General features: G+C 37.9%; 2 protein-coding genes across 20 annotated transcripts; both read right to left on the minus strand.

The window, feature by feature from the left end:
- Nucleotides 1-12537: 12537 nt before the first annotated feature.
- On the minus strand, nt 12538-106630 carry TINAG (tubulointerstitial nephritis antigen). Its single transcript, XM_030840975.2, has 11 exons — nt 106276-106630; nt 98060-98123; nt 97343-97432; nt 91476-91590; nt 73094-73217; nt 69382-69532; nt 66908-67088; nt 65364-65409; nt 49758-49881; nt 28082-28127; nt 12538-12672 (listed from the first exon to the last, which is right to left on the minus strand). Exons 1-11 carry the CDS (start codon nt 106628-106630, stop codon nt 12538-12540), a joined length of 1431 nt encoding a protein of 476 aa, XP_030696835.1.
- A 26546-nt stretch (nt 106631-133176) lies between these two features.
- On the minus strand, nt 133177-419681 carry MLIP (muscular LMNA interacting protein). Of its 19 annotated transcripts, none has more exons than XM_060308336.1 (14): nt 419412-419681; nt 292011-292166; nt 289972-290364; nt 274057-275616; nt 264353-264424; nt 254052-254117; nt 253885-253968; nt 253708-253767; nt 241077-241121; nt 230434-230478; nt 218824-218952; nt 185700-185906; nt 146188-146241; nt 133177-135081 (listed from the first exon to the last, which is right to left on the minus strand). In XM_060308336.1, the coding sequence occupies exons 1-14, from the start codon at nt 419439-419441 to the stop codon at nt 135076-135078; spliced, it is 2907 nt and encodes a 968-aa protein (XP_060164319.1). In that variant the 5' UTR covers nt 419442-419681; the 3' UTR covers nt 133177-135075. The 19 variants fall into 19 exon arrangements, with proteins under 19 accessions (XP_060164319.1, XP_060164321.1, XP_030696847.2 ...); XM_060308338.1 differs by lacking the exon at nt 419412-419681 and adding an exon at nt 298554-298668 and having other exon boundaries at nt 274057-275541; XM_030840987.2 differs by lacking the exon at nt 419412-419681 and adding an exon at nt 298554-298668.
- Nucleotides 419682-479623: the final 59942 nt, after the last annotated feature.

Raw genomic sequence — 479623 nt, forward strand, 5'->3', positions numbered from 1 at the left:
AGTACAGAGGATCAGTGCATTGGTGATTGCTTCCTTAAGAAATAGCTACACATAATTATTTGAATTACCATTAAAATGATATTTAATTTCTCTGCTCATCATTCTCAGTTGGGTTTTAAAATAGTTCATCAACAGAGTTCAAATTATAATAATATAGGGGCAGCATAATATTTCATATATTTGGAAAATACCCACAATTATTTTGTATGTTTGCACTATCTGCTTTACTGCTTTTTTCTGTGGCTCAAACCACAGAACCTATTCAGAAGTTTAAATACATTTTCAAAAATAAAAGTGGAAGAACAGAAGAGAATGGTGCTGGGAATATCCTGGAGAAGAATTTTGATGATCCTGCTAGGTAATTAACACAATAAGTAATGCCTTCCTTGCATGATCTCTCAATTCCCCCACAGAGACAAAGTCAAAGTCTTTTCATCTTTTATTTCATCCCCATTTCTAAGGATCTTTTCTTTATACATCACTGAAAAGTCCTTCATTTCTCAATAATGCTTTAAGTACAAAACTAGTTCTGGTGATGATATAATTTTTCCCAAGTCTAAATTAGGTTTCATAAAGAGCATTACAAAGTCAAAAGGCAGAACTCACACTGTTCTACTATTTTACTTGTTTTTATATGAATGAAGAAACATTGAGTTTCAGAAGCTTGTTTTTTTTGCATTCTTTTCCTTTTCAAATCAAATTTTTATAGTTGACTTAGCATTTATTGGACCAAAAATAGCAGAAGAGGTCAGTTTTACACTTTTTATTCTTGCCCAGATTTCAAAAAGATACATAGATTTTCATTCAATAGAGAACATTTGTATATGTAGCCAAGGAAAGAACCATCTAAATTTTAGTAAAAATTTTCTGTGTATTTGCATCATATGAAACTCAACTTATTAAAACCCAATTTTTATTGGTTTCTTGTTTTCTTGGGATTTTGATTAATCAGAATTATCTCATTCTATGGACATTGCAGATACTAAACGTGGCCACTGAAATATTCAACAAAATTTTGCATGTTCTTTTTTTAATTGTCTGCACTCTAAAATGTTGTCTATTCATCAGCAAGCATATACCAAACATCTGTTTGGAACAACAATTACATTAAGCACAACTGAGGATACAAAACTTTCTCTCTCAAAAAAGTTCTAATTAACTATGAAGAGAGTATACATTATACACACCGACACACACACATTCTGTATGTATACACACACATATACATACACATGCATATATACATATGGAACTTTTTTAGTATTTTTGTAATATTGCTTAATTTCTATTTTAATTGCCCATCCAATATTATGGGCAAATAATGTCATATTAGTCAATTCTTGATATACATAGTCATTTCTATTTCAGAATTAGTTAACTGAGGATTTATCTCTTCCTTGATTGCTTTCTGGGAGGTAGCTAATTCCCAGGACCTATTTAGCCTTCCTTGGAGCATTGTGTGGTGAGAGGAGGGAAGAAGGGTATTTGGACCTCATCATCGGTGTCTGTCTATACTGGCACGTGCTGATGTGATGTTCATTCTCCTGTCTGGTCTTGAGCAGGACCATCCCTCCAATCACTGAGATGTCCATCTCACTGTCAATCTCCAGTCCATTTCATTTTGTCCAATTCATCCAAACTTAGAGGCCACTCTTGCTATTTCTTTGTCCCTGTCTGGTACCTAGGAGACTTTTGCTCTCTCTACGTCACTTTAGAACTGTGAGAGACTTGGAGTCATATCAATTTAGTATGTCCAAGCGTGAACTCTTGGTTTTATCTCAAAACTGCTTTTTCTGATTCTTCCACATCTCAGTGAATGACATGACCATCAACCCAGCTTCTCAGGGAAAGATCTAAAAGTCTTCCCTAAATGTAAGTTGGTGCAACCACTGTGGAAAACAGCATGGAAGATCCTCAGAAAACTAAAAATAGAATTACCATATGATCCAGCAATCCCACTCCTGGGCATATATCCAGACAAAACTATAATACTAAAAGATACATGCACCCCTATGTTCATAGCAGCACTATTCACAATAGCCAAGACATGGAAACAACCTAAATGTCCATTGACAGATGAATGGATAACGAAGACGTGGTACATATATACAATGGAATATATTGTATATATGTACAATACATATATATAATTCTCAGCCATAAAAAAGAATGAAATAATGCCATTTACAGCAACATGGAAGCAACTAGAGATTATCATACTAAGTAGGTCAGAAAGAGAAAGACAAATATCATATGATATCACTTATATTTGGAATCTAAAATACAACACAAATGAACATATCTATGAAACAGAATCAGAATCATGGACATAGAGAACAGACTGGTGGTTGCCAAGGGAGAGGAGGTTGGGGGAGGGATGGAGTGGGAGGTTGGGGTTTGCAGATGTAAGCTTTTATACATAGAACAGATAAACAACAAGGTCCTACTGTATAGCACAGAGAACTATATTCAACATCCTATGATAAACCATCATGGAAAAGAATATAAAAAAGAGAATATATGTGTGAGTGTGCGTGTGTGTGCACGTGTGTGTGTATAACTGAATCACTTTGCTGTACAGCAGTAATTAACACAACATTGTAAAACAACTATACTTCAATTTAAAAGAACGATAAAAGTCTTCTTTAATCACATGCGCAAGTCTTTTTCTTCCTACTTCTCGTTATCTCCCAGTCCTCAGTTACTGCCCTGATCTGAGCATCCACTACCTCTCATCTGTTCCACTGCAATAGCTTGCTTACTGGTTCTCTTTCTTCATCTTGATTTTTCTTCAACCCGTTTTCCATACAGCAGTTAAAGTGAAAATGGTTGCTCAATGCCTTCCCACTGCACTGAGATTAAAAAACCTAAGTTCTGTACCATGGCCATCTTAGTCCACATGGATTTGTCCTCTGCTGCTTCTCCAAAATTACCTTGGTCTACCCCTCATCACATCACACCCCACCCCACTATACTCTGGCCAGTTTATTTTTCTTTCAGCTATTTTCTCACATCAAGAATACTCATGACTCCCTTTTGCACAGATTATTGTCTTATCCTAAAATTCTCTTCCCTCCTTTATTCACCTGGCTGATTTTTTAATATGCTTCCCATAACTTCCCATAAAAGGCTTTCATGCTCCGGCTATTCAGATGGATCCCCTTTCCCTTACCTCCTTTACTCTCCCTCATTCTAGCCTGTTTGAACTACAAAACTATGTCCATTTTTTATCCCTATATTTCTGTAACTGTTCTCAGTACTCAGCAATAGAGGAGGTACTCAAAAGGATCTGTTGAATTAGGTACCAAATGGGCTGGGACAGAAAAAAGTTACATCCAGCATGTTAATTTTCTCTTTCAAAGCAGTATTTCAAGGACAACTTAAAGGTATCTTGAAAATTCACCCTGAAAATCCCTGAGCTTTAACTTTGTTTAATAACCCAAACCTTTGGAGTACTTCTTGAATCCCCTCTCTCTAGCTCATCACCATGGGTCTTAAATCAAGTCCTGATAATTTTATAATCCAAACATTTTGCAAAACTGGGCATTACCCTTCTCCACTTCCTGGTCTAAATCACCACCATCTCTGGTCCCAAGCTTCATAATCAACAGCTAAGCAGTAGCCTTGTCTCTGGTCTTGCCTTCCTCAAATCCAATCTCCAGCCAGCAGCCAGAGTGACTTTTCTAATCTTTTAATAGTCTCTCCCTCCCATTGTTTGGAGATAAAGGCAAAGATCCCTAACAACATTCCTACAGTCCTTTACAATCTGCTTGTCACCCACCTTCCTAACATCCTCCTTGCCAATCCCTCTCACTCATTTGCAAAAGAACCTCTCCTTGACTTCTCTGAGATTGCTCCTGCCTCCGGACCTCCCTAGAACATTATCATCTGCCATCCAGGCCAGACTTTCTCTAGTCTACTCCTACTTTTCCTTCAGTAACCAACCTAAACATTCCTCCTGAAAAGCCCTTCTGCTGCCAATACTCTGAACTAGACCAATTCCTCCTGTTACAGTTTCTAGTCACATGGAATTTTCTGTCAAAATATCCCTCATAATTTATTGTAATTATACATTGGATGTCTATTTTTTCACTTCAGACTAAAAATACACGTTTCTGAAAGGAGAGCCTAAGTCTGACTTCTTGTCCCAAATATCAGCAGTACCTGGCACAGTCTAATATAGAGCAGACCCTTGACAGATTTCTATTTAAATAACAAGCTTGGACATGAAAGTGACTCCTATCTCCAAAGTTCCAAAAAGACCACATGTGTCTGTGTCTGCATGTGTGCACACGTTTGCATGTGTCTGTGTTCTCACCATAGACAACATCAGATTATTAAAACCATAGGTAACAAATGAATGTTGAAACTCTCCCACTGCAAGAAGCCCAGAGAATCCTGGAAGATGCAGATTTCCATTTCCATCTCCTAAAATGAGACAATGTGTGTTTACCTCCAGATTCTATCTGGAAATTGGGAACCCCCTCCTTTCTCCCGCTGCCCCAGGCAGTCCTTGGAGGATAATTTGAAAACTAGAGGAGAGTCTATTCTGTCTTTCTAGAAGGCTTTATACACACACAGCATCCTTGGGTCATAGATTTTCCAGAGCAGTCATGATGTCAAATAGAAAATCTCATTATCTCCCTAAGCACACTTGTAAATATCTGACGTGGCATCCTAATGGTTGGGTCAGAAAATATGGACACTGGCCCTACACAGAACTACTCTGAGGGCAAGATGTCCACCCTTAGCAACCTGCAGCATTGGGTGTCAGGAGTGGGAAAAAAGCTTCAAAGAATTGTTTGGACCATCTGTATTCCCTCCACTCTGCCTTCACTGCACCTGACACCACCTTAAGATGAGGAGAAAGATATTCTGTCATTAAAAGTCCCTGTGCCCTTTTTAAATTATATCTTCTGGAACTGCATGTACCGCCCACTAAATTAAGTGAAGCCTATATACAGCACTTGTCATTATCACTCAATACATAGCAAAGGCTCAATGAATGATGGTTTGATTAATGTGTTAACTTAGTTGAATGTGATCCCCAAAGAGTAATAGATATTTAGTAACTTCTCAGAGGTCTTAAAGCTGCTTTACCTGATAATTTAATATTCATAAGGAAGATTGAGTCTTAGTTTTACTGTACAGTTACTCCTTGAACAACATGGGTTTGAACTGCATGGGTCCACTTATACAGGGATTTTCTTCAATAATTACTACATGATCCATGGTTGGTTGCATCCGTGGATGTGGATGTGGAAAGCTGACTGTAAAGCTATACATGGATTTTTTACTTTGCAGAAGTTCAGAGTCCCTAACCACTACATTGTTCAAGAATCAACTGTAATTCACAGGTGTCTTTCAAAACTGTATTAAAATAGAAAAAAAATGTTATTTTTATTACTTCAACTATATCATCATCTTAATTATTCTATAATCCTTTTAAGCACTGTTCATATGCATATCATATGCATATGTAAAATATTCTGACAAATGATCAAAAGGAGGCTTTTTCTACAATGGAGTTACTTCCGTTTTAAATTAATATTTATTTCCAAGGAAAGATATCTCATGCCGTATTAATTCATGAATCAAAAGCATAAATTAGACAGAGTTGGTTAAATGTTAAAGAGATTGCAAATGGCAATTATCAATAGTAACTGCAACAGTAAGAATAAAACTTTCTTCCTTTGCACAAATATCTCTTTACTGGGAACACACCTGTGAATTTAACATGCCAAACACTAAATACTGTAAAGAGAAATACAACATACTACAAAATCAGAAACAGATTTTTAAATACCAAAGTCATTTACAGCTTGCTTGACTTTTCTGCTACTTTATTTTCTTTGTCTCTTTAGGAAACTGTTGGGCTAAGAAAGGAGAGATCTATGGCTAGCACTTTTTAAAAAGAGAATGTTATCACTTGAAACGAAAAAACTAACACTTAATGGCCTGGCCACAGAGAGTGGCTCTTCCTGGAAACATGGCTTTCATAAGTAAATACATCCGTGAACTAGCCTGTTGTGAATTTTCCAGTGTCAAACGTATATTAGAGACCTAAACACTAAAACATGTTTCTTACAATGCAAAGTACATCAGTGCAACGAGTTACCAAATCACATAGTTGATATATTATGCTATTAAATTATTTATACATTGTATTTATAAATATACTGAATAGAGATTATCTAAGAGAGTACATGAGAAGTAAAATATAACTGCTCATACAATTTATGCAACTTTTCTTCAGGTTTAACTAATTAGAAAGTGTGTGGGTTTTTTTTTTTTTTTTAGCATTTAAGTAATTACAATTATAAAGAGCTAAAGGGAATTGTGATTATACTGAGAGGCATCATTTAGAGAGCACAGTACAGAAATACTTAAATTAGAACACCAGAAAAGCTCAAAATTAATGAGTTAAGGGTTTACTTTAAGAAGTTAGAAAAGAATTCCAGAATAAATACAAAGAAATTAAAAAGAAGATAACAAAGATGAGATCATTAACTCTACAGAAAATAAAGTCACAGAAGAGAGTATCAAAAAACCCAAATCTGTTTCTTTGAAAAGGAAAAGGAAATAGACAAATCTCTGATATTTTTTTTCAAGAAAGAAAAAGAGAGAATGCATATATTAAAGGATAAATAATAATAGGAAGGAAAAGTGAGAAATAAATGCAGATCCAGAAAAATTAAAAGAATGTTAGTAAAAATATGAATACTATAAACCAATATCTTCTAATAATATGAAAACATATGAAATGGGCAAATATATATATGTTTTTATTGCTTACGTACGCTGCATGTATTTTCTCCTCATGTACCTCACCTGTTCATTTTCCTTATTGTGTCAATTGTGTCTTTTGGTGAGCAATGTTCTAAATTTCATGTAGCAAAATTTACCAAACCTATTTATTTCATGGTTAATGCTTCCTCTGTCTTACTATTTATTTCTTCTTGAGTCACTTTGTGTTTTATATATATATTTATCTCATATAATTTATATAATTATATAATATTTAATATATGTATATATAAAAAACACAAAATGACTATACTTACTATTTCATAAAACAGTCATTTGTGAGATAATACATATAGTTGAATCTGCAGATGTGAAACCCGTGGGTAAGGAGTGCCAACTCTCATCATTGAACTATGCTATTTTATACATAAAAGGGACCTGAGTATCTGCAGATTTGGTTATCTGTGGGGGCCCCTGGAACCAATCCCCCATGGGTATTGAGGGATGACTGTAATAAATATTGAATGGATAATGTGTTATTTAATGAGGATTTTTAGGAGAAAAGGGTCTGTGGACACACATGGAACCACTGTATACAACATGTACAGTTGTATACAATGTTGTGTATGTTGTATAAAATGAACCATTATATACAACTGTACATTGTATACAGCTGTACATTGTGTACAACTGTACATGCTTATCCCCACAATGAGTACGTGGCCAGGTGAGTGAGGACTGAGCCAGCCTGGGCTTTGCCAGGTGTTACTACTACTCTAGGACTTCCCAGTGGCCTAACTGTGACCTGGGAGTCTTTAAAATAGTGGATGTAACACAAGATATATCTTAAATTCTGTATACCTGACACTTTTTCTCCTTATAATCTCAGAAGAAACACAGAGTTAGCTCGTTTTATAGGGGGTGGATGTTACAGACAGGGGACCAGGGAACAGATGATGGAGGGAAAAGTTATTTCCAGCTGCTCTACTTTTAACTAATGAGGCTCTTTCTGCCAGTTCTCAGGAGAAATCCCACTTTATTGGGTTTACACATAATGACTTTTTAAATATTTACTTTGGATAGCTTACAAAATGATGTACAATAGTGTTCACAGCTGAAGGTGGAGAAGGTTTTCCTCCCTTCATTCAACCACCCCATTCCTGACAGCGCTGGACTGATTCTCCCTCCTTCATTGGCCACTCTGGGGAGGGAATGTCTGTGTGTCCTTTAGGACTTTCCTTTCTGATACAATGGCACCTGATGGAGTGATGCTTCTCTATCTTGAAACAGTTCATAAAATTTAGTTTATGAGATGATACGCACTCTCTTTTTCCTTTTTTTCCTTTTGAATATGGAATCAACCTCCACCAAAAGAAAAATAAATGTCCTAGATCATAATCCTTTTGATACGCAATCATGGTGAAACAACATACAAAGTCCCTATAAATTACTGTGAAGAAGTGGGAAAAAAATCTTTCCCTACATAGATTATAATACATTGCCTATAAGTCAAAAGAGTTTAACCAATAAAAAGGACATATAATAGCAAGCATTATAGTACATAAGACATAATTAAACAAGGTATTGAGAGCATGAGCTAATCGATCATTGAGAAATTATTACTTTATTCAATCTTAATTTCCAATATCTATATGGAATGAACCAAAAATGTATTTTCTGTTCATCCTATTATTTATTCCTGGCCCTCATTCTATTCTCCTCTGTATCTGGTAAAGGGTGGAAGCTGACCTTGACAGCCTAATTTCATCATCTCCTGTATCAGTTGTCTTTCTGCAGGATCAGCCAATGAGGGGCACTGATGAGAGTTCGGAAAGCTTGAGCAAGGGAGAAGCCTCAGTGTTTCTTTCCCTTCCTCTCTGCTTCAGGTGGCAAATTTGGCCACAACATGTCTTTTCATAACTCCAGCTTCCACCAGACAGTCCAGTCATGCTCCCAGCTACCACCAGGAAAATGGCAGTCCCCAGATCCCAGTGACCCACTTCTTCACTCTGTCCTGTCAGTCTAGGGCTTATGGCAGCTTCCTACTTTTGCTCATCCCTGGACTGACTCAGCATCCTTTATTGCTTTCTCTGCTCCTCCATCACCTATGTAACCAAGTCTTTTCACTATACTCCTCCTGTTGCAAATACTTAGAGACATTCCCATTTTTTCTGGTTGAATATCAACTAACAAACAATTCCATTTTATGAGTTTAAAGAGAATTTTTGAACATGCATTTTAAAAACCTGGAGAAGGCTTTTTATTGTTTACGATACAATGAGATGGGACTCAAACATGATGAAGCAAGAGAGGGCCTGAGCCCTGTCTTCAAGATCTTTCCTACTTCTTTCTTATGTATGTTTCCTAATGACACCTGAAGAAAGAAGCATTGTTCAATGTGCTACATTGGGACTATTTCCTCAGTTTTCCAGGAAAAACTAGACATAGTAATCAGTTTCAATTAGAACCCATGAAGAGCACATAAATGGCAAATACTTTGGATTGAACAGGAAGAAAACCAGGTCTGTGTGCTCACAGTATCACTCAATCTGAGACATATTGTCTTGGCTGAATTACGTGATCACGAGGACAGTGCTTCCCTCCTGTGCTCTAAACACAAAATAATAAGACTTCATATATGCAAGCAAAGACTGGAATGCTAAAGACATATGGACCAAATGTGTCATCCTTCCCATTGCTCAGTTCAGGCCGAGGTGAGTAGAGCACACCTGTAGGCCAAGAGAAGCCACAGTGTAGGGGGATACTGTCTAGTCATCTGTCAAATCCATTCTACAAATAGCCACTCAGTCCCCAGTGTGGGCAAAGGAAGACGTCAATCACTATTTTTTGAAGGTCAACTCAGGGCCTTTAGATAAGAAATAGAACCAAACATGCTCTTTAAAGTTGTAAAAATGAGAAAAATCTGATTATTATATCTTATTAGAAGATAATGAATACATATGCTCTATAGTAGGTCCTGTACTATACAGTAGTCCTTGTTGTTTATCTATTTTATATATGGTAGTGTGTATCAGTTAAGCCCAAACTCCCAATTTATCCCTCCTCTCCTTTGCCCTTTGATAACCATAAGTTTGTTTTCTATGTCTGTGAGTCTGTTTCTGTTTTTTAAATAAGTTTATTTGTATCATTTTTTAGATTCCACATATAAGTGATAACATATGATATTTGTCTTTCTCTGTCTGATTTACTTCACTTAGTATGATAATCTCTAGGTCTATCCGTGTTGCTGAAAATGGCATTATTTCTTTTATTCGGGCTGAGTAATATTCCAGTGTGTGTGTGTGTGTGTGTGTGTGTGTGTGTGTGTACACACACTGGATCTTCTTTATCCATTCATCTGTCAGTGGACATTTAGGTTGCTTCCATGTCTTGGCTAATGTGAATACTGCCGCTATGAATATTGGGATGCATTTATCTTTTCAAATTAAGAGTTTTCTCCAGATCTATGCCTAGGATATGATTGCTGGATCATATGATAGCTCTATTTTTAGTTTTTAAGTAACATCCATACTGTTTTCCATAGTGGCTGCAAAAGTAGGAAATTTTAAAACAGCAGAATCTGGGCCTACAATCTAGACCCACAAGCCACAGTGTGAAAATTCATTCCAACAATTTTCGTCCATTTACATACTGAATCAACTTAATCCCATTAAGTATTTTTAAAAACAATGTTAGCCATCTGGCATATTTATGCATTAGCATTTATTACTTCTTCAGTCTTCAGCATCTGAAGAATGTTTTAAAAGTGTAGGGCTTCCCTGGTGGCAGAGTGGTTGAGAGTCTGCCTGCCGATGCAGGGGACGCGGGTTCGTGCCCCGGTCCGGGAATATCCCACATGCCACGGAGCGGCTTGGCCCATAATCCATGGCTGCTGGGCCTGCGCGTCTGGAGCCTGTGCTCCGCAACAGGGGAGGCCACAGCGGTGAGAGGCCAGCATATCACAAAAAAAAAAAGAAAAGAAAAAAGTGTCTTAATACCTGTAGCAAAGACACTGCTGGTGCCCTCCCCACATTGCCTCACCTGTGCCATTTCAGTGGCCATCAAACTCACATCCAGCTACTGGAACCTGCTTTTCTTTGTCTATGGATTTTTTCTTGACACTAGAACCTGTTTCTTACACCCTTGTGCCAGGTAAGAACAGCCAGGAAATTCATGGCCCCAGGAGCAGCCCTCAACCAATAAGCTTCCTTCTTTGGTGGCATTTATCTGAGGGATGATATGGAGAGTCCCTAGTACATAAGAACTAGTTGCCTGATGCTTTGCTTGGTAATGTGCCTTTCATTGTCTGCCTTTGCTGCCCTGAATCACTGCCCTACTCCTTTCTCAGGGTTCCCTTCACCGCCAAAACCAACTAGTATTTACACTCAAAACCTTGTCTCAGGGAATCCAAACAGACAAACCCAAATTATGTCTCAATCCTCTGGGGGCACATCAGCCAACCACAGCAAAGTGAATTAGACTCATGTATAGTTTCTAGGGGAGAAGTAAGTGAATAGATGCTTCTTCTGATAAAGCTGCAGTGATTACTGGAGAAAACAATCATTAAGGAAACACTTTACCTTTCTGTGCTCTATTTTCTCACAATTTCAGCACATCTGGCTTATCTAACCAGGGTACCTTTGGGCACAACCCCATTAAAAAAAGCCCTACTCTGGAAATCCAGATAATAGAGGGCCCAGAAACAAAGGCTATGGATATCTCACCATTGTCATTATAATCCACCATGCTCACTAACAGATCAGCTTTGCTTCTTCATTTATTAGTTTGCCATTTAAGATGCCAGTGAATTATTAAAAGATTGTATCCTTTCCCAACCAGGATGATGATAGTATTTTTGCTTCTCTGACTATAGAGAACTAAAATTAAAATTAGTTGCAAATTAGTGCCAATTTAGCTTACTTTTCAGCATCTCAAGCAGTGAACTGTGAAATGGTTGTGATAAAAGTGCATTTATTCTTTCTGAGTCATGGCATCAGGTTGCTGTTTGGGGGAGGTAAATGTGTGATCTTTCCAGATACAGTTTTGCAGCTCATTTTAATAGACTTTACACAAAGGGCACTGGCTTCCAAAAACAGGAGTATGTGTGTACATCAGGACGTACTTGCATCGTCAGCATCAGCCCCTAAGTCTTTTCATTACTTATCATCTTTCCCGCCTCACAAGCCGTTACACAGTAGGGTAAAGAGTAGCTCTTTCCTGTGAGAGTGAGTCACCTTTTGAGTTCAGATTGCGAGTTCAGCTTAGACAAATGAAAAGAACCAAAATGTGAGCTTATTGAGGGAAACAATCTATTTCCATCTCTTTCTGGCAAAACATAAGCAAGGTCTGAATTAAGAAGGCATTATTGGGTTGAAAAAAATCGTAACAATGGTAAATTGGTGTTTTCGGTGCTTTTTGTCAGTTCTCATTGGTCAAAGAGAGAGAAACCAGATCACATCTACAAACAAATGCTGTGAATGTTTAGAACAAGTGCCATCACACTGTTAAATGATAAAAGTCAAAAAGAACATTGTCAGGAGAGGGAAATAAAGACTGCCAGGGAACTCGAAAGGTATTTGAAGCCACTCTCCATGCTCTGTTAGTGTTTTTACATACTCAGTAATATAAAGGAAGCAGGAGCTTAGAGCCCAGGGTGAAACAAGAAAACAAGCACGTTATACTAACAAGACGAAGAGGCAGAGATTCCACTGTCACAGAGAACGTCACGTTGCTTAATTTCAACTTAAAGGGTGACTTGAATGCCTGGCCTTATGGAAATTTAGTGCTTTGTTATGGTTCATCTGAACTTGTCAGTTGGCCCCAAGCTGCGATAATCAACTTTTCAATGTCAGACTCATTTACTCCTCGAAGAATCCTGAAATAGCCATTCTCTCCCCAGGACTTTCCCCAGGAATTAGCAGCAATCTGCAGAAAAAACAAAAAACAAAAAAACTGAATAATACTTGGATATTTTTTAATCCAACCTGTAAAGTTACAGGGGACTCTTATGTAGCTTTATATGCTTTTGACTTATAGATTGTGATTATTAAGAACCTACACATTTTGAAAAGAAGAACAAAACAATTTATTATTCATTAATTACATTAATATGCATATATACTCATGTTCATGATAACCAGAATTGATGAATTCCCCCAGAGTACAATAATAACATATGAGACTGTGAAATGCCACATCAGAAAATGACACACGCTGCAGTTACAGAGTGTCTATTATGTGACTGGCCCTGTGCTAAGCACGGGAGGAACCATGATAAAAAATATCCTGTGTTAGACCTGCTTATGGTCTAATGAAGGATGGTCAATGTAAGGCAAGTACTAAGGTAGATATATGCACATGGAGAAGCATCTCACTCATCTAAATGGTTCAGGGAAGTTGTCATGATGTACCACATGTGATGCATATTAAAGCCTAGGAGTAAATTAACCAGATTAAAAACATGGAGGAAGGGAGATTCAGGTAAACAGTAAAAGCATAAATATCAAAGCATGAAGCAGCATGAAGCAGAGAAATGAAGCAATAAAATTGTTATCATTAGATCATAAAACAGAAGCAGGTTGGTAGTTTATGAGGCTAGAAGGGGAGGAGAGGAAATCCATACTGAGAAAATAATGGTGAAAATGATGACAAGTTGTTGAGTTACTTCCAGCAGGAGTGCAGGTGGACAGATTTATATTTTGATTACATTATTCTGTATGAACTGAAATGGATGAATTTAAAAGGGTAGGAAAAAAACCCCACAGGGATGTAAACAGCTCTTTGCAGGAAACCGTCCTCAGCAGGAAACCCCTTTTCTTGTCACTTTAGCAAAGCTATATTTTAACTAAACTTAAACCGTCCACCCCCACGCTCTGCTCATCTCTGACCCAAGCACAGTTTTCAAATCTTTTGATCACACACTACCTTGCCTAATCTGTTGGTTCTTCCCATAGATCAAAGAAGTAGAAATGAAGAATAAATAACTAACAGATGACCAGATCTCTTCCCTAGCTTCCCCTTCAGTGATCTCCAGAACAAACTGTGTGAACAAGACAGAAACTAAAGAAAGATCACAAAAGTGCACAAGCCTGCAGGCAGTAGGGGATGGCAAGGTCTCTGACCCCCTATCCCAATGATTAACTGAGATTACTTCCCCTTTTCCCTTTAAAACTTTCATGGCCAAGAAGAATCTTTGGAGTTGGTTTTTGGGGGACACAAGTCTGCATTCTCCCCAGATTTCTGACTTTCTGATTAAAAGCAATTTTCCCTTCCACCTTTATTTCTGGACTCTCAGTTCTGTTGCATTAATCTATTTGTCTGTTTTTATGCCAGTATCATACTGTTTTGATCACTATAAATTTATAGTATAACTTGAAATCAGGAAATGTGATACTCCTTGCTTTGTTTTTCTTTCAAAGGACTGCTTTGGCTACTTGGGGTCTTTTTTGTTTCCATATAAATTTTAGGATTTTTTTTTCAATATCTGTAAAAAATGCCATTGGAATCTTGATAGGGATTGCATTGAAGATATAGATGTTTTCGGTAGTATTGAAATTTTAACAATATCAATTCTTCTCCTTCATGAACACAGGATACCTTTTCATTTATTTGTGACATTTTTGATATCTTTCATCAATGTCTTATAGTTTTCAGAGTAGAGACCTTTCACCTCCTTGGTTAAGTTTATTCCGAAGTTTTTTCTTTTTTTTTTTGATGCTATTGTACATGGGATTGTTTGTTTTCTTTATTTCTTTTTCAGATAATCTGTTGCTAGTGCCTAAAAGGCTACTGATTTTTGTATGTTAGTTTTGTTATCCTGTAATTTTACTGAATTAATTGATTTGATCTAAAAACTTTTGGGTGAAGTCTTTAGGATTTTCCAAACAGGTATACCTTGGAGATTTTGCAGGTTCAGTTCCAGAACACTGCAATAAAATGAATAGCACAATAAAGTGAGTCACATAAATTTTTTGGTTTCCTAGTGCATATAAAAGTTATGTTTACACTATACTGTAGTCTTTTAAGTGTACAATAGCATTACATCTAAAAACAAATGTGCATACTTTAATTAAGGATATTTTATTGTTAAAAAATGCTAACCATCATCTGATTATTTAGCAAGTTGAAATATTTTTGCTGGTAGAAGTTTTAAAATACTGCAAGAATTACCAAAATGTGACACAGAGACACAAAGTGAGCAAATGCTTTTGGAAAAATGGTGCCAATAGACTATTCAATATGGCCTATTGCCACAGATCTTCAATTTCTACAACAAAACAAAACAAAAAAAACCAATATTTGTAAAGTGCAATAAAGTGAAGTGCAATGAAACATGGTATGCCTATATAAACTGCAAATAGAGACAGTTTTACTTCTTCCTTTCCAATTCTGATGGTTTTTATTTCTTTTTCTTGCCAGATGGCTCTGGAAAGGACTTCCAATACTATGTTGAATAGGAGTGGTGAGAATGGGCACCATTGTCTTGTATCTCATCTTAGAGGAAAAGTTTTCAACTTTTCACCATTAAGTATAATGTTATCTGTGAGGTACATTCCTTCTATACTTGTTAAGAGTTTTTATCGTTAACAAATGTAGAATTTTGTCAGATGTTTTTTCTGAATCTATTAAAATTGCTATATAATTTTTTCTTTCATTCTATTAATGTGATGTTTCACATTGATTGGTTCATGTGCGTTGAACCATCCTTGCATACCAGGTATAAATCACATGTGATCATGGTGAATGATTCTTTTAATGTGCTGCTAAATCAAATTTGCTGGCAATAAAATGCTGTCTTTTTTTTTTTTTTTTTTTTTTTTGGTACACAGGCCTCTCACTGTTGGGGCCTCTCCCTTTGTGGAGCACAGGCTCTGGACGGGCAGGCTCAGTGGCCATGGGTCATGGGCCCAGCTGCTCCGTGGCATGTGGGATCTTCCCAGACCGGGGCACGAACCCGCGTCCCCTGCATTGGCAGGCAGACTCTCAACCACTGCGCCACCAGGGAAGCCCTAAAATGCTGTCTTAATTGCTGTAGATTTATATAGTCTTGAAAGCTGATAGTGTACATCCTCCAACTTTGTTCTTTACTGTGACTATCTTGGGTACTCTAGGTCTTATGCATTTCCATTTAAAGTTTAGAATCATCTTTTCAGTATAATCCTCTCTCCCCCTCCAAAAAAAAAAAATCTCTGCTGGGACATAGATTAGGATGTTACTAAATTAATAGATCAATTTGGGAAAGTTAACCTAGAGACTTCCAGGTCATCAATATGGTATAATTCTCCTTTTAGCTAGGTCTTCTTTAATTTCTCATAACACTAAAAATCTTGCACATTTTTCATTGACATATTCCCTAGGTTTTTATTTATTTATTTTTGGCTGCGTTGGGTCTTCGTTGCTGCGCACAGACTTTTCTCTAGTTGCATCATGTGGGGGGCTACTCTTCATTGTGGTGCACGGGCTTCTCATTGCAGTGGCTTCTCTTGTTGCGGAGCATGGGCTCTAGGCACACGGGCTTCAGTAGTTATGGCATGCAGGCTCAGTAGTTGTGGCTCATCAGCTCTAGAGTGCAGGCTCAGTAGTTGTGGTGCACGGGCTTAGTTGCTCCACGGCATGTGGAATCCTCCCAGACCAGAGCTCGAACCCATGTCCCCTGCATTGGCAGGTGCAGATTCTCAAGCACCACCAGGGAAATACTTCCCTAGGTTTTTAACTAGTTACATCATTTTTTTTTTTTTGTATTAGGACTTTAATTGGGCAAAAAGGTTATTTTCTTCACAACGATTACATTAATAAAAGGCTTTAAGCTGAAATTAGTCATTAAACCTAAGTCACTTGTATTTTCAAAAAACCAAGAAACAAATATAGACCAAAAATAATTACTTTCTCTTCAAAATATTTATAAAACTGGAAAGACTATCATACATAGAAAATTCTAATACTTCAAAGTAAAGCTGTGTTTTCCCTGGAAACTTGCTAAATTTTTCCTCAAAGATGTAGCAGGAGTGCAGTATAGCAGAAACTGGACAGAGGACAGTCGCAGTTTATGCCCCTAACTAGATATTTCCTATACTTTGTCTAAGCCATCCAATTTTTGGTACTGTGCTATGGCAGCCCTAGCAAACTGATACACTTCTGTATTCCCTAGGGTTCATTTTTCATGTTGCCTACTAAATATCCCAGTAATATTCCTTAAAAAGAATAACTTAGTATAACTCTTTAAAAAGCCAGACCATGACCTAGAGACTCTGTTCAGCTTATCTCCTCCCAGCTTATCTCCTCCTCTCTATTAAATTAAACCTTCATTTAATAGAGACAGCACTTCACTTTCCTTTCAGAAATAGTTCTGTAATTTGTTCTCAGTTTTTCAAAAATAAAAAATATATTGTTGAGGGACTTCCCTGGCAGTCCAGTGGTTAAGACTCTGCACTTCCACTTCAGGGGGCACGGGTTCGATCCCTGGTGGGGCAACTAAGATCCCATGTGCTGCACAGTGCAGCCAAAAAAAAAAAAAAATCTGGGAACTAAAAGAGCTAAGCAAAGTCCCAGAAGGCAAGAGGGAGAGGTAATATGAAAGAGAGGTTGAGAGACATAGAGGATAATATGAGAAGTACAATCACCTATTTAATAGAAAGGTCCAAAAGTAAAGGAAGGAAACATGGTATATTCAGCTATCATAACTGAGACCTTTATAGTAGTCATCAATACCGTGAATCCTCAGAATTGGAACACAAAAAGCCGCAATTCTTACACAAAATTTAACACTACAGATACTACAGCAATATAATCAGAATTATTTTGGTAATGTCAGGTCTACTCTCAGATCAGAAATTTCCTGGAGAGTAATACCTCTCTCTCCTGGAATTTTAATTTCTGTAAGTAAAGACAGCAAGGTGTTTCTCTCACTGCTATAGATATAAGTAGAAATAATTATGAACTAGATGCAATATATGTAAGAAAAGGCAATAAGTTCATTATGAATTACAGTAATTATGACCCTTAGTAAAATGATATATCCCATCCAAAGAATTTCACACAAATATAAGAGTCTAAAATATATCCTAATTTTCAGGGACTGGCAATCAAATCTGTTACTTTAGGATTCAATATGAAGTATAACATACTTTCACCAGTAAGGGTTGGATTAAACAAATTTTCTTTTTAACACTTCACTCTGATTCTCCCTTGTCGCTTCTAAAACTATGATTTTTTTTGTTTATTTATTTATATATTTATTTATTATTAGTCATCCATTTTACACACATCAGTGTATACATGTCAGTCCCAATCTCTCAATCCATCACACCCCCACCCCACCCCACACCGCTTTCCCCCCTTGGTGTCCACACGTTTGTTCTCTACATCTGTGTCTCAATTTCTGCTCTGTAAACCACTTCATCTGTACCATTTTCTACGTTCCACATATATGTGTTAATATAAGATATTTATTTTTCTCTTTCTGACTTACTTCACTCTGTATGACAGTCTCTAGATGCATCCACATCTCTACAAATGACCCAATTTTGTTCCTTTTTAAGGCAGAGTAATATTCCATTGTATATATGTACCACATCTTCTTTATCCATTCATCTGTCGATGAGCATTTAGGTTGCTTCCATGACCTGGCTATTGTAAATAGTGCTACAATGAATATTGGGGTGCATGTGTCTTTTTGAACTATGGTTTTCTCTGGGTTCTGGGTCATATGGTAATTCTATTTTTAGTTTTTTAAGGAATCTCCATACTGTTCTCCATAGTGGCTGTATCAATTTACATTCCCACCAACAGTGCAAGAGGGTTCCCTTTTCTCCACACCCTCTCCAGCATTTGTTGTTTGTAGATTTTCTGATGATGCCCATTCTAACTGGTGTGAGGTGATATCTCATTGTAATTTTGATTTGCATTTCTCTAATAATTAGTGATGTTGAGAAGCTTTTCATGTGCTTCTTGGCCATCTGTATGTCTTCTTTGCAGAAATGTCTATTTAGCTCTTCTGCCCATTTTTGGATTGGTCTGTTTGTTTTTTTTAATATTGAGCTGCATGTGCTGTTTATATATTTTGGGTATTAATCCATTGTCCATTGATTCATTTACAAATATTATCTCCCATTCTGAGGGTTGTCTTTTGGTCTTGTTTATGGTTTCCTTTACTGTGCAAAATCTTTGAAGTTTCATTAAGTCCCATTTGTTTATTTTTGGTTTTATTTCCATTACTCTAGGAGGTGGATCAAAAAATATCTTGCTGTGATTTATATCAAAGAGTATTCTTCTTATGTTTTCTGCTAAGAGTTTTACAGTGCCCGGTCTTACATCTAGGTCTCTAATCCATTTTCAGTTTATTTTTGTGTACCGTGTTAGGGAGTGTTCTAATTTCATTCTTTCACATGTAGCTGTCCAGTTTTCCCAGCACCACTTAGTGAAGAGACTGTCTTTTCTCCATTGTATGTCCTTGCCTCCTTGGTAATAGATTAGTTGACCATAGGTGCGTGGGTTTATCTCTGGATTTTCTATCCTGTTCCACTGATCTATATTTCTGTTTTTGTGCCAGTACCATATTGTCTTGATTACAGTTGCTTTGTAGTATAGTCTGAAGTCAGGGAGTCTGATTCCTCCAATTCCATATTTATCCCTCAAGACTGCTTTGGCTATTCGGGGTCTTTTGTGTCTCCATACAAATTTTAAGAGTTTTTGTTCTAGTTCTGTAAAAAATGCCACTGGTAATTTGATGGGGATTGCATTGAATCTGTAGATTGCTTTGGGTAGTATAGTCATTTTCACGATATTGATTCTTCCAATGCAAGAGCATGGTATATCTCTCCATCTGTTTGTATCACGTTTAATTTCTTTCATCAGTGTCTTATACTTTTCTGCATACAGGTCTTTTGTCTCCCTAGGTAGGTTTATTCCTAGGTATTTTATTCTTTCTGTTGCAATAGTAAATGGGAGTGTTTCCTTAATTTCTCTTTCAGAGTTTTCATCATTAGTGTATAGGATTGCAAGAGATTTCTGTGCATTAATTTTTTATCCTGCAACTTTACCAAATACATTGATTAGCCCTAGTAGTTTTCTGGTGGTATCTTTAGGATCCTCTATGTATAGTATCATGTCATCTGCAAATAGTGACAGTTTTACTTCTTCTTTTCCAATTTGTATTCTTATTATTTCTTTTTCTTCTCTGATTGCCGTGGCTAGGACTTCCAAAACTATATTGAATAACAACGGTGAGACTGGACATTCTTGCCTTGTTCCTGATCTTAGAGGAAATGCTTTCAGTTTTTCACCATTGAGAATGATGTTTGCTGTGGCTTTGTCATATATGGCCTTTATTATGTTGAAGTAGTTTCCCTCTATGCCCACTTTCTGGAGAGTTTTTAATCATAAATCGGTGTTGAATTTTGTCAAAAGCGTTTTCTGCATCTATTGAGATGATCATATGGTTTTTATTCTTCAATTTGTTCATATGGTGTATCACATTGATTGATTTGCGTATATTGAAGAATCCTTGCATCTCTGGGATAAATCTCACTTGATTATGGTGTATGATCCTTTTAATGTGTGTTTTTTTTTTTTTTTTTTTTTTTTTTTGCGGTACGCGGGCCTCTCACTGTTGTGGCCTCTCCCGTTGCAGAGCACAGGCTCCAGACGCGCAGGCTCAGCGGCCATGGCTCACGGGCCCAGCCGCTCCACGTCATGTGGGATCCTCCCAGACCGGGGCACGGACCCGCGTCCCCTGCATCAGCAGGCAGACTCTCAACCACTGAGCCACCAGGGAAGCCCTTAATGTGTTTTTGGAGTCTGTTTGCTGGTATTTTGTTGAGGATTTTTGCATCTATATTCATCATTGAATCATTGGTCTGTAATTTTGCATCATTGGTCTGTAATTATCTGTTTTTATAGTATCTTTGTCTGCTTTTGGTATCAGGGTGACGGTGGCATCGTAGGATGGGCTTGGGAGTGTTTCTTCCTCTGCAATTTTTTGGAAGAGTTTGAGAAGGATGGGTGTTAGCTCTTCTATGAATGTTTAATAGAATTCACCTGTGAAGCCATCTGGTCCTAGACTTTTATTTGTTGAAAGATTTTAATCACAGTTTCAGTTTCATTACTCGTGGTGGGTCTGTTCATATTTTCTATTTCTTCCTGGTTCAGTCTTGGAAAGTTATACCTTTCTAAGAATTTGTCAATTTCTTCCAGGTTGTCCATTTTATTGGCATAGAGTTGCTTGTAGTAGTCTCTTAGGATGCTTTGTATTTCTGCGGTGTCTATTGTAACTTCTCTTTTTCGTTTCTAATTTTATTGATTTTGGTCCTCTCCCTCTTTTTCTTGATGAGTCTGCCTAATAATGGTTTATCAATTTTGTTTATCTTCTCAAAGAACCAGCTTTTAGTTTTATTGATCTTTGCTATTGTTTTCTTTGTTTCTATTTCATTTGTTTCTGCTCTGATCTTTATGCTTTCTTTCCTTCTGCTAACTTTGGATTCTGTTTGTTCTTCTTTCTCTAGTTCATTTAGGTGTAACGTTAGATTGTTTATTTGAGATTTTTCTTGTTTCTTGAGACAGGCTTGTATAGCTATAAGCTTCCCTCTTAGAACTGTTTTGCTGCATCCCATAGGTTTTGGATTGCTGTGTTTTCATTGTCATTAGCCTCTAGGTATTTTTTGATTTCCTCTTTCGTTTCTTCAGTGATCTCTTGGCTATTTAGTAATGTATTGTTTAGCCTCCATGTGTTTGAGTTTTTTACATTTTTTTCCCTGTAATTGATTCCTAATCTCATAGCATTGTTGTCAGAAAAGATGCTTGATATGATTTCAATTTTCTTCAATTTATTGAGGCTTGACTTGTGACGCAAGATGTGATCTATCCTGGAAAATGTTCTGGGTGCACTTGAGAAGAAAGTGTAACCTGCTGTTTTTGGATGGAATGTCCTATAAATATCAATTAAATCCATCTGGTCTATTGTATCATTTAAAGCTTGTGTTTCCTTATTAATTGTCTGGATGATCTGTCCATTGGTGTAAGTTAGGTGTTAAAATCCCCCACTATTATTGTGTTTTGTCGATTTCCTCTTTTAGAGCTGTTAGCAGTTGCCTTATGTATTGAGGTCTCCTATGTTGGGTGCATATATATTTATAATTTTTATATCTTCTTCTTGGATTGATATCTAGATCATTACATAGTGTCCTTTCTTGTCTCTTGTACCATTCTTTATTTTAAAGTCTATTTTATCTGATATGAGTATTGCTACTCCAGCTTTCTTTTGATTTCCATTTGCATGGAATATCTTTTTCCATCCCCACACCTTCAGTCTGTATGTGTCCTTAGGTCTGAAGTGGGCCTCTTGTAGACAGCATATATATGGGTCTTGTTTTTGTATCCATTCAGCCAATCTGTATCTTTTGGTTGGAGCATTTAATCCATTTACATTTAAGGTAATTTTCCATATGTATGTTCCTATTCCCATTTTCTTAATTGTTTTGGTTTTGTTTTTGTCGGTCCTTTTCTTCTCTTGTGTTTCCCACTTAGAGAAGTTCCTTTAGCATTTGTTGTGTAGCTGGTTTGGTGGTGCTGAATTCTCTTAACTTTTGCTTGTCTGTAAAGCTTTTGATTTCTCCATCGAATCTGAATGAGATCCTTGCCAGGTAGAGTAATCTTGGTTGTAGGTTCTTCCCTTTCATCACTTTAAATATGTCATGTCACTCCCTTGTGGCTTGTAGAGTTTCTGCTGAGAAATCAGCTGTTAACCTTATGGGAGTTCCCTTGTATGTTATTTGTCATTTTTCCCTTGCTGCTTTCAATAATTTTTCTTTGCCTTTAATTTTTGTCAATTTGATTACTATGTGTCTCAGCATGTTTCTCCTTGGGTTTATCCTATATGGGACTCACTGTGCTTCCTGGACTTGGGTGGCTATTTCCTTTCCCATGTTAGGGAAGTTTTCAACTATAATCTCTTCAAATATTTTCTCAGGTCCTTTCTCTCTCTCTTCTCCTTCTGGGACCCCTGTAATGCGAATGTTGTTATGTTTAATGTTGTCCCAGAGGTCCTTAGGCTGTCTTCATTTCTTTTCATTCTTTTTCTTTATTCTGTTCCACAGCAGTGAATCCCACCATTCTCTCTTCCAGGTCACTTACCCGTTCTTCTGCCTCAGTTATTCTGCTATTGATTCCTTCTAGTGTATTTTTCATTTCAGTTATTGTATTGTTCATCTCTCTTTGTTTGTTCTTTAATTCTTCTAGGTCCTTGTTAAACATTTCCTGCATCTTCTTGATCTTTGCCTCTATTCTTTTTCCGAGGTCCTGGATCATCTTCACTATCATTATTCTGAATTCTTTTTCTGAAACATTTCCTATCTCCATTTCATTTAGTTGTTTTTATGGGGTTTTATCTTGTTCCTTCATCTGGCACATAGCCCTCTGCCTTTACATCTTTTCTATCTTTATGTGAATGTGGTTTTTGCTCCATAGGCTGCAGGATTGTAGTTCTTCTTCTTCTGCTGTCTGCCCTCTGGTGGATGAGGCTATCTAAGAGGCTTGTGGAAGTTTCCTGATGGGAGGGACTGGTCTAGTTACATCATTTTAGGTCATGTTTATTTTTAATTTCCCATTGTTTCTTGTTATTATATAGAACTATAATTTGTTTCTTATATTTTTCTAATATCAAGAAAACTTGTTAAATATGCTTACTGTTTCTAAGTTTATTTCTATATATATTTTTGATTTTCCATATTCATAATCATGTCATCTACAAATAACATCAGTTATATTTCTTTCCACACCCCCCTTTATTTTTTGTTTGTTTGTTTATTTTACTGCACTAGGTGGAACCTTCAGTAAAATTTTGATTAAAATGTTGAGAATGAATGTTTTATTTTTCAGTGATAAGGGAAAAGCATTCAGTATTTTACCATTAATTATGATGTTAGCTATAGGGTTTTTGTGGATAAAGTTTATAAGGTGAAGGAAGGTAGGTTCTACTCCTAATTTTCTGAGGTTTTAGATCATAAATGACTTCTTTGGTCAGCAGGATTCTAAAATGACCCCCAAATTCCTCCTCCCTTGTGTAGTTTCCCCATATAATCCTTTCCATTTGAGTGTGGGAAGGACCTGAGAATATAATGGGATATCACTTCTGTGATTAGGTTATGTTATCTCACAAAGTTGAACAGATTTTGAAGATGTGATTCAAATTCCCAATCAACTGACTGTGAGTTAATTAAAAGGGAGATTATTCTGCCTATGTGAGCCCTGTAGAAGAGAGTCTAGAAATCAGAAATTGCTTTTTCCTAATGATCTTGAAGTTACCGTGTTTGGAAAGGATTTATGAGAGTACATATGAGGGGGCAGGTGGCAAAAAAACTGTTATTATTGCATCTTCTGTACAAATTAAGATAATCATGTTTATTTTTCCATCTTTAGTCTGGCATGTGAGGAACTATATTCATTGCTTTTACATGTAAAACCAACTTTGCACTCCTGCAATAAACCTCACTTGATCATAGTATATTGTCCTTTTAATATATTTTACAGATGTGATATTTTGTGTAGAATTTTGTGTTCATAAGAGATATTGCCCAGTAGTTTTCCTTTCTTGTGTTGTCCCTGTCAAGTTTTGGTATTGGTGTTATGCTGGTTCATGAAGTGTGTTGGGAACAGTTTTTTCTCTATTTCCTAAAAGATATTGACATAAAATTGATTTCATTTGTTCTTTAAATATTTGGGAGAATTTACCAGTGAAGCAATTAGAGACTGGTGTTTCCTGTAAGAGTTTCTTTTTAATACAGAATCAGCTTTTCAAATAGTATTATAACTAGACTTTTCTGTTTTCACCTTGTGTGAGTTTTGATGCTTTGCTTTCCAAGGAGTTTATTCATTTCATCTATATTTTCAAATATATTGGCATAATGCTTGCATAGCATCTTATATTACCTACTTAATATCTATTGAAACTGAAAAAAGTCCTCGTTTTTCATTTCTATGTTAATTTTTTTTCTCTCTTGGTTTCTTTATGATCCTTCCTAGGAATTTAATCTTTTCAAAGAGTCATATCTTTGCCCTCTTGATATTCTCTATTGTATGTCCACTTTTTTTCATTGATTTCTGCCCTTCTCCTTTTCATTCCCTTCATTCTATTTTTTGGAGGTCTGAGTTCTTTATCTAGCTTACTAGATTACTATTTTCAACTTTTCCTTTTTTAATATATGCATTGGTTTTAACCTTTCTTTTTTTCAAATACATGCATCTTCTATTACATTAAGTACTGCTTTAGCTAAGTAACACAAGTTTTGACATAACATATTCTGTAAACTTTCAATCCTTTCAGTTTGTTGAACTTACCTTATGACCCAGCATATAGTCAACTTTGGCAACTATTCCATATGCACTAAAAGAATGTATATTCATTAATAGTTGTATCTAGTATTCTATGAATTTTAATTACATAAAGCTAGCTAATAGTTTTTTTTAACCTTCTATATCTTTACCTATATTTTAGCTGCTTACTCTGTGAAGTAATAAGTGGGATGTGTTGAAATATACAACAAAATTGTGGATTTGTCTTTCTCTTTTCTTCTGTAACTTTTGCTTTATATTTTTGATGCTGTGTTATCTTAGCTTTTGTTTGAATGAAAATGTTTCTGATTTGCCTTCTCTGAAGAAAGTTGTCATTGGATATAAAATTCTAGTTTCTCTTACTTAGAGTTTATTGGGCTTCCGAATTTAGGTTGGTGTCTTTCTATTTTGGAAAACTTTTGGTCGTCAGTTCTTCACATATTTGTTCCACTTCATTCTCTCTCTCATCCTTCTGAGAATGCAGTTACATGTATGTTAAAACATTTGATTGTGTCCCACCCGTCTCTTCCCAGTGTTCTGGATTTTTCATTATATTTTCCTCTGTGTACTGCAAGTTGGATATATTTTATTGCATTTATTTAAGATATCTAAGTCTGCCTGCTATTTAACCCATACGTTGAGTTCTTAATTTCAGACATTGCACTCACACCTACAATAATTCTTTTCCTTTTGTGTATTGAAATCATTTGTTGAAATTCTCTATCTTTTCATCCATATTTAAAAAATTTTTTTACAATGGTTATTACATCTATTTCTTCTATTGATAGTTTTTTCCCTTGGTTATTGGTCACATTTTTCTGCTACACATCTCAAAATTTTTAAATGCATGCTGGATACTTTGCCATAATAATTACAGTTGTCCCTTGGTATCGGTGGGGGATTGGTTCCAGGGGACCCCTTTCTCACTGCACCAAAATCCACAGATGCTCAAATCTGCCAACTAAAAACTGGCATCTGACATCTTCCTCTACAAGGATAAAGTCATTAGCCACTTCAGTCTCTGAGCTTCAACACACCTGAAAGGAGCTCAGGGTGTAGATCAGGAATGAGGCACACTGTGCTCTGGGGAAAAACTGGCAGAACAGGCCTTCAGATAATTAGATATTTTCAGAAGAAGATTTTATGAGTCCAAATTCTTGCATCTTCTCATATATAGAAAAGCACTAAAATCCTGAACGGAGACATCTGCTCCTTGTGACTAGCACTAACCTTCATGAAACTAGCAGCAAACTTCTGCAAAAATGTGTGCTTGATTACATGTATTCCCTTGTCACTAAAATCATATATATACAGACCTCTTCCCTGTCTCTTCTGAGCAGTTCTTCAGAGCTATCTGAGATGCTGTCTCCTGAGCTATAGTCCCTATTTTGCCCCAAATAAAACTTAACTCACAACCCTCACATTGTGCAATGTTTTTAGTTGACAAGTCCCTTATTTAAAATGGCATAATATTTGTATGTAACCTACACACATCCTCTCGTATGCTTTAAACCATCTCCGGGTTACTTATAATACCTAATGCAATGTAAATGTTATGTAAGTAGTTGTAAATGCAATGCAAGCGATATGTAAATAGTTGCCTGTGTACAGCAAATACAAGTTTTGCCTTTTGGAACTTTCTGGAATTTTAAAAATATTTTTGATCCACAGTTGGTTGAATCTGTGGATGCAGAACCCTCAGATATGGAGGGCGGACTACATAGAGATTGACACTGAGATTATTTTCCAAAGAAGATTAGCCTTTTCTTCTCCTAGAGAGATATGGTAAGGGACTATTCCCCTCAATTTAGTAAAGAACTGAGTAGGATCAGGGCTAGAGAAAAGTTTTGGTTAAACTTAATTGCACCTGGTTTCAAATATTTCAGGGCTGTACCTACCATGTGTGTGTTTCAGGCTCTTTTCAGGCTTCTCCTACCCCGGGTTTGGCAATGCTGTAGATGATTTCACCCTGCCATCTCCCCACCCTTAACTAATCACATTATTCTGCATTCAGAAATATTCCAGGAGGCTCAAATAATATATTCTCTTTCACATATCATAAATGTTAACTATTGAACACTAATTTTATTGACTATCTCAAGCTATTTTAATAAGGAAAATTATATTTAAGAAAGCTCAGTTCAAATACAAAGAAACATCATTCTACTCAAAAGCATAACACCTCCATATGTCAACAAGACAAATACGAGTGGTGACCACATACTTGGGTGATTGATTTTTGTGAGTGCCTTGTGGAGAAATCTAATTAACAAGAGTCACTTGAGTGAGCACATGCCCTAATATTTAGTGTTTTATAAGTTATAATATGCCCTGTAATGCATGCATTCAAGTTCAAATTCTATGATGAATATCATTACCTAAACTTTATTTCTGGGGGAAAAAAGGTATATAATATAAGGACCTGGGATAATTTTCTTTATTGTAATCAACTGAATATTTGAGATAATATATTCCAATCTTCTTCAAACTTTCTTACATATAACTTCTATTATTTTTTTAGACTAGATATTAGTTTTTTCTCAGTAAAGAATCATGTGTATGTTATAGTTGGCAAAAACAAAAACAAAACTCTCTCTCTCTCTATATATATATATATGTGTGTGTGTGTGTGTGTGTATTTGATACTAACATTACAAAAGCATCACCCATAGCAAAAATAATATAAGAATACAAAGTTGATTGACACATATGTGAGAACTCTAATCATTTCTTTAATTTTAATATAGGTGATAATAGAACAAAAGTTATTCTGTTGATTCTAATTTTGAAAAATAATACTGATTCATCTGTTACAATTTGAGATAAGAGTTGTAAAATGTTACTATAATATAAATGATTATAATGGATTTTCTGTTGGAGAAAATACCAGTATTACAAATTATATTACAGTGACTTAGGATATGACTAAATAATACAAAGCTGGGAATACAGACACAGATGATTCTAAAATACTCACTTCACAGTAGAAATTTAATTGAAAAGCATTACATACCCAAAATTTTTCTTTCCGCCCCTTTGCTCCTCTCAGTGTGCCCCATCTAAAAATAACAATAAAAAACATGGTTTAAAATGTTTGAGTTACATCTTGATAAAATTCAACTTATTATCAGAATTATATCTTTTCTTTTCTCTTTGCCTCACTGTGTTTTATTATGGAACTGTCATCATTGCCTACAGAAATGTGCATGTATCATTTTCGTTTTAACCAAAACTTCATTGACTTCTTCAGAATATACTCATCTATGTCCAAATGGCTTGAAATCAAACTCTTTGACCAAAGGATATAAGTCTTAGGGCAGCAGGGATGCAGGGGTTTTAAAGTACTTAAAGATGCCTCCCGTCTTCATATCTCACCGTCTGAAACTCTGCCAAAAATCTCCAAGACTACCGATAAAAAACATAATGTAAATTAAGATAACTGTTATAGAAAAGAGCATTTATGTAAAAATATTCATATGCATATATTATTCTAGAAAATGGCTGTATGCCTAATGTGGCATTTCTATATATACATGTACATATGGAAATCAAATACTATATTCTCAGTACTGAGCCATTCTCAGTGTAGCAGGTAACAGTTCATAAAATATACAGGCCTACAATACCTCATTTCTTTTCTCTTGACTAAACCCAGTGACACAGATGTTACTAACATGTTCTATTTACTAATGAAATATCAAGACCTGTCCAAGATCACAGAATGTTGTTGAGCCAGCATTCCAAATTTCATGTTCTTAACATGCCATATTGCCTCTCTTGTAAATATACAGTCCCCAACTGCAGTGTGTCCTGAGTGACATCAGTTTTATGTGGAGAAAGTATATTGACCACCACTTTCATGCACTTTGGTAGATTATGAGAAAATAATCCTGCCCACTTCAATTCATTCTTAATACCCCAAATCTCAACATCAGAGTGGTATGCCATTGTATAAAAGAACATTCTGGAAGAGGTACAAATTTGTTGTTCAAATATTTTCAACATATTCATTTGCCAGAAAGCTGTTTTTCATAGGGTATAAAATAGAATGATGGCACCACAGCATAGAAGTATTGCTTAAAGATGACAGGTTTATTGTAAGCATCTTGGGGCATTCAAGAGAGTATGCAATAATGCATTTGGATCCTTTGGTACGAGAGTGAGGGAAGAAAAAAGTGATTTGGGAAATAGGAAAACACTAAAGAACAATTTTTCTTTAGTTTGTTCCTGATGGAGACTAGAACTGGTAATTGCACGGATTTGCCATGTCTTTTTTAGTTATCTATGCACAGAGCAGTGGACTGAAACACTTTAGGGTTTCAAATATTCTAGCCGCTTTACCATGTAAGTTTAAACTGGTTCAGTTTTCAAAATCATTTTGCAGTTTTGTAATTGTACCTACCTCCTTGTAACTTTTCTAAAAAAGCTATCACCATTGAAAAAATTTACCAGTCATACTATGTGCCCCCAAATCTAAGGTCATTATGTACTTCAAGCAGTGACCATATCTGAAACCTTGAGTTGCTCATTTTTTACTCATGACTTTTATGACAATTTCAGGAAGCCTGTACCACTCAAGCAAACTTCCTTTCAGGCAGTCTGAACACTAGTTACTTTAGCTATTTACATGAAATACAAAATATCAATACAAGACTAAATCAGAAAAATTTAAGGAATTGTATGACTCCAAAACAATACAGGCAGGAGAGGATCCCCATATCTGAGATCCCACCAGACATGGTGAGAAGTTGAGATCCGTCTTGCTTGAGGCACTAAGGAGCCTCATAAGAAAAAACTCCCAATCAAGAAAGAGGTATTCAGACATGACAAGCTCAATCCAGTAATTAAGCCCTCATCAAAAGCGAGGAAGAGCCATTGAGAGTATGATTTGTTCCCAGCCACTCAGATACGTCCAAACTTAGCTCCACACTGAACTCAGCTAAGTTTGGAGTTGGGGGAGAAGCAAGTCAGACTTGTTATTAAAATCTGATAGAGCTATTTCACTAAAAACTGTATATTCCATAAAACACTTTAATGATAATCAAATAGAGCGTAATACCAAAAGTGGATAAAGGTTTCTTTCCCACTTTGGAAGATATTTCTAACTTCCTGGGCTCCACTGCATTGAGAATGGTGCATGGGAAGACAAAGTAGTATAACAGAGGGAATTGGAAGACATACAGGCAAAATACACTATGAAGTAAGTATTGCATTTATTATTAAGTCCATTTTAGGTACTACTAGGCACTCTCAGAAATATTGAGACATTGTTTTGGGGCATGAAGATCCACAACTGCATATAGGGTGAAGATTTACCAAAATGATGACTACACATAATTCCATTAACAGCAGATCAAAGATTAACTACAGTGGACCCTTGAACAATATGGGTTTGAACTGTGTGGGTCCACTTATACAGGGGTTTCTTTAACTAAATACATATTACAGTACTATAGAGTCTGCAGTTGGCTGAATCCGTGGATGAGGACTATGGTGTTAAAAAAGTAAAAAAGTTACATGCAGGATTCCAAATGTGTGGGTCAGTGGCCCTAACCCCAGCATTGTTCAAGGGTCAATTGTAATTCTAAGGAAACATTTCCTCACAAAGGAGGAGAGGCACTTCAGAATGTAGTTGTATAATTTTTCTTATTGTAGTATTATCAAATAAGTTAAAAGTGGACTAAACTACTTTATTTTGGAGATATCTAGGAAATACAAACTATCACTTTTGTTCAAATGGCCATATTTTTCATATGTTCCTATACATTTTGTTATGATTATCTAAATAATATTTTTAATGATATAATAGCATTATTATCTTGCAAATCTATCAACTCTTTGAAGTTGCTATAAATTTCTTTTCAGGAAGTACTGTTGTTTATTATAACCTTAAGATGCATTATTTTGAGCACCATTTTTAACCCAGGGAGAATGCCAGCATTAAAATTATTATAAACATTCTCAAAATGGACAGAAAAAGTTAATCAAGGCTTCAAATAAAGGTGAGGGAGGAAAAGGAAAATAAGTCTGCTGAAGCTGATAGTTTCAGGGGCTTGGATGCTTGTGAAAAAAATTATAAACAAAGGATGTGGACCTTTATGCAAAATTCAGTTGGAAAGAAAATACCACAGCTCATCACAGAAGCTAATGTTCAGTTCCCCTATGTTACAACCTCTGTGTCAAATGACAAGCAAGTTTCATCCATCAGAGGGTCTAATGTTTGCACTGCGACCTTCAGCTATCTTTTGTTTCCTCTATGTTCAGTAGACTGTTCCTCAGATGGTAATCAAATATCCCATAAAGTCGCAAAGGGGTGTTGTAGAAAAATAGGTGAGTGGGTTATTTTCTAAATACCCCAGGTTCTGAACAACTGGGAAAAATCACTTGACCACAGGTAATTTTTCATTTGTTTAAGAGTGAATTTATGTAATTAAAACCTTTATCCAAACAAAGATAAATGTTAACTAGTACAAAACAAGAAGACTACTATTATTCATTTACAGAGAGAGTCTCTCTATTTTTGACCTAAGAAGGGCATTTTTCCCATATATATACTTTCCTGAATTGTGGTACTGATTGTACCAATAGGTTGAAAATTTTAGAAATACATATATATTTTCACAAATATCTTCTTGTCAGGCAGTGGGTGTCTTTGAGGACATGAGGATTTTCATTACAGTCATACTTGCTCTAAGCCTATGTACACACTTCTTTCCTTCCATTACACCTCTTCATTTAGGACTATTCAAAAACATTTGTTTAGATGAATCAGAACCTTAGCCGTCTTCTGCCGAGATTGTTTCCTTAAACTTGTTCACTTAAAACAACTGTACAGGGACTCCCTGGTGGCGCAGTGGTTAAGAATCCATCGGCCAATGCAGGGGACACGGGTTTGATCCCTGGTTCCAGGAAGATCCCACATGCTGCAGAGCAACTAAGCCCATGTGTCACAACTACTGAGCCTGTGCTCTAGAACCTGTGCTCTGCAAAAGAGAAGCCACCGCAACAAAGAGTAGACCCTGCTCGCCACAACTAGAGAAAGCCCATGCACAGCAACGAAGACCCAAGACAGCCAAAAATAAATTAATTAATTAATTAAAAAAAATAAAACTACTGTACTATGGGTTCACCAGCTGGAGAGACCTTAAGAGCAGCTGTTCTTGCCTTGAGGGATTCAATTGCCTATGAACTTATACTATTCTTTTCATTTTTTCTACCTCATTAAATTAAATCATTTACACTATTTGTTAAGACACATTAATGCTCCTTTTCCTTACAATTTAGTGACTCCTGGGGAAATGCTGGTATTGGAAAACTCCAGGCAGCTCGCAGCTCATTGCCATATTACCTGATGATGCCTGAGGAGCGATGGTTCCTACACTGAGTCTATTGCTACATCTCTCACTTCAAGCACATGATCACCTAAGCTCTTCCTTCTGGATTATTCTTATATGCTCATTTTTAGGTAGTTCTGGAAACACTACTCTTTTGCATAATATTAAAAGTTTTTCTTGGAGATACCATAAATTCTGCAAAGTAAACTTTAAAGAATGATGTAAGATTTTGTATGGCTAAGGTCCTTTGAAAAGGATGTTGTTCTTTTCAGACAACAGTGCTAAACAATACTAGACCTCTTAAAACCCTATTTTAAGCTCTGCCTAGATAGTAAAACAATTGGAACTGAATAAGTACTTTGTATAAGACTTTAAATGATATTTTTTTTCTCTTCCTTGGTTTTGTTTGATTTTGCCATTGAGGTCAATTTATACAATGTGGTCGTATTAGACATGGTAAATAAGAGAAAAGTGAATATACAATTTTCTTAAAGTAACATTGATATTCCTATAAGTATCCCTTTTAATAATGAAAGTACAGCATCTCTTGTGTACTTTGCCCATTTGTTTCTGCCTTTATTCAGCAAACTACTCTTTAGTACAAAGAAAATGTATCTTCTACCTTCAAGAAGCTGATAATCTAATGGGAATGACGTTGGGAAGTAAAAACACAAACAAGTATAAAAATAATTTGAATTCTATAATTGCTACCTTTATAAAAGCATGTTTCACAATTTTTCTATGAGTTACAAGTGAGGAAATTAACTGTGGAGGGCAAAGACAACTGCCTTCACAGAGTGGAGTAGAAATTCTTCAGGTGGAAATGGGAGTATAGAATTGTAGGTACGGTAAGCGCAAAGTCACAAGAGAGCCATGAAAACCTCATCTCAGCCTATTCTTAGAGCAGCACTTGGTTCAGTGTGACTGGAGAACAGAGGTGGGAGTGGCTGGAAATAAAGTTAGAAAAGGAGATTTGGCTCAGCCCGTAGAGAGCACTCAAGGCTACCGAGCTTGGCATTTATAAAGTGATGGTAAAGAGTCATCCACATATGGGATGTGACATGATCCAGATAGTTTTTCACAGAGACAACTCTGGTGTTAGCATGGGGATAGATTCCAAGGGGGAGGAGATTGAGATGAATATTTTCATTAAAGCAAGACATAATGAAATGTTGAATAAGAATGTAAGTTCTCTCAAGCAAATGTTGATTCTTTTAACAGCTGTGTCTCCAACATCTGGGATAGTGACTATCACACAGGAAACCCTCCATAGATATTTTTTGAGCAAGTACACGGGCAGTGGGAATGAAAAGGAGGGCACAGATTTGAGAGCTATTTTGGAGATAAAAGGGAGGAATTTATTGGCTAATTTATTTTGACTGAAAGGAAGAAGAAGGAGTCAAGGTTAACTGCAGGATTTCAAGGTTGAATGAGTAGGGAGGTACATCAAATGTGGCAAATCTTGGGGTACACTTCACACTGTAGAGAGATGTGTTCCTGATGACCAGGTTGATTGATCATCGCCAAGACTAATTACAGAGTTGCTTCATCTTCTTTAGAGTAGTTTTGCATATAAACCTTTAAATTCATGGATTTTCAGGGTTTCTGACAGGTAAACCACTGAAGGAACCAAGGAAAGCTGATAATTAGAAATAATTGTGAAAGAGACTTTCTGCAGAGTGAGGAATTCTTCTGTGACAAGAACAATTATTTTTAACTCACATGTCAGGATCATATTTGCTTCTTTAAAGCAGATCTCACCTCCAGCTAAGAATTCAGAGTTACAAGAAGAAAAAAAATTACTTTATATTGATGGTAGGCATATTACACTGTAGCCCAATCATCTAGATCAAAATGTTGCAATGCTTCTGGTGATCTGTTACTTCTGGGGTCACAGCATGTACCCAATAGACTGACAAGAGGAATTCAAACTCATGTTTTCTGGGCAGACCAATTCCGTATTAGTGAATATAGATCCAGACAGATAAAAAGCAAAGTTTCTAAACAGTGGACATGTAAAGAAACTTGATGCAGTACAGACAACTAGAACAGGAAATTTTGGAGGAAAACAGGGAACAGATACATAAGAGAGACTGATATGAAACTCCAACCCTTCTTATTAAGGAAATGAAAGTCAGATAGGATATAAGTATAAAGAAACCACCAGATGAGTTTCAAGTCAATAACAGTGATATGACTACTCTGGATATAGGACTTTACTTCTAAAGGTGAGACAGCAGATAGATGATTAGGTCCCTTTAACACAAAGATTTGAAAGATAACTGCAGTAATAATGAAGCAGAGATACACAGGCTTTTTTTGTCTTATGAATGTTCTAGCAGAGACACTTAGTAACTTTATTCAAAAAAATACTCAGGCTTGGTGAGCGTGGCAGTGTTGAATATGACGAGAGCCATCACAAAGTGCTAATTAACGCTAGATCAGAGATGAATGAAAATAGACAGCATGGGAAAGCAAAATAAAATAAGGGTCTTACCTATTCCCCTTCACTTTCTACTGAAACGAAATGTACATTAAGCCAGGGTGCACTGAATCTAAGACTGGGTACTTTTATTGAAGCATTCTGCCAAGGAGCTACAAACTTTATCATTGATTGGAGAAGTAGATGGAGATTTCTGAAAGATAATTATTTTGTATGAAAATGTCAGAGAAGATTGTGTGTACTGTGTGCTCCTCACTTATTAATCATCCAAACAACACTGTTTATTGAACTGCTGACATATTGCTTACACTACCCTCTCTTAATATTTCAGGAAGCAAAAAGATTGCTGAGTATACTGTCACATTTAATTTGACCTATAAAAAGGATTATGGAGGAAATTGATGACAAGGTTGTACCCAGTTTATGCTCTGGTCAGAATGATCTGCTGTGAAACTGGGAGAAGTATCCCAGAATATGTGTTAAGATGTCCACACCATGTGAAATATACTAGGGAGAGATTGCAGAACCAGAACTGTCCATCATCATCAATGACAAAGAACTAGGGTAATATCTAATGATGACACACCATGAGGGAAAACTTCAGCCATTTGATGTTAGGAATAGAAATGGCTTTCTATTTTCTTATAAAATCTTACCACTGAATGGAGACTTCAGGGGTTAGAGTATATGACTCACAGGCGAAATCACGCCCACAGCCTGTTTGTTTGTTTTTTAGTTATTTTTTTAAATTGAAGTATAGTTAATTTACAATGCTGTGTTGATTTCAGATGTACAGCAAAGTGACTCAGTTATGGAACAGCCAAGCTCATTCTTCTACATATTATCCATATCTACAAATGACAGAGTTGAATAGTCAAGACCATACAGTTCCCCAAATTAATCTGACTCTAATCCAATTTCTTTGCTTCATAGATAAGGCAACTAAAGCCCCAAGAGGTTAAGTAACAGTTCAAAATTATATGGTAAGTGACTAAATTGTCACTAGTATCTAAGGAGCAACCTACAACATTAGCGACAAAAAGTAGGACCAGGAGAAGATAGAAATGGATGGAGTCATTTCCGGCTGTGAAGAGGAAGGGCATGATCAGCCTTGAGTAATTTGCAGAAGATACCAAGAAGAAAGGGGCACACCTGAGAGAAGAGAAGGAGATAATGCCAGCGTTTACCATTTGTGTCTTCATAGAGGAGCCATGAAAGGTTTGGAAGGGGAGGAATTGTAGGCAACCATAGAAAGATAAAGCTGGTTATGGTGAACAAGATGGACTAAAATGAAAAAGTGTGGGGCAGGCAGAACAGCTTGGTCATGATAACAATATTCCAATCAGGGTTGCATTCATCACATCCAACCAACTCATTTATATCCAAAAATGTAATGACCCTAATGATTAGAATCATGGGGATGGAAAAGAATAATATTTGTTACATTTATTTTGAGGATCAAAGTAAATCAAATTTGTCACTTAGTATCACAAATAGTACTCATTCGTCATCTGTGAAATTCATTTTTTCTGCAACCTTTCCCCTTTTAGGGTAACATAGACTTGGCCCTACCTTCTCTTTGGTCATATTGAAGGAGTCCGTCATATCCCACATGTTTTTGTTCAGAGGAGACATTATAAATCACCATAACAACACACGCCTTTTAAGAAAATCTCCCAGTTCATTCACTCATCAGAATTGTCCTGTAGATTATGTTTTCTGGAGCGTAAGAGAAAATCCTGATCCTAGATTCCAACATGGTAAGCTTGTATTATATACTTTCTAAAAATGTGCTGTGATTATCCTGAAAGTGCTCTCTCTTTCAAGGGACAACCAGTCCACACTTCTTCCTGACAAAAGAAGTCAGAAGCCACTCTACTTCCTATTCCCGATATCCCCCCAACACCACCACACGTCAGGAAATTCACAAGCATATGCTTTACCTAACCTCCATTGTGAATTCTATCATATTTGAAATTTTAAGGACAACACCTACCACAGAAGGTATTCGCTTTTAAAACAGAATCACCACAAGTAAGGTATTAAGCTGAATTTCGAAGATAACCCTGTACCAGGGACTAATAACGCTCCATCACACAGGCCCCCCAAATCTTAAGTATCCACAGACATTAAAACTCATCTTAGCAAGAAAGTAAAGTATACTTTCCCAATAACTGAAAGCCATAATTTTTATATTATTATTAATAACAGTAAATATTTATTGAATGCTTCCATACATGAAGCATACAAGTACTGTGTATGCATGATCCCATTTATTCCGCACAAGCATCATTTTATCCCCAGGTTACAAAAAGCTAAACACATCTCAGTAAATGGCAGCAAGAGATTTTTGATATAGATTGTCTGACTTCAACACACATACTCGTAACACTGTGTTGTGTTCCAGGGGTCTAATAAACAAGATTAGTATTGAAGCGGCTTGAGCTTAGCATCGATTCTGCAACTAGACAGCATGGGAATCTCTGGAAAATCTCTATCACTATACCCTCTTCTTTTACATTAGGTTATTGGGTAGATAAAATCCAGGTCCTTTACAGATCTTAGATGGATAAGATATTTTAAGTTTGAAAAGTAGTATATTCTTTAATCAATTTAATTAAATTATCCTTTTAATACTTCTTTTATTTTTAATAGTATTTACTACTAAAATACCTCAACCTGGTAATGAAAGTGAAATAAAATAACAGTTTAGCAGTCAAATAGCTTCGTATTTAAAAGTTGCATTTAATAAAGATATAGAAATCTTAGGATATAGGGAAGAGAAAAAAAGTTTTATAAAAATGAAATCCTTGAAAAATAGCATTTCTCTAAAGAAAAATAAGTGCAGGATACTTAATAATAGTCTTTAAAAAGTAAGAAAGTTTATGTTATCTTCTTTATAAATAAGACATTCAAGTTCCAATTAAGTTGCTCTGAGTTTGTTTGTTTTAATCTCATTAGGAAAATAACTAGATAAACATTGAAAAAATGAGAGCAATGCAACAATGTGAATACCATGTAATATTAAAATAAAGTGGTAGAAATTGAATGATAGACAGTGTGTATTTTGAACAGGGCACCTCAGAATCAAACCTTAATAAATTTATGTAAGAATTTAATGAGCTATAAAAAATGCATTTCAAAGAGTAAGGAAGGAATGGATTATTCATTATGTGGTCTTGGTGCTTTTAGCTCAGAGTCTGGAGGAAAAAATTAGATCATCACCACACATCATCACCCAAATATCTTCCAGGTAGATCTTTGACTTAATTACTTTAGAAATAGAACTTTAAAAATTTAGAATAAAAGTTAAAGTATTGCCCAGGTCAAAATCATTAAAAATAAATTTATGAAGCCAACAATAAACTGGGGTTTAGTCTTAAAAACAAAGACTCTGTTAGAAAAGCAAATAAAGAGCAAGAATAATAAGTTCACAGTAGAGGAAATGCAAAGACTTAATTAACATCCTAGTAACATTTACTCCAGGGTCATTTCCTACTCTAGTCCTGACTTGTACGTTCTCTAATGCACCTGCATGCTCTTAGGTGAGGTTCCCCTCCTCTATGCTCTCTAACATTTTGATTCCATCTGTGCAAAACCAATGCACTTACATTATATGGGTTTTTTGTTTGTTTGTTTGTTTTAATTCTTGTAGATTAGTCAAGATGGCAGAGGAGAGAGACCCTGAGCTCACCTCCTCTCACATTGTATGTTTACAGGACTGTTCTCACTACTAGATCAAAAACACTTCCAGGCCAGGCCAGGGTATGAACATGGTTTCCCAGAGCTCAGGTCTGCCACGATGTGTCAGGGGAAGAAAGATTACTTTTCCTTTTTGAATGTTATTCAGTTTGTGCTACTTGCTTTATAGCAGAAACTGTACAGTGGATCTAGTCTATTGAGATCCCATTTCTATTCTTTGGTGACAGTTTCTGCTCTCAAATTTACCCACATCCCAAAGTAGAATGACCCAGAACTAGGAGACTGAACTGAACCGAACATCACAGAATAGGAGGTAGAGAAATGCCACCTGGACACTTGGAACTTTCACTGTAAACCAAACAATGTCGTTGTGAAGGCATATAAATTCATACAGAGATGATGGAGGACAGGGGGCGAGGGCAAACCCAGAGATGCTGAAGCAGTCAGACCAGGTGAGGCCCTAGGGCAGGTTAGTAAATTATCATTAATAGCAGAATACCCCGAGACTGGGCTACCTCTTAGTCTCAGTTTTCACTAGATTCCTCCTCACTCTACACTCAACCTATTTACCCTTTCCAATTTCTTAAGTAGGTAATATTCTCTCTCACTGTGAGATTGTCCATTTGCTGCTCACTTTTCCTGGGACATGCTCTTCTCTTGCCATGTACCTTTAATAATTCCTACCTGCTTTACTCACCTCCACAGCAGGTGCTACCTCTTCCCACAAGTCTTCTCTGGCCCCAGAATTGGAGTTATGTGCCTTTCTATATGACTCACACCCTCACTACTCAATTTAAATTCCTATCCTATTTCCATCTCCACGCTTAAGACATTGTGCATCAGCACTGCTTGTTCCTCTCTGTCCCGCTCTGTCTCCTTCTCTGCCTCCTCTCTCTCTCTCTCTCTCTCTCTCCCTTTCTATCTCTCTCTCCCATTTGCTTGAAAACAGGAGCAGGATATTTTTGCTATTGGTATTCTTAATGTCTAGCACACTACATGATTGACACATATTACATACTGAAAAAAAAGTTTCTAATTGAAAAATTAGGCAAAGGTCTTTATGTGCAGATTAAAGATGTGTGGTCAAAGCAAGTGAGAATAGAATTTTTAAATAGGAAAAAAAGGATATATTTATTTTTACCCTAAGGACACTTTTACTAAAAGAAAAAATATAGCAGTTTCTTGAGAAAACCTAGATGATAAAACATTGAGTGAATCTTGACACTGGACCTTCCTTGTTCCTATATATACTTGTGTGTCTGTGTGTGTGTGTGTGTATCTATATATATAATATTTATATAGAAATGTAGTATGGTTAAAAGAGTTATTTTGAAGTCAGAAGAACTTTAAAAGTTTTCTAAAACACTCTGTCTCTTATTTCTAGTAAAATGGAATACTAATTCCCATCTTATAAAGTTTTTTGAACAGGAGGATTGTGTGACAGTACTACTTCAGTGATTATGGATATAGTTGGTACCAAATGCATTTATTAATTGATTCAATCTTGTAAAGCAGTAATTCTTAGAATTTCCCAGTGAAGATTCTCTAAAAACTGAACACAATCACAGAAGGTCTGGGAAATGTAGATCAAGTCAGCTCTCCACAAACTCAAATTTGTGTCTCTGTTTTTTTTTTTTTCTTTAAAATTTATGCAAATTTGGAATTCTGCTCCAAACTATAGCTCTATTTGTTCTCATGTTATAATGTCACTGCCAAATCTTTTATACTTCCCAGCCTCATTTGCAGCTGGGTAGAAGCATGTGAATGAGTTTTAGCCAAATGAATGTGAATGGACTTGTAAGTGCCATTTCTGAGTCAAGGCTTTAAAAGAAGTGAATTTAAGAAGCCCTCCTCATGCTCTTCTTCATTTTACAGAGGCAGAATAAAATCAAAACATGTGACCCTAAGAGATGGCAGAGCAACAAGGTAGAAAGACCTTGGAGCCCCTGAAACCATATGGAACAAAGCGACCCCAAATCTAGGATCTCCCATCTTGAACTAGTATATGAATAAGAAATAAACTTTAAGATATTTGAGTTATTAAATATTTTGAGTTTATTTATTGTAGCAGCTAGTGTTATTCAAGCCAGTGCACCCCAAGACCCAAATTAAATGTTTTTGCATTGTCTACACTAATTATCACATATTTATTTTCATTTTCTAAATAAGTGTAGTTGAAAGGTTCATTCTACTGTCTTGGACTTCACCATGCATTAAAAACCTCTAATTAAAACTTCTGCTTAGAATTTACCAATTTGCCAAGGGTTAAACATAACATAGCATGATATTTCAGGCTTACCATTAGTGGTTATTCAGAAAAGAAGGAAAAAAAGATGAATGGGGGAAAACAAGGGGTGGCCCCAATATAGCTATGTTAAATAATTTATAATCTCACTAAATAATGATTTATGCTCCTGGAGTCCTTGCTGTTTATATGTTTAGACAATATGGGGAAAATATATGAGAAATTTAACTCTGAAGCATTATTTTAAAATTGTTATTGAAATATAGTTGATTTGCAATGTTGTGTTAGTACAGTAAAGTGATTCAGTTACACATACATATATATAAATATATCAATTCTTTTTTTACGTTATTCAAACCAAATTTAATAAGTAGAAAAACCATAATGTGAAACTTATTCTTTTTTGTTTAGCATTCTTTCACTACAATACATGAAGAACAAAGGCAAACAAGAGAAATCAAAAACCTACAAGCAAACAAAATCAGAGAATATTTATGAAAAAAAGTACAATATTCACAGTTGTAAGTGATTTTCCTGATTTTATGCTACTTACTAGTAACTAAGAAGAGCTATGATTGATTTTGTATCAGTTTTTGACAAACTATGAGCCTGGAGTGGCCACTTATTTTTGTAAATAAAGTTTTACTGGGACTTGGTCACATCTAATTCATTTACTTATTATCTGTGACTTCTCTGGAGTTCTAATGACAGAGTTTATTTGCAGCAGGAATTTATGCCTTGCCAAGCCTAAAATATTTTTAAAAATTTTTATTGGTGTATTGATTTACCTTGTTGTGTTAGTTTCAGGTGAACAGCAAAGTGAATCAGTTATACATATACATATATCCACTCTTCTTTTTTTTTTTAGATTCTTTTCCCACATAGGCCATTACAGAGAATGCTGTACATATACAGCAGGTTCTTATTAGTTACCTATTTTATATATGGTAGTGTTTATATGTCAGTCCCAATCTCCCAATTTATCCCTCCCTCCCATCCCCTGGTAACCATAAGTTTGTTTTCTGCATTCGTAACTCTACTTCCATTTTGTAAATAAGTTCATTTGTACCCTTTTTATAGATTTCACATATAAGCGATATCATATGATATTTGTCTGTGTCTGACTTACTTCACTCAGTATGGCAATCTCTAGGTTCATTTGTTGCTGCAGATGGCATTATTTTGTTCTTTTTTATGGCTAATATTCCTTTGTATATACGTACCACATCATCTTTACCCATTCCTCTGTTGATGGCCACTTATATATATTCTTTTTTTAATTCTCTTCCATCATAGGTTATTACAAGACAAAGCATTATTTTTATAGTCTCTGGGGGCAACTATCTTTAAATGGATAGATAGATAGATGATAGATACATAGATACATAGATACATAGGTGATAGATAGACTGGTATCAAACATTTAGGATCTAAAAGCAGACAATGAATACTACAAGATAATTAGGCACTAAGTCATATAAAATTATGACTTAGTCACTCTCTACCACTGTATTCATAATCTGTAAAATATTACCTCATAATTACATGATTACTTTTCTCTCATAAACAATAAAAAGATTAAAAATCTAAAAGGTAAGAAAAATAAGTTAGACAATCATAAAAATCACAGCGATTAGAATCACCATGGTCTCTAGTCCAATGATTTTTCTATTTTCTTTGAATCCATCAACGCTCTCTTTTCAGCAGGTTTATTAAGCTTTCACCATCTCAGCAACACTTAGGTCAATACTCATACCCTAAACCCCTTGTTTTTCTGACTCCTCATTGCACCCATCTGGAAAACTGTCCGTCTTGTATGAACTCAACTACCCACTTCTCTTTGCATCCACCCAAGTGGCTGACTACAACTGCAGAAAGCACATACAAGAGGGCAGAATGGTGCCATTAGCAACACGAGGCAATTCCTGTAGGTAGGTTCCTGGGGCAACTCCCTCACCTAAACATCCAGAGGACGATTGCAAACCACCTCTATTCTCAAATTTCTGATCATGTATCCTCCCACCACCTCTTCCCTCTACAGATAACCTTGCCTCCTGCTTCCTGGAGATTAAAAAAAAGAAGAAATATGATAGGAATTTTCCTCAACCTACCACTACGTTAAATGCTAGAAGTTTCATTTAACCTCTTCTCTTCCTTCTCTCCTGATAAAATAGACTTGTAACTCAGTCTTTCTCTAAGACCAATGTCTTCACAGACTGGATCCCAACCTTACAGTTTCCCAGTTTTCTCGAAATCTTACACTAGCCACTTTTGGGATGAATTGGGAGATTGGGATTGACATATATACACTAATATATATAAAATAGATAACTAATAAGAACCTGCTGTATAAAAAAATAGATAAATAAAATTTAAAAATAAATAAATTAAAATTTAAAAAAACCTCACTGGCCTCTCCTTCTTTTTGTAGACTCATCATTTTCTAGCCAGTCATGAAATACTGGATTTTCCCATGGCTTAACCTCAATCAGTCTTTTTTTTTTTTCTTATTCTGTTCAGTACCATCCATCTTCAACCCTTGTCTCTACTATGATCTTGAGATCAATATATCTACCTGTCTTCTCTGACATCTATCAGCATTCTTATGTCTCAAAGACATCTTGAAATTACCAGACCCAGTAGTGACTGCCTTCCCCACTTTGTTGTCCACCATGATTCCAAATCCATATCCCTTCTTCCAGCTTTTCTCTTTAAATATTTCTTGATCCACCCATATCTCCCCAACTCTTTCACTATCTTACGAGATCCAGGCTGTTGTCTTCTACTAGAATTACCACCATTTCCCTTTTATATCACATTCTTTATAGTTAAAGCAATCTTTTAAAAAATAAAAAGAAAGATCATGGCACTTTCCTATTTAAATCTCTTCAGTGACTTCCCTTTGCTCTTAAGATCCTTAATGAAATACTTAACATCCTTGACTAAATTCTGTAAACTGGTCTACAAGTCCTTGCCTTCCAAGATTCAGCATTCTTCGCATTCATATAGTGTTTTGTATCCTTCTGACCACAGGGCCTTTACACAAGCTGCTCTGTTTGCCTGCTGCTAAACAACCTATAAATCTTAGCTCATACTTTTCTTCCTCAAGGACATTTGCTGGATCCTCAGGTCTAGATCAAGTACTTTTTTCTTTTATTTATTATTTATATTTTTATGGTTGCACCAGGTCTTAGCTGCATTAGGCAGGCTCCTTAGTTGCGGCACGTGGGCTCCTTGGTTGTGGCATGTGAACTCAGTTGCAGCATGCATGTGGGATCTAGTTTCCTGACCAGGGATCAAACCTGGGCCTCCTGCATTGGGAGTGCATAGTCTTACCCACTGCGCCACCCGAGAAGTCCCTAGATCAAGTACTAAACATCTTCTTACCACTTTCTTCCCTGCCTTTATGAAATGTGGCATAACTTTACATTTTTGTGTGTTTTGGGTTAATATCTAGTTGCACTGTGACAGCAAGGACTTTTTTTTTTCTCATCATGCCTACTACTCAGCACAGCACCGGGAACAACATGGGTTTTCTTTGAAGTTTTGTTGAATATATAGAAAAGAGAAATATATAATTCATTCTATCTGTGCCCAATTTTAAGTTACATTATGGGTTTGCATCACAGTTTACAGAAATCTCTGACTTGAATTCTTAATGATTTACTCAAACCAAATAAATACCTTCACAGTCATTTATTGGAAACATGCCCAGTTTCTATCACTTTGCAACATTTTAAATTTATTTTAGGGTGTTCGGTTTAATTTTAAAAACTGCAATTCTCATTCACAATCTACTTGAAAACATTTTTGTTATTCTTTCCTCTGTTCTTCTCAGACTGTTTTCATGTTTACTTTCCTTTTGGCCTCCATTTCCCAGTTGTTTGTCTTCTCTCTCTCTGAGTCACTACTCAATATTTATGCATTAAAAATTTGATATTGTTGACACCAGACACACACACCCAAACTTTAGCACCAAAACTCTGGCCTTTTATAAAATACTATTGTATTTGCCTAACAGCTATATATCAATTTGTAGAATATAAATTTGATGAAGACCAGGATCTGTGTCTATTTTGTTTCCTGATGTATCCCTACTTCTAAAACCACATCTGAAAGATAGAGGTACTCAATAAATGTTTGCTGAATAAATAAACTTTCACATAAAACATTATTGAATGATGCCAAAAATATGTCCTAAAATGATTTTATTGTTCTCTCCTGTAAAGATAGACTCAATCCTCAATAAAATTCTGTCATACAAGCAGGACTGACAGTGACTTATCCCCATTATTTCCCTTAATTTTCTAAAATGTCTGACTGCTAGTATTTTTTTTTTCATTTGTCATAGTGGTAATTCCTGGAATCATATACAAAAGTAAATGGCTTTAATGCACTGCTTTATAAACTTCCGAGTGAGGGTTTCAAGAAAGCTCAGAACCTTTGGTGGACAGGGACACAAGATGAACTGCAATGTATAAAGAGATGTGGAATAGAACCATAACATAAAGAACATTGGCCACGATGAAAATCTTATATATCATATTTTTTAATTATATGACACTCTTTTTTCCCCACATTTTAGCATCTCAAAAATTGAAATCAATCTAACAATCTATGGAGTTGTTTAGTATAATTGGTAATATTTTATTCTTATTATTGGTATATAAAATAATGCCATGTTTCAAAACATCTGGAGTTTTTAATTCAATTAAATGCTTTTATGACTTCAGTATCCATAACAGGGTTAGACAGAGGTTATGGAAAGAGAAGAGAGAGGAGTGAACTAAAATTATGAGGAACAAAGAAAGGCATTACAAATGTATATCTACCTATCACTATTCTGTGTTTTATATATGTAAAACCCTATATGCATGGAAATATATGCCAGAAGCAGTTGTGAATGTCTCTACCTTATTCCCTAAACTCCTTAAGAGCAGGACTATGTATTAATCCTCCTTGTATTCCCCAGTGATGAGCATTCAATAGAAGTTTAAATTTATTTGTTCAAGTAAGTTAAATCTAATAACTTTGTCTTTAACAGAATGGACAGCAAATAGAATTTGTTGCGATAAATTTGTAAAGTACTTCTATGAAGTACATTAAGCTCTCTGATAAGGAACATTAACTTACTTGGGCTATTTGATTCCTCTCTAATTCACTGATGCATTCACTTTCTAAATACAGTAATTACCAAATCAGGAATTACTAATAGAGAAATGAATTAAAATCTACTGCTCCAGGGCATTTAACAATGCCTAGGGGACCTAAAATATTTCTGAAAAATAAACAAATTCTCCAGAAGTTGCTTGCCTACTAGCAGAATTAACCTTGTTAATTGTCACACATGTGAGATAAATTTATAAATGTCTCAATCTTCTAGGAGTTTATAAAAGTGAACACATTACTGCAACTGACACACTGTACACGGAAAATATACAAACAGTGCAGAGTGATTAAATAGAAACACATTCATAATTTGTTCAACCTCAACATGAATAAATTTAGAAGTAGAATGAAGAAAACATGACCAGCATGTTTAAATACATGATAGAGATGATAAAGGATCAGTTCTGATAAATCAAGGAAGGCACCACATCAATGTTGCCATTTCCAGAGTTCTCTGAATGATAGGAAAAATTATTTCAATTACCAAGTGTGTGGGAAAATTTTTTTCCAAATCACGGATATTACTAGAGAAAACAAAAATTGATAATGAAACATACATAGGAAGGAGGGGTTTAGAAGAAATATGACTTTCAAACTGAAGGAAAACAGAACTCAGGTGGCACTGAATTCCCAGTTCCAGTGGCAGTATAAAGGCATTCTTATTCCATTTGCCTTCCTGAAAAGTCACTGAACAGCTAAGAAGGGGAAAACAAAATAAAACGAAACAAGTTTTAAAACCTCAGTAGTACCTTCCTTCTATCTTTAGTAAACCAGGCAAACAGCCACAATCCACCCCCCCGAAAACAATAAACAACTTTGAGGAATAATGGAAAAAAACACATTTTGTTCTGTATCAAAGCAAAAGTAGATTCTGAGAACAAGACTCACCGCAACACTCTCCCTCCCCCTCTAGACCTGAATAGGAATTTTTTCCCTTTAAAAGTATGTGGGACAATCCAGAACTACTCCCTCAAGCTGTTTATAGCAAGGGCCATGAGCAAGGCTAGGTGATCAGACTGTCAGTCCCTCCCCATCCTACCCTGGGGGGATCAGCTGAAGAAGAAGTCACACTGGGAGCCCACTGGGCTGCCCAAGTCCTGGCCAAGCCACCAGGGGCAATGGTTGAAAGATGAAGGTGAAGCAAAAAGGAAAGGCAAAGGGTAGCACATGGCAGCAAAGACCGCTGGAGGGCATTTATTGTGAGTCCCACAAAGCTCTCTGGGCTGAGAAATAGGGGCAGAGTTGATCAGATGAGTGTGGGTCCAAGAATTACAAACCAATCGAAGCTGAGCAGCTACCTCATTGAAAGATGAGTATCAGGCTAGAACTAGTATAGAGTATGCTAAAAAAAATTCATTATTTGAATAGAAAAAGCATGAGGTGTATGAAGGACCAGAATTGTATGCTTTGGCTACTTCAACGAATAAGATAGACGCCTGCTCTCACGGAGCTTCGTTCTAGTAAGGGAGACAGACAATACACAATCATCAAAAGCTAATTAAATTAGTATGTTGGAAAGTGATCATTGTTATGGAAACAATTTTAAATAGATCAGGTGAGGGGGATCAGAGGTGCTGAAGCAGAGGGCAGGTGGCAGTATTAAATAGGACAGTCAGGGATGTCATGCTGAGAAGATGAGATCTGTGCAAAGACTAGATGGAGACACAGACACTAAGGAATCAGATGTCTGATAAAGGATCAGTGTAGGCACAGGGAAAGACTCTGGGTGTGGGTGTCTGAAATATAATGGAGCAGGAGATCAGGAAGAACAAGGTACAGGTGAACAGAAATTGAGATCAGATCACTTTCTTACTTTCTATTGTAGGGTTCTGATCAAAGGAGTGATGAAATCTGATTAATGCTCTAAAAGAACACATTGATTTCTCTGTTGAGAATAGACTGTCCAGGGCAAACTTAAATGCAAAAGGAGCTGTTAGAAGCTTCTCCAATAACCCATGTACAAAATGATGGGTAATGGTGGTTCAGGCAAGGGTGGAGATAATTTAGATGGTGAAAAGTGGTTGGATTCTGGGTATAAGTTAAAAGAACCAACGGAGTTTCCAACATCTTAAGAGTGAGTGGCAAGGAGAATAAAGGATGATTCTAAGGTTTCCAGTGAGAGCACATGGAAGGATTGTATGGTCATCAGCTAAGAAGGAGACGGTAGATGCTGTGTAGTAAGTGTAAAGGGGGAGATCAGGGGTTCCGTTTTGGAAGCACTGAATGTGAGCCATCCATTAGGTACCCAGGTGGAGGTGTCCAGGAGGCCTTGGAATGGATGAGTCTGGAGGTCAGGATCAGGTCTGGGCTGGAGATATAAATTCAACCAGTGTCAGGGTTCGATGGGACTCAAAGCCAGGATGAGCTCAGAGACCGATGACTTCACCAGGAAATAAGTGAGGGGAGAAGGGACTAAGATCTCAGTCTGGGGCTCTCCAACATGAAGTATGGAAGTATAGAAAAAGGAGAAAGAAGAGCAAAGAACCTTAAAAAGTCACGGCAGTAAGGAAAATCCAGAAGGAGGGGACAGGTAGGTGTGTATTCTGACAGATGAATATAACAATGGGGACGTCGCTGAGAACCTTGACCCAGGTACTGTTGTGAAGAGGAGGAAGGAAGTAAAAAAAAGTGATTGGAGAGGTTTAAGAAAAAAATGGGCAGAGAAGAAGTGAAGAAAGTGAGTACAGACGAGTCTCGCTAAGAATTTACTGTATGGAAAGAACATAAAAGGAATGTAGAGGAAGTGAAGATGAGAGAAAATTTTTTTGTTGTTTTGTTTGTCTTTCATAATATCTGAGAAATAATGGCACATTTGTATGGTGGGAAAAATAAAATTGATTACAGAGAAGAAAATGGGAAAATTGCCTCTGAATATTCTTGTATATGGAGAGAGGTTGAGGTCTACACTATAGCAAGAGGGGTTTAGATAGGATCAGAGAAGTTTCAACTCTGTGAAAAGTGGGAAGAAAGGGAGGAGTACTTATGGGAAGAGCGTGTGATGCTGGGAACTGTTTCCTGATTGCTTGAATTTCTTTGGTGAAATACAATGCATGGCAAGAGCACAAGGTCACATTATTGGTGATTCAAGATAAAAGGAAAAATTTTGAGATCATCACCTGAAGAGTGGGACAGTAAGCATTTCATCTGAAGTGGAATGAGACATGAGAAAGCTTGGAGACTGGGCAGAGTCAGAATGAAATTGAAAAAGTGGTCCCCAAGGACCACACTCTCTGAGTAAGGTCTATTTGTGAGATGACTTACTCTTGAAATGCAACCAAATTTTGAACCTCTTTCTTGCTCTTGCAGAGCTGAATGTATTTGACCTACAAATTTGATAAATTTCATTTCTACAATTCTCACATAAATATAAAAAGTAATCTTACATTGAATGAAAGGTGGTTCTATCCTCTCTTCTTGCTTAATCTCTACCATTTGTTATTCCATCCAAAACCTTCTCCCCAAACCCTGATACACCGTGGTTTTGTACCCTTTCCTCGATTATTCCATATGCAGAATCTATTCCAGTAATCAATGTCCCTTATCCATAGAACAGATTCTTAGGATGGATTCCCAAGTAAGTGAGAGACAGAATTACCTTTCCCAGAATATTGAGTTACTTTTCCACCAGACTTTAAAATACTGACTAAACTAATGTCAATCCTTTTATAATTTTCAATTTGTATGAGAATCTCTCATACCAAGAGGAATTCCAGAACGTAAATGCACACTACATACTCTTATTTTCAGTTTTATTTTCCAAAAGCATTCAATGAAGATTTTTAAGAAAGTGACTTACCCAGTGAGTTTGACTGCATGTGTATGAAGCTTTTGATATTTTTCTGATTCTTCATTTGTGCTGGTAACATGTCTATATATCCCTTTCTTATAATTGAAGAAATCCTCATGGACTTGCATTATGGCTAAAATACAACACAACAGGATAAATGACACAGTTTTAAACCATTATCTTTAAATGCTTCCAGAAATTCTCACAGAATAGTCAATGAGAAAATTGCCAGGGGTAGAATCTAAGAAGGAATTTTGCAATTCAGCCTAATTTTCTTTCCTACTTAATTGGCTGCAATATTTTCTTGTTCTCTTATAAAAATAACTTTTAGCTACTTAGAATATTACTTAAGGTCACATTATACTTTTAGAATGCCATCTATTTTTTTAATAGATCTTTATTGGGGTATAATTGCTTCACAATACCATGTTAGTTTCTGTTGCACAAAAAAGTGTATCAGCCATATACATACACATGTCTCCATATGCCCTCCCTCTTGACCCTCCCTCCCATCCTCCCTATCCCACCCCTCTAAGTCATGACAAAGCACTGAGCTGATCTCCCTGTGCTATGCTGCTACTTCCCACCAGCCAACTATTTTATATTCGGTAGTGTATATATGTCGATGCTACTCTCACTTCACCCCAGCTTTGCCCTCCCACCCCATGTCATCAAGTCCATTCTCTATGTCTACCTCTTTGTCCCTGTCCTACAACTAAGTTCATCAGTACTATTTTTTTTTTTTTTAGATTCCATATATATGCATTACCATACAGTATTTGTTTTTCTTTTTCTGACTGACTTCACTCTGTATGACAGACTCTAGGTCCATCCACCTCACTACAAATAACTCAATTTCATTTCTTTTTATGGCCGAATAATATTCCTTTGTATATATGTGCCACATCTTCTTCATCCATTCATCTGTTGATGGACATCTATGTTGGCTCCATGTCTTAGCCATTGTAAATAGTGCTGCAATGAACATTGTGGTGCATGTCTCCTTTTGAATTATGGTTTACTCAGGGTATATACCCAGCAGTGAGATTGCTGGTCATATGGTAGTTCTATTTTTACTTTTTTAAGGAACCCCCATACTGTTTACCATAGTGGTTGTATCAATTTACATTCCCACCAACAGTGTAGGAGGGTTCCCTTTTCACCACACTCATTCCAACACTTATTCTTTCTAGCTTTTTTGATAATGGCCATTCTGACTGGTGTGAGATGATACCTCATTGTAGTTTTGATTTGCATTTCTCTAATAATTAGTGATTAGTATCTTTTCATGTGCCTCATGGATATCTGTATGTCTTCCTTGGTGAAATGTCTATGTAAGTCTTCTGCCCACTTTTTAACTGGATTGTTTGGTTTTTTGATATTGAGCTCCATGAGCTGTTTGTATATTTTGGAGATTAATCCTTTGTCAGTTGTCTCATTTGCAAATATTTTCTCCCATTCTGAGGTTTGTCTTTTTGTCTTGTTTATGGTTTCCTTTGCTGTGCAAAAGCTTTTAAGTTTAATGAAGTTCCATTTGTTTATTTTTGTTTTTATTTCCGTTACTCTAGGAGGTGGGTCAAAAAAGATCTTGCTGTGGTTTATGTCAAAGAGTGTTTTTCCTGTTTTCCTCTAAAAGTTTTATAGTGTCCAGTCTTACATTTAAGTCTTACATCCATTTGGAGTTTATTTTTGTGTCTGGTGTTAGGTAGTGTTCTAATTTCATTCTTTTACATGTAGCTGTCCAGTTTTCCCAGCACCACTTATTGAAGAGGCTGTCTTTTCTCCATTGTATGTTCTTGCCTCCTTTGTCATAAATTAGGTGTCCGTATGTGCGTGGGCTTATCTCTGGGCAGTCTATCCTGTACCATTGATCTATATTTATGTTTTTGGGCCAGTACCATATTGTCTTGATTACTGTAGCTTTGTGGTATAGTTTGAAGTCAGAGAGCCTGATTCCTCCAGCTCCGTTTTTCTTTGTCAAGATGGCTTTGGCAATTTGAGGTCTTTTCTGTTTCCATACAAATTGTAAGATTTTTTGTTCTAATTCTGTGAAGAATGCCATCGGTAGTTTGATAGGGATTGCACTGAATCTGTAGATTGCTTTGGGTAGTATAGTCATTTTCACAATATTGATTCCTCCAATCCAAGAACATGGTATATTTCTCCATCTGTTTATGTCATCTTTGATTTCTTTCATCAATGTTTTATAGTTTTCTGAGTACAAGTCTTTTGCCTCCTTAGGCAGGTTTATTCCTAGGTATTTTATTCTTTCTGTTGCAATGGTAAATGGGAGTGTTTCCCTAATTTCTCTTTCTGATTTTTCATTGTTGGTGTGTAGGAATGGCAGAGATTTCTGTGCATTCATTTTGTATCCTGCAACCTTACCAAATTCATTGATTAGTTCTAGTAGTTTTCTGGGGGCATCTTTAGGATTTTCTCTGTATAGTATCATGTCGTCAGCAAATAGTGACAGTTTTACTTCCTCTTTTCCAATTTGTATTCCTTTTATTTCTTTTTCTTCTCTGATTGCCATGGCTAGGACTTCCAAAACTATGTTGAATAATAGTGGTGAGAGTAGACATCTTTGGCTTGTTCCTGATCCTAGTGGAAATACTTTCAATTTTTCACCATTGAGTATGATGCTTGCTGTGGGTTTGCCATATATGGCCTTTATTATGTTGAGGTAGGTTCCCTCTATGCTCATTTTCTAGAGAGTTTTTATCATAAACGGTATTGAATTTTGTCAAAAGATTTTCTGCATCTATTGAGATGATCATATGGTTTTTATTCCTTAATTTGTTAATGTGGTGTATCACATTGATTGACTTGTGTCTATTGAAGAATCCTTGCATCCTTGGGATAAATTCCACTTGATCATGGTGTATGATCCTTTTAATGTGCTGTTGGATTCTGTTTGCTAGTATTTTGTTGAGGATTTTTGCATCTATGTTCATCAGTGATATTGGTCTATAATTTTCTTTTTTGTGATATCTTCTTCTGGTTTTGGTGTCAGGGTGATGGTGGCTTCATTGAATGGATTTGGGAGTGTTTCTCCATCTGCAATTTTTTGGAAGAGTTTGGGAAGTGTCACTGTTAGCTCTTCTCTGAATGTTTGATAGAATTTGCCTGTGAAGCCATCTGGTCCTGGACTTTTGTTTGTTGGAAGATTTTTAATTATGGTTTCAATTTCATTACTTTTTATTGGTCTGTTTATATTTTCTAATTCTTCCTGGTTCAGTCTTGGAAAATTGTACCTTTCCAAGAACTTGTCCATTTCTCCATGGTTGTCTATTTTATTGGCATATAGTTCTTTATAGTAGTCTCTTATAATCCTTTGATTTCTACAGTGTCAGTAGTGATTTCCTATTTTTCATTTCTAATTTTATTGATTTGTATCCTCTCCCTTTTTTTCTTAATGAGTCTGGCTAAGGGTCTATCAATTTTGTTTTTCTTCTCAAAGAACGCACTTTTAGTTTTATTGATCTTTGCTATTGTTTTCTTTGTTTCTATTTCATTTATTTTTGCTCTGATCTTTATTCTTCCCTTCTGTTGACTTTGGATTTTCTTTGTTCTTCTCTCCCTAGTTGTTTTAAGTGTAGGGTTACATTTTTTATTTGTGATTTTTCTTGTTTCTTGAGGTGAGATTGAATTGCTATAAACTTCCCTCATAGAACTGCTTTTGCTGCATCCCATAGGTTTTGGGTCATCATGTTTTCATTGTCATTTGTTTCTATGTATTTTTTAAATTTCTTCTTTGATTTCTTCAGCGATCTCTTGGTTATTTAGTAGTGCACTATTTAGCCTCCAGGTATTTGCTTTTTTTACAGTTTTTTCCTGCAATTGATTTCCAATCTCATAAATTTGTAGTCAGAAAAGATGCTTGATATGATTTCAATTTTCTTAAATTTTCTGAGGCTTGAGTTTTGACCCAAGATGTGATCCATCTTGGAGAATGTTCCACGTGCACTTGAGAAGAAAGTGTATTCTGACACTTTTGGGTGGAATGTTCTATAAATATCTATTAGTTCTATCTGGTCTATTGTGTCATTTAAATCTTGTGTTTCCTTATTTATTTTCTGTTTGGATGATCTGTCCATTGGTGTAAGTGGGGTGTTAATGTCCCCTACTATTATTGTGTTACTGTCGATTTCTTCTTTCATGGTTGTTAGCATTTGCCTTATGTATTGGGGTGCTCCTATGTTGGGTGCATAAATATTTATAGTTGTTATATCTTCTTGGATTGATCCTTTGATCATTATGTAGTGTCCCTCCTTATCTCTTGTAACAGTCTTTATTTTAAAGTCTATTTTATCTGATATGAGTGTTGCTATTCCAGGTTTCTTTTGATTTCCATTTGCATGGAATATCTTTTTCCATCCCTTCACTTTCAGTCTGTATGTGTCCCTAGGTCTGCAGTGGGTCTCTTGTACACAGCATATATATGAGTTTTGTTTTTGTATCCCTTCAGCCAGTCTGTGTCTTTTGGTTGGGGCATTTAATCCATTTACATTTAAGGTTATTATCAGTATGTATGTTACTATTACAATTTTCTTAATTGTTTGGGGTTTGTTTTTGTGGGTATTTTCCTTCTCTTGTGTTTCCTGCTTAGAGAAGTTTCTTTATCATTTGTTGTAAAGCTGGTTTGATGGTGCTGAATTCTCTTAGTTTTTGTTTGTCTGAAAAACTTTTGACTTCTCTATTGAATCTGAAGGAGACCCTTGCTGGGTAGAGTAATCTTGGTTGTAGATTTTTCTCTTTCATCACTTTAAGTATATCTTGCCACTCCCTTCTGGCCTGCAGAGTTTCCACTGAAAAATCAGCTGTTATCCTTATGGGGATTCCTTTGTATGTTAATTTTTGTTTTTCCCTTGCCACTTTTAATATTTTTTCTTGGAATTTAATTTTTGCTAGTTTGATTAATGTGTGTCTTGCTGCGTTTTTCCTAGGGTTTATCCTTTATGTAACTCTGTGTGCTTCCTGGACTTGGGTGACTATTTCCTTTCCCATGTTAAGGAAGTTTTCCAGTATAATCTCTTCAAATATTTTCTCAGACCCTTTCTTTTTCTCTTCTTCTGGGACCCCTATAATTCAAATGTCAGTGCATTTAGTGTTGTCCCAGAGGTCTCTGAGCTTGTCTTCATTCTTTTTACTTTATTCTGCTCCTTGGCAGTTATTTCCACCATTTTGTCTTCCAGCTCACTTATTTGTTCTTCTGCCTCCATTATTCTGTTATTGATTCCTTCTGTTGTAGTTTTCATTTCAGTTATTGTGTTGTTCACATCTGTTTGTTTGTTCTTTAGTTCTTCTAGATCTTTGTTAAGCATTTCTTGTATTTTCTCAATCCATGCTTCCATTCTATTTCTGAGATTCTGGATTGTCTGTATTATCATTACTTTGAATTATTTTTCAGGTAGACTGCCTATTTCTCTTCATTTACTTGGTCTTATAGGTTTTTACCTTGCTCCTTCATCTGTGACATATTCTTTTGCCATCTAATTTTTTTTTTTTTTTAATGAGTGTGATTGTGTTTCTGTCTTATTGGCTATTTGGTCTGAAGCTTCCAGCACTGGAGTTTCTAGGCTGTTGGGTAGAGCTGGGTCTTGGTGCTGAGATGAGGTACTCTGTGAGACCTCTCTCCAATGAATATTCCCTGGAGTTGGAGGTTCTCTGTTAGTCCAGTGGTTCAGACTCGGAGCTCCCACCACAGGAGCTTCTCCCCAACCACACAGTCATAAATCAAGATCCTGTAAGCTGTGTGGTGTGGCAAAAAAAAAAAAAAAGAGCAAGAGAAATAACAAAGTAAAAAATAAAATTACAATCGGAAACAATAGATATGTTTGAAAAACTTTAAAATAAAAATATAGATGAATCAATAACTGGAAGTTACATCAGTACCACAATAAAAAAAAAGAGGAGGAGGGAATGGAAAAACAAAAACCGGTGGGGGGATAAAGGCCTTGGCTGTGGAGAGTGTGGCCTAAGCAAGGGTGAGGTTTGGGTATTGGGCGGGGCCAATGCTCAAGACCCACAGGGCTGGAAAAGGCCCTGGGAGATGTGGGGGGTGGGGCTTAGGTTCAAGGAACAAAAGGGGCGCAGGCATGCTACCCAGCCCAGTCTCAGGGAGAGGGAACCTGACCTGGGGGGCTAGCAGTCTTCTTGGGCTCGAGAGGGCAGGACAAATGCCCTCCTCTCCTCTCCTGCACCTCTGATCTGTGGTCTGGGAGGGCTCCTCCCGCCTGCCTGTCCTGATCTCCCCAGCCTCCCTCCTATGCCCCCAGGACCAATGCAGCTGGTGGGGGGAGGGTGAGGGAAGGGGGGTTTTGAGGGCAAGGGACTGGGCAGGGAGCTCAGCAGGCTCCCCATGCCTGAGTGGGCCAGGCAATTGCCCTCTTCTTCTCCTGCAGGGCCTCTCTCACCTGCCTCTCTGGATCTCCCCAGCCTCCCTCCTAAGCCCCCAGGACCCAAGAGGCCTGGATGGGGCTTTGGATGGGGGTGGGGGAAGCAGCTTCAGAACTCAGCAGGCTTCACTGCCCGAATGGACCAGGTGATCGCCCTCAGCTCCTCTCTCGCTCTTCCCAGAGAGTCCATCCCACCTGCTTCTCCTGATCTCCCTGGCCTCAGGGAGGCTGATCTTGTCTGGCCTCTATTTCTCCTCCACCTACGGTCCCCCCATGTCCTACCGGTTCATTTTGGAATTCCTCCCATCTCCCTGGGGGTCAGAGTCCCTGACCGTGACCGGCAGACTAGTTGTGATGAGACACTAGTTGTGAGGAGACACTAACTCTGCATCTTCCCACACCACCACCTTGACTCCTCACCTCAGCATCATTATTTTTTCCTCTTGCACACATTTTATTTTATTTTTAATTTTTGAATTTTCTTTTATTTATTTTTTTATATAGCAGGTTCTTATTAGTCATCAATTTTATACACATCAGTGTATACATCTCAATCCCAATCACCCAATTCATCACACACACCCCACCCTCCACCACTTTCTGCCTTGGTGTCCATACATTTGTTCTCTACATCTGTGTCTCAATTTCTGCCCTGCAAACCAGTTCATCTGTACAATTTTTCTAAGTTCCACATATATGCGTTAATATACGATATTTGTTTTTCTCTTTCTAACTTACTTCACTCTCTATGACAGTCTCTAGATCCATCCACGTCTCAACAAATGACCAAATTTCGTTCCTTTTTATGGCTGAGTAATATTCCATTCTATATATTTACAACATCTTCTTTATCCATTCATCTGTCAATGGGCATTTAGGTTGCTTTCATGACCTGGCTATTGTAAATAGTGCTGCAATGAACATTGGGGTGTATGTGTCTTTTTGAACTATAGTTTTCTCTGGGTGCTGGGTCATATGGTAATTCTATTTTAGTTTTTTAAGGAACCTCCATACTGTTCTCCATAGTGGATGTATCAATTTACATTCCCACCAACAGTGCAAGAGGGTTCCCTTTGCTCCACACCCTCTCCAGCATTTGTAGGTTTTCCGATGATGCCTTTTCTAACCGGTGTGAGGTGATACCTCATTGTAATTTTGATTTGCATTTCTCTAATAATTAGTGATGTTGAGCAGCTTTTCATGTGCTTCTTGGCCATCTGTATGTCTTCTTTGGAGAAAATGTCTATTTAGGTCTTCTGCCCATTTTTGGATTAGGTTGTTTGTTTTTTAATATTGAGCTGCATGTGCTGTTTATATATTTTGGATATTAATCCTTTGTCCATTGATTCGTTTGCAAATATTATCGCCCATTCTGAGGGTTGTCTTTTGGTCTTGTTTATGTTTTCCTTTGCTGTGCAAAAGCTTTTAAGTTTCATTAGGTCTCATTTGTTTATTTTTGGTTTTATTTCCATTACTCTGGGAGGTGGATCAAAAATATCTTGCTGTGATTTATGTCAAAGAGTGTTCTTCCTATGCTTTCCTCTAAGAGTTTTATAGTGTCTGGCCTTACGTTTAGGGCTTTAATCCATTTCAAGTTTGTTTTTGTGTATGGTGTTAAGGAGTATTCTAACTTCATTCTTTTACATCTAGTTGTCCAGTTTTCCCAGCACCACTTATTGAAGAGACTGTTTTTTCTCCATTGTATATCCTTGCCTCCTTTGTAATAGATTAGTTGACTTTGGTGCATGGGTTTATCTCTGGGCTTTCAATCCTGTTCCATTGATCTATATTCTGTTTTTGTGCCAGTACCATATTGTCTTGATTAATGTAGCTTTGTACTATAGTCTGAAGTCAGGGAGTCTGATTCCTTTAGCTCTGCTTTTTTTCCCTCAAGACTGCATTGGCTATTTGGGGTCTTTTTTTCTCCATACAAATTTTAAATTTTCTGTTCAAGTTCTGTAAAAAATGCCTTTGGTAATTTGATAGGGATTGCATTGAATCTGTAGATTGCTTTGAGTAGTATAGTCATTTTCACAATATTCATTCTTCCAAACCACGAATATCGTATATCTCTCCATCTGCTGGTATCAACTTTAAATTCTTTAGGCAGTGTCTTATAGTTTTCTGCATACAGGTATTTTGTCTCCCTAGGTGGTTTATTCCTACGTATTTTATTCTTTTGTTGCAATGGTAAATGGGAGTGTTTCCTTAATTTCTCTTTCACATTTTTCATCATTAGTATATAGGAATGCAAGAGATTTCTGTGCATTAATTTTGTATCCTGCAACTACCAAATTCATTGATTAGCTCTAGTAGTTTTCTGTGGCATCTTTAGGATTCTCTATGTATACTACCATGTCATCTGCAAACAGTGACACTTTACTTCTTCTTTTCCAATTTGTATTCCTTGCATTTCTTTTTCTTCTCTGATTGCCATGGCTAGGACTTCCAAAACTATGTTGAATAATAATGGTGAGAGTAGACATCCTTGTCTTGTTCCTAATCTTAGAGGAAATGCTTTCAATTTTTCACCATCGAGTATGATGCTCACTGTGGGTTTGCCATATATGGCTTTTATTATGTTGAGGTAGGTTTCCTCTATGCCCACTTTCTAGAGAGTTTTTATCATAAATGTTGCTGAACTTTGTCAAAAGCTTTTTATGCATCTACTGAGATGATTATATGGTTTTTATTCTTCAATTGGTTAATATGCATATCACATTGATTGATTTGCGTATATTGAAGAATCCTTGCATCCCTGGGATAAATCCCACTTGACCATGGTGTATGATCCTTTTAATATGTGGTTGGATTCTGTTTGCAAGTATTTTGTTGAGGATTTATGCATCTATATTCATAAGTGACATTGGTCTGTAATTTTCTTTTTTTATAGTATTTTTGTCTGGTTTTGGTATCAGGGTGATAGCGGCCTCATAGAATAAGTTTGAGAGTGTTCCTTCCTCTGGAATTTTTTGGAAGAGTTTGAGGAGGATGGGTGTTAGCTCTTCTCTAAGTGTTTGACAGAATTCACCTTTGCAGCCATCCGGTCCTGGACTTTTGTTGGTTGGAAGATTTTTAATCATAGTTTCAATTTCATTACTTGTGATTGATCTGTTCATACTTTCTATTTCTTCCTGGTTCAGTCTTGGAAGGTTATACCTTTCTAGAATTTGTCCATTTCTTCCTGGTTGTCCATTTTATTGGCATAGAGTTGCTTGTAGTAGTCTCTTAGAATGCTCTGTATTTCTGCAGTGTCTGTTGTAACTTCTCCTTTTTCATTTCCAGTTTTATTGATTTGAATCCTCTCTCTCTTTTTCTTGGTGAGTCTGGCTAAAGGTTTATCAATTTTGTTTATCTTGTCAAAGAACAAGCTTTTAGTTTTATTGATTTTTGTTTTTGTTTTCTTTGTTTCTATTTCATTTATTTCTGCTCTGATCTTTATGATTTCTTTCCTTCTGCTAACTTTGCACTTTGTTTATTCTTCTTTCTCTAGTTCCTTTGGGTGTAACGTTAGATTGTTTATTTGAGATTTTTCTTGTTTCTTGAGACAGGCTTGTATAGCTATAACTTCCCTTTTAGAACTGCTTTTGCTGCATCCTTAACGTTTTGGATCATCGTGTTTCCATTGTCATTTGTGTCTAGGTATTTTTCAATTTCCTCTTTGATTTCTTCAGTGATCTTTTGGTTATTTAGTAACGTATTGTTTAGCCTCCATGTGTTTGTGTTTTTTACATTTTTTTTCCCTGTCATTGATTTCTAATCTCATAGCATTGTGGTCATAAAAGATGCTTGATATGATTTCAATTTTCTTAAATTTACTAAGGCTTGATTTATGACCCAAGATGTGGTCTATCCTGGAGAATGTTCCGTACGTACTTGAGAAGAAAGTGTAACCTGCTGTTTTTGGATTGAATGTCCTATAAATATGAATTAAATCCACCTGGTTTATTGTGTCATTTAAAACTTGTGTTTCCTTATGAATTTTCCATTTGGATGATCTGCCCATTGGTGTAAGTGAGGTGTTAAAGCCCCCAACTGTTATTGTGTTACTGTCAATTTCCTCTTTTATATCTGTTAGCAGTTGCCTTATTTATTGAGGTGCTCCTATGTTGCGTGCATATATATTTATAATTTTTATATCTTCTTCTTGGATTGATCCCTTGATCATTATGTAGTGTCCTTCCTTGTCCCTTGTAATATTCTTTATTTTAAAGTCTATTTTATCTGAGTATTGTTACTACAGCTTTCTTTTGACTTCCATTTGCAGGGAATATATTTTTCCATCCCCTCACTTTCAGTCTGTATGTGTCCCTAAGTCTGAAGTGGGTCTCTTGTAGATAGCATATATATGGGTATTGTTTTTGTATCCATTCAGCAAGCTTGTGTCTTTTGGATGGAGCATTTAACCCTTTCACGTTTAAGGTAATTATCAATATGTATGTTCCTATTACCATTTTCTTAATTGTTTTCGGTTTGTTTTTGTAGGTCCTTTTCTTCTGTTGTGTTTCCCACTTAGAGAAGTTCCTTTAGCATTTGTTGTAGAGCTGGTTTGATGGTGCTGAATTGTCTTAGCTTTTCTTGTCTGTAAAGTTTTTGATTTCTCCACTGAATCTGAATGAGATCCTTGCCAGGTAGAGTAATCGTGTTTGTAAGTTCTTCCCTTTCATCACTTTACGTATGTCATGCCACTCCCTTCTGACTTGAAGAGTTTCTGCAGAGAAATCAGCTGCTAACCGTATGGGAATTCCCTTGTATGTTATTTGTCGTTTTTCCCTTCCTGCTTTCAATAATTTTTCTTTGTCTTTAAGTTTTGCCAATTTGATTATTATGTGTCTTGGCGTGTTTCTCCTTGAGTTTATCCTGCATGGGACTCTCTGCACTTCCCAGACTTGGATGGCTCTTTTCTTTCCCATGTTAGGGAAATTTTAAACTATAATCTCTTCAAATATTTTCTTGGGAGCTTTCTCTCTCTATTCTCTTTCTGGGACCCTTATAATGCTAATGTTGTTGCGTTTAATGTTGTCCCAGAGGTCTCTTAGGCTGTCTTCCTTTCTTTTCATTCTTTTTTCTTTATTTTGTTCCACAGCAGTGAATTCCACCATTCTGTCTTCCAGGTCACTTATCCATTCTTCTGCCTCAGTTATTCTTCTATTGATTCTTTCTAGTGTATTTTTCATTTCAGTTATTGTATTGTTCATTTCTGTTTGTTTGCTCTTTATTCTTCTAGATCTTTGTTTAACATTTCTTGCATCTTCTCCATCTTTGCCTCCATTCTTTTTCTGAGGTCCTGGATCATCTTCACTATCATTATTCAGAATTCTTTTTCTGGAAGATTGCTTATCTCCACTTCATTTAGTTGTTTTTATGGGGTTTTATCTTGTTCCTTCATCTGGTACATAGCCCTCTGCCTTTACATCTTGTCTATCTTTCTTTGCATGTGGTTTTTGCTCCACAGGCTGCAGGATTGTAGATCTTCTTGCTTCTGCTGTCTGCCCTCTGTTGGATGAGGCTATCTAAGAGTCTTGTGTATGTTTCCTGATAGGAAGGACTGGTGGTGGGTAGAGCTGGCTGTTTCTCTGTTGGGCAGAGTTTAGTAAAACCTTAATCCACTTGACTGCTCATGGGTGGGGCTGGTTTCCCTCCCTGTTGTTTGTTTGGCTCGAGGCAACCCAATACTGGAGCCTACCCAGGCTCTTTTGTGGGGTTAATGGCAGACTCTGTGAGGGCTTATGCCAAGGAGTACTTCCAAGACTTCTGCTGCTATTGTCCTTGCACTCACGGTGAGACAGAGCCACCCCCACCTCTGCAGGAGACCCTCCAACACTAGCAGGTAGTTCTGGTTCAGTCTCCCCTGGGGTCACTGCTCCTTTCCCTGGGTTCCAATGCACACACTACTTTATGTGTGTCCTCCAAGAGTAGAGTCTCTGTTTCCCCCAGGTCCTGTCGAAGACCTGCAGTCAAATCCCACTAGCCCTCAAAGTCTGATTCTCTAGGAATTCCTCCTCTCATTTCTGGAACCCCAGGTTGGGAAGCTTGACATGGGGCTCAGAACCTTCACTCCAGTGGGTGCACTTCTGTAGTATAAGTGTTCTCCACTTTGTGAGTCACCCACCCAGCAGTTATGGGATTTGCTTTTATTGTGATTGCACCCCTCCTACCATCTCATTGTGTCTTTTTCTTTGTCTTTGGATGTGAGGTATCTTTTTTGGTGAGTTCCAGTGTCTTCCTGTTGATGATTATTCAGCAGTTAGTTGTGATTCTGGTGTTCTCGCAAGAGGGAGTGAGAGCATGTCCTTCTACTCTGCCATCTTGAACCACCCGCCATCTATTTTTAATTGACAGAAGCACAATTACCAGGAACTGAGACCTTGCAAGAAGCCCACTACCCTTGACTGATGATCACTATTTCTTGGGCTTCTTGGGCTTCTCCACAAGTCTCTTTAAATTCCAATTAAGTAGCAGCAAAGTGTGAACCTAGCAAACAGGGTGTAAAATAATTGTCCTTCATCCTTGGAAGTCAATACAAAACTTTCCTTGGTGAGTTTGAATAAAAAGCAAACCCTTGGCAAAAGAATACTCTGACAAGATTGCATCCCTGCAGCTCTGAAGAACTAAGCCAATAGTGTATTGTTTAGAAAGAAAGAGCTTATACTTCATAAAACTCTCCTTCCTTCCCTCACCTAGATTATTTCTTTTCTGTATTGTGTGCTGTTTTATTGAAGGGCTTGGGCAATTCAGGGTGAACACTTTAAACTTCTCCTTTTGAAGACTTGAATTGAAAATATTTTTAGTTGGGCTAGTTAAGCATACCTTGACAACTGTGCACAATGCTTGTCTTAGTTTGATGTACATTTTGAATAAAATAAGAAAAATTTTGATAGATACTAAAATGAAGCTTCTCTTTCAAAGTCAAATATTACTTTTGATTCCATTTTTTATTTCATTTATTAATGTTTCATGCCTTTTCTGTTGCTGTCTAAATATTCTCAAAAGAGGTTAAATCTTCTTTATTTACTTTAAAACACCTTTCCATAGGATTTCAAGAATTTATATAACTGTACGCTATGCAGATCTTTTCTTTTGTTCTCTTTCCAGTACATAAACTTATTTTTAATTCTATAGATTTCAGAAGAATGCACATGGTATTATTTATTCAGAATTCTATTGCCTTTTACATTCTTTTGTACCAAGCAGGAGAAAGTCCTGTACATTAGCCCAGGCAACAATATGTAGACAACCATGTTGCATTGACAGCAAGATGAGGCAACCAGCATTTATAAAAGTGTGAAATATTGCTATTGGTTTTCTCTTCCATAGAATCATTGACTCCATTAGCTTTTCTCAATTCTAAGCACTGTGAATAAAATATACTCTTCAATGTGGAAAAATACCACTGTAAACAAAAGAAACATGAGTGAGGCACCATGACAATTAACTTGAAGACGGATCCTTCCTTGAGTTTCTGACACCAAAATAGACTTGATGAACTTGATCAACATATAAGTACATAAACTACTGTAGTGCAATTATACTTCTGGAGAATAGCAGCAAACTTATTACACAGAATTATGACACACCTGAGGGTAGGATGGTGAGCTCTATCTCATGATCCTGGTTCAGGCTGGCAGGAGGAACGTTCTCAGCAAACATTTGTTACATAGATGTTGAATAATCTGAATTTCAACATTATTATTTACAAATTTTATTTCTTTATTTTTGATTCATTACGTAAAATTCATGACCACTTATATATTTGACCATACAATAAACCTAAGGTGTTCTCAATTTTAAATCATTATGATGCAAGTTTCTTTTGACTGATTAAAAGAAAGAGAGAGAGAGAAACTTGAAACAGTAATATAACTATTGTAGATTCAGAGAGGTTTAAATAACTTGACCAAAGTCATTTAAGTTGCAAATGTCAAAACTGGAATTTCAAATTCAGCCTTGACTTCAAATGCCTGTGTTCCTTCAAATTTGTCACATAAACTCCACTTAACAAAGCATATATTTAAATTACATATGAATTCCCCTGTTATTTTACCAGCCTTCAAAAATTACACAACTGTAAGGAGGAAAAAAATTTCTCTTTATTTGTTTCAGTTTTTGTGTATTGTTTCAGGATTTTAAAAGTTAAATTCAGGGCATGATTAGAGTAAGTTTTGGTTTTCCCATAAATGTTAAGTGATGATAAAGATCAATAAAAATCCTTCCATCACAGTTTTAAAATCTGTGGTTCCTGCAAATGTTGAACCAGTACTAATTAGGCCAGCATTCAGAAAAACAAAAATACATTTTGGCCAATAGCTCGTTGGGTATATATCAGATGTTTTCAATTTAATTTTGTTATGTTTAACCAAGTTCTTTAATTTATTTATCAATTCCACTGCATTGATACTATATTATGGGCCTTTCAGTATTCACACCCTGAATTTCTATTTTAGGCCTCACTGGTTTTGTTTTTCCAAGAATTTCAATGCAGTGTTTAGCATAGAAAATATACACTGTGAACCTATTTTTATTCATGCCATTGGTGCAAAATCAAATCAAATAGGTAAGCAGAGGAACTATGTATCAGAAATAATATCTTCATATCAAAATCAATGGACAGAAAGTCAGTATATTATTTCCTTACTTACTGTTAGTTTACCATACATAACACATTTACAAAATTGATCAAAATGGAATGCATGTTATAAAACACAAAAATTATACTGGCCTATTCGATTTCTTTTGAGTTTATACAAAAATTAAAGTGTCCACTTTGTTTCTACTGCTAAACCTTGATTTTTTTTTCAATCCATTACCTAATCCATTTAAACCGAAGTGAGAAAATTTCTAACATTATGTATGAGTCCTAAATATAAGTAAACAATTAAATGAACTCTATCAGTTAGTATTTCCTGTTCGAAAGTCTTTTGGATCCACGATCACTTTGGATACACTTAGCAGACTTTCATCCAATGTGTCATTAACATTCGTTTAAGAATTCAATGTATGAATGAGTTTATCTTCTTCAAATAAAAGGTCAGCTAATTAGGTTATTAGGTGAGTGTATCTCCTATAATTACTTTGGTCTTACAACCACTGAATCCTTAAGAGTAATCTAAAAGTAAAAAATTTCTATCATTTATTAAGCTCTTTATACAGGAGCTAAAATGTAATGTTGTTTATTAAAGGAATAAATAAGACACAACCATATTTCAACCAAGCTTACCTTGAACTGGTCCATTTTGCATGATTTCTTTCATTATCTCAGTTTCCTGGAAGGAAAAAAATCAGTGAGCATCATTTCTGTTATCAGAGCACACTAAACCTATTGTTTGGTGTGTAATGTTAGGTACTGTACAATCAGTTTAGGAATTATGCAACCCAGTGTGCCTTGACCACTTGCAATTTACTCTTAATCATCTTTTGAAATACATGTGAACTGCCACATTGATGAAGTTGCTAAAGACAAGACACACACACGTTTCAATGACTCTTACCACTAACAATAATTTTGGAATGAAGAAAAATACAAAGATGTTTATGGTCACAAAGGAAAACTAATTCAGTTAAAGCTCTGTTTATCAGTAGAGATTAGTGTCATCTCCATTCTTAGGATCACAAAAGTGATCCCAGAAGATAGTGAGGTTCCTCAATTTTAGCATACAAATATTTCTCTGTTGTCCCCTGTGTAATGCAACCCTTAGGAAAGAGGCAGGTCATTCATTCATTTATTCATATAAATGTGAGCACATTGATCAGAGTAAAGACAAGAAACTAGGACAGAAAAAAATATTGACCTTGCCTCTGTCCTGAAGATATTTGCATTTTGGTGGAATAGACAGACACTAACAAAACTAATTGCATTATGAGATACTAAGTTTTATTACAGAGACAAGCACAAAGTGCCATGGATGCAAACAAGAAAGGGACATTGGTTCTGCCTAGGAGTCAAGAAAAAACTTCTCAAAGAAGATGAAATTTTGACCTACTTCCTTGACATGGAAGTAGGTGGGATAACCATTTGGGTGAGAGGAATCATCACCTGGCTAAGTAGAGAAGCATGGTCATGGTGCACCTGGGGAGCAGACAGCAGATCAATTTACCAGGAGCATTATGGGCAGGTGGGGGGTGGGTTAGAACTTGGTGGGAAATTAATCTGTGAAAGCAGTAGGTCAGAACCAAATCATGAAGTCCTGTATGTCATGGTAAGAATGTCAAACTGTATTCTATAGGTATCTGGAAGCGATTGAAGTTTCAACTATTCTGAAAATGAGAATGTCTTGTTGACACTGATACAGTGGAGTACAATTTTCCTAGGCTTTTAACATGACAAACTGGAATCCAAGAGAATCTTTTTTCCATTATGACTGTGTCCGTTTCAATTATTCTGTGGAGTAAGGCAAAGGATTGATAAAATGAGCTACTATCACAAAAAAGTCAGTGAAAAAGGTTTTGCTGTAGCTTTTATCTGTCAAGTATTTATATATATATATATGTATATATGTATATACATATATATACATAAAATTATAAAACTTTATTTCCATGGGCATTTTTGAATTTAAGGCAATCATTTGGACTGCTAATACTACAAAGATCAAAAATTATACCCAAATTGGAGGTCTTTAATAGACATCTTAAGAATATCAAAAATTATACCTGAAAGCATAGCATTATTTTAGAATATAATAGTTTTTAAATAGTTTTAATAACAGTAGTATATATTTTTGAGAAAGTTAACTCTTTCTAATTCTTGCGATTCAGACTTACATTGGAAGAGACCCTGTATGGAGGAGAACATTGGTAGATCCTATTGGATTTCTCGATGCTGTTGGGACAGGGCTTGGTGGCATGTCGCTTTCCCCGCCCATCAGACCTACTTGTCATGGCGCAGCCATTATTGGTAGCATTTTGATCCTTGAAAAGTGGATAGCATGCATGGGATACCAGTCTATGAGGAATAAGCAAAGATGTCAAAGTAATACTTAGGAAAATGCCATAGTTACCTATCTATATGCAATTTTACTGAATAAAACATTTGTAAATTATTCTGGCTATGTACATGCAAGTTTAATGACATTGAACATAGTCATTCAATCATATTAACTGTTCCCCACCCCATTCCTATTTCTTCATTATAATTTTTTTTTTCATGGAAAGGCATTTTATTTTAAATATAGCAGTGTGTACATGTCAATCCCAAACTCCCAATCTATCCCTCCCCTGTACCCCTTTCCCCCGGTAACCATAAATTCCTTCTCTAAATCTGTGAGTCTATTTCTGTTTTATAAATAAGTTCATTTATATCTTTTTTTAATATTTTAAAATCTTGCTCAAATCCATTATAATAAATAAATTTATCTACTGAATAGAATTTTCCGAAGATGAAAACTGTTCATCAATTAAATCTGTGGTAATATTAATAGGGGAAGGACTCCTTAAGTCTGCATCTATAATGATAATGTAGAAGAGCCAAATTTAATGTGAAAGAGAATGAACTTTATCATACTCAGATGTAATATTCTGATAAATTATGTAAGTTTTAGAATTAAGGGTTTTTTTTTTACATTTTTATTAAGTTATAGATACCTTCTCATAAGACTTCAATTATTATGTGTCTGTAGTTCATGATACTTTAGAAGGAATTGTATATACTAACATAGTATTAAAGTTAATAAGGTAGAAAGTTATCAGATATATACATTATACAAACAATAAAATAATTTTGATTTCTTATTTTGAAATTGAACATTGAAAAGTACAAATTATTTGGATCCAAATCTAACATAATTTATTGAATATAGAAGCAGGTAGTAAGGAAAATAAAACAATGGAATTGATTTTATGGATAGTCAATGTTGAGCTGGCCATGGAATTATCTGGTAGAATTGCCTCAAGAAAATTCAATAGTGTTCAAAAAAGTAAGAGAATCTGAGCAAAGGAGCATGATGAAAACAAAGCCATTTCCTAAAAAAGGTCTCAACTTGGGGACAATGAGGACTATGGATTGAAGTGTGTCAGCCCAAATTCATATGTTGAAACCCTAACTGCCATGTGATGGTATCAGGAGATGGGGGTCTTTGGGAGAAAATTAGCTTTAAATGAAGTCATAAGGGTGGGGCCCTCATGCTGGGATCAGTGCCCTTATAACAGGAAAAGACACTAGCGCTCTCCCTCTGCCAGATGAGGACATGACGAGAAGACAAGCCAGGAGGAGTGTTCTCACCAGGAAGTGAACTGACTAACACCCCAGTCTTGGGTTTCTCAGTCTCCAGAACTGTGGGAAACAAGTGCCTGTTGTTCAGGCCACACAGTCTATGACATTTTGTTATGTTAACCTGACCAGACTAATACAATAAGATTTCACTGACTCTCATGTTGTTATATTTTTAAACTCCTAAAAGGCTTTAATTTTTATTATGGTACAAAACAGAGGCCAACCAAGCACTACTACACCAGGAAGGTATTAGCCCAAATTGTCCATTCTAAGCACCAACTTATTAGGCAAAACATAAGAAAAACATTTTAAAGGACTTTATATAAAATTCCTAACACCCACTCTCTCATAGCACCTAACTTCTCTGTAGCAGACCCAGATCACTCAGTGGAGGAGGAAAGAACACAGGGGCAGAACATACATCTACTACTAGTTATCAGCTGCAGTTTCCTTAGACAGATATCTCAGCTTTTAAGTAGATTAGTTCTTATCGGTGACAGAGGATGCTGTGTGAGTATCAGACTACATGAGCATAAAGAAAGGCAACCTGCCTCTTCTCATCAGATGGGATGGATAGTGACAATGATGTTCATGAGTTGTGGCAACTATACAGGACGTTTTTATGTTATTCCTCTGATTCTTAACCTAATTTTTACCTGGGATTATTTATTCATCTACTTGGGGAACTAAAGTTCTCAAGAGAGGTATCAGCAATGTCAACTACTCTTCTCCTTCCGTGGCAACTCAGTAGAACCATTTGGGTCAGAGCCACAAGAAGACAATGCTTACTTGACTCTTCATTAATTTAGCTAGAAATATATACATTCTTCAAACAATTGTTTCCAATAGCTTATAATCTCAATAGATACCAAATATAGTATATACTTAAATATAATCCATGTGTTTATATAGATACAGCATATATATTTGTAAATTTTTTGGGAAACTCTTAATATATATGTTTTCTTATTCTAACCTAAGCCACACTCTTAAGAATCCTAGAGACGTGTGTTGGGCAGCTATTTACCCACGTTTTCTCAGGTACCACCAAGCCCTATCGATGCTTCCACTGTTGCATCCATGGTGGTTCTTGCCACAGCAAGAGATCAAATTCTGAGGGGATAGGTTGGCTGTGTATCGACCTTTGGACTGAATCGCTATGCGGTCAGCTGCTACACCTGTTTCAAAGAGAATATTGATTAATAGTCAAGTGACACATGGTATTGCCAAGAATTTACATAGCGCTTTTTGTTTGAATCTTAAGCTAGTCTTGGAAACTTAACGTAACTAAAAATCAAGGCTAAATGTGATGAATATATCTCTGTATTCCAACAAATTCAACTGTGTCATCATTTCAGTTACAGTTTTTGTCCAGTTTTGGCATTGCTTCATTGTCTTACCAACTTCACAGACTTCTCTAGTTCCTTGTTCCTTTCATGTTCTATATACTTCTGAATTTTTCATTAAGAAATTTGCCAAGTGAAACTCCTTGAGGGCAAGAGCCATATCTTACATTTATATCTCCTGTACCTAAAACATATAATCATGGCTTAAAATATATTTTTGAAGTGAATATAACTAAACTCAGGAAATCAGAAAAACTGATCATAGAAATATTAATTGGAAATTCATCCATGTTAATCTGATGTATTGGAATAAATTAAATCTTTGGTTTTTAAACTAATCGTGACTAACATGAATCTACATTATAAACTATCAAAAAGCTACATAGCACATTTTTATGCTTACAATTTTCTTGAACATTATGATCCTAATCTTATCTTAGTAGACGTGGAATTCACCTTGTTTTATATATATATATATATATATATATATATATATATATATATATATATATACCTTTTGTGATTGAACCCTCTATTTGTTTAAATAATTCCCTAGCATGGTTGTTGTTATCAGTTTGTTCCTTTCCCCAACACACAGTTGTTGACCACCTACTAGGTGACAGGCACAGGACTAAGCAGTAGAAATTGCAACAATGAACAAAAACCAAAAGAGTCATCATACTGTCCTCATAGAATAATAGACTAGGGAAATGAATCAACCAGTGGCAGAAAACTACTACGTGAGCATTTTGATCATGCTACCATGATAATATGTGTGTTGAGATCACAAGAAAATTGGAGTCAGTGATATTCTGGTACAGATTTTTTGTTGTTGTTGGAGACCTGATATAGTCTTGTTCTTAATCTCTTACTTTTGATGAAAGGCAACAAAGTCATAACCTTCCTTCTATCTATGCACTTTTCTCAGAAGTTATTGTTTTCATTCATCAAAATTATCTGTGTACTGAAACCCCTCAAGATGCTAGTTTAGAATTATTCTAAAATAATTCATTTTAAAATAATTCCTTTACATATGTATTTCTGCATATACATGTTTTTTATGTAACTACAGCATACGTACAATTCTGTAGTGTAATTGCTGGCACATTTTAGACACTCAGTGTGTGTTGAATCTATATCCTCCTACTTCCTTCTCAATTCCCATCTATTTTGTGCTAGGTACATTTCATAAGAGCAAATGCCATTATACCACCATCTCTTTTAGTCTCAAGAAAATAATTCCCTGTTTCATAAAAGAAAATAGAAATTCTTTGATGTTTCAACTTTCAGTACAAGCATTCAGAATCAAGTATATTTTTTAAATGTTAGTGTAACTATTCTTGGTTCAGAAAAGACTTTCACAAATAATACCGAAGGAGTCAGAAGCCTGGCTTCTGGGATCACTTCCGAGACTTCTCGCCTTTCACTTTGGTCAGGTCACTTCCCCTCTTTGTGCCTCTTTTACAAAACCAAAGGCTTGAAAAAGGGGACCTCTAACATCCCCTCCAGCCCCATGAATCTGTAGATTTCAACTAAAGGATGAGGGTTTAAATTGTGATGATCTTCAATACATTGCTTTTTTACAGACATTTCTGAATCTCAGTGAAGGTTTAATCCAAATTCACTTGAAATACTTGGAAAAGGTCAGAAGATTTAAGAATGACTCAGTTCAACAAATTGCTTTCCACTCTCTCTCTGAAAACTTTCATTGGGCTTTACCTCTGAGACCCACACTATTATTTTCCCTGCTTATTTTATTCTGTCTCCAAGTTTGCTCTGCAGTATGTATTGCCCTCACCATTTCAAACTCCTTCACCTATTAACTTCTGACATCTTGCTTGAATTTTATTTGGCTGCATAACAATATTTTTATATGTGTGTATATTTTAAAATTGTATTTATCCCATTTTATAGTTTTTAGCTGCTTTGAAAGACTTTTCTTATTTTAACTACAACCTCCTGACAATTTTCTAGGTCTTTAAGAGACCCTAGAATATTCTCTTCTTTACTTAACACATTAAAAAAAAAAATAGCATCAGCCTGATTTGATGTATTGAATACACAGGATACAAAACTGTGTCATCTGTTAGGTAGAGGGACAAATCCAGACTTAGCCCTGTGCTGAGGCCATCTATGGGGCTGTGACCTGGGCATACCAGAGTACACAGGCCAAATCAGCCTAGTAAATTACTTTCAGTATTTTACCACCAATGTCTTTCCTAAGACATGTTCGGAAATACTGGTCTACCTTAAAGTAAAATTCTTATATAACCCCTAGGAGGTGTAATACATTAAGTACATGAACATAAAATGACAAATGATTTATATGATTAAATCTGTCCCCACCCAACTAGAATAGGGCTCAAAGAGGTCAAGAGAACGTTTATACTGGGGGAGTAGGCATTAGGGTAGAGGTAACAGATGGAGATGCTCCAGAGGTGAGTTCAGCCAAATGTATCTTTTCTAGAACGAACTAGCTCATACTATGAAGTGATGATGTTTAGACAAAGGATCAGCACTCCTCTGTGCCAAGGAGTGCAACACTTCAGAGCTTATGAACTTATTTCATGATGCTTTCAGTACTTAGTCTTTTGAGCACTCTTTTGGAATTATTTTTAAGCCTAGACCACAGTTTTATGAAACTGATCTTTGATAGTAGACAATCAATGTCATATTAGTCTTAATTGCTGTAATACAACCAACACGCTTTTGAGGATAATTTGGAGACCAAATCTTGGGATTAACCTGCATATCGATTTACTGGACTTGTGAAAATATATGAAAGTTGCTGCAACAGAGGTATGTATTCCTCACACAGTGGAAGCAAGAGCAACCCTAATTTGGAAACTACTCTTATTAGAAGATCAATTATATCACTTTAGAGTCAGAATCTACATAGTTGCTTTTATCTAAAATGAGATAAAACCCATTTAATCCATTATTATTAGTTCTGAATTCTTACTTTACATCAAATTTACTAGTTTAATAATTAAGTATATTCTTGCAGATCTTATCAAGAAAAAAGAACATAAGAATTATATGTCTGTGTGATATACATATTAGGATTACAGATGGTACTATAGGTAAAGAGGAACTTTATACTCTTATTATTTGGCCTTAACTCTCAAACAGCAAATAAATTTTGGTAACTTCTTTGCTGCTCTTTTGATCTACTCTCTATTTAAAATTAGATGCTAAAAATAAACACCAATTTTCAGAGTAAAAACATATTTTTATATCATTTTCAGACTGCTTTCTCTGGCCAGAGTAAGATTTTAAATTGACCAAATGTTAATATTTAACTGTTCTAAATTAAAAACCCTTTTAATTACTATGCCAAGATCTAGAGTCAAAGGGAGATTTATAAGGAAGTAATTAAAATGATTTTATTACTTGCAGTAGAAAAAGCCCAGGATGCAGCACAATTTTTTTGATCCAATGGGCCATGGGTCCATCCAGGCCATTTGTAAGAAGCAATAAAGAATTCCGGAAGATCAGTTGTTTCAGGTAAAGAAGCCTAAAGAAGAAGTAGAAGCAGAGGTGTCAGTGTTTTTCAAATATATTCCAAAAACCATTATGAGAAAACACCATGCCCTTTTAAAATGTTTGTCACTGTTTTTTATTTTGTACATTCAATTTTCTGAATGGCATCCCTGAAAAGAGTTATTTGTGTAAGATATCTATTTCACTCTATGTTTAAAAATGACAATTCAATGTGGGGAATCATAATATATATAGTAAAAAATCGTAAGAACAAACATAGAATGTGGTACCATATGGTGCAATAATTTCGGCCATTGTTTCTGTCATCTTGAATCAGAGTTTTGGTCATCCCTGTGGAAGACCACATGATGTTATTTAAATTTGGCCTCATAAACAATGTTTACTTTTATATCCCTCCTACATTGGAGAGTGTGTGCACTTCGGATGTGAAATTAATTTGGAAACAATGCATTTGTGACAAATATGCATTAACTCACTTGGAGCCCCAAGAAACACAAATTTTGTACCAGCTATTGGGAAACAAAACTGAGATAAATTGATGGATAGCTATAAAATCCTTGAAGAATAAAAAGAACTTCAGAAATCATGTAATGTCAAACATACAATGAATGCCAAGATGTCTTCAGAGTCTATGTTAGGTCCTGACGGTTTCAGCTTCTCTCTTTCCAAGAAGGCAAATTAAACCTATGGACCTGGCTCTGTTCATGTCACTCAAAGAAAGTCTAAAGCCCTATAACCTGGTTTTTTTCTTTCCATCTCCTAAAGAGTAATAAGTTTCACTTCCATAAATAATCAGTATTCCAACAAAATAAGGATGTGTTTATTAATTTTCTATCACTTATGCATACACATACATTCACACACACACATAATTTTTGAGAGTGCTTTAACGTTTTTAAAGTGTTTTATTTTCTCAATAGCTTTATGTGATATAATCAGGGAAAATATTATTTACTCTATTTTACGAATGAGGAAACAAACCTCTAAGAGTTAAATGACATACTAAGTCCTCTCACTTAAATAAGAAATACCCCTGAGATGAGACCCAGATATTAGATTTCTTAACACTGTGTTTCATTTATCATTTAGCCACCTTATCAGAAATAAATGGATACTTTGCAACAGAAGTAAAATATCTACTGAAAATTTTTATGGTTGTTCATTGAACAAGTCAGGCTACTGATCCAATATCTTGCCCTGCAAAATTACTTCTGACAAGTATAAAACAACTTAAGAGAATAAAGGAAAATTTTAAATGTACACTTCTGCTTGAAAAGATATCCATCCAAAATATTTATAAATTCGAATTTCAATGAAAGAGTTCAGTTTTGACTCAAAAAACTATTATCATCTGATAAGAAAGTGATTAAATCCTGAGTTTCATTACTAAAAACACTGCTATTTAGGTGATAGAAGAAAAGTGCCAGATCTTTAAGCAGATCATGGTAGGGTATCTACATGATAACTTAAAGAACAGTATCATAGAAATCCTAGAAATTCAGGTGATTTTAGATTCCTGTGCCATCAGATTGGCCATAGAATTGGAGCAGAATAAATTTACTGCTCTGAGTAGATAGTTCCAGGAACATAGACTAATTCTCCAAAAGAGCCTTTCTACCTGGGACAGAGATACACGTACCCTATACATTACTGATATTTTCCAATTGTATTATTATTGGCTAATCAGTGTGCTTTTAGGAATTTATAGTATTAAGTTGCCTCATGTTCCAGAAAAATAGCTAGAGTGTCCCTGTTATTTTAATTTATCACTTTATAATTCTAATTTAATAGCAGAACTAGGATATTTCCGTTCTGCTCTGTGGAAACAGTAAAGATATAACTATGACTTCAGACAGATCTCATCAGGATTAGGCTATTCAGAATCTGATGTCCCCATTCCAAAGTTGACCAGAGAACTTTGCACATGGAGGTATTCCATAAATATCTGATAATAATGAGGAGATACATATCTAGCTGGTAGATTTCATCACTTTAAAATATCATTTTCCTCCCAAAGGCACATTAAATTAAATTATAATGAGAGCATGCACTTATTTTCTTATGATTTATTGTTTAAAAATAAAAATCTATGAAAGGATAATCCTTCTCCATAAGATAAGGCAATAGAAAACAACAGGAAAAATGCCATATTCATTAAAAACATATTTACCAACCCACTAAACCAGGTCAATTCATGAAGCTCACCTGTTGGCTCTGTCATGATTTTTACCAATTAATTAATATTGTGTTTCCTAAAAATAAACCCATAGGATTTGAGGCCCAGTAAGCACATATTACCTTACAATTTTATTTACCTTATGATACCAGATGATCTGATATAATAAACTCATGGCAAATTTTACATCTCATTACTCCATAATTATTTCATTCCCCTATAAAGTAAGAGTGTTTTTAAGGGCTTATAAATAAAAGTAAACACCACAGAATAACAGCTTTTAGGAATTGGTAATAGAAGTCTGGCTTCAATAAATGATTTTTTTTTTTTTTTTTTTTTTGGTCAAAGGATAGCTTCATAAAGCAAAGAAGTCAAGCGAGTCCGCTGACAGAGACAAAAATTCCAAAGTGATAGTGGTTTAAGATAGAAATTTAATTTTAAAAAGTTTTACACTATTACATATGGGCATTTTTAATTATTTCCATTATAATGTTGAAAATTTTGAGTCATAATCTAATTCTATTTCAAAATTAATATTAGTCAAACTTGAATAGTCTCCCTGCTTTAATATTTCAATTTAAATATTAAATATACTGTGAACAAATGTAAGAATTAAATTCAGTGGTGAACACTGGAGAATGTTTTACAATAATTCGTGCATTTTAATCGAATCAAAATCTCTAAAAGTAATGGAAACCTAGTCACAGAACAGCTTGAGAACAAACCAATCAAATTCTGGACATTCAGGACATTCTTATTAAAAGCCCATATAGGGGCTTCCCTGGTGGCGCAGTGGTTGAGAGTCCGCCTGCCAATGCAGGGGACACGGGTTTGTGCCCGGGCCCGGGAAGATCCCACATGCCGCGGAGCGTCTAGGCCCGTGAGTCATGGCCACTGAGCCTGCGCGTCTGGAGCCTGTGCTCTGCAACGGGAGAGGCCACAATAGTGAGAGGCCCGCATACTACAAAAAAAAAAAAAAAAAGCCCATATCTACACAATATCCACTCAGTGAATCACTCCCTTCATCCCTAGTTGCATTTACTTCCACTTAAACTTGGATAATGAGTGACCTGAGAATCAGAAGAAGGCAACAGAGAACATCATTCTCTTCTGACCTTCACAATCCAAGGTCAGTGGCCATGCGTACTAAGAAATGTCTTCTAAGGTACTTGATATTGGCAGGGAAAAGGCTAACTTTTTCATTGTTGATGGCAAAATGAATTTTTCATCTTCAATATTTGCCTTGATGTCTTAACTCTTAAAGAGTTATGCTTTGATAATTTGCTAGTTACTGTTTTTTTTTTAACAATCTAATTTCTTGTACGTATAAATAATCAGTGACCACGCTATGGCTGGTGGTGCCAGTTCTCCAGGGCTCCTCGTTTGAATAGGCTTTCCTTTTATTCGTAGTGATAATTTTAGCTCAGTACCTGCAAGCTCAGAAAAATGACTATATTTCCTGGTCCCCCTTGGATCCCAGGTGTGGCCACATTACTAAATTCTGGCCCATGGAGTGTAAGCACAAGTGTCACTGGCAGCTTCTGAGAACTCTTCCTTAAGAGACGTTTGGCACTTGATTTTACTCCTTTTCATTGATCTTTTTTAAAATTTTCCTGTTGGCAGGAATTTGGATATAGATGGACATGCAGCAGCTTCTTGAACCATTATATGACCTCTGGAAAATAGAACAAGGAGGAAGAAGCCTGGGTATCCAACACCAAGGAGTGCAATTCTACGATCCACCTCCAGTTTTGTTGGTAAGAAATCAATTTCTATTTAAGTCACTATCATTTTGGACTTTTGTCACTCTCTGATGAGCCCAATCAAAGCTAAAACAGCACGCAGAACTGACATTAAAGATGCTATGGCAGGAGAGAGGGGGAAGATGGTGGAAGAGTAAGACGTAGAGATCACCTTCCTCCCCACAAATACATCAGAAATACATCTACACGTGGAACAATTCCTACAGAACACCTACTGAACGCTGGCAGAAGACCTCAGACCTCCCAAAAGGTAAGAAACTCCCCACGTACCTGGGTAGGGCAAAAGAGAAAAGAATAAACAGAGACAAAAGAATAGGGATGGGACCTGCACCAGTGGGAGGGAGCCTTCAAGGAGGAAAGGTTTCCACACACTAGAAGCCCCTTCACGGGCGGGGACTGCGGATAGCAGAGGGGTGGAGCTTTGGAGCTGTGGAGGAGAGCACAGCCACAGGGGTACGGAGGGCAAAACAGAGAGATTGCCAGGCCTTTGAAGCTGCACGCTCGCCCTGCCTTCTGTACCCCTCCCTCCCCCGGCCTGAGTGAGCGTCTCCTTTAACCCCATCCTGTCTGAGAAGAACAGACGCCCTCTGGCGACCTACACGCAGACGCGGGGCCAAATCCAAAGCTGAACCCCGGGAGCTGTGCGAACAAAGAAGAGAAAGGGAAATCTCTCCCAGCAGCCTCAGAAGCAGCGGATTAAAGCTCCACAATCAACTTGATGTACCCTGCATCTGTGGAATACATGAATAGACAATGAATCACCCCAAATTGAGAAGGTGGACTTTAAGAGCAAGATTTATTATCTTTTCCCCTTTTCCTCTTTTTGTGAGTGTGTATGTGTATGCTTCTGGGTGAGATTTTGTCTGTATAGCTTTTCTTTCACCATTTGTCCTAGGGTTCTATCTGTCCGTTTTTTGTTTTGTTTTGTTTTGTTTTGTTTTGTCTTCTACTTTTTAAAAAAATTTCTTTCTGACTAATTATTTTTTCATTTTAATAACTTTATTTTATTTTACCTTACTTTATTTTCTTTTATCCTCTTTCTTTCTTTCTTTCTTTCTTTCTTTCTTTCTTTCTTTCTTTCTTTCTTTCTTTCTTTCTACTTTTTCTCCCTTTTATTCTGAGCCATGTGGATGAAAGGCTCTTGGTGCTGCAGCCAGGAGTCAGTGCTTTGCCTCTGAGGTGGGAGAGCCAACTTCACGACACTGGTCCACAAGAGACCTCCCAGCTCCACATAATATCAAATGGCAAAAATCACCCAGAGATCTCCGTCTCAACACCAACACCCAGCTTCACTCAACAACCAGCAAGCTACAGTGCTGGACACCCTATGCCAAACAACTAGCAAGACAGGAACACAACCCCACCCATTAGCAGAGAGGCTGCCTAAAATCATAATAAGTCCACAGACACCTCAAAGCACACCACCAGACATGGACCTGCCTACCAGAAAGACAAGATCCAGCCTCATCCACCAGAACACAGGCACTAGCCCCCTCCACAAGGAAGCCTACACAACCCACTGAACCAACTTTAGCCACTGGGGACAGACACCAAAAACAATGGGAACTACAAACCTGCAGCCTGCAAAAAGGAAACCCAAGACACAGTAAGATAAGCAAAATGAGAAGACAGAAAAACACACAGCAGATGAAGGAGCAAGATAAAAACCCACCAGACCTAACAAATGAAGAGGAAATAGGCAGTCTACCTGAAAAATAATTCAGAATAATGATAGTAAAGACGATCCAAAATCTTGGAAACAGAATAGAGAAAATGCGAGAAACCTTTAACAAGGACCTAGAAGAACTAAAGATGAAAGAAGCAATGATGAAAAACACAATAAATGAAATTAAAAATACTCTAGAAGAGATCAATAGCAGAATAACTGAGGCAGAAGAACGGATAAGTGACCTGGAAGATAGAATAGCGGAAATAACTACTGCAGAGAAGAATAAAGAAAAAAGAATGAAAAGAACTGAGGACAGTCTCAGAGACCTCTGGGACAATATTAAATGCACCAACATTCAAATTATAAGGGTTCCAGAAGAAGAAGAGAAAAAGAAAGGGACTGAGAAAATATTTGAAGAGATTATAGTTGAAAACTTCCCTAATATGGGAAACGAAATAGTTAATCAAGTCCAGGAAGCAGAGAGAGTCCCATACAAGATGAATCCAAGGAGAAACATGCCAAGACACATATTAATCAAACTGTCAAAAATTAAATTCAAAGAAAACATGTTAAAAGGAGCAAGGGGAAAACAACAAATAACAAACAAGGGAATCCCCATAAGGTTAACAGCTGACCTTTCAGCAGAAACTCTGCAAGCCAGAGGGACTGGCAGGACATATTTAAAGTGATTAAGGAGAAAAACCTACAAGCAAGTTTACTCTACCCAGCAAGGATCTCTTTCAGATTTGACGGAGAAATTAAAACCTTTACAGACAAGCAAAAGCTAAGCGAGTTCAGCACCACTAAACCACCTTTACAAAAAATGCTAAAGGATCTTCTCTAGGCAAGAAACACAAGAGAAGGAAAAGACCTACAATAACAAACACAAAACAATTAAGAAAATGGGAATAGGAACATACATATCAATAATTACCTTAAATGTAAATGGATTAAATGCTCCCACCAAAAGTCACAGATTGGCTGAATGGATACAAAAAAAAGACCCATATATACGCTGTCTACAAGAGACCCACTTCAGACCTAGAGACACATACAGACTGAAAGTGAAGGGATGGAAAAAGATATTCCATGCAAATGGAAACCAAAAGAAAGCTGGAGTAGCAATTCTCATATCAGACAAAATAGACTTTAAAATAAAGGCTATTAGAAGAGACAAAGAAGGACACCACATAATGATCAAGGGATCAATCCAAGAAGAATATATAACGATTGTAAATATTTATGCACCCAACATAGGAGCACCTCAATACATAAGGCAAATACTAACAGCCATAAAAGAGGAAATTGACAGTAACGCATTCATAGTAGGGGACTTTAACACCCCACTTTCACCCATGGACAGATCATCCAAAATGAAAATAAATAAGGAAACACAAGCTTTAAATGATACATTAAACAAGATGGACTTAATTGATATTTATAGGACATTCCATCCCAAAACAGCAGAATACACTTTATTCTCAAGTACTCATGGAGCATTCTCCAGGATAGATCATATCTTGGGTCACAAATCAAGCCTTGGTAAATTTAAGAAAATTGAAATTGTATCAAGTATCTTTTCTGATCACAATGCTATGAGACTAGATATCAATTACAGGAAAAGATCTGTAAAAAATACAAACACATGGAGGCTAAACCATACACTACTTAATAACAAAGTGATCACTGAAGAAATCAAAGAGTAAATCAAAAAATACTTAGAAACAAATGACAATGGAGACACGATGACCCAAACCCATGGGATGCAGCAAAAGCAGTTCTAAAAGGGAAGCTTATACCAATACAGTCCTACCTTACGAAACAGGAAACATCTCGAATAAACAACCTAACCTTGCACCTAAAGCAATTAGAGAAAGAAGAACAAAAAAAACCCCAAAGTTAGCAGAAGGAAATAAATCATAAAAATCAGCTCAGAAACAAATGAAAAAGAAATGAAGGAAATGATAGCAAAGATCAATAAAACTAAAAGCTGCCTTTGAGAAGATAAACAAAATTGATAAACCATTAGCTAGACTCATCAAGAAAAAAAGGGAGAAGACTCAAATCAATAGAATTATAAATGAAAACGGAGAAGTAACAACTGACACTGCAGAAATACAAAGGATCATGAGAGATTAATACAAGCAACTCTATGCCAATAAAATGGACAACCTGGAAGAAATGGACAAATTCTTAGAAATTCACAACCTGCCAAGACTGAATCAGGAAGAAATAGAAAATATGAACAGACCAATCACAAGCACCAAAATTGAAACTGTGATTAAAAATCTTCCAACAAACAAAAGTCCAGGCCCAGATGGCTTCACAGGCGAATTCTACCAAACATTTAGAGAAGAGCTAACACCTATCTTTCTCAAACTCTTCCAAAATATAGCAGAGGGAGGAATACACCCAAACTCATTCTACAAGGCCACCATCACTCTGATATCAAAACCAGACAAAGATGTCACAAAGAAAGAAAACTACAGGCCAATATCACTGATGAACATAGTTGCAAAAATCCTCAACAAAATACTAGCAAACAGAATTCAACAGCACATTAAAAGAATCATACACTATGATCAAGTGGGGTTTATCCCAGGAATGGAAGGATTCTTCAATATATGCAAATCAATCAATATGATACACCATATTAACTAATTGAAGGAGAAAAACCATATGGTCATCTCAATAGGTGCAAAGAAAGCTTTTGACAAAATTCAATGCCCATTTATGATAAAAAACCCTCCAGGAAGTAGGCATAGTGGGAACTTTCCTCAACATATTAAAGGCCATATATGACAAACCCACAGGCAACATCATCATCAATGGTGAAAAACTGAAAGCATTTCCACTAAGATCAGGAAGAAGATAAGGTTGCCCACTCTCACCATTCTTATTCAACATAATTTTGGAAGTTTTAGCGACAGCAATCAGAGGAGAAAAGAAAATAAATGAATCCAAATCGGAAAATAAGAAGTAAAGCTGTCACTATTTGCAGATGACATGATCCTATACATAGAGAATCCTAAAGATGCTACCAGAAAAGTACTAGAGCTAATCAATGAATTTGGTAAAGTAGCAGGATACAAAATTAATGCACAGAAATCTCTGGCATTCCTATACACGAATGATGAAAAATCTGAAAGTGAAATCAAGAAAACACTCCCATTTACCATTGCAACAAAAAGAATAAAATATCTAGGAATAAACCTACCTAAGGAGACAAAAGACCTGTATGCAGAAAATTATAAGACACTGATGAAAGAAATTAAAGGTGATACAAATAGATGGAGAGATATACCATGTTCTTGGATTGGAAGAATCAACATTGTGAAAATGACTCTACTACCCAAAGCAATCTACAGATTCAATGCAATCCCTATCAAACTATCACTGGCATTTTTCACAGAACTAGAACAAAAACTTTCACAATTTATATGGAAACACAAAAGACCCCGAATAGCCAAAGCAATCTTGAGAAGGAAAAAGTAGCTGGAAGAATAAGGCTTCCTGACTTCAGACTATACTGCAAAGCTACAGTAATCAAGACAGTATGGTACTGGTACAAAAACAGAAATATAGATCAATGGAACAGGATAGAAAGCCCAGAGATAAACCCACACACATATGGTCACCTTGTCTTTTATAAAGGAGGCAGGAATGTACAGTAGAGAAAGGACATCCTCTTCAATAAGTGGTGCTGGGAAAACTGGACAGGTACATGAAAAAATATGAGATTAGATCACTCCCTAACACCATACACAAAAATAAGCTCAAAATGGATTAAAGACCTAAATGTAAGGCCAGAAACTATCAAACTCTTAGAGAAAAACATAGGCAGAACACTCTATGACATAAATCACAGCAAGATCCTTTTTGACCCACCTCCTAGAGAAATGGAAATAAAAACAAAAATAAACAAATGGCACCTAATGAAACTACAAAGCTTTTGCACAGCAAAGGAAACCATAAACAAATCCAAAAGACAACCCTCAGAATGGGAAAAAATATTTTCAAATGAAGCAACTGACAAAGGATTAATCTCCAAAATTTACAAGCAGCTCATGCAGCTCAATAACAAAAAAACAAACAACCCAATCCAAAAATGGGCTGAAGACCTAAATAGACATTTCTCCAAAGAAGATATACAGACTGCCGACAAACACATGAACGAATGCTCAACATCATTAATCATTAGGGCAATGCATATCAAAACTGCAATGTGATATCATCTCACATCAGTCAGAATGGCATCATCATAAAATCTAGAAACCATAAATGCTGGAGAGGGTGTGGAGAAAAGGGAACACTCTTGCACTGCTGGTGGGATTGTGAATTGGTACAGCCACTATGGAGAACAGTAGGGAGATTCCTTAAAAAACTGCAAATAGAACTACCATATGACCCAGCAATCCCACTACTGGGAAAACCATAATTCAAAAAGAGTCATGTACCAAAATGTTCATTGCAGCTCTATTTACAATAGCCAGGAGATGAAAACAACCTAAGTGTCCATCATCGGATGAATGGATAAAGAAGATGTGGCACATATATACGATGGAATATTACTCAGCCATAAAAAGAAATGAAATTGAGCTATTTGTAATGAGGTGAATGGACCTAGATTCTGTCATACAGAGTGACGTAAGTCAGAAGGAGAGAGACAAATACCGTATGCTAACACATATATATAGAATTTAAAAAAAAATGTCATGAAGAGCCTAGGGGTAAGACAGGAATAAAGACACAGACCTACTAGAGAATGGACTTGAGGATATGGGGAGGGGGAAGGGTAAGCTGTGACAAAGTGAGAGAGTGTCATGGACATATATACACTACCAAACGTAAAATAGATAGCTAGTGGGAAGCAGCCACATAGCACAGGGAGATCAGCTCGGTGCTTTGTGACCACCTAGAGGGGTTGGATAGGGAGGGTGGGAGGGAGGGAGACACAAGAGGGAAGAGTATGGGAACATACATATATGTATAACTGATTCACTTTGTTATAAAGCAGAAACTAACACACCATTGTAAAGCAATTATATTCCAATAAAGATGTTAAAAAAGAAAAAAGAAATAATTCCCAAAAGAAAAAAAAAAAAAGATGCTATGGTAGGGCAATACCATATTTCATTGAACCCAGGACATCATCAAATGTAAGAAGCCTCCCAATTTTAGAGTTGTAAAAAAGTGAAGAAAATGTGCCTCTGGAGATTGATGAACTGATATTTCCTAAAACGACTTCATTAGAACACTAGTTCTGAGAAATTGTAATAGATAATTGCAAAAAGAGGAGCTGATTAATCAAACAGTTCTGAGAAACTGGTTTTAACAATTAAATAGATTTTTGTCCTCAATGCAGTAGTTTTTATAAACTACCTAAGTGCTGCTGAGAGTCTCTAAGAAATGAAAATAATGTTTGTGATTTTTAATGTGCATGACCCAATGCAAGGTATTTTACTTACTTTCCTTTGATTTCACATCAGTTTTATTGTGAAGAGGATCAGAGGACTAGTGTTTCATGGAATGCACTTTGGCAAGAACCACAGTATGGACTAGATAGACCCAAATTTGGGGAGTCCATGTAACCAAGCCAGACCATATGAGGCCTTCCAAAATAGACCCACACCCATGTTCTCTGCCTGCCTTTTGTCTGTAGAAAAACTTTAGTCAAAGAATAAATTTAATCAGAGAGGTGAGAAAATGCAGAAAGAAAGGGAAACAGTCAAGTAAGACAAAATAAGAATACTTTAACCATTAAACTAAGTCAAGGACCTTTAGTTCTTTCTCAAGGACTAGAGATAATATTCTGAGCCATGTCCTTTGAGCTGTTTTGCAGATACTGAAACCCTTACCAGGTGGAAGAAGTTAACTGTATGCTGCCCACAAGCACTTAGACTGCAGACCGGTTGGAGCTGGAAGGTTGATAATGCTGACTCCCAATTACCTCACCACCAACCAATGAGAAGAATGTCTACAAACTGACCACGCCCTGCTCCTTGAACACTGTGACTCCTCACTACACCCTCCAGGGCGGGACACACGGTTTTGAGGGCATTAGCCCTCTGTGGCCCCCTTTGCCTGGCAAAGCAATGAAGCTATTATTTTCTACTTCACCCAAAACTCTGTCTCTGCGTTTCTATTCGGCACTGGTGAACAGATATCAACACACAGGCTCCTTATATCAACACACCAAATCACCTCAGGAATCTACCTTTTAACAGCCCCAAATTTTTGTTCCCAGAGAAGGGAAAAAATGAATTTTCACATTTCTTTTTGAAGATATGTCCTGCAGTGATCAATTCAGCCCCATGGCATTGGTCAAGTCATGCTCAATTACGTCACAGTGCTATGCATCAGACCTTAGTAAAGAAAATAAACTGACAACTCGGGAACTGATTTGACAGATGAGACATTCATTCTGCCACAAGTTCAGCTGGATAAGGAGTGAGGCCAGTGCGTATTTCCTAAAGTTGGCTGAAGGGTTTGAGGTTCTATTTGGAGAAGGAGAGAAAGAAAGGAGAGAGCCTGGAGGAGATGTGAGGAAATGCTTCAATGCTATTTGAATTTTAAGACTCTTAGTTCAGAGACAAATCATTCTGTCCCTGGTTCTTTACCCACTGAGCAGAGGAGATTCTGAAATGAGCTGAGCGAAGTATGTACTTAAACAGAATCCACCATAACATCTGGCTGTGATGCTCTTTTGCAGCATCAGTGGCGCCTACTCTATGCTATACAATTATTATAAAAGCCTGACGCCATTTGCCTCATGTTCATATGGAGCTAAACATCAATTTTATTGAAAAGAATAGTCATTTTTGTTCAATAATATATTAAGAATATAACTATAGAACTGTGTTTTTCACTTTTCTAATTAGTGTTTTGGTTTCTACAAGATGCTTTACATGGGTGATACACATTATTGATATTAAGTAGATGTTTGTTCAGGTAGGTTAGTTAATTAAATTAAATTTTAATTAAATAATTAAATTAAAACTAATCAAATAAAAAATTTCAATAACCTATGAGAGGTAAAAACAAAAGCTGGTAGTAGTCACTCTGATTTTTTCCAAAGGTACCTTTCATCCCTCAGTACTTACTATCACTAAAATATATTTCAGAGAGGAAAAAACAAATTCTTCCTAGAGAAATAGATCCAGTCAATCAAATACCATGTCTTATCTAAATAATGATAAAGTATCCAGACGATGAAATAAATTTCCCTTTCTCGTCTCAATAATCAGTGGTTTTAAAAGTTATTACATAACACATAAAATACAATTTTACTTTAACTTCCAGAAAACAATAGAAAAAGATGTTATTTTTTCTTTGTTGGTAATGCCAACTTAGACACACTAAAATCTTCTGTATTGGGTGACTGGGAAAAGATGTACTAGTAAACTATGAGGCTGACAAAAAAAAATTTAGAACATTTTTACATACATCAATCGATACTGTATAATATAGTAAAGCTACAGGTTTTAAATGCTATACCAGCCTTCTTAATGTTTTAATAATTTCTAAATATTGATAGCTCCACCTAAGATGCGATATTTATCTGTGATAGCTTTGTTAACTTTATTGTTCTCCCTGGGAAATGAACAACAAAACTATTAAAAACATATTTTTTAACTAAGCCAAGTAGAAAAATGAACTCTGAATTTCCCTATCTCTGTTTGAAAATAGTATGTTTTATTCAAAATGTTTGCAGTATTTATAATATAATAGAACACAGGGAAGCCTCTTGAAGTTATCTCCCAAATTTAAATTCCTGGAAAAATAATCAGGTACAGAACGGTTGCTTCGATTAGATTTGATTTGACATGATTTGATTTGATTTGATTTAGGAGCATAGTAGAAGAACTTTCAGGTTATCAAAAATATATAATCTCTGTCAGGGCCAATAAACCCAGAGCTACACCTTTCTTTATGAAAGGAACTGCTCCAAATGATTAAGTTCTGGGTAATTTAGCTCTTACAAAATTTACCTGTTTCAGAAACTTGCTAGTTTCCCAAGCTTAATCCAAGGGAGAAAGAACCACTTTGTATATTATATAATAACATTTCATTAATGCTCTACTATACAGTCTGTGTGCTAAAACACTCCTTATTCATCATTTCATGGACTTCTTACAGCCCTGTGAACTGGGTACCACTGCTACCATCATTTCAGCCAGACTAAGAGCCAAGCACACAGGATGCAGAGCTCACGTCCATCTCGGTATGTGAAATGGGGCCACGTGACTAAACGCACTGCCTACATGTGCCTATTAACAGACTTCAACTGTGATGCTTCTGCTGGCTCCAAAGGACCTCAGCCCATGCCAATTTTGCATACAGTCATAATAATTGTTTTCTTTCTGAGACATTAAGTTCTGTTTTAGCCCTGAATATACTTCTGCTCTCTCCAGCACTTTTCTTTCAATATTTTAGCTTATGTTAGCAGCTCCTAAAGTGTGTTCTGTGGAATCTAAATCTTGGGAAGTATTAACGGTCATTATAAACAAAGAAGAAAAGGTTCTCTGATGTCATGAGTTTAGGAAACACTGGGTGGAAAAAAGGTCATTGGAGGAAGAGTTCTTAGTGTCCTCAATATACTAATGAATAGTGTGCCTCTTCGGAAGAAAGATACAATACACCATTTCACAAGTGTATTTGACCACAGATGGGACACCTTTATTCCAAATCTTGCAGGATTGGTGGTCCATGGCACAAATGTTGAGAAATATTGAAATAAGATTTTAACTGTGTAATCACCTGTTTTGTACCATAAGGAGACAAAAGGCTCAAGTGGCAGAATTTAAAGTTCCTGTAGGGAGCTACATCAGTCCCGTTGTGAATCTATGCAAGCAAATACACAGTCTCAATGGACTGACAGAGAATCGTCTAATCATCCTTAACATATTTAGTGTACAACAATTTGGAACAGAGCTGTCCAATCAAGGCATTGCTTTGAACAATCTCAAGAAAACGCTTTTAGGAAAAAGTTAGGCAAAGATTGATCAGCTGGCATTTTTGACCTGACACTAGACATAATTTTAAAGTGGGTGAAGCGAATCTTCATACAAAACAAAAAGCTGCATGGTCTAGGCAGGACCCTCTTGGCCTTCTTTCTTTCCCTTTTTCTCACTTCCTCTCATCCAGTCTGCTTGTACCCAGAGTAAACAGTAAGTTTTTGTTTCCTTTTGTCTGCCCTCACATAGGACTGCCATCCGGGAAAGGCTCCCAAAATCCTTAAGTTAGTTGTTTCTAACCTCCCATGATCAACATATTTCTATTCCTCATTATTATGAATCACACTCCACAAAAAATCATTTGAATTGAACTAATTCATCCAGATTAAACAGATTTTTTCATATTTATATAATCATGGAACTCTTTGTATAAGACCTGTTGATATTCTTCTAATGTACGTTCAGCAGACACATTATGTGACTAGTGACTGAAGTCAAGCAATGTAGCCAGGGAACCAGCTAGAGGAGAGCTTTCCCAGGAACTGGGAATGAATCATTGCTCATCTTTCCTACCCAAGATAAAGAATTTGGTGAATCTCTGTTCTCATCCAGGTAATGGGCTCAAGGAAAGGGAGATGTTTTAGGCTGGGGATGCAGTGAATTTTCTCAGAAAAATCATTCCCACTGTTGGCAACTGCCTACCCTAAGTGTATATATATATATACCATCCTATGTTAAAAATGGTATTTTAAAAAATTGAGGAAAAGTTGAGGGGGAGGGAGTTATCCAGAAGCATACCCACGCAAAAGAATTCATTTTCACTATTCAGAGGCAATTTGATGTATTGAGGGTATTTTCTATGTAGTCACCAGGCAAAGAATTAATCTATTTTTTAAGCTCTTCCTGTGGCTACCAGTTTAACTTAGTTCATATAGACCCCACATTCTTCATTGAAGTTCTTGTTGTATTTCTGATTTTCTGATATCTTCTGACCGGTATTAGGACAACTCCAACACTCAGAAACTTTTTTTTTTTTTTTTTTTTTTTTTGCCGTACGTGGGCCTCTCACTGTTGTGGCCTCTCCCGCTGCGGAGCACAGGCTCCGGACGCGCAGGCTCAGCGTCCATGGCTCACGGGCCCAGCCGCTCTGCGGCATGTGGGATCTTCCCGGACCGGGGCACGAACCCGCGTCCCCTGCATCGGCAGGCGGACTCTCAACCACTGCGCCACCAGGGAAACACTCAGAAACTTTTTGAAAGGACCTCAGCCCTCAAGCTACTGTGCCTTAGAAATGGGAAGCTATGTCCTCGTGTGTAACAGAAGTCTTACAGATCAGCCAAATTTCCCTTATTGCTTTCCTGGAATTACTTAGCTACTTTATTACATTAGTTCATAGCACTAGGTAATTTAAATTCTCCCAGAGTACTAATCATTAAGATTTTTCATTTAAATATCACCATAGTCACTTTTATGCAAACAAATCCCTAGGAGCCAATAAATGATTTAGAATTAGATTGCCTTTTTCTATGCTACAGTGAGTGGCAACCTGGGAAAGAAACATACCTCATTTTCTCTATAATATAAAATACTCTAAATTGCAAAAAAAAAAAAAAAGCTTCAAAAGGAAATGTTAGAAAGAATCAAGAAAAAATGTATATTGACACCCAAATGAGTATTTGGCTAACTGGGACCCCTCACTAAAAGCAAGAGAAAGAGTAATCCTTATAAAGAGGGTGAATTTATTATTTTCCTAAACACTTCTGTCTCTTTTTTTCTAGATAGATAAGGACAAAATTGAAAAAGTAAACAGCCAGAGAAAATAACTCTTTTCCAATTGATCTTATAAGTAAGTCAATAAAAGCTATGAATATGAGCCACACCTCTAAAGATGTTATGTCTTACTGATTGTGGAAAATATCCAAAAATATATCTAAGCTGATCATTTCATAAAGTTAGTTCTGGCTCCAAGATGAAAAGACTTTTTGCTGTTTTGAACCTGAACTGGCCAAAGCTAACTGATTAAACCGGAAGTCTAGGAACCATTTGGGGGCAGATCTTTTAAAGTCCTGACTCTGCCATTTAAGTAATTCTATGGTGGCTTTTCTCTCCTCTCCATCTCCGTGTGACTTGGCCTCTCTCTGTGTCAATGTTCTTGTCTTTAAAATGTGGAGAATTACAGTACCCACTACATCAAGCTGGAAATTAGATGAGATAATGTATGAAAGTGCTGATAAGAGTGATTGGCACACAACTACTCAGTACATGGCAGCTATTATGATCTTTTCTGATACTAGTTATAATTTAGCAGGTCCTGCTACTGGAATTTGAACTGGAATAATAAGTCAGGGGATTACATCTTTTGAAAGCAAAGCGCATTGAACATTTAATGAGGAACTTGTGGATTTACAACTCATCCAACAGCATAAATAACAGCCCTGCTTGCTCTGAGATGCTGAGAGCTTCCAGGCAGCCAGGACCTGACACCTTCATTGCAGAGGGAAGAGCCAGTTCTCCAGCAGCCAGGGAACCCCTCTCTGCCCTGGACATTTTTTTTAAATTTAATTTTTAGTTTATATTGGAGTATAGTTAATTTACAGTGCTGTGTTTGTTTCAGGTATACAGCAAAGTGATTCAGTTATCCATATACACATATTCATTCTTTGTCAGATTCTTTCCCATATAGGTTATTACAGAATACTGAGTATAGTTCCCTGTGCTATAGAGTAGGTCTTTGTTGATAATCTATTTTGTATATAGTAGTGTGCATATGTTAATCCCAAACTCCTAATTTATTCCTCCCTCCCACCCTTCCCCTTTGGTAACCAAAAGTTTGCTTTTGAAGTAAGTCAGACAGAGAAAGACAAATATCATATGATATCACTTATATGTAGAATCTAAAAAAAAAATGATACAAATGCCTTGGGCATTTGTAGCAGGCCTTGAATACAATCAAAATCTCAACTGAGAGACACCACAAATGGGATGGTAAAACTGCAGCTCTAAGTTAGACATCTGTGATAACTAGACAGGTGGAAGATTCTTTATGCAAGGTACATATTATCAGAAGATAACACCACTTGAAAATGAAAGGGAAAACCAATACAATAGTATTAGAAACATGAGGGTGTTACGAAACATGGCAATTTCATGAAGGAGTTTGCCAGCTCATCAGGGAAATTTGAAGGTGTTCTTTAAATGGAAAATGTGAGGATTTTTGAGGATAAACTTCTGCTAGTCATCATAGCATACCTGTCTGCAGTTACTGGCATGTATTTTATCTTCATTTCATAATGGAGTACCCAAGAGCTGTCAAAACTCTGTTTTGATGAATTCACAAAATAACTAAGTTTACTTAGAAAAAGAAAAATAAGGACAACTAATGACTTGCTTAAGCATTGGGTCACCGACAAGCCAATCATCAGAAACATGAATTTTTCTGCAATGATTAGCAATGTAAATGAACACAATCATTCCTGAAGAGAGGAAACTATATCTAATTAATATTAGTGAAATTTCAAAGTCCACATGAAAATTTGGGGGGATGTAACAACCATTTTGGGGAAAGGTTTTTTTTAATTTATATGACAAAATTATCTCGGAAAGCACTAAACTCACTATTTTAGTTATTTAAAATTGCTTTATATGCACATATGAACACACTTATACAAACACACACATACATGAGTCAAACAGAGAGGATACCTACTGCCACTTCATTCATACTCAGAAGCAAGGGGCTGGGTGGCAGGGTGCCAAGGCGATATGTGAAACCCTCCTCCAAAGTCATTCCCCAGAATTGGCTGTAGTTCTGGGCTGTCCATCTGCCTTACAAATGAAAGAGAAAAATAGGTACAGGTTACATGATGTCACTTTTATCATTACATGTTCATTTATATTTCTGAAATTATATAGAAGCAAATCTGACAAAATTGGAACTGTTACTGAAAGCTAGATATTCATTATATTAATGATGCATTATTGATTACTCTAATAGGGAAGCATATCACTCTTCTTAAAGTAGGTCTATATCAATTATTTTAGTGTCTCAAATGAGGAACCTAAGGCTGTATTAATATAGACTAAATTTAAGAATATTGAATCTCCACATACAGTAAAGGGATTTTAGTGATAATAAGGTCAATATATGCAGTTTCTTCTAAATGTCATTAAATGTATTTTAGAAAGAAGCTTGAATGTTCAGAAATGTACTTACAGGTTAAATTGGGAAATCTGTTTTATTTATAATTTAGATTTGAAAAGAAGCCGACCATGTAAAAACAAGTATCCATGAAAAATTGAGGATAAAATAGTTATACTTAAAAAGATTACAGCAACACTAATTAATTTTGTTGAAATATTTTATTGAAATATTGAAATATTCTATTATGTATTAAATGAGTTAATTTGTGGTAAATGCTCAATAATATTAGTCATTATTAATATAATATAAATTCAACTGATGTAAAATTAGATAACAAAAAAGTACTGTTTTTTAGAGACATATTTTGTGCCCTTACATAAAAAAGTAAGCTTTGTTTTCAAAACCTAATGTTGAGATTTTAAGACAACAATTCCTTAAGAGATGATAGGAGATGAAAAATGAGAAAGATGAAAGTAATTTAATCATTGTTTGTTTGAATTAGTTACAACTTAAGGACAATATATTTTCAGTACTTAAGGCAAATCTAAACTCTATCATGTTGTGTTTATCACCAAAATTGTTTACAGTATGAAAGGCTCTTATGAATGATTGAAGATATGACTCAATTTTCAATAATATGCCTGGTGGGCTTTCCTGGTGGCGCAGTGGTTGAGAGTCCGCCTGCCGATGCAGGGGACACGGGTTCGTGCCCTGGTCCGCGAAGATCTCACATGCTGCGGAGCGGCTGGGCCCGTGAGCCATGTCTGCTGAGCCTGCGCGTCCGGAGCCTGTGCTCCGCAAGGGGAGAGGCCACAACAGTGAGAGGCCCGCGTACCGCAAAAAAAATAAAATTAAAAAAAAAAAATATATGCCTGGCAAGTTAATTCTTTTCTTTTACAAGATCTGTTAGTTCATAAAACTTGAAGCAACTTTGAGCCACAATTTTTAAATGTAATCTCCATCATCCAGGGAATTTCAATAAAGAAACTTTTGAATATATTAGACATTGCAGGTTTATTTAAGAGACCACCAGGATCAGCCTTAGGCAAAATCACGCAATAGTAAAATATGTTTTTGGTGCCCTACACTAGTAGTTTTCAAACATTGAGACATTTGGGGGCCATTTAATTAATCATTCAATTTAGTGAATAGGGATCAGTATTTTAAAAGATAAAATAGACTATAAGACAAACAATAGGAAATATTAGAGTTTATAGGACAGAGTGAGGGTAAGTAATATTTATATACATTTAAGTATAAGTATAAGTGCATGTGTGTGTGTGTGTGTGTGTGTGTGTGTGTGTGTACTAGGTCATAAAGTTACATGTATGATTTACTATAATTTATGCTCAAAAAAGCATGAATAGCACCACTGCTCTGCATCATCCTTTTTGACCTAGGCTCATCACTTTGTTTTTTTAATTGAAGTATATTTGATTTACAATGTTGTGTTAATTTCTGCCATACAGCAAAGTGATTCAGTTATATATACATATATATATTCTCTTTCATATTCTTTTCCATTATGATTTATCACAGGATATTGAATATAGTTCCTGTTCTATACAGTAGGACCTTGCTGTTTATCCATCCTATATATACTAGTTTGATTCTGCTAGTCCCAAACTCCCAATCCATCCTTCTCCTACCCCACCTCTCCCTTGGCAACAACGAGTCTGTCCTCTATGTCTGTCATCACTTTCCTTTTAACCCAAGTTAGCATTTACTGAACATTCTTAATTTATCTATCACATTCTTCAGTAAACACTGGGAACATAGAAATAAATTTCTCTACCTTCAGAAAGCTCATACTCTAAAAAAGCCTACAAAGAGGGTAATGACTTCAGTATGTATAATTTATTAGCGGTAGGTCAAAATCTGATCAGAGTAGAGGACTGAAACATAACTCTTCCTGAAGGAGTTAGAAGAATTTGTTATAGAAAATGACTTTTTAGTGCTCAGCCTGGAAGGATGAGAATGAATTAGACAGCCGGATGTGAGAGAAGAGATAATTTATTCTAAATAAAGGCAACTCTGGAGCAAAGCAGGTTTGAAATTTGGAATAACATTTAGGGAATAGCAGATAAGTAGAACACTTAAACTCTGAGAGCGAGCAGAGAGACAGGGGTTGGAAAGAGTGTAAAAGATGAGGGAGTGAAGCATTTGGGACAGATTGTTATTTATGCTGAGGAGTAAAATTATATTCTAAAGCAATGGAGTGTCATTGAAGACTTTTTAAGAACGTGAGTGGCAGAATCAAAGCTTTGTTTTAGAAGGATAACCATGAAAGTATAAAGGATTGGTTGGAATTTGGTCAGACTGGAAACACTGAGTAAAGTCAGGTCATTTCAAACTAGGCTTGATACAGAAATGCACTAGAATATAGCATAAGAATAAAGGAAATACATTTCTAAAGTAAACTTTGTGAGGATTACAAGAGTGTAGTGACTGAGAGTGAAGAGGAAAGAAGCCTCAAACTAACTTCAGATTTTCTGGCTTAGTTGACATGGTAGTGGGGGATGCCAGTAACCAAGGACAAGTCAAAAGGTTAATCCTTTTGGTTTGGAGTATTTTTGACTTTGAGAAATCAGTAAAGTCAACTTATTCAATAGATAGTCTATAGACTTTGAGTTCATAAGAAAAATCAGGGTTAGAGATAGGATGGATTAAAAATGGGTACAAATTCTTTGTAGCTCTTTCCATCAAGAGATGGAGTCCATTTTTCCAACCGTTGAATGTGAGCTGGCCTGGTAACTTGCTTTGCCTAGTAGAAAGCAGTGAAATTGACAATGTACAAATTTCAAGCTTTGGCCTCACCTGAGGCCATTTCCACCCTCCACTCATGTCCTGCTTGAACACTGTCATTATGTGAAGAAACCAAGGCTGTCCTGCTGGAGGCACATGGGCCCCCCAACAACCAGCACCAACTACCAGAAATGGGCAGGGGGCCATCTGGACAATGCAGCCCCAGCTGAGGCCCTAGATGTCTGTGGACACATGAGTAACCCCAGGAGAGACCAGGAAAAGAGCTTCAGCTAAGTCCATCCCAAATTGCCGGTATGAACAAATAAAAAGCTTGTGCTTTCAGGACGCTAAATTCTGAAGTGGTTTGTTTCACAGCATCTGATAAACTGAGACTGTTCTCTCTCTCCCTTTGTTCCACTAACTTGCTGATTATTATTTGTGCTACTAATTTGCCACTTATAACTGCCCTATCACTAGAAATCCTTTTACAAAGTTATGATATGTGGATTCCTCAGCTAGATTGTAAATTCCTCTAAGAACTTATTTATTTGTATCCTCAGCAGTGCCAAAAGGGAAACACATGTTTTGTTAATATTAATTGCATTACAACATAATACAGGGAATAAATAAGCACTGAAGTGGGCTATGCAGAATGAATAAAGATTTGGATCTAAATACTACCAAGATGCCAGAAAGCAAAGGCTGTATATATTTGTATGTAGGCTATTTTAAAAAGCGCTTAAAATAGACATTGAATGCTATAATATGACTCTGTTTTCATACATGAAAACAACTTGAACATCAGGAACAGTAAATATCTGAGAATTAGAACTTTCTTTTTTTCTTTTCTTTTTTTTTTTTTGCGTTACGCGGGCCTCTCACTGTTGTGGCCTCTCCCGCTGCGGAGCACAGGCTCCGGACGCGCAGGCTCAGTGGCCATGGCTCATGGGCCCAGCCACTCAGCAGCATGTTGGATCCTCCCAGACCGGGGCACGAACCCGTGTCCCCTGCATCGGCAGGCAGACTCTCAACCACTGTGCCACCAGGGAAGCCCTAGAACTTTCTTTTAAATTCAAGGACTTTCTACCCTCCCTCTTGTTGTTCCCTGGTAAATAATTTTAGTTTTACTCCTTTTCTTCATACTTTGTCTCTTTTACTTAACTTTTTTCTTTGATCTGAGTATATTTTCTTTTGCTGCAATTTTACTTCACCTTTTTTTTTTCAAGTCATCTATGTTTGCTACTAAAAGGCAAATCCTGTGCCTCTTAAATTGACCTAGAGTATTCTCAGAATAAACAAATGATGGAAAGAAAATTCTTCCTTCCAAGGAAGGCAGCATTCCCAACAGATCTGTACTCTTATATGACTTTCTTTCCACATTGCTTTAGACTGTGGTTTCTCCTGGGTTCTGTTACAGTGGAAAGCTTGCCTGCTTATCTTGGCTTCTTGGAAGTGTGTGCTTGTTAGCTCAAGCATTTGAATCCTTTTAGGAACCTGATTCAGATAATCTCTCATGATGACACATACTCTCATGTCCTTTTAATGATTTAAATATCACTTAGCCATAGAAAATAATTGTTTTTCCCTAGAAATACTTAAAATGTCATCATATTATCACCTAAAATATTGTCAAAACACATACACACACACAGAGGAGTTGAGAATGGTTTAAGAATATTAATATCAATAAATGTGACTTCCAAGTGTCTTTTGTGTCTTCCAAGAAAATACTCTGGTTGCATCGAAAATTAGTGTCCCCACTGTCCTGGGAAACATATGTCTTAGGTGTAGCAAGAAGTGATTATTTCTATGTTTTAAAAATGCATTTCAGGATGACTTCACTTTTATAGTTGCTTGACAATAGGTCTTCTCATGTGAAATCTTTTCCTGAAGGTAGAAAATGTTTTCAAGAGTGTATAGAAATTTGATCAGTGACAGTGGAGAAATCCTGAAGCAGAAAACAGCTGGCCCATCCCTTCTCCCTTCAGTTCAGTAAAGAAAGCCAGTGTCAGCACTTACACCTAATTCCCTCTATGTAAGTGGAAAAGTGACTTAATTTATTAATCTATCAGAGCGCATCAAACAGTTACTTCCTTTAAGTGTCAATCAGTTCAAGCTTCTGTTTATTAGCAAAGTAAAATGGCTCAACCAGTCTTTTTACTAAACCGTGAGTGAAATTGGCTAGATATCAGTCATGTCGATGACGCTGTCTAGATGGACTGGTCGTTTGGGGGATCATTGAGATAAAATACTGCTTTCTGAAGGTCGGAGTCTACCCAGGTTAGATGAGCATATGATTGGCTGGGTCAGGGCAGCACCGGAAGGAAAGATGATGAACATGAATGAACCTGTTTGCCTACTTCCTGATTTTGCCTGAATACTTATTTAAACTAAAGCTCCCCCTACTAGCCTCACTCACACCTTGACACTGCTCCTTCCTAAACAATTTAAGACCATGCTCTATATTTCCTCTGTGCATTTTAATTTTAATCATTTAATGTTCCCCTCTGTTCATTCCAATTTCACATGCCTTTCTACCACCCTCCCCATTTCTCACCCACTCTTTTTTTTGTTTTTGAAAGAATGATAATTTTTAGAAGGAAATGATAGGAAATACATTGTTTGAAACCTGAGGGGCAATGAGGAGGGGAGGCGCCAAAAAGCCTAGAAAGCAAGATTTCTCTCACCCATAGTCTCCTTTATTGACATGTTCAATTAATCCTGGTTGAACAAGGCATACGTGCTGGGAACATTTCCATTGCTGTCCTGAGCATGTGCTGTAAAGATACAAAAGTTATGAAAGTGGCCTGGTCTTTAGGGAGTATACTTATAAAATTAGTAACCAGAGTTGCACCTTGTTAAGGCATAAAAGATATTTTTGACTAATGTTAACCATATGACTATTTAATTCTTGGCAAAAATAAATCACAACACGTGCATTAGCTACCACTCAGCATCTTCCACTTCAGGCAATTAATAAATGAAATGATCACTGAGTCATTGGAGTTTGAAAACATAAGACAATGGAGACAGTAGATTCGACACATTTGTAATTGTAAATTTTTTGCAGGATAATCAATTTCAAGGCAGCTTTGTTTTATATATAGTTACTGTGTTCAAGAACACGTGATTTTCCTGTAGTATATCAGAATGTTTAAAATTAAGAGGTTTGTGAAAGCAGGCCACTGTCACAAACACCAAACTCAAATGTTAAAAGAAATATTCATGATTAGCTTTTAAACACTTATTAAAATTAAATATACTTATAAAAACTATGGGTATGTGATATCTTATGACTTATGATTCTATCTGTATTTAAATATATGCTTTGTTTCACAGATGTTCCTTTGAAGAAAACATACACAGACAGTAGAATTCAGTTTTGTGCCACTTAAATTCATTACCAGGAATTGCAGTTTTCTTTAATTACTGATCCTTCTTCATAACGTTGACCATCTCTGTGGCAACCTGTCAACATACCATGTAAACAAATCAAAATTCTAAATTGAGTAATAAGTAAATTAAAATTGTATTTAGTTTTTTCAAATATGCAAAAAAATTTGGTGCCCATCTGAAGGAAATCCACATAGGGTTTGTGTCAAGGTTTGTATGTCGAATGCTTATGGGCTTGTTCCATAAGCTTCTATCTTTACATTGTGTATTTCTTCCAACTGAGAGGATTTGTAAAGCATAAAAACTAGATTACTGAGGTATTGATCACTAAACGCACTCAAAAAAATAATGTATTCAAGTAAGTAAGCAGTAAAACAGTGTTTGAATTAATTTATGGCATTTCTTATCTTAAAAATCTAATCAACTCTCATATGTAAATATGATTAATTACATATGCTTAGAGGAAGGAGCTCAAAGTGTTGGACCAAAATATAAAACTATTTCAGTGAATTCACCTTACAAAGATAAACTCTATTTTTTTTTTAACTCTATTTTTTCTTCAAAATTTAGATCAGGAGAAAAATTTATATGGTTCCAGTCCTTTGTGTTCCAAGTCCAAATGTTTCTCAACCATTAACCAAAACTCGTTGCTATTTTACCAGACTCTATAAACTACTCCAAAGAGATGAATGGTGAATTATCATTATATGAAAACCAATCAGTAAAATATGGTGAAAATAATACCCTGGCTACAAATTAAATCCCTTTTGAAAATATAACTTACACAAATTTAAATTCATGCTGAACTAGCAAAGGTAGCAAAATTCACTCCTTTGTCATGTGAAAACTTTTTTGACGGAGACATGTCACTGATAGATCACAACAATGGCCCCTAGTTAAATAAAATGAATTCTAACTTTTTATTCATACAATCATAGGAGGAAATCTACATGTTTAGAAAGCATTCCAAGGGACCTGGCTTAACCACCAGCCACAATGTCACAAAAGCCACTTACAAATTAGCTATCCTCCGATTTTTCCAAAAATTGTTTCACAGGAAATATTTTACAAGTGCCCCTCTTCAGCATGCACTATGTTCTCACAGTTCAATCTTTTGCTTAATGAATCTAAAAATCTCCTTGTATTTGCACCTATCCACCTCTTTTCCATGGATTTTTGACATTCCACTCTCACGAGAAGAGAGAAGGAAACCACCTCTCTCCTGAACCACAGGGGAGGGGAAAGATTTAACTTTAAATCAAGTTCAGAGTTTTAATTACTACCCAGGATTAAACACTTTTTGTAAATGACTTTCTATGTTTGTAACTTACAAAGACCCCGGAATTTTTACTACCTAAGAAAGCAACAGAAAATTCATGCAACAATTCAAATTTTATTCAAAGTCAAGAGAAGTACTTCCTTGACTAGTTCTAAAGGAGATAAGGGGCAAAATCAAAGCTGATTTTTAAAAATTTATACTGAAGTATAGTTGATTTACAATGTTGGGTTAATTTCTGCTGTACAGCAAAGTGATTCAGTTATACATATATATGTTCTCAAACCTGGTTTTTAATCAAAACCGATGAATGTTGCTTGTCCAGCATACCAGTTACATAGATAAAGGGATGAGAAATCACAAAGGTCCTAAGGAAAAAAAGGCTGTCCCTTCTCTAACCTGTACCCCAGCTATTAATTTTGAAGTAAAGAGAATGTTATCACCGTGCCCACCCAAGATCATTAGTACTATGTCTAGTGTTAGCAAAAGTTCCATTTCTTGGTCTTCCCTCCTTAATATCAAGTCAGAGTTGACTATAAGAAACAACGTTTGCTGTAATCTCACTTGAGAGTTGGCCTCTTGAACAAACACCATAATCTGTTCACTTGAGTCTGGCCAAGGTGCTAACAAAGTGAAGCATCAACTTCTACACAATGCAGAAACGCAGTCCACTCCCTTCCTCCACTCTTCCCCACTCCAGTGTATCCCTCAACCCCTGAACAGCATTTAGTGAGATCTTTTAAAATCTACATTGTGTCACCCTTTGCTTAAAATCCTCAAGTTATTCCCCATCAAATTTAAAATAAAACCAAACTTCTTACAATGACCTATAAGACCTTATCCAAAATCTCTCTTCCATAATCTTTGTCCTCGTCACTCCTGTTGTGCTGGCTAAAGGGTTTCCATGATACTGATGAGGATGGAGAGAAGTGGATGAACATAATTTGGAGGCAAAGCAAATGGGACTAGCTCTTGGATTGAGTTTGGAGAATGAGGAAAAAGAGGAATTAAGGGTGTCTCACTAGGATTTTGGCCTGAACCATAGAGAGGCTGTGAAGCTAATATTGAAATAAGGAACAGGCTTATGGCAAGAAATCAAGAGTTCTGTTTTGCATATTTTAGATTTAGATTAAGTCTATGTTAGCCATCCTAATGGAGAATATCAAGTAGAGTAGTAATGGAAATTCGGAGTTAAGTCATGATTGGAGCATGAATTTGAGAGCCAGCAACATACATATCTTTAAAGCCTTGAGACTACATAAGAGGCTGCTTGAGAGAGGGTTTGTAGGTAAGAGAAAGACGTCCAGGACTGAGCTCAAACTCTGTAGCTAACAGACATTCAGAAGAGGAAACAGGGAAGGAGTGACCTATGAGAAAGAAGGGAATTCAGGTGAGGGTAGAGTCTTGAAAAGTAAGAGAAGAAAGTATTCCAAACAAGCAAAAGTTTTCACCTACACAGAGTACCACTGAGGGATCAAGAAAAGAACAGACATCTTAATATTGCATTTGGAAACATGGAAGTTTTCAATAACCCTGCCAAGACAGAGCTCGGTAAAGTAGCAGGAAACAAGGTCTTGTAAGAATGAGCTGATGAGAGACTTGGAGTCAGGAAGTGAAATGTTTCCTTCAGATATTTTTGCCATTAAAGGAAAGAAGGAAATGGGATAATAGTTGGTTAGGGACATGGAGTTGAGGGAGGGCTTTTTCAAAGTTGGGAGTTACAACTACCTACTAACCTCCTGCAAGAGAATATCTTGTAAATGATGTTTGCTCACTTTCTTAATTATTTCCTCGGGGAAAGTCCCTAGAAGTGGAAATTCTGGGTCCAAATTGATGTTTGGACATCTTTAAGGCATTTAATTCATATCGTCATTTTTTTTTTCTTTTCAGAATGATTTTACCAATTTATATTCACCAGCAGTTGAATGAATGAGTTATTCTGTGTCACCCTAATGCATAGACTGTAACTTTGGTTCCCATGTTAGGTACCACCTCATCATGGAAACAGAGTCAGGGTTAGAAATTAACCTTTGATGCTGTCTAGCACCATCTCCCAAGCAATGCCTGAATCCTCTTTTGGATTCTACTAGTTTTGAATGAAAAATATTTCTTTTAAAATGCTAATTTGAGAACATGATTGATGTTTAAAGGTAGCAGAAAAATTGGGGGAGTTAAAAAAAAACATTTTTGTAAATCAATAGTTTTGTAAAATGATTGATCCAGGAGAGAAAGGGAGAAATGATGCTTTAGGAGAGAAAGAGGGAGAGGAGAGAGGAGAGAAGAGGAGAGAGAGGGAGGGAGGGAGGGACAATTGTAAGGGTGGAGATTTTGAAAAGATAAGAGACAGTGGGAATAAAGACACAGACCTACTAGAGAATGGACTTGAGGATATGGGGAGGGGGAAGGGTAAGCTGTGACAAAGTGAGAGAGTGACATGGACATATATACACTACCAAACATAAAATAGATAGCTAGTGGGAAGCAGCCGCATAGCACAGGGAGATCAGCTCAATGCTTTGTGACCACCTGGAGGGGTGGGATAGGGAGGGTGGGAAGGAGGGAGACGCAAGAGGGAAGAGATATGAGAACATATGTATATGTATAACTGATTCACTTTGTTATAAAGCAGAAACTAATACACCATTGTAAAGCAATTATACTCCAATAAAGATGTTAAAAAAAAAAAGAAAGAGTGAGGAAGGAGACATGAGCCAAGAAATTCAGACAGCCTCTAGAAACTGGAAAAGGCAAGGAGAGGGATTCTCCCCTAGACCCTCCAGAAGGAATGCAGCCCTGCTGACAGCTTGACTTTCTTCCAGTGAGACCCATTTCAAACTCTGGCTTCCAGAACTGTAAAATAATTATTTTGTGTTGTGACAATTTGTCATAGAAATAAGAAACTAATACAGTGCCCATACATCATTTGAATAAACGATATATTTACACACACACACACACACACACACACACACACACACAAAGAGACAGTGGGATTTAGAGCTCAAGAGGAGGAATCTACTCCATGGAAACAGTAACCAATATGGGGGTACTTTGAAAATTATGATGATGGAGAGATGAGAAAATTCCTGGTGGCTTTATTTCCTCAAGGAAAAATGTATAAAGCACTTCAGAGTGAGTTAATCAAACTGATTACACCTTGACATGATAGATAGATGATAGATAGATAGATAGATAGATAGATAGATAGATGATAGTAATGGTTATTGAAATTAAAGGAGTTTTGAAACTTTAACAGTCATTAATACAAAAATGAGGCAAATCAGATATTTGGAAAGTGAAATCCATCTCTTGATTTGAGAAAAGGTGACAATATGATGTAACTTATTTTAAAATAACTTCATCATAAAGTGTTCTAATAAATGTGCTGGTCTCAATGTCACCTCAGGGAAGGCAGTTGCCTGCTCTAATCAGGAGTCCGCATTGCAGGGGCAGTCAGTAGCACTGATCCTGAAAGGTCAGACTCCAGGTAAGCTGCTACAAGGGGTTCCATTATTCATCTTTTAATGAACACTAGAGTAGCAGTATAATGAGTATCAGAAATGGGCTTTCACTGGCAAAATTAGTGGCTTGTTAATCAGCATAATGGATATAAGTAATCAGCTCTTATTGGTTAAATTAACAGCAATAAATTGATGTAGATTAGCTAAAACACTTAAAAATCACATCCCACTCTCATACTCCACAGTTTTTATGTATCTCTTAAGGTCAAAAGCCTTCACTCTTAGACCTGGTGCCCTAGGATTGATCTTTACAAGGTCCTGTGTCCAGCCACTGGGTAGGAGGATTTATCATAACCTGACACCCTCTGTAATATTATCACATGGGAAAATTCCAGTAAATTTTTCAAGCAAGGTAGATGTGGAAACATCTAACAGGATGGGGACCTGAGACTTCATGGAGCTTACAGAGGTTTATGGATTAGTGTATATCTCCTTACCAGTATATAGTTTTGTAACGGTATGCAGGGCCGAAATTGGACTGTGATTTATCTTCATTGTAATGTGGTTAAGAAGGTCATGAAGGGATAAATAATCCTCATTCAATTCAAATGTGTCAGTGGTTTACATCCATTTTTTACCAATGTGAACATAAGAGTTGTGTGTAATCAAATTAGTTTAGGTCTGTTCACAGCACATGGTCTACTAGACTCTTTTCTTAAGATCTGCTACACTGAGAGATTTTGTCTGGAAAAACCACTCTGGTACTGTTTCAAATTCTATCACTTTTTTTCTGTATCTGACATTTGAAATCCTCCAATGACTGGAAGTAACCAGCAGAGATGGGACAAAACCCAGAAGGAAGATGTTTACTCATATGTCCAAACCAATTTACACAAAAGGTACATATCTATTTATTTATTTTTTGACACATTTATATTTTTAAACCTTAAGATAATATACATAGTTTTAAGTCCCAGGTTGAAAAAGAAATGCAGTATAAGAGACTAGACAATAACACGTAACTAGATACTTGAAAAATATTTAATAAATTAGTGAATGAACTAGACAATACCATGTAAGTAGATAACTGAAAAATATTTAATAAATCAGTGAATAACTGAAAAATATTTAACAAATCAGTGATGCTTTACTAGCATCTCAGAGGAAAGTCTCTTTATATGGCAAAAAAATAGTATAAATAGTATATCATTTTCTATTTATTTTAGTTAATTTTGTACAATTTTTAAATATTGTGTAGTGCTATTTTCTTTTAACCAGCTACTTTCATAAGGAAGATAAAACAAAAGAAAAAAATCACTTTCATGAGTGCAAATATAGTTTACTGTGAACATTTGCTACTAAATAAACTGATGAATTGCTTCCCTCCATCATGAATGGAATAAAAACTATGCTGGGAACATAAGTTCTACCTAAAACATGACCCTAAATTAAAGTCTTAGCAAAATCCTAGCTTTCAAGCGAAAATGGACATTGAAGAAGCAGCAATTTCTTTTCCAAATGGGTTACATGATTCAAATAAGAAAAGCTCAAATACGTTTTATCACATCAAAAGCACCACAGCTGATCCATAATACTTATCCTCAACTTCCAGGAAGCTGACCCTATTCGTACTTTACATCTCTCAATGAGTTCTCATAACAGGATAAAATCCTAAACTCTTGATGTGGCCTATAAATCCTGGAAAAATCTGACTTCTACTCACCTCTCAAACCTCATCTTATGTCACCCCCAACCCTCCACTGATCATGACTCTCTGGAAGTGGTGGCCTCCATCCAATTCCTAGGCAGCACCAAGCTCCTGGCTCCCAGATCCCTTTCTGTTGGCCCTTCCTCAGGTCACCTCACTCCTCACGCCTCAAGTCTCCCACCCAAGCTAATGTTATGCATTATTTTACATGTTAATGTTATATTCTGATATAATTTCTCACCGCACCCTAAGCGTTTCCTTCAAAGAATTTAACACAATTTGCAATTGTACAGTGAATTTGTTAAATATCTTATAACCCCCACATATAACTTGACTGTCACTTCTATGAGGATAATGTCTTGTCTTTTTTCTTCCCCATGGTTGCCCCCAGCAAAAGCACAATGACTGGCCTGGTGGAGGTAGTCAATGAATATTTTTTTGATGAATGGCTAGGTCTGCCATTTCTAAGAGACTATCTGCCACTTTTTAGGGTGAAATAAATGTTTGCTGAACTGTTTACTGGTAAAGACAAAGGCCTGGCATTATTTTTTTTATTCAAATTAGTTGATTTACAATGTTGTGTTAATTTCTGCTGTACAGCAAAGTGATTCAGTTATACATATATATATATTCTTTTTCATATTCTTTTCCATATGGTTTATCACAGAACATTGAATATAATTCCTGTACTATACAGTAGGACCTTGTTTATCCATCCTATACCTAAAAGCTTATAATACATGTGTGTTTTAAGGAGTACTTCCTCAATTTTACAAACAAGATGACATTACTGAGAATGAAGGCAACAGTCAGCATCTGGATCTTGCTAGAAGGATACAAAATCCTAGCTTATCCTACATTTTCTTCTAATTGTAATCTCCACTCACCATCACCCACTTAAAGTCATGTGACATAGCTCCGAGGAAACCTGCACTTCTGTCTGTATAAGTGGAGCAATAGAATTTTATTTTGTGTTTTTGGCAAATTTTGGATATATCGATTGCTCAGATTCTATAGCCATTTTACTATAATTAGACCAATACAGGAAATACCACCATTCTCCTTATGAATTATTTGTATTTATTTGCTCAGTCTTAGACTTTTAAAACTACCTTATATGGAGCACTCTTTTGTTTTTAATAGTTTAAAACCCCAGATTGGCAAAATGAAACAAAACAAAAACACACATCGTGACTCTATTTGGTATTACTTAGGCAGAGAGGGTGGCCAACTTTATTTTGCCTTTGCACTGGTTTAAATGACATTGCTATAACATAGGTTCTAATGCTACGAGGTCCAATAGTCTCATGAAATAGTAAGTAAACTGTTACATAAATCTGCAGAGGATCAGGCTTGTGAACTTGATGAGATTCTCTAAGAGGTTACACTCAAAAAAGTGTGAGCGATATTTTTCTTGTCAATACATATTACAAAAAAAAGAAATAAAGAATTTTAAGTAACTTTTACATAAGTTGAGTGAGTATTCAGGACAGAATCTAGACCAGCCTTCGTGGCTGTCACAGCAGAACTTTCCTGAAGGCTCTAGTCTGATGCGTGTAACCGGCATCTAAACCAAAGCACGTTAACAATCCTAAGAAATTTATTCTGGTGACCGAAATATTCATTTTTCATTTCAACTTAAAAAAGGAAGGGAGGAAGGAAGGGAGGGAGGGAGGAAGGGAGGGAGGGAGGGAGGGAGGAAAGAGAAAGAGAAAGAAAAAGAAAGTTGGACAGATCTTGTTATGAACTAGAATAATGCTTGAACACATTCCCAAAGCCTACCTTCTGGATACCAAGGCTTTGTGTGAGGAGGCCAATCCTTCTTTTCACGGCAAAATGACTTGTAATCAGGACAGCAATCAGAATTCTCCCTTTCACAGAATTTATCACAGTAACACAGTGCATTTCTCTCATAGAACTGAGTCACACAGGCATCATCTCTGTCTTCACAACAACCAAAACTTCTACAGTATTGCCCTTTGAAAATGGCTCTTTTGAATCGAGTACCTTCCAAAATGGTGTGATTCCTAGTGAAATTAGCTCCTTGGTCCACTTCTCTTTGAGATAAATACTGTCTCTCCATCCAAATTTCTGTGGTGAGATAAGAAAGGATTAAAATCTTATATCCAGTCCACATTCTCCAGAGGTCAGGTGTGGCTCCCACTTGCTATTATATTCAATACCCTTGGCCTTGGGGCTTCTCCTTAGAGCCTGAATTCTAATCATCAAGACAACTCAGCCTGAATCCTGAAACTGATCCTTTACTTGGACTGAGTGTATTTCTTGTAGTTAAACATTAATCAAGAATTTCAATGTTTGCTCAAGATAAGGTAAGTGTTAGAAATAGACCATTGTCATTCCTCCAACGTTTAGATTTTATATTTAATATAATGAGAAAAAATGTCCATCGCCATGAAAATAAATACCTAAAACTCTTAGGTATAGATGATATATTGAATATTGCTTGCTTCCAAAATAATCTAGATTCTTAAATCAAAAACCTCTCTGGAATACACATGGCCCAAATTATGGCTGTAATAACTACTGGCAAAGTGTAGGAAATTCAAAAGTCAAAAACAATTTTTCATCACCTACTTGCACTGCAACTAAAATCCAATCTCTCCTGGGGTTGTCTGCTAGGATCTGTCATAACAATAACACATGCCCAGTCACACACTGGCTTGATTTTTCCATGTGTACCCCACTCACCTACCAGAAGCATTTTGATTTCAAGGCTTAGTGGAGCCTAATTCAGCTAGAAATTCCCTGATGGTGATCTTAGTTTTCTCTACCTGAATCTCTACTTGACATCAATGCAGGAATCTGCAGTATCTGAAAAGCAGCTTATAGTCAAGAAAAATCAATCCTGTGTGCTAAAGAGCTTGGGCGGGGGGTGCGGGTAGGGGGCAGTTGTGAAGGAAACTCAAATGTCAAGATGTCTTTCGTGTTTCTGTAAAGCTGTGCAGTTTGCTATACCGTATTTATTCATTAACTATAATAACTCCCTTTGGGTTGTGGATAAATAACCAGCAGACGATGATTCAGCAAGAGTGGCCAGGTTGCCTAGAGGAAAGGACTGCTCTTGATGATCAGAAAACCTGGACTCTTGTCCCTGAGCTTACTGCTGAATTGGCTTTATGATCTTGGGCTCACAATTTTCTTCTCTGGTCCTCAGTTATTTTCCTATAAAATGAGTGCCTTCCTCTCCAAGGTTAATCCATACTGCCAACCATTCGAACTTGTTCCCCGACTTTGCTCTGTAAATTATCTGACTCACACTTCTATTTTCATTGTTTCCCTTTCTTCTGGCACCTTCCTCTCAGGCTAGAAACCAGTGCAAATCTCTTTATCTTTTGTCATTTTACTTTTACATCATCATGGTGTCAATTTCCATAATCCCACCGTCTCTCCAATCCCAAAACTGCTGGCTCCACTTCCTTGCCACCAGCTGAGTCACTAAACTACTGCAAAATACTGTCTCCAGTCCCACCGACCATCGCTAACGTCGATTCCCATTGACCTGTGTCCATCTTGATCACACCTGAACCCTTTGCAGCATTTAACCCTGTGTAGTGAACTAGTCAAGAACAGGAGCCAAAGAGTTAGACTAATGAAGTTCAAATCCTAGTTTCACCACTGACCAGCAGCACGTCTTTGAGAAAGTGGCTTAGTCTCTCTATACTTTAATTTCATCATCTGCAACATTTAGATAACAATATTTATTATCATATCAGGTAGGTGGGAAACTTAAATGAGATAATACATAAAGTACTTAGCACATCATTGATGCTCAATAAATGTCAGTTATCATTCAAAAGTACAATCTCCAACTAAAAACTCTTTCCTCCTTTAAATCCGATGCTTTCATGCTCTCCTGCTTCACGTCACATTTTTCATAAAGTTCCCAATTTATCTGCTTACTCTTGGACTCACTTCCTTCTCTCCTCTGTGGTCATTTAAAGTGTTCTTATCAATATCCTCAATCCTTTCCCTCCCTGGTCCTCACGTATCATCTTTCCTCAAAACACCCAGCATTGAATCAGCCTAAAAGCCATAGGTTACAAGACTCTGTATGAGGTGGACCTCCAAACGTGGTATCTCTCTGGCCTCAATTTAAACCATTTTACCCCTCAACCTTATTGGTCTGGTCATCACAATAACCTTGCCCTTCCTCACCATGCCAGGCACACTCCTATCTTAGGACCCTTGCACTTGCTGTTCCTTCTGCCTGAACCATGCTTCCCTGATATACACATGGCTCAATCTCTCATCTCTTTCAAGCCCTTTTTCAAATGACACCTTCTCAGAGAGACCTTGCCTACATTTCCTACCTAAAATGACACCACATCTCCAGTCCCAGCTCACTCTATCCCCATTCTCTGTGCCTATTACTGATATATTAACATTATATTCATCAATCTTATTTATTTTCTGTATTTCCTCTCCAGAAAGCTCTACAAAATCATAGAATTGTGTCTATGTATAATTTGTCTGTTGACCATTTTATCTTCATCACTTAGTTCCTGACACATATTAGGCACTCAAAAAGCATTTATTCAATAAATATATGAATCCTACAATTTGCATTTTCTACCCCTGTACTATGTCTACTGTTGGAGATGATCCACCAGCTTGTAGAATTGCTACCACAACAAATTTTTTGACTTTGGTCTCAGCTAAGCTCTTAAGTGCTTCTCATATTTCTTTAACTTGTTCCCTTTGGAGCCATTACAAACCTTGATTTCCTAACTTCCTAGAGAACGTCACTTTTAGGGAAGACATTCTCTCAGAGGTTACCAAGCAAACAAAGACAGCAAATGTTAATCCCATGCCTTCCTGTTATCAAACTCATAAACCAATCTACATTTGCAGCCATCCTCTCCATCTTCCTTCCAGACCCAGAAGATGAGGTGTCATCCTGTTCCTAGGGAATTCTTCCATCTATGATTTTTAGTCTTCCACCATTTCTCTTAGTCCTTCACTTATCACTTGGTTCATATACATCTTCAACCCTTTTCTCATCCAATGACTTCAGCCCCTGGGTAGGATTCAGCAGACGCTGTTGACACTCTGTCCATATTCCCATCATCTGTACCATTTTAGGAAAAGCTGACTGAAATTGCATCCCTATGAGTTAGTGACCAGAGCTCCCTCCTTCCCCAGCCCCACTGCATAACAATCCAGAAGTGCTAAGAATTAACACCCTCCCTGTAACCCAGAAGAAGCCCTTTAAATAATGCATGGAAGAGTTGATGTATAAGTACCCCACTCTCCTTATTCTTTGATGGCTTATGTCTGATACCCACATACACATAACTCTCACCCTGAGGTAAGAGTGGGAACCCCACAGTCAGAAGGGATTGACAGTTGTGCCCTAACTTATTTGTTTATAGCACATGGTTAAATATTACAGTTTAAGTGTATCTACTGATTATACTATCTCACTTCAATCATTTCACTGTCTCAACATTTACGAAAGCTTTCAAATATCCCTGCAAAGAAACTTCACATTGAAAGTGACATATTTGACACAAGTTCTACTACTAATATATTCCTTTAGACTAGTAGTTTTTAATAGGGTATGACTGCCTCCCAAGAGAAGTTTAGCAATGTCTGGAGACTGCTTTGATTGTCTGGACCACAAGCATCTGGTGGATGGAGGCTAGGGAAGCTGCAGAGCTTCCTAGAATGCACAGGACAGAACACACAACAGAGAATTATCTGGCCAAAATTGTCCATAATGACACTGGCAATTAACGCTGATTGACACATTACAAACATTTTAAAACAACTAACAAGAAATCAGAAAAAAATAAAATGCTCGTATTTACTTGCAATTTGGATTTACATGAAGGTTGATCAGATGAATCTCCAATAAATGATTCTTCAACATAATAATCAATAACTGTAATACAGTGGGTGGATTTTCAAAAACTGGAGGTGTAACATATGCATAACTAGAAAGGTTAGAGTCCACCATGCCACACCCTCTTTCAACATGACCATTCTCCTTGGATGAGCTTCATTTCCGATGAGAAGAAAGTGCTGCATTTCCTCTTTTCGTGATTTTTACTACCTTCATTACACAGGAACAATGGAGGAAATCAGCACCTTTGGATGTTTCCTAGGAAAGAATGAAGGCAATCAAATAAGTTGTCTTAACACTAGATCTTAGCTAGATCCTACAAAAAAGGACTGGACACTGGAGATTTTAGTCACATTTAACCATTTGTCCCCTCTTATCCACAGTTTCCCTTTCCATGGTTTCAGTTCCCCACAGTCAATCGTGGTCTGAAAAAATTAAATGGAAAATTCCAGAAATAAACAATTCATAAGTTTTAAATTGTGCACTGTTCTGAGTAGCGTAATGAAATCTCACACCGACTAGCTCCATCCCACCCAGTATATGAATCATCACTCTTTCTGGCATGCCCAGGTTGTATGTGCTACCCACCTATTCATCCCTTAGTGGCCATCTCGGTTATCAGATCAACTGTTGGGATATCCCAGTCCTTGTGTTCCAGGAACCCTTATCTTACTTATAATGGCCCCAAAGCACAAGAGTAGTGATACTGGCAATTCAGATATTCTCTTACTGTGCCTAATTTATAAATTGAACTTTACTATAGGTATGTATGTATAGGAAAAAACATAGTATTATACATACAGGTTGGTACTATCCAAGGTTTCAGGCATTCACTGGGGCTTTTAGAATGTATGCCCTGTGGTTAAGAGGGTAGTACCATAATTGGAAGTTTTTAGATATATTTAAATAGGCAAAAATGGGGAGAGAGGGAGAGAAAGAGAGAGAACTCAAATTTTAGAGTAAAGAGTTTCAATGAGACATAAAGAAAACTTTTGCCTACAAAGTGTAGTTGTCTTTGGATTAGGTTGCTAAGAGGGACTGGAAGATTTTACACATTGTAATTACAATATATGTCTGTATATGTACATATATATGTCTATTTAATACACAATACACATTGTGTGTTAGAGAGTGCACATAATCTCTTTGGATCTTGCAGTAGTCCATGATGGTAGAATTTATAATTATTATCCCTATTTTCATTTTTACAAATGAAGAACTAAGACTCAAGTGACTATGCAAGTACACAGCCAATGATGAAGCTGTTGACCCCAAGATCAGGGCACACATTCCTGCCCTATCCAGCCTTTCTGTTTAAGTATTCACCTGGTCATCTTGACTAAACCCTGCCCTTAGCCCATGACATGGATACTCTATCCAGATTCTTTCCAACCCAGTGAGTCCTGAGGTGGGGAGAATATGAGAGGGGGTAGAGATCTAGCAAAGGATCATGGGGTTTTTCACTGACTGGTTCTACATTGTAAAAACACTCAAGTGAAACCCTAATCCTCTGTGGAAGTTTACCAGTTAATGCAGACTTGGTCTCTAATTATACATTACTGAGAAAATTGAAAAAAAAAATTAGTAGATCCATGAAATGGAAAAGAGAATCTTAAAAAGCTCCCTAACAAGTAATAGTTCAGGATGCTGGACCCAGGTCTAGGCATGTAGCAATTTGTCTCAAAATCTTCTCACCTCTCACAGTAATTAAACAGATACTTTGGGTTTACTTTCCCCTTGTCTTTTACTTTTTTTGTCAACATCTTTTTCCATTAAAATTTTTTTTTTCCAACATAGAATTGCATGTACAGCTATTTATGTAGCATGCATTTGCAGATTAAGAGTCTAGTGGGAATATTTGATTTAGACCAATAGGCACCAAAGCAAATCTCTAATGGGCCAAGAGAATGCATCCAGTTTGGGCCTGGAAGGAAAAGAGGCCCTGACCAAGGCCACATTTTACCTCCCACCTGGTCTCCACTCTGCTTCAAAGACCTCCTACAGAGATTATGCTGCCCATTCTTTTTTTTGTTTTGTGTTGTTTTTGGGTTTTTTTGCGTTACGCGGGCCTCTCACTGTTGTGGCCTCTCCCATTGCGGAACACAGGCTCTGGACGTGCAGGCTCAGCGGCCATGGCTCACGGGCCCAGCCGCTCTGTGGCATGTGGGATCTTCCCGGACTGGGGCACGAACCCGTGTTCCCTGCATCGGCAGGCAGACTCTTAACCACTGCGCCATCAGGGAAGCCCGTATGCTGCCCATTCTTTGCCTTGATGTAAATAGGGGAGGAGCCTATGAAATCTCATAATGATAAGACCCAAAAAGAAAGAAAAAAAAATCAAAGAAAATGAAAGAAAATTCAGGAGACAAAGGAGATCATAAAAGACTACAAAAGAGAAAAAGCTAACAGAAAAAAAGTTATTAGAGGAAAAGGTGTGCATATGAGTGAGAACAAAATTTTCTTTCACATCAAAATTCTAATTTCAATATATTTAAACAGGAAACAATAGGGGATGCAAACAGTTATCCTCTAGAGATAATAAATTTTTTTTAATTAATGCTTTATTTCACATGAGGCAGTTGAAAATAAGAAATAGGCCTGCCATCTAATTCTCTTAGCATGCTTTTAGCAGAACAACACTTTGAGAAAAGGCAGTTTTAGTTACTCATTATTTTATTCAAAAAAAAAATATATATATATATAAAACTTCAAATGTACTCCAGGCACTACTATATTTGGGGGATGCACAGATTAATAAAACCTAATTCTAATCCTTACAGAGCAACCCAGTATAGCCAGGGAAGCCAGCTTGTAAAAACATCTTTGCAAGGAGCCTTGAAAATTGTTATTACAGAGACCATCAGAGGGTTTAATAAAAGCACAAAGGATGCAGTGGCCAACCCTTCCTGGTGGAATTAGGAAGGATGTTACTAAGGAAATGACATTTCATTTGAGGCTTAAAGTAAGTAAGGAGGATATTTGTCATGTAAAGTAGATATAATTCTAGACTGAGAAACAGAACATAACACAAGACACATTTGAAAAATTAGTAGAGGCCAGATACTTTTGGATCTTGAATGACAAGGACACACCAAGTACAGACTTCACTTTAAAAATAAGAAGGAATATTAGTCAGTTGTTTTCCCTCACCCCCAAACTTTTTAAAGTAACAACATACATTTTCCTTTAGGGATCTACTCTTCCTCCAAGCCATGGAGTCTTGGTGAAGGTGACCATCATAGGTCTTCATCTCACCACTTCTGGAGATCTCATGTGACATAAACTGAGCCCGTCACTCTCTCCTGAGAACTGAATCTTGAGTGGAGTGACTGGTTTGAGGTATTCAGATACTGACACTCCCACAACTGGCCAGGAGGTACTGACCAAGATCCTCGGTCAGTCATCTTTTCTTTAATTTCTGTGAATACCAATATCCTTCAAAAAATTCTTTTGGGGAGACCTTCGATTAACCATAGTCAGTATCTGTCATTTTTAACTAATGAATCCTTGGGACAGGAAGTTATTCCAAATTCATAACAAGACAAGGATATGGTCAGGATGGCATTTTTTGGTAGATCATCATGCTAGCAAAACAGAGGATGGATCAGATGAGGGTGAGACTGGAGACTGGGAAACTATTGCAGGAGTGTCAGCAAGGATGATGAGAACTTGGCCTTGAAAAGTGGTTCTGAAATAGAGTAAAATAAGAAAGATATGAAGCAGGTAATACTTGTAAAATGTTTCACTGAATGTGGAGATAAAGGAATGGGGTCACCCAGGGTGAGTTCCAGGGTTCTTGCACTTATGACTAGATAGTAGCAGTAGCTACAGAAGAAGAAGTTTGGGGTAAAAGTTAGCTCAGTTTGGAATCTATTTTGATTTTCTGGCGGCTTATCCAGATGGGGATGCCTAATGAGAAACTGACTTCCATCTTTGCTAGAGTGTAGATTTGCAAGTCATCAACATATAGTAAGAGCCATGAACATGAATGGCAGTGCCCATGGTCAGCCAGGGCTAAGGCAAGACTCTGGAAGGAAGCTATTTGAATAGTTTTTGTAAATGTGTTTGCAAGGAATTTTATTTTAGAATCTCATGGGCTATACTGAAAGGTTTTTTTATAATTTTTTTCATAAACTATATGAAAATTCCAAATATTCCTCAGATATTTGTTTTATGAGAGACATCATGATATATCAGAATGATTCTTAGCTTTGGATTCAAGTCAAAAGTAGATCGAAATTCCTTACCAGCCATGTGACATGAGTCAAGTTATTTTATCTTCTTATGGGCTTGGTTAACTCACGTATCAAAATAGGAAGCATAATACCAATCTTATAAAGTTGTTTTGAGGATTAAATAAAATAATCTATGAGAAAGTACTGGAAACATGCAGAAGCTCCTTTCCTTGCAAAGGATTAGTTCACAAAATGCTGATCTTAAGCCAATGTATTTAAAATCCAAAGGGACTCCACTGCTTCAGCTTGTGGTCCTAATTCATTCTCCTAAAATGACTTAAAATTAAACCTAATCTTATCTTCTTTGTTGATTTGTATTTATTTAGAACTCTTTTTCAAAACCTAACTGTTTCATCTATATGAAAATATGTGAATAAGACCAGCCACTTTCTCAATGATCTCTGCACAAGTGATAGGGGAATTCCTAGAATATGGCAATAGCGTTTACTGCCTCATCACTACTTTTAATTTGCAAAATGTGAAAAAGCTTTGAGCCTGTGGAATCTCCACTAGCTTGAGGCAATCATCCTAAATGTACAATTCCAGTACACCTAATGTTTAAAACCCCTTTCAATTACAAACCCATCGCCTCCCTCTGAACTCCTAACCTAGTGGTTTGCACACTGGCTGTAGAATAGAATCACTGAGGAAGTAAAAATTATGAAAAATAAAAGTAAACCAGTCTCCAGGTCTTATCCCAAGAAATGATGATCTCATCGGTACAGTATGAAATATGGTAAAACTCAAAAACAGCTGCTGGAACCACACACTCAAAAGCTGTTTCATTTTTTCACTTTTTTTCATCTCTTGTCTATTAATTTCAATGTTACAGACCCAGGGCCTGATTTGTGATATGTCCTCTAGATTCATTGAAAAATGAGTCATTCCATATACTTGTGCAATACTCATCCATTTCTTTACCACTTTTAATTTATAAAAATTATCTCTGGGCTTCCCTGGTGGTGCAGTGGTTGAGGATCCACCTGCCGATGCGGGGGACACAGGTTTGTGCCCCAGTCTGGGAAGATCCCACATGCCGCAGAGCGGCTGGGCCCATGAGCCATGGCCGCTGAGCCTGTGCGTCCGGAGCCTGCGCTCTGCAAAGGGGGAGGCCACAACAGTGAGAGGCCCGTGTATGGCAAAAAAAAAAAAAAAAAAAAAAAAAATTATCTCTAGTTTCCATCCCATCATGTCTTTTTCATTTTGGCACTTATTTTGTACTTATCTACCAGAATGGGGTTTATCATGATGATAAATTATCTGAAAACTAACACATGAGTGGCAGTCTATGACTCAAGAAACACAATGACCAAAAATGACCTAACATTACTACTAACCCCATCTACTGGTGATGGGTGCTTTTAATTGCAGCGTAATTTCATTCACAGAGTGAGAGTCCATGAATTGAAAATTTATAAGTGGAAACGCTTCTGTGAAATAATGCCATTTTCAGCAACATGAGTATAACTAGAAATGATCATACTAACTAAAGTAAGTCAGAAAGAGAAAGAAGAATACTATATATATCACTTATATGTGGAATCTAAAATATGACACAAATGAACCTATCTATGAAGCAGAAACAGACTCAGACATAGAGAACAGATTTGTCGTTGCCAAGGGGGTTGGGGGAGGGATGGAGTGGGAGGCTGGGGTTAGCAGATGTAAGCTTTTAGATATAGAATGAATAAACAACAAGTTCCTACTGTATAGTACTGGGAACTATATTCAATATCCTGTGATAACTATAATGGAAAAGAATATAAAAAAAGAATGTATATATATGTATAACTGAATCACTTTGCTGTACAGCAGAAATTAACACAACATTGTAAATCAACTATACTTCAATTTAAAAATAAGAAAAGCTTCTGTACCAGATATATAATAGTCACTCAATATATATTAGTTTCTTCTCTAGATTATGCCCTTGCTCCACCCCTCCCTTTCCTATCATTCACCTTTGGATAATAATATGCATTAGGCAGACCTTAAATTGTCTAACCTTAAATTCTAAACTCTTGTGGGCTATTAATATTTGGCAATCTATTTCTTCTTTTTTTAGAATAGAAGGGAGTTTGTATTCATAAGCGGGGATCCTGAGGGCATTCACTTCCCATTTACTCACAGATACAGTGGTAACAACCCATTCGAAAATGATGATGTTCAATCAGACCAGAATGAGGCAAATGAGATAAAACACTGAGTGAGATGGTTGTATGTGGGTTGAGGGAAGGATGACGGTTCCAGACAAGGATAGGGCTCCCTGTTTCTCATCATAAATAGGCACATTTTTGTGTGTTTTACAGGCATCATATGTTGTGGGTCCTTCCCTCCCCAGCGTGAGGCAAGAACCACAGCTGATTGGAAAACCTGAGTCATTTTCAGCAGCTGCTCTAGTGAAAACCAGGAGAGAGAAAGGGAAGTGTTTCCATTATCACAAACAAAAGGGAGATTGGAGATGAAGGACTACCTCTAAAATATTTCAAAGCTCCAAGAACAAAAAAGAAAGGGAAAAAAAAAGAAAGAAAGAAACAGGAACACATCCCTTCCACAATACAGAGGGATATAAATAACACACCTGAAATGATCTCATTCAAAGCAGTGTGTTCAAGAAAAGAAAGTGTTGTGTTTGGAATTAAAGAGGACCAAACTTGGGTTTCGACTTTAGCCCTCAAATTTTGGTGTATTTTTTTTAGAAGTCACTTAATACTTCTGTGAATCAGTTTCTAAGTGAAATGACAATAAATAGACCAGTTCAGCATATTTTTCTCCCATGCAGGCTGTCTGTGTGAAGGACATCAACAGTAAAGACCATGAGCCAAGCTGAATCTTCTTCCATGTTTCTGCCCCTCCTGCAACATGGTGCAAATCTCACGCCCATACATTTTTGCTGCTGGACTCAGAGTCAGTCTAGGCATCTAATGACCATCTGAAGCTGTATCGGCCTCTGTATTCCAACACTGAATTAAATCTTGGAGACAGAGTTTCGGGTGAAGGAGAAAAGAATAACTTTATTGCTTTGCCAGGCAAAGAGGACCACAGCGGACTAATGTCCTCAAAACTGTGTGTCCCAACCTGGAGGGGATAGTGAGGAGTCTTATAGTAATGGTTCAAAGATGGCATGATCCACTCCTGGACATTTTTCTGATTGGTTGATGGTGAGGTAAGTGGGAGTCAGAATCATCAACCTTCTGGTTCCAACCAGTCTGGGGTCTACGTGCTTGTGGGCAGCATACAGTTAACTTCTCCCACCTGGTGGGGGTTTCAGTATCTGCAAAACAGCCCAAAGATATGTTATGTGTATCCCTTGAGGGGGAACCTGGCCCCTGCCCCAAGGCTGCACTATTGTTTCCTGACTGCTCCTCCCTTGTCTCTGCATCCCTTCCCTTCCCTGATTAATAAATACTTGAACCTGCCCATTGGAACTCAGGGAAGGTCATGGAGGCTGAATGAAGCCTATTTCCTGTAATCAAGAAACAAGGGACGCAGAATGGCTTTTGTGCCCAGGGGCCGAACAGGGTCCTGCTCAGTATCACATCTAATGAATCAGTATCAGATTCTGTCTTATATTTTTATACCCCCAAAGCAACAAAATCTTCAGCATTATAAAGTCTAGTTCAGTCGTGTAAAACTTACACCACCAAATGGCTTTCCTAGCTTCGGTGTGTAAAATAATGACATTCAGCTTATTTTATAGCTGTCCACAATAATATTTTGGTACTTATGTTAAAAGGTTCCTTTTAGATAATTTTTCAAAACAACTCTTAGTTTGAGTTTGAGACATCACTTAGATAAAAACTAGTTGCAGATTTTTAATAGTAATTTTTTGGCTTGCCTGCCCTTCTGTGAGGTGGAAGTTTGTTCTTACACTTACATTCAGGCACCCAGATGCCTACAGTATCATGAAGAAGGGAAAAAGAGAAAATTGCTTTATACTGTATGACAATATTGAGATTGACTTATGCAATTTTAAAAGTAAAAGGTAAAGTTTTCTGGAATTCTATTGCTTTCTCTAAAGGACCAACCAACAAACAGAGACCATTCCCAGGAAAATTATATGCTCAGATGATTTTAGATCAGATTATTTAGGAATCTCATTCCTCACATAGCTTCATTTATTGGCTATGATGCCTTTTGAAATCTATATCTCCATTTAGATTTTGCTTCAAATTCCTCATCCACATTTTAACTGTATACTGGATATGTCCACTTAAACATCTCTCAGTGATCTTAAACTCAACATTTGTAAAACTAAATTTACCTTCTGCCTTTTCCATTCCCCTCTCTTTTTGCCTCCATTCCCACCCACAACACACACACACATACACATACACACACACACACACACACACACACACTCTTCCTATGTTCCAATATTTGTCAGAATAGGCTAGCCTTATTCTGTATGAACAAACAGCCCCAAAATCTCAAAGCATAACATATGAAGTTTATTTCCAGCTCACACAAAGTCCTCTCTTGACTGGGCAACAATCCAGAGCAGCTGCCCTCCACGGCGTGACTCAGGGTTCTCAGCTGCTGTGATTCTGTGGCTCTACCGTCTCCACATATGGCCTCCCTGCTTCTTGCCAAAGAGGAAGAAAGAGAGGCGAGGATGGCACCAAGCTTTCTATGGCTTCATCCCAGAAGTAGCAGTCATCACCTCCACTCATGTCTCATTAGCTGGCAATGGTTACACGGTCTCTCCTCACTGCAAGGGTGTTGCCAAGTCTAGTTGTCCACGTGGCAGAAAGAAGGAACAGGAAATAAAAATCACACAGCATGGTCTTTAACTAAATTTCAGATTCCCAGGCCAGAACCTATGACTTCATCCCTTTCATCTCCATCACCCCCACACTCCATCCATGCATAAGTGGATACCATTAATTTTGCTTTCTCTATATCTCCTTAGTCAGTCCACTTTTCTTTATTCCCCCACTTAGTAAATTCAAACTCATATCACCTCTGTCTTTGATGACCACAGCCACTTTCTCACAGGGCTCCCTGCCCACAGTATTCTCTCCATTCAATTATCTACACAGCAACCATGGTGATCCTTTAAAAATAACAACATGATCATGTTGACTTAACCTCCAGCTTAAAATCCTTCAGTAGTTCCCCATTGCTTTAAAACAAAATGCCCAAACCTGCAAATATGATTTATAAGACCGTGTATTACTTGATACATGCTTACCTCTCTAACTGCACCTTTTACAAATTCACGCCTTGTAGTAGGTGCGGTGCTGCGCTGCTCAGAGCCCCTTCAAGTCCCAGGCCCTTCTCTTGAGTCACTGGAAGGTGGCCAGCTAACGGCTCATGGCTGAAACCCTTTTCCAGCATTGCCTTCTACCAAAGGAAGCTGCCTCACCCTAGTTTACTCCTTCACTGCCACCCCACTCCCCGGGAAACATTATCCAACATCAGTGGAAGATACAAAGGCCCTCTACTTGCTTCAATCTGTGATACATTTAAAGAGCCATCCTGGTTCTAGAACACACTATGTGGGAGTCCGAGATCCCTGTTGTAACTTCATCACATCCCAACTTCTCCCACTGCCCAGTCCTGCCTCCCTCCCCCCGTTACAGGTGCTGTCAACTGAACACACTTTCCAATAACCTCCTACACTGACATCTCTGTCCTCGACTCCATTTCTGGAGGAACCTAAAACGTGCCTCAAACTCTGTGCTGCATCCACTTGAAATACTAACAGCACCTAGAAAAGTCCTTCTAGATCTTTGCTCATGTGATGTCTGAGGCCTGGAACACCAATCCCACCTCCTTGATTTTGCCTGATCTACTCATCCTTAAGGACGTGAAGATCACATCAAGTCAACAAAGAACATCACAATCTAAAGAAGCCCTCTCATCAAGTCCATACTGAGTTAGGGGATATATATATTTCCTTCTGCCCTCAAAACCCTACCTACTATATAGCACAGGAAACTTTACTCAATATTCTGTAATAACGTATGTGGGAAAACAATCTGAAATGAATATATGCATATGTATAACTGAACCACTATGCTGTACATCTGAAACTAACACAACATTGCAAATCAACTATACTCCAATAAAATTAATTTTTTTTTAAATGAACATACCCAGACTCTGAGCAATGCAATCTTATCAAATTACATTGTAGTCCCCTGTGAAGTGGGGTCCTGTGTACTCTCAGATATACAGTGAAAACCATTTGGAGTGACAGGATGGACCTACCATAAAATCTGTGACCCCAGCTATTGGCTCTGGGCTTGAAGCTCAAATACATTGTTTTTTTTTAATTCTGAACATAGTCCTTGCTAACACCCTGGGCCCTTAGCACCTTCTTCTGACCTGGGAACCTCTGAATCCTCAGAACTTTTCATGGAGGCCTTGGGGGCACAGAGATCTCCCTGGATTCCTCCTATTGCACCTCCACCCCATCACTTATAGGGCGTGTGGATGTGGCAGCAAGCTGAAGGCTAGGATTCATCCAGACATCTTCAGCTTCTCCCGTGTTACATCTTTCCTTTCTCTTCTCCCACCAACCTCAGGGGTAACAGCTGGCTTTCTCCATCTTCCCCCAATACCCTGAGATTTTCTCTACTTCTTCAGTGAAGTCTTCCACTTTTCTTTGGATATGCTAAGGGCATAGAGCAGGACCTAGGGAGTCTTCTGGGGCAGACCCCTTCCCCATATCCTCTGCTTTAACTCCTATCTGAGGTACCCAGATAATAGTATCTGATGCACATTTCCTGAGTTATTTTACAGATGCCAAAACCCCAGCAATTAACTACTTGATGATCATGAGCACGTAGCCGCTAGACCTACTGGAGCCTGAGGATTGATAATGCTAACCCTTGTTACCTCACCATGAACCAGTCAGAGAACTGTGCACTAGCTGACCACTTACCATGGGATGCCCTTCCCTCACCTGGCCTTTAAAAATTCTTGCTGAAACCCATCAGGGAGTTCATATGTTTTGATCACTTAGCTGCCCTGGACTCCTTGCTTGGCACCTGCAGTAAACACTGCACTTTCCTTCATATTGACCCAGTGTCAGTAGATTGGCTTTACTGTGCATGGGTGAATGGACCCAAGTTTGGTTTGGTAACAAAGGAAAATAAAGTCATTAGAAAATCATTTTCTCTCTCTGTTGCAGAGCTACTGACTACCTACAAGGGTCAAGAAAGCCAGCTTTAAAATTTAAGACCAATCAGTGGCCTCTTTTTTAAGCAATTTCTTCCCTTCTTCCTTGAAACAAGAAGGCTAGAGGCTCAGCTTGAGCTGCAGAAGAGCTGCAAGGAAACACGTTCAGGAAGGATATGAAAATGTGTGGGTTTCATATTTGCAAGAAAAAAGTCCCACGTCACATCTATTCATGTGTCTGCTGCTCCAGAATATGTGTCCTGTCAGCAGTAAGTATTTTTATTTGTCCTTGAAAATTCAGTGACTAATAAAGTGCATAGTACATGGCAGGTGTGCAAACATTATTTGTTGAAATACATTAAGAATATCTCCACCTCTGACTTCAGGTCTATTACAATATTTCTCCTGTTCTGAAGAGCTCCATCTTCTATCTCTTTAAACTCTTGCTTCTCTTTTATTTATTTTTTCCTTCAAAGTTAGGAACTGCTTATAATTTTATTTTGTATTGGAGTATAGTTGATCAACAATGTTGTGTTAGTTTAAGGTGTACAGCAAAGTGATTCAGTTATACATATACTTGTATCTATGCTTTATCAAATTCTTTTCCCATTCCCTGTGCTATACATTAGGTCCTTGTTGGTTATCTATTTTAAATATAGCAGTGTGTATATGTCAATCCCAAACTCCCAGTCTATCCCTCCCCCCCCATTTTTGCCCCCTATAACCATAAGTTCATTCTTTAAGTCTATGAGACTCTTTTTGTTTAGTAAATAAGTTAATTTTTATATATATTTTTTAGATTCTGCATGTAAGCAATATTTGTCTTTGTCTGACTTACCTTCATTTAGTATAATAATCTCCAGGTCCATCCATATTGCTGCAAATATTACCTCTTCTCTTTTAATTTCAGTTAAAATGTATACTCTGAGATACTGGTCTCCTCCATTTTCACCAGTAATCCACACATTTGGATTAATAAGAAAAACAGCCTAGATCCTTGTACATATAGTAAATATTTGCACTTGTGGTATACATTCAATGTATTTATTTTTTGTTTATTAATAATTTATTTTTTAATCTTTTTAACTATTGCCCAGACTCTAATCTCCTAAAGACAGAAAATTATTTTTTATATCACTTGTCTTTGACTGGTATGAATTTTTTCTGCATACAATAAAAATAATGTTAACCAGCACACAGAAATATATAAGTAAAGGAGTTAGACTTTAGAATCGTGAATAACTTCAAGATATTGATTCCAATTAGGGGTTGAGGCACACATGAATTTCTAAACCTGGCTAAGGCTACATAGCTGTAACAATCAAAATAATAGATAACATTTTTTGAACTATTACTCTAAACCAGACCATGTATTAATAATTTTACATGTACTACTTCACAGCATCTTAGAACATTACTACTGGAAATGTTACTATTTTACAGGTGAGTCTAAATAACTTGTTCAAAGTCACACAGTTGCTAAGTGTCAAAATCATAATTCAGATTAAGACATTTTAGTCTATAATCCATGATTTTAAATATTACAGTACAACACTGGCTACTTTCTGCATATCTGAGGAATCTTTCTGTCATTTCTATGAAACACACTTTCTACTCTACATACTAGTTTTCTAATGTGATGAAAGGGTTGTTATGCAGTGAGACGATTTAAATGGGCTCTAAGAGTATGGTGCTTGAACCCCAGTTTGAGTCCTCTGCTTTAAACCCAGGCTTTCTCTTCTTAGGGTGTGTTTTAATGAAAGTTCTCCCAAAATGTTCCAATTTATTCTAACAAACCACCCTCCTTAATAAGTCTAAGCTAAGCTAAAAGTAACCTGGAAAACCTATATCTGAATATAATTAGAACATGGACATACTTATTAGGAGTAAAGGCTGCTGCAGGAAACATATGTACAAGGAAATCTTTGAAAAGAGATCTTTTGTCTCTAAGCGCTGCTGCGGCCACCCAAGAAGCTGCAGCTGTGAGTTTTAATATCACTATCAGTCAGGTTAAACTTCTTTTGGTTACATGTAACAGAATGCAACTTGAACTAATGAAGGTAAAAATAAGAACATCATTGGAAGGGCACATGGAGAGCTAATGTAAGCAGGGAGGCAGGTGCCCCTTAAGAGTCAGTGGGACCAGTGGCTGCAAAGCCAGAGGGAATTCAGATGAGTCCCTCTCATCATATTTCCCTCCATGCCTTTCCTTCTTTTGACTCTCATTGCAAATCACATTTCTGTGTTTATCTGTATCCAGTGTGGAAAAGGACCCTGAATGCTTCTGAGACAATTCAACATCCAGCCACCTACATAGGAGGTGAAATTAATTCTCTCAGGTCAAAATCCAAATTTATGGGGAAGAAATGTATTAGTCCAGCCTGAAACATGTGCTCATTATGACCAACTAGATGTGGACTGAGCTATATTCTTGAGCTGGGATTTTGTTTCTGTACAATTGAACTGGGAGCTGGGGGTGTCATCACAATTGTATGTGCACCAATGCCCCTGCAAGAACTGTGTAGGTAGAAGGCTGGGAGTTCCTAGAAAAAAAGAGTATGTGTTGGGTAAATTAATAGATGTTCACCTTGAACAAGAAAGGTGGAAAGCATAGCTATAATTCTCAAATTTGTTTGTGTATGTCATAGACTTTGAAGAATAAAAGAATCACAACCTCAAACACCCATGAATGAGCGTATACATGGTGTACACCTTCTTGTATCTGATGCAGAGATTGGCTGAGTATGAGTGACGCTAAAGGAAAAATAAAGGACAAAGACGCTTAATGGGACTTGTTCTTGGTAATCCAAAGGAAGGCACAAGAAAACTAATCTTTATTGTGTAGGGTACAATATCAGCTCTTTTCACTTATTATCTCATTTAATCCTCACAGCAATATTTTTATGTATAAAGTGGTCTATAGTTTCTCCATTTAGCAGATGTGAAATTACCTAAAAGAGGTAATAACTTTCCTAAAATCAATTTTTTTATTATAAATTTTTTATTTATTTATTTTTGGCTGTGTTGGGTCTTCGTTGCTGTGCGCCGGCTTTCTCTAGTAGCGGCAAGCGGGGGCTGCTCTTCATTGCAGTGCGCGGGCTTCTCACTGTGGTGGCTTCTCTTGTTGTGGAGCACTGTCTCTGGGCATGCAGGCTTCAGTAGTTGTGATTCATGGGCTCAGTAGTTGTGGCTCACGGGCTCTAGAGCACAGGCTCAGAGAAATGCACACAGAAATGCATTTTAGAATAAGAAGGGAAACAAAAATTCAAGCTCTGAAGAATTTGGGCAGCAAAGTATAAAATACAAATAATATAGTAAATCACATAGATGGAGAAAACATCAGGGAAAGAAGGAAAGGAGAAAAGCCTTAGCTAATGAAAAAGCTCAGGATCTGGGAGTATAAAGGCAAGACTGACCGTGTAGTGATGGAATCTGTAAGACATGCTTGGTAATTAGTTCAGGATTTCCACTGACCATTGCCTAGGAAAATCATGTCATATAAGTCAGGACTTGGACAGCCAGCCTGGTTAATGAATAGTCTGCTAGTGAACTCTGAAGCTCTGACCACAGTTCCCTCGGCCTAGTCTCCAGGGTTAACAACCTCATTCAATCATTTTTGCTTAGTGAAACATTATCTGGTACATATTAATCAGAGAATCTCTGAGTATAAATTCCAGGAAGATTCTGAGCTATCACTCAGTGAGGGAAGGGGTAGAATCCTCACTTCACAGATGAAGAAACTGAGGCGCAAACAGAAACACTGACTCAGCCACACTCGCACCAAGCATCAGGGGTAGAGCCACTGTCCTACCTCCTACCAGCACACCAAGAAGGGAAAAGGCTGAGCCTAAGGCAGGGCCAGTGTGTCCCCAAATAGAGGACGAGTCCATGCTGGCAGTGGAAGGGCCCTGAATCTGAGGTCAGAGGGCACGGTCCTCAAACCAGCCACTTCAAGTATAAAGCCAGTTATCAAAACACAGCTCAGAGCCTCCAGAGGTCCTCACCCTTAATGAAATAGTCATGTTCAACTGTTGTTCGGTTCTGAGAATAGTCTAATGTTCTTATTTTAGGAAAAACAATTGGACAGAAGATTTCAGTTCACCAAGGCTGATCTCCTCCGCAACACAGGGACTGTGGCCATATGGTGATCTAGTCTTTCAATCCCCTCCTTTGATGGAGCCTTTTTACCTCTCTTTTCTGAAACATTTTTAATTAAAATGTTTAACCTTTTTTTTTTAATTGAAGTGTACTTGATTTACAATGTTTCAGATGTACAGCAAAGTATACATTTTTTTCAGTTTATTTTCCATTATAGGTTACTACAAGATATTGAATGTAGCTCCTGTGCTTTACAATAGGACCTTGTTGACTATTTTATATATAGTAGAGTGTATCCGTTAATCCCAATCCCCTAATTTATCTCTCCCCCCACATACCTTTCCCCTTTGGTAACCATAAGTTTGTTTTCTATGTCTGTGAGTCTCTTTCTGTTTTGTACATAAGTTCATTTGTATCATTTTTTTGATACACATATCACATATAAGTGATATCATATGATATTTGTCTTTGTCTGGCTTACTTCACTTAGTATGATAATTTCTAAGTCCATCCTTGTTGCTGCAAATGACATTATTTCATTCTTTTTATGGCTGAGTAGTATTCCACTGTGTGTATGTACCACATCTTCTTTATCCATTCATCTGTCAGTGGACACTTAGGTTGCTTCCACGTCTTGGCTATTGTGAATAGTGCTGCTTTGAAACTTTTAATAATACAATGATACATGAAACCATGAATGCCCTTGCACTGGCACTAACTCAGCCCTCCAGTTCCACACTGAGTAAGCCAGAACTTAGTTTAGTTTCAATTCAGCTTGATTCATAGCCTTCATCTCATTTTCCCAAATTTTTTGACTCGGTATGTAATTCAGTTATAATGAGAGACAGAGAGGCAGAATGAGAGATTGTCATTTGTTGCAAGTTCAATTCATTCCAGGTTCACTTTGGATGCAAATGTTTGGTTTTAGCTTTGGTTTGGTTTTGCTTTTCTAATGTCACTCATCCTTAAATAGGCTCTGCAAAGAAAGGGCTGAAGTTTAAATACCAGGAAGACTCAGAAACTCTTTTCATGGTTCCTAGAATGTACCCTTGTCATCTGTGCCCCCAATGCCTTTACACATGCAGTGCCCTCTCTGCTAATCTGTCCATCCTCCTTGACCTTGGCCGACTGTACTTCATCCTTCAGTCTCAGCCTCACCTCCATTCCTCAATGAAACCACACCCCATTCCACTGCTAAGCACTCCGTGGTAACTTCTGTCTTTCTGTGAGTCTGCAAGCAACCGGAGAGTCCGGAGGGAACTGCAGCCCAGCTCGATACACTGCTTGGCACAGAGCAGATGCTCGACAACAACAACAAAAAATGTAAAATAATGGAATGAATCAATTAATTAATAAACCCCAAACCCATCCTCCTTGAAAGCTGCTTTTGCTACCTGAGTTAGCCAGAAATCTTTCCTTAGGTAGAAAATATTTGACCCCAAGGAGGTCTAGTAATGATGTGAGTTCAGTCATGTTACTTAACATCTTTGTGCCTCAGTTTTGTCATTTGTAAAATGAAAATAACACTAGTAAATGATGACATAATACAAATAAAGAAGTTACAGTAATTCTTGGGGTATAATAGGAACTCGTTTAATTTGAACTATTCTTATTATTGTGAGTGTAGTAGTATATCAATGGATGATTATATGGGTGATATACTTAGGGTGGGTGGATTATGGATTGTGAAACAGCAGCACACCACCCAGCTCTTTTTTCATTCTCAACAGGCCCCAGACATCTAGATTATTCCAGTTCCCATACATTCTCCAAGAGATTTGAAACAGAAATCAGTCCTTTGAGTAGCCCCACAAAAGTCAGAATGTTGGCTATAAGTCCAGTATTCTCTTTCCATCTCCAGGGAGAAGCCAGGAGTTGAGAGTTTTCCTCTCAACCATGTGGCGCTATCCCAAGGGTAGGGATTGTTAAGAGCCATGAATTTTCCTTCTGGCTTTGATGCACCCGGTTTTGTGCTTGTCTGGAGTATGGGAGCCTCTTAACTGGCTTCTGGATCTCTCACAAAGAGAACTGGTCCCTGTATTGTTATTGAATCGGTGTCTCCATGGCAGGAAGGAGGAAATAGGGCCTCCTACTGTAATGGAGAGAGACCATATGAGGCCTTCCAAAATAGACCCCCATGTCCTCCACCTGCGTTTTGTCTGTAGAAAAACTTTAGTCAAAGAATATATTTAATCAGAGAAGTGAGAAAAGGCAGAAAGAAAGGAAAACAGTCAAGCAGGACAAAATAATAATACTTTAGCCATTAAACAAAGTCAAGGACCTTCAGTTCCTCCTCAAGGACTATAGATAATATTCTAAGCCATGTCTTTTGAGTAGTTTTACAGATACTGAAACCCTCACCAGGTGGAAGAAGTTAACTGTGTGCTGCTCACAAGCTCATAGACCCCAGACCGGTTGGAACCAGAAGGCTGATGATGCTGACTCCCAATTACCTCACCACCAACCAATCAGAAGAATGTCCAGGAGCTGATCACACACCTCACAAACCCCCTGGCTCATCCTGTCTTTATAAATCTTTCCCTGAAAGCCTTCAGAGAGTTTGGGTCTCTAAAGAATTAGCTGCCTGGACTCTGCTTGGCGCCTGCAATAAAGCTATTCTTTTCTAATTCACCCAAAACTCTGTCTCCGAGATTCAATTTGGCGTAGGTGCACAGAGGCTGGGTTTTGCCATCAACACTCTGCCATCTTGCTGACTTCCCCTCCCCCACCCCATTGTGTCTCTTTCTAAGAGCTAAGTAATTCTTACTAGAAGACCCTGAGCAGATTTCCTCTTAAATTTCATGGACCAGAATCAAGTCTCTTCTTATACCATCAATGACAGTGGGTTCCAATGGCACTAGGAACTAGGACAAGTAGGTTTTAATTTTAGAAGCAAAATATTGGGAGGACTTTTCTGCAGAAAAAAAAAAATAGTGGTTTTTAGAAATTGGGAGGAAGGAAAGATGCAGTAGAACACAAAAGGTGTCAACATTTCAGGAAGACTATGTTTTGTGAAGCCTGTACCTATATAAGCAATTTGAGTCAGCAGAAATCAGCCTGTCAGCACCCTGTAGAGGTCCAAACTTGCATGATTCTGGGGAAGAAATAACACATAGGGCAGCCAGAATGATCCATTCACCAGACCAATTTCCTAAAACTGGGGCCTGGCTGCAGAACCATGGGACAACACTCTAGGCATAAATCTCTATGCATCTTAGAGGACCTAGCTGCCCCAAGTATGATGTAGATGATTGAGATACCCTGAATGGGAGATACAGGATCTAGCTAGAGCCTATGATGTTTCCTACCCAAACTCAGGATGCCCCATTTGAGTGGTGTTGTTGACCTGTACTCATTCCAGCCTAAAGAGGGGTCCAGACATTTTTGAAGAAAGCACTTCAAAGCTCAGCCACCCCTAAACTGGAGATTCCAGAGCATCAGCCCCAGTTGCCCAGGGATAAGGGGAGTACAGGGGACCTGGGTTGATTTAGACAATCAGAGGGAACAGTCCTTGGGGAGGAGGAATAAGAGCACAGAGGAAAGTGTTGTCCAAGAGCTAACTTGCAATACATCAGGGCAGGAGTCATAACAGGTTTCCTCTTGAACGTGAATTACAGCCATTGGATTATGGCTGCTTGGACCTCTGTGTGGGAGATTCTGAACCCAAACCCAGACTCCGTAGCTCAAGACCATGATCAGGAAAGGATGCTTCATGAGTACTGGATGGGGGTTGGGGAAACTGATGTCAGATGTTTTCCACTCTGGCTGAGAAGAGTTGTCTCAACCCCTTACACCTTGGATCTCTATAAAAGCTTACATAAACCATCATATTGGTACTCACTGGTTTGTATTGTAATGTTCAGGATTATGTTTAGATTATTCTAGAGCCATCAGAATGGAAAAAAAAGAATACTTATAACTCAGCTGCCAGTGTTGAAGTACAGTGCAACTATTAGTGTGTGCAACTATTAGTGAAAGATTGATTTGACACCCCATCTGCTTTTGTTCCCTGTCTACCCTACTCCCATCCCCAAATCTGGTGATAGTGCTAACAGGCTGTGACACTGCCAATGCCCAGGCCATGAGATGTCGGCTTGAACAGCTTTCCTGCCCTGAGAGCTGACTGGGAAGTGTCTGCCAGGAAAACCTTCACTGAGGTTGTGTATGGACTGGCCCTGACAGCCAAGGACACTCTTCGCAGGAAATATTTGAAACTCCCTCCCCAGGGCAATTCAACAAAGCATAACCTTATCAGGTGTACAAAGCATATTTTCTTAGTTAAATTCTGTCTCCAGGCATATATGGAAGTAGGATGCAAGCTGAAAGGACTATTCAGTCAGCTGCAGGTTTCCATTTATATTTCCTATTAATTGTAGAGATAAATCACTTACTACTCAGGAGAGGGCCGGACATGAAATACTGGTAATAAGCCTAAAAAGGTATCTTATAAAACAAACGTGACTTTGGGTTTCACAACTGACAGGCAACCTCAGCTTTGTATATTCTGCTCCATTTAGATCTTCTAAAGGAATCACACCTCTCACATAGCCAGTCAATAGAAACAAAAAAGTTTTTTGGGAGTTTTTTCCAGATAGTCAAGTGCATTATTTTTAACCTCTTTATTGGCACTTTACAATGGTGTGTTAGTTTCTGCTGTATAACAAAGTGAATCAGCTATACATATACATATATCCCCATATCTCCTCCTTCTTGCATCTCCCTCCCACCCTCCCTATCCCACCCCTCTAGGTGGACACAAAGCACCGAGCTGATCTCCCTGTGCTGTGCGGCTGCTTCCCACTAGCTATCTATTTTACATTTGGTAGTGTATATATGTCCATGCCACTCTCTCACTTCGTCCCACAGCACTTTTCACTGTTTCTCCCCATACTCTGAGACAGAGTGAAAAGCACAGGTCCCCTTCTCCATAGCTTATCATTCAATTCATAACCACAAATTGAGACTCCCAAATGGTCTAAGGTCAAGTCTCCCCCATCCCCTTTGCTGTGTAGGTTAGCCCTGGGGCTTGAGATCACAGCTGCACCAGAGACCTGAATATGGCAAATTTTCTAGCATAGAGGTCCCTAGAGTTAAGGGATCAGCCCCTCGGGCAAGCGTCAGGTCAGAGCCTAGGATGAGTTTCAAATTCAGGCAGCCTGGCGATGAGGGAGAACATGACAGAGGAAGGTTTTTCAGTCCCATCCCCATTATTATCCAAAATTTTGCCTCTCTATTGGTACTGCCATGAGGCATGCTTTCAGCTAAATATTGCATAGGGATTTCTTTTTTCCGTTGGGTTGAATCTTTCACTGTTTTCATTTTAGAGATTCTGTTCAGTATCTGAGTCACCATCTGTAGCCCCCTGGAAAAATCTTGTCTTTTATTTACATTATTTACTAAGCTTCCTTTGCCTGTTGTATAGCTTCATTTTTTTAAAATTTATTCCCAGAGTTTTCAGTTAAGGAAAGTCTAGACTCAGGTGCCTAAGTGATATTGAACAATTCCAAATAAATCCATTAGAAAACCTTTACAAAAATAAAGTGTGTTCATTAAAGTATAAAATAAAGAAAAAGGATTTCTAGTCAAATATATTGAGAATAATATGTTCTAAAGTATGAGGGAATTATAATTTTATGACATGCCACAGGAATATGTGGAAAGTCCCCAAAATGTAATATATATATATATATATTTTAAACAAATTCAATAATATTTCCTAATTACTATTTAATTATTCTAAGGCCTCTAGACTTGCTTTAGGAAAACAATCTTTCCTTCTTACAAACCAAATGACCTTCTCACACAGTTTATTTAATTTCTAATACAGAAAGATTATTTCAAATGTGAAAATCCAGGGCGGTCGAGTTAAAGAAAGATTTTTGTTCCTAGTCTTAATTGCAGAATTGTCTGCTTGTTTAATAAATAAAATCCTGAGAATTCCCCTTATTCCTTAAGCTTTCCATTAACTATTCCTTCCTGTATGTTCTTCAGAGACTATAAAGAACAATATTCAAGAGACTTCCCATTTTTTCCAAATTAAAATTTCATAAGGAAATAATGAGTCTTATTAGAAATGTATCATGAAAAGTCAAAAAAAAAAAAACTTTACAAAGAAAGAAATCAGGGCTGAGTAAAGGTTGATAGTCCAGCTTTAGAATGACAACCCCAGTTTCCTTTCCTCTGAGTTGAATCAACTGTGAGACATATTCAACCTTGTGTCCTAGAACCTCCCTGCACAGGGGGGTTGAGCTCCAGGGGGAGGAGCTCCAGTCATCCACTGTAGTAACTGGCCTTCTGATGGATTCTTTACTGGTTCCTTCCCTCCCCTGACTCACTGCCTCACTCCGTTACCAGGGATGCCTATGGTCACCTCCCAGGTAAACTCATCACGCTAAATACTTGTCTTCAAATCTGCTTGCCACAGAACCCAAATAAAGATACACCCTCGGCATCTGTCTATTCCACACTACCTACTCCCACCTCCTTCCTCCTAAGAATCAGTTGTGCTCCTAAGCTGCTCAGGACACTGATGCTAGTACCAACCAACCTGAAAAGCACTCTGCTCTCCATGTTCTCCCTGCAACCAACTTGTCCATCCTGTTTTCATGGTCTCAACAGTCTGATATTTGCTGAGAAGCTGAACAGATTGGACTATGATGTTCGGATGCAGGTTGTTTTGGTAGAAATAGCATAGTAGGAAAGCCAAAAGGCCTTGTGCTAGGTTTATCCATCACTACCTTATTTGACCTCAGTCAAATAATCCTTCAGAAATAAGGCTTTCATCGATGATATGAAAACAATAACACCTAAGTGACAACTGCGCTGAGTTAGAGGGTCTAGAAGTCTCTGAGAATTGGAAAATCTAAGGTGAATAGGACATCATATTCAAACAAATTTCCTGTCTTATAAGTTGCCTTCAAAGATGGTAAAGCCTGAGGTTTCAAAGCTCATATCTCCAAGTAGAGAGATACTCAGGGACATAAGAACCCTAACACATTGCTGGTGGGAATAAAAATGAGGACATGCATTCTAGAGAATAGCAGTCTGGTAGCACTTCATCAAATTAAGCACATACAGACTTAAACAATTCTAAACCTGGGTATATAGTCCAGAGAAATTCTCACAAAGTCCACAGGAGGTTACATGCAACAATACACATCACAGCTGTTCCTGGTAGAGGGATGCATCCTGAGAGCTCACTGTGGGGCAGGTGGGCAGGTGAAATGTGAAGACCACACCCCAGGTAGCTGTAAGGAAACAATCCACTAGGTATTTATAGAACAATGTGGATAGAGCTTAAAAACCATGTGCTAAGTGGAAAAAGAAAAGAAACAAAATATAAACTATAATGTCATTTACTTTTATTAAATACATATGCAGAGAAAAACAATGCACATCCTCAAAACATATATAGGTAAAGAATATTTATCAAACACAAGAATGTGTGCTTTTAGCAGAAGGGAAGATAGAAATTGTTATAAAAGTTAATCAATCAGTCATCCAATCAACAAGTACACAGAAGAGGGGGTCTTGCCCAAACTTACAACAGCAATGAACTAGGGAGTGTGATCAACTCAATCTTTTATTCTCAAAGTCAAAAATGAATGGACAAATGATTGAATAAATAACTTGGTCTTAGAATCTGATTATCTGAATGTTAATTCTGTCTCTACCACTTACTAGCTTGATTTAACCTTTTGAAGCCTATTCTTACAAACATAAAATCTGAAAAATACTATTACCTGTCTCATAGGCTCATTGTGAAGGTTAAATCAAATTCATGGTGCCTGACACATGATCAGAGCACACTGAATACTAGAGATGGTTATCAATAATCTAAAGTGATGCCTCACACAATTTAGCAGGTAGAGATTTTTGTTTAGGGGAGGAGAGAGAGCAGAAAGCTTTATTAAGGTTCCACTGCTTCTCACGCACTAATGGAGGAGATGATGAGAACTTTGTGTTTCCAGGTGCCAACTGATGACTGGCAATGGAGCCTTCCAAAATGGCCTGTGGCAGGATGATGGGGGTGATGGAGCAGTGGTCTGAGGGAGCCGTGGCTCGGACAGAGCTGGCTCCCAGGGGAGCATGTGTTGTGTGCAAGGGTATAGTCTCTACTGAGAGTCCTCTGCTACCAGGAGCTCACTGTCCAGAACTATTGTGGACTCTTCCTTAGTGTGTTGCCCCAGTAGAAGGCTAGAAAAAGGAAACCACTTAGAAAAGGTGAGCACAGGATACTGAGGATGGCAGCTGGGAAAAAAGAGACCACGGCCAATATGGTGGGCATTGGGCCTGCTGGAGGTTGGCTCCGGGATTGTCACCAACAGTGTGGTTTGCTCTATAGTCTTGGCTGCTCCCAAGATTATGGGTACAAACTAACACTGAAGTAGCCTTTGCAAGAATCATGTGGTGATGGTCAGAGAGACAGTGATGTTAGAAACATTCCAGCAACACCACCTCAACATGACTGTCTGTCCCATCAAGCACAGGACCCAAACAGAACAGGAAAATAGCATGCGTTTTGTGAAAATACCAACTTTCTCACATTCAAGAGCTCCCCCAATGAACTCCTGAAAGCAGGCAGGGGCTCCTTTTTAAAAAGTTGCTGTTCTTTTTTTTTTACATGAAAAAGAAATTAAGCAGAAGGGGAATAAATCTTGATTCAGGGAGTAATGTGTGCATTAAATAAAACTGGTGTTGGGCTTCCCTGGTGGCGCAGTGGTTGAGAGTCCGCCTGCTGATGCAGGGGACACGGATTCGTGCCCCGGTCCGGGAAGATCCCACATGCCGCAGAGCGGCTGGGCCCGTGAGCCATGGCCGCTGAGCCTGCGCGTCCGGAGCCTGGGCTCCGCGAAGGGAGAGGCCACAACAGTGAGAGGCCAGCGTACCGCAAAAAAAAACAAAAAAAAAACAAAAAAAAAAACTGGTGTTGAAAAATCGTCACACCCATCCTTCTATTTCCCTGTGATTTGGCTGCTAAACAGAGGGGCATGTTAATATTGCTGTCAGCTTAATAGAAGGCATTCAAGGCTCTAACAGTGGTGGGAGAAACTGTAGGTAAATATCTCCTATGTCAGGTATTAGTGAGTACTTCCATGTTATATGCCTGCAGGAAACTTTTTTTTAGTTCCACTGCAGTTCATAAAGGAAACACTAAGACTGAAAAAAAATAGTAATAAAAGTTAAATCTAGCAAGTGATTAGCACCAGCACTCCAAAAAGCTTCAGCTCAGTCTGGGTTTTCACTTCTTCATCTTCATTGCTGCAAAATAAGAGAAAATAGTAGTCAGGTTAATGGAGATATAGAATTTTAAAAACTATGCCCCATTCATATTCAGGTGTAGCATCTCATATAAAAAATGGTTTGGAGTAGGAAGTTTTTGTTTATTTTTTTCCTCAGTAGCTGTTTTCTTGTTATACAGTTAATGGCAGGATAAAGACACACAGCTGTATCTTCAGATCAGACCCTGATCTCTCAAGAGCTCAGCAGAGCAGTTCTGGCCTACTGAGAGGGGTGACAATGGCTTTGAGGGGCTGACGCCACCTTAAGGAACAGCCCTGCCATAACCCACCCACACCTCCTCACCCTTCAATCGCTTGGTTACCTTTTCCTTTAGTATTGAGTGCATCGTTCCGTAAAATGTAACCTCTAAAACACGGAGGAGGTAAAGTGAACTGGGATTGGATTAAGTCCCAGCTTTCACAAAAGGGAACATTACAAAAGTGAGAGACAGCAAATGAACCTCTTGCTATGGAGTATGGAGTGGAGTGGTTGCACTGATTTCTTTATCCATCAATCTCTATTTGATAGGGTTACACTGTCTGGAGCGGACAAGGTAAACTTGACTGAGTGGAGATTGATATTAGCAGATCATACCAGTCGAGAAAGAAGTATAAAAGAAAATATCAGAGAGGAGGGCAAAAGAGAAATTTAGTTCTAAAACTGTACTCTAATAGAACAATGTGATGAAATGACGTCAGTGGAAGGAAATGACCATAAGTTTGTATTTCCAGGTACCAATGCATGGCTGTCAAAGGAGCATTTCATCCCAAAATGGCTGGTGGAAATTGAGGGAGGTCAGTTTCTCTTCTTTGGGCAACTCTCTCTGTTTTTTGGTTTTTGTTTTTTTCTTTTTTCTTTCTTTTTTTTTTTTTTTGCAGTACACGGGCCTCTCACTGTTGTGGCCTCTCCCATCGCGGAGCACAGGCTCTGGACGCACAGGCTCAGCGGCCATGGCCCACGGGCCCAGCCACTCCGCGGCATGTGGGATCTTCCCGGACCGGGGCACGAACCCGTGTCCCCTGCATCGGCAGGCGGACTCTCAACCACTGCGCCACCAGGGAAGCCCTGCTTGTTTTTTTTTTAATTTTTATTGGCGTACAGTTGATTTACAATGTTGTGTTGGTTTCAGGTGTACAGCCAAGTGAATCAGTTATACATATATCCACGCTTTTTTAGATTCTTTTCGCATATAGGTCATTACAGAGTGTTAGGTACAGTTCCCTGTGCTATACAGTAGGTCCTTATTCATTATCTATTTTATATGTAGTAGTGTGTATATGTCAGTCCCCAACTCCCAATTTATCCCTCCCCCCCTCCCATTTCCCCCTGGTAACCATAGGTTTGTTTTCCACATCTGAGACTCTATTTCTGTTTTGTAAATAAGTTGTTTTTTTGTTTGTTTGGTTCATTGTTGGTTGGTTGGTTGGTTGTTTTGTCCTGGGCTGGATCACAGGGTGAAGAAGCAATCGTCTGAGAAAGCTGTGGCTCAAAGTTGGCTCCAAGGTGGACATGGGGTATGTGCAAGGCGTAAGGAAAGCAGACAGGAAAACTGCAGGTGGCATAGCCAAGTGGCTGAGCAGGATGGTGAAACAGGACACGTCCTGCATCATGGAAGAGGAGCTGCATTTGTTAGATGAGAAGGAGTAGGTGGAGGAAAAGTTGCTAAAACAAGAAGTAGCTTCACTCCTGCACTGATTTGTTCTAGCCACAGAAAATCAATAGTCATGAAATAACTGAGTTGTAGCTTTCATCATCTGGAATTCTCTGAAGGTTTCGAATGAAAGGAGAAAAAGCCTCAATTCCTCCTTTTCTTTCTAACAAATAAAAATTAGCATGTTTTTGATTTTCCTGAGAGTAACAACATTTGGTAGTTACTCTCACAAAAGATTTAAAGAAATCATCTTCTTTGGCTAACCTTTATGAAGGGCTATTTATTTTACATATCAATACTAAGCACTTTACATGCATGAATGCAAATCTTCACCATAATCCTTTGATCTCATATTACAGAGAATGAAATTGAGGCTCCAAAGATTAAATATCATGCCCAAGGCCACAGTATTTGAAACTAAACCCTCGTTTGTTCAATGTTTCTTGTTTTTTTGTTGTTGTTGTTCATGCAGTCATTAGTTTGTTTCACCCATATTAAAACATATATCACGTCTGGCTTATAAATGGTAAACTCTCTGTCACCAGAAGAGTTTCAACAGAAGACTTATAAGGCTATACGGGATTATAACATTCAATAAAATATTGGACTAAATGCCCTCTCAATTATCTTTCAAATGTAAAATGTTATAATTATAGGAATAATTAAATGAGATTGAAGAAGAATAATATCTCATCCTCTGACACCAGGCTGGCAAACTGAGCACTATTTCTCAGCTCTTCCTGAATGAGACGGAAGGTCAAAGTAATGTTTGCCACCACGATTCAGCAGCTGGTTTGAAATGGCATGATGCTATGACAGGTAGAGTCATGATTTTGGGCCTTTTGTGGCGTTTCTACTTTCCTTTGCCAATCTGAGTATAGGTAAAGAGCTGAATAACCTGGGAAAATCAAATGTCTACATTTAAGAAAGATGGAGATCATTAATAAAATAAATAAATCATTATTTTCAGACTAGACCGCTGACAGTGAAGGCTCAGTATTATATCCTATCACCAGTTGAACAACAGAGTTATTTTGGATAAGAAAATATAAATAAGAAAGACCTTAAGACATTTACAAAATCATAATTTTGAAGGGCGTCACATTCCAAAATTTGTTTTGCTTAGAGTTAACTTTGGGTAATAAATGATGTAGCTGTGAAACTTTAATCCAATATTACAGAAAGAACGTTCTTAAAGAATGTGCTGTGTAAATTGATTTTTCCTTCCCTTTTAATACATAACCAACTCTGAATATTCTTATCTGCCAAATGAAAGCAGAATGATCTACATATATGTTTTTATAAAGATGAAACGAGAGCAAATTGTCATTTCCAGAAAATGCATATCATAATTTATTGACAGTTACATATTTATTTTTTTCTGAAAGATTTTAAATATATTTTGGACATTTACATAACTACTAACTATGGTGTAAAAATACAAGATCTAGTATCAGAATTTATTATCCATAAGCCAGAAGTGATAAGATGTTCATTAGCTAAGGTCCTGCAAAGGTAAGATGGTAGGTGGAGAATGTGGATATAATCAACTCTAGGAAAGACAATATTGAATCTGGGGTCAAAACCGTTTAATATCTGGGTTACCTGACCTCCATATAGTTATTAACCCTGATTCTATTATTTTGTTTGTTTATCTTGAAAAACTAGCACACACAGGAATGTCTGTCCTTCTACTTTCTGACTTCTGCTCAGCTTTTTACTGTGATTCACTACAATATAAAAATCAACATTAAGCTCTTGAAAAGACTTTGAAGAAGAAACCCCCAAACTGTCAAACCCCCACTTCTCCTACAGTATTATCAACGGAGTCCCTAGAAAAGAAAAATCAGTGAGACTTCTTTCTTTTTAGTGGCTATTTCAGGGTCAGACTCTGAGATTTCAGTTCTGCCCCATGTCAGCCAGGTGTAAGGACAAAGAGAAACGTTCGAAAAGAGGCTTAATTCCCCTTGTTGAAAATAAGTGAAGAGATTTCCCTCCCTTGTTCCTAGAGCAATTTATTTTAGAAAACTTGTCTTTATAAGTACATTTTCTTCTCTTTGAAATGGTGATAAATCCTTGTGAAAACTAGATGGGCATTTTGTCAGCTTTAAGACTCAGGAAAGTCTCAAGGACTTGAGAACCATCTCCTTTGAAGGTAAACATCCGAGGGAGATAGCAGCCTTATCTCCGAGTTTCTCCCAGTTTCTGAGGGAGGGTGGGAGCCTAACTTTAGCTGACACCTGGCTCTAAGTTATAAAACTACCTCCTGTCATAAAGATATGAGAAGTTTCTTTTTCCTTTGGGTAAAACCAATGAACTAACATAGATGGTGCCCCCAATTAACAGGTGATTTAGGATGAACTGTGTGTAATAAATGGTGCTTGTCAAGTCCTCTTACTTGAGGATAAATTGAATTATTGTTTATCTTGAGAACATATATATATAATGGGTTACACCTGCTCGGCTATATGAAGCGTGAGATTTCTTCTCTCTTTTCAGTCTCTTAGTGTTTGTGATAGGTATCACATTCTGGTTTGAATGCTTAGTCAATAATATAAGTGTTTTCTTTCTCTACCACCTTTGTGAAGAGGACTCTGGGTTGGCAAATATATATATATTTAAATTTTATTTCCTCAACACAGGCTGTGGGCTTACAACACAGGAAGGTCATCTTGATGGGGTCCACTGTTGCTAAATCTGGTTGTCAGAATGTCCTTGCCCACCTGGATGGCTGGGCAAGGTAGCTACTCATTCAGGTATTCATATGAGGTTTCTTTATAAGACAGATTTACCCTGGCCCTCTAGCAAGTTGTCGATCAAAGCATATGAATCTTCTTTTCATCAGCAGTTAAAAATATCCAGATACCAAGTTCTTCTCTACGGTTACAACCTTGAATGTTGCAATCCAAGATTTACCAAAGCTTGATTTTGGTGAATAATATTTATGGGAAATTGCCTGAAGAGAATAGAGTGGGCCCATTCCTCTTGGTAATTTCATTTTTACCCTTAAATCAAACCAGAAAATGAGAGTTGCTTCCATGGACAAATAACTTATTCTTCTCTTTTATGTGTTCTAATCTGGAGAATAAAGATAAAGGAATGAGACACCTGTCCCATAAAATTAGAACTCAAATCATCAATGGAGGTTCTGGTATTCAAAATAAAATGAACACAAAAACTTATATTTTTGTTTTTGTTTTGCAGTTTATATACACTGCAGGAACAAATCAATCCTAGATGGTCACCTTGCCAGCAGAATTGTTATCTTGGGAACCCTGAAGTGTTTATTAAAAATCCGCAAAGAGAAGGAATAAGATAACAGGAGAAGAATTTGCCTAGTATGTGTTCTGTGGGCAGGTAGTGAATGATTAGCTCTCCAGTTGTGTTAATAACAAGTGGATATGAAAGGTCAGAACCAAATGCGTTTAATCGTTTTTGAAAATCAATTGACCCTCAGTTAAAAATAAAATAGGCCTAGGACTGAGTGTAGCAGGTGATGTGAAGAGTGGCAGGTCGGTTTATATCTCATCCCCAGTATGACTTTCACATTTAAACCTGTAGAGAGAGAAGTGGGTATAGAGACGTGTTGTGGATCCAAGTTGCTGAATTCACCAGATATGATGAATACAATCATAAATTATGGTTGCTAGTGGAATTTAATTTTTTTCTAAGTAACTATAATCAAAAAGCATTTATCTCAGGCAGAGAGTCTGCTTTAAATTAGATGGTGTCATATGTACACCTACTTGGAGATTACTGCATTGGTGTCAACAGTTGTTGGTGGGAATGTAAATTGGTGCAGCCACTATGGCAAATAGTATGGAGGGTCCTCAAAAAACTAAAAATAGAGTTACCATGCAATCCAGAAATCCCATCCCTGGGCATATATCTGGACAAAACTAATTCAAAAAGATACCTGTGCCCCTATGCTTATAGCAGGACTATTCACAATAACCAAGACATGGAAACAACCTAAATGTCCATCAACAGAGGAATGGATAAAGAAGTTGTGGTATATATATATATATATATATATATATATATATATATATATATATATATATACCATTGCTACCATTTACAGCAACATGGATGGAACTAGAGATTATTATACTAAGCGAAGTAAATCAGAAAGAGACAAACACCATATGATACCACTTATATGTGGAATCTAAAATACAACACAAATGAACATCTCTATGATGCAGAAACAGACTCACAGACATAGAGAACAGACTTGTGGTTGCCAAGGGGTTGGGAGAAGGGAAGAAGGATTGGGAGTCTGGGATTAGCAGATGCAAACTATTATATATAGGATGGATGAACAACAAGGTCCTACTGTATAGCACAGGGAACTATATTCAATATCCTGTGATAAACCATAATGGAAAAGAATATGAAAAAGAGTATATATATGTATAGCTGAATCTCTTTGCTGTGAAGCAGAAATTAACACATTTTAAATCAACTATACTTCAATAAAATTTAAAAAATAAATGCAAGCACACTCAAAAGAAAAATATATGAAAATGATCTTCCTTTGAAAATTGATCAACCAGCTGATCACAATGGTTAAGTCCATTGTTTAGGGGTCTCTCTTTCTTCTATGAGGATTAATCAGTGGCCAAGTATTTTTTAAAGTGCCAAATAAAATGCTAAATAAAACATTCTTTGGAAGTACTAGCCCTCAGACTTAACTCACAACAAATGCTATGCCTGACCCCAGCCTAAGTATTTTCCAAACCTGTGTAGAATGTCACAGGAAGCATAAAGCATTAGGTTTTACTAACTCAATTACAGTGAATCTCAGCATAGAACAGATATCTCAGAAGTAATCTACCATAGATTAAAGTACAGGTTAAACTTTTATGACATCAGACAGGAAGAATTTGTGACCCAAATTTTTATTAATTCAAAGCATTCCCTGAAACACCATTTCTTATGATCCTCCTGCTTTTACTTTCAAATTTGTGTTTCCAAGGTTCCAAATGATTGACTTTTCTAGACTGCCAATGAAGGAGATAGAATTTGAGGATCTCAATTCCTGTTGTACATGTAAATCACCGGTGGAGATTTTAAACCAGCATTTGCCCACCTCCAGAGATTCCTTTTTTTTTTTTTTTGAGCTTAACAGTTTACTTTGATTTTGACTTTTAAAAAATACTTTTAAGCATTGCTTTAAAAAAAAAAACATGTGCTTTTAAGAGCACCAGAGCAATAATGAGATTTTTTTTTCCATTTCAATTTCTCTGATTTCTAAAGAGAATCTAAAACTTATCAAGGGACCAGTGAAGACATTTTTTTTTTTTGGATTGATAGTTTTTTGTTTTATTGGAGTACAGTTGCTTTACAGTATTGTGTTAGTTTATACTGTACAGCAAAGTGAATCAGCTATACGTATACATATATCCCCTCTTTTTTGGATTTCCTTCTCACTTAGGTCACCACAGAGCACTGAGTAGAGTTCCCTGAGCTATACAGTAGGTTCTCATTAGGTATCTATTTTATACATAGTATTAATAGTGTATGTACGTCAATCCCAATCTCCCAGTTCATTCCAGCACCCCCTTCCCCTTGGTATCTATACATTTGTTCTCTATGTCTGTGTCTCTATTTCTGCTTTGTAAATAAGATTGTCTATACTAATTTTTTCAGATTCCACATATATGCATTAATATATGATATTTGTTTTTCTTTCTGACTTACTTCACTTTGTATGACAGTCTCTAGGTCTATCCATATCTCTACAAATGATCCAATTTTGTTCCTTTTTATGGCTGAGTAGTATTCCATTGTATATATGTGCCACATCTTCTTTATCCATTCCTCTGTTGATGGACATTTAGGTTGCTTCCATGTCCTGGCTATTGTAAATAGTGCTGCAATGAACATTGGGGTGCATGTGTCTTTTTGAATTAAGGTTTTCTATGGGTATATGCCCAGTAATGGGATTGCTGAGTCATATGGTAGTTTTATTTTAAGTTTTTTGATTTCATTTTCCTAGAGTGGAACACTGTTCTTGGGGATTTTAAAAAGTCCCAGGAGATACTAATGTTGAGCCAGAGCTGAGAACCACTGACCTAGATGAGAAGTCAAATTGTCATTTTGAGTTAGTTGTCTTTAAATGGATTTCATAAATCATAGGACTTGTAAAAATGATGATCATATTAAATCAGATAAATCTGAGGTCTCTGTTTTTAAATGAATTACTGATCTATTTGAAAAACTAGTGTCTACAAATAGCAGGATCAAATGCAAGAAACAGGAGTCTGGCAGTAAGGAAGGGAGACTGCTGTCTTTAGGAAATGAGAGAAAACCAAGAGGGAAATTCTCAGATCTGATCAAGGTTCTTCCATGAGTGTTTAATTGCACTGGATTTGTAACTAGCTTTACTCCCTAGTTCATATGGTTATAAGACGAGAATTGCTTTATAAAAACAGGTAGTTTTCTTGTTTGGTGCTTTATAAAAACAGGTAGTTTTCTTATTTTGTGGGTAAATACATATCAAAAAGAGGGTTTGGGAAAAATACATGGGTAAATATTACAGTCTGATCACATATCATAAGGAATTGTAAAACGTTATTAAATTGCTCCCAAATGTGCCAGTATAACTAAGACATAAAACCCAGCATACTAGGTGGATAAAATGGTAGTTTAATTATTTATGTTTCTTTTTTTTTTTTTAGTTTGATATATATTTATTTATTTTTATTGAAGTATAGGATTTACAATGTTGTGTTATTTTCAGGTGTATAGCAAAGTGATTCAGATATATATATATATATATATATATATATTCTTTTTCAGATTCTTTTCCATTAGAGGTTATTACAAGATATTGAATATAGTTCCCTGTGCTATACAGTAGGACCTTGTTGTTTATCTATTTTACACATAGTAGTGTGTATCTCTTAATCCCAAACTCCCAATTTATCCCCCCTCTTTCCCCTTTGGTAACCTTGCTGGTTTTCTATACCTATGAGTCTATCTCTGTTTTGCAAATAAGTTCATTTGTGTCAAATTTTAGATTCCACATATAAGTGATATCATATGATATTTGACTTTCTCTGTATGACTTACTTCACTCAGTATGACAATCTCTAGGTCCATCCATGTTGCTGCAAATGGCATTATTTTGTTCTTTTTTATGGCTGAGTAATATTCCATTTTGTGATTTTTGTGTGTGTGTGTGTGTGTGTGTACATTTCTTTTAATACTAAGAGTAACTCACTATCTCTCACAACTGTTAAACTTCAAACTGTAGGGGTTTTTATGGTATTGCTTTATATATTCTAAACATGAAAGTTGAAATCATTTTTTCACAATCTTATCCACTAGCTTAATGCTAAGTTTTATCTCTAGGATTGTGATAACTGGTGCCCCCAAAGTGTAAATACTACATCTACTCTGTTCTTTTCAGCAATGGAGTCTTTCACATTACATAAGATTCTCTTAATTCAGCATTTGTTATCTGAACCAGATGCTTTTGTTATTTAAACAACCAACTGACTTTCTGTTATTGTGTAGAAACATTCTTATTTCTATCTGTAGTCTCTGTAAGCTTGAGCCAAAATTATGATGTTTGAAAGAGAACATTTGATTATTTTTTAACATTCATTGAAAATGTACAAAATTTATTCAAACTTTCTCCTTTTTTTGGAACTACATATTTGTCCAATTGTTTTACTATTACACAATTTGCCACCATCACAGTGAAAGAGCTGGCACATTTGACAGAGTTAATCTCCTTAATATATAAAGGGAGTTTACAACTCAATAATAAAAATATTACTAGACCAGTAGATAAATGCTTAACATGATGCAAAAGCAAAATAGACAAGAATAACAGAAAAAGACAGAACTTTTAAATGCAAATAAAAATGAAAGATAATTTCCTCTTTTAAACTGCAAATATTTTAAAGCGTGATTTTAAAGGGGAAAAAGATTTAAATAGTATAGATAGAGATTTAGATAAAGATAGCTGGATAGAGGAAAGTAGATTGTTTAAGAGCATAGGCCCCAGGCAGTCATATCTGGATCCCATTCCTGACTGTACAGACACTTGTCAGCTATTTGACTTTAGGCAATAAATGGATTTCTCTTGGCCCCAGTTTCCTCATCTGTAAAATGGGAACAATAATACTTAACTTACAATGTTTTGTGAAGATTAAGTAAAATAATGCATCTAAAGTGTATAACATGGTAACATATAATAAACTCTCAATAAATTGGCAATTATAATAATTCTCAGTGCTGACAGATATATAGTACACAGTAATAGGTATTATAACAAGTTTCTGGGAAGGTGAATTACTACAGTTGTTCAGCAATGCAGCTTGGCTACATGTATCAACAGTTTCCCATATGTCCATACTCATTACACCAATAATCCTGATTTTTAAAAAAAATCAGAGATATGTTCAAGGATACAAATTCACCCCTATTTATAACATGCCTTTATATTTTAATGACTAAAGTATAGCAGAGAGACACATTGGTCCTGTATGATACATTTCAAAATTTACAGAAATAGGGATGTCACTTTATGAAATACGCCCTAAATTGTGGAAAATATGCTTGGCAAAATATTCAGATTTCATTTAGAACCTTATTTGGAATTGTATTATTCTTATTGCTCTTTTGTATTATTACTATTTTTTTCTAAACTTAGAGGCTACAAAACTGAGCAGGCCTCATTTGTGAAGGTATCTGGAATGAATGAATAAGCTCACTTTTTACCATCTTAAAGATAAGTCCTTTAAAAAGCATTCTTTTTTCCATATTTACCACTTTGTCTGAAGGGATATAGAAAAAGAAAACATTGTTCAGTTATTCTTGCTCTTAACACAAAATTTAAATTTTTTTACAAAACTTTTTCGTGTCTCTTTGGCATAACATTTATAAAAATAAAAAGGTTTTTTGCATTTATTTTTGTCTGTTAGCTCAAAATGTGAAAGTGGTTAAACATTGCATGAAATTCAGAGGTATGTTTGAGATGGCACACGCTGGTCTGTATGCTACCCGCCATATGCAAAATTCACTTGGGGGATGGGAAACTGAGCTACCACGAGGTCCTGAGACCTCTGACTCAGAAGACACATATAAGTATTATTGGATATCCATTGACCCTCTAGAAAAAGAAGACAACAGTGGTTTCACATATGAATCCAAAGAGAAAATCACGAAGACAGAGGGGATAGAAGTTAGTTTGTGACCAAGGTGCTACACACATGGGGACCTCTAGTACAACTTCCACATTGAGAAGCAGCAAGAATTTACTCATGTGACTATCAGAGTAGACCAGTTCATTCTTTCTTTTTTTTTTAAAGAAAACTGATTTTATTAATATTTTTAAAAAATAAGATTGGCTTATTTCTACAACCTAATATCACATGGAAACATATAACCAGATCTCAATTGTATCTTCCATTTACCTCTTCAGAATCAAGAGTTTCGTGTTCCGGAATAGCCATCATTGGATGACTCAACTTCACAGAAAAGACGCCCAGGAAGTGAACAGGGATAGAAGTAAGGAGAGATAAATGTTTAAATTTCATTTAAGTTGACAGTTAAATGATGATGTAAGTATATTATTGCTGATCATATTCTACCAATGTAAACATTAAGATTTGATTGTTATTAAAAACAAAGGAAGATATTCTTAACATAGAAAAAAATTTTAGCAGATGGTGAATCCTTGGAGCCTAAGACCACATCTTATTTATCTCTGTGTCCCACATAAACTCTAACAGTGTTTGGCACACAGCATAGACAGTTATTAAATGTTTATTGAATGAATGAATTGTTAAAACACACTGGCAGTTATCAGAGAGAGGAAACAAAGTTAAATTTATGTTGCCACTGTCACAATAGCTCTCAAATCGAAAAGCTCCAAAGCAAAAGAGACAAATCACACTTAGACCTGCAATGCAGATGCATCTGTAGTGAACACTTAAGTGAAATGTAAAACATTGTGCATTATTGTAAACATTAAGAATCTCAAAACACAAGGACTTCATAAACATTGTAATCTTACCAGATGACACTATCATCATGCAGTTTACGACACAGTGACACTTTAACAGAGGGAGGTTCTTTTGTTTATATAGGAATTTTTATTATTGCATGGGTCTTCTGAGCACTATACATACACTTAAACCTATTCAGACAGAAGAAAAGTCATAGATATGCAAGCAAAAGAGACAGAATGAGGGACACAGACAAGGAGAAAACAATCATATATAATAAATCTGCTTACCCCCTTTATTTTTTAACTGTCTCTCCTCACTCCAACATTAGAGTAACCATAATACCTGATTTTACTGGAGCATCCCCAGTTTCTACAACTATCCTGGGCAAATCCGGGCTGTGGAAATAATTGGTTCCCTTTTACTCTCAACCTGGTCCTTATTTGATCAATAAATCATCGGATCAGTGATCCGCCCCTGATGCTCCAGGGCGATTCCGGGGATTTTAGCGATACACTCTTGGCCCTAGGAGGACATAACCAGAGGCTGCTGGGGAGGCCAAGGAGGTCCCATCTCACTTTCCCTCTGTTCTAGCTGATTTTCAAGAAAGGAGCCTGCTTTTATTTAAAGCTAGAGCTTCGTTAAATTCCAACCATCAAACTCTGTCCCAACTATGAAATTCTTGGAGTGTCATAACATCAGGGATCCCAGCTTCCTGAGACCATTACCTTAAATAGAAACATGATCTGTCCCTAAGCCAGCTAGAGATTCAAATAGTTTTCCAAAAATCAGCTGAAAGCACCTACTTTCTCCTGTTCATCAGGGTCCCCTGAGATTGTAAACCTGGCTTAGGATCAGATGCTATGTACCCCTTCAAATTTCAGACCAAGACAATTGGTCCTAGAGACAGCAAAATCTTTAGCATACCTAGGCTAAATGGTATGATAATTCTATGAATCATTGAAGTTTGTACCATGGCAAATCCCCATTCTCCTAGTCTCCTAAGATAGAGTAGAATAAACATCCTAAAATTTGAAAATGTTGTTGCCCCAATAAAATATTCAACTGAGATTGGAAAAGCAATTGAGTAATTATGTGATATCTATTTTACATTCTATCCCATCTTTCCAATATAGGTATTCATTCATTTAAATCCATTTTATTCTAATCTTCAGTTTCAAAAACTATGTATTAACTATGCTAACCAACAAAAGAGAACAGCAAATGACTGATCCTAATTAATTGTTAATCCCCAAATCATTTATATTTGGCTTTGGAATGCTTTTCTCTATTTATGATCTTGGGTCCCAATAGGTTTGCTTTCTTATTATCCTCAAGGTGACCAAAAACATTACATAAAATGTGATACTGTTAATGGAGTTAGTCATAGTAATTTATTGTGTACTCACATGATAAATTCGTTATATGTATTTGTTTATTTAGTGTTGACAGCAACCTAGTGAGGTGACAGCTAATTTTACCCTGATTCACAGATGAGGAAACAAAAGCACCAAGAGGCAGGATAACTTCTTCAAGGTCCAGAGCTAGTGGCAGAGTCATGATTGGAATCCAGAGTGACAATCTCTGGAGACCGTTCTTTCAAAGCAATAAGAAGTGGTAACATGTCACTGGGAAGAAGCTCAGGAGACAGGAGCGGGGAGACAGAGGGAGGGAGTGGTGTGTGTGCCATTTTGCAAAAGGGAAAGCCATGTGTAAGAGTGTCAGAGTCAGAAGCAGTTTGGAGTGGTTGGTGTAGCTGGTGTCTTCATTCAGGAGACAGACAATGAAGTTCGTATGTCAGATGAGGAGTCTGGGATTCATTCTCTAGGCAGTGAGAAACCACTGAATCTCCAAGCAAGAAGGGGACACATGTGATCAGATTTTCATGTCAAATAATGTCACCCTGGCTGATGTGCAGAATATAGATGGGGGAGGGGGGTTGGAAACTATGTAAGTAATCAGAGAGACAGAGAATAAAGAAGAAAGTCTAAATGAAAGAGTTGCCTTAGAGAACAGAATAAATTCAAGATTTCCTGGGTGACTCTAGACCCCCCTACTCTCTAGTGTGAGTGAAGGAGCATCAGGCAGACACATTGATATTTTGTTGATTAGGGAAGAAAAACTACAAAATGTTCCAGAGGAATACTGTTGAAGTTGGTATGTGTGCAGAATGCAGAGGTTTTGTAAAACATGAGGTCTGGAGATGTCGTATGGGGAGAACAAATATGGCAGGAACATCCTCTCACAGTCAGAATGAGAATGATGACATTAAAACATTGAAATAAATTCCATATAGGTGGATGGCTTGTTATCCAGAGTCAGTGGATACAGGAAGACAGAGAGAGTCCTCCAAGCCTGTTTACTTGGTGGTGAGTGTTCTAGAGGACAAATTACTGTTTTGTCTCAAAAAAAAAAAAAAAAACCTGAAAAGTTACAAATTTTATCATCAGACCATTATTCAACATAGATGGATCGATGAAATGGAAAGCTTGAGTGAAATGAGACAAAACATCCTTTCATCCTGGATGGAAACTCCAGTCCCAGATATTGTATAACATCATCAGACCTTTGCTCACTCACCACTGTGGGCTAATCAACAAGCCGTATTTGAATGAAATCTTCGGTTGAGTTTTATTACATTCTTTATCACAGCTGCCACCACACAAATATAAAGCCTTGTGGAGTGTTTGTTATCCGTGTGGGGCTTTCTCATAAATGTCACTGCATCTCCAGAGCTAACTTCTCTGACAAAGACAGATAAAATTACCTCCAACCAACTGGAGAGAACCCTACAACTAGAAAAGAAGAAAATATGCCGAATGTGGTGAAATCAATTAAGTCTTAATCTACCCGAGGAATGGCATTCAGAGCTGTAACTTTGTGAAACAGCTCTCCCGCCTGTGCAAAGATGAAGTAGATTTTCTTGCCTTCCAAAAATGATGAAGTGTTACAAGAAACGTTCCCATTTTTAAATCACTGAGGGTGCTACACCTGCTATTCAGAATTCACTCCTCGGGATTGCTTTTTAGCCGAACCACATCCTCTTGTAAACCTCCTTTGCTCCATTTGTCTTCAGGAAGCTGTCCCCCCTACTCTGTCTCCCACTGAGATTTGTGAACCACTCAAGCTAGAGTGTAACCTTCTTAAGAACATCTCTCAGAAATAGACGTGACAATTATTGCAGTGATACCTACATAAAGCACTGTGTTTCCTGAGTACAGTGTTGTCATCGTGAGACCGTGAGCCACTGCATGTCATGTACATTCGATGCTATTCACTTTTAGGTCGATTGTACCTGGCAAAGGGACCACTCAGCACAGGAGACACAGAATGTGTATTGAATAAATAAATTAATAATGAAAGAGAGAAGGAATGAAATAGAGAAAAGAGAAATCTGCATTAGTGAAGACTTAGAATTGTTTACTGCATTCCCCAAAGTCTCTTCATTGATAAGAAATTTTGCAAACTAGAGACGTTTCAACCAGCGCTATGGCACGTGTGCATTCGGCTTAAGTCTTTCATGATTCTTCTGCTTAAAGTCAGACAGAGGAAGACAAATGTCATATGATATCCCTTATATGTGGAATCTAAAAAGGTGATATAAATGAACTTATATACGAAACAGAAACAGACCCACAGACATGGAAAACAAACTTATGGTTACCAAAGAGGAAAGGGGGGAGGATAAATTGGGAATTTGGGATTAACAGATACACACTACTCTATATAAAACAGATAAACAACAAGGACCTACTGTATAGAACAGGGAACTATATTCAATATCTTTTAATAGCCTGTAATGGAAAAGAATCTGAAAAAGAATATACATATATATATATGTGTGTGTGTGTGTGTGTGTGTGTATAACTAAATCACTTTGCTGCACACCTGAAACTAACACATTGTATATTAATTATACTTTAATTTTAAAAAAAGAAAAAATAATAAATAAAAAGAACTGAATTTAGTTGTCAGTGCTTGAGTCCACAGATTCTACTTGCAGGTTTGTGTCTTTTTCTCTTGAACTGCTCAAGGGTCCTGCAACCCTAGGCCTGCAATCGTCTTGATATGCACATGGCTGTCCCTGTTAGATGAAGCTAATCTCCAGGTCAACACAGTGCCCACCACTCCCAGTGAGGGAGGTCAAGGGTCAGAAGTCACCTATGATCATGCTTATACATAAATGTCTGATTTACTTCACTCACCTAGGGGATCTGCCTGGCCAAACAAAACACTTGAGTTTTTAATCTCTGATTTACAACACATCCCAGCCCATAGGAAGCACCTGGCGAGTCCTGTAAATTTCAGATTCTGACGCAGCTGGTCTGGGGAGGGTCCTGAGCGTCTGCATTTCTAACGGGTCTCAGCTGAGACCAACAATACCATAAGTTGAGGAGCGAGACCACAGCCAAGAGTTTTGTATGAACTGATGGAATTGATGTTTTTCAAATATTTATCTATTCACAGCTGAAATTAGCTGTATTCAAAATGTCCTCGTCAGTTAAGTTACACTGTGCTTGTGTAATTAAATACTTTACCACAGCACTTTTTTATTGAGTACGTGCTCATGTACCAGACACTTTACTGGATGTTAGAGATATGACAGCAAGTGAACAGGCATCCTCCCTGTTCTTGGAGACCACAGTGCAGTGGGAGAGGAAGATATTAACTATATAATCAGGAATATACAGAAACAAACACAATATAATGTGTTCTGAAGGGCAAGTTCAGAGTGCTAGGATGGTTCATCACAGATAAATCAGACTTGGTCTAGAAATAGGAAGGAATCTCTTCCCAAGAGGCTGAAATCTACAGGATAATTCTCGTCATAGAGATAAGAGAGACACAGTTCATGTGGTGTAAGTAGCTGAAAAGAAGTTACTCACCGTTGGGCTGATGGGAAAATAAGGAGAAAATTCAGAATGAATGGACCAAACGAGTGAGAAAATCAGAAACCCAGGCTAGAGAATTACTGTGCAGGGATTTTGCCTGCATCAGCTCCACTTCGGAAGTCAAGGATTAAGCCCTTGAAAATACTCATTAAATGAATCAAGGCTGTTTAATATGAGTCCGTCTCATTGCCCAGAAAGACTGCAAGCTGTTAGAGGACAGGGTCCATAATATGCTAGTTGGTTGATTTTACTGCTCAAGATTCTATGCCTGGTTGCAGCAACATGGATGGACCTAGAGATTATCATACTAAGTAAGCCAGAGAAAGACATATATCATATTATATCACTTATATGTGGAATCTAAAAAAAAATGATACAAATGAATTTATATACAAAACAGAAATGGATCCACAGACATAGAAAACAAACTTACGGTTACCAAAGGGGAAAGGGGTTGGGGGAGGAATAAATTTGGAGTTTGGGATTTACATATCCACCTACTATATATAAAATAGATAAACAACAGGGACCTACTGTATAGCACAGGGGACTATACTCAATGTCTTGTAATAACCTATAAGGGAAAAGAATCTGAAAAAGAATATATATATATACACACACACACACATATATATATATATAACTGAATCACTTTACTGTACACCTGAAACTAACACAACATTGTACTAAATCAATTATACTTTATTTTTTTAAAAAAGTCAGGAGATTAGACTATGTGCATTAAAAAAAAAAAGATTCTATTCCTGGAACAAAACATGGGAAGTGCTCTGAGTTTGTCCTTAATGAGGTCAGTTCACGATATGTGCTATGAGGACACACCTACTTTCATGATGATCAGAAACATGCCACTCCTATCCATATGTCTTAAAGATTTCATCTGCATTAGCCTGGGATATTTTTTTTAAATCATAAAACTTCAGTAGCTTGAATATTTATTTTTAGAATTTAAAGGTACAGCATCTTTTTTGGGTGATGCCCAAAGGTTTACACATTTATCTATGTCACTACCTTCTGATGTAAACTGGGAAAAACCATTTTGTCTCTGGACCTCAGTGTTCTCATCTTTAAATTCTGGGTGCTAACTAGGTGATTGTCAGTTCCTTCTATCCTTGGATGAAGCAAAAATCTCTTCATTGATAAATGATGCTGTCTCCGAAAAAACAGAGTTCTTCCTTTTTGGAATCTCCTGCACTGAGCCACAGCTGAGGCAGAAGTTACACCTACAGGGACGGTAAAAGTGACCTCTCCATGGAAGCTTACCTGGGATCTTTAATATCAGTTCTTAGCTGTGCCACTTGCTCCGTGTGTGAAGTTTTATAAACACTATGAAGTTTCACAGCATTCCTTTGGGTATTCCCTGAGTATTCTCAAATGCTGAGCTGGAATTTGGTACATGTTAATTGTTTTAAAAACCCACAGGCAACTCCCTGTTAAGTTCTGATCATTAATATCATTATATGGGTGTCTAAGGACCAGTTGAGTCTTATACCAGTAAGAAAACAGGAATTTTCTGCTCTGATCTTTGTAATAGGTCTTTTGAGATATGGCTGTAAATTCCGCAATTATACTATTTTTTATTCTTGGCCTTTTCTTTCCACCCTAGGAGGCCCAGACTCGGGACACATTTGAATTCCCTCTTCCTCAAAAGACCACCTTCAAAAGGGCAGCAGGATGGAATTTTTTCTTCTATGTGTTCATCCTGTTTTGAAGGCAAACACCACCTCCCCGTGTTTACTCACATTTTTCATCTAAAGGTGCTTCTTTCTTAATTGAAAAATCTTAATCCCCTGGGGGATTAACCACCTCATTCACTTTCTTCATTGCACAGCTCCCGGGTTGGAATGGAAAGGAAGCAAAATTTACCTTCTAGCAACATTTTAGGACTCAAAATAAATTCCAGAACCTGAAGTTGGAATTGACAAGGAAGCATATTTGCTGTTCTCTTTCTTTCCTCTATCCTTTAAGGGCACAATTAGTTGCTTAGTACTACAGGCAAAACATCCCTTTCAGTTGTTCTCAGAATCTAGTACTAACTCTAGTACAATCATAAACCAAATGTCTCCTTCACAAAAGATAATGTTGGCAGAATTTTTCTCCCTCTATTCTCTCTCTTCTATAGAACAGAAAGGGTATTAGCCATTTTATTCCAATGTGACATACAATCCCTGCCCTGCCTTAGCCCCACCCCAGCTATTCCTAATTTGTAACTAGTTGCAAGAAACTTACCCTAGAACCCAGGAGTATGTCAAGAGATGTCAACTGGTGTATCATAAAAATTTGGAAGTGTTTCTGAAGATGAAGAACAGGCATGACTGTGATGGGGTCAGTCTGTGCCCCCATCACCTCCAGAGACCCCGGACCAGACCCCACTCTGCTCTCTCCTAAAACGACAACCCCAGCAGCATCTTTGAGGGAGAGGACATGTGAATCGTTGGTAGGCAGATGAGCTGAGGACAGTAAGCCTACAGGTCAAGTGGAAGGCTGCCTCCTGCATGGTGCCTGCCAGTCCTGCCTCCCTGGACTTGGACCTTGTTCCTTCATCCCCACATCTCCCTCTGCATTATTCCAAGCCACATTTCAGGAACGATGTAAGCACCTCCTAACACTCTTATCGTGTCAGTTATATGCCTTTGAGCTTTCAGTGCACGCATATTCTCTGCCCCACCACCGGCCCCTGCCCCAACTATATTGTCCTGCCAGGCGCTGCAACTTGGTCTTAGATGGCAGCCATTCCTGAGGGATTCCGACAGCCTTGCTTTCTGGAGCCTTGTTGTAATCTAAGATCTCCCCTCTGGAGACTGTCTTCTTTCACTCCCTGCTACGTTCCTGCTAGAACCACATCCTAACATCAAGGTATCTCTTTATCCAAGTTAAAAATCATGAAATAGGTGGGGTATTTACTGGTTGCTAAAAACCCATGGAAAAACTCTATGTTTAGTTATGTTATGTTAGTAGGTTTCAGCCATTCCAAAGAGTGAGTGATACCTTTTGAAAATCAGGGTAAAAATGCTACCATATTTGTCTAAGATTTTTATCACCTAAAATTAGATACACTGATAAAATATCATATAAATACAGAAGCATAAAATATGTTCTCAGTCATACAGGGCCTGAGAATATTTGTCAAATAAAGACCCACCTTAAAACTTTCTTGGACCAAGGACTCAAATAAGAAGATAAATAAACACAGAAGGAGGGAGCAAAAAATATAGGAAGGTAAGGTAATAAAACACCCTGAGCAAGTGTATAATTGCCATAAAAAAAAGCCACAAAAAGCTATGGGAAAGAAAGAGAGAAATTATAACCATAAAATCCCAGAAATAAAAATCTAGAATTGGACAATATGAACATGATGAAAGATAATGGAAGGGACCAAATGAACTTGTCTTCCTGGGAGAAAACATAGATATTGACAGGGGTGTATAAAAGTGAATATGAGCCCTAAGCTAAGGGCAACCATAACAACAAAGTAGGATGAATAACTTCTATGCTAATAAACCCATATCTCTTGGATGGAAAACTGGAAAGAAGAGATAAGAAATTATAGTAATGGAAAATGTAAATTAATATGGCAGAATTAATGTCATGTAATAAGATAATCTCAGACACGAAGAGAAGTCTCTTGTGATAAAATAAAAAATCAAGATGGGAGAATATACGCTCAATAAGAGACACACACAAACAAGAAGACATATAAAAATTGAAAAAAAAGGAGGAAAAGATGTATCTGTCCAATATGAGCCAAGATAAAACTAGAAGTGCAGCCTTATTATCTTTAAAATGGAATTCAAGAAAAAGTTTTATAAGGGACCAAAAATAATTATATGCTGGTAAAAAAAACTCACTGAACAGGAAGATGTGACCATAAACATGCATTCCTAATAATATAGTCCCAAAGTTTTAAGATGTCCCAATGATTGAGCTGTAATTCTTTGAGGAGTGATCTTACACATCGTTTGAATGTCTTAAGAACTAAGGAAGCATTTCAGTGTCCAATTGGAGCTAAGTGAACACTTTTATACAACCTGAGGAAAGGTCCAATCCCACTGTGATATCCTTCTTGTGCAAAAGAGATTTCTATTTGATTCAAAGGACATATGGAACATATGGCTTATATGTGGACAAATGGGTATCCTTATTTGATGGCTATTAAGTGTCTAGTTGTACTTTGATCAGTCACACATGGGTAAACGTCAACAAATTTAGTAATCGGAAACAATATTATGGTCATATTTTAGTAAAAGAAGTAAAACAGTAGTTACATTAAGCAAAAGGAAGCAACATAGGAAACTTGCCCTTAAGTTTCAAAATAAGAGACTCCTTAACTATGTAAATGCCACATATCACATATGGCTTTTGTTGTATGGAATAAGTAGAAAGGTAAAATAAATGAAAGCAATGAGACCAACAATTAGGTTGAACTATGTGAAACTGATAAAACTGATGTTTTCCTACATCAAGAACTATTGAATAAGGCAATTTCATAGGGATCAACCCCATATAAAAGATAGTTGCTTATCTAACCTTCTTTTAATGCTATTCCTTTTCTTAAATATCTTTTAAGAAATACACATTTAAATATCTTTTAAATATATGTATGTATTTTGTATATATGTATGTGCCGAAGTGAGCACAGAATACATACGTACAAAATACATATATTTTAAAGACTCAGTTTGCAAAGATAAACGCCTCCATCAGGGATTTCATTTATTTCAGAGCCCGCAGCTGCCTCCTTCTACAGACCATCACCCTTAGCTGAGAAGAGCATCCCAACGCTGAATTCCTTGACCTTCTACCCACACCGAGACCCACAGCTGATGATGACTGGTAAGGTGTATCCAAGGGCAGCTCCTTTGCCTCAAGTGTGGGTGACCTTGCAATTTATGCTCCAGAGCCCTCTCCCTGTGAATTAGGCAATGGCTAGCCTGTCTGAGATCACTCTTCCTCTTCTCCTTGCCCTTCCAAATCACAATGTACACCCTCCCTTACAGGACGTTTTTCTGGAGAGCCATGCCCTCAGCAAATCACAAATACCAGAAACCCTGTCTCAGGCTCAGCTTCTAAGGAACCTGGTCTAAGACACCAGGCAGTGGGGATGGGACAGGTGGCAGCTGAGTGCTTTGAAACACCAGGGGCTCATTTTTCCTTAGTGCCTCCATCTGAACAAGGTGCAAACAATGCCTACGAAACACAAGCATGGTCTATCAATTCTAAGGGGCCAGCATGTTATTTTACAAGAGCTTTAAAACGAATCTTTCTCCAAATATACTTTTCCATGCTAAAAATGCCATCCAGCCTGCATCCTACTGCACATCTCTTTCAAATTAGCAAATTCTTAATTTTTAAGGTGATTTTATTAAAAGCATTACAATGAAAACTTTCAGCTAGATGGCAATACGTGGGCTTAGGGACAGATACATAAAAATTGGATTGTTCTTCTTTCCTGGAATAAATATACAAGTCAACTGCTTGTGATTATATTAAGTACATTTTTAAATGATAACTGACAGTGAGATAACCCAAAACATGCCTGGTTTCAAATGCCAGCCTGCCATTAAGGCACCTATTGTGTTGATATGTTCTTTTTGCCCTCTAGTGGAGAACCTAACAAAATATAATTAATACTTAATTTTTCAGAACTGCTTCTATTAAAATACCTGCTCACTGGCATTCTTTTTTTTTTTAATGTTAAAAGTCCAATTAGTTTGCATTTAGCCATTTTAAACAGAATGTTCTTCCTGAACATATTATACAAATTCATCCATTTAGAAAACAATTTGGCATAGGCCAACAGGGCTCAGGTTTTGGTTTCCGGAAAAATCTCAAACATTAAAAACCAATTTTGAGTTTATAGAGGTTCTTCTCCTATTCCACCCACCTCAGATGTTCTCTTCTAAAGCATCTTAATAGTTATCCAATTCTCATTAACTCCAAAAGTTGTCAGAGAAGTTTTAGAATTAGGAGCAAGGCAGGTTATCTCCATGATGATAGAAAATAAATTACCTTGATTTACTCAGAAGGATTTCTAATTATGTAGACAGAACACAAACAGACATTATTAATGAGGAGGATAAAAAGAGGTTTTGCTTCCAAAAGTCAAGATGACTTTTTTCAATAAATGTGGCTACCTCAGTAAATTGTTGTCACAGTTAGATAAAAAATGGCTCTCTTAGCCACTAACCTTTGGAACTGTGGCTGCCAAAGAAGGTGGTTCACAATAAACCCAGGCTCTGGCAATCACTCACACTGGCCCTTGGGTGTGTCACTTGGCATCTTTAGTCTTCAGTTTCCTCATCTGGAAAGTGAAGGAAGTCAGGTGGCCTCGGTGGTTGCTTAGTTCCTGTTCTGATATCTCCGTCCTATCCTGCCATTTAACCAGAAGGCAGCCTGTGATTCCAGAGGGGAGATGTCCAAGAGGGTGGTGATGCAGCTTCAGCGATAGATTTTTTTTTTGGGGAGGGGGGGGCAGTTTCTTAAGAAAAATTAGTCAAGTACCAGCTTTTAAGCCCATTCTGTGGAATCCTGTACACATTATTTACACTTTCTGAGCCTCAGTTTCTTCATATGTAAAATAAAGGGGATAAAACCTACTTTATGATTGTTTTGAAACTGAAATAAAATACTGTCTACAAAGGAAGTGGCCTGTGGTCTACTTTTTGTAAATATCAATTCCTCTTGCGCAAAATCTTGGAGATGCCTCACCTCACTCCCTGCTTTCTTCTCACAAGTTTAGATGAGGCCAGAGAGGAAGAGCGGTCCAGCAGTCTTACTTCTTGCTAACTTTAAACCGTATTTCCCAATCCCAGTGGTTTCCTCAATACTCTGGCTTGCTTTCATTTTCTCAAGCTCATCCTGTTCCTTTTCTTTCCTGCCTGGAAAACTTTAACCATGCTGTTCCCTCTGCCTGGATATCCAGCCCGGCCCCAACTTTTGCTTCCTTCCAAACCTCAGATGAGACATCATTTCCTTACTAAGCCTTTCCTGATTCATCACATGAGATCAGGACCTCTGTTCTATGTGCTCATAACTACTTGTTTTCTGCATAGCAGGTGTCACAACGATCATTTACAATTTTGCTTATTTGTTACATCTGTTTTTCCCAAATAGAGAAGAGGTACCTGGCAAAGGCCCTTGCTTTCCAATGCATGACCGTCACAGACAGAGCTCTTTGCAAATAAGATGTACTCAATAAATCTTTGTGAAATGAATATAGTGTGCTTTGTCAACTGCCAGACTCCAGAGTTCCTAGATTTTGTGTTGAAATTAAAAAGTTGCAAGGTCTATGCTCTTTGTTATTGGTGGGGAATTAGGCTATTTGTTGGACAAGGATTTTGTAAACTTGAACCCAGTCACATAACTTAGTGTTCATTTTCTCCTTCTGAAGCTATGCCCAGTTATAAACTGCTTAGCTCAAAGGGGTGTTGCTTTATTCTTTATATATTTGTAGAAGATTTTTCACATCTTTAGATCTAAATATTTACAGCTTACATTAGAAAAGCAAGTTTTTATTTCGAAGCCCCTTCAGCCTTTGAAGCAGTTGTTGAAAGTTAGAATTACTTTAAATTTTTCCGTTCTCCAGCTGAGTCATAATCTGCTTTAACTTCTGTTGATTGATTTTGTTAAAATATCAAAAGAAACCTCAGAAAAGAAATCTCATTTCAGAGTAGCTACTAAAAAAATTAACTCATGTTGGAAATATGTCTTTAATATTAATATTTTAATTCATTTATTGAATTTCTATAGGTTCATAGGGTCAGTTCTCCAACTAGCTATGCAATGATTGTACCAGTTAAGATAGTCTCAATAATGGTAAGAATATAAACTTCACAAATGGATTAAATTTGAAAATTAAGAAGTAGGAGATAAAAATAGGGGAAAAAAGAATGAGAAAAGTCAATATTAAAGGTGAAATATCCAAAACTTTTAAAGAAAGGATGGTCATGATCTAGGAAGCAGGCTAAAAAGCCAATTTATGGAGAGACCTGTCCCTCTGACCATCCTGGATATAAAAGTTTCTTTCCTTCCTTGGCTTCCTACCTCATTCATAGTCTGTGCACCTACCCCCTAATACTCTGTTATGTGAAAACAAAAGTCAGTAGGACCCAATTCCCTCAAAGATGTGACTGTCTATTACAATCGTTTTTTTTTTCCCCTCCTATTTCTGAAACTGTGTACTTCTCATTCATAACACATTTTCTAGGTAGATTCCTCACTATTCTAATAGATGTCTCACCCTTGGCTTATTATAAGTGGAATGATCCTTTATGTAGAAAAGACAAATAATGGATGGAATTGGGCTGAAAACACCACCATTTTGCTCACTGAACTCTCATTTTTCATCACAGAGAAGTTATATTTCCTTTTTATTCTTAATCTACAATCTCAAAAGCAGCTGCTTGGAAAACAGCCTAATAAAACGGATCAGTAAATATTCTGTTGACATATCATAAGGATAAAATACATTTCAAGTAAAATACTTCATCTTTCTTAGTAAAAACATAATTCTAATATAAAAGATTGTTATATTTTAAAATCTCTTTTTATGAAAAAGACACTTTAATTTCTTAAAAAGTAAATCATAAGAAAGTGCATGTTGGCAGCTGTGGTATTTTTTCAAAGAGAAATGACTTTTAATGATTGAAGTAGTGCACTGGAAAAAAGATATGTACCTCTGATTCAATAAGTCCAAGAATACTGGATGTATATACACTCAACCCAATTGTAAATGCTACAAGCACATAGGTACAATTTTGACTAAGAACTCAACCTTACATTTTACAACTTACTCTAATTAAAAAAAAAAATCCTGTGACCTAAGTATGTATATATACTATTTAACAGTTGTTTTTACTTACTAGGGGTTTTATGAGAAAAAAATCAATTATAATCAAACACTTATAAACATGTCAGTATAAACAGTTTTTCTTTGTAAAGTTATTTTTCATAATGAAGTTCATTTTCTTGCTGAATCATTACAGAATTTAAAAAGCAAAAGAGGAAATTTTTGCTATCATGGAGGAAGCATAGACTTTTCAATGGAGTAAATACTTTAAGATCACTCAGGCCAGTGGAAGTTCTGAGTTTAGAAGTTCCAACTAAGTCCCATTGATTTGCATTTGTCTAAGATCTCCAGGTAATTCTGATGCAGTCAGCCCAGTTTATCTCCAAGAGTAAGAGTTTTGGAACCAAACCCATTATGCTACTATTACTGATGAGAAAAAAGAAACCCACAGAAGGTTAGGTTGTTTGTTTGAGGTGTTTCTTGTTTCTTAAGGTAGGATTGTATTGCTAAAAACTTCCCTCTTAGAACGGCTTTTACTGCATACCATAGGTTTTGGGTTGTCGTGTTTTCATTGTCATTTGTTTCTATGTATTTTTTGATTTCCTCTTTGATTTCTTCAGTGATCCCTTGGTTATTAAGTAGTGCATTGTTTAGTCTCCATGTGTTTGTATTTTTTACAGATTTTTTTCCTGTAATTGATATCTAGTCTCATAGCTTTGTGGTCAGAAAATGATTTCAATTTTCTTAAATTTACCAAGGCTTGATTTGTGACCCAAGATATGATCTATCCTGGAGAATGTTCCATGAGCACTTGAGAATAATGTGTATTCTGTTGTTTTTGGATGGAATGTCCTATAAATATCAATTAAGTCCATCTTGTTTAATGTATCATTTAAAGTTTGTGTTTCCCTATTTATTTTCATTTGGGATGACCTGTCCATTGGTGGGAATGTAAATTGATACAGCCACTATGGAAAACAGTATGGAGGTTCTTTAAAAAACTAAAAATAGAACTACCATACAACCCAGAAATCCCACGACTGAGCATATACCCTGAGAAAGCCATAATTCAAAAAGAGTCATGTACCACAATGTTCATTGCAGCTCTATTTACAATAGCCAGGACATGGAAGCAACCTAAGTGTCCATTGACAGATGAATGGATAAAGAAGATGTGGCACATATATACAATGGAATATTACTCAGCCATAAAAAGAAACAAAATTGAGTTATTTGTAGTGAGGTGGATGGACCTAGAGTCTGTCATACAGAGTGAAGTAAGTTAGAAAGAGGAAAACGAATACCATATGCTAACACATATATATGGAATCCAAAAAAAAAAAAAAAAAGTCATGAAGAACCTAGGGGCAAGACAGGAATAAAGATGCAGACCTACTAGAAAATGGAATTGAAGATACAGGGAGGGGGAAGGGTAAGCTGGGACAAAGTGAGAGAGTGGTAGTGTATATATGGACATATATACACTACTGAGCCAAATGTAAAATAGATAACTAGTGGGAAGCAGTTGCATAGCACAGGGAGATCAGCTTGGAGCTTTGTGACCAGCTAGAAGGGTGGGATAGGAAGGGTGGGAGGGAGGGAGATGCAAGAGGGAAGAGATATGGGGATATATGTGTATGTATAACTGATTCACTTTGTTATAAAGCAGAAACTAACCAAATAAATAAATAAAGCTAAAAAAAAATAGAAACCCACAGAAAAAGAGTGAAGTATGTGACACAATAGCATTTATGTAAATTTAATTATAGACACACAAAATAATAATGCAACTTTTGAAAGAAAATATACTAAAAAAAAAAAACGGAAACAAAAAAACACTTCAGTATAGTTGCCTAGGGGAGGAAGGAAAGCAAAGTGAAAAATCAGAATGAAAGAGAATACATATGTGAATAAATTTGGAGGGATTAAAAGTAATGAATAGATTCTAATAAAAGAAAAAAGACAATATTAGATGAGAGTATTGTCCTACTAGCTATGTTGATGGATTATTTCTTTACTCCAGCACCAAAATTCTACAAATAATAGACAGCATGTTGAAAAATATATAAAACTGGGTACTTAAGGTGGAATGTGAAAGTTTCATTTACCAGTTGATCATGGTAACAATTCTATGCTAGAGATTCTATTTTTATTGCTATTTTATAGGTAAGGAAACTAAAGAAAGAGTTTGAATTGCTTTTCCAAATACAGACATAAAACAATTCATTTATTCAACCAAATTGTCAGTAACTGATATCTTATTATAAAGTCTGTAGACAAACTTTAAGCTGTATTTCACTATAGGTATACCCACTGATCAAATCAAAACACCTGCTAATGAGAAGACTCAGTAAAAATAACTGAAACCATATCATTTTAAAATATTTATTGATTGATTAAAATGGTTTGTTACATTAATACACCTATAAAATATTTACTTACAAAAAAGCTTTTTTTAAATAAAATTATTTTTAAAAATAGAAAAAGACATTGGTATACTTAAAAAGAAAATTTCTGGGAAAGATCAAGATGGATGGTTATCCTATGTAGGAGTATACATTTTCCTCTCTCTGTGGGAGACCTTAAAGTCTTGCCTTAACATCTAGCAATGGTGACAGCAGCCTGGGCGTCTGCACTAGGAGTGGTCATGACCTTGGGGAGACAGCAGTGAGCAGTGGCTTGAAGTGAGATCTTAGTTCCCTGCCCAGGAATTGAACCTGGGCAGCCTGGGTAAAAACCAGGAATCCTAACTGCTAGTCCACCAGGGGATAGTGGCTGGAACTAGAGCCACCCTGGCTCTTGTCCCCCTTGAAAACAAGAATTTTTCAAGGAGACAGAAGCTGTAAAAATAGGCACAAAGTTTATTATTAGAGGCACAGCGCAACATGTGGGAGAGCACACAAAGAAGCAGTTTATTTAAGACAGAAGCAAGGCAGAAATACACATCCAGAGAAGAGTGCAGGTGTCCTCCTGAATGAGGAGTGCACTAGGGAAGTGATTTAAATCACTTATATAGGGCAGTTCTTCTGGGTCTTTGTTTACCTCTGTCCAATCATCTCACTTAGTTTCCCACATCTGCCCTGGCCCAGGGCCCTCTCCGATACGTGTATGCATCTTTTAGCCAAGATGGATGCCAGTGTTGGGGGGCAGTCCTCTGGGAGATTGACAGCACCCAGAGGGATAGCATCCCCTGCTTTTTTGACCCCCAAGGAGCCTTTCTGCACATGTGCAGTCAGGGAGGTCCCCTTTACCCCAAGAACGATAGATGTGGTCATCTTATCCCTTTACTCTAGCAGAGCTCAGCTCCTGCCATTAACTTTTTCCTTGAAGTTGGAGACAAGCCCCAATTTACTCAGCTTGACAAATTCCAGCTGCTCATCCCCAGAGCCCATCTACCTCCTACCTCAGACAGGGCTGAGAAGTGTTCTGGACAGGAAGAATAGAGGTAGGAGATGAATAACTACCTCTCTCCTGCTCTGAAGGGAAAGCTAGAGTGGAAGGGATTTTCAGAGGCTACTCCAGAGACAAGCACTGAAATATTCAAATTGAAAGTGCTGGAAATATAAGAAATAACATCCTGTCTCCATAGCCTATGGTTGTGCTAAATAAAAGGTCAAAAATGTAGGTGGGATAAGAAAAGAGGAAAAGGTGCACAAAGCTGAGTACTTCTGTGAGTACCCACTGTGAGTACTTCTGAGTACCCACTGTGAAAGTGGGCCAGAAGAGTTAGAATTTGGGTTAGACTAAAAAGACAGGGCTACCTCAGAGATTGTGAGAGTGGAAGACAGAATAAATGAGGCAGAGGCTGGAGAAAAGGTTAAACATTTGGGAGAGCGATAAACTTCCCACAGATGCACGTTATATGCACGTAGGTTTTCTCACCTGAGGGTCAAGAAAGTAGCTGAGACCCCATGACGATGTATTAATGGGGCCAGAGAAGAGGAGTCTTTCTAAATGAACTGAATTCTTAAAAACAGAGAGTGGGTGGCACTAGACCTAAACACAAAAGATGTGTTGTGGGTGGTACTTTATTAGCTTTGAAGATAAACATTTTTAAATGCATTGCAAAATGGAGGAAAAATTGGCAAAATGACTCTAGATGAGAGACAATTTTAAGATAGTAGCCTCACACACCCAGACACAAATTCCTTGGTAGCTTTATTTTTTCAGCAGTTATAGGTAGCAAATCATAATTATCAAAAATAAAGAAAATTCTCTCTATTTTTGATAGCCAAAATTTTGGTTTTCAGGATCCCGGACTTCAAATTTAGATCAGAAATATGGTATGTGTGGATATATATTTTATAAATCATGGAACCACATGTGTCATCTCAGACCCTGACATTTTAATACCAGCCTCTCAACTTTAAAAAGCCTGTCCCTGCTTCTCTTGGCCTGAGGACTCTTTCTGAGGAGGAATGCTCCCCTCCCCAACCTCAGGTTGTCCAACTCTGAGTTGTCTGCTCTCCACTGGCTCCCAGAATCCCTTGGGAAACTCAAGCTCCAGTTATCTACAGTGGCACCTTGCTTGGTGATACACCCTTTATTTTACCCTTGTCTCAGTCTCCACTACCTTAATTGCTATTCCTTGGAACCTCCCAAATTAACTACTAATATATGAATCCTTTTCTCAGGGAAATCCAAACCAAGATATGACTGATTCTCATTACTTGTGGTAGTTCTGTCCCATAAAGTAACTACAACCATGGAATTAGCAAATCCTGAACCATAGCTCTGAGAAGAAATACAGGATTGGGTTCCTGTGAGCTTCTAATTACATTTTCATCAGCCAATCAGACATCACCTTGTTTACCTTGTCTTCTGTTTAAAGACATCTGATTTAATATATATTATTGATTCATTAACACTGAACTCACAGCTAACAGCACCATTAACTCATGCCTGAAGGAAGCTTACCTGACATGCACATTTTCTCTGTAAGGCACATCCATCACAACATTCTTGCATTTGAAACACTAGACAGCACTGCAGCACTAGGCTTAGGGGCCATTTAAAATAGCAAAATCACCAACAGAAAAGCACAATAATTCCAAACACGTGGGACTAGATTGTCCATGAAAAGAACCATTACTTATAACGTAAGAAAAACAAAACAAAACATCGCCTTGTTCACCTCAGCTGGGAACATGTGCACAGGTCAATCAAGTTTTCCACTGTTCATATGTCCACACATGACCACAGAAGTGCAGTGAGTACTGACTTTTTAGTGAGTAGGCAAATTCACAAATATGGAATCTTGTGGAATTCCCTATGGCAAAGGGAGCAGGAACAGAAGAGGAGAGAATATGTAGAGTCTCTAAGCTGATGGTTCTGAGATGGCCTCAGAATTTATCTGCTCCCAGAATGTAGGTATCAATAGCAATACATGCTATAGATGCTCCCATACATGCTATAGATGTTCAGGATTAGCTGACCTAGAGCCAATAAAGTCATGTCGTGCAGGTGAAGAAAGAAAGATGCAGTGATGTATTATAGGATTGATGGTCATGTACCAGCCAGAACTGAGGACACGCCAAAGGATATCAGCATCCACATACAACAGAGGAAGGTCAGAGACCTCCTGGTACCCTGAGGTTTGGGTTTCTAATAAGGTTGTGCTAGGAGCATTTGTTTTAGGGTTAGTGGTAGAGTTTTTAGTAGTGTTATACATTTTAGAGAGTGAGAAGGTGGAGATTGTGTTTTAGTTTAATGGGTTGGGAGATTGGGTTGTTTACGATATAGGGGATTTTGGGTCTTTTAATGAGGAAGCTATGGGAATTGCTGCTTTATACAGTTATGGTACTTGATTGGTGATTGTTACAGGTTGGTCATTGTTTATTGGTGTTGTGGTTATTATGGAGATTACTCGGGGTAACTAAATAAGAGCATACCAAGGGTAATAGTGATAAGGAAAGATAAAAAGTAAAGTTTGATAAGGGCTTGTTGGTTTGAGGTTAGTATGGAAGCCTTTAGTTGAATAAAGGCTGTAATTTTTGGTAAGATGATTTCTAGTCAAGTTAGGTCTACTAGGGAGGTTGCTAGTTTTTGGCTTATTGATAGGTTTAGGTGAGCGGATAGGCGATGTATGATTGTGGGGAAATATCCTAATAGAGTGGAGAATTTAGTGGAGTTTGAGGGGTGTATATATTTTAAGTTTTGTGTTTTGAGGTTGATTTCGAATGCAAGAATAAAGCCTAAGGTCGTTATTATGAGAGCGGTTAGTTTTAGGTGTAAGGGTATGGTTATTAAGGACATGGTCATTGGAGGAATATTGTTGGATAGAATGAATCCAGCGAAGATGCTTCTGATTAATAGACGTTTGATAGGGTTAGTTAATAGGGGATTATTTTCATTAATGTTCATGAAGGGAGGGAAGTGAGGTTGTCCTAGTAGTGTAAAGAAGATGATGCGAGTGCTATAAATAGCTGTGAGGGAGGTAGCGGTTAGAGTTAATAATAGGGCTCAGGCGTTGGTATAAGACGAAGTGGCGGCTTCAATGATGGTCTTTAGAGTAGAATCCAGTGAGGAATGGTATTCCTGTTAGTGCCAGACAGCCAATGATAAGGGCAGTTGTGGTGAAGGGAAGGGCTTTGTATAGTCCGTCCATTTTTCAAATGTCTTGTTCGTTGTTTAGGTTATGGATGATAGAGCCGGAACATAAGAATAATATAGCTTTGAAGAAGGCGTGTGTGCAAATGTGTAGAAATGCTAGGTAAGGCTGGTTGAGACCAATTGTTACTATTATGAAGCCTAGTTGGCTGGAGGTGGAAAAAGCAATAATTTTTTTGATATCGTTTTGGGTGAGGGTGCAAAGGGCTGTGAATAAGGTGGTGAGGGCTCCCAGAGAAAGAGTTATTGTTTGAATGAGTTTGTTGTTTTCTATTAGAGGGTGGAAGCGGATAAGTAGGAAAATTCCTGCTATAACTATTGTGCTTGAGTGGAGTAGGGCTGAGACTGGGGTGGGACCTTCTATTGCTGAAGGGAGTCAGGGGTGAAGTCCGAATTGGGCTGATTTTCCAGCTGCGGCTAGTACGAGTCCTATGAGAGGAAGGTTTAAGGAGTTTTGGTTGAGTATGAAGATTTTGTTGTAAATCTCAAGTGTTTATGTTAGATAGAAATCATGCTATTGACATAAGGAATCCGATATCTCTGATGCGATTATATAAGCTTGAAGGGCGGCTGTGTTTGCGTCTGTCCATCCGAATCATCAGCTGATGAGTAAGAAGGATATAATGCCTACTCCTTCTCATCCAATGAAGAGTTGAAAGAGATTGTTAGCTGTGATGAAGATAAGTATAGTGATGAGGAAGAGGAGCAGGTATTTGAAGAATTGGTTGATGTGGGGGTCAGAGTGTATATATCATATTGAGAATTCTATGATTGATCATGTGATGAACAGTGCCAAGGGCATGGACATGAGTGAAAAGTAGTCTATTTTGAAGCTAAGTGTTAGTTTAAGGGTTTGGATGGTAATTCAGTGTCAATTTGAAATAAGTGCTTCTTGGTTTGTGTGAAGATGTATTATTGTTGGGATTATGCTAGTGAAGAAGGTGGAAAGGACAATATTTTTTACATAGTGTTTGTACTTGTTGCTTTTGTAGAGGTTTGTGTTGGATATTATGATTGGGGCAGTTAAGATTAGTAATGTGAGTAAAGCAGAGGAAGTGAATAGGTTTATTACTTTTATTTGGAGTTGCACCAATTTTTTGGTTCCTAAGACCAATGGATAACTGTTATCCTTTAAAAGTTTGAAAAAGCCACATTGTTAGGTGTGGAGGCATGAGTTAGCAGTTCTTGCAATACTTTTTTGGTAAATAAGAAGTTTTGGTCTTCTGTCACTAGTTTCACAAACTAGTGTTTTTCTTAAACTATATTTACAATAAAGGGGACCTAGGACAATTTTGGGGTTTAGTGATAGAAGTAGTAGGAGAATGATGTGTAGGGCTACTGAAGCGTGCTCTCGCGTGAGGGAGGGGGTGAGGTTGTTGATATGGTGAGTATGTTTGCCGTGTTCTGTTGTGATTAGCATATACAGGGAGTAGAGGGCAGTGATTACAATATTTGTTCCTATTAGGATAATAGTGAGGTTTGATCATGAGAAGGCTGATACAACCACGAGTAGTTCTCCAATCAGGTGGATGGTGGGGGTTAGAGCGAGGTTTGTGAGGCTTGCTAGTAGTCATCAGGTGGCTATTAGTGGGAGAAAGATTTGTGGGCCTCGTGCTAGGATTATGGTTTGGCAGTGGATTCGTCCATAGTTTGAGTCTGCCAGGCAGAATAGTATAGAGGATGTGAGGCCATGGGCGATTATTAGAGTGGTAGCTCCTATGTAACTTCAGGGGGTTTGGATAAGGATAGCTGCGATAACGAGTGCTATGTGGCTAACTGAGGAGTATGCGATGAGTGATTTTAGGTCTGTTTGACGTAAGCAGATAAAGCTGGTTATGATTATTCCTCACAAGGAGAGCATGAGGAAAGGGTAGGCTACATGTTCTCTCAAAGGGTTAAGCATTGATGTAATTCGTAGTATGCCGTAACCTCCAAGTTTTAGTAGTACAGCTGCAAGGACTATTGAACCTGCGATATGGGCTTCTACGTGTGCTTTGGGTAGTCAAAGGTGTAGTCCGTACAGAGGTATTTTTACTAGGAAAGCTATTATACAGGCTAGTCATATGAGAGTGTTGGATCAGGAAGTGGACAGTGGTTGGGCTCAGTGTTGTAATAATAGGAAATTTAGAGATCCTGTTGTATTTTGCAGATATGTTAATACTACTAATAAAGGGAGGCACCCGGTTAGTGTGTAGAATAGGAAGTAGAGTCCTGCATTGAGTCGTTCTGTTTGGTTACCTCAGCGAGTAATAATAATGAGAGTGGGGATTAGTGTGGCTTCAAATATGATGTAGAATAGGATTAGTTCTGTGGCGGTGAATGTTATAATTAGGAGTGTTTGTAATATAATTAGTATTGTATATAAAGCTTTTTTCAGATGAGTGGTTCTTTGAGAAGGTGGGATTGGCTTGCTATTAGTATCAAGGGAAGAAGTCATATTGTTAGGATTAGGAGTGGTGTGGAGAGGGGGTCAGAGAAGAATGTTAGGGAGTAATTAAGGCTGTTGTCCTTGAGTTGATTGAGGAGGAGTAGGCTAGTAAAGCTGATTAGTAGGCTATGAGTTGTGGAACTAATTCAGATAAAGTTGCTTTTTGATAGTCAGGTTAGGGGTATTAGTATGATAGTGGGAATGATGAATTTTAGCGTTGGAGGAGATTGAGGCTTTGTACGTAGTCAGTGCCGTATGTGTCGTAGATTATGACTAGTAGGGCTAGTCCAATGGCTGCTTCACAGGCTGTGAATACTAGGAGAATAATTGGTATCATGCTGGCCAAGGTGAAGTGTGAATTTAGGATTGTGAGGGCTGCTAGGATGAAGAGTGATACCATTATACCCTCTAGGCCGAGTAGTGCAGATATTAGGTGGGATCGGTATATTAATAGGCCTACAAGAGATATGGTGAAGGCTATTAGGATATTTATATGGATTAGAGACATTTGGTAATTGTGAGTTTGAATCACAGTCTAGTGGGTCGAAATCACTTGTTTTGTTTTAAACTAAGTACCATATTTGTCTCATTCTAAGCCCTTTTGGGTTCATTCGTAGGCTAAACTGGCTGCTAGTAGGGAGATTAAGAATAAGGTTATAGTAACTATTGTGCTTAGGTTGTTTGTTTGGGTTGCTCAGGGGAGGGGAAGTAGGAGGGCGATTTCCAAGTCAAAGAGAAGAAAGATAATTGCTACCAGAAAGAATTTTATGGAGAAAGGTAGGCGGGCAGATCCTATAGGGTCAAATCCACATTCATAGGGGCTTGTTTTTTCTGCATACATGTTTAGTTGAGGGAGTCAAAAAGCGATAAATACGAATAGTAAGGCTAGTGTTGTATTTGTTAGTAGTTTTAATAGGAGATTTATTGTTCTTTTTCGGAGTGTACCAAAACTAACTGATTGGAAGTCAGTTGTACTTATTAATACTAAAAGGACTATGAACCTCATCAATAGATAGATACGTAGAGAAATAGTCATACGACATCTATGAAATGTCAGTATTAAGCAGCGGCTTCGAAACCGAAGTGGTGATTTGATGTGAAGTGGAATTATATTTGGCGTATGAAACAAATGATGAGAAAAGTGGATCTGATGATGACGTGTAGTCCGTGGAAGCCTGTGGCCACAGAGAAAGTGGACCCGTAGATTCCGTCTGAGATTGTGAATGGGGCTTCGTAGTATTCTGATGCTTGGAGTAGGGTAAAATAAAGGCCGAGTATGATTGTGATGAAAAGGGCTTGAAGTATATGTTTGCGGCTTCCTTCTCTGAGACTGTGATGGGCTCAGGTGATAGATACACCAGAGGCTAGTAATACAGAGGTGTTAAGGAATGGGACTTCTAAAGGGTTTAAGGGGTGGATGCCTATTGGTGGCCAGCATCCACCTAGTTCGGGAGTGGGGGCAAGGCTTGAGTGGTAAAAGGCTTAAAAAAAGCCTGTGAAAAATAGGACTTCTGATAAGATGAATAAGATTATTCAGTATCGAAGTCCTTTTTGGACAGTTGGTGTGTGGTGGCCCTGGAAAGTGTTTTCTCGGATGATGTCTTGCCATCATTGGCACATTGTTAGGATGTTTGTGAGTAAGCCCAAGATTAGTAGAATTATTGAGTTGAAGTGGTATCATATGATTAGGACTGATGTTATAAGAAGTGCTGAGAGAGCTCCTGTGAGGGGCCAAGGACTGGGGTTTACTATGTGGTATGAGTGGGTTTGGTGGGTCATTATGTATTGTCATGCAGGTATAAGCTTATTGGGACAGTGAATACGTAGGCTTGAATTAAGGCGACAGCGAATCCCAGGATGGTTAACAGAGTAAGAATGGAGAATGTGATGAGAGCTGTGAATAGGCTGGTGCTTATTAGTGCAAGAGTTGTTTTTCCAATTAGATGTAATAATAAGTGGCCTGCTGTAATGTTGGTGATTAGTCATACGGCTAGTGCTACTGGTTGAATAAGTAGGCTAATAGTTTCGATAATTACTAATATGGGAATGAGGAAAGTGGGTGTGCCTTGTGGTAGAAGGTGGGCTAAGGATGTTTTTGCTTTGTTGCGGAAACCTGTAATAATGGTGCCAGCTCATAGAGAAATAGCCATTCCTATGTTTATTGAGAGTTGTGTGGTAGGTGTAAATGAGTGGGGTAATATTCCAAGAAGATTTGTGGAGGCACTAAATAGGAGAAGTGAGATAAGTATTAGAGATCAGGTTTGTCCTTTAAGGTTATGTGTATTTATCAACTGTTTTGATGTAAGTTTGGTTAGTCATTGTTGAATGGAAATTGTGAGATTGTTAATTAGTTGATTTGGTGTTGGGAATAACATAGTGGGGAATATAATAATTAGAGTGATGATAAGGTTGCCTAGTATTACTGGGACCATGAAAGGGGTAAATAGATTTTCGTTCATATAATGTTTCAAGGGGTTTGTTGTTTTTGTGTTTTGGTGAATATTAATTTGGGGTTGGGGGAGTAGAAATGTTTGGAGATTTTTAGTTGGAATAGTGTGAAGAGGGTTAGGAATATAGATAGGATAGTAAGGAGTCATGTTGATGTATCTAGTTGTGGCATGTCATTAAGGGGAGCTTTGGCTCTCAATCTTTAACTTAAAAGCTTAACGCTAGTTTAGCTTCTTAATGAGATTATAGTATGGATGCAGATCATTTTTCAAAGTTCTCTAAGGGTACTAGTTCGAGAACAATTGGTATAAAACTATGATTTGAGCCACAGATTTCTGAACATTGCCCATAGAATAAGCCTGGTTGTGTTGATATTAAGGTTGTTTGGTTTAGGCGTCCAGGGATTGCATCTGTTTTTAGGCCTAGGGAGGGAACAGCTCATGAGTGTAGCACGTCTTTGGAGGAGACTAGTATTCGGATTGTTATTTGTATAGGTAAGACTATTTGATTGTCCACTTCTAGTAGTCGTAGTTCTCCTGGTTTTAGGTCTGATGTTGGGATTATGTAAGAGTCGAAGTTTAGGTGTTCATAGTCGGTGTATTCGTAGCTTCAGTATCATTGGTGGCCTATTGTTTTTACAGTCAGAGAAGGGTTATTAATTTTGTCTATTATGTAGAGGATTCATAGGGAGGGTAAGGCAATTAGAATTAAAATGGTGGCTGGGAGGATAGTTCAAACAGTCTCTACTTCTTGGGCGTCTATTGTGCTGGTATGTGTTAGTTTGGTTGTAAGTATTATGGTGATGATATAGAGGACTAGGGAACTAATTAGGAAAATAATTATTAATGTATGATCATGGAAGTGTAGGAGTTCTTCTATAATGGATGATGTTGCATCTTGGAAGCCTAGATGAAAGGGATATGCCATGGAGATATACAGAATTTTCCCTTGTGACTTAACTTTGACAAAGTTATGTAAGGCTTTACTAATATCTCATTTATAAAGAGAGACATAGTTGTTATGGTGTTGGCTTGAAACCAATTAGAGAGGGTTCAATTCCTTCCTTTCTTGATCATTTTGGGTTGACATATGCTGGTTCTTCAAATGTATGATATGGTGGAGGACATCCATTTAGTCATTCAATGTTTGTGGAGGTGAGGTCTACTGTTAATACTTCTCGTTTGGATGTAAATGCTTCTCAGATAATGAAAATTATTAGTATAACTGCTGTTAGTGAGATGAAAGAGCCTATTGATGAAATAGTGTTTCATGTTGTGTAGGCGTCTGGGTAGTCGGAATATCATCAAGGTATGCTGGATAAGCCTAAGAAATGCTGTGGGAAGAATGTTAGGTTTACACCTAATAATATAATTATAAAGTAGATTTTTGCTCATGTTGAGTTAAGTGTGTATCCTGAGAATAGTGGGAATCAGTGGACAAACCCTCCTATGATGGCGAAGACAGCTCCAATTGAAAGTACATAGTGAAATTGGGCGACTACGTAGTAGGTATCATGGAGAACAATATATAGTGATGAATTAGCTAGAACGATGCCAGTTAGGCCACCTACTGTGAAGAGGAAAATAAAGCCTAGGGGTCATATTAGATCAGGGGATCATTTAATATTCCCTCCGTGAAGTGATGCTAATCAACTAAAGACTTTTACTCCTGTGGGGATAGCAATGATTATAGTGGCTGATGTAAAATATGCTCGCGTGTCGACGTCTATACCAACCGTGAATATATGATGAGCCCATACAATAAAGCCTAAGAACCCGATAGAAACTATGGCTCAGACTATTCCCATATACCCGAAAAGTTCTTTTTTTCCTGAGTAGTAAGTTACAGTGTGTGAAATTATTCCGAAGCCAGGTAAGATCAGACTATATACTTCGGGGTGGCCAAAGAATCAAAATAGGTGCTGATACAGGATTGGGTCTCCTCCTCCTGCAGGGTCAAAGAAGGTTGTGTTTAGGTTCCCGCCAGTTAATAGTATGGTAATTCCGTCTGCTAAGACGGGTAGTAATAGGAGTAATACTGCTGTGACTAGGACTGATCATATGAAGAGGGGTGTTTGGTATTGGGTTATAGCGGGTGGTTTTATGTTAATGATAGTTGTAATGAAATTGATAGCTCCGAAGATTGAGGATACAATGGCTAGGTGTAGAGTGAAAATGGTAAGGTCTACTGAGGCTCCTGCATGTGCTAGGTTTCCGGCTAAAGGGGGATATACAGTTCAGCCTGTGCCCACACCAGCTTCAACCATTGAGGATGCTTTTAGTAATAGGAAGGAAGGAGGAAGTAGTCAGAAGCTTATGTTGTTTATATGGGGAAAAGCTATGTCAGGTGCTCCAATTATTAAGGGAACTAGTCAGTTTCCAAACCCACCGGTTATGATAGGTATGACTATGAAAAAAATTATCATGAAGGCATGGGCTGTTACTAGTACATTATAAACTTGGTCGTCTCCGATTAGTGTGCAAGGTTGACCTAGTTCAGCGCGAATTAATAAGCTTAGGCCCATGCCTACTATTCCTGCTCAGGCGCCAAATAACAGGTATAAGGTGCCAATGTCTTTGTGGTTAGTTGAGAATAGTCAGCGATTTATGAACATAGGTAAAATGGCCGAGTAGGTATTAGACTGTAAATCTAAAGGCAGAGGTAGAGTCCTCTTTTTGCCAAGTCCTGTGGTGAATGTTCATCTTGAATTGCAAATTCAAGGAAGCAGCTTCAATCCTGCTGGGACTTCTCCCGCTTTTCTTTTCTCGGGGCAGGAGAAGTAGATTGAGGCCAATTGATTAGGGTATTTAGCTGTTAACTAAAAGTTTGTGGGAGATGTATCCCTCCAATCTAGTGAGGATTTAGCTTAATTAAAGTGTTTGATTTGCATTCAATTGATGTAAGGTATAGTCTTGCAATCTTTATTAGGCAGGGGTTAAGTAAATTATACTTGCTTAGGCCTTTAAAGGCTCTTGGTCTGATTTAACCTAAACTCCTACAGGAAGATGGAGAGTATTGGTGTGAGAGGTAGGAGTATTGTGGATATTATGATTGCTGTTGGTAGAAGGGTTATTTGTTTTGTGGAGTGAAATTGTCGTATTTTTATGTTGTTTGTAGAGGGGAATAGGGTTAATGCTGTGGAGTAGGCGAGGCGTATGTAGAAATATAAGTTGATTAGTGCTGTAATGGCTATGAATGTTGGTATAATAAGAATATCGTTTTTTGTTAATTCTTGAATAAGCATTCATTTGAGTATGAAACTTGAAAGTGGAGGGAGTCCCCCTATGGAGAGTAGGGTGAGCATGGTGAGGGTTGTGGTGTTGGGTATTATGTTTCATGTTTGGGGTAGTGATAATGTAGTGGTGGTTGAGTTTTGGATGAATAACATGAACATGGTGAAAGTTATTGTGATATAGATTAGTAAGTTTAGTAAAGTTAGGGTTTGGTTATATAGTAGGATAGTTGTTATTCATCCTATGTGGGTGATTGATGAGTAGGCCATAATCTTTCGGAGTTGTGTTTGGTTTAGTCCACCTCAGCCTCCAACTAGGATAGAAAGTAAAGATATAATTAGTATTAGATGTAGATTGATTGATGGTGAGATTTTATAGAGGATTGATAGGGGTGCAAGTTTTTGTCATGTGAGTAGGATTAGGCCTGTAGTTAGGGGAATGCCTTGTGTTACTTCGGGTAATCAGAAGTGGAAAGGGGATAGTCCTAGTTTGATAGCTAGGGCCATTGTTATTAGTATAGATGCTGTTGGGTTGAATAGTTTTGTGATGGTCCATTGGCCGGAGTGTAGTAGGTTAATAATGACTGCTGTTATGAGTAGCGTGGATGCGGTAGTTTGTGTTAGGAAATATTTAGTGGAGGCTTCTGTGGCTCGGGGATTAGAATTTTTTATTATGATGGGGATAAGGGCTATTGTATTTATTTCAAATCCAATTCAGGCAAATAGTCAATGAGAGCTGGTGGTTATGATTACTGTTCCTAGGATGAGGGCTATTAGGATAATGATAAGGATGGATGCATTTATTAGTATGGGAAGGGTATAAACCAACATTTTCAGGGTATGGGCCCGATTGCTTGTTTAGCTGACCTTACTGTAGATTATAGTGTAACATGGTAGCACAGAGAACTTTGAATTCTTAGGGGTAGGTTCGATTCCTACTATTCTAGAAATAAGAGGGTTTAAACCTCTATTATTTACTCTATCAAAGTAACTCTTTTGTCAGACATATTTCTTGTCTTTTATGTTTGAGGGGGAATGCCTGCTATTATAATGGGCAGTGAGACGTGTCATATACAGAGGACTAGTGTTAGGGGAAGGAAATTCTTTCAGAGTAGGTGTATTAATTGATCATATCGGAATCGGGGGTAAGATGCTCGAATTCATAGGAAGGATATTGTGAGCAGTAGTGTTTTGTGTTTTGACAATGAGGATTTTTATGTATAGTTCTGGTGTGTAGGGGTTGTGGAATGCTCCTAGAAATAAGATAGTTGTGAATATATTTATTATAATGATGTTGGCATATTCTGCTAGGAAGAATAGGACGAAAGGGCCTGCTGCATATTCTACATTGAAGCCGGATACAAGTTCTGATTCTCCTTCTGTTAAATCGAAGGGGGCTTGGTTAGTTTCTGCCAGGGTGGAAATGAATCATATTATGGCTAATGGTCATGAAGGAAAAAATAGTCATAGTTGTTCTTGCGTTGTGGTTAGTGTGGATAAGGTAAAGGAGCCGTTTATTAGGAGTACTGATAGGAGGATAATGGCTAGTGTTACTTCATATGAGATTGTTTGTGCTACTGCTTGGAGAGCTCCAATTAGTGCGTATTTTGAGTTGGAAGCTCAGCCGGATCACAGGATAGAGTAGACGGCTAGGCTGGATATTGCTAGCATGAATAATATTCCTAGGTTTATGTTGATGAGAGGATATGGTATGGGTAGGGGGCTTCATATTGTGAGGCCTAGGGTTAGGGTAAGTATGGGTGCGATGATAAATATAGTGGTGGAGGATGTAGCTGGTCATAGGGGTTCTTTAGTGAATAGCTTGATTGCATCAGCAAAGGGTTGGAGCAGGCCATGTGGGCCCATGATGTTTGGTCCTTTTCGGAGTTGTATATAACCTAGGATTTTGCGCTCTACTAGTGTTAGGAATGCTACAGCTAAGAGGATAGGGAGGACGAGTGTTAGGATGTTAATTATAAACATTTTGTTGGGGAGAGGATTTGAACCTCTGGGTGTAAAAGTTTAAGTTTTATGCAATTGCCAGACTCTGCCACCTCAACAAAGCCCTGGTCTTGGGCAGGTATGATTTGCGCTTATTTATTAAGCTGAGATTAGATCATTAATTGTTTGAAGGCACTTATTTGAAGTTGGTCTTATTTCTCTTGTCCTTTCGTACTGGGAGAAATGCATAATAGATAGAAACCAACCTGGATTACTCCGGTCTGAACTCAGATCACGTAGGACTTTAATCGTTGAACAAACGAAACCTTAATAGCAGCTACACCATTAGGATGTCCTGATCCAACATCGAGGTCGTAAACCCTATTGTCGATATGGACTCTAGAATAGGATTGCGCTGTTATCCCTAGGGTAACTTGTTCCGTTGATCAAAACTTTGGATCAATAAGTGATACTATGCTTTGGCTAGTAGGCCTAGGCTTTAATCACTCGGAGGGTTTTTTGTACTCCGAGGTCACCCCAACCGAAATTGTCAACCCATATAAAGCTTTGTTAGCCCTTGGTGGTTTGGGTTTGTGATTTTGGGGTTGATTAATTGAAGCTCCATAGGGTCTTCTCGTCTTATTTTGTTATCCCCGCCTCTTCACGGGGAGGTCAATTTCACTGATTAAAAGTAAGAGACGGTAAAACCCTCGTGTGGCCATTCATTCAAGTCCTTATTTAGAGAACAAGTGATTATGCTACCTTTGCATGGTCAGGATACCGCGGCTGTTTAATGATTGTCACTGGGCAGGCAGTGCCTCTAATACTGGTTATGCTAGAGGTGATGTTTTTGGTAAACAGGCGGAGTTTGTGTTTGCTGAGTTCCTTTTACTTTTTTAAATCTTCCCTTAATGCACGCCTGTGTTGGGTTAACAGTGTTTTTAATAAATAATTTAGTGTTGGGTTATATTTACTAGCTGTTAATTATCAGTATATTATCAGTTACTGATGTAAGCTTGTGAGAGGAGAAAAATTTCTTGTTACTCATGTTAACAGTATTGCTTCTATAGTTGTATAGATTAGTCCAATAGTCAGGCTAGGAGTGGGTTTACTTATTGTTGGAATTAAAACATTGTTTTATTGTCGAGCTTGAACGCTTTCTCAATTGGTGGCTGCTTTTAGGCCAACTATGGTTTATGTTTATATTACTCTCTAGTTAAGGTTGTATCCATTTCTAAAAAGCTGTACCTTTTTAGACTAACGATTAAATATACATTAAGACTTGATGTGGTTTTTAGTATTATTTAACATTGAACTGAAATTCCTTTCTTGGACAACCAGCTATCACCAGGCTCGTTAGGCTTTTCACCTCGATTATAAGTCTTCTCACTATTTTGCCACATAGATGAGTTTGTTCTGGTTACTGCTTGTAAGTAGCTCGTCTGGTTTCAGGTAATTTAGCTTAAGGTCTCTTTGCTAAGTTGTTACTAGTTAAGTCATTATGCAAAAAGTACAAGGGGTAAGCTTTGCTTTTTTTCACTTTTAGTGTTTCTTTCATATTTCCCTTACGGTACTTTCTCTATAGCGCCATTGGTGATTAAATTTCTATCTCCTATACTTTAGATGTATGATGAATGTTTTATTTGATTAGTTTATGGTAGTAGCTGTGGGAGGGGGTGTGGGCTAGGTTTAGTTCAAGATATACACGGGTTGTGGAATCTTCTAGGTGTAAACTAGGTGCTTTGTTTAAGCTACATCTTGTTTTATCCAAGCACACTTTCCAGTATGCTTACCTTGTTATGACTTGTCTCCTCTCGTAGCTTAGCATGGGTTAGTGAGCTGGGGCTCTGCTGTGGTACTTGAGGAGGGTGACGGGCGGTGTGTGCGTGCTTCATGGCCTTATTCAATTAAGCACTCTGCTCTTAAATTACTACTAAATCCTCCTTTGGTTTTTAGATTTCATAAAAACTTTCGTGTGGGTATGAGGGGTGTTCTTAGTATAGAAAATGTAGCCCATTTCTTCCCATCCCATAGGTTACACCTTGACCTAACATTTTTATGTATGGTAGTTATGCTTACTTTCGCTCGCTTTTAGGGTTTGCTGAAGATGGCGGTATATAGACTGAAGTAGCAAGGGTTGGTGAGGTTAATCGGGGTTTATCGGTTACAGAACAGGCTCCTCTAGAGGGATATGAAGCACCGCCAAGTCCTTTGAGTTTTAGGCTGTTGCCAGTAGTACTCTGGCGAATAGTCTTGTTTTGTGACTATTTAGGTTTATGACTAAGCATAGTGGGGTATCTAATCCCAGTTTGGGTCCTAGTTGTCATGTACTCAGATTGTACTAAAGTCACTTTCGTGGTTTAGCTTAGTTTCAATTATGGCTTTTTACAGCTTAATTAGGATTTGACTTTATTCTGTGTGATTCCTTAACACTCTTTACGCCGTGTCTCTATTAATTTGGGTCAACCGTATGACCGCGGTGGCTGGCTCGAAGTTTACCAACCCTAGTTAACATGACTTAGTCAAACTTTTGTTCATGGCTTAATTTTTATCACTGCTGTGTCCCGTGGGGGTGTGGCTAAGCAAGGTGTTGTGAGCTGCTAGAGTAGCGTGCTTGATACCCGCTCCTTTTGATCTTTGTGATTTGGAGGACATTCTCACCGGGATGTGGATGCTTGTAATGTGTAAGTCTGTTAAGAATTAATAGAAAGGCTGGGACCAAACCTTTATGTTGATGGGGCTGGCGAGCCCATCTAGACATTTTCAGTGTCTTGCTTTATGAAAAATTTAAGCTACATTAACCTATGGGGTGTAAAAGATGTTCGTATAATTTCATTATGGGGCTTGTGTCAGATTTAGTATTGATTTATGAATAAAATGGTTCATAGATCTAGGGAGGAACCTGTATAGGGGGGTGGTGAATATCTAAGCAGATGATTAGTTTTGTATGGGATAAGAGGGGTTTGATCCACTACGAGATACAGTTTTTTGAGCCCGGGGGGAATAGTGGAGTACTATGTCCTGTAACCATTAATTTAATTGCACATGTTGGTTGTGCTAGTCAAATAACAAATACATACAAGTCCAGCTACAATTTGCTTGACTGTGACGAGACCTTTTAAGGTCATAGCTGAGTCTGTGCAAATCCCTCCCCCAAAAATAAAAAATACCAAATGTATGAAAACTCAGTTATGTGTGAGCATGGACTGATTAGTCACTAACCCATCGAGATGTCTTATTTAAGGGGAACGAGTGGGCGATTTTAAGTTAAAATTGTCCTGAAGTAAGAACCAGATGTCTTATAAAGATCACTGTTAGCTACCCCCACGATTTATGGGCCCGGTGCGAGAAGAGGGATCCCTGCCGAGCGGGTTGCTGGTTTCACGTGGCATGTTGATTAAGCTCGTGATCTAATGGAGCAGCCATAGTGTTAGCTGACTTGAATTTGTTTCAGGACATGTCCTATGTACGATCAATAATTTTATGTAATATGTAAAATTAATAAAATTTAATACGAGCTTTAACTGCTCGTGGGGAAAATAATTGAATGCACAGTTATACATAGCATGTACATATATACATTTACAGGAAGACGCTATTATTGACACGTGGAGGTACATGTGTGTATGATTTATATAACAAAAGTATTATAAAATAAATTATTTTCATTACTGACATAGCACTGTAGCCTTGTGGTTATTCTACAATAAACCTTTTTCAGGGAATAGTTTATGTAGAATTTCAGCTTTGGGTGCTGGCAGTGAGGCGCAATGCTTCTTCCTTGAGTCTTAGGGAGGTGTGGTTTTCTCCTTTTCCGGTTTACAAAGCCGGGGTATTTTGTTATACTACAAAGACTCTTCACTTTAGGAGTTTATTCTCGATAAGACTAGTTACTGGTATTAACACTAGGATTAGGAGAAAATATAAGATGGATGCTAATTGGCCTACAATTATGTATGGGTGTTCTACGGGTTGACCTCCAATTCACGTTAGGGTTAGGAGGTCTGCGACTAGTATTCAGAATAAAAGTTGGCTGAAGGGTCGGAATATTACGCTTCGTTGTTTAGATGTGTGGAGTATTGGGATGAACATTAGGACAGGATTGAGAGTAGTAGGGCTAAAACTCCTCCTAGTTTGTTGGGAATTGATCGTAAGATTGTGTATGCGAATAGGAAGTACCATTCTGGTTTAATGTGTGCTGGGGTGCTGAGTGGGTTTGCTGGGGTGTAGTTGTCGGGGTCTCCTAGCAGGTCAGGTGCGAATAAGGTTAGTGTAAGTAGGGTTAAGATTAGTAGTAAGGCACCTAGGATGTCTTTGATTGTGTAGTAGGGGTGAAATGGGATTTTGTCTGTGTTGGATGGAATTCCTGTGGGATTGCTAGATCCTGTTTCGTGGAGGAATAGTAGGTGGATGGTTGCTAGTGCTAGGATGATAAAGGGGAGAATGAAGTGGAAGGCAAAGAAGCGTGTTAGTGTTGTTTTGTCAACGGAAAAGCCACCTCAAATTCATTTGACTAGAGTGGTACCGATGTAGGGGATTGCTGATAGGAGGTTGGTAATGATGGTTGTGCCTCAAAATGATATTTTTCCTCAGGGTAGGATATAGCCTACGAATGCAGTAGCTATAACTGTGAATAGTAGTATCACCCCAATGTTTCATGTTTCTTGGAAGGCGTGGGAGCCATAGTATAGGCCACGTCCTACGTGGACGTAAAGGTAAATGAAGAATATGGAAGCTCTGTTTGCATGTAGATATCGAATAATTCAGCCATAATTAACGTCTCGGCAAATATGCGTGACAGATGAGAAGGCAGTTGTCGTGTCTGGTATGTAGTGTATTGCTAGGAATAGGCCTGTTAGGATTTGTACAATTAGGCAGAGACCAAGTAGGGAGCCAAAGTTCCATCATGAAGAGATGTTTGATGGGGTGGGAAGGTCGATAAATGTGTAATTGAGGATTTTTATTAGTGGGTGTGTTTTTCGAATGTTGGTCATTGGTGTTCTTGTTGAATGACAACGATGATTTTTCATGTCATTGGTCATGGTTGAAGTCCATGTGAGAATAATGATGACATACATTGTTTGTATTATAAGCATTATTTTTGTAATTAGTTTTGTGGGGGTTCTTCAAAGCCTTCACCTATTTATAAGGGTTTAGGAGTGATTGTGGGTGGTGGTGTTGGGTGTGGGATTGTTTTAAACTTTGGTGGTTCATTTTTAGGTTTAATAGTATTTTTGATTTATCTGGGGGGAATGTTGGTTGTGTTTGGTTACACAACAGCTATGGCTACTGAGCAGTACCCTGAGGTTTGGGTTTCTAATAAGGTTGTGTTAGGAGCATTTCTTTTAGGATTAGTGGTAGAGTTTTTAGTAGTGTTATACGTTTTAGAGAGTGAGAAGGTGGAGATTGTGTTTGAGTTTAATGGGTTGGGTTGTTTACGATACAGGGTATTTGGGGTTCTGCCAGAACAGAATTGGTTTGAGACGACATGAATGATAAGTCTGAGGTGACAACATGGCACCCTGGGGGAACTGACAAGCAAGCATCTGAAGGTATAAAACTGGATCTCAGAGGAGAAGCAGAATTGGACATGTGGATTTGAGGATTATCAGTACAAGTAAGATCACCCCAGAAGCCTGTGAGTAGGTGAATATCTGAAGTGAGGCAGTTAGAGAGAAGAGGTAGAGGAGGACATGTCCACCAAGAAAACAAAGAAGGAGCAGTCAGGGAGTTGAAATGTACATATTATCCCAAGAGCAGAATGATGACAGAGATTCAAGAGTGAATGATCAACGGTGTCAACTGCTAAAAGGCATAAAAGAGATAGAAGACTCAGAAAATTCAGCTGAGTTTGCTGACAAGCAGTTTACCCTTGAGAGAGAAATTTCAGTAGAGTGGTTGAGGTGAAAGACAAAATGCCTTCAAGAATGAATTAAAGAGTAACTTACAGAAGAGGGATGGCTACTGATCACTTTGAGAGAAAGTCTTGAAATTTCTAGGTTTGTAGCATCAGCAAGGAAAAGGAAGGGGAAGTATTCATTTTATTTTGTGTTTTGAAGTTTCTGCATACAAAAAAGATGGGTTCAATGGAAAAAGAACAAATGAAGATGTAAGAGAGTGATGACATGCATACTAAAAGGATGGGTTCAATGGAAAAAGAACAAATGAAGATGTAAGAGAGTGATGGCAATGACAATTCAGGAAGGCTTATTAATACAAAGACCTAACTCTTATATGGTTCTTGTTATGTCCCAGGCACTATTCTAAGTGCTTTATACATATTAGTCCATCTTAATCTCATAATATTCTATTAAGACAGTACTATTATCATCCTCACTTGCCCACTGTCACCATCTGGAAGGAGTGGGTTCAAGAAATGAACTCAGATGGACTGACTAAAGACACCATGCTCTATCCATTGGGCTATGCTAGTTATAAGGGTTAAAGAAGGAAATAAGAGTAATGACTCCCTTCATGAGACGGGGAAAAGAGAGGAAATACTGGTTTAAGCACAATAACAGGGAAACACCTGAGCATCTTCATATATGATAGGACATCATATGAAGTTCATCATATGAACTAATGACAGTAAGAGAATAGAACAGGGATTAGTGTAAGTATTTAGGACAAGAGAGAAGCACACACTACAGATGAAACAGAAGAACAAAACTTGTCAAACATCTTCTGTAGCCCCAGTTGATAAGGGAGCCCTAGAGGCAGTTATGTAAGGTCAAGTTCAATGTGGACCTCTGGGGGAGGGGAGGGAAGGGAAGGTTTGAGTTTGGAGATGAGCCCAGCAGATAAAGCTGCAAAGTGAGATCTGGGAAGGATGTTAGGATATTGGAGAGAAGTTAATTTAAATGACAGTTATGTTTTACAATTTCAGACAAGAAGCTATTTTCAGTAAAAAAGAAACACAAGTCTTGATAACTTGGTATGCTATTGGCTGAATATTTACAACACAGTGTTTGTAAACATTGATATCAAATTGAGTAAAATTAATACATTTTAATAGGAGCAATTAAAATACAAAACTAAGCAACTGAATCTTCCATCAAGAAATGTTGTCTAACTACAACATCATCATCATCATCATTATTATTTCAGGTGTGAAAATATCAATAAATCTCAGACACTGAAAGATGAAATCTATTGTGAAGCTTGTGTAGACTGAAAATAGTTGTCTAGCCTCAAATGGCTTTCATATATTGTTTTTCACAGCCTGACCAAGCAAAGGCTAAATTATGAATGAAATACTGACTCTACCTTTGCTAAATGTCTCCAGAAAACACCACTAAAAATGTCAAAAGAAGAGCTATTTGAAGCAATTGATATCTATAAAATACAATTATAATCCTATCATAGATGATAATTTATATAAGAAAATGGTTGTTAGTATCAGAATTTTTAACTCTATTTAATAGCTAAATGGATGTCATAGACGTTGGCTAGTACTAAAAGAGGGAGAATTACAGATAATATAAAATCATTTTAAAATATCATACTCTCCCTGAAATACTTCTTTTTCTAGACCTAGAATGAAAAGCAACCAAGGCCATACAAATGTCATCCTGAACTTTGCCTAAAAACATTTGTTTTGCAGAAAACGGATGTTTTAAAAATGTAATTCAGGGTTGACAACTCAGTCATGATAAATGTTGTTAAATATAAAAAGATAATTTTTCCTCATATAATTATATTCACTTTTTAGATGATTCTTTGTGTTTAGACTGGGTTTATGAACATTTTTTTTAATGCTTTAAGGCCCAAGGAATATTGTTCAACTACATATGCCCTTGATTGATTTCCAAATATAGAGGTGTATTTCATTAAATATAGAGAATTTGCAAAACAAATGTTTTAAAACAAGATTTTACATTTAAAAAAAAGATTTAATTGCAGGTTGATTTTGACTAGTCAATTCTTTTAGAAAAGTTTCAAGGTCTGAGAGTCTGTGTTAAGCCAGAATGTCTTTATGGTGATGCTCAGAAGAGCAAAGGATGCTTATACATAAGCCTTATGTGCTATTGACTGCTTGCTTCTAATAGAATATTTATGATTACATTCCAAAGCCAACTATAAGTATTTTTGCTTTTTTAAAAATATATATACATATTTTTTAGGTACTGAACACCTCATTACTTGTTACATATCCCATCACTATACATTATGAGGCAGATAGTTACATTTTTAAATAAAATATTAATATTTATTGCAGATATCTGCAGAAATTCTAATTACTTATTTGCCCACTGACTGCAATTATAAATGCTTCCTCATCAAGGTATTGTCATTTTAAGAAGCTTTTTAAGAATGTTAAACTAAGACTAGAAGATAAATTAATAATAGCACCTTTTAAGGTTTTGAAACATGTCTTGGGATTTCCACCTTGGGATTAGAACATGAAACAATGAGCAATGCAAATTAGGAAATGACTTTTAAAGGAAACATAAATATTTCATAATTCCCCAAGGTTAATTATTATCTTTTTTTAAGGACATGTGTCTTCACACAAATATTTAACATTCTTAATATATTTAAATATTCTTAATATATGTTTCATCCACATATAAGTTTCGAAAGTTAAGCATGAAGAAGGTTCACAGCACAGGGCATTCTCACCTTATTATATGCGTTGTGACTAGACAGGGTGTGAGAATTCTCCTGTTCATCACTCAGGGAGAAGGAGGACAAGTGACTGAAGGGTCCTGGGGTAAGACAGTCAGCATGTGGGAGGGTCTGTGGATGCATCAGAGACTTAGCAGGAGGATGGAGTTTAGTTTGATATAAAGGATGGAGAGAAAAAGGCTTGGGAGGGACAGGCACATCCTGGGAAGAAGAAAGGCATAAAGAGGATGTTAGTGGGCAAAGGTCAAGCTCACTTGGAATTAAGTCTAAATATTATAGACTTTGCATCAGAATCTTTTACTAGTTGGAAGAAAACCTCCCATCATATTCTGGATCCTCACAAGACTCCTGCTTTTATAGTGCATTGTCTGTCTCTTCCAGTAATTCCCGTTGGTCGCCCATCTCCAGCCTCTCTTGCAGAACTGATCAAGTGCCCACAGAGTCTCCCAACAGGGCCATGTTTGTTTAAGGAAGGAGAGAGCTCATCCCAAAGTGGGGAGGATGGGACTAGAAGAATTTTCATTGAAGAGGTAGTAACAGTGGAAATTAATTTAAAGGTGCTTGTGATTTGGTCTGGAAGAAACTGGGGGCAGAAAGGGGGAGGGCATCATAGAGGGTATCAAATCATTGTATAATTCATGGTGCCATGAGTTTCCGGTTGAGCTGAGTATGGGGAAAGGCTCAGGAAGAGGTGAGTCTAGAAAGAATGAACGAAGATGTCCATTCCAGGCAGGGTGTTACTTTGGAAAGAAACTGGAGAACAAACAGACGTGGTCAAATGTAGAGGGGAAAGGTAATGAGGTCTTAACTAGAGAGGGTCTTTCCATCCCCTGGAAAGGGATGCCTGCCTGAGGAAGTCTTTGAGAAAGTAAGAGCTGCTAGATGAGGCCTTGAATTATGTGAACAGAACAAGGAAACCACAAGAGGGAAGTCCTGAATCTACAAAGAAAACTCACAAGAAAGACATATATATATATACCCATCATAAAAGAAAAGGGCTACTATTTTGCAGATCTTTTTAAAGCACCTCTTATATTCCTGAAATTTTTAATGTAAGGTAATAAATTGACAGTGATTATCCTACAGTAAAACCTCTTAGGGGATAAAACTTCTAAAATAAAACCTGTTTTATTCACCTTTGAGACCTCAGCATCAAGCATAATGCCTAATAGAGCAGATGTTTAATGCAGTAACAATTGAGTTTTCAAAAGAATATAATATTTTCAATGAGGTCAAGAATGCCATTAGTAATGAATGAATGTGTTTGGCTTTGTGTGAAATGGAAATTCAGTACAAAATAATGCACATTGCTCAAAATGACATTCAGCTAAACAGGTAAATTCAACTTTTAAGACTATACAATTAATATTTCTTTTCATGTAAGCTGAATTGATTTTGCCAAAGCCGTATTTTTAAGCCACCGATTGGTTTTCTAAAATTTATGCTGAATGTGTTTGCTGTATCAGTAGATGCCCCCACAATGGGTTCAACTTACTTTAAAAACTTACTTCAAAACATACTTTAAAAAACTCTTGGAAAATTTTAAGCAGCTTAGAAAATTAAATTCTAGGGTTTTTAAGTTTGTAAAAATGAGGGGTTTTAACCTTATGTACCTTGAAAATATGACTAAAAGTGTTTTATTTTATTAGTTTCTTGTTTGTGCTTCAAGTGTTTATTTTATATATCAAGCAATTACAAATATACATTCTCATTTCACACACACAGACTACAAACATACACTTATTAAAAAGATAGCATCCTATACACAGTGTTCTGCATCTTATTTGTTTGAGTTTTTTTTTTTTTTCCATTTGATTACAGTTTTGGAACATTTCTATATCAGTACATGAAAGCTATGGATTCCCTATAACACACATTACTGAGTTATCTCACTGATGATAATCATCATTCAGTGATTCTCTTGGAAGTCCCAGGTATATCACCTAAAATATTAAATCACCTAACACAGTCATAAATTTATCTCTTCTTTGCCAGTTTTTATACTTTTCAGGACTTTCTTTTGTCTAATCCTATTGGCTATTGCCTCTAACATTATTATTATTAAATAATAGTCACGTTAATGTGCAATTTAATGGAAGGGTTGTAGTATTTGCCCATTAAAGATGGCTTTTAGATTAAAATGTATTCTAATTGAGTTTTATTTCTCAATCAACCATTTCATTATTTTATCAACAACTAATTAATCAGTGTGGAAAAGGATTAATATGAAAATTGAGTAGTAAGCACGAAGACTAGCTGTGTAAGAAAAAGACAGCATTGTTATTGATAGTTGACAGTGCCTAGGAAGAGGAGCTGAACAGTCTCTGGTTTATAGTCTGGCTTCAGCCATTTTGTTTCCCTTGAATGTTTTTTTAAAATTTATTTATTTATCTTTATTGAAGTATAGTTGATTTACAATATTGTGTTAGTTTGGGTAGACAGCAAAATGATTCAGTTATACATACATATATTTATTTTTTTCAGATTATTTTGCCTTATAGGTTATTACAAAATACTGAGTATACTTTCCTGTGCTATATAGTAGGTCCTAGCTGTTTATCTATTTTATATACAGTAGTGTGTATATGTTAATGTCAAACTCCTAATTTATCCCTTCCCGCACCTTTTCCCTTTGGTAACCATGAGTTTGTTTTCTATGTCTGTTTCTCTTTTGTATATAAGTTCATTTGTATCATTTGTCTCAGATGGTTCAAGAATCCATTGTGAGAAAATGTCAGGAGGCAGCCTGTAGTGATCCAGGGGAATCCAAGAGTTCCTTATAGGGAGCAATCTAACCAAGGTCTAACCAATCCAGAGGGAAAAGTTTGAAGAGGGTGTGCTGCTCTGTGTTCTACGCTTCTAAACTCTCTGGGCTAACCTCCATCTCTCAGGAGTCGGTCAAACCTGAACACTTCTGTAGGGTCAGATGGTATCAGCTATTCCAGGCAGCTGGGCAGGTAGGAGAGAGCAGAATTTTATCAGCATTTGCACAGGCCAAAGAGAGCTAAGAATTTTGGACAAGCTCACTTGAGCACTGTCTGTGGCCAGGACTGTACAAAGCAGAAAGGACCGTTGGTGGTGACAGCCTCTACAGGTATGTCACTGGAGGCACATTTTCCAATCTGTGCTGCTTGTCTTCTAGGCTTTGTGTAGGTTGTTATCCTGCGATTCTTTTTACCTTTGTCCTGGGAATTTGCTTTGCTTTTCTCTTGTGTTTCTCTGTTTCCAGTAGCCCATGTTTTTTCTTTTCCATGTTTCTTCTCATTCACTGGGACTTAAAGGAGCTTCCTGGGAAAATGGAATTTGGGAAGCCAATTTTTGACACCTTGCATGTTGAAAACTTTGTTCTGTCCTTGCACAATTTTTTGTACTAAATCATTTAATTTTTTTGGATTAAATCATTTAATTTTTAAAATTAAATCCAAAATTCTAAGTTGCAAAATAATTTCCTTCAGAATTTTGAAAGTATTGTTATACTGTAATAGTGTTACTACACTGTTACTATTTTACACTTTTTTCAAAAACATATTTTTTATGTATGATTTCTACAGCTTTTCTGTTTTACAGTTATTTTTGTCAATTTTCATCAGTTCCTTTCTTTTACTTTTCTTATGAGCAGATCTTACTGTTCTTTAATTTTCCAAATTGAATATTTAATTGATTTATTTTTATTCTCTTATTCATTAAACATATTTAGAGTTATAAATTTTCTTCCAAGGGCTATTTTAACTATATTCTATAAGTTATAATAGATGAGTTTTTCATTGTCTTTTTCTCCACATAGAAATTTTATTTTGAATTTCCCCTTTAATAAAATAATTTGTTAAAGAGCAAATTTTTCAACATACAGATGGCAGGGACTTTTTGTGTTTTCTAAATTTGTTATTAATTTATAAAATTTTTGTGATCAGAGAAATTTCTCTGTATTATTTTTATCTTGGAAGTTAATAGTTTTTTTACTGAGGTAGAGCTGATTTACAATATTATATAAATTTTAGGTGTACAATATTGTGATTCACAATTTAAAGATTATACTACATTTATAGTTATTATAAAATATTGGCTATATTCCCTGTGCTCTACAATGTATCTTTGTAGCTTATTTATTTTATAAATAAATAACTACATAGTAGTTTGTACTCTTAATTCCCTACCCCTATCTTGTATTACTTTTATCATGGCAACTAAAAGCTTTTCCTTTTGGGCCTAATCTCAATACATGGTTGGGTTTTGTAAAGAGTCCACAGATATGCAAAAGAATAGTTTCTGTTTTGGTTTGGCTTTTTTGCAGGATACAGAGCCCAACTACATATATATTAATTCAATTTACTTTAGAGGATCTATTTTTACCTACTGTCCTATGTAATCTATCAACAACTATAAAATGAGTTAAAGTATTTTACCACCAATATATTTTCACTTTTTCTCATCCTATCTCTTGCTTTTGCCTTATGAGTGTTGATGTTATATTTTAATGTTTAGATACTCTAATGATTGTATTTTCCATGTAAAGTTTATCCTTTAGCATATAAGGGGGTCTTGTTTGTCTTGTTTAAGGAAATTTTGGCCTGAATTCAACCTTCGCATTCTGAACATTATAACCTCTCCTTTCCTTTTGTTTGTAGCACCTAGAACACTTTGTTATCCTCAGCTGTTCTCAATCACTTGGTTTAACAGTCCCAGCTTAAAGACTGCTTTTTCTGTTATCTAATCTAGGAACTTTTCTTTTCCTTTTTTTAAAAATTTATTTATCTCAATAGTAAAGGAATCTTTCCTAGACCATAAATTTTTGCAAGAGGTTTATATGAGGAAGGGACCACCGCCTGAGATTGTCTTTGTGCTCCAAAGATACAGGCTTTGGGGTGTGAGTCTGTTTAGTCTTTATTTTTCCTCAAACAATGAAGACTGTCAGCTATACAGTATTTCACATAGCAACTTATCTGTGTCCAGGCTGTCACAGAAAGAGAGAGCCTCCTGCAAATATGACTTCCTCTGTGATTCACTCTATAGCCTTACCTCCTCCGATTCCTAGAACAAAATCAGTTCAGGGATCTTCTGTTGCCAACATATGCACCCATGCAAAGACAAGGGATTGGGAGTTTGCATATTAAGGTGTATCCCACACAGCCAAGATGGGTATTTTCCCAAACAACAGTGATTTCATTAAATTCACTTATTTTAGAGAATAAAATATATTCTGACTTATTTCTGGCTTATTTTTCCTTTAAAGTCTGAAAAAATGATTTTATTAAAGTCACTTATTTTAGAAAATAAAATATGTGCTGACTTATTTTGCCTTTAAGTCTGAAAAAAATGTCACTCATATATTTCATATTTAGAACACAAATGCTATAAATTGAGAATATTTTTAAATTGATACTTTGATCCGGCTGAATAATAAAATTCCAATATAACATAATTTGCTTATTCTTACTTTTTCAAATCTTCAGTGGCATTTTCTATGCATTTTCTAATGGTATTTGATACAACGGAATGAATTTCAGTTCATCATTCTTTTGTTTTCTATGTATTATATTATGATGTCTACTGTAGCAGGAAGAACACATGTATCCCCAATTAAATTGGGTTTTCAATTTTTCCTTTATTAAGATTCCTCATAAAAGACTCTCAACATTTACTTAAGCAAAACTTTAAAAATTATAATATTGAGTACTTTGTCTTCAAACATTCCTGAAAATTGAACATCATTTCCAAGCCCCAGATGCCTACTTTGGAAATGTCTTACTAATTATGATGTCATAATACAATTTTTAGTTAAAATTCAAGGCAAAAATATAAGATTAGGGCTAGGTATGTTAATAATGAAAGTAGTTATGAAACAGAAACAGACTCACAGACATAGAGAACAGACTTGTGTTTGCCAAGGGTGGGAGGTGGGGGAGAGGAATGGATTGGGAGTTTGGGATTAGAAGATGCAAACTATTATATGTAGGATGGATAAACAACAAGGTCCTACTGTATATAGAACAGGGAACTATATTCAGTATCCTGTGATAAACCATAATGAAAAAGAATATGAAAAAGAATGTAGTGTATAACTGAATCACTTTGCTGAAGAGCAGAAATTATCACAAAATTATAAAGCAACTATACTTCAATAAAATTTTTTAAAAATAATGAAAGCAGATATAAAATCTTATTGCAAATAATTTCAAAAATTTCAAAAAATTAGCCTACTTCTTGTCAAATTCCAGTAGGTTAACACTGATAAATATATAACTTATATTTATGGTTGATAACATAGCTTATCTAGACCTAGGTGTTACGTGATGACCTCTGTCATTTCTTATTGTTTATGTCTATATGAATAGTGGAATATTTAATCTAGATTATTTTGCAGGAGTCTTTTTAGTAAAGTTATCTTCTCACTCTCTGAAGATTATTTTAGTCAAAAATAATTGAAATGATAAGTCATATACCCAGTTGGGCACATGAACAGCAATAGGGTGCAACAGGCTTAAGGATAACCAACTAAGAACTCTCTGTCCATTGCAACAAGTTGGAGAGCCATGACTCTTTTTTTCACCCTCAGGACTATACTTTTTAGATTCTTGTAGTTGAAAGAATCTCAATGATGATGGAAAGTACGGGATGGGGCAAGAGACCCTTACTCAGGAAATCTTACCTAGAATATACATGAGCTGTGTCTAGCATTCAGAACTACAAAAGAGACCAATGTAAAACCATATACAACAGGAAAGCTTAAAATCTTTTTTACTGCTTTAGGTTAGGAGTTAGCCAACTTTTTCTGTAAAGGCCCCGATACTGTATTTTTTTTTTAACATCTTTATTAGAGTATAATTGCTTTACAATGGTGTGTTAGTTTCTGCTGTATAACAAAGTGAATCAGCTATACATATACATATATCCTCATATCTCCTCCCTCTTGCATCTCCCTCCCATCCTCCCTATCCCACCCCTCTAAGTGGTCACAAAGCACTGAGCTGATCTCCCTGTGCTATGCGGCTGCTTCCCATTAGCTATCTATTTTACATTTGGTAGTGTATATAGTCCATGCCACTCTCTCACTTTGCCCCAGCTTACCCTTCCCACTCCCCGTGTCCTCAAGTCCATTCTCTACATCTGTGTCTTTATTCCTGCCCTGCCCCTAGGTTCTTCAGAACCATTATTATTTTTTTTTTAGATTCCATATTTATGTGTTAGCATACAGTATTTGTTTTTCTCTTTCTGACTTACTTCACTCTGTGTGACAGACTCCAGGTCCATCCACCTCACTACAAATAACTCAGTTTTGTTTCTTTTTATGGCTGAGTAATATTCCATTGTATATATGTGCCACATCTTCTTTATCCACTCATCTGTCAATGGACACTTAGGTTGCTTGTATGTCCTGGCTATTGTAAATAGAGCTGCAATGAACATTGTGGTACATGACTCTTTTTGAATTATGGTTTTCTTAGGGTATATGCCCAGTAGTGGGATTTCTGGGTCATATGGTAGTTCTATTTTTAGATTTTTAAGGAACCTCCATACTGTTCTCCATAGTGGCTATATCAATTTACATTCCAACCAATGGACAGCTCATCCAAAATGAAAACAAATAGGGAAACACAAGGTTTAAATGGCACATTAAACAAGATGGACTTAATTGATATTTATAAGACATTCCATCCAAAAACAACAGAATATGCTTTCTTCTGAAATGCTCATGGAACATTCTCCAGCATAGATCATATCTTGGGTCACAAATCAAGCCTTGGTAAATTTAAGAAAATTGAAATCATATCAAATATCTTTTCTGACCACAACGCTATGAGACTAGATATCAATTACAGGAAAAGAATCTGTAAAAAATGCAAACACATGAAGGCTAAACAATATACTACTAAATAACCAAGAGATCACTGAAGAAATCAAAGAGGAAATCAAACAATACCTAGAAACAAATGACAATGTAAACACGATGACCCAAAACCTATGGGATGTAGCAAAAGCAGTTCTAAGAGGGAAGTTTATGGCAATACAATCCTACCTCAAGAAACAAGGAACATCTCAAATAAACAACCTAACCTTACACCTAAAACAATTAGAGAAAGAAGAACAAAAAAAACCCAGATACTGTATTTTGTAGGCTTTGCAAACCATATATTCTGTCACAATTACTACTGCTATGATAGTGTGAAAGCAGCCTTGGATAATATATAAATGAATAAGCATGACTGTGTGCCAATAATGCTTTATGGAAGAGGTGGTGAATCAGATCTGACCCACAGGCTATAGCTTCTAAACCTAAAGGTTTGAAAACAACACACATTAATAAAATCTTTTTAACATTTGACCTGCACCCTACCTCCCTTCCAATGAATTATCTTGAGGTTGGTACATTTTTCTTTGGAGATCACTATTCAAAATGATTCTTGAAAATGAACATCATTCTACGCTGCTTTGGTATTCAATAGATGAATCTCATAAGGTTCTAGTTTTTGAGGGAAGAACAGGAATCGTAAAATTCTCTTGTATGTGTTTTTATCAGTGAGATATGGAACATAGTTATTTCCCATAAAATCCTTACAGTGCTTTTCACTTACTTGAGAATTGTCTTTTTCAATGTAAAAATACTTAGAACAAATTTTTCAAAAGAAAAGAAGCTTTATTTAAGAGCTTTATTTTTAAAAAAGAATTGATAATTTGGCTTGACTATCATATCCTGCAAAACTTCAAGAACACACGAAGTTATGAAGCAAATAACATCTTTGTTCATTACAGAAAGATTACCAAAAACATGCAGAGAATAAATTCATTTAGCTTTATTTGTTAAAAGAACTACAGAGCCAGTAGAATTAGATACTGACAGAGACAACATAAAAGTAATGCTATAGCAATATCTGATGCATTCATCACTCTAGAAGAAGCCCACTTTCTACTCAGCCATCAAGTCAAATTGTTTAACCATAAAAGCTCTTTCCATTGCAACACTCAAAAGGACATTGGAATGCATATGGGCTCTTCATTAAAGCCTACACATCTGAGGCTATTTTGTTCCATCTGTTTTTTTAAACCTCCTTTCCTGTGGTTTGGTAGTGAAAGGTGAAAATCCATTTTCCCTTTGCTCTCACTGTCCCCTCTACACACCACACACAGTTATCTGTGCCTTTTGAAACTCAGAGCACCACTGCGTGAAATTACTGGAGCCTTTAACTCCATCCTTTCTTCCCTTTTCCCACCTCTTTGGGAAAATGAATTTTTTTCTTTTTTTAACAACACATTTTTAAATGCAGCATTTATAGTCAGCTTTTCTTTCCTGCCTGGAGCCTATAGTAATCCAAAATCAGAATTTTAGCATTTCTGCTAAAGTTTTAATTTAAAACAACACCCCGTTCATAAAGTCAAGGACGATTACAATGTATTTCTTAAAGAGTGCCTCCTTAGGCCAGAGAGGTATCAACATTTTACAGACATGATCTCAGAAACTCCAAATTACTAAGAAGAGATTCTAATCATCTACATTTCACTAAGATCAAGCCAAGATAACATAGGTCTCTTAATTTTGAACATATGACATAACTTCTTGCTTATCAGCCCTAATTTTAAAGCATTCATGTGAATTTTAAAAACAGTCATACTTAAAGCAACACATCTATTTCAGACCCTGACTTGAACAAAAAAATTTGAACTTGTTAAATATGAAAAAGTTAGCATATGCTTAGCTACTTCAAATTCCCTATTAAAAAAAATTAAAGGACTAAAACATAATTGTGAAGATAGGATTTGGACTATTTAGTTCTGAAAGTTTGTGGTTGTCTGAAAGCAAGTTTCACAGAGCAGATAGCATAGATAAAGTGTGAAGATATTTGACTAAGACATGCTCAAGAGAAAAGAAAGAGGAAGTATTTTATAATCAATCACAGTGGGCACTAGAGCATGAAAATGCTGAGTTTTATGTTTTTCTATACATATAGTTTAATTTTCATCCTACATTCTGACATGGATGCATTTGGGGAAAAAGGCGCAATTTAAGTTGAAGAAGTTAGAAAGTAACACAGAAAAGAGGCTTCTCTGATTTCTCATCATGGTGGGAAGAAAGAAGAGAATGTATTTGGCGGCCCTTTAGTAGGAAGTCAACTCCTTTCTTCCAAAATTATAATGTTCCTAAAAGAAATGATAAAAACAGTAAACATTTAAAAATTTGCATTCCCTTTAAGGTGTCCAGAGCTCTTTCACAGTGACTGTTTCATTAAATCATGAATGGGTATGAGTATGGGTACCATTAGAAATGAGATTAGTAGCCCCATTTTTCTAGGATGAAACTGAAGTTCAGAGAGTTGACTGATCTTCCCAGGATCACACCAAGCCCATGTTCTTTCCATTGCATTCTATCGTAATGTTTCTCTCCTTTGCAGGAAGCAGGAAAGTTACTGCTGGAGCAGTAGGCTCCAGTAACCAATAGTGAAGGTAGGGTCCCTTAATGGATTAGGCAACCAGAGGGCCAGGCCTTGGAGTCTGTAGCCTGAGTGTGAAGTAGACAGGTAAGAGCAAGAAAGTACAGAGGGTTGCAGAGAAGGTTAAGAGTAGCAGGAAAGAGACAGAGACCAAGGTTCAGATATTTAGAACCCACTAGGATATAAGCGCCATGGGATCAAGGATATTGTCTGCTCTGTTTCCTGAGAAAGCACCCATATCTTTATTGGCACAAACATAAATGGCTGGATGCTAAGAAGAGACAGAAGGGAAGTGAATGTGGATAGAAGTAGCGACACCATCCATCAGGGACACCATCCACAGCAAGGACTACGAGCTCAGGAATACTTTCCAGTCCCTTCTCCCCTACACTCCTGTGCTCTGTGGTCCTTCCACCAACATGGGCAGCTAAGGCTTAATACCATCTTCATATCTCAGGGTAGGATTTTGGTAGTGACTGTTAAAACTGAATTTCAAAGAGAAATTCAGTACATTTAATGTACAAGATACATTAAATGTATCCTTCATATTGTTCATGTTAACAAAGTGTTATAATTTTAAAGAAAAATGATCTTGTGGTTTTTAATATCCTGAGGTTTTGTTCCTTTGACTCTATTATTGTTTTACCAAGAAATTTAAGTGAAAGTGTTGATGTTCACCAACTAAATTGTGTTTCCTGTACACAGCCTGTCACCTAGTCTAAAATCACTTTTCAGAGAGATCTAGAAAGGCAAAAATTATCCCCAAAGTTCATTACAAGGATTATCCCAGAGTCTTTTGTGATTATGAAACAAAGGAATCAAAGCATGGTGTCTTCTACACTTAAAGGATGCAGAAACAAGAAATCCAGACACAGCCAAGACTTCACTTTCATTATAGAAAGCATCTTTGTTTAAATTTTAGGTTGCTTACTTAGCCTTCCTATTCAGGATATTTGCAATGGAAATAGTTGTCAAGTTTGCCAATGTAAAAAAAGGAAAAAAGTAATTTTAGTAGCAAATACCAGGACCCTGATACAGGCTGTTATATATGTGTGTCTTTTATATGAACACACACACACACACACACACACATATATAAATGTATATATGTTATATATACATTTATATATGTATATATAAATTTAATTTTGAAAAGAAATCATTTCTCTCCCAGGGATTTTAGTTTAAGGAAAAGCAAAACAAAGTATAGTTATTCAAAGGGAAATAATGACAATGAATCATATTGATAATTTCTTCTTACTCCACAAATAGGAAGTAAATAGGACATGATTTTTTTAAAAAGGAAAAAAATCAAAATAAAAGAAAATATTCCCTACCCCAATTTTCTCAATCAAAAAGAAAAGAATCAAAGTAAACTCTGTGGGGGTAGAACTAGTCTTATTTGTCATGATTTTGACCTAGACAGTAGATTATAAGATTTTCCATCTCTCCAAAGTTATGACCTGATTAATACTTGCTCTTTTTTTTCTTTTTGGATCATCTAAGGATGTGAAATATCAGAAGGGTTCCAGTAATATTTAAGGGCACGAACACAGAATTTCATAGTAAGGAGGTACCTTCGAAAGTACTTCATACAACACACTCATTCTGCAGATGTGTAATTAAATCCAGGATCAGGAATGACTTAGTCTAACAGCATGCATTTTAAGAGTTAACATCAGACTGCCTGACTTTTTAAAATTTCTCTTTCAGTTAATTGTCCTTACACCTAACAATTGGGGAAATACAAGAAAGAGAAATGTCTAGAAAAGTGGTAAAGCCATAATTTTGCTGACATAGAGCCAAGGAAAATGTATGTCCCTTGTCAAACAGGGCTATCATTATGAGTAGTGGCTCTATGGAATGTGGAAATTCTCATAAATGGAGGCTCACTTACCTCTTTTGTGTAAATCAAATACGGAAAAGTTCTTAGTTCAAACAAAAAAGAAGGCACCTAATCAATGTTGTTTGAAAGGAAATGCCCCTGGCAGGGGTAGCTTTGAGCATCATTAGTCATAGAATTCTTGGAGCTGGAAGGGAGGCAATAGGTGGGCCAGCCCAGGGTCTCTCAACCCCAGCATTAGTGACATTGGGGATAGGATAAGTCTTTGCTGTGCGGGACTGTCCTGGATACTGTAGGATGTTTAGCAGCATCCCTGGCCTCTACCCAGCAGCATGTTCAGCCCCAGTCATGACAGTAATATCTGGGGCAAAGTCATGCCAGTTGAGAACCACTGGTCCCCTCATTTCACAAATGCACTGAGTAGAACTGGTTAACCACACAATCACAACTAGAACACATACTTCAGAGCTCTTTCTGAAAAACCAACCTGCCCTAGTTTCCCTTTGGTTCAATTATGTATCATAATGAATAAGGGCATCAGATTTGCATGAATGTGGTTTCTGAAATGTGAGGTGAAACTAGCCTGACTTTAGAATATGCTGCAAAGGGCCAGTCCTTCTATCAAATGCAATTCATGAGGGCCTAATACTTCCCAAAAGCCATTAAGCCACAGATTGAGAAAAACACCTCTATTTTTCTGAGCCTACCCTATGGGATAAATATCATATATACTTGCTTTTACTTGAGCAGGTAAAATATGCTAAGCCTCTCAGCTCTACTGGACAAAGATAACTGACAATCTGGGTCCTGGTAAGTTGTTTCTTACCAAATGCATTTTCTGTTTTCAAGGAAAAGTAAGGTAAAAAATATTAAAGATCTAAAGGTTCAAAAAATAAATTTGTATTTGGATGGCTGGGCTACAGTAGATTAAATTTCACTTAGGATGTCTAGATTTGGAGGTTAGAACATTATTTTTAAAAACCCTATAAACCTACCAGCTCTCCCATCTCCAAGGAATAACCAGTTTTGAACTTACAAATTTACTACAGATTGTTCTTTTCACACAGCCTTTGAGATAAAGAAAAGTACATTTTTAATCCTGGCGCTTTTTTTTTTCCATATATTTATTTTAAATCACTTGCTTCACTAACCTGATTTCAGTTTTCACAGGTTGGACTTCTAAAGCTGTCTTTGGTTTCTTTAACGGAACTTAAAAAATAGTTTATCTACCAGTTTTAGCTCTCTGTTTCATTCTGTCCTGTGCACCCTCTTGATTGCTCTTCTTATTTGGATTTATTGTTTTCTCTGCCAAAATGACAAACTCACAGTTATTTTATCTTAGATCACAGTGAGGAAGAGAAAGTTTCCAAGTCTCTTCATATGACTCAGCTTCAAATTTCTATATCTTGCTGTGACCTTTACATTTGTCATCATGCAAAGCTGGCCTAATCTCACCTACACTTTAAAATATCTAACAATCTCTCCAATGGTTAGAGATTATAACATTTATTCTAAACACATCAATCTTAGCATTTATATTCAAAGAATACATACAGTTTTTTACTACATCCTCCTCTAAATATATTCTACCTAGAGTCCATTTCTCATAGGTCAAAGAAAATGTTCATAGAGAAAAGAAAACCACAAGCCCCTCACCCAGGTTGTATTTCCTATGTACACTTATTGATAACTAGCCCCCCAGATATGTTAAGGAAGTTGTAGAATTGAATCTGTTTAGAGGGGGAGGGAGGAGATCATTGTAGACAATGTCCTGGGAGAGGTGTGACATACAGTATAAAAGACAAAACTATACCAAAGCCATGTTGTTGTCACCATATAGTTCTATTCACAGGCTGACACTGACTCAAAGTTCAAGAAGTTTTGAGAAATAGACTCCTCTGAAGTAAAACATAAGAACACATCTTTTCTCTTGCCAACAAATAAAATGAACTTTCTAAACTTTGAATAATATTTATTTTGGCTATTACTTAAAATTATTTTTACACAGCTACCTTCTCCTCTTAAAATTCTGTTGTCTGATACTTTTCAGTGAAACCAATAGAGAATTTTAAACTCTGTTTTAACAAAACCTTATTTTAAGTTCTATTTGTCTTGCCTTTCCCTGGCTTTTCTCACACAAATATAAAGGAAATAAAACCTTACTTTAAAACCATAATATACAAAAATGTTTAAATAAAAATAAAATAAAACAATTTTTTTTAATTTTAAAAATTTGAAGAAAAGAAACTTAGCCTTCCAAATAGAAGTAATAAAAGTTTAGATATAATGACTACAGCTTTTTATTTCATAAACTTCAACCCTATTAGATGTAGATAAAAATGAAAATAAAGATTGAATTCAACCAAAACAAAAAACAAAAAAAAAAGGAATATAATTTACATGAGAGGTTCTAAATATGGTAATCATCACCTCTCATAAATAAAGATATCTGGGGACATCACGAGTTAACAAAACATAGGACATATTTATATAAAGCTTTCAGATTATCATTGTTTCCCAATAGACTGGGGTACAGTCAGACACTACATATTCACCAATTTGTTAAACTACTAATGCTTCAAAGCTTAACTAATTATTAGAATTCAGTTGCTTAACTAATTATTAGAAGTATTCCATCTATTATGATAGAAGTATTCCATCTATTATGATAGAAGTGGCAAAGGTCTTCTTTGTGTGGCTGTTTTAAAGCAAGTAAAAAGACTCCCTCTTGTGAGAGCACCGGAATCACAATTAACTGCTGAACCATCATTGACAGGAAAACACTGAACTCACCAAAAAAGATACCCCACATCCAGAGAAAAAGGAGAAGCCAAAATGAGATGGCAGGAGGGGCGCAATCACAATAAAATCAAATCCCATAACTGCTGGTTGTGTGACTCACAAACTTGAGAATATTTATAACACAGAAGTCCACCCACTGGAGAGAAGGTTCTCAGCCCCACGTCAGGCTTCCCAACTTGAGGGTCTGGCAATGGGAGAAGGAATTCCTAGAGAATAAGACTTTGAAGGTTAGTGGGATTTGATTGCAGGACTTTGACAGGACTGGGGAAAACAGAGATTCTACTCTTGGAGGGCACACACAAAGTAGTGTGTGCTTCAGGACCCAGGGGAAGGAGCAGTGACCTCATAGGAGACTGAACCAGAACTACCTGCTAGTGTTGGAGAGTCTCCTGAAGAGGCAGGGGGTGGCTGTCTTTCACCATGAGGACAAGGACACTGGCAGCAGAAGATCTGGGAAGTAATCCTTGGCATGAACCCTCCCAGAGTCCATCATTAGCCCCACCAAAGAGCTGGGTATGACCCACTGTTGGGTCAGCTCAGGCAAGACAACCAAGAGGGAGCGAATCCAGCTCCACTCATCAGCCCCACCTTCATCCTCAGTGGATGAGGATTAGATAGCCTCATCCACCAAAGGGCAGCTAGCAGGAGCAAGATGAACTACAGTCCTGCAGCCTTTGGGACAAAATCCACATTCACAGAAAGATAGACAAGAAGAAAAGGCAGAGGGCTATGTACCAGATGAAGGAACAAGACAAAAACCCCAGAAAAACAACTAAATGAAGTGGAGATAGGAAAACTTCCAGAAAAAGAATTCAGAAAGATGATAGTGAAGATAATCCAGGACCTCAGAAAAAGAATGGAGGCAAAGATTTAGAAGATGCAAGAAATGTTTAACAAAGATCTAGAAGAATTAAAGAACAAACACCTAGAAGAATTAAAGAACAAACAAACAGATATGAACAATACAATAACTGAAATGAAAAATACACTAGAAGGAATCAATAGCAGAATAACTGAGGCAGAAGAACGGATAAGTGAACTGGAAGACAGAATGGTGGAATTCACTGACGCAGAACAGAATAAAGAAAAAAAAAAGAAAAGAAGTGAAGGCAGCCTAAGAGACCTCTGGGACAACATTAAATGCAACAACATTCACAATATAAGGGTCCTAGAAGGAGAAGAGAGAGAGAGAAAGGACCCGAGAAAATATTTGAAGATATTATAGTCGAAAACTCCCCTAACATGGGAAAGGAAAGAGCCACCCAACCACCCAACCCCAGGAAGTGAAGACATTCCCAAGCAGGATAAACCCAAGGAGAATGACGCCAAGACACATAGTAATCAAACTGACAAAAATTAAAGACAAAGAAAAATTATTGAAAGCAACAAGGGAAAATGACAAATAACATACAAGGGAACTCCCATAAGGTTCACAACTGATTTTCAGTAGAAACTCTACAGGCAAGAAGGGAGTGGCATGATATATTTAAAGTGATGAAAGGGAAGAACCTGCAACCAAGATTACTCTACCTGGCAAGGATCTCATTCAGATGCGACAGAGAAATCAAAAGCTTTACAGAGAGGCAACAGCTAAGAGGATTCAGCACCACCAAACCAGCTCTACAACAAATACTAAAGGAACTTCTCTAAATGGGTAACACAATGGAAGAAAAGGACCTAAAAAAAAAAACACATTACAGGGCTTCCCTGGTGGTGCAGTGGTTGAGAGTCTGCCTGCCAATGCAGGGGACACGGGTTCGTGCCCCGGTCCGGGAAGATCCCACGTGCCGTGGAGTGGCTGGGCCCATGAGCCATGGCCACTGAGCCTGCGTGTCCGGAGCCTGTGCTCCGCAGCGGGAGAGGCCACAACAGTGAGAGGCCCGTGTACGGCCAAAAAATAAAAGAAACACATTATAAATAAATACTGGTAATAGGAACACATATACCGATAATTACCTCAAACATGAATGGATTAAATGCTTCAACCAAAAGACGCAGGCTCGCTGAATGGATACAAAAACAAGACCTGTACATATGCTGTCTACAAGAGACACACTTCACACCTATGGACACATATAGACTGAAAGTGAGGGGATGGAAAAAAATATTCCATGCAAATAGGAATCAAAAATCAAATACACTAAACTTTAAAATAAAGAATGTTACAAGAGACAAAGAGGGACACTATATAATGATCAAGGGATCAATCCAAAAAGAAGATATAACAATTATAAATATATATGCACCCAACATAGGAGCACTTCAATACATAAGGAAACTGCTAACAGCTATAAAACGGGAAATTGACAGTAACACAATAATAGTGGGGGACTTTAACACCTCACTTACATCAATGGACAGATCATCCAAACAGAAAATTAATAAGGAACCACAAGCTTTAAATAACACAATAGACCAAATAGATTTCACTGATATTTATAGGGCATTCCATCCCAAAACAGCAGATTACACTCTCTTCTCAAGTGCACATGGAACATTCCCCAGGATAGATCATATCTTGGGTCACAAATCAAGCCTCAGTAAAGTTAAGAAAATTGAAAACATATCAAGCATCTTTGCTGACCACAATGCTATGAGATTCGAAATCAATTACAGGTAAAAAAAATAACAAACACAAATACATGGTGGCTAAACAATACGTTACTAAATAACCAAGAGATCACTGAAGATATCAATGAGAAAATCAAAAAATACCTACAGACAAATTACAATGAAAACACAATGATTCAAACTGTATGGGATGCAGCAAAAGCAGTTCTAAGAGGGAACTTTATAGCAATAACATCCTACCTCAAGAAACAAGAAAAATCTCAAATAAACAACCTAACCTTACACCTAAAGCAATTAGAGAAAGAAGAAAAAAACCCCACAAAGTTACTAGAAGGAAAGAAATCATAAAGATTAGAGCAGAAATAAATGAAAAAGAAACAAAGAAAGCAATAAGAAAGATCAGTAAAACTAAAAGCAAGTTCTTTGAGAAGATAAACCAAATTGATAAACCATTAGCTAGACTCATCAAGAAAGAGGGAGAGGACTCAAATCTATAAAATTAGAAATGGAAAAGAAGTTACAACAGACACCACAGAAACACAAAGCATCCTACGAGACTACTACAAGCAATTCTATGACAATAAAAAGGACAACCTTGAAGATATTTTCAAATTCTTAGAAAAGTATAACCTTCCAAGACTGAACCAGGAAAAAATAGAAAATATGAACAGACCAATCACAAGTAATGAAATTGCAACTATGATTAAAAATCTTCCAACAAACAAAAGTCCAGGACCAGATGCCTTCACAGGTGAATTCTATCAAATATTTAGAGAAGAGCTAACACCCATCCTTCTCAAACTCTTCCAAAATATTGCAGAGGAAGGAACACTCCCAAATTCATTCTATGAGGCCACCGTCACCCTGATACCAAAACCAAAAAAAGATACCACAAAAAAAGAAAATTACAGACTAATATCATTGATGAATATAGATGCAAAAATCATCAACAAAATACTAGCAAACAGAATCCAACAACACATTAAAAAGATCACACACCCCAGGTATGCAAGGATTCTTCAACATACACAAATCAATCAATGTGATACACCATATTAACAAATTGAAGAATAAAAACCATATGATCTTTTCAAATGATACAGAAAAAGCTTTTGACAAAATTCAACACCCATTTATGATAAAAACTCTCCAGAAAGTGGGCATAGAGGGAACCTACCTCAACATAATAAAGGCCATATACAGCAAACCCACAGCCAACAACATTCTCACTGGTGATAAACTGAAAGCATTTCCTCTAAGATCAGGAACAAGACAAGGTTGTCCACTCTTGCCACTATTATTCAACATAGTTTTGGAAGTCCTAGCCACAGCAATCAGAGAAGAAAAAGAAATAAAAGGAATACAAGTTGGAAAAGAAGAAGTAAAACTGTCACTTTTTGCAGATGACATGATACTATACATAGAGAATCCTAAAGATGCTACCAGAAAAATACTAGAGCTAATCAGTGAATTTTGTAAAGTTGCAGGATACAAAAGTAATGCACAGAAATCTCTTGCATTCCTATACACTAATGATGAAAAATGTGAAAGAGAAATTACGGAAACACTCCCATTTACCACTGCAACAGAAAGAATAAAATACTTAGGAATAAACCTACCTAGGGAGAAAAAAGACATGTATACAGACAACTATAAGACACTGATGAAATAAATTAAAGATGATACAAACAGATGGAGAGATATACCATATTCTTGGATTGGAAGAATCAGCATTGTGAAAATGACTATACTATCCAAAGCAATCTACATATTCAATGCAATCCATATCAAATTACTAATGGCATTTTTCACAGAACTAGAACAAAAAATCTTAAAATTTGTATGGAAAACACAAAAGACCCTGAATAGCCAAAGCAGTCTTGAGGGAAAAAAATGGGGCTGCAGGAATCAGACCCCCTAACTTCAACTATACTACAAAGCTACAGTAATGAAGACAGTATGGTACTGGCACAAAAACAGAAATATAGATCAATGGAACAGGATAGAAAGTCCAGAGATAAACCCACACACCTATGGTCAACTAATCTATGACAAAGGAGGCAAGGATATACAATGGGGAAAAGACAGTCTCTTCAATAAGTGGTGTTGGAAAAACTGGACACCTACATGTGAAAGGATGAAATTAGAACACTTCCTAACACCATACACAAAAATAAACTCAAAATGGAGAGACTTAAATATAAGAGTGGACTCTATAAAACTCTTAGAGGAAAACATCAGAAGATCACTCTGACATAAATCACAGCAAGATCTTTTTTGATACAACTCCTAGAGTAATGGAAATAAAAACAAAAACAAACAAATAGTACCTAATGAAACTTAAAAGCTTTTGCAAAGCAAAGTAAACTACAAACAAGATGAAAAGAAAGCCCTCAGAATGGGAGAAAATATTTGCAAACGAATCAATGGACAAAGGATTAATCTCCAAAATATATAAACAGCTCATGCAGCTCAATATTAAAAAAACAAACAATCCAATCCAAAAATTGGCAGAAGACCTAAATAGATATTTTCCCAAAGAAGACATACAGATGGTCAAGAAGCACATGAAAAGCTGCTCAACATCACTAATTATTAGAGAAATGCAAATCAAAACTACAGTGAGGTATCCCGTCACACCAGTTAGAATGGGCATCATCAGAAAATCTACAAAAAACAAACGCTGGAGAGGGTGTTGAGAAAAGGGATCTCTCTTGCACTGTTGGTGGGAATGTAAATTGATACAGCCACGATGGAGAACAGTATGGAGGTTCCTTAAAAAACTAAAACTAGAATTACCATATGACCCAGCAATCCCACTACTGGACATATACCCAGAGAAAACCATAATTCAAAAACACACATGCACTCCAATGTTCATTGCAGCACTATTTATAATAGCCAGGTCATGGAAGCAACCTAAATGCCCATCGACAGATGAATGGATAAAGAAGATGTGGTACATATATACAATGCAATATTACTCAGCCATAAAAAGGAACAAAATTGGGTCATTTGTAGAGAGGTGGATGGATCTAGAGACTGTCATACGGAGTGAAGTAAGTCAAAAAGAGAAAAACAAATATTCTGTAAGACAGAAATGGAGACAGAGATATAGGGAACAAACGTATGAACACCAAGAGGGGAAAGTGTTGGGGGGGGGGTGAATTGGGAGATTGGGATTGACATATATACACTAATATGTATAAAATGGATAACTAATTAGAACCTGCTGTATAAAAAATTAAAGAAAATTCTAAAATTAAAAAAGATAAATAAATAAAGCAAGTAAAAATCTAAGATTTTTAAACCTACATAAAGCAATGGAAGAGGGGCAGGAGAAGAAATCTTTGCTGTGGAAACCCGCACCCTTAGCAATGTGGAAACCTGAACTCCTTAGTTCCTGTCTTCCTTGGTACATACACACGGTCAAGAGAAATCGTAAAGCAATAATAATAAAAATAATGATAAATAAATAAATAATAAATGGGAGAGATAAAAGCCTAAGTTTGATGAAGAGCTCCTATATGATTATATCCTGGAAGAAAAAGTAAATATTGTCTCTATAGGAAAATTTCTTTAACATTAAAAAGTTTATTGTGTTGATAAATTATCTATTACATATCATACATAACCTGTATATGATAAATTGTCTGTTACCTATTACATATAGAGGAAGGGAAGAAGGGAGGAAGGAAGGAAGGCAGGAAGGAGTAGGGAGGGAGTGACAGAGGGAGTAAAGGGAAAAGATGAAGAGAAAAACTCACAAGGATTTCATTACTTGAATAATCAAAAACAACCTGGTAACAGTTGGAGAAGCCAAATCTCTGGTCTTAACTCTTCCAAAAGAAATGTAACCCTGCAAGCAATTTTGGTTCTCTTCCCTCAAAACTATTCAGTAAACCACTTAATCATTTCTAGATCTAAAATTGTTAAACATTTTAAACTGAAAAAATTTCTTGATAAAAGGTTAGCAATGATAAAAAGATAATTTTATGACAAAAGAGATTGAGCCATCTTGATTGAGAAACAAATGTTGAAAAAGTAGCAACTTGTGACAAAGCCAGTAGTCATTCATAATAAAAGGCAATATTATCTAGTTCACCTTTTAACAAAGGTGTTTGCTCTATAATTGTAACACATGGGTGATAAGGAAGTGCAGGTGAAGGTCACAGTAAAAATATAATTTGATGTATATATGTCCATGCTACTCTCTCACTTTGTCACAGCTACATATATACACTTCCAAACGTAAACTAGATAGCTAGTGGGAAGCAGCCACATAGCACAGGGAGATCAGCTCAGTGCTTTGTGACCAAAGTAGAGGGGTGGGATAGGGAGGGTGGGAGGGAGGGAGACGCAAGAGGGAAGAGATATGGGAACATACGTATATGTATAACTGATTCACTTTGTTATAAGGCAGAAACTGAAATTAACTCACCATTGTAAAGCAATTATAATCCAATAAAGATGTTAAATATATATATAGATAGATAGATAGATAATTTGATGAATAATTAGATAGAAAACTGAAAGTCACCCGCATTGTCATCAAAGTTGAAAGTCAAACAGATAGTTTGGTTGGGAAGTCAGATGTCTAAGAAAACTCAGAAGAAAAGAAAGAATGTAAATACTACAATAAAGAAAATTCCCTGCAATTACCCATTTACATTCTCTTTGTTGTGAAGGAAACTCATTAAATGGTCATTTTCACACAAAAACATGCTCTTTTCCCTATTGAAGCAAATTAGGAGGAAAATAAAATTTAAGAGGCATACATGCTGGAAAGCACTATTTCTCATTTTAAAAAAAAGAAAAAAGGAAAACATTTCCAGGAAAATGAGATGAAACTACAATACAACCCCCTTTCAATTCTGTCCACAATATTTTTATACATTTTTATAGGGCTTCAAGAAAGAAATGACATACCTAATATCATGGGTTGAATTACTAATTTATAAAGAATGAGAGAAAAATATTTTATACCACATTTTATATAACTGAGGTTAGCAATTGCTTTTTCTACTAAGTTGAGACTCTTCAGGGCAGAAATCACTTTTGTTTAATTAAATACATTAAATGACCAGAAAGCAATCAGTATATTTTGCAAACTCACGAGTAGTCAGATAAACAAAACACCATTCCTCTTTTTGCTATCTTCATTTTAATTAATGAATTGATTTTCTAAGCCTCTATGTCTTCTGGATGCCCATTTGTCCAATCAATTCTATTAGTTATTTAACTCTGCCTTTAGTTATCAATAGAACTATGCCTCAAAGTACATCACCATGGTATTATATCCGTAGATGGAGTGTAAGGATATTTTGTAAGAACTCAAAAGGACCACAAATTGATATAATAATGGATTGAAAGGTAATTTTAGAGAAGCATAAACTTCATTCTGAAGTGTCTTTGTTTAAAAATCCATCTAATATAGAATGATGAGAGGAGACCTTCAAGATGGCAGAGGAGTAAGACATGGAGATCACCTTCCTCCCCACAAATACATCAAAACTACATCTATATGTGGAACAACTCCTACAGAACACCTACTGAACGCTGGCAGAATACCTCAGGCTTTCCGAAAGGCAAGAAACTCCCCACATACATGGGTAGGGCAAAAGAAAAAGGAAAAAACATAGATGAAAGAAAGGGGATGGGACCTGCACCTCTGGGAGGGAGCTGTGAAGGAGGAAAGTTTCCACACACTAGGAAGCCCCTTCACTGGAGGAGACAGGGGCTGGGTGGGTGCGAAGATTCGGAGCCACGGAGGAGAGTGCAGCAACAGGGTACACAGAACAAAGCAGAGAGATTCCTGTACAGAGGATCAGTACCGACCAGCAATCACCAGACTGAGAGGCTTGTCTGCTCACCCACTGGGGTGGGAGGGGGCTGGAAGCTGAGGCTCTGGCTTCAGAGGTTAGATCCCAAGGAGAGGAATGGGGTTGGCTGCATGAACACCACCTGAAGGGGGTTAGTGTGCCACAGCTAACCAGGAGGGAGTCCAGGAAAAAGTTTGGAACTGCCTAAGAGGCAAGAGACCATTGTTTCAGGGTGTATGAGGAGAAGGGATTCAGAGCACTGCCTAAATGAGCTCCAGAGATAGGCACAAGCTGTGGCCATCAGCATGGACCCCAGAGATGGGCATGAAATGCTAAGGCTGTGGCGGCAGCCACCAAGAGGTCTATGCGCAAGCACAGGTCACTATCCACACCTTCCCTCCCGGGAGCCTGTGCAGCCCACCACTACCAGGGTCCCGTGATCCAGCGAGAACTTCCCCCAGAGAACACATGGCATGCCTCAGGCTGGTGCAACGTCATGCCGACCTCTGCTGCAGCAGGCTCACCCCGCATTCCATACCCCTCCCTCTCTCGGGCCTGAGTGAGCCAGAGCCCGCTAATCAGCTGCTACTTTAACCTCATCCTCTCTGGGCAAGAACAGATGTCCTCAGGCGACCTACGGGCAGAGTCTGGGCCAAATCCAAAGCTGAACCCCAGGAGCTGTGCGAACAAAGAAGAGAAAGGGAAATTTCTCCCAGCATCCTCAGGAGCAGCGGGTTAAACCTTCACAATCAACTTGATGTACGCTGCATCTGTGGAATACCTGACTAGACAAAGAATCATCCCAAAATTGAGGCAGGGGACTTTGTGATCAACTGTAACCTTGGGGTTTGCTTTCTGCATCTAATTTGTTTCTGGTTTTATGTTTATCATAGTTTAGTATTTAGAGTTTATTATAATTGGTAGATTGTTTTATTGATTTGGATGCTTTCTTCCTCCTGTTTATATATATATATATATTTTGCTTTTTCTCTTTTTCTGAGTGTGTATGTGTATGCTTCTTTATGTGATTTGTCTGTATAGCTTTGCTTTTACCATTTGTCCTAGGGTTCTGTCTGTCCATTGTTTTTTTTTTCTTTGCATAGGTTTTAGTGCTTGTTATCATTGGTGGATTTGTTTTTTGGTTTGGATGTTCCCTTCATTCTTTCTTTCCTTTTTTTAAAACTACTTTTTAATTTTTTTTTAATTTTTAATAATTATTTTTCATTTTAATAACTTTATTTTATTTCTTTCTATCTTTATTTCTTTTTCTCTCCCTTTTCTTCTGAGCCATGTGGCTGACAGGGTCTTGGTGCTCAGGGTGGCTGTCAGGCCTGTGCCACTGAGGTGGGAGAGTCGAGTTCAGGACATTGGTCCACCAGAGACCTCCTGGCTCCAAATAATATCAAATGGCAAAAGCTCTCACAGAGATCTCTGTCTCAATGCTAAGACCAAGCTCCACTCAACAACCAGCAAGCTACAGTGCTGGACACCCTATGCCAAACAACTAGCAAGAAAGGAACACAATCCCATCCATTAGCAGAGAGGCTGCCTAAAATCATAGTAAGATCACAGATACCCCAAAACACACCTCCAGAAGTGGTCCTGCCCACCAGAAAGACAAGATCCAGCCTCATCCACCAGAACACAGGCACTAGTCCCCTCCTCCAGGAAGTCTCCAGAAACCACTGAACAAACCTTAGCCACTGGGGGCAGACACCAAAAACAACAGAACTACGAACCTGCAGTGGGCAAAAAGAGACACCAAACACAATAAGTTAAGCAAAATGAGAAGACAGAGAAACACACAGCAGATGAACGAGCAAGATAAAAAACAACAGACGAAACAAATAAAGAGGAAAGAGGCAGTGTACCTGAAAAAGAATTCAGAGTAAGAAGAGTAAAGATGATTCAACATCTTGGAAATAGAATGGAGAAAATACAAGAAATATTTAACAAGGACCTAGAAGAACAGAGAGCAAACAATGATGAACAACACAATAAATGAAGTTAAAAACTCTCTAGAAGGAATCAATAGCAGAATAACTGAGGCAGAAGAACGGATAAGAGACTGGGAAGAAAAAATAGTGGAAATAACTACTGCAGAGCAGAATAAAGAAAAAAGAATGAAAAGAATTGAGGACAGTCTTAGAGACATCTGGGACAATTTTAAATGCACTAACAGTCAAATTATAGGGGTCTCAGGAAAAGAAGAGAAAAAGAAAGGGACTGAGAAAATATTTGAAGAGATTAGAGTTGAAAACTTCCCTAATATGGAAAAGGAAATAGTCAATCAAGTACAGGAAGTGCAGAGAGTCCCGTACAGGAAAAATCCAAGGAGAAACATGCCAAGACACATATTAATCAAACTATCAAAAATTAAATATAAAGAAAAAATATTAAAAGCAGCAAGGGGAAAAAAACAAATAACATAAAAGGCAATCAGCAGAAACTCTGTAAGCCAGAAGGGAGTGGTAGGACATGTGATCAAGGGAAAAACCTACAACTAAGAATACTCTACCCAGCAAGAATCTCATTGAGATTCGACAGAGAAATTAAAACCTTTACAGAAAAGCAAAAGCTAAGAGAATTCAGCCCCACCAAACCAGCTTTACAACAAATGCTAAAGGAACTTCTCTAGGCAGGAAACACAAGAGAAGGAAAAGACCTACAATAACAAACCCAAAACAATTAAGAAAATGGTAATAGGAACATATATATTGATAATTACCTTAAATGTAAATGGATTAAATGCTCCAACCAAAAGACATAGACTGGCTGAATGGATACAAAACAAGACCCATATATATGCTGTCTACAAGACACCCACTTCAGACCTAGGGACACATACAGACTGAAAGTGAGGGGATGGAAAAAGATATTCCATGCAAATGGAAATCAAAAGAAAGCTAGAGTAGCAATTCTCATATCAGACAAAATAGACTTTAAAACAAAGACTATTACAAGAGACAAAGAAGGACACCACATAGTGATCAAGCCAAGAAGAAGGTATAACAATTCTAAATATTTATGCACCCAACACAGGAACACCTCAATACATAAGGCAAATGCTAACAGCCAAAATGGAAATCGACAGTAACACAATCATAGTAGGGGACTTTAACACACCACTTTCACCAATGGACAGATCATCCAAAATGAAAATAAAGAAGGAAAAACAAGCTTTAAATGATACATTAAACAAGATGGACTTAATTGATATTTATAGGGCATTCCATCCAAAAACAACAGAATACACTTTCTTCTCAAGTGCTCATGGAACATTCCCCAGCATAGATCATATCTTGGGTAAATCAAGCCTTGGTAAATTTAAGAAAATTGAAATCATATCAACTATCTTTTCTTACCACAATGCTATGAGACTACTTAACAATTACAGGAAAAAATCTGTAAAAAATACAAAGATTTGGAGGCTAAACAATACACTACTAAATAACCAAGAGATCACTGAAGAAATCAAAGAGGAAATCAAAAAATACCTAGAAACAAATGACAATGAAAACACGATGACCCAAAACCTATGGGATGCAGCAAAAGCAGTTCTAAGAGGGAAGGTAACAGCAATACAATCCTACCTCAGGAAACAAGAAACATCTCAAATAAACAACCTAACCCTACCCCTAAAGCAATTAGAGAAAGAAGAACAAAAAACCCGCAGAGTTAGCAGAAGGAAAGAAACCACAAAGATCAGATGAGAAATAAATGAAAATGAAATGAAGGAAACGATAGCAAAGATCAATAAAACTAAAAGCTGGTTCTTTGAGAAGATAATCAAAATTCATAAACCATTAGCTAGACTGATCAAGGAAAAAGATAGAAGACTCAAATCAATAGAATTAGAAAGGAGAAAGGAGAAGTAACAACTGACACTACAGAAATAGAAAAGATCATGAGAGATTACTACAAACCATTATATGCCAATAAAATGGACAACCTGGAAGAAATGGACAAATTCTTAGAAAAGCACAACCTTCTGATACTGAACCAGGAAAAAATAGAAAATATAAACAGACCAACCACAAGCACTGAAATAGAAACTGTAATTAAAAATCTTCCAACAAACAAAAGCCCAGGACCAGATGGCTTCAAAGGTGAATTCTATCAAACATTAGGAGAGAGCTAACACCTATCCTTCTCAAACTCTTCCAAAATATAGCAGAGGGAGGAATGCTCCCAAACTCATTCTACGAGACCACCATCACCCTGATACCAAAACCAGATGAAGATGTCACAAAGAAAGAAAACTACAGGCCAATATCACTATTGAACATAGATGTAAAAATCCTCAACAACATACTAGCAAACAGAATGCAACAGCACATTAAAAGGATCATATACCATGATCAAGTGGGCTTTGTCTCAGGAATGCAAGGATTTTTCAGTATACACAAACCAATCAATGGAATAAACCATATTAACAAATTGAAGGAGAAGAATCATATGATCTTCTCAACAGATGTAGAAAAAGCTTTCTACAAAATTCAACACCCATTTATGATAAAACTCCTCCAGAAAGTAGGCATAGAGGGAACTTATCTCAACATAATTAAGGCTGTATATTGACATATGTGACAAACCCACAACCAACATCATTCTCAGTGGTGAAAAACTGAAGCCATTTCCTCTAAGATCAGGAAACCTCTCACCACTATTATTCAGCATAGTTTTGGAAGTTTTAGCCACTGCAATCAGAAAAGAAAAAGAAATAAAAGGAATACAGATCAAAAAAGAAGAAGTAAAGCTGTCACTGTTTGCAGATGACATGATACTATGCATAGAGAATCCTAAAGGTGCTACCAGAAAACTACTAGAGCTAATCAATGAATTTGGTAAAGTAGAAGGGTACAAAATTTATGCACAGAAATCTCTGGCATTCCTATACACTAATGACAAAAAATCTGAAAGAGAAACTAAGGAAACACTCCCTTTCATCACTGCAACAAAAAGAATAAAATACCTAGGAATAAACATACCTAAGGAGAAAAGACCTGTATGCAGAAATCTATAAGACACAGATGAAGGAAATTAAAGATGATACAAACAGATGGAGAGATATACCATGTTTTTAGAATGGAAGAATCAACATTGTGAAAATGACTCTACTACCCAACGCAATCTACAGAGTCAATGCAATCCCTATCAAACTACCAAAGGCATTTTTCACAGAAGTAGAACAAAAAATTTTACAATTTCTATGGAAACACAAAAGACCTCAAATAGACAAAGCAATCTGGAGAAAGAAAAACAGAGCTGGAAGAATCAGGCCCCCTGACTTCAGACTATACTACAAAGCTATAGTAATCAAGACAGTATGGTACTGGCACCAAAACAGAAATATAGATCAATGGAATAGGATAGAAAGCCCAGAGATAAACCCACACACATATGGTCACCTTACTTTTGATAAAGGATGCAAGAATATACAGTGGATAAAGATAGCCTCTTCAATAAGTGGTGCTGGGAAAATTGGACAGCTACATGTAAAAGAAAGAAATTACAACACTCCCTAACACCATACACAAAAATAAACTCAAAATGGATTAAAGACCTAAATGTAAGGCCAGACACTATAAAACTCTTAGAGGAAAACATAGGGAGAACACTCTATGACATAAATCACAGCAAGATGCTTTTTGACCCACCTCCTAGAGTAATGGAAATAAAAACAAAATAAACAAATGGACCTAATGAAACTCAAAAGCTTTTGCACAGCAAAGGAAACCGTAAACAAGACGAACAGACAACCCTCAGAATGGGAGAAAATATTTGCAAATGAAGCAACTGACAAAGGATTAATCTCCAAAATTACAAGCAGGTCATGCAGCTCAATATCAAAAAAACAAACAACCCAATCCAAAAATGGGCAGAAGACCTAAACAGACATTTTTCCAAAGAAGATATACAGATTGCCAACAAACACATGAAAGGATGCTCAACATCACTAATCATTAGAGAAAGGCAAATCAAAACTACAGTAGGCATCACTTCACACCAGTCAGAATGGCCATCATCAAAAAATGTACAAACAGTAAATTCTGGAGAGGGTGTGGAGACAAGGGGACCCTCTTGTACTGTTGGTGGGAATGTAAATAGATATAGCCACTATGGAGAACAGTATGGAGCTTCCTTAAAAAACTACAAATAGAACTACCATATGACCCAGCAATCCCACTACTGGGCATATACCCTGAGAAAACCATAAGTCAAAAAGAGTCATGTACCACAATGTTCATTGCAGCTCTATTTACAATAGCCAGGAGATGGAAACAACCTAAGTGTCCATCCAGATGAATGTTTAAAGAAGATGTGGTACATGTATACAATGGAATATTACTCAGCCATAAAAAGAAACGAAATTGAGTTGTTTGTTGTGAGGTGGATGGACATAGTATCTGTCATACAGAGTGAAGTAAGTCAGAAAGAAAAAAACAAATACTGCATGCTGACACATATTATGGAGCGTAACAAAAAAATATGTTTCTGATGAACCTAGGTTCAGGACAGGAATAAAGACACAGATGTAGAGAATGGACTTGAGGACATGGGGAGGGGGATGATTAAGCTGGGATGAAGTGAGAAAGTGGCATGGACTTTTGTATACTACCAAATGTAAAGTAGATATCTAGTGGGAAGCAGCCACATAGCACAGCAAGATCAGCTCAGTGTTTTGTGACCACCTAGAGTGGTGGGATAGGGAGGATGGGAGGGAGATGCAAGAGAGAGGAGTTATGGGGATATATGTATATGTATAGCTGATTCATTTTGTTATAAAGCAGAAACTAAGACACCATTGTAAAGCAGTTATACTCCAGTAAAGGTGTTAAATTTTTTAAAAAAATAGAATGATGCTTCCTGGCCTATGCCATTTTGATGTAAAAGTTGTTGATTAATAAGTTTCAATTACTTGATTAAGCATTTGGTTTCAAACTTTGCTTTTAGTGCTCAGGGGTTATCTCCAGGCAACTTTTCAGTTCATTATAAGTTCAAAAGTCTGCCTGGTTGTACCTTCTTATGCTACAATAAATACATTTTTGTCTTGTCTCATCATCTTTGGTGTGTAACTTTTTGTAACAGAGTTTTGAAATCATATTTTATGGCAGTGAACTGCTAGGGGAAATTCATGGATTTAACAATCCTATCCAACATCTCCTGTCATGTGGGACTGTCCCCAGGACAGGGCAGATCAGTGAATGTGAGCTGTTTCAGTTTGGCTCAACTGTCGGGCTAAAGAATTTTCCATTACATGGATGGATGGTGAGATCAACTGAGTTTAGAACCACTCAATTTATTCTGTGGCAGCAGCAAAAGAGAACGCAATAGCGACCAGAACTGAATTTGAGTTAAGTTCTGATGAAGTAGCCATGCTGAGATCATAAATTGTTATTACTCAATTCATTATTTAAGGAGCTTTCAGCATTTATGCTTGTGAGCTGTCTTTTGTGTCTGCCTCCACTGTAGATTTTGGCCACAATGAAGTGGTGGTTATAGCTCCATGTAGAGGCCAGTTGATAGTATATGCAGCTTCCCGGTTTCCTAGTATATTCATTTTCCTCTCCTGCAAGGTCAATGAATAAGATCAGGGAAGGTCTGGAATTCACTTTTAAGTGCTCTGCTAGACTTCTTTCAATTCTGACAGTCTGCTGACACAGAAGTTGGGATATACACAAGAATAAACTGATTGAAAGAAAATATAAATAAGTCTATGCACCACCAAAATACTTGCAGAAGAACTCAAATTTTCTACAAATTATCTGAAAATACATAGGTTTATGTGTACATAAACAGAGCTTTAAACTTGTTGTATAGTCAGGAAAAGCTATGAAAAGAACTGGCAATTCCTTTTAACGAAAAGAATTTCTTACAGCGGAAAATGGAGTTTATCATTCCAGAGGACAATAAATTGTGATAAATTATAGTTAGGTTAACTTGACATTCTACAAAGAATCTTGTTTAAGGTAAAAATGCATGAATTTAAAATTATACTAATACAAAAGAACAAAACTTTTATTTTACAGAATTAGATCATATTTGAAGAATACGTTGCATGGATAATATGTGAAATTTATTTTAACTGTTGGCATTTTTGTCATATAATACTAGATTACTTTTATAAATTTTTATAGTAATCCCATACTATCTAAAATGTCACATTAAGCCTCTAAAATATCAGTGTCATATAAGCAATAGATATATAATGAATATTTTCATTGATGATGGAAATATGCCTTCCGAACAGGAATTTCCATTTCTTTTATGTGCAGATTTAGTGAACACACCTTATATATCAATAAGATTTCCCTATTTAATTTAATTAATTAAGGGCTCCCTTTTATTTTATAAAATGAGAATAATTGCCTCTAATTATCATTTTCAATGATATTAGTGTCTCCTAAAAATGCTTAACTTATTGAAATCCTATCAGTCTTCACAAAGTATATATAAATAAGCAGAAAACATTATCATCTCCATTTTATAAATAAAAACTGTAGCTAAGCATGAGAAAGTATTTATAATGAACTTTTTCAAGGCTTTTAGCCTACTCACAGTTCTTAGATTTTAAATAACCCAGATTTTAGAATTTGAAGGATCCTTAAAAAGTACCTCTTCTGAATGCCTCATTTTATGCATTAAGACACAAACTGGGCGAGATGAAATACCTTGCTCAGTGTCATAGAGCTAGTATAATACGAGACAAGATATTTCTTATGCTTCACAAATATGACTGTAATTTCTATTTTCAAGAATATTGTTAGTTATCATTTTCCAACTGAACTTTAAAAAGAGTATAGCACCTTACATTCTTTTGCAAGTCTATTCTATTATAGATTACCAAATGTGGTGGTGATCTTGCGTACCCTGGTTGTACCCACAAAGATTTCTGGATTGCTTGCATTGCTAAAGCATGTAATAATATTTGAGATATAAAATATATAACCCATGTCGCTTTGTTGCATTTGAAGAAGACAAATAAGGATGTAAGGTTTCCCTTTGAGATAATTTATGAAATTTTATATTGCATAAATGTGTATTTTCATGTTTTTCCTGAATATCTTATAAAGCACCATCAACAACCTTCCATTATACCTTCTTCAACATATAGGATATATAAGGGGAAGATAGTATACCTTTTTTGCACATAAACCAAAAAAAAAAATGATGCCTTAAAAGAACTTAAGCCCTTATTCCCTATCTAGTAACACTCAATCTAGGGTATCACATCATCTCTATAATGTTGATATGAATCCAAACAATAGATCTTCTGTCAAATGTGCTAATATACCAAACCTAAAGCATTGCATTGCTTCAAAAGGAAGCAGGATATTAGAACTAAGACTGCAGCACCTATATGACTCATTTAATCAGTGACTCCATGATGTCTTTATGGGAAGTAATATCTTGGTCCCCAAAACAATACCAACAATAGGTAGAAAAATTTTAGGAAAAAACATTTAAATACTTCAAAATATCATCCTGAACATACTTAAGAATTGTTTTATTATGTAAAAAAATAGATCTTTTTTATTACTAAGGATATTTCAATCACAAACATTTTCTTGCACACACCATATTCATAGAGGCATCTCTATATTTTGTACAGTTATTTATCCAAATATCAAAGACTTTCTCATATGCACACTCACCTGATCAGAAAAGAAGTCACTGTGCTCTTCCAGGTATTTACTGAAAGGGTTGGGTTCATAGACTTCCTCCTCTTTTCTCAGTAATATTTTGGACTTTACAGGTACGGGACGAATTACTCCAGGCTTCGTCTTCATGAATATCAAATTTTTAAAAAATAAAGGAAAAAATACTATGAAAATGAATACATAGGTATATTAAGTCATTCATATATTCTCACAGCAATTTTTTTTATTTTAAAATGATTTTATAAATACATAAAAACAGCTAGAAATCAAATGATTTTTAACTAATGTAACTAGTTTTAGTTACCTGTTACAGCACAATCAACTCATTAAGATCTACTATTATGACGTTCAAAATGCAAAAACATCTTCCTTTATCTATTCAAACATGTTCCTATATCCTTGCCAGTGTGTTCAGTCAATAAATATTTCATTTGACAAATATTTATTGAGAGCATCCTCGGTACCAGACAGCGTACTCATTTGGGGCATGATAGGATAGACGAATCTAGTACAATCCAGCAAGCCCAGAACAACTTTCTTTTCCTGGAAACCCTAAAATCCCAGAAGTCATGTTCAGACTGTGTATGATGAAACCAAGGGTGGCTTTCTGACACAAGGGACTGGGGGCTGGGTAGCAAACAGATGTTCTCTTCCATGAATATGGAACACTGCTTTAAACTGCTCTGCGGCCATGCTGGGAGACTGAAATTATAATATGTGGATTTGGGAGCTATGGGAAAGACTTAATCTGCCATAAAAGCAGATCTGATGAGATCAAGAAAAATACAGCAAAGTGTATGGAGAAGAGACACACTTGAGGGCTTTCCAGAATTGAATTCCAAAACATTCCTGGGATCCAGCTGAATTTCTTCTCTGAGGCTTCCTAAGATTTTCCTTTTCTTTTACACAAAATTCCCTTTTTTTTTTCCAACTCAGTTTGACTTCTATAACTTGCAATCAAAAGAGTTTGAGTGAATAGACCAGTCATTTCAGATTCGTGGATTTGTACCCAATGTCAGTCTGACGAGAGAGAGAGAGAGAGAGAGAGAGAGAGAGTGAGAGAAGAATCTAGTTTGGGGCAATTTCAAAATGATGTTTCACGAACACCAAAATCTCCTTACACTGTAAAATGTCACAAAATGATTGATAAGTTTACCAAAAAAATCCCAAACAAGAATTCAGTAAAAAGTTGTGATGCTTTTTCTGTTTGAGCATTTTGCTGTAATCATTCTTCTCAAGCCCATTTCCTTTCAGAAAATAGTAAATTAGCTCTCCTCAGTCTGTGCTGATGCTCTCGAATTAAGCCTTAAGGGAGGACATCTATCTCTCTGCCCTATAAGCCACCCGTTATATTTTGAGTCTTGAATAAATGCCACTCTGCAATATTTTTTTCAACCCATATTTTCCCAGCTGGCTTTCATATCTATGCCAACTGGGGGAATAAAGATTGAGAAAAAAATCTCTATCTTCCCCAGGCAGGGAAATATCTCCCACTTAAGAAACTCTGATTTCTCTCCAGGGGAAAAGATGAGCAAGTAACAACGAGTTATGCATGACGTCACACAGTTGAGTATACATATGAGAGTAATATCCTCCAATGAACTCAGCACGAGAGCAAAGCTCAAGCAGGTGCTGATTTCTACAGCTACCTGTCATAGGGAGACGCCTGATCCCTGGGTCATGATCCGAAACTGTCCAGATTTCCTGTCTCTCTTTTCCACGTGACTTCCTGTTTCATTTCTCCTTCCTGCTGCTCCTACGCTTGTACCTTCTCTCCTGCTCCTTTGGGAAGCAGGCAATCAGTACAACTCCGGTACTCAGGGCTTACCGGGTTCTAAAACCAACACGGAAGTTTAGACACTAAACTTGGCAGCACCAGCCAAAAGATGAAAGCAGAGGGAAGAAATCTGACCAGAAGCACTTGATATGCTGTGAGAATCCCCCTGCCAGAGAAACTTGATGCCCTGGTTCCTGCATTGCTAGCAGGTGGATGTTCTGGGTCATCCTGGCCTGGAAACTTCCACTCAGATTATCTCTCTCGGGATCATCATCCTCCAGGGTGAATCCAGAAAAGACAGTCCTCTGGTTGGCTGGATATCAAGTAGCTTTAATATCAGAATCAGTTACTGACCCTTCATGCTTATTTCTTTGCCAGGTTTGATGCTTTTTTTACTATGAATTTCCTGGATTTGATAGTTGTCTGGCAATTGAACAAGGATTCTTTCCCTATTTCCTCTATTTCCACCTGCTCTTTTCTTGGACTCTGTGTTCCTAGGGTTTGGTCTACCTGAAATCTCTGAATTTTCCTCATTCTAGTTTGCTTATTTGGTCTCAATACAGTTGCCCCAATTCTTCCATTTTATTCATTACCTCTTTCCTTAGTCCTGTTTTTATTCCTGCACCGTAACTTGCTGTCACTTACCAGCCAGCATTTCATGGACAGGGAAGCCAACTCCAGGCAAAGGAAGACTAAACATAGTTTGCCTTTGACATTGTTCACACTTCCTGCCCTATAACCTTTTTTTTTTTTTTTTTTTTTGCGGTATGCGGGTCTCTCACTGTTGTGGTCTCTCCCGCTGCGGAGCACAGGCTCCGGACGCACAGGCCCAGCAGCCATGGCTCACGGGCCCAGCCGCTCTGCGACATGTGGGATCTTCCCGGACCGGGGCACGAACCCGTGTCCCCTGCATCAGCAGGCGGACTCTCAACCACTGCGCCACCAGGGAAGCCCTGCCCTATAACCTTTAACCATACACTTCACACCTAACTGTGTCTCGGCCTTTGGTCAAATTGAAACTCAAACCTTGTTGGCCCAATTCTGAGCCTCATGTACTCTCCATAAACCATGGTACACTGATCAATCCTGTATATGGCAGCCTCTGCACCTTGCTCATACCATTCCACATGCTTTGAAACCAGCCTCAAAACACTTGAGGATTCATTGCAGATAATGACATCATCATTATCCCATAGACCCAGATTCCGTATCTTACAGGCACTACATTCAATATTTTAAATTGATTATCTCATCAATTTCTTATCAACAACCCTGTGAGAGACTTAGAATCAGTCACATGCCAAAGCCATACAGTTAATATGTGAATAAGTCGAGGTTTAATCCAGGTCTAGTCTGATCATAAACCCAGGGTTTTAATTACTCTGATGTCTACTCCAGAGATAGAGACAGGGAGAGAAACAGCATAGAGAGAAACTTAACATGAGTTTTAAACACCCACCTCTCTATAACGTCCTCTGGGCAATCACTAACAAAGTCCTAGTATTTTTATGTTTTTGATTCCTTCTAAATCCATTGCTTCTGTTTTATTTCCACTGCCAATTGCCACATTCATGACTTAAGCCATGGTTAACTCATTACATGTCATTTTACTGTTCTTTTCACTAGTCTTAGTAAATCCAGTTTTTCTTACCTTAAGCAGGGCACAAACACTACATTTAGCCTCCTAAAGGATTCTGTAGTTTGCACAGCCAGACATCAAAATTTATACTGATATTTCTCTGGACTTGGTATAAAATCCAGTCCCAAGAAGCAGCATGATATTGGTGGGGGGAAAGTATAAGGACATAGATTTTGATTTTTGCAATAGTGTTAATAGACTGTATGACCTCGGAAAAAGGCCATTCGACCTGTCTGGACCATCAACTAAAGGATCTTAATCCTCCTGCATGATTAGGTCCTTTAATAATGAATAATGGCACATTTGATTATTTACATTCCTGCCTCCTCAAGAACCACACCACACAAAGTTATTGCATAAGGTTTAGAACAGACTGTCCTTTATCAATTCCTAATCTATGCTGCCTCCTTGCTCATAGTCACCTGGTATCTTCAGACTCTAAGTAGACTGGTTCGCTAATTCTGGCAAACCTAATTTGCTAAGTCTGCATCCAAACAAAAACAAAGGAAATTAGATTAACAAATGAGAAGACTCTAAAAAGGTGAGCTACTCTAAGACGATCATTGTCAGCAACATGACAACTAAACTCACCGGAGGAAGCCCTTCCTTCATTTTTTAGCTGCTAAAGAATCGAAAGATCCAGCTAGACTCGTGAGTGATACAAACAAATGTCATTCTTACAATGCCAGGGAAAGCAACACCATAATTTTCGTTCCAGCCTACGTGGAGAAATAAAAACAGGTAATGACTCCCATAGTCAGCAAAAGGAGCACAGAAAGAACAACAAGAACGTTCTCCAAATAGCAAATTTCAATGTATTGTGATGAACCTCCTGAGAATTGATTTACACTGGATGTAAGACTTTTCCCCCCTCTTTTGGAGCTATATTTTGAAAAAAAAAAGGTTAATCTTTCATTCTTGCTAGTAAAATATTTCCCCCACCTTTAGAAAAAAAGCATTATCATTGCAGAAAAGGGTAGGCAGATGTTTTATTTTTAACTGGAACCAGAATACTGTGATTCTGATAACAGAATACTGTGATTCTGTTATTGTAAGTTTTAAAATCTGAGAAACTCATTAGAGCCAGGAATACATATGGGCTTTTATTGGATGGGGAGTCTGCCTGTTTATATTCTTCTTGACACAATTCCAAGAGTGCTAGATCCCAACAATCATGGACAACTCTGCTCTCCATTTGCTTTGATGAGAAGAGTAGTTTGCACAATACTGATAAAGTCTTTTTTTAAAAACTGAAGTATAGTTGATTTATAATGTTGTGTTAATTTCAGGTGTAAAGCAAAGTGATTCAGTTATACATATTTATGTATATGTTGCTATACATATATATGTATACATATATGTATTCGTGTATATATACACATATACATGTATGTATGCATGTATTCTTGACATATACGTATGTATGACATATATGTATATGTATGTATTCTTGACATTTTTGAAGTGCCTTAAAGACAAAGCAACCATTGTCTTGGAGCTCTGAAGCATTCCTCTATCAGACCATCTGTCAGATGCTCTCTGCAGGCATTTTGCCAAGTGAGACTTATTCTATGTCAGTAACTGTAGTGTCTACCCAGATGAATAAGACATAACACTTGTACTCAGAGGGCTCACAATTCAGGTGAGTTAAGCACAGAACAATCACTGAGTAAATCAAGTCATGTCACAGGACTCCAGTCAAAGCACTCTAATTCCTCATCTTCTCACTTAGAGTAAAAACCCAAACCCTTACAATGCCTGCAGGATGATGCCTACAAGGCTCCATATGACCTAATCTTTCACTCTCCAACCAGCTTCTCCCTTTCCAATCTTGTCTCCTGCTACTGCCCCTCTCTCTCCCTCACTCTCCACTCTGGCACACACTGTGTTCCCTACTCTGGGAGTTTGAACTTGCTCTTTGTATTGTCTGGAACTCTCTTCTCCCTTTCCAGGACTCTCTCTTTCAATTTTTCAAGTCTCTGCTCAAATGCCACCTTATTAGCAGACAGGTTTTCCCTAATGACCCATGTAAAATATCAATCCCCACCTCTTCTTACTCACCCTATTTTTTTTCCATAGTACTTAACACAATCTGAACTCAGTTTATGTTTATTTTCTTCCTTTCTCCACTAGAATGTATTTAAGATCTGTGAGACCAGAGATCATTGTTTTGTTCACTGTTATCTCTCCAAAACCTAAAACTGTGCTGGGAACCTAATAGATGCTAAATAGACATTTGAAGGATGAATAAACTAATTGACAGGCAGAAGTTCAATATGCTGGCTATGATCCAGTATGGGTCTCCCCTTATTTTTCCTGGACTGACTTTTTGATTACAGTATAACCAGGAAGAAGGAACTTCGCCAGATAGAAGATCTACATGCCTTTCACCGCTAGGGGACCAGAAGAATGAATGTGAGTTGGTGAGCTCCACCCTCAGAGATAAGAAAGAGTAGAAAGCCGAAGTTATCATCTCCAATGATACAGGAAGTCAAGACCAGAGACCAGAGGCCACATCTTTAAGGACTTTGCAAGATTTTAACTCTATTTTTAAAAAATCATTTCTTTTTCCCCCTGTTTGATTGCAGTGATAAGCAATAAGTCTTAACATGGAAGAAAATGATATAATCTTCTTTGGAGAATTCAAGAGTGGGTGGAACTTGGGAGATCACATCTAACTCTATTATTAGTCTTAAGGGAGAAAAAGTCCAAGAGATACAGTATGTGGAGTCCCGGGGCCTGGGGGCAGGTTTTAATGGCCTGTAGGGCACTGATCCCACTATTCATTTGTGTTTATAATTCATCAAGTATACACTTATCCTTGAATATTGCTACTCGGGCACTGTGAAAATAGATATTGTTTCTGTCCTTTGGAACTTATAATCATAATTCTATGACAACAAGTTGGTACTGCCTCTGGCTGGAGACCAAAGTTGAAAATTAACTGTCAACACTGACCTAGAGAATCCATTATATGGATAATGCCTTCTTAGAACCACGTCTTTCATAAATTAACTCCAACTAGTGGACTGGTGTTTTTAATTGCCTTTGACTGAGGTAGTAAGCTCTGGAGTCATGTGATAAGAAAAGAAAAGAAATAAAGAATAGGATCCCAGTTTTCAAGGGTTTATTTCTATCTTTTTGAAGAAATAAGATGTGTAAAAAAAAAAAAGCAAGAAAGTAATAAAACACATCATATAGAAAATTCTGTGAGTCTGACTAATTTGATGGATCCAAGGAGTTTGTGAAAGTACCATCGCTGCTTCTTTTAGCCATTTGCTTCTGTCTTGTCTATATTCTCCAGTGTTATTTTTTTTTCTTTAGAATTTCTGTGGCAACAAGCTCAGAGAAACTCAAAAACATTCTCCTAGTCAAGACTGTTGACAAAAGCAATATTTTCTAAATTATTTAGCGGATTCACTCACAATTAATAAAAATTTATTAACTCTAATTCTTTTTTTTAATAAAAATATTATATGCTTGAAGCAAATACTTAAGCTTTTTTTTTTTCCCCTCAAAGAAACATTTCAAAACACTATAGTACAGAGTAAAGCTTCCAAGATTAGAGAGGAGGGGGCAGACAGTTTTTAATACCACCCATTAGGTGTGAGACTGTTGACACATGGTAGATATCTAGACTTCAGGATTTTTTCCATCAGAATAATGGAAATAACAATCAATGCCATACTAACTCACAACATGATCGTGTGAATCTAAGGAGATCATATGTGTGACAGAAATTTGTAAAGAAAAAATATCATAAAAGGAACTTGAAAGGAAAAAAAAAACCTTTCCTTTTTCCTGTTTTTGCACTTTGTATTATATAATACAGAGTACTGATACCAAAAGATCTAGACTACCCAGGAAAATACTTATCTGATGAGCTTTTTCCAAAAATATATTTTATAATTACTATGATCGCTGTATTAAAATAAATGTATGCAGGATTTCAATAATTATAAACCACAGGTCACAACTCCAAAAATATTTTTTGGAATGTACACAACACAGATTGGCCAGTTTAAAATATTTCAACAGTTAAAAGAAAATAGCATGACTCAGACCTGAAGAGGCATACATGATAAATGCTGTAGCACTTGAGCTTGTAGTGTCAAGGAAAATTAGTCAAGGACAAACCACCTTCAAGCTTGAAGAAGACATTAGTTCTATGCAAAAGCTTTCAGGGCTGCATTTTCTGAACAACAGAGACCTCAAGGGCCCTTAGAAAGATCAGTCATGCACCACTAAAACAGGACACATCAGTTGGCTTTCAGAACTGGGAACAAAGTATCTGCAAGGTTAAGCGCCTCTTCTGTACAGTGTTCCAGTAAGCTCCATTTTGCTTTTACCTATATATAACCATGTGGTTTATTTTTTAAATCTATTGTTTTGTACTCTCTAAATTCAGTATTCCATCTTGGGCAACAATGAGCATTTTGTAATGGCATGAAATTTCAAAAGCAAAAGCCAAATATCTCCTAAACCAGGTTCCCTTACCTATTGCCAAGGAAGACCAGTGTTTACCCATTTTATAAAGCCTAACCTGTTTTCCTACCCAGAGAAAAGAGACCCCACCAGCCTCTGTTAATATTATGATGAGTCAGCTCAGCAATTAGGAAAGCTTTGTGAAGGTTCAGCTTAGATCCGGGATCTTCCTTTCTTTTTGTTCCCTTTCTGATGCCACGGGATGCACTATCTACAGGTGTGAAGCCTCAGGACCCTAACTGATCCTACTCAGCCCCTTCTCTTTAGAAAATGATCACATGTGCCGGTGGAAGTCACAGTTCTGCAGAGGTCCTATTTCCCAACTCCTTCATCAGCCTTTTTTATTCCCCTTGAATTATTTAAAATCAATAATGATTCCTTTTGAAAGTCACGCGGAACAAAGATGACCACGAACACTGTGATCTTAGTTGATCTACTCAAACTCTGTGACCCTCTGTTTCTTTATCTGTAAAAAATGGCCACTCGTTAAATCTCAGAGATAATATTTCAGAGACTTTATATGCAATAATAACACCCCCCACCCCATATGTACAGGGCTACATTGGCAACTTTACATTTTATGATATGTGAGCCTTACAAAAACGCTTTCAGGTTGACAGGGTAGTTGTCCCAACCTCCATTTTTTCTAGATGTGTATTTAAAACATCCTCATCTCTAAGTCTTTCCCAGTTTTGATGTACTGCATTACTGTTTAATAGAAGAAGAGAAACTGAGGCACAAAATGGTGAACTAGTTTCATAAGGACCCCCAAAACACTTCTCTCTGAGCCTAATGCTACATAATTTGGTTTTCAGAGTAAACGGTGGAAATATTTTAAGAGTAATGGGCAAGGTCATATTTCTTTTTTTCCTTCCAGTGTTAAATGGGTACAGTTGCAATGTAAACAAGCAAATAGCTAAGCCACGTTAAAAAGAAAAAATATGAAAACATGATATATTCTTAAAAAGCCAAAGCTCAAAAGCAAAATGGCTTCTGTGTTAAGCTTGTGCTATCATAGCAATTCAACATTTATTTTCACTTCAATTTATTACATTTCTCCCCTAAAATAGGAATCAAATAATTTTAATTGCTTACTTGATGCAAAACATACAATATTTACTTACATAATTTAACTATAATCTATCATGTGTTCCCCAAAATCGTGTATTTATGTGCTATACACATGTACACACACATATAAACAGAAAGCAATATGTATATGTGTGTGTGTGCTATCAGAATTACCTGTCATATGGCATCTATATGTATAGTATATGTTATAAGCACACACACATACTGTGTGTGTATATATACATATTTGTTTTTCAAAGGCATTCTTATTTACTGAAATTACTCAGAACTTAACCCTGAAGAGAGTTCATGATGGCAAATATTGGAAATCCATTCATAAAAATATAATTCATTCATAAATTACAATGCTTAGGAGTGAAAATATTACAAATCCTTAAAAAAGCAAATCCATATAGCATCCCTTGCATGCAATTACTTCTACTCTATTCTATATTCACAGAATGTAAATACAGGGTTAATATCATGAAGTAGAAGTCAGTGATTGAATTGAATAATTACATCCATCCAAGAGATGTTCTTTTTGTGTGTGATAGCCTGCTTGATAATAATCCCTTCACAAACCTACCTAGATCTCAAGTGAATTTTGGTATTAAAACTTAATTTAAAACTTGGTTAAGAAATTCCTTGAACTCTCTAGAGAAAATGTCTAAAGTAAATGCAAAAATAATATCATCAAAGTCAGTCAAAGCAACACTTCGTATTTTTCTCAGAACACAAACATCAAATTCATAGAATTATTTGGCCAAAAAAGTTCACTTATTACATTTACAATGGGTCATTTATACTATGTCTTAATTTATGAAATCATTATCTATATTTGCTTCTTTGAAATAGTTTCTTAAAATATTGTCAAGAACTGATATTTATCTATCTATCTATCTATATATGTATATGTCAGTCTGATAATATATATTCACACACATTCAACATCTAAAATCTGTTGTATCTATGTTGAGTATACAAAATATTTCTTAATTTTCACACATTATTCTCAAGAAACAAGTACATATATCATTATTTTAAATATTAAAATAGTTGTAACAATAGTTCCATACTAAAGTGGGAAACTGTTCAACTTCACAATGTTATTGTACCTCTTATTTCCATGGCAACTCCTTTGCTCCCCTGAACTAGTAACCATGGACTCACTGCCTTAGAGAGGCTTGGACAGAGTGTAATCGTTGTTCATTTAGAAGATTGAAGCCCAGTCTCCCAGATTCTTGACTTCTCCACTATCAGCCCAGTAGTTAGCGTTAGAGCAAGAAGTAAAAGATGGGTCTCCTGGCCCCGTTCCAGCATTCTTTCAACTATCCTATACTGCTGCCCACTATTCTAAATCAACTGACACTAAAATAACACTTCACACACACATACATGCACACACACGCAAACACACCCCATATACACACTGCATGTATAAACACCAACATGCCTAAGCCATTTGCTTCAATCATGCTATTTTAAGAGTCAAACTACACTTTTTATGATTTCCCAGCACTACAAATAAAAATATCATTGTCATTTTGGCATGATAATGACAAGATGACTTGTTGGCTATGGATGTAGGACACAGAAATAATTGCTTAAAATAGGGGGAAAAATCAGTATTAAACTGATTTTGTCTTCTTAATGTCTTACAGTGTTTTACTAGATATTTTCATTCGATTTTACTGAAGGTGTTTATAATTAATTATAAACAATAAAAATTAAAAGATAATAAAGAAAATATTTAATAATATCTAGGTAACATATCATGGTTCCAATTTGCTCATCACTGTAACAATAATACAAAACACTGTTAGAAAAAGTAATTTTCCTACTTAATCAAATTTTTATCTATAAATAACAGATTCTAGAGCCTACATCTGTGTTGTCCTACACAGTAGCCACCAGCCCCCTTGTTGGGCCCTTGAAATGTGGCTAGCCTGAATTGAGGTATGCTGTAAATGTAAAATACATAGCAGATTTCAAAGACTTTACCCCCAAAAAAAGAATGTAAAATAATCTCAATTTTATACTGATTATATATTGAAATGATAATATGTATATAAATAAAATATATTATTGAAATTAATGTGACCTATTTCTTTTTACTTTTTTAACGTGGCTCTTAGAAAATTTTAAATTACAAATGTGGCTTGTATTTGAGGTTCACACTATATTTCTATTGTTCGTCCCTGGTCTAGATTATCCACATGCTAATCTTCCTGTCTGAAATATCTCATTTCCTCAATTGCAGAACCTACTCTACATGATCAAAGGCTACATTGTCCTTGAACCCTTTTCTGATCTCTCCCATCCGGAAGTGAGTCCTTGTCTCTAACGTCCATCTGCATCTTCCTTCTGGCCTTGCCCATTCTATCCTAACACCACTACTAGGATGCAAGTTACTGGCAAATAAGTTCTATATATGTTTTTATGTATGTCTGTGACTTGCAAAACAACCACATGGAGCTTTAGTAAAGCATCGGTGAACTTTTACTAGACAAGTAAGCAAATAAACTTATATACAGTCAATTTGTTCTCAGTTCACATTTGTTCATATAAAGCTGTCTTAAAAGATCAGAATTTTCTAAAGTACCAGGTCTATGTCTAGTAAGAGGATACGTACCAGCTGACTCTCAGATACCGTAGAAGATGGTGAGGCGAGGTTTGCCTGCAAAATTATAAACGTAGTGTTTATTTAGTGAAATTCATAATTTAGTAAGATAATATATCTATGTTTTCAAGTATTCTGAAGTTTTTTTATTGCTAAAATAATACATGTCCCTTGTAGAATTTTGACAGGTATTAAGTAAAAGAAAAAATATCATTATGCCACCAAAAAATGATTTTTTTTACATTTTTTGTACATTGCCTTACAATATTTCTCCTACACATTTTTATTCAGCTCACATAATAGTAAATATGATGTTTTCTATGTTGCTTTTCCTTAACATCTTAACACAAGTACTAGCGTAAGACATCAAAAATTCTTCAAGGTGTTGTAATATGTCATGCTCTGTATACTCCGTATTTTACTCAAACTTACCAACGTTGTTAGCTACTTATATTTATGTACAGCAAAATGAAACAAATAACAGATTTTTTCATTAAATTACTCATATTAGAAAATAAAGTTTTCATGAAAAAAATTTTTAATTGCTTTAAATTAAAGAGGAGGCTAATATTGTTTCATCATCCTTGGTTCCTGAATTTCACTCCTTTCTTCTGGATTTAGTTTCCTTCTTGCTGAAGTAAATGCTCTGGTAGTTTTTTCAGAACTTCCTGTCTTGGGCTTTGTCTGAAAATGTTTTTATTTTGTTCTCATCCTGAATGAGAGTGTACTTGGACATAGAATTCTAAGGTAATAGTTATTATTTCCCAGCATTCTGAGGACTGCCCACTTGCTCTGACTTCTATTACTGCTGTCAATGTAAACGTCATAACTTGGATCATCCGTCTTCACATTTGCTTAGTGTTTAAGATTTTTCTCCATGACATTCTGTAATTCCACTATGATGTGTCTGGGCATGGACTTCTTTTTATGTATCCTATTTGGGGGCTTGGTGTAGTCCTTCATTCTGAGAATACATATCTTTCTTCATTTCTGGAAAATCCTCCAGGAATTACTTCAAATATTGCCTCTCCCCCATTATATCTAATCTCTTCTTTGGAACTTTGACTAAATATATGTTTGGTCTTCTGAATCCATTCTCCATCTCTATAAAATTCCCTGTCATATTTTTTATCTCTTTATGCTGCATTCCTGATCGTTTCCACATATAAGCCTGACGGTTGACACATTTTTCTTCAGCAGTATATTAATACATTTAACATGGCCATTGAATTTTATATTTTAATGACATTATTTTTAACTTCTAGAAGTTCAATTTGGTTCTTTATCAAATCTTCTTTATGGTATCTGTAATTCCTTTTAACTATTTCAACATTTTATTATATTTATAAATTCATTCCAGATTTTTCTATGATCTCTCTTGGCTAAATCCCTTGTTTCTTGTACCTGCTGACTCTCCTTCATGCCTCTGCCCCATGATGTTCTTTACTCATTTGATGGCTTTTTACTTTTGATTTTGAGCTCCTCTTCAGTCAGGGTAATTTCAGTGATGATTTCTGTAGGTATCTGAGAAACCCTGGGTTGGGAAACCATGCCTACAATACATTTCACATTTGCCCTAATGGGGGGCCCAGGTATTTCACTGATTCTGGACCAGTTTCCGTTTTATTTCATCACCCTCATATTCCTGAACTTACAGGGTGGCAGGTCCCCACATCTTCAACTTTCACACGTTTAGGACCCATTTTCTCATGGATGACTATATTACCACCCAAGAGTGTAAATTAAAGATGGTGGGAGGATTTATGTCTATTTCTATCACATGTTTCATGGCCATGTGGCCTTCTAGGCTCCTGGATGCACACAAAGGATTCATCCACAGCTCTGACTCATTATATAGTGAAAGTTAAACTCTAAGCTCCTGGCTACTGTCACCTGGGTTCTGACATACCTGTGTTCCCCCAGAGCTTAAGCTTCTTCTTAACTTTCCCACCTGGAGCTCCCTCTTCATTTCTGACACTCACAGTTACTCTTTCTTTCTTGTAGATTGGGTTACATATATATATTTTAATAGTTATGTTTTCTCAAGTTTTCTGCCCTTGAATGGGAGATCAGGCTTCCACATCAGGGAAGTGGTCAACATACAGATGCACAATCATAAATATACTTGGCTGACACATGATAAAGTTGTGTTCCTACACTATCTCTATTCTTTTTGAAATTGCAGATATTTTCGGGGTTATGACAGATGTGTCAATATTGCTTTTACTCTCTGAGAAGTGAATGATAACTGAAAGCTGAGTGGTTCCTATGGTATCGCCAAGTACGTAAGAGTGTGAGTCACCAAACATAACGACCAGGCACCTGCTGTCCTTCTCATACTGTGTCCAACATGGTTTGTTTTTGATTTTTTGACTCATGACATTCTTCACCAGGATGGTCACTGCTCACTGCCATCCCTGCTTGCTCTACAGCAGCAGTATGTCCTGGCTAATTGCTCCCCACCTCTAATTGCTGTGGACCAGGTTACCGTGCGCTGAGGTTCATGGTTATTCTGTGCTGCAGAATATTACCCTGCAGAATGCCTATCCCAGTGATTTTTCAATTCACCTAGGGTTTCATTTTTAACCTCATAATGTAATATGAGTAATAACGATTTCTTCTAATGTCTTAGGATCTTTTCCTTTTGGTTAATTCTTCATTATTGCAGTAATGAGAGAATTCTCTATGAATTCCCTAAGTTAAATGACTTCTATGAAATATGCTGAACTGAATGTATCTTGACAGGAACAAAATATAGTTATATTTTTACCTCAATACTTATAGGAAAAAAGAAGTCACACACTAAAAATAAAGTATTTGCACAATTTAACTATATTACTAACATTTTTCAGTACTTTGTGCTAAATAATACCAAACTATCATAAGGCAAAAAGAGAAAGTGCTCAGGCAAACACATTAATTAAATTAGGGAAAAACACAAATATCTTAGTATCCAGTCTCCATAAGTCCCCAAAATTTCTTCACTGGGAATTATGACATAACAATAAGGTGATTTAGACATCCCCAGTACAGTTTTATTTCATCTAATATAATGAACTTCATATCACTATTATGAGAAACTATTCCCAGAGGAAAAAACAGAATTAAATTTGAACCTCAGGGTAGAGTTAATATTTATAAAGCTACTGCAGATCCTTTATCAAAGAAAAAGAATATTGGCTTATGTGTATCATCACAAATATAACCAGATGCTTTCAACTAACCCAGTTGTGTCAAACTCTTTGAGAAGCTTCCCTCTGCTTGCCCAATACATGTTACTGTTTATTAAATTCTGTATCTATAGTTATGTTACAATATTGCAGCAATGATTTTTGAAAAGTAAAGAAAGATTGTCTGGTGAGCTGAGATTGGAATGGTGAGTAGCAAGAGAAGGCTACTATATTTAAAAAACTGCCAGTTGGTCAACTAAACTAAGGAAGAGAAGCAACATGAGGTACCTAAAAATAAACTTGAAATTGGACTTGAACAGCACTGATGCTTTTAGTCATTTGTTCTATCCACGCTAATACTAACCATGAAGAAGGTTAGAGATGAGTATAAGAATGACTCTTGTGTGAAACAAGATCCCATAACCTGTATTCTACAGCCTTTGACATCATTTTAATTACAAAAGAAAAAAAGTGAGAGGAAGATAGAGTAGGAGGATTTTAACCAGCATATCACCATTAAGAAACAAACAAAACTTTAAAACAGAGCAGTCAAAAAATTGGGAAGTCAAAATTTCATATTTCAAAGAAAACCTATTAAAGCGGTAGGTTATATGCAAACTGAAAGAGTTAAGACTAAGGAAAGAAATGAAGATTTAAGAACCACTGAAAAATAAATTGCTACACAAAAGCCACCACTGAGGCCAAGCCACTTTGGAGAAACCATTTTCTTCTTCCAAAGACCTCATGCCAGAGGCACATAAAGTATATCCAAGCTCCTCAGCTGTTGTCTAGATTTGCTTTTCCTTGCAATCCACAGCTTTTCCCCATTCTCGACTCATGGGTGTCAGGCATCACACTAGCAGACACCTTTTGGGAGATTGGGACAAAATCAAATTGTATCAGGTAAAAAGTGTTGAACAGTTACTTTTGCCTTCTACCCTATGCACTTCTACTTTGGGCAATATTTTTTTCCCTTTCAGCAGTCATGTCCCTCCTCCCTGAATATAACATCCAATTCAATAGGATTAAAATGTTTCTCTTTGACCTTTTCTCTGTTGACTTTAATTGTCCTGAGTTTTCTTTTCTTAAGGCTCAAAGAACTCTAATTAGTGATAATGTGTTAATTGAATTATTTTAGTTCTCCCAGATAAGACTGATCTACAGACAAGCAAAAAGGTAAAACTTAAAATATCAACAGAGCCCCTAATAATCCCTGAGTTGCTGAGCTTGGCATTGAGGAAATATAAAATTATAAGATGATAAGACACTGTCTTACCCTTTATCTAGAGAGCATTCCTGTTATTTGTACATAAGGCACTACTCAAAAGACTGAATCCAAAAGAAGATGAGGTACATATATACAATGGCCTATTACTCAACCATAGAAAAAATGAAATAATGCCATTTGCAGGAACATGTATGGACCTAGGGATTATCATACCAAGCAAAGTAAGTCAGAAAGAGAAAGACAAATAACATATGATATCACTTATAAGTGGAATCTAAAATACGACACAAATGAATATATCTACGAAACAGAAACAGACACACAAACATAGAGAACAGACTTGCAGTTGCCAAGGGAGAGGAGAGGTGGGGAAGGAAAGGATTGGAAGTTGGGGATTAGCAGATGCAAACTACTCTATATAGAATGGATAAACAGCAAGGTCCTACTGCATAGCACAGGGAATTATTCAATATCCTGTGATAAACCAACACGGAAAATAATATGAAAAAGAATCTATATATGTATAACTGACTCACTTTTCTGTACAGCAGAAGTGAACACAACATTGTAAATCAACTACACTTCAATAAAATTTTAAAAAGTTGAATCCAATGGTGAGCATGGTAGGCACCAAGGACAGAGAGATATATGTATGAGACATCATATTTTTCTTGCTTCATACTGTTTATTCTACTTGTAGACCTTACCCTATACGAATATCTCACTAAGAGCTATATTATGAGTTAGTGATATGTCCCCAAAAGGTCTAAATATAAAAAGTAGAGTTGAAAGTATTTAAAAAGTTTGACTCAGTAACTTAGGGAATGATGATTCCACATTGTTATGAACATAATTGGTAGGCAGAATAAAAGGGCATAGTGACCAGCGACAGTCACAGTTTACATGTGCAAAAGAGGAATAAAAAATCAGATCAAGGGAAGTGTGGCTGAAATATGGCGCCTTCATTTTTGGTGACATCTAAAATGATGAAGAGAAGGACCAAGGCATAAAGGATGTCTCATTAAATCATTTCTCTTCTTCCTCATTTAGCTCAGCCTATATAATTACCTTCCTTTCCCTCCTCATCCCCTCTCACACATGCATACCTTGGAAACATTTCTGAACAGTGGAAAAAAAAAAAAAAAGGAAAGAAAGACAGAATGAAGAATGATCAGTAGAGTGGAATTTCTTGCTTATATTGTTCATAACTCATCAAATCTCTGGTCACAACATATAGAAGCAGATTTGGATCCATGTCTGGATTTAAGTAGATTGGATTTTTCACCTCTTACTCTTAAGATCTATGGCTGCATTAGGGCACATCACCTCTGAAACACTCCAGCATAGCAACGTTTCCAAGCATAGCAACAAGGGGACTGTGTGAGGTGGCTTAATTGGAGAAGATGACCTTTATTTGAACATCTGTATATATAGAGGGAAATATTCTTAATAAAGTTTGACACATTTTTCATATTCTGTGATATTTTTAAAGCAATATGCTTCCACTGTAATGATATTTTTCTGTCCCTCAAGCTCATTAAAATGAGATTTTACCTCTATGCTATATCATATTCAATAAAGCTGTCTTTGTTAATTCTCTGGTACTTAAAAGTAACTTCTTAAATGTAGAGAGTTTATTAAATAAGTTGTTATCAATAGAATGTGACTCCAAATGACAGTTTTTTTGATAAACTAGTAATAGGTCCAAATATTTGCCCTATTTTCTGAGATTGCTCTTTATTAAGAAAGCATACTGTGGTTTTGAATTACATGAGTGAAATGAATTTATACTGGTAGCAGTTAATGAAAAATAATAAACATTTACTAAGGCAAGTATAATGCAAAGAAAAAAAAATAACACTCCCCTCCAAAGATGATAGAGTGAAAACAGAATGAAATAGAAATTTAATTAGAAAATTCATTCCATTACATAGAGGGAAGGAAACTCTTTAAAAATGAGTGCCATGAGAAAAAATCACTTGTAGATTAACTGATAAATTATGAGTTAATTTACATGCAAGCAAATAATTTAAAACATTAGAAATATACTAAACATTATCATCTTAGAAGTTGTCACCAAATATGAAATTATTCATTCAAAGTTTAAGCTGGAGTTTACTGGGGATGAAGAATTAATTTAAACCCAGAATATGAATACTAACATAAAATATTTAAGGAAGACAAATTATTTCTAGCCCCTGTTGGTACACGCAAATAATAACAACAGGGACTTTGACATGAGGAATACCTGGGTTGGACTTTACCTTCTCTGTGACTTTGTTTCCTCCTCCATAAAATGGAGATTTGAAATAATCATACCCACTTCATAGGACTGGTATAAGGTTAAATGAGATAGTTAAAACTGATTTGCAAGATAAGAACTCAAAACACTAGTTATTATGATTGTTGAATTTGGCATCTGTTAAAAGCAATCAAGTGAAATACGAATGATAAATTAATCAATCCCACAGGTGACCTGTGGAGATCAGGACCACTCAACGTGTTTGTTCACCTTGTTTAAATTCTATGACACTTAAGAGAACCTCAATTAAATTACTTTAAACTGCAATTCAAGTACACGATGAATTGAAGAAAAACCTGGACTTTAATTAGTCTAAGTTGAAGGTCCTTTACTGTATCTGGTTCATCCTAAAAAACAGACTAAGTGAAATGTAACAATATGTGCAATCAAGATTAAGAAAAGGAAATGAATTGTTTTACATGGATTTTTTTTTTTTGATGAAGGAAAGTCAGCTTTTTGTCAAAGTCCCCTAAAGAGGAATTAGTCATATCATTTCTCATTATTTTATTAAACCACTCTCATCATCCCAGGAAAATTGGAAATCCAGTGGACATACTGACACATTGAAAACTAGCAACTTTGTACATTTGTTTTAACATCAGCCAGTGCTCTGGCTAGCTCTCCTCCAATTTCTGCAAGATTGGTCTTTCCTATTTTGTTTACTGTCTCCCACATGGTATGCTTCAGAAATGGGGGCCTTGCTGTTCTATTCATCCCTCACACCTCAGTGACTCCACATGAGTACTGGGGCATGGCAGACACTCAAATATTTGTCAAAACAGTGGAAAATTGAATAATAGAGCTAGGAACTGACTACACTTTCTACTCATCACAATTCACAGACTATATACTATACTTTTAAAGAGCCGCCAGAAACAGGGATTTTGAGTGGACTGTGCTAAGCAGCTGAGGCCACCCTCAAGTGTAACAAAACTTTTTTTTCTTGGTTCTAATTTAAGTTTTCCCTTTTTTTTCTCTGTGGTGCAGACATTGGTAAACTGCATGATCCCTGCTTTAGAATAGAATCTAAGAAGCTCTACAAAGGCAATGATACACCAAGTCCCAGCAGCTGTATACTGTGAAGATGCCTACTTTCTTCAAAGTTTTGAAGAGAGATGGTAGAATATTGAAATGTTACAGTTTGTAGGATTCTCAGATTTGCTTTTGAGTTTCCATGGGAGAGGAAGGGAGAAAAATGTGGAGATTAATTAATTAATTAAGGGAAAACTATTCAAGTTGTACTTAATATGAGGCATTTGTAGCTCTGCTAATATGAATATTAGAATTTCTAGAAAAATATATTACAGTGTCAGGAGGAGAGATAAATTAGGAGGTTGGGATTAACATATATTTACGCACTACTATATACAAAATAGATAATCAACAAGGACCTACTGCATAGCACAGAGAACTCTACTCAATACTCTGTAATAACCTACATGGGAAAAGAACCTGGAAAAGAATAGATATATGTATAACTAAATCACTTTGCTGTACACTGGAAACTAACACAACATCATAAATCAGCTGCACTCCAGTATAAAATAAAAAAAAATTTAATAAAAATAATTTTAAAAATTTAAAATTTTTAAGAAAGAAAATATTACAGTATCATTCTTTTTGAAAACTCAGGACATAGTGTATTCAAGGTCAATTATTGACATATGATTAAGGCTTATAGCTAAGGAACACTTCTGTTCTAAAATTTCATTTTTCTCCTCAAAAACACTGTATCAGACATCACTTAGTAAACGTAATAACTGAAGCCAAATATTTACAAGTGTGACTTCTCTCTGATGGCACCAAAAATTGGTTTTCCCATTCCACCATAAAATCATCCCATCTAGTCTTTCAAAAGACATGGACATATTTGAGGTGTCACAAACAACAATTCAAATGTCATTTTGTGAGAGAAATTAATAAACAAAGCTTTTCCAAGAAACCAAATTTAATCAAAGCCAATAATTTTATCTGAATTAGAGTTTATAGTTGTTCGAGGCTATATTAAATCTATTTGATGATTCAGTGTTAACTTTGAATGACTCAAATGCTCTCACAAAGTTTGCGGCAAATGTTAACCTCCTTTAATCAAGTCGGATAACTGACAGAAGAACAATGTGACATAACCTCTAACTATGGAGATTGAAGCAGCCCCTCCAGAATTGTTTCCATTGTTATCAAATTATCCACCTCCAGGAGGTGTGGGAGGAGGCATCAGCTCTCTGTACCTCATTATAAATGAATCTAAATCAGATGCACTTAGGTGCAAATTAGGAGTAGATGAGAAAGGAAGGTGAGAGTAAAGAATATTCTAGCTACTTTTTCTTGGGTCTGGCTCTTGTAGAATGTCTCAGTCACAAAAAAATAGAAGCATTTTTAGGGACTTTCTTTTCTTATATCCAACTGAAGAATCAAGGAACTCAGCTAAATCATGGTACGTCTAGTCTTTCCAAGATAAGGAGGGGGAAGAGAAGGGGGGAGACATGGATGAAGGGAAAAACAAAGGAAAAAGAGAGGGGGAAAAAGGGAAGAACCATTATTTATTGAATCATTTCTATGTGTCAGACTACAGTAAGGGCTTTTCATATGTTAACAGTTATAAATCTTACATCAACTAAATATTAGTATCCCAATTTTATAGATGAAAAAAATTAAGGCATAGAGAGGTTAAGTGACTTTCCAGGATTCATTAGCAAGCAGCAACACTGTGATTAAAACTTGGGTATAGCCCACTAAATGCCCCCACTCTTTTAAGTATTACTCCAAATGACTTCCAGTAATAACAGAAAATAACAGTGAAGGCTTCTAGAAAATGTTCTAAGCAGTGTTCCCATCCATACCTTCCAAACATTATTTTCTGAATGTGATGAAGCTCAGTGACTTCACCCAATTTATTAGCTGCCTTAGGGAGGTTCTAAAGAAGGCAGAAATGTATAAATTACAAAGAAGATATGTCACAAAATTTATATTTACTAATTATTGACTCTGAATGATGACGATGATGAAAACGACATAGTAGAAAATATGAAGTATAAACTAAAGGGAATAGTTTACTGGTTTGTTTCAAACTAAAAGCTAAACACTTGCTTATGAGACAATCTTGCTTATACTAGAATATGTTGGATCAGAAGCAGAAGTTGGCCACATGATGGATTATTAGGTAAATAAAGAATAGGAATGGGATGAGGCTATGTGTGTGAGTGTGCATCTAGGATGTTCGGAGCCAGATCTCCTCAATTAATTGAATCAAGTGTGTGAGTCTATACCTACGTACCCATTATTACTATACTTTTGCTCATAGGTGGAAATCGATTTATTTGAAAACAATTTAAATGAAAGAAAGCAACAAACTAGTCCAAATCAAATAAATTGGCAATCCCATTAGAAACAGACAAATCTTAATGTTTCAGCTATGTGAGTTGACTCTTTCATAATAAGCATGATAAACCATTACAGAAATGAAAATGTCATCTAAGCCTTGATAATTAGAAAGACAGAAAGCAGGTGCTAGAATTCTGTTTGATTCAGCCAAACTAATCAAATGAGACCTCACTTAAGAAGGAATTTATTCAATAAACTTACCTGACATAACATGATTTTCCACCTACCCCTTCCATTTATGAAAAATTCAACTAATTCAATTTAAATGACTATATAATTGAGTTTCCTCCAAAGCATGCACATGCACCCATTAAAAAAGCAGTATGGGGCTTTCCTGGTGGCGCAGTGGTTGAGAGTCCGCCTGCCGATGCAGAGGACACGGGTTCGTCCCCGGTCCAGGAAGATTCCACATGCCGCGGAGCGGCTGGGCCCATGAGCCATGGCCGCTGAGCCTGCAAGTCTGGAGCTGTGCTCCACAACGGGAGAGGCCACAACACTGAGAGGCCTGTGTACCGCAAAAAAAAATAAAATAAAATAAAATAAAAGCAGTATGTATAATTATGAAGAGACTCACATATTTGGTTTCTCGACCAGCTGCTCTTGGAAGAGTTGTAGGCATCTGTATGAAAATAAAAGCAATTACACTACTGAAGTAATCAAGAAAATGTTAAAAGATCAACTTCTGGGATAAATATGTTCACCTTTTTTTTTTCCTATTAAGACTTTCTAACCATTGCTCCCTCTTTTCTTTACAAAACCCCCTGTCCCTTTGAAAATTATTTCATTAAATACTATCACTTTATTGTTTTTTTCATTGCTGTTATTGATCAGCTTTCTAGGAAGTTTTATCTTATTTATTGATGATGTTCATTCATGGATCATAATAGTTCCTTATGTAATTTTGGCAATTTCAAAATTCACACAGAAGTCTCTATCCCCTCAATTCTTTGAGCCGCTCAACTCCAAAGATACTCTTATCCACTCCTTTTCAATCATCTGCTGCCAGGACAATTCCTAGATGTTACCTTCACAAATAAAATGGAAAACTTTGAAATTTCATTTTCACATCCTCCTCTTAGAACTCTACTTCTCATCTACCATCTTCATTTCTCAAATATCCCAAAACAACATTTCTTCAGCCTCACTGAGACTTCAAAATCAATGAGCCTTCCCAGCTCCATTATGGCTTTACTGCCTCTCTCATTACATGTTTCATATTCTCAGCCATTTTAATAGTACCTTAATTTATCTTGCTTCCTTCTCTCCTTGTGACAAACTCACAAAAACTAACAACAACAGCAAAAACCTGGATGGACCGTACCATATATTTTCTCTAAATTTGTATTGGAGATGCAAAACATGGCTGAGGAAACTCTCTCAATTAAGCTAACTGATTTCATTAAAAATTATGAAATAATATTGTACATCAACTATATTTCAATAAAAAATAAGAAATTAGCTATGGATACATGCAAGTGCACTTGGGTTGCAGGGAGGAATAGACTACAAAGGAGCACAAGGAAACTTTTTCTTTTGATGGAAGTTTTATATCTTGGATGTGGTGGAGGTTACACAACTCTATGCTTTGTCAAAACTCATAGAACTGTATACTAAAAAGGAAAATTTTACAGTAGGTAAATTATACCTCCATAAACCTGACTTTTAAAACAGAACTATATAAGCTATAATAAAGAACTGAACATAGGGACTGAAGAATATAGTAGATACTGAACAGATCCTTGAACTGGAATATCAGGTTGACGAATCCTCTTAGAGGCATTAGGAAACAATAAATTAAGAAAATATTTAAAGATTAAGAGCTATAGAATACAGAAGCAAAAGTGACAAAATCAGTCTAGTAAGAGTCCTAGGAGGAAAGAAATGTTTGAAAAAAAATAATGACTAAAGCTATCTTAAATGTAAGGGGGAAAAAAGAGTGAAAACTTCAGATGAAAGGCCAAAGAGATACATAAGAGAAAAACAAAGCACATTTAGACACATAATAGGAAAAATCAGTAACATCATAGATAAATATAAAATTCTAAAAGATAACAGTGCCACTCTGTAAATGATCACTCTGTAGCAGAGGAGTAAATATCATGCTGACAAAATACTTCACAAGTTATGTTGTTGAAAAAAAAAGAACCTAGGGCAAAAACTGTTGAAAAGAGGGGACCTATAATTTTACATCCAGCAAAACCATAATTTAAAAGAAGGGAGGGCAGAGTCAAGATGGCAGTGTGAGAAGATGTGGAGTTCGTGTCTCCCCACAACTAGGGTATGTGCCAGACACTGGTGGGGGACCTCAATGCCCAAGGAAATGAGAGGAACCCCCAAGCGAACAGGTAGGATGTGGGGGGACTGAGGGGGGAGGAGAAGTGGAGGCCAGACAGGATGGGTGCCCCTGAGGGGTGGCTGAGAGAGGGGAGGGGTTCCCAAGTGGAGGGACCCTCAGGGGCTTGGACTGGGGGGAGTGCAGCCAGAGTTTCCCCTGCCCAATAGGCTGGGGAAGTCTGCCTGGCTCTTGGGCCATGTCCTAAGCATTCAGAGTCACCCTCTGGGCTGCGTTGGTCCTGGGGGCATAAGATGGAGGCTGGGGGGAGAACAAGAGAGGCAGGAGGGAGAGACCTTCCAGGGCCAGAGGAGAAGGAGAGGCACGGAGGGCATTTGCCTTGCCTACTTGAGCCTGGGAAGCCTGCTGGGCTCCCAGGTGGGGCCCCTGCTCTCTGAGACCAGAGGTGGGAGGCACACTTGGGCCCCTTCTGTTCCATTAAGCCTAAGCCCCACCCCCCATACCTGCCAGAGCCTTTGCCAGCCCTGTGGGTCTTAAGCATAGGTCCTACCCACTGCTCAAACCCCACCCTTGCTTAGGACACGCCTTCCACAGCCAAGGCCATTTCCACCTTTTTGGGTTTTTTCTCCTCCTCTTTCTTACTATTGTGGTTCTGTTTTGCCTTCTGGTTGTTGTTTCATCTATATTTTTATCTTTATATTCTTTCTAACATATCTGTTAGTTTCCTAGTCTAATTTTATTTTTTACTTTATTATTGTTCTTTTTTTTTTTTTTTTTTTTGCTGCTGCCCTGCACAGCTTGCGGGATATTGGTTCACAAGCCGGGAGTCAGGCCAAAGGTCCTGTGATGGGAGCTCTGAGTCCAAACCACTGAACTAACAGAGAACCTCAGACCCCAAGGAATATTCATTGGAGTGATGTCTCCCAGAGGTCATCATCTTGACACTAAGATGCAGCTATACCCAACAGCCTACAAACTCCAGTGTTGGAAGCCTCAGTCCAAACAACAAGTAAGACAGGAACACAATCCCACTCATCAAAAAAAAAAAAAAAAAAAAATGAGAAGGCAAAAAATATGTCACAGATGAAGGAGCAAGACCAAATAAATGAAGAGGAAATTGGCAATCTACCTGAAAAAGAATTCAGAGTAATGATAGTACAGATGATCCAGAACCTCAGAAATAGAATGGAAGCATGGATTAGGAAAATACAAGAAATGTTTAACGAAGGTCTGAAGAACTAAAGAACAAACAAACAGAGATGAACAATACAATAACTGAAATGAAAAATATACTAGAAGGAATCAATAACAGAATAACTGAGGCAGAAGAACGAGTAAATGAGCTGGAAGACAAAATGGTGGAAATAACTGCCAAGGAGCAGAATAAAGAAAAACGAATGAAAATAATTGAAGACAAGCTCAGAGACCTCTGGGACAACACTAATCACACCAACATTCAAATTATAGGGGTCACAGAAGAAGAAGAGAAAAAGAAGGGGTCTGAGAAATTATTTGAAAAGATTATAGTGGAAAACTTCCCACTATAATCCTTTCCCATGGAAAAGGAAAGTCACCCAAGCCCAGGAAGCACAGAGAGTTCCCTACAAGATAAACCCTATGAGAAACACATGAAGACACACATTAATCAGAAAAACAAAAATTAAATTCAAAGTAAAAATATTAAAAGCAGCAAGGGAAAAACAAAAAATAACATACAAAGGAATCCCCATAAGGTTATCAGCTGATTTTTTAGCAGAAACTCTTCAGGCTAAAAGGGAGTGGCAGGATATACTTAAAGTGATGAAAGAGAAAAATCTACAACCATGATTACTCTACCCAGCAAGGATCTCATTCAGATTCAACAGAGAAATCAAAACCTTTTCAGACAAGCAGAAGGTAAGAGAATTCAGCACCACCAAACCAGCTTTACAACAAATGCTAAAGAAACTTCTCTAGGTGGGAAACACAAGAGAAGAAAAAGACCCACAAAAACAAAGGCAAAACGACTAAGAAAATGGTAATAAACATACATATCAACAATAACCTTGAATGTAAATGGCGTAAATGCCCCAACCAAAAGACACAGACTGGCTGAATGGATACAAAAACAAGACCCGTATATGTGTTGTCTACAAGACACCCACTTCATACCTAGGGACACATACAGACTAAAAGTGAGAGAATGTAAAAAGACACTCCATGCAAATGGAAATCAAAAGAAAGCTGGAGTAGCAATACTCGTATCAGATAAAATAGACTTTAAAATAAAGACTGTTACAAGAGATAAGGAAGGAAACTACATAATGTTCAAGGGATCAATTCAGGAAGAAGATATAACAATTGTAAATGTTTATACACCCAACATAGGAGCACCACAATACATAAGGCAAATGCTAACAACCATGAATTGGGAAATCGACAGTAACACAACAATAGTAGGGGACTTTAACACCCCACTTACACTAATGGACAGATTATCCAAACAGAACATAAATAAGGAAACAAAGCTTTAAATAACACAATAGACCAGATAGATTTAACTGATATTTATATAACATTCCACCTGAGAGTGGCAGAATAAACTTTCTTATCAAGTGCACACAGAACATTCTTCAGGACAGATCACATCTGAGGTCAAAAATCAAGCCTCAGAGCTTCCCTCGTGGTGCAGTGGTTGAGAGTCCGCCTGCCGATGCAGGGGACGCAGGTTCGTGCCCCAGTCCGGGAGGATCCCACATGCCGCAGAGCGGCTGGGCCCGTGAGCCATGGCCGCTGAGCCTGCACGTCTGGAGCCTGTGCCCCGCAATGGGAGAGGCCACAACAGTGAGAGGTCCACGTACCGCAAATAAATAAATAAATTAATTAAATAAAAATAAAAAATATCAGAAAATTTAAGAAAACTGAAATCATATCAAACATCTTTTCTGATGACAACACTATGAAACTGGAAAACAATTACAGGAAAAAAACCTCTAAAAAACACAAATACATGGAGGCTAAACAGTGCACTACTAATACTAAATAAGTAAGAGATCACTGAAGAAATTAAAGAAGAAATTTAAAAAATACATAGAACCAAAATGACAATGAAAACACGATGACGCAAAACCTATGGCACTCAGCAAAAGCAGTTCTAAGAGGGAAGTTTATAGCAATTCAATCTCACCTCAAGAAACAAGAAAAATCTCAGATAAACAATCTAACACCACCCCTAAAGCAACTAGAGAAAGAAGAACAAAGAAAACCCAAACTCAGTAGAAGGAAAGAAATCATAAGGAACAGAGCAGAAATAAATGAAATAGAAATGAAGAAAACAATAGCAAAGATCAATAGAACTAAAAGCTGGCTCTTTGAGAAGATAAACAAAATCGATAAACCCTTAGCCAAACACATCAAGAAAAAAAGGGAGTGGATGCAAATCAGTAAAATTAGAAATGAAAAAGGAGGAATCACAACTGACACAACAGAAATACAAAGAATTATAAGAGACTACTACAAACAACTATATGCCAATAAAATGGACAACTATGAAGAAATGGAAAATTTTTTGGAAAGGTACAATTTTCCAAGACTGAACCAGGAAGGGTTAGAAAATATAAACAGACATATCACAAGGAATGAAATTGAAACTGTAATTAAAAATCTTCCAACAAACAAAAGTCCAGGCCCAGATGGTTTCACAGGTGAATTCTATCAAACATTTAGAGAACAGCTAACACCCATCCTTCTCAAACTCTTCCAAAAAAGTGCAGAGTGAGGAACTCTCCCACATTCATTTTACAAAGTCACCATCACCCTGATACCAAAACCAGAAAAGGTATCACACACAAAAAATTATAGACCAATATCACTGGTGAACATAGATGCAAAAATCCTCAACAAGATACTAGCAAACAGAATCCAACAACATATTAAAAAGATCATACACTATGATCAAGTGGGATTTATCCCAGGGATGCAAGGATTCTTCAGTATATGCAAATCAATCAATGTGATACACCATATTAACAAATTAAGGAATAAAACCATATGATCACCTCAATAGATGCAGAAAAACCTTTTGACAAAATTCAACACCCATTTATGACAAAATCTCTACAGAAAATGGGGATAGAGGGAACCTACCTCAAAATAATAAAGGCCATTTATGACAAACCCACATTAAACCACATATTCAATGGAGAAAAATTGAAAGCATTTCCTCTAAGATCAGGAAAAGACAAGGATGTCCACTTTCACCACTCCTATTCAACATAGTTTTGGAAGTCCTAGCCACAACAATCAGAGAAGAAAAACAAATAAAAGGAATACAAATTGGGAAAGAAGAAATAAAACTCTCACTGTTTTCAGAAGACATGATACTATACATAGAAAATCCTAAAGATGCCACCAGAAAACTACTAGAACTAATCAATGAATTTGGTTAGGTGCAGGATACAAAATTAATGCACAGAAATCTTTGGTCTTCCTATACACTAACAATGAAAAATCAGAAAGAGAAATTAAGGAAACAATCCCATCTACCACTGAAACAAAAAGAATAAAATACCTAGGAATAAACCTGCCTAAGGAGGTGAAAGACTTGTACTCAGAAAACTATAAAACACTGATGAAAGAAATCAAAGATGACATAAACAGTTGGAGAAATATGCCATGTTCTTGGATTGGACAAATCAATATTGTGAAAATGACTATACTACCCAAAGCAATCTACAGATTTAGTGCAAACCTTATCAAACTACCAATGGCATTCTTCACAGAATTAGAACACAAAATGTTGCAATTCATATGGAAACACAAAAGACCACAAATAACCAAATCAATCTTGAGGAAAAAAAACGGAGCTGAAGGAATCAGGCTCTCCAACTTCAAAATATATTACAAAGCTACAGTAATCAAGATAGTATGGCACTGGCACAAAAACAGAAATATAGATCAATGGTAAAGGATAGAAAGCCCAGAGATAAACCCACGCACATACAGTCACTTAATTTATGACAAAGGGGCAAGAACATACAATGGAGAAAAGAAACCCTCTTCAATAAGTGGTGCTAGGAAAACTGGACAGCTATATGTGAAAGAATGAAATTAGAACACTACCTAACACTATACACAAAAATAAACTCTAAATAGATTAAAGACCTAAATGTAATATTGGACACTATAAAACTCTTAGAGGAAAACATAAGAAAAACACTCTTTGACATAAACCACAGCAAGATTCTTTTGGACCCAACTCTTAGATTAATAAAAACAAAATAGAAAACAAAATAGTAAACAAAAATAAACACATGGGACCTAATTAAGCTTAAAACTTTTGCACAGCAAAGGAAAACATAAACCAGATGAAAAGACAACCCTCAGAATGGGAGAAAATATTTACAAATGAATCAATGGACAAAGGATTAATCTCCAAAATATACGAACAGCTCATGGAGCTCAATATCAGAAAAACAAATAATCCAATGAAAAAATGGGCAGAAGGCCTAAATAGACATTTCACCAAAGAAGATATACAGCTGGCCAAGAAGCACATGAAAAGATGGTCAACATCACTAATTATTAGAGAAAGGCAAATCAAAACTACAATGAGCAATCACCTCACACCTGTCAGATGGCCATTATCAAAAAATCTAGAAACAGTAAATGCTGGAAAGGGTGTGGTGAAAAGGGAACCCTTTTTCATTATTGGTGGGAATGTATATTGATAAACCACTATTGAGAACAGTATGGAGGTTCCTTAAAAAACTAAAAATAGAACTACCATATGACCCAACAATCCCACTACTGGGCATATACCCTGAGAAAGCCATAATTCAAAAAGAGACATGTGGGCTTCCCTGGTGGTGCAGTGGTTAAGAATCCACCTACCAATGCAGGGGACATGGGTTCCAGCCCTGGTCTGGGAAGATCCCACGTGCTGCAGAGCAACTAAGCCCGTGCACCACAACTACTGAGCCTGCACTCTAGAGCCTGCGAGCCACAACTACTCAGGTCACGTGCCACAAATACTGAAGCCCACCTGCCTAGAGCCCATGCTCTGCAACAAGACAAGCCACTGCAACAAGGAGACCACGCACTGAAACGAAGAGTAGCCCCACTCACCAAACTAGAGAAAACCCGCATGCAGCAATGAAGACCCAATGCGGCCAAAAATAAATAAATAATTTTTTTTAAAAAATCTTAAATAAAAGAGACATACCACTATGTTCATTGCAGCACTATTTATAATAGCCAGGACATGGAATCAACCTAAATGTCCATCCACAGATGAATGGATAAAGAACATGTGGCACATATATACAATGGAATATTACTCACCATAAAAAGAAATGAAGTTGAGTTATTTGTAATGAGGTGGATGGACCTACAGTCTGTCACAGAGAGTAAAGTAAGTCAGAAAGAGAAAAACAAATACCATATGCTAACGCATATATATGGAATCTAAAATTTTAAAAAATGATACTGATGAACCTAGTGGCAGGGCAGGAATAAAGCCTTAGACATAGAAGAGAATGGACTTGAGGACATGGAGGGCAGGGGAGGGGGAAGCTGGAGCAAAGTGAGAGTAGCATCAACATATATACATTACCAAAGGTAAAATAAATAGCTAGTGGGAAGCAGTAGCATAGCCCAGGGAAATCAACTCTGTGCTTTGCGACAACCTAGAGGGGTGGGATAGGGAAGGTGGGAGGGAGGCTCAAGAGGGAGGGGATATGGGGATATATATATGCATATGGCTGATTCACTTTGTTGTACAACAGAGACTAACGCAGTATTGTGAAGCAATTATACTCCAATAAAGATCTATTAAAAAATAAATAAATAAATTTAACTAAAAATAAATAAATAAAAGAAAGGGCAAAATAATGATGATCTCAGGAACACAGGCAATAGAATCAATACAAAAAGACCTTATTGAATACAACCAAGAGGTCAACAAGAAGAAAAATAAATCCAGGAAAAAGCTATGAATGTGTAAGAAATAAGGATCTAAATAAAGTATGTGTCTAAATAAAGAAGAAATCAAGAAAAATATAACCATATAAAATTCAGATCTAGAAGTCCAAAAAATACTAACAAACTATGTCTACATACATATGTATAGATAGATAGATAGATAGATAGATCTTGATTAAAAACAACAGGAAAGTGAAAAATCCTGTGGTACTTAAGTTTAGAAAAAGATATATGTAAGCTTTAAAATTGATAGGAAAATAAACATAATTATTGTCTTTAATAATTTAGAGGTAAATATGAAAAGTAACAAAAAAGCAAAGTAAAATTTTCAAACCAGTAAATATCAAAATATCCAAAGGAAAGCAGGAAAGTCAAAAAAGAAAACATTTCAAGTAGCAAATATAAAATAAGATAGGAGATATTAGTCCTAATATAAGAAGAATTACAGTAATTGCTAATGGCTTAAGGTCCCAGATAAACAGAATTTCAGATCAACTATAAAAGTGATATCCAGAAATATGTTGTCTTGAAGAAAATAAGATGAGTGTACAAAAAGATAAAAAAATAAAGTAATAGAAAATAGTAAAAAAATAATAATAGAAAAAAGTAATAAAAGATACATCTAGGAAAACATGAATTAAAAATTACATATATGTTATGTATCAATATATAAGGTCACAATTTTCATATGAGACTAAAAAGAACAGCCTCAGGTTCACAAGGACTTTATAGGCTAATAAAGGCTAGAAAAATCAAAATGATGAGAATAAACACATAAGCAATAGCAATATAGTTTCAAAATCAAAGTCAAATCTTATGAACACTTCTCTAGCCTTATTCGTTCTCTTTTTCTTGGCAACAATCACCACGATCACACTCTCTTAACCACTGTGCTCTTGTAGCTTCCATGTTACCACACTGCTCTGAGCACAACAGACTTTCATTCTCCTTGATTGGACCTGCAATATTTTGTTCCTGGGAGCTCCATACCGGGTGTCCACAGCATCGACGTACCAGTCATTCCCCGATCTCTCGTACCAGCTCCAGCCACACAGGTTTAAGGCCTCCCTGACACACATCTTGAACTTACCTTATCCAAATAAACATAACCCTCTTCCCTCTACCACACTGAGCTTCCTTCACGTTTGTCTACAGTCGAGGCAAAGAGCAGGAGCTCTTCCACGATTCTCCTCTCCTTCTCTGCACACATCCAAACCCAAGCAAGGCTGCAATATCTCTTTCATACTCAGTGCTTCTCTGCAGCTCCTCTGCACCAGGCCACCGTCATGGTTCCTCTGACCTAGGTAGCCTCATCACAGTAGCCATCAGCCAGCTTTCTCAATGATTTCATATTATTCCCCCCATATTTTTATATCTTCCCATTTTCCCTGGAATTCAAACTTCATGGCATGGCATGTAAGTATCCTCGCCGTCCCTACACCCCTTTCTCACCTCATTTCACACTGTTCACCATACTGCAACCACACTGGCCTTCTTCATGCACACTAAGCTCTTTCCTGCCAGGATATTTGCACATGTTTACTCCTCTTCCTGAAAGCTATTCTCCCTAATCTTTCTATGACTGGCTTCTTTCCCTCATGGTCTCAGTTTGAATCCTACTTTCAGATCGCTATATCCAAAGTACACCTCTCAGTGTGGAGAAAAAGGAACCCCCCTACCTTGTTGGTGGGAATGTAAATTGGTGTAACCACTATGGAGAACAGTATGGAGGTTCCTTAAAAAACTAAAAATAGAACCACCATATGATCCTGCAATCCCACTCCTGGGATTATAGCCAGAGAATACTCCAATTTGAAAAGATACATGCACCCCAATGTTCATTGCAGCACTATTTACAATAGTCAAGACATGGAAGCAACCTAAATGTCTGTTGACAAATGCATAGATAAAGAAGATGTGGTACATATACACAGTGGAATATTACTCAGCCATAAAAAATAATGAAGTAATGCCATTTGCAGCAACATGGATGGACCTAGCGATTATCATACTAACTGATGTAAGTCAGACAAAGACAAATACCATATGATATCACTTTATATGTGAAATCTAAAAAAAAAAAAGTACAAATGAACTTATTTACAAAACAGAACAGACCCACAGACACAGAAAACAAATTTATGGTTACCAAAGGGGAAAGGGGGTGTGGGGAGGGGTACACTAGGAAGCTGGGATTAACATATACATACTCCTGTATATAAAATAGATAAACAACAAGGCCCTACTGTATAGCATAGGGAACTATCCTCAATATTTTGTAATAACCTATAAGGGAAAAGAGTCTGAAAAAGAATACATATATTTGTATAACTGAATCACTGTGCTGTAACCTGAAACTAACACTACATTGTAAATCAGCTCTACTTCAATTAAAAAAAAGAAATACGCCTCTCCGATTACTCTGCCTTGCTCACACTTATCACCATAGTACCTCACAGTGCCAAGCCCATAGTAAGCACTAATAAATATTTGTTAAATGAAAAATTGCCTTAAATTGAATGGCCTAGAATAATGTATCTTTAACACTATAAGCGTTAAATATTTGTTAAATAAATCAATAATACAGGTTATTACTCACATGTTACTTAAGTCCTATTCCTATTACATTTAATGTAATATAGGGTATTTTTATATGTTCAACAAATGAAATGAGAAAAAAATACATTTAAAATTTATATAGTCTCTGGCAAATCAAACTTTTCTATCTTTAGATTAAAAGACTTAAAGAATATACAAAATAGGTTACAAATAGAGAAGCTATAACTATCCATTTGCAGGTTCTCTCTACTAAAATGTAAGAATACTGACAATGAGTGATTACCTGGCTTCTACATCATTATTAAAGGATATTCGTCTATAATGTTCCAATTGAAAATTAGAAATACTGTTTTAGTTATAGGCAATTCTGTACATTTAAAATCTACATTTTAAAATGTGTACATTTTAAAATGTGTACATTTAAAATCTGTGTTTAAAGAAACACAACTTTGTAAATCAACTGTAATAAAAATTTTAAATAAGTAAAATACAATAAAATCTACTTGATACATACAATGTCCAGTTTTGAAAAAGAATATGCAAAAAGTATTTATACTAATTCCAAGAGAGAAAATAAAACTGACCAAAAAAAACTAACAATTATCAATAAAAGAAAAACCACAATCATTTTGAAATTTGGGTAAGTAGATCTGTACAAAGCATTCAAAAAAAATTACTTGGAGAAATGTAATATTTTATCCCAACAAATGAAAAAGGCTACATGATAAGAAGGGAGTACTTAAATATTCAATTATAACAATGCTTTAGTAGTCCTCAAATGATCTAAAATATCCAGGATTCTGTCCCTCTGAGTCAACGAACAATGAAATAAATTCAGTTAACCAAAAGAAAAGAATTCCAGAAATAATACCAGTGTTAAAGCTCCAAGACTAACACTACTTTAGTCTACCTCATTTTCAGTTTCTACAAGTGTAAGAGCTCTGAATTACATAAGGACTGAAGCTATGGTTTGGGATGAGAATAAGTCACAAATTCTACATACATTTCTATATCCTAAATGCCAACATATAACAACATAGTCTAATACTTTGGCTTTCAAACTGTTTTGAACTTGACCTACAGTTAGAAATAGATTTTACTGCAATCTATATACACGTGCCTATACCTGTACATGTAAACGAATTGAAATAAATGTCAACAATACCTACTCACTGCTTGGAATAATACAGTCTGATTGATAGTTTACATTCTTATTATTCTATTTTAATATGCTGTTTGCTAACAACAAATAAACAAACAAAAAACAAAAAAACCACAATGCTAGTTGCTATCCACTAATTTCCCAAATCACTACTGGGCCTTGACCTGCAGTTTAAAAATCATTAATATTACTATATTATGGTTCAGTAAATTATATTAAATACATACATACTTTCATTGTGTCAGAACCCAAAAATGTCTGTAGGGAACTTGAAGGAGAATCAGAAGAATGCTAGGAAAAAAAAAAAAAAAAGGACAAGCTTATGATGCATCCATCCTAGCCAAGCAAAGGGAAATGAAGTGAAGCAAAGCAAAGGTTTGAATTGCACGGTCTAGTCTAAGGCATTACCATAGACAAGGAATCCTGTAAGACCTTATCAATGGTAGCACAGAGCTCTTCAGTTTGCTGCCTGAGCTGTTCAGGGAAACACAACTGGAAGAATTGAAACCAGGTACTGGGTTAGCAATGAGTTTCGGGATTGCATTTCAAAAGCAGAGGTGATCTGAAGCCATTACCTCCAGAGGTGGATCTAATGTGTTGTCCTTGGAGATGCTCTCTGTCTTGGCTGGTTCGTCTAGTGCCTAGTGATAATAAATGAAATAGTTCTCATGTGAGGATTTTAGTCAAATATACATGTAGTAAATTCTGAATTCAAAGAAAGCCCTGTATGTCTCAATGTTTCCAAGAAGAAATATCTTTGAAACATTTGATGAGCTATTCTCTGACCTGGAGGCATTGCCCACAACTGCCTACTTTCTCCTGTGGAACTAGTATCTCCAATATAAGGAGTCTTGTAGTTCTTGTAGGCACAAGCCCCATTGGCTTTTGTAGCTAGGTATTTTGGGGGCTTGTCCCTTGGGTGGGAGCCTTAAAAGCTGGGACATTAGATGTACAGCCTAAAACCTCAGGGCAAAGTTGGGAGCTGGGGTTTCCCTCCCAATTGTTTGGCACTGTGCCAGGGATGGGGTTGATGGCAAGAATGTATCTCAGCCATTCCTGCCAGGTTTCGTATGGGTATTTCCTTATTAATCTGAGATGCTGGAGTCACTCAGCTGGTTTCTGGATTTCTCTCAGAGGGAATTTCTCCATGTGCAGCTTTATATTCAATGTGTCCCTAGGAGGAGAGAAGTTCAGAAGCTGCCTATGTTGCCATCTTGGTCCATCCCCTTCATCATTTCTAATAATTATTTGTGTCCACCTGCTTTTTTCTTAATCAAGTTCCATGTAGAATTATCCATTTCTAATCTCTTAATTGGACTAACTTTTGGCTTTGATCTTCTTCGGCATACTCACATTCCATTTCAGTAGTTTCTGTTCATATCTTTACTATTTATTTCCTTCTACATTCTTTGGATTTATCCTATTTTCCCTCAAAGAATCCCTTTTGTTGCATTCTACAAGTTGTGATATGTTGTATGGTCACTGTCATTCAATTCTAAATACATTTTTAGGTATTTCCATTAAGGTAGTTTTTCTTTCTAATTTTTTTAAAATATAAGGGGTTTTTTCCCCCAATTTTTAAATTACCTATTTATTTAGTTATAACCATAGAACTTTTCAAAATAGCCATTTCTTATGTAGTGTGAGATTTATGGTATAAGACATGATTAGTTTTTTGTAAATATTCCATTTATGTTAAAGAAAACATCTATTCTCTAATTGTAAATATTCCAGTTACAATTAGAGAACTGTAAACATTCCATTTATGCTAAAGAAAACATCTATTCTCTAACTGTTGGCTGCAGAGCTGTGTGTGTGTGTGTGTGTGTGTGTGTGTGTGTATGTATCTATCAGATCACGATTTTTCATTTTTTTCAAATCATCTTAGTTTTACTACTTTCTTTCTTTTTCTTTATTCTATTAGTAATTGAAAATCATCAATTAATTGAAAGTCACCATAAAATCTCACAGAATTGTAGTGAGTCTGTTAATTTCTCCCTGTGATCTTAGCAATTTTTCTCAATGTAGTTTGAAACCATTTTATTAGCTACATTCATAATTAGAAGAAGTATACCTTCCTCATGAATTAAAGATTTGTCATTATGAAGTAACCCTCTATATCCCTAATAGTGCTTTGTGTCTTAATCTCTATTTTGCCTGATACAACCAAATGTTTTTATTAGGATATACCTAAGATGCAAAATGGAAATAGTCTACATCGCTGAGTCACCGACAGAGAGCCATACTGAATGGCCAAGTTGAGCTATACCTCACTGTGTTGTGGGGAGGAAATAAACATTTATTATGTTAAGCTATCCCCCTTATTTCAATAACTCACAAAGGAAAATACTGTCTGAAAATCATTTTTGCAAAATCTATTTCTCTGCATTAAATAAAATATAAAATATTGACTATGATAACCTAATAGAAACCCTTGAGACTGCCTCTTTCCTACCATAAAAAAAAAAAATCTCTTTTCCTCTCCTCCTCCATCCTCTATATATTTTTTTCTTTTTTTTGCAGTACGCGGGCCTCTCACTGTTGTGGCCTCTCCCGTTGCGGAACACGGGTTTCGGACGCGCAGGCTCAGCGGCCATGGCTCACAGGCCCAGCCGCTCCGCGGCATGTGGGATCCTCCCGGACTGGGGCACGAACCCATGTCCCCTGCATCGGCAGGCGGACTCTCAACCACTGCGCCACCAGGGAAGCCCATCCTCTATATTTTTGATTAATCATGAGTAATGGATAGCAGGGAACAGAAGATGTCGTAAAGATAACTCCTTGCTGGTGTTCAGACAGCTTAATTTTTCCTTGACATGGTGTTCTAATCACCTCCTATTTACCCTGTTGGTGGGGAGGGGAAGGGCTTCCCACTCTGTGGTGATGGGGATGGCCGAATACATGACACCTGACACTGGACAAGTGAAATCAACAGCAGTTTAATAGTCAGAGGTGGTCACGGCCCAGGGGAAGAAACTGTGCATTCCATCAGGGCCACATAAGAGCTGTGCTCGGGGAACAGTGAACAACAGGGACTGTGGAAGGCAGGTTTTGTAGGATCAAGAGAGTGAGGCGTCCCTGCTTCCTTAGAAGGGTGTGGTCAGCTTGTCTGAATAAGTAGACACTGCACCTGGTCGGTTTGATAGGGAGGGTTAGGGGACCTTATCTGGGGGAGCAGAGTGGAGAGGTGAGCTTGCAATTAGACCAGCTGAGGCCCTCCCAATTCTACCAGGTGCCAAGCAGGTAGTATTGGGCTTTAATTTTAGACTTTACACTACACATGGCTTCTAACTATGACGGTCATTATAGAGAAGAAAAAAGTCAGAAATTAATGACCCAGAGGGAGGGGATATAGGTATACATATAGCTGATTCAGTTCATTGTAGAGCAGAAGCTAACACAGCATTGTAAAGCAATTATATTCAAAAAAAAAAAAAAAGCCATAGACTGGGAGAAAATACTTGCAAAGTTAAAAAAGGAAAAAAAAACAAAAAAGAAGAAGAAAACAATTAATTAGTGACCAGGATTAACAACAAACTCCTTAGGAGAGAACCTTGGTCTAGCTCTTCCTTGCTCTCCAACAACACCTTCTACCCACTCCTCACTTGCATGCTGCTCTTTAACCACAATCGATCACTTGAGTTCTTTGAACTTGTGCTGACCTTCCAAGCACACGTTATTAACTTTGCCTAGATTATCCCTCCTCCATCCTCAGCTCACTTAGAATTCGTATTCATCCTAAAAATCCTAATCCAGCTCCTTTATAATATTTTTTGGCGTTTGCACCAGGCAAAATCTGCCCCTCCCTCCTTGGGGCACTGCATCATTCCATACATGCCTTAAGCATATTGTATCATCATTACTCTTCAACTGTATCTCCTCTCTACTGGACCATTTGTCCTATAACAATTAGGAAACTATGGTATTTATCTTGGCAGTCTCAGGATAGAACACATGATATGTCTTCAGTAAAGACCTTTAGGATGACTTGAAAGGGCAGACTGACAAATAAATGGAGTTAAATGAATAAATGAATCATAGAAACAATATGATCTTAATATGCCTCGGTAAAATGCTCTAGAGAAGGAGTTTAAACTCTGAATATTTTAAGTAACAATTTATTTTCCCATATTTCAATTAAATGTGTTTACCATCAAAGATCTGAGTATGTGATCCATGTTAATATAATGAGCAAATATTTTTTCAGCCAAAATCAAATAGGGTTATTATCTTGGTTACTTCGTGGGAAATTACTATAGGCAAACACAACTTTTATTATGCTACTTAAAGTATTGAAATTTACTCAAAGAATGAAAAAACAACCTACTCAGAATGCTTGGAAAATTAAGGAAGATAACTAGTATTTAGTCAGTAATGCTGAAACTTTGAAATGGAGATAATACTCGAACTGCATTAAAATTTGGAAGGGGGATTATTCTAAGTTTGAATAGCCTTGAAATTCACTAGAATTGATTTTTTTATTGACAAGGAATTCTCTGTCAAATATACCATCTTGATCCACTCCTTCTAGCAGCCATAAAAAGTAGGTTTTTTCTCTGTAGTACAAAAATGTATTAAAAGAAAATATATTAAATCTCCATTAATGTGAAGCCTGACCGTAGATTGCTTTTTGACAACTTAGCCCGGCAGGATTGTACTGATGTTTCTTTAGATTTATTCATTTTGAGTGAAGTTCTCTCAGAATATTCTCCAATTAAAGATTTTATTTCAAAAACATATATTTTCTACCAAACTGGCTGATAGCCAAGTGAGGCACAAATGGAACATGCTTTGAATCCTAATTTTTTTTTTTTTTTTGCGGTACGCGGGCCTCTCACTGCTGTGGCCTCTCCCGTTGCGGAGCACAGACTCCGGATGCTCAGGCTCAGCGGCCATGGCTCACAGGCCCAGCCGCTCCGTGGCATGTGGGATCTTCCTGGACCGGGGCACGAACCCGTGTCCCCTGCATCGGCAGGCCGACTCTCAACCACTGCGCCACCAGGGAAGCCCTGAATCCTATTTTTAAAGATTCTTAACTAATGGTTAGAAATAGTCTCATTAAAAGTTATATTTTACTCAGCACAACCAACTTTGGGGCCCAGTTTTTGAAAAGAGACATAGTGAATCTCCTTTTAGAAGAAAATAGTTTCTGAGCTCAGCATGACATTATAATTAAGAGGCAAGAACTAGGAGCAAGCATTGTAAATCAAAGTCTTTATGAGAGTATATGACCGCACACTGTAATAGGTGTTCCCCATCCAAAAGGAGCATCTCTCATGGAATTGCAAACACTGTTAAGTCAGATATATTGAATCAGCAGACTGATTAGAACCTGCTCTCTTTGGAAATAGGATTAAGTTCTAAAAATCTGAAAATAGAATGAATTAGTTGCACTCTAAGAGTTAGAAAGTAAACTGCTTCCAAAGAGAGGATACTCTAAAAGGGCTTGTAAACTTTTTGTGATGCCTGGACTATCTAACTGGATTGGATTTCAAAAATTGAATGGGCGAGTACTGTATTTTAATAATGATAAAATTAACCTCCCAAAAAACAATTCAGGCAGAAACCCCAAAACTGCTATACTTTGTTAATCTGACCAGCTATTTGGTAGAATAAATCCTGTGAGAACAAGAGATTTGCTTGATTTTCAGTCATTAATACAAAACCATTTGTAGGATTGGAGATATTCTCAGCTAAATAATCTCATTTTGATTCTCTAGTTGGAGATTCAGGTCTGAATAGCGTTCAGATCTGAAGAAAAGGGGGAAATGTATGCTGTAAGCCAAAGGGGCCTCCAATATATAAAATTACAGCTTCTTTAAAGGTCTAGGAATATTTATCAGCAGATTATTTTCATATGATTGGTTTAAAAAGTTCAAGAATTGAGGAAATTTACTTGGTGTTTTTAATCCCAAGATCTCTGGAGGGTTAAATGTCTGTTCTTCTCACCCAGAAGGAAGGGAGTTTTGGCAAGTCATTACGGCCAGTTTCAAACCTGTTCCTGAAGACTTAATGGCAAAGCCACCAGACTTTTTCTTTGTTTAATCAAGTATATCAGAAGGGTGTTCCTGATTCCCAGCCAGCACCTCCTCTACTGTAATTCACCACCTCTCTTTTAATAACTCAAAAAATTGGGCTGCTTTGTAAATCCTCACTAACTCAAGTCTTGTCAGAACTAAGCTATTTCCAATTCCCTTTAACTGTTCCTCATTAAAAAAATAAAAATAAATAAATAAATAAACTTTTGCTGCTCTAATTTAATGAAGATTTAAATATATTCTAGCAAGTAATAAAAAATTATCCAAAACATCACCTCTTGCTCAATATTTCACTTTAGCTAATTGATGTCACTGTTGCATGGTGAACAGGGAAAAGCTAGGGGATAATCAGATCCCACTTAAGGTCCATTTCAACAACTCACTAGCCCTGCAGCTTTGGGAAATTTAGTTGACATTTTGGAGCATCAAAATTTTCACAGAGTTGTGAGGATAGTAAAGCATTTAGCTCAGTGTCTGACAGCTAAAGTACTCAGTATGGCAGCCATTGTGATTGTATTATTTAACCATTAAAAATTACCAAGTCTAAAACCAACTTACTTTCCTTGTAGCAGAAGGCCTTTTATATCTTTTCCATGGAATTAGAATTGATGAAGCTTATTCTACCCTAAAGGAAGACGCTTATCATCATCCTAATTGCCATATACGAGGCCCCCTTATTTTTACAATCCTATGAGCAAAAAATTGCTTTAAAATCGTGTGGAGTAAAATTGGAAATTTAAGAGACCTACCCAGGTGCAAACTAAATTAATTCATTCAATGAATGTTTAACAAAAACGACTATGTTTTCTCAAATAGTTTATAGTAGAAAAAAAAAAAAAACCAGTATGCATACTTTAATATGGTTTACTAAGCGCCTTAAAAGAAATAGTTGCATGGTAGACAACTGCCCAAGAAGAACCAATTGGTATAGATTTGGGTCCTGGGCACTTTTCCATTGTTAAAGAAATTGGGAACACATTTACTTCTTGAACTAACCTAAATTAAGAGATGTCCCTCTAGTCTAGACCATATGCTAATTCGGTAACCAGATTTTGTTAAATTTTTGAGACATGCAAAGATCCTAAAATAGTCTCACCCAAAGACATATGTTTAATCAGATTGGAGTTTACCAACTCATGTTTTAAAAAATTAAACTGGCAACTTAGAATAAAATGATTTGACAATTGACAAGATATCTCAAATCTTTACCTTTCTATTTTTGTAGCACAGTTTTTACTACTGTCTTCAAAACAGTTGTTCTTTATCCTCCTTCCACCAGGAAAAATAAAATAATTTTTCTCCTGTAACTTTCATTTAAATAATTAATCCTATAATTTATAGGTGCTATTTATAAAATTGAGCTACTCTAAAATTCTTTCAAACACATTAAGCTTATGAATTAAATGCATAGTGATATCATTTGTTGAGAAACAGTACCTAACCGTAGCCTTGATTTTATCCTGAGAAATAATTGTGAGGAAGGGAACAGATAAATTACTTACAAGGAAAAAGTGTATTCTTTCATGGAAAAAAATTACTCTGAGACAATATATATTCGCAATATTTGATTTCAAGGAAATATCCCTTCATCTTTCCTTCCCTTAATACAATTGCTCAATAAAAATAATAATCCATTTATTTAGAATATTAAAATGTGCCCTTCAGTTTAATTTTAACTTTTTACCTATTGCTATCAGACTCAGATGATTAAGAAGAAAAATTAGTCAATAAGAGAGAGAGAGATCTTCAACATTCTCTGAAAAGGACAGCAGTACCCACATTGAGACTAAAAAATAATGTCTATATCAAACTTATTTCCTCTACAGAGTCCAGTATATTGTTGAACATATTGTAATAAGGACAGTCACAAATGCACGTTCATCTGATTATTTTGTTCCTGCTTTATAATCACTTGTATTACATCCTCATCTCAATCTTAGAGAAGATGATTATTGGCAGGAGATTAAGTCAAAGACCCCAACACCAACACATTAAAATATGATGGCTGTAAAGCCTTAGTTAAGGCTTTAGTTAAAACTTCTTCCCTCCTAAAAGTTCATAGGGGAAAAAATGATAGAAAACGGAATAAGCTATAAATTTAAGTTTGACACAGACAATAAATTACAGAATTAAAGTATCAGAAACCTCATGTCCCCTGCCAATAAAATGTACTCTTTTGAAAATTATGGGCTTCATCAACGGGTGATTAAAACTGAAACCAATCCAAGGATTCGATGAAAGCTTAATGTCTGATTGGAAGGGATGCCTGTATTTCAATTTGGAGAAAATTTTGCTTTTAAAAATAGTATTATTTTTTAAAGTGATTCTGGTTCCTCATTAATTATACTATATGCTATAAAACAGAATGTGGTTTAAAAAATCTGGTTGGGGGAGAGAATTAATTGTCCATCTATCTTAAGACGAAGTAAATGTGCTTTTTCTATCTTCAAGGCGTTCCACAGCACAGACCCTAACAGAATATTGTAATGACACTGCGTCATCATCCTACCCCCTAATTGTGCTGTTCTGTAAGATATTAAAGGGATCTCAGAAAAGCTTCTGTGATTTAAAATATTCCAAAATGTTAAGCCTCTCCCAAATAGATGAGTCTCTGATGATTATAGTTTTAATTTACTCACTCAACTCAGAAATAAGTCCCTTTGATTTTAATGGCATAGGATGAGTTCTATTGTATAAACAGATGGGCAAAAAGATAGAAATTACCAGATTTATTTTTTAAAAACAACAACCATGAAAGAAACAGCACAATACCATTCAAGAAATATTACTGAAAATAGAAATAAACTCTCATAAATCTTGGGATAATACTTTTGTTATTTAAAAATTCTTACAAAGTAAAATCTCTTATTGAGGAATACATAACATGGGAAAGCCAGCAAAAAAAAAAAAGTGGAATTATAAAAGGCTCTAAAGAAAAATAAACATCATGTTATATCCTGTGACCTTTGAAGAATTCAAATATTTATTGTCCAAAACCAACATCTTAGCCAAGAGACCATTATCCACACTAGATAATTTTATTAGATATTTTAAATTAGATATCATGATATTTAAACTTAGATATTTTAAACTAGATATCATGATATTTACATGTTGTGGTACTAAAAATAAAAATAATAATTTTACTGAAGAGTATGTTTTATTCAAAATTAAAAACACAAAACCTCTCCCAAATGAACTTGCATTAGGTTCAATGCAAAGCGATACCACCATAGACATTTATGAAATGGGTTTGTGATGCAATTTGAAATTAAGCTAATCATTCCTCATTTTTAATGACTGACTAATGGATTATAATCTCTAAAATCCACTGAATTGGAAGAGAAGAGAGCTGGCCAGCACGAGGGAAGGACACTGTGGCAGAACAGCCCCTATTCTCTCTTCCTGGCTACTGAGTGGGAGAGCTTCTCCTATTTCTGTGAAGGCAGGCACTTGTGACCAGATTTTGGAAATGTCCATCTGAAATGGGGAGAAGGTCTATGGTGAGGGACCACTTCTACTATGACTCCACATAATATTTAACTCTAGAAAATAGGATAAGGGGCATCTGGTAAAGGTGTCACTTCTTGAAGCCTCCTGAAACCTCCTGAAATTGGTGTTTTACGCCCATCTCATCTTTCAATGAACCATAGAAGGTCAAAATTCAGAAGAGAAGCTAGAGAAAAAGTTACAGATGGCCCCCTCACCTCCCACCTCCAGTTCAAGGCATTCAGATATATAGAGCATAGACTCTGGGCCACAGGTGGATAATTGGGAATTTGTTATCAGAGATACATGATATAAGAGATACTGCCAACCAGTGTTCACCTATATACCACTTAGAATATCCCACTAACAATTCCTACTTTTTTAGACAAAAGAATATATAACAGTTTTATTCTCCAGATCATGCTAAAATAACAAGAATATAGGCTCATAAGCCAGTGGTCAAAATACCACCTAGTTGCAAACATTAACATTCTGACAAATTATAACATTATTTGAAACACTATAATTGCACAGAAAAAAAATGGGCTTCATGCAAAGATAAATTGCCAAAATAAATATCATAAAAATAACATAAGAAATGTATCATGTCATAGACTTGGTAATTGATTTCACTTCAATTCTGATATGATCCTCCACTGGGGCTTCATTTGAGTATTTGTAATGACTTATGAAACAAGGGGCTTTAATTTAATTTACCTACTGAAGCAGAATCCTGTAATTTTATAGTTAATGACTCAATAGCAAGTCAAAAATACCCTGGAGCCATGTAAAAGTAGCTGGGTCATTGGAAGGGATCTCAACCCCTCCCTCCCATTCATGGAGGTCAGATCAATGGCTGAGGAAAATGGATAAAGATGTTCAGACCGTGATGGGATTTAAGAGGCTAAGTTGGATGTTTGGCTATAATATTTCCACTCTGTGGAAGCCACTATTAATCATCAAATTTCAAAGGTGGCCAGTTGCCCACACGTAACCCCATTTTACCTCTACTCTATTGATCAATGTGAATAGAGGTAGAAGCTCTTAAATATTAATAACCATTTAAAATTCCAAAGGACAGGGATGTACCCAAATCTGAATCAAGTTTCTCAGAGCTGCTTAGTAGCTTGGATAACCCCAGGCTCCTACCAAGACTCTACCAATAAATCAGTGATGTCTCCGATTCTATCCAAGATGCTTTCACTACGTTATCCTAAACTAAGAGCAGCATTTTATTTTAGTAAAGGCAGAACTTGAAAACAGAATTTTTTTTTAAACATAACAAAAATGACATAAGCAATTTTAGAAAACATCACCAAAATTCACTCTGCTTCTGAGCCAACACTGACCTTCTGTTCCAAAAGCAATGTGTTTGTTGGGATTGCTGCAAAAGCCTTGTAGCTGGACTTGGTCTTGTATTGCTAGAATGGGGGTAACCAGAAAGCAAGAGTGGAGTTGAAAAGGGGAAAGAACGTGACATAAATTTAGACTAGTTCTACCAAGTTAAATCACATGTTATCAAATGAAGAAAACAGTGATTATGCTTCAACAACTTGTTTTTGACAGAAAAAAATTAGTTTATCATGTTAATATTTTATTAGAATGAGAAGCAAAGAAATATCACAGTAAAATATCAGCCTAGGGATTATAGGCAAGTATATGCTATATCATTTCAGAACTTAAAAACATTCATTTTTACAAAGTTATATATAGATTTCTCATTAGCAGCATACCCTGAGAAGAATACTATTGTATAAATATTTGGGTTATTTTTGCTTGATTCTCAAAGGAAAGCAATTCTTTTTTTATAGTGTCATAATTAACAAATATTATGCCAATAAGTTTAATTGAACTCAATACATTCTCTTGCATCATTCATAAAAACAATGATCAGAACACGTAAAATTTAGCAGTAATTTTTAGAGAGTAGTATATTTTGAATAGAAGTGATATCAGCAGTTTAACTCCATAATGGAAAAACTAGAAGGCCGTGCTCTTGATCTTAATTTCATTTTTTTAAACCTCATCACCCTTTCCTGCACTTTCTAATACAGTGATGTTAATGAATCAAACGATAAAACATTCTGAGTTTTCTTTTTTTTTTTTTTTTTTTGCGGTACGAGGGCCTCTCACTGTTGTGGCCTCTCCCATTGCAGAGCACAGGCTCCAGATGTGCAGGCTCAGCGGCCATGGCTCACGGGCCTAGCCGCTCCACGTCATGTGGGATCCTCCCGGACCAGGGCAAGAACCCATGTTCCCTGCATCGGCAGGCGGACTCTCAACCACTGCGCCACCAGGGAAGCCCAACATTCTGAGTTTTAAGTAAAACTCAGAGTAATCTAGTTCAGTTTTGGGAAGTATTTGGGGGAGAGGGTTGAGCATGAGAAAGTTGTAGAAACCAGTATCATATACATAACCAAAGGCCCAGTTTTGATATTGTTCTGGGTCCCAAGCTGCTTAACTAAGCTCAAGGTTCCTCTCACTTCAAAAGCTCTCAGGCAACTTCCCCACTCGCCCAGAGCCAGCGGGAAACTGGCACACAGCTCCAGGCTGTCTTCGTCCCCTGGAAAGAAGACCAAAGGATCTACAGAAGAAGACATGGTAATCAAGTAAAATAAAACCTTGAATTTTATGGATGGGATTGGTGTACCCTCATTCAACAGGTGTGAGGAAGGTAAGAGGCTGGCACATTCATATTCCTTAGGAAGAAGTTCAAGTAGAAAAAAATCAAAATGCCAGACCTGGAAGAAGAAAGTCTCTGGTCCCTTCAAGACTTGAGCTTACCTACTGAAGCAGAATTCTGTAATTTTATAATTAATGACTAAAGTCATTAATTATAAGTCTCTCTATTGATCCAGCACTGCTATGGTCTCCAGAAAATAATGTATTTGGATAAGTACTAAAATAAAATGCCATCTCAGCATGTGGAATTAAAGCTGACATCTATGACTAGGCGAATAACATGCATTGCCTCATTTAATTTTGCAGAATCCCTATAACTAAAGAGTCATTAGGAAAAGAAGATGTGGTGAGCTCAGGTGACTCATTTAAGACCACAGCCCATAAAAAATAAACAGATTTGGGATCTAGGTCCATCTGGATCCAATATCCATGCTTCTCTATAAGATACTTTTTCCCAAGGAATATCTAAACAGACAAATAATGCAGAATAAAATATGTTATTAATACTCCACAATGGTTTGTGGATATTTAACTGTAGCAATAGTTGCAACAATAATAATAGATAACAATCACTACAAGCCAGGTACTCTTCTGAAACCTTAATGTGTATTATCTCATTTAGTTTTCACAACAAACCTATTATGTAGGTATTACATTGTGTTTACCTTATATATGGAAACTAAAACAAACAGATGTTAAGAAGCTTATCCAGGGTCACTAGCTACTAAATCATAGCTGGGATTTGGACAAGGGTGCTCCAGCTCAACAACTGTGATTTACCTGCCATATGCTCTTGCCTCTCCTTTCAGGATGCGTGATCATTTATAATGCTTGTTCTCCTATCCACAGCTGTCCTAAAGAATATAGTTGACGAAGCCTCTACAGAGCAATATCTTATTATAAATGTAATGCCATATAATCTTAGAATTAGAAGTGATATTGAAGGCAATCTGTTTCAACCCCCTCATCCAAGGCATCAATCTCTCTGATTCTCTGTTCAGGCACACCATGAACAATTGCCTACCTCCCAAGGCAGCACATTTAGGTCTAATTGTTAGAATTGGTACAAAATTCCCCTTTATATTGAGCCAAAATATGTTTCCTGCTAACTTACTCCTATAGGACTTTGGTCCTCTTTTTCCCTGCTTGGACTAAAAGCTCTCTTCTGTGTGATAGTTATACTGCTGTTTCCACCTACCCCTTCCTTACTGATCCTCAGCTGAAGAATTTCACTATCCCTTTCCTCTGTCAATATTCCTTTAAATATTTTTAATTTAATTTTTATTTTATATTAGATTATAGTTGATTTACAATGTGTAAAAAAATGATACAAATGAACGTATTTATAAAACAGAGTCACAGACTTCAAAAAAAAATTTATGGGGACTTCCCTGGTGGCGCAGTGGTTAAGAATCTGCCTGCCAGTGCAGGGGACACGGGTTTGAGCTCTGGTCCGGGAGGATCCCACACGCCACGGAGCAACTAAACCCGTGTGCCACAGCTACTGAGCCTGCACTTTAGAGCCGATGAGCCATAGTTACTGAGCCCACGTGCCACAGCTACTGAAGCCCACACACCTAGAACCCATGCAATGCAACAAAAGAAGCCACTGCAATGAGAAGCCCGCACTCTGCAACGAAGAGTAGCCCCCACTGGCCACAACTAGAGAAAGCCCACACGCAGCAGTGAAGACCCTACATAGCCAAAAAATAAAAAAAAATTAAAAATAAAATAAAAGAACATTTACATTTCTTCTAAAAACAAATAAAAAATAAAAATTTATGGTTACCAAAGTGGAAACGTGGGGAGAAGGATAAATTAGGAATTTGGGATTAACACACTATTATATATAAATTTTTTAAAGGTGTGTTTATCTAGATGTATTTTTAACACAAAGTAGAATATCATCATCACTGACATGATATTGACAATAAACTCAATTAATACAGTGAAGATGATACTCATTGGCATTGCCTCCTTGGTTTTTGTGGTGTGTTTAGAATACACAGAATGAAGTTGAGGTCATTTTATATTGTTGGATCACATTGTGTATGCTATTACCTAAAATTTCTAATCCTTTCATCTTTTTCTTAACATTTGTTGAAATTAACCTCTATCCTGTAGTTATGCTTTTTTCCTTCTAGATCCAAAAATAGTACTTTAGGTATTATCTCTATCCAATTTCACTGATTAGATTTGTCAGTCATTGTAAACTGCAAAGATAATAATTTTATATTATTTCATGAACAATTTTTTAGGCATATCATCTTTATCTTCATTCAAGTCACATACAAGGATAGGGAGCTCTTGCCTACTGCATTCTGCCAACCTGGTGGGCATCAATCCATCTTGTAAATTTATTTGGATATGGCAGTTCAACTAATAGATTCACTCAACAAAATATTATTGAGTATCTACTTTGTGACATGCATTGCTCTAAGTATTGGTGATTCAGCAGTAAACAAACACACAAAGCCTTTACTCTCTAGAGCTTACATCTTAATGAATTGAAACAAATAATAAACAAACAAATAAATAAGAAAGCAAAAGAAAAGCCATAGAGAGATAATAATACGCATAAAATTAAAATAAGGTGATGAGATAGACAGTGATGCTTCGGATTAAGCATTCAGAATTCACAGAAATATATCACTACTTCTCAAATATCTCTCCTTGTTCAAGATATCATGAAAGACATCACAAAAGCTAGAAGCTGGAAAGAATTCAATAAATGTCTTTTGCTGAAGAAAATGTCTGACTTCCAGTTATAACTGTTTTGGTAAACATTCACAACCTAAGAATTTGCCATCATTTTCAGAATTTACCTTCCATTTTTTGTGTTAAAAAAACAGCTTGCTTCTTTTTTCTGGTAAATCTCCTCTTTCCCATCATTTACAATACTTCTTTTGCAATAAAATTAGAAATTTCATGTGTTTTTTGAGATACGATTTATCTAGACCAGGAGATATGAACTTATTTAGAGCAACTAGTTGTCCTTTCTAGTTCTTCATCTATCTTGGGCTTTATGCATCTCTAAGACATATGTAGCCTTTCCTTCTCAGTCCAAACATCATTCTTGTTGCCATAAGAGATACTTTTTGTGTTCAGTATATTTCTTTTAGGTTCTCCTAACAATATCCAAATTTTGAGCATATTTCTTTTTTAGTATGTCAAGGCTTCCAGGTATGAAAGCAAATTCATTTGTTTCCCTTCCTTGGCTTAAAATTACAGATCACTCTAGTCACTGTAATTATAACTTAAATAATAAGACTAGGCTGTAATATTACAGGCTGGAATCACCATTAGCTAGTCATACAAGGTAGAACCGACCAGCCTGACTTTGAATCCAGCAAAAAATTCAGTGATAACTACTATATCTCTGCAATTTGCAATCTATGTTTTTAGTCATCTTTCCATAAATATCTGTTAAATATTCACTACATAACAGGTACAGGGCAAAGTTTAGGTTTAAAAAAGGAAATTGGGGCTTCCCTGGTGGTGCAGCGGTTGAGAGTCCGCCTGCCGATGCAGGGGACACGGGTTCGTGCCCCGGTCCAGGAAGATCCCACATGGCGCGGAGCGGCTGGGCCCGTGAGCCATGGCTGCTGAGCCTGAGCATCCGGAGCCTGTGCTCCGCAGCGGGAGAGGCCGCGACGGTGAGAGGCCCGTGTACCACAAAAAAAAAAAAAAAAAAGGAAATTGCATTTTGTATGTAAGTTTATCAGAGCTAATTCTATTTATAGGCAGTGCTAGATATTGTAACATAAATCTTGGGTGTGAAGGTGGGGATAGCAAGAACACACCCTTCCCCTTCAGAAAATATTTCCCACCACTCTCCTCACCACCACCCCCATCACTGACACATAAAATTCACCACAGGCTCTAGTAATAAAGACCTATGAGATCTCAAAACAAACTGTACTATTTGCCTTGAGAATCAGGGATTTGAACTCATGGTTACACTTTAAGTACAGGTAAATGGCAGAACCTCAAATTACATAAACAACAAGACCCTGAGGAAGGGCCTGACCATACTCTCTCAAGAAGCATCACCTCCTTGGATGTCACCCTTTCAAAGAAACCTATCTCCGCCACCCAACATAAATTGGTGACAACCACCTCTTACCCTGCTATACTTTTCTCTATACTTATGATCTTCTAACATACAAGAAAATTTACTTATTGGGGAGGGGGAGGGTCGTGGACTGTTTCTCTTTCACTATAGAATATAAATGTTCTTTTAGCAGGCATTTTTTGCAATTTTATTTGTTTCAGCATCTTCACAACTTTGAAACTTGTACATAATGAGCACTCAATACGTATTTATTTTACAAATGAGTGATTTTTTTTGAACTCAGATTGACCATTTTTGCTCATAGAGGTACATTTCATTCCATTCCCAGATTATGTAAGGATCAGCAGAAATGGAGAAAGTCACATAGAGGCTTGTAACCACCAAGTTTTCAGTGTGATATACTTGGAAATGTTATGATGCCTTAAAAGAATGAGAGTTTATAAATAAAACATCAACTATAAAAGTTCATAAAATATCTAAAAGCTCCCAACTGATTTCCTAACCAATCCATGTGTCCATCTAGCTTTCAGGCCAGGACAGTGACACCACTGGAGCCCGCACAGAGCTTCAGACAATCATCATTGAGGGGCAAAATGTATGAGGTTTTGATGTAATGGCCATCCCAAATTTCCATCTGGAACACCATAATAACTCACTAGGAGAAAAATGTAAATTATAATGAAGGCAAAAGATATTGGGAACCCAAATACAACTCCATAGATTAATTTTCTGATATTCAGGTTTTCCCAAGGGGAAAAAGTGTCTCAGACAATATACACATTGATCAAAGAGCCATGGGAGCAACATTCAGGGAGACACCCATCCTGTCTAGGACCATGATTCTAATGTGAAATAATATTTTTCAACCATATCTGAAATCAAAATATAGCCGTTATACTAATAAAAGCAGATTCAGAACTTTAAGATTCTATCTATGAGAAAGAAACATCAAACATACCTTATACCTGAATTTAGCTCAGCCTAAGCTAGCTGTTCCAGTTCATTTTCATATCAAAGGACAGTAAGGCCAGACTTGGAACTAATATCTTTCAAGCATTGATGTTTTAATTTGATGGCTATCTGTATTCTAGGACCTCTTTCCTTTCAGGATCTGGCACTGAGTGAAGCTGATCTAAATCTGAAACTCTTTGACTTCAAAGAGGGTCCTGTGCTCAGATTAGCACCACAGTGGAACGAGCCAGACAAGAAACAGTCCCTAAAAGCATATAAATTCTTTGATATCCCAAAGCTTTTGTCTATTTCCTCCTATCAATCTATAAAGTAATCTTAGCAATTTAAACAAAACGAGTCAAACATCAAAAGAAACTGCGATAAGATTTATCTCTTCCAGTATCCAACAGTGTCCATTTTACTGAACTTTTTACACTCAAGGTACAATTCTTGCAAAGAATAGTTATATATATATATATATATATATATATATATATATATATATATATATATATACACATACTGATTTTTTACCTACAGAGATAACAGCAAGAAGCAAGGAGGAAATAAATATGACAAATATGATATATATATGATAAATATGACAAATATGTCTCGAGAGAAACCAATTTTGCAAAAGTTATTATAAATTTTACCCATTATAAGAAACATTTTTTCTGTTCAAAGGAACAGATAAAAATGGATTAGTTATAATCATTCTCCATATTTTCATACATGTTCATCAAATTTAAGAAGCATTTCTACAAGTTGAACTTTATTAACTTGGATATAAAGAAAATAAGCAGAAAAAATAAAGCTAACACTGAAAATTCTTCAATATTGGGGGCAGTAAATGAGCTGGGGAGGAACAGGTCTTCAAAAAACTTGATTTTAGGGCAAAAAAGGACTTCATCAGAAGCCGCTCTGGGCTCACTCTTTTCCAACTCTCCAAAAATGGGACAAAACATGAACAAAACAGAGTGAACCACAAACAGAAACCCTCTAAGAAACCTGTGGAGTAACACTACTTTTCATAGAGGTAAAGAATAAGTGTAAGGCAGTATGGTTTAAGAGACAATTGCCAATAAATTCAGGAAAAAGTAATGTTTAGATCACCAGGGGTTTTTTTCCAATACATTACAAATGAATACCATAATCACACATATGTATTGAAAAGATAATCACCAGGTCATTTCACCTCAAATAAATCATATTTTCAAACTTAGAGTTAGAGAGAAAGTTAGATTTCCTCCATCCCATTTGCTTTGAAGTTTAAAATACAAGGACTTAATAATCTTGAAAAATACATTTTAAAGTGATTCAAATATTATACAAATTGATAATTCTAATCATCATTTCATTCCTTCATAAGAATTAATAAATAAGGCTAAAATGATAATTAATATGAGTTATTGCTTTGTAGCAATAAATCTCAGTAATAAAGAACATGGCTTCAGGAATCAGTAGATTTCAATTAATATAAATGTCAGCTCTGCCAGTATAAGAAATGTAACCTGGGCAAGTTATTCACTGAACTACAGTTTCTTGGTATACAGAATGAAGAAAATAATATTACCAATCTCATATGGTCATGACAAAATTAACTAACACGGTCCCTGTTAATTAAATTTTAACTACTTTGCTTAACTACTAGGATAGTCCTTGACTCACAGAAAGTATTTGATATCTGTTACTGTAATTATCATTACTATCATCACTATTCGATGATAAGGCCAATCTTCTTACATGTCCACATATACTCCTCTGGGATCATCTTCTGTATATTTGGTGGAGTTGTTTACCATTTCTGAAATGCCACCTGCTTTCCTCTTCATTAAGCTAAATCCTAAACATTTCTGACAGGCCTGACATTTATGATAACTTCCCTTACTAAACATATCCCATAATAATATTTCTCTTATACTGAATTCAGTGAACTCTTATACACAATCTGTATTACGTTATATTAATATTGCCTTATCCTTGTTTTCTAGCTTTACTGTAGATTTAATAACTCTCTATAGCTTCTCCACATTATATACATGTGTATGTTGTTTTGCTGAATAAAATATATTTTTAAGATAAAGGATTATTTTCCTTAAAAATAAAACACATCCACAAAAAAGCTAGTATGGTGGTGGGCATACAGTATATGTCTAATGCATGCTTTTTAAGTTGAATTGTACTGTAACATATTAACAGCATCATGTGGGCTGTTTTATCTTTTCCATGGTAAGTTCATCATCCCAACAGTGACAGAGTTGAATACAATCTCCATGGAACCAACTTGGACGCTCTAAAATGGTGTTAATTCAATGCACTGAACTGAAAATCCAAACCCCCTCCTAATACAGACACTTTCATAATTTTATTTCATTTATAGAATACTGACTGAATCCTAAGTGTCTAAACTCCATATCTTAAATTACATGAGAACAGTTGGGAAGCTGCTACACTCTAGGGCAGAGTTGCCTTCCTCCAGGAAAAAGGAACAATGAATGCTATGGGTAACTCCTTCAAATGTTTCCCTTCTCATATTAAAGTAAACGCTGATTTCACATCCTTCCTCAATGGGTCGCTTCAGAGCATTTAAAAGTCAATACTTCTCCTCTCTTAACTTTACTTCCCTCTACCCAGCCTGTCCATCCTTTCTGTATTTTATAATCATTAAGTATTCAGTGTTCATAATAAATCAAATAATTTTCACATACAAAGGAAATTTCTATTCTCTTTGCCCAACATATATATAGCTAAATCCATATTGATTTAGCTTGAGGTGTATGGAGAGCAATAAAGAAATCATCATGGTGGAAGGGGAAGAAAATTACTACTAATAAATAAATGCCAGTAAAGGAAATAGAAAGTTGTCAGATTGTCTGGGCAGTTATATGAGGCTTGATATATGATAATAGTCCATTTTACAGTAATCCTGTCTACTATTTTATCAGTACAGGATATTTTGATGGATAATAGGGTCCATGTTATTAAAGAATCAGAAATGTATCATATTCCCAAATTCCATCTAACTGCTCTAAATTCCATCTTCGGGATCAATAATATAACTCATATTATGCCTGGAAAAAAATGCCCTTGGAGCCACAGATATAAAAGGTTACCATAAGAGGATTTGCAACATCAAAGAGGCTTTCAGAAACATACACAATTTTAGACCATTTATAATTCATCTACACATTCAAATATACCAAATCTTAGATCCCCTTGCACTATCTCCTTGTAGGAACAGAAAGAATATCATAATTGATGATTTTTCCCCTGAAAAAAAAATGATTCCGTATTTCAAAAGAAACATGCACCATGCAACGTGCAAAAAAAAAAAAAAAATACCTTGTGTTTCTTATTTTCAGGGCCTGTTGACATGGACAATGCACAAGGTGAAATCAGCTCGTTGGTTCTTGTTAAAGAGATGGGAGGTGATGGGGATGAAACAGATGACCTGTGGTCAGATATGGAGCTTTCGGATTTCCCAAGTCTTGAAGGCAGGGTAAGATTTGGGTGCAGCGCTGAGGGACTGAGGTGGCGCACCTCGGAGGGCGGATTAGCACGAGGGAGAGCGGAGCACCCCAGTTGGGGAAGAGAGGCAGAGCCAGCGCTGGAGACAGGGTGTGGGGGAGGAGCTAAAGGCGTCTGCCCCGGGCCAGAGAGAGGTGCTGATGCTCTCTTGGATCTGTTTATCAGGTTTGAAAGAGCTGGGGAAGGATGGTAGCATTTCTCTGGAGAGGGGAGCCTGGCTCTTGGGTTAGTGGGAGGAGACACCGAAGACGATGCCGACGAGGCTAACGTAGAAGGATGTGGGGAAATATCCCTGGGCTTTCCTGGGCCCCTGAGGTCAGCATCCTGTCTGCCCTTGGAAAACAAAGGAGAAAAGCTTGGAGGGACAGGAGGCAGACCTGTAGAACTGGAGGTACTGGTTTGCAGCTGGGAAATCATTGGGCTGCTCTTTAAAGAAGTGGGGGATGGCGTTTTCTCTACATTCAAAGAAGCAAGGCTGCTACTGCCCTGTTTCGGGGGAGAAAGGGAGGATGCCAGAGGAAGGGGAGCAGCTTTAGTGGAAAAAGGGAAGGGAAAGGATTGCTGGCTGAGATCAGAAACCTGGTTTTCCCTTTGCTCTGGAGACGCCGCTCGCAGGGAGCAACTTGAGAGGGATTTTTTAGGCGTAGGAGAGGTTTGTTTAATTTTTTGATCGAGTGTGAGGCTGGAAGAAGCCAGGGAGTTGAGAGAGAAGGTGGGACAGGATGCCGGGGAAAGGGGTCTTTGGTGAGAAGGGTTGGACTTGAGGATGGCAGTTAGGAGGGAAAGCCGGGAGGGCACTGGGGATTTCACCCCTGACGTTGAGAAGTTCCCGCTGGATGACACTTCGCTACAGACAGTGGAAGAAGAGCCGTGGAAAGGGGAGGGGAAGGGTTTGGGACTCGGAGAGAGTGAGTGCGTGACGATGCGGACCGGGATGTAGGAGGCTGAATTCGACTTCAGAGAAGCACCGGAGGGCAGCGAAGGAGAAGAGGTTCTCGGACTTTCTCTGGGACTAAGGACATGCGAGGTGACAGTCTTCTTGAGGACTTCAGACGTCAGGCCAGGTTTTTGCTGGACTGCACTTGGACTGGATGAGTGAGAACCTGATAATTGAGCGGGATGGGGGAACTGTGACGTCGAGGACGTGCCCTTCGGTGCAAAAAATGGTGCAGAGTGAGCGGAAGTTTGAAAGTACATGGCTGTTTCTTCCACCAGGGCCCCACTGACATCCAGCCTCCTCGGGTGGAACTCCTCCAGGACAGAGGCTCCGGCTAGGTCGACTGGGACAGGTGGTGTTTTCTGATTAGTTGGAGAAACAAAGGAGAAAGCAGGTGGTTTATAGGCAAGCTGCTCAGAGGCAGTGGGAGAAGTTAACTAGAGGAAAGAGAAATAGACAGGGTCATAGGACATCATTTGTGAAACTGTCAAAACGTTCTTGTCACTTGTGCATTTATGCAAACAGTCTTATTAGTTTACACAAAAAGAGGCCCTTAAAACTCTGAGAAAATGGCAGAAATTCTGTTTTGCTAATGAGGCATTGCTTTGAATTTGAAATAAAATATAAATAAACGGTGAACTCTTAGATACTATAACTCATTTATTCTCCAGAATGAACATCAATATAAAATTGTATTTGCATGTCTCCCTTTGGAAGATAATTCATTGACAAAAATCTAAAAGAGTTATCTTCTTTTGGAATTGTGTGATTTGAAAAGATTTAAATCACCGTCAATATAAATTTCAAAATGCACTTTGGAAAAGGAAATAGGTTTTCTTCCATTGCAAGAATATAAACCGTAATGTAATAATAATGACTACAATCCTTAAAAACTTTACCACACTTTGAATGTTAAAAATTTTAAAAACTTGGACTACTCCTACATTGTAAACCTGAAAATAATGCCCAGAATTCAAAAGATGCAGTGCTTAACATCAACATAACTGTAACAAACTGAGAGACTGAAAGCCAAGGCTGAAACAGAGAGGGAGTTTTAGCTTATGAAAAATATTTTCCCTAATTACTTGCCAGAATGAACAGTTAATAAATGATGTGAGTTATGTTGGAAGGAATGAATAGATACTCTTTCATATGGAAAGAAGCCAGAGTACATTATCTTCTTTTTTTTTAATTGGAGTATAATTGCTTTACAATGTTGTGTTAGTTTCTGCTGTAAAATGAAGTGAATCGGCTATATGCATACCTATATCCTCTCCTTCTTGGACCTCCTTCCCACCCCTGCCTCCATCCCACCCATCTAGGTCATCACAGAGCACCGAGCTGAGCTCCCTGTGCTATAGAGCAGTTTCCCACTAGCTATCTATTTTACACATGGTAGTGTATTTATGTCAAACCTAATCTCCCAATTCATCCCACCCTCCCCTTCCCCCACTGTGTCCACATGTCTGTTCTCTATGTCTATGTCTCTATAGGTGCCCTGCAAATAGGTTCATCTAATCTGCCTGAAACAATGCAAGCCACCAATCCCACATCAAATAAAAAGAAAATAAAGAAATATTGTATCACTTTCAAGAGAAGCTAGGGAGAGCCTGTAAAATAACTGAGTAGCTCTCTTCTTGCCCTATTTTTAAAATTATCCAGTACTTTAAGACAAATACTGAAATTATAAATGATTCTAAAGCCAAATCTTTTAAACAGAGGTTTTCCTTTAAAATTATTGATTTGAGTCTATTGATCCATAAGAGAAAAGAAAATATTTGTACCTAATACAGAATTTAGGGAATATCTGTTATTCAAAATATTAATTTGTATTTATTAAGTTATATACTTAATTTATTAAGTTATATATTAAGTTGTATAATATTATATACATTGCATTACATAGCAGAAAAGTGTACGACCATAATAATTAAACTTAGCAAGAGCTTCATTTATAAACTCAGTAAAAGATATTTCTTGATTTTGCTCTATAACATGTTAAGAAGGTGTCCATCAGACCTAATGCAAAGATTTTCATATCATAGAGTTTTGAGTTCTAAAAATATTTAAAACTGATAAATTCAAACAACTCACCCCAAACTTCTAAGTTTCTGAGCAAATGTACCCAAAATATTCTTCTCTTTTTATATGTAAATTCATTTGTGTATTTGCAACACAGAATTCTTGTCACATAAATTATTTTTGAATAATTTTGGCATGCAACCCAGAATATCTGAAAATCATCAATAATTGAAAATCAAACAGAATTCAATCAAATTGAAAAAGAAAGCTTAACAATTCCCTCACATAAGTTTTGCTTAAAAACAATTCACTTATCCAGTATTTGTAAAACCAACTCATGTGTTTAGCCATAAGTAAAAGGTCTTCTCTAATTGTTTCCTATGATTGGTCTGTCCTCATGGAAGGAATGAAGAAATTTCGAGGCTATGTACAGTCTCTTTGCATGCTATGCCATAACTTTTGTTATAAAAAAATTGTAAATTAATAACAGCCACAAAAATTCCATTACCTTTTCAGTCATGTTTCCAAATAACTTCAGTTTATATAACAAACTCATTAATTCATCCTGATTATCTACCAAATTATCATGTTAAAATCTCAGGACTGTGATTTTGAGGGTCTCATCAGAGGAAAAGACTGTTCCCTCCAATTTCCCCAAGACTATGGCTTCTAATTACCAAACATTCTATTACACGAAGTCATATCTTACCTAATATAAGTAACTCTTAATTTTACTGTACTTTCTAATAGCTTATCATTGAAGAACTCCTAAGAAAAGTTCAAAGGGAAAGATTCTGAAAAGTCTAAGAATGTTTTTTATTATATTTTCCTATTTGATGTATTAATAAGCATTTGCAATATGTTTTTTTCTAATTTGATGTTATCCTAATTTATACTAATATAAAAATGTGGCACCATATTTTTATAAAATTTCCAGGAGAGGGGAATGCATTTTTTAATGAAAAAGATTCATTTTCCTGAGTTCCTCTTATTAATAACTTTAAAAAAAGAGCGAGTAAAGACATGAATAATTTTATGCAGGAAGAAAGGATGGATACCTGTCAAATGTTCAGTCAAGTAGCTCGAAATAGGCCCTTTATTTTAGCTCTTTCCTGTAAATCCCTTACTGATGATAATAAACTTCTCTGATGATGCCTACAAATTATATCAATCTTTTCATCCTCTCCCATTAATAACCCCAGCTCTGTTCTCTAGGTTCTCTAATTCCTTCTCTCTCAAACCTGTTCTCTGTCTTCTCCACCATTTATTTCTAACCTGATATTTGTTGATGTCTTCACTTCAGACACCTCTCTAAAATCACCGCTGACTATGTTCTCCAATCCCCAGCCCTCTTCTGATTCCTTGAGCCCCCTTACCACATACCTCCTCCAAAATCATTTTCAAAACTCTCTTCTCCTAGAAAAACTATCCTGAGCTCTGAATACATTCACAGTAATCTCTGTAACAGAGGACGCTTACAATATTCTGCTCTCATCAAGTGGATGGTCTTAATCCTAAATCCATATTGGATTCTGCATAATAGAGGCTATCAGTTATTTTAACAACCAGTCTCTGTAGTATAGCTGCCTTGTCACTTTAGTCAATCTCAAATTAACTGCTTCTCAGCACTATTCACAGTAGCCAACACATGGAAGCAACCTAAACGTCCATAGACAGAGGAATGGTTAAAGAAGATGTGGTATTATATACAAAGGAATACCACTCAGCCATAAAAAAGAATGAAATAATGGCATTTGCAGCAACATGGATATAACTAGAGATTATCATACTCAGTGAAGTAAGTCAGAAAGAGAAAGACAAATACCATATGATTTCACTTATATGTGGAATCTAAAATACGACACAAATGAACTTATCTATGAAACAGAAACAGACTCACAGAGATACAGAACAGACTTGCAGTTGCTAAGGGAGGGTGTTGGGGGAGGGATGGACTGGGAGGTTGAGATTAGCAGATGCAAACTATTATATATAGAGAGAATGGATAAACAATAAGGTCCCACTGTATAGCACAGGGAAATATATTCAGTATCCTATGGTAAACCATATGGAAAAGAATATTAAAAAAAAAGAATGTATATATATGTGTAACTATCACTTTGCTGAAAAGTAGAAATTAACACAACATTGTAAATAAATTATAGTTCAATAATAAATAAATAAAATTAACTGCTTCTGTGTATATTCAGTTTTTCCTAATGTGTCCATGAGATTCCAAAACATCTGAATAAAAATGAAAATGTCTGATCTGCTGCCTGATGGTCTGAATAGTTCCCAAGATTTAAACCATGTTGGTCCATATAGTTGTGATCTTTCTCCTGAATCTGTACAGTTTCTGCAAGGCAGAAACTCCTGATTCTCCTTTGTCCTTGCATGCAATCATTACATTATATAGCTCCTTGGCCTCCTAAACAAACCTGCTGATCTGTCCTCTTCTCACTGATGGACACTTGCAATGTGACTGAGCAGATTCTCAGCCTTTCTTACCTGAACAATTTAAGTCATCTTTTTGGTATTCCTATTTCTAGTTGCACCCAATTGCACCTATCTTCAGACTGACCTGTTAAAAATCTAATCAGGGCTTCCCTGGTGGCGCAGTGGTTGAGAGTCCACCTGCCGATGCAGGGGACACGGGTTCGTGCCCCGGTCCGGGAGGATCCCACATGCCACGGAGCGGCTGGACCCGTGAGCCATGGCCGCTGAGCCTGCCTGTCCAGAGCCTGTGCTCCGCAACGGGAGAGGCCACAGGAGTGAGAGGCCCACATACAGAAAAAAAAAAAAAAAAAATCTAATCAAAACACACCGATGCTCAAGATGTCACCAATACTTTCCCACATCTACCAAGAACTCAAGATGGTTCCTTCACAACAGAGCCCCTCTCCTCCTAGCCAGTCTCATCTCCCTCATCCCCTGCTATTTTGCATTTTAGGTTTTAGAAATATTTAATCTCAACCTTCTTGCCAATATTGTCAACACTCTAGCCATCTTGTTCTTTTGCTAATCCACTTGGCAAATCATTATTCTTAAATCAATTATGCTCCTAGACCTAGTCTACTTAAAGCTGTTATTTTAAAAATATAACGGAACCCAGGGCCACTGCACTTGATTTAAGAACTTGTCCTGTACAAGGGCACCAGCTGAGAGTGGGGCTGAACTTTCCTACACTAAGCAGAGGGGGTACCTTTTTCTAATTCACACATGGGCTGGGTAAGGCACTGTAAATTGGTGTCATCATAAATTTAAGGTCTATAGTCTCAGCTGGGCTGTGTACCACTCAGCTTTTTTGTGGGTCGTTTGGGATTTTTTTTTTTTCTTTTCTTATATTTTGACCTCAGCTTCCTCTCCTGTTCTAAACAACAGCCTTCCACAAAGTTAGCACTCACTAACCCTTTTCCCAGAACCTCCCTCACTGTGTGCAACAGATAACTGAGATTCCTTTTCTCCAAGGAAAATTATGATTACTGGGAAAATTAAATTTTTTCTAGACCTATTCTTATCCCCTTTCCTTCATTCTAAAGAAAAATAATGTCTTTTCCCTTTTTAAGAGTAAATTTCCCTCTGTACTCGGAATCCCAGCAGCTCTTGCCTTCTCAGGGATCCCATTTCATTAACTATCCCCTGTATGCTATGTATTCATCCTTTTTCTTTTTTACTGGTTCTCTCATCCTAACATAAAGCAGAATACTTCCCATCATTAAAAAGATAATAATAACTATCATGTAGTAGACTGTAAAAATGTCCACATTTTTCTACTCTTTTCATAAGAAAGGCAAAGTCCTTTTCCTCATTCACCCTTTAACCTCACCTAGCCATATGACTTGTTTTGACCAGTGGGATGTTAGCAAATGTGATACAAGACACAGTGGCTTGAAAAGCACTTGTGCATTGGGGCTTACTGGCTTGCTGAGTGCAGAGCATCACCACAATGTAAATGAGCCCAGGCTAGTCCACTGGAAGATGCCAGACCACATCTCATCTAACCAACCACCAGACAGCTAACCAGCCAGCAGCTGACCCAGCAGCCAATTGCAGACCCGTAAGTGAACCACAGCAAAGATCAGCCAAGCCTGACCCAGAGCTGCAGAACCACGCAGCTGAACACAGCCAAATTGTTGACCTGCAGATTTTTGAGCTAAATAGATGGTTGCTGTTTGAAAACACAATTTTGGTACTGTTTGTTAAGCAACAAAATCTAACTGATAAAAACACATGCACACACGTGCACCAAGATCTGTGGTGCTTGTAAATACCCTAGTTACAGGTCTATGTAGATTTCTTCTCAGTCACACCTTTCCCTACCATCACTGTGTTGATTTACTTACTTATTCTGGCCAACACACCCTAAAATGACTTCTCAAACAGCCGCCCCCACACAGACTGCCTTAATCCCCTCCTCTTAAATGTAGATGGAGACTGTGACTTGATTCTAGCTAATAGAACCTGGCAAAGGTGAAGGGATTTTGCAAATGTATTTAAGGTTCCTAATCAGGTGACTTTAACTTAATCAAATAAGAGATCCTCCTGAGTAGGCATGCCCTAATGCAATAGGGAAGAACAAATCTGACTCCATATTGGATGTGTTTCTTTTACTTTAACTTGTGTATCTATTGCTTTAGCTACAAGTTAAGAATGTTGCCTATAGCCTGAAATATGCAGGATAGCGCATTCTCAAGGCTCTAACCTTTAAAGGTGTAACACTTTTCCATTCATATAGAGATAAAAAGTTGCAGAACAGAGTAACATCTGTCTTGAAGGTTTATAGGAACATTGTGACCAGACCTACAGACCTATGTGGACAGCTGCAAAAACAAAGGATTCCAACACCAAGAAGTTTGCAACAACTAACTAAACCACCTCCCCTTTTTAGATAAAAGAAGATTGAATTCCAACTCAGGGAAGCTGGTTCCTTGGGGCACTAGTCTGCCATCTTCTTGGTCTGCTAGCTTTCCAAATAAAGTCACTATTCCTGGCCCCAACAACTCATCTCTCAATTCATTAGCCTGACATGCGGTGAACAGTACGAGCTCAGACTTGGCAACACTAAGAAAATGAACCCTTTAAAAGAGGGTCAGAAAGCTGGAGATCAAGGTAGCAGCTTTAAGAAGCAAGCTGCCATGAATTCTACAGCCTCAAGGAAATGAATTCTGCCAGTAACATGGGGGAACTTAGAGGCAGACCCTTCCCTTAGGAGAGTTTCCAGGTGAGCTGAACTTGACATCTTGATTTCAAACTTGTGAGACCCAGCTCAGCTGTGCCCAGGCCTCTGATCTAAAAAACCCTGGAGAAAATAAATAGGTGTTTTTTTTAAGCCACTAAATATATGGTAATCTGTTATGCAGCAATAGAAAAGTAATATACTTCCCCTGACTTCTTAACAGATTTTACCCCCAGCTCTTCTGCAGAAACTGTTATCACCAATATCTACAATGGTTTATTTTTTCCTAAGCCCCTCAGGCACTTGAATCCTTTATCTCTTCTGATTTCTCTACAGAATCTGACTTGCAATCTCTTCCTCCTTTTCAAAACTGTTTTATCTGTGGCCTCTATATCATCTCTCTCTCCTAGTGTATTTCCTAGTATATTTGATGAGCCCTTATCATACTCCTTCTCTTTTCCACCTTCTTCTTGTGTGTCAGTACTTCCCTGGCTGTCCTCACTGTCTGGAATGCCTGGTCCCTGTTCGTCAGTCAAGAACACTTTTACTCATCTTTCACATTTCAGCTCAGACAATGTGAACCCTTCCTGGTGATCCAGGATGATCTAGGTGTCCTCCCTCTAGACGCCCCACTGTTCCTTGAACCTGTCACCTTTCATTGGCATCATTTTCAGGTGCAATTGTTTTCCAAGCTCCTTGAAGGCAGGTACTAAGTTCTTTTAAAGTTTACTCTCCTAGTGTCTACTGTCTGGCATGTTACCTTCATGCAGGAATGAGGAAATCAAGTGTCAAGTGGGTGTAGGAACAGAAAGCCAGAGAGGAGGGTGTGGTGTCACATCCTGACACCTCCCTCCACAGTGGCATCATCACCTCCCTCCACAGTTGGCCCCTCTTATTCTGCTCCAGACTCTGGGCATGAGGGTGGAGAGACTGATGGCTCTTAGATCCACAGGTCTGTCTTTTCCTCATCAGCAAGACAAATATTTGAGTTCTGATACCAAAAGTCGGGAGTCCCTCCTTTTAAAAGTCTTCCTCACCCTTCTGCTGAAATTGTCAAAGCAACTTGATTTTCCATAAATGCACTTCCTCTGCCCCTCGGGCTATTGGTACAATTGATCTCAACCAGAAGAAGCAACCAACGACCAGCGAGGCATCACAGGGATTCTGCCAGCATCAGAGCAGAGCCAGGGTCCCCCACTGAGTCAGAGGAACTCTCCTTGGTGTGTCCAGTGTCACTCACCATGGACGGTGACAACGTAGGTTAAGTGGGTGGAATAGGATGGAATCATATACTCACCCTAAACAAGAAAGGAAATGGGGAGTTGGCAATGGGAAGAGCGCTAGAGAAAGGTTTTTAAAGCAATAAAATCAGTTGGTCAGGGGTATGTATATCAATTAAAAGAATAAGGGCCTCTACATTTTTTTTTTTTTTTTTTTTTTTTTTTGCGGTACGCGGGCCTCTCACTGCTGTGGCCTCTCCCGCTGCGGAGCAACAGGCTCCGGACGCGCAGGCTCAGCGGCCACGGCCCACGGGCCCAGCAGCTCCGCGGCACGTGGGATCCTCCCGGACCAGGGCACGAACCCATGTCCCCTGCACCAGCAGGCGGACTCCCAACCACTGCGCCACCAGGGAAGCCCCCTCTACATTTTTAATCATCTCACCTGCCTCAAGGCAATTATACGATCAAGTGGGCCCAGCCAGAATCTGCGATACTACTTCGATGACCTCCCACCTGCTATGCAAGGCAGACTCCTGTTTTGTTTTCTTTGCTGCTGGGCCCCATGTAGCTCTGCTCTGCCTACAGTTAGGAAGTCATCCTGCTGATGGGCATGTACAAATGACTTCCTTGCATTTTAATAGAAACATGCCATTTTTCAGGAACCTGTGTCTCCAAGCTAGTCTTCTCAGCAGTTAGAGTAGCAGAAGACTAGCAGTTAGCAGAACTAACATGGAAGTTTAACCTCCCAGCTTTTTTCAAAGTCTTAAACCTCTAACTCCCTAGGCCCAAAGCTATGGACAATGTGTTTTAACAGGCAACATACAAAACAACAGCCAAGCTATGAGGCTGGAGTCCTAGGCTGTCTTCCCTCCTCTAATATAATTTTTCTCTGCTGTAAATTAAGAGAGTTATGTAATGATGTCTGTTCCCTATTTATATGGCAGTGTCATGGGAAAAGGAGGATCATTCATTCATTCATTCATCAGATACTTTCTTAGTACCTATAGTGTCTCAGGCATTGGAGTTAGGTGATGCAGACAGAAGGCGAGAAGATTTTTTGTCATCACAGGGCTCACAAATCTACTGGTGTAAGAGAGACGTATAAAAGCTACTCTGATACAATGTGCTGGTATGAATAGGGTATTTCACTATAGAACAAAGGCCCACGACTATAAAAAAGGTTTCTATGTCTGATGCCCTGTCCAAATAATTTGTTGCAATCTCTTTTCCATGGATCCCTAAAATCTAGGTTCTTAATTAATATGTGTGCCAATGTCCAAATTTCCCAGAATTTTTTGTATGAGCCTCCTCTATTTGGCCACCACTAGTTCTACTGATCTTATTTTTTGTGTCCTTTCTTCCGTTCTGACATCCAAGCTATGTTTGAACGAATATATAAAATGTTTCCCTCCTCCCATGTTCCTTAACCTGTGCCCCCAAACATGCTGCCATTTCCAACTTTTTAAATACACTGAATCATTCCTGAGAACACTTATGGGTCAGGAACTGTTCTAGGCCATATATTTAATCTCATTTAATCTTCCCAAGGAAGGTTGATAGCATCACCCCATTCTACAAATGAGGACACTAAAGTTTACGACCTCAAGTAACTGCCCAGAGGAGTGTGACCATAAGTTACCAGTCTCATTTTTGCTTTTTCATACCATCTCTCTACTGTGTGATCTCCCTTTCACTACTTATCCATTCCTCAACTTGATTTCTGCCCCATCACCCCACTCACATTGTTCCCATCAAGGTCACCAAATGACCTCCTAAGTCCTATATTTAATGGACTTTGAAGGCCCTACTTTATTTGGCTTTGTTTTGTATTTTATTTTAACTTGTATTAAATTTATAATATTTTCTATTGTGTTATATATTATATTATTTTCATAAATCATATTATAGAATAATATTTTAGTAGAAGGTGCCAGGCTGCTCTTCTAGAGCAGAGCTGGTCACATGCTGGACAACCCCATCCCCTCTCCTAGAGGAGGAGCCCAGAGGAGGTGTGTGTCCAAGCAGGTAATGGGACCAGACTCTGGGCTCTAACCTGGGAGAGCAGAAGGGCTCCCATATCCCAAATTGAGACAGCGGCCAGGTCAGACCCCGCATCCCTAGCCCCATCCCTACACATCTGGTTCTAATAATAATCATGCAGGAGAGGGTCCCCTCCCTTCCTTGCAGAGGACACGCCTCCCTGCAGGGACCCCTAGTGCTTCACCTCCAACTCTATCAGCAAAAGGCCTTTTGATCCTTCCCTTCCCTTTGATCTTGGCCTCTTGATCTCCTAGCTTCTAATCTTCTCTAAATCAAGCAGCAGCATATATTAACCTGGCTGTCCCACTTGGCAGAATTACTTGCTACAGGACAGTAAGAAAATCTGTCGTCAAGGCAGCTAGAAAATATGAAAGTACAATATTGGAGAGGAAAGCTGCATTCTCCAGGAGGTCTCCCGGCATAAAACAGGGAGAACCATATGATTCCTATGTGATAATTCCATGTTCATTCTCAAAACATGTCATGCCACCCGAACATTCTTTCACGGTTGGTATTTTGTATCCCAGAATGGATATGATTGATAACAGATTCATTTGAGTTTTAGAAAGAAAACATTACTGAGCTACGTTTAAATTATTGATTAATTAATTAATGTTTATATAGTTTATGTATTTGGCCTCATTTATAAACTACTTTTTATTCGAAAGTCTCTTTAGCTTTCCCTGCATGAAACCCCTCTCTCCAACTTCTTTGGTCCCCTCTCAGCCTCCTTCTTTGGCTTCTCATCTTTCACTGGCCCTTTATACTTGACTGCGTCCTGCGTTGTATCTTGTATCTTCCTGTTTTGCATTATTTCCATGAGTAAACAGCTCCATTCTCATAGCTTCAGCTCATATAGGAAATACTTCCAGTCTCCCATCTCCCTCTTATGTCCAGATTCATATTTCCAGCTTCTTTCTTGATAACATTGCATTCTGCCACCAGGCATCTCAAACTCAACATTAGATATGTCATCTCTTCTTATCCCTTCCCAAGACCTGTTATTCTTTCCTCAGTTAATGCCAACATTCATTCAATTTCCTTGGTTATAAATTTCATTCATCACTGATTTTTGTTTTCCGTATGTGGTCAATGAACAAATCCAGTTCGTTCTACCCCCACAAAGTCCCTCTTTTTATTCCCACAGACACTGTCTTAGCTCCAGGCTTTATTGTAGGTCTTTCAGACAAATCATTCTGTTTTTATACGTGTATATTCACCTCTCTTTTAAGTCTAATACTATCCCTAGGAAAGTCAATTCTTAGCCATCTACACCAACATTCAAGACATTAACATTCAAAAACATTACTCTTTCCTTTCTGAATTTTATTTGAAAGGCTTTTGATTCAACTGCTTATATTATACAGTCTTTTTAATTTTGACTTACACTTTAAAATTTTAAATTCTTTAATGATTTTTAACATAATGTACTTTTGTTTAAACATGCCACCTCAGCAAAAGTATTTGGAACACAAAATACACTCAACCCAATATTTATACTGACTTTGTTCAAGATAATATAGTAACCACTATAGAGAAAAAAGTGTTTAATAAAAATGGGCTTAACGTGGACCTTACCTCTAAAAACTTTACAGTCTGTTAGGTGAGATAAGGCATGAACCTAAATAGTTATAATACATGCTGGAATAGGATAATTGTTATAGAAGATGTACAGAAAAAGCTACCAGAATTATATTGAGGGAGAGTTTGCTTTCACTGAAGGAACCAAAGCAGGCTTCATGAAGAAGTCAATATCTGAGCAAGGACTTCAAAGATGTGAATTTTTAAATATTTATGCTTTTCATACACCTTACTGAACCTCATGTATATGCAAGACACTCTACTAAGTGCTAGAGGTACAGAAATGTACAAGGGACAGACCTTGACTTCAAATAGTTCTCAGTCTAGTGAGGAAGAAAGATAAAATCCACCATTATAATCAGGTGAAAAGGAGTTATATTGGAGATTTTCTAAAAAGACTACAAACTACAAGGAAAACGACAAAGATATAGGAGAGAAACTAACTCGTCTTCAAAGGGAATGTCTCTAGGAAAAGGTACTGCTTGGGCTGAGCTTAGAGCATCAAGTAGCTGTGGCCACATGTAGATGGGCTGAGAAGAGAGAAGAATCACACACAGAGGAATCAAGGACCAGGGATGCAAAGGTATGACGTGTATACTTCGATGACAGTTCAGGAGAGCTGAAGAATAGAAGTACCAATGTGGATAGAAAACGACATCTAGGCTAGGTTATAGAAAGGTTAAAGGTCAGACTAGGAGCTAAGTAAATTTTTTTTAGGAATAGCTTCATAAATTATTCCTGACTAACTGATAGTGATAATATATAGACAATTCTGTACATGGATTCATTTTTACCAGGTGGACCAGAAATAATTAACTACATTTCTGATTGAAAAGCTGATGTTGTTGGCATCAGGTAATCCAATTATGGGATAATCTTTGGGCTTTTTACACTAAGCTTCGACTACTGACTGTACTAACTTCTCAGAGTGACTTCTTTAATGCTCTGGCCATTTCTGTTTAGCTTACATTTAACAGTCATCTCATTTTCACTTTTCTTTTTTTTAATGTTTATTTCATGAAGACCGACTATTCATCACTCAAATGGATTACTATAGGAAATGGAATCCAGAACAATGGTTATTCCCAAACATTTCAGGACCCAGTTTTCCTCCATCTGCAGTAATCATAATGCTCATCCACCACTAATGAATTAGGCTGAGCTTTGCCTTTTCATTTGGAGATTTGATACCATGAGCTATAACCTACTTCTAACTAACTGATTTTGGCAAAAAGATCCCAAATGTGTGTTTTGTCTCTGGTTTGCCCTCTGTATATTTGGTCACATGAAAACAAAATAAATGACCAACTCAGCAGAAGAAATCTATCAGTTGGGGAAAAGAGTAAATTGAAAATCCAAACATTGCTTCATTAAGAATACTTTTCTTTATTTATATTTGGTATCACCATGTCTTCAAAGGCCATGTTAAACTACACTCCACACACTATGGAAACTTCCACATTGCCAACTTGCTTATTTCATCATCTTTCCTAAGGCAAGAAAGAAATGTTTAAGCCTACCACCACTTACTGAGAATATGTTTAATTATATGATTAGAATATTCCCAATAACTAGCTAAGAATAAATTTCAAGAAGAAATAAATGTTTTAATCCAATAGACCTGGGTGGTGCTACCCCAGTGACAGTCTTCTATCACCAAAAGACAGCATGAGGATACTGGATGCTTGAGGGTGGCATAAATACATCATCAGGAAGTCCAGTGAAGGCTGCATAAATAAAGATAAGGTGGCACCAAAGATAAGATGCCTACGCTACAGTTTTGCATAGGTCCTAGTAGTACCAAAAGGCCAACTCAACAATAAAAATGTTCTCCCAACTACTTTGGTATGCTTGCAAGTGCCTGGTCTAGCAGATTCTAAATAGAACATCTTGGTACTGACTCATCCTCATTGTCACAGGGAGCTCTGCACCCATTATTTACTCCCAAAGCCAAGCCAGTCTCTGCATTCCTGACATTCTATGCCTTGTCAAAGTCATCTGATAACTTCATGACAACAAATAGCCAGTCATCCTATTTTTTTCCCTTCAAAATCCCACCCTCTTCACCCCCTTTCTTTCCTGCCGTCACAGCTATGAGTCTTCTCCTACTGTATCAAAGCCTTGACACCTTAAAGGAACCATTCAATCTTGCTGCTAAGCTTTGGGGTGGGATCTTCTCCCCAGTTCTCTGAGGCCAGCCCTGCTTCTGGTGGTTTCCAGGAATACAGTCAATATTTCCCTGAAGTCACACAGGAGGAAATGATTTTCCTTACACACTCTTAATTCCTAGTGTATCCTTTTACTACTCTTTTACTAGTTTAAAAGTAAAGTGTCTGCATCCAGTTGATGTCTTTTTGCTGGATCTTTCTCATCTCTGAAATGTGCTTCTTCATGCACCCAGCCCACCAAGAACTCTCTCCTAAGAAATTCCCTGTACTGACCTTCTCCAAGAATTTTCAGAAGGAAGGGTTAATATTCCCCCAAATCCACTCCAGCTAAGTGTTTTACATATTCTCTTCAGCCAGTTCACAGCATAATTGTATATAATCCTTTTCATCTTATGAAATTTATTTCTTTTGAATTTATTATCTGTATTTACACTGTGATGGTTTATGATCTTGGGATTTTCATTTTTTAATATCTCTTTCCTTGAGAGTCTTGTACACCTTGCTGCCTTGAATAAATAGAAAGGTCTTTGCAGACAAAGGGTATGAAACATTTTTTTTTTTTTAATGACAAGGAGAAAAACCTACCGGCCCATGTTTTTGCTGAGGAGCCATCCCATGAGGCATTTCAGGATGTGACAGAACCTGGAGGTCTGCCCCCCGAGTTTTGGGGCGTACCACATCAGAGACCAGACTGGAGGAGATTGCTAGAGACGTGGGCCGAGCAGCTGTGGTGCCCATCCCTCCTGGGGGGCCTTGTTCACCTTGTCTGCTTGGAGCTTCATCTTCCCCCTCAGAGTCCACAATAAAAACATATTCAGCTTTGAAGAGGTCACTTTGCTGCATTCCTTGAGGTTCGTTTGCTTTAAATCCCCTTCCTTGGGAAGCCTTGTCCTTGACCTCTAAAGGATAAGTCAATGTTCCTCCGTCTCTCTCCCGTTGGCTCCCAACATTCAAGGTCAAGTACTCATTGGAATCAGACTGCAATAAATGTAGAGACATAAAAGCATTGATGTTGCTTTGGTAAATGCTTTTTTGCATGTACTCTTTCTTAAAACCTTAATCTGCTTATAACCCCCAAGGACAAAAGTTTTTACGAATATATCTAAAAATCAGGTTGGCATAGGAGAGATTTGCGTTGAAGCTAATGGTTTACTTTTACTAACCCACTTGTTTGTCCTGGTCCAAGCCCAAACAATTTAGGGCTCAGGATCAAAGTCAGCAAAACCTGTTTTCAAATAAATCCTGATATGACTTTTTAAAAAGAGAGGAAGAGAGCAATGTTTTCCATAAAGACATTCACAAAACAAATGGGGACGTGTCATGGGTTTAGTTAATGGTCAAGCAAAACTTGTGGCTGTGTAGATACCATTGCCATCTGTATCCTTATCTTTGGAGACTTCAGAGATCTGCAACCAAGACTGATTCATACATCTATAGTCCCACACTCATAGCACCTAGTCACAAAGGATCCCATGAATACATTATGTGTACTTGAGTACTGTTAGGGAGAAATTTCCCAGAAGTGCTTTATGTGGCATTCAGAATTTCTCTGAAATAATTTGGTCCCAACAGTCTTTGAAATAAGATGACATTGTAAGTCCCAGGTTATATATTACTTCTTGCTAGATAAGATGTTTTCATATAGACGAGAATCAAATAATTTTATCTCCTACAAGTTGGCTCAAAAATACCACAAAGTTCCCCCAGTCACATTTTATTTATAATAAGATAGTATTAAAATACATTTTAAAGAGAAAAATTTTTTACCCAAAATGTCACTACTTAACACAAGTCATTTTTAGGTTTTTGTCTGTTTTAATTTCTTTTTCAGTCTTGGTGTCTCTTTAGATATGTACAATCAGGGTATAAATACAACTTTATAATCTATTGTATCACTTAATATTGTAAGATTAACATGTTCCATGAAATTACATAACCATTATAATTATAACTTTGTCAAGGTGATGTATTATCATATGCTTAGCTTTTCTCTAATTGTTAGATATTAGGCTCCTTTTATTTTTCTCTAATTATTTTCCTATATAACACTTTTTTTTCCTCTGTACTATTTCTCTGGGATGCATTTCCAAGAGTTTAAACATTAAAGGGTTATACACAGTTGTATGACTGTGGATAAGGGTTTTCCACCAAAATTGTACAAATTCACCAAACTAGCAGCAAAGTGTGAGCCTGCCAACATATCCACAATTGCCCCAAATTCAGATATTACACTTTTTTAATGTTGCTAATCTGTTACACGTAAAATAACACCTTGCTGTTTTATCTAGTATTCTTTAAAGATAAATTTAAACTTTGTAAATATTTTGTTTTTATTATTTTAAGATACATTTGGGAGGGGAGGTGTCAGGAGGCCGAATATATCATGTGAACAGCGAACAAAAGGATATCAAATCAAAAGGGTTGAGAATAATGTATTGGAGAGAACCTGAGATTTGATAACACTGAAGTTCCTATTACATAGTTATATTTTTAGCCAATCTTAGATTTCCCAGTTGTCTCACTTTAAGCAGAGAAAATAAACAACCATACAAATTTGCAAGTCATTATGATGGATAATTTAATGTTAACTGCTTGATATAAAAAATAGTAAAAAATAATCCTACCCTATTTACAGTTTCTGGAGTCTTATCACTTGGTTCCTCAGGAATTTTAACAATGAATTTAGAGGTGTCACCCAACTGGGAGTGGGTTGGTAGTCTTCTGACAGTGGGGACAAATGTGAAGATCAGAGGTTTGGCTTCAGAATCACCAGAAGAGACCTATGAGACACGTAATAAATTAGACTTTCAGTCTTATCAAAGGTTTATTTTGACTTTACTCTCTACATATTATATTTATCTCATTTATTTTGATAAATTGCCTATTGTCCTATGATCATGTGTATGGTTGGCAAAGAGAACATCTATTAAAATATTCATAGTTTATCTGACCCTTTTTTTGTGAAAATATTTATCGGAGAAAGAAATACAACCCAAGGAAGATCCTACTGTAGGACATGGCAACAGAAGAGCAGCTTGGCAAGTTGAGCTGCTGGAATGTTGCAAGTTAACATGGATAAAAGTTAATTTCAAAACAGACCAGATGCTGTGTTTGTGATGACCCCACAGAGGTCAAGGACTTTTATCCATTTAACTCTGGGTTAGCAGGTTCAGTGTGACTCATAATCACCAAGCATGTGTGAAACTTCTGACATATATCATGAATGAGAATGCTAAAATGTGAATTGAAAATTGAAAGTTTACTTTTCTTGCTGCCAGGATACCAATGCCTCTTCTCGAGGATATACCTTCTCTTTCATTCATTCTTTATTCATTCAAAAACCATTTTGTTAAGCATTTGCTGTGTGACAGGTACTCAGGAGCTAGAGATATAACAGCAAATAAGAAACAGCCAATAGACCAGTCACAAGTCGGAAAAGCATACGCACAGAATAGGAAGGGAAAAGCGATAAGGGATGCCTACCCAGTCTGGGAAGCTCCATAAAACGCAGCACCTGGAATTTAAGTCCTAGTAAAAAGAAAGATAAGGGTCTTCCAGGCTGAGGAAACCAGCTGAGTAAAGGCATGGAAAACAGCACTGGGTGAGAATCAAGCTTGAGTCCTGTCCTTTTGACACTGAGAACCATGTGCTGTAGATTGGGAATGAGATCGTCTCATTAGCATGTCAGATAGGTAAAGCTGGTTTTATAAGACCCAAGGCTAGCGATCAGGACAGAAAGCCAAGAGTAATAGACGGAGGACTAAACGGAAAGGCAGAAAGAGAAGATGGTGCTGGAGATTTCTCTTTTGAGACGTTTGGGTGAGAAGGAGGAAGAGAGATGGAGAGTAGTTAGAAAGGAAAGTCCAGTCAAAGAGGTGCCCTTGTTGGTCTGTAACAGGATAGACGTGAAGACGTCTGTAGACTCGGGGAAGGAACCAGTAGGAAGGAAAGTGGAGCAAAGTCCTGGAGGAAGCAGGCAGTGAAAGCTCAAGCAACAACAGAAAGAACATGGCCTCTTCTGAGAATGGAGAAAATTAACGGAGATACAGAAAAGCTCTGACTGTGAGGCAGTGAGAGAAGCTGGAAGGTGAGGGGACTCATTTGGTACGTAATCCATGTTCATGATGCGATCAGCCCCATCTAGTCAGAGGGAAACTGCCACATTGCCACCTCCATGCCTCTGTCACAAGAAATGCAATAGCCCCGGCAGGAACCCCCAGGCTCCTCTCCCTTCAGGTCGTGCCACCCTTGTGTGTCGTATCTCAACATGCCCTTTAAACCCGATCACATCAGCTGCACGAGAAACCCAGCCATTCGTGTCTCTGTGTGCAATGCACACCCCTAGTTTTGTTCCCTTCTTGTACCTGTAACCGAGAAGGACCCTATGAGGTCTTCCCAGAATAGATCCCCACCCATGTCCTTCACCTGCTTTTTGCCTGTAGAAAAACTTTAGTGAAAGAATAAATTTAATCAGGGAAGTGAGAAAAGGCAGAAAGAAAGGAAAACAGTCAAGCAAGACAAAATAATAACTTTAGCCATTAAATAAACTCAAGGGCATTTAGTTCTTCCTCAAGGACTATGGATAATATTCTAAGCCATGTCCTTTGAGCTGTTTTGCAGCTACTGAAACCCTCACCTGGTGGAGGAAGTTAACTGTTTGCTGCCCATAAGCACATAGACCCCATACCGGTTGGAACCAGAAGGCTGATGATGCTGACTCCTAGTTACCTCACCACCAACCAATCAGAAGAATGTCCATGAGCTGACCACACCCTGTTCCTTGAACACTACTCTACATGTTCTGACTCTAACTGAACATGGTTCCTGCTGAAGGACTCTGCTTCCCAAGAAGCTCTCTGTTTCCTCTCACACTGGGTGACCCACCAGAAGTAGGCTAGGTATCCTCTGTGCACTCTTTTCTGCTTCCAGACCATTCTTCTTCCCTCTTACCTACAAACTTCCAGGTTTGAAGCTCCTGCCATCCACAAGTCTACACCATTCACTACCTCTTCTTGTTACAGCCATCTGCCCACCCCCAAGTCAAACCCTTCTTTCTTTGAAGATTTACTTCTGGGGTTAATTCCACTCCTTCTAACACCGCACTTTTTATGATACCCAATATGCTATCCCATGGGTAATTTTTCTAATAGCGTATTTCACTACCTCTACTTTTCCTTGCCCTTCACATCCTTAGCAACAACGAGTAGCCACAACACCACCATAATTTCAGGGTTTTTTCCTTCTCTGATCAACACTTCTTTTCTTTCCACACCATCTCTTCAATTCTGGACTCCAACATTTCTGGGAAACCACCAAAATGAAAGTCTACTGATCATTCCAACATTAAGTTTTCCCAGACTTCTTTTTTTTTGGCCAGCCTTAATGACCGAGTTGACCACAACTCCTCTTGTGCATGCCCTTCAAATACCTTACCTTCTCTCACATCACCATCCACTTCGGGTAAATCATAGTGGTCACTCAGTCTACCACCTACCTACTCTCCTCCTGCACCACAAGGGTAAATGTGGTCACAGAAAAAAATCACACGACCCCGCTTGCTGGTTTTACTTCAAATTTATGACCCTGAGCCTCAGTCTGGCACTTTAATTCTTCTCTGTAATCATACTATACAGTTCCAGAGCCCATTTACTCTCGCACTCGCTAGAAAACTCATACCTTCTCCTCTTTCTTCAAACCCCTACATCTTCTTCCTCATTCTCACTCTGAGCTGACAACTTTGTTTCCCACTTCACTGAGATAGTTGAAGCAATCCGAAGAGAACTTCCAAAACCCTCGTCACCACATCTAGTCACCCACCTACATCTTTGTCCATTTACATAGCCATCAGTCCTGCTACTGCACGCCTACTTAAACCAAACCTCACTTGAATACGTTGCCTTCTACTTACTTTCATTTACTCAACAAGATCTTATTAAATGCCTACCAGATGCTAGGCTCTATTCTAGGGGTTGACGACACAGTGAACAAAAACCCGTACCCATTCTGGTGGGAGGGAGACAGGAAACCAAATAAATATGCAATAAAATAGGATTTTCAATTGTGATAAGTGCTGTGAAGACTAGTATAATAACCCATAGGAGAGAAAATGATAGGTAAAACTTGGGTTGGCTGGAATCTAAAGGAAAAACTTAGAATTTGCTGAAAAATTAGATGTGCGATATAAGAGGCAGACAAGAGTCAACACAAGTACAAAATTTTTGACCTGAATAACTGAAAGAAATAAGATATTCTTCACTGAAACAGGGAAAACAAAAGGTGAAGCTGGTTTGAAAATAAAGATCAAATATGATATGACAAATATATATCCAAGTGGAAATGTGGGGATGGGAGAAAAGTTCAGAGGAAAGTCTGTCCTGGAGATAAAATTATTACATTTGTTGACCTCTACATGGTATTGAAAACTATGAGACCAGATGAGATCATCAGGGGAGTCAGCACAAATAAGAAAAGAAGAGGTCCAAGATTGAACCATCCAGCTCTACCATTAAGTGGTCCAGTAGCTGAGGAAGAAGTAGCAAAAGTGACACAGGATTTTAAGAGAAATGGAAAATCCTGGAACACCATTGATGTAGGATGATGCAGTGAGAAAGAAGCCTGACTATAAATAAGTAAAAGGATTGACAGACTATTGTGAGGGCCCAGCCTAAATGTAAATCTGTGAATTTGTAGTAAAAGCAATTTGCTTGGCTTTTTGATAATGTCTCCAGGAATGCTCAACTGCCTATCATAGGAGCAGAGAAAGTGAATTGCAGCATTTATAGAACTGATGTTCAGAGGTGGCTCTGGCAGAAGAATGTTGTGAGTGTCAGGAAACTGAGGGTACTGATGGGAGAAGAGCAAAGGGTCAACCATGAAGTTCAACGTGGACAGGGAAGAAGAGGGACTTCAGACTAAGGGACTAGTGGTCTCTTTGGTTCAGGAATCAGATTTGAAAGCATGGTGGGTGTTGGGGAGAATGGCCCAGGGTCACAGTATGGGTTATGAGAGCTTAGGATTTAGTAGGGTGGTAAGACTAGATGATTATAAGGTCTAGGCTTATAACAGAGTAGGGTTAGGGTTAGGGTTTCTAGAAACAATGTCTATTCCTTAGGGCATAAAAAATACACAGACAAACCCTTCTAAGCCAACTTTCATTTTTCAATATTATTTTCCGCCTTTAAAAATAATTGTCTATTCCCCCATGGCATTCAGGTCGCAATTCCCAGGCTTATCATCCAAAAATAATAAATCAATGCTTTCCTTTGTAGGAAGGGACATTAGATCCCTCATGAGATTCAGGGAACCCACTAGTCTTATCAGTGATACACAATACAACACACTTTCTAGATGGATTATTTTCTAGGAAGTCTTCTTTACATGACTAATCTCATCAATATCTTGATGGGTGGAGAGGGGTTTTAACAAGGAAATCACTGAGGGTAGTTCAGATAATTTATCATAGAATTTCATTTGGGTAGGAAATAAAGATAGTCTTTTAGGAGTCAAAGAAGAGGTGAAAGTGTGACTTTGTTCTCAGGTGCTATAGGCCTGCCCTCATCTCCCCACATGATGACTACAGGTCTATCTTATGTTCTATCCAGATGAAATTTAAATACTGAGGTATGCACTTTAGTATAAGTGCCCTGTGGTTACAAAATACATATAACCATTATTAACAGTAAGTGGCTTTGCCTTCTAAAGCATATACAGTGACCAAGATTTATTTCTCCAAAAATTTACTTCTTTACTTTAGCTTGCTACTAAAGTCTCTAAAATACAAATAGATCGTCACTACCGATACATTGTGAACTATTGACTTTTTAAAGGTTAATAGTTACAATTTTAGTGAATAAAATTGAAACAAAGTATGAATAAAAATGGATGCTTCAATGAATGAGGTGTGCTTTTAGAACATATTCTCAAAGGAATTTCTAAACATAACCAAATGTTGACAATGAAAGCAACTGAAAATAAGTAAAACTGTTTCCTTCTTTTTTATTGTTATATTTTCTTACAGGAACATCCATAGCCTGCATAAAATTTCTTCACCAGGTAAGGAGAACAGTTTGTTTTTAATTTTAGTTGAGCCAACATATAATGTCATCAAGAATAACATTAAAAATGGAAAATCCAACAGTACTAAAGACTTTTCATCTTCCTAGTTTACTGTCAGAGAACAAGATCAGGGATAAATTCCTATCCTCAGATTAACCACAAAAAGGGCAATGGTTTGGTATTCACTTTTAAGCTGAAAGTACATTGTTAGCATGAGGCTCTTTTTATCACTTTTACCTAGCATTGTCTTATCCTAACAAGGATGTACAGAATTTTTTGCACAAAATTTAGTTGGAAAAGGATTTGAAATTATACTAGCTACACTATACAACATTTAGATGAAGAGCCCCGTGTTAGCCGGTGGACTGCTGAATCCCTTATTCAGGAAAGAAAAAGAAAAATTTTGCTGTTTACTGCATACCATAGCTCAGTTCCAATGGAGCCCAGAAATGAATTGCTATGGTGATGAAAAATCATTTTCCACACAAAGCAGAACCAGATGCATGTTAATATCATTGCATTGGTTAAATGCCAGTTAACACTTTCCATTGTCAGTGTTGTTTAAAAACGCATTTTAGTTCCTATCCTTGAGAAACTAGTTTAATAATAAAAATTAGAGCTGAAAGGATGAAAATATTTTCCTAAGTATAGTTTCAAGTGCTCGAAACTCTGAGACTGTCACCTCACTGGCCACTCGACTAATAATTTAAGAAACTGTTTTCCCCCCGTGCCATGCAGGCTCACTGCTTCTTTGCTCAGTTTCAGGCTCCAGTGCCTTCCTTTCTTCTATTTCCCTAGAAGTTCTCTTCCTTCTGACGTTGACACCCACACTCACAGATGGCCACTAGCTTCTTGTTGAGAAGAGACATGACAGGGTGTCTCTCAGCATTTACACTGCGCCAAGGACTGTCCTGAGCATCTTCTTTGGTTGCCAGTAAGCAGTTTTGCCTTTATCTGCTCATCCTTTCCACTAACTGCCTATAACATTTCATTTTGATATAGTCAAATTTATCTACACCCGGGCATCTCTCCCTCAAACCCTCTTGCAGTAAACACCAGAGTGCATAGCCTTTCAAAGTTCTCAAAAGCATGAAGGAAAGACTTCCTTTTACCTGGGGTGTGGTCTGAATGCTCCCTGCTAAGATGCACGAGATCATTTGGAAGTAATTGCTCCCGCAGTCCCTCGGAAGCCCCCGGCTTTCTGGAAGCATTGATTCATCCCATAAGGGCGTGAGCAAACCAATGAGTGAGGTGGGAAGGGAGCCACTCCCTGAAACAACACACACACTCGCAGGGAAAAAAAGAATTCTAAAAAAGAGGTAACGAGGAATCCTCCCTGAACGAAAGGGTTTTGTCAGCTCCAAAGAGTAGATTTATGTTCAGACAATTTTTAGATTTGGAACTTCAGGAGAGGTCAGATTGACTGCTGAAATGGAGCCAGTAGAAGTAAAAGAAGAATTACCACCTATATGTGTTTCCCCTCTTTTCTTTTTATGCATGTAGTCCAATTAAACATTCTGCAAAAAGAACAGAGAAGCCAGATTGTACAGCAACAAGAAGCTGATCGAAGGACCTGCACAGCTGACAATCCCAGCAATCAGTTGGTCACACTCACTGGGAACATTTAGAGGTACAAATACATGCAAACACTGGGTCTAAATAAAGAATGAGAAAACGCACAGTCATCCCTTCAAAAATCAATAGCTTTAATTAGTGGTCCTTGGCATGTACCTAGCGAGCAATGGTACAGGAGTGTCTCTAGTGACTGAAGTTTTGCTATTAACTAAATTTGCTCTAAAATAGAGCTTGGAATCAAATATTTGTCAAAACTAAATTCCATTCCAATATTCCTGGAAGACAGTGAGTTTCCTGACTATAGACAAATGTCAAAGCTTTACATGTGAAATTGATTGGAGTCTTCAGCTTTCGCACTTCCATTTTCTAAGTGTTGATTTTTCTCCAAATCTGTAATATCTATATTTGTGCTTTGGTGATGAAAGACGTTGTGTCACAAGGGCTGGTTACAGACCAAAGGCTCTGGGAAGGAATGAAGGTTTTATTTTAGGGACCTAGATTATACCTCTTAACATTTTCACCATTATCAGAAGCCTGAATTCTTGGAAACATTACAAGTGAACCAATTGTCAAAAGTGATACTGTTAGCACACTGGGAAAAACTATTCCAAATAACCCAGTACTTTCTGACCTAGTAAATGATCTAAACTTTTTTTTTTTTTTTTTTTTTTTGCGGTACGCAGGCCTCTCACTGTTGTGGCCTCTCCCATTGCGGAGCACAGGCTCCGGACGTGCAGGCTCAGCGGCCATGGCTCACGGGCCCAGCCACTCCGCGGCATGTGGGATCTTCCCGGACCAGGGCACGAACCCGTGTCCCCTGCATCGGCAGGCGGACTCTCAACCACTACGCCACCAGGGAAGCCCGATCTAAATTTTTTAATGTGAGTGCTATGTTACATCAGAGAACAAATTATGTGCCTTCTTCTATGCTATGTATATTTATGGATATTCAAGAGACTATAATACCCTCCTGCCCTTAAAGAGCTTACAGTCCAATTGGGAATATAAAACAGGTGTACAAGTACAGAGATGCAAAGCAAAAAAGAAGAGAAAAATTCCCATCCTGCAGTTCTCAAAGTTTATACATAAGCCACCTGGAGATCTTAAAATGCAGTTTCTTAAATATCCTGTGATAAACCATAATGGAAAAGAATCTGAAAAAGAATGTATTGTTAGGTACATGTATAACTGAATCACTTTGTGTACAGCAGAAATTAACACAATATTGTAAATCAACTGTAAATAATTTTTCTTAAATGCATAAAATATTTTTTTTTAAATGCAGTTTTTTGTCTTTTGGTTTTTTTGCGGTACGCGGGCCTCTCACTGTTGTGGCCTCTCCCGTTGCGGAGCACAGGCTCCGGACGCGCAGGCTCAGCGGCCATGGCTCACGGGCCCAGCCGCTCCGCGGCATGTGGGATCTTCCCCGACCGGGGCACAAACTCGTGTCCCCTGCATTGGCAGGCAGACTCTCAACCTCTGCGCCACCAGGGAAGACCCTAAATACAGTTTTTGATTGCGGAGATCTTGGGTGTGGCCTCAGATTCAACATTTCCCTCGAGCTCCCGGTGGTACCCAGCTGCTGGTCTGTGACACTCAGAGTAGCAAAGACTTAGAGGAATTTTTGGAGGGTTGTGAGATCATAGTCACCTGGGGTAAGTAATTCAAGGATAAAGTGGCATTTGGACTCACTTAGAAGAGTAGCGGAATAGGACCTCTGAAGGTGAGATAGAATAGCCCTTATTTCAGGCAGGGAGAAAAGCTCAGGTGAAGGCACCTATCAGAACGGCAGTAAGCAGCAGGGGTAGCCACAGAGCAGGGAACGAGGGAGTCAGATCACCCACTGGCTGTGGGACCTGGGTCCAAGCCGGGGTTACAGGACCTCTCGAAGGCTCAGTCCCCCACCAGCAAAATATGGATCAAAATAGTATTTATTTCACAGGGTTCTCATGAAAATTACAATTAAATGCAGCATGTAAAGCTCTGTGTCAGGCAAATACTTAATAAATGTTACACCTGTGAACACTATTGTTACTCAGTTTGGTAAATAACATACATGAGAATAAAGGCAAATAAGACTAGAAAAGTAGGTTCAGTCTAGATCATGAGATATTTTTAATTTACCATTTTAATTATTTTTAAGTGTACAGTTTAGTGAGTAGCATTACATTTACATTGCTGTGCAACCATCACCACTATCAATCCACAGAACTTTTTTTCGTTTTGTCAAACTGAAACTCCGTTCCCATTAAACAATAATTCCTCATTCCCTACCCCAACCCCCAATCCCTGGTAACTACTATTCTACTTTCTACATTCAGATTCATCTCTCCTCCCCTTTGTCGATCATCAGAGATCTTGAATTAAGATGTTTTGATGCTATTCAGTAGGGAATAGGAACAAAGATTTTATATAATTACATAAATATATGTATATGCATATATATATCATCATATATATATATATATAAAATCCTAATTCCTATTCCTTACTGAATAGGGGAGCCTTAACAAATCCTAGAGACCACACTCATCTCCACGATCCATCCCTTGTCAGTGGTTCGATCAGTTTATTCTAAGTGGATTCAAACAATAAGGAAGCTCTTTTCCTATATCTCATTCTGTCCTTCTCCCTCTGTTATTTTTTCTCATTCCCTCCCCCAAACATAAAGCAATATTCACACATGTTGGTACAGTCAGATTTGGGAGAGGAAATACTTCAGCCCCTATCCTTTGTCCTACTTGATTTCTTCCTTGAGTCATTTTACAATGAGAACCAATGAAATTAATCCATTATTTTGCTATTTTGTTCTGTGTCTTATTGGGAACTTTTCTGTACTCATTTTCTTTCCCTTGTTTTCTTAATAATTGTTGGCATTATAGACTATTCCTTATATTGATAGAAGGCAATTTTTACTTAACAAAAAGCAGAACAGTCATGCATTATAATAGCATGCTTCAGCCATCTGCTTAGTAACTGCATATATACTCAAAGAGCACATGTATTTAGAACAATTTCTATAGAAACCATCCTCATTGGAATAGAAAATGATGGCACCTGGTCAAAAAATAGGCCTCAGTCTTGGATGATGAAGACCAAGTGAGTTACCAACACAGGATTGGGGGTGGGAGAAGGGGAGAGTCTAGCCTCCAGTTACAACTACTTTTTTCTATAGATAAGAAGGCCATGTAGGGTCTGCCTAAGACCCTGAAGCATTTTATAAACACAAACTTTTAATGATCTCTCTCCTATTAAGGAACACAAACTTTTCTGTTGAATAATCTATTCCCAAAAGAAAGTAAAGTTTGTTGAACATTGCAACAGACAAATATAATCCAAAATTCTCTTTAAAATCTGGCATTATTGATGGCTGAAGTAGGGCATCCTTCACCCTTCTGACTAAACAGATATTACTGCAATACCTTGCAGCCAAGAGAATCTTAAGGTATTACTTTTAAAACAAACAGTATAGAACAAATAGTCTCTCTTCCTGACATGGAAAACAAATTTGAGGAAAAAAAAATAGACACCTCCACAAAATATTGCTAAGAAACATGTAAGTTATTAAACAGATCCAACTGTCAAGACCATCCAGAAGTCTATTTGACTGCTCTTATGCCTTGTGCTTAAAAAAAAGTCACTAGAAATCCCATTTATTCATCTTAATAAACCCCTGTTGAGTGACAGGCACTATTCCAAGCTCTAGGAGACATCAAGATAAAGACTTGGACCCCATTCTCATGAAGTCTCCTTCTCATGAAGGAGAAACCTTCACAGCTACACCACTGGTGAATGAAGTTAGAGGAGCGGGCAAGTGATGTGCTGAATCTAGGCTGTTCGGGGAAGCAGCCTCAGGCCATCCCCAGGGAGCTTTCACTCAGCTTCTGCACTTAGTTTCTACTCCTGGTAACCAACATCAAAATCACTTCTCATTCTGTTTTAGCCCTGGGTGCTGTTTTTCCTCTGAAGATGGGAATCACCCAGGGTTTGGACCCCTGCTCCAGAATAATAGGTGATTGTAGAAATCATAATCACAACTCAGAATTAGCTGTATGATATTTAAATGAATCCTGACATCTCATAAAAAATGCATGAGAGGGGGCTTCCCTGGTGGCACAGTGGTTGGGAGTCCACCTGCCAATGCAGGGGACACGGGTTCATGCTCCGGTCTGGGAAGATCCCACATGCCGCAGAGCAGCTGGGCCCGTGAGCCATGGCCGCTGAGCCTGAGCATCCGGAGCCTGTGCTCCGCAATGGGAGAGGCCACAACAGTGAGAGACCCGTGTACTGCAAAAAAAAAAAAAAAGCATGAGATCCTGTTGTAACTGAGGAATTTCAGCTTCAAGTATGCTAAGCCTGACTCCTGCCCTAGTTCCCCTTCAACTTTAACTTAGTTTACAGAAGAATAAGCTAATTATACATATTGAAATGGAAGATTAGTTGTTCTATTTTGCTTTAACACTTGCTCCTTATTTTTTAGAGATAACTAACCAGAGACTCATGGCAAAATGATGTTCCAATCATAAGCAAGATGTGACGAAACTTTGGCACCAATGATCATGATAATAATCTCTGAAAATAGAATACTACCCTCTCCCCAGCATGTAGCTCCTTTCTCTTTTCTCTATATTATCTCCAAGCAAGACCTGGGGAGTTGGGAGTTGGTTCTTTAGGACATGAGTCCACCTTCTCCCCTGGATTGCTGGCTTCCTCAATAAAGCTATCTTTCCTTTTACCCAACACTTGTGCCTCAGTATTGGATTCTTGAGGAACAAGCAGCCAAACCTGAGTTTGGTAACACTGTCACAGTCTAAGTTTGTCCTCATCTACATTGCCATGTGTGCTGGCCTCATCTGGATTTCTTCTATTCCTGTTACTACTGCTTGTAGAGTCTCTTCTCTTGAGGGTATATCCTCCTAGGTAAAATGATACTAAAAGTCCACCTTAATTCAAGTAAACCAAGAGCTTCAAAGTATTGAAGAAAATCTAGCACCTAAGTGAAAATGTTTGACATACTTAGATATTCAGAAGAGGCAAATAGGCCTTGTACATGGTAGAATTTGAAAGGGGAACAGAGACAATGATAAGAAACATATATCCAACAGGAATAAGTGTCTGGTGGTCACTCTCCCCTTGTGGAATCACTTTCCAGCTTGGCTTCTGGTATTCCATTTCTCTTGGTCCCCTCCTAGCCCCTGTACCCTCCTTCTCTGCCTGCTTTGTGCCATCTGACCCTGCAGCATTGAAGTGGCCCAGGAGTCACTTGCTGGATAATCTTATCCAGTCCCATAGCTTTAATTAACATTTATAAGCCATTGAGTTCCAAATTTGTTTCCCCAGCCTGTACAGTGTCCTTGGATAATACACCCCTATAGCCAACTAATATCTTCACTTAGATATTTTACAAACATTTGAAACTTAATACGTCTGAAACTGAATTATTTTTGTTTCTCCTGAAATTGTTTCCCACCCCTCCCCCTAATTTCTCCCCACCAGCATATAGTTGTACTTATTTCTCATTGCATAAGCCAAAAATGAGGGCTTATATTGGTTTTTGTTGGTTTCCCATAATCCCCCATCAATATATCAGTATTGGTCAATATACTGATATTCTTGCTTTCTCATAATCTCCCATCAATATATTAGTATAACTTGTCAGCTCTCCCTTCAAAATAAATCTAGAAAATGAATCTATCTCATTACTTCTACTTCTAACATCCTAGTAGCAGAACCTACCATAATCTCCTTTCTGAATCACTTTCTCATAAGTGGTCTCCCTGCTTCTACTTTGCCTCCTATAGTCAATATCTGATAAACACCCACATCTCCCTTTGGCTGGAGGACTATCCCCAGATGCTGGAAGTGCTGTGACAATGCTCAGCTGTTTATCTTCTCCAAGAGTTGTTCCTGGTTGAATAAAGCTCCTTATAAAGTCACCCCCCTTCTCAGGGGCAGCCTGTATCCAATGGCTGCTTGATGCATCCATACAAAAACCTGGCACCCCTGTTCCAATTTGAGACAATGCTGAAGGGTGAACCCAGTTTCAGAGCTACACTCAAGTTGGCTAACCTTTTACTGAGACTTCATTGCAGCCCAATTCTCCCTCTGCGTAATCTTGTTTCCTTCCCATCTCCCACTGGTGTTGGTCCTGAGAGCACTTCCAAGAGGGAAAACTTCCTGTATGCTAATCTCTATCTCAGAATCTTCTTCCTGGGAAACTGATCTATCACATCTCCCCAGTTGCTTTCCACACAGTAGCAAGATTAAGCCTTTAAAACATGTCAGACCACATCACTTCTCTATTCAACACCCTCCAGCAGCTTCCCCTGACACCCAGAGGCTAGGCCAAATTCCCTAAAATAGTCAACAGCTCAACAGGACTTGGTCCCTATGACTCTCCCTCCTGCTTCCTCAGCTCCAGCCATGATGAATTTTGTGTATTCCTACAGCATGCAAATCCCACTCCCTCGAATGTTTTTCCCAAGCTTATTACTGTCTCTTCACGTCCTCAGGTCTCTGCTCAAAAGTCACTTTAACTGTAAAACGTCCCTCACCACCCTACATGAAACTGCAACCCCAATTCAAGCTCCTTCCCCGTACTCTCTATCTACTTTTGCCCATGTTATTTGCTCTAGAGCCCGTACCAACTTCTCATGCTTGATTCCTATCTAATTTTGTCATTTTTTTAAAACTTTTATTTTATATTGGAGTATACTTGATTTACAAGTCATGCTAGTTTCAGGTGTACAGCAAAGTGATTCAGTTATACATACAATACACATAAAATTTTATCATTGGTTTTTAAACTCCATAAGGGTAAGGATTTGGTTTTGATCACCTTTATTTTCCTAGAATAGTATGTGGCACTTATTACCACTCCATAAATATTTATCCAGTGAACTTCTTGACTGACTGAGATCTTTATTTGTGGATATTTCTTGCACTTCTTTTCTTCTAATGAAAAGGACAATTTTGATTAAATTTGAATTGACTCTCTAAAAGAAAACGGAATCATCCCAATCTCAAGTTTCTCGGTTCCACTGGGCCAGTTGCTGCTGGGGCTCACAAGTCCTTACTAAGAATCAGAGGTCTAGAGGCTAAAGGTCATAGCAAAATGAGAGTAACTGCAGTCAGCTTCCTCCCATGACTCTTACATACAAATACCTGTAGCAAGAAATAGCAAGATGCTCAGAGCTATGCACTGTCCAACCATCTAGGTCAAAAGCAGACAAAATTTGTTCTGATCTCAGATTTTCCACCAAATAGTTGTGAGGTTTTGGGTAAGTCACTTAAATTCTCAGGGACAGTTTGTTTCTAAAACAACATTCTAGAATCAGTGTTGGTTTCCCGATGTGCCTTCTTTAGAATACCAGCCTTGAAAGATAAATAGTGATGAAAGGATTATGTAGTCAAATAAATTTAGGAATTGGTTTATTCCATATCGACCGTGTGGAGTTGTCTCATGGTCCAGAGGCCCTTCAAGCTTGGCTTAGCCCACAGTTTCTCACATTTATTTGGCCACAGAAGCCCTGGCTTTCCCAATGCCCACTTCCAACCCACTCACAAGGTGAACCGCTGAACTGGGCTGTCCACAAAGGTGTCTTTCTGCCGTGATATTTGATGAAGGCATGAAAAAGAGATATTTTGGTCAAAAAATCAAGAAGTTTCCACAAAGTTACTAGATGAAGTGCTATTTCTGATCTGGGCTTGGAAGGGAGAACAGTGAGATAGATGGATATTGGCAGAAGTCCTCTGAATTAGGAAGAAAGGAAGAGGTGGTCCACATTCCATGTCTAGTGGGCACTATAAATACACGTGGGCCCATGGGTCATGAATATATTCAGCAGCACAGGAATATGAACTGAAAATATGGATAATAAATTGACTAGAAGATCTTGAAACATATCCAGAGAGAAATTAATAAAGTGTGGTGCAAAGCATTGGGGATAAAGCATATTATTTAATAAGAATACTCAGAGATTCCATATATAGAGAATCACTTCTATATACATCATAAGAGAAACCTAAATTCTGGCCCACAACACAATTCATAAAGTCTTATTTGTAAGTGAATAGAGTAACACTAGCATCTTTAGAGTTTACAGTATAATTTCATAAAGGAACAGAGCAAAGTAATATTTATTTCCAAAATGACTTTTGGTATAGTATGATTTAAACGTATTTTATTTAAAATAAAGGGGAAAAGGGGCGCCTTCAAGATGGCAGAGGAGTAAGACACGGAGATCACCTTCCTCCCCACAAATGCATCAAAACTACATCTACATGTAGAATAACTCCTACAGAACACCTACTGAACGCTGGCAGAAGACCTCAGACTTCCCAAAAGGCAAGAAACTCCCCACGTACCTGGGTAGGGCAAAAGAAAAAAGGAAAAACATAGACAAAAGAAGAGGGACGGGACCTGCACCTCTGGCAGGGAGCTGTGAAGGAGGAAAAGTTTCCACACACTAGGAAGCCCCTTCACTGGTGGGGACGGGCGGGGGGTGGGGGGGGAAGCTTCAGAGCCGCGGAGGAGAGCACAGCAACAGGGGTGCAGAGGGCAAAGCGGAGAGATTCCCGCACAAAGAATCGTTGCCGACCAGCACTCACCAGCCTGAGAGGCTTGTCGGCTCACCTACCGGGGCCAGTGGGGGCTGAGGGCTGAGGCTCGGGCTTCAGAGGACTGGGGTTGGCTACGTGAACACAGCCTGAAGGGGGCTAGCGTGTCACAGCTAGTCGGGAGGGAGTCCAGGAAAAAGTCTGGAGCTGCCTAAGAGTCAACAGACCATTGTTTTCGGGGTGCGTGAGGAGAGGGGATTCAGAGTACCGCTTAAAGGAGCTCCAGAGAAGGGCGAGAGCTGCGGCTATCAGCGCGGACCCCAGAGACGGGCATGAAACACTAAGGCTGCTGCTGCAGCCACCAAGAAGCCCATGTGCAAGCACAGGTCACTATCCACACCTTCCCTCACGGGAGCCTGTGCAGCCCGCCACTGCCAGGGTCCCATGATCCAGGGACAACTCTCCGGGAAGAACACACCCCGGCCTCTACTGCCTCATTCTGTACCCCTCCCTCCCCACAGCCTCAGTGAGCCAGAGTCCCCTAATCAGCCTCTCCTTTAAGGCCGTCCTGTCTGGACAGGGAACAGACGCCCTCAGGCGACCTACACAGAGAGGCGGGGCAAAATCCAAAGCTGAACCCCGGGAGCTGTGTGAACAAAGAAGAGAAAGGGAAATTTTCCCAGCAGTCTCAGGAGCAGCAGATTAAATCTCCACAAACAACTTGATGTACCCTGCAACGGTGGAATACCTGAATAGACAATGAATCATCCCAAAATTGAGGCGGTGGACTTTGGGAGCAATTATAGACTTGGAGTTTGCTTTCTGCACCTAATGGGTTTCTGGTTTTATGTTTATCTTAGTTGAGTATTTACAGTTTATTATCAATGGTAGATTTGTTTATTGATTTGGTTTCTCTCTTTCTTTTATATATATATATTTTTTTCTTTTTTCTCTTTTGGTGAGTGTGTATGTGTATGTTTCTTTGTGTGATTTTGTCTGTATAGCTTTGCTTTTGCCATTTGTCCTGGGTTGAGAGTTAGGGTTTTTTGGGTTCTTTGGGGTTTTTCTAGCATAGATTTTAGTGCTTGTTATCATTGGTAGATTTGTATTTTGGTTTGGTCGCTCTCTTCGTTATTTCTCTCTTTTTTTTAATTACTTTTTAATTTTTTTATTTTTAATAATTATTTTCTATTTTAATAACTATTTTATTTCTTTATTTTTTCTTTTTTTGTTTCTTTCTTTGTTTTTTCTCCCTTTTCTTCTGAGCCATGTGACTGACAGGGTCCTGGTTATCTGCCTTGTGTCAGGCCTGAGCATCTGAGGTGGGAGAGCAAAGTTCAGGATATTGGTTCACCAGAGACCTCCTGGCCCAACATAATATCAAACAATGAAACCTCTCCCAGAGGTCTCCATTTCAACGCTAAGACCCAGCTCCACTCAACAACCAGCAAGCTACAGTGCTGGACACCCTATGCCAACAAGCAAGAAAGGAACACAACCCCACACATTAGAAGAGAGGCTGCCTAAAATCATAAAAAGTTCACATATACTCCAAAACACACCACCAGACATGGTGCTGCCCACCAGAAAGACAAGATCCAGCCTCATGCACCAGAACACAGGTGCCAGTCCCCTCCACCAGGAAGCCTACACAACTCACTGAACCAAACTTACCTACTGGAAGCAGACACCAAAAACAACGGGAACAATAACAAACCAGAACAATTAAGAAAATGGTAATAGGAACAACATATCAATAACTACCTTAAATATAAATGGATTAAATGCTCCAACCAAAAGACATAAACTGGCCGAATGGATACAAAAACAAGACCCGTATATATGTTGTCTACAAGAGACCCACTTCAGACTGAGGGACACATACAGACTGAAAGTGAGGGGACAAAAAAAGATATGCCATGCAAATGGAAATAAAAAGAAAGCTGGAGTAGCATTCTCATATCAGACAAAATAGACTTTAAAATAAAGACTATTAGAAGAGACAAAGAAGGACACTACATAATGATCAAGGGATCAATCCAAGAAGAAGATATAACAATTATAAATATATATGCAGTCAACATAGGAGCACCTCAATACATAAGGAAAATGCTAACGGCCCTAAAAGGGGAAATCGACAGTAACACAAAAATAGTAGGGGACTTTAACACCACACTTTCACCAATGGACAGATCATCCAAAATGAAAATGAATTAGGAAACACAAGTTTTAAATGATACATTAAACAAGATGGACTTAATTGATATTTATAGGACATTCAATCCAAAAAACAACAGAATACACTTTCTTCTCAAGTGCACATGGAACGTTCTCCAGGATAGATCATATCTTGGGTCACATATCAAGCCTTGGTCAATTTAAGAAAATTGAAATCATATCAAGTATCTTTTCCAACCACAATGCTATGAGACTAGATATCAATTACAGGGAAAAAATCAGCAAAAAATACAAACACATAGAGGCTAAACAGTACACTACTAAATAACCAAGAGATCACCGAAGAAATCAAAGTGGAAATCAAAAAATACCTGGAAACAAATGAGAATGAAAACACGACAACCCAAAACCTATGGGATGAAGCAAAAGCAGTTCTAAGAGGGAAGTTTATAGCAATACAATCCTACCTTAAAAAACAGGAAACATCTTGAATAAACAACCTAATATTACACCTAAAACAATTAGAGAAAGAAGAATTAGAAAACCCCAAAGTTAGCAGAAGGAAAGAAATCATAAAGATCATATCAGAAATAAATGAAAAAGAAATGAAGGAAATGATAACAAAGTTCAATGAAACTAAAAGCTGGTTCTTTGAGAAGATAAACAAAATTGATACACCATTAGCCAGACTCATCACGAAAAAAAGGGAGAAGACACAAATCAATAGAATTAGAAATGAAAACGGAGAAGTAACAACTGTCACTGCAGATATACAAAGGATCATGAAAGATTATTACAAGCAACTACACGCCAATAAAATGGACAACCTGCAAGAAATGGACAAATTCTTAGAAAAGCACAACCTTCCGAGACTGAAGCAGGAAGAAATAGAAAATAGAAACAGACCAATCACAAGCACTGAAATAGAAACTGCAATTAAAAGTCTTCCAACAAACAAAAGCCCAGGAGCAGGTGGCTTCACAGGAGAATTCTATCAAACGTTTAGAGAAGAGCTAACACCTATCCTCCTCAAACTCTTCCAAAATATAGCAGAGCAAGGTACACTCCCAAACTCATTCTATGAGGCCACCATCACCCTGATACCAAAATGAGACAAAGATGCCACAAAAAAAGAAAAATACAGAACAACATCACTGATGAACATAGATGCAAATATCCTCAACAAAATACTAGCAAACAGAATCCAACAGCACATTAAAAGGATCATACACCATGATCAAGTGGGGTTTATCCCAGGAATGCAAGGATTCTTCAAGATATGCAAATCAATCATGTGATAAACCATATATTAACAAATTGAAGGAGAAAAACCATATGATCATCTCAATAGATGCAGAAAAAGCTTTCAACAAAATTCAACACCCATTTATGATAAAAAAAAACCTGCAGAAAATAGGCATAGAGGGAACTTACCTCAACATAATAAAGGCCATATATGACAAACCCACAGCCAACATCGTTTTTAATGGTGAAAAACTGAAAACATTTCCTCTAAGATCAGGAACAAGACAAGGTTTCCCACTCTTGACACTATTATTCAACATAGTTTTGCAAGTTTTAGCCACAGCAATCAGAGAAGAAAAAGAAATAAAAGAATCCAAATTGGAAAAGAAGAAGTAAAACAGTAAACTGCTTGCAGGTGACATGATACTATATACAGAGAATCCTAACGATGCTACCAGAAAACTACTAGAGCTAATCAATGAATTTGGTAAAGTTTCAGGATACAAAATTAATGCACAGAAATCTCTTGCATTCCTATACACTAATGATGAAAAATCTGAAAGAGAAATTAAGGAAACACTCCCATTTACCATCGCAACAAAAAGAATAAAATACTTAGGAATAAACCTACCTAAGGAGACAAAAGACCTGTATGCAGACACTGATGAAAGAAATTAAAGATGATACAAACAGATGGAGAGATATACTACGTTCTTGGATTTCCAATCAAAGAATCAACATTGTGAATATGACTATACTACCCAAAGCAATCTACAGATTCAATGCAATCCCTAACAAACTACCAATGGCATTTTTCACAGAACTAGAATAAAAAATTTCACAATTTGTATAGGAACACAAAGAACCCGAATACCCAAAGCAATCTTGACACAGAAAAACGGAGCAGGAGGAATCAGGCTCTGGACTTCAGACTGTACTACAAAGCTACAGTAATCAAGATAGTACAGTACTGGCACAAGAACAGAAATATAGATCAATGGAACAGGATAGAAAGCCCAGAGATAAACCTACGCTCATATGGTCACCTTATCTTGGATAAAGGAAGCAAGAATATACAATGGAGAAAAGACAGCCTTTTAAATAAATGGTGCTGGGAAAACTGGACAGCTACAAGTAAAAGAATGAAAGTAGAACACTCCCTAATACCATAGACAAAAATAAACTCAAAATGGATTAAAGACCTAAATGCAAGGCCAGACACTATAAAACTCTTAGAGGAAAACATAGGCAGAACACTCTATGACATAAATCACAGCAAGATCCTTTTTGACCCATGTCCTAGAGAAATGGAAATAAAAGCAAAAATAAACAAATGGGACCTAATAAAACTTAAAAGCTTTTGCACAGCAAAATAATCCATCAACAAGATGAAAAGACAACCCTCTGAATGGGAGAAAATATTTGCAAATGAAGCAACTGACAAAGAATTAATCTCCAAAATATACAAGCAGCTAATGCAGCTCAATATCAAAAAAAAAACAACCTAATCCAAAAATGGACAGAAGACCTAAATAGACATTTATCCAAAGAAGATATACAGATTGCCAAAAAACACATGAAAGGATGCCCAACTTCACTAATCATTAGAGAAATTCAATTCAAAACTACAGTGAGGTATCACCTCACACTGGTCAGAATGGCCATCATCAAAATATCTACAACAATAAATGGTAGAGAGGGTGTGGAGAAAAGGGAACCCTCTTGCACTGTTGGTGGGAATGTAAATTGATACAGCCACTATGGAGAACAGCATGGAGGTTCCTCATGAAACTAAAAATAGAACTACCATACGACCCAGCAATTCCACTACTGGGTATATACCCTGAGAAAACCATAATTCAAAAAGAGTCAAACATTGTACCACAATGCTGCAATGTTCATTGCAGCTCTATTTACAATAGCCATGACATGGAAGTAACCAAAGTGTCCATCAATAGATGAATGGGTAAAGAAGATGTGGCACATATATACAATGGAATATTACTCTGCCATAAAAAGAAACAAAATTGAGTTATTTGTAGTGAGGTGGATGACCTAGAGACTATCATACAGAGTGAAGTAGGTCAGAAAGAGAAAAACAAATACCGTATGCTAACACGTATATATGGAATCTAAAAAAAAAAATGGTCGCGGAGAACCTAGGGGCAGGACAAGAATAAAGATGCAGACGTAGAGAATGGACCTGAGGACACAGGGAGAGGGAAGGGTAAGCTGGGATGAAGTGAGAGAGTGCCATGTACATATATACACTACCAAATGTAAAATAGCTAGCTAGTGGGAAGCAGCCACATAGCACAGGGAGATCAGCTCGATGCTTTGTGTCCACTAGAGGGGTGGGATAGGGAGGATGGGAGGGAGACACAGGAGGGAGAAGATATGGAGATATATGTATATGTATAGCTGATTCATTTTGTTATATAGCAGAAACCAACACACCATTGTAAACCAATTATACTCCAATAAAGATGTTAAAAAAAATAAAACAAAGGCGAAGCAATAACCTCCTATTTTATGTTCCAGGTATACTTACATATGAAGAATGCCCTCAAAAGCCTTCATCATATACTACAGATACAAATTTTATCTGTATTACTCAGTTTTGCTGATGAAAACTGTGTTCAAAAAGTGATTTTAGGATGGCTCAGATAAAAGTTTTAATTGATTATTTTTGAAAGCTCTAAGCTCTTTACATTCAGGCTCTGCCCACCAGGACAAGTCATGAAACACCCCTGCCCACAGGTATCTGGTCACAGAGAGATCATAACCAATGTTTTGTCATTAGAGTCACATGTGCTCTTTCCGAAGCAACTGTATTTTAAATTAGCTTCCTTATATTGGTCAACATAAAGAATAGGCTAGATATAAGTGTAAAAATGTGCATACCAAGAAAACAACTACTACTTCCTCTACATATTTTATATTTTATCTTAATCCATCATTTTTTTCATTGTACTCTATTTAAATTCATGACTCTGCAGAATAACTGAAGACAGATGTCAGAAAGCCAGTGTCGGTCCATTCTTTTCCTGAACTACCTAACCATAATTAGAAGAATAAAATAGCAATAGAAGAAGGGTAGAACTAACTGACTGTGTTTGCAATACAGAAGAGAGAACATGGGGCTTTGGGTGAGAGAGTACTTGTGTGGTATCCCCACCCTTTGCTACTTACTAGCTGTGTGACCCAAGGCAGATTCTTGATCTCTCTGAGCTTCCTTTACTTAGGACCACAGAATTCATCACACAAACTGGGACACTCTCGAGTGTGAAAGATGGGGGCATGGGGGGCACAATTAGTAATTCCTTCAGGGCAACAGGCATAAAATGGGACTATAAGGGGCAAACCAAGGCATAATCAGCCTACTTACTTGCAATACTGAGGCCATAATATCTCAAAAGTGTTGTGAGGTTAAAAATGGCATTATATAATAGGCTACGGAGGAAGTTTAACAGCACGTATTCAATAAGTAATTTTTCCCTTCTCATAAATAACAGTTGGGTATTGGTTGGGGATGGGGATGATGTGAAGGGCTAATTGTGTTATCTTTTAAAACATGGAGCAAGATAAATGGTTGACCTACTGCTTCTTCTGCTTGCAGTGCTCTCCAGCAACCATCTCCCTGCTTCATTTCTCTTCACCCTGCTGAGTTCTAAGAAACTCAGAGGTTCAAATTTTAATTTGCATGATGAGGTTAACACAATTGCTCACCCACAGTATACTTCATAAAATCACTACCTGAAGACTCCTTCCATGATTTCCTGGGTGAGATACAGCCACCTGTTGCTGCTCTCTTAGGCCTTGTACTTCTGCATAGCATGTGCTGCTATTAAAATTATGTGATTACATGTATAGTGAATTCTTTAATGTCTGGCTCCCCAGTTGGAACATAAGCACCAGGTCAATGGGACATTTCTATTTTGTCTCCTGCTGTACCCCCAGCACCTAGTATAGTGCTTATCACATAGCAGGGGGTCAATAAATGTCCATTAAATAAACAAATGACCATGGGCATACATGAGGGTTGTATGGAGGATTCAGAGAGGGCAAGAGAGATTTCTGTCTTCAAGGAACATACAGTTGTTAGGGAACCACTGACCAAAACTGCCCACCTCGGCCAACTACCATGATAACCACTTGCATGAGTTATCTCACAGTAGGAGTTCCCGACAAGGAACCTGGTGCTGCCAAGGAAAACTAACCAGGAGAATTTGGGAGGGTCCAAAAGGAGAGAGGAGATGCCAGCCCATAATATGTCCTACCAACCTCTCAGAATCCTTCGCGCTGGAATCCTTCTAGGCAGAGAGATGCATGCACCACCAGGAAGGACCCTGAGTCACACCAAATATGGGCCAGGCAAGATGATTGGCCAGAGACAACCCAAAAACTAACCCCATTACCATAAAACCTGAGACTGTGAGCCACGTGGCAGAGCAGTTCTCCTGGGTTCCCTTACCCTGCTGCTCTCCACCCAGGTGCCCTGTCCCAATAAAGTCTTCTGCTTTGTCAGCACGTGTGTCTCCTCAGACGATTCATTTCTGAGTGTTAGACAAGAGCCCAGTCTTGGACCCTGGAAGGGGTTCCCCTTCCTGCAACACAGGAACAGATTTGATCAAATTTATACTATGTATAAATACCATTTAACGAGTTTTATGTGATACTATTCTGGGTACTTAATATAGATCATCTCTTGAATTTCTCACAACAAGCCAGCAAGAGAATTATCATGTCCATCAGACAAGTGAGAAAATTGAGACTTGGGGAGATTAAATTACTTGCCTAACGAGCACAAGATGTAATTGGATTTGAATCCCTGTCTGCCTGGCTAGAACCCAGTTTCATGTGGACTCTTATTTGCTGACTGCTTCTCCCAGCCTTACCATAGAGCTACTCACTTACAGACAAGTGATAAGAAAGGTTCAGGAGAGAGCAGCCAGCAAAGATTTTGTTGTTAACAACGTTAAAGAGAATTGGACTCAGGTGAATGTTTCCCTAAAGCCTCCAGTATTCATTCCCAAAATGAGGCTATACACTCTGACTTTTCTAGCTTTCATCACCATTATTTTCTGTCTCTATGTCATTCTTGCTATAAAAACAATGCATGGTTATTTCGCAACATAACTTTAAAATGGAAATGAGATATCAGCAAAAAATCCAATTGTATTGGTATGAATGCTAAAGCTACCTAAATTTCAATACGGATAGTGCAACATAGACCCAGAAAAATATTGTTGGATCACTAAATATGTTTATGACAAGTATTTCCTTATATTTAATAAACAATATTTATCTTCAAAAACATCTAAACTAATGTGTGAACTCTGACATGTTTTATACCATCAATTTATTAATTCTACTAATGGAAACAATGAAATGTGGAGTCAGATTCAAACCATAAATCTACCAATAATTAGCCAACAACACTATGATAGTTATTTAAATTCCATGAGCTTTCATTTCTCCATCTATAAAATGGGCATAATAAAGGCATCCAAATCTCAGTGGGTGAATGTGAAAATTAAATGAGATGACATATAAGATCCTGATGTATGGCCCAACACACAGTTGGCACACAGTAAATGTTAATTTCTCTCTTTCTAGGACAGATGAAATGTATAAGGTTTAACAAAAATCTCTAATGGATACAGTCTCAGAATACTACCATGTTTTCTTGTGGTGTCCTCTATTTTCTCCCCTTAATGTGTTCACTCCAAAACAAAACAGAAAGGCAGATTTTAACCATCTTCATCCTCATCTACTGTCATCCTAAAGATCCTTTACAAACGCTGCGACTTGCCCACAACTGCAGAAAACCAGATTCATCAGGAGTTACAGAACACTCCAGCAGCACATTAATAGACTCAACGTTCAGTGCTCCATATCCTCCAGAATCAACCATGACTTAGACCGAAGGGTTGTCCTGAAACAAGGTGCATATGCATTTGTAAAAGAGTAATTCAGTGGGTGAAGAGATGCCAGTGAATCAAAGCACATTGGGATGATCTTTTCTTTTTTTTTTAGGTTGACACCAGAATTTCCACAGAGGGAAAAACCAGCTGACCACTACAGTAGCCAGTATATTGCCCCAGGATGAGAGGTGTCCCTGGGACCAACACTGCTGAGCAGTCTTCCACGAAGACAGGAATTAATGATGCCCTTTTGGATCACCACTGCATCTCTGGTACTTAACACTGAGTAGATACTAAATATATATTTGTTGAATGAATTAATTAATGGTGCATGCCAACCCTAAAGAAAAGAAGAGGTCAGAAATAAAGGTGCTAGGGGTCAAGTATAAAGAAATAGAAAATAAAAGGCAAAGGTTTTCTCCCCATGATTCACCTTATTAGTGGTAAGTCAGTAGCTACCGTAATTTAGCCTTCCACTGTCACTTCTCTGACTACATCACATTAGATGACAGGATGCTTCCTAGTTCAGAAATGGCTAGGGTTTCAAAGGTGGGATTTTAAGAAGCAATACAGGAGATAATGCAAGGAAAACATGTTTCTTCATTATCTTCTCTCAGTGTACAATGAAGTAATATGCAGGATGTAAGAAGGAAGATTTTCAAGTTAATAAAATAGATCATTTTAAGGTATTTTATACATCATGAAAGGGAAACTGAAATAGCAACCATCTTACCTGAAAAAAGCACTTTACCTACTTATCAAATTTGTCCACAGGTTAGAATAAAGAGAGCATTAAAAATTTGCAGTGAAGACTTATTGAAGAGGTTGTCTTTTCTCCATTGTATACTGTTGCCTCCTTTATCAAAGATAAGGTTTTATGGCACTTGGACATCTTCCGACGTAGCTTTAGGCAGCTTACAACTCACAAGTGCATGGGAGATTCCTGCATCTTTTGTGCTCTCAAGAAAAACCAGGGGGCTTCCCTGGAGGCACAGGGGTTGAGAATCTGCCTGCCAGTGCAGGAGACATGGGTTCAAACCCTGGTCTGGGAAGATCCTACATACCACGGAGTGACTAAGTCCCTGCACCACAACTACTGAGACTGCACTCTAGAGCCCGTGAGCCACAACTACTGAGCCCGTGTACCACAACTACTGAAGCCTGTGTGCCTAGATCCTGTGCTCCGCAACAAAAGAAGCCACCACAATGAGAAGCCTGCGCACCACAATGAACAGTAGCCTCTGCTCGCCATAACTAGGGAAAGCCCACGTGCAGCAACGAAGACCCAACACAGCCAAAAATAAAAATTAAAAAAATTATTTAAAAAAATAAAATTTGCAGTGAAGAATGGCTCCCTCATTTCCATAAAGAAACTAGATTATCTAACTCATAGGGATTTGAGGATAATTAAATGAAATGATCCATGAGACATTCTCAATATGAGGTCCACCATATGATAAAATCTCAGAAATGATCAGCTATTGTTGTAGCTGTAGGCTATAATATTGTGTTGCCCAATGTGACCAGCAATCTAACATTAAGTATATATTTAAAACCAATAAATGCAAGTTCTGTAATCATTCTAAAATTTCAAAAATATATATTATTACTGAATATATACTCCCAAGTACTTTTCTTTAAAATGAGTATTTTGAGTTTTTTTTTTTTTTCTGATCAACTTTTACTATTTTTCCTTGCTTTTTTATTTTACATCTCTATATACAATGAAACTCTCTTCCCACCTATGATTTTGTTCATTGATTAGTCTGCATGGAAAGGCAAATCTATTCCCTTCAAATCTGCCTATTACAGTAACCAGCAAATTCTAAACAGAAACACTTTTCCAGAGTCTCTAATTTTGAATATCATAGTACTATTTTATTTGAAAATTGAACCATAAGATTCCAGGTAGAAGTATTTTAAGAATTACTTCTCAGTCTTTTGAAAGCCCATATTGACATGAATAAATCTGGTTACCTGAAAGGGTTAGGAATGCTGTAACGCTGGTATCTGTAAGTCTTAGATCCCAATAGGCTGCCCATGTGTATCATATGCAGTTACATGTATATATATATATTTTTTTTTTTTCAAATCAACATGTGACTGTGTAGGCGATGAGTGAGGCTTCAAGCTATGTGAAAATAAGCTCTAGAGGTTCTAATGACATTCAGCTGGACAGTCTGTAGGCATAAAGGAATTTGAGACACAAAAAATCATTGTTCCAGTGCAGAATTATTAAAATGTTTTTCTGTAAAAAGAGAATGCCCTCTTTCTTTCTGGAGATATTTACTAAGGACCATAATGTATCATTTCAATTCTCTCAATAAGCTTACCATCAAAAATGCAATATATGTTCCCTCAATATTTTCAAATTTCACTTAAATTATTTTTAAACTACTTTTTCTCTTTAAAAACTGACACGGGAAAAAATAAAACAAAACTGATCCCTCTTCAAAACAGGTTTTTAGGGAAAGAAGAATGAATAATCACTAAATACCTTTAACAATTCCTATGAAGATGGATGTGAGATTTTTACCTCAGAAAAAAACATCTGTGGACTCTTGCCATTTCATTACTTTTTAAGAAAACTTTGGCTTTTCTAGGCTCCTAACCATGAGCTCATGAGCCAGACTGCTGGGTTTGGGTCCCAACTCTACCACTAAATAGCTGTGTGACTTTAGACCGATGACTCAATTTTCTCATCTGTAAAATGGGAATAATCAGAGTAGCTACCCCGTGGGGTGCACGTAAACCCTTAGAACAGAACCCAGCATGGAGTAAACACTCCATAAATATTCACGGTTATGATCAACCATTGTTAACAACATGATGACCAGGTAAGTTTTAAATAGTTGGTCCATTTTTTCCAACCTTCCTCCACCCATTCCCACATCCCATTTTCAACACTTACTTCGAAAGAGTGAATGACCTCTTACTGCTCAGATAATTGACTTTTTTCTGAACGTCTGTGTTATAGACATTGTTGGCTCCTTTCACAGTCAAGAAAGTCTTTCTCTGGGTCTCTCGGACCCCCCCACCCCGCCTAGTTCTTCCCCAGTCTCTCCTTTGCTTCTCCTCCTCCAGGAGAAAGAGCCCAAAGGCTCAGCACTTAATGCCTCCTCTTCCTTTTGCTTGATTCTCTCCATCCCAGTGGTTGTCCTCTGCTCTCATGGTTTCAACCCTCCTAGGCGCTGGCTGGCTCCCCACCAGCACCTCCACCTCTGCCCTCTCTCCTGAGCTCCAGCTTTTCCTCTCTGATGTTTGATACGAGCACCATAGTGCAAGTGGTTGGATTGAGGGGCTTGACAAACATGGGTTTGAAGCCTGGCTCTGCCATTTGCAAGTTGTGTGACTTTGATCAATTTCTTAATTTCTGGAAATCTCCATCTCCTCATCTGTAATAGATCATTTAGAAAATCTACCTCATAGGCTCCATTAAACAATACAACAGATATAAATCATTTGACATAGTTCCTGGTCCACAGAAAACATGTTAGATGATTATTAATATTAATGTTCAATTGAATATGTCCAAAATCTTTTGCCATTCCACACTCTTATATTAAATAACTCTTCTTCTCCGTAAGTTCTAAAATGTTTTACTGTCCCCATCAATTTCAAGACACAGGATTTTAGGCTTTTTATTATTTTCTATCATTTGTTTCCATCATCTGAAAGAAAATATGGTAATATATTCTTCAGTTGTAATAAAAAGAATGTTTTTCAGCTGTATATGTCATTGACTAGTTTAAAGGTTACATTCTACAGCCTCCCTTACTTATAGGTGTGGCCATGTGATTAAGCTGTGACCAATGAGATGTAATATGAAGTAAGTCTCCTTAAAATGGTGTGGCATGCCCTTCTTTGTCTCATTCTCCATCCTGCTGTCTGGAATTTTGATGTGATGGCTGGATCTCTGGCAGCTATATGAGACCCTGATGATAGAAAGCTTCACCCTAAAGATGATAGATTCATGAATTGACAGGGGGAGTCGCCAATCAAGATCAGGACCAACAACCTCTGAACATTTTTTTTTTAATAATGTGAGAGAGAAGTAAATGTCTATCATGAGGTTTCTCTCCTGTCTACAGCCAGATCTGATCTTAAGTGAATTAACAACATTTCGATTGCTGACTCTCCTCTGACATGCACCCCTTACTCTAGTCAGGTCCCCTTCCCTCACAGTCTCCCACTCACTTTGCCTGTACTGCTTTCTCACCCTCAAGTGTCTTGGGCTTGCTCAGCAAAACGGTCCAGATCCAGCAAGAGCCCACAACTGATTTTTGAAATGCTCACCTCTCTCCCTCTCATCTGAATGTTGTAGCATTTCTATTCTGTTCCACATCATCAATTATCCCCATAGGATAATCTTGCCTCTTGGATTATCTGTAAGATCATTAATAACCTGGGGTCGCAAGTTGGGTTCTCCAGAAACAGATCCCGAGACAAAGTCCAGGGTGTCAGGTATTTACAAGAGATCAACAACAGTGAGAGGGATGGAGCAGAAGCAGAATTGGGAGAGGGAGAAGTTGAACTGTGATTCTGAGGCTGATTGTGTAGGGAGCTCAGGAGTGAGTATTACCACAATAGCATCCCACATCCAGCCAAAGTGGCCAGGCCTTTGCCCAATGTGGGCTGCACTGGGAAGGTGTGACTTTAGCATGGCATCTCTCTGCAGGTGAGGCAGACCTGAGCGAGGTGACAGATAGAAGCTGTCTGCCCAACACACTCCCTGCACTGGGCAGTAAGACCTTCCTCAAAGAGGAAGCTGGGTACCCATCTCTGTGCCCACCCCCCTGTGTCTGAGTTCTATGCTTCTCTGCCCAACACACCAATTTTAATATTAAACCAACAATAGGTGTCTGATAAATATTTACAGAAAACTTACTCTATGCCTAGCCTAAGAAACGTAATCAGTATGAAGTTCCTGAGTGAATCCACTCACACTTTTAGAAAAGGTCTTTAAAAGTGCCTTTATAAGAAAAGATCTTTTTAGTTCCCTGGTGGTGCAGTGGTCAAGATTTGGCACTTTCATTGCCGTGGCCCACTTTTGATCCGTGGTCGGAGCACTGAGATCCCGCAAACCGTGCAGAGCAGCCAACATAGGAAGGAAGGAAGGGGGGAGGGAGGGAGGGAGGAAGGAAGGAAGGAGGGAGGGAAGGAGGGTGGGAGGAAGGGAAGGAAGGAAGGAGGGAGGGAGGGAGGGAGGGTGGGAGGAAGGGAAGGAAGGAAGAAAAGGAAGAAGAAACTTTTTAAAACCTTTTCCTTCTGCTTCCTGGAATCAGCACTGACTTCACAAAAGCTCTAAATCCGTTGTTTTGCAGAACATGCCTTTTTCTTAATTCCATCTAATGCCTCCCACCATGCTGCCAGGGCCTTCAAACACACACAATATGAAGTAGGAGTACGTGGGACGGAGCTGCCCATTCGACTTGCTTCTATGAGGAACACTGTTCTCCTGGGGGAAATCTTCCGAGGAAGAAAACTCACCATTCATCTGGAGAGCGCGGAAGCAAGCTCACGACAAAAACACTCTGACGAAGATTCCCCCGTTATGGTTTCTGTTTTTCTCTGATCCTCCAATCCTCCTTCACTCTAAGCTCATCCGGGGGTCTCTGCAGAGTCTCGTCAATTTCTATAGGTCTTTTCACCCTTTCTGAAGGGTGAGTAGCCGTTGACATAAGGAAACAGGCACCTTTCTTGTTTACTCTGCCCACTTTCCTACCCCAAGCACACCATCCACCCCCAACTGCACTCCAGTTACAGCGGGGGTTGGCACAGGATTTGGGGGGAAGGAAACCCAGAATTGAATGAGGTTCTGACTCTGGTCACTGGTTGACCATGGGGGAAAAAAGCAGGGGGAGAAAGCACCAAGGCTAAACAATAATAATAATAGTAATAAGTCAAAAACCAGTCGGAGGATCAGCCAAGACCAGCATCCTCTCACTTGATCCTGGTCATTTGTGAGCATAGGGAGGAGAAGGCTGTATTCCTATGATGTATCTGGGTTGTGACCAATACTTTTATTTTAGCCTAGAGATGAGCAAGATTGAACAATCCCTAGGTGAGCTCACTTGGCGTGGCGGCCTGCTGCAAATCTTTCTACCTCTCCTCTACCTGCCACTTCCCAGAATATAACTTTATGGTAATTTATCCACTCAGAGCATCACTCCCATCTGTTCTCTGCTACAAAGATAGCTACTTCCAGAGATTGCTGTCTTCGCCGGTTGGCTGGGGAGGGTGACGGTGATGCTGTCTGACACACTGTCCACAGCAAAGTCACCTCAATGGAGTTCCCATTGGTAATCCACCACTTGGGTGTCTTTGAAATGTTTGTGTTTGGATGTTGTTTTCTTCATCTCCCTGAGCCAGAAGCCTTGTCAGAAAGTCAAACCTCCAAAGTGACAAAGTGCTCTGATCATAGAAAGGTGGTTTCGTTGCCAGGGAAACTGCTTGCAAGGGAGAAACAGATCCTATTTGTGAATTTATAACCTGAAGAAGAAACAGATGCTAAGTTTCTGAGTGAGTCTCACTTCGAATTGTACTTGATGGTAAGAATGGGTTACATTTTTTAGGCCATAGATTAGCAAAATTATACACTTTATAGGAAACCTTCTTACTGTAGCCTAGAAATTAAGAATAAAAACAATTCTTTCTTCCCCTTTTCTTAGCTTTGCAAATCAAGAAAAGCAAACAACATTTTCCCCAGGAAATCCATGGGATCTGGGAAAATGACCAGGACTCATCACAAAGCCCAACACAGGTGAAGGCCTCTGGTACACACTTAAGCGTGATCTTAGGGTAAAACAAAAATCATGAACACTCCACATACATTTTCAAAGGAGTTGTCCAGAATGAAAAAATAAGAAGAGATCAGTGGTCACTTTTTTCAGAAATGGACAAGGAGAAGTTCTGGGCTTCCCTTCAAAATATCTCCCTACATCTGCTGATTAAGCCTAAAATCTAGAACTTCATTCTTTTACCTTGTAGCAAAGTTTCAGATCCTTTCCTGAAAATTAATTTTGATACCAGGGGAAGGGAAAAACTCCTTAAGTGTTAGGTATCTGGCAATAGAAGGGGTGGTTTCTATAAGAGGGTAAAAGAATTTGAAGCTGGTAGCCAAAGAATTAATTTTTCATCACGATCACCATCTTTACGATTAACACATCATCATCTCTATTAATATCATCAACAACACTATCATAATTCACCCTAAACTCTATTACCACTATATAATGAGAATAGCTGCTCTTCTTTGGAATTTACCACGTGCCGGAAATGGTAAGTGTTCTACATTCATGACGAAATAATTCTCAGGAGTTGGCAAACTTTTTCTGTAAAGAGCCAGAGAGTAGATATTTTAGGCTTTTGGGGTCACAAGTGGCACAACTACTCAGTCGGGTAAAAGCAGTCACAATAAACGTGCACATGGTGGGCATGCTGGTGTTCCAGTTCAACTTTATCTACAAAAGCAGACGGTGGGCCAGATGTGGGCTGCTGGCCCTGCTTTACCAGCTCACATCATCTCATCAGCATCCTCATGAGGCTGTGGGCTTGGCAGGAGCATCTTCATTCCTCCAGTGAGGAAACCAGGCATATCAGAGATGGAGTCATTTGTCCACAGTCACACAGGGAGCAGATGGAGGGTAGGGTGAGACCCTAGGTCTAGCCATCACCAAGGCAACCAGCCATCTGCTCTCTACCTTGCCAGAGTGTGATACACGTATGCCTGACTGCTATTCAAGATGATTTTAGGAAATACACGTGTAAGCATTTTAATAGCTCCCCTTATTTTAATATGCATGAAAAAATAGAACCAGAAAATCCAATGTTTGATTTTACTACTGTTTTTGCTTCAGATGAAACACAAGAACAATCATCAATAATCATTTTTGTGCCTTCCTATTTTTTAAAAATAAAGAAAAAAAATACCTGATGGTTGACAAGAGGGAAAATTTTTTCAATATTCATTCAGTATGTAGGTGCCATTTTGGCCTTTCAAAAAGTTTTCACTCTTTTCTCTCATTTGATTTTCACAAAAAAGAAGAAGAGAAGTACTATGTTATTATGCCCACGCGGCAGATGAGAAAAACTAAGGTACAAAAAGGTTAAATGGTTTCTCAAAGGCACGCACCATGACAGTGGCCTGGGGCAGAGGGGGCATTTCACCTGGCTCCGGCTCCCTTCTTTCCTCCTGCTGTGTCATCCACGTGGGTTCTCCAGGTCTCAGAGTTGTAAAGAGCCAAACTCAGGAATTTATTATTTTTCCCAAGGTATCAAGGTAACTAAAAGCCAGCAACATGAGTCGGGTTTCTTTGGCCTGGGTGTCACAGGGCCAGTCACCCAGATGAACAAGTGTGTGTGTGCATGCACAGTGGCAGTGGGTAAGCCCGCCTCCTGATTTCCACCAGAGCAATCTGAACGTACTTTCTGGACTAGCCATAGATCATTTTGTTAGAGCCAAGTGCTGAATGGCATGAATCTGAAATTCCATATGTGTGTTTAGAAGAGAGCTCACTTTAGCTGCCAGTGAGCTGTTGGCCCAAAGGCAAGTCACGAGGGCCTCAGATTCTGACTCAGGAAACACAGCTGCTGGACTCTGTCAGCATTTGTTCGGGTTGTTTTTGTTGTTGTTGTTCTCTGGGGGTTTTTAGGGGATTATAGTTTACTCATCTACAAAAGAAAACCTAGACGCCTTTCTGGATAAACAGATTGAGAAGAATACCTCTCGAGCTTTTCTAGCACAAACTTTCATATCTATCAGTTTCAGGAACCAATATACAGGGCAAACACAGCCAAGCCTTGAAGAAAGCATTGCGATGCCGAAAAATATCTCTACAGTTTAACTTAGGAAAACTTTTTTCATTCCCTGAACCAGTCCTCCCTTCAATGAGACACGGACTTAGAAAAAACGGGTGTCAGATAGTAACAAATAGATTTTAGGAAAAAAAATTTTCACTAGATCAGTGTTTTTCAAACTACAAGTTATGACCATGGTGAACTGCGGTCAGCATTTTTAAATGAATTAAAGAAAAGAACAGAATGGATAAGAATCAAATGTAATAGAAAATATCCCAATAAACACTATTTGAGAGACTGTTTCAGATTTATATAAACACATGCACACACACACACACACACACACACACACACACACACACACAGGATTTGTGGGCCACAAATTTGAAAGCCATTGGACCAAATGATCTGAGAGCTTTGTGCAGCTGTAAGATTCAATAACTCCCTAACCTATTCTCACTGCAATAAAACCACTCAAACCACACGCTGAAGTGATGGAAAGTCAAGAGAATTTTAATTCTTACAAATCTCCCCAGCACTCAGTCTTGGCAATTGTTGCGAAATTCTTTATAACCATTCTATTATTATTATAAATTCGTTTCTATTATATTATGAATTCTATTACAATGCTCTTTAGATCATTACCGTAACACTATGAATACTTTAACTAATAGTAATGACACTTTTGCTACATTATAGATACAATGTCACTATATCTATATTTAAATATACTTTGGGAAAATATGATCAAAAAAGAAATAAGTTCTGAAAAACCTGCCTGATTTTTTGTCCCTCCTTGCCCACATATAAGTAAAACAAGACCAAATAAAACATTATGTAGGGACCCCTTTTTTTTTTTAACATCCTTATTGGAGTATAATTGCTTTACAATGGTGTGTTAGTTTCTGCTTTATAATAAAGTGAATCAGCTATACATATACATATATCCTCATATCTCCTCCCTCTTGCGTCTCCCTTCCACCCTCCCTATCCCACCCCTCTAGGTGGTCACAAAGCACCGAGCTGATCTCCCTGTGCCATGCAGCTGCTTCTCACTAGCTATCTATTTTACATTTGGTAGTGTATATATGCGTAGGAACCACTTTGAAAAGAATCAAACATGTACCAAGATATACAAAGAGGACAAAGCTTTCCAGTTCTTGTTTCCAAATGAAGACATAGTCAATGCTTGTGCTAGACCAGTATGTTATAATTTTCATTGAAATGGCAACTCACCAGTCTGTAGAAAAACTCCAGCCAAAAGAATTCAGCACTTGGGTTCCATTTCAATCTGGAAACCCCAGAGGACACTCTGCACCATTTGCAGAAATGGTGGTGCCAGGGTGTGTGATAAATTGAATGAAGAGGACAGGAAAGACACTTCAAGAATTCACTTTCTGAAACTGAAACCCTTTCTATTTTTAATCCTCTCTTGTGGGTATTTAATTCCAGATCTTAGTCAAGTCATGTTGTAAAAAGTATCCAGATTGACAAATTATCAGTGCCATTTCCTTTAGCTGCCATTTCCCTTTTGAAAACCATCTTCATGGATTAGTATTCAGAAACACAAGCTCAGTTTAGTGCCAGTTTTGCAGAAAACAGAAAGACTGAAAACAAGAATTAAAAGTAGAAATCATAAAACTCATTAGTACAAAGAAGTGAGACAGTAAAATAAGAATTTTTGAATGTGCTGAATGTCTACTAGTTTTCCAACAACTGGTATGAGTTTAATTAAAAGAAATCTATAGCTGGAGACCCAGGATTTAGAAGTATCACCAGAGTTGATCCTCAGAGCAGTGGCTGAGCACATGGGCTGTTCCCAGACTATAAGGGTCAAGTTTTTGCTTGTTCACACTGCAGTCAGGGGATGGTTAGATTTCACTGGTGTAATAAAAACTAGCATAACGTACTGTATAGCACCGGGAATTCTACTCAATATTCTGTAATAATCTATATGGAAAAAGAATCTGAAAAAGAATGTATACATGTATATATATATATATATATATATATATAACTGAATCACTTTGCTGTACACTTGAAGCTAACAAAACATTGTAAATCAACTATACTCCAATATAAAATAAAATAAAATTTTTTAGCTAGCATTTATTTGGAACTTACTGATTTTTCTTCCCAAGGATCTTGAAAACACATCCTTACTCCTATCTTATTGACAAGGCAGTCCATATAGTCTCCCAAACAGATTCTATGAATAAAATCTTCCCCACTCTCCATTTCATCTTATCTTCAGTTGATAAATATTTTCTCTCAAATAACATCAGAGAACAATGCCTATATTGGAGACATTGATATTCAACAGAAAAAGAAGATATTAGTTCAAACTTCAGTGAATAAGATTTTAGAGGCCTCCTCTCTGTCAGATGTCTTCCTTAAAAGAAATGTAGATTTTAGAGTATTTCATTTTCTATATTTAATAAATGTCCTTAAAAAATAAAAGTTTTAATAAAATTCCAGTGACTTAAGTATCACTTATCAATCCAGAAGTAGTTCTCAACCCAGACTATTTTACTCCCCCAAGGACATGGCTGGAGACACTTTTGGTTGTCACAAACATGGAGAGAGGTTTCCTACTGGTGTCTAGTGGGTAGAGGCTAAGAATGTTTCTAAACATCCTACCATGCACAGGTCACCCTCGACAACGATGATCTGTTTGGCCCAAAATATCCGTAGTGCAGAGGGTGACAAACCTGCTTTACAGTGTTTCCCCAAAAACAACAAAAACAACAACATGATTGCAACAGTGTTGTATTTTGGTTTGTACAGTTGGCTTAAATATTAGCTAAGTGACTTGCTCCCCCACCTTAACTTCAAGTAGATGGGATTCAAGTTCATGATTAGCAAAGCTGCAGATCCCTTCATGACTCCATGACTTAGCAACTCAGGATTGCTGGAGAATTTTAAAGTCATGCCTGTTAAAATCTGCGGTCCTGTCTTGTGTGTGTGTAGGTGCGGGGGCGCTTCTCTCTCTCTCTCTCTTACACACACACACACGCACACACACACACACACACTCTACTTAACACAGATAGAATGCCCTGCACACTACTTGTGCTCCTTCCATTGTGAAGGCTGTTACCCACACCAACCTCAGAGTGAGAGGGCTAAAATGATTACCTTGGAGTCAGAAGGATGAAGATTCTAACGGTCAAAGAAAGTTGCTCTGGAGAGAAGGTGAAAATTAAAACCAACTAAAGTGAAAAACTTAGAATAAGGCTGCCAGATATGCCAACTGATGACAGAGTGGGAGTATCTTGCTGAGAGGGTTAGAGTTATCTGTAAGTCTAGTGGATTCCAACAGAGAATAGGCATCTTCAACATAATTCTTGTGCATAACGTCTGTATCTCGAGACATCCTTGTAAGATAGCTGGTGCACTTTATACAGCCGTCTGAGCCTTTTCTGCCAAAGGAGACATGGTAGGAGGATTGTTACTGATGAAGAGTTGAGAAGAAAACATAAATCCCTCAGGGATCAGAGTCCCTCTGATGATGGGGAGATGAAGTCTGAGTCCCGCTGCTTATGATTCTTCCTACTTCTTTTTTTTTTTGCGGTACGCGGGCCTCTCACTGTTGTGGCCTCTCCCGTTGCCGAGCACAGGCTCCGGACGTGCAGGCTCAGCGGCCATGGCTCACGGGCCCAGCCACTCCGCGGCATGTGGGCTCTCCCCAGACCAGGGCACGAACCCATGTCCCCTGCATCGGCAGGCGGACTCTCAAGCACTGCGCCACCAGGGAAGCCCCATGTTTCTTCCTACTTTAAATGTGCAACTGCACAGGAAAAGAAATCAAGAATCAGGAAACAAAACCTGTTAGATTATCCACTTTCATCTCTCTAGGAATTATGTTTCCAAATTAGAGACAAGGTTATTTAAGAGGCGGGGAGGTAGTATCCATAAGGATTCATGGGAAATTTGTTGCAGAGGTGTGGGAGGGTGAGCAGGTTCAATCCAGGGACATACCACCAAGGCACTGGATCAAGTCCAATTTCATTCAGAGGATATATTGATGGCCTTGTTTGGTAAAAGTCCTGTAGTTTTTGACATATTCAAGTTTGGCAGCAGTTCAAAAGAAATCCTTTAAAAATATCTTTGTTCAATATAGATTTTAGTTTAAAAAATAAACTCTCAATATTTGGACTTAATTCAGGGTTTAGCAAATTCTTCAAGGATATTTGGTATAATGGGACCTGGCCTTTCATTTTGTTTTTTTGAGATGGTGTTTCAATGGGATTCTGATTCTGGTTCCTGAAAGACTCAGTCAGGTAGGAGAATTCTGTGGGAGGGACAGTTTCAGACTTTGAGCTGTTGCATGAGCATTCCGTCCGTCAGAATTAGAACTGTCCCAAAATCTAGACCTTTCAGCTCACCTGTCATTCCTCAGAACCAAAATGTATTTTCAATCACATTCTCCACTCTATTAAGAGAAGTACGGTTTTGAATCCTGAAAGGAAAATTATCTTGTGACCTTGGGATAAAAGCTTATTCAGGTAATATAAAATGTCAAGCAGCCCACAATTCGAGCTCAGCTAAGGTAATTCCCAATAATATTTATATCCTGAAAAATAGGTATTTCAGCCTTGTTGAAATACTATTATCATAAAAGGACTTCTCTTTTTAATCATTAAAGTAATGTAACTCAGCACGGCTACAAGTGTAGAGAACCTCTGAAAATTCATATATATCTTTTAAATCCTAAGAAGTCGATTTGTTTCTAATTTAACTAAAACTCTCAGAGAAAACCAGGTGTCTTTGAAAAGAAAGATGCTTATGTTATACTTTTGCTATGGAAACAATTTTTTCTTAAAAATCCACCAGAATTTTGTCTAAATTTTTTTTTTTAATGTTCCACTAGAAACAGTTCAAATTCTTTGCTATTGGCCTCAAAAAACAAAGTTTTAATTTGGGGAAAAAACGCTTAATTTAAAAAAAATTTTAGGGAAGTGTATTGAGTTATCATCTACAGCATAAGAATGAGCATATCCATTTAAAAAGACAAAGAAAATCCCTTCCAGTGGGTCAGCATCCTCTATCATGTTGAGTATACAGGACACAAACACTTAAGTGTCAGTCTCACGGGTTAGCACATAAAGATTGTTTAGATTGAGGTGGGGATATCAAAGTGCATGCAGCGGGGCTTCCCTGGTGGTGCAGTGGTTGAGAGTCCGCCTGCCGATTCAGGGGACACGGGTTCGTGCCCCGGTCCGGGAAGATCCCACATGCCGCGGAGCGGCTGCGCCTGTGAGCCATGGCTGCTGAACCTGCGCGTCCGGAGCCTGTGCTCCACAACGGGAGAGGCCACAACAGTGAGAGATCCGCGTACAGAAAAAAAAAAAGTGCATGCAGTGGTCTCCAAGATTCCTGGAGTATGCACCCATCAGTAAAATAATCTGTACACATGCATCCATTATATGAATATTTATTTTTTTGTTTATTTACTTATTTATTCATTATCTTGTGCATGTACTCCAGCACAAACGTACAGTGTAAATCTTGAACCTAAATGGCAATCAAAATAGTGAAAACAAAAATTAATTCAGATTCTCCCCATGCCCTATGCCCTAGTTTCTCCCCATGCCCTAATGATGTAGGAGATAGATGGGCCCCAGGCTGAGCAGCTGCAACCAATCTCCTGCTGAGACTTCAAGATAAGATACTAGCAGGAGCATCAGGCTCTGATTGAGTAGAAGACAAAGAGACCACAATTTCCTCATTCTTGTGGTCAAGGGGATTTCCCAGCCTGGAACATGCACAGAGAAGGTCCTCAGTCTAGGGAGGCACCAAAGGAGGGAAGAGCCGCCAGCCCACAATATGTCCTGCCAACCTCCCAGGAACCTTCACGCTGGAATCCATCTTGGCTGAGAGATGCGTGTACCCACCAGGAAGGACCCTGACTCAGACCGAACATGGGCACAAGCAAGATGACTGACCAGAGACAACCTGGAAACTAACCCCATATAAGCAACCTAAGCTACCCCTATTGCATGCAACTCACTCTGAGTTTACCCGTGTGCTTTTCCACATGTACTTTGCTTCAAATAAATGCTTTATCTGTTTTGCTATCTTGGTCTCTTTGCTGAATTCTTTCTTCAAAGAAGACAAGGACCAAGGTCTTTCTTCCAGCCACCTCACTGCCAAGATCACTAACAGGTTGCCTGGCACAACCGCTGAGACGTGTTACCCATTCTGAGACCACAGCAATAGGTATAACTCAAGCTACTCAAGCACCACGCATGGCTGATTTTTATGATGCAGTGTTTCTTGAGCTTCATGGGGATTGGTAAACAATACTCACCAAAGGTGAGAAGCCAGTTTGCCCTAACATTCAAGAGACAGATGTGCTTCTGGAGACGTTCTTTGATGTCCCTGTAATTTAAAGAATGGGCTAGAGAGATGGTGGGGATGGATAAGGGGCATTTACATAAGGTTAAGACACAACCCAGGCTTTATGGCTGGTCATGTTCTCTGGCCTCTTCCAACTCTGGCTTGGACATTGTCTCATTTGCCACAGAACCCCATGGAAGCAATGAAGGGTAAAATAAATCTATACTTTGCCAGTCCTACACTTGTGTGCCTTGCCAGTCCCTCAGATCTCCCACTTAGGTTATATTCACACCTTTTCCTTCCCTGAACCTCCAGCATCGGACCCTTGATGTCTTCAGGGAGTTGGATACCTCAGAGACCTCACACAAGTTTCTCTTTTCCTGGGATTTTCTTCAGAAAAGACAAACTCTTGTACCTTAATTCTAAAACCACCTGGTTTCAACTAAATGTCTGACATTTGGAAAACACATTAGCATAAGAAGATGCACATTTCTTCTTCGGAACAAGAGCAAATGGGAAAATATCCCCAGGGTTCTTTCTGAAGACTCCCAAACACAGCTGCTCAGCTCAAGAAGTTAAGTTCAATACAGAGTAAGCTTGGCCTTCCCCTCTCCCCCCAGGTGTTTTCCCATTGGACACATTCCCCACGCAGTGCTTCAGGATCTTCAGAAAGACAGGCCTTCTGGCAAAGGGTAAGGATCTCAAGGGAAAATAGAAGAGTCCAAAACGGGAATTTCCTTCACAAGCATCTGAATATATCCTATGCTTTTTAAAATTTTCTTAATCAGTTCAATAAATGGCAGCATTGCCCAGGCTAAATCTGCTTTCTCTGATTTAAGCAAAGTAGTATTCTCCCAAGAAATGTGTCCACAAGGGTTGAGAGCTTGCCTTCTTTTCCTTTCACTGATGCATACTTCTAAGAGCATGTGCCCCACGGTGCAGAAGCAGGAGCACTCAGGAGAAGCCACAAAGAGCTTTCAAGGGTGTTCTTACTTACCTGAAATTCCTTGGCTATTTTAATTGTATTCATTTTCCCTTTGCCCTTATTTTTTTCTCCCTCATTTCCTTTATTTTCCATTTCTTTTTTTCCCTTCCTTTTCTTGAAACACTTTCCCTCCATGAAATATCCACCTCAATTGAGTCATTAGGTTCATTCTTATTAATTGGTAAACAGTCTAAACCGCAAAGCTTATTGTTATCAATTTGAAACTTCCACATCCTCAGCAGTGTATGTCCCTGAGGCAGATTTTGTAACACCCCCGCCCCACCCTCCACCCTCACAGCTACAGAAGAGTTGCTGTTAAAATATGTCATTTTGGCTTTGGTGACATATTGGTATGGAATTTTCAAAGGCCTTTCCCTACTGTTATCTCCTCAACTGTGTGCATTCATTGTTTGTTCAATAAATGTCAATCTGAGCATGAGTTGTGTATTATTCTAGGTCCTGGAGACACAGCAGTGGACTAAACACACAAAACTCCCTGCCCTCTTGGAGCCTCTATTTTACAGGAGAGAGACAGACAACATAAAAGAAAGCAAGTTATGTACTAGAATGTGATAATGCTGAGAAAAAGATAACTGTAGAAGCTGGATAGAGAGTGCCATGGAGTGGAGATGGGAGTATAATATATTTAAATAAAGTGAACAGGAAGCCTTCCTTGAGGGTGACTTTTAAGAAGAAACTTGAAGGAAGTGAGGAAATGAACCATGCAGATACCTGGAGAAAACACCCCAGGAAGAGGGGACTGCAAAAGTAAAGAACCAAAGAGGGGAGAAGATCTGACATATTTGAGGAACAGAAGCTGGGGTGGCTGAAGATGAGTCATCTTGGGGAAGAGCCCCTGGAGATGAGGCAAGAAGAGGCTTGAGAACAGGGGTCAGATGCAAAGGCTTGTCTGCTGCTGTGAGGACTTGGGTTTTTATCCTGAGTGAGACAGGAAACTCCTGGAATATTTGGAGCAAAGCAGTAACATGATCTTGTTATACTTTGGAAGGGTCATTCTGGCTGTATTAGGAATAAATAATAGGAAATGATAAGACAGAAATGAATAAGTTGGTGACTTGCAATCGGGAGGGGGTCGGAAAAGCAGGATGATACTGAAGGGAGTCTACTCCAGGACACTTTTGTTTGTATAGTTTTGACTGTTGATATAACCCTAGTCTTTTACATATTCAAAAAGATAAAGTTAAATCAACAATAATGGGGGGAATCCTACGAGTGCCTATAAAAAGAAACAAATTAACATAGTCAGATATAGAAGTGACAACATAATCACACAAAGGAAAGCAAAAGAAATTAATCCAAGTAACTTTTGAGGTTTAATATATATACACCAAAAAAATGCATGAAACATCAGTGTACAACTGAAAGTATTTATAAAATCAAATATACCCTTACAACCATCTCTCAGATCAAGAAACAGAACCTCATCAGCACCCCCAGAAGCCCTCATCCTCCCTTCCAGTCACTACCAACACCCCAGCCTGCCAAGGATAATTGCTACCTAACTTCTCACAGCATGGATTGGTGTCCCCCCCACCTTTTTTTTTAACTGCATATAAATGGACTCATATGGTATGAACTCTTTTAAGTCTGGCTTGTTTTTCTCAATATTATATGTGTAAGGTTAATGCATACTGTTATGTGCAGTTGTAGAAACTTTACTGTGGGAGAAAAGAGATACAAATATGAAGGCGGAAGATAAGGAAGAACCCCAATCTGTTGGATGTTAGAGGTGACAAGAAAAATATTGGTTTATCCTAGTTTTGTCTGCTGAAAGGACCTAGAGGCAAGGATACCCCAGAAACAATGAGCATATTGGACACCCAAATCTTGATTCCTATATGCCACTCCCCCCTAAAATGGACAAGGGTTGGAGAAATGACTGATTCCAAAGTTGAGTCAAGAGAAGTACAAGATGATACTGAGACAGGCTGGGACCTGGGACCTGGGACCCTTTACTGCAGTGCCTCCTTGAGGAACAAAATACAAAGAAACTATAAGGGACTAAAAATAGCTGCATGCATGCACAGATGGGGCAAATTATGGACAATAAGATACAAAAAGACCAAAACAACCCAAATGTCACTTCTGAAGAGCTGGGAGCAAAAGCAGGGTACTGCGCATGCCCCCCTGCACACAGCACCACCAAAGGGGTGGGCAAACCACCTAAGCTACTGATCCAGCCCAACCACTGGACACACCTCTACCCTCATGCCATATAAGGAACCAGCTCACCCCCCCTCAGGGAACGAGCAAGGGAAACTCTTTCTTGTCCTCGCTCCCTCTGCTGCAACAGGGGCACCAATAAAGCCTTGCCTGAATTTCTTGTCTGGCCTCTGATCAATTTCTAATGATTAAGGAGGCCAAGAACCCTGGTCAGTAACAATACTAAAAATTACATATAGAACATAAATAGATGGGGTAGAGAGAAAGTTTTTCCTAGCAGGAAAGTGCCAACTAATAAGAGAAGCAATATAAGAATTAGAAAAAAATGAATCCTAATGAAGTCTAAAGCCATCGGGTAAAAGTTCAGAAACAGGATATATAGTCTCAAAGTATCTCCTCATATATTACTTATTAATTGCAAAGGGAAAGGATATCTTTACAGTAGATGACTATGGTCGACACCAACTTATGTAACTAACCAATGTGAACATCAACAATAAATTAACAAACTGAAATCATGTGCTTTCTCATGTGATATAACAGAATACATCACTTGTGTTTCATTCTACACAAAAATAATAACCTGAATCTCATCATGAAGAAACAAGCAAAAAACACCTAAATTAAAGGACTACAAAATAGAAGCAAGAACTACAGTATTTCAGCCTGTGGAACAAAAACCACATTCAGATAAAGATACACAAAATGAAAAGTCAGAAGACTATGTACCAGATAAAGAAACAAGATGAAACCCCAGAAACCAACAAAATGAAATGGAGATAGGCAACCTTCCAGAAAATAAATTCAAAATAATGATAGTGAAGATGATTCAGGACCTTGGAAAAAGAATGGAAGCAAAGATCGAGAAGATGCAAGAAATTTTTAACAAACACCTACAAGAATTAAAGAACAAACAGAGATGAACAATACAATAACTGAAATGAAAAATACACTAGAAGGAATCAATAGCAGAATAACTGAGGCAGAAAAATGGATAAATGACCTGGAATACAGAATGGTGGAAATCACTGCTGCAGAACAGAATAAAGAAAAAAGAATGAAAAGAAATGAAGACAGACTAAGAGACCTCTGGGACAACATTAAACGTAACAACATTCGCATTACAGGGGTCCCAGAAGGAGAAGAGAGAGAGAAAGGACCTGAGAAAATGTTTGAAGAGATTATAGTCAAAAACTTCCCTAATATGGGAAAGGAAATAGCCACCCAAGTCCAGTAAGCATAGAGTCCCAGGCAGGATAAACCCAAGGAGAAACATGCAGAAACACAGAGTAATCAAATTGACAAGAATTAAAGACAAAGAAAAATTATTAAAAGCAACAAGGGGAAAATGACATATACAAGGGAACTCCCATAAGGTTAACAGCTGACTTCTCAGCAGAACCTCTACAAGCCAGAAGGGAGTTGCATGATATATTAAAAGTGATGAAAGGGAAGAAACTACAACGAACATTACTCTACCTGGCAAGGATATCATTCAGATTCGACAGAGAAATCAAAAGCTTTACAGATAAGCAAAATTTAAGAGAATTCAGTACCACCAAACCAGCTCTACAACAAATGCTAAAGGAACTTCTCTAAGTGGGAAACACAAGGGAAGAAAAAGATCCACAAAAACAAACCCAAAACAATTAAGAAAATGGCAATAGGAATATACATATTGACAATTACCTTAAATGTGAATGGATTATTTGCTCCAACCAAAAGACTCAGACTGGCTGAATGGATACAAAAACAAGACCATATATATGCTGTCTACAAGAGACCTACTTCAGACATAGGGACACATACATACTGAGAGTGAGGGGATGGAATAAGATATGCCATGCAAATGGAAATCAAAAGAAAGCTGCAGTAGCAATTCTCATATCAGACAAAGTAGACTTTAAAATAAAGACTATTACAAAAGACAAAGAAGGACACTATATAATGATCAAGGGATCAATCCAGAAGAAGATATAACAATTGTAAATATATAGGCATCCAACATGGGAGCACCTCAATACGTGAGGCAAATGTTAACAGCCATGAAAGAGGAAATCAACAGTAACACAGTAATAGTGGGGGACTTTAACACCTCACTTACACCAAAGGACAGATCATCCAGACAGAAACTTAATAAGGAAACAAAAGTTTTAAATGACACAATAGACCAGATAGATTTAATTGATATTTACAGGACATTCCAACCAAAAACATCAGATTACACTTTCTTCTCAAGTGCACACAGAACATTCTCCAGGATAGATCACACCTTCGGTCACAGATCAAGCCTTGGTAAATTTAAGAAAATCAAAATCATATCCAGCATTTTTTCTGACCACAATGCTATGAGATTAGAAATAAATTACAGGGAAAAAACATAAAAAATCACAAACACATGGAAGCTAAACAATATGTTACTAAATAACTGAGAGATCACTGAAGAAATCAAAGAGGAAATCAAAAAATACCTAGAGACAAATGACAATGAAAACATGACGATCCAAAACCTATGGGATACAGCAAAAGCAGTTCTAAGAGGGAAGTTTATAGCAATACAATCCTACTTGAAGAAACAAGAAACATCTCAAATAAACAATGTAACCTTACACCTAAAGGAACTAGAGAAAGAAGAACAAACAAAACGCAAAGTTAGTAGAAGGAAAGAAATCATAAAGATCAGAGCAGAAATAAATGAAATAGAAACAAAGAAAACAATAGCAAAGATCAATAAAACTAAAAGCTGGTTGTTTGAGAAGATAAACAAAACTGATAAACCTTTAGCCAAACTCATCAAGAAAGAGAGGGAGAGGATTCAAATCAATAAAATTAGAAATGAAAAAAGAGAAATTAAAACGGACACTACAGAAATACAAAGCATTCTAAGAGACTACTACAAGCAACTCTATGCCAATAAAATGGACAACCTGGAAGAAATGGACAAATTCTTAGAAAGGTATAAGCTTCCAAGACTGAACCAGCAAGAAATAGAAAATATGAACAGACCAATCACAAGTAATGAAATTGAAACTGTGATTAAAAATCTTCCAAAAAACAAAATTCTAGGCCCAGATGGCTTCACAGGTAAATTCTATCAAACATTTAGAGAAGAGGTAACACCTATCTTTCTCAAACTCTTCCAAAAAACTGCAGAGGAAGGAGTTAGGTGAGGCCACCATCACCCAGATACCAAAACCAGACAAAGATACTACAAGAAAAGAAAATTACAGACCAATATCACTCATGAATAGAGATGCAAAATTCCTCAACAAAATACTAGCAAATAGAATCCAACAACACATTAAAAGGATGATACACCATGATCAAGTGGGATTTATCCCAGGTAGGGATGCAAGTCTTCTTCAATATATGCAAATCAATCAATGTGATACACCATATTAACAAATTGTAGGATAAAAACCATATGATCATCTCAATAGATGCAGAAAAAGCTTTTGACAAAATTCAACACTCACTTATGATAAAAACCCTCCAGAAAGTGGGCATAGAGGGAACCTACCTCAACATAATAAAGGCCATATACAACAAACCCACAGCAAGCATCATTCTCAATGGTGAAAAACTGAAAGCATTTCCTCTAAGATCAGGAAAAAGACAAGGATGTCCACTCTTGCCACTATTATTTAACATAGTTTTGGAAGTCCTAGCCACGGCAATCAGAGAAAGAAAAGAAATAAAAGAAATGCAAATTGGAAAAGAAGAAGTAAAACTGTCACTCTTTGCAGATAACATGATACTATGCATAGATAATCCTGAAGATGCCACCAGAAAACCACTAGAGCTAATCAATGAATTTGGTAAATAGCAGGATACAAAAGTAATGCACAGAAATCTCTCGCATTCCTATACACTAACAACAAAAGATCAGAAAGACAAATTAAGGAAACAATCCCATTCACCATTGCAACAAAAGAATAAAATACCTAGGAATAAACCTACCCAAGGAGGTAAAAGACCTGAACTCAGAAAACTATAAGACATTGATGAAAGAAATGAAAGATGACACAAACAGATGGAGAGATATAACATGTTCTTGGATTGGAAGAATCAGTATTGCGAAAATGACTATATTACCCAAAGCAATCTACAGATTCAATGCAATCCCTATCAAATTACCAATGGCATTGTTTTACAGAACTAGGACAAAAAATTTTTAAATTTGTATGGAGACATAAAAGACCCTGAATAGCCAAAGCAATCTTTTTTTAAAAAATTTATTTATTTTATTTATGGCTGTGTTGGCTCTTTGTTTCTGTGCAAGGGCTTTCTCTAGTTGCGGCAAGTGGGGGCCACTCTTCATCGCGGTGCGCAGGCCTCTCACTATCATGGCTTCTCTTGTTGCGGAGCACAGGCTCCAGATGCGCAGGCTCAGTAATTGTGGCTCACAGGACTAGTTGCTCCGCAGCATGTGGGATCTTCCCAGACCAGGGCTTGAACCCGTGTCCCATGCATTGGCAGGCAAACTCTCAACCACTGTGCCACCAGGGAAGCCCCCCAAAGCAATCTTGAGAGAAGAAAAAACAGCTGGAGGAATCAGACTCCCTGACTTCAGACTATACTACAAAGCTACAGTAATCAAGACAATATGGTACTGGCACAAAAACAGAAATACAGATCAATGGAACAGGATACAAAGCCCCAAGTTAAACCCACGCACTTATGGTCAACTAATCTATGACAAAGGAGGCAAGGATATACAATGAAGAAAAGACAGTCTCTTCAATAAGTGGTGTTGGGAAAACTGAACATCTACATGTAAATAAATGAAATTAGGACACTCCCTAACACCATACACTAAAATAAACTCCAAATGGATTAAAGACCTAAATGTTAGATTATAAACATTATAGTCACTATATAGGACACTATATAGGACACTATAAAACTCTTAGAGGAAAACATAGGAAGAACACTCTTCGACATAAATCACAACAAGATCTTTTTTGTCCCACCTCCTAGGATAATGGAAATAAAAACAAAAGTAAACAAATGGGACTTAATGAAACTGAAAAGCTTTTGCACAGCAAAGGAAACTATAAACAAGACGAAAAGACAACCCTCAGAATGGGAGAAAATGTTTGCAAATGAATCAACAGACAAAGGCTTAATCTCCAAAATATATAAACAGCTCATGCAGCTCAATATTAAAAAAAAAAAACCCAATCAAAAAATGAGCAGATGACCTACATAGACATTTCTCCAAAGAAGACATACAGATTGTCAAGAGGCACATGAAAAGCTGCTCAATGTCACTAATTTTGGAGAAATGAAACTCAAAACTACAAAGTGGTATCACCTCACACCAGTTAGAATGGGCATTATCAGAAAATCTACAAACAACAAATGCTGGAGAGGGTGTGGAGGACAGGGACCCCTCTTGTACTGTTGGCAGGAATGTAAATTGATACAGCCACTATGGTGAACAATATGGAGGTTCCTTAAAAAACTAAAAATAGAACCACCATATGAGCCAGCAATCCCACTACTGGGCGTATACCCAGAGGAAACCATAACTCAAAAAGACACATGCACCCCAACGTTCATTACAGCACTATTTACAATAGCCTGGTCATGGAAGCAACCTAAATGCCCATCGACAGACGAACGGATAAAGAAGATGTGGTACATATTTACAATGGAATATTATTCAGCCTTAAAAAAGAATGAAACTGGATCATTTGTAGAGACGTGGATGGACCCAGAGACTGTCATACAGAGTGAAGTAAGTCAGAAAGAGAAAAACAAATATCGTATATTAATGCATACATGTGGAATCTAGAACAATGGTACAGATGAACCAGTGTGCAAGGCAGACACAGATGTAGAGAACAAATATATGGACACCAGGAGGGGAAAGCAGTGGGGGTGGTGGGGGTGGTGGGATGAATTGGGAAATTGGGATTGACATATATACACTAATATGTATAAAATAGGTAACTAATAAGAACTTGCTGTATAAATAATTTTTTTTTAAAAAAAAAGGACTACAGGGCTTCCCTGGTGGCACAGTGGTTGAGAGTTCTCCTGCCAATGCAGGGAACACAGGTTCATGCCCCGGTCCGGGAAGATCCCACATGCAGCGGAGCAGCTGGGTCTGTGAGCTGTGGCCGCTGAGCCTGCGCGTCCGGAGCCTGTGCTCCACAATGGGAGAGGCCACAACAGTGAGAGGCCCACGTACCAAAAAAATTTTAAAAAAGGACTACAAAATAAATATCTTCAGTCTTCAAAATGTCAATGTCAGAAAAGACAAAGAAAAGCTGAGAAAGTGTCCTATATAAAGGAAACCAAAAAGGCATACAACTAAATATTGTACATGACTCCGGGTTACATTCTGGATTGAAAAAAAACAGTGTTATAAAAACAGTGTTATAAAGGACAGTGCAGTAATTTTGCACTAATCTGGGCAAGAAAGAATGATTTGGTATGAGGGTACTAGCTGTGGAAATTAATATAAAATATATGTTCAAAAACAGTATTGTATCTATGCTAAATTTCCTAAATTTGATAACTGTAATGGGTTATATAGGAAAATTTTCTTATACTTAGAAGATCCATGTAGAAGTATTTAGGGATAAAATATTGTGATGTCCATATCTTACTCTCAACTTGTTCAACAAAAATGAAGAAGAATATTATAAATGTTGATGACAATGATAGACAGATAGATACATAGATAGATAGGTAGATACATAAATGGGTACATAGATAGATAGAGATATAAAGCAAATGTGGCAAAAATGTTAAATAATGGATGCATATAGGTGAAGGGTATTTGGTGTTAACTGTAGTTTTCTTGAAATTTTTCTGTAGCTTTGATATTTTTTAAATAAAAAGGTTAAAAGTTTGAAAAGAATATATCTATTAAAATGTTTTTGTTTTAATATGCATATTTTAGTTCTAACAAATCAGAAATATCAGCTATCAATGTGCTTTTGTTAGCCAGAAGCAAAAATACAATTGAACTGTCACTACTTACTTATTTTGAAGGTACAGACAGTTATTTGGCAATAGATGCTAATCATACTGGCTTATTTAAACTGATTTGTTATGACAAGATATCCTAGGAAAGAACAGGGGTGGGGGGATCTAAAACTTTGCAAGAGAATAAAAATTTACACTTAAAACTAGAATACAGGGGCCGCTGGGCCTGCGTGTCCGGAGCCTGTGCTCCGCAACGGGAGAGGCCACAACAGTGAGAGGCCCGTGTACAGCAAAAAAAAAAAAAAAAAAAAAGAAGAAGAAGACAATAGACTACAGGGGGACAAGGGAGAAGAAAGGAGGGCAGATTGGAGGCTCTAATTTTGTATAGACAAGAAAGCATGAGTTTGGGACCAGGGCAATAGCTGTGGAGGAAGTGAGAACTGAGGAGAGTCAATATATTTTCAGAGTAGATCTATGATGAGGCTAATGGACTGGATATGAGGTATGACAGAGAGTAGTCAATGGTCACTCCAAAGTTTTGGACCTGAGTAAGAAAATGAGTATGAATAGATGCTTATAGGAGGACAAACCCTGGTAGGCAGCTCTATATACAATGACCTCTTCGAAGGAAGGGAGGATGAGGGGCTTCTGGGATTCTGGTGAGATTCTATATTTTGATCTGGGAGATGGTTATAAGGCGACATCACTACAGATGCTATGGACATTAAAAGAATAACAAGGGAACACCGTGAAAGACTGTATGGTCACAAAACTATGGACTTTGGGTTATTATGATGTGTCTATATAGGTTCATCTATCACGACAAATGTACCACTCTGGTGAGGGATGTTAGTAATGGGAGAGGCTATGGATGTGTGGAGGCAGAGGGTATATGGGAAAGCTCTATACCTGACCTTCAGTTTTGCTGTGAGCCTTAAACTGTTCTAAAAAATAAAGTCCTAATAATTTTTTTTTAATGATTAGATAACCTCTCACAAGGACCTACACCAAGAAAATGATAGATCCAGAACTCAAATCCAGGTCTTTCTGACTCCATGGAACTGTGATCTTAACCATTTTATCCTAAAATACTTCTCAGAGAGATGCCTCTCAGAGGTGCAACTCATGACAGTGGCCAGCTGGAAATGAAAAGATTGGACTAAAGAGAAAGGAGTTGGATGGAGATGTACTCTCAGTTAACCTGGCCATGTCCCTCAGTTATCCATTTAAGGAACTCTCATTTGGAGCCTGGGATTTACTAAAGGTGAAAAGTCTCCCATGGATGCAATTCCTGGTGAAAAGCCATCTACAGGATAAGTGCAGTGGATTTGAAATCAGACCTATCCATGCTTATTGGATCTTGCAAAAAGTAAGTGCTTGTTACAAAACCAGAACACATTTCTAGAGTAACTTGACATCATCTCAAAGAACCTTCAAGTCTTAACATATACAACTTTCAGACAGAATATAACTGAAGAAAGGACAGAAGTTTACAGAAATTCACAACGGCTGAATTTCTGGAACAAAAACTTAGTATTCAGCTGCTCCCTTGACTCTGAGATAAAAAGGCCTTTACAATAGCCAGGATATATTGGGAAGAGTTACAGCTGTGCTACCCTGGGTGAACAAGCTTAAAAGGCAATGAAAATGCACTAATCTTCCCAATTTGAGGAATTCTAGAAGGAAAAAAATGCCTGAATTTGCAAGCAAAGAACACTTTTATCTCCTTATTAGCTGAAATAAAAAATGTCCCCAGCTATTGCAACTGTACACATATCCACCTGCTAGAAGGTATAGAAAAACAATCAAATCACTCTGGAATGCATTCATGGTGGAATAGATAAATCCTCTTCTCCCTGTCCTATTTCACTTGCATCTTGCATGTGACCCTGACTGCATGAGCAATTCCTTGCAAATAAAAGCTGCAGGAACATTCTGTACCCATTTATTATTCCATCGTCATAGGCCTGACATACCCAACACAAAATGTAATTATGTACAGCACCATAAACAACGTTATCTCCAGCTACTACTGTGGATAAATTTCAGTTTCAAAGGACACTATTGGAAAAAAATACAGTAATGAAACTTCATAAGTGGAGTGCAAAGTGTCACCTGAAGAGCGTAGGAATGTTTGAATGCCAGGCTACGAAAGAGAGAAGGGAGGGTTGGAGAGAGAGAGGGAGAAAGAGAAATAGGAGGGAAGTTAAAGGAAGGACCAAGGGGGAAGAGTGAGAACCATGGCTTCTGAATTTTGCTATCCCAATGCATAGCTAAGAATATGTTAAGAAGTTAAAATTGCATTTTGAAATGTGTTTTTAATACATTTCAAAGTTTAGTTACGTCTTAAATAAAAAGTAATTCTTTAAACTCATGATTCTCACTCCAACCCAAAATTTACTTAAATTACTTCTTGTTATATAAAGTTACAGTAAAATCAACTTTTCCTGGAGCAATTCTAAGATGAGCATCCACAGCAACTTGAACACTTGTCATCTTTACATTGTAAACAGTCACATCAACTACAACATAACTACTGCCATTTGAAAGAAGAAACACGAAGACAGGACATAGTAATCGTAGATGTCAAAAGTATGACATGGTGACAATAACAAGGAATTTCAGTAGTAATGCCAGAGAACTCACAGTACATTCAAGTCCAGGCTGCCTACAGAGCCTGGTGCCACATGTCAAACTAGTAGATGTCAAGAAAGCAGTGATTGTAACGACAAGGTCAGGGTCAGCCGACAGACCTTAATTGACAAACACTTGCCTGTGCCAGCTGCTGATATTGATGAGCTGCAAAGACGGCAAAGCATTGTACAATTATGCCCTCCTTCCTCCCGCTTCCCCAACAACTCTGGACCAGAAATAGAAATGCATCTGTTATTGCAATCTCATCTGAATATATCAACCTGTCTCAACCTTAGCAGTGTTCTAAGAGAAACTCTTTGTCTGGAAATGTAGGGAAGCCCTATTTTAAAGGCTATGAAAAGGGCCTAATCTGATTCGGTTGCAAAAGTGTCACTCTTTCAAGTGATATGTATGTATGTATGTATGCATGTATATACATGTGTGTGTATATGAATATATATGTATGTATCAAATGACTAAGATTGACAGAAACAACTTTAAATTGAAAGCCTTAAGTAAAAACCTCAGATTTACAATAGCATCTACATTAAATTAAGTGGCACTCTCAAGTCAACTCAAGAAATTTTGCTAGGTATCATCTATGTGCCAGGAACTAAGGAAATAAAAATGAAAAGGTCTGTTCTTGCTCTCACTTGAATTCATAGCCTTAGGAGAGAAAGAGACAAGCACAAAATATTGAACAATGAGGTAACTGCTACGTTAATCCATAGATGGGGAAAATGCTATGCTCATTCATAGATGGGGAGAAAATATTTGTAGTACATAAAATCGAAAAAAAAAGGATTCAGAAGTCAAAAACATATTTTAAGGGCTCCACAAATCAGCTTTTAAGAAATGGAATAATTATTTAAGAAAAAGTTTTAAAAAATGAAATGGAATAATTAGCAAATTATGGAAGGAGAAAATTCACAAAATGAGAAACACAAATGACAAAAACAAAACAGCAAAAGATATGCAATCTTCTTAGTAATCAGGAAAGCACAAATGAAACCCATAATGAAATGTCATATCCTCCCCACCAAATTGGCAACATTAGATGCCGCCAGAATGCAGAGCAACAGGTAGCATCACACACAGCTAAAGGGAGAGTAAGGCCACCTTGGAAAGCAGTTTGGCAATACCTCAGAACAGGAGACTGTGGGTACACTCAATGACCAGCAGTCTCATCCCTAGATGTATACCCTAGAGAAGCTCCTGCACCCGGCCCAAGAAATCACGTACATGAATATTGTATTGATGTTTTACATTAGAGGAAAACGAGAAGAAAGTAGTCTAAATGCCCATCAACTTAAGAATAGATGAATATATCTGATGTATTTATCCGTGAAATAGTACAAAGCAATAAAATTAATTCCCTAGAATTATATGTATCAACCTACCTCTCTCTTAAAAGTAGAATATTGTGAAAATAGCAAATTGTAAAAGAATAACTACCATAACATGATTTGTGTAGTATTCAAAAAACCACAAAACCAGCTACATATAATTTTATAGATTATAGGTGGTATTAGTATAAAATGCTCATGAAAATTATGAACACTAAACCCAGGATAGTAAACTCTGGGCAAGAGTGAGAAAAATAAGATAGAAAGAGGTAGATAAGAAGTTTCCTTTAATATTGAAAGTTCATTATTTCTCTTTCTTATGGATCAGAACTACTTTAAGATACTAACAATAAACTCCAAAATTGCAACAAAAGCAGAGGTAAAGGAGCAATTGGTTCTGCCTCAAGGTAAATAACACTGAAATTAAAGTGAATAAGATGATGGTGGGTCATTATGGTATCAAAAAATAAATCTGCCATGGAGAAGTCAGAATATCCTAAATTTTTTTGATAAAAATATATTCATCCAAACACTGATTTAGAGAGCTCACTGCTTTCTATTCATTTGCTTGCAACTGAGACTCTGAACATAGTTGCTATGATCAAATATTCTATGTAATCTGCATAAGCATTAAATGTCCCTCTTTTCATCACCACCGATGGAAACCTGGGAGCGTCTTACAAATATGAAAGTAGCACCTCCCCAGGATCTTGCTCCTCTTGAAAATCAAACTGCTTGACAGCAACTCACTTTCAGAGCAAAATATTTTCTGTGATACTGAACAGTGCTTGATCCCACCAGTGGGCAGCCATGGAGGGATGTTGAGAGCAAGAGAGAGATGGCATCTGTCTGTTGATGTCGCCATGCAGTAGTTCAGCAGTGTAGTCAACAAACACTTATTAATCACCTACTGTGTTCAGCCACTGTCATGAGCAAATGGAGGGAGGTGAATTGCAAGTAATCTACTGCTTGCAGGAAGCTCCCAGAGAGACTCGTGAATAAACGAGGGCACCAGAGGCAGGTACATCATTGCCAGAGGGGACCAGGGAGGTGGGGAGGCTGGTCTGAACAGTAAAATAAAATAAAATGGCCCTTCACAGAAGTTTTGAAGGGCACTTCAGGCAGAATCACAAAATCATGACTCTTAAGCGTTGGAATAGAGCTCGTTTTAAACAAGGTCTGTGAGGTCAGGGTAAGGAAGATTGGGGGAAGCAGAGCATAAAAGGAGGTGAAATAAATGTTCTTTCACCAAGACTGGTGATGAAGTCTTATCCAGGAAAAATTGGTCTGACTCAAGTGAAACAGAAAGTGCACAGTACTTTCATAGTTTCTTCTGATTCTTTGGGTAGATGGTATATCTATATCTATATCATCTATATCTATATCTATATCATCTATATCTATATCTATATATCTATATTATATCTTTATCTAGATAGATAGATACAATTTTTTCTAAGACAAAAATTTATATATCTATCTGTAGGATAGAGAACCCAGAAATAAAAGCCACCCACTTATGGCCAATTAATCTATGACAAAGGAGGCAAGAGTGTACAGTGGAGAGAAGACAGACTCCTCAATAACTGGTGCTGGGAAAACTGGACAGCTACGTGTAAAACAATGAAATTAGAACAGTCACAGCATATACAAAATTAAATTCAAAATGGATTAAAGACATAAATGTAAGATACTATAAAACTCCTAGAGGAAAACATAGACAGAGCACTCTGACATAAATTGCAGCAATATTTTTTTGGATACATCTACTAAAGCAAAGAAAATAAAAGCAAAACTAAACAGGATCTAATTAAACTTAAAAGCTTTTGCACAGCAAACGAAACCATCAACAAAATGAAAAGAAAGCCTACTGAATGGGAGAAAATATTTGCAAATTATATGACCAATAAGGGGTTAATATCCAACATATATAAACAGCTCATAAGACTCAATATCAAAAAACAAACAAACAAACAAATAACTCAATTTTAAAAAGGGGCAGAATCCTAGAGGGGTGGGATAGGGAGAGTGGGAGGGAGATACAAGAGGGAGGAGATATGGGGATATATGTATATGTATAGCTGATTCACTTTGTTATACAGCAGAAACTAACACACCACTGTAAAGGAACTATATTCCAATCAAGATGTTAAAAAAAAATGGTCAGAAGAACTGAACATTTTTTCTAAGAGGACATGTAGATGGCGAATAGGCATATGAAAAGATGCTCAACATCACTAATCATCAAGGAAAGGTAAATGGAAACCACAGTGAGATATCACCTCACACCTATCAGAATGGTTATTATCAAAAAGAACACAAATAACAAATGTTGGCAAGGATGTGGAGAAAATGGAACCCTTGTACACTCTTGGTTGGAATGTAAATTGGGGCAGCCACTGTGGAAAACAGTATGGAGGTTTCTCAAAAAACTAAAAATAAAACTACCATGTGACCCAGCAATCCACTCCTGCATATATGTCTGAAAAAAACAAAAACACTAAAATTTGAAAAGATAAATGCACCTCAATGTTCATAGCAGCATTATTTATAATAGTCAAGATATGGAAGCAACCTAAACTTCCATCAACAGATGAATGGATAAAGAAGGTGTGGTACATATATAATTTTTTCTCAGACAAAAATTTATATATATCTATATATATCTATATCTAGAGAGAGAAAGAGAGAGAGAGAGAGAGAGAGAAAGAACAATGATAGGTAGATAAATAGATTTTTAAATCTGTTAAAATTTTAAATCTATGAATCTATTAAAGGTTAATAAAGGGGCTTAATCTAATGACTTTGTTGTAAAAGTCAGAATATAAATATATGAAAAATATAAATATCAATTTAAAACATAAATATGTAAATTTAAAAATATAACTTTTTTATCTGAGAACATCTAAGAGCCCTGGGAAAGGCCAGGGAGAGGAGAGGGCGAAGCAAAGCATCTACTGTGTGCTGTACATAATAAAGTCATAAGCATTTGGGAGTTTAGAGTCTAAAGGAGGTGAGAGAAGCAAAGGCACTGGGGGAAGGGTATTCAGGGTTCTAGAATGAGAAGAGGCACCCAGTAGAAGTCTTGGGGAAGGGGTATTGTATTGCATTAGGAATTACAACAGGGCAGGAGGCCAGAGTCCAGTGAAAAAGCCCCACAGCTGGTGATGGCAGAGAAATTTCTAAGAACAGAATGTTCTGTACCCAATGTCAAGTACCTCCCATCCTGTGCTACATTGTAGATCCACCCCCACTGACTTTCTAACCTCCAGTAAAAGTCAACTTCATACAACAGTGTTGTGTTAGTGGCATTTGGAGGAATGCAGTGAGAGGGCCCATTTCTAATGTGAGATTAAACAATGTGAAAAGAGGAAGAGTGACAACCAGGGTGATGGTTGAAGGTCCATCAGAGAATGGTAATGCTAAAGGTGATGTTTCACAGCTGAAGTGTTTTCAAATATTCAAGACATCATGCTCTACCTATTATATATGTATACATGTAAAAGACGGAACAAATACTACAAATAACAAATGGTGTAGAGGGTGTGGAGAAAAGAGAACTCTCCTAATGTGATCCATCAATCCCACTCCTGTGCATATATCCAGACAAAACTATAATTCAAAACATACATGCACACCTATGTTCATAGCATTGCTTCGTCCTCCTGCTGCATGCGCCTAGCTCCCTGAGTGTGCCTCCGCAGCTTCTGGATGTTCCATGAGTGACAGGGAACACTGGTGTGACAGCAGCCTACCAGGGAGAGGATCTGCAGACATATACATGTGGAAGCTACCTGCCATGTGTAAGATACATTATGGAAAGACTCAAATGGCAAAGAACTGATTGAGACTTCTGGCCAACAACAAGTGAGGAACTGACCTCCTCAGTCTGCCAGCTTCTGAGGAACTGGCTCCTGCCAACAACAACCGTGTGGCTGATAGGGTCTTGGTGCTCTGGCCAGGTGTCAGGCCTGAGCCTCTGAAGTGGGAGAGATGAGTTCAGGACACTGGACCTCCAGAGAACTCCTGGACCCACATAATATCAATCAGTGAGAGCTCTCCCAGAGATCTCCGTCTCAACGCTAAGACCCAGCTCCACTCAACGACCAGCAAGCTACAGTGCTAGACTCCCCATGTCAAACAACTAGCAAGACAGGAACACAACCCCACCCATTAGCAGACAGGCTGCCTAAAATCATACTAAGTTCACAGACAACCCAAAACACACCACTGGAAGCAGTCCTGCCCACCAGAAAGACAAGATCCAGCCTCATCCACCAGAACTCAGGTACCAGTCCCCTCCACCAGGAAGCCTACACAACCAACCGAACCAACCTTACCCACTGGGGGAAGACAACAAAAACAATGGGAATTACGAACTTGCAGCCTGTGAAAAGGAGACCCCAAACACAGTAAGTTAAGCAAAGTGAGAAGACAGAGAAATAAGCAGCAGATTAAGGAGCAAGGTAAAAATCCACCACACCAAACAAATGAAGAGGAAATAGGCAGTCTACCTGAGAAAGAATTCAGTGTAATGATAGTAAAGATGATCCAACATCTTGGAAATAGAATGGGGAAAATACAAGAAACGTTTAACAAGGACCTAGAAGAATAAAGAGCAAACAAACAATGATGAACAACACAATAAATGAAATTAAAAATTCTCTAGAAAGAATCAGTAGCAGAATAACTGAGGCAGAAGAACGGATAAGTGACCTGGAAGATAAAATAGTGGAAATAACTACCGCAGAGAAGAAAAAAGAAAAAAGAATGAAAAGAATTGAGGACAGTCTCAGAGACCTCTGGGACAACATTAAATGCACCAACAATCAACTTATAGGGGTCTCAGAAGAAGAAGAGAAAAAGAAAGGGACTGAGAAAATACTTAAAGAAATTATAGTTGAAAACTTCCCTAATATGGGGAAAGAAATAGTCAATCAAGTCCAGGAAGTGCAGAGAGTCCCATACAGGATAAATCCAAGGAGAAACATGCCAAGACACATATTAATCAAACTATCAAAAATTAATGACAAAGAAGAAATATTAAAAGCAGCAAGGGAAAAGCAACAAATAACATACAAGGGAATCCCCATAAGGTTAACAGCTAATCTGTCAGCAGAAACCCTGCAAACCAGAAAGCAGTTGCAGGACATATTTAAAGTGATGAAAGGGAAAAATCTACAAACAAGATTACTCTACCCAGGAAGAATCTCATTCAGATTCCATGGAGATATTAAAACATTTACAGACATGCAGGAGTTAAGAGAATTCAGCACCACCAAACCAGCTTTAGAACAAATGCTAAAGGAAGTTCTTTAGGCAGAAAACACCACAGAAGAAAAAGACCTACAATAACAAACCCCCAAAATTAAGAAAATGGTAATAGGAACATACATATCAATAATTACCTTAAATATAAATGGGTTATATGCTCCAACCAAAAGACATAGACTGGCTGAATGGATACAAAAAAAAAGACTCATATGCATGCTGTGTACAAAAGACCCACTTCAGACATAGGGACACATACAGACTGAAAGTGAGGGGATGGAAAAAGATATGCCATGCAAATGGAAATAAAAAGAAAGCTGGAGTATCAATTTTCATATCAGACAAAATAGACTTTAAAATAAAGACTATTACAAGAGACAAAGAACGACACTACATAATGATCAAGGGATCAATCCAAGAAGAAGATATAACAATTACAAATATTTATGTACCCAACATAGGAGCACCTCAATACATAAGAAAAATGCTAACAGCCATAAAAGGGGAAATCGACAATAACACAATATAGTAGGGGACTTTACCACCCCACTTTCACCAATGGACAGATCATCCAAAATGAAAATAAAGAAGGAAAAACAAGCTTTAAATGATACATTAAACAAGATGGACTTAATTGATATTTATAGGGCATTCCATCCAAAAACAACAGAATACACTTTCTTCTCAAGTGCTCATGGAACATTCCCCAGCATAGATCATATCTTGTATCACAAATCACACCTTGGTTAATTTAAGAAAAGTGAAATCATGTCAAGTATCTTTTCAAACCACAAGGCTATGAGACTAGATATCAATTATAGGGAAAAAAATGTAAAAAATACAAACACATGGAGGCTAAAAAATATGCTACTAAATAACCAAGAGATCACTGAATAAATCAAAGAGGAAATCAAAGAATACCTAGAAACAAATGACAATGAAAACACGATGACCCAAAACCAATGGGATGCAGCAAAAGCAGTTCTAAGAGGGAAGTTTATAACAATACAACACTACCTCAGGAAACAAGAAAAATCTCAAATAAACAACCTAAACTTACACCTAAACCAATTAGAGAAAGAAGAACAAAAAAGTCCTAAAGTTGGGACTTCCTTGGTGGTACAGCGGTTAAGAATCTGCCTGCCAATACAGGAGACATGGGTTTGAGCCCTGGTCCAGGAAGATCCCACATGCTGTGGAGCAACTAAGCCCGTGCACCACAACTACAGAAGCCCACATGCCTAGAGCCCACGCTCCGCAACAAGAGAAGCCACTGCAATGAGAAGCCCACACACCACAACGAAGAGTAGCCCCCACACACTGCAACTAGAAAAAGCGTGCATGCAGCAATGAAGAACCAACACAACCAAAAATAAATAAGTAAATAAATAAATAAATTTATTAAAAACAAACAAAGTTAACAGAAGGAAAGAAATCATAAAGATCAGATCAGAAATAAATGAAAAGAAATGAAGGAAATGATAGCAAAGCTCAATAAAACTAAAAGCTGGTTATTTGAGAAGATAAACAAAATTGATAGACCATTAACCAGACACATCAAGAAAAAAGGGAGAAGACTCAAATCAACAGAATTAGAAATGAAAAAGGAGAAGTAACAACTGTCACTGCAGAAATACAAAGGATCATAAGAGATTACTACAAGCAACTATCTGCCAATAAAATGGACAACCTGGAAGAAATGGACAAATTCTTAGAAAAGTACAACCTTCTGAGACTGAACCAGGAAGAAATAGAAAATATAAACAGACCAATCACAAGCACTGAAATTGAAACTGTGATTAAATATCTTCCAACAAACAAAAGCCCAGGACCAGATGGATTCACAGGCAAATTCTATCAAACATTTAGAGAACAGCTAACACCTATTATTCTCAAACTCTTCCAAAGTGTAACAGAGGGAGGAACACTCCCAAACTCATTCTACAAGGCCACCATCACCCTGACACCAAAAACAGACAAAGATGTCCCAAAAAAGAAAACTACAGGCCAATATCACGGATAAACACAGATGCAATAATCCTCAACAAAATACTAGCAAACGGTATCCAACAGCACATTAAAAGGATCATACACCATTATCAAGTGGGGTTTATCCCAGGAATGTGGGATTCTTCAATATATGCAAATCAATCAATGTGATACACCGTATTAACAAAGTGAAGGATAAAAAACATGATCATCTCAATAGATGCATAAAAAGCTTTCAACAAAATTCAACACTGATTTACAATAAAAACTCTCTAGAAAATAGGCATAGAGAGAACTTACCTCAACATAATAAAGGCCATATATGACAAAACCACAGCCAACATCATTATCAATGGTGAAAAATTGAAACCATTTCCACTAAGATCGGGAACAAGTCAAGGTTGCCCACTCTCACCACTATTATTCAACATAGTTTTGGAAGTTTTACCCACAGCAATCAGAGACTAAAAAGAAATAAAAGGAATCCAAATTGGAAAAGAAGAAGTAAAATTGTCACTCTTTGCAGATGACATGATACTATATATAGTATATATAATCCTAAAGATGTCACCAGAAAACTACTAGAGCTAATCAATGAATTTGGTAAAGTAGCAGAATACAAAATTAATGCACAGAAATCTCTTGCATTCCTATACACTAATGATGAAAAATCTGAAAGTGAAATTAAGAAAACACTCCCATTTACCACTGCTACAAAAAGAATAAAATATCTAGGAATAAACCTACCTAAGGAGACAAAAGACCTGTATGCAGAAAACTATAAGACACTGATGAAAGAAATTAAAGATAATACAAACAGATGGAGAGATATACCATGTTCTTGGACTGGAAGAACCAGCATTGTGAAAATGACTATACTACCCAAAGCAATCTACAGATTCAATGCAATCCCTATCAAATTACCAATGGCATTTTTCACAGAACTAGATCAAAAAATTGCACAATGTGTATGGAAACACAAAAAACCCTGAATAGCCAAAGCAATCTTGAGAAAGAAAAATGGAGCTGGAGGAATCACGCTCCCTGATTTCAGACTATACTACAAAGCTACAGTAATCAAGATAGTACAGTACTGGCACAAGAACAGAAATATAGATCAATGGAACAGGATAGAAAGCCCAGAGATAAACTCATGCACATATGGTCACCTTATCTTGGATAAAGGAGGCAAGAATATACAATGGAGAAAAGACAGCATCTTCAATAAGTGGTGCTGGGAAAACTGGACAGCTACATGTGAAAGAATGAAATAAGAACACTCCCTAACATCATACCAAAAATAAACTCAAAATGGATTAAAGACCTAAATGCAAGACCAAACACTATAAAACTCTTAGAGGAAAACATAGGCAGAAACCTCTATGACATAAATCACAGCAAGATTCTTTTTGACCCACCTCTTAGAGTAATGGAAATAAAAACAAAAATAAACAAATGGGACCTAATGAAACTTCAAAACTTTTGCACAGCAAAGAAAACCATAAACAAGATGAAAAGACAACCCTCAGAATGGGAGAAAATATTTGCAAATGAAGCAACTGACAAAGGATTAATCTCCAAAATATATAAGCAGCTCATGCAGCTCAATATCAGAAAAACAAACAACCCAATCCAAAAATGGGCAGAAGACCTACGTAGACATTTCTCCAAATAAGATATACAGATAGCCAACAAACACATGAAAGGATGCTCAACATCGCTAATCATTAGAGAAATGCAAATCAAAAGTACATTGAGGTATCACCTCACACTGGTCAGAATGGCCATCATCAAAAAAATCTACAAACAATAAATGCTGGAGAGGGTGTGGATAAAAGGATACCCTCTTGCACTGTCGGTGGGAATGTAAATTGATACAGCCACTATGGAGAACAGTATGGAGGTTCCTTAAATACCTAAAAATAGAACTACCATACGACCCAGCAATCCCACCACTGGGAATTTACCCAGAGAAAACCATAATTCAGAAAGAGTCATGTTCCACAATGTTCATTGCAGCACTATTTACAATAGCTAGGACATGGAAACAACCTAAATGTTCATCAACAGAGATGAATGGATAAAGAGGATGTGGTACAGATATATAAAGGAATACTACTCAGCCATAAAAAAGAATGAAATAATGTCATTTGAAGCAACATGTTACAACTAGAGATGATCATACTAAATGAAGTAAGTAAGAAAGAGAAAGGTAAATACCATATGATTTCACTTATATGTGGAATCTAAAATATAACACAAATGAACCTATCTAGGAAACAGAAACAGACTCCCAGATACAGACTTGTAGTTGCCAAGGCATTGAGGCAGGGAGGGATGGACTGGGAGTCTGGGATTAGCAGATGCAAACTACTATATATAGAATGAATAAACAACAAGGTCCTACTGTATAGCACAGGGAAGTATATTCAATATCCTGTAATAAAACTTAATGGAAAAGAATATGAAAAAGAATATATATAACTAGATCACTCTGCTGTACACCAGAAAGTAACACAACATTTTAAATCAACTATACTTCAATTAAAATGTTTTTTAAAGAATTGTCCACTAGAAGCATTTGCATTTTTCAATTTTAGCAGTACCCAATATAAAACATAGTAGACAGCAAAAGCTCCGTTTACTAGAACATGCTTCAGTATACAGTTAAATTTGAATTTCAGGTAAACACCAAATAGGTTTTTAATATAATTATGCCCCAACAAATATTTAGAAGGAATAATTTTTAGTATAAGCGTGTTCCCAATAGTTCATGTGACATACTTAAACTCCAAAATGATCTGTCATTTACCTGATATTCACTCTAACTGGGCCTCCTGTGTTTCTATTTGCTAAAAATGGCCAAGACCCAAACAAGAGCTAGAGATCTACTTTTGGGTCTTGTGCCAAGACCTAAACAAGAGCTAGAGATCTACTTTGTCTACTAACTCTCTGTGTGGTATTTTATGAGCACATTTTTTTTTTGGAGAAATGGGTGAAATGAATTGATTACATATCCATTTTCAAGCACTGTTAACCTAATCTGTGAAAGCCTGAAGCAGTAGGTGTCTCAAAGGGAGTAGCTTTGATACAACAAAGACCCCCCTGGCTATCAGGAGCAGTAAATGGAACCAGTTGAAACATTTCTGCCAAAATGACAGTAGGTCAGATGGTCATACAACCTATTCAGGTCATTATTCCATTTTTCTGTTAAACTGATGAGTGAAAACGAGAACAACCTGGACCATAGCAAAGTGGATTCCAGATACATGAAACAGTCGATTTTGACCTGAATTTAAAGTTATTTTCTCATTAATGCAAAAATGGTCCATAACCTTCAGTAACAGTTTAAATAATCCAACTACATGTCTGGCAAGAAAATATATGTCCCGAGTCATGTATTTGGAAGATAAACGCTCTTGATTGAGCTTTATCCATATGTTTCTTAAAGCATTGCTTGCTTGCTTGCTTGCAGACTATAAATGCTGTGCCAAGGTCAGCTGGTGCTCTAAACTGTTGCTGCTATGGGTCCCGCTTTTTCATCAGTCTATAGATGGAAGTCCTTTTCCCAACCTTAATAAGACACACAGTCTCTGACTGCTATAGGGCATGTGGTTTTTAAAGCTTCCTTCCCATTTTAATTTTTTAAGGAAAAGTTGAGTTTGGTATGTTTTTCAAGAAAGATCACATTAAATAATTATTTTGAATATTGAATATATTAATATAGTCTACTTTTTATAGGTTGACCATAAATGGTCTAAACCAGGGGTCTGCAACTAAGGTCCACAGACCAATTCTGGCCTGCATCCTAGTTTGGAAAAGGAACTTTTATTGGAACACGACCACACTCATTTATTTACACATTGTCTTCTGCTACAACCACAGGGTTGAATAGTTACAGCCTATAAAGCCTAAAATATTGACTCTCTGGTCTTTACACAAAAGATTTGCCAACCTCTGGTCTAAATAAACATTTACCACCAGTCAAGGGGACAGATCGCTCCTCTGGAGCTGATTTGGATATACTTAGAATAGTACGGCAGCTTTGATAATTCAGGCTTTGCATAGTGAAGAGAGACAAAGTCTAAAACACTGTCAACTTGGACATGTCTCCTCAGGCAAGTGCAACAAAGGCAAAACAAACAAATGGGATTACATCAGAGTCAAAAGCTTTTGCACACTGAAGGAAACCATCAACAAAAAGAAAATGCAATTGAATGGGAGAAGATATTTGCAAATATCTTTTTCTGATATCCAGAAAAAGGGGTTGATATCCAAAATATATAAAGAACTCATACAACTAATATCAGAAAAATAAACTGATTAAAAATGGGTAGAGAAAAAAAAATGGGTCGAGGATCTGAATAGATGTTTTTTAAGAAGACATAGATGGCCAACAGACATGAAATGGTACTAAACATCACTAATTATCAGGGAAATGCAAATCAAAACCACAATGAGATACCTTGTCTGACATACCTGTCAGAATGGCCATTATCAAAAGTACAATAAATAACAAGTATTTGTGAGGATGTGGGGAAAAGGGAACCCTTGTACACTGTTGATGAAAATGTAAATTGGTTCAGCCACTATGGAAAACAGTATGAGGTTTCCTTAAAAAATTAAAAATAGAACTACCATAGGATCCAGCAATTACACTTGTGGGTATTTATCCAAAGAAAACAGAAACATTAATTTGAAAAACACTATTAGTGTTTCAAAACACTAATTTGAAAAGTTCATGGCAGCACAAGCCATAGACAAGATATGGAAGCAATCTAAGTGCCTATCAACAAATGAATGGATTAAGAAGATGTGGTACACACACACACACACACACACACACACACACACACACACACACTGGAATATTACTCAGCCATTAAAAAGTATGAAATCTTGCCAGTTTGGGTAACATGGATGGACCTGTAGGGTGCTGTGCTAAGTAAAATAAGTCAGACAGAGAAAAACAAATACTGCATGATTTCAACTCATATCTGGAATCTAAAAAAACAAAACAAAGAAAACAAAACAGAAACAGTCTCATAGATACAGAGAACAAATTTGTGGTTGCCAGAAGGTAGGGGTTATAGGGACATGGATGAAATAGGTGAAGGAAACTAAGAGGTACAAACTTCTAGCTATAACATAAATAAGTCAAGAGAATAGAAAGTACACACAGGGAATATAGTCAACAATATTGTAACAACATTGTGTGGTGACAGATAATAACTGGTCTTATTGCAGTGATTACTTGTATAAAATGTATAAAAATATGAAATCTTTATGTTGTATACCTGAAACTAATAAAATTTTGCATGTTAAATATAACTAAAAAAATAAATAATATAAATATATGGAAAAATAAAGAAAAATAAATTAATTAAATGGTGGTGATGGTTGCATAGTTCTGTAGTATACTAAAAACCACTGAATTATACACTTTAAATGAGTGAATTGCATGGTGTGTGAACTATATCTCAATAAAGCTTTACACACACACACACACATACACACACACTGCCTGGCAAAGGGGCTCTCTCGTCACTCAGTCTAATGCAAAAACCATTCTCAGTGGGTCATTCACCTCCATCCTTTGCTCCTGGCAGATATAAGAGCTAGTTATCCAGTTGCTATAAGAATCAAGTTAACGATTCAGTTTGATGTCTTTCTCCTTTTATTTTTTTGAAACTAAAAAATCCATTAAAGTTCTAGCCTCTGTCAAATCCCACCCTCACCACCAGAAAACACTAGCCGAAATCACGCCTAGACACACTCCCAAACCAGTCCTCCTAATCAGTTGGTACACACTCATTTGGGGAATATAAGAGATGCATTACTTTTCATGCAGGGCGGTTTTAGATGAAACTGTATTCAGGCTTCTATGTTGGTGGAACCTCCAGGACGCTATACAAAATTTATTCTTTGAAGCTTGGGAAAAGCCACCCAGAGACCATCTATGAGGCTGCTCTCTGTTTCCCATCAAACACTGGCCACAGACACACCTCATGCAGAATATGTGTGCCTTACATTGCATTCATTTTAATTAAATCTTACTGGCAGTGCACTAAAGATGCTTTCCTCCAGAAAGATGGTCCAGTAGACTTTGTTCAAGCAAAGCCCAGAGACATCAACCAGGTGTGGATTGGGTAGAGGAAAACAGTATCCACACTTTCCTCTGACTGCGCAGTCAGCATGCGATTTTTAGCTAGATTTATGATTATTTGCCTGGGGGGGCTGCTTTGGGAAGGCCAATGGAGATTACAGTGAGGGGCCTTAGGTTTTCCATCCTAATCCGCCCCGGTACATCCATTCATCCCAAACTCATTGGGGCAGGGAAGGATGGGTGATTGCAGGGAGGTAAGTGCTTCTCCAGGAAGGTCAGAAATGTATCATCTGATGCTCATTAGAGCAGGAGGCTTTAGAAGGCTAAAAACCAGTGAAATCATTCACCTTATTAGTGAAAAGCATTCTTAACTGGGATAGAAATTATCTTCTCACCCTTTGAATCATTTGTCAACCATAAAAAAATGAGATAAAAAATGGTTCTGTAATGATGAAATATACTCATTCAAATCCCCTCTTTTAACTGTAGTGAAACAAGTGACAAATGCAAGTCTTGGGTTGGCGTCGTGGACTGAACCCTGGGGGCATCACTTGACAGACTCTAGATAGAGGGAGGCAGTAGCCTTGGTGCTGGGCTCTGAGTCACTGCCTCACTGCCTCAATGGCTTGGGAAACCAGGAGGCCATCAGGAATAAAAAGAGGAAGCAGCTCTTTGTGAGATATCACTGAAGTGATATCTTAACTTGCATCCTAACTATGGCCCCGTATAAGTAGTGGTGAGAAAAAAATAGCCCTTTCATATCTTAAAACATTTAGAATCTGGAAACATGTATCATGGAATCTTTCGATAGTACAGTTACTAACAAAAATCATTAATATTTATCAGATAAATGGTATATGCTAAGCAATGCGGTAGAGATTTTCAACATTTACCAGACTCGTGATAGAAATCCTATATATAAGTATGACATACTTAAACGTTGCTTTCAAGAATTTACTCATAAACAACAAGGTCCTACTCTATAGCACAGGAAACTATATTCAATATTCTATGGTAAATCATAATAGAGAAGAATATTAAAAAAGAGTATATATATATGTATAACTGAATCACTTTGCTGTATAGCAGAAATTAACACAACATTGTAACTCAACTGTACTTCAATAAATAAATAAATAAATAAGAATTTGATCAAATTGGTAAAAGGTCTGATGTGGCTATTAAAATTCAACAAACCAATCACAAATCCATCTCCACACAGTAGACGAAAGCGAGGACAAATAAGCATAAATCACGTTGAATAAAACTTCAGTAAGAGGTACACAGGTATTTCTCTGATTATTATTCAGGGCCTTGGGAAATTTTTTTTCTCAAATGAATACAGCAGCTGTGCTTTTGCAAATGAAGAAGTCAGAAAATTTGAAATTTTTGAGCAAATTTCTGTCTATAAAAATAATTTCCATTTATTAGCTGTTTACTCTGTATCAGGTGTTTTCCATCTAGTGTTTCTCATCCCTTACAGCCTGCAGGCTCCGTATGATTTTATAAACAAGGAAACTGAACACTTGCTAACAAATGACACATTTGGGCTTTGAACTCAAAACTGATGTCCCCAAGGCTGGGCTCGTCCTTTGATGCTGCTCTGCTTCCCCAGTAGTTAGAAGTTTCCAGTTCAAACACAGGAACACCCATCAATTTGCATAAATTAGGCCAAACCCAGGCTTCTTTCAGTTAGGGGCAAACCTCAACCCAGTATATCAAAATTATTCATCTTTCAGGATGACAACTGAACTAAGACAGCTCCACGATGATCAAAAGGTGATTGTTTTTGGAAGTGAGATCATGAGAGCTAACAGAAATAAAACATGTGGCTTTAGGTCCTACTGTATAGCACAGGGAACTATATTCAATATCCTGTGATAAATCATAATGAAAAAAATATAGACAAGAATGTATATACATGTATAACTGAATCACTGTGATGTACAGCAGAAATTAACACATTGTAAATCAACTATACTTCAATTTAAAAATATATATATATAGCTTTGATTTCTCTTTTTCTCCAGAAAAGAAAAGCAATCCCAGGCCATTCACCTCCCAAACACAGTCTGGAGTCTTGCCGTGATTAGCAATGGAAGTCTCCTATCCCTATTCAATTCACAGGTCTGCATAGTGCAGGCAGGTCCCAGAGCTGAGCACTCAGAATCACTATAAAATCAATTACCTTTTCCCATCTATAGCAGCAGGCACATACTGGCAGCTGTTCGTCAATAGAGCCTCGAAAAAATAATAATAACTTTACCAAGATAACAAACTTGGTGGAATTTCTTTTTTAAAACTCCTGAAAAACATGACTTAAGAAAGTATGGCTCAAAAGCAAAAGAAATAGCTGGGAGGAAAACTGATGACAAAACAAGTAAGCTTAGTTTGGTTGAACACACATTTTTATGTGAATTCATGAATACCAGCCCATTTATGGCCAACTTATAAAAATTTTTATTACAAATTATGAAGTTAATATCTGATAGCAAACCTGATAATCGTCAATTAAATGTAAGTTCTAAGTGAGCCTTGGATGCACCTCTATTTAGTTGTGACTTTGCCAGAGAAATTTAAAATTCACACTATGGTGAAAATTTGGGATTCAAACTGTATTAGGAATAATAAAGATTGACAGTAATTTTAGGTCTGTGGCCTGTCCTCTAGACCAGTGGTTCTCAAAGTCTGCTTCTGGATCAGCAGCAAGGAATCACTTGGGAATTTGTTAGAAATGCAGATTCTCAGGCCCTACCTCAGATTTGCTAAATCAGGAACTCTGGAGATGGGGCCTAGCAACCTATATTTTAACAAGCCTTTAGGAAATTCTAAAATTTGAGAACCACTATTTTAGGGTCCATGAACTCAGTGTTCTGGTTTACAAGAATTGGTTAAAATACATGTCTTTAGGACTAACCAAAGGAAAAGTACACTACAGTAATTCTCAATTTACAGAAATGAAAAGTTTACTTGCAAACTGCTTTGGTTTTCTAGAAGAACATAGGAAAATGAACTAAAATTCTCAGTCCAATCCACAAAGCCAATTTAACTTCTAAAATTAGAACTATCATACTAAAAATGCAATTTAATAGGCACTGTAATGGAATGTCCTTCCAGAAATAACTATGGAAAGCTGAAAGCTGATACAGGGAAGTGGGCAAGTTGTACGAGGAAGGTAAAAAGACTCTCCCAATCCTGCTCCCCCAGGGCTCTTACCCCCATTTCTAGGCCAACCCCACTGGAAGAGGACAGAGTTTGAAAATGGGACAAGGTCACAGGGGAGTGGTGGCAGAGGCTGAGTTCTCCCTAATGGGAGAAGGGAGTGAATGATGACTGTTGCCATTGGAGCTCTGACAATGTGCGGCAAGGTGGAGGGAGGGATGGCAAAAATCTCCAGAGATTTTGAATGTATCAGTCACTCACTGTAGAATTAGCACAGTAACTTTAATTTCTATAGAAATCATCCATATTTTTATATCACATTACAATATAATATTACAGCAAAATCCCCCCAGAAGCTGAGAAAGTCAACAGCAGCCCCTGAGGCAGAAGAAAAAGAGGAATGCTTGGAAAGGGTCTACTTGCATCCATGGGCTGTTTGTTACGCAGGCATTTGAAAGCAGAGACAATGAAATCAATCACTAGATTAATTTACACAAACTTTTCACAGAGGGGAGGAGAGCTAGATTATTTCTGATGACAGATTCAGACAAGACTTTGTTTCTGCTCCCATAAAACTCCTCAAAAAGATTCACAGAGGCATCTCAATGTAAATTAAATCATAGGATGCTTCAAGCAGCAGAATCCTGGGAAACTCCAAAACATGATTATTAACCAATGGATGCCACCATCATCAGTGCATCATCTTACTTGGAATGTGCAGAGTCTAAGTAGCCAGAACTAGTTTCACACTGAAGCAGAAAAGATGAATGTCTAAATCGTGGGATTTGAAGTTCAACAGGAGGGTCTCTCTACCCCCAAATTATAGCACATGGCTCATGAGGTCAGAATTTTTTTTTTTTTTCTTTGCAGTACGCGGGCCTCTCACTGCTGTGGCCTCTCCCGTTGTGGAGCACAGACTCCGGTCGCGCAGGCCCAGCGGCCACGGCCCACAGGCCCAGCCGCTGCGCGGCATGCGGGCTCTTCCCAGACCAGTGCACGAAACCGCGCCCCCCCGCATGCCAGGCGGACTCCCAACCACTGCGCCACCAGGGAAGCCCCTGAGGTCAGAATTTTTTAAACTTATATCCATATGAAGGTTATCTACAAAGAAAGTTACCTTGGGGAGTCCATATGTTTCTTTAGTGTTTCTGCCATTCCTCAAAAGATGTTTGAAATCTCTCTCAGGATTAAATTAAAAAGTAATTTAGGAAACATAAAAAACTGGTTTCACTGCCTTAAATGTCCACCCTTTTTCTTTTAATCCTAAACAGTTTACCTCATCATGACTTTTGCCTTTTTCTAACAACCTGCTATTGAAAGATATACCATGGGCAAAGGAGATTAGGATTCTGTCTATAAAGAAAATTAAGGAAGAATTTTTCCCACGAAATTTCTAATATAAATAGTTTTGAAATGTTATCATAGCTTAAGGAAGTGACAACATTGATAGAGAAAGCATTTATACATGTTTGATTTTGTCATGTGTGTTACCACTATTACAGCAAAATATATACACACACCCCCATTAAATAGGACCATACAGTGCTTGAAATTCCATTATTATGTTTTGTAAACCATTTCTCTCTCCCTGAAGGTCTTATTTTAAAATGCAAATACCTAGGAAAGAAGTAATGCATTAAGTCACCTACAATTTATAGCAGTGGAATATATTACTTTTTGTTTGCATTAATCCCTAAGTGAGATTTAACGTTTCCTTCAATTATGAATGTAATCAATCACTGTAGAATTAGCACTGTAACTTTAATTCCTAAAGAAATCATCAATATTTTAAAATATATCACATTACAATATAATATTGCAGGTATAGCAAAATATCACGGATCACTACTTTGAAATTACAATAGTTATTAGACCTATCTCCAAATCTTGTTATTTAATTAATGAAGCACATATTACTATATCACAATTTTTTTTTTTTTTTTTTTTGCGGTACGCGGGCCTCTCACTGTTGTGGCCTCTCCCGTTGCGGAGTACAGGCTCCAGACGCGCAGGCTCGCTCAGCGGCCATGGCTCACGGGCCCAGCTGCTCTGCGGCATGTGGGATCTTCCCGCACCGGGGCACGAGCCCGTGTCCCCTGCATCGGCAGGCGGACTCTCAACCACTGCACCACCAGGGAAGCCCTATATCACAATTTTTAAAAAACATTTTGGGACATTCTCTGGTAGTCCAGTGGTTAGGACTGGACTTTCACTGCCGGGGCTAGGGTTCAATTCCTGGTCGGGGAACTGAGATCCCACAAGCTGTGCAGCAAGGCCAAAAAAAAAAAAAAAAGATAGTTTGAGGTCTGTATTTCAATATAAGTGGTTTTCTTTATGGTATGTCTTTTATAGCGTGACTGTAAAAACCATATGCTAAGAAGGGAACCATCAGCCTCCTTCTACTGAAAAGAGGTGGCTCAAAAAAGGTTATATAATGAGTTCATTTATTATATTTATTTATTTTTAATTGAAGTGTATTTGTTTTACAAAGTTGTATTAATTTCTGCTGTACAGCAAGATGACTCAGTTATACATATACATACATCCTTTTTCATATTCGTTTCCATTACTATTTATCCCAGGGCACTGAATATATCTGCCTGTGCTACACAGTAGGACCTTGTTGTCCATCCATTTTATATGTAATAGTTTGCATCTGCTAATCCCAAACTCCCACTCCATCCCTCCCCCCCCACCTTGGCAACCACAAGTCTGTTCTCTACATCTATGAATCTGATTCTGAGTCTATTTTCTTTTTGATCAGGGCAGCAAAAGATTACAGGATACCATAATAGCAGTTGGAAAGGGTTCCCCAAGGTTAGAAGGAAAATTTTGCATGTAATAAACTTGGTGTGCCCTGCCCTTTCCAGAAGCAAAAGCAGTAACACGGTCCTAGAGGCACATTACATAAACTGTCAGCTTGGAAATCATGAGTTGAATGTACCTACTCTCTCTATGACCAAAATGTCAGCAGAGAATCTCTAGTAAAGCAGTCTAGTTTAACAGTTTACCATTATCCAGGATATCAACCATGTAGGAGGTGGTAAAAAAGAAGAAATGGAAAATTTGACATTATATCAAGCTGAGCTAATCCCAGCATGATACTAAGTAGCTGAGAAAATTGAAGGAGAAACAACAAAAGTGATGAATGAGGCAGGGGGACTGAGTCAGGAGATGAGTTGGACAGCTGTCTCAGGAAAACGGTCAAGTCATTGTGCATGGGTGTCAGGAGGGGTCCACCCCTTAACGCCTAACACTAAAGAATGAAAGCGATCATTTGGTGCGGTTTACCTCTGAAGGGAACACAGAGGGGCAAATATGGAAAAAAATAAATAACTATAGTTGACACATTGGCACAAAGATAAAAAACGCTTAGCAAAAAAAAAAGATTGTTGAGTAAGTCAAAACTTTTAACTTGACTGCTCCATATTTTGCCAGTATTTTTTCACAACTTTTCAAAGAATCTTATTGATGAAACACTAGGGTACCAAAGAGGAATATGATATATCTTAATCTCACTTTGTAGTTCAGTCCATATTATGCTTGAAATAAAAATATAGCTCATTTGAGTCTTTTTTTAAAGACATATTTTCTGAAATTGTTGAGTATTTTAAATAATTTGGAAATAAAGAGCATTATTTTCATCAGCAAGCAACTGTAAAGGTGCCCCTTGAACATGTATATGTAAATATATTTGTACTATTTGTTATCTGTAAACATCCCAATGAAAAAGATTAATCCACTTAATTGAGAAGGAAAGGATAACGTTCACTGAATGATCTTGAAATTGTCTCAAGAAGAAACAAATATATCACCTTTTTCTAATAAGTAAATAAATAAAATGGTAGGAAAAAAAAAAAGTTAAGTGAAAGTGTGACCTCCAGAGGCACAAGGAGGATTCTTAGGACACTTGGAACACTTTGAATGTGAAGTGACCTATCAGATGTGTTCATGTATTAGTCAGGGCAATCAACACTGGCTGGGGTAACAAATATCACCAAAATCCATAGGTGACAGTAGGAATGTAGAGGACATCTGCTACATTGTTCTCTTTTCTGGGAGGTTTGCCCACCTCCAGCCACCACTTTCACCTTAACTACTCTGGGAGTTGACATGTTCCCTCATGGTCCCTACATTTGGCAATGGACTAGGAGATGCACACCTGACCCAGAAGAAGTTAATCACAGAGATAGTCAGGGGAGGATGATGGGAGCTCTGTAAAAAGACAGACCCTGAAGCAAATCCTGGGCTCAAATCCTGGCTGTAGAGATTTATAAGCTGTTGAATTGAGGCAAGTCACCTAACTCTTCAGAAGCCTTGAGCATACCATGTATCAAATAAAAGTTGTAATAATTCTGATCTCATAGAGTTGTTGTGAGAAACAAAGTTAAAAATTAATTGACAGTGTGTAAGATTGCTTCTGACAAAAAGTGTTCCATTCATTATTTCATTAGACCACGTTCAGTATTAAGAGTTGACCTAAGCGGGGCCAACAAGAACTTTCTTCTGGATGTTTTAAATTGGGGAATGGATCATTGAAGCCCATTTCCCACAGGGATGGCAGAGTTTTAAGACAAAATTCAGGTGCCACTGGTGACCTGTCCAGACACATGGCAACCCCAGTCTGCGGTGGGAAAGAAAGAAGCTGACAAAGAAACAACCAGAGATGGGTGCCCAGGGAATAACCCGGCTGCTATAAGTCCCAGCTTCAAATATCTCTGGAGGCCTGGGCAGCCCAATCTCAGCTGACTGGATTTTCAACCTTGGCTTGGATGTGTGAGTCAATAAAATACTGCTTTGGCCTAAACTATATAAAGTTTGATTCCTATTACTTAAACCAGTCCTGATGACTATAATGAAAATAGTCTAGGTTTTGTGGCATCCTAGGTTTTCTCAGTCTCTGCCTTCAATGTTCAAGGTATAGGCTGTGTACAGAACAGCTTTAACTTTGCGACTTGAATATTAAAAGTAGAGCTCACTTTGGGCAATTAGGCTTTCAACCTAAGAGAATCTCAAAATGCTGATGGACTGTTTAGAAGAGAACAGTAAAATTTAGCCTGAACTTGGAAAGTGATCAAATCTAATTCTAGAAAGTGAATTAGAATGAGCTGATGATTTTAAAGAAGGACAACTTTTATGTGTATTTCTAAAGAATCTGCCACTTTAAGGATTCTGCAGAAGCTGTTGAAGGTTAATTAGTACAGTTCTAAAAGAAAGAGTTAAAGTGCCAATTTTAGATTTTTACCCTTTGTTTTATTTCTGAACTAACTGTGATTTATTGAATGTGCTGGGCATTTAATGTAATGACATCTATGAATCAATATGTCAAACTCAATTTCTTTGTTCTTTTTATCAGTTTCAGTATATTTGATTAATTCAGCTACAAATACTGTATCCTGAATTAATCTTAGTGTCCTGCCAAAGATCAAATGCCAACTCATGAAAATTGAAATTCTTGAGTGGTTCTCCCATTAATCTCAACCTCCATCTTTCCCAGAAGAGATTATGCCTTGATAAACAAATGCCTTTGAGAAAATTACAGTGCATTTGCTTTCCATAAGGATGTTGGAATTTCATAAGGTTTCCCAAATATTTTCATGTGTCAATGCCACTGATAAAGGCAGAAAAGCTTACCTAATTAGTTTGGGAAAGAAGTCTCATTGGCCTTAAAGTGGAAATGAGAATGGAGTTTTTTTCCTCTAGATATCACTGATGTTGAATATTTAGGTTTAAGATAAATCATCACTTCATCAAAGCAATCTCTTTCTCCACTTACCTCTCCATTTTTCTGGATGAGACGTCATTTTCCAATTAGTATTGTATTGGTTTGTGGTCATGTGTTATCCCCCTTATTTGACTAGAAAGTCACTGAGGGCTGAGACTGTGGTTTTTACATCTTTGTAGCTGTCACTACACCTGATTCAGGTCTTTGGACAATAAGGAAGTTCCATAAGTGTTTGCTGAAATAACAAATCACCTGCAAAACTGATCTACTTCTCATTAAATTATAATAATGTAATGCTGGGAGAAACATTTACTGCCTTCCCTCAGTCAGTATCTATCTAAACTGCTTAAACTGAACTTTCTAAGTAAGGAAATTTTACTGTGTATTATACAGTGTGATCAGAATACCAGAAAGTCATCTTGCCTCTAAATATTCAGAAGTTTATGTTAATATGTATGCACACACACTCATACTGCTTAGAATTCTTTTCTAAAATGAGTAAAGAAAAAGCCATCAGTCATTCATGCATTAATGGGAGTTAGTCAAATTCTTTCCTGAAACCTCAGGAATTAGGATAATGGGGGTTTATGAGCCAAGTATATTGCACACGTTTAATGTTGCTAGAAATAGAAATTTGCTTATTACTTTTAGAGTGAGACCTGGCTATATGTCTCTGATACATAGTAATGTTTATGCTTTTGACCTAATAATCCAACATTTGGAATTTGTTCTAAGTAAATAATGTGAAAATGAAAACAAAAATGAGCAAAGACTTTTTTTTTTGCGGTACGCAGGCCTCTCACTGTTGTGGCCTCTCCCTTTTTTTTTTTTTTTTTTTTTGCGGTACGCAGGCCTCTCACTGCTGTGGCCTCTCCCGTTGTGGAGCACAGGCTCCGGACGCGCAGGCTCAGCGGCCATGGCTCACGGGCCCAGCCGCTCCGCGGCATGTGGGATCTTCCCGGACCAGGGCACAAACCCTGTGTCCTGCTTCGGCAGGCGGACTCTCAACCACTGCGCCACCAGGGAAGCCCAAGCAAAGACTTTTATAATAGCATTTTAAGAGGAAAGTATAAAACAAGCCAAATAATCAATAATAGGAAAAGTATTCGAGAGTTATAGAGAAATTTGATGACTAATTCTACTGATAAGATAAATGTAGAAAGGATATAGAAAAATGATGTTGAGCGGACAAAAGAAAATACAGCATAATATATACCTTTTGATTACAACTACATACAATTTCACTGGTATGAAAACTAGAAGAGATCATCCAAAAAAAGATTACATATACAGTTATCTGAGTCAGAAATCCATTTTTTTTTTTTTTTTTTTTTTTTTTTTTTGCGGTACACGGGCCTCTCTCTGCTGTGGCCTCTCCAGTTGCGGAGCACAGGCTCCGGACGTGCAGGTTCAGTGGCCATGGCTCACGGGCGCAGCCGCTCTGCGGCACGTGGGATTCTCCCGGACCGGGACACGAAGCCGTGTCCCCTGCATCAGCAGGCGGACTCTCAACCACTGTGCCACCAGGGAAGCCAGAAATCCATTTTGAGAAGATTATTGATAAAGTAAAAACTATTAAATCTGCAAAAAATTTGAGATGAGGACAAGGAAGAGTGTATAAAATTTATATTGACTAAGTAAATCGTAGGTGGCCTGGACTGGACATTCCAGGAAGGGCTTCAGCAGCCCATGGAAAGAATAGCAAGGAAACCCACGAGAATGGAGGACGCCAAAAAATTAACCCAAGTGCTTCAAATGCTGCATAAGTTTGACCTGCATGAAGAATCCCAGAGCTATAACCTCACATCAATAGAACTAATCATAAGTCTCAGTGGCATATTCTTCCTTATAGTTTCTCTAATGCCTTTGTGCTTTAGTTTAAGACTTTTGTGGTTGCTTTTCCCTGGGAAGAAACAATGAGTTCGCTAGAATTCATGCTCAGGGCAATCAATTCCTTTTATACATTTAGTTATCTTTACATATGCATCTAAATCCTCTTTAAAAAACTAAGAAGTCTCTATCCTTGATTCTTTTTAACTAGAGGTAGCTTTGATGAAATAAGAAATGATTCATAATAATTTAGTCCTAATAATAGCAAACACATAATGAGTGTATATTGGGCAACATCCTGGAGGGTTAGCACAAAGCAATTCATTTTCACCAGATAATAATCATATGATGTGGGAACATTTATAATCTTCAGATTAGAAAACCAAGGGAGAAAGAAGATCATTGCCCCAGATTTTTCAACTAGTTTGAGCAGAGCTAGGATGTATACACCAACCATCTAAATGAAAATCCACTCAATCACTTTCAATACTACCTCTCTTTCAGCATTAGCTCCCTCCTGTTAAAAAACCATGAGGGAGGGCTTCCCTGGTGGCGCAGTGGTTAAGAATCCGTCTGCCAATACAGGAGACACGGGTTCGAGCCCTGGTCCAGGAAGTTCCCACATGCCGCGGAGCAACGAAGCCCGTGCGCCACAACTACGGAAGCGCGCGTGCCTAGAGCCCGTGCTCCGCAACAAGAGAAGCCAACGCAGTGAGAAGCCCACGCACCGCAATGAAGAGTAGCCCCCGCTTGCCGAAACTAGAGAAAGCACACACGCAGCAAGGAAGACCCAATGCAGCCAAAAATAAATTAATTAATTAAAAAAAATCATGAGGGAATTAATAATCATCTTAACAACATGGAAAAACTCTATTAAGGAAGATCTCCTGAAGGGCAGCAACTTGCTAATTCCAGATTCTCCCAACCCTGAACTCAGAAGTAATTATGATACAGTGTATGTATACAGTTAAACTCCCTAATGCTTCAAAAATTATCAGTTGCTGTAGATGAGTTATTTGGTTTAGTGTCGATTAACTCCTTTGTCCTAGTGTTCCTGAACATCGTCTTCCTGCCAAACTCCTCTTAATAGTTCCAAAAAGCTACAAGCTGACATTGACTCATACAAGGGGAGAAATGTTTGTCTTGTGGTTATCAAAGTTTGAGAGGCTTTTGAAAGAGACTTTGTGTAACACACACTCTTCCTTACTGTGCTGATAAATTAAACCCCCTGTGTCGTATTGGGCATTGATGCTACTGGGGAACAAGTTGAAGGGGACAAACCTCCAGGCTGCTGTATTTTAGCCATCAGCAGCCAGTGACCTGATACTGTGAAAATCTTCAAACTTCTAATGCTTCTTTCCCCGGAATTGAATAACTTAATCACATGCCCTGGACTACAAATAAATGTGTGACTTTTTGTTGATTCTTGACCCTGGGGATTGACTGGAGTTAACACACAAAAATAGACGAGGAAAAATTAGGCGAGGTCCACCATAATTTCTCAGTCTTAATTTTTTATGATTTTCTATGGTTTTAAGTCAAAAATATCCCCACACATCTGGGTTATTTCCAAATTAGAGCCAACAGTTTTTAGTAGTCAGAAAAGCAGAACTCATCAGTATTAAAACCTCAAGCAAGGGAAGTCGAGACAAGAGACAATTTCTAAAGCAGGCTTCACTTGTTTCCAGTGAAACACTAATTGGAATTTCTGAGAAAGCAAATTATTTAATTTAAACCTATAAATGACCTTTCTAACTCTTCGTACCAGTTAAATTCAGGGTTGAATTCTAAAAGTACCCAGTGCATTCGTTAAGTACAAATATCTGCCTTGGGCAATAAAATTTGGAAGATTTTCGTTCTCTGTACTAAGAAAGCTCACGCACATGCACACTACACACACCAATGCCCCAGCTCTGCCACCCCCTGGACACATGATCTGTCCAACTTATCATGTTTGTTTTTAAAAAGCTTTGACTTTTTAGGGTGAATCTATCTTGAGCAAATTTACTTACCATAACCATGTTTTACTAGATAAGTACAAATGGTTTAAATTGCTTAATACCTATTTGCATTGCATTTGCACCTAGATGATAAGCAAAGATGTACAGAGTTAGTATATTATTGTTAAATATGCCAAAGCCATAATAACTTTATCATATGTAAAATATTTCCTGCAAATATTACAAAATTATTAGGCTTCAACTGTAATTTTTTCTCCATTAATTTTTCTAAGTACACAAATACACGCACACATACATACATATTGACAAGAGAGTTTTCAGGTTAAAAGAAAAGCAAGGTGATAGGACAAAGGCAGGGGAACTGAGGGATGAGAGGAAGAAGAAAAGGGTCTCACACTCTGGCTCATTTTAATTCTGGCCCTGAACATTCATTTATTCATTCAACAAGCATTTATGGAGAACCTACTAAATGGCAGACACAAGACCTGATATCTGTTCAAAAATATATAAAGAAACTACTTTAAACTTGACTTTTTCCTTATTTTCATTTGTTTGCCAATGACCATAGACAACTTCCTTTATTTTTTTCCACTTAAGAAAATTGTGAAATGGATATTAAAGTTAAGCCAGGATTAACAGAGGCTTAGAGAAGAATTCCGTTGAGGGATGAGTAAGCACTTTTGTTTCTCACCTCTCTCCTCTTTCCCATTCATCCTATGACACTGCCGGGGGTGGAAAACTAAAGGGCCTCTGTTTTCTGGGAAAGGTGTGTAAATCAGATTACAGTTAAAGGTTCAGAAAAGTGAGCAAGTGGAGACTGGCCTAGACCATAGATTGTCTGAAAGTCTAAAGCGGTTTTGACTTCCTCATGGAGAATTATAAAATTTTTTTATTAATTTTTATTGAAGTATAGTTGCTTTACAATACTGTGTTAATTTCTGCTGTACATCAAAGTGAATCAGCTATATGTTTACATATATCCCCTCTATAAAGTTTTTAAATAAGGAAATAGCCTGATTTATTGTAAAGGTGCTTTTCAGACTATTGACCTGACTGTGGTCCGCAGAGTGAAACGGACAGAGAGAAAGCATCTTAAAATATTCCAAGATATTAGCTGTAGGGGATAGATGGACTGATGGATTGAATTCAAACATTTTAGAGAAAGCTTTGTCAGAACTTGACAACAGAGGGGAGTGGGGGATAGGGAAAGGAGGAAAGTGAGAATTGTGATTGGGATAGTAAGAAAAAAGAGAGCTAGCAGCAAGAAAACGAATACATGAGGATAGTGTTTGTATTGGAAGTAAGAAACACTACCAAAAAAGTCTCCATAGTTCTAATGTTGAAAGTAATTTGTTCTCTGCTTTGGTTCATTTGCCCCCATCACTCAGATGGGGAAGGACCAGAATTGATGACTCCCTAGACTATTACCTTGTTTATCACAAAGGTGTTTGATGTAAAATCAGGTCAGCTGGAAAAGATTTCAGGAATCTCCTAAAATGACGTGATTTAAATGTGCAGAGTGAAAATAAGTACATTTCAAAGCAAAGATTTTTAAAAGAGAGTGTTTTTTTAAAAAATAGATATCACCAACCTGAGAAAGTAATGGGATATGTCACAAATCCCTGGGCCATCCTTGTGCTCTAGGACTTCTAAACTGCCCTTTGCTTTCTCTTCCCACCCCTTCTGAGATTTCCCTCTATACCCCTGTGACACTTGGGTCATTTCGCCTTTGTCTTTCACACCTGCGTTGTTAACATTGTCAACTACAATTGGCACTTGCCATCTACCTCTGAAAGGATTAAATCATGTGCAGCTGTGCATACAGCTGCTGATCTTCAACACCCCGCTAAAAGGACTTCAAGGTGGAGAGCTAAAATGAGACGCTCTGTGCTCTGGGAAAAACTGGCAGAACAGGTCTTCAGAGAGATATTTTCAGGAGCCGATTTTATGAGCCCAATTCTTGTGCCTCCTCATATGTAGAAAAACACTAAACTCCTTCATGGTGATGACTGCTCCTCGTGACTGGCAGAAACCTTCTGCCAAAAAATATGTGCTTGATTACATGTACTCCCCCTTCACCAAAATCACATATATACTGACCTTCCCCCTTACCTCTTTGGAGCATATCTGAAATGCTCTCTCCTGGGCTGCAGTCCCCTTTTTGCCCCAAATAAAACTTAAGTCACAACTCTCACATTGTGCATTTTTTTAAGTTGACAGTTTATGGCGACCACAAAGGGACACAGAGAGGACTTCTCTCCTTCGCCTGAACTCTATGAGGAACCAGAGCCTTAGTACCAGCAGAGGCACCCATCTGCCTCCTCTGAGAATCCAGACGAATTTGCATAAGTCTCTCCTGGTTCTCGGATCTCCCGTATTGGTTGATGATCCTGAGTGTTATTTGGCGGTATATAGCAGGTACCTGCCTCCTCCCAGTTGAAAGGTACTGGGGGCGGGCGGGGGGGGGGCCTGGTTAAAAGATATCAGTGAAATACCCACCCAGTTGAAAGATACTGGGGGGGACTGGGTTGAAAGCTACTGGGGAATACCCACCCAGTTGAAAGATACTGGTGGGGTGGGGCTCAGTTGAAAGATACCAGGGAAATACCCACCCAGATGAAAGATACTGGGGGGGGGGGGCTCAGTTGAAAGATACCAAGGAATACCCACCCAAATGAAAGATACTGTGGGGGTAGGGGGCTTGTTGAAAGGTACCAGGGTTTGCTCAGTTGTAGGAGACTGAGTGGTCTTCACTGAGTGGTTAGGTATGAGATGGATCTGATGCTTTTCCTCATTTTGGCTGCCTTAATAGAATTTGTTGGGATAAAAGTGAAGTTATTACGTGAGAGCTTTGCTCTGAAAAAAAGGGACAAGACTCCTACTGGCCAGTTACAGCTTTCTCAGGCGACTAGGAAATTTATGGGAGTGGTGGAGACAGAATCCTCATGCCGTGCCGTGGTCCTATAGGGAAATCCACTCATTGATTAAAACACTTGCTCATCCAGGGGTCATGGGTAAGAATTGGTGATTCAGCAATTCGAGCACCCGTGGTGATCTGAGACCACCGAAGGGAGAAACCGAGACATGTAAGAGGGCTGAAACGACTCTGGGGTGATGCCTAGAGGAGCTAAGCTCACAAGCAGCACACTGGCCACCACACAACTTCACTAGTAAACTTTATCCCTGACAAATTCAACTTTAAAATGGGAAGTAAAGCCTCTCAAACACAGAAACAAGGGGTATCAGAAAGCCAGCCTCTGACTAACACTCCAGCCAGGTTTATGTATGTACAAAAACACATACTTTCAAGTACCTCCTTAATTGGGGAAATTATACTAAAGGAGATCTCAACCTAAAATCGCCAAATTGGAGTTCTTTTGATATTCCAAAATTAATATTTTTGCATGCACGGTTAGAAAAAAGCTGGCTGTACAATCAAACAGACTGAATGGAATGCTTACTTTGATTGGTATCTAGAAGCTTCTAAAAGAGAAAATGATAGAGTAACTTCTTTTTAAACATGTAACTAAAGCTAATAGAAATAATAAAGGAAACATTTCAGTGTACAGTAGGAAAGTAGAATGTATGTTTTCAGTAAAGAAGACATGAGGAATGGAATTGCATTTTATCAAGGGAAAAGTGTAGGTCTGACTTATAGCTGGCTGTTTCTGAATGGGAAATACAGTGATGGATACAGAAAGTGATAAAACGTGCTGTGGAAAGTGGACCCCAAGAAGAGTTTTATGCATGGTCCAGATTGACTAAGGTTAAAATAAATTTGAGTAAATGAATTGTAAAAGTAAGCACGTGCAAAATTTGAATTTGGTTTTTCTCTCAAGAGGACAAGATATTTTTAAATGTTGAACTGCGTTTCACAACAGATTTCAAGTTTCTTTACCTTTTAAGTGATCTGTTTTGTATCTGCCTTTGAAATCTTTTATTGTTACTTTGGCTAAGTGAATAACTATCGTTTCATGGTGACCTGTGATCCTATCTGACTGAGTGTTCTAAACCCTTTTTGATACTTTTTGCTGAAACTTCCTAAATGAAACTCTATTGAAGTCCTTTTGACCTCTAGCTAACTTTGGGTTGCTTCAAAGGGCCCCTGAAACATCCCAAAGAGAGATATAAACTAGGTTCATTTTGTATGTTGAGTTACATGGGAATAATTCTCAAATGAGTAATAAATCTTCTTAGGTTATATTGTATGGCAAATGTTACTATATATATATATATATATATATATATATATTCTGGAAATTATACGGAATACCTAAAATTCTGATATGTCCTGGTAAAATGTTATCAGTCATAATTCTAGTCATTATCTTAAAGTGTTGTATGTCACAGCAATAACCAAGTTACTCTGTCAATTGCATTGCATAGTAATCAGATTTTAAACATGCCTTCTTAAGTCTTTTGTCATTATAAACACTTACGGTTTTATTCCAATGCCTTTGCAAATATGCTTCCTCTTCAAGAAGATTTATAGAAAGTACTTTTGGATAAATACAAGTTTCTGACTTTCAGACCATAATGCTGAACTGGGTAACAAATTGAAGAATTCTAGTGAAAAACCTGATGGCTTCATACAACTGTTAACCAAAAGGATTAGTTACATAAGACTGAGTGAACTGGTAAATACGGTTATAACTTTTATGCTTTCTATCTGAAAAATTATTGGTTTGAATCTGTGTTTTCCAGATGTAAGGAAAACCTTCCTCTCAAACTAATCATGGTTTACATTAATATGGTAAATTATACCTTTGTAGGCAGAATTGAAACATTTATCTTTTTTCTCTACCTGCTCCCTCCAGAGTTTGTAAACTCTTAGGATCCCAGCAGCATTATCAGATAAATTAGGAAGGCCAATCAATAACAGGTACAGAAACTTCAAGGTATTTTGGGGACCTTAAAAAGGGAGGAATTCATCTAGATCTGTTAGGTAAAATCAGTGATAAGCCCTTGGCATGACTTTCCTAGCCCTGAAACGTCTTTTAAAAGTTCAGTCTGAAGAAGCAAGAAGAACTAAAGTCCTGCAGCCTGTGGAATGAAAACCACATTTGCAGAAAGATAGACAAAATTAAAAGGCAGAGGACTATGTATCAGATGAAGGAACAAGATAAAACACCAGAAAAAAAACTAACTGAACTGGAGATAGGCAACTTTCCAGAAAAAGAATTCAGAATAATGATAGTGAAGATGATCCAGGACCTCAGAAAAAGAATGGAGGCAAAGATCAAGAAGATGCAAGAAGTGTTTAACAAAGACCTAAAAGAATTAAAGAAATAACAAACAGAGATGAACAATACAATAACTGAAATGAAACCTACACTAGAAGGAATCAATAGCAGAATAACTGAGGCAGAAGAACAGATAAGTGACCCAGAACTGAATGGTTGAAATCACTGCTGAAGAACAGAATAAAGAAAAAAGAATGAAAAGAAATGAAGACAGCCTAAGAGACCTCTGGGATAACATTAAACACACCAACATTCGCATTATAGGGGTTCCAGAAGGAGAAGAGAGAGAGAAAGGAACTGAGAAAATATTTGAAGAGATTATAGATGAAAACTTCCCTAACATGGGACAGGAAATAGCCACTCAAGTCCAGGAAGCAGAGAGTTCCAGGCAGGATAAACCCAAGGAGAAACATTCAGAAACACAGAGTAATCAAATTGACAAGAATTAAAGACAAAGAAAAATTATTAAAAGCAACAAGGGAAAAATAACAAATAACATACAAGGGAACTCCCATAAGGTTAACGGCCGATTTCTCAGCAGAAATTCTACAAGCCAGAAAGGAGTGGCATGATATATTTAAAGTGATGAAAGGGAAGAACCTAAAACCAAGATTACTCTAGCCAGCAAAGATCTCATGCAGATTCGATGGAGAAGTCAAAAGCTTTTCAGACAAACAAAAGCTAAGAGAATTCAGTACCACCAAACCAGATCTACAACAAATGCTAAAGGAACTTGTCTAGGCACGAAATACAAGAGAAGAAAATGATCTACAAAAACAAACCCAAAACAATTAAGAAAATCGTAGTAGGAACATAAAAATTGATAATTACCTTAAATGTGAATGCATTAAATGTTGCAACCAAAAGACATAGACTCGCTGAATGGAAACAAAAACAAGACCCATATATATGCTGCCCACAAGAGACCCACTTCAGACCTAGGGACACATACAGACTGAAAGTAAGGGGATGGAAAAGATATTCCATGCAAATGGAAATCAAAGGAAACCTGGAGAATCAATACTCATATCAGATAAAATAGACTTTAAAATAAAGAATGTTACAAGAGGCAAAGAAGGACACTACATAATGATCAAGGGATCAATCCAAGAAGAAAATATAACAATTATAAATATATATGCACCCAACATAGGAGCACCTCAGTAAATAATGCAAATGCTAACAGCTATAAAAGAGGAAATCGAAAGTAACACAATAATAGTGGGGGCACCTTAACACCTCACTTACACCAATGGACAGATAATCCAGACAGAAAATTAATAAGGAAACACAAGCTTTAAATGAGACAATAGACCAGATAGATTTAATTGATATTTATAGGACATTCCATCAAAAACAGGAGATTACATTTTATTCTTAAGTGCACAGAGGACATTCTCCAGGATAGATCACACCTTGGGTCACAGATCAAGCCTTGGTAAATTTAAGAAAATCAAAATCATATCCAGCATCTTTTCCAACCACAATGCTATGAGCTTAAAAATAAATTACAGGGAAAAAAAACATAAAAAACACAAACAATATGTTACTAAATAACGAAAGAAATCCCTGAAGAAATCAGAGGAAATCAGAAAATACCTAGAGACAAATGACAATGAGAACACAACAATCCAAAACCTATGGGATGCAGCAAGAGCAGTTCTAAGAGAGAAGTTTATAGCAATACAATCCTACCTCAAGAAACAAGAAAAATCTCAAATAAACAATCTAACCTTACACCTAAAGGAACTAAAGAAAGAAGAACAAACAAAACCCAAAGTTAGTATAAGGAAAGAAATCATAAAGATCAGAGCAGAAATAAATGAAATAGAAACAAAACAATAGCAAAGATCAATAAAACTAAAATCTGGTTCTTTGAGAAGATAAACAAAATTGATAAACATTTAGCCAGACTCATCAAGAAAAAGAAGGAGAGGATTCAAATCAATAAAATTAGAAATGAAAAAGGAGAAGTTATAATGGACACCACAGAAATACAAAGCATCAAAATAGACTACTACAAGCAACTCTATGCCAATAAAATGGACAACCTGGAAGAAATGGACAAATCCTTAGAAAGGTATAACTTTCCAAGGCTGAACCAGGAAGAAATAGAAAATTTGAACAGACCAATCACAAGTAATGAAGTTGAAACTGTGATTAAAAATCTTCCAACAGGGCTTCCCTGGTGGTGCAGTGGTTGAGAGTCCGCCTGCCGATGCAGGGGACACGGGTTCATGCCCCAGTCCAGGAAGATCCCACATGCCGCGGAGCAGCTAGGCCCGTGAGCCATGGCCGCCGAGCCTGTCATCCAGAGCCTGTGCTCTGCAATGGGAGAGGCCACAACAGTGAGAGGCCTGCATACTGGAAAAAAGAAAAGAAATCTTCCAACAAATAAAATTCCAGGTCCAGATGGCTTCACAGGTGAATTCTATCAAATATTTAGAGAAGAGCTAATACCCATCCTTCTCAAATGCCTCCAAAAAATTTCAGAGGAAGGCACACTCCCAAACTTATTCTATGAGGCCACCATCACCCTGATACCAAAACCAGACAAAGACACTACAGAAAAAGAAAATTACAGACCAATATCACTGATGAATATAGATGCAAAATTCCTCAACAAAATACTAGCAAATAGAATCCAACAACACATTAAAAGGATCATACACCATGATCAAGTGGGTTTTATCCCAGGCAGAGATGCAAGGATTCTTCAATATATGCAAATCAATCAATGTGATACACCATATTAACAAACTGAAGGATAAAAACCATATGATCATCTCAATAGATGCAGAAAAAGCTTTCGACAAAATTCAACACCCCTTTATGATAAAAACTCTCCAGATGGTGGGCATACAGGGAACCTACCTCAACATAATAAAGGCCATATATGATAAACCCACAGCAAACATGTCTCAATGGTGAAAAAGTGAAAGCATTTCCTCTAAGATCAGGAACAAGACACGGATGTCCACTCTCGCCACTATTATTCAACATAGTTTTGGAAGTCCTAGCCACAGCAATCAGAGAAAAAAAAGAAAAGAAAGGAATGCAAATTGGAAAAGAAGTAAAATTGTCTCTATTTGCAGATAACATGATACTATATACATAGATAATCCTAAAGATGCCACCAGAAAACTACTAGAGCTAATCAATGAATTTGGTAAACTTGCAGGATACAAAATTAATGCACAGAAATCTCTTGCATTCCTAAATACTAACAGTGAAAGATCAGAAAGAGAAATTAAAGAAACAATCCCATTCACCATTGCAACAAAAGAATAAAATACCTAGGAATAAACCTGTCTAAGGAGGTAAAAGACCTGAACTCAGAAAACTATAAGACACTGATGAAAGAAATCAAAGATGACACAAATAGATGGAGAGATATAACATGTTCTTGGATTGGAAGAATCAGTATTGCGAAAATGACTACACTACCCAAAGCAATCTACAGATTCAATGCAATCCCTATCAAATTACCAATGGCATTTTTTACAGAACTAGAACAAAAAATATTAAAATCTGTATGGAGACACAAAAGACCCCGAATAGCCAAAGCAGTCTTGAGGGAAAAAAGCGGAGCTGGAGGCATCAGACTCCCTGACTTCAGACTATACTACAAAGCTACAGTAATCAAGACAATATGGTACTGGCACAAAAACAGAGATATAGATCAATGGAACAGGATACAAAGCCCAGAGATAAACGCACACATCTATGGTCAACTAATCTATGACAAAGGAGGCAAAGATATACAATGCAGAAAAGACAGTCTCTTCAATAAGTTGTGCTGGGAAAACTGGACAGCTACGTGTATAAGAATGAAATTAAGACACTCCCTAATACCATACACAAAAATAAACTCCAAATGGATTAAAGACCTAAATGTAAGACCGGGCACTATAAAACTCTTAGAGGAAAACACAGGAAGAACAGTCTTTGGCATAAATCACAGCAAGAACTTTTTTGACCCACCTCCTAGACTAATGGAAATAAAAACAAAAATAAGCAAATGGGACCTAATGAAACTTAAAAGCTTTTGCAGAGCAAAGGAAACCATAAACAAGACAAAAAGGGGTGGGATACGGAGGGTGGGAGGGAGATGCAAGAGAGAGGAGATATGGGGATATATGTATATATACAGCTGATTCACTTTGTTATAAAGCAGAAACTAACACACCATTGTAAAGCAATTATACTCCAATAAATTATACTCCAATAAATATGTTAAAAGAAAAAAAACTACAATGAGGTATCACCTCACACCAGTTAGAATGGGCATCATCAGAAAAATCTACAAACAACAAATGCTGGGTAGGGTGTGGAGAAAAGGGAACCCTCTTGCACTGTTGGTGGGAATGTAAATTGATACAGCCACTAGGGTGAACAGTATGGAGGTTCCTTAAAAAACTAAAAATGGAGTTACCATATGACCCAGCAATCCCACTACTGGGCATATACCCAGAGAAAAACATAATTCAAAAAGACACATGCATCCCAATGTTCATTGCAGCACTATTTACAATAGTCAGGTCATGGAAGCAACCTAAATGCCCATTGACAGATGAATGGATAAAGAAGATGTGGTACATATATACAATGGAATATTACTCAGCCATAAAAAGAAACGAAATTGGGTCATTTGTAGAGATGTGGATGGACCTAGAGACTGTCATACATAGTTAAGTAAATAAGAAAGAGAAAAGCAAATATTGCATATTAACACACATAAGTGGAATCTAGAAAAATGGTACAGATGAACCAGTTTGCAAGGCAGGAATAGAGACAAAGATGTAGAGAACAAGTGTATGGACACCAAGGGGGAATTCGTATGGACACCAAAGGGGAATTCAGGGGTGGTGGGTGGTGGTGATGGGATGATTTGGGAGATTGGGTTTGACATATATACAGTAATATGTATAAAATAGATAACTAATAAGAACCTGCTGTATAATAAATAAATAAAATTCAAAAAATAATAAATAAAAATAAATAAATAAATAATAAATTAATATAAAAGTTCAGTCTGAGACCTCTTATAAAAGTTTCAGCAAAGAAAAAAGCCTGCATGATCAATTATAGTTATATCAATCATCAGGCCAAGTTTATTGAGACCAGATTTATTTGGCAAACAAATTACTCTTAATTTGGCTGTATTTGGTAGAAATTAGGGTACTTTTAGAGAGAAAATGATGCTTCAATGAATGTTAAATCCCAGTTTTGTTAATGGAGGTCTGTATTTACTAAGACTCACTTCCCGGATAGTTCCTTGCTATTATGTTATATTGACATAAAGTTAAATTGAATTATTAAAAGGACACTCTAAGTTTGTTTCTGAAACTTATCTTAGTAATCTATCTTTGGATGAAGATCAGATGCCTCACGACCTGCAACCAGGGGACTATGTATATTGGAAAAGACATCATTTAAAGACTCACTACAACCCAGATGGAAAGGCCCTCACCAGGTACTCTTAATTAGCTCATGTACAACAAAATTAAAGGAAAATGACTCAGATTAATTTCCAATTACAAAGCGTCCCTGCACGGGACTGGTCTACAGAGAGGACTGCTGACATCAAAATCACCTTAAAACAATGCTCAGAGGAAATTACACTCACACCAGGACAAGAAGAAGACAACATCAGAAGTAGACAGCTTACCCAAGATGCTCGACCTGACTCGTATGATCATTTATAATGTTTTCTGACTTCTTGGACCTTTACATATAAATCAAATGTTTTTCTATCATGGACACAATCCTATGCTAGTTTTAAAAATCAATCCATTTGTTGGGTTTGTGGCCAATTACCTGTGTCTAGCACTTCTGTATTACCTTGGTGCATTTCTCAACTCCAAGGCTCTAATTGGACGGTCCTTAGGACATTTATTTTAGAAGAAAGAAAGTTCAGTCCTGTTTAGGTTACTCTTGATATTACTAGGTGGGATCCCCTCACCTAGACAACTAATAATACCTGCTCTGACCCTGGCCATAAAAATGAATTTTCCTCTAAAGTTACTCAAGCTCAATCGGAGCAACAAGCAAAATTTCAGCCAAGGAATAAAAGCTCCCACAACTAAGAGATGGATTTATGTGGTTAACACCAGGTTATGGTCATTTAAGCTTTAAGGCACCCCTTTACCTTGGGAACAATTAAATTATACTAAGGATAACCAGCCTAGTAACTAGGAAATTGGGCTGGGAGCTTTATGGACAGTGCCGATATATCATTTCCCCTGAAAGATATAGATTGGTAGAGAACAGACTAAGTCAGATCACCTGAGGATACACTGGGCTGCACCTAAAGAAAGTTCTTGGCTTAATTCTCACTTATGACTTTAATAATACTTCTAGTTATATTATTTGTATTTTGCCTGTTTTACAAGATTGTTGTTTCCTGCATTAACTAATGTGTGATTGAGCCTCCGACAAAAATATATAGTTTTATATGAGATCAATGATTGTAATAGTGTAAATAGATATGGGAAGATACAACAAGGGGGAATTTTCCTGGACCATAACAGATTAGTAAGACAGGTGGTCCAGAGTCCTTAGTTACTGTTAAAAGACCTAGTCTGGTAATAGCACATTGAGTGGCCTATTAGCAAAATCTTCTTCAGACCTAGGAATGAGCCTTCCTAGCAACGTGGGATGAAACGGTCATGAAATGCCTCCCAAGGCATGGTTGAATTTATGACCATGAAGGGACCCTGTCAACTACAGTTGACACTCGCCATTGGCACTTGCCATCTACCTCCACGAGGATTAAATCATGTGCTGCTGCAGCTGGTGACTTTCAACACCCGCCTGAAAGGAGTTCAGGGTGGAGAGCAGAAATGAGGCACTCTGTGCTCTGGGAGAAACTGGCACAACAGGTCTTCAGATAGATATTTTCAGGAGCCGATTTCATGAGCCCAATTCTTGCATCTCCTCATATCTAGAAAAGCACTAAAATCCTTCATGGTGACGACTGCTCCTCGTGACTAGCAGGAACCTTCTGCCAAAAAATATGTGCTCGATTGCGTGTACTCCCCCCTCACCAAAATCACATATATACAGACCTTCCCCACTACCTCTTTGGAGCAGTTTCTCAGAGCTATCTGAAATGCTGTCCCAGGCTGCAGTCCTCATTTTGCCCCAAATAAAACTTAACTCGCAACTCTCACATTGTGTATTTTTTTAAGTTGACTATATTATTATAGTTTGCGTTCACTTTCTACACTAATTCCCCAGTGGAAACTCCCTGAGGGGGGGGGGATGATACCTTATTCATTTTCATATCCAGATACTGGCATAGTGTTTAATACATAAAAGGTCTCATTTTATTCAATGCCACTTAAATTCAATTTGTATGTTTTGCCTCCAGAATTACATAAATTCTGCCAAGGTTGGACCCCAGTGCCCTGTATAAAGCCTTGGGCACAATGGAATAACAGTGACAGAGGTTACTTTCTTATTTTGTCCACTTTACAGTTAGGAAAACACACACACTATCACATTTGATCTTCAAGGCAGTCCAGTAAGCCGAGGTTTTACTCCCAGGTATGGATAAAGAACAAGGTCACATTTTAAGCCATCAACTCAGGACTACATGGCTGGTAGGCACAGTCTGGAACTCAGCTTCCTCCTGATACAAGCTGGTCCACTGCTTATCTGATCCTCGTCCTCAAGACAAGTCACTCAGTTAACTGAACCATCTCCATTTCCTTGTTTCCATCTTCTTCCGGAACTAGTTGCTTTTCTACTAATAATGTGACATACGTGCAAAACAGAAGCAAGTTGGGAAAACTGCTTCAAGGAGTGAAATTAACAAATTGTAGGTGACAGCTTCTAGTGACCCAGACATTTCCTCCAGATAGCTCAACCCCTTTGGATCTTTAGTAAACTTTCCCCCCATTGTCTGCCTTGACCATCGTGAGAATTGTGAAACACAACAGAAATATAAATTTCTTTACCCAAAGAATTGATAGAAGTCTAAACTTCAGTCCTTAATAAATATCCCTAGATCTCTCTCCCCCCTCTGCCCCCATCTGACTGCCTCCCAAGGGCATTGTGACTAACTATACATTGGTTTGTGTGACTTCTTACCCTATTAAATATATGTACATTTTTTCTATTTGTCTGTCTTCTATCCTCATACTGCGATTGAATATCCTTTCTTTTTTATTCTCTCTTCTAACCTTCTTCCTGCTAAATTATTGTCCTTATTAAATATTTTTTTATCCTCTATCATCTTTTGCAGCTATCTACTTCCAAAACTAAGATGTTAGCACAATTGTTACTTATATAACCTTGACTAATGCATTGCGCTTGAGAGCAAAAATGTTTCTCACCCCCATTTCTTAGATTTTACTTTCATCTGAAGATACCTAAACGTTGTTGAAATATGTATTAGCTGAATGACTGAGGCATATAAATGAGATAGCACAGCTCAGGTCAGGAGGTAAAGTGGGAGTCACATCTTATAACTTTGACCTCCACACAGAATCACTAAACACGGAACCAGACGAACATTTTCATCTGGCTGAGGTGCTTCCTGTTTTCCCTGACCAGGCCTTTTGGAGACACTTAGGAGTATTGGTTTTAATAGCGAAAGGTCAAATTACAACACAGGTAAATAACATGTCCCCTAAGATTTCTTACATCTCCATTGAACTCGTTAAGAAGAAAGAGTCGCTAAAATAACTATGATTCAGGAAAATGTCATTTAAGCACTTTAGAATTTTGGCAAGAATGCTATATATTTAAGACATAATACTGTCATCTTTTAAAAGTAGAGTAGATAACTATAGCTTTCAGTGGCTCTGAAGGTATCTAGGCATTTCTGGGGGAATATTTGAAACTACATAAGATTTCTCCAGACACAGCAATAGAATATGTCAATTCCACTTTTCCACTGCGTTAATTCTCCCCATTTATAAATTGAGTGTAATAATGTTATACGAGAGCATTGCATTTACAATCTTAAAAATCTTTCAACCAAAGTCTACTTCTTGGACAAAATTTTGGGAGAAATCAGTGCATACCCATTATGAATGAAATAGATCTCATTTTCAATCCAGGTTCAAAATATTTTGAGAACTAGATGAGAAAACACCCACTGGAGAAAAGAAACTAAATTTGATCAGACTAATGGAGTGATTATATATTTTCTTTTTCATATTCTCTTCCATTATGGTATACCCTGTGATAAACCATAATGGAAGAGAATAAGAAAAAGAAAATATATACATATGTTTAACTGAGTCACTTTGCTGTACAGCAGAAATTAACACAACATTGTAAATCAACTATACTTGAATAAAGTTTTCTAAAAATTAAAAAAAAGAAATGCTAGCCTTTAATCATGCCAATAATAGTAACTCGTTATTTATAGTCAGCAGGATATTTAAAATAATATTCCCTGGTGAATCCAGGGTCAGTCACTCACTAACTATGTGACTTTGCACTTTTATGTCATTTCCGTAAAATGAGAAATTTGCAGACGAGTCTTTCCCTTCTGACACATTCCAAAGTTTTATTAATGCCATCAAACTTTAATTCATTTCCTATTCACTCAAGTGTTTTTATTCCTCATATGTTAGTCTCATTTCAATTTTGAGAATAAAGAGGAGGTATTAACAGGAATTAGCAGCAGTATTTTCATAGTATTATGGCAAGGCGCATAGGAATGCCTGAGTTCGGCCAGTCACCTCAACTTCAAGGAGTTCCAAGGGAGCCACGTGAACCAAGACAAATCAAGTAGCATTTTATTAATAACTGTCCAAATACCAGATTCCCCAGTGAAAGGCTTCAATCAGAAGTTGGAGCTGATTCGAGGCCTATGCACCATCTTTTACTCCATCCAAAACGGTAGAACAGCACATTCCAGTTGAAAGGAACAGAGGGAAGAAAGGAGAGAAAGCAAGATGTGTGAACACACTGAATCATATCTTTGAAGATGCAGTGGTCAACATAGCCTCTCTCTGTCTCTCTTATTCTATCTCCATCTCTCTCTTTTCTCCCTGGCTTGAAAAAATACACCCAACCAATACATCACCTTCTAACTGATAATGTCTCATTATTCTTATGGACTTGTTTGTTTTTGTTGTTGATATTGAAACCATTGGGGTCAACTACAGAGCTTTAAGCTCCAATTTACTGCAGCGGATGAAGGGGTTAAGTTCATGTCCATGTAACTTTCTCTGTATACCCTCCTTTTTCTCCTCTATCTCTCTTTATCCTCCCCTAGACATTTGGTTCCTACCCCAACTAACCGAAGTACAACAATTGTCGTTGAGCCAATATTTGATATTTGTTTGAGGGGCCAATATCACCAACACCTTTTTGTAAGAGGAACTGATTCTTCTCATCTAACCAGTGCGGCTTCTGTTCTTAGTGGCATTCTTCAGAGCTCATCTTAAAGGTCATGTTCTCAAGGAGGCTTTTCCTGACCTTTTGACCTAAATTAAAGAGTTTTGTGTCTCATCCTTCCTCTTAGTAATACTAATTACATAGTTACGTGTTTAAAGACTGCATTTCTTATTAGAATGTAAGCCCTATAAAGGCAGGCAGTTGGCCATAAGCCCAGACAGCAGGTCTGGGCTGGTTAGATAAACGTCCCGTCTCCCCTGGCACCCAGATGCAAGCTTATCCAGTGCAATCCTGCCCACACTTCAGTCCCACTCACGCCCTTGGCAGGAACAGGCACAAGCACACACAATGCTCTAAAGGCAGAGATCGGATCTGTGCTTTCACCACTGTCTCCCCAGTATCTAACATGAAGTCTGCCACCTGGATAATGCTTGATAATTAGTTAATAAATTGAATTTTAGTATTTGAAGTTCCGACATTTGAACTGAAAGCCCTAATTATAAATCGAGGCTTTCAATTAATTTGTCCAATTAATTTTTCTACATTTTTCTCTTTCCGTCCTCTTAAAACACATACATATGTGCACACACACACACACACACACACACACACACACAATATCTTCACACACATTGTACATTCTTTTTTTGTTCCTAGCCTCTAATCCAAACTTATTTGCTTATATTAGTCTGACTAATACAACCGAGCTTTACAATGAAAGTTTCAGAGGTAAAGTGGGAGACCCTAAGGAAGTTAACACAGTGTATTATTACAGGTTAGATTTTTCTCTTCTGTTAATAACTATTAATATGTTTGTTAAACATGTGGTCTCTATTTTCATGTGCCTGTCCCAAACAGTTTGGAAACACCTCCTGCATTCTCTTGATAAAACTGGAGCTCTATTTAACTGCAGAGTTTACATACTGCATCTTCAAATCCTCAAAGCAAAATATTTTACTGCAGTCAGGACATAGATTTGATCTAAAATATACATGTGGAGGGGGGATAAATTAGAGGTTTGAGATTAACATATACACTCTTCTATATATAAAATAGATAAACAACAAGGACCTACTGTATAACACAGGGAACTTTACTCAAAAGTCTGTAATAACCTATATGGAAAAAGAATCTGAAAAAGAATGGATATATGTATATGTATAACTGAACCACTTTGCTGTACACCTGAAACTAACACTATATACATATATATATATATATATATATATATATGCTTTTTTTTTTTAAAGAAGTTCCCAACAATTAGTTTTCCCCAAATAGACCAAACTGCCTCAAAACATTAAGGGACTTGCCATGACTGGACGTGATCAAGCAGTATTTGTCACAGGTGTCCTAAAGACATTCCTGCAGGAAAAAAGAAAGTTTGAGAAGATTTGTATACTCAACGTTTCCTAAGAACACAGGTCCTGCTGCCTAAAAAGTGACTACCATCCCTATGAATGCAAATTCACAGGTATTTTATTAATTTATTATCCTATATGGACAACAGAATGTAATAGAATTGCTAGGAATACATTTTGTTGTGAGCTCACTGTAGTAAAAAAGAATGCAAGATTAATTTGCCTTCCTTCTGCACCCCAAGGCAGCACTCATACCAGGACTGCAACTATTCAACTTAGAGACCTCCCAGGGTTCAGATTCCACAATCACAGCACGAGTCTCCCATCTATCCAGTGGCACAGCTGTACTGAATAGGGCTTTCAGTGTTCCGGATTAGAACTAGGGTTCTGCAGGGGTAAATGCCATCTCTGCTACTAACTAGCTTTGCATGTCCTTGAGTGAGTCATTTAATTTCTCAACACCTCATTTCTTCGTCCGAAAAATTAGGATGAAAACAATACCAAAATTATCTGGGCCACTGGAAAGAGCAAATATATAAAGTACTTAGAATCCTGCCTGACACAGGTAGGACTCAATAAATGTTAATCTTATGCCCTTTGGCAATTTTCTTATCTTTTCTGTGTCTTAGTTTTCTCATTCTCAAGCACTTACGAAAATAACGCTCCCACTTTAGGCATTGTGAAAATCACAGGAGAGATGTAAAAATGCTTTGAAATAGATCAGCTTCTATACAAATGCCAGGAGTGAATAAAAATAATATTACGGACTGCTAAGCAAATTCTTTTCTTTCTGCCTTCCTTCAGTTGAAAGTACTTTGTAACTTTCTTCTTCACTCTGTAAGAGAAAAGTTTCACTAAAAACAAGTAGGAATTTTACATCCAGTTAGACAATAGCTGTAGCAATAAAGGCATTCTTGCTGATAAGCTTTCAGAGATGGGTTTTAGCATTTTTCTGCATATAGAAGATCAGGGCTTTTTCAGAAAGCATTCTCTTGGAAGCAGAACAGGACCCTGGCTCCTGGGCCTCCCACTGTTTACTTCATCAAGTATTTCCTGGAGTATCATTCACAGAGCGGTCTATCAAAGGTGCAGGGAGCAGAATGACCTCTGACAAAGAGGAAGAGCAGCATCTTCTCTAAGTAGGGAAAGAAGATGGAGAGATGAGCAAAAGGCTCTCGGAATCACTCCCAAAGGTCTGCCTGACCTTTTGCGTTCAAGCTGCTGTACAGGGTGTCCTCTTTCAGATTTTCAGTGGAATCTTCCAATTTCCCAAACTTGCTCAACTTAGGGCCAGAACTTAAAGATGCAAATGCAAAGCCTTGCATTTAGAGCCAAAAAGAATTGCCTTTGTGCTTGATGAACGATGGGGCTTAATTCAACAGCGGTTCAAGTGCATCAGGCTGAGGGGGCAGGTGGCTTCTCATCAAGGCTGGTGCCGCCACGTGATACGCTCACAAAGTCATGGAAGCATGTATTTTAAAGTGAAGAGATCATTTTTCTTATTATAGAAGCGGTACATGGTTATTGTAGAAAAGTTTGAAAATATTTAAATATTTATATTTTATTTATATGTAATAGTATATATACATATATATACAACATGAAAATTGTCCTGAATCTCACAACTTAGAAATAATCCAGATAACGTTAGACCTTAGAATGTAAGCTCCACATGGGCAGGGATCTCACATAAGAATGAGACAGGAGACAAGGTCCCAGCCCTTGAGGAACTCAGCAGGGCTCCTCTCCTTCAGATGTCCCCTGCTCAGGTCTGTCACTCTGTTTTAAATTTCCCTCCAGTACTCCCTGTGTAATCTTTCTCCATAGCACTGATCACATCTGAACATTATATATATATTATATAAATATTATTAAATATTCAATATATATTTACTGATCATTTTTCATGTGTCACATTCATTAAGAAAAATAGCAGATCATAAGTGATCAGTTGATTCCACATTATATATTTTTCCTATTTATTTTGTTTATTATCTCTTTATTCTCGCTAAAATGTTGGTTTGCTCTGATATTCCTAACTTTAAACAGTACCTGGCATGGAGCTGGCAATCAGTAAAGATTCCTAAATTAATGAGTGAAGAGAGATTAAATAAAAACACATTGCCATGTACCTTTTCCTAATAATTATGAACAATTTTAATTGGTTTAATTGATTTAATTTTAGTTGGTTTAATCATTATAAACCAGTCCAATAACAGAGAAGTTATTCTTCTACAAAGAATAAGAGAAGTTTTATTCTTCTACAAAATAAAATATATCAAAATATATATTTCTATATTCTATGGCATGTAAATTTTCCATTATGTTTGTTAGATTTTGAAAGTCAGATTATGAATGAACACACATAATATGATCCCATTTTCAATATACATACACATATATTCATATTGATGTACAATACTTGCTATGTGTCTGGCATGATGTTATGCACTAGGGCCACATGATTAAAAATGTGTACTTAGGAAACTGACATATAAAAGATAATGATGTTACAACTAGATAAGCACTGTAATGAATATACGTGCATCTCTTCTGCTTTAGGAGAGGTCTGGCTTCTTGAGAAAATGGCCAGGGAAAGGAGGGAACAGTTATCTCATTAGAGAAAAGGCACTTTATACATACGCATTACTTTAATGGCCAAGCTGCCGGGGGAAAATGTTATCTTTTTGGTGAACATGATGATAAAATGTTTTACTTACCATTCAAAAGCAAAGCCACGCCTCTAAACCATTCGCGATCACAATGAGATTTGCAAGTGACATACAGATTGTAACAGTTTTGATATCTTTACTTTAGCCCTGATTATAGGTTGGGAACAGTGTGGAAATCAGAGAATTGTGAAGAAGTGTGTTTTTGTTCAGTGCTCACTCCATCCCATGGTGCTGTATCTGACACAGTCCTGAAATCACAAGATTCTTCTCCTTGGTTTGTTCCACTGTCCCTAATACACCAAGGAAAGCAGAGACTTGGAAACTCAATCTGAGCCAACCACCCTGTTTGTCATCAGTACAATGTGTTATTTGCAAGTTCATCCAGTATCTTCCATTACAGGGTGTGGAGCAGCTAAGAATAGTTGCAGAATTTGACTCTAAGCTGCCTGCCGGGAAGCACAGAACTGACTGCGTGACTCACTGTGGGATGTAAATTCTTGTGAAAGCACTGATAGAGGAGAGCCCTTCGGCAAGGGAAGGAGAGGGCGCCTTTTAACAAGTGGACGTGGCTGCCAAGAACTTCTGCCCCTTTGGTCTTTTAGTGAGAAAGAGCAAACTCGGAGATAAGCGACACTCCAGAACATCACTAAATGGTACGAGGTTAAATTTCTCTCACATAGCTCAGATAACAACGTTGGATGCTTTCCTTTAAATAAAATTTAAATTCTGAAATAAGCGTTGGTCATAAACAGCACCATAAGCTAAGATAGCAGGGCCAAGGCTTAAACAGTCTGGAAGTGCTTACACGGTCTTCATATCAAGTGATTCCTGTATCATTTATTATCTCAGCCACTGGTGAACTTGCATCAGCAAGCCATCTCAGAATATCCCAGATGGATACCATTCTCAAATACCCACTTAAGAATCTGGAAATAAAATGAAAATAGTACTAGCAGGGAATATTTATTCAGCGAGACACTGTGCTAAGCCCTTCACTTGCAATTTCTAATTTAATTTTTACAATCACTCTAAAAATATATTAGATTATTATGTCTGAATTGAGTTCATTTACTTGCCCACAGTCACAAAACCAGTCAGGAGAGTATCCTGCAATTTGGCATTACTTTCTTCCATTTTTATTTCATGATCACCTGCTATAGTAAATCAAGAAAATAATATCATGTCACTTGAACTTTATAGCGAGATTTTGCACAAGTTTCTGCCTATGGTAAGTAAGACTATTAATTCCACTTTATATTGTATTCACCTAGCATGCAAATTAGGAGAAAAGAACATTTTTTTTCTCTTAACCACGGAAGAGGAGACATCGTTAATGCTCACGATTCTCACATCAGATTTTTAAAGGTAGAAAAATATAAAGATCATCTTTTTAACATTCAAAAATTCCAGTGCCATGCACATTCTTTTATCTCGTAAAATAGCTGATATCTGTTTTGAACCACAAAAATGGCATTTCCACGTGGTTCAGCCCTCCAGATAACACAGTGGTGCTCCAGGATATGGGCCCAGAGCCAAGCAGACCTGGGTTCAAGACCTGATAAAGCCACTTTCTTGGCCTGTGACCTTGGCACATTATTATTGCTCTCAGTCAAAGGTCCTTGCTTTGTAAAGTGGGGCTGATGAAAGTTCCCACCTTTGTGAGAAGATAAATCAGACAAAGCACTCACTGGAGCACCCATCCCATTCTCGGCAGTAAAGGATGCTCTAAGATGACCATTGTATAAGTTACTCAGGTACGTTGCAGCCAACAAGCCCCCAATCCACATACCTTCCTCTTACAATACCTCTTCAATCTAAGTAGACCAGCATATGAATATGAGTCTTCATTTGCAATTCTACTCATTTTTCTGTGAAATAAGTGTCAAAGTCACTTTAGAACCCAGGAAAGGGTCAACTCTGCAACCTAATTTATTCTCTCATTCTAGAATTATTTACTTAAAATGTGTCACCGTGTTTTCTCATTTTTCTCTCTTGGACCATCACGTTGCCCATTTCAAGAAGAATAAATTTTTCCTTATAATTTCACTCCAAGAAGACAGAAAGAAGAGAACACTCTTGAATGTGTGGTAAGACTTGTCATAATAACTCAAGGGATTTTTAGCACATTATGTAAACATTACTATGTTTATCCATCTTAAGTAGATAATTATTTACTGTTTCAGTAACTTTGCATAAAATAAAAATAGACCTCTGTGTCTTTTAAAAACAAAAATGCTAATTAATTCTCTAAAATCAATGTTTTTAAACATCACCTAAATCTATTTTTGCCAGAGTTTCAGACAGAATATAGATATTCTCAGTGGATGGTTGAACAATAGATAGATGAACTTTAAGTTTTCTTCTGCCCCAAGACTCATGATTTTGATAGGAGTTTAATACACTTCCCTGACTCCATGGTCCTTGTGCCTCTTACTCTACTTCATTGCTCCTGTAAGGCTATTTATCACATTTGCCCCATGGCCACCCAGTTTTACATTCATCACAGCCTAGGATGACCTTATATTTCTTCCCCAGGACCCAGTGATTGGACAAAGGGTTAAGCCTATGACCTACACCTGACCAGTTAGAGTCCTCACTCATAATTTTCCAGCTTGAGACTGTCACCATCCATCTTTGTCATGGTATCACATGAGCCTACCTAAGAGTGAAGCCAACACAGAGAAGCCAGGAGATGGACAGAGAGAAAGACAGAACAGCAAGGTGATGGAGAGAGTCAGAGCACTGGACACGTCATTTGAACTCCTGGACTCAGCTGTGCCTGAAGTCCATATATCCATGGTCTTCTTAGTTACACCAACTAATAGAGTCCTTTTTATTAAAAGCAAGTTGACTTGGATTTCTGTTACCAGTAACCAAAAACACATGTAAAATAAATGACAGAGACCTACTGTATAGTGCAAGGAACTATGTTCAATATCTTGTAATAACCTATAATTGAAGAGAATCTGAAAAGGTAGATAGATAGATATAACTGAATCACTTTGCTGTATACCTGAAACTAACACAACATTGTAAATCAACTATATTTCAATAAAAAAAATTTTTTTTAAACATGTAAAATTGGTGGCATAATGCCTAGTCCACAGTAAGTTCTCATTAAATTGTATAGATAGGTGTACAATTTAATACAAAGAGCACACATTGATCTAAAGCACTGGAAAAGCACTATACAATGTATCACAAACAAAACAAAGATGACTAAACCGTACTTCAGGATATAGCTCTTCAAATATTAATGCTATGTATTAACTATTAAATAACTTCAAATATTAACTATGTATAACTTCAAATGTTAATACTCTGTAGCAATTAGACAGCACTGGGTCCACGAAGGAGCCTGGGTGTGGTTGTCAGGGGAAGAGGAGTGGAGAGATGGTCACAGAAGGGTTGGAGATAAATTCCTCCTGAAGGACTTGGGGAAACTTTCTGGGAAAAGTGGGCTTTCAGCTGGCTTTGCTGAAGGGTTGGATTTCTGGAGCCCAAGTTGGGGATATGGTGAAAAAAAAGCTTCCGAGGTGGTCAATGGCATGAGTACAGAAACCTGAAAATTCAGGGTATGTTTGCAAACAGGGCGGCCCTGGATCCATAAGAGTTCACGTGAAAGGTGTATCAAAGTAGTATTAGGGGGCTTCCCTGGTGGCGCAGTGGCTGAGAGTCCGCCTGCCGATGCAGGGGACACGGGTTCGTACCCTGGTCCGGGAAGATCCCACATGCCGCGGAGCGGCTGGGCCCGTGAGCCACGGCCGCTGAGCCTGCGCGTCCGGAGCCTGTGCTCCGCAACGGGAGAGGCCACAACAATGAGAGGCCTGCGTACCGCAAAAAAAAAAAAAAAAAAAGTAGTATCAGGGAAATAATGCCAGGAGAACTTCCTGTCTTCAATAGGCTTTCAGAATTCTCAAAATCTCAAAAGAGTTTGGGGGACAAATACAGTGATGCCCATGCAACTCATCAGAATATTAAGAATGCACTCCATTGTCTATGGTGACTGACTAAGGCAAAATACATCTTCCCCTTCAACCCTGGGGAGGGCTCCTCTTTCAATGCCCCAATCTGGATGTACCTCTCTTCCACATTACCATCTCTCTCCTTCTTCAATAATGAGCTAAGCTTCTTCAAAATGTGGGCAATGAAAACTTCTATATCCCAGCTGTTCCTGAGAAGGTTAAATGATGTGCTCAGCCCAGTAGCTGTGGCAGAGTAAATTCTTAGCATGTGCTACATTTTCTTCTTGTCATTACTTTTTTTTTTTTTTTCATTATTCTTTGGCTTCTACACCCACTCATTTGGAACACCTTAGCTGAAGTTCAACAGTGACAGTAAGTCACGGGTCAGTGGTTTTCAATCCTCATCTGTCCCCAAAGCTGCATCATTCCTGGCCTCCTCCTGACACTGCCCCCTCCCACGCCCCTGTCTGCTAACTCTACCATCATAGTTTTCACTTCACTCTTCAAATGTAGGGATCCTTTGTCTCTTTTTTTGTTTGTTTTCTTTGGGTTTTTTTGTTTGTTTGTTTTTGTTTTTCTGGCCGTGCCAGGTAGCTTGTGAGATCTTAGTTCCCAGACCAGGTACTGAACCCGTGCCCCCTGCAGGGGAGGCACTGAGTCCCAACCACTGGACCGCCAGGGAGGTCCTGGGATCCTTTCTCTATAGGCACTTATTCCTTCTTCTGGTTAAAACTATGAATTGTGTGCACTTACTATTCTAGCTCTAATTTTGCGTTTCCAATTCTCCACTGGGATATCTTCACATGGTTTCATTGGCAGAAGCCCAGGCTCAATGCCTGCTATGGAATTTGTCTATATCCACACACCTTACTCCTCCTCAACAAATGGCAGGCCATCCTCCTGCCTCCAAGCTCCTAGTACCCATCCTCCATCTCCCTCCCTCATAGCTGGTGATGTGTCCAATCTCACAAATTTTGCCTGTGTAACATTCCTTTCCGTGCACTGGCCTTTCCTTGTGGTCAGCTCCCCAACACCCGTTTCAAGCTTTCTGACCCACCTGCCCTGTAATTTTGACACTGACCAAGATTCACAGTTCAGGAGAAATCAGTTGAGAATCATGACTATTTCAACCATGAGTAACTTTCATGTGAAAGGCTCTGCATCGAATCCCAAAGCTGTGAACTCAGTTTTATTGTAGTATTTCCAAACATCATAGTTAATTGGGTGGACTGTAGGTCAGATAATTCACTTTTTTGTGTTTTCAATGTGACATAAAGCACTTCCAAACTTTCAACTATTTGCTATTATTTTTCTCCCTTAGTAAGTGCCAAATTAGCTCAGTTTTTGTTCATTTTTGAGTGCTAACAAACAAGGCTATCCTCAGCAGCAAGCAGAAAAAAATCCTAAATGAGGAGATATGATTTCAAGGGGCAAGAAATTTCTCTGTCCCTGGTTCACTGGCAATGAGGTATCATATCCAAGGTTTTTCCCCTTATGATCATGATTGCACTTGAAGAAATAGGTAAAAGGATGTTAATTTCAACAACTTATAAAAACAAAGTAATGGACACAATTTTAATGTTAAATAAGAGTGGATTGTTTAAATAACTTAGGGTACAGTCATATAATACAAGCCATGGAAATATTAAATATGACTTATCAGCATGTTTAAAGATATAAAAAATCATCATAAATTAAGAGAAGAGAGAGTTTAAAATTTGCACAGGGATGATTTCATTTTGTTATATGAAGAATGTATATCAAAATTAGCAGAAATAGTCTTGGAGAAATATGATCATGGAATATTTTTTTTCTTTTTGTTCAACTACTTTCTATGTATTCTACAATGAAAATGTGTTAAATTACAAGAAGGAGAAAAAAGGTAATGTTTTCTTACCATTAGAAATAATAGTCAAAAAAAAGACCTATGCCTTAAGAATAGTCTTTAATTGGTGAACATTTAGTATTAATATAAATTAGGTTATGCAACATTTGTGGAAGTATATATTGATGGATTCTTGGTAAAGAGGAGATATGAGTTTCTGAAGACACTAGATGGAAGAGAAATATAGCCACCAATGACTGGGTTGGTCAAAGAGAGAGGAGGATAAAAATACCAGCTTCCCCACTTCATAATCTTTTTTTTTTTTTTTTTTTTTTTTTTTTGCGGTACGCGGGCCTCTCACTGTTGTGGCCTCTCCCGTTGCGGAGCACAGGCTCCGGATGCGCAGACTCAGCGGCCATGGCTCATGGGCCCAGCCGCTCCGCGGCATGTGGGATCTTCCCGGACCGGTTCACGAACCCGTGTCCCCTGCATCGGCAGGTGGACTCTCAACCACTGCGCCACCAGGGAAGCCCCCCACTTCATAATCTTGCCTAGAGAGAGCCTGCCACCAAATACAGCTGATGGTAAAGAAATGAAAAATTCGAGGTCTCTGTCAAGTGTGCTGTTACTCTCTCAACATCCCTAGCAACTCACCTATGTAATAAAATAGGTCATGCTGATTCACAGGGAAATCAAATTTATATTTTTGCCATGAGCCTATTCCTTGAGAAGTTTAAGAGTCTCAAACTCGGCCGTGCACACAGCCTCATGAATTTCTAATTTCTATAATTCCACAATTTGAAGCCAAGTTTAAAATAACTAAGTTTAAGATAAATATAACATTTTAAAATAAAAATCTAGAATTCCCTACATGTCAAACATGGTGTATGATCTCATGAACTATTTCCTGATATACAAGCTCAATATGAAATTTTATTCCACACTTGTCTCTCGTAGGTGGGAGGAAAGTTGATGCACCTAAGCCATGCTGGAGAAGAACTTTTTTTTTTTTATAGGACTACAATTGCTTTACAATGTTGTGTTAGTTTCTGCTGCACAATAAAGTGACTCAGCTTTATGTATACCTATATCCCCTTCCTCTTGGACCTCCCTCCCCACCCCCATCCCACCCATCTAGGTCATCACAGAGCACCAAGCTGAGCTCCCTGTGCTACACAGCAGGTTCCCACTAGCTATCTATTTTACACATGGCAGTGTATTTATGTGAAACCTAATCTCACAATTCGTCCCACCCTCCCCTTCCCCCACCCACATGTCCACACGTCTGTTCTCTACATCTGCGTCTCTATTCCTTCCCTGCAAATAGGTTCATCTGTACCACTTTTCTAGATTCCACATCTATGCATTAATATACAATATTTGTTTTTCTCTTTCTGACTTACTCCACTCTGCATGACTGACTCTAGGGCCATCCACACCTCTACAAATGACCCAATTTCATTCCTTTCCATGGCTGAGTAATATTCCATTATATATATGCACCACATCTTCTCTATCCAGTCATCTGCTGATAGACTTTTAGGTTGCTTCCATGTCCTGGCTTTTGTAAACAGTGCTGCAATGAACACTGGGGTACATGTGACCCTTTGAATTATGACATACAGATGGCCAACAAACACATGAAAAGATACTCAACATCACTAATTATTAGAGAAATGCAAATCAAAACTACAATGAGGTAATACCTCACACAGGTCAGAATCAAAAAATCTACAAACAATAAATGCTGGAGAGGGTGTGGAGAAAAGGGAACGCTCTTGCACTGTTGGTGGGAATGTAAATTGATACAGCTACTGTGGAGAACAGTATGGAAGTTCCTTAAAAAGCTAAAAATATAACTACTATATGACCCAGCAATCCCACTACTGGGCATATACCCTGGAGAAGAACTTTTAAAGGAGCTTTTCAAAGCAGAAATCCTTGGTTCCCTGAGTCCTTTCCATTGGTCAGCTCTTGCTATTTCATTCTAATACTCGTAGCATTGATTTCACTGACCCAATAACCCCCAAAGTCTTCATAGTGGAAGCCCATATTAATTAATGGTTTTCTCATGATTACCTAAGGGGAAAGGGGAGGAGGGGTAAATGGGGAATTTGGAATTAAGAGGTACGCACTACTGTATATAAAATAAACAACAAGACCTACTGTATAGCTCAAGGAACTATATTTATATCTGATAATAACCTATAATGGAAAAGAATCTGAAAAAGAATATATATAATATAACTGAATCACTTTGCTGTACAACTGAAACATTTTAAATCAACTATATTTCAATTTGAAAAAACAAGAAATGTACAAAGAAAAAATAAATAAAATATCAAAAACAAACAAACAAATTAATGGTTTTAGAATGAATTTTAAAGTCTTCTTTTGAAATCATGTTATATTGCAAAAAAAGAAAAAAAGAAAGGCCTACCACCACTGGAAAAGACTGCTTTCAAACACCTAAAAATTGGCAAAAGCAGTCACATGGTTGACCTACATATTCGAGCAATAATAAGCACATGCCCATTGGCTTGAAATACTTCCTAAACATTGCAGCTTTTCAAAAGAAAAAAGAACCAAGGTGTGTATTTTAAACAGTATTGAGAGATCTTGGGACAGAGAGTGTCCCAAGAGCAAATGGACTCTCACGGGCACAGACAGCAATTCCACGTCCCGCCAAGAGCACTCATCACATTTGCAGATGACAGCACAAAGCAAGGCAGTGCAGGGTGGCTGCCTGGCCTTCCATTTCCGCCCACTCCTACAGAATTGTGGCAGCTTTTAAAATGAATTGTGGCTTTTCGTTCTTGAACCAGGAACCATGGGCCAAGGTAATTGTCACATTTGTCAAATTTAAGGACTAAGTACTCAAAATGACCAGACGGTTGACTGTGTTTGCTGTGAATCCCTGAATCTGCACTAACAATAGAGTGATAACGTCAGTGTTCTTTTTTAAAAGTCCAAGAAATTTGACTTCTACTCTACCTGCAAAGGAAGAAAGAAGCACTAAAGTCATCTCTTTGGTAACTTTTTAACATAAAGCAGCAAAACACACCACTTCCCATACATCTGAATCTCCTCTGTTCCACAGCCAATACCCCTCCAGGTCACCTTCACCTCACAATTATGGGTTAAGTGAGGCTTGTCTAGCTTCCTGCTTCTCTTTGTTCTCATTCATTCCTCACACTGTTGCCATGCTAGATCTTGTATAATGCCGTCTTTAGCATTTGGATCACTTGAAATTCTTCCTAAGTATTAACTGAGACTCTGGGCTTTGCTTTTTGCTCTCCCATGTAACTCCCCCATTTCCTTCTACCTGATAACTTATCACTGACTGGTATCTTATTCCCTGACCCTAAGAGAGAGTCCAGTCCATCCCCAGGGTAGGTATCTTTCTCCGTACTGGCTCTGGGTGGCTGGGTCACATGATTCAGTTAACTGTACATGGAGGTGGGTGGAGAACATACTTGGTACAAAGAATTATAGGGCTGTAGGTGGAGCAGCTTTGCTTAGAGAGGGTTGAGGATGGGCAAGAATAAAAATACCTGGGATAAACCCAAACACCAAGAAGAGGATTATGTAGCTGTTGAAACGCATACTGGGCTGAGCTTTTGCAGTTCAGCTCAGTTCCTCAAAATTGATTTTCTCAATTCATTACATTTTAACTAGCCACCAGGGAGATAGGTAAAAACTGGTTCTTATTCATTGAAAACATCATTTTTCCTCTAAAACAAATAAAAAACTATCATGGGGTAAAAAATGCAAAATTCACATTTCCTTTTTTAAGATAAAATTAAGACATTTTCTAAAAGTGTCTAACTTAAAGGAGACAGCAGTAGGCTACACAAAGTATTTGGGGGTCTTTGTTCCCACTCCTCTGACTTGAGGGGGAACTCGAAGGAAGCAGCACTGGGTCTAAAGGTTTAGGGGTGTTGTAGGAAAAGGGTTGTGTTGGAGGGGGGCTCCACTGGCAGAGATCTCAGAGCACCTGGGGAGAAAATTTCTGAGTCTCAAGACCGTTGCCCGCAGTTTGCACTGAACCCACATAACCGGCTCTAAATCTTTCCAGATGGCATCTTGTCCCCTGTTATATTTCATGCTCCTTTCCTATTCATGGTCCCTTCCCTACTTGCCAAGCGAGCTAAGGAATGATGAGAATGAGGATGAGGTTGATTATGTTGGTTAGTTTTATGTGCCAGGAAAACTGGGCTAAGGAATGTCCAGGTAGCTGATAAAACATTATTTCTGGGTGTGTCTGTGAGGATATTTTTGGAGGAGATTAGCATTTGAATCCCATGACTGAGGAAAGAAGATCTGTCCACACCACTCTGAACAGGCATCATCCAATCCTTTGAGAGCCCCAGTAGGACAAAAAGGCAAAGGAAGGATGAGTTGTTTCTCTCTCTTTTTTTAGATTTTTTATTTTTTAATTTTTAAAAAGTTATACAATTTTTAAACGTCAGTTTCCATGTACGGTTATTACAAAATATTGGCTACATTCCCCGTGTGGAACCTGCCTTACACCCAGTAGTTTTTGCCTCCCACCCCCAACCCCTGTAATGCCCCCCCGCCACCATCATCCCCACTGACAACCACTAGTTTGTTCTCTGTATCTGTGAGGCTGCTTCTTCTTTGTTATATTCACTAGTTTGTTGTGTTTTTTAGATTCCACGTATAAGTGATATCATACAGTATTTGTCTTCTTCCGTCTGAATTGTCTCTCTTTTTGAGCCCTGCCCTCTGACATTGGGGTTCCTAGTTCTTGGGCTTTCGGACTTGGACTGAATTATACTACTGGCTTTCCTGGTTTCCCCAGATTGCAGACAGTGTATCGTGGCATATCTCAGCCTCCGTAACCATGTAAGCCATAATAAATTTCCTCTTATATGTCAAGAGAGAGAGCGAGAGAGAGAGAGAGATAGGTATCCTATTGTTTCTGTTTCTCTGGAGAACCGTGACTAATACAGTTATGATGATGTTGATGCTGATGGACTGATTCCTACCTTTCCAGATTTCAAAGCATTGTGATATACATTACATATATGTACGTTACATATATACACATTACCTACATTTATACCCACCTATGTTGTATATGTTATCATGGTATCTTAGCAGTTGTCATGTCAGATGTATAGAGGAGTAACTTCATCCCTAACTTATAAATGAGGAAACTGAGTTTCACCACGTTGTTCCTGCAGGACAGAGTCTTGTGACTCTTGGTCTGCTGCCCTTGACGCTAAGAATTTGTCTGCAACTCCTCTGTTGTTTCCTCAGGATGTTTAGTTTATATCACAGAATACTTGTTTACAGGTATTTTGTAGGTATTTTAGTTGTTCTTATGTAAGTTCACATTTTGTCCCCAACTAAACTGTAACTTTCTGATGATAATCTCAGTTATTATATTGTTCAATTTTCTGCCTTTGTTGTCATAGACAGTCATGACTTTAAAGAAAAGTAATTTGTTTGGGATTCTAAAATCAGTTGCTAGGGAAACAAGCTAAAACTTCAGCCATAAATCTGTAAATATATTTATTGAAATCCAAAAAAAGAAGAAGGAGGAGGAAGGGGAGGGGGAAGGAGAGGAGAGGGGAAAGGGAGGTGGGTGGAAAGGAGGGGGAAGAATGAAAAAGCAGATAGTGGTTAATCCTCCCCTCTCATACATCTCACAGCTAGAAAATCACAAAAAAATACCTTAGGTTATGGGAGGAGCTTGGCCAAAGCAATGTTTTTCACATCTAAGGAGGTTGTTGTCAGTTCTTTATTTATAGAAAGGCTACCTAAAGGCTTAGCCATGGACACATAGACTATTGAGAAAAAAAGTGAGTTAAATCCCAGTGGACTCTGCTTTTCATCTGTCTAGCATTAATTCCCCTCTTCCCAAGAAGAACCCTGATATGTTAAGCTACTCACCCTTCCGCCACAAACCCCATGTGAATTGGGGGAAATCGACCTGATTTTAGGGGAATATCCTAATTTCTAAGCTAGTGGTCTTTATTAGATGGTACCATCCTCCTCATGGAGTTTGGGAATGTGTGAGAGTGTTTTTTGGTTATCACAACTTCACGTGCTTTGAGCATTTTGTGTCCCAAATCCAGGGAATTTAAATGAGCTCCGATGAATAGGATGGCCTACAAAACCAGGAATTATACCATCCCAAATGTCAACAGCGAGCATGTTGAGAAACACTGCTTTCAACAAACCAATGGCCAATTATTTGACAACTGTAAAAATTCTTGAATAGACACTTAAACAGTGATACACAAATGGCAAATCTGCACGTGAAAAGATGTTCAACATCCTTAGTTGTTAGGGATACAAGACAAAACCATGATACGACTCCAGCACATACCTATTAGAATGGCTATAATAAAAAATGCTGAAAATATAGGTAAAGTGCAGGTAAAGATACGGAGCATCTAGAATGCACACACATTACTGGTAGGAAAGCAAAACAGTGCTGCTACTCTCAGAAAACTGTCTGGCAGTTTCTTATAAAGGTAAACATACACTTACTTACAGGATGCCGAAGTCTCCTCCTAGTTATTTACTCTAGAGAAATGAAGGCTCACGTCTACACAAAAACCTGTACACTAATGTTTGTAATAGCTCTGTTGATAATAGCCCCAAAATGGAAGCAACCCAATGTCCTTCAGTGGGTAAATGGTTAAACAAACCATAGCACATCCATACAATGGAATCTTCCTCAATAATAAAAAAACAAAGTATTGATCTAAGGAGGTATGCAACAGCTTCAATGGATCTCGAAGGCATTACGCCACGTGGAAAAAACCAGTCTCAAAATGTTACATACTATACGATTCTATTGAAATGAATGTCTCAAAGGGACACAGCAAAAGAGACATAGTTTTGCAGAATAGGTCAGTGGTTGCCAGGGGTCAGGAGAAAGGGGAAAGATATAACTTCGAAAGGGCAATTTTGAAATTGCATATTATGTCCCCACAGGGGAGTTTTTTGAGGTGATTGAACTGTTCATGTATAGATTTGTATACACGACTTTGATGGTATAGAACTGTACACAAAAAAGTCAATTATATGGTATGCTGCTTTAAAAATAAAATTTTAAATGAGAAAAATAATTACCAGATATATTTATTCAGCAGCTTTTTCCTTTGCAGCAGGGCTTTCAAGAACAAATAAAAGTTATTTACCAAAGGATAAATGTACACATTAGAAAGTTATAATGCATAAAAGAGAGACAGAGAAAAATCACTGGGAGATTTGAGTGGGGAGAAATCATTTCCAGATAAGAATGAGGACAGGTCAAAGGTAGCCTGGATCTTAAGGGATTGGTAGGTTTTTTTAATTTTTTTACTTTTATAATTAATAGTATTGGTACTACAGGAGTAATATATGCCCAGGTAACACATTCCAACAATACAGATGGAAAACTAATTGGCAAAAGACACACACACACACACACACACACACACACACACACACAATAACTACTAATCCCACACCCCAGGGTAACCACTGTTAACTTGGACACAGCTTGGTTTATATCCTCCCAAACATCTTTCTGTGCACGCACAAATGCTAAATATATACAATTTACTGACCAGACTGAACTCAGTAGAGTACAAATATGAAATGGTTTTGTTTTTCTCCAACGCCTGTAACTGTGCTATCAGATTTCTCTGTATCACCCCTTAAAAACAGCTTGGGAGGACTCCACAGTTTTGTGGTGCCTTTCAGACACTAACTCTAAGTTTAGTCAGAGCAGCAGTTTTGGGGGGAGAAGTATTAGCCTATAATGATCTCAAACAATACCTAACATGTCAAGAATTTGAATAAAATTGCCAAAATGCAAGAGGAAAAAAAAATCTGTCTAGATTAATATTATCGTACACTTCTGATGTTGAATATGCATGTTTAGCTACATTAATAATTTATGAGTAGACTTTTGATTATTTCATCTATATCCCCAAAGATTTACATATTCAAGCTTGCCCAAAAAAACTTGAGGGCATCCCTATCAGAAAAATGGAGAATCACCTCCCATTCAAGGTCACTCTATATCAAACATATTTACAAATGGATGATTTGGTTTGCTTTTTTAATAATAATAATAATGTCTTTTTTCCTTACTTAACAATATATCACCTATGAGTTGTCAGCGTAATTATATCTATCTTTTTTTTAAATGACATAACTCAGCTAACCAGTCACACTTTGACAAGCATTTAGATTGTTTCCAGTTTTTGCCATTACAAAATATTGTCACATGGAAGGTGGATATACCTTGTGCATTCATTTCCTAGGGCTGCTGGAACAAATTACCACAAACAACAGGAATATATTCTCTCACAGTTCTGGAGGCCAGAAGCCCAGAAGCGAGTAGTTGGCAGGACCACACTCCCTTGGAAGGATACAGAAGAATCCTTGCCTCTTCCGGCTTCCAGTGGTCCAGGTGTTCCTTGATTTCGAGCAGCTCACGCCAAGCTACCCCCATGTGTCTGTCTTCTCCACTTCTCTTAGGACACTTGTCTTTGGATTAAGAGTCCATCCTGACCCAGGATGATCTCATCTTGAGGTCCTTAATTACACCCTCGAAGACTCTTTCTTCAAAGAAGGCCACATTCACAGGTTCTGTCTGGTCACATCTTTTGAGAGCATGAAACTCACTACACCTTATAACATGTGAACATGGAGTCTGTAAGATCGGTTAAATGTGCCCGAACTAGACTATAAAATATTCACACCCAAATTGTGATAGACACCTCACCAACCCTGGATATTCTTGGCCTCTTTCATATTTGCTAATAGAAAAGGATAAAGTGGTGCCTTGTTTTCATTTGTAATTCTTTGGTAATTAATGAGAATAAACATCTTTTTGCATCCTCATTAGCATTTTCTATTTCTTCATCTGGCTTATGTCCTTTGTTTATTTCTTTATGGTGATTTTTTTAAATTTCACTCATTGATTTGCCATTGCTCTTGATTGATAGGATTTGGGTATATGAAAGAGAAAGAAGTGGATATTTTTAAACCTGGCCTCTCCTTCCTTCTGGAGGCTCTGAGTGTGAATAACTCAGGTCTGGAATTTGGGTGAGGTGTGACGGCTCCCACTGTGGGAGCCCAGGTCAGGCCTCTGGTCACCAGACCTAAGATGGGTCAGTCGGTTGGTTTGTTTGTTCTGTTGTACAGATCAAGCAGAGCTCAATCAGCAGTCCATCTCCACTAAGCAGTAGAACACAGTAGCTGAAAACATAGGCTCTGAGTCAAACATCCTTCAAGGAAAGAACACACCAGTTCCTCACTGTGCTGCTTTGGACAGTCAGCCTTGCACAGTTGCAAAATGAGAAATATATACAAATAAGATGCTGAGAACGCTTTGCACCTGTTTTTCTGTGGGGAATGCTCCCCCCCAACCCCATCTCCTCCTCATGGAGTGTCAGCTCCTGAGAGAGGCTTTCCTGAAGGTTCCTGAGTTGCCCCCACTCACTCTCTCGCTTCCATCTATCTCTATTCCTTCTTCCTGTTTTATTTTCTTTTTCCATTTATTGTTACTTGAAATTACCTTGTTTATTCATTTGTTTGATGCACAACTGTCAGCTCTCTCACCGTCCTCCCCTATAACGCTGGTCCCATGAAGGCTGTGGTCCAGCTGGTTGTGTCCACTCCTGTATCCTCAGTACCTAGAGCAATGCCTGACCCACAGCAGATGCTCAAAGGACATTCAAGTAGTTAAAGTAGATGAATGAATGACTGAGGAATGAGAGTAAGTAGGCTTGCACACAGTAAGTGTTCAAAAATGATAATGAGAGGCAATATCTAAACCTCTATGATTCTGCTTGTTAAATCAACAAAACAAAGAGGCCATTAGACTGAGTGGCTTCAACACTTTAGCTGCCCCCATAAGCAAACCAAAACCTAAGCCTGAAACACCTCAAGGTTAAGAAATCGAAACTCAGGACAACCAGTCACAAGCAGCCAACTAGACTTTCCCAAATAAGGCGGCCACTTAAACCACAGCCCATCAGATCATTTCCTTGCTTTGCTTCCCCTTCTTCTCTGTACAAGTCTCTCCCAGCTCCTGTCAGTGGAGTTCTCCTAATTACTTCCGGTTTGATGCTGCCCAATTCAATTGATTTTTGCTCAGATAAAACTCTTAACATTTTTAATATGCCTCAGTTTATCTTTTAACATACTATACTCAGCACAAAAATAGAACTTGCTAACAAGTGCCTGTGCTGTCAAATCCTCTTTTGGGTCAAATGTACTGTGTTTATATTGTCATTGTCACTGTCTTATTTTTAAATGTTCTAGCATTTAAAAGGGGAGAACTCTGTAGCTATTATTTTGTTTTGCTCTAAAGATGGTTAACACTTTAGCATGGCTGACCAGTTCATCTACAACTCACTATAACACAGAACACACACTGCATTTATTACATTACCTCTATTCTTTTCACCTTCATTTTATAGTTCATTTTACAGGGTGTGGGCTGAGGGAAATGAGTAAAGGTGGTCAAAAGGTACAAACTTCCATTTATAAGATTAATAAATTCTGGGGATGTAATGCACAGCATGGTGACTATTTTAAAAAAAATCAAAAGAGACTGGGAGAGTTAAGGACAGACTTTAAATACAGGGCTCTTCATTGTCATATCTTTCCTGTTTAGATCACTGAGTAAACCTGCATCACGCAGTTTCACACATGGACCCACCACCCATCTGCTTCTTTGAAATCACGGTCAACAGGTCAGCACCACGCCAAAGAGAATTTTCTCTTTTTTTAACATTTTTTAAAAAATTTTATTTTATATTGGAGTATAGTTGATTCACAGTGTTGTGTTAGTTTCGGGTGTACAGCAGAGTGATTCAATGATACGTATACATATGTCCATTATTTTTCGGATTCTTTTCCCATTTAGGTTATTACAGAATATTGAGTAGAGTTCCCTGTGCTATACAGTAGGTCCTTGTTGATGATCTATTTTATATATAGTAGTGTGTATATGTTCAATTCTCTTGTCAAAGAGAATTTTCTAATTTGTGTTTTCATCACTGGCAGTCACTTCTTTAAACCTGAGAGATACAACAGTCTACACTGCAGCCAAGCCCAAGGACATTCCCTTTTGAAGGACAAGTGGACTCTGGCTTTAAGATCAGTCTCGGCCATTAACACACTTCAGTAACATTCACCCATTTAAAATCCAACCTAGTTATTCCTCTTGAGTTATTTTATTTGTGCTTGTTTATTTTTAAATGGCAGCTCCCAGAATGGTTTTCAGAGGAAAATGATTTATTAAGGTTCATAAAATGTCATCACAGGGTACCACTTTCTCTAACAAATTACCCAGAAAACTAAGATGAAAGCCAAACTTAAACAACTTAAACTTTTTCCAGAACATGGTCAAAAATGACAGAAACACCAACTTCCAAAGAGCTCCTACAATTTTGCTCATCCCCTTTATTAGTGAAACTTTTATTGTTCAAAGATCTAAAACATGTCAATCTTTAAAAATTATTTAAATTGGTTTTATAGATTTTTATGGTTATTATGCCTCTTCTACTCCAACTAGAGATGAATTTTCCAGTAGTAACTCTATTTCTATTAAGTTCTATGATGGGATTGTGGTCTTTTTGAGATTCTCTCTGAGTAGGGTTCTGATAAAACACCCATCTTAACTTTAATCATGGGCTTCATTAATAAAAAATTCCTCCAAAAGAACATTCTGAACACCTGATATATTACAAGTTCTCAGTTACCACCCACAACACATCCAGTTCCATAAGAGAAAAAGAAACCTCAAATTCCTAGGGAATATAAAGCAAGGCTGTGGTGATGTAAAAATGAAACAATGCATATAAAATCCCAAGGACCATGTCTATCTCATGATATGTGCTCAAAATCTTTGTTGGTTTTGATTCTAATTTCCTAACGTGAAAAGTAAATGTTCTTTCTTACATATGTGACAAGAATTATAAAAAATAAAAAAACGAGTGTTTATACATAACAAAAACTGATTGGTATGCTAAGTAAGAAAATTAGGATTCTAAAAGATACAAAAGAAAATGTGATATAGTACATGCTAAGAAGTCACAGTTTGGCAATGCCAAAAACAAAACAAAATCCAGTAGACCTTTCTAAGGACATCTGAATGCAGAGACCAAAATGTCAGAAAGAGTGGTTTTCCACTGGGACTTCATGGATCAGTCACTGATTTTTAAAGATTCATCATCACACGGGTTCGTGCCCTGGTCCGGGAGGATCCCACATGCCGCGGAGCAGCTGCGCCCGTGAGCCATGGCCGCTGAGCCTGCGCGTCCGGAGCCTGTGCTCCGCAATGGGAGAGGCCACAACAGTGAGAGGCCCGCGTACCGCAAAAAAAAAAAAAAAAAAAAAAAAAAAAAAAAAAAAAAAAAATTCATCATCATTTTATAAGTAGAAAGAAAATTTTAAAAACAAAAAAATGAGAAAAGATGTACTCTCCCCATAAAAAGGACAATCCATTAAATAAATTGAATAAACATAAATTGTTTTATGAAGGAGACTGCATTGTTCTTATTTTTCTCATTTACTCTGGAGTGAGTAAAACCTTGTCGCAGACAAGCAGTCATCCGCAAATCAGTTTTGGCAGCCAGTCTTCTAGAAAACACCATGAATTAATGAGAGCCTTCTGAGGTCTTCATTTCTATCTCAAGGAGCTTCAATTCTTCCAACCATACGTAAGAGAAAACCTCACTATGAAACCAGTAACCTTAACTTAGACTGGAGTCAGATCAGAGAACAAGTCTACTGATGACACATCCGAGGGCATATCCAATAGTCTAGTATGTATTTGATGGGTACTCAGGCCACATGTCAGGACCAGAGCTGACCCTCGGCAGAACTCTAAGGGAGCAGGGGAGTCAGGGGAAGTGTAAACGAGAATTTTCTGAACACCATACACCTTGATCTAGGTGGTATCTTTATTTAATCTCCCATTAAATCATAAAAATATCATCAGTAGATATTAGCAACAATACTTAAAAAGAGAAAATTAAGGTTCACTGGAAAAAAGTGACCGAAGACAACACCATAGCTGGAAGTCACCAGAACTGTGATTCCATCTCTGAATCCAACGTGATATTTTAAGCCCTCAGCACTTGCAACTTGGTTGGGACCTTTACCCCCAATCTTCCTTGCGATAACCATCCATCTCTTTATCAGAATGATCTTTCCCCTTTCAAAAGGCACCCCCAAGCCTGCTGACATTTTGCTTTCTCAACAAACCTGACAAACTTCTGTAAATCCCCCCAAGGATGAACATATCACCCCTGCCCTTGTAATAGACATTGTCACTTCACAACAACACTTCCTTAACCCAAAATCATGATGGGGGAAAAAGGTTATTGTTTGGAGGTATCTATCAAGACGTCTCTCACTGTGCTTTAAATCTCTCTCTCTCTCTCTCCCCCCTCTTTCACTCACACACACACACACACACACACACACACACACACACCCCTACGTATACACAAAAGCATACACTCAATTTTAGTGACTTACAGATGTCCTTTGAGAGGAAATTCCCTATATGGACCCACTTAATTGTGTTGGGTTACAGAGCTAATCCAGGGAAGCAATGGAAGATTGGCAAGATTCCAGATGCCAAGCACGTGGAATTCATATATGTGCAGCTGGAGCAGTATAAAATGTCCTCCAGCTCTCAGGATCATAGAAACACAGTGAACTTTACTACCTGTCCTTTGCAGAGCACACACAGAATTATCAATCAAGTAAGAACAAAAGCAGAACATGAAATGGGAAAAAGTAATGCAGCCTATTAGAGACCTCCTTCCAACTCCCAAACTTTATTTTTAATTTTATTGAATATATTTGATTTACAAGGTTGTGTTAATTTCTGATGTATACCACAGTGATCCAATTATACATATATGTATATATTTCATATTCTTTTCCATTATGGTTTATCACTGTAATTCATATTCTTTTCCATTATGGTTTATCACAGGATATTGAATATAGTTCCCTGTGCTATATAGTAAGACCTTGCTGTTTATCCATTCTATATATAATAGTTTGCATCTGCTCATCCCAAACTCCCAATCCTTCCTTCCCCTCACCCCCTCCCCCGCTTGGCAACCACAAGTCTGTTCTCTATGTCTGTGAGTCTGTTTCTGTTCCATAGATAAGTTCATTTGTGTTGTATTTTAGATTCCACATATAAGCGACTGCCCAAACTTTTTGATTACTCCTTGCCTTGTGTGTCAACCAAAGACAAGATCAGTAAGAATCACAGATTTTTACTATGTCCCTGTGACTCTCAAAAGGTAACACTGAAGGAACATTTTTTCCAACTCTACTGAGTTATAATTGACAAATAAAATTGTAGGATATTTAAAGTGTACACTGTAATGGTTTGATACACGTGTACATTGTGAAATGATTCCCCCCATTAACCTGATTAACACCTCCAGAATCTTACCTATTTATCTTTTTTTTCCATTTGGTGAGAACATTTAAGTTCTACTCTTTTAGCAAATTTTAACTATTGATACAGTGTTATCAACTATAACCACCATGTTATACACTAGGTACTCAGACCCTAGTCACCTTATAACTGAAAGTTTGTACTCCTTCACCAATATCTCCCAATTTCTCCCATGCCCCAGCCCCTAGCAACCACTTTCCTCCTCTCTCAAAACAACATTCGTAAGTCCTGGCATTATCCACACGTTCCCAAGAGGGTCTGCGTGTTTCTCCCCCATCTCTGATGCCCCGACAACAAAGTGTCTGTTTCTACTCTGTACTCACTGGGGACCATATTGGAAACCTCTCTTCCCACATCCCTCCTTCCAGGACTGATGTGTGAGAGAAAAATTAATTTTCATAGCGTTAAGTCAATATATTTGGGTCTACTTATAACACCTATTTAGACTACCCTCCTAATACAAGTAAATTAGCCTAAGAATCTTCCCATTAAAACTTTAGCGACTGGCTGGAATTACAGGGAAATAGGTATCAAGATTTTTACATGTGTTATTTGTAACAATAACCCTTTGTTATGAGCACTATTATTATCTTCCCTCCACAGACAAGGAGTCTGACATTTAAAGCAGTTAATAAACTTCATTACAAGTTAATACACTTGACAAGGTTAAATGCCCCACATGACACAGTGAACCGTGGGAGCCAGGAATTACGTCAGTGTGACTGTCAAGCCAGGGCTCTTCACCACCATGTATAGTATCCCTTTGTCCCTAAGAACACTGGGCTAAGCCAACTCAAATATTCTGAGAAAGAAACTGGCTTTTTTTTTAAACCAATAAACTGTTCTTTTTTGCAAATGTTTTCATCTTTGACCAATACTTCTTCTACATTGCCCGTTCTTATTAACTGCAGCGTGGGGACCTCATAACATGGCTTTCTTACGGTATACAGACCTATGCTTTTAAAGGTTCAACCTCAACAATTAAATATACTTGTACAAGCGTCATTCCCTGTGGTAAATACCCCAGAAGGATTTGGATTTTCCCCTTTCTGTAGGTGAGGCATGAAATCTAGGCATGGTATGTCCATCAGAACTTTCAAGAATCTAAGCTCTACCCTCTCAGGAGGTCATAGAATCACATAAATTAAAACTGAGAGGAACCTCAAATGATCCAGTTTAATATTTTCTTTTTACCAATAAGGAAATTGAGACCCAGGGAAGTTAAGTGACTTGTCCCAGCCATGCTTAAATTGATCGTCAAGCTTTCCTCATTCTTTCCACAATTCCACTTGGCTTCACTCAGAGAACAAGAGGCCAAGGAAAAGAGCAACATTTAATGTTCCCTAGTAACAGCATGACAAGATTTGTGATGCTGGGGGAAAAAAAGAATACCGTTTACACCTTTGAACAAAATGCTTCCACACCTTTGAATAAAGTGATATAATATTCTATCCACTGGGAAATTGATAAAACTGCAGCTATTTGTTTATGGCCCTTCTCTTTCTCTTACTGGATTCTTCTCATTTCACGAGTGAAATTAACCAACATTTAGGAAAACTAGGCTGAGCTCTCCCTCTCTCTTCACGGTCAGGGGCAATGGCTGCACCACTAACTCTGTAGCCCTGAAGCAAAGACATAAAAGACCATCTCTATCTCTGTCACACAAGATAACCTGATACACAAAAAGGAAAGCTAAGTTCAAGCTCTTAAAAAGAATGTGGGTAAGTGGATTCAAATTGTCCTTTTGCTAAGAACAGAAGCAAACGACATTTATCTGTTAGAGAATGCTTTCAACTCTTCAAGAATCTAGAAGCCATCCCTGACCCCTGGAATCATTGATTCCCTGGTCTCCATGCATGTGTAAGTTAAATATCGGCTGCCCACGTGCCCTGGCTTGTCTGGGACAGTCCTGGTTAGTGCCTGTGGTCATGAAGCAATTATTAATAGGGCCCCCTTTTACCCTCAAAAGGATCCCTGTTTGAATAGTAAATCACATGGTCACCTGATTAAATAAGAATTAAAAAAGCTGTCCATCACATAAAGAACTCTGATACTTAAAAATAAATAAATACCAATAGTACCATAGAGGAAATTAAAGTGGTTGGTCATAAAAATGAGAAAAGTTCCCCTGAAACTATCTTGTCATTCTTTAAAGTTATAAAGTTTCAGATAGAAGGATATCTCAAAGTAAGTTCTTATAAAGTTCAGACTTGCAAAATATTGCAAATGCCTCATTCAGAAAATATTTCCTATAATCTTTCTAAAACAGTAATCATGTCCATCTGAGTCTTTAATTAAACTAATGTTTCAGTCCATCATTCTTAGTGTTCCTATAGGAGCATTATTTGTTATTAGGACCCAAACACTAATTAGAAAGCAAATAAGTTGTTACATACATTTATCCCAAAATGTATTCTTGTGCAAATTTAACCATAAAGAAAACTGAGTTTAAAGGCAACATGATATGGTGGTTAAGTGCATGGACTTGGAGACAGCCTGGGTCTGACATGAGCTCCACCATTTACTAACTGTGTAACTAATTTCTCTTACCTTGGTTTCCCCATACATAAAAGTAGAACAGAAATAATATCAAATTTGGGGGTTATTGTGTAGAGCTATACATCATATGTGTGTGTGTGTGTATAAACATATATATGTTTATAAACATATATATAATATATTATATATATAAACATATATATTTATATTTATAAATATATATTATATTTATAAATATAAATATATATATATATATAAACAGTGATGCCTAGGTCATAGCAAAAATATGTAAGTATTAGTAGTATGGGTGACTGTTGTTGAGTTGATGAAATGTTTCCCTGGTGATAAAGAGAATCTATAGTATGTGGGATTCTTTCTATTATGGATAATTAGAGTATATATGCCTTTCCAATAAATGGTGCTGGAACATTTGGACACCCAAAGACAAAGAAGAAGAAGGTAGAAAGGAGGACGAGTAGAAGTAGGAGGACAGGATGAAGAGAACAATGACGAAGGGGAGGTGGAAGAGGGGGAGAGGCGCGAAAGAAGAAGAGGGAGAAGGGGAGAAGGGAAAGGGGGGAAGGGGGTGAAGGCGAGGGTTAAGTATCATCCTAAAATTTTACCTAGGACTTTAAATACATGGGAAACCAAAAACAATCCGTTTTACATCTCAAGCATTATAAGAACAAACCAAAGCCAAATGCACAAAGATTCCAGATATCTCCAGGATAGATACACTATACTTCATCCAGAGTCTACAATTTATACTGCAGAGTAGGTTAGGGATAATCTACCTCGCAGCACTGGTATTTGGTAGAAAAAGAAAATGAATCTTAGCAAAATATAAACTCCTCAAAAATAAACATAGTAATCCTCAAAGGATAGCACAGATTTTATTGACATCCTAAGCATCTCGTTAAACATAACTGCCAGTGGTAGAGGTTCCTGGTATCTGAAAATATCTAATTAATCGCCATTTTTCATAGTACTTAATTTTCACAAGGGACTTGTAAACCCAACCTGTTCTTGGAGCAAAAATGAAGTCCAACTAATTATTTTAAATGGTATTAAAAATCGTATCACTGTAGCTATATTTCTACCCACTCTGAGAAAGTTCCATGCCTCTGTCATTCTTTCATTGCTCCAACGAACTAGTGCTTTAGCTCACATTTGGAGTTTGCCACTTTCCTCCTGTCACATGCTGGCCTATTGTCACACTCTGGCAATGCTGTCACCAGTGCCAAAATCTACAATTCTGCCACCAATGCCATCACTGCCTGCCGACGGCCACACCAAGGTGTCCAGGGCTCTGCGTTGAGGATGCTGATGCCTTTGCCGAAGCTGCCAGCACCCAGCACACCGGCATTTAGTGCTTTCTACGCTGCTCAAAGACTTCATGGAAGACAACTGTCCATTTTTACTCACAAACAAAACTGCTGAGGTCGAGCTGGAGGTCAACCAGAAGGGGAGGCCGCCTGCCATACTCAGGGTCCCTTATTTTCTATGAACAAAACCATAAGAATCTCATCTGTCTTTTCCCCGAGGACTTGGGGATAAGTCTTTCACTGGGAAGCTTTTCAGTGTCTCTTAAAAACAGTCCTTTGAAAGTGCCAAGCTACCAGCTCTCCAGACATGGCTGAATCTTAGGATGAATTCAGTGTAGGCTTAGTCTGTGATCCCTGCTACCTATGAAGTCAAAGTGCATTGCACACCCACACACAGACACACGTAAAAGTCACACCTGGGCAGTTGAACTGAGATTTATTGGGTATACATCAGGCACAGCCCTTGGTGCCATGAAAATCAAGTTCCTGACCTTGGGGGGTTTGCAGTCTGCTGGTGGCCCAAGGCTGTTTGACCGAAAGATGAAAACTCACCAGATGTCTACAAGTCTGCTTTCAGGTGAAGAATAGTGACAAATATCAGTTTACCTTGCATTCTTCTCTGATTCAATCTCATCAGTTCAGCAGGATCATTAAAACGTGAGGTTATTATGAAAAAATATCACTCTGAGCTATTTGAAATTTCAGTAAAACTGAAAAATATAGTTCAGTACACAGTATTGCTGTCTTTGTTTAGACTATTAAGAGATGTGCTACACAAATATATTCACTGATTGCATGTTAATGTCCTGCCAATGTGGAGGGTCCATAAAAGACTCGTTCATTCCACACTGTATAATATCTGAATTTTTGTAGGGAAGAGATGGAGTATATTGTCCACTATACCACTGCCCTTAAATTTCCTCATATGATGTTATCATAGATTAGTAACTAATTTCCCTACTGTGTCCATTATTTTCACTTTTACAAAACAACATTGTAATAAACATTATTATAACTAATAGTTGTATATTTCTTTGCTTCAAAGAATTCCTGGAGTAAAATGACCTGGCCAGTAGCTATGTAAGCGCTTAAAGCCTTGTTCCAGAAAAGTTGTGCCAGTATAAGTCCTACTTGTAGTATAGGAACTATATGTTTTATAGAAAAATTCTTAAATAAAGAAATAAATGAACCATTGGTGGTGTTGGTTTCCCAGGAAAATACATTATGTACAAGGAAGAAAAATGCCAGATGAAGGTGAGAGACCTAAATTATGATCTCCTGAACAGAGTAGTTTCTGAATTTAAAACTTTTTTCAACCAAACAGCACTGTTAACCATATTTCTGTTCTTCTTTTAAACATTCTACACACACATGCACTACGATGCCTTCCTATTTACCTCTATTCTTCCCCTGCTACAAACATCCCACCTTGATAAGTCTAGCAGTCATTGGTATATTTTTTATTAATTGTATTAGGTATGTCCTAATTATTTGTACCTCACAATTTAGCCATTTGTTCTACCCCTACATAGTACTTACATTAATGTAATGTAATTATCCTCTGCTGAGACAAAGTCATAATGTCTTTCAGAATGGGCGCCAGGTTTTTAAAATGCTCTTACTTTTGAAACTTTGTCCTCCTTCCAGGACAGACAAAATTAAAACTTCGAGTTCTGATGATGGCACACTTCCTCAGCATTGCCTCTGGTTTGAGATCACATTCCCTCTGCAGAGGACAAATCCCAAGTACAAGTCCAGGGTTTCTTCACCAGATGCGAGAAGTAAGTTATACCCCACTGCGATTCTCATTTGTCTAATGGCTCCCGTGTATTGAAGGCTTCTTGTGTGCAAGTGCTTTTCCAAAATTTCCTTATTTCCAGTCCATATAACAGCCCTGGGAGGCAAGTCACATCCCATTTTACAGATAAGGAAGCTGAAGCTGACATAGGTTGACATAGGTTGAACACACAAGAGTCCTCACCACAGAGTCCCTGAATTTAACCATCACGATCACTATGGCACAAAAAGAAGGGTCAAAACTATAACTTTCTTAATTTTCAATTTTCAAACTTTTAGAAACAGCATAATTCTTTTAGTTATATGCTCAGAATATTTCTTGGCATGCCACGTACCATAGCTTATACAACACTTCTACATAATGCCTCTCTCTCAGTGAAGAATCAGGATGTTTCCAACACTCCCTACCTATTGAAAAGATTTTCCAACACAAAGCATTGAGGAAGAGCTTTAAAAATAAGTCAAGGGTCTTCTGGTTCAAGATGGCTGATGGAACCCAGGAGTTTCCCTCACATCCTTCCCTGCACCTCATTAAAAGGAGAGGAAAGGAATTTAAAAGGATAAACCCACAACAATAAGAGATCTGGCATGGGAGGGGAATCAGCATGAAAAACCATATTGTAAATTTCTAGAAGATAAAAAGGAGATGGAGGTGTATTGCTCTATGAAGCAGAGCTGCAGCCGGGAAGGGACCCTTAAAAGATGCCTTTCCAAACCCTGGAGGCACAAGAGTCAAGGAAGGCAAATTCCACAGGGCATGACTGTAGTAGATTTGCAAAGGAGAGAATTCATTGGAGGTCTCTTAGACCCACCCCACCCCCTTCTCCTTCCACACCCCCTGCAAAGGAGTACGGGCAGCCACGAGGTCAGCAAGCTACATGCAGAGGACTCCCAGGCTGGACGAATGAATGAATGAATAAATAAGGAGAAGCAATTAGAACAAAAAAGCATACAGGAATTCCCAGATTGAAAGCTGAGCTCCACCGGAAAAACAAAACAGAAATGGAAACACTTGATTTTCCATATTTCCTTCACACTTTCTAAAGGAGTTCCCCACTCCCTGTGATAAGCTTATTAATTCATGCTGACTTTTTCTCATTCAGCTTCCCCATGACGACGTGATATCCCAGTAAATTATACCAGGTTCAGGAAAGCAATCCTATGGGCTCTCTCATCTGCTCCAAAAATAAATGTCATCAAGTCAGTATTTAAGAGCATGAAGTGGTCTCTGAATGGCTACATCCTGACATCCAGCTTGTTTCGGAGAACAATCTGGGATGAGGTCTTCCCGAGAAGCTACCCATGCAAGGTAACGCCCACTAACTGAAAAGGAAATTGATGAAAGGACCCTTGAGAAAAATAGGTTATAAATAAAAGAGAGAAACCAGCAGTTAAACCACAGACATTCTCTTGCCATTTTAAAAAATCATCTCCTTATTTTTATGAAGATCAGATAGCAAAATAAAGCCCATGGCTCTCAAATATAATTCCATCACTAATACAGCAGCCTATTTGTCATTTCCTGGGGGGAGCCATACTCAGAACAGAGCTGGCTAGGTAAGTCACTGTAATTCCCACAGTGAGAACCTAGGAGCTATCTCACCACACGTACAGGGTATTATAAATGTCACTGTGAAATCACAGCTCGGTTAAAGCCTGTCATCCATCCCTCTTCTGTTACTCACCATCACACAGAGCTCTAGCAAAAGATCCATTCAAACAGTGCATCTCAGACTTACATTATCAGCAGACACTGCTTTAATTAGCAGTGGTTTTCAAAAGACTGGATGGCTTCGAGAACTTCGTGTGAACCATAAGGTATAAATCTGGATCCTCATCAGTTTCACTTTACTCTTCACCTCCCCGCCCTGGGTTCTAACAGGCACAGCCCTCATTTTTTCTTCAAGGGAAAAGAAAAATCATAAGGGTGACTAGGATTTTGCCATTCGTGTGCAATCTACTTTTTCCCCAACCTCAGTGATGCAAAAGGGACTAAAATTAGAGTTGCAAAAGAGACTAAAATTAGAGTTGCAAAGGGACCAAGTTATCTGTGTCAGGCACACTGCAGGGAGCAGCGAGAACTACAAAAGGGAATGAATACGCCCTAAACAAACCATCTTAGAAATAACATTTAAAACACAGAGCTCATATTTTCTAAATTGTTATTCCCGATGAAAATAAAGTGTTCCCTTTATTTTATGTTATATCGTAAGAAAATAGAACGCCTTATTTCGATAATATCTCAATATTAGTATTGAGGCATTTACATGCTTCCTTCTCCATCTATTCCATAATTTTCCTGCATGATTCAGTCCTCAAATCTTCTCAAATCTTTGTCATTTCTCACTTCTCAGTGAAAACATCGAAAATATATGCAATTCAATGCGTGAGTACTGAACTGTGAACGTCCTACTGCAAGGAAGTTTTAATCTAATCACAAGGGCTTCTGTTTCACATTTTACATTCGGTCAGTGACGACATAAAAATATTAACGATTTCAATGTTTGTATAAAGAGGCATTGTTTGGTATGGCAAGGATTTAATCAGCACACAGCCAAAGGGTATTTTTCTACAGACTCATAAAGTTTTAGACAGAGTAGCAATCTTGGAAAATCCAACCCAGCCTCTCACCTTGTAAATAAGGACATCAAAGGTTAAGTGATTTGTCAAAAGCCACACAAACAACTTTCCCACCAATACTGGTCCTAGACTCAAATACAACATGCTTTTCACCACACCAGATGGCACTTAGGAAGAGGGAAGAAGACCTCTTCTTTGGAATAAGAAGTCTTCAGCACCGTACAATCACACACACACACACGCACACACGCACACACACACACACAGGCATAGGTTCTCTGTTCTGATTTTCATAGATATGGTAGGATGGTCCTCAGAACACCTGCATGCCCTCTCCTACCCTAACTCATCATTTTCCCAGTCTCACCTCATTCTGCAATGATGCCCATTAAGACTCTATTCCCACTGCTTAGTGGATTTCCCATTGATTCCTGTGATCCACCACCGTCATGGCATCTCGTCTCTTCCCTCCTTTTTTTATTTCATGCTACATATTCTTCAGGAATTTTTAAACCTTTGTTACTAACTCTATGGAGAGGAGGACAGAGAGAGCTTAGAGTGGGATTATTTCTTATGAAAGAGTGCTTTCAGAGCCATTATTTAGTTTTTCACTTTGATCTGCCAAACGATCAGGATTCACGGTTACTCTTTGCAACTATGCATCTTCAGCCAGGGTGAAACCAGACTCTTCTTACTACTCATAATGCTTGAGGGCTGTTTCAGTGCTTTGGAGAGCATGTCTTAATCAATGAACTCCTGAATACCTGGTACAGACTGATCAAGCCTGTATCCCCTTTACTGAGTTCTCAGAGAGTTCTTATCCCCATAAGTCATGGGAACAACGTAACTGATCTCACTAAAAATTCAGAAGTGACACTGAGCTCAGAAATTCAGAGAACCCTAGTTCTGAGTTTCCTGTTTGCCTTCCAGTCGAGGGATGCTTACTGAGGCATTTACTATAAAATCGTGTTCATTACCACCCATCTGTTTCTTGAAAATAATTATTTCCACAGAGTATGCTGGGTGTCAACTTATTACAGAGCTCTGGCCCTCTCTGGAGAAAAGGGAATAGTGAATTCAAAATATACTGATGACGAATGGGCTATCTTGGCAGGGGTGCCAAATAGGGGTATAGAATGCATAGTAGGCACCACAGACATGCCCGAGAGACCAGCAGCATTTTTAGAGATGCCCAAATGCCTACCAAGCTCCATGATGGTGCCACCCATAAAAACAAACGAGCCAGCAGCATGGAGGAGTTAAGGTTTGGGAACAAATTAACTCACATCCTCTACCATCAAAATGATCAGACACAATGGACATCCAAGGCAACTTTCTCAGTAAAATCCAGAACACAGCAAGAGTCATTGATCCACTGTTACAAATGCAAAGAAATGGAAGAAAGTTTTCAAAATAAATAATCAAATGTCAAAGAAAAGGAGATGTCACATTGTTCATTCATTTGTTTTCATTTCCCTTCATTTTGGTCATCACCAAAATTAGTTTATTAAGGATTTAAGGCAATCAATTATGATATAAAGATAGAGAGATTCAGTACCTTACCTCCAGAGAATTACAACCCTAAATTTACCACTTATTGTATTATGTGATGCTATCTTGTCTGGAATTACGTATAGATCAGAAACAACACTCAAGCTATACTGAAAATAATCTCTAGATAACTCACCAAAAACATCAGCAGTATACACTTTTTTTTTTCAGGTATGTCAGCACCTACTGAGTACCTGTTACCAGGGACCCTAGTTAGATACAGTTAGAAAAATAGATATATAGATGTTGGTTTGAAGCCTTGGGAGCTTGCTGGGTGAAATTTGAAATTGGTCCCCATGCAGGGAGGGCAAGGAGAGACTGGAGAAGAGGCAGATACTCCGGATTGGTGGGTAGCAGGTTTAATAAGCAGGGAACTTATATACCAGGCTTGTCTCGGGCATCAGCAAGAGGCGTGGATCCCCTGGATCGCTTGCCAGAACCTTAAGAGTTTATAGAGCGGTCGTAACTGGGTTCAGTCAGATGGTACCACCCAGCTGGTCTCAGCATCACGTTCCTCTCAAGGCTGCATCCTTGGAACAGCTCCCACGGTGGGAACTGTGGGCAGAATGCACATTCTAAGGACAGGGGAGGGGTGAGGAGATTTCCACTGCCCGGGTCCTTCTCTTGGGTCAACCAGAGGTCATGTCCTCCCCATGACCTCCTCCAACAGTAGACATTTATAATGAAATGAAATATGTTACTGCATAAAATGCTTTACAACTGTTCCCATTGCTAAGACATTCTGATGGGTAATTATAATCTTGCTGTCCCTAGTCTATGTGAGAAAAAATAATTTGGAATGTTTTTGTTTTGTACACTTAGAATACGTCTAAGCTACTAAAACTTACCATTATTCTTTTATAATCTACTAACAAATAATCAAAACAATAATCTCCTTGATGGCCAAGACTTTCTTTATCATGCATGTTCTGCTGCAGCCCTTAGTACCTGTCTTATTCCAACTAGGCATTCAGGAATGTGTATTGATCTGAAAGCCTCTTTTTTGTTTCTTTCTGAGGACAATCCTACCTAATAGACACTAGGTTGCATCTCTGAAGATGCTCCAAACAAAACTCAAACTTGTCATCAGTTAATAACAACAGGAATTATAACCAAAACAGCAGTTCTGTGTTTTATTTGCTAACAGATTTCTTCTTAGAAAATAATTAATTTTTTTGTATTAATGAACCTATGAATTGATAACTAAAATAACCTTAAAGTGCTACCCTTCACTGAATTACCACAGAATTTTTAAATGTATACTTTGTGTTTTTATATTTTACCCATAGTTTTTTCTTCAGTGTCTTTTCTCTTTCATTGTATTTAAAAGTGGCAGGATTCGCTTTTCCTAAAATTGAGAAGAATGCTTTTTGTGAGATTCTAAGGAAATCTGCATGGCATCAGATAAGTCTTTCACCCTCAAATTTAAAATAAGTCAAAAAAATTTTAAATATTAAAGATAGAATTTTGTTTAAAATACAAGTTTTTAGCTTCTTATGTTAGATACAACCTGTTTAAAAAAACTGTCAGATGACAAATTTCTTTCTCAATCTCAGTTACTTTTACTCAAAAAAGCAATATTGATGATATTCAGCAACTGACTACTATGTTAATTTGCTTCTAACAAGCGTCAATATAAAATGAGTTGGATGCAATACCCTTCTCATTATCATTATTTTTGTGATACTTACTGAACATTTATTGCTTGGGAGATAGAATTGTCTCTTGAGATATATTATACTAATGTGATAGAAATTATTGGACTTATGTGTGAGATCTATTTGTTCTTATCATCTTTTAGAGAAAGAAACCATTGTGATGTCAGAATGCCCTGAAGTGCATGACCATTTTTACTATGTTAATACATGAATTGTTCCTTTTTGTTAAGAAATTTCAGTTGAAGATCAATGTAAGTGAAATTCTTTGATGCCTTTAATAATCTAAAAGAAAGAGTTCAGAGAGTAGTCAGAATTTCTGGCCTGAATTTTACTTATTTATTATTTACTTATTATTTATCTATTTATCTGTACAGGTAACTTCCCCAAGTACTGAACTTTATTTACTGTGTTCCCTCCCTCCCTGAGAACAGTTTCTGCTCAGTACAGATTGGATATTCTGCCGTCTTTTGATTGGCCCCAGATCTTCCTCCAGTTCTGGAAATTAATCAGAGGCCAGACCTAGGCTTCCCCTCCAGAGTCAAGTCCATGAACTCTGTGGCAGCTACTCCCTCTAAGGAGAGGATTTTGCTCATTTCTAGATTCATAGATGTGTTCCAGGTAGAGTCCGGCATGCAGAATGTGTGACCTCCCAGGCAGTGAAATTTTTATACACCAAGAGATCATTTTCACTTTCGTTCACGTGCCCCATATCCACTATGTTTATTTGCAAAACTTCCTGTAAGAGATTGCCAGGGAGCTCTAGGTCAAATTTCACGCTAATTCATAGCAACTCTTATTCGTGTTTTATTTACCCTCTATCTGGTTCCATCAAGGTTTTATAACCACTAAGCCATTATGGTTAACATATCTGAGTTTTCCCTTTACTTTGAAACGCATTTCAGCTTTCTCTTTCTATATGAACAAACCCTGGGTATGTACTTGCTAAGTAAGTCAGGCCAGGAACAGTTTGAAAACATCAGTCTCAGCTGAGGGACTTCACATACATTATAGTTTTTAATGCTCATGACAGCCTTCAAATTAGGTATTACTGCTCCCCATCAACAAGTAAGTTAACTGAGACTCAAATAGCTTAAACAAAATCCCAGTGTCCTACATTTAGAAGTTATGGAGTGAGAATTTGCACCAGATCTTTCTGACTCAAAACCCCTGGTTAGTTCTACAACAATACATGGCTTTTCAAAACAGTCAAAAAGCAAAGTAGTCTATGACCATGACATGTTTAAACAACCACCTAGAATAGAGGTCCACAGTCGATATTCAAAATGACCCAAATCCTTTAAGAAAAGGTTGTATTTTATCCAATGTATTTCTTCAAGACCTTGAAATTCTAATACACCTTAAGAGTTTTCAACCCAGTATTGTTCTTCTTTCTATCTTTCAAGAATATCACTACTAGTGCATACATCTGAACGTCAGAAATCCAAAACGATGCAGTCTCACGAGTTTAAGAAGCCATGGTCTTAAACCCAATATGGTTTTACTTTTTGCTACTTGCACTGCTTTTAAAATTAGCCGGCCCTGTTCTAACATTAACTCTGAAGCCACAGTAACTTTACAAACATAATTAGCCTCCTACACTCATCAGGTGGACCGTGAACAATACATTCTACTCTAGGTTACAGTATATTTTACGTTTGAGCAAATAGAAGTGACCACTATGTTCATTGACATTGAATTTCTTAACATCAAGGTAAAGCTACTTTTACAACTTTTATAGCCAAAAACTAAAAACTTTTTGAAGAGTGAACTTCATCCTTACACCAGAAGATCATTAACTTATTCCATAAAACATTAAAACAGTCCATAATTCTTATATTTCCCCTGACACATATTCCTGGTATCTCTGAGAGAAACTGGGCTTTGAACATTCGTTAAACCTCATATCAGTAAAGACAATAATCTCCCAGTATTGAGACAATCACAACAAGGGCTCAAAATAAGTGGATTCTGGTTTTAAAAATGGAGATAAACCACATCATTAACTAAATCAAATCTGCCCACATTCTGGTAATGACAATGCATTAATAATTTTATTACATTGTTTTCAGTAAAGCCCTTGAAATTCATTCATTTCAAGTTTGTTGACCAGAAAAACATGGAAACATAGGCTGCCTGGTACAACTTTTCCAAACTATGACAGCCGATTTTTACTCCGTCAGTCACATCATAAAGCTGTGTTTGCAAAATCTCACCAGTCTTACCGTCAGTTTCTCCTCTAAATTCTGGTTTAATAAGCTTCCTTTTTCATGCTTTTCAAATTCCATGTTGAAAGAGAATGAGAGAGAGAGACAGAAAAAGTGAGATTCCGATTCTGTCTAGAAAACGATGTGACGTGCTTACGTGTTAGATATTGCAGGACATTCCAACTTGTGAGAGCCCAGGACACTATCAGAAAGCCCTGGCGATAATTTCTGGTTAGCTAGTGTTTCCATTTATAGATGTTCAAACCCCATAAACAGAGCACTGAAGAGAAGTCAGGCAGCTGGCCTTAGATAATGATAAATGTCACTTGATGTAACAGCAAACTCTCCGACAGGAGAATATCCCAACACGTTAGGTTACCTGAGTCAAGAAAGATGTCTGTGACAAAAAGCCACTATCAAAGAATTCATTAGTAGCCATTGCAGCACAATAAAATATACTCTAGAATATGGGCCTAATAAATCAATTTTAAAAGGACAAATGTGATGGTCATATAGCAAATATGAATCAGCCAGTCCCATTCTTCCAAATTCCAATTTGGGTCCCGGTAGTCTAGACATTTATGCATTATTTTGTAGCTCAAAACTTTAAAAAGTCACTTAAAGGGAAGTTCAAAGGCTAACTAATTAAAACTATTCAGACACACAACACATATATTCAATGGGTGTCAGTTTTATTCCATGAAAAGTGGGCAAATGATATTTAGAAACTTCAGGAAAGTGTTGTGAAAGGAAAGTGTTTTCCTTCACAAAACTGATTTTTTCTTCATTATCCTGGCTTTTCTACTGGGAACAAAGTTATGACAGGGAAGATGAAATTCATTTTTCCAATGGAACAAATGTTCTCAGAATTCTTTAGAAAGTGTTACATGCTTGAAAGAAAATTAACTGTGTGGCATGATGGTAATTAGCTCTCCGGGGTTTTTTGTTCTTTTTTTTTTTGCAGCAAACTACATATGCGAATGGCAATAAAACATAAAAATGGCTTTCAGAGTAAGCTAAGACTGATCTCTACGGTGGCCTAGTCTCTCAGCCTTTTCAAACAACATTTTCACAACTGTTTGTGATCGTATCTCAAATTACCTATCGGTTTTTCCTCCACTTTTAGGAAACATTTTAGAAAATGAGTTATGAGGCTCTGTCCTTTAGCATGATTACAGCTGGTTCTCTATTGCCAGGCAGGGTTGCTCTAGAGCTTATTCTGCATCAGGATGGAAGGGCTGAGGATTCCAGAAGTGAAACATTTAGTAGAAATAAACCTAGCTAGCCCTGCTTCAGGATGAGAATTCAGAAATGGTCTATCAGACTCATGGGCCAAAGGGGCTTCCCTCTTTGGCTCACCTCTGAGATCCAGAAAGGGAATCACACATGTTGTCCTAATACGTTTGCAATAAAGTCTTATAGGCTGAATAGCAGGCAAGATTGGTATATGTCAAAATCAAGGCAAGAGTTGAAATTTTATGTGAAGGGAACTTCCAAAATCTCTCTAGGAAAAAAAAAGGCATGCTATGGCTGCAAAAGGAAACAGTTATTGCTAGTGTAATGCCGGAAGGTGAAATTCAGGATCCAGTTGGAAGTAGGGGGATGGTAGGATGCAGAGCCGGTTGGAGAAGGAGAAGATAACAGGTATAATGACAGGGACATGCCAGTGCCAGTGGGAGGGATGGAAAGTTTAATTCAACAAACATGTACTGAGTATACATAATGGGTGAAGATTACCCTAGATTCAGGCAGATTTTTAAAAAATAATGAATAAAAACAATAATAAAGTGAAAAGATACAATCTCTACTTTTCTTCCCCAACAAACTCACAATGTAAACGTGAATGTATATAAATAAGATATTATAGCACTCTTACATAGCCCAGTCCCATAGCACTCACCATGTGCCAGGAGCGGCTTTAAGACTTTCCATATATTACCTCAATTAATTCTCCAAACCACTTCTAGAAGGTAGATGCTATTCTGCCTACTTCTTTCTGGTGTTTGTTAAACACTTCTAGGTAGATACTACTATTTTCTCCGTTGTTATGAGATGAATTGTGTTCCCCAAAAAATTCATACATGGAAGTCATAACCCCCAGTCTCTCAGAATAAGATTATACTTAGAGATAGCGTCTTTACAGAGGTAATTAATTTAAGATGAAGTCATAAGGGTGGGGGCCTAATCCAATACGACTGGTGTCCCTGTAAGAAGAGGCGATTAGGACAAAGATACACACAGAGGGAAGACCATGTGAGGACACAGGGAGAAGATGGCCATCTCCAAGCCAAGGAGAGAGCCTCAGAAGAAATCAACCCTGCTGACACCTTGATCTTGGACTTCTAGCCTCCAGAACTGTGAGGAAATATATTTTTGTTCTTAAAGTCACCCAGTCTGTGACTTAACAGACTAGCAGCGCTAGCAAATTAATGCACCCATTTCATAGTTGAAAAGATAAGACAGTTACACAGCCAATAGCTGGCACTCAAGCCCCCTGGCCCAAGCACCTACCCACTGGGCACTTCAGCACCTCTGAACAAGTAATCTCATCCCAGGCACAACAGGGCAAGCGGGTCTGTAGCCCCAACACTGTACGGTGAGGACCACTTACTCCACCTGTGTACAGAGATATGCTTAAATATATTTTACATATGTTTTAGGGACAGGGGCTTTCTTAGGTAAGATCATGCCCATGCAAAAGCCAGCCCTTGTCCACTTGCTGGTCCAACAGAAGAGATGAGCTACATGGGTCTCCTTCCTGTTCATCAGTCACGACAAACACGTCTCCTTCCCCTGACTGGAGAGACCTCTCTCCAGAGTCACGTGGCTCCATTCTCCCTTCATCCAGAGCTTCCCCAGTGACCATCTAAAATAGCAAACCCTCTGTCCACTCATTTGCCGTTTTCTCCTTCATAGCTCTTATCACCTCTGGCAGTCTATTATTTCACAGGATATTTGAAGTTTATACATATCTAACATTTATTTGCAGTTCATCTCTCCTACTACTGTATAAGCACCAGAGGGTGCTTTATTCACCACTTTATCCAGGCACTTAGAACATAATAAGAACTAAATAAAGAATTTGTAAAAGAAAGAGGGCAGGAATGAGAGGAAGGAAAGAAAAAAGCAAAGAAGGAAAGAGGGAGGAAGGGAAGGAGGGGAAACGAGGGAAATGTATCAAATGGATGTGACAAGACATTTAATGAACTATTATTTAAAAGACTTTTGGTAGGAAACACAGGAATAAAATGCATGTTTATCCAACGCAAATCATACTATAGATGAATACAATATGGATTGCTCACTGATCTTACTCAAAACACTAACCATTAGAGTAAAGGAGAAATAAGTAGACTCAGGAAGCGGGAAGAATTGAATTTATTTGCAGATTCTGCCAATTTCTAGTTGGGTCACTTTGAGCAAATTAATTCTCAGAATTTCAGTGCCCTCTCCCTTTAATAAAGGGATGATATCAACCTCTTAATGTTGTGACAAAAATTAAAATATGGTAACAGGTGCAAAGAACTTCACACAGTGTCTGCCATCAAGCAGGTTCTGGGTGAAAGTGCGTGCCATTATTTCCCCGGGCTTCGTGAAGTTTATCTAGGAAAAAAAGTTCACTTCAAAGATAGTATCAAAGTCCTAACAAATGTGGCAAAAAAATTAACAGAGAGAATGGGAGAAAATATTTGCAAATCATTTATCTGATAAGAGACTTGTATCCAGAATACATAAAGAACTCTTACAACTCAACAATAAAAAAAGACAAATAAACCCAATTTTTGAAATGGGCAAAGGATATGAATACACATTTCTCCAAAGAAGACAAACAAATGTCCAACATGCACAAGAAAAGCTGTTCAACAAAATTGTGATTAAGGAACCCAAATCAAAGCCACAATGAGACAGCATTTTGCACCCATTAGGATGGCTAAAAGCAAAACAGATAGTAACAAGCATTGGCAAGGATGTGGGTAAAAGAAAGCCTTGTACATTGCTGGTGGTTACAAAGTGGAACAATTACATTAGAAAACAGTGTGGGAGTCCCTCAAACCTTATATACAGAGTTACAATATTATCCAGAAATTCTACGTCTAGGTATATACCTAAAAGTTTTGTATATGTTCATACAAAAATTTGTAAAAAAATGTTCATGATAGCATTATTCATAATAGTCAAAAAGTGAAAACATAAATGTCTATCAACACATGAAAGGGGATATATCATACAGAAGCATATTACTCAGCAATAAAAGGAATGAAGTATTGATACATGCAGCAATGTGGATGAACCTTGAAGTGAAAGAAGCTAGTCACAAAAAGTCACATATTACGATTCATTTATATGAAACGTCCAGAATAGGAAAATCCATAGAAATAGATAATGGTTGCCAGAGGTTGAGGGGAAAAAGCAGACTGTGGAGTGACTGCTGGTGGGTAGGGATGGGGTTTTTGAGGGTGATGAAAATATTCTGAAATTAGATAATGATGATGACTACATAACTCTGGATATGCTAAAAAGCACTTAATTGTATGTATACTTTGAAAGAATGAATGTTATGGTATGTGACTGAAGGTATTATTTAAAAAAAAAAAAGAGGAAGATCTATAATTCCTTTCTAAGATGGGAATTTATGATTTTTCCCCAGGAATATAATATGAGCAACGGGTCGCTCCAAACAGGAAATTAAAATCTACCCTACGGTAGGCCAGCAAGAATTTCATTCAAAAGTGAAACAAATGACCCTCAGCAAATGATATTCGCTTCAAGGCACTGCCACCTCACTCCATTCCCTTGCATCATCACCATATGCCTTGTGGGGCTGGGGAAATCCCAGCTGCTCAGGTTTTGTGCTCATATTCAAAAACTGGGGGAAAGTAGAATTTGCAGCCATTAAAATGACTTGTTCACCTACTGGATCCAAGAGTTAAATATAGTTTTGTTTTGTTTAGTTTAATAGTGGTAACTTCCCCCACACCTGCCATTGAAAGAATCTTTCATCTCCACAACAAAAGCACAGATAAACGCTCTGCTGCTGAAATGTCACAAGGTAGGTAGACACCCACGAGACGTGAAAAACAAATGCTGTCTTCTTTTTAAAAGAATGACATGTCTGCAGAGCATGGTGTAGACAGCTGAAGATCTTCCTCATTGTATGTGCCAAGGATAAATATCTTTTTATCAAGATAGGATCCTCTTCTGAGACAAGGAACACCTTTTATATGGGTTTCTTATCATTCTACACAGCATTTCCCAGACATGGGTCCTACGTGCTCTCCACAGTCAAGTCAGAAGCCCATGTAACCCCACACCCATTTAGTAGTGATCCAGGACACTGCACTCAGCACATGCCTCCAGGTGCCATATCCTGTCCCAAGAACCACCCGCGTCCCACCCCAGGGCTGTGTTTCCTGTGGCACTCAAACACCAAATGCAATTCCTACTACACCCAGTGCTGAGAACTTATCTCACTCAAACAGCTAACTTTGGACCTGTTGGTGTTGCTTTTGGTTCAAAATGTATGCCTATGTCTCTAGGAGGCTCTGTTTGATGGTCCAATGGGATGAGGGGGAGGAGTGACAGTGAAAAACAAAACACAGAGACTGGCCCCCAGAATTCCCTGGTTTTTCCCAGCATGCCTGCCTGAGTCTGTTTATCAGCTTTGGCCACTGTGAACCCTCAGGCAGCAGTTGTGAACTCTTATTCTAGAAAATCCTTCTGACTCTTATCTTCCGGTCTGTCTGTGCATCTGGCAAATAGGCAAAGACCCAAAGACTTTAACCTCCCACTGTCACCATTTGTAAGCCCCTTTATGGCTTCTGCAGGCCAGAGGTACATGCCCATAGCTTGTGAAAAGATAATGTCTACAGAGGAATTCCTTAAAGTTGAATTTGTCACTATGTAATAAACATTTTTTATAAGTGGAAGCTGCCAGGTGGACACAAAAGCAAACCCCAAAATATCATTATATGATAATTATGATAATGACAGCTTAACAAATTTGTACCTTTGTAATTACCAGTCTTCAATGAAACACAAACCTTTTCTACTGGAATATGATATTTTTGACTTCTGATACTATTTGATCCCTTATTTTGGTTCTGGGCCAATTTTTTAAATGATTCTAGGCAACACATTTTAGTCAATGGAAGGAAAAGAATATTTTCTTTACAAAATCACCTTTGATGGTAGAGCATTTGTTTGGAGCATTAGAAAATATTTCAATTAAGCGAGAGCTGTGAGAACTTTGAAAAGTGTTATCTTTTTTAATGTGTGCAACTGAAAAATGCAATTCTTTTATCAAAACTTATTGAAAAATAAAATGAGAGGTTTTTAAAACAAACACTAACACCAATCAACACTGACAAGAGCAATGATTCTGATATGAAATGAAATCCTTATCTCCAGAGCCTGTAACACATAAGCTGAAAAAATTCAGCCCGGGATCCAAGTCCAGGAAGTTTCGTTTTCTGAACTGTGCTATACTCAGCACCTACAATATACATTATTTATACAGTATATATATATATATATATATATATATATATATATATATATATATACACACACATATATATATACATACACACACACATATATAGTATATACACTATATTTACATATACACAAATATTTATATATACAAAAATATATACGCTATATGTGCAGGCCTTCTGAATAGTAAATACACTTCCCAGTACTCAGTTAGTGTCTCTCTTTCTCTCTCTCTCTCTCTCTCTCTCTCTCTCTCTCTCTCTCTCACACACACACACACACACACACACACACACACACACACACCATTGCTGTCTCAGGAGTGAAGACAACAGCCAGGTTAAATTAACAAGATTTCAGGAAAAAGGATTCAAAGATGAAAGCCTTTACTTTTTGAATATTAGAATTCCAGTGTGTGTTTCTCACGTCAGAAAGGAGTTCTGGATTTAAGTTTTCCTGTGTCTTTGCAGCTAAGCAAAGCAATGAGATTTTACACCATCACTCGCTTCTCCCCTAACCCCAGCAGCTTAGCTGTTGTTGTGTGGACATGACAAATCACTTTGCCCCCAAAGTCACGGCTCCAGGCCCTTTGACAGCGTGCATATACCCAGGATATACTTTCAGCTTTATCAGTGGAAACTGAAACACGTTCCAAGGCAGTGTGCCCTTATACAGAAAGAATGCTTACCTTTCAACTGACTTGGAAGCAGCCTGCAGGACGGCCATCCATCAGGGAGGTCACCGGCCACATTCCCCGAGCAGCTGACCCTGTCAGTCTTTGGAAAATACTGTTTACTCTGTAACTAATGCTGGATCCCAGGCAGAAGATACAGAAACAAAATTTTAAAAGAGTTAGGCGTAAACCTCATCCCCACTAGGACCTCTTCATGAAAACAGGAGTTGCGAAGTTTCCCCAGATGATTTCTTAATACGAAAGTCTCAGCAGTTCTGGAGATTTGGAGTCGAGCATTGAAAAGTTTTGCAGCACAGCAAACTATCTACGTTTTAGTGTACTGATGAAAATTCTTTAAGCTTCCCTACGGACATAAGTGATAGACAAGTAAAAGGTTACTAGAATGGAGTTTTCTCTTCTGTTTATTTTGATTAGATTTTTAAAAATAAGATTGAAAGTCCTCCTGAAATGAAATGCCAATTGTTCCAGAGAAAATAGGTCAGAATTATACAAAGGGGAGCCCGTGACAGACTGAACAAACCCCACAGTCAGGCAGGGCATTTGCCTTGAGATCCAGCCACCAGGAAATACCCAGAGGGGCAGACTGTTGGTTCACCAACTGGCCTTGACACTCACGGCGAGGAGAAAGAGTCAGACACTCCAGACTGGCAGGTGGCAGATTAAATAAGCAAGGGAACTTCCATGTGAGGCTTGTCTTGGGTGACGACAAGACAAGCAGATCTCCATACCTGCCCACCGGAATTTTATTTTATTATTTTATTTTTATTTTTTTAACATCTTTATTAGAGTATAATTTCTTTACAACGGAGTATCAGTTTCTGCTTTATAACAAAGTGAATCAGTTATACATATACATATGTTCCCATATCTCTTCCCTCTTGCATCTCCCTCCCTCCCACCCTCCCTATCCCACCCATCTAGGTGGTCACAAAGCAGCAAGCTGATCTCCCTGTGCTATGTGGCTACTTCCCACCAGCTATCTATTTGGTAGCATATATATGTCCATGCGACTCTCTCACTTTCTCCCAGCTTACACTTCCCCCTCCCTGTATCCTCAAGCCCATTCTCTAGTAGGTCTGCATCTTTATTCCCGTCTTGTCCCTAGGTTCTTCTCACCATTTTCTTTTTCTTTTTCTTTTTTTTTAGATTCCATATATATGTGTTAGCATACAGTATTTGTTTTTCTCTTTCTGACTTACTTCACTCTGTATGACAGTCTCTAGGTCCATCTACCTCACTACAAATAACTCAGTTTTGTTCCTTTTTATGGCTGAGTAATATTCCATTGTATATATGTGCCACATCTTCTTTATCCATTCATCTGTTGATGGACACTTAGGTTGTTCCATGTCCTGGATACTGTAAATAGAGCTGCAATGAACATTGTGGTACATGACTCTTTTTGAATTATGGTTTTCTCAGGGTATATGCCCAGTAGTTGGATTGCTGGGTTGTATGGTAGTTTTATTTTTAGTTTTTTAAGGAACCTCCGTACTGTTCTCCATAGAGGTTGTATCAATTTACTTCCCACCAACAGTGCAACAGGGTTCCCTTTTCTCCACACCCTCTCCAGCATTTATTGTTTGTAGATTTTTTGATGATGGCCACTCTAACCAGTGTGAGATGATATATCTTTGTAGTTTTGATTTGCATTTCTCCAATGATTAATGATGTTGAGCATTCTTTCATGTGTCTGTTTGCAATCTGTATATCTTCTTTGGAGAAATGTCTATGTAACTATTCTGCCCATATTTGGATTGGGTTGTTTGTGTTTTTGATATTGAGCTGCATGAGTTGCTTATATATTTTGAAGATTAATCCTTTGTCAGTTGCTTCATTTGCAAATATTTTCTCCCATTCTGATGGTTGTCTTTTTGTCTTGTTTTATGGTTTCCTTTGCTGTGCAAAAGCTTTGAAGTTTTATTCGGTCCCATTTGTTTATTTTTGGTTTTATTTCCATTTCTCTAGGAGGTGGATAAAAAAGGATCTTGCTGTGATTTATGTCATAGAGTGTTCTGCCTATGTTTTCCTCTAAGAGTTTGATGGTGTCTGGCCTTACATTTAGGTCTTTAATTCATTTTGAGTTTATTTTTGTGTATGGTGTTAGGGAGTGTTCTAATTTCATTCTTTTACATGTAGCTGTCCAGTTTTCCCAGCACCACTTATTGAAGAGGCTGTCTTTTCTCCACTGTATATTCTTGCCTCCTTTATCAAAGATAAGGTGACCATATGTGCGTGGGTTTATCTCTGGGCTTTCTATCCTTTACAATTGATCTGTATTTCTGTTTTTGTGCCAGTACCATATTGTCTTGATTACAGAAGCTTTGTAGTACAGTCTGAAGTCAGGGAGCCTGATTCCTCTAGCTCCGTTTTTCCTTCTCAAGATTGCTTTGGCTATTCGGGGTCTTTTGTGTTTCCACACAAATTGTGAAATTTTTGTTCTAGTTCTGTGAAAAATGCCAATGGTAGTTGGGTAGGGATTGCATTGAATCTGTATATTGCTTTGGGTAGTAGAGTTATTTTCACAGTTTTCATTCTTCTAATCCAAGAACATGGTATATCTCTCCATCTATTTGTATCACCTTTAATTTCTTTCATCAGTGTCTTATATTTTTCTGCATACAGGTCTTTTGTATCCTTAGGTAGGTTTATTCCTAGGCATTTTATTCTTTTTGTTGCAATGGTAAATGGGAGTGTTTTCTTAATTGCACTTTCAGATTTTTCATCATTATTGTATAGGAATGCAAGAGATTTCTGTGCATTAATTTTGTATCCTGCTACTTTACCAAATTCATTGATTAGCTCTAGTAGTTTTCCGGTAGAATCTTTAGGATTCTCTATATATAGTATCATGTCATCTGCAAACAGTGACAGGTGTACTTCTTCTTTTCCAATTTGGATTCCCTTTATTTCCATTTCTTCTCTGATTTCTGTGGCTAAAACTTCCAAAATTATGTTGAATAATAGTGGTGAGAGTGGGCAACCTTGCCTTGTTCCTGATCTTAGTGGAAATGGTTTCAGCTTTTCACCATTGAGGACAATGTTGGCTGTGTGTTTTTCATATATGGCCTTTATTATATTGAGGAAAGTTCCCTCTATGCCTACTTTCTGGAGGGTTTTTATCATAAATGAGTGTTGAATTTCGTCGAAAGCTTTCTCTGCATCCTTTGAGATAATCATATGGTTTTACTCCTTCAATTTGTTAATATGGTGTATCACATTGATTGATTTGCATATATTGAAGAATTCTTTCATTCCTGGGATAAACCCCACTTGATCACAGTGTATGATTCTTTTAATGTGCTGTTGGATTCTGTTTGCTGGTATTTTGTTGAGGATTTTTGCATCTATGTTCATCGGTGATATTGGCCTGTAGTTTTCTTTCTTTGTGACACCTTTGTCTGGTTTTGATATCAGAGTGATGGTGGCCTCGTAGAATGAGTTTGGGAGTGTTCCTCCCTCTGCTATATTTTGGAAGAGTTTGAGAAGGATAGGTGTTAGCTCTTCTCTAAACGTTTGATAGAATTCGCCTGTGAAGCCATCTGGTCTCTTGGGCTTTTGTTTGTTGGAAGATTTTTAATCAGTTTCAATTTCAGTGTTTGTGATTGGTCTGTTCATATTTTCTATTTCTTCCTGGTTCAGCCTCGAAAGTTTGTGCATTTCTAAGAATTTGTCCATTTCTTCCAGGTTGTCCATTTTATTGGCATATCGTTGCTTGTAGTAATCTCTCATGAACCTTTGTATTTCTGCAGTGTCACTTGTTACTTCTCCTTTTTCATTTTTAATTCTATTGACTTGAGTCTTCTCCCTTTTTTTCTTGATAAGCCTGGCGAATGGTTTATCAATTTTGTTTATCTTCTGAAAGAACCAGCTTTTAGTTTTATTGATCTTTACTATTGTTTCCTTCATTTCTTTTTCATTTATTTCTGATCTGATCTTTATGATTTCTTTCCTTCTGCTAACTTGGGGGTTTTTTGTTCTTCTTTCTCTAATTGCTTTAGGTGTAAGGTTAGGTTGTTTATTTGAGATGTTTCTTGTTTCTTAAGGTAGCCTTGTATAGCTATAAACTTCCCTCTTAGAACTGCTTTTGCTGCATCCCATAGGTTTTGGGTCATTGTGTTTTCAATGCCATTTGTTTCTAGGTGTTTTTTGATTTCCTCTTTGATTTCTGCAGTGATCTCTTGGTTATTAAGTAATGTGTTGTTTAGCCTCCATGTGTTTATATTTCTTACAGATTTTTTCCTGTAATTGATATCTAGTCTCATAGTGTTGTGGTCGGAAAAGATACTTGATACGATTTCAATTTTCTTAAATTTACCAAGGCTTGATTTGTGACCCAAGGTATGATCTATCCTGGAGAATGTTTCATGAGCACTTGAGAATAATGTGTATTCTGTTGTTTTTCAATGGAATGTCCAATAAATATCAATTAAGTCCATTTTGTTTAATGTATCATTTAAAGCTTGTGTTTCCTCATTTATTTTCATTTTGGATGATCTGTCCATTGGTGAAAGTGGGGTGTTATAGTCCCCTACTATTATTGTGTTACTGTCAATTTCCCCTTTTATGGCTGTTCGCATTTTCCTTATGTATTGAGGTGCTCCTATGTTGGGTGCATAAATATTTACAATTGTTATATCTTCTTCTTGGATTGATCCCTTGATCATTATGTGGCGTCCTTCTTTGTCTCTTGTAATAGTCTTTGTTTTAAAGTCTATTTTGTCGAATACGAAAATTGCTACTCCAGCTTTCTTTTGGTTTCCATTTGTACTGACATCTCACACCAATTCCATAAGATAGCTGGGACCATCCTCTCCCTTTTACAAGTGAGGAAGCTGCACCCAGTAAATGTCGAATAATTTGCCCAAGACCTCAGCTCAAAAGGGACAGAAGGAGACTCAGAATCAAGATGGGCTCTACCCTCCATCTTAGCCTCTGGTGTTAGCGTGACTGGTCAGACCAGAGGCCTCACACTCTCAAGGAGGTAGGTGTGGGGGGCAGGTAGGCCAGGGAGAAGGACTTCAGAATTCTGTACAGTGGGAGTTTTAAAAGCAAGATGCTGATGGTCAAGCATTAATGGGGAAAGGAAGGGTCAGTTCAGATCATTTCCACTATAAGAATTTTGCTCTGGGAAAAGCAAGGGATGAGCCTGGGGTAGATCAGTCCAGCAAAGCCACCATGAGTGTTATGGCAACAAGGGATTTACTGTAGGAATTAGAGTTTTCACAATTGTGGGAGGAGCAGAAAGGTCTAGAAGACTTAGAGGACAGAAGAGTCATTAGCCAGCTTCCAGGGTACACTGACCCCACTGGACAAGACACAGAGCTTGAAGAAAGATCTGAGAAGCTGAGCACAGTTAGCCTCTGAAGTGGGGCTGTAAGAAGAGCTCGCGGTGGTTACAGGGGGGCTGTGGCCCCTAGCAGTCACTGCCTCTGTGGGTCTGAGGTCAAGCATCTGATGGTGGACCTGGGGCCATAGTTTGTTAGCAGATCCAGTGGTCTGGAAGATGAGAAGGCCACAAAGTGAAGGACAGCGAGGACAAGCTGGTACCTGTCAGGCACTTCTACATCTTTTCATCCCCGGATCTGGTGGACTTCCATTTCTATATTTCCACCCAAGTTCCTCTCTTGACCAAAACTAAGGGAAACTCACCAGGAAGGGGATTCAGGAGATATGATTCCAAGCTTAACCAGGTTATCAATAGGCACTATTCAACAGAAAGAGTTAATGCAGGAAAATCAGTTAGGAAGGTGTGTACGATATAATGTGGCTGGTGGAGAGGGGGAAATAGAAGATGGGAAAGACAAAAAACAAAATGAAAAGGACTTGGGAATCTACAAACAAATATAAAGAATTCATCTTTGGGGTTAATATTAGCTAATATTAAAAATATAATCACTTAATAATATGTTGTAGCTTACAACAGTAATCTATAAAAGTGTAATAATCCAGTTCTAGCATTATCAAAGGCCCTTTGCCTCTTATAGCAAAGCTTATTGTTTCTAATAAGAACGTTTTAAACTGGCAATGTCATTTCGAATTAGCATTGTTAAAATTTCAAAAATGAAAATATGCTTCAGATAAAATGCTACCAAAACTTCTTAGAAGGAGAACATTTCTTGGAGGTGATACGCAGTTTTACTCACCTCTAATAGGTTTTCTTGTCAGTGTGAAAAATCATGCCGGATTTTCAGTTGTGAAAATTCTTCTTGTATTTGGAGGATTGAAGACCTATGACTTCAACAACCAGAAGAGTAAGACATGCTTGGGAGTTCTACTTGCCAGAATATTTGAGGCTGTAGAGCAATCGTTCTCCTGTTTCCTCCAACCACTGAAAAACCAAATCTCATCAGCAGTCCTATTGACCCCCTAACCCGTCCAAGATGATAACTTATTGAGGTTCCCCTATTTGACTTACAAGATAAATAAGCCTTAAAGGACACAGAACCCATCCAAGATGATAACTTATTGAGGTTCCCCTATTTGACTCACAAGGTAAATAAGCCTAAAAAGACACAGAAGAAAAGAGTCTCTACCTTCCTTTAAAAATAGCAAAATTAAACAGATTTCAGGTAAACCTATGTGGGTATCAAGTACTGCCTTGTAAGTGATATCACAGGCACTGGATTGAGAGTTTAGGGGGCCAGGGGTCCAATAATTTCATCATTAAAGTGAGTGAACTAGACAAGATAATCTCTATCTTTTGTTTTTGTTCTAAAAATCTAACACTGCCATAGTAATAGTTTCAATAAATTTCATCCACCATCTAAGCAACACATAATGCAGAAAATCTTCAAACCTTAGTCGACGACCAGGTTTGAAGATTTAGAAGATAGTAGAAGACTCTGTCTACTGGCCACAGTCCCCAAAGCCTCCATACATATGGAGTCCCACTCTTTGGCATCCTTTTTTTTTATAAGATGTCACAGAGGTTTAAAGTTGGACAGTTTTTTTAGAACAATATCACTTTCTGGTAAAACTTTTTATCAAGACCCCAAGACGAGTAATGATAATAACAGCCCCTTTCATCTGAAGGGCCTCAGCAGCAACTCACAGTACTGTTGACATACACCGTCCCACTTGAATATCAGTGAAAACCATCATGTAGACAGAGCTGGGGACATTACAGCTATTTGCCAAAAGAAGATACTGCGGGTCAAGGAAACTAAATGGGTTAACAAAAGCCAAGTAGACATCATGTCTGAAGATTCATGGTCTTATTTTGCTCTTTTTGTCATAACCTGCTGAGGGATTTTTTTAGACTGTAATGTCTACCAGATAGCAATCGTTTTGCAAGGCACAAAAATTGTATAGGATAATTAGAAGTAAGATTCATAATAAAGAGGTGCTTCATGGTTGTTCACTCAAGCAGACTGGTAGCCAGTGTAAACTCAATGATATGTGATAAGCTTGTGTCAGTAGAAACAAAATTTTGTCACTGTACCTTGACAAGAATTGCTAGTGTGCAAGTTAACCCAGTAATGTTTCCTCAAGAAGATATATATGTGTATATATATATATACACACATACATATACACACACATAATATATATACACATACATTATATACACACATATAGATAACACATATATGCATACCTACACACACATACATATATATTTACATATATATATACACATACATATGGAGAACACAAACCCTCTCTATATAAATAGTACATGTACTGTACTAGAGGTCGCAAATATAAATGCTTTCAGGAACCAGCCAACCTTAAATTAGTCAAGTGGGCACTTGTGAAACAACCAAAAATGAGGACCATGGTGAACTGGACACTGCCGGTCCTTATTCAGCTCCAGGCTATTGTTCCTATAGGAGAATACAGGCCTGGTATTTCCAGATCTTCACATTTTTCTAGAGAAACTGGATTCTTCTATGAAATCTCCTGATTTTTAAATGTGGGAAACTAATTCAATTTTTTTATGCTGTACAAGAAAAGAAAAAAAAAATACAAACACAGCACTAATCACATCCATAGGTCCAATTAGGCCAGCAGACCACCAATATACAGCTTCTATTGAATTCCAGTGTTAATACAAGAAAGTATTTGGCTTGTTAGCCCAGGGGTTCCAGGATAGTGGAACCTGGGACTAAGTTCTAAGGAATGAGAATCAGGTGAAACTAAAAGACAATAGTATAATTACCAAGGATAGGATGAAGACTAAAGTCCTGAAAAAAGTGAAGTGTTTGCCTAAATTTCCATCCCTCATGCCTGTGATCCAGACATGGAGAATTATTTGTGGTTCTTGAGTAAACTGTGAACCCCATCACCTCTGGGCCTTGGCACATGCTGTTCTGATGCCTGAACACCCTCTATTTCCTCCTCTCGCTTTTACTGGTCACCCTATCTTCATACTCCAGATTCCGGGCCACATCTCACCTGTTCCAAGTATCACTTAGCAACTCCGCACTCTAATCCTGTCCTTGGCAGTGCTACGCTGTATAGTTTATCACACAGAACTGTATTTGTCTGTTTTCTTGCACTTCTTCTGGATGACTCCAGAGGGTCCTTGAAGGCAAAATCTCTGCTTTATTAGAGTTTATAGTCTCAACTTTTAAAATACTGTCTGGCACATAGTTGGTGCACAGTATTTCTTAAATGAATATATGCTAAATAATAATGTAATAAAAATATTTTATAGCCTTTCAGATAAGTAATTTGAAAAGTAAAATATGACTCCAAGTAGAAAAGTTATGACATTTCTATTTTCAAGTTATAAATCCTCCTGTATCTATTTCTTATAAGCTAAAGGCAGGTCCTTTCCCTTTCCTCCTGCCTTGATAGTAGATAAGATGGCTAGATTGATGGCAGCCTTCTTGTGACTATAAGGAAAAGGCAAAGAGAATTGCAGAGGTGTTAGACTTGACGTCATTTATCGTTGAACCCACTCTGCCATCCAGTGCTGTCTGGGCCTTTTATTTGAGGAAAAGGCACTGTTTTCTAAAAATTCTAATTAAAGTATTATAAAGAATAGGCGCATTTACTCAAGGATAGAGCACTATTTTAGGAGGAGAGGCTTGTTCTGTTGAAGGTTAATAAAAGATATGATTCCATGTATGAATTAACCTTAGAGGAAATTAACCTAAAGGAAAATGCCTTAAAAGAAAAAACTACACATAATGAATTAAATTATTATTACTTACTCTCTCCCCCCAAACAAATGCATGTTCATCCCAAGTTAATCACTAAATTGAAAAGGTATTTTATTCCAGCAGAAAATGAACAGTCTTTAGCAAGTAGGTCATTTGTACCTAAAGCAAATAATTAGTTACACAGGACACCAAAGAATAAGGTAAAAATCTATACAATTACTTTAACCACTTTTTTCCAGTAAAATATAAGGAACGAAAAATACATTCATGGTTACTTTCGAGTCACTGACTATGGAGTTTTTATAAAATACACTAAAATAAAATATACTTGAAAAGAAGGACACTTTTAATATACCAACAACTTCATTTTATGTAGACGGCTTCAAGTTATATGATTTTTAACTCAAATTCTAATATTTGCAAATGAAAGACAATCTATATGGAGTTGGATTTACTTTGTCCTGTTTAAAACAATTTCTAACAACTTGTTAAACTATGATTAAGGCAGCATGACTCAAGTACAATATTAGAAAAATATAAGTGGCAAAATATTCAATTGTTTTTCTAGGAGAGGAAGACAAGTAAAAAGCTTTATTCAAACATCTGAATAGGGGAAGACACATCCAGCGGCTCCATCCTCCATCCTGAAGTCACCTGGGTCTTGAGATCCCAGGTCAGGGTCCTCATCTGAAGTAGAAGGACACCTCAGAATAATTCCAGATCCCTTGAGATAATCAGAGGTTGCTGACAAATGAGATGTAGGGATTTCAAAAGGAAGGAGGCTAAACAAAAAAAGACGAGCCAAATGCCAGGAATCACCATGGAAGATAAGTAATCAAATAAATGTAATTCCCGACAAAGATGTGACTAAAGCATGAATAAAACAACGAGGCAAACGTTTTAAGCAGTAGAACGGGAAAAAGGAGACAATGGATCCAATTAGGGATAGAAAAGCAAATAGCAGTGTTACACACTTCAAGAATGTCAGTCTGACTTTGCTATTTTATTGACAATTTTGAAGTGTGGGTTATCTCATGTATCATATGGTAGTAAATGCTGGGATCACAAGGGTTCACCTGTACGTTGAAAGGCCACATTACAATTTGCATAGATTTTGATACACTGAAGAGAGCCTCAAAGTACTCAATGACAAAACATATTTTTCCTTTCAAAATATACTTTTAACTGCCACCAAAGTGAAATTACTTGCATAATGGGTGAAATTACTTGCAAAATGGTTTAATCAAAATCCAAATGCTAATTGATGAATGTAGTAAAAGCATCATTTAGTAGGCAGATTTCACCAAAATGAATCCTTGTTAGTTTTTTGTTATGAAATACGGACAAGAAAAAGCCAGAGGGCAGATATTCAAATCCTTGTCAACAAGCCTCCCCCAGTTTAGCTATCCTATGGCTGTTATATATGCTATGACCCATCCAGAATGCCAGGTTCACATAAAAGTTTAAAACTGCAAAGAGTGGGAACCATAAAGTCACACTGGGATGAGGTCCCCCTACACTGAGATTTTACTATCTCGTAGTAAAATGTGTACATATACGCCTGTGTGCCTGGAATTTTATTCATAAAGAACATGCATAACAGAGATTAGAATCACAGTAGACTATATTCTGTGAAACAAAGGAACAGACAGTTGGAAACTAATCTGGATGAGAAGATTCAGTTAATCAGTCACAGAAAATGGAAGCAAGTGTTTCTTATATACTGTGCACACTACAGACAAATACACAAAGGCAAAGCTTGGTAGAGAGATGCACCAATCATTGTTTCCACGCTCAGCCATTTAGACCCCTGGTTTTGAAAGAACATTTCAGAATTACTAATTTGCAGATGGTAGGAGGCCATGTAGGAAGTAATGTTAATATGTCCAACGTAAAATACATATTAAACAAGTGTACTTACTTATTTAATCTCATTTCTAACCTCAGGAAATGAGAGCATCCTTCCTATCATTGTGGCCTAAATGAGGTTTTATCACAAAAATAAGTCGTTCAGAGTCCTCTCTTCCTGAACAATAATAAGACTATAAGGTCTGAGGATCTCATGTCTAAACAACTGTGAATAGCATCCAAAGGATAGAAAGATTACAAAAAGTGGATTTGCTTCCAACGACCCTGGTGGTAAACTTCTGGCTCTTTGAGTGACTCTCATGTTTTGTATGTAGTGGAAAGCCTGCGTTTCCTTTTGTCCTCATCAAAATAATGTAACTATCACCTTGCACACGTCTCTGCCTCGAGTACACATCCCATGTAGGCGTCCCATTCCTCTAAGCCTATGCTTTTCAAAAAGTGATCCCATGACCCCCTCCCCCATCCACTCCATCAAACCCACTTTTGTATGTTATGCTTGGGAATGCAATATGATACAAACCCCATGGAAGAGAATTTGGCCATAGCTAACAAAATTATATATTCATCTACCCTTGAACCCAGCAGTCCCACCTCTAGGAATTTATCTTGAAGCTAATCCTCCAAAAATATAAAAGCATATATGCACACGTTTATTCATTGCAGCATTATTTGTAACTGCAAAATATTGGAAACTGCTTAAATGTCCAAGCACAGGAAATGGTTGAATAAACTCTGGCACAGACACACAACAAATACTATCCCCTCCTAGAAACGAAAGAGGAAACTCTAGGAAGTGATGCGAGATGAGGTCCAAAAGCTCTCGTAAGTGAAAAATCGAAGCACAAAACATCATATCCCGTACCTTTGTTTAAGAAAGAAGAGGAGGGCTTCCCTGGTGGCGCGGTGGTTGAGAGTCCGCCTGCCGATGCAGGGGACACGGGTTCGTGCCCCGGTCCGGGAAGATCCCACATGCCGCGGAGCGGCTGGGCCCGTGAGCCATGGCCGCTGAGCCTGCGTGTCCGGAGCCTGTGCTCCGCAACGGGAGAGGCCACAACAGCGAGAGGCCCACGTACCACAAAAAAAAAAAAAAAGAAAGAAAGAAAGAAGAGGAAGGGAACTAAGAAAACATACATATATCTACTTCTCTTTACAAAAAAATTACAGGGGAAAAATAAAACAGAAATAAGTTGGTCACCTAATCTATTAATTATTAATTACAATTGATAATATTTATAATTAATAATTATAAATAATTATAACCACAATGTAGGGGGAAACCTAATTTGAATAATTTATAACAGTTTTGACCACATGCCCTGCTTGTCCTCCATCTCGGGCAGGGCAGGGAGATGGGAGAACTGGAAAGATCCTGAACTCTTTTTAGCAGGTTTGTTTTTGTAGTACATGTGGGTGAAGGTATTCTGATACTATCTCAGATGTAACACGGGATTGAGCAGATGAGTCAGTGTGCTGATGTTTCGGGAAGCCAGGATTCTCACTGGGAAAGGAGGGACACGTAAATGTGGGATGGGAGAAGGCAAGAAAGGTAAACTGGAATTGGAGATACTGGCATAGACCCATGATACCTAAAATACGTGTGTGTGTGTATATGCATGTACATATATATGCATGTACATGTGCCCGTGTGTAGAACATATGCATGTGTGCACGCATAATTATGTGTGTGGGTGCGTGTGTATATGTATGTGTCTGTGCAGGTACATGTGCCCATGTATATGTGTAGACCCCGTGCTTGTGTGCATGTGTACTTATACATGTGGGTGCACTTGTATATTTCTTGGCTCTTTCCAGGAACAATGAGGACAGGTGAGGTGCAGAACTTGATCTCTAATACCACTCCCCACAACAAGGAACCAGGGTCCTTGGAGAAGTGGCTGAAAGCTGGGCTGGGGAAGGATGATCCTGGAGCTACAAGATGAGCCTGGAACATTCTGTTACACCAGAAGGTAAAAATGTGCTCCAAAGAATCATGGAAATATGACGCAGGCACAAAGAGCCATCTTGAAGGGCCTCTACTGGCCAAATCTGGAATAATATGAGCTTAAAACTATATGAGGGGACTTCCCTGGTGGTCCAGTGGTAATGAATCCTCCTTGCAATGCAGGGGACATGGGTTTGACCCCTGGTCAGGGAACTAAGATCCCACATGCTGCAGGAAAATAGGCCCACATGCCACAACTACTGAGCTCGTGAGCCTCAACTAGAGAGCCTTTGTGCCGCAAACTACAGAGCCCACGCACCACAACTAGAGAAGAGAAAAACCCGCACGCTACTACTAGACAGAAGTCCATGTGCTGCAACGAAGAGCCCGCATGCCTCAATGAAAGATCCTGTGTGTTGCAACTAAGACCCAACGCAGCCAAAAATAAATAAAATAAATCTTAAAAAAAAAAAAAAAACTAAATGAGGATAATAATTAGAGGCCACTTGGGGTGGGGTGGGGAGGGGACACATGAAGCCATGTGTCCATACAGATAACACACATATGCATGCATACATACACGGGGGGGGAGGGAGAGTTCTTGGTTCCAGGACAATGTCACGCACTGACAGGTACCCGTGGAGGGGGTGCTGAAGTGGGTCATGATGACCTTTCCAGGTGTTACATTCATACCCTGAGTTTTGTTCTTACAGTTCAAATAGTTGACAATTAAGCCCAAGAGAATGTTGCTTCTTTGGGCTCTCAGGTGATATTCTCTTTCTTAACATCAATATTTTACTGCTAGGAAGAGAGTCACAATGTCTGATGAACGCTACCAAGGAGATGGCAAATACAGAGGACTGAGGTCTCTTTACAGTTTCTTTATGACTCCTCTGAACATTAGTGTAATATATCTAGAAAAATAAATTAAGAGGTTTAATTGAAGTTTTATGACAAAATGAGGACATTTTTTAATGGGAATTTAAAAGTTCTGAGCATTGCTACTCAAAGCATTAAACAAATGAAAAGCAATGAAAAGAAAAACTCCAAACTGGCCTAGACATCCCCAGGTGACCCAGCAAGAACATTTTCCTATGATGCGGTAATTGCACAAACTTCTGTCATTTTTCTCTCTGCCCTACTATCTTTCGGAGAGCCTAAAGCCGATCAATAACATTCATTTTAAGTCTAAAATACTGGCAGTTGAAATGTGGATTAAGTCCAATCAAGACCTCTGAAAAGTGCCACCAGTGCTTTTAAGTGACCATGATAAGAAGGCTTTCCAGTAGATTAAAAAAACAAAAGTAACATTCATACAGAAAGGCAAATAAAACCCCAGAAATGATGGAATGGAAGAACACAAAGACCAGCAGAGAGGAACAGTGATGGCAGAGTAAAGAAGCCAGAAGGGTGCACCTCTGAAACACTTTAAAGGTCAGAGAGTGAAATGAGAAAGCGGGGGGAAAGTATTTGTTCTAGACAGGCCAGCTGGGAGGAAATGTTTTCTGATTTCTATAGTATGGACCCGGCAAAGAAGCCAGCCAACCCATGGTGGGAGTCACTCGTTTTGAAGCCAGTCTATTTTGTTTAAGAGATGCTTTAATAACCTGATGTCCAGCTAAGGAAATGTTGGCACTGCCAAGTTGAATAAACATGAAACAGCACCACTTGCACTAAACATACCACCCCATTTGGGGTTAGACACACCAGAAATGTATCAGAATTTAAAATGTATATTTCTGAGACAATTCCATCTGTGGCTTTGTGAGAAAATATTTTTGAATATTTTAAATCATCACTGAGAAAAAGGACATTTCCATTTTATAGGAAGTTTGTCACTTTTTCTTCTTTTTATTTCGTTGACATTTTTATGAGAAGCATATCAGAGCAAACAAAATAGCTTTAACAACTTACTGAGAGAACCCTAAATCACATTTTCATGACAGAAATATATACATATATTATTAGAAAAAGTGCCTATTTCCAGAAACAAAAACTAACTCTTCCTGGTCATCTGTTTTCTTTTCTTTTCTTTTTAACTGTCTACTCTCACTAAATTTTCCAAGATACATATTTTGGGGTTTCATTATTCTTCAATACTGAAAATGGACTTATGTTTCAATCTTTTTTAATATAACTTGCTTTCTTCTAGGTTCTAATAAGAATGCTTCCTGAAATATAGATAAGAACACGATGGTATCTAAGTCCTAACACACAGGCACAATCCCGCCCCTATGTGAACAAGGATATCACCCCACAGTATCATATTAAAACCAGTTCTAAATATGACTTGGGCAGAATTGTTGCTTTATAGCTCTGTACCTTTTAAATTAGAATTTTTTCAGATTTCACGTAACCCAATTTGTGGTATATGCATATTACTTTTTAGACTATATCTAGCACATGATCAACTCAAAAATAAATTTCCCGATACCATGAACATGGCCCATGACCTCTACTTATAACCTGTGCAGCACCTTCAAGGTGAGGGAACTTACTCCTTCAGATTTTTTCTTTTCCTGATCGAAGCGGTTAGATTCCATACCACCCAATTAGGTAATTAAAGGATCAAGTACAGATCCAGCAAACTCTGGAAACAAAGTTGCAAGGGCTGTAGAGTGGAGCCTGCTGCCTTAGAGACGCCCTCCCGACCCAATTCATTCCTCCTCTCCTGCCCCCTTCCTCATCTGCCTGACCCCACCCCCAACAAGGTTGAGGCAATGCTGTGGTATTTTGAGACTAGCTCCAAAGGTGGATGAAGCCACAAAGCACAGCTAGAAATATGTGAAGACATTTAGGGCAACTCATTAATCAGATTTTAAAAAACTGGGTGTGCAAACCTTCAGAGTATGTGGCATCTTATACATCAAGAATTCAGGAACCTTCTCCTCCCATGGTAAAAAGTGTTTAAGTGGGCTGTGTTGAGAGTCAATTTATAATAACTGACTATTTTTATGGTATTAGTACACAATAACTATGTTTTTTTTTTCTTTCTGCGATTTTGTGCAAATAATCCTTTCCTTTCTTATGTAAATAGTATTAAAAATTAAATGATCACAAAAGACTTTTAGGCATTTACTTTATGGAGCCATAATGTTTTCCAAGTCAGAGATAGGCTAACTGTTGCAGGTTGGGTTTCCCAAAAACAGACGCAAGATGGATTGGGGATCAACAGCTGTGAAGGATAAGGGACACAAAGCTGGATTGGGCGAAGGGAAAAGGGAACTTCAACTCCCAGCTAGGAGCTTCAGCGAGCCGGGCCCATTAGAGCTGGTTGGGAGGAGATGGCCAGCGAGGCTTTCATCCCTTTCGCCATGTCAGTCACTGGAAGGGGGTTGTTTGAACAGAGGGAGACAGGGCAAAGCATCTCTGCCGCCGAGGCAGACACACAAGGACACGTGACAAGTGCGGACTGTCTGCTCACTGCACTCCCCACAGCTGGCCGGCAAGCTCTTCCTTGAAGAAAGATCCAGGCAGTACACTCCGTGTCCACCAAGCTGGTACTAACTGGCTAGACTAGGGCCCTACCTAGCAGCCTCTTTCAAAGTTATCTGTATCCTCTGCTCTGTAGAGCAGTTCCATTTAACAAACAAACATTTAAACAAAAAATATTTGACATTCCTACATGACTTTGGAAAACACAGGGAGAGTCGCTCTTAGGGAGGCTGCCTTGAGCTGCTTCCCATGTCTGTTGAGCCAGTTACATCATCAGCAAAGCTGGCAAGCACTCTCCTTTGTAAAAGCCACCATCGGCGTCTGGCCCTGGGTCAGAGCTGGGCCCACAGCTCTGCGGTCTGCTCAGGTTCAGGGAACCCCCAGCAAATGGCAGAGTGTCCTTCACTTCAGACATCTTCAGGAACTAGAAGAAGTGAACCACGGTGATTTCTGGCTTGCTAGTCAGTTAAAACCACAGACCAACAAGAAGAAGTGCTTTCCAGGTGATGATGTAAACAGCAACCTCCCCAGGCCCCTCTCAAACAGCTGGGGTGCCTGAGGAGAAGCAACATTGGCAGCTGACTGCCTAACAGCCCCCCTCAAACAGGCCATTCCTAGACTTGCTTTCCTCCTCCAGCATAATCATGCTCATCCTCGTTGCTATGGGGATTACCCTGAGGGTAATCACCTGTGAACAAGCGCAGGTTTGGGCAGCCCTCTCCAGTCTGATGTTTCTCTTGCCCCCTTGATCTGAACATGAGGACACTGAGAACAGAGCCTGGAGTCCAGAGAACCCCCAAGGTCAATATCATGGTCCCGAGCTCTGGACTCCAATAATGCCTTATCATCATTCAAGCTTGTTGAAGCCTCGCCTACTCTGACTCTTGATTTTCATCCTGACTGATCCTCTTCCTGTGAGTGTTTAAACAAATCTTTTCTAGATCTCTCTCTCCTCATCTGAAAATAGGGTGGGTGTGTGTGTGGTTGGTGTAGATAATGACTAACTCCAAAACTCCAGGGGCTAGGACACTGCTGTATGGATCCAAAGGCACAGCTATGGGACCTCTCTTCTCTATCATGAATCAATCACCTGGCAAGTGAAAATAAAATGAATCACCTATTAAATGATAATCAGCATACCACTTTGGATATGTGGTGATACAGGCTTGAAATGATCTCCTTTCTCTTTCAACCAACCCAGAGTTTGCTTTAAGACCAACAAGAGCCTAACTTTGGTCCTTCAAAAGTTCATGCAAAAAAAGCAAACTACCTTAAAAAAAAAAACCACAAGAAAACATTCTCAGATCCTCTACTGGGTGAGCCTGACACCTGCTGGCCTCCATCTCCCCTGCAGTCACATTTCAGAAGGAGCATGTTTTTGCAAGATTCTAATACTACCTATGCAAATGTATCTGATATAGAATGGCAGAGTTTTCTGGAAAGGATCCCATCGTGGCACTTATGCAAGAGAGTGGCTGTGAGCAAGACTCCAGTGTATTTCAGTGATCCATTTAGGGATTAGGATTAAGAAAATAACATGTCAATAAATAAACTAAATTTTAGTCACACGTACATACACAGAGAATAATCTGAAAATTCTCAAACTGTTCTAAATTTCCCCTCATCATTTATAAGAATCTGTAATCTGTTAGCGATACTTATGTGTTTATAGAAAATCAAAGTGACAGATAATATGAGAGAAAATGAGAAAGAAGCAAAGGGAAATAAAAGGAGAGAGAAAGATAGTAAGACAGAAACCTGGGAGTAGATGGAGAAAAAGAGGCAAAATGTAAAGAGGCAGCTCCAGGTACCAAGAGGCAAACACCGAAGTAGCCAGAGCTGGAGGAATCTTGAGTTAGGAAGCAAGAGGGTAGACCGTTCACTTTCCCCAAACAAAAACTGAACAATAAAGTAGAGAAAAGTGATCCAAGAACTTTTAAGCTGTTTGGTGACTAACTCACCTCACTTAGCTGGCTGCTCTCTTAAGCTGCCAGCTTTATCTCTGTGACAGCCCATGGCGAGAATGTAAATTCTGGTCCCTCTACAAGGCAGTTAAATGTCCCCGGAAGTGAAGAACACATTTCCAAGGCAACACTGAATTCAAGAGTTTCATTTAAAAGGGGGCTTCTTATGCAAATCAAAACTGCAATGAGGTATCACCTCACACCAGTCAGAATGGCCATCATCAAAAAGTCTACAAAATACATTCAGTATCTTGTAATAAACTATAATGCAAAAGAATCTAAAAGAGAAAATAAATATGTATAACTTAATCACTTCTCTGTATACCAAAAACTAACACAACATTGTAAATTAACTATAGTTCAATTAAAAAATTAACCATAAAATGCAAATATGATAGTATTATTTTTTTTAAGTCTACAAATAATAAATGCTGGAGAGGGTATGGAGAAAAGGAAACCCTCCGACACTGCTGGTAGGAACGTAACCTGACGAAGCCACTATGGAGAATAGTATGGAGGTTCCTTAAAAAACTAAAAACATAGTTACCATATGATCCAGCAATCCCACTCCTGAGCATATATCTGGAGAAAACTCTAATTCAAAATGATACATGATAAAGAAGATGTTGGTATAGAAATGAACTTATTTACAAAACAGAAACAGACTCACAGACATAGAAACATAGAAACATATGGTTACCAAAAGGGAAAAGGGGGGAGGGATAAACTAGGAGTTTGGGATTAACATATACACTCTACTTTATATAAAATAAACAACAATGTCCTACTGTATAGCACAGGAAACTATACTCAATATCTTGTAATAACCTATAATGGAAATGAATCAGAAAAAGAATATATATATGTACATATATATATATATATATAACTGTACACTTGAAATCAACTACACTTCAATCAATCAATGGGGCCTTCTTAAGATGTCACTGAACACTTCGTTTCCTTATAATCAATTTCTAGCACTAAGATAATTAGTTCTGCTGGGAGGAGGGAATACAGGTGCAGCCAAGGTATTTATATTGGGATATAATAAAATATACACTAGAATTCATTGGGATATGCTTAATGCAATAATAAAATACACTTCCTGCGCTATAATTTTTCTTATCTTTTGTTTGGGGTAGAAGTCAGAAGACCAGCGTTCTCCTCCTAGCTCTGCCACTCACTAAAGGTCATTTAACCTCCCTGAGACTGTTTCTTTATCCATAAAATGGGGACAACAACCACCTAGTCTAGCCACCTTGGAGGATTATGAAGATCAAATGAAATGACATCTTTGAAAACACTGTGAAATTTTCTGAGCTGGACTTTAAAAATGTGGAATCAAGAAACATTCTCCCTGGATAAGTGAGACGTGAACAGCCTTGGAGAAGAGAAAGATGCCAAAGGAGGGCCATCCCAGCAGAGATGGCGTTCCAGAGGAACCCAACCCCAACCAAGTCGGGGTGAAAGCTCTCAGAAGCTATGGTAACGAGGCTTAGACACACCACTAGCAAATGGAAATATTAGACACAGATGAGTTTCTTCTCTGGCTCTCAATATTGATTCAAATAAATGCCCTACCCTTTCTCATTTGAACAAGCTATTCTCTGCTTTGTTGCAAACTACCATGGAAGAAGAAAAATTGAATGTACCCTTCCATTCTGCAAACTACCATGGAAGAAGAAAAACTGAATGTACCCTTCCATTCTATCAGTTAGAAGTGGCCTTATAGGGGATTCCAGAGATGAAACAAATGAAGTTACTCCCGTGAGTAGGTTCTGACCTTGGTATCACATGGGTCCTTAACCACCCCATGGTTTTGTGTGCCTGTGACTCAGGCCACAGAGCAGGGATCCTGGATGGAGATGTATTTTTCCCAGGTCCTGGGCACCACTGTCTCTCAAGTGAATTTTGATTCCATGGAGATCGAAGGACACACAGAGGAGGCATGAATCAGAGGGTGACGTCACCCACTGAGGTTTTTCCACTTATTTGGGATAACTCGACTCCTACATGACTGAACTAGTTCCTTGAAAATTTAGAACTTTGAGAACTGTCGAATTAGTTTTCACCTTAGAAATAACCTCATAATTGTGCCTAAAAAACATGCTGGACAGGCAGACTCTGAGAAGTTCCTTCCAGAATGATGATATCGGTTTTTTGTTTCTATTTACATAGCTATGCAAAAGGTGGATCTACTTGTAAGTCTGTGAACCTCTGCAAAGGAGTCCAAGTAGAGAGCATGTACCCCAGGATAGGCAAGAAGAAAAGATCAGAGCTTCAATTTATATTTGTTTACCTCATCCTTTTTAAAAATCATAAGTTTGTATATGTTTTATGATGCGCATTATCGAATAATATCACAGTGCATTTAAATAATTTACAGATGCACACAATATATAAATAAAATTGTTCATTAATATCAGTGCCTTATCCCCCAAAATTCTGCAGAACACAGAAATACAGTAAAGAATATTTAAAGAATATATTCTGTTTAATTTTGTCATATAGAAGATTACATGCTGCCTAGTAGGTTGGTTGATCCTTAAAGCTCAGTTCTGTCCCCAGTTTACAAGTGTCAAAGACTAACACTAAAATTCTAGAACTTTGATCCTAAGTGAGTCCAGTAAGACAGGGGAAATGCATTGATATCAATGGATCATGACTAGAAGCAGAGCTGGGTCTAGTGTCATTACAGACATCAACATGTAACACACATGTAACCTATGAACAAAGCCATGAAAATACTAATGTCACACACATGGTGTGATGTTTATATTTTTCAATAGAAGTCGTGTCACAGCACTGGAACCCCCAAGGCTAACCTGAAATTGAATGTTTCTTTAATTCAAAGTCTGGGAAGTTCAAGAACTTGATCTTCAAAATGGCACAATCAAGGCAAAACAAGTTAACCTGGTGATCACATCCTCATCAGAAAAGCTCATTTCCCTACGCTGACCTAACTGTCATATCTGAGGAATCACAGACAGAAGGGGTGACAAAACATTGGCTTAAATACAGCACCAGGGAGCCCTCTCTCTCTGTTACATATATAACTTACCGTCATTACTTGATTCACTTTCCGGAATGAGGTGCCCTTCGGAGCTGAGTCATCAGCAGAATCAGGTCAGCCAAGATCTGAGACAGTTCCTTCCTGTGGGGCAAAAAGTAACTCATCACGTCCCTTTTATTACTTCTTGTTTTGAATTTTAAATTTTATCCACAGGACCCTCCATTCACCTCACTATGGCAGAATCTAATCCCCAGAGCCACAGAGATGGTGACTTTCTCCAGATTTAATGAAGACAACTGGCATGACCAACCCCCCCAAACCCCCACCCCACCCCCGCCCCACCAGGAATGACTCATTCGGTAAAGCGCAGTGAGGAAGGTCATAAATTCAAGTCCTCTGCTACTTCCAAGGACCAAAGCAGACAGAAAATGCATTCCAAAAGTGAATTGCCAAAGGTTGTCAAAATTGTGCTTCAGTTACTAGACAAGTAATTAACACAAGGACTTTTAAAAAAGAAATTATTGTTACTTATCAACCTAACATTTTATTATTTATCCAGGTTTGTGACTGAGAGAAAATATAGACTTTTTCAGCCTTAGTAAGTCCTCAGCTTACTTTCTTCCCTAAATTCTGCTTCTTACTTTGATAAACTATGACCACTCAAAATACCCCCACCATGACACTAGCAACTTACACAGCAATCTCACTCCTGGCCATATATCCAGAAAAGACGAAAACTCTAATTTGAAAAGATACATGCACCCCAATATTCATAGCAGCACTATTCACAATAGCCAAGACATGGAAGCAACCTAAATGGCCATCAACAGAGAAATGGATAAAGAAGATGTGGCACATACATACAATGGAATACTACTCAGACATAAACAAAAAGGAAATAATGCCATTTGCAGCAACATAGATGGACCTAGAGATTATCATACTAGGTGAAGTAAGTCAGACAGAGAAAGACAAATATCATATGATATCATTTATATGTGGAATCTTAAAAAATGATACAAATGAACTTATTTACAAAACAGAAACAGACACACAGACATAGAAAACAAACTTACAGTTACCAAAGGGGAAAGAGGGTGGGGGAGGGATAAATTTGGAATTTGGGATTTACAAATACACACTACTATATATAAAGTAGATAACCAACAAGAACCTACTGTATAGCACAGGGAATTATATTCAATACCTTATAAGAACCTATAATGGAAAAGAGTCTGAAAAAGAACATATATATATATATATATATATATATATATATATATCTGAATCACTTTGTGGTACACATGAAATTAACACAATAGTATAAATCAACTACACTTCAATTTTTAAAAAATAATAATAAAATAAAAGGAGAAAACTATCAACTTAATCAATCCATCCATCAAAACTCTAGTGGCAGCATGGACGTTGACGAAAGACAGGTGTCCCATGTGCTCGAGCATTCTTTTAAATTAGGGCTCTTTATATCATGTAGTCATGGCTGATCTGCTTTAAAATATTACCACATGAAGAATTTTTTTAAAGACTCAAGGCAACAAGTGCCTTTAGGGATCCTATAGGCATCATCTTCCTCTTGTTTTGGAAGTAGAAAATATTCAAAGCTGAGTAGACTTCTCAAGAAAGCCACAAACACCCAGGGTACTGACTTCCTAGGACTTAGTAAGAGACAGTCACCTAGCTCTGTTACCTCCAGCCCAGGTCCAGCACCATATACACACCTTGGCCCTTACCCCTGCCACACACTTCTCAGAAAACTTCCTGCCCAAGATCCTGGGCTTCAAATCCAGACTGTCTAGTTCCGAATCCTAGTCTTCACACCTGCTAGCTGTGTGACCTTGACAAGGTCTTTCATCTCTTGGTGTCTCAGTTTCCTCACTTCCTAAGAAGTATCTTATTGTGTTGGTTTAAAGATTGAGTTAGTAAGTATAAAGGATGCTCTGTACTCAATGATAATGCCTGGGGGTTGGAGGGCGGGGCGGGGGGTGGGGTAGGTGGATGGAATTGCCCAGGATGGGAGGCCATGGCTCAGCACGCTAGGAGGAGGTGGAAGAAGGTGGCTTCTTCTCCTCTTGAATGAAAGCAAGCCAGGGAGGCTTCAAGAGAATCCTTGGATAGAAACTTGGGGCCTCAGGAAGGAGAGCTGGTGCCTCTCCCAGTTGGCTGTCTACTGCCCTACTGCCCTAGACAGGAAAGAGTAACTTGGACAGAAATGGGAGATGGGGAGAGGCGAGTGGCCCATGTGTGGTTTGGCTAAACAGGGATGTTGGGTTTCCCGTGGGCCAAGTGCACACCATGGGAGGTAGCTGAACTTGAGCATCCTTGCTGTTTAGAGGGAGTATGCATGGAAGGCAACCTCCCTCTCTCTCTCTCTCTCTCTCTCTCTCTCACACACACACACACACACACACTGCTCCCAGACCCCAAAACACCAGCCTGGCCAGTGGGTGGAGGGAGGGGAACTTTAGAATGGAAATGAGAATTTAAATTCTATTGAACTGAGGCTTTTAAATGCCCTAAAAATATCTGCAGAGTTAGTACAAGTGTCCGGAGAGTCACTACAAGGCAGCATATGAGGTTTGAGGGACCGTGGTTGGAGTCCACACCAAGAGGAAAAGAACCCTGTTCCCTGTTTGAATTGCAGTGAGTTCAGACTGATGAACAAACTGGTGTCAGCTACAAATTGGCATCTGCCATCTACCTCTACAAGGATTAAATCATGTGCTGCTGCAGCTGGTTACTCTCAACACCCCCTGAAAGGAGTTCAGGGTGGAGAGCAGAAAGGAGGCACTCTGTGCTCTGGGAGAAACTGGCACAACAGGTCTTCAGATAGTTAGATATTTTCAGGAGCTGATTTTATGAGCCCAATTCTTGCATCTCCTCATATCTAGAAAAGCACCAAAATCCTTCATGGTGACGTCTGCTCCTCGTGACTGGCAGTAACCTGCACGAGACTAGCAGGAACCTTCTGTAAAAAAAATATGTGCTTGATAGCATGTACTCCTCCTTCACCAAAATCACATATATACTGACCTTCCCCCCTACCTCTTTTGGAGCATTCCTCAGAGCTATCTGAAATGCTGTCTCCCAGGCTGCAGTTCTCATTTTGCCCCAAATAAAACTTAACTCGCAACTCTCACATTGTGCCTTTTTTTTAAGTCAACACTGGTTAGAAGAGCATCATGGTCATCATGGAGGTTACTAACTCCTAAATCCAGTTTCCGCATCAATACCACACTGCACATGTCTTACCAAAAGAAAAAATTAATCTTGTACAAATGTAATTACCTGGAATTATCCTTCTCTAAATAATACATATGGGGTTTTGCCTACTTCATAATCCTTATTCTCTGAAATCTGATGTCACCTCCAAATCACAGGAGTGGGTCTCAAGTTGATCTCTCTGCAATTCAGCCCCTGCCTCTGCCACAGCTGAATGGACCAGCAGGGATCACATGACCAGCGGGATCACCTGACCAGTGAGGATCACATGTTCTCTGAAATCCAAAAGTCCATCATATTTTACAAAACAACGAAAACCTCCTTCTACAGAGTCAATTCTATGAAATCAGGGCAAGAATGAAATAGTATTGGTCTAAAAAGTCAGGAAAGTGTTCTCCTAAAAATTCCATAGTACTTGGTCTGCTGTTTTAACTCAGATATGTTAGATCTGATATGTTAGATCAAGTTATGTTAGATCAAGTCTGGCTTAAAGTGGAAAACTATAAAGATCTCCAGGCAACCAAGTCTTGACCTTTTCTCATTTCAGTCTTTTAATTTTAGTACTTTAAGTGGATTGACATGTAACTACAATGCCTATTTTAATACCCGTGTGTAGTAAAATGTTTTTTGTTTTCGATTTTTTTTTTTTTTGGTGTTACTTTCATCTTCATAAAGATAAAAATCATGAAATAGACCTGTGTTCTTCAAAGTGGCGTGAACACACCCTGGGAAGATGCACGCAACCCAAAAACAATCCACCAGAGTGCAGGAAAGATATGTATGTCTAATGATGGACATAGTGTATTAGTGCAGTATTAGGTATATATATGTCTAAATAAATAGACACGTATGTTTCGGGTTCGCATGCTCAAAAATGATAGAGGTACTCTTGAAAAATTTAGGCCACTGAGACAGCCAAGAAATCTCCACTTTTCCTGACCTGCCGGCTTTTCAGTCCTAGAGCACAGTGCCATCTAGGGGTGCCTGAGGTAATACAGTCATGCTATTCGAGTAATTTTTCTAAGAAAAATAGTCTTGTCACTCAGGTGGCAAGACAAACAAATAATAATGTTCTAAATAAGAGACACACAATTTTAACTATGTCAGGGGAAGCTTTGAAAACAGTATTTCTATAGTTTCCTGCTGCTGCCCTGAGGCTTTTTCCTCTGTCCCCCTAAAGGTAGATGCTTTCCTAAAGCTGCCACGCTTTCTTCCCTGCCTCATGCATTCTTCTCTCTCTCCCTGGCCTACGTTCCTTCCGCCCTTGAATCTGTTTCTGATCACACCAGCGAAAGGGCTGCACCCTCCTCTATGCTTCATACCTCTTTCCCTTAGAGCACTTGTCCTGGTGACTTCTGATGATTTGTTTCCTTGCCTGTCTCCCTAGTCTATTATCTTCTAAAGCAGCACTGTTCAGCAGAAAGATAATAGAAGACACAAATGTAAGTCACCCTTAATAACTGTAAATGTTCTAGTAACCACATTTTAAAAAGTAAAATGAAACAGGTAAAGTTTATCTTAATAGATTATATTTAATGTATTCCAAATATTATCATTTCAATATGTAATCAATATAAAAAATTACTAATGAGATATTTTCCACATATTAAGTCTTCAAAATCCAGGGTCTGTTTTACATTTATAGCACATGTCGATTTGAACTAGCTACATTTCAAGGACATAGTAGCTCCATGTGTCTAGTGGGCTGTATTGAGCAGTGATTTCTAACGGCAGGGTCTGGTATCTCCTTACACTTAGTAAATGTTCAATAAATGCTTCGAAGATAAATAACTTTAAGCTGATAATGCTGCTAGATGTTCTCTGGGAAAATCCGTCCTTTTTGTATCATGCATTGGGTCTCTATAAATAGACACCACAAAAAATCTACAAACAAGCCTCTCTTACAGGAGAAAAGGAGTCTAGCAAATCTTATCAATCTCTCATTTTGTTCTAAAAACTCCTTTTAGAGGTAAGTTATGCACATGGATTTCAACGTGTTTAATAATCATAAAATTAGCAATTGTCAGACTCCTAACGATGCACCTAGGTTTCTCCTTATAATATGCCATATATTGTTAATCACTTTTTACAAGTCTTCTCACTCTGCCAGCACAGCACACCTTTTAAAGGCGAAGACTGCCCTGTTGTGTGCGTGGCTATACACTCAGGGCCTATTTATGGCTGGCACACGGTAAGCATTCTAAGAAGAAATTTGTTGATTTGGAAAATTTGAGAGCTTGGATCCATGTGTGTTCCACTTTTCTCTGGATTTGTGAGTTTCATCTATTTTTTCCATTCATCTCAAAAACAAGGAGCTCCTCACTCTGTGCTAAGTGTTGGAGGCAGGGAGGGTTAGGAACACTGCTCCTTCCTTCAGTCTGAGCACAACCAATGCAAAATGTAATCCCTTCTCAGGACTCACCTTCGCAGACCACTCCCACATCCCTACTCAGAGCGAGGACTGGGCCTTACCCGTGCCCATAGCATTTCTGTCTGCCACTGTCTCCGGCAGCTCTTGTGAGCTTCCTACAGCCCAGGGAAGTGGGTAGGCCCTTCTTAGAGGTTCCAAGAAGTTAAATAATGCCCCCCACCAAGGGTCAACATGTTAATAAATTGAACCCGTAGTAGAAGCCAAATATTCTGACACTTAAACCATGTTTCCACTATAATGGCTCCACCTCTGAAGTTTGAGAATGCATCTTCCAAGTCATCTAATCTGTAGCTTATTGTTGTCTTGTATTTAAAATGAACTTCTGCTTTTTCTTTTCTGTCATTTGTGTCTTACAGCATTAGTCCATGGGGATAAAAGTTATGGTGACCTCCTCCAGAACTCTGAGTATGAAACCAGTGATACCAATACAAAATAAATGAGATTGGCGATCTGCAAAAATCATCTAGACACAGTGTTCAGAGCCGTCGTGTGTTGATGTGCAGGCTGGGCACTGCATAACTGTGCAAAGTGCCAGTCGGGTGCACGGCTTGCAAATCACAACCGGCAGCCTTGAGGGTGGTTACCTCCCAGGTCCACAGGGAAAACAACCCCAGAAATCAAATCTAGGTCCGGCAGAGTGTAAACAAAGGTTGAATATTATCAAGGGTACTGAGACATCTGAGGAAGAGTGTGTGGCTGACAGGTGGGCCTCAGGCCTAATCTGGCCTTCACACCCAGAGGGCAAATGCCTCCAGGGCAGGAACCAGGCCCAGGTTTGTTTGGGCCCAACTCTGTGCACAATAGGTCTAATTCATGACCCAAAATAAACAATCATTTATTTCTTTCAAAGTGTACGTGTGTCTCTAAGGGCTTTGCAAAAGGCAAATTTTATGCAGGTTAATAATAATCACAGGGCTTCCCTGGTGGCGCAGTGGTTGAGAGTCCGCCTGCCGATGCAGGGGACACGGGTTCATGCCCCGGTCCGGGAAGATCCCACATGCCGCGGAGCGGCTGGGCCCGTGAGCCATGGCCGCTGAGCCTGCGTGTCCGGAGCCTGTGCTCCGCAGCGGGAGAGGCCGCAGCAGTGAGAGGCCCGCGTATCGCAAAATAATAATAATCATCATGATCATCATCACAAAGTAACTACAGGTCATTCTTTTCACTCATAAAGTCCTTGAAGAATACTAGAAAATGCTATTCAACACCAAGCTGGCACATAACTTGAGAACCATATCCACTTTTTAAAAGTGAATGGCTCCTACTGTACAGCACAGGGAACTATATTCAATATCCCGTGACAAGCCACAATGGAAAAGAATATGGAAAAGAATACATATATGTGTAACTGAATCACTTTGCTGTACAGAAGATATTAACATAACATTGTAAATCAACTATATTTCAATAAAATGTTTTAAAAATTTAAAAAATGTTTTTAAGTGAATGGCTCTTAAGAAAGATGGTTTTGCCTAAACTTACAAATAATTTAAAGTAATCTGAAAAGGCTTCTGAAGACATTTCATTCTAGGAAGAGGAAACAATCAAAAACCACTATTTGTGATGCAGCTTTAAGTAAAACTGTGACACAATTCAGTGGGTTAAGTCATATCTTCTCTATCATCCCTCCAGCTGTTTGCCTCTTCCTGGTACACCAGGCATTTGGGTGGAATTTTTCTTGAGCAGTCTGTCAGCCAGGCCCCTGAGAACACAGAAGAATTGTATCAAACCTTTCCACCCACAGCTCACACTTGGCTTCAAAAGAAGAAGTAGAAAAAGAAGAAGAAAAAACAGTGGAAAAGAGTAATTGCATTTTCAATGATGGACATTCAGCTGCAAGTTCTAGAGTCAAGGTGAATTATTTGCTGACATGCAGGCCTTAGCCAAGTTCACTTTCCAGTCACTGCAAAGCACAGGGAGAGGTGTGCAGGTGGGTTAAGCCCTCATTACTCTTCAGACTTCAGGTGTCATTTGCGAAATGATCAGACTCCACTGGACCCAAGCCCTGAGACCAGGACACTGGCTTACTCCTTGATTTTTTTTTTACCTTTCCGTTGGTCATGACTTAGTCAGATCTGATTTTGAGACTACCTTTTCAATTCATGAAAACGAGCTAGATCATCTCAGGAATAAAAAAAAGTCTCCACAAACCATTCAACGGAAACATTTAACGTTTATGGAAGCACACAGCTTTCTGCTGGGCCTTCTGGAGCGTGCATGTGAGTTGTGGCCCCCGCCTTCAAGGGGCGTACAATTTAAATGGGAAGGCAACACACATACAAATGTGCACAAACAAGCGGTGCGTAACAGCAGTGGAAGGCAGTGCATACAGGGAGGCAGTGATGGGTAGATAAGAGGGCAGATTCTAAGCCACCGTTTGGATTCAGATCCTGGTTCTACCATCCTGTGACCTTGGGTAAGTTACTTCACCTGCCCATGTCTGTTTCCTCACCTGTTAAATGGAGGTGATAACTGGACTTACTCCACTCATTGTGTGATGAATAAATGAATTAAGAACAGCTTAGAACAGTGCTGGGTGCATAGTAGGGACTCAGCTCCATAGAAAGAAGCTATAATTTTATAATTAGGAGCCAAATACATGGGATAGGAAGGGCTTTCAAAGTTCAAACAAGGGGAAAATTGCTGTGGGTTGGTTGGTTGATTAGAAAAGGTTTTACAAGGAAAATATTGCATCTGAAGTAAAACTGGAAGGGAAAATGTGAGCCAGAGGAAGAGGGGGATTCAGAGGAGTGGATATAGGACATCCTAGTTAGAGGGATGCTCTTTCATTGGAAAATAGGGGAAGATGAGGTTGAAGGATGGCTGGCCCATTGTGGGAGGGCCAGGCACCAGGATGAGCATGGTGGATTTTATCCTTTGGACAATAGGAAGCTCCTGAAGTTTCCTGAACAAGAGAATGATGGATAAGAGTAATGTCTTTATGAAGGTTAATTCTGCAGCGCTTGGAAGTGAGGCTTGGAGGGGAAGCCATCCATGAGATAACTGCAATAATTTAAGCGCAAAAGGGTAAGAAACAAAAAGAGTTAAGAGTCTGCACAGGGGACTTCCCTGGCGGTTCAGTGGTTAAGACTCAGCACTTCCACTGCAGGGGGGCTGGGTTCGATCCCTGGTCAGGGAACTAAGATCCTGCAAGCTGTGCAGCGCAGCCAAAAAAAAAGAGTCAGCACAGATGCTTTCATGCAAGAACTACCAACTGACGGAGGTTCCAGAACAGAGATGAGAGAAGGAGTTGGTTGACAGCATTAGTGACAAAAAGAATGATGATGCCAGTGACATAAACAGGTAAATCCAGAGAGTTGACCTTATTTTTCTTTTTTTTTTTTTGAATTCAGAGGAGGAAACCAGAATTCCCTTCTAGACATAATGACCTGGAGGAAACAGAGCGCAAAGAAAGGCAGATGGAGACGTGAAATTATTACAGAAAAGAGAGCTGAGATCAAAAAATCGGTAGGGGAGCCTGAGATCATGGGAGCCAGAAGAATGGATGGATTCACAGAGCAGGATTCACGGATACTAAGAATTAATGGATAGTAAAGAAGAAGACACACTTGGAAGAAAGAGCACAGCTTCTTCAAGGAAGGAGTCTTGACCTTTTTTTCATCCGCAATGGCCATGATGGAGAAGTACTCAAAATGGTAAAGGATGACAATTGATACTGAAGCTTTGGTCTAAATCAATAAACAAGAGTGTGCAGGGCAAGACCCTGAGCTGGCAGTCAGGAGAGAAGGGGGTTCAGGAAAGTGGGGGGGGGGGGTGCCAACCACGGGGACTCCCGGCCCTAAAACTCCACAGGATTCTGTTCACCTCAAGGCGTGGTGCTGTGGATAACTTCAGTCGTTCTTCTTTGCATTATTTTTATTTTCCAGTATTCCCTAATTAGAATGTTTAACTTTGTTAAAGTACGGGGGAAACTATTCTAGAAGCTTATAAGACATCTGTCTACGGGGATAGGCTTCATTTTAACAATTTTCAAGGAAAATGTAGATGCTTTGGACTACTTCTATAGGTATTTATAGATATAGGTATATTCTATTTAAGAGGAATTTACATATCACCTTTATGGAGGAAAATCAAATGCATGCCAATTATCTTTTATTTCTACTTTTAATATAGAAGATGCCTACAGCAACAAATTACTTTAAATTTTTTTCTATCTAACTATCTACATATATATGCCTAGGTCCTTGCCATAAATTCTAAAAATACTCAGACACCTCATTTATTTAGTCAGTGGATACTGAATGCATTGGGGAACGCATTGGTAAGGAAAAATAAAAAATATGTACCCTCTCTGTGGAGAAAAGGGAACCCTCCTACACTGTTGGTGGGAATGTAACTTGGTGCAGCCACTATGGAAAACAGTATGGAGGTTCCTCAAAAAACTAAAAATAGACTTGCCATAAAATCCTACAATCCCACTCCTGTGCGTATATCCAGACAAAACTATAATTCGAAAAGATACATGCACTCCTACATTCATAGCAGCACTATTCACAGTAGCCAAGACATGGAAACAACCTAAATGCCCATCGACAGATGAATGGATAGATAAGATGTGGTACATATATACAATGGAAGACTACTCCGCCATAAAAAAGAATGAAATAATGCCATTTGCAGCAACATGGATGGACCTAGAGATTATCATACTAAGTGAAGTAAGTCAGAAAGAGAAAGACAAACACCATATGATATCACTTATATGTGGAATCTAAAATATGACACAAATGAACTTATTTACAAAACAGAAACAGAGTCACAGACATAAAGAAAAGACTTGTGGTTGCCAGGGGGTGGTAGAGGTAGGGGAGGGTTAGATTGGTAGTTTGGGGTTAGGAGATGCCAACAATTGTATAGAGAATGGATAAACAACAAGGTCCTACTGTATAGCACAGGGAATTATATTCAGTATCCTGTGATAAATCATAATGGAAAACAATACGAAAAAGAATGACTATATTATGTATAACTGAGTCACTTTGCTGTACACCTGAAACTAACACAACATTGTAAATCAGCTATACTTCAATAAAATAATTTTTTAATTACCCTCTTTACACAGAGTATGATGGATTTTTTTTTCCCTTTGACGTCTTCCCCTACCTTCCCCACTGCACCACACAAGTTGGTCATGTAAAACTGACGTCAACTTACAGCAGAGCATCACACATCACCACTCGTAAGAGTTCTTTGGTCATCCCTACCTGTTGGAAATTCTTACCAACTCTCTTCCCCACTCAGACCCTCACCTCTGCCACATGGCTGGACTCCTCTCCCCTCTGCAAACACTTCCCCTCCTCCTGCCCTTCTCAGAGACCTGTTTTTTTTTCCACCTTCCAGTGGAAATTTTTAAAGTCCTATTTCTTCATGATGCTGTGCCATTTAGTTCTCCGGCTGCTTCCCGGACTTGTCTTCACTTGTAAACTCTCCATCTGTGGTTCTCAGTGGGAGCGTGTGTTGGCCTCACCTGGAGGGCTTGTTAAAACAGAGGGTGCAGGCCTCACCCACGGAGTTTCAGAGTCGGTAGGTCGGGGTGGTGCCTGGGAATTTGCATTTGTTAACAGGAGCCGCTGCTGCTGCTGGTGACAGGCCACACTCTGCAAACCACTACTCTGAAGGCTTCTGAACAAGTTCTCCTAACAACAGAATCACCTCTGAGCTCCTGGCTCCCGTATCAGCCCCACAAAGGGAGAACTGGACTTTTAAATAAGTTGTTCTCTCTCTTGGAACTGAGCAGGACCATCTCCCCTAGGAACATTTTCTGTATCATCCTTAAAACATTTGTTCTGCCCTCTGTTCAGAGCTGTAGGGAGGATTCTGACCCCATCATTGGACGTTAGACTGCTGGCAGCTCTCTGATGATGAAAATAATCAATATGTAATCAATAATAAGAATAGAAAAATATATATGTATAACTGAATCACTTTGCTGTACACCTGAAACTAACACAACATTGTAAAGCAAACATACTTCAATAAAACAAATTTTTTAAGAACAAAAAGGATATATCCAAAGCAATTGATAGCATATCTGAAGTATCCCATCAATGCATAATCATTTTTTAATGAATGAACTTAACCTTTATTTATCAGCATATTTGAACCTTGAAAATATATTTACTGGGAAAAAACAAGTTGCAGTGAACAAGCACAATATGATGCCATTCGTATAAATTTTAAACCACAGATCCATACTATTTACTAATGCATATTCGTTTTTGATGTCTATCAATATCAACAAAATCTCCTTTTCCTAGTAGAACTCTTTGCACCTGCAAATATGTAAAACATGCTATGAAAAAGTGGAGGTTGCTTTTTCCTGTGTTTATTTCAATAAAAGTTAATAAACTCTGAAAAAAAAAAAAGATAGAAAAGAGTTTTATTTGAGTCAAACTGAGGACTGTAGCCCGGAAGCCCGCTTCCCAGATTACTCTGAGAAACTGCTCTCAAGAAGCAGGGTTTTCAGCACAGTTTTACATCTTGTCAGAACAAAGAACATTAAACAAGTCAGGGAAACATTTCTCCAAGGTTTCAAAAAAAAAACAGACCAGCACGTGCACATACAGCATGTCCAGCATGGCCTTGGTACCTGGGAAGGGAGTCTTATCCAAGGAGGACCAGCATTGGCGTCCCAGGAAAAGGGGCATTTAATCATTATTTTTAACATGGACTTTCTTTACTTTTCTTTAATAATTAAGGCAGATGTACAATGTATGTTTGATAGGCCACAAACAGGCTATTTTAGTTGGCATCAAATTCAAGTTAACTCATGTATAAGCCAGAATGACTTCCCTATAATCTCAATATGTGAAAATTTCTTTTATCATCTCAAACCTCACCCTTCCCTCTTCCCCTTGTGCCAGCATCTGAGGAAGCGGGTAAGAAAGCCAGGGTGCTCCCTGCTTTGGTGCAGGGGGGAAGATTCAAACCACAGCATCCTCTCTGCACGTGAACTCTCACCCCAGCCCACCCCCCCCCCCCCGACCACAAAAGAAAAGGCCAGCTTCCTTCGCTCCTTCCCTTGCTAGCTCAAGCCATTCTGGACCTGCATGAGAGGCCTGCCTGCTCACCCTCAGAAATCCCCATTACGTAACTAACAAACCATTTCACACCCCTTTGGTGTGTTTATGATGTCATCAGCCTCAACACCTGAAGCAAACTCTGAGTGCAGGTCCCTCCTGCTTTTGTAGGATGACCATAAAAACTCCCCCAGGGCTTAGAGGCTTTTTCCTTTCCTCTTTACATCTAAAGAACCCACAAAAAAATCATTCTATGAAACCGTATAGGTAGAATTAAGCAAATTTAAGATGGAATTTGAGATACCTTCCTCTGCCTTCCCCACCAGCTACTGGAAACTGGGTACAGACATTTCAGGAAAAAAATTAGAGGAAACTCCTCTGGTAATTCACACCAGCCCAGTAGAAAAGTTCTAAAGATACTGACATGACCAGACTGCCTTACAGGACAGACCATGGCAACCAGCCCCATTCACAGACACGGAGCTTCCAGCCAGCTTAATGCCCCACTTAAGAATGAGCAGACCGAGGTTCAGTTCCTGATCAGGGAACTAAGATTCCCCCAAGCCATGCAGCGTGGCCAAAAAAGAAGAAAAGAAGCACCCAAATAAGGATCACCAGATATTTGAGGATAGTGTCTCATATGAAAGACAGAGACCAGAGAAAATAACAGGAAAAAAAGTAACTTATAGGAGACAGATACAATGCAGGAAGAAAAAATTTCTTCACAAAATATCATTAATATCCTCAAAAAGATAAGAGAACATATTGCAACCACGAAGAATAGGACACTGTTTTTTTAAGTGAGCAAAAAAATACTTCAAAAAAAGGAGCTCCGAGAAATCAAAAATATAACAGCAGAAATAAAAAAACTTAGAAGGAAGAAGAAATCTTCCAGAAAGTAAAACAAAAATATGGAAAATAGAAATTAAAAGATAGAGAATTAGAAAGTCCAGTCGCTCAAAGATCCAAATAATAGAAAAATCCAGAGAGACTTCCCTGGTGGTCCAGTGATTAAGAATCTGCCTTCCAATGCAGGGGATACAGATTCGATCCCTGGTCGGGGAACTAAGATCCCACATGCTGCGGGGCAACTAAGCCCACCCCCTGCAACTACTGAGCCCTTGCGCCACAGCTACAGAGAAGCCCATGCACAGCAGCAGAGGATCCCGCAGGCCACAACGAAGATCCCTCATGCCGCAACTAAGACCTGACGCAGCCAAAATTAAAATAAATAAATATTAGAAAAGAAAAAAGAAAATCCAGAAAGAGAGAAGAGAAAAAAAGAGAGTAAACAGTCAAGATAATTTTTTTCAATTCCCCATATTTGAAGAAAATTAATTTTCACCTTGAAAGGTACACAAAACTCTAATATAATAGATGAATATAGAACCTACATGAAGCAATAGCATTGTGAAATTTCAGATCAACAGGAAGGTAGGGAAGATCCTGAAAGCTTCAATTTTTTTTTTTTTCTTGCAAAAGATCAAGAATCAGAACGGCATTGGAAAACCCAACAGAAACTGTGGAAACTAGAAGTCAAAATTACAAGGGAAAATGATTTCCAACCTAGAATTATATACCCAAGCTACTGATTAAAAGTTACAGTGAAATAAAAAATATTTTCTGATAAGTCTGAAAAACCTTTTCTCAAATATACTTTTCTCAGAAAACTACCAAAGATTATGTCACACTAAAACAAGGAAGTAAACCAAGAAACAGGAAGATAAAGAAAGCAAAAAACAGGTAATCCAACATAAGAGCAAAAAAAATCACCAGGAAGATGTGCAGGAAGCTCCCAAGTAGAAGATTCTGAAGCAGGTCTTGAGAGAAACTAGGAGAGTTTAGAGCAAGTTAGGAAACACAATGGGGGATTTCTTCAAGAAGATGAATAGACAGGACTTAATGCAGCTGATAAAATCTGGACAACTGACAGAGTATGGGGTTGAATTGGTGACAAGCATATAAAATAATGAAGCAAACCATTATTAACTCCAAGGAAAATCAAGCATGTTACAAAAGAGAAAAAGTAACCATTGTACGTCACTTGCCTTATCTGTAAAATAGCATTTTTAATTTTTTTAATTTATTGTATTGAAGTATAGTTGATTTACAATGTTAATTTCTGCTGTACAGCAAAGTGATTCAGTTATACATATGTATACATTCTTTTTCATATCCTTTTCCATTATTGTTTATCACAGGATATTAAATAAAATTCCCCGTGCTATACAGTAGGACCTTGTTGTTTATCCATTCTATATATAATAGTTTGCATCTGCTAATTCCAAGCTCCCAGTACATCCCTCCCCTACTCCCAACTAGCATTTTTATAGCAAAAATAATAGCATTGAATATTCCTCTAACCAAAATTCTTGTATATCTCTATTAGGAGGGAGGGGAGAAGGCAGAAAGTCGAATGTATGGTAGGTCAAAAGAGAAAGTATTAAGCAAGACTATCAATCAATACATGATGACTAAAACTGCAAAACTTTAGTAACAATAAAGTTGTAGTAAAGAAGTAACAACAGAAATCTGCCATATAGGGACATGGAAATAAATCTCAATAAAAGAGCTCACTTGGTTGGAAGCGGTTGTTGCCAAGGAGTGGAAATTTGGGAGATGCCCAGTGGAATGCTGCGTTTTTTATTGGAAGCCCCGTATACTTGTCTGACTTCTTAAGCTCTGTGCATGTGCAGTTTTAAATAGTTTAAATGTAAACTACTCCTAAGTTTACCAAACAACTTACCCTATAAAAAATTCCTAAATTAATTTTCTTTTTTAATACATATACTCTTCCCACAAAGAATCTGAGGTGGCATATCAAAATACATATGTAACTAAAAAGTCAACACGAATACAAAAGAAAATCAAGGGAAAGGAGAAAAAGGAATACAAGTTTCTTGAAGAATTACCAAATTCATAGTAACTTTTTTATTGCTTTATTTACTCAACTGAAAGAAGTGAAAATATAATGGCCACCAGCATTTTGTGTGGGGTTTCTTGTTTTATTTTGCTTTGTTTTGTGGGAAGGAGATGTCTGTCACTCTTTTTAGATGTGAAAAAGGTGTTCCCAACCCATGGTAAAGCTGAGAGCCACTCAGCTAGAAAATTGTTTCTGACTCACAATTTGGAGCTGAGCTACTTTTTAAAAGTGAATCTATGCCATTAATGTTCACATATCAGCTCTGCTTCTCCCCCAAGGACTAGCACACAAAATAGGGGCAGTTATTTTTCCTGTAGGCCTCGGGGTGTTTTTTAAAATATTTATATATAAGTGGAATGTCTGAGCCAATGCTTCTCATCCCAGGCAAATTTCTGCAAATGGGAATATCTGTGACTGCGTTCCTCTGCAAAATAACTGTGTTCACATCTGGGCTGCTTTCTGTTTGTCTACATTGTAGATGCAAAAGCCTAGGAAACTGTCCAGGAGTTGCTTTCGTTTCTTAAAAATAATATTCAAATTACCATTAGGGACACGATTAGCTCTTAATCAATAGTCTTCCGTGTTTTGTATTTTCTTACATTTGCATTTTAATAACTTCTAGTTTAATAACTAGAAGCTTAATAAACTCTGCAAACCACCCAGGTCATGAGTTTAGATATAAGAAAGTTCTCGGGTTTTTTCAGTTCTAAGTTGTTATGTTTTATTTTCTAACACTTGTATTTTTCTTCACAAATAGCTATAATTTACCTAGAAGGAAATTCACCAAAATATTCAGAAAGTGTTCATTTTCTTTGTGTGGATCAGCATTTTCTAAAAGAAGAGAGGAAGGGAAGGGGGTGCCAAGAGAGGAGAAAACACCCCTGATAGAAATGAATCAACCGTGTGCATCAGTCCAGGCATGACTTTCTGAAAAGTTTTTATAAAACTCATTAAGATAGTGGCGTTCTCTATTTCTCTATGCTACTCCTCTAAATGCCTGGCTTTTCAAGAGCTTGAAAAACCTAAGAGAAAGATCTTTATTTCCCACAGATTCTGTATGGGGGACTTGGACACCATACAGATTAAATCCCTTAAAGATTTAGAGACTAATGTCCAGAGCAGGTAAGCTACCTACTTCGGGACACACAGCCAGTGAGTAATAGATCACAGACCAAGACACAGCCACCATCTCCCGAGCCAGTTCTGCCCTTGTAACCCCACTTCAGATGTCAGAGTGCAAGGTAAACTTTTTTTATATTATACTATCAAACTAAGAAAATTTTATTTTATTTTTCAAGCCTGAAAATAACTTGTGGTTTCTAAATTTGTGGGTCCAGAGAAATCGACTGCAATGGATAAATACACTGTGTATTTCAACTCACACACCACAGCACAGGCATGTGTGTGCATACACACACGTGTACACGCACGCACATACACCAACACACAATGAGGCCATCTGCCATCTAGCAGAATGCTTCCAAGTGGCAAGATGGCAACATATTCCTGCATGGATAGCTTTACCTTGAAGGATTGCTATATCTGCGTGTCATTCCTAGAATGTGAGTAACCTTGAGCGTCTCCAGAGACGTGGCTGGAAACTTGATGCAAACTGCTGAAAGCAGAATCAAAGAAATCACCCTCTTCTTGGCCACAACCAAATCCTCACTGTGCATGTAGCTTCTTCGATTTCTCGTGAAAACTTTCCAGGGATTTCTTTGGTCACTGCTTTTGACTCTAATAGTCAAGAGGTTGCCAAAGGACTGGCTCCTGCTTCGGATTTCAAGAAGAAAAATAAATGTTCTGCAGCCTCTAAAAAGGTGATAAAGCTGAGTGATAACATTCATCTAGTGAACAATATTCTAAAGCATAGAGAACATCTTTAATAGATTATTTTCACTCTTTGCCATATTTTATTCCTGCACTTTCTTCAGACATTCTAAAGATACCAGCACTTTAACCCTCCCAAATGGTCCTCCTTTCCGCGTCTTCACCTCGTCTTATGAGAGATGCCTGGGCCCAGCCACATCTTTAGTACATTCAAGTTTAAAGGCTTAACATTTTTTTAATATAAATACAGAGGGGGAAAAAAGTAAAGTGCTTAAAAATAGAATCAATTATTTCATTAAGCCATTCAAAGAGACAGTGATTTGGAGGGATTTTGCTGACTCTGTAAAATTTTTAAACCTGGAGTTACCGAAATGAGAGACAACCTACTAAAAGAATCAGTAAACAGCCTTCAAAGCTGTTTAAAAGCTTAAAAGCTGTAGGCAATGCTGCCAACAATGAATAATTACAGCAAAAAATCTTGTTTAGGATACACAGAAAAAATTTTAAATCACTATAGAGGAAGCACCTTCATTTGCAAAAGTGATGTCCTATAAGAAACAATACAATGTCAACTGACTGTTAAGATCTAATAAGAAGATAATCTTCTGACTAAGTCCTCTGAGGCAAACTCCAGTATTGGGTCAAGCATTGGAAAGTTCAAAGCAAACTAAAAAAAAAATAAAAACATAATTTTTAAATGCACAATTGGAGCACACTGTGCATGAAGAGTATTTTGCTGAGGGATTATTTTTAACTCTTCTGCATACAGATACGTTCACCATTATTTCACTGACATTCATGAGATTTATTCAATTAATTCGAGTCATTAAATGATATTCTTCTTCCTCCCCACTCCCTTCCTGATCCTGAGAATAGAAAAGTCCATTAACAGGTCATGGCAGGAAAGTGCTTCTTGATGGTACCATGGCAACATGCCACCAAACACAAAGGGGACCAGTGCTGAGAGGATGGGGAGAATCGAGGCAACCCACACTAGACAGGGGGAAAGAATCACCCAAAATGGCAATATTATCATCTCCATTCAGAGCACACTTTTTTGGGGACTATAAGTAGAAGCATATTTCTTTAGTTAATATTTATCTTATAGCTGCAAAGAGAAAGGCCTAAAACTAATTTTTTAAAAACCTAGTATATTCTATTTCCAAGGACCTATTCTCTCACGTTCACAGGTGGAAGCTCTATCTCCTCAGCTTCTTGCACTGGACTGACTCTTCCTTCCATTTTTCATTAGCTGAGCTGAGCATGTCCAGAAAACCACCTTTCCCTGTAATGAGCCCCAGTGGGAACCTGGCAAAGGAGCTCCTAGGAGGTTTCAGGAGCCTCTTACCACATCCTGGGTGGCAAGACGGGACCAGGTGATCGACTTCCCCACTAATTTTATCCTACATGGAGGGCATTGGCACCAGTCCAGCTAGGCTGGGGCCGGAAGGGTTTAGGCTGCTTACCAAGAAGTGCCTATTAAAACAGAAATGCAGGTATCCATGCCCCTTCCTCTGAGAAGGGGAAGAAGGAAAAGGACTCACTGATATCACACACACACACGCACGCACACATCATCCTGCCATTTTTCAGAAGTCATCTTTTAGAAAGTTTCCTTAGCGCATTGCTTTGCCCCTTGATTTTCTTTCCTTTAATTATGGCAGAAATCACGAGGAATAATAAACATTTCCCATCCTTTACAAGTTAAAAAATAGGCAGGAAAATTTGAATTATTAAACAAGTCTGACATGGGGAAATAGAAGCAGAAAATCATTTTTGTCCCCCAGCTTCTCCAGGCCCTTTGAAAATCCGGGCTGTCCCTCTGATTTTTCTAGTCTCTTATAACTAAGGCAAACATCCTTGATCCAGAAGTGTGAAACCCAGGCCCCTGTCCGATGGGCGTGAGATGGGAACCTTCCTCGAGGGAGGCCATGCTCCGGGCAGGATGCCAGCCCCGCAGAACTGCCCCCTGTCGCAGTGAAGAAAGATCTGTGAGAAGAAGAGGATGGGGTCAGGAGGAAGGAAAGTATTCCCCTGACCGGCACTGATGTCTGGCTTCATGCCCTCTGGGCCCGGCCATGGGGAAAGCTGACTGTCCCCCTCCCTGGTGCTTGTGTATGTGTTTTGGGAACCCCCATCGTCAATGTGGACCTTCCCCTGTAGTCCTCTCCACCCCAACACAAGCGTCTCCATCCTCAAGCTCCTAGGAGCCCTTCCCATCCTTAGTTTCTCTCTGCTGAGCCATGTCAGCCCCTCCAGGTGGCCCATTGGGTCCCTTCAGGGGACCTCAGGCTGTGTCTCACACTTGCACCCCCATCTCAGCAGGAGAAAACTAATGATAAGCTCTGGGAAGTCTGGTCCATCCCTACCCCAAAGCAGCTCTCCTTAACTCAGCTGTCCAGCTGGTTTCTGGACTGAGCTTTCTCAGGAGGGCCCCTCTTCCACCTACTTAGACTTTGAGACTAAGAGGCCCAGACCTAGATGTCTGGAGTGGGTCCCTTTGAAGACCCTCCTGCAGGCCTTGAGGAGGGGGCAGACACCTGGGTGGGGGCTACTGGGAGAGGGGAGAGCCCCAGCAAATTCCAACTCTTTCTAAGGATAACTGGGGTTCCCTGAGTCAGGGCTGTGTCTCCCCTCAGACTGGGGGTCCCTGAGGCAATTTTTTTGTGTTTGCATAAAATGAGACAACTTTATATAGTATTTTTTGAAATGCACATAAAATATAACTGTATATTGGATAAAAATCAAAGTGGCCATTGGCCCTTTTAAACCTTTTTAGCGGAGTAATAAGGAGCCTTTTGTTCTCCTGCCAATCTCTCACTGGACGCTGAGCACCCACATTGACTTTGGATTTTTTCGGTTGGTGATGGAGAAACGGAGACTTCAGCAAATCAAGGAAGCAGGAGGTCATGGACTATTTGCCATTTTGTACAACTACGTTTTAAATATTCCCTAAGAAAAAAGTAAAAGAATCCAACCTCTCCAGCCCTTTGATTAGCTAAAACCATTACTGACAAATTGTATCCTGAGTGGTTTAGTCCTAATTCACGATGTAGAAGACAGTGAAGGCTCTCCTGGGATTAAGAACCAGAAAGAGGAGAAAAAATATAAACGATGTGCTTCACGTTCAGAAGACAATTTTGGGCATTTGGAGTCAGGATACAGTGTTGTTTAAGAAGTCAATAATTTCCTAATCTCTTGCCACAAGATACAATAAATAATATTTTTTAAAAAAATGAATCCTAGGAGAAAATTTGAAATTGAACAAATACCCAGACAATAACCAGATATTTAAGATTGCTGGTGTGGACACAACATCTGCAGAGCGGGCAGCACAGATGCTCATTCAGAGGTGGGGTGCTGCCAGCCCAACTGTCCAGTGAGTTGGCCGCTGATGTCTGCCCGTGGGTCCCCACCCCAACCCAGGAGCTGACCTCCACTGAAGGCCACATTAATTACTGGTCATGGGTGCAAAGGCCACCTTCCTGCTTCACTTGGGCTCCCAAGCTCCCATCAGACAGGCTGAAGTCTCTGCCCCAGTGGCCTTGCTGTTTGGCTTCCCCAGACGCCCAGTCCTGCTTTTCACACTCCCTTCAACGGTTGCCACAGAGAACGTTTCCCAGCAAATCTCCTGCACGCAAATCTCCGTCTCAGAGCCAGTGACCTGGGGAATCACAACAACAGTAAAGCAAACCAGAAGTAAAGTGGTTTCTAGTTTGTCTTCACGCCGTCATCTAGTTTCCCTGTTTGCCATTCAAAGATGGTAAAGAAACGACTTCAGACAGTAAAAGTCAGAGTACCAGGCACCCACAGGAATAGAAACAGTGCCTACACGCTGTGCAACTCTCAAAAGATGGGCTGCGTCTAGAAAGTGAACGGGGGAGTTTATCTCAGCCGTAGCTCTGGAAAATCCTCAATTTCTTAGGCTGAAATACTGTTAGACTGAGAGGCAGGCAGAGGTTAACTCGATACAATGCATAAATGTAATGGGGAAGCCTGGCCCAACAGAGCGTCCAGTGGTGGGGAAAATGGGGGTCGCCACTGAAAATGCCCATTTCGGGTAGGCTTTTCCCTGGCATCTTTAATATGTGGGGAACACCCACCTGCGATTCTTATTCCATGATAACATCGTATCTCTCTTCCAAAAGTTCACTAGATACCATGAAACTACATTTCTGCTTCAGAAGTTTTCACAACAGGTCTGTCAAGTAGGCAAATGCCTTTCCTCTTCTTCTGGAACCAATCTCTTTACCTCCCCCATGTGTTCTGTTTCCAAGCCCAATCTCCTCTCATCACCACCCCTTCCTCACCACACCCACGTCACAAACACCCACTACACCTCACCTTCCCCTTCTTTCCTCCCCCGCTCCCTCCCACACAACTTCCTACCAGTTGAACCACAGATGCCAATCAAGTGTAAGAAGCTTCCAGGGGCTTCATCACCCTCCGCCATTTTTATTCAACTGGACTCCCCCCACCCCCGCCCCCACCCCCGCCCCCGCCCCCGCCCCTGCCCCCGCTGCAGTTGATTGGCCAGGAGCCTGACCTGGGGGACCAATCAAGAGGCCGTGCTGGAGTAGCTTGTATTTCTGTGTCTCTCTCTGACTTTCTGTCAGCACCAACCCCAATTTGGCTTTTGAGCTGAAGAGTTTTGCAAGCACTGGGGCTGGGACTGCCTTTGCAAGTGACCATTGGAGGAATCGAACAGGCCTGGTTCAGGCACAAGAGCTGCCACCGTGAGCAAGTCAGTTATCTATTTATGCCTCAGTGTCTTAGTCATTCAAATGTGGATAAGACCACCAAGCTCCGAGTGTTGTGGGAATTAAAACTGAATTGAACTAGTGTGTGTTCTGCAGCCTGGATAGTGCCTGAAACATAATGGCAGTCACTCAGTAAAGGAGAGCTATTATCTCTTCTTCTACTGATGATAAAGCCAGACGAGTCCCCTAGAGTGCGTGCTGGGCTTAGCGGCTTACTTCTAACAAAAGAGCAGGGAATGAGAAACATAGGGAAGAGAAACTGGGGAACTCTACAACGGAGAGCGCTGGCTCTGTCTAAGGTCCACGCAGAAAAACCCAGATGGCTTTTTATTTTGGTTTTGCTGGTGGCTTTGTCCTAGATCAGCCCCAGGTTGTTTCAACCCGATGACCAGTCTCCCCTGACCTGACCCAGGGCAGGGCTCTGGGAATCGAATCTGGGGCCGACATCATTTCCTGCAGGAGTACAGTGTGCAGGTCTGGAGTGGAAACGGATTTTGCAGTCTGCAGCATGAAGAGGAAAGATGGGACCACCTAGGGAAAACGCATACGTAAGGAAGAGAAAGCTGAAGGCAGAATGCTGAGACCATCAGAAAACACCAAGGAGGGACCAAGGGACCCCTCCAAGGGACCAAGGAGGATGGTGAGAGATGTGAGGAAAAGCAGAGAAAAGAGAGTCAGGGGAGGCAAAGGCATGGGCTTCAAGCTACAGGATTGGACCCATTACTGGGTTATGAAATCAATTACTTGGTTGTGACCAGCACTGAAGAAGAAGGAAACTGGAATTATTAGAGTTCTTGCATATAGTCAAGGATAAGGACTGTGTTGGGAAAGGTTAGTTTCAGCTGAGTAACCCATACTGGGTTACTACGCAGAAGTTTCCTTCATAAGTTGATTTGCAATAAAAATAATTGGAAAAAGCATGGATGGGAGTTCCGAGGAGGCGGGGGCTGTCCACAGAGCCAAAGCCAGCAGAGCCGACGGGTCTAGAAACACAAGCGATGAATCAAAATGTCCACCGGCGTGGGAGCTAATGCTACGGTGGTCATTATTTTGCAAATATAAGTGTATCACGTCAACACATGCTACACCTTAAACTTACACAATATGTCAGTTATATCTCAATAAAGCTGGGGAAAATGTCCATTGAATATGGCAACATGGAGGTCTGGTGAGCTGATCAGAGCACTTTCCACAGCGTGTTGGAGGAAGTGCCCACGGAACTGGGTGGAAAGGGTGGGGGGGTTAGAAGGAGGGAGCGCAAGACTAGACCTCTTTTTCAAGAAACTTGGCAGAGAAAAGAGGAAACAGGTAGTTATGGAGGGGACTTAAGATCAAGGTTTATTGCTTACTTAGGATACGATTTAAATAAGTTTATAGAAGCAGCTGAAGTTAAGGGGCAAAGTGGGTCATTGATGGAGCAAAGTGAGGAGAGAGGCTAAGGAGAGCAGATTGTGACCAGGGAGTGGGGTCTGGGGAAAGGAGAGCCCAGCACGGATGCCCAGTGGGCGCCCCTAGTGGGCAATGGGAAAGCCTGCCTTTTCCCCCATAAAATAAGGCAGGCATTCAGGTATCTAAATATGCTGCCTTTCCAATTTTTTAAATATTGTAACTCTTCCTGCAGGATGCTAAATAATTTCAATTGTGGAGACAACAAGTCACAGAAAACGATATTGTTCAGCCAGGCCTAGGATGGTCATGGGGCCCAGGAAGGGCACCAAGGGTTTGTCCTAGCCCCTGAGCATTCTGAGAAGGGGTGGCCCTGGGACTCATGTCCCAGAGCATCCCACGTTGGCAGAGCAAGTGGCAGGAAGGCTGTACTGTCAGAGGCGGGGACCAAGGTGCAGGCTCTCTGAGTTCAGCCCCTGCAGGAAGCCAGTGTGTCCAGATGGGCCTCTGGCTGTGATAAGCAAACAGGACACTTAGCGCCCTCTGGTGGCAAAAGTACCATATGGGCCCTATGACTAGAAGCAGAAACTCCTGTAAACTTTATCTGTAAAGGGCCAAATAATATTTTAAAAGGCTTTGAGGGCCAATCTCTGTACATAAACAAATACACACACAGCTGTGTGACAAAATTTTATTTATAAAAACAGGCAGTGAGCCATAGTTTAAGGACCCCCCACACTTAAATGTTTTGATAGGAATATTGTCCAAGAAAAGTTTGTTATTGTTCCCAGAGCAAATCATGGCTCAGAGAAACACATCACTCAGTGACCACTACATTAAACAAGTCTTAAAAATGCACAACTTATTTGGAAATTATATGATAAATGATTAGCGCCACCAGTCAGATCTCTATGGAAGTATTGGCTTGGCCAGAAAGTTCGTTTGGGTTTTTCCACCAATAGTTTTAATGATATATATAATTTTGTTTTAGATAATAACGAGGCATATAATTTAACATTTATGTATTGATTTTTTTTTCCATACCAGATACTCACTTTGAAGATCATCTTTGCAATAACAAGGAGGAGGATAATGGATTGGGGGAGAAAAATGAAACCTTGGGACAGTTGACTTAAAACAACGTGACTTTAGTTTCTTAAGACACTAAAATGAGCGCATGAAGAACACAGGTGAGGTTTAGGACCCTGAAATGTTTAGAGACATCGCGGTTGGGAGATTTCCTCCAACAGCCCAGGTGTAAGAGAGGTTATGGGTTTGGAGATTTGGGGCTGCAGTGTGAGGCACAGACACACAAATGAATAGGACACAGTTCCTGCCATCGGGCAAGTCAGGAAGTGTTGATCCCATCTGGCCATGAGCATTCCCAGGCTTCCTCTGGGGAGCTGCTCCACAGGGAAGCAGAGTGTCTAATTCTGGTGGCACCTCCTCGACTCCCATTAGCTTGGTTATGTTCACAGAAGCCTCAAGCCCAGCCCTTGGCTAAAGAGACCAGATGCCCTTCTGCCCACCTGTGGGACCACTGCACGCACACTTCAGGTCAGCCGAGGATCAGGCAATTCCTGAAAGCCTACTCTGTGCCAGCTTTGTCCCCTAATTCTCTAAAAATATCTTCCACTAGGTGTCATTCCCATCTTAAAACTGAGTCAACTAAGACTTGGGGAAATTAAGAAAAACCTCTCAAGGTCTCAAAATTAAGTAAGTGCTATAGCCTTTTTTTTTTTTTTTTTTTTTGCGGTACGCGGGCCTCT

This window comes from Globicephala melas, chromosome 11 (genome assembly GCF_963455315.2).
Source record: "Globicephala melas chromosome 11, mGloMel1.2, whole genome shotgun sequence".
NCBI classification, from domain to species: Eukaryota; Metazoa; Chordata; class Mammalia; order Artiodactyla; family Delphinidae; genus Globicephala; species Globicephala melas.

Excerpts from the sequence above, each read along its gene's own strand:
- TINAG (XM_030840975.2), bottom strand. The coding sequence starts at position 106,630 with ATGTGGACTGGATATAAGATTTTAATCCTTTCTTATCTCACCACAGAA. Across the intron at positions 97,433-98,059 it reads AAAGAAAACTGCAATTCCTG|CACATGCTCAGGACAGCAAT; the intron begins GTAATGAATTTA and ends GTATCTTTACAG. Across the intron at positions 65,410-66,907 it reads CATACAGGGTCTCTTCCAAT|GAAACTGAGATAATGAAAGA; the intron begins GTAAGTCTGAAT and ends TTTTCCTTCCAG.
- MLIP (XM_030840987.2), bottom strand. The coding sequence starts at position 298,652 with ATGCTTCCAGAAAGCCGGGGGCTTCCGAGGGACTGCGGGAGCAATTAC. Across the intron at positions 275,617-289,971 it reads CTCAGCAAAAACATGGGCCG|TTAACTTCTCCCACTGCCTC; the intron begins GTAGGTTTTTCT and ends TCTTTCCTCTAG. Across the intron at positions 146,242-185,699 it reads GTCACAACGCATATAATAAG|TTGAGTCATCCAATGATGGC; the intron begins GTGAGAATGCCC and ends TTTTCTGTGAAG.